The sequence below is a fragment of the Ovis aries genome, chromosome 17 (genome assembly GCF_016772045.2).
Source record: "Ovis aries strain OAR_USU_Benz2616 breed Rambouillet chromosome 17, ARS-UI_Ramb_v3.0, whole genome shotgun sequence".
Lineage (NCBI taxonomy): Eukaryota > Metazoa > Chordata > Mammalia > Artiodactyla > Bovidae > Ovis > Ovis aries.
The window spans coordinates 26,919,547-27,496,262 of record NC_056070.1 but is presented as its reverse complement, the minus strand read 5'-3'; the positions used below and the strand labels follow the sequence as shown (position 1 = coordinate 27,496,262).

The 576,716-nt window shown below is 36.5% G+C and overlaps 1 pseudogene; it reads left to right on the top strand.

Moving 5' to 3' along the window:
• Positions 1–397,602: 397,602 nt before the first annotated feature.
• LOC101108425 (transforming acidic coiled-coil-containing protein 3-like) lies at positions 397,603–400,188 on the top strand (annotated as a pseudogene).
• The last annotated feature ends 176,528 nt before the right edge of the window (positions 400,189–576,716 follow it).

Genomic DNA, 576,716 nt, shown 5'->3' with positions numbered 1-576,716 from the left:
CATTAACTTGACATGCCCACCAGTTACTTAGGGATCAGACAAATGGTATTATCTTTTGCTGTTTAAAGAAAATGATGTGAAAACTTTTAGCCTTGAAAAGTGAAAGAAAGTGAAAGCAAAGTCACTCAGTCATGTCCAACTCTGTGACCCCATGGACTATAGCCCTCCAGGCTCCTCCATCCATGGGATTCTCCAGGCAAGAATACTGGAGTGGGCTGCCATTTCCTTCTCCAGGGGATCTTCCTGACCCAGGGATTGAACCCAGGTCTTCCCCATTGCAAGCAGACGCTTTAACCTCTGAACCACCAGGGTTTCCCAGGTGTGGGAGACCTGGGTTTGATCCCTTGGTTGGGAAGATCCCCTGGAGATTGAACAGCTACACACTCTAGTATTCTGGCCTAGAGAACTCCATGGCCTGTATAGTCCATGGGGTCACAAAGAGTCAGACAGGACTGAGCAACTTTCACTCACTCAGTTGGTGCTAGTGGTAAAGAACCCGCCTACCAATGCAGGAGACACAAGAGACACAGGTTCAATCCCTGGGTCAGGAAGATCCCTTGGAGGATGGCACAGCAACTCACTCTAGTATTCTTGAAGAATCCCATGGACAGAGGACCCTAGCAGGCTATGGTTGATAGGCTCGCAAAGAGATGGACATGACTTAAGTGACTTAGCATGCACATGTGCATATAACTAATAGGAAATAACTGTACAGCAGTTAAAAAATTAATTCAGAGTTTAAAAATCTCATTTTCCTTAAAAAAATCAGACAGTATTATTTGGTGATCTACTTTTATGTAATTTATTAGTCAGTTTGCAAGAGAACAGTGGTTCCAAAAGTCATCCGAGGAAAAATAGAAAAACAGTTTGTAGGCTGTGTGAGACACCTCTTGGGTATAATAATTTTAATTTGGGATCTTGGTCAGAAAACATGGAAGTCTTATTGGTAGAGACTCATTATCTGTTGATGCAATATATGCATGATGTCCATAATATAAATACCAGCTCATCCTTTCTCATGTCCTGAGTCATCTTGTTTAGTCACCAAGTCCTATCCTACTCTCTTGCGGCCCCACGGACTATAGCCCATCAGGCTCTTCTGACCATGAGATCCCAGCAAGAATACTGGAATAGTTTGCCGTTTGCTTTTCCAGGGAGTCTTCCCCACCCAGGGGTCGAACACCTGCTTCCTGCTTTCTACACAGATTTTTTTTTTTAACCACTAAGCCACCTGCAAAACCCATGTATCTCAAATAAATCAGTTTTTTGGAGTAATAATATTTGAGAAATGCTAGAAGGACATACTTTTTACTCTTGTGTGATGCTTAAGCATTTGATAGTTGTTTCTTCTATGTTCTTTCATGTATAAATTTAAACTTTTTATAAATGCTAAATAAAATACAGTATTGCAAATTTTTATACCTTATTAATTATCATTTTTTAAAAAAAGTACTCCAGAGGGTAAAAAATAAAAGATATTAGTTGACAAAAACACAACAAGCAAGATCACATCTTCTAAGGAAACAGTGAAAGTATATATTTGACAGTGCATAAATTTATAAACTTTTTGAGGCACTCAAAATTCCAAGTATTTAAATATATTGTGTGAAATAGGTGTTAAGGTTGTAATGCTGACATGAAGAAACAGCAATAAAAATAGTTAAAAATGAAAGGTATTAAACCATTTTAGAGTCTAGTAAGTCAAAAGTAAGAATGATGATCTGACTGGTGGTGGTGGTTTAGTTGCTAAGTCATGTCTGACCCTTGCAACCCCACAGACTGTAGCCTGTGAGGTTCCTCTGTCCTTGGGATTTCCTAGGCAAGAATACTGGGGTGAGTTACCATTTCCTTCTCCAGGGCATCGTGTGAGAGAAATATGAAGTTTTGCTTAAAACCTGCAGAATGTAAATATAGACGGATGACATAATAGTTTTCAATAGCAAACCCTTGTTACATGATTCTTTCTTATGATTCATCATTCAGAAAATCAACCTATTTTTCCCCAAGTTGGTTAGATTTTTAGTTAGGAAGTAGGTTGACTGGTGTAACTTGAGTAAGTCTTATGTTACTGAGGCCAGTTTCCCAAGTGTGATTTCCTCAGTGATGATTTTGTAAGTCTCAGTAACTAGAAATCCATTTTGATATTGATGCCACAAATATGAGCCCATTCAGTTAAAGAGCACTGTTACCTCACCCCACCAAATATAGTTGGCTTAAAAATCATGCAATAACTTACCTCATCTCTATTGAACAGAATAAAGGACCATGCAGTTTTAATAGATGCATGAATAAGCTCATTTATGCAAGGAGGATAAAACAAAACAAAACAAAACAAAACAAAAAAAAACAACAACTTAAGGCTTAAACCATAGATATGTAAAGGAGAATCCATGTAAGATAGTTACTGACAATCCCATCAGATGTCTCTAAATGTGTGAAGAAAAGAATATTATTCTTTCCTCATTTCCTTTGCTAGCATCAACAACAGGCTGCTGATTTTCAGATAATATTACATGATGAAGGAAACAGGCTTTTTTTTTTTTTTTTTAACTAGGAAATAAGATGAAGGTGCCAACAAAATTTGGAAGATATTGTAGTGTGATGTGACTGTTGTCAGGAGCACAACTAGATGAAATTAAGTACACTGGCTCCAACGAAACTGGCTAAGTTTATTTTATTTTTTTAATGTTAATGTGGATGCAAAGCACAGGCGGGCTTTCCAAAGTGTATCTGGTTTTGTATATGAATATACAGCTCCAAGGATATGGTGCTTGTTAACCTGTGTGCCCCAAGCAAGTTATGTACATCTTGTGATGAGAAGACACACAATAGTCTGTGTTTTACAAGGGATTTCAAAGAATACAAATATTTGATATTTATAAAATCACTATGCAATAGCCATTATTATTATTATTCCCCAGAAGAAGGAGGAATTCAGATTTGAAATGATAGTAAGGTGACTTGATGTGAAAGATACAGAGCCAAATCCATAGCTTCTTCTACCTGACCAATTTAGTAATTCTTCCAGCTCAATTTTGAATATATAAATTAGAATAATTTTTACTTATTAGTGTCCGGAAGTATTTACAAAAAAGTAAATTACTTTTCAAATTCCCTAAAGTTTATGTAAAGTCAGAATTATGGAAGCTAGTATTTTAATATGGAAGGGGATAGTAAAATAGTATTAAATATAAATAGCTAATAGTGAATTTTGAAGAAAATAATATAATTTAAGACAATGGATACTTAATTCTTGAAAAAAATAACATGTTAAAAGAAAAGTTTAAAGAGGGCCATGTGGTGAGCGTAGGAGAAGGGACCGCTCAAGTATAGTTATGGAAGCAATGATTTTCTTAAAAGTTATTATAGCAATCTAGCCTCAAAGTTATAAAAATTGAAGCACTATCGGGAAGTACCAACAGTAAAGTATGCAACATTTTAAGTAATATTCCTTAGAAATAACCACTTTGCACCTTGTTTCTATTTAGCTATTCTATTCCGTTCTTTATAATTCTAAAAAATGCATTTATACTCATGGGTAATATTCAATATTCTCAACAATGAGCACAGCAAAAGCATGTCCCCATCTGAACGAATGCTAACGAGTCCTGAAGTTATGCCAATATTTGTCTCCTGAGTACCAGCTCTGTTTATATACCTGTTGCTTAATTTGTCATATGAAAGCATTTCCTAGGAACTCTATGAATAAACATAAGTAATTTAGCTCATTAATGACCTTTTCCCCTTCACCTGTTCCCCCTTCCATTTTATTTATGGTCTTTCTTCAGTTAACTTGAGATTTTTCTCTATATTCTAATATATTGGTAAGTATCTTAAGGATGCAGGAAAAAAGTGTATTCCCTGAATTTGTTCTCTCTTCCCTTTCTCCCTCTCTCCCTCTCTCTCTCTTTCTCTCTCTCTCTCTCTCTCTATATATGTTAATATAAATACATACAGGTGTACCTGGAGATTCACTTCCATATCACTGCAGTAAAGCAGATATCTCAAAAAGCAAGTCACATGATTTTTTTGTTTGCCAGTACTTATAAAATTATGTTTACCATAATGTAATCTTTCAAGTATGCAATAACATCATGTCTAATAGAACAACGTACATACCTTACTTAAAAAAATATAAAATGACAGTGACACAAGTAACACCAAAGATCACGGGTCACAGGTCACCATAACAAATATAATAATAATGCAACAATTTGAAATACTGTGAGCTTTACCAAAATTAACTTAAAACCGAAATGAGCAAATGCTGCTGGAAAAATGGTGCCAATAGACTTGCTTAACTCAGGATTGCCACAAATCTTTAATTTTACCATTATAAAAATTTATCCATGAATGATTTCTTTTTGTCTGGAGTAAAAATCTGTCATACCAAAATTTCCATCTGTATTATTTCACTTGGCATTTGTTTTAACTTTTCTGAATCTTTTGTTTAAAATGCATCTTTGGTAATAAAAAACTATATTTATCACGCTTTTACACTCAGAATACAGAATAGACATATTATTCCCATTCCTCCCATGAAGTATTACTAACACCCCTTCAAGTTATAAATAAAATAAACATAGGAATGTTGTGAAAGCTGACTGGCTAAGGACCTTGGATATAGATCCAAGAAGCTATTTTGTGGTGAGTTACCTGATTTTCTTATTGACTCATATATTCCAGACTTGGAGCTGAAGAAGCCAGCAAACTGAAATTTCTAAGGGAACAGACAAAGAAAAAACCTGTCCACCCTCAGCCGATAAAATCCAGTATTTTCCTGGAGCTACAGTTGTTGCAGTACTATATATTCTATCTTTCTTTTAGAAATAGGACATAAATTCTCAGTAAGAGTAAAACAAGCATTTAAAAGTTTTATAGTTTTTAAGTTCATAATGGAAGAAAACCTTAGAAATAGATTACTCTTTCCCTTAGAAAATTTCAACACTTTCCAAAAAGATATAGATCAGGAATCAATTGTGTTTCATAATCATGAGAGGAACAGATTAATTTTCTGAATAAACACATGATCCTCATTGTGCATAAATACAGTTTTTCCCTTATTCTTCCCACCTGGTTAAAGTAATGAAAAAAGTTGATTGTTGATATGGTATGACAGTGCTCTTACCAGAAATGCAAACCATTAAATATCAGTTATCACAGCAGCAATCATATTTTGCTTTTTAATGATCATGATAATATATAACATATTTTGACTATCAACTCTGCAGAACAGAATCTTAGATTTGGTAGGGAATACAGCATAAAGAATAATATGAGGATAGCTTTCGTTGTTGTTCTCAGAATGCTTGCAATCTTATTTTTGTATTATAACAACAAATGTCAAAGTGCGAAGAAATCTATTATAAAAGGACCCTGTCTTATCACTTATTTTCCAATTTTTGAGTATCTTTATAAAAATATTTAGCATCATATATATATGTTTAGAAGTTCTATATATGCAACTATATTAACACATATGAGTTCCGTAAAATACATAGAGATTAGGAATTAACAAGAATCAGTTCAGTTCAGTTCCATTCAGTCGCTCAGTCGTGTCCAACTCTTTGTGACCCCATGAATCACAGCACACCAGGCCTCCCTGTCCATCACCATCTCCCGGAGTTCACTCAGACTCACGTCCATCGAGTCCATGATGCCATCCAGCCATCTCATCCTCTGTCGTCCCCTTCTTCTCCTGCCCCCAATCCCTCCCAGCATCAGAGTCTTCTCCAGTGAGTCAACTCTTCGCATGAGGTGTCCAAAGCACTGGAGGTCCAGCTTTAGCATCATTCCTTCCGCAGAAATCCCAGGACTGATCTCCTGCAGAATGGACAGGTTGGATCTCCTTGCAGTCCAAGGGACTCTCAAGAGTCTTCTCCAGCACCACACTTCAAAAGCATCAATTCTTCGGCGTTCAGCCTTCTTCACAGTCCAACTCTCACATCCATACATGACCACAGGAAAAACCATAGCCTTGACTAGATGGACCTTAGTCAGCAAAGTAATATCTCTGCTTTTGAATGTACTATCTAGGTTGCTCATAACTTTTCTTCCAAGGAGTAAGCGTCTTTTAATTTCATGACTGCAATCACCATCTGCAGTGATTTTGGAGCCCCCAAAAATAAAGTCTGACACTGTTTCCCCATCTATTTCCCATGAAGTGACCATACCAGATGCCATGATCTTCATTTTCTGAATGTTGAGCTTTAAGCCAACTTTTTCACTCTCCTCTTTCATTTTCATCAAGAGGCTTTTTAGCTCCTCTTCACTTTCTGCCATAAGGGTGGTGTCATCTGCATATCTGAGGTTGTTGATATTTCTCCCGGCAATCTTGATTCCAGCTTGTGTTCTTTCCAGTCCAGTGTTTCTCATGATGTACTCTGCATAGAAGTTAAATAAGCAGGGTGACAATATACAGCCTTGACATGCTCCTTTTCCTATTTGGAACCAGTCTGTTGTTCCATGTCCAGTTCTAACTGTTGCTTCCTGACCTGCATACAGATTTCTCAAGAGGCAGGTTAGGTGGTCTGGTATTCCCATCTCTTTCAGAATTTTCCACAGTTTCTTGTGATCCACACAGTCAAAAGGCTTTGGCATAGTCAATAAAGCAGAAATAGATGTTTTTCTGGAACTCTCTTGCTTTTTCCATGATCCAGCGGATGTTGGCAATTTGATCTCTGGTTCCTCTGCCTTTTCTAAAACCAGCTTGAACATCTGGGAGTTCATGGTTCACGTATTGCTGAAGCCTGGCTTGGAGAATTTGGAGCATTACTTTACTAGCATGTGAGATGAGTGCAATTGTGCGGTAGTTCAAGCATTCTTTTGCATTTTCTTTCTTTGGAATTGGAATGAAAACTGACCTTTTCTAGTCCTGTGGCCACTGCTGAATTTTCCAAACTTGCTGGCATATTGAGTGCAGCACTTTCACAGCATCATCTTTCAGGATGTGAAACAGCTCAACTGGAATTCTATCACCTCCACTAGCTTTGTTCGTAGTGATGCTTTCTAAGGCCCACTTGACTTCACATTCCAAGATGTCTGGCTCTAGATTAGTGATCACATCATCATGATTATCTGGATCATGAAGATCTTTTTTGTACAGTTCTTCCGTGTATTCTTGCCACCTCTTCTTAATATCTTCTGCTTCTGTTAGGTCCATATCATTTCTGTCCTTTATCGAGCCCATCTTTGCATGCAATGTTCCCTTGGTATCTCTAATTTCTTGAAGAGATCTCTAGTCTTTCCCATTCTGTTGTTTTCCTCTATTTTCTTTGCATTGATCGCTGAAGAAGGCTTTCTTATCTCTCCTTGCTATTCTTTGAAACTCTGCATTCAGATGCTTATATCTTTCCTTTTCTCCTTTGCTTTCCGCCTCTCTTCTTTTCACAGCTATTTGTAAGGCCTCCCCAGACATTATCAAGAATATTAAAGTATAATAAATTAATAATAAAAACATATTTAGATTATTAATGCACTTCATAAATAGATCTTAATTGCATATAATCCTCTTGATTACTTTGAATATGGAGGTCATATTTCAAGTAGAGTTGATAATTTTTATAAGATCTTATTTTTTAATCTATAATCATGGTATAAATATTACCATCAGGTATATCTTCTAGGGGCTTGCTTTTGTATTTCTTAATGTTGATAGGAAAATCTTAATGTTATATACATTGCAAATCACTGAAAGAAAATAAGATTTTAAAGAACTCGCATTCAACCCTCTCCATATAATAGAGCTTTCATTCCTTGAGGATTTGCATGTATCATTTAAGATGCACTGCAACTGAGCACCTGACATGTGGAAATTGTGTACATAAAAGAAAATGTAAAATTGTATTTCTTTTATTTTTAATAGATAACATACATATAAATTAAACCTCTAATAGTTCTTTTCTGTATCTTATAAGTTACTTTCGCAACAAAGTTTTAGTTACAAATGACATAATTTAAAGATGAAATGGAAGCATATAGAAAAGAGAGAAAGATTCTGGCATAATTGTGAAAATCTTTACAAAGAAAAGGATATCAGAACTGGACATAAATGGATTCAGTTCAGTTCAATTCAGTCACTCAATGGTGTCCGACTCTTTATGACCCCATGGACTGCAGCAAGCCAGGCTTCCCTGTCCATCACCAACTTCCGGAGCTTGCTCAAACTCATGCCCATAGAGTTAGTGACGCCATCCAACCATCTCACCCTCTATCATCCCCTTCTCCTCCTGCCTTCAATATTTCCCAGCATCAGTGTCTTTTCCAATGAGTCAATTCTTCGCACCAGGGGACCAAAATATTGGGGCTTCAGCTTCAGTATCAGTCCTTCCAATGAATAGTCAGGACTGATTTCCTTTAGAATTGACTGATTTGATTTCCTTGCAGTCCAAGGACTCTCAAGAGTCCCCTCCAACACCAGAGGTCAAAAGCATCAATTCTTTAGATTAGTTAAAACTAAAAACTAGTGAGAAATGAAATGATACTTGAAGGACATTTAGTAATGAAAACTGTTCTTGTTAGGTTCTAAGAGGTTCTTGTTAGGAGAATGTACCACTCATATTAATAATTGATTCAGTGGGTTTTTTCTTTGTTCATTCTTTTTTTTTTTTTTAAATTAAGACTTTTTCTTAAAACACTTTTAGGTTCACAGCAAAATTGAGGAAAAGATATAGAAATTCCCATATATCCCTACTACCACTCATGCAGAGTCTCCCCCATTATCCACATCTCCCACCAGAGTGGTATATTTGTTATGATTGATGAACCTACATTGACACATTGTAATCACCCAAAGTTCAAGATTACATTATGGTTCACTCGATATTATACATTCTATATGTTTGGACACATGAATAATGATATGTATCCAGCATGATGGTACAGAGATTTTTCATGCCCTAAAATACTGTGTGCTCTGCTTATTCATCCCTTCTCATTACTTTCTAACTCCAGCAACCTGTGATCTTTTATCGTCTCCATAATTTTGCCTTTTTCAGAATGTCATATTGTGGAATAAATTACTTTTTAAATTGACATCTTTCATTATGTAATATGCATTTCAGTATCTTCCAAGTCTTTTAATGGTTTGATAGCTCTTTTTTGGTGGTAAATTATATTCCATTATCTGACCATAGTACACGTTGTTTATCCATTCACCTACCGAAGAACATCTTTATTCTTTCTGTGTGTGTGCTCAGTTGCTCAGTTGTATCCAACTGTTTGTGACCCCATGGAGTTTTGGCACTTATGAGTAAAGTTGCTTTCAAAGATCCAGGCGCAGGTTTTTGTGTAGACATATTTTCAATCTTTTGGGTAAGTACCAAAAGGGTATGATTAATGGATCACATGATAAGGTGTGTTTAGTTTTATTAAAAACTGTCAGACGATCATCCAAAATGCTATACCATTTTGCATTCCTACAAGCAATAATTGAGAACTCCTTTGCTCCACATCCTTATCAGAGTTTGGTGTTGCCAGCATTCTGAGTTTTCACTGTTTTAGTAGTATCTGATTTTTGTCTTAATTTGCATTTGATAACATATAACAAAGAGATTCTATTTAGGTGCTTATTCATTCTTTATATGTCATCTTTCATGCGGTGTCTGTTAAGGTCTTTGGCCCAGTTTTTAATAGGTTTGCATATGTACTTATTGTTGAGTTTTCAGAGTTCTTTGTATATTTTGAATAAAAGTTCTCTGTAAGAGGGGTCTTTTCAAATATTTTCTCTTGTGCTTATCTTCTCATTCTCATGACATTGTCTGTCACAGATCAGAAGTTTAAAACTTAATGAAATCCATTTTATCAATCATCTATTTTATGAATTTTACCTTTGTTCTTTATAAAAATATTTATTTATTTATTTATTTGGCTGTATTGGCTGTTAGTTGAAGCATGTGAGATCTTTCATTGCGGCCCATGGGCTCTAGAGTGTGTGGGCTCAGTAGTTGTGGCAAGTAGGCTTAGTTGTCCAGCAACATATGTGTGATTTTAGGTCCCTGACCAGGGACTGAACCTGCTTAGAAGGCAGATTCTTAACCCCTGGACCACCATGTAAATTCTGATGTGCCTTTGTCAGTAAAACAAATAAACAAACAAAAAACACTGACATATGCAAAGAGGTCATCAAGGTTTTTTAAGGTCATACTAGTGTGGCATCTTATTTTCCCAACCAGGGATCAAACCTATGCTCTGTGCATTAGGAGCATGGAGTCTTAACCAATGAACTGCCAGGGAATCTCCTAAGAGTTTGATATTTTACATTTATTGGTATGATCTATTTTGAGTCAGTTTTCGCAAAGGGTGTATGGTCTGTGTATAGGTTCATTTTATTGCCTGTGAATTTCCAATTACTCTATCACTGTTTGTTAAAAAGACTATCTTAATTGTATTGTCTTTTCTTTTTGTCAATTATTTTGGATGTTCTTTATAGATGATTATGTTGTCTTTGAAGATAGCTTTATTTTCTCCTTCTTTATCTGTATGCCTTTATTTTCTTGCCTTATTTCATTAGCTAGAACTTTCAATATGATGTTGAAAAGGAGTGGTAGGGAGATATTCTTGCTGTGTGCCTGATCTTAATGGGAAGCTTCATGTTTCTCATCATTAAGTATGATATTAGCTATAAGTTTTGTGTAGATATTCTTTTTCCAGTTGAAGAAGTTACCCTCTGTTCCTAGTTGACTAAGATTTTCTGTTATGAATGGCTGTTTTTCAGTGGTTTTTCAAAGTAAAAATTTACTTCTAACTCACATAAAACCTATTCTAGGCTGAAATTTCTCTTCAGTGTAGCATACTCAGGGTTTAGTTTTATTTTTATGGAACCTGAAATTCAACAAATATTATGATAATAACTACTTTGAAGGAAAAGAGCATGAGGAACTGATTGCTTCTTAAATGTATATTTCTGAAAGTTAGGTTTAAGGACAGTTACTTGTTCATACTTATCTTCAGAAGGACAGAGGAATATAATACCTGAATATGAGAAAACCCAGATATGTTGATGATTAATAGAAATGTTTGAAGTAAAACTTCAATCAAAATATGGTAGATTCACTTTGGGAAATTCATACAAATAGATGAGGATGAATAAAAACGTGGCAACAAAGGAGCAGAATTGTATAATTATCCTGCCAAAGCAGAGAAGCACTGAAGTTGACGTTGCAATTGAGGATATAGGAAACTTTTACAGGGATGGAAAAAGATTATATTCACCATTTGAAACTATTAACTTTCTATTTTTCTTTTTTTTAAAACTTTTTATTTTTACTTTATTTTACTTTATAATACTGTATTGGTTTTGCCATACATTGACATGAATCCACCATGGGTGTACATGCGATCCCAAACATGAACCCCCCTCCCACCTCCCTCCCCACAACATCCCTCTGGGTCATCCCCGTGCACCAGCCATATGACCCAGCAATCCCACTTCTGGGCATACACACCGAGGAAACCAGAATTGAAAGAGACCCATGTACCCCAATGTTCATTGCAGCACTGTTTATAATAGCCAGGACATGGAAACAACCTAGATGTCCATCAGCAGATGAATGGATAAGAAAGCTGTGGTTCATATACACAATGGAGTATTACTCAGCCATTAAAAAGAATACATTTGAATCAATTCTGATGAGATGGATGAAACTGGAGCCGATTATACAGAGTGAAGTAAGCCAGAAAGAAAAACACCAATACAGTATACTAACACATATATATGGAATTTAGAAAGATGGCAATGATGACCCTGTATGCAAGACAGCAAAAAAGACACAGATGTGTATAGCGGACTTTTGGACTCAGAGGGAGAGGGAGAGGGTGGGATGATTTGGGAGAATGGCATTGAAACATGTATACTATCATGTAAGAATTGAATCACCAGTCTATGCCGGATGCAGGATACAGCATAACTTTCTATTTTTATTTAAATAATTTTATTTGTTTATATATTTTTTGGCTTTGCTGGTTCTCCATTGCTGTGCAGGCTTTTCTGTTGTTGGGGTGAGCAGGGACTAATTTATAGTTGTAGTGTGTGGGATTCTCATTGTGGGGGCTTCTCTTGGTCCAGGACATAGGCTCTTGGGCGTGCTGTCTTCAATAGTTGTGGCACATGGGCTCAGTAGTTGTGATTCCCAGGCCCTAGAGCACAGGCTCAGCAGTTGTGGCGCACAGGCTTAGTTGCTCTGCAGCATGTGGGATCTTCATGGAACAGGGGTCAAACTTGGGTCTCCTGCATTGGCAGGTGGATTCTTTACCACTGAACCCCCAAGGAAACCCAACCTATTAGCTATCTTAATTTCAAAGATTATTCTATGCCTTTTGAAGAGTATTATTTAGATAGAATTTAGCTATGAGGACTGTACGTAGCAAGATTAGATTCTGGAGAAAATATTTTAAAAAAATAATTGAACAAACATAAGCAATCTAATGCTTGTAGTTAGGGCAGTCATTTTAAGTGAAGAATGTTTGCAGCTTTTTGGAATTATCTAATACAATTCTTGCATTCATTATTCACTTTTAAATTTTTATATTTTGATGAAACTATAACCACGGTAAATCTTATACAAAATAAGTCCTGCATATTTATAGTGGCAATCTAATTTGCAAGCAGAAAGGGTCTAATATTGAAAGCCATTATTTTAGAATTTTTGCAGATGTTAGGCCTGAAAATGAACATTGTAGATAAATCTTTATGAATTGGATATGAATCTAATAAGGTTTTTAAAAGGTTTTTAATATCTGTCAATTAAAATGAAAAATAACTGAAAAAGATTCAATACCACTAAAATGACATCAGCTGACAGCTGACAAGGAATCGAAAAGACACACCACCTACAGATACATTTAACAGAAGGCATTACAACCTGGAACATTTTTGAGTACTTACTGTTCAACTAGACAGGACTGTTATTTGCTGTGAGAAGTATTATGTTTCAAATAAATTTGAGCTCATAAGCATCATAAGAATATGTTACTTAGAAACTGCACCTAATATTTAGTATCAGTACTAAAAGCTGTGAAAATCAGACATGCTTATTCCTACTTTCATATTAGAAACCAGCTCAACAGAACTTATATCCTTTTTGGAACTTTATAGCCTTCAATTTTCTGTTCTAAAATCAACACTGGTGAAACGTTTTTGAAATTCATATATATATTATGTAATTTAGCAACCATGAGTATATTGAACAAGACTCATCTCTCAAATTATTGAAAGTTACAGGGACATCTAGATATACATTAAAGTAAATATTAATTTACTTTGCGTGCTGCAGTCCATGGGGTTGCAAAGAGTCAGGCACGACTGAGCAATGGAACTGAAATATTAATTTATTAATTAGAGCTTTACCATCTCATATTTTTTAGCAATTTAAATCAAATAAACTATTATAGTTATACTTTCTAATTTGAATGACAGAGAGCAAAATAAATATGATGCCAAAGAATTCCTTAGTATATAGTTGACATATAAGTTCAAATGATAGTACAAGATGGTTACACAGAGAGTTGGTTTCAATTTGAAATGTTACTATGGAAAATGTTAACACTAGTAGTTATTTACTAAGCCTAGCTCACAGAGTGATTTCTGACTAGGCATATTTGTTTTTGTACTCCTTTTTTACTCCTAGTTGGTGAATCTTCTATTTAATTTTTTAAATTTTATACAATTTTGTTGAACATATTTTTGGAAATTTGATGCAGAAATAGAAGCAATAAATCATTCTACCACACAAAAACAGAAGACCACAGTTAACATGTTGGAGTACAATTTTTCAGTTTTCAGTCAATGTATAGCTTAGTTTTCCTTCCTTTTTTTATGTATTGCCAGTCATTCTGAGTATAAAATTTAAGCGAATTTTTAAAATTTAAACTAATTTTTTATTGACTTATAACACCTTAGGTTCAGGTGTATAATAATGATTCATTATTTATATATATCCTCAAATGATCACAGCAATAAGTCTAGTCAACATTCATCACCATACGTAGTTACAACTGTTTATTTTTCTTGTCACAAGGACTTCCAAGATATACTGGAAAATCCTTTAAACTTTTATGAAAGCCAACAAGAAAGTCAAGTTGACAGAAATTGAACCTTGAAGATTTTTCTTGATTTTCAAACATGATTCTGGTCTAGATTATAGCTTTCCCAGGTCTATCTCTTGTCCTTAGGATTTTCTATACTTCTAGCTATCTCTCTGCCTAGGGGCTTTCATATTTAAATCTACTCGTTTAGCATTTTTACTTGTCTCAAGTACAGTATCTGAATTCTTTGAATTATTTTATTTTTCTTCACTCGGGCCCATATAATCATAGGCATAACAGATTTTAAATGCACATATATATGTGTGTGTATATATATATATCATGATGGAAACAAAAATAATATTTCAGAAGCATAATGAATGAGTACCTCAAGGAAATACATTCTATTAAAGAACAAAATATAGAATATTTTTTGCTGTTATGGCAAAATAGGTACATGTGAAAAATAAGCCAATAAATCACAACTGCAGGAGAGCTTTGAATTCATTTATTTCATAAATTCACTTAATAGATGATGATATTGATACCTCAGTTTTTTTTTCCCTGAGCTGTTCATGCAACCATTTGGTGGTAGACTCAGGATTCTAGTGATCAGCTGTTTGAATGTTATTGTTGTTTTGTTGTTGCTATTGTTTATTCTCAGATAACAAGTAGAATCAAATTGTTTGCATAACCAATGTGATGGAAACATAATTTGAAACCATTTTCCTGAGCTCTTATTGACATGTAGCTTATAATTTCTTATTTGGTACATCATGATGTAAAAACAATAACTTTGACATTGGCAGAAATAATGTGATAATGTTGAAGAAATAAGAGAATATTTCCCCATTCCATTTAGTAGACCAAGGCAGATCTCACGATTCAGTGGCTCAAAAATTAGGTTAGTCATTTCAAAACTAAAGCACATTTAAAAAAAGAATGTGAAATTTTTCTGAATTCACTAGGCTCTAATCAGGCTGGAACAGCAAATAAGAGCATGATGTAGTCTTTAGAAATTCTATTAGCAGAATGTATTAAATAAAATGAACAAATTGTGGTGTACATATACATTATAGTTCCATGTTGAAATTCTACAAAATGTGAACCATAGGCAATGGTAAGATCCATTTTACATTTCAGATAGGTTAAAGTGTGCAAAGTAAAGACCTGATTACTGGTCAGTAAACTTTTCAAACAGCATGTGCAAGAAATGGAATAAACCTGAGCTAAGGCCTTAAGATAGTAGGATTAATGTTACAGCAAAGTAGAATTGAGTAATGATGTAGAGGTTGGATATTCAGGACTCGTGCTCAAGAAAGCTGCTTAACTCAAAGGTTCAGACCTGTGAGTGATACACAGGTATCACTGTCACACAGGTATGGGGACAAGAGTGCAAGGGAATGGGAGAAATTTCCTAGAGATAAGCACAAAGAGTAGATAATATTACACAAAAATAAACAGTACCATAAAAGGGAGACAAATAGGACAAGAGAGAGGAGAATCAAAAGGAAGATGCCACCCGAGTAAAGAGGTGGTTTAGCTTATGTCGTTAATGAAGACTGTGAGTCTCATCTTGTTGCGAACGAAATGACACAAAGACAAAACACACGAGACACACAAGAGACAGACAATACACACTCCGGCTGGAGGAACAAAACTGCGCAAACAGTTTGCAGTTTATTATTATAAAGCCCCCAGGCAGAATTCCAGACTGCATGAATAAGCCTTTTCAGTACAGCGCAGATGCATACATGTTATCGTACAGCAAGGGGAGTGAAATCCCTGTCTACTGCAGAGTCTGTCCAGGGCCCCTTTTTTTCTTCTTATCACAAGAAGGGAATGCTCCCTTGTTTGCAAGGGACCATTAAACTCAAGACTGTGTCCTGACTCCTCGGCAGAATGCCACGTTTGCAAGCACGTTCAGCTCGGGCAGAGAGACCCGTTTGCAGGCACATCTCCGCTTACCCTATTGTGGCTGTATTAACCCTTCACATCTTAACTCCTTTACTTCAAAACCTCTAATGTCTTTGAGAGCTCCCTTAGGCTGAAAGCGCTTCCCTGGTGGCTCAGACAGTAAAGAATCTGCTTGCAGTGCAGGAGACCCAGGTTCTATCCCTAAGTCAGGAAAATCCTCTGAAGGGAATGGCTACCCACTCCAGTATTCTTGCCTGGAGAATTCCATGGACAGAGGAATCTGGCAGGGTATGGTCCATGGGGTTGTAAAGTCAGACACCACTGAGTGATTAACACTTTCAACACTTAGGCTTGAAATGCCCTACATTGTGTTTTGATTATTTGGGAAAAAGCTTTATAAGTTGTTGTTTTATGTCTCCTGTGGAAAAAAACTTCTGAGTCATGACTGGATTTACATTTGGGTATGGCGATTTCCTAAAGGAAATCAACCCTGAATATTTATTAGAAAGGCTGATGCTGAAGCTGAAGCTCCAGTACTTTGGCCACTTGCTGTGAATAGCCAACTGATTGAAAAAAACAACCCTGATGCTGGGAAGGATTGAGGGCAGGAGGAGAAGGGGGTGGCAGAGGATAAGGTGGTTAAATAGTATCACTGAGTCAATGGAAATGAATCTGGACACACACCAGGAGATACTGAAGGACAAGGAAGCCTGACTCATGGGGTCACAAAGAGTCAGACATGACTTAGCAACTGAACACCAATAAAATGGGGACAGTGGTGTGCTTCACGCTATGTGACAGCCCTGCCTCAGTTGCTGGGGCTGACTGTGGGACAGTAGCAGCTGGTCTTCTTAACTGGACTCTCTCAGTATATAAGGACATGCACAAATCATCTGTCCCAGAAATACTCCTTAGGGGAACATCTTGTGAAGACAAATTAGGATAAATGCCTAACTGCAAAACTACTAGATCAAATTAATGTGCATTTTATAATTGACTAAATATTATAAATTGCTTTCTATAAATGTTAAATCTATTTATAATCCAAAAATTGAATAAGATGTGATAATTTTCTCACACTCATCAACTCTGATTAATATGAAACTGTAAAATATTTACAATATGACATGAAAAATGGCATATATGGGTTTGAAAAAATTAAATTTAATGATGGTGAGCATCTTTACAAATATTTGTTTTCCTTTTGTGTCTTTCTCCTAGAAACTGCTTTTTATAGCACTGGACTTTAAAAGCACTGAAAGATAAAAATCAAAGCTATTTCCAACAATTTAGGATAAAATGAAATTAAAACAGAAAGTCCTCCAATATGTCTCTCTCTTTCTCCAGATGACCCTTGAATCAGTTTGAACTGCCCAGGTCTTCTTACAAGTCGCTACTTCTGAATAAATACACAGTCGTGTGATAAGGTGCTTCAGTTGTAGCCAACTCCTTGCAGTGCTATGGACTGTAGCCCACAAGGCTCCTCTGTCCATGGGATTCTCCAGGCAAGCATAATGGAATGGGTTGCCATGCTCTCCTCCAGGGGATCTTCCTGACCCACGGATCCAACCCGTGTCTGTTATGTCTTCTGCATTGGTAGGCAGATTCTTTACCTGTAACATTACCTGGGAAGCCCTAAGTATACTGTCAGTCCTCTGTATTCATGGGTTTCCCCTTTAGGGATTCAACCAACCAACCAAGGGTTGAAATTTCCATCTGTGATTGGTTGCATCCCTGGATGCCAATTCCAGAATATGGAGGGCTAACTGTGGGACTTGAGCATCCATGGATTTCGGTGTACCATGGGGGCTCCTGGAACCAGTCCGGGCCTCACAGATACTAAAGGACTCACAGATACTAAAGGACTTTTGGATATGTGTATGTATAAATATACATGATATATGTAACTTTACATATTAGGCTTTTTAAATATTAGACTTTGTTTTCTGGAAGCCCTTTTAGGTTTAGAGAAAAATTTAATGGAAAGGACAGAGAGAGGCTTCCATGGCAAGTCCAGTGGCTAAGACTCTCCTTCCACTTCAGGGGGCATGAGTTAGATCCCTGGTGGGGAACTAATATCTCACATGCCTCATAGCATAGATAAATAAATAAAGAAAGTGAAAAGAAACATTAAAAAAAAGAAATCCCCAAGAATTCTCATATCCATCCACCCCCCACCACACATACTGTTATCCATATTAACATCTTACACTGTGTGATACGTTTTTTACAGTTAATGAGCCAGTATTGATACATTATTATTAAATGCCACCCATAGTTTACATTAAGACTCACTGTTTGTATTAATATATTCTGAGTTTTGATAAATGATTAATGCCATATATCTACCATTACAGTGTCATATAGATTCATTGCCTTATAAATCCACTGTGCTCTGCCTATTCATCCATTCATCCTCCCCCAAACTGCTGGCAACCACTTATTTTATTGTCTCCATATTTTTTGCCTTTTCCAGCATTTCATATAGTTGGAATCATGTAATATGAAGATTTTTCAGAATGACTTGTTCATTTAATCCAGCACTACTTGCTTCATTTAGTCATATACATTTAAGGATCTTCAGTTTATTTTTATGGCTTCATAGCTCATTTGCTTCCAGTACTGAATACTATTCCATTGTCAATTGTATCTTTTCTTTGGTTAGTTGTCTGTTCAGATCTTTAGCCCATTTTCTAATTGAGTTATTTGTTTTCTCATGGCTGAGTTTTAAGAGTCTTTGTATCTTTTGGATACCAGTCTTTTATGAGATATACATTCTGTAATAGTTATTCCAAGTAGGTAGCTTACCTTTGGAGGACAAAAATATTTTTACTTTAATTAAAAAAAATTATTTGAATCCAACTTTTGGTGTTGTGTCATAAATGTCATCATCAAACCCAAGGTCACCTAAATATTCTTATATGTATGGTTTTTAAAAATTATTTTTCTCTGTAATTGTTCCTCTTCCTGCTTTTGAGTATATAATATTTCTAATATGTCTTTGAGAATTTTAATTCATAATTTTTAAAAGTTATCTTCTATTCCCAAGTTGTCTCTGCTACATCAAAGTTGACTTCTCAATTAGATTTATCAAGTAGACTTCAGGTTTTTATCTTTTGAATGACTTGTGTTCCAAACCAATGTGATATGTCCTAGTTGTTAATTCAGTTCCTGAATGAATGACTAGGCGGGATTTCACAACACGGTTAAGGGGAACTTCCTGTGCTCCAATATACATAATACTGTTTTTTCAAAACTTCTTTCTTCCTTCCTTGGTGGGAAATGTCATGAAAACAAAAGCAGGGTGTGAGGGCCCATCTCTTTTATTTGAATGTATTTAGTCAGGGAGCTGGCTGTTAGACTCACTCCTCCTCATGTGTAAAAACTTCTAGCACAAGGTAAAGATGAAATAATTTGTGGAGCAGTTGTTGTGCACAAAAATCTTTAATTAATCCTTATTTTTTTTTCAGTCTCATAGCTAATTCTTCACCTCCATACTTAGTTTCAGACTAGGTGTCTCATAAGGCTTCAGCAAAGAATATAAACTGATAAAGTTGCTTCCATTGCCACCCAACCTCACCCCCATTTCCACCTGAGTCCTGGTGTGTAACTTGCCAAACACACAGTCATATTTCCTTCACTGTGTGCTCACTTCCCCCTTGTACCTTATACCTCACTCACAGTGGGATTTTATGAGAGCGCCTACCTGTTGGTATGCATCCTGCAATCTTGACCTGGAAGTCTAAGAATGATTTTAAAATATTCTTTATACCTTAGAAGTTGTAAAGTTCCCATGTGAAAATGGAAAGAAAGAAAGAAAGGAAAGTGCCCTCAAAATATTGCTGAGTTGGCATAGCCGCAGTGGGCTTCCATAGACTTTGGTTTATATGTGACATTAACTGTTGAACCCAAGAATGACATAAAGGCTCTAGTGGGCAGTAGATTTCACTATCAAAACAAATATAACTGAAGTAATAAATTATTTAAAATACTGCTGAGAAAACAGAAATAAAAACAGTCCTTTAAATCATATTTTTAAAAATATGTTGAAGTAGAACAACAGGTTAAGATAGGAAATCCTGTGGCAAAAGCATCTCTTGACAAAAAGGTATTAATCTTGTTAGGAAATCATTTAATTAGAGTTATTTTTTTGGAAGTAATTTTAGACACCTTTAAATTGGTCATAGCTTTTTTCTTTAATTTTTTTAAAAAATTTACACTAAACATAAGCACACCTGAAATTACCTTGATTAATTGATACTGTTATGTATTTACTCAATGCAACATCAGCATTTTTCCTGAAAGCTAGAGAGAAGACAGCAACTCATTATTCTGTGAGAACTACCTTGAGTCCTGCTCTGCTGCAGTTGTGTACTGTACTTGTTCTTTCATCTCAATTTCTGTTTCTATGTAAAGGAGAAGGAAATATTGGCGAATAAATGAATAAATAAGAAGGGACAGTTTTAGACTATTACATCTGTGACCTAAAAGTCTGTAGCCAACATATACCCACCATTGCAAAAGTTCCTAATTCAAATGAGAGAAATCTAGATGTGCAACAGCCTCTGTCCCTCTGTGTCTCTTTCTCTACAAACACACACACACACACATACACACACACACACACACACCTGTCACATGCACCCACATAACCTAGGTTCAAAATTTCAGAGTTTGCCATTATCTTTTAGTACATTTTTTACGCTCTTTGAGACTGTCTATAGATAAGAATAGCAATACCTACTCTGAGACATTTGAGGGAACTGACTATCTCTGTAAAAACAACACAGAACTTACAGAGGTGCATACTGTTATCACTGTCATAGTCCGCCATCATTAAAGAGGTGTTTATCAAGTCATGCAAAAATGCCCTAGTCCTGTCTACTGTCCTGCATCTATAGCAATAAACACAAGTAGACAAACCATGTCTCTCAGAACATTCACCATGTAGTAGTGTAAGAAAAATGAACAAAGCTGTGAGTAAAATAAATAGCATGTCAGACAGTGACAGTTTCTGCAGAAAAAAAAATATATATGTATAAGCAGAAAAGACCAAAAAGGAGGAGGATTTGTGTAGAGGGGTTGCAGTTCACTGGGGGCAGCCCCGCTGAATAGACATTTGGGAAAGATGACAAAAATGACACAGTAAATTGATGTTTAAGCAGCAAGTGTTCCGTGTAGAGGGATCAGAATTTCTAATGCCCTGAGGCTTGAGTTGGCCCAGTGTGTTCAAGGTACAAAGAGGAAGCCCATGTGGCTAGAACAGATGTGAGGAGAAAGTGGTAGCAGATAAACTGATGGAAGTTATACAAAGCTAGATGATCTTGAGTTTTTTTTTTCTTTCTTTTACTTTGAGTAATAGCTAAAGAAACTAGAGATAAATAATTGATTATAGATTTAAGTGGACTAGGAAAATATTGTTGATGAGAGGAGTAATGTGTACCGTGTCTTAAAATGATCATTCTGATTACCTGTTGCATGGGTGGAAGACTGCAGCAGGTGGTGGTATGTGAGATATAGGCAGAAACAGGAAGTAATTGCAATAATCCAGGTGAGAGCTGATAGGTGTTGATAAAAGATTGTAGCTACTAGTCAGATTCTTTCACCACATATTATGAAAACATATCTGAGAGAATTTGCTGATGTACGAGGCATGTGGTAGAAAGATGGATATAGGATTTTGGCCAAGGAAACTAGGAAGAAGGAGTAGAGACTTACTGGGATAAGAAAGACAGAAGATCAGGCTTGGGACAGGGGGCAATCAAGAATTCAGTTTTAGAGAAGCGATGGTGTGTAATGTTGGATATCCCAAAGATAGTGTCAAGTAAACAGTTAGATATGTAATATTTGAGTTCAAGAAGAGATGTAGATTGTAGAAAAAAAGATGTGAGTCAGGAGCATATAGATAATACTTAAAATCATGAGTCTGGATGAGATCACCAAGAGAGAAGAGCAAAAAACCACTTAAGTGATGGCAGCTCAGTTCTGAGTTGCTGAAATGATTATTGATTGCAAAAGTTTGCATTAGAAGGAAGCAGCAAAGAGAACAAAGAAATGGGCAGAGAAGGGAGCAGGGAAAAGAGTGTGCATTGTCCCCAGGGTGACTGGAGGTAGATAGGACAGAGTGATTAACTGTGTGGCAAGTGGTGTTGCTAGTTAAACCAGCATAGGGACTGTGTTATCACTGGATCTTCCACTGGATAGAATCCTTGATCACCAGGTTTTGAGAGGGTAAAGGTCATGGTCGCCTTTGCTCAGCAGTTTTGGTGGAGTGGTGGATGTGAGAGTCAAATTGGAATGAATTCAGGGGGGCAGACAAGACAGGGAAGTGGAGAATCCTGTGTTTACTGTAAAAGCCAGGGAAACAGTAGCAGGGTATAGCTTGAAGGGACTGTGAAATTAAGAAGAATTTTAACTCTTTTAATAGAATAAATAGCTGCATGGTTGCATGCTGAAGGGAAAGATTCAATAGAGAAGGAAAGCTTGATTAGGTAGGAGCAAAGCTAAGGATGGCCTTAATAGGGAAAAGCACAGGAAATATTTTAGTATCTCAGGTGAAGAGGCTGACCTAGATACGAGCAAAGTTAGTCTCTCTGTGGGAACAGGAAGGCAGACACAGTTAGTGCATAGATGCAGGTTGGTAGACAGATGCAGAGCTTGAGCACATGTGAGTTCTTTATTTATTGCTCCTGTTTCCTTATTGATATGAGAAGCAAGGTCAATAGCTGATGCTGATGATGAGGAAAGAGGCATGCAAGGTTGGAGGGGAGAAGTATTGAAAAGCTTTTCCAGGAATACCTGGTATATGATAGGTTAACATCATTTTTATTGTTTATTATCTCTTGGAGCAGGGCATGGCAACACAGTCCAGTATTCTTGTCTGGAGAATCCCATGGACAGAGGAGCCTGGCAGGCATAGGGTTGCAGAGTTAGACATAACTGAAGCAACTTACTGCTATTAAGATTACTACATATTTTAAAATTAAGATCTCTTGAAAGCAATGATCTAACAAGATCTCTCTTTGGCCAAAAATAGTAACTTTAATAAATGAAATTCTGTTTAGTATGGCAAATGTTAGGGGGAAGTATTTGAGAGACAGTTGAGTTGTATTGAATCTCACTTCTGTTCTTTCCCTTTGTTAGTCAACCAACTATTGTTCTTTTCAGGTACCCGCAACCTTCTTTGACCACTTTGAAGTATTTCTTCAAGAATAAGTCCTACTACATACATACAAATTGCAGGCAATTTTCTTGTAATAGAAAAAATATTTAAAATATATACAAACTGCTCTTTCTTAAAAAAAAAGATTTATGCTATTCTGAAAGAATGTGGAAAAGCAACTACTGTACCATAAATTATATTTATTTTTTTATTAATATCAACCCTGTTTACAAAGTGCTATATTCACTCTAAATAAAAACTTGGAAATGTGCACTTACACATAGAAATATAACCATATTTTTATATAATTGCTTAAAACACTGCACTTGATTTTCCTGTGCCTGTGTGGAATACCAGTCACACATTTCCCTTTTTGCCTAGAAAGGATATAAAACAATTTTCTTCAGCTTCAATATTCTTTCTGCAAGTAATTTGTATCTGTGGCTAGAGAGCAGAGACTCTATAGACAATTGTGTCAGTGAATGGAATTGAGTGAATTAGGTGTTTAAAATGTCCCTGGTCCCTGGATTTTGGTAGTTCTGTCACTTCCCTGGTGGCTCAGACGGTCAAGTGTCTGCCTGCAATCCGGGAGACCTGGGTTCGATTCCTGGGTTGGGAAGATCCCCTGGAGAAGGAAACGGCAATCCACTCCAGCACTCTTGCCTGGAAAATCCCATGGACGGAAGAGCCTGGTAGGCTACAGTCCATGGGGTCTCAAAGAGTCGGACACTACTGAGCAACTTCACTATATAAGGCAGGGAGTTACACATATTTCTACATCACTCTTGTTTTATTCCATATACAATGTGCTAAAACTTGCTGAATAAACTTTACAATTGAACAACTCACATTTTAAGATACTACGTTGAGGGATAAGTTGTTGACTGATGTTTAATGAACCTTGTATAGTTTTGAATTCATATACAACCTTACCTTCTAGTCCTCTTCACATAAATATTCCTATATTTTAACACTCTTCAGTCCCATCTGTAGTCCATACAGGATGTGTGTGCTGCTCCTCAATTTGAAGAATTTGCTTATGAGAGATCTCTCCTACTGAAAACGCTTCTACAAAGGTTGAACAAATTCTATGAGATTTAACAAATTCTCATGCCCGGTGTCCATTTATAGTGTTATCCATAGACTATATTCAGGTAACTGTCACTCTAAATCTTTTTCTCACTAATCTCTTCAGGATAGAGGAGGTAGATAACTTTCTTGCATGGCTATAGGGGTATGGCAGGCATGCTACAGCTATGGAAAAGTGGCTAACTTTGTGGATTAAGGTGTCATGAGTGAGGAAAAATAACATAATTTATAACACTGTTGTGACATGAAAAGCCAAAGAAGATTACAGGGGCATTACCCCGGATCAAGAAAATTTCAAATTCTTTTATACTAGTGCTGGTTTGTGGGGCTTCCGAGGTAGCACTAGTAGTAAAGAACCTGCCTGCCAGCGCAGGAGACATAAGAGATGTGTGTTCAATCCCTCAGTTGGGAAGATGCCCTGGAGGAGGGCATGGCAGCCTATTCCAGTGTTCTTGCCTGGAGAATTCCCTGGACAGAGGAGTCTGGTGAGCTACAGTTCACTGAGTCACAGTCAGACTCAACTGAAGTGACTTAGCAGCAGCAGCAGTGCTGATGTGTACATTTCAATAGGTGATACCATGCAGAAAATGTTAAATTTTCAGGGAAACACAAGAGGTTCTGGAAATCAAGAAGCTATAGAAAGAGAGAGAGAGAAAACAAAACTTTCTAAATTTACACAGAAAATGGGTTATTTGGCAAAGCAGTTTTTAACACTGATGAGACTGGCTTATTTTATAACCATACTGCAAATGAACATGTATAAAGCAAGGAGGATTTTGGTTGATGAAAATGTTGAGACCAGAGCCTCATAGGAAGCTTACCCTGTGTTTCTCATAGGAGCAGTGATTTGGTATTCATTAATTCAGTATTGGAAGCAACTTTACATAGTGTAACTAATACAAACAATGACCGACTTTATATGCAAGGCAGTATAAGACTGAGGAGGAGTGAGTGCCTCAGTTTGCCTAAGGGAGGGTCAAGGATGCTACTGAGAAGCTTTATTACAATATATCCAGCATATTCATGCATTTAGATTGATTGTTTTGTGATATGTCAACTTAGCTGTGCTGAAATATAAACCACAGAATTCCCTTTCTAGTATGTTTCTGATTCATCTGCACAATGAGAAAGATTCTCTCAGGAGCAAATGGCTGAAGGAGGCAGAAGTCATTTTGTAGCATTCATATACCTTCCACAAGTTACTCAGTCAAACCTTAGGTGCTGCTGAGAAGGGATGTTGCAAATGTAGTGAAAGTCCCAAATACAAGTAGAGTTTAGTTATTCAAAAGAAGATTATCCTGGGTCAGCTGGCTTAACAGGAGGGAAATCTGTTAGGGAACGATGAAAACCAGAGACTGCATGCAAGAGGTGTGATCCTGGAATGTGAAGTCAAGTGGGCCTTAGAAAGCCTCACTATGAACAAAGCTAGTGGAGGTGATGGAATTCCAGTGGAGCTCTTTCAAATCCTGAAAGATGATGCTGTGAAAGTGCTGCACTCATTATGCCAGCAAATTTGGAAAACTCAGCAGTGGCCACAGGACTGGAAAAGGTCAGTTTTCATTCCAATCCCAAAGAAAGGCAATGCCAAAGAATGCTCAAACTACTGCACAATTGCACTCATCTCACATGCTAGTAAAGTAATGCTCAAAATTCTCCAAGCCAGGGTTCAGCAATACGTGAACCATGAACTTCCTGATGTTCAAGCTGGTTTTAGAAAACGCAGAGGAACCAGAGATCAAATTTCCAACATTTGCTGGATTATTGAGAAAGCAAGAGAGTTCCAGGGAAATATCTATTTCTGCTTTATTGACTATGCCAAAGCCCTTGACTGTGTGGATCACAATAAACTGTGGAAAATTCTGAAAGAGATGGGAATACAGACCCCCTGACCTGCCTCTTGAGAAATCTGTATGCAGGTCAGGAAGCAACAGTTAGAACTGGACATGGAACAACAGACTGGTTCCAAATAGGAAAAGGAGTATGTCAAGGCTGTATATTGTCACCATGCTTATTTAACTTCTATGCAGAGTACATCATGAGAAACGCTGGACTTAAAGAAGCACAAGCTGGAATCAAGATTGCTGGGAGAAATCTCAATAACCTCAGATATGCAGATGACTCCATCCTTATTGCAGAAAGTGAAGAGGAACTAAAAAGCCTCTTGATAAAAGTGAAAAGGAGAGTGAAAAAGTTGGCTTAAAGCTCAACATTCAGCAAATGAAAATCATGGCATTTGGTCTCGTCACTTCATGGGAAATAGATAGGGAAACAGTGTCAGACTTTAATTTTTTGGGCTCCAAAATCACTGCAGATGGTGATTGCAGCCATGAAATTAAAAGACAACTTTTCTCCCTGGAAGAAAAGTTATGACCAACATAGATAGCATTCAAAAGCAGAGACATTACTCTGCTGACTAAGGTCCGTCTAGTCAAGGCTATGGTTTTTCCATAGTCATGTATAGATGTGAGAGTTGGACTGTGAAGAAGGCTGACCACTGAAGAATTGATGCTTTTGAACTGTGGTGTTGGAGAAGACTCTTGAGAGTCCCTTGGACTGCAAGGAGACCCAAGCAGTCCATTCTGAAGGAGATCAGCCCTGGGATTTCTTTGGAAGGAATGATGCTGAAGCTGAAACTCCAGTACTTTGGCCACCTCATGCGAAGAGTTGACTCATTGGAAAAGACTCTGATGCTGGGAGGGATTGGGGGCAGGAGGAGAAGGGGATGACAGAGGATGAGATGGCTGGATGGCATCACTGACTCGATGGACGTGAGTCTGAGTGAACTCTGGGAGTTGGTGCTGGACAGGAAGGCCTGGCGTGCTGTGATTCATGGGGTCGCAAAGAGTCAGACACGACTGAGCGACTGAACTGAACTGAACTGTGATTGAAAAAGATACTCTATATATCTATATTATAATATATATCATGTATATATATATATATTTTTTTTGCCTTTTTCAATCACACTGTCACAATTACATTTCATCTCTAATTGCATGCAGTTTGCTGTGATAATCACAGTATCATCTCTGTCGCATGCAGTCTCTAAGGTGGCGCTAGTGGTAAAGATCTCATCTGACAATGCAGGAGATGTAAAGGACACCCATCGGAACTCTAGGTCAGGAAAATCCCCTGGAGGAGGGCATGGCAACCCATTCCAGTACTCTTACCTCGATAATCCCATGGACAGAAGAGCCTGGTGGGCTATAGTCCATGGGGTTGCAAAGAGTCAGACGTGACTGAAGCAAATTTGCATGCATAGTTATATATTTATATTTCTTTCTTTCTTTGGTCTTCATCCCCCTTTCTGGTACATATCTCTAAAACCATAGGAATTTCCTATAATGAGATCTGTGAAGGTGTCTTTGGTGTGTTGATGAGATGACTTTTGGACCCTACCTAAGGATGTGGGCTAGTTGTCAGAAGAATTAGCAGAATTTCTAGTTCCATCTCTCTAACTTCTGTGAAGGGTAGAAAGTTGGAATTGAATCAGTCACCAGTGGCCAATGGTTTAAACAGTCATGCCTGTGGAATGAGATCTCCATAAAAACTTAAAAGGAGGGGCTTCAAAGAACTTCCAGTTTGGTGAACACATACAAGGAAAGTAGTGTGTCTGGAGAAGGTATGGAAGCTCTGTGGCCTTTCCCTGTACCTTGACCTCTGTGTCTCCTCCATTCAGTTACTGCTGAATTACATCTTCTTATAATAAGTGAATGATCTTGTAAGTAAAATGTTTGTTGGAATTCACTGGGCTGCTTTACCAAATTAATTGAACCCAGAGTAAGAGTCATTGGATCCTCCAATCTATAGCCTTTTGGTCAGAAGCACAGGTGATAATCTAGACTTAAGATTGGCCATTGAAACAGAGTTGTGGACAGTCTTGTAAGTACTAATGCTATCTCCAGGTAGATGATGTCAGAACTGAGTTAAACTGTAGGTTGTGTGAGGTGATTGCTTGGATGCACGGAGAAAACTCCTCATGCATCAAAATAGATGATTAGAATTTAGTTGGTGATCAGAATCCTAAAGAGAAAAGAAGATGGTAAAATGGCTCTTCATTCTGGTGAAGTCATTTCATTGTTGCAAATCTGCTGACTCACTTCATTGAGTAGCAGCTGGGCCTGTAATTGTTTTCCCTTCCCTTGTATCCTTTCTTCCTGACTGCTGCTATGAATTAGGGGTTTGCTTAGCTAGCTACAGTGGTAGCTATATAATAAATCTCTCTCTCATCTCCAATTGCATCTGTTTAAATCAATATTTCTTATTGGTTCTACTTCCTCTAGGTGAACACTGACCTTAAATTCTTTACCAAGTTATTCTTTCTCTATTTCCCTATGTTCTCCACTCCAATTTCAAATTTCTATTTATGCTCTGGTTTCCTGTTTCAGTTCAGTTCAGTAGCTCAGTCATGTCCGACCCTTTGTGACTCCATGGAGTGCAGCACACCAGGCTTCCCTGTTCATCACCAACTCCTGGAGTTTACTCAAACTCATGTCCATTGAGTCAGTGATACCATCCAACCATTTCATCCTGTCGCCCCTTCTCCTCCCACACTCAATCTTTCCCAGCATCAGGGTCTTTTCTTTTCTTTTTTTAAAAAATTTTTTAAAAAATTAATTAATTTATTTTAATTGGAGTCTAATTACTTTACAATATTGTAGGGGCTTTTGCCATACATTGGCATGAATTAGCCATGGTTGTACATGTGTTCCCCATCCTGAACCCCCCTCCCACCTACCTCCCCATCCCATCCCCCAGGGTCATCCCAGTAACAGTCCTGAGTACCCTGTCTCATGCATTGAACCTGGAGTGGTGATCTACTTCACATATGATAATATACATGTTTCAGTGCTGTTCTCTCAAATCATCCCACCCTCACATTCTCCCACAGAATCCAGAAGTCTGTTCTCTACATCTTTGCCTCTTTTGCTGTCTCGCATATAGGGTCATTGTTACCATCTTTCTAAATTTCATACATATATGTTAATATACCGTATTGATGTTTTTCTTTCTGACTTACTTCACTCTGTATAACAGGCTCCAGTTTCAACCACTTCATTAGAACTGATTCAAATGCATTATTTTTAATAGCTGAGTAATATTCCATTGTGTATATGTACCACAGCTTTCCTATCCATTCATCTGCTGATGGACATCTGGGTTGATTCCATGTTCTGGCTATTGTAAACAGTGCTGCAGTGAACACTGAGGTTCACGTGTCTCTTTCAATTCTGGTTTCCTCTGTGTGTATGCCCAGCAGTGGGATTGCTGGATCGTATGAAGGTTCAATAACCTCAGATATGAGGATGACACCACCTTTATGGCAGAAAGTGAAGAACTAAAGAGCCTCTTGATGAAAGTGAAACAGGAGAGTGAAAAAGTTGGCTTAGAGCTCAACATTCATAAAACAAAGATCATGACATCCAGTCCCATCACTTCATGCAAATAGATGGGCAAACAGTGGAAACAGTGGCTGACTTTATTTTGGGGGTTCCAAAATCACTGCAGATGGTGATCTAAGCCATGAAATTAGAAGATGCTTACTCCCTGGAAGGAAAGTTATGACCAACTTGGACAGCATATCAAAAAGCAGAGACATTACTTTGTGAACAAAGGTCCATCTAGTCAAGGCTATTGTTTTTTCAGTAGACATGTGTGGATGTGAGAGTTGGGCTGTAAGAAAGCTGAGTGCTGAATAATCGATGCTTTTGAACTGTAGTGTTGGAGAAGACTCTTGAGAGTCTCTTGGACTACAAGGAGATCCAACCAGTCCATTCTAAAGGAGATCAGTCACTGCAAGGACTGATGTTGAAGCTGAAACTCCAATACGCTGGCCACCTGGAGTGAAGAGCTGACTTATTTGAAAACACCTTGATGCTGGGAAAGATTGAGGGCAGGAGGAGAGGGGGACAATGAAGGATGAGATGGTTGGATGGCATCACTGACTCAATGGACACGAGTTTGGGTAAACTCTGGGAGCTGGTGCTGGACAGGGAGACCTGGCATGCTGTGGTCCATGGGGTCGCAAAGAGTCGGACACAACTGAGGAACTGAACAGAATTGATGGCAGTTCTCTTTCCAGTTTTTTTAAGGAATCTCAGAATCTGTGCTCCTATGGAAACCTTATCTTTGACAAAGGAGGCAAGAATATACAATGGAGAAAATAACAATCTCTTTAACAAGTGGTGATGGGAAAACTGGTCAACCACTTGTAAAAGCATGAAACTAGAACACTTTCTAATACCATACACAAAAATAAACTCAAAATGGATTCAAGATCTAAATGTAAGACTAGAAACTGTAAAACTCCTAGAGGAAAACATAGACAAAACACTTTGACATAAATCATGGCAGGATCCACTATTACCCACCTCCTAGAATATTGGAAATAAAAGAAAAAATAAACAAATGGGATCTAATTAAAATTAAAAGCTTCTGCACAACAAAGGAAACTATAAGCAAGGTGAAAAGACAGCCTTCAGAATGGGAGAGAATAATAACAAATGAAGCAACTGACAAAGAATTAATCTCAAAAATATATAAGCAACTCCTGCAGCTCAATTCCAGAAAAATTAACCACCCAATCAAAAAATGGGCCAAAGAACTAAACAGACATTTCTCCAAAGAAGACATACAGATGGCTAACAAACACATGAAAAATGCTCAACATCATTCATTATCAGAGAAATGCAAATCAAAACCACAATGAGGTACCATTTCACACCAGTCAGAATGGCTGCGATTCAAAAGTCTACAAGCAATAAATGCTTTAGAAGGTATGGAGAAAAGGGAACCCTTTTACACTGTTGGTGGGAATGCAAACTAGTACAGCCACTATGGAGAACAGTGTGGAGATTCCTTAAAAAACTGGAAATAGAACTGCCATACGACCCAGCAATCCCACTGCTGGGAATACACACCGAGGAAACCAGAATTGAAAGAGACACGTGTACCCCAAGGTTCATCGGAGCACTGTTTATAATAGCAGGACATGGAAACAACCTAGATGTCCATCAGCAGATGAATGGATAAGAAAGCTGTGGTACATATACACAATGGAGTATTACTCAGCCATTAAAAAGAATACATTTGAATCAATTCTGATGAGATGGATGAAACTGGAGCCGATTATACAGAGTGAAGTAAGCCAGAAAGAAAAACACCAATACAGTATACTAACACATATATATGGAATTTAGAAAGATGGCAATGATGACCCTGTATGCAAGACAGCAAAAAAGACACAGATGTGTATAGCGGACTTTTGGACTCTGTGGGAGAGGGAGAGGGTGGGATGGTTTGGGAGAATGGCATTGAAACATGTATGTTATCATATGTGAAATGTATCACCAGTCCAAGTTCAATGCATGATACAGGATGCTCGGGGCTGGTGCACGGGGATGACCCAGAGGGATGATATGGAGAGGGAGGTGAGAGGGGGGGTTCAGGATGGGGAATACATATAAACCCATGGCAAATACATGTCAATGTATGACAATAACCAATAGAATATTGTAAAATAATTAGCCTAATTAAAATAAATTAATTTAAAAAAATTTAAAAAGAATATGCAGTATATACAATGGAATACTACTCAGCCATAAAGATGAATGAAATAATGTCATTTGCAGCAACATGGATGGACCTAGAAATTATCATACTAAGTAAAGTAAGTTAGAAAGAGAAAAATAAACACCATATGATATCACTTATTCAAAAAAAAAAATAAGGACTCTCCACACTGTTCTCCATGGTGGCTGTACTAGTTTGCATTCCCACCTACAGTGTAAGAGGGTTCCCTTTCTTTTCACTCTCTCCAGCATTTATTGTTTGTAGACTTTTTGATAGCAGCCATTCTGACTGGCATGAGATGGTACCTCATTGTGGTTTTGATTTGCATTTCTCTGATAATGAGTAATGTTGAGCATGTTTTCATGAGTTTGTTAGCCATCTTTATGTCTTCTTTGGAGAAATGTCTGTTTAGTTCTTTGGCCCGTATTTTGATTGGGTCATTTATTTTTCTGGAATTGAGCTGCAGGAGCTGTTTGTATATTTTTGAGATTAATTCTTTGTCAGTTGCTTCATTTGCTATTATTTTCTCCTATTAGGAAGGCTGTCTTTTCACCTTGCTTATAGTTTCCTTTGTTGTGCAGAAGCTTTTAATTTTAATTAGGTCCCATTTTTAAATTTTTGCTTTTATTTCCAATATTCTGGGAGGAGGGTCATAGTGGATCCTGCCATGGTTGTCGGAGAGTGTTTTGTCTATGTTCTCTCTAGGAGTTGTATTGTTTCTGGTCTTACATTTAGATCTTGAATCCATTTTGAGTTTATTTTTGTGTATGGTGTTAGAAAGTGTTCTAGTTTCATTCTTTTACAAGTGGTTGACCAGTTTTCCCATCACCACTTGTTAAAGAGATTGTCTTTTCTCCATTGCATATTCTTGCCTCCTTTGTCAAAGATAAGGTGCCCATAGGTTTGTGGATTTATCTCTGGGCTTTCTTTCTTTTTTTTTTTTTTTTTTGCATTGATCTATATTTCTGTGTTTGTGTCAGTACCATACTGTCTTGATGACTGTGGCTTTGCAGTATAGTCTGAAGTCAGGCAGGTTGATTCCTCCAGTTCTATTCTTCTTTCTCAAGATTGCTTTGGCTATTCGAAGTTTTTTGTATTTCCATACAAATTATGAAATTATTTTTCCTACTTCTGTGAAAAATACCATTGGTAGCTGGATAGAGATTGTATTAAGTCTATAAATTGCTTTGGGTAGTGTACTTATTTTCACTATATTGATTCTCTGATCCATCAACATGGTATATTTCTCCATCTATTTGTGTCATCTTTGATTTCTTTCATCAATGTTTTATCGTTTTCTATATATAGGTCTTTTGTTTCTTTAGGTAGATTTATTTCTAAGGTTTTTGTTCTTTTTGTTACGATGGTGAATGGAATTGTTTCCTTAATTTCTCTTATTGTTTTCTCATTGTTAGTGTATAGGGATGCAAGGGATTTCTGTGTGTTAGTTTTATATCCTGCAACTTTACTATACTCAGTGATTAGCTCTAGTAACTTTCTGGTGGAGTTTTTTTAGGCTTTTCTGTGTAGAGGATCATGTCATCTGCAAACAGTGAGAGTTTTACTTCTATTCCAATCTGGATTCCTTTTATTTATTTTTCTTCTCTGATTGCCATGGCTAAAACTTCCAAAACTGTGTTGAATAGTAATGGTGAGAGTGGGCACCCTTGTCTTGTGCCAAACTTTAGGGGCAATACTTTCAATTTTTCACAATTGAGGATAATATTTGCTGTGGATTTATCATATATGGTTTATATTATGTTGAGATATGTTCCTTCTATGCCTGCTTTCTGGACGGTTTTTATCATAAATGGACATTGAATTTTGTTAAAGTCTTTCTTGACATCTTTTTAGATAACATATGGTTTCTATCTTTCAATTTATTAATCATTGTGTGTCACATTGATTGATTTGCAAATATTGAGGAATCCTGGCATCCCTGGGATAAAGCCCGCTTGGTCATGATGTACGATCTTTTAAATATGTTGTTGGATTCTGTTTGCTAGAATTTTGTTAAGGATTTTTGCGTCTATGTTCATCAGTGATATTGGCCTGTAGTTTTCTTTTTTTGTGTCATCTTTGTCTGGTTTTGGTATTAGGGTGATGGTGCCTCATAGAATGAATTTGGAAGTTTACCTTTCTCTACAATTTTCTGGAAGAGTTTGAGTAGAATAGGTGTTAGTTCTTCTCTAAACTTTTGGTAGAATTCAGCTGTGATGCCGTCTGGTCCTGGCCTTTTGTTTGCTGGAAGATTTCTGATTACAGTTTCGATTTCCGTGCTTGTGATGTGTCTGTTAAGATTTTCTATTTCTTCCTGGTTCAGTTTTGGAAAGTTATACTTTTCTAAGAATTTGTCCATTTCTTCCAAGCTGTCCATTTTATTGGCATCAGGGTCTTTTCAAATGAGTCAGTTCTTCACATCAGGTGACCAAAGTATTGGAGTTTCAGCTTCAACATCAGTCCTTCCAAACAATATTCAGGACTGATATCCTTTAGAATGGACTGGATGGAACTCCTTGTAGTCCAAGAGGCTTCTCCAACACCACAGTTCAAAAGCATCAATTCTTCGGCACTCAGCTTTCTTTATAGTCCAACTCGCACATCCATACATGACTACTGGATAAACTTTGTTCACAAAGTAATGTCTGTGCTTTTTAATATGCTGTCTAAGTTGGTCATAAATTTTCTTCCAAGAAGCAAGCATGTTTTAATTTCATAGCTACCATCACCATCTCCAGTGATTTTGGAGCCCCTAAATAAAGTCTATTGCTGTTTCCGCTGTTTCCACTCTTCCCCTCTCTATTCGCCATGATGTGATGGGACCAGATGCCATGATCTTAGTTTTCTGAATGTTGAGCTTTAAGCCAACTTTTTCACTCTCCTCTTTTACATTCATCAAGAAGCTCTTTAGTTCTTCTTCACTTTCTGCCATAAAGGTGGTGTCATCTGCATATCTTAGGTTATTGATATTTCTCCCAGCAATCTTGATTCCAGTTGTGCTTCTTCCAGCCCCACGTTTCTCATGATGTACTTTGCGTATAAGTTAAATAAGCAGGGTGACAATATACAGCCTTGATGTACTCTTTTCCCTATTTGGAACCAGTCTGTTGTCCCATGTCCAGTTTTTACTGTTGCTTCCTGACCTGCATAGAGATATCTCAAGAGGCAGGTCAGGTAGTCTGGTATTCCCATCTCTTTAAGAATTTTCTAGAGTTTGTTGTGACCCACACAGTCAAAGGCTTTGGCATAGTCAGTAAAGCAGAAGTAGATGTTTTTCTGGAACTCTCTTGCTTTTTCAATGATCCAGTGACTGTTGGCAATTTGATCTGTGGTTCCTCTACCTTTTCTAAAACCAGCTTGAACATCTGGAAGTTCATCATTTATGTATTGCTAAAGCCTGGCTTGGAGAATTTTGAGCATTAGTTTACTAGAGTGTGAGATGAGTGCAATTGTGCAAAATCTAATGTTTTCATTCCATGCTTTTTCCCTCCCTTCTTCCCTTTCATCCTTCCCTCCTCCCTCCTTTTCCATATCTTCCCCCCTTCCTTTCTTCTTTTCTTCTATTATGTTTTAATATAACTAATCTTTCTTGTCTTCAGCACACAATACCATAAATAAAGTTTCATTTAACAGCTCTTTGACTCTGTAGTTGCATGATAGAAAGTGAAAAATTAATATTAAAAATGTATACGATTTCTTTAGAAAAACAGAGGGGCTAGATAAAGTAGTTGAGATGGTGTTTTAACTAAGGCATTTTCTAAGTCATAAAATCATGAAATCTAGTGAGCTGCATCTGAGAGTACTCTGTTGTAGTTGGCACAAGAAGTTACAAAGGAATGGAGGAATATGAAGCTGGATAATAGATAAAGGGTAGATCAATAAATATTTTAGGTTCCAGATATGAAAGTGAAAATGCTGTGTGTTTAAGAATCTGGTTGGTTTTATTTGACTCTTTGTAGCTGGTTAAGAAGGCTATATTTCCCATCCTCTTCTGGAAAACAGGGATTAGATTCTATGCAAATAATTATCTGCAGTAGTGATAAAAAAGTCACATGTTACATGTCACATACAAAATGATATGAAACAGTAACTTCTGGGACTAAACAGTTAAAGACAAGTGGGCTTTTCTCATGTTCTTTTTCTTTTTTTTTTTTTTTACTTCTATAGTGACCTTGGAGGACACCAAAAACCCATAATGTATTTTTACAGGTACAGGCATGTACCTGACCCATATTGGATTTGTATTAGTGAAAAATGAATGTTTATTTGGCTAATCTAATGAGATTTGGGGTTGATTTTTAAAATAAGACAGCCTAACCTATTTTGACTAATGGCCCATGAAAAGATGTTTGCATTTTACCACATAACAAATTAGAGGCAATTAAATGATTGTTAAAGAGAAATACAGCATGAGTCACTGCATAATGTTTGAGTCATTCTGAATTTCTATAGACAGTGACAGCGATTCTGTTCCCTTACCTTCTACTGACTCAAGAGTATAATCACACACCTTAGTCTAGAGCAGCTAGTATGGAGGGTCTGCAAAAGAGTCAGATTGATTAAAAAGCTCTGGTTTATATAAGGACAGTCTACCAATCAGACAGTTTAACATTCTCAAAACAATTATCCTCATTTCAGCATTTAACAAAATTATTTTAACAACCCTATTTCTGTTCATACACAAATGCAAATCATGCACCATGATTTTCCAGTAGTGATTCTCCACCCCAAGCATGGTGGGCTTTCAGGATGTGAGCGAGTAGGGGTGGCATTCGGTCTCTGCTTCCTCTGCTCTCTGCTTCCACCAGACTAACACCTCTCTGACCCATGTAAGTTTCTTCTTTCTCTACTTCCTTTCCAAGGTATTTGAATTATTTTTCAGTTTATTTTCATTGTGCTGAACAACATTTTTCCTTGAAGTATTCACCAATCAACCAGAATCTCTGGACTGAGCATGACTGTCTTTGCTTTTATCTTTTCTCCCATGGCATTTTTCTGTTCTTTTGTGAGCACCTCAGAATAGAAAGTTTCTGTTTTCCTATTTAACTCCACAGTTTTAGAACCAGAGTTTATCTTATGCTCCAACTTGTGCAGTTTTGGATTCCACAGGACTTATCAGAACCTCAGACAGAGAAGGACCATTTGAATCTGATACTTACAAAATGGATATTCTAGGATCCCTGAGATGAGCAGGCCAACAAGGATCTCCATAGATGTTAAAACAGACACATACAAACTGTTGCTTTTTTAATGCTCTGTTTGCAGCATCCAAAACAGCTTCTGTCACATAGTCAATTCTAAATAAACACTTCCTAAGTCAATATTCATTTAGCTAATGTCAACTAAGATCTTCTCTGTTTCAGGCACTGTAGTATATAGGTTCAACTGTGATACAAAAAATACAGGGGCACCTCACCATTGTACAGATGGAAATGTAAGAGCTGTTATAAAGGAATGATAATGCCACGGAAACTGTTTAGAGACCTCAGATAGACTTTCCCAGATAAGGAGATGTTTGTCCAAAATATGAAGGTTGAATAGGAGTTCACAAGATGGGATGGCACTGGGAAAGGCAGTCTAAGCACGTAGAACACAATTGAGAGTTTATAGGGTGTTATCTGGGGCTTCCCTGGTGGCTCAGATGGTAAAGAATACACCTGCAATGCGGGAGACCTTGGTTTGATCTCTGGGTTGGGGAGATCCCCTGGAGGAGGGTATGGCAACCCACTGCAATATTCTTGCCTGGAGAATCCCGTCGACAGAGGAGCCTATGGGAAACAGTCCATAGAGTCACAAAGAATTGGACACAACTGAAGCAACTTAGCATGCACAGGGTGTTATCTAGAACATGGTGTATAAATTGTATCACTTTGAAGGAAAGACCTAATCCAACATAATTTCTGTGATAAAATACTAGAATAAAAAGTAGATTTTTAAACAACTCAATAATCCTGCATCAGTAAAGTCTAAATATCACTAATTGGCTGGCAGTATTTGGGCTAATTATTGGGCATTGTGGAAGGCTTGGGCTGCCCAGAATAGGTTTTCATTGTCTCCATGAGAACTCCAGTTTTGGCTCATGGCATCTAGTTGCCATGGTTGCTATTTCAAATGCCTTTTAGGGGCTACAATATCCTCAGTTGTCATTTTAGCAGAAATCTGGCCAGATGGCCATGTCAGGGTTTCTGAGAGTTGTGGGGAGTAGGATGGGAAGACAGAATATTGTGTTGCAGCTATACAAAAGAATGAATGGACTCTGATTAGTAGCATTTATAATAACAGCAAAGGAGCATATACAATGACTTGGATATTAAAGAGTATGCCAGTTTTTGTACCTAGAACTGCAGTTTCAGGGGAAATCTGCTCAGACCTTTTCAGCATCAAAACGCACCTGGGAATTCTGATTAAGAATAACCAGTTTATAATTTAAATATTATATTAAATGAGACAATCATATTAATCAAATATTTAACTACAGTGTTTTTATTAAAAATTGAAGAGGATTTTGGGGATATAGAATATTTAATTGATATCATTAATATTACAAATTATATCTATGGCTCTGTGACATGTACAATTTGATTTAGTATTCACAATTTTATCAAGTTGATATGGTACCCCATTTGACATATATTTTAAAAAAATGACTAAGGTTGAAGTGAAAGTAAGGAAAATGTTATTTGCTTAGTGATGCTGACTCTTTATGACCCCATGGACTGTAGCCCACCAGGCTCCTCTGTCTGTGGAGTTCTCCAGGCAAGAATATTGGAGTGGGCTGCCATTTCCTTCTTCAGGGGTTCTTCCCAACCCAGGAATCAAACCTGGATCTCTTGCATTGCAGGCAGATTCTTTGCCATCTGAGTCACCAGGGAAGTTATTTGAAACATATTTTTTAAAATGTGATATTTAGCATATATTTTAAAAAAATGCCTAAGGTACTTATCAGGAAATGACAAAACCAGAAATACTGCATTCTTTTATTCAAGGAAACTGTTTTATGCATTATTCCATAAAGTTTTATCAGCTGGAGTGAAATTTGAAATGTCTTTAATTAAGGTTTTAAATTATTAAAGAAGAAATATTGTTTATGCTTTATTTGAGATTACTGATGCTTACTCCAATGCTCAATTATCATCCTTCTCTAACTTATTTAATTCTATAATTGGTAAAAAGAGTTATATAAAACATCATTTTGGAGCCAGTATATATCATGTTCAAATATTCAGATTTAAATGTCTATTTTGATTGTTTTCACAGCAATGGGCACTTCCCGTAGCAATTTGTAGACTCTGCATAGTATTTAATAGACTTACTGCTTGAAATAAAATGAAAGAAAAAGTACAACTTCAGGGGAAAAAAAAAGAATTGAAATGGGAGATGTATTTGGCATTGCTAGCAGTCAAGATCATAAAACCTCAAGGTGTAATTGAAATAATAGTTTCAGGTAGTTAAAAAAAACTTCAGTCTGCTAAACAAATATCTCATGATAGTTACTGAGCCTGACAAAATAATTGTCTTCTTAGCCATGAAGTACATGTTTTAAAATTTAACCATAGGCCCAGAACTGAAGTAAACATTGTTATGAGCAAATCACTATTAATGCCAAGCATTTACAAACTATGTGCTCTGTGTGGAAAGAGCTATTCATAGATGCTCATATCATGGTTGAGTTCATGTACATCTCTCTTCTTTGCATACTTCCCCCGTTTCTACCCTAGCACAGATGGAATTAGCATATGCCTTCAGTTGAAGAAAAAATTTAAAGATCCATTAATTATTGTTAAACTTTTCATTATGCTTAAAGCCACTGGAATGGAAAGATTGGAAGTGAAACTAATCCTAAGGTTGAAAGCCATGACTGCTTTATTATCTCTGGAAGTTCATGAGAATTTTAAGAAAAAATGGAGTCTGTTCTCTTATGAGTATGCATAGAAACAATGATTCCAACCTTTTGTTTCACCATTTAAAAATTTATGTTAACTTCATTCAGTTGTATTTAATTATGATTTTAAAAATGTTTGGGTGTTTATGAAAGCCACAATTATTTCTCATTTAAAAAACCCTGTTATTTTTCTAAACCTGAGCATTACAAATTATTTTAATTTATAAGAATTTATTGGTTTAAAAATAGTAAATGACATACTATGAAGATAGACACCACTTAAATATTTAAAAAGTAACAGAATACAATACCTCTTTTCATAATTCCTCATACTTTTGACACTTTTGAAATTTACCTAAACCCTATGCTCCTTGAAAATTATGATGATTTAGAAACTTTTACCATTTTGAGTTCAAGGAAATGGTTTACTGTGAAGAACCATCTTTCCCCAGGTGAATTAGATGAATGTTGAGGATGATGTACTTGTTTACCTATGACAAGGGCAGACCCAGACCCTCAAGTTTCCCATTCTTTGTTTCTTAAGTATTTAGTTGAACTCTGTTATTGACTGACCCATCAAGCTATAATTCCCTCCTGCCTTAACTTGACCAAAATTTAGATAGGTTTTGCTCTTCCTCAGAGACCTCTGAACCTGCCTTTGCCCCTGAAAACAAGCCTTGAAACAGAAAACCTCCTTTAGTGGCCCCCTTGAGAATCATCTGGCTGCAGAGATAAGCTTCTCTGATTAAAAGTCATACCACCTGCTTATCTCACTCCTCCCACTTGGTTTTTCTAGCCTTGTTTACTCCTCCCTATAAGGGAGAAGCCAGTTCTATCTGACCGTGGAGACTTCTGCAGGTCTACTGGCCCTCTTATCATGGTAGATTTGAAAGAAAAATCACTTCATTTATTTATTTATTTTTTTGATATTTTTTCTGGTGGTGCGATTTGGACTGAGTACTGACTGCCCTTGGGTCTTCATTGTTTTCTCACAGGTATTTATGCCACCTTCTTGGACACTTGGTACCTGTTCCTGCTTCAGAGAATCAGGGTTTCTGGTGGTGAGTCACATTTCCAATTAAGTACTCTTGCTGCCTTATTTGTAGAAAAGCAAAAAAGAGTTGTGTGGTTTGAGTCTTTCAAGCAAAGAAGCTTTTTCTGAGCTCTTGTGAGGCCTGTAATGTTTTTCCTTTGTTCCTGTAATGAGAGTTGAGTAAGGGTGTTCTCTCAGCTCTTGGATTAAGGATTGGGTTTGGGGATGAGGGGTGAGCCGCGTTGGCTCCTGAGATGGGGATCCTACGAAGTTTGAAAGGAGCTTCTCTTTAGCTCCTTCAAGATATTATTTCTGACTTAATTATCTAACCCCATGGGTAAATTTGGTCTCTTGGCACCCTCCAACTACTTGCATCACTATTATGGCCCAAGTTCAAATCAATATATTCAAAGAGAGCAACATTTTATTAAAAGTCATTAGGAACTTCCTCCACCTCTTGGTAACTTGGCATACCTTCAGACTGACCCACTAAGACCTCTCTTAACAGTCCTCTCTGCTCCTGCTTTCTCCTTCTCATAATTCACACTTTGACCTTCCCTTGAAATCTTAATTCACTTCCTTTAACACCCCTACTGCTTTCTCTACCCAGTCTATCCACACTTCCAGACTTTTTTCTGGGTCGTCAAATCATAAAAGGTACTCAAGTGTCATGCCTCCTCCCTATCATATAAGCTTTTGAAATGCGTGGGAACCCTAAAAGCACTTACCTGTGGCATAAAAAGCTAATTAGAAACATGCTGAATTTTTTATCCTCTTAGAAAGACTTTGAAATTTCCCAAGCTGTTGCTTGATTTTCTTTTCACAGTCCTTCACCCAAAATTGAGTCCACAGACTTAATAAGATTACACATCAAGGCAAAAGGAATCTTAAAGATATCCTCCAGTATTGGGGTGGACACTTTAGCCCCCGTATTGCCTAAGTCACCTTAACTTATCCCATCTGCTTAGAAACACAGTCGATAAAAATGAATGGGTGGAGCAGAGAAGGAAGCTGGAGCCTTTATGTAAAACAAAGAGATTAGTATTTCTGTTTATGCTTGACCCATGGCTAAAACTGAAAACTTGAAATTATACTAAAAAACTGAAAGACTCTATTTGTTTATATCTGGATGTTTATAAATGTGCATCTGTCTATGTATAGATGCATATTATACATGAATATTTTATTACCCTCAAATGGTACTACCAAACTCTTTATGTAATTTTTTTTTTTCTTAAAGGAGGGCTATGTTTATTGGCTTAGTGATAAACACATAATGAGATCTTTCTGTGATTCCCTGAGAGTGAGAAAACTAAACTTCAATAGTTTCAAAAGTATTTTGCAAAAACTAACTGGAATGTATCAACTATTTAATTTGTTTCCTCTTATTTTGATAGTACATATACAACATATATATTCTGAATCTGTTAATGAACATGTTCATTATTTTACCAAATTAAGAGATTGTACTATAATGGCTATAAAAACTTGTAAACTCTGCTACCAAATACTGTGTGTGAAGGTTCATAATTATCCACCTGAATAGTTTTCTCTGTGAAATAGAAGTTACTGCAGTTGTAAGTTGCAATCAACATATGTAAATAAGAAGATGTTGGGAAAAATACTCGCAGAAAGGGACTGCTTTAGTATGCAAGAGGTAGAGAATACGTGCCTGTTAAGGAAAACAGTAGTTTTGTCCTAAAGTAAAATGACTGCTTGTTCCAAGATATATATAGAAACTTGTATCAAATTTGCAGAAAGGGAATTTTATTTCAGTTGGCTAAAAGTTTCGTTGGTTTCTTTATTAAAAAAAAGCCACTTTAGTTCAAATATTGTACTGTTTCAAAACTGAAATTTGTTTTTCTATTAAAATGAAAATTTCTTAGATTACTAATACGTTCTTAAGAGTTTTAAAAAAGTTTTTTCTTTTCTTTCTGAGTAACCTGCCTAGAAGGCAGCAATTCTGTGTCTTATTGGGATCATTCATTGTGCTTTATGTTGACTTTACCATGGTCTTGATTATTAAAGAGAGCCATGTCTTTTTACCTTAGAAAGAACTGAGATTCTTTACATCATATACTGCCTATGTTTACTTTTAATATCTTTATGGATCCTTTGATTAATAGATAGCCATGTATTTTCTCACTAATCTATGATCCTCTTTAATCAAGTGTTCAGATCTCCTTACAACTTTTGAGATTTTAGCCTTCCCCAAACAAATCCTAAATGATGCAGTTTTGCACCTAAAACTGCATTTGAGATTTTCCAGAGGCCCCCTGGAAATTAATAAAAGAATTGTTATTTCATCCTGTAGAAGAGGTACTACAAACAATTTAGATATTTGACATGCTGTGAGTTGAATGAGTATGTTCTCAAATCAGAAGTGGTGCTTAGCATTCCCTGTGTTAGATAGTTGTATGATAAAATGGTGCATTTCAGAAAGCATATGACCTCTATATAAAGATTATCAATGCCTCAGTGTCTATGCATTTCTGCGTATCAGTCTTAGTGCCGCTTTTGCCTAATATTAGACAATAAAATTCATATTTTCAGTGTTTTTAATAACTCAGTTTTACTCCTTTAATTTGAATTCATGTTTTAGATGAATGTTTTAGACCAGTGGTTTTCAACTTGGGATTCACATTTTTTGTCTCTGGAGTTTTGTTAACATACAGATGTTTAGGACCTATTACTGACTTAATCTCTATTCTTGAAAGTGTTGGCATTTTTATATAGTCTAGCCATACATGTTTATGGTACATTAAACCTCAGAATTAATATAAATTTGAAGATATTTCTCTATAGAGAATATTTCATCCATATTTATAAATTATATATATTCTCAACTTATCTTTGAAAATAGGGTTCATTATGTTATGAATATTTTAACCCTTTTTTGGATTGCCTTTATTATGTTTTGAATGCCTCAAAAATGTCTTTGTCAGTTACATTATTTTTAGAATTTAAGCTCATCAGATATTCTACTTCTGAAAATTATCAGTGATATGTGAACCATAGAAATTTTTAGTTTTTCATTTACAGAAGGATTTTTGTTTTACTCTGATAACTGAAAGTACTTGCAAATTAGAAACAGGCCAGAATGTTACATGTTAAAGGATGGCCGTCTCAGAGTCCTATGGAAAAGGACTATGCTGGGGACTCTGGGACTTCTGTGCTTAGGTTCTGATGGCATTGCTTAAATAACTTTAAGATTATACCATTGGATTAAGTCAAGATTTCTGGAATGCTAGCAGAGAGCAGATGGATTCATGAGATTGCTAACCTGCTACTGAATGTAATAAACATTAATTACATAGGACTGAATTAAGTAATGAAGATGACTTTTAAAGTATTGCTATTTAGTGTTTTGTTTTCTGAGTATAAGAAACCATTTCTCTTTTCTCTTACATTATATATACTCATGACAAATTTAGACAATGCCTTTGGAAATGGAAAGTCAATATATACTTCTTTATCCCTGTTCAACCATCTAGAATTCAGAAACTCTTGTTGAATATTATTTTCATGCCAGTAGTTATTTGTGAGGGTTAAATGAGAATTTATATTCTTCATTAACTAGAGATAACTAGAAGCATTGGTTATATAGACTGTGCTTTTACTGGAATGTCATTTGAGAATGATGAGCAGATCATTTTTGGGTAATGATGTTTTTTGTTTGTTTTAATGGAGCTAGTGCTTACATAGCCCTTTTGGGAAAAGTGACCAGGCATCTGATTTACAGAGTTCCCAAGTGTTATAGGTAAAATAAGGAAGATAACTTCCTGGAAACCTAGGAATCTTAGGATATTTCTGAGACCTAGGGAAAGGAAGAATTCACCCAAATTTATCAATATTGTAGGTGAAAACTGACTGCACATTCTTAGCTTGGCTTCCTTGAGATTTTCAAAAGTTTGATTTGATATTTCTTATGAAAACTGCCAGCAAAGCAAACTTTAAAAGGCTTATACAGGTATACCTCATTTTATTGTGCTTTGCTGATGTGTCGCTTTTTACATATTGAATGTATGTGTTGATCCTGTATTGAGCAAGCCTGTCAGTGTCATTTTTCTAACTGCATTTGCTCACTTTGTGGCTGTGTCATATTTTGGTAATTATAATATTTCAAACTTTTTCATTATCACTGTAATTGTAACAGTGATCAATGATCCTAGTTGTTAATATTACAAAAATATTCTGACTCCCAAAAGGTCTTCACAATGGTTGGCATTTTTAAGGAATAAAGTATTTTTTAATTAACTAATTTATTTTAATTGGAGGCTAATTATCTTACAATATTATTCTGGGTTTTTGCCATACATTGACATGAATCAGCCATGGGGAAATAAAGTATTTTTGATTAAGGTAGGCACATTGTCAGAGAAGGCAATGGCATGCCACTCCAGTACTCTTGCCTGGAAAATCCCATGGATGGAGGAGCCTGGTGGGCTGCAGTCCATGGGGTTGCAGAGAGTTGGACACAACTGAGCAACTTCACTTTCATTTTTCACATTCATGCATTGGAGAGGGAAATGGAAACCCACTCCAGTGTTCTTGCCTGGAGAATCCCAGGGACAGGGGAGCCTGGTGGGCTGCCATCTATGGGGTCTCACAGAGTCGGACATGACTGAAGTGACTTAGCAGCAGCAGCAGCAGCAGCAGACACACTGTGTTTTAGACAGAAGTCAATTGCATACTAGACTACAAAATGGTGTAACCATAATATTTGTATGCACTGGGAAACCAAAACACTCATGTGACTTGCCTTTTGGAATATTCACTATATTGTGGTGGTCTGGAACAGAATTGTCAATCTCTCTGAGGAATGCCTTTGTAGGAAATTATCATTCTTACTGGACCTATGTAAATGATCGAGCCAAATTTAGTGAGACTGGCCTTGTTTTGTGATCAAGAGGAATCTTTCCTTGAGATTATGTTTGATCCAAGGAAACAATGGGTGTCTGTAGAGACAAATTTCACTAGAAAATTACAGTGTGTCTTCCTGGGTTATATCCTAAGCCCTGTTTATTGTCTTGGGCTGTTTTTGCTATTACTCATAAATTACAGGTAATTTATAGGTATGCAGACTTTTTCTTTCCTTGTAGAAATTTAAATGGCTATTTATCTTACTTGAAAATACCCATTTTGTTACCTACATGTAAACTTGTTTGGATTCTGTCGCCTTGTACCATTGGCAGCTCTTGTCAAATTTGTTCTTCTTCCAGTGCTTTCAATAGCTGCCTACTGTTCTTTAAACAAATATTTCTAATATTCTGCCCTCCTTCCTGATTCATCACAGACAGCTAAAAATCTGACTGCCCATGTCCTTAATGGTCCCTCCAGAGTATCACCTAATAGCAAAGAGAAACTTCACATCTGTCTAGGCTTAATACCTTCCCATCTCACTCCTCACAGCTTTATCTTCTTTGCCTTGTTTTCTCCTTATATTAAAGAACTCTCTCTGATTTAGCAGGCTTCTGTAGATCTTATGGTTGAAGCATTCTCCCTGTTATACTAGTCTTTTTGAATTAAGTCCCTTCTTGTGTAAGTCTGAATTTATTTTTTATCTGATGCTCTTCCATGATATTTCTTTTACCTAAAATTGCCTTTTCTTTGATTCTCCCTTAGTTGAAATCCTCCTCATATGTAAAATTGAAATCAAAAGACACATCGTCCATGAAGCTTTCTCTGGTCTCCCTGTCAGAATTAATTGCGAGTTATTATATTGGAACTTGCATTTATCACTTGATTGCTCTCTCTGTATAAGAATTATTTACCAGATTTTGTGCCAAATTAATTCATAAAAACCAGGGAAACTGTATTAGTCACTTTATTTTTTAATAGTCCTTCAAAAAGGACAAAGTCAAAGTGTTTTTTCCCATATATTGATATAATCCTGGATTATAAGCTTCTATGACCCCATAGATAGGGTGGTGGTTTAGATAGACTTGAGGCACAGTATAATTATTTATGATATTATATTTAAAAAATATTTTTCTACCATAGAAGTATTTAGTGACTATACAGCAATATTATGATTTCTCATACAGGTGCTCTTTCTTTTTATGTAAATGTGTTCAAGTTATTTTTATCTTTGAACATGTATACTTTAGTTTTAAATCATGAATATATGATTTTAATTGATTTCCTGTCAAAAATTTTTGACAGTCTAGTGAATATATCAATACAGAGGAGGTGATTTTTAACTATGAACCACTTTGTATCTGTAAATGTTTCTTGGTCCCTCCATACTCATTTATATTATGTGTCATGAAATGAGAATAAGGAAACAAGCAACTAGCTTAAAATAAGTTCTCATCTATAATAATCATATCATTTCCTAAAATCTGTTGTGGAAAAACTGCTTATTCCCTCCCCTTGTGTTACTTACACATGCTGATCAGTTTGTTTCCTGTTTGTGACTTCATCACCATGCCAAAGTGTGAGAATTGTTTCAGATTTTAGTTGGTTTTGGAGAAGGAAATGGCAACCCACTCCAATATTCTTGTCTGGAATATCTTATGGACAGAAGAGCCTGGCAGGCTATAGTCCATGAGGTCGCAAGGGTCCAACATGACTAAGTGACTAAACTTAGTTTATTTTGCTGTTAGAACTATCCTTAATATCTCAGTTACCAAGCAGCAAAATCCCTCCCTTGTTCCTGTATGCTTGGATATCTATTTTCTAAAGGAATGCAGTAGTTGGCAGTGGTAGAAGAAGTTGCAAAATAAAGCAGTCATCAGTTACATAAAGTTTAGGCATAGTCCCACCTGGAGAAGGGAATGGCAACTCACTCCAGTATTGTTGCCTGGAGAATCCCATGGACAGAGAAGTCTGGTCGGCTTCAAGTCCATGGGATTGAAAAGAGCCGGACACGACTGAAAAACTAATACTTTCATTATCACAGTCCCAACACCAAGGATATCTGACTTAGATTTCAGGCTATATTAGCTAGTGTTCAGACAACTAGCTATAGTAAAGAGACCTCAAGCCATGGTAGCAAAAACAATGGAGAAGTTTATTCATCTTTCACATAAAAGCACAGAATAGTATATCCAGAGTTAGTTGGGAGACTCACATCTCTAAGTTCAGTAACTATTTAATAGACGACTATTTTGTACCATCTCCAGGCCACCGCATATAGAGGGAGAGTGGGGGAAAGGACAGATACCTTCCTTTGAAGCCATGTCCTCGAGGTGGAAATCACTTTTCATATCCTTTGGTGAGAAAATAAATACTTACATTTATAATAAGCAGCAGAAGAGGCTGGCAGTTGTCATGTCTTGCTATGCTCAGCTCTGTTATTAAATAATAGGACAAATATTAGTAGGAAATTATGTACCTAAAGCCAAAACTATCAGACAATAAGCCTATAGTTACTTAAATTAGCATGGAGTAGGTATGCCTACAAATAATCTATGAATTTTCAGCACCCATTCAGCCTAGGATCCATAGGAAAAGGATGTGGGGGAAGAGAAGGTAAAATGTACAATAAAGAACACCTTGATCTTCTTTGGTCTGATAATTTGACTATTCAGGAGAGCATGGGGAGATATTCAGAGCAGCCTAAATTATTTAATTTGGAAGTAGGAGAGTTAACACATCCACACACCCATGATAGAGCAAGGTCATTTGACTTCTAGTTTTAAAGTTCCAATTCTGATGAGAGCTATGGGCTTCCATCAGCCTCTAGAGATTTAACACTTTAAATTGAAACTAGATTATTGGGGGATTACTTAATATATTAAGATAAAACTGTGATAAGCTTGAGTAAAGAAATTTTGTTCAAGTTTGCAAAAAAAATCCATCAAAAGATGGAGAGAAAAATTGTAGGAAAATAAGGATGAAAATCACCTAATTATTGTTTAAAATGACTATAATTTTCAAAGTCTTAAAAACTGTTCTATTAATTAACGTTATGACTGAGTTTGAGGAATAATCTTTCCTTTGGTCTTATTGTCTGTCACTCTATTATAATGAACTTAATCATATCTTTAGAACATTAATTTCAGTATATAGTACTAGATTTTTTTTTCAAAATATGGCTAAACCCAATTTTTATTTATTTAATTAAAGCCAAAATTATAGTCAATTATTCTTTTTATTTTACCTATTTTAGTAATGATCATGACTCACCACTTGTCTAATAGAATATTTCTTTTTATGATTATGTCAATAAAATGTCAAGACAGTTAATCTGGTTGGAGATAAAATAAGCTTTCAGAAGTTACTGAAAGATTATGAACAAAATGTTTAACTTTCTGCAAATTTTGAAGTTCTTTGCAGTATATATAAAGATAGTCTTAGTTTTTTAGAACTTGAAATATTAGGCAATGAATCGGCAGGCTTCTGATACCTGAGAAATGGTAACTATGACATTCTTTTGGGTTTCTCTCATGTAATCCACTCTAGAAAAATTGCAAAGCAATAGATGAGAGTAGATTAATGGAGTAATACTGAAAAATGAGACTCCTGGGAGCTCAAAGGCTACCATGAAGTGGGATGTGAATAAGTGTCAGTGTGTGTATGAGTGTGTATGAGTGTGTATTTGTGTATATGTATGTATCTACTACTGTGGGCAGGAATCCCTTAGAAGAAATGGAGTAGCCATCATGGTCAACAAAAGAGTCCGAAATGCAGTACTTGGATGCCGTCTCAAAAATGAAAGAATGATCTCTGTTCATTTCCAAGGCAAACCATTCAATATCATGGTAATCCAAGCCTATGCCCTAACCAGTAATGCTGAAGAAGCAGAAGTTGAACGGTTCTATGACGACCTGCAAGACCTTTTAGAACTAACACCCAAAAAAGATGTCCTTTTCATTATAGGGGACTGGAATGCAAAAGTAAGAAGTCAAGAAATACCTGGAGTAACAGGCAGATTTGGCCATGGAGTACGGAAAGAAGCAGGGCAAAGGCTAATAGAGTTTTGCCAACAGAACGCACTGGTCATAACAAACACCCTCTTCCAACAACACAAGAGAAGACTGTACAAATGGACATCACTGGATGGTCAACACCAAAATCAGATTGATTATATTCTTTGCAGCCAAGATGGAGATGCTCTATACAGTCAGCAAAAACAAGACTGGGAGCTGACTATAGTTCAGATCATTTTGAACTCCTTATTGCCAAATTCAGACTTAAATTGAAGAAAATGGGGAAAACCACTAGACCATTCAGGTATGCCCTAAATCAAATCCCTTATGATTATACGGTGGAAGTGAGAAATGGATTTAAGGGACTAGATCTGATAGAGTACCTGATGAACTATGGATGGAAGTTCAAGACATTGTACAGGAGACAGGGATCAAGACCATCTCCATGGAAAAGAAATGCAAAAAAGCAGCTCAGAGAAATTGGGGGCAGGAGGAGAAGGGGACAACAGAGGATGAGATGGCTGGATGGCATCACCGAATCGATGGACATGAGTTTGAGTGAACTCTGGGAGTTGGTGATAGACAGGGAGGCCTGGCGTGCTGTGATTTGTGGGGTTGCAAAGAGTCGGACATGACTGAATAACTGAACTGAAGTGATGTGTGTGTGAGGGAGAGAGGAAAAGGGGTCAGGGCAGCCAGAGGGCATAATGGTATGCAGGTTAACAGCATCATGGAAGAAATGTGAATTGCAGCAGGAGACTAGAAGGGGAGAGAGTTTTAAAATTCTCATCTTAGAACCACATTATCTTGACAATTCTAGCGATGCCCATCATCACAGAATTCTGCAGTTGTGTCCTAAGAATAGGCCTGATGGTCTGAAATGCTAGTGGAACAAGTGTTGGAAAACAGATGGGACATTCATTGCTCCATGTCTGCCTTCTCCAAATCCCAAGGACTGGTGATATGCTACTTAAATACAAAGTTTGTTTTTTTTTTTTTTTGCCTGAGTTCTTTTTCTAAGTAATTTTTCTTGCATAAGACATTGTTAATTATCTTCTAGAATCTATTCAGACTTTCTTCCCTTTAATAATAGAGCCACCTGAGAAGTAGCAGGACACAGTTCTAACCAAGTAGATACTGTGTTTCCTGGCTTCCTTGAAACTGGATATGGCCATGTGGTACAGTTCTGGTGAATGGAATATAAGAGGAAATTGTCTTTACAACATATAGCATCTGTTTTTATAATGAAAAATGTCCTTTTTATGGCCCCGATTCTTGCTGGCATAAACATTACAACACATGTAGGAGTTAACTTGGACCTAGAATCACTTTTTTTACTTAGACTTTGAGTGACTTTGTGGTTAAGAAATATCTTTGCTAGCTCTAGGTGACTCCCATTTGACTATTAAGTGGAAAAGAAGCACACTTCTCTTCTGTAGAAGTTATTGTAACCTTGGTTCTCTCTGATTCAGAAACTTAATCTGGACCTGGTAATTCAGGATATAAGGAGGAAATGAGTAGAAAAAGGGAGGTTATAGGCAGAATTATAAGATGGGACATTGATCAAAAGGTTTCGAAGGTTCCTGAGATTTTAGAACCTGGGGCTTACCCCTTTCTATCTCTTAGTTTACCAGGAAGGACTAAACTAGGACCTACCTCCTATATTGCAATTACCAAAAAGGTAAGGTGTTACCATTAGGGGAATATGAACTCACAGTAAAAAATAATATCCAAGAAGTAAACCCACTATAAATAAGCATAACAAATATAACACGTGATGCTGAATTTTTGGAAGAAGCAGGTTAAGAATTTTTTTTTAATTTATTTTACTTTACAATACTGTATTGGTTTTGCCATACATCAACATGAATCCACCACGGGTGTACATGTGTTCCCAGCCTGAACCACGCCCCCCCCACCTCCCTCCCCATACCATCTCTCTTGGTCATCTCAGTGCACCAGCCCCAAGCATCCTATATCCTGCATCAAACCTAGACTGGCAATTTGTTTCTTATATTATTTTATACATGTTTCAGTGCCATTCTCCCAAATCATCCCACCCTCTCCCTCTCCCACAGAATCCAAAAGACTGTTCTATACATCTGTGTCTCTTAGTAATAAATTTTATAAAAGTTTGTTTATTGAAGGATATTCACAATTAAAAAATAGAAAAGGTAAAGTTGGTAATTTGCTAATGGTAGATAAGATAAAATGCCGGTTAGAAACAGTTAAAAGAGTGAGGTGAACTCAAAAATCATTGAGAAAAATTTGAAGACAACAAGATAAATGCTAAGAAATTGGAGGAATATAAATAGAATTGCCATTATTTAGACGTAGAATACCAAGAGGAGAGCAACTGTTTGAAGAAATAATGATAATAAACTTAACATAATTAACTTGAACATCTTGTAGTAAATCAACTTACAGAATGCCAAACTCTCCAGTTAAAGGAAACTGTATAGAATGAGCATGTTATATAAAAATTTAATTTTGTCAAATAAAGAGCAAATTCTAGGAATTTCCCAAGTAAGAAGATGTTTTCACATTTTGAAGAAAAAGAGAGAAAAAGATAAAGGTAACTATTTACTCTAAAACGTTAGTACAATCTCAAACCAGATAGACAGTACAAAAAAACATTATGGACATGTTTCTTATGAATACAAATGAGAGACACCCAGATAAAACAATACATAATTGAACCCAACAGTGTAATAAAGTTAATCCATCAAATCATGAGTTATCATACCCCAAATCTTTGCTGATTCAGTATTAAAATGTTAACATTATAGTTTACCATTCATAAAGGAGCAATCACATATATCACAGTTGTAAATAAAGCATTTGATCAAGATCAATACTTTAAAACAAAATGACATAAAGAAGGAAACTTTCCTAATACGGCAAAAGTTAATGTACCAGTGCCTATAAAGACACATTTCACTTAAGAACAAGAAGAGAGAGATTCTCCTTAGCATAGATGTTCTTTAACTTAGTACTGGATGTCTTATGATATAGGAGGATAGAACGGAGGAAGGGAGAAAGAAATGACAGAAATGTGGAGAGATAAAGGTACAAGATAGAAAAAGTAGAGTGCAAGTTTTGCCAGGTTTAGATTGAAGTGTTAGACTGAAGTGTCCTTATTTGCAAGTGATATAATCATCTACATAGAAAAACCAATGGCATCAAAAGCCACTGGAACTAAGAAGGCTGTTGAATAGCTATTTATGCAGAAGTCTGATGTCTGCAGTCAGGATCAGCTAAGGGAGCATGACGAAGCATGCAGTTTCTGAAATGAAAATATTTTATAGGGCAATACTATAAAATAATTAACCTGAAGTTAATTCACCTCCACATCCACAAGAGGAAGGCATGTCGGGGAGAATGTTGAGTGCAATACCAGAGGCGTTTTTCCTCAAGTGGTTCAAGTGTGTGTTAGGAATTTTTCAGAGCTCTTTTGACCAGGTTTTATGGCCATCTAGAAGATGGCAATTTATATGATATTCCATATAAAATCATCTTATAAAGAGTAGTCTCTGAAACTGAAAAACGGTGATCCATATGATTATTGATACCAGTATTGAAAGCAAGACTTTGGTCCACCAGGATATGAGGAGCCCAAGACTCATGACGTCTCTGATCCAATACTGTGGAGGCTCAGAGAAGAAAAGGACAGCTTCTGGGTGTTTAAACTCAAATAAACTCAGGGTCAGGAGACGGGAAATTTTTTCTTTTAGCCGCAGGATTAAGTCCTTGAAAATCTGATTCATACTTTTACCACGTAGGTTCCTGAAATACAGCATAGGTTGAATTCAAAGTCTCATCAGTTTTCCTGTATAAAAATAGACATTGTTTGTTACAGAGTTGGATTCCAAATTTCCAGTGAGTGGACCTACTTTGGCATAATTGAAGAAAACTTATTCTAAGCTGACTTCCTGTGCCTAATCAAACTAGGAACTGTGAAATTCATGTGCTACAATATATTTTAAGTAGTGACTCACTTAGAAAACTACTAAACGAAATATAAAATAAAAAAAGTTTTTAGAATTGTACCTCTGTGCCTAGTTCTACTCATTAAAAGCATTTGTACCCATAGTATTAATGAGAACACATCTATAGGATAATATTTTATTCTAAAATCTATACCTTTAATTGCATGAGCTATAATTTGATTTAAGTTTCAAAATTTATTTCAGATGTTAAAATGACATATTAACACAGGGATATGTGAGTAATAAAGTAAGCATCCAAAATGTCAAGTTAATATAAATGCATCATTAATTAATCGAAAGAAATGGGAGAATGAGTTCTTAAATCAGAGCTTTTTACTTGTTGTATACAGTTACAATAAAACAAATGGAAGTAATGAGTGTTTCGTAAATAAACTATCATTCAACCAAATGTTTCCTAGTTTAGAGGCAAGAGCATTGGTTGGGAATTAGAACTGCAGAAATATATCTCAGAAACTGTTAAATTTTACGAAAATGCACACACTCCGTTTTTCAAGTGTTAATTCTTTAACCTTTTAATCTCCTTTCCAGGAGTACACACTAAAGTGTCCATTTCAAAGATTTCCACCTGTGTCATATCCATGCTGAAAATTCTTCAATAACTTTGTTATTCTTAAGATGACAACTAAAATCCTTTCTTTAAATAAATTTTGAAACTTAAACTACTTTCAGCAAGGATTTGCATGATCTGAATTCTGCTTACCTATTTAGACGCAACTCTCGCTGATATCCCTTTTCTAAGTGCTGCTCTGTTACTTCACTTCCTCCAGTACTGTAAGTCTCACCCTCCATTGGGACTGTACAATTTCTTGAGAATTTTCTTCTTCCTCAAGTTTGGTAGCCTATTCTTAGTTTTTATTTTTTCTGAAAAAAGCCTTCCCTGAACTTTCAAACTAATTTCTATTTCGTTATTGTATGTTCTTATAGCATCATATTTTTGTAGCACTTGTTTTATTTCTCTGATGTTTGATAAAGTCTGTCTCCAATTCTACTGAGTTCTGTGACTGTAGAATCCTGTCTTTGTCATTGTTATTGTTGAACATAAGCTCAGTGTCCATTGTTAAACATGCATATAGTTGGTACTCATTTAATGTTATTTTTGCTTAGAGAAATGTATTCTAGTATTTCCAGTTTTTGTCTTTACAAATGCACATCACCTTTTTAAAACATTATAGTGTATGTGGGTGAGATTTGCTATTGTGGTGTCTCATGAAAATGTTATGCCCTGATATTATTCTTTGATTTCATGCCTACCACCTCCATGGCTCTTAGAAAAGTCTAAGCCCAATTACAGTTGTTACTCAATTGTTGTTTTTTTTTTTAAATTCACAAATGCAACTTGAAAATTAAAAACTTATCTCTCAATGCAATTTAATGAGATTATCTTGTGGGACTAATCTAAAACAAGAACCCACTGATGCAGTGACCATATGTAGAAGAGAAAGTAAACAAACTCATCCTTTTCAAATGAAATAGTAATGTAGTTGAGACAAATGTCTGAGTTCTTACTGGATTCTTCACATCGAGGGTACAGTGGTAAAGACAATTTGTGTCAGATACAGAATTTAGCTTACTCTCATAAAGCTAAATTTTATGCGGGATCTTATAATAGAATTACAACTCATACTAAAATGTTCAGCAAATTGGTGAAGGAAAGACTCTTTAGATAGAATTAAATATGAATTGCAAATATAAATAGTATGCACAGTACCTTGTAAACACTGATTTATGAAAAACCTTTATGTTTGTGGAAATAATAAATGAAATTAAGAAATACAAAGATCAAAGCAAAGATTATCTGTACCATGAATGCCTTGGAAATTAGAATGGCCAGAATGAGAACAGAGAATGTGGACACCAAGCAGAGAAATTGTAATATAATTTATATCCACAGATATCTAAGGTATTAGTCTTAGTCCCGCAGTTTGACCCCATGGACTGTAGCCTGCCGGGATCTTCTGTCCATGGGGTTTCCCAGGCAAGAATACTGCAGTGGATTCCCATTCCCTTCTCCTGTGGATTTTCTGATGCAGGAATCGAGCCTGAGTCTCCCGCATTGCAGGCAGATTCTTTACCATCTGAGCCACAAGCTATAGGAAAAAGCTTTAAGGTTGATAAGACAATGAGTTGGAGAATGAAAGAATATTGGAAATTAAATTAAACTGTTAATTATTTGAAATATTTAAGATTGCACCATCAATAGAGGGTCTCTCATAATTTCTCAGATCTGAATGGATGCTAACAAATAATGATAACTTTCATTAATAATTTAAAGTTAATAATTTGTATACCTATAGTTCTAACAGTCAGTCAATTAGCTATGCAAGTAATTTTAGGCAAAATCTAGGAAAGTATTGAGAATTACCCTCATAAAGCTGCCTGTAGGGAGTCAGTTTCAAAACACTTTTTAACTTCTATACATATAGAATTAAAATGAAGACAGATTTGAGAGGGGATGATCAGTAAAATTAGTTAAGAGTACTTTTGTTTCTTTCATGGTTCTTAGTTACGGATAACAGAATCCCCTTTAGCTGATTTAAACACATGGATTTTCCAAGATGGTAATTATTTTAAAACTGTTCTGGGAAGCTACAGACCAAATTTCTATACCATGTAGTCAGGAACCAGGTGACCTGGGAGAAACACTACACACCATTTTCGAAAATGTTGAAGGCTTCTCTGGTGGCTCACCTGTAAAAGAATCCACCTGCAATGGCCTTAGCCATAGGATACATGGGTTGCATCCCTGGGTTGGGAAGATCCCCTGGAGGAGTAAATGGCAACCCACTCCAGTGTTCTTGCTTGGAGAATCCCATGGACAGAGGAGCCTAGAGGGCTACCTTTTATAGGGTTGCAAAGAGTTAGACACAACTGAAGCGACTTTGCATGCATGCAAAGTTGCTAAAGAGGCCACGTGCTAGACACCAGTTACCACGATTCTACTACAGTTGCCACTCTGACAAGATCTGTTCTATCTGAGAACAGATTCCTCTTCATGTTGCTCTACTTTGTTGAAATTTGGTAACATATATGCATGCTCAGTTCAGTTCAGTCGCTCAGTCGTGTCCAACTCTTTGTGACCCCATGAATCACAGCACGCCAGGCCTCCCTGTCCATCACCAACTCCTGGAGTTCACTCAGACTCACTCGATGGACTCGTCAAGTCAGTGATGCCATCCAACCATCTCATACTCTGTCGTCCCCTTCTTCTCCTGCCCCTAATCCCTCCCAGCATCAGCCTTTTCCAGTGAGTCAACTCTTGGCATGAGGTGGCCAAAGTACTGGAGTTTCAGCTTTAGTATCATTCCTTCCAAAGAAATTCCAGGGCTGATATCCTTCAGAATGGACTCATTGGATCTCCGTGCATGCTAGCTCCACATAGATATAGAAAATTTAGCATGTAACTTTGCATAATTTACATGGCAAGCAGATATGCTAGAAGGATTTGGGATGGGTATGGAAAGAGACATTTATTTTCTGTAACTTGTCATTGTATGGTTCTGTTCCTCAGGACCCAGCATTATAAGAAATGAATCCAATATGAAATACATGGTGAAGAGCATTAAAAAATATCTCCAGAGTTAGGACCCTAAAGTAAATGACACAAATTAGAGGTTGCCCAAGCAGGCCCATGATGAGCAAGCCTTTCTTTTAGTTTCTCTTGATGCCTGTAGAAAACAGGGACAGGAAGTGTGGGGCAGTATAGAGTGTAAAATTGGTGTATTTAAATAATGGATTATAGTGAGCTCAGTATACAAAATGTCAGAGTATTTTTAAAGAAAAAAAATATTTATCTCATAAACACAAGAGGAATAGAGTGTTAAATGTCCAAGATTTTGATTAAAGAACAATCTGCAAATAAATGGGTCTCAAGGAGATGATGAAGACAAAGGTATCAATATTTTTATTACCTAATTGGGGGTTTTCATTAGCCTGAATCAACAATCTCTATCTAGAATGAAAGCCTGGGAAGGTGATAATTCAGGAAGATACAAGAGACATGGTGTTTACAAATTCGGTTAGTATAAACCAATTTCAATTTAAGGTGGGAGAGGCAAATGTTGATTGTGTTTGAGAGGGAAATCAACTGAACAGATGCTGGAGATCAATCAAGGTAAATGCTTACCATTGAGATGGCTAGCTTGTTCATTATGTATCAGTAGATAATAGAATAAGTTAAGTGACTTTAATGTGTATAAGAATGTTCTAGTAAGGCTAGTTTGCAACCCTAAAGTTCCTTGGAGCCTTACTGTTGTTTCCTGAGCCCAACATGAGTCATAAATCTAACTTATTCTAGGAGTAGCAGCCTATATGGATATGATACCAGAGGACAACTTTGTAAGCCTGTATTTATCATAATTATGTGCAAATGGATTCATTCATTTAAAAAATAATGACTTACATTCTAGGTATTGTAGTATAGTAGTAAACAATTTCCCTGCTATCCTGGAAGAACAGAACAAGAGACTGACAAACACATAAACAATAAAACGCAATGTCAGATAGCAGTATCTGCTATAAAGAAAAGTGAGACGGAGGGCCCCAGGAGCAGACTGGACGTGGGGAGCATGGAGACTGATATTGCACATACGGCTTTCACAACTTTCTGCTCAAGGATCACTGGGGTAGAGACTTGAAAGATGTGACAGAATAAGACACATCAATGTCTGAGGGAACTGGATTTTCTCTAGAAGGAAAAGAAAGCAAAGAACCTGAGAAGGAAGCATGCTTCTCAGGGGCCAGTATAATCAAGGTTGCTTGTGTGGCTAGAGCACAGTGAAGAAGATGAAGTAAAGTAAAACCTAGCAGGTGGTCAAATTAAGATCTCAGGGGCCCTGCTAAAGGCCTTAAATTTGTGTAATGGAAATATTTGAAAATTGAACATGATATGACATTAAAAATGTTTTACATTTTAAATAAGCAGATTCTTTAAACAATATGATATTCTTCTTGAGGGGCAGACTAAGATCCATTTCTTTAGGATATCTTATTCCTACATGTTTGATATGTAACAAGTATATAAAATTATAATGTTTTAAGATGTTATAATAATGAATTAAATTTATTAAATAGAGTATGAGGTATTATCTTAATTAAAAAAAACAGTGACATCTTAAATATAAAAATAGTGTTTGATCTTGCTGCTATAAAATAGGGGAAATTTCTATAGAACTTAAAATTTTTAAACTAACATTTCCACATTTTACATTGATTTAATGACTTTTAATAGCATGAAAAATTGTGGCAAATATTGGCCTCATGGAAAAAATAAATACAATATGTTCATGTACATACATTATAATAAAGAATTTGAATGGAGATCAATGCAGCAACAAAAAAATATATCATGTCACTCAGGATTGGATGGAACCAAGCTGGTTTTTACTGAAAATACACTGACTGTGAGAATACAGTTTTGAAAAAGGTTTCAGTTTTGGCAATATGTCCTATTTGCAGCTTGAACCCAGTAACTGTATTCTATCCTCTTTTTCATTGTGAAATTTTTCCTTTTTCAGGAAATAATTGCCCATCAAATTGGAATGTGCATTGACTCATTGACATTCCCTAACATTTACAGTATACTTTCAATAATTTGCTATGGGCCAAAGGACAATTTTTTAGGCAGTCATTTGCTGAAAACTAACATAAGTACATAAAAACGCAAAAATCGTGTTTAAAGGCTTAGTGCATCTTTTTGTGAAATGAACCTATCCATGTAACCACTGCCTACATGAAGATAGAATGGTGGCAGTTAAGTACATGTCTGGACTTTTTAAGGAAGCGCTGTGCATCAAAGTAGTCTCTGATAATCATAGAACTGAAAAGGACAGCAGTGGTCCCAGTACTCAGCTACCTATCTAAAATCATTTTAGAGATTAAAGCATACCACTAAAAAAAAAAAAAAGCATACCACTAAAGTACAAGCAAGCAAATAAAGTGTCTAAGTTCTTTGGAATTTCATGGGAGTGGTGAAAATATTTTTAATAAAAAATTATGATAAAACTCATATCTAAAAGAAAAGATTTTTGAGAAGAATAAACAAAACTCTTCTGCTTTCTTCACATTACTACCTCACTACATATGATGGGGATTATTTTTAATGTAACTTTCCTACTTTAGTAAAGTACCTGTGAGGCTCACTCACTCTTTCACGCAGGGAAATTAGTGAATTTCAGGGGAGATGTGAGAGTTTATTGTGCTTTGCCTCATGTTATTGTTGAGATTGGGTTTCCTGGTGGCTCAGATGATAAAGTGCCCAAGTGCAATGCAGAAGACCCAGGTTCTATCCTTGAGGTGGGAAGATCCCCTGGAAAAGGGAATGGCAGTTCACTCCAGTATTCTTGCCTGGAGAATTCCATGGACAGAGGAGCCTGGAGAGCTGCAGTCCATAGGGTCGCAAAGAGTCAGACACGACTGAGCTACTGACACTTTCGCTTTCTTGAGATGAGGTTTTTGAAACCAGCCTTATGGATCATCTGTACTTTAAAATATTAGGTTATGAGTTCCCAAAGATAAAGATGTGTTGCTGGTGTAGAATAGTCAAACCTGTTTTCAGTGGAAAACAGATATCTGCTGGAGACAGAGGCTTAAATATAGTATAGATTAAGGTTAAATATGAATAAACTTCTACTTGTAGCCTTCAAAAGCAAGCAGGAAGAAGACTATATGGAGTAACTGTAGAAACTGGCCAAATAATAAAACATAAGCACAGTGAGTTTCATGGTTCTTTCTAAAAGAGAAACTGAACAATTTCCTCTAAGAAATGGTCAAGGCTAAATAACCAGATCTCACCTTCGTACTTTCTTGGTACCCTTATCTGCTTGACATTCTCTGCATCAATTGCTCTGATGAATCCTTCTATTCCTTTGTTTTCTTCCCTCAGATTTAACACAGTATTTATCACAATATTTAACTCTTCACAGTAATTTTCACATATTTTCACAGTATCCAGTGAGGTAGATATATTGAGTATTCCATTATGCTGATAATAAAACTGAAGCACAGAGTGTGGAAATAACCTATGGAGGATTAAATAGCTTGCTTGGTGGAAAGTGAAAGTTGCTCAGTCATGTCTGACTCTCTGTGACCACATGGACTATACAGTCCATGGAATTCTCCAGGCCAGAATACTGGAGTGGGTAGCCTGTCCCTTCTCCAGCGGATCTTCCCAATTCAGGGACTGAACTAGGCGGATTCTTTACCAGCTAAGGGATTCCCACTGGGGAATCCCTGTGTGGTGGGATGAGATTCAAATAATCCAGTTGGTCTCAAAAGCCCATATGCTTAACTGCCACACTGTGTTACATCTCAACCTGCTGAGTTAATATTTCCATCTGGATGTCTGTAGGAGTATAAACTAAAGATGTCCAATGTTGAACTCCTGTCAGTCTCAAATAATCTTTTTTTTTCTTCTAATCTCAATAAATGACATTTCCACTCTAGAAGAAAAAGAAATCTGAAATCTTCAAATTTCTACCCTGAACACTTCATAGTCACCAATCCAACAAGTTTTACTGGTTTTAGAGTAATGTCCCTGCTTACGTTTTAAAATTATTTCTAACAATCATTAAAGTCTAACATCATTTATATGGTCTGAAATTACATAATGACATTAGACAATGTCCCTGATTTGGGATTCTCTGTCAACTTAGGGGTCCTGGTGAATATGTTATAGAGACCCCTCTCACCAATCTTAAGGTAAAAACTGACCAAATAGAACTAAATGTGATCTACTAAATTACTTGGATGTGTGAAGGTTTTTATTGTGATTGTTACCATTACACAAGTCTGTTCACCTCTGATTAATATCCTGTATTCCTCCTCAGTAGGAATTGAAATTCTCTACTTACTTTTATTATTATTTGAAATGATTTCAGTATTTGAAAATATCTATTTAAAAATATCTCTTGCAATAGCTCATAGCTTGCTGGAGACAGAGTTCTTACCAATTTAATTCATCATTATACTCTGTCTCTAACTTAGTAAACGGCTTATAGTAAAAAAAAAAAAAAACTGTCTCTGTTGTGTGTGTATGTGTACACACATGCACACACACAGATCCATCTTTATTAATCTTATAGTCAGAGAAAAACCACTCGTGAAAAACAGTAATACAGATTGTTATACAGTTACTATACTGTTGATAAAAGGCGAAATAATACTAAACTCATAGAAAAAGATGCTAGACTGAAGTCTCATTGTATGGGCATTTAACTTATGAGTTTAATTCAAACCTAATTTAATTCACAAAAGAACAAGCAAGCTCATTAATTTGCAGTTTGTTTAAATACTTAATGCTAAAATGGAATAAAATATACACTACAGACAAGTATCAATATTTTAAAATTTTCCATCTAATCTGTTCACTGTTAAATATTTTGTAATATTGACATTATTTTTGAGTGTTCAATCACCTGTTTATATATTTGCTTTTGTTTAAACCATTTAGTATAGCTGAGCAGTTTCCAAAATTGAATGTGCATACTAATTACTATACAAAGTTTTATTGTACAAAGTTATTGGCTAGGTGACAACATGCATGAAAGCCTAGAGGAATGGAGAGTTTGACTTTGTGGGGAAATTATATATATATTAAAAAGGAAAAAAAAGATGTATGTAATTTAAACATGTGTAGAGGGAGTGTCTTCCCAGGTAGCGCTAGTGCTAAAGAACCTGATTGCCAATTCAGGAGACATAAGAGATGCAGGTTCGATCGCTGGGTTGGGAAGATCCCCTGGAGAAGGAAATGGCAACCCACTCCAGTATTCTTTTTTTTTTTAAAAAAAATTTTTATTTTTACTTTATTTTACTTTACAATACTGTATTGGTTTTGCCATACATTGACATGAATCCACCACGGGTGTACATGCGATCCCAAACATGAACCCCCCTCCCACCTCCCTCCCCACAAAATCCCTCTGGGTCATCCCCGTGCACTCCAGTATTCTTGCCTGGAGAATCTGTGGACAGAGAAGGCTGGAGGGCTACACTTCATAGGGTCGTGAGGAGTCGGACATGACTGAAGTGACTTAGCACTTACCAACCAGAGGTAAGTGGGGGCGGGATAGAAATAAGGCTGCAAAGATGATGTATGTAGATGAAAAATTTATATACTTACACTAATAATTTTATTTGAAGAGGATGGGAAATCATTGGAAAGTTTCAGACAGTGAGATAGCTTCTTTGTAATTTGTGTTTACATTGCTTAAAGGACAGATGTAAACTTTGATCTATAAGTCAGTGGTCTAGTCAGACTTCCATAAGCAAGATCACGGTTCCATTTCAAAAGGATCATTTCGGATGATTTATAGGGCACACAAGTCTATAGTGATTTTTTTTTTCCCGGAGGTTATGTGACATGTGATTTTACAATAGATTGAATATAAAAATAGACATGAGAATCCAGTTGATGCCACTAGGTCAGAAATTAAATTGACTTGCAAAAAATGTGGAAAACTGCCTTTCTTATCACTATTTCTAAAATAGTTATTTATCGTGCAACATAATTTAATATATAAATTTTAACTTTAATGAACTAATAACTGTTTTTAAAAATGTTAACACCTAATGCAAGAAATATAAATAGATATTATTCACATAAAGTAAAGTATTTTGGTGTCCTAAGTAACTGTAAAGAGTTTCAAGAGGTCCTAAAACCAGACTTTCGAGATCTACTCTTCTATTGTACAGAGAATTTAAGTTACAATTATTTTTTAATCTGAACCTTAGTCTTTTTTTCTTTGTTAGCCAGTGTAATAAATGATACCTAATTAAAGATGGGAAAATGTTTTTACTTAAGAGAATCTCTAAGATACAGAAAAAATTTAAGTAAATTTTCATCTCAATTTGGAGAGTCTATGCTATCTACTCAATATATATTATATGTTTTTAATGAATCAAAAATAAAATTTTCTAGAATTAAAAAGAATGCTATTACATTGCTGACTTTATGGAATATCTGTTGTCTTACTATTTTATGCAGATATTTATTCCTGTGGAAGAAACTGCTTTAGATCTAGAAAGTCATACCTTCATATATTTTATAACAGTTAATATTATGGAAATAAAAACCCTAGATGCTATAGAATGTATCTGTTAGAGCTCTCTAGAAATTCCTGTTTTAAGGAATGTTCAAGCTTACTGAGAGAACAAAAATTTTAAAGAAAAAATTGAAAGAAACAGAGTTCACTAATGTGAATATGTATCAGTGTAGAGTGGTTCACTGGACTGTTACCTCTCTCATTCCTTTCTCTTATATCCATTTGCTTCTCTAGAAAATTATCAATGATTGTGGTTTGGAAAATTGGGACAGAATCTTCAAAAGCCTTAGCACTTAAAGTTGCATAAATGTTCTCTTTAAGTTTACAGTTTGGAGAGAACACTTTGTCAGGTCTGTCTGTCAGCAGATCTGATTCCAGGATAATTGTACTATCTGAGGAAGGACATGTATGGGCTATGCAAAGAGCTTTGGAAGTAGCCTGAGATCAGAGATTGAAGGCAATGAATCACTCCCATTTCTGTCATTCATAGACAATGACCAGTCACCCCCTGAAATTTTAGATCATGAGAAGCATTCCCCAAATACTAACATTTCCTGTAATCTGAGAGATTGTAAGATATTATGGGACAATTTGGGATTTTTATTTAAACCAATTGGGCAACTAATTAAAATTATGTCCCTTAGTAGATAGGTGAATATAGGTAAATTATCTATTATGTTAGATTGATTTCTAATCATGACAATGAGTATAAACGTATCTTTTAGAGAGCTGATAGGTTTAAATGACATGTATGGATATGGTAATATAGTTTAAATCATATTGTAGGTATGCAACATTTTTTTCTGATTTTATAATAAAGCTATATTATATTAAATGCCCAAGAATGTGAGATTTCTTTCACAATTTGGGAATATTGTTTTTAGTTCAAGAATTTTATTACATGTAAAAGTTTGGTGCTAGTCTTATTAAGACATTAAAAAATAACTGTTCCATTAATCATTTTCTCTGGTCTATCACAGTTTATAAAATGATCTAACTTATTAATCTAATAGTTTTAATATCTGGTGAGAATATGATAACATTAAAATTATGCTTCTCTTTATATATGAGAAGATTAGTTCACTATTTTTCTACTACCTTTAAATTTTTAAATAAGTAGATGATTAATTTAATTTTCATGATTAAGCATTCTAAGTTCCTTTTCTATTAATATATTTAGCAGTGTTAAACTTGAGCTATAAGTTTTAGATTTATAGTCACACTTACAAATTTGTTGGCTAAAGCACATTAGCTAAAACTGTGACCACAAATCAATTTATGTCCTGTATAATCTGGCTTTTCCTAACACAAAGAATACCTTGTTGCTTTACCACTGTTTCTATTTAAAGCTTTAACACATAACACAATTTTGTAACACATCAAAAGAACCTGGAGGAATAGAAGTATGTAAAAATGATTGTGAGGCCATTATTTCATATTTTCTTGTTTCATTTTGTAATTTAACAATACATACCAGTATGTGCATATATATCTGTGCACACACACACACACGTCCACACGTGCACACACAATTTAGAGCTACCTGTATTCTTAAACAGACACATCTCCAGAAGTTTGAGATGACATATGAGTCATTAGCCCCAGCCAGAGAATAATCATGTTCCATGTTTTCTGTTTTGGGGGAAATAACTTATTTTAAATGTTAAATGTATGTTATAGTGTGTGTAGTGAAAGGTCTCATAAATTTTTAAGCTAAACCCAAGCATAAAAATAATTAGCCCTTCCCTTTTAGGGGGCTTCTTTGGACTAAGCCCTAATATTCCTTTGATATTAGAAGCATATCAGTAGACATATGAGAAAGATTGTTTTTAAACTGTTAAGACTTTGTGTTTCTCATTATAGTCTGATTGTATTGATTCTGTGAAAGAATGTAATAGTGGAAAATGTTTGTTTTACTTATTTCACAGGATTATTTATTCACTCAGGCTGGCATACTTGAGCCCCACAATATGGCTCTGTAATAATTCTTGGGCCTTAATTTCCATGATGCCACTATCTTTATCCCATTCTTGAATGAAATTTGACTCATGAATGTACCTTTATACTTATAGATAATTATAAATTTGAATGTCCCTATATACTCATAGATAATTATAAACCCAGAATGCAAATAATAGGTCTTACTTTTTTTTTTTTAGGTCTTACTGCTTTATTATTTTACAAGTGCCAAAAATTATTAAGCTTTGAGGGATAAAGCCATGTTCTCAATGACATAAATCAAGTTGACGATCAAGCCAGATCTAAAAACCAGGTCTTCTGTTGTTCAGTTTCTTACTCTGTACTGTGCCTTTCCACTCGTTAAAAAGCCCCTGTTCTTCTTAACCTGGAATGTCCTTTCCCTTTTCTGATTGTTATAACCTTACCCATATTTCAAGATATTTAATGTGAAACTTTTATTTTTAATCAAGTAGATTCTAGTAGATTATGATGGTTATTTGTAATAAATGTAATTGATATTTTATTATGCAAAGGGAAGAACTACATTAATCTCAGCTCTTCAAAGTATTCCTCACTTGCAAAATTATATGAATACATTTCTAATTTTATGAAAACTTTTCTAGCTTATTAATATTTTGATTATAATCATCTAAATGTTCTCAGCATATGAATGGATACAAGTTAGGCAAATTGATCATTTGGGACAAAATGCCTTTTCAATCATTGAGATTTCAAATGAATTTCATAAGCTTTTCAAAACTGAAGAATGTTTCAAAAATTAGTACAGCTTTTAATTACTACATGTGGTCCCAATTATTTGTCCTTTTACCCTTTCCCGAGGAAACAGAAGCCTTTTCAAGTAACAATGTAATGGAAATGAGACAAATTCAATATGTCGTAATAGGTATTTTTCACTTAGATTAGTCATAATCTCAACTTCTCACAACCTCTTCTGATAAAGATACACCCAATTTAAGTATCAAAAATGCCATTAAAAGGAAGCACAGAATGACTGAAGTTGTTTTAGAGACCACAAATCAAGCAGTTTTACTTTCATTGTCAGGTATGATTTCTTCGTTGTAAATCAAAGAAGCTTCTGGGTTACTTTAACTGGTAGATTATATTCACTATCAAAAGTCCTCCCCCCATGGGCATTATATAATGTGATTGAAAAATGACCAATAGGTAATGTGTGAATTTTTAATTAGGTGGCTTCTGCCATCCCTAAGATGCTACGGAAGGAAATTTAAGTAAAAGAATTTTAATGAAGAGAACAATGTTTTTCTTAGAGGCCCATGATTTATTCCTCCTCCACTATCTTTCAGGGGCTCCTTTTCACCCCTGCAGTTAATTAGAGGTACTTCAAATTTAATTACCATTTCAGAAATTGTGCAGTTCATCACTTGGCAAAATTTTTGTCCTAAACCGTAACTTTTCTGTACTTATCATCACTCATGACCTCTTTGAGCGTTCTGTGTGGTTCTCTTTCCATGTGCTATTTTAGTGGCAGTATCATTTGACCTCTCCAGGGCCATTTTACCCAGCTTAGTAAAAACTGACAACTAGTTGGTGAGCCTCAGTCTCTCATAGCTAATTAGCTTTGCTCTCTGTCTGGGTTGGCATGCTTTGGCATGTCTATAGTACTAATTATGAAATGAAGGAGTGCAGTGTACAGATGGAGTAATTTTAAAATTCCACTTTACATCAAATATAAAAATCATTACTCCTGTGACAGAGAAGTCATGTCCGGTTGTCCTTTGTTGTTCATTTTGTGTAAATAATTTAGATTTATTTTGCAATCAGTGGGATGCTGACTCAGAATGTGACATTTATAGATACTACGAAGTTGAAACTATGATTAAATCCTGCTACTTGCTAAGTTTGACAAAGAAAGAATTATATTCCCTGCACTTTTTGGAAAAAAAAAAAAACTGGAAAGATATGGTATTGACTGTGTCTAGTTCTTAATCATACACACTATAATATATATAAAGTAGTGACAGTATAGGAGACGGTGATGGCACCCCACTCCAATACTCTTGCCTGGAAAATCCCATAGACAGAGGAGCCTGGTAGGCTGTAGTCCATGGGGTCGGGGAGAGTCCGACACGACTGAGCGGCTTCACTTTCACTTTTCACTTTCATGCATTGGAGAAGGAAATGGCAACCCACTCCAGTGTTCTTGCCTGGAGAATCCCAGGGATGGGGGAGCCTGGTGGGCTGCCGTCTATGGGGTGACACAGGGTCAGACACGACTAAAGCGACTTAGCAGCAGCAGCAGCAGCACCAGTATGTAACTGCTAGAGAAATGGGAGAATTCTGACCTTGTCTCTCACACAGTCACTGAGGTCCTGAATAACTGAATCAAACATGGATATTGTTCCTACATTACCATATGCACTATGATGAATGAGTAATTTCAGCAGTTGCGTTTTCAAAAACTACTTCTCAAGTGATTCATGGAAGGATTTACATGTGGGGAAACTAGTAGCTTGTTTATCTTCATTGTTTTGATTTATTTTCCCATTATTTTAGTAGTTTAGTACACTAATAGAAGGGAGGAAAAATAGTTTCACATTGTGTATTTTTATTTCAAAAAATCATGAATATATTAGAGATATAAAGTAATAGGACACTGGGGTTATAAAAGACCTAACACTTTATATAATGTGAGGAATATTACAGACGTTCACAAGATATTTTTTGAAGTAATTCTGTAATTTAATAAGCCCTTCTGTTAGATTTTCTTTCAAAATTGTATGTGAAAACTGATGTTGTTATGCTCTAAATAATTTTTTCTGAAAATGTTGAGACATTGTTACCACATGATAATTATAATTATGTTTACTGTGTTATAGTACAAATGTCATGTATGTTGTACTACAAATAAGCACATAGTTATGCCACATATGCTATACTACAAAATTTTTCTCTGCATGTAGTTGTTATATAGGCTTTGCACTGACAATATATGTGAATTTAAAATAACTTCTATTAATAGGTTAAGTACTAATGAAAAAAAAATGACAGCATTCAAGCAAAGTTGGGTAATATAAACAAAGAGAAAGAATTTGGAAAAAAATCCAATGGAGGAAATATTAGACATCAGAAACACTAATAGAAAGAAGAATGCCTTTGACGGACAAATGTTTAAGTAGACTGGACATTGCCAAGGAAACATCAGTAAGCTTAGAAAGATATGCAAATAGAAACATCACAAATCAAACTGTGCATTTCATTTAACTTATACCATACTATAACTTATGTATCTTTTAAAGCACTAAAGCTTGAGTCAATTTATTCTGTTTAAAGCCATCATAATTTTTATTTGCTCAGTTAATTTGGGGAAATATTAATAGGGAAAAATTTTTTTAATATCTTATCTTCCTGAAATATTTCAAAATAAGCATGCAAACCCTCCCTTTTTTTGCCACACTTTGTGGTATGTGGGCTCTTAGTTCCCCAACCAGGGATCAGACCTGTGCCCCTCTGCAGCAGAAATGTGAAGTTCTAACCACTGGAACACCAAGGAACTCAGGTTCCTTTTCGTTTCTTCTGGTTTTATTTTTTGGTCCATCAGGTAATTAACTAGGTAACATTAATAAATGGCAGATTTGTGATTCAAACTCAAGACTCACTTCACAGTTTCTTGTATTAATCACTGCAATATGTAATAATAATTCAGTATTAAAGTAGTGATTTAAATAAAATTAAAGAAAAATATATAAAAATTAGGAAATTTGTTAAAATTTCTATTATCTAGTTTCCTTATGTCTCAAAATAAAGGATCATCTTAATCTTTCTAGTAATCTCACCAGGTTTCAGAATTAAAGGAGTTAATGTATAAAAAATCACTTGAATGTCATTAATGTGTAGCAAGAATTCAACACAGGCTCGATATTATTAATCCTAGTCCATGGAAGAGAAAGCTGTCATCATTAAGTGTTAAGTAGGTGAGACACAATGTACTTGGGTATTGGTACATAATTTGTGAATGGGGGAATTTTATGAAAGCTGAAGTTCCTATGACAATAAACATCCAGACATTCAGAGTACTTTGATCATGTGGACCCAGAGACTTGACTTGAACCCATGCAGAACAGAGCAGTGGTTAGAGACACAGGCTGTCTGGCTCTACCTTCTACTGCTTAAATGACTTTAACAGGTTGTTCAATCAAACACTCCCTTCTCTGAAAGGCAGGTATGGTCTAGTGATGAAAGGAGTAGTGTTTAGGGCCATATGTTCTTATTCAAACAACTGATTCTAACTTGTACTAGCTTTGATTTCAACTCCTGATGGTTTTCTTGAACTTCAGACATTTAAATCTTTGAATTTTCCATCTCCATCTACTAGAGTAAATTTTCATCTTAATTAAACTGGTACACATATGAGTTCAGTTCAGTCGCTCAGTCATGTCCGACTCTGTGCAACCCCATGAATCGCAGCATACCAGGCCTCCCTGTCAATCACCAACTCCCAGAGTATACTCAAACTCATGTCCATTGAGTCGGTAATGCCATCCAGCCATCTCATCCTCTGTCGTCCCCTTCTCCTCCTGCCCCCAATCCCTCCCAGCATCAGAGTCTTTTCCAATGAGTCAACTCTTCACATGAGGTGGTCAAAGTATTGGAGTTTTAGCTTTAGCATCAGTCCCTCCAATGAACACCCAGGACTGGTCTCATAGAATGGACTGGTTGGATCTCCTTGCAGTCCAAGGGACTCTCAAGAGTCTTCTCCAACACCACAGTTCAAAAGCATCAATTCTTCAGCTCTCAGCTTTCTTCACAGTCCAACTCTCACATCCATACATGACCACTGGACAAACCATAGCCTTGACAAGACAGACCTTTGTTGGCAAAGTAACATCGCTGCTTTTTAATATGCTATCTAGGTTGGACATAACTTTCCTCCCAAGGAGTAAGCGTCTTTTAATTTCACGGCTGCAGTCACCATATGCAGTGATTTTGGAGCCCAGAAAAATAAAGTCTGACACTGTTTCCACTGTTTCCCCATCTATTTCCCATGAAGTGATGGGACCAGATGCCATGATCTGCATTTTCTGAATGTTGAATTTTAAGCCAACATTTTCACTCTCTTCTTTCAATTTCATCAAGAGGCTCTTTAGTTCTTCTTCACTTTCTGCCATAAGGGTGGTGTCATCTGCATATCTGAAGTTATTGATATTTCTCCCGACAGTCTTGATTCCAGCTTGTGCTTCTTCCAGCCCAGTGTTTCTCATGATGTAGTCTGCATAGAAGTTAAATAAGCAGGGTGACAATATACAGCCTTGATGTACTCCTTTTCCTATTTGGAACCAGTCTGTTGTTCCATGTCCAGTTCTACCTGTTGCTTCCTGACCTGCATATAGGTTTCTCAAGAGGCAGGTCAGGTGATCTGGTATTCCCATCTCTTTCAGAATTTTCCTCAGTTTGTTGTGATCCACACAGTCAAAGTCTTGGTGTAGTCAATAAAGCAGAAAAAGATCTTTTTCTGGAACTCTCTTGCTTTTGCAATGATCCAGCTGCTGCTGCTGTTGCTGCTGCTAAGTCGCTTCAGTGGTGTCCGATTCTGTGCGACCCCATAGATGGCAGCCCACCAGGCTCCCCCATCTCTGGGATTCTCTAGGCAAGAACACTGGCATGGGTTTCCATTTCCTTCTCCAATGCATGAAGGTGAAAAGAGAAAGGAAAGTCGCTCAGTTGTGTCTGACTCTTCACGACCCCATGGACGGCAGCCTACCAGGCTCCTCTGTCCATGGGATTTTCCAGGCAAGAGTACTGGAGTGGAGTGCCATTGCCTTCTGCGGATGATCCAGCAGATATTGGCAATTTGATCTCTGGTTCCTCTGCCTTTCCTAAAACCAGCTTGAACATCTGGAAGTTTAGGATTCATGTATTGCTGAAGCCTGGCTTGGAGAATTTTGAGCATTACTGTAATAGCGTGTGAGATGAGTGCAATTGTGCGGTAGTTTGAGCATTCTTTGGCATTGCCTTTCTTTGGGATTGGAATGAAAACTGACCTTTTCCAGTCCTGTGGCCACTGCTGACTTGTCCAAATTTGCTGGCATATTAAGTGCAGCACTTTCACAGCATCATCTTTCAAGATTTGAAATAGCTCCACTGGAATTCCATCACCTCCACTAGCTTTGTTCCTAGTGATGCTTCCTAAGGCCCACTTGACTTTACATTCCAGGATGTTTGGCTCTAGGTGAGTGATCACACCATTGTAATTATCTTGGTCGTGAAGCTCTTTTCTGTACAGTTCTATGTATTCTTGCCACCTCTTCTTAATATCTTCTGCTTTTGTTAGATCCATACCATTTTGGTCCTTTATTGAGCCTATCTTTGCATGAAATGTTCCCTTGGTATCTCTAATTTTCTTGAAGAGATCTCTAGTCTTTCCCATTCTGTTGTTTTCCTCTATTTCTTTGCACTGATCACTGAGGAAGGCTTTCTTATCTCTTTTTACTATTCTTTGGAACTCTGAATTCAGATGCTTATATTTTTCCTTTTCTCCTTTGCTTTTTGCTTCTCTTCTCTTCACATATGAGTAGTAAGGTCTAATAAAAGTAGAATTTGCCATGAAATTTAATTAAAAAAATAGTGAAACATTTTATAAAGACATAAACTGCCCCAATATTAATTTGTATATTTTAAGTATGCACCCTCTATTTTGAAAATAAGGTTTCACATTATTTTTTGTCTCTGTGTCTGGTTCCTCCTGTGGGGGAAGAAAACATCATTGCATGAAGTGAAAATGCTGAGAAGGCCTCTATTTTACATGCTTCATAAAACGTGCAGTTTTGTTTTGCTATCAATAAGTAAATTCATATTTAAAAAAATCCTAATCTTGAAAAAAAAATGCCTGTCATGTTGCTAATTGGTGAGTGAAACCCCTAGGAGAGATAAATTAGAGCCCGTGTTGGTCTTTCATCTACAGAGATCTGCTGTGTACACAGACAGTGGTGAGTGCAACACTCACTCCTCCTCCAGCCCTCACATCAGAGGCGTGATATCAGCCCCAGAGCTGTGCACAAAAAGAGACTTCAGTCTGCTTTTGAATCACCATTAGTTTCTTCCTTTTTTTGTTTGCTCTTCTCCCTGCCCTGTATCACTTTCCTAATAGTGTTTGTGATTTCTGCTATCTCCATGTGATTTGTCTGATGTTCCACAGTGTTCAACTCACTATGTATGTCATACCAATTTATTTATGTTTTATTTTAAATGAAAATCAGATTAGCTGTTTTACAAACATACCTACTCTGGTGCATGGTTTATGCTTGGACCAATTGGATATTTTGAAAAATATCCAATTTTTAATACAAAAAATAAAGGCAAGATCAGATCCTTTCCAACTCTAGGGACTTTGGACTGGAGGAGCCTAAGTCTTCAAATCCCCTTTGTCCCATTTTTAATGATTATAAGATAATATCTTACATAAGAATTTTAGCATGCCTCTGTGTTAACTTAAAATATTTTTTAATTTTTTATAAAATTTCTAGTGCATCTTGGTTTAGATGTGAACTCATTGTCTATGGAGAGATGATTTTTATGCAGTATTTTTTATGTTCTTATGTACTGCTTACTTCCTGTGACAAAAGGTGAAACTAAGACAAGAACTCAAGAAATAGCTCCTTACCAAAAATGTTAAAAAATATCTCTGTTTTAGGTCAGGGTAACATCTGCACATTGTAAATAGGAGAGAACTTTTCATCCTCATTAAAAGTCAAGCTGTGCTCTTCTGAAAGGTGATCTCAGTTCATGAGCTTGATTTTCTTCTGTGTCTGAAGTTGTGGGTTTGCTCCAGCTCTTGTCCTTTGTATTCTCAGGAACTAGGTAAGGGAATCCTTCAATGAGGACAAGTTACTTGATACTCTTTTCCTTCGATTATAAGGATAGTTGTAAGAAATAAGCTATTCCAAATCTTCTTTTCAGTGCCATAACCCCTGTAGTTAACCATAAGAGCAAGGGGAAAGCCTTGGGAAGAGATAGAATAAGGTATAAAAGGAATATGTCCTGACACACAAACATCATTCCAAGTGGACTGGGTGTTAAAGCCATTCTCTCTCTTTTTTTTTTTTAATTTCACATTCTCCTATATGGTCATTTTCGTATGGCAGAACCATGCACCTCAGTGGCTCATCCTAGAAGATAATTCCAGCTGGTTAATCAGAGTCCATTTTTTCAATGAAGTTGAAATCTCACCTTTTTTTTTTAGCTTACTTCCATAGTATTTTCTCATGTTGGAACTTACATTCAACCAAGAAGGGACAATCTTCTTTTTGAAGAATGTCTTTGTAAAACCAGGACCATACAAACTTTAAGATAGTAAAACAGAAAGTTTTTATTACATCCTTCACCCAGAATAATGGACATTTATTTTTCATACATTGCTATAACTAAAAAGACCTCTTAGTGGAGCCATTGGAGAACAAAGGAAATCATTTTACTTTGATAAATACAACAATAATGTTAATATTCACTTATTTTTACTATAATTAAATAAAAATACAGGCAAAATTATTTTTCACATATACCTTCTAAATCACTGGTAACAGTGATTATCAGAAAACAAATGGAACTAAAATTTATAGAAGAAAGGGGAGATTATTTTTTATAGTGGAAGAATAAGCAATAATGTAACTGAAATCAACTAAATACATAACCTGGAATTCCACATTTGAATATTCTGTTTTGTGTTAGTGTATATGTGTATGTGTGTGTGATTGTGAAAGTAATGTCTTAGAGAGCCACATCAGAATGTTATTACATGATTTATTAAAAAATGTTATTATATAACTTCTAATAGACGAAGTTGTGATTGTCATGGGGTTTATGAAAAACACCTGTTTATGAGTAATCATTTTTTTAGTGATGCTATATTAAGGTAAATATGTTAAATTAAGCTTAAATGAATTTCTTTCCTTTCAAGCATCAACATTAATCTACTTTGTAGATATGATGGCAATAATAAAATAAAATGTACCTTCTGAATGGGAGAAAATAATAGCAAATGAAGCAACTGACAAACAACTAATCTCAAAATATACAAGCAACTTCTGCAGCTCAACTCCAGAAAATAAACGACCCAATCAAAAATGGGCCAAAGAACTAAATAGACATTTCTCCAAAGAAGACATACGGATGGCTAACAAACACATGAAAAGATGCTCAACATCACTCATTATTAGAGAAATGCAAATCAAAACCACAATGAGGTACCACTTCACACCAGTCAGAATGGCTGCGATCCAAAATCTGCAAGCAATAAATGCTGGAGAGGGTGTGGATTCCTTAAAAATTGCAAATAGAACTACCTTATGACCCGTGCTGGGCATGCTTGAAAGAGAATTACTGTTTATAATAGCCAGGACATGGAAACAACCTAGATGTCCATCAGCAGATGAATGGATAAGAAAGCTGTGGTACATATACACAATGGAGTATTACTCAGCCGTTAAAAGAATTCATTTGAATCAGTTCTGATGAGATGGATGAAACTGGAGCCGATTATACAGAGTGAAGTAAGCCAGAAAGAAAAACACCAATACAGTATACTAACACATATATGGAATTTTAGAAGATATACCAATCGCCAGTCTATGTCTGACGCAGGATGCAGCATGCTTGGGGCTGGTGAAAGGTTGAAAGTAAATGTATGGGGAGTTTCTTAGTGGTCTAGTGGTTCAGATTATGGGCTTTTCTTTTCATGGCCTGGTTTCAGTCCTGCTTGGGAACATAGATCCTGCAGGCCATGCAGCACAGCCAAAAAAAGAAAAAGAAAAAAGAAAGAAAAAAAGAAATACACACACTGAGAATTATAGAATACCCATTTATATCAAAGATATATATATATATATGTATATATAAAATGTGTATATATATACATGTGCGAGTGTGTACATATATATATCTTGGGCTACTTGCATCGAGTATAATAAATTTTAAAGAATTAGTCATACAGAAAATATATTAACAGTGGAATGGAAACTGGAAATCATAACATGGATACATTTTAAAAAATCTTTATATTTCTATACAGTTAGGTCAAAGAAGAAATAGTGGGATTAAATATGCTTTGAATTATATATAAATGATAACATGTGGTCTATTAAAACTTGTAATTTGTAGCTAAAGCCAGGTTTATATTAATAACTTAAATATTGTAGACAATGGAACAAATACTATTTTAGTACTTAGCGCTTCTTAGTAATAGTTGAAAATTAAGTAGCTTAAACAACACAAATCTTCTATCTCATAGTCTTGCAGGATACCTAGGAAGGCATTAGAAAGATTATCATCTCACATCTCTCCAGCCTTGAAATTAAGCTTGGTGTATTTTCAGCATTGGGGTCTTCTTCCAAGTTCATTGGTTGTTGAAAAAATTCTTTACTTTTCAAAGGTCTGGGACCCTCCAGCTCCTGGAGGCTGACAACAATTCCCAGCAGAGCTTACTTCTCTACAGTATGATTGCTTTCTTTCTTCCATGACTGCAGGAGAACATCTGTCACTTTACCTGTTTAAAAATGGTTTATCTAATAGGCCAGGCCATTCTAGAATAATCTCCCATTTAAGCAATTCAAAGTTAGCTATGTCTGTACACCGTCTTGTCCAACTCTTTGCCACCCCATGTACTCTAGCCTGCCAGGCTTCTCTCCCCATGGGATTCCTTAGGCAAGAATATTGTAGTGGGTTGCCATTTCCTCTTCCTGAACCAGGGACTGAACCCACATTTCTTGTGTCTCCTGCATTGGTAGGCAGCTTATTTACCAACTGCACTACCAAAATCAACTAACTTGTAGTGTAATCATAGGCATGGTAAACCCTCTTGATTCTCTTGTCCTGTCGGATTACTTGTCCCACTCGCACATGAAGGAATGGGGGTTATACATGGCCTGTATGTCTGGGACAGCCATCTTAGCATTCTGCCTGCTGTAGAGATTAATAATAAGGGGATATGTATTGTCAACATACTTATTCTAATATATTCAAATATTTAGATGAAAAGTATACTTAGAAAACAATTTGCCAAAATTGATAGAAGAAATTTAAAAATGCAAACAGTCCTATAACTTAAAGTAACAGCCTTGGTAATAATTTCTTTTCAAAATCCGCAATAAAAAAGCCACAACTCAGATAAAATTACTATTGAATCTTTCAAAATTTTGGAAATAACATTCTTGCAGAAACTATTTTAAGAAATAAGAAAATAAGTTCCTAACAATATTTTTCATGCCAACATAAATTTGAACTAAAAAGACAAGTTATTAAAAGACAATTACCTGGCAGTATCATTATGATTATAGATGCAAAAAGAATAAAATATTGGCAAATCAAATTCAGGTATATGTAAAGTAGATGCTGTATTGTGAACTGTTATAGACTGAATGTTTGTGTCCTCACCAAACTCTGCTTGAAATCTAATCCCTGGTGTAAAGGTATATGAAGGTGGGCCTTCTAGGAGCTGATTCGATCCTGAGGTCAAAGCCCTCAAGAATAGGGTTGGTGCCCTCTAGGTAGGAGGCCAAGTGAGCACCCTTGGCCCTTTCAGTCCTGTGAGGGTACAGTAAGAAACCTGCAGTCTCTGAAGCCAGAAGCATGCCCTAACTAGACTCCTAACCTACAGGCACCCTCATCTTGGACTTCCCAGCCTTTGGAAAGGGGAGAAATACATTTATTTCATAAGCTATCTAATTTATTATTATTATTTTAATAGTATCCCAAATGAATTTAAAAAATGACCATTAGGCTAATTTCAAGAATAGAGTTTTTATCATGTAAAAATTAACACAATCTCATATTTTTGATGCATTCAAAAGGAATAAAACAATATAATTATCTGGGACTTCTTGGTGACCTAGTGGCTAAGACTGTGCTCCCAGTGCAGGGGGCCCAGGTTTGATCCCTAGTCAGGGAAATAGATCCCACATGCTGCAATTAAAGATCCCGCATGCTACAACTAAGACCAGGTTCAGCCTGATGGATAGATAGATAGATGAGTAGCTAGATGGAAAGATACAATTATCAGCTTGTATCTGATCAGAAAGTATGTACATTCCCCATCTATTCATAATGCAAATTCAGGAAAAATGAGATAAAAGTTGTCTTAAGTCAGGTTCCTTAGAAGGGCCTGACATCCCTAAGGCAGGAACCATATGGTTCAGGAACACTGAAACCATAATCACATAAAACTAGTCAATCTAATCACACTAGGACCACAGCCTTGTCTAACTGAATGACACTAAGCCATGCCCTGTGGGGCCACCCAAGATGGGCTGGCATGGTGGAGAGGTCTGACACAATGTGGTCCACTGGAGAAGGGAATGGCAAACCACTTCAGTATTCTTGCCTTGAGAACCCCATGAACAGTATGAAAAGGCAAAATGATAGGATACTGAAAGGGGAACTCCCCAGGTCAGTAGGTGCCCAATATGCTACTGGAGATCAGTGGAGAAATAACTCCAGAAAGAATGAAGGGATGGAGCCAAAGCAAAAACAATACCCAGTTGTGGATGTGACTGGTGATAGAAGCAAGGTCCAATGCTATAAAGAGCAATATTGCATAGGAACATGGAATGTCAGGTCCATGAATCAAGGCAAATTGGAAGTGGTCAAACAAGAGATGGCAAGAGTGAATGTTGACATTCTAGGAATCAGCAAACTAAAATGGACTGGAATGGGTGAATTTAACTCAGATGACCATTATATCTACTACTGCGGGCAGGAATCCCTTAGAATAAATGAAGTAGCCATCATGGTCAACAAAAGAGTCTGAAATGCAGTACTTGGATGCAATTCAAAAATGACAGAATGATCTCTGTTCGTTTCCAAGGCAAACCATTAAATATCACAGTAATCCAAGTCTATGCCGCAACCAGTAACACTGAAGAAGCTGAAGCTGAACAGTTTTATGAAGACCTACAAGACCTTTTAGAACCAGCACCCAAAAGATGTCCTTTTCATTATAGGGGACTGGAATGCAAATGTAGGAAGTCAAGAAACACCTGGAGTAACAGGCAAATTTGGCTTTGGAATAAGGAATGAAGCAGGGCAAAGACTAACAGAGTTTTGCCAAGGAAATGCACTGGTCATAGCAAATACCCTCTTCCAACAACACAAGAGAAGACTCTACACATGGACATCACCAGATGGTCAACACCAAAATCAGATTGATTATATTCTCTGCAACCAAAGATGGAGAAGCTCTATACAGTCAGCAAAAACAAGATGAGGAACTGACTGTGGCTCAGATCACGAACTCCTTATTACCAAATTCAGAGTTAAATTGAAGAAAGTAGGGAGAACCACTAGACCATTCAGGTATGACCTAAATCAAATCCCTTATGATTATACAGTGGAAGTGAGAAATAGATTTAAGGGCCTAGATCTGATAGATAGAGTGCCTGATGAACTATGGAATGAGGTTCGTGACATTGTACAGGAGACAGGGATCAAGACCGTCCCCATGGAAAAGAAATGCAAAAAAACAAAATGGCTGAATGAGGAGGCCTTACAAATAGCTGTGAAAAGAAGAGAAGTGAAAAGCAAAGGAGAAGAGGAAAGATACAAGCATCTGAATGCAGAGTTCCAAAGAATAGCGAGAAGAGATAAGAAAGCCTTCCTCAGTGATCAATGCAAAGAAATAGAGGAAAACAACAGAATGGGAAAGACTAGTGATCTCGTCAAGAAACTTAGAGATACAAAGGGAACATTTCATGCAAAGATGGGCTCAATAAAGGACCAAAATGGTATGGACCTAACATAAGCAGAAGATATTAAGAAGAGGTGGCAAAAATAAACAGAAGAACTGTACAAAAAAGATCTTGACAACCAAGATCATCATGATGGTGTGATCACTCACCTAGAGCCAGACATCTTGGAATGTGAAGTCAAGTGGGCCTTAGAAAGCATCACTATGAGCAAAGCTAGTGGAGGTTATGGAAATCCAGTAGAGCTATTTGAAATCCTGAAAGATGATGCTGTGAAGGTGCTACACTCAATATGCCAGCAAATTTGGACAACTCAGCAGTGGCCACAGGACTGGGAAAAGTCAGTTTTCATCCCAATCCCAAAGAAAGGCAATGCAAAAGAATGCTCAAACTACGACACAATTGCACTCATCTCACACGCTAGTACAGTAATCCTCAAAATTCTCCAAGCCAGGCTTCAGCAATACATGAACTGTGAACTTCCAGATGTTCAAGCTGGATTTAGAAAAGGCAGAGGAACCAGAGATGAAATTGCCAACATCCGCTGGATCATCGCAAAAGCAAGGGAGTTCCAGAAAAACATCTATTTCTGCTTTATTGACTATGCCAAAGCCTTTGACTGTGTGAGTCACAATAAACTGGAAACTTCTGAAAGAGATGGGAATACCAGACCACCTGACCTGCCTCTTGAGAAACCTATATGCAGGTCAGGAAGCAACAGGTAGAACTGGACATGCAACAACAGATTGGTTCCAAATAGGAAAAAGAGTATGTCAAGGCTGTGTATTGTCACCCTTCTTATTTAACTTATATGCAGAGTACATCATGAGAAACGCTGGACTGGAAGAAGCACAAGCTGGAATCAAGATTGTCGGGAGAAATATCAATAACCTCAGATATGCAGATGACAACACCCTTATGGCAGAAAGTGAAGAGGAACTAAAAAGCCTCTTGATGAAAGTGAAAGTGGATAGTGAAAAAGTTGGAATAATGCTCAACATTCAAAAATGAAGATCATGGCATCTGGTCCCATCACTTCATGGGAAACAAATGGGGAAACAGTGGAAAGAGTGTCAGACTTAATTTTTGGGGGCTCCAAAGTCACTGCAGATGGTGACTGTAGCCATGAAATTAAAAGATGCTTACTCCTTTGGAGGAAAGTTATGACCAACCTAGATAGCATATTGGAAAGCAGAGACATTACTTTGTCAGCAAAGGTCCATCTAGTCAAGGCTATGGTTTTTCCACTGGTCATGTATGGATGTGAGAGTTGGACCGTGAAGAAAGCTGAGCACTGAAGAATTGATGCTTTTGAACTGTGGTGTTGGAGAAGACTCTTGAGAGTCCCTTGGACTGCAAGGAGACCCAACCAGTCCATTCTGAAGGAGATCAGCCCTGGGTGTTGGAAGGAATGATGCTAAAGCTGAAACTGACTCACTGGGAAAGACCTGATGCTCGGAGGGATTAGGATCAGGAGGAGAAGGTGACAACAGAGGATGAGATGGCTGGATGGCATCACTGACTTGATGGATGTGAGTCTGAGTGAACTCCAGGAGTTGGTAATGGACAGGAAGGCCTGGCATGCTGCGATTCATGGCGTCGCAAAGAGTCGGACATGACTGAGTGACTGAACTGAAGGCAGGAGCTCATATGCATGTGTTTTATTGAAAAAAAAATCTATTCTTAACAGAAAATCCTATAAAAGGGATAGAACAAAGGCAAAAAAAAAATGCAGAGCAAATGTGAGGTCTCTGGTAAAACTTAGCTTAAGTATCATTCACAAGTAGCTTCTGGAATATAAATAGAGAAACTGTTTTTTCCCTTTTCAAGCAAGATGTCTGGGAATCAATCATCCTGTCATTCCCTTGTCTGCCATTTAAAGGAGGATAACCTCCTCCATAGCATTCTTTTTTTTTTTTTTTTTCTTGGCAGCTTCCTCTAACCAAATGCCATGCTTTGGAGAAGATTGCAAGATTTATTCATTATTATGAGCCCCAGTACTCAGAGCATAAAGGATATCTGGGCTGTGCAGTAACCATTGTTTCTAGCAAGGAAACATATTTAATGTGATAAAGTGTACCTAAAAACCTTCAGAAATGGCATAATTAATGAGCAAATACTGTAAATTTTTACTTTTGGATCAGAAATGGGTCAATAATGCACTTATCACCCTGTTGTCTATGTTATATAAGAATTAATAGATAAATTAGGGAAAAATTTAACCGTAGAGCTGTATACAGTTGTGTTCATAAATCTAATATTTTTCTAAAGTATAATTCAGAAGAATTATATCCTAAAGTAATACAGGATGATAAAAATTATCAAATTTCTTAGTTTTTAATAATTTTATATATTTGTTTTTGGCCATGCTGGATCTTTGCTGCTGTGCAGGTTTTCTCTAGTTGCAGTGAGTGGAGGCTACTCTGTCATTGCGGTGTGCAGGCTTCTCACTGTGATGGTTTGTCATGTTGCAGAGCAACAGCTCTAGGGTGCTTAGGCTTCAGTTGTGACATATGGGCTCAGTAGTTGAGGCTCTTGGGCTCAAGAGCACAGGCTCAGTAATTGTGGCACATGGGCTTAGCTCCTCCACGGCAGGTGGGAACCTTCCTGGCCCTGGGATGAAACCCATGTCTCCTGCATTGGCAAGTGAACTCTTCACCACGGAGCCATGAGGGCAGACCCATACTTCTTAGCTTAAAATAAACAAGCTTAATATATTTTTTGGAAAATTATAATGAAAGGATGAAAATACCTCAGTAATCATTTCTATGAATAATTAGTAATTGTATTTTTCTAAAAGTTTCATATACTAGTGAAAAAAAATGTGTGCTGAAATATATTATAGCTATCATTTATAATGAAATAATTCAAACAAAGTATCTTTTTGGTATTTGTTTACAATGCAGTTTTATTCAATTTTATAAAAGACAACAAAATGATTTTACTGTAATTTTTAAAATTTAAGGACTTTTGTAAAAAAAAATTTCCATTCAAATTTATATATCAGTATATATCAATCTTGAAACTTGCTTTGCACATATAATCCTAAACTGAACCATCAGATTGCAATGAATGTTGGATTAGCACAATTAATAGAGTTTTCTCACTAAGCTGAAGGAAAATCTAAATATATAAAGGATTAAATTTCAAGTAATTTAAATTCCTTGAATTGTTGAAAAATAATATAATTGAAGGCTCATACAGAATGTATATTCAAATAAGATCAAAATGCTGATAAAATAAAATTTCAGGATTCTTTTTTTATGTGTATCATTAGATATGTATGTACATATATAAAACTGCCTATCAAAACATGGATTATGTATGTAACATATATACATACATTGAGGAAAATTACCACATTTTGGAAGATAAATTCTTCCAGGTATTTATGTCGAAATTTATTCAATTCAATCACTCTGCCGTGTCCTACTCTTTGTGACTCCATGAACCACAGCGCACTAGGCTCCCTGTCCATCACCAACTCCTGGAGCCCACCCAAACCCATGTCCATCGAATCGGTAATGCCATCCAACCATCTCATCCTCTGTTGTCCCTTCTCCTCCTGCCCCAATCCTTCCCAGCATTAAGGTCTTTTCAACTGAGTCAGCTCTTCGCATCAGGTGGCCAAAGTATTGGAGTTTCAGCTTCAAAATCAGTCCTTCCAATGAACACCCAGGACTGATCTCCTTTAGGATGGACTGGTTGGATCTCCCTGCAGTCCAAGGGACTCTCAAGAATCTTTTCCAACACTACAGTTCAAAAGCATCAATTCATCAGCGTTTAGCTTTCTTTATAGTCCAACTCTTACATCCATACATGACTACCGAAAAAACCACAGCTTTGACTATACAGACCATTGTTGACAAAGTAAAGTCTCTAATTTTTAGTATGCTATCTAGGTTGGTCATTACTTTCCTTCCAAGGAACAAGTATCTTTTTTAATTTCATGGCTGCAGTCACCATTTGCAGTGATATTGTAGTACCCAAAAATGAAGGCTCTCACTATTTCCACTGTTTCCCATTTATTTGCCATGAAGTGATGGGACTAGATGCCATGATCTTAGTTTTTGGATGTTGAGTTTCAAGCCAATTTTTTCACTCTCTCTCACTTTCATCAAGAGACTGTCTAGTTCTTCTTTGCTTTCTGCCACAGGGTGGTATCATCTGCCTATCTGAGGTTGTTGATATTTCTCCTGGCAATCTTGATTCCAGCTTGTGCTTCTTCCAGCCCAGCATTTCTCATGATGTACTCTGCATGTAATTTAAATAAGCAGGGTGACAATATACAGCCTTGACGTACTTCTTTTCTTATTTGGAGCCATCTGTTTTTCTATATCCAGTTCTACCTGTTGCTTCCTGACCTGCATACAAATTTCTCAAGAGGCAGGTCAGGTGGTCTGTATTCCCATCTCTTTCAGAATTCTCCACAGTTTATTGTGATCCACACAGTCAAAGGCTTTGGCATAAACAATAAAGCAGAAATAGATGTTTTTCTGCAATTCTCTTACTTTTGCAATGATCCAGCGGATGTTGGCAATTTGATTTCTGGTTCCTCTGCCTTTTCTAAAACCAGCTTGAACATCTGGAAGTTCATAGTTCACATATTGCTGAAGCCTGGCTTGAAGAATTTTGAGCATTACTTTACTAGCATGTGAGATGAGTGCAGTTGTGCGGTAGTTTGAGCATTCTTTTGCATTGCCTTTCTTTGGGATTGGAATGAAAACAGACCTTTTTAGTCCTGTGGCCACTACTGAGTTTTCCAAATTTGCTGGCATATTGAGTGCAGCACTTTCACAGCATCATCTTTCAGGATTTGAAATAGCTCCACTGGAATTCCATCACCTCCACTAGCTTTGCTCATAGTGATGCTTTCTAAGGCCCACTTGACTTCACATTCCAGGATGTCTGGCTCTAGGTGAGTGATCACACCATTATGATGCTCTTGGTCGTGAAGATCTTTTTTGTACCGTTCTTCTGTGTATTCTTGCCACCTCTTCTTAATATCTTCTACTTATGTTAGGTCCCTACCATTTCTGTCCTTTATCGAGCCCTTCTTTGCATGAGATGTTCCCTTGGTATTTCTAATTTTCTTGAAGAGATCTCTAGTCTTTCCCATTCTATTGTTTTTCTCTGCATTGATCACTTAGGAAGGCTTTCTTATCTCTCCTTGCTCTTCTTTGGAACTCTGCATTCAAATGGGTATATCCTTCCTCTTATCCTTTGCTTTTCGCTTCTCTTCTTTTCACAGCTATTTGTAAGGCCTCCTCAGACAGCCATTTTGCCTTCTTGCATTTCTTTTCCTTGGGGATGGTCTTGATTGCTATCTTCTGTACAGTGTCACAAATCTCCATCCATAGTTCATCAGACAGTCTATCAGATCATGCCCCTTAAGTCTGTTTCTCACTTATGAGTAAAAATCATTTGTACACACTAAAACTTGCACAAAAATGTTTATGGTAGCTTTATTCATGTTGCCAATACTTCAAAGCAGCCAAGATGCCCTTCAATAAATGAATGGATAAATAAACTTGTATATATAGACAATGGAATATTTTTCAGTGATAAAGGAAAATGGGCTATCAAATTATAAAAAGAGATGGAAAAGTCTTAAAAGAGTATTTTAAGAGAAACAAAATCTGAAGATGACCCACTGTCTGATTGCAAGTATATGATATCTGTAAAAGCAAAATTTGAGAGGAAAGGTGTCAGGGTCCCCAGAGATTGGGGGAAGGATGGTCAAGTGGACCTCAGGGCAAGTTTAGGGGCTTCTGTGATGGCTTAGAGGTAAAGAACCTGCCTGCAATGCCAGAGTTACAGGAGAAATGAGTTTGATTACTGGGTCAGAAAGATCCCCTAACGTAGGGCATGGCAACACACTCTAGTATTCCTGCCTGTATTCTTTTACAGAGTACTCTCCTCTGTCCATGAGTATAGGAGCCTGGCAGGCTACAGTCCATAGGGTTGCAAAGAGTTCGACACAATTGAAGTGACTTGGCATGCATGCACACACGCAGGGGAAGTTTTGGACACAAACCATTCTCTGTGATACTGTGATGATGGATACTTGTCATTATGCGTTTGTCAAAATCCATAGAGTATATAACACAAAGCAAGAACCTTAAGGTAAATTATGGACTCTAGTGTATCAATAATGGGTCATCAATTTTAACAATAGTACCATACAAATGCAAAATGTTTATAATAGAAACAGTATATGTCTATGGGGGTAAGAGCGTGTATACATTCTGCTCAAGATTTTTGTGAACTAAACCACTACAAAGAATTCTAATCAAAAGTAAAATATGAAACAGGCAGAGTTGGTCTTCAGTTTAGTTTTAAAACAGTATGGGTTCCCAATTTTTCTTTTCTTTCTTGTTTTCTTTTTATGATACCTATGAAGAATAGTGTCTCTTTGTTTTTCCAGGGCAAGCTGCCAATATTTATTAAATCCTCTCTGCCTCCTTTGAGATATTGCCTAATTATTGTACACTCTTTATCAAATTTTTATTTTCTTTTCAAACATCATTTCCTTCATTAGTATCAGTAAATATAAGCAGACATATTTCCTGGAGTTTCATCTTCAGATTCTCCTTATTGGACACTTTCTTTTAAATGTCCACATGTCATTTCAAATTCAGCATGTATTAAATAAGATAAATACCTTTCCCTCAAAATAAACAGTTCCATCTCACTACTGTATATATTCACTCTTATGTATTCTAAAGTTAGACATTGGCAAATGAGGTTGAATTTCCCCTTGTCCTTTCTTCAAGTAGCCAAACATACGCTTAGTTTACTGTTTCTCAGGATGTCTCTCAAGCAATTTTTCCCAAATCTCACTGTCATTGTCTTACCTATTAACTCATTATCCCATGCCTGGATTGCTAAAATGGTCCTCTGGATAGCTTTCTGACTTTCCATTTTGTCCATTCTTGTCTGTATTTCAGAAAGCAGTTAGGTCAATCTTTAATAATAGATTAGTCTAACATTCTTCTTAAATTGTATCAGTGTTCCATCTCTAATATGGTCTTAGAGATCAACTGAATCAGATTTTTGCCAACCATGTCAAGCATATTCTTAAAGCTTCCATGCAATTTATACAATTTTTATTCTGAAATGCCTATCTTATTCTTGACATACTCCAAGTGTGAGAAATATATAAAGCACTTTTTGCTCAAATTTGAACTTCAGATGATCAGTTTATATTGCTGGTATCTATATTTTCTTTTTAAATCAACAGATAAGTTTTTTCCCCTTAATTCAGTTCACCAGATTTTTTTACTCCTTTTAGACTTGGATGTTAACTGTATTGTTAGTGTCTTCATCCTGAATGCCTGTTGTTATAACTGAAGTTTAAGAGAAATTCTTCCTTTCTACTATATGTCTCTGTTCTAATGTTGCAACTTCTTTTCATCAAAAAATATTGACTAAGCAGTTGATGTCAGCCTTTTTAATGTTAGATAAATGAAGGAAGTTTGGGGGGAAATCAGTAGGTTAGCAAACATTTGAAATACCTATGTAACAAAATTTAAAATCACAATTTTGTTTTCCACCAAGTAGTTATTAGTAAAATTGAAAATTGTATAGCTAAACCATAGAGGCTGGCTTATGTTGTAAAGAGCATTTTACTCTGCCGACTTTCACAGAAATTGCTGTGAACTTTTATGCACTATATGTTAGTCGCTTAGTCATGCCCAACTCTTTGCAACGCCAGGGACTTCTCTGTCTATGGGACTTCCCAGGCATGAATACTGGCGTGGGTTGCCATTCTCTTCTCCAGGGGATCTTCCTGACTCAGAAATCAAACCCAGGTCTCCTGCACTGCAGGCAGATTATTTACTGTCTGTGTCACTGGGAAGCCCTTTTGTGCACTATAGAAATTCCCTTTTGAAATGACAAAGAACTTTAAAAAAATTAACCTTTAAGGATCTGATGTGCATTCTGTTTGAAGAGTGTTTTGATTATGGCTAAAGAAGTATATATGGTAGTTTACCATAAATGATATCGCTTCACAGGACAATATAGCTGCCCAGAAATGTCTTTTTCTGGAAGAAAAACAATGACCTTAGCAAATATTTAAGAAATAATAAGACTTTCAAACAGTGATATCCCTTTAGAGCCCTTTCAAGCTTCAATCTTTTGTAGCACCAAATGGGGGAAAAAAGGGTACATACATTTATCTTGATTATATTTAAATGGAGAACTAATTTTATAAATCTTTAATTACCTAAGAAATGTATGGGTTAGTCTCATTAAATATTATTTTACATGGGATCAAAATAATCCAAATAGAATATTAACTTTTATGCCCTTTCATTTATGTTCTAAACAAAAACTGAGTTTTCAGTGGGATGGTATACTAGAGATGTCAAAGAGCAAACTAGGGAAGTTTCTAATAGAGAGGAATGAGAAGTGGAGGCATAAGAAATGGGCAGAGCTTTTATTTAAATGGGTAGAGCATAAGCATAGGAGTGTGTTGCAGGACAATGCTCTCTTAATGGAATCTGATGGAAAGACTACAGATCCTGGCACCAGGTTTTCCTTGAAGAACAAAAGCGTGACTAAACCCTGGACATAGAACAATAGACTGGTTCCAAGTCAGAAAAGGAGTACGTAAAGGAGTAGTGGCTGCGCTGGTGCAGGAGGGCCTAGAGGAGCTATTCCACGATCAAGGGCAGGAGGGGTGGCAGTGAAGAGATACCCCTCGTCCAAGGTAAGAGAAACCCAAAGTAAGATGGTAGATGTTGCAAGAGGGCATCAGAAGGCAGACACACTGAAACCATAATCACAGAAAACTAGTCAATCTAATCACACTAGGACCACAGCCTTGTATAACTCAATGAAACCAAGCCATGCCCGTGAGGCCACCCAAGATGGGCGGGTCATGGTGGAGAGGTCTGACAGAATGTGGTCCACTGGAGAAGGGAATGGCAAACCACTTCAGTATTCTTGCCTTGAGAACCCCATGAACAGTATGAAAAGGCAAAATGATAGGATACTGAAAGGGGAACTCCCCAGGTCAGTAGGTGCCCAATATGCTACTGGAGATCAGTGGAGAAATAACTCCAGAAAGAATGAAGGGATGGAGCCAAAGCAAAAACAATACCCAGTTGTGGATGTGACTGGTGATAGAAGCAAGGTCCAATGTTATAAAGAGCAATATTGCATAGGAACCTGGAATGTCAGGTCCATGAATCAAGGCAAATTGGAAGTGGTCAAACAAGAGATGGCAAGAGTGAACGTTGACATTCTAGGAATCAGCAAACTAAAATGGACTGGAATGGGTGAATTTAACTCAGATGACCATTATATCTACTACTGGGCAGCAATCCTTAGAAGAAATGGAGTAGCCATCATGGTCAACAAAACAGTCTGAAATGCAGTACTTGGATGCAATTCAAAAATGACAGAATGATCTCTGTTCATTTCCAAGGCAAACCATTAAATATCACAGTAATCCAAGTCTATGCCCCAACCAGTAATGCTGAAGAAGCTGAAGTTGAATGGTTTTATGAAGACCTACAAGACCTTTTAGAACTAGCACCCAAAAAAGATGTCCTTTTCATTATAGGGAACTGGAATGCAAAAGTAGGAAGTCAAGAAACACCTGGAGTAACAGGTAACTTTGTCCATGGAATGCGGAATGAAGCAGGGCAAAGACTAACAGAGTTTTGCCAAGGAAATGCACTGGTCATAGCAAACACCCTGTTCCAACAACACAAGAGAAGACTCTACACATGGACATCACCAGATGGTCAACACCGAAATCAGATTGATTATATTCTCTGCAACCAAAGATGGAGAAGCTCTATACAGTCAACCAAAACAAGACCAGGAGCTGACTGTGGCTCAGATCATGAACTCCTTATTACCAAATTCAGAGTTAAATTGAAGAAAGTAGGGAGAACCAGTAGACCATTCAGGTATGACCTCAATCAAATCCCTTATGATTATACAGTGGGAGTGAGAAATAGATTTAAGGGTCTAGATCTGATAGATAGAGTGCCTGATGAACTATGGACGGAGGTTCGTGACATTGTATAGGAGACAGGGATAAAGACCGTCCCCACGGAAAAGAAATGCAAAAAAGCAAAATGGCTGTCTGGGGAGGCCTTACAAATATCTGTGAAAAAAAGAGAAGTGAAAAGCAAAGGAGAAAATGAAAGATACAAGCATCTGAATGCAGAGTTCCAAAGAAGAGCAAGAAGAGATAAGAAAGACTTCCTCAGTGATCAATGCAAAGAAATAGAGATAAAGAACAGAATGGGAAAGACTAGAGATCTCTTCAAGATAATCAGAGATACCAAGGGAACATCTCATGCAAAGATAGGCTAAATAAAGGACAGAAATGTTATGGACTTAACAGAAACAGAAGATATTAAGAGGTGGCAAGAATACACGGAAGAACTGTACAAAAAAAGATCTTCATGACCCAGATAATCATGATGGTGTGATCACTAATCTAGAGCCAGACATCTTGGAATGTGAAGTCAAGTGGCCTTAGAAAGCATCACTACGAACAAAGGTAGTGGAGGTGATGGCATTCCAGTGGAGCTATTTCAAATCCTGAAAGATGATGCTGTGAAAGTGCTGCACTCAATATGCCAGCAAATTTGGAAAACTCAGCAGTGGCCACAGGACTGGAAAAGGTCAGTTTTTATTCCAATCCCAAAGAAAGGCAATGCCAAAGAATGTTCAAACTATGACACAATTGCACTCATCTCACATGCTAGTACAGTAATCCTCAAAATTCCCCAAGCCAGGCTTCAGCAGTACGTGAACCGTGAACTTCCAGATGGTCAAGCATGTTTTAGAAAAGGCAGAGGAACCAGAGATCAAATTGCCAACATCTGCTGGATCATGGAAAAGCAAGAGAGTTCCAGAAAAACATCTATTTCTGCTTTATTAACTATGCCAAACCCTTTGACTGTGTGGATCACAATAAACTGTGGAGAATTCTGAAAGAGATGGGAATACCAGACCACCTGACCTGCCTCTTGAGAAATCTGTATGCAGGTCAGGAAGCAACAGTTAGAACTGGAAGTGGAACCACAGACTGGTTCCAAATGGTAAAAGGAGTATGTCAAGGCTGTATATTGTCACCCTGCATATTTAACTTCTATGCAGAGTACATCATGAGAAAGGCTGGGCTGGAAGAAGCACAGGCTGTAATCAAGATCGTCAGGAAAAATATCAATAACTTCAGATATGCAGACGGAGAAGGCAATGACACCCCACTCCAGTGTTCTTGCCTGGAGATTCCTAGGGACGGGGGACCCTGGTGGGCTGCCGTCTATGCGGTCGCACAGAGTTGGACACGACTGAAGCAACTTAGCAGCAGCAGCCGCAGATATGCAGATGACACCACTCTTATGGCAGAAAGTGAAGAGGAATTAAAAAGCCTCTTGATGAAAGTGAAAGAGGAGAGTGAAAATTTGGCTTAAAGCTCAACATTCAGAAAACGAAGATCATGACATGTGGTCCCATCACTTCACGGGAAGTAGATGGGGAAACAGTGGAAACAGTGTCAGAGTTTTTTTTTTTTTTTTCTGGGCTCCAAAATCACTGCAGATGGTGACTGCAGCCATGAAATTAAAAGACGTTTACTCCTTCGAAGGAAAGTTATGACCAACCTAGATAGCATATTGCAAAGCAGAGACATTACTTTACCAACAAAGATCCATTTAGTCAAAGCTATGGTTTTTCCAGTGGTCATGTATGGATGTGAGAGTTGGACTGTGAAGAAAGCTGAGTGCCAGTGAATTGATGCTTTTGAACTGTGGTGTTGGAGAAGACTCTTGAGAGTCCCTTGGACTGCAAGGAGATCCAACCAGTCCATCCTGAAGGAAATCAGTCCTGAATATTAATTGGAAGGACTGATGCTTAAGCTGAAACACCAACACTTTTGCCACTTGATGTGAAGAACTGACTCATGGAAAAGACCCTGATGCTAGGAAAGATGGAGGGCTGGAGGAAAAGGCTATTTCAGAGGATGAGATGGTTGGATGGAATCACCAACACAATGGACATGAGTTCCAGTAGGCTTCAGGAGTTGGTGCTTAACAGGGAAGCCTGGCATGCTGCAGTCCATGGGGTCGTAAAGAGTCAGACACAACTCAGTGACTAATACTTTCACTTCACTTTTTCACAGTTTAGTAAATTAAAAATCCATCCTTCAAAAAATCTTGAAAATTTAAAAATATTCTGAGCAGTTTAACCATTGTTAGCCCAAACTAGAGAATATAATCCATTAAGCCACGGTGAATCTTAATTTGCTGAAAAAATAAAAAAGAGGAGCTGTGGCACAACTAACAGAATTCTAGTGTTAGTCTACTGCCCCTCTAACCAAATATCTAATGTCTGGTTCTCATTGATCATGTTGATCTTATTGGACTAAAAGGAATCTCCTGTTCTCCCTCCCTGAATTTCTAACTTTATGGAGTGTCATACTGAAAAATCCAAGCACCTATATTGTTTCCTTTGTCAGAACCAGCACTCTACAAGAAAGCAACTCCCAGAATGCAGCACTCCATCCCCTTTCCTTCTCTACCACTTGTAACTACTCATACCACAGTCTAGCTGTAATGCATGACCTCATGTCTATTTGTGCCGTAAACTTGATTGTTTTTGATTACTAATATTTACAGAATGAGTAAATATAGAAATGTATGTATTATTGTGATAGAGTTTGAAGGGTATGAATGATACATCTCAAATAACTCAGAAAACAATGTATATTTTAAGAAATATAAGTTACTGAATTTTGGTAACAAAAGCTTTGTTTCTGAGTTAGGAATTAACAATAATTTACAGATGAGATATACTTCTTTCTTGACATTTTCTTCATTGAAAGATACTGTTTTACATTTTTTAAGATTTTTGTGTATTCTGAGTCCAGAGAATTGTTGATATTCTAGGTATCCAGATTAATTTCAATATTGCATGTCTGTGTATTTTCATACACACTTCAATCATAAGAAGGAGGCAAAGTTAGACTTCATTTGACATCCTAATTTGGATGCCCCAGTATTTATGTGCAATCCTTGCTTTGCTGGAGTCATTTGTAATACTTGGCACATCGACCACTCTTCCTAGCAGTTTTCTACTGTCTTCATTTTCCTCCTCTCTGTTCCTTTAGGGATTGCATTATCCCTTAAAATAATTGGTCACTGTAGACTTACCTTTCTTCTGGCCTCTCTTACTTGTTAGCTTGAACCCACTCTCTTTTAATTGAGATCACTTACCTAGTCTTGAGACTTAATGAAACTCAGATAATTTGTCTTGTTACAGATAGAATTCTAAGAGAGGCAAAGTTATAGGTAAAAAGTTGATTTATTTAGAGAGATACACACTCCACAGAAAGAATGTAGTTTACTTCAAAAGATGAGAGCAGGACATGGGGTTGTCTCAGAAAGTGAGAGCAGCCTAGGATAAAAACACACCACAGACAGAGTATGGGTCATCTAAGCAGGCAAAAGCCCCCCAGATATGGGGTGGTTAGTTTTTATGGGCTGGGTAAAAAGTGAGAGGATTATTCCAACTATTTTGGAGAAAGGATGGATATTTCCAGTGATTGGGCCACAGTCCACCTTCTGACATTGATGATTGTCCTTGGAACCGTCATAGCTCTGGTGGGTGTGTTATGGTAGATGCTAATATTTTATAATGAGCATATAATGAGGCTCAAGGTTTACTGGAAGTTGAATCTTTTGCCATCTTGGACCTAGTTGGTCTAAGCAGTTTATGTTGTATCTTCAAGGGCTGTGTCATTCTTTTAAAGGTTGTGTCTTTCCCCTTCCCCCCTGTTTCAAGCTCATCCATTTAATTAAAGCATAGCTGTAATTAATGACAGTATGCCATTGATCCCTTTAACTATATCTCAAGCTAGAGAATGTCTAATAAACTCAAGAATGCCATACCTCTCAAATATGCTTCCTCTTCTTTATTCTCACTGGCCATGCTTTCGTTCAGATCGTTAATGTCTCTTTCCTGTGTTAGTGCAACTGCTTCCTAGATGACTATAAAGTCTTTAGATTGGCAGTCCAACAATTCATTCTTTATCTTGCTTGTCAATGATTCCTCTAAAATAAACTGTTTTTAAGACTTTAAAATCATTCTGTTTTTTTTCCCTAATTCTTTCAAGAAAAAAAAAATGTAGCTCATCATCATGACAAACAAGGGTGTATGCAATGAGCTCTTAAGTGGCAGTTCTACCACGCATTACATAAGTGGTTACGCTCTCTTGGTTCTTTGCTTTTTTCTCTTGCCTAGGATGCACAGAATTCCTTCTACCTGCTTGATATTTTCAAAGAGAATCATAACTGGACAGAAGCTAAAGCAAAGAAGGCAAATTTTATTCAGCACTATTGCACTAGGGGAAAATAGACACAAGTATAGAATTGGGCTCTATTCTAAGTGCATAAGGGCAAGTGGGGGTTTACAGCCAAGGAGCAAGGGGTCTACTGTATAGAAAATTACTAAGAGGAAGCATCAGATGAGTGGGTGGGTGGCATAGATTCTGGCGGAACTAACAGAGTAGGAGTTCTGCTGAAGACAGACCAGGGTGATTGGATACCAAGAGTGAGAGGTGAGAAATTTTAACTAGTGGGGAATTTGTAATTTCCTTGGGTCTGTCTCACCACATCAAAAGTTTGAAGCCACAGAAGAACCAGTGTTATAGCTCAGTTTTATTTAGAAAGCAAAGGAAAATACATCCTCTAGGTGTGAGGGCAGGCCAACCCAAAAGATGCGAAGAGAAGAGAAGCCCTTGGCTCAATTCTGGCTCCTCTTTTTATGTTTTTTTTTTTCTCCTCCCTGAACCTGCCCTATGTAAATTGGGCTAGCCAGGAGGGCTGTTTGTTTTACCTGAGGTCCTCACTTGGGTCCTCTGACCTTCCTTTGTTCTACTTTTGAGGACTTTTCCTATCTTTGTCTTTTAGCCACTGCCCTTTTGGACTCCTTTTTCCTATTCTAACTACCTAACATAACAAATCAAGAGTGATCAGATAGCAAGGATAAGGAGACTCTTGCAAACTGACTTAGCAGGGTTCTTGCTAAAATTGTATGTTGCAATAAAGTGCACAGATGGGCCTACATAAAGGTTTAGGAGCCTTACTAACATTTGGTCAAGCTAAGCATATTTGGCAGTGCCTACTCATTACATGAGACTGATCTTGGGTAACATTTTTTTGGGGGTAAAATTTTCCTTGAGCATTCCCCCATCAGAAGCAGTACATGTTTCTATTAAAGCCTGTATTATGCTACATTGCAAAGTAGTCTTTTGCTAAAATGTATGCAGTCTTTTCTAAACTATCAGTTATTTAGAACATTATCTGTCTTGGGTTCTCGATGCCAGGCACAGAATATGACACTTAGCAGATGCTCTATAGTTGCTTTTTTTTTTGTAAAAAAAAAAAGAAAAAAAAAGGAATGATACTTAAATTAGTATAAGTGAGAGCATATGTTTTTCACTACATAGTTATCTTTTTTCCTTTTAAATAAAAATTTATTTATTTTAATTGGAGGTTAGTTACTTTACAATTTTGTATTGGTTTTGCCATACATCAACATGAATTTGTTAGAAATATGAAAGTAATAAAGAAATAGAAAAGGAAAATAATATTTGATGAAAGCAAATCTAAGTTATACTTTTACACATAACTCCTCTGCTTAAGTTGCTTAAATATATATGAGCAATGATTTGTCTTATATTCATAATAGTTTTGTGAATTTGCATATTATTATGACACAATTCATATTTCAATAGTTTGTGACAGAAATCTGATATTTAGTAGCCACAATGCTAATGAAATGTATTCATGTTAGATATTTTAAATTGGTGGTTAAATATTTGCTACTTATTGGATTTTCTTACCTGCTGCTGCTTACAAATATGCTGATGATTTGCAGTGCTAGGAAAGATCTCCACATATCTTTATGCATGGAGCCAGATGGCCTTGCACCACGACCTTTGCCCAATGCTGTTAGCATCCAGGGGAGCTGAGCAGCTCTGGCTCATTATCCACAACCAGATGTTTTCTACTTCTCTATCACTGTTACTAAGTGGCAGTTAATGTCTAGCACAATGAGTATTTGCTTGAACCTATGATCCATGAAATGCTGTCTCTTAAAATACAAATACCACCTACCGGCAGGAACTTCTCTCTGTGAATTTGTAATGCACTCATTCTCCTTTATTAGAAATCCTGCTATAATCTTAGTGATATGTTATTTAATATTTTTCTGTCTTTTTCAGCTGGCAGCAAGCAAGGTTATTTCAGCCTAAGAAAGAATAAAGTTATAAATACAAATAATTCAAGAATTTCTCCTGAATATTCATTGTTCAAAAAAAATCATCACAATGTATTAGCTCCATAAATATGACACAAATGTCTAATTACCCCATCACTTTCCTGAAATCCTGATACCAAGAGAGTAAAAACTATTTTAGTTACTAGAAGCTCTAGGCTCTGATGGGGTAAATAGTCAGTTTTCCCTCAGTTTGGCTAATGAAAGTCAGTCTTTCAGAATTTGACCTATTCTGGATAAAGTGATAAAGCTGAAATCACAGAAAGACTTTCAGGATATGCTGACATACTTAGGGTATGGGGTGCAGTGCATATGTACCTTACTTTGTGCTAAACCAGACAATATATGAAATCCTATGTCTGACATGAATTTTTTCAGAGTTTTCTCTTAATTGTGAAGGGCTTCCACAGTATCTGCATGAGTGCATGCCTGCTCAGTTGTTCAATCATGTCTGACTCTTTGCGATCCCATGGACTGCAGTATACCAGCCTTCCCTTTCCATCACCAACTCCCAGAGCCTAGTCAAACTCATCTCCACTGAGTCAGTGATGCTATCCAACCATCTCATCCTCTGTCATCCCCTTCTCCTCCCACCTTTAATCTTTCCCATCATCAGGGTCTTTTCCAATGAGTTAGTTCTTCACATCAGGTGGCCCAAGTATTGGAGTTTCAACTTCAACATCAGCCCTTCCAGTGAATATTCAGGACTGATTTCCTTTAGAATGGACTGATTTATTCTTCTTGCAGTCCAAGGGACTCTCAAGAGTCTTCTCCAACACCACAGATCAAAAGCATCAATTCTTTGGGGCTCAGCTTTCTTTATAGTCCAACTCTTACATCTGTGCATGACTACTGGAAAAACCATAGCTTTGAAAAGATGGACCTTTGTTGAAAGTAATGCCTCTGCTTTCTAATATGCCATCTAGGTTGGTCATACTTTTCTTCCAAAGACCAAGCCTCTTTTAATTTCATGGCTGCAGTGACATCTGCAGTGATTCTGGAGCCCCTAAAAATAAAGTCTCTCAATGTTTCCGTAGTTTCCCCATCTATTTGTCATGAAGTGATGGGACCAGATATCATGATCTTAGTTTTTTGAATGTTGAGTTTTAAGCCAACTTTTTCACTCTCCTTTTCACTTTCATCAAGAGAATATTTAGTTCTTCTTTGCTTTCTGCCATAAGGGGGGTGTCATCTGCATATCTGAGGTTATTGATATTTCTCCTGACAATCTTAATTCCTGCTTGGGCTTCATCCAGTCCAGCATTTCTCATGATGTACTAGGCATATATGTTAAATAAGCAGGCTGACAATATGCAGCCTTGATGTACTCCTTTCCTGATTTGGAACCAGTCTGTTTTTCCATGTCCAGTTCTAAATGTTGCTTCTTGATCTGCATACACATTTCTCAGGAGGCAGATAAGGTGGTCTGGTATTCTCATCTCTTGAAGAATTTTCCACAGTTTGTTGTGTTCACAGAGTCAAGGCTTTGGTATAGTCAATAAAGCAGAAGTAGATGTTTTTCTGGAACTCTTTCTTTTTCAATGATCCAACGGATGTTGACAATTTGGTCTCTGGTTCCTCTGCATTTTCTAATCCATCTTGAACATCTGAAAGTTCAGAGTTCACATACTGTTTAAGCCTGGCTTGGAGAATTTTGAGCATTACTTTGCTAGCATGTGAGATGTTCACAGTTGTGCAGTAGTTTGAATATTCTTTGACACTGCCTTTCTTTGTGATTGGAATGAAAACTGACCTTTTCTAGTCCTGCAGCCACTGGTGAGTTTTTCAAATTTGCTGGTATATTTAGTGCAGCACTTTAATAGCATCATGTTACTGTACAAAATAAAAAAACTGTAACCACATGCAGAGATGTGACCTTTGTGATTTGCCCCCTAATTGAGGCCTACTAAAAATGCTGTTTTCATATGACCCACTGTGGGTTTTGTAAGAATCGGGTTCTTCTTTTTTTGAATTAAATACGATGCTGATATTATATATATATATATATATATATATATATATATATATATATATATATATATTTAAATTTGCCTTAGACTTACAGGCAAAACATTAGTTTGTTCCTCATGTGTAAAACCATGATCATCCCTAAGCAAAGCTAACCATGTGTAATAACTCAGTTCCTCTAGAAGCAGAGCCAGAGGCAAAGTTTCGAGTGTTAATACTTCAGGAGTTGTAATGCTAGGGGTGGTGAGAGTGGAGAGAAACAAAGTAAGGAAATAAATGCAGCAATATACTCCTGTAACCTTACCTGCCTGGCTACTGCTACAGTATGAGCTGCAAAAAGACATAGGAAGCTGTTTCTCAGGTGGGTTTGCTCAGCATGTAAGCTGACCTAGAAAGTTGGTAAAAAGAAAATTGTACTCAGCAGTATTCCATAGAGAGGAAGGAGTTAGTGGAAGTAAAGCAGCTCTGATCCTCTCTGATTGCTCCTTTGCATTTAGTCAAAGCATGTCCTAGGAAGTTAGCATTCCAGGTTACATCATCTTGTTCCTCAGAGGTTGGTCAGACACCATGCTGTGGTAGGAGATTTCATTTACTTCTAGACATGGATCGGTGATTTGTTTCGTTTCACTAAGAAATGAAAGGAGGAAATCATTGATACAGGAGATCTGAGTATGTGTGCAATGTATGTTTCATAAACATTCCTCCTGGCTATTTCTGCAGTAGTGAATTCTAATGGCTAAATGCTACATATGATAGGTCTTGATTTTTAATATGCCTGTTTCTCACACTAGACTCCAGGGTCCTTGACAACTTACAAGGTTCCTGATGTTGCCTCATCAATGCTTAGCTGATTGCCTAAAACATAATATGTATGGAGTAAATAATTCTTCAATTAATGATTAGTTATATGAGGTAGAAAGCAGAGAGATGGTAATCTTCACACTGGGAATAGTTTAAGTAGCAATGGAATCTGGGTATTGTGTTCTAAGAACAGAAAAGTAGAGAACATTAATTCTTTAGGTCTTAAGACAGACAATTTGATGCCAGTTTGTTTTACTCTTCAGAATATTTTCTCTTTTCTGTTTTAGTCAGGATAGACACAAAATGGAATATAAGAAATTGTCAAAAGCCTTTTTATCACCATTTGTGAAATTTGAATAGAGTTCTGAAGTGACCTTGAAAGCAAAGGAAGGATTCACTTTCCTTATGGTATCAGTTAGCTAGGCTATTATCAGTGTCCTCTAATTGGTGGTGGTGGTTTAGTTGCTAAGTCATGTCCGACTCTTGCAACCCAGTGGACTGTGGCCTGCCAGGCTCCTCTGTGCATTGGATTCTCTAGGCAAGAATACTGGAGTGGATTGCCATTTCCTTCTCCAGGAGATCTTCCTGATCCAGGAATTGAACCCAGGTGTCCTGCATTGCAGGCAGATTCTTTACCAACTGAGCTACAAGGGAAGCTTCTCTAATTAGAAGTATAAAATCATCTATTTATGAAAAATCAACCAACCAACAAACATTCTGTACCTCCCACATGAAAACTATATAGTAGGTTAACAGATGAATTTTAAAAAATATATATTTAGTATTCCTTAATAACTTTCCTTTCTATTTGTGGACTATCCAAATTTTAAGGGTCTTAAGAGCCAGTGGGAATGGACCCATTTCAGAGCACTGGTTGGAAAAAGAAAACTGAATAGGAACAAGGAATTTAAGACTGATTCATGACTAAACTCTGTGTCCTTTTGCATATTGACAACCCCACTAGTATATCTAATAAATATCTCAAATATAACATATCTGTTGCATGTAGTCCTATTCCTAAACTATACCACAATATAATATGGAATTTAGGATTTCATAATTGGAGACAACTTCTTAAATTTAGCAATTTAATGAAAATTATTTTTAAATAATATCACTGGTATATAAACTTTATCATAGTTCATACCACTCATTAACTTTGGAAATTAATTAATTCAATTTTAGTATTTACTACTGTACAAGACAATACCTAATGTGTGTGTGTGTGTGCGTGAGATGTGTTAATAAATAATATGGCCAGTGTGCCGTAAAACTGTAATAGAAACCTGACTTTCTTACGTTTTTTTTAGCATTTCATTACAAACCAGAGCAAATTATAATTTCAGGTAACTATGGATCAATACATGTTTTCTTGCTGGTATGTTGTTGTTACTGTGTTTGTTATTGTATTCCATTCTTTATTTCTTCTTTTAAGCTTCTTTTTCTTTCATTTCCTGTCACCTTTCCCTATTTACTCCCGTTCTATCTTGAATCAAAGACATTCTTACCCACGTATCAGGGAATGAACAGTCATTCCTTGATGTTGAATTGTTGTTGTTCAGTTGCTACTTTTGCAGCTCTTTGCAAGTTCATGTACTGTAGCATGCCACGCTCTTCTGTCCTCCACTATCTCCCAGAGTTTGCTCAGATTTATGTGTACTGAGTTGGTGATGCTATCTAACCATTTCATCTTCGGCCATTCCCTTCTTTTGCCTTCAATCTGTCCCAGCATCTTTTCCAATGAGTCAGCTCTTTGCATCAGGTAACCAATGTGTTGCAGCTTCAGCAACCGTCCTTCCAATGAATATTCATGGTTGATTGCCTTTAGAATTGACTGGTTTGATATCTTTGCAGTTTGATATCTTGCAGACTATCAAGAGTCTTCTCCAGCACCACATTCGAAAGCATCAGTTCTTTGATATCCAGCCTTCTTTATTGTCCAACTCTCAAATCCATACATTGCTACTGGAAAAACGATAGCTTTGACTATACAGATCTTTGTCGGCAAAGTGATATCTCTGCTTTTAACATGCTGTCTAGGTTTGTCATAGCCTTCTTTGCAAGGAAGGAAGTCTTTTAACTTCTTGGCTGCAATCACCATCTGCAGTGATTCTGGAGCCTAAGAAAAAAGTTTGTCACTGCTTCCAAATTTTTCCCTTATATTTGCCATGAAGTGATGGGACCTGATGCCATGATCTTAGTTGCTTGAATGTTGAGTTTTAAGTTAGCTTTTTCACACTCTTCTTTCACCATCATGAAGAGGCTCTTAGTTCCTCTTCACTTCTGCCATTAGAGTGGTATCATCTGTATATCTAAGGTTATTGGTATTTCTCCCAGCAGTCTTGATTCCAGCTTGTGATTCATTCAGCAGGGCATTTTGCATGATGTACTCTGCATATAAATTAAATAAACAGGGTGACAATATACAGCCTTGATGTACTCCCTTCCCAATTTGGAAGCATTCCGTTGTCCCATTTCTGGTTCTAATTGCTGCTTCTTGACCTACATACAGATTTCTCAGGATACAAGTTAACATGGTCTGAGACTCCCATCCCTTTAAGAATTTTCCAGTTTGTTATGATCCACACAGTCAAAGTTTTTAGCATAGTCAGTGAAGAAGAAGTAGATTTTTTCGAATTCTCTTGCTTTTTCTGTGATCTGGCAGATGTTGGCAATTTGATCTCTGGTTCCTCTGCCTTTTCTAAATCCAGTTTATGCATCTGGAAGTTCTCAATTTACAAAATGCTGAAGCCTAGCTTGAAGGATTTTGAGCATAATATTGCTAACATGTGACACGAGTACAATTGTACAGTAGCTTATCCATTCTTTGGCATTCTCTTCATTGGGATTGAAATGAAAACTGACCTTTTCCAGTCTTGTGGCCACTGCTGCATTTTCCAAATTTGCTGACAGATTAAGTGCAGCACTTTAACAGCATCTTTTAGGGCTTTAAATAGCTCAGCTAGAAGTTTGTCACATCCACTAACTTTGTTTGTAGTAATGTTTCCTAAAGCCCACTTGACTTCACACCCCAGGGTGTCTAGCTCTAGGTGAGTGCCTATATCTTCCTGGTTATCTGGATCATTAAGACCTTTTTGTAGAGTTCTTCTGTGTATTCTTGCCATCTCTTCTTAATCTCTTCTGTTTCTGTTAAGTCTTTACTGTATCAGTCCTTTATTGTGGCCATCCTTGCATCAACTATTCTCTCGATATCTCCAGTTTTCTTGAGAGATCTGTAGTTTTTCCAGCGCTATTGTTTTCCTCTATATCTTTGCATTGTTAAGAAGGCCTTCTCATCTCTTTTTGCACTCTCTGGAATTCTACATTCAGTTGGGTATATCTTTCCTTTTCTCCTTCGCCTTTCACTCTTCTTTCCTCAGCTCTTTGTAAAGCCTCTTCATACAACCACTTGGCCTTTTTGCATTTTTTTCTCTTGGGAATGGTTTTGGACACTGCCTCCTGCACATTGTTACAAACCTCTCTCCATAGTTTTTCAGACACTCTGTTTCCCGGATATAACACCTTGAATCTATTCATTGCCTCTGATATAATTATAAGGGATTTGATTTAGTTTATAACTGAATGACCTGGTGGTTTTCCCTACTTTCTTCAGTTTAAGCCTGACTTTTGCAATAAAGAGATCATGGTCTGAGCCAGTCATCTCCAGGAATTGTTTTTACTGACTCTGTAGAGCTTCTCCGTCTTTGACTGCAAAGAACATAATCAATCTGATTCCAGTATTGACCATCTGATGATGTCCATGTGTAGAGTCGTCTCTTGTGTAAAGAACATCTATTTTTAGTACTAATTCTAGAAGGTGTTGTAGGTCTTCATAGAATCTTCAGCTTTAGCATGAGTGGTGGAACATAGACTTTGATTACTGTGATGTTGGAGGGTTTTCTTTGGAAATGAACCAAGATCATTCTGTTTTGATATTGCAATGAAATACTGCATTTTGGACTCTCTTGTTAACTATGACGGCTACTCCATTTCTTCTAAGGGATTCTTGCCCATAGTAGTAGATATAATGGTCATCTGAATTAACTTCCCTCCTTCCCATCCATTGTAGTTCACTGATTCCTGGGATGTCGATGTTCACTCTTGCCATCTTCTGTTTAACGACATCCAATTTACGTTGATTTCTGGACCTAACATTCCAGGTTCCTGTGTAATACTGTTCTGTAAACAATCATACTTCACATTCACCCCCAGACACATTCACAGTTGAGTATCATCTCTGCTTTGGCCCAGCCACTTCATTCTTTCTGGAGCTATTTGTAACTGCCCCCTTCTCTTCACCAGTAGCATATTGGGCACCTTCTGACCTGGGGGGCTCATCTTCCAGTGTCATATCTTTTTGCCTTTTCATACTGTCTGTGGCATTCTCTAGGCAAGAATACTAAAATGGGTTGCCTTTCCTCCTCCAGTGGACTGCATTTTATCAGAACTCTTCACTATGATCTGTCTGTCTTGGGTGGCCCTGTGCAGCATAGTCTCATTGAGTTACACAAGCCCCTGCACCATGACAAGGCTGTAATCCATGAAGGGGTTATGTTGAATGATTTAATATAACTCTTCAGTGTTTGTAAGAATAACACCAAGTTTTTGTATACTGAAGCAAATTCTATGAACATACTCTAATGATAGCAAATGCATCAAAATGATGAAACTCTCTATGCAAACCAGGGGAAAAATCTATAACAATCAGTTCCACAAGAGGTTAACCTTTAGTACTTAGATCAAAGATTCAACATTTTAATACTTCCCCATGGCTATTTAGCTTTAGGAGTTGGAGATACTCTTTAGATTAACTGAAATTCAGAGTACCTAATAATTTACCTTGGGCTTTCCAGATGGCACTAGTGTTAAGAACCTGCCTTCTAATGCAGGAGATGAAAGAGATATGTGTTCGATCTCTGTATCAGGAAGATCTCTTTGAGAATGAAGTGGCAACCCACTCCAGTATTCTTTCCTGGAGAATTCCGTGAACAGAGGAGCCTGGTGGGCTACAGCCCATAGGGTTTCAAAGAGTCAGACAAGACTGAAGTGACTTAGCATGCATGCATGGAAGTGTTATCTTAGTACTTACTTTGCATTTAGCAGCAAAGGAAAGCTTGCTTTCTGTGAGCACCAGTACACTCTGACAATGTGTGATTGTATTTCCATGTAATTAACATTTTATATTAAAAGAAGAAATAGTGCCCAGTGGAGGTATGAGTGTGAGGTAGTTGGAAGAGATTCCTTTCCAGTCCCAACTGTTTGCTGCTCAGCATGAGCTCTAAGGCTTGTCTTTATATTTTTCTATTCATTCTAATACTTTGGCCACCTGATGCAAAAAACTGACTCATTTGAAAAGACCCTGATACTGGGAAAGATTGAAGGCAGGAGGAGAAGGGGATGACAGAGGATGAAATGGTTGGTTGGCATCACCAACTTAATGGACATGAATCTGAGTAAATTCAGGGAGTTGGTGATGGACAGGGAGCCTGGCATGCTGCAGTCCATGGGATCACAAAGAGTTGGACATGACTGAACGACTGAACTGAACTGGTCAAAACTGTTTTTTCCTTCACAGTTGTTACATGCATTAGATTTATTATGAGCTCCCTCTCTATGTTATTTATCTGTTTTGTATGACTATGGGCCATTAGGATGCAGTAGTCTTATTTACTCAACTATCCATTTCCCATATATATATATTTTTTTGTTTAGATTTTAGGGAATCAATAAATAAAACTCAATGGATCTGAAAGTGACCACTTACTGGAACATACTCTACCCCTTTATGTGCTTGTCTATATCACTCTAATAAACTCTGACATAAACATTCATACTTTGCCGTCCTTGTGTTTTGTACAAGAATTTCATTCATGAAGTGATCTTTTAAAAGCATTTCAAGATATAAGACTTTTATTTATTCAGAAGCCATTCTGATACTTTTAGAAAGGTCACAAAGATGTAAATGATAATTTTCAAAAAAAAGCATGACTTGTATACAGCATAACAATGAACACATATTAACTTATTTATTTTACTCATATAATATGAGAGAACAGGCTGATGTAATAGTAATAAGTTAAAGGAATGTTGAGATGAATTGCAAATGGGAATAAAGCTTGTTTTTTCCATAGTGGGGAGAAAGTCAATTAAAATCTTTACCTAAAGGACAGGACAGAATTTACATACTTATCAGAAAGAAATTTATTTAAGAAACTCAACTGGAGGTTAAAAAGGTTATTCAGCTGATGTGCACCTGGGATCGCCTGCAGACCCAGAGCTGCCACCCTGAAGCAAGGTCAGTGTTTAATAGCACAGGGAAAGTGAAGTACTTGTTTGTGCGCTTTCGGTTTAAGCAGCAAATTTTGACTTGAGCTGAAACTTATAGTTGGAAGACAGTCCTATTCTCATGCCCTTTACTGGGATTATTGTTACGATGCTGAAAACCATCACACATATTTTCTGGGAGCTATTTTTTGCTAGTCTGGAGAATTCACAGTCGGTAAAATTTTGCAGGCAGGAAAGGTAGATCACAACCAGAAAAGAAAAAAGTGACAATATTAGAAGGCAAGGAAAAAACTCCTCTAGAATGTCTGTTTTCATCCTTTAAAACTCCTGCATTTATTTGAATAAGGTCCCCGTTTTATACAAGAAATTGAAGGAAACTGACCACTGATGACTTTAATATGGGCTGCTTTTAGAGCTAGGCACTATACAACACTGTCCCTAAAGAATACCCAGAATGAAAATGCACCAGGATTGAGAATTCACCTGCCATCATAGCCACCCTTCGGGTAAAGACCTTTGTGTGAATGACAGTCTAACTACAAAATCAGACAAACACCAAGCACTCTTCACAGTTGTTACTTTCAGTAGAACTGCTCTGAACTCCCTCCTTCTCTATTATGTTTATCTGTTTTGTGTGACTGTGGGCCATTAGGATGCAGTAGCCTCCACTTCCAAATAATAGAACACTTGCCTGTCAGAGACTGTTTCAGTTTTGTCTGTTCATTCTATAAAATGTAACTACTTTCTCTCCTGAAACTTAAGAAATGGCTGAAGATATTCACTGTCTCAATTTTATGAATAAGCTTACCTTTATAGACTTCCCTGGTGGCTCAGATGCTAAAGCGTCTGCCTACAATGCTAGAGACCTGGGTTCAATCCCTGGTTTGGGAAGATCTACTAGAGAAGGAAATGGCAACCCACTCCAGTATTCTTGCTTGGAAAATCCCATGGATGGAGAAGCCTGATAGGCTATAGTCCATGGGGTCACAAAGAGTTGGACACGACTGAGCAACTTCACTTTTGCTTTCACTTACATACTTTTACAGTTATGTTTTAGGCTGAGTTTTCCATTCAGTTCAGTCACTCAGTCGTGTCTGACTTTTGCAACCCCATGAACTGCAGCATGCCAGGCTACCCTGTCTGTCACCAGCTCCCAGAGATTGCTCAACTCATATTCATTGAGTCAGTGATGCCATCAAACCATCTCAACATCTGTCATCCCTTCTCCTCCTGCTTTTCAGTTCAGTTCAGTTCAGTCGCTCAGTCGTGTCCGACTCTTTGCGACTCCATGAATCGCAGCACACCAGGCCTCTCTGTCCATCACCAACTCCCGGAGTTCACTCAGACTCACGTCCATTGAGTCAGTGATGCCATCCAGCCATCGCATCCTCTCTCATCCCCTTCTCCTCCTGCCCCCAATCCCTCCCAGAATCAGAGTCTTTCCAATGAGTCAGCTCTTCACATGAGGTGGCCAAGGTACTGGAGTTTCAGCTTTAGCATCATTCCTTCCAAAGAAATCCCAGGGCTGATCTCCTTCAGAATGAACTGGTTGGATCTCCTTGCAGTCCAAGGGACTCTCAAGAGTCTTCTCCAACACCACAGTTCAAAAGCATCAATTCTTCGGTGCTCAGCCTTCTTCACAGTCCAACTCTCACATCCATACATGACCACTGGAAATACCATAGCCTTGACTAGACAGACCTTAGGTTGGTCATAACTTTTCTTCCTAGGAGTAAGCATCTTTTAATTTCATGGCTGCAGCCACCATCTGCAGTGATTTTGGAGCCCCCCAAAATAAAGTCTGACACTGTTTCCACTGTTTCCCCATCTATTTCCCATGAAGTGATGGGATCAGAGGCCATGATCTTCATTTTCTGAATGTTGAGCTTTAAGCCAACTTTTTCACTCTCCTCTTTCACTTTCATCAAGAGGTTTTTGAGTTTCTCTTCACTTTCTGCCATAAAGTTGGTGTCATCTACATATCCGAGGTTATTGATATTTCTCCCGGCAATCTTGATTCCAGCTTGTGCTTCTTCCAGTCCAGCATTTCTCATGATGTACTCTGCATAGAAGTTAAATAAGCAGGGTGACAATATACAGTCTTGACGTACTCCTTTTCCTATTTGGAACCAGTCTGTTGTTCCATGTCCAGTTCTAACTGTTGCTTCCTGACCTGCATACAGATTTCTCAAGAGGCAGGTCAGGTGGTCTGGTATTCTCATCTCTTTCAGAATTGTCCACAGTTTATTGTGATCCACACAGTCAAAGGCTTTGGCATAGTCAATAAAGCAGAAATTGATGTTTTTCTGGAACTCTCTTGCTTTTTTAATGATCCAGCAGATGTCTTTCCCAATATCAGAGTCTTTTCCAGTGAGTCAGTTCTCCACATCAGGTGGCCAAAGTATTGGAGCTTCAGCATCATTCCTTCCAATGAATATTCAGGACTGATTTCCTTTAAGATTCACTGGTTTGATCTCCTTGCTGTCCAAGGGACTCTCAAGAATCTTTTCGAGCCCTACAGTTCAAAAGCATCAATTCTTCAGCACTCAGCCTTCTATATGGTTCAACTCTAACATCCATACATGACTACAGAAAAAATGATACCTTTGACTATATGGACCTTTCTTGGCAAAGTAATGTCTCTGCTTTTTAATATGCTGTCTAGGTTGGTCAAAGCTTTTCTTCCAAGAAGCAAGCATCTTTTCATTTCATGGCTGCAGTCACCATCTGCAATGATTTTGGAGCCTCCCAAAATAAAATCTCTCAGTTTAGTTCAGTTCAGTCGCTCAGTCGTGTCTGACTCTTTGAGACCCCATGAACCACAGCGTGCTGGGCCTCCCTGTCCATCAAGAACTCCCTCAGTTTACCCAAACTCATGTCCATTGAGTTGGTGATGCCATCCAACCATCTCATCCTCTGTCGTCTCCTTCTCCTCCTGCCCTCAATCTTTCCTAGCATCAGGGTCTTTTCCAATGAGTCAGCTCTTCACATCAGGTGGCCAATGTATTGACTTTGGCCAGCTTCAACTTCAGTCCTTCCAATGAATATTCACGACTGATCTCCTTTAGGATGGACTGGTTGGATCTCCTTACAGTCCAAGGGACTCTCAAATGTCTTATCCAAACACCGCAGTTCAAAAGCATCAATTCTTAGGCACTCAGCTTTCTTTATAGTACAATTCTCACATCCATACATGACTACTGGAAAAACCATAGCCTTGACTAGATGGACCTTTGTTGACAAAATTATGTCTCTGCTTTTTAATATGCTGTCTAGGTTGGTCATAACTCTCCTTCCAAGGAATAAACGTCTTTTAATTTCATGGCTGCAATCACCATCTGCAGTGATTTTGGAGCCCAGAAAAATAAAGTCTGCCACTGTTTCCACTGTTTCCCCATCTATTTCCCATGAAGTGATGGGACCAGACGCCATGATCTTCCTTTTCTGAATGCTGAGTTTTAAGCCAACTTTTTCACTCTCTTCTTTCACTTTCATCAAGAGAATCTTTAGTTCCCCATTGCTTTCTGCCATAAGGGTGGTGTCATCTGTATATCTGAGGTTATTTTTTATATTTCTCTCTACAGTCTTGATTCCAGCTTGTGCTTCATTCAGCCTGGTATCTCATATTATGTACTCTGCATATAAGTTAAATAAGCAGGATGACAGTAAACAGCGTTGATGTACTCCTTTCCCAATTTGGAGCCAGTCTGTTATTCCATGTCCGATTCTAACTGTTTCTCCTTGATCTGCATACAGGTTTCTCAGGAGGCAGATAAGGTGGTCTGATATTGCCTTCTCTTTAAGAATATTCCACAGTTTGTTGTGATCCACACAGTCAAAAGCTTTAGCATAGTCAATGAAGCAGAAGTAGATTATTTTCTGGAATTCTCTTGCTTTTTCTATGATCCAGTGGATGTTGGCAAGTTGATCTCTGGTTCCTCTGGCTTTTCTAAATTCAACTTGAATATCTAGAAGTTCTTGATTCATGTACTATTGAAGCCTAGCTTGGAGATTTTTGAGCATTACTTTTCTAGCATGTGAAATGAGTGCAAATTGTGTGGTAGTTTGAACATTCTTTGGCACTGCCTTTCTTTGGGATTGGACTGCAAACTGACCTTTTATAGTCCTGTGCCCACTGCTGAGTTTTCCAGATTTGCTGGCATATTGAGTGCAGCACTTTAACAGTGTGATCTTTTTCTATTTGAAATATCTGTACTGGAATTTCATCACCTCCAACTAGCTTTGTTCATAGTGATGCTTCCTAAGGCTCACTCTACCTCACACTCTAGAATATCTGGCTCTAGGTGAGTAATCACACCATCATGGTTGTCTGGGTCATTGTGGTCTTTTTTGTATAGTTCTTCTGTATATTCTTACAACCTCTTCTTAATAGCTTCTGCTTCTGTTAGGTCCATACCATTTCTGTCCTTTATTGTACCCAACTTTGCATGAAATATTCCTTTGGTATTTCTAATTTTCTTGAAGAAATCTGTTATTCCCCTTCTATTGTTTTTCTCTATCTCTTTGCATTGATCATTGAGAAAGGCTTTCTTATCTCTCCTTGCTATTCTTTGGAACTGTGCATTCAGATGGATATATCTTTCCTTTTCTCCTTTGTGTTTTGCTTCTCTTCTTTTCTCAGGTATTTGTAAGGCCTCCTCAGACAACCTTTTTGCATTTCTTTTTCTTGGTGTTGTTTTTGATCACTGCCTCCTGTACAGTGTTATGAATCTTCGTCCATGGTTTCTCAGACACTCTATCAGGTCTAATCCTTTGAATCTATTTGTCACTGTATATGTGGAAGGGATTTGATTTAGGTCATACCTGAATGATCTAGTGGTTTTCCCTACTTTCTTTAAGTCTGAATATTGCAATAAGAATTGCATGATCTGAGCCACAGTCAGATCCCACCTTGTTTTTGCTGACTGTATAGAACTCCTCCATTTTTGGCTCTAAAGAATATAATCAATCTGATTTCAGTATTGACCATATGATGACATCCATGTGTAGAGTCATCTCTTATGCTGATGGGAAAGGATGTTTACTGTGACCAGTGTGTTCTCTTGGCAAAACTCTATTAGCCCTTCCTCTGCTTCATTTTGTACTCAAAAGCCAAACTTACCTGTTACTCCAGGTATCTCTTGACTTCCTACTTTTGCATTCCAGGGGTTTCCCTGGTGCTTCAGATGGAAAAGAATCTGCCTGCAATGCAGGAGACCTGGGTTCAATCCCTGGGTTGGGAAGATCACCTGGAGATGAGCATGGAAATCCACTCCAGTATTCTTGCTTGGAGGATCTCCTAACAGAGAAGTCTGGCGGGCTATAGTTCATAGGGTGGAAGAGAGTCAAACGCAACTGAGTGACTAAGCAGAGAATAGCACCCCTATGTTGAAAAAGACTTCGTTTTACTTTGATGCAACATAAAGATACTTTTTTCTTCCTTTATTTTTTTGCCTAGCTGATATGAGAATGTTTTATAAATGTTCTTTTCTAGAAGCATTCATGAAATACATATTATCTAACTGGCTAATTGTAAAAGATAAAAGATAAGGTGTTTTGTGAAATGTTTGCTAGAAAATTTTCCACTTAACCCCCTTCTTTGTTGTTCAGTTGTGTCCTGCTCTTTGCAGACCCCTTCTACCATGAAGTAAATGTTCATTGATCAGTGAGTGGGGAAGACACATTAGTGGCAATAAAGCGGGTGAGTATCCAGTCAGAAATTGGCCTGACTCACATGTTATGTGGATGAAATTGTACCAAGGAGAATTTTCTTGAATTAACTTATAGCCCAAACTATGTCAAGATCTGATATTGGAATATGAAAGTGCTGCTGTGGACTTCAGTGATGAAAAATTCTGATTTTTTTGGCATTCTTTTACAGGAAAGAAACAAAAACTACTTGCACCTTATTAAAAACAACAACAACAACAAAAAAAAACTAGGAAATAAAAATTTAGGAATTGGATGGAAAGCTCATTATATAGACAAAAACATTTACATTTAAAACTGGAAGAAAATTGCTTGATTCAACAGTTCACATTCCATAAATTATGTTCAGCCAAACTCCTCAGAACCTCGTTTGTTTATTTTTCACATAATTTTAACTGTTGAATAAGTATTCCTAAATCAGCAGATTGCCTTTTAAGTGAATATCCCATTATTTCCTAATTTTATAGGACTTTCTATGTAAGTATCTGTTTGATTATTTCAGATTTCATGATTTCTCTAATACAAAAGAACTTCTGAATTATTTTTAGTCCAACAGTGTATAAGTTGTAGGAAAACTTGTGGCAACTAAAACTTCATGATATATTTTTCTTTACTACTCATTAGTCTGTGGACAGTCTAACTTAATCCTTTAAAGAGAATTATGAATGTGTTATTGGCTTACATTTGTATGCTAATAACAACAAGCTATAAAATCAGAATTAGCATAAAATGCTTAATTAAAAGTAAATGTGACAGTAATGTGATAACTTAGAAGTTAAATTTAAGTCCTTTTTAATAGATGAAATGGGAACTAATTATCTGCTTTCTACTCAACAATTCTTAAATAGTGGTGTTAGCATTAGCAAAAATCACAGGATGGAGAATAAGACTGTATAATAAATTTTATAGAAGAAAGAAATAAATTAATTACTCTTTATAAAACACTACTTGGGGATTTTTTTTTTTTTTTTGCATTTCTTTATGAGAAAACTGGGTGAATAAAGACCGTTCAGGTAAATAAATCGGAACTTGACACCTATCAAATTGTCTTATTCAATTGTTTTAAATTCTAGATTATAGAACAAAAAATATTATTAATTCAAATTTTTACCCTGTAAATGCACAAAAAATAAGAGAAAAATGCAAAAGCCTTTATCAGGGTACCAGACTAGAAGATACAAAGTGATAGATTGTTGTCACCAGAGTTCAAAATTGCATTTCTTGCTAATAATTTTAAAAGCAAGCAGGATAAGCCATTTTTACTATAATTTAGGAAAATTTAAGTAATTGCCTACTCATACACATGCTTTAACTATTTTTTGAATCTACTTGTAAAACAGAAAAGTGAAAGTACAAGTCACTCAGTTGTGTCCAACTCTTTGCGATCCCAAGGACTTCTCCAGGTCAGAATATTGGAGTGGGTAGCCTTTCCCTTCTCCAGGAGATCTTCCTAACCCAGGGATTGAACCCAGCTCTCCTGTATTACAGGTGGATTATTTACCAGCTGAGCCACAAGGGAAGCCCTGTAAAACAGAAAATCATATGTAAATTTCTAATAGAATAACATGCTTTCAATTCCAGTAATCACAGTTTGATCCAATTTAGTCAAATTTTGGTTAATATTTATATTCTCAGATTGTCAATATGATTTTTAACCTCAAAATAGTGATTCTTCTTCAACCATTTTAGTTTTGCAAGAATCCATAATAACCTATATTGTGTATATAAAAGTTATTTTCAAATTGTTAAAGCAAGTCTGTTTTGTAAGGTTTTTTTTTACAGTTACATCATCATAAGTGTAATTTCAATTATAATTTCAATTACAACTTCAACTTGACGAAATCAAATTGCAACATTTAATACTGTATAGTCACAGTAATATGTTCTTGTTTTTGCTAGAGCATTCCTCAGGGTTAGTCAGAGTTACATGGCTGCATTTATTATACAACTTATAAAGAAAAAAATTTATGAAGGAAAATTATTAAATACTAGGTAGTTAGGTATCATAAAAATAATATGAATAATTAGAAAAAGGGACATTGGCTGCTATCTTTATTTTACCTTTTCCTTATATTTTAGATTGCATTGTTTCATTCTTTTCTTTTTACTATGGCTGAATAACCGTCCATGGTATATATGTACCACAGCTTCTTTATCCGTTTATCTGTCAGTGGACATTTATCTGTCAGTGGACATTGCTTCCATGTTTTGGCTATTGCAAACAGTGCTGCTATGAACATTGGGGTGCATGTATCATCTTTTTGAATTAATAGTTTTCCCTGAAGGTATAGCCAATAGTGGGATTGCTAGGTCATATGATAGTTGTATTTTTAGTTTTTAAGGAACCTCCACACTGCATTCCCACCAACTATATAAGAGAGTTCCTTTTTCTCCACACCCTCTCCAGCATTTATTATTTGTAGACTTTCTCACAATGGCCATTTTGAATAGTGGATAAATCATTTTTTAAGCAAATTTCTTATACCTCAATTCTCTTACTATTTCCCAAAAGACAGTTTATTGTTCATGTTAATATTATCATTAATACACATGATATATACTAATAGTACTTTTTTGGAGACTTTATTTCTAATGATTGGTATCCTTCCCCAACCTATTCATTTCTTGTACACACTGGACCTATATAATTCACATGTATACTTCTAACCAATATTTTAAGGACAATTCCATATTGAATATCAGGGCATCCCTCATAATATTATCTATTTTAAACAACACCATCAGCAATGGTAAATGTGATAACTATTCTTTAAAAAAGACATATAATATGCTAATTCTACAGAAAATCAGTTCAGTTCAGTCTCTCAGTCGTGTCTGACTCTTTGTGACCCCATGAACCACAGCCCGCCAGGCCTCCCTGTCCATCACCATCTCTCAGAGTTTACCCAAACTCATGTCCATTGTGTCAGTGATGCCATCCAACCATCTCATCCTCTGTCATCTCCTTCTCCTCCTGTCCTCAATCTTTCCTAGCATCAGGGTCGTTTCAAATGAGTCAGCTCTTCGTATCAGGTGGCCAAAGTATTGGAGCTTGAGCTTCATCTTCAATGAACACCAGGACTGATCTCCTTTACGATGGACTGGTTGGATCTCCTTGCAGTCCAAGGAACTCTCAAGAATCTTCTCCAACACCACAGTTCAAAAGCACAGAGAATAGTAGGCATGAAAATATTACTGTCTTAAATTTATATCATGATAAACTGAAATTTATCCTGTTGTTCACTGGGAAATACTTTTATACATGCAGTAAGGAGTTTCTCTAACAATATTTGTTTAGCTAACATATTGCTTACAAAAAAGCTTGTAAAAAAGAAATTCAACCGATCTTATTTTTTCTTATTTATGTATACATTAAACAAATGTTTTTACACATAGACAATAGGAATGACATAGTTCCAGAAGTTGAACTGATAAAAATGTAGCATTTTAAGATCACTGTTTATACAGATTTTTTTTTCTTTTTTTTCTTTTTTATTTTATTTTTATTTTTTAAATTTTAAAATCTTTAATTCTTACATGTATTCCCAAACATGAACCCCCCCCCACCTCCCTCCCCACAACATCTCTCTGGGTCATCCCCATGCACCAGCCCCAAGCATACAGATTTGTTTATCAAAATTTATTTTCTTGCATTAAGTTGCATATATAATTTTTATATATATGCATATATAATTTTTAAACATTACGCAAAAAAATGTATACATTATCAATTTGTTCATTGAAGACACCCTTGTCAATTCTGGATTAACTAAATTTGCATATTACAAATTTCATATATTTGTTTCAATTTGTTAATATATCCAGTGATTACATCATATTAAGAAAGTATATATTTATTTATCATAACATTTGTATGTCACTTTAATCCTAGAGTCTAATAATAAGCATTACTACACTTTACTAAGTATCTGATCAGCAATGAGCATATCCAATTATTTGTTCATTTAGTCATTCAATATATTTTTTTTTCAATTAAAGCATGTTTGAAACCTATTTTGTATCAATTACTTTGCTCAAGGAGTGAAAGAAATGAAACAGGCAGAGTTATCTTTGAGAAGTATATGTAATCTAACAACAAGTTAGGCAAAGAAAATTGTCTGTGTTGACAAAATTTAGGAAACAGTGGGAAAACAAAAAAGAAGATAGCAGTCGATTCAAACAGAGGCAGCCATAGAAACTGTTTCTTAGAGAAGGACATATGTGTTAATCAGGAAGTTCAAGTTGAGAAGATATTTATATTGGCAATGGAGGAAGGAACACAAAATAAGGCTTGAAGTAGGCAAGGATGTACAAACCTTGTCAAGTATTTTGTTATTATTGGGCATAGTGTATTAGAGCATTATGTGTGTAAGAACAATTTTTTAAAGAGTAAAAGATCAGGTTGTAAAAACATGGATCTGTCAGATAATAATGACTAGAAATGGACAATATTGGCTAGAAAATTGAGAATATATTTGGGGTATCTAGGATTTGAGAGACTTAAAATCATAAAATTGATCTTAAATCATAAATATTGTACCTCTGACAGTTCCTTTTAGTTGATAGTAGAAAGAGACTAGTTAAAAACTCGCAAGATATGAAGATGGTATAAATAGAGAATTTTTTTTCAAGTCAAGATGAAACAGAATGAATAGATTCATCTTCTTTTAAAAAATACTGGATAAAATTGTTTTTCAAATATTGGGTAACATCCAACAGAGAACATTGATCAATGATAGAGAGTAAAATAAATAAGGGAACCCTGGACTTGCCCTAGGATCCTATCTGTTGTTTCCAGGTTCTAGCATTTGGAGGAGCAACACAAACAAAGCCCAGAAGTTGGCTTATGTTGAGGTGATAAAATTTAATTTGGGAGAAGACAAGTAATCTAGTGTTTGCCAGACAGACAACAGACAAAGGAGACCTATACGGTAAAGAGAAATGAAGATCTACAGAGGCTGTAAAATTCAAGAAAATGGATTCTCACTGGATGCCTCTAGAAAGGAATACAGCTCTACTAACACTTTGATTTTGTATTCGGAGAAGGCAATGGCAGCCCACTCCAGTACTCTTGCCTGGAGAATCCTATGGATGGAGGAGCCTGGTAAGCTGCAGTCCATGGGGTCACAAAGAGTCGGACACGACTGAGCGACTTCACTTTCACTTTTCACTTTTATGCATTGGAGGAGGAAATGGCAACCCACTCCAGTGTTTTTGCCTGGAGAATCCCAGGGATGGGGGAGCCTGGTGAGCTGCTCTCTATGCGGTCACACAGAGTTGGACATGACTGAAGCTACTTAGTAGCAGCAACACTTTGATTTTAGCCCAGTGATACTTCAGATTTCTGCTCTCCAGAGCGCTAATATCATACATTTGTATTGTTTTAAGTGACTAAATTACTGCAGCAATAGGAACGAATTCAGCAGGCTGACACTATCTGATTTTAAGACGCATTTGTCAGAGTTAACAAAATTAAGAGAAAATGAGAAAACAATACACTTGAGTGGTGATTTCAAATAGAGGCAGCTATAGAAACTGTTCCTTAAAGAAGGAAATATGTGATATCAGGAAATCATGGTTGAGAAGATGCCTATATTGGCAATGAAGGGAAGAACACAAGATAAAACTTGAAACAGATGAAATGTTCAAACTTTATCAAGTATGTAGTTATTATCGGGCATAGAGTATTATATGTGCAAAGGAAAATAACAAAAGTTCTAAGACATTTCATTGGTGGATCAAGTATTTTCAGCAAATTGTGCTGAAACATTTGGATATTGAGGTGGGAAGGAAGTGAAATACATATGCCAAAACTTATCCAATTGTATACGTTGATGTAGTTAATTATATGTTGATTCTCAATGAAGCTATTAGCTGTTTTATAAGTTCTTACCCCCAATAACTCTCACTTTAATATCTGTGTGTTTACATTTTTAGTTGGTATATTAATTCAAGGTTTTACACTTCCTCTTTACTGTGCCTAGAGTGTTTTCCTCTAATATAGTTGCATGTCTTGCTCTATCACTTTATGTAGGTGCTCTGGTTAAAAGTCATCTGAAAAAGAGGCTGCCCTTGCCCAGCAGGCCACCGTGTCTGGGGAAAATTGTCAAAAGTGGAACAAGATAGCTGTATAGTTGTTGTTGTTCAGTTGCTAAGTCATGTTCGACTCTTTGTAACCCCACCATTGCAGCACACAAACGTCCCCTGTCCTTCACTATCTCCTAGAGTTTGCCATAAGGTCAAAGACTCGGACACAGCTGAACACAAACCATACAGAGATAGCCAGAATTAGGTGTTACAGTTTCTTGTTATGATTTCAATGACTTTAATTTTTCTTTGTGGAAAAATCACCATCTGCAGTAATTTTGGAGCCCTAAAAAATAAAGTCTGGCACTATTTCCACTGTTTCCCCATCTATTTCCCATGAAGTGATGGGACCGGATGCCATGATCTAAGTTTTCTGAATGATGAGCCAACATTTTCACTCTCCTCTTTCACTTTCATCAAGAGGCTTTTTAGTTCTTCTTCACTTTCTGCCATAAGGGTGGTGTCATCTGCATACCTGAGGTTATTAATATTTCTCCCGGCAATCTTGATTCCAGCTTGCGCTTCTTCCAGCCCAGAGTTTCTCATGATATACTCTGCATAGATGTTAAATAAGCAGGGTGACAATATATAGCCTTGACGTACTCCTTTTCCTATTTGGAACCTGTCTGTTATCCAGTTCTAACTGTTGCTTCCTGACCTGCACATAGGTTTCTCAAAAGACAGGTCAGGTGGTCTGGTATTCCTATCTCTTTCAGAATTGTCCACAGTTTATTGTGATCCACACAGTCAAAGGCTTTGGCATAGTCAATAAAGCAGAAATAGATGTTTTTCTGGAGCTCTCTTGCTTTTTCCATGATCCTGCGGATGTTGTCAATTTGATCTCTGGTTCCTCTGCCTTTTCTAAAACCAGTTTGAACATCAGGAAGTTCATGGTTCACATATTGATAAAGCATGGCTTGGAGAATTTTGAGCATTAATTTACTACCATGTGAGATGAATGCAATTGTGTGGTAAATTGATCATTTAGGGGCATTGCCTTTCTTTGGGATTGGAATGAAAACTGACCATTTACAGTCATGTGGCCACTGCTGAGTTGTCCAAATTTGCTGGCATATTGAGTGCAGCACTTTGACAGCATCATCTTTCAGGATTTGAAATAGCTCAACTGGAATTCCATCACCTCCACTAGCTTTGTTCATAGTGATGCTTTCTAAGGCCCACTTGACTTCACATTCCAGGATGTCTGGCTCTACGTGAGTGATCACACACACCATAGTGATTATCTGGGTCGTGAAGATCTTTTTTGTACAGTTCTTCTATATATTCTTGCCACCTCTTCTTAATATCTTCCATTTCTGTTAGGTCCATACCATACGATACTCTGTCCTTTATCAAGCCCATCTTTGCATGAAATATTCCCTTGGTATCTGTGCTTTTCTTGAAGAGATCTTTAGTCTTTCCCATTCTGTTCTTTTCCTCTATTTCTTTGCACTGATGGCTGAAGAAGGCTTTCTTATCTCTTCTTGCTATTCTCTGAAACTCTGCGTTCAGATGCTTATATCTTTCCTTTGGGCTCGGTAAAGGACAGAAATGTAGGGACCTAACAAAAGCAGAAGATATTAAGAAGAGGTGGCAAGAATACACAGAAGCACTGTACAAAAAAGATCTTCACAACCCACATATATCATGATGATGTGATCACTCATCTAGAGCCAGACATCCTGGAATGTGAAGTCAACTGGGCCTTAGAAAGCATCACTATGAACAAAGCTAGTGGAGGTTGTGGAATTCCAGTTGAGCTATTTTAAATCCTGAAAGACGATGCTGTGAAAGTGCTGCACTCAATATGCCAGCAAATTTGGAAAACTCAGCAATGGCCACAGGACTGGAAAAGGTCAGTTTTCATTCCAATCCCAAAGAAAGGCAATGCAAAAGAACGCTCAAACTATGACATAATTGCACTCATCTCACATGCTAGTAAAGTAATGCTCAAAATTCTCCAGGCCAGGCTTCAGCAATATGTGAACCATGAACTTCCTGATGTTCAAGCTGATTTTAGAAAAGGCAGAGGAACCAGAGATCAAATTGCCAACATTCGCTGGATCATGGAAAAAGCAAGAGAGCTCCAGAAAAACATCTATTTCTGCTTTATTGACTATGCCAAAGCCTTTGACTGTGTGGATCACAATAAACTGTGGACAATTCTGAAAGAGATGGGAATACAGACCACCTGACCTGCCTCTTGAGAAATCTGTATGCAGGTCAGGAAGCAACAGTTAGAACTGGACATGGAACAACAGACTGGTTCCAAATAGGAAAAGGAGTACGACAAGGCTGTATATTGTCACCCTGCTCATTTAACTTCTATGCAGAGTACATCATGAGGAACGCTGGACTGGAAGAAGCGCAAGCTGGAATCAAGATTGTTGGGAGAAATATCAATAACCTCAGATATGCAGATGGCACCACCCTTATGGCAGAAAGTGAAGAGGAACTCAAAAGCCTCTTGATGAGAGTGAAAAAGTTGGCTTAAAGCTCAACATTCAGAAAACTTAGATCATGGCATCCGGTCCCATCACTTCATGGGAAAGAGATGGGGAAACAGTGGAAACAGTGTCAGACTTTATTTTTTTGGGCTCCAAAATGACTGCAGATGGTGATTGCAGCCATGAAATTAAAAGATGCTTACTACTTGGAAGAAAAGTTATGACCAACCTAGATATTATATTCAAAAGTAGAGACATTACTTTGCTGACTAAGGTCCATTTGGTCAAGGCTGTGGTTTTTCCTGTGGTCATGTATGGATGTGAGAGTTGGACTGTGAAGAAGGCTGAGCACTGAAGAATGATGCTTTTGAACTGTGGTGTTGGAGAAGACTCTTGAGAGTCCCTTGGACTGCAAGGAGATCCAACCCATCCATTCTGAAGGAGATCAGCCCTGTGATTTCTTTGGAGGGAGTGATACTAAAGCTGAATCTCCAGTACTTTGGCCACCTCATGCGAAGATTTGACTCATTGTAAAAGACTCTGATGCTGGGAGGGATTGGGGGCAGGAGGAGAAGGGGACGACCGAGGATGAGATGGCTGGATGGCATCACTGACTCGATGGACGTGAGTCAGAGTGAACTCCGGGCATTGATGATGGACAGGGAGCCCTGGCGTGCTGTGATTCATGGGGTCACAAAAAGTCAGACACAACTGAGTGACTAAACTGAACTGAACTGAAGAGATCTCTAGTCTTTCTCATTCTGTTGTTTTACTCTATTTCTTTGCATTGATCGCTGAAGAAGGCTTTCTTATCTCTCCTCGATATTCTTTGGAACTCTACATTCAGATGGGTATATCTTTCTTTTCTCCTTTGCCTTATCTGTCTTTTCTTTTCTTGGCTATTTGTTAGGCCTCCCCAGACAGCCATTTTGCTTTTTTTGCATTTCTTTTCCATGGGGATGGTCTTGATCCCTGTCCTTGTACAGTGTTACGAACCTCCATCCATAGTTCATCAGGCACTTTATCTTCAGATCTAGTCCCTTAAATCTATTTCTCACTTCCACTGTATAATCATAAGGAATTTGATTTAGGTCATACCTGAATGGTCTAGTAGTTTTCCCTACTATCTTCAATTTCAGTCTGAATTTGGCAATAAGGAGTTCCTGATCTGAGCCACAGTAAGCTCCCAGTCTTGTTTTTGCTAACTGTATAGAGCTTCTCCATCTTTGACTGCAAAGGTTATAATCAGTCTGATTTCAGTGTTGACCATCTGGTGATGTCCATGTGCAGTCTTCCCTTGTGTTGTTGGAAGAGGGTGATTATTATAACCAGTGTGTCCTCTTGGCAAAATTCTGTTAGGCTTTGCCCTGCTTCTTTCCGTATTCCAAGGCCAAATTTGCCTGTTACCCCCAGGTGTTTCTTGACTTCCTACTTTTGCATTCAAATCCCCTATAATATAAAGGACATTTTTTTTGGGGGGGGGATGTTAGTTTTAAATGGTCTTGTAGGTCTTCATAGAACCACTCAACTTCAGCTTATTCAGTGTTATTGGTTGGGGTATAAGCTTGGATTACTGTAACATTAAATGTTTTGCCTTGGAAACGAACTGAGATCATTCTGTCTTTTTTGAGATTGCGTCCAAGTACAGCATTTTGGATTCTTTTGTTGACCGTTGTTGACAACTCTTTTGTTGACAACTCTTTTGTTGACATATCTGTAAATGGATATAGGTAGATGTATATGCTGGTGTGATGGCATAAGCTTACAATGAATAGTGGATAATGTCATGTTTATTCATGTCCTCTGGTCACTGATTTTTGTTGTATATAAATTGAGCTAGTTGGACACAGGACTTTTTTCTAAGCTCCAAGGATAACATGTCTAAAAATCAAGACAGTTGTGTTTTGAAGAACATCTTTTGTGATGACCTGCAAGGGCTACTTGAAGTTTTCCTTTCTTAAATTGTAGAGAACTGCCCAACATAAGCAACGTCTTTAAGTGACTTAAACTTGTCCAGTTTTAGCTTCAAAGTTTTATATTCATTGCATTAGAGAAATCAAATTTGAAAATAGAAATTAAGAAAAATTAAAATTTGATACTTTTTTTAACCCATTTGCTTTTATGTGATGATATGCAAATGTGCCTCCCAATCTTAAAATCACAGTTCTACTAGAAACTATTCTTAATTGACCAGATCATTATGGTGTGCTCCAAGATGGTACACAATGATCCCTGCCTCTTGATATCTATGCCCTTGCATGTGGACTGGACCTAGTGATTTACTTTTAACAGACAGAATACTACAAAACTGATTGAATACCACTCTAAGGTTAGTTGACAGAGAGGATGTAGCTACCTTCTTGTATTCCCTTGCCAGTTTATTCTGAGCAAGGCAGTCGACATAATATGAATTGGCCTGTGTCTCTCATGGCATGAAAATAAAGGTATCCATCAATAAGAAGGACACTGGGTTCCAAAGTTCAACAGCCCATAAGAAATTGAGTCGTTCTAACAGCCATGTGAAATAGTGGAAGCTTGTCCTTCCCTGGGTGAGCCTTGAGATGGCTACAGTCCCAGCCAACACGTTGACTACACAGCCTTGTGACTACATTAAGCTGTAGGACCCTAGTAAACTATATCCAGATTCCAGAACTTCAGAAATGTTGTAATAGTACAATTCATTTTTTTTATTTATTTATTTTTGGCTATACAAGCTTTTCTCTATGGCAAGCAGGGGGCTGCTCTCTAGTTGCAGTGTGCGAGCTTCTCATTATGGTGGCTTCTCCTGTTGCAGAGCCCAGGCTATAGGGTGTGTGGGCTTCAGGAGTTGTGGTGTATAGGCTCAGTGGTTGTGCCTCCCATACATCAGAGCGCAGGCATGGTGCATGGGCTTAGTTGCTCTGGGGCATGTTAAACCAAACTGTATCTCCTTCTTTGACAGGCGGATTCTTTACCACTGAGCCATCAGGGAAACCATATTGTTTGTTGTGTCAAACTGCTAAGTTTTGAGATAATGTTTTTTTGCACAGAATTTTATAACTAATACATTCTCCAATTTGTCATATGATTTAGCATATTTAAAATAAAAGACATCTAAGATACCTGCTTATAGCGTGATATGGAGCTTTATTTCTTGAATTATTACTTTAAAGATATAAGTCTTTTAAGCAATCTCCAGGTTCACCTATGCTTAAAATGTTAAATAAACATAGGTAAAATTCTCCTGATTTTTTTTTTTTATTATTATAGTGTTGATATTAGGCAGGTCAATCTTGTTAAAAAATATAACACCAGAGAATGTAGTAAAATGTGAAGGCCCTGTGGGTCATGGATATAATTATTTTATTATAGACAGGGTGCATGATAGCAGGAGGTGTTTGTTTGTTGTCTGTAATTATGCCATTGTCTGGATATTAGGATCATGTTCCCTTTCGTGCAAAACACTACTCTATATACTAAGTATAATTTTTAATTTAAAAATGACAGTAATTTCCATACCAAAAGCTGTCTTTCAGAGATGTTCCCCTCTATTTGCATGCTTTAATCTGCCAAAAACCTTCCTAAATTTGTGCCCCATGGGACATTTAACCTCCTCCTTAGATGCCTGGCTGTGTGGTACCAGCATCTCTGAATTTGGTATTTGGCTAATAGCTCTGTTACCTTTCATACTGAGTCCAAAGCTTTACCCCCTTCAATCTTTACTTTTGCCAACTGGAAAATTTTCTATCACGTCAAGAAAACCCACTGTGCAGCATGCTTAGGGAATGGGCCCTCTCTTGCTGACTGACAGCTATTCAATAGAGAAAAGAGCCACGGAGAGATGCCGATACGTATTAAGCTCACTGAAGAGAATAAGCTTTGTATTTCAAAATGTCACTTTTCTTCGAGTTCAGTGGGAGTGAGTAGCTATAATAAGGTAATTTCTAGAGGGAACCATACTGTAGTTCATTGTATAAATAATTGATTTGATCAGCTGAAATTATTGTGCCTGGTCCTGAATGACCTTTCAGATGAATTGCTAGGTTTTCACTACAAAAGCAATGAGAGCTTATAGTAAGATGGCAAAAAAATCCATATACAGTAGTTGTCTATAAAAAGGGGTATTTACATGTCATTATTTCCTTAGAATAGCTAAAATATGATCACTTGTTTCCTTATGTACAAAGTAAAGACAGCATATCTTGGGCTTTATTTTTATGTTCAAGGTCAAATGCTAACAGTAAGTTATTTCAACCACCTCTTATATATGAATGTTTTAAAGAATATTTTAAAAAATAAAATAGAGAAACAAAATCATAAATAAGATTGTACCACAGGGAAATGATTTATTTTTGCAAGATGAAGATTTATCATTATTATATCTTAAGAGAATAGTTTTTGTTAGAAAATTAACAAACACACTTGTAATTCTGCACAATGACAGACTTTAATGTTTCACTATAGTCTCATGCCTTACATTCTTTCTGTCCCAAACCTCATTATAATGGATCACCAATGTCTGTTCAAATAGATTGTATTCTCTTTCTGCTCAGAAATTTTACATAATTAATCACATTATGTCTTTTCTTCATGTGCTCATTTAACACATTTGCTTATTTTAAATTATAGAACATTATTGCTCATTTTAAAGCATTATATAAATAATACAGAGATAGAGATAATTTAAAATTACCCATTCACAATCCCCTTAATCCCTATTTTATTCTCTCACTCTCCATGTGTAACCATGATCCATAGTTTGTTCTGCATTTTCCCAGAATTTTTATTATTTTCATTTGCTTTTATTTTTGAAACCCAGACTTTAAAAAATGCACTCTTAAGTATATATCTATGTCTCTCCATGTGTGTGTGTGTTAGTCACTCAGTTGTGTCTGACTCTTTGCGACCCCATGTTCTGTAGACTGCCAGGCTCTTCTGTCCATGGAATTCACCAGGCAAGAATACTGGAGTGGGTTGCCATACCTGGGTCTCCCATATTACAGGCAGATAATTTACCATCTGAGCCAGGAAAGCGCTGATATCTCTCCATATCTATGTTTATATATAGACACATATATTCAAATATATATTTGTAAGAGAGTATTTAATATGCATAGATTTATTTTATATTCATTTTAACACAAAAGAGATATTTCTGTACATTTTTTTTTAATTTTTAGTTGCTCAGTCATGTCTGACTCTTTGCAACCCCGTGGACTGCAGCATGCCAGGCTTCCTGAGTTTGTTCAGCCTCATATTGAATGAGTTGGTGATACCATCCAACCATCTCATACTCTGTTGCTCCCTTCTCCTCCTGCCTTCTGCCCTTTCCCAGCATCAAGGTCTTTTCCAATGAGTTGGCTCTTCACATCAGGTAGCCAAACAATTGGACCTTCAGCCTCAGCATTAGTGCTTCCAATGAATAGTCAAGGTTGATTCCCTTTAGGATTGACTGGTTTGCATTCCTTGCTGTCCATGGGACTCTCAAGAGTCTTCTCCAGAACTACAATTTGAAAGCATCAATTCTTTGCTGCTCAGCCTTCTTTATGGTCCAACTCTCACACATTTTAAGTTAGCCTTTATCACTTAAATACTGCTTAAACATATTGTTCTCTTTTTGTAATATAGTTTTTAATTATAATAGTTATATATACACAAAGTAAAGCTTCTTATAGTATAGAGTTAAAATATAACTTCCGTGTTGTATACTAGAAGTTTCTCTTCCATAATTTAAAAATATTTCTACCTAATTGTTCTCAGTAGTTTTCTAATATTTCATTGGTGGATGTGTTGATTTTGGTGATATTTTTTTCTGTCTTCCTTTTTCCTGTTCTATGAGTTTTTCATTCATTTCTTTAAATGAAATTAAATTCATTTAAATTAAATTCATTTATTTAAAGTATTCTATGGACATCCTGAAGTACTAAGCATTCCTAGTTAAAATCAGGCTGTAAAAGACACATTTACAGAACTTAAATGGCCTGATTCTAGTAGGCAGAACTTTGGGTTTAGCTATTGAATGATTTGAACTTCTTACCACATTATTGCAGGTCAGTCCATATAAGCCTACGTCCCACCATCTGATCATGTAAAAGTTTTAAGTGTACTATATTTGATAATAAAAGGGCAAGTGTTCACTTACCCTTTCAGCTCCAGTAGCTCCAAGGATTGCTACAATTGAGGGCACCGATATTTGGAGGAAGTATAGATATAATAACAAATAAAATTAGCCAGTGTTAGAATTCCAGGAAGGATTCATGGATATATCTTAGTATTATCTGGGGGAATAAATACATATGTGTGTGTGTGTGTGTGTGTGTGTGTGTGTGTGTGTATACACACATATATAATCGGTTTTTACATTCCTGATCCAAGTTTTTAACTTTACCTGAAGATGACTGTACCGTTTTAAGTTTGAAAAAGGGAATGTATCCAGCACATGTCAGCCATGACATTACCTCATTGCAGGGGAGTGCCATTTAGCCACACACAGTCTGAATATGAGCCCTTTTCTAAAATTTGCCTCTGTTTTAAATAGCTAGTTTCTTAAATCCTCCACATACATGACCTGACCCTACTTAATTCAAGAGCCTCGTTTAAGCCACAATGCCATATCCACGTGAATGACCTAGCAGTGATTTCCGTGAACAGAGGACTTCTCTAATTGCAGACCTTCAAGTAGACTGCTGTCTGTTCAGAGGGCTCCCTATGTGGCCAGTGCTTTTACCTGCCTAGATGTGTCATGTCTTTAGCCTCCATTTACAAGGTCAGATCTGAGTTCATCCCTCCAACCTCCATGCCCCCTCTCCTCCCTGACCAGCTAAAGAAAAGGAAAAATTGGCGTACAGTTTGTATGAACTATAAACTCTGTATAGTAAGGATTATCATTACGTGGACGTTGCCTGACAGAGTGTCATTTCATAAATATTTGTTGTTTGAAGAAAGGAAGTGAAAGTTGAAAGGGAGAAATAAGAGAAGAAATTAGAGCATGTTCATTACAACAGTGAGAGAATGAAGATACAAGTAGGCCAAGTCTAGATGATCTAGGACTATAGAATGCTCACCTAGAAACCCAGGAAGACAAATCACAACTTCTGCAACAGCGTGCTCAGAACATTCAGGACTTGATCAATAGCTGCCAAATGTTATGTTTTTCCTCTTGCTTTCAACTCAGGGGGAAAAAAAAGTTGGGGGAGAAACTAATTGTGCATTTTCCATTATTCCAGCAACCTCCAATCTTTGTGAAGACTTTTCTTTTTTTCACTATAAAGCTTTCTCACGTCTTGCCTGCCTTTGAATCTCTGCCAAACTCAAGTGATGGTAGTTGAATCCTTGCTATAGCAAGCACTGGACAAATAGGCTTACTTTTGGCACAACAGTAAAGAATCCACTTGCCGATGCAAGAGATGCAGGTTTGATCCCTGGGTGGGGAAGATCTAACCCAAGGCAAAATTTTTGCCTGGAAAATTCCATAGACAACAGAGCCTGGTGGTCTATGATCCATAGGGTAGCCGAGCACTGGACAGGACTGAGCACACATGTACAAGCACTTTCCTCACTTTGTTGGCAGACTTATTTCCATAAAATATGAGAACATGTTCAACTATGATACACCAAGGAAGAGTCATGACATTGTGACTAGAATAATAGGTTGGCAGAAATTTGTTCTTAAATTCCATACTGAAAATTCATGATGACTGGTAGGTCAAATCTTTGAGAAAATTTAATTTTTACTGTTTTAGTAATAATTTTATCACACAGTAAAAAAATTATTTTATTAATGTTTTTGTTGGCTATTGGTTTAGTTGAAGTAGTCAGAACCTAAATAATAGTTGTTTTAAGAGTTCTCAAAATAATCATTACATTATTCACTAGCATATATCATGAGCTGTTTATGTTTTACTTTTAAACAGATATTCACATTATAAAGAAAATAAAGTTAACGCATCCTCAATATACTAATTGCTAATAATTTTTATAAATCTATTTAACAAATTTTCATACAAGGATGCAATTTAGGAAATTCACACTAATAAGGAACATACAATCTGCATAAGAAATGCATACATGATAAATTATATTAATGGAGGTATAAATAATCTGTACAACCTAAGGTCATAAAATGCTTCCTGTTGGAACAATTAAATAGGAAATGATGAAGACGCCATTCCATCTATTGTCTTAAAAATATTTGTAAGTTGATTAGAATCTAAGCGGAACAAAGCAACAGAGAAGCATTGAACCAAAAAAAAAAAAAAAAAAATCACAGAGATAGGAAATAGATGCTCCAGAGAGCTCTGAATGTGTGTGCAGAGAAGTTAAAAAGCAGTTTTACTAGAATATAGGCCTCATAAAGGGAAAAGTGCAGATAAAAGCCTGGAAACATAGGTTAGATTCGGATTGTAAAGTAAGCACTTATTATGAATTATTGTAATGGACTGAACAGGCAGATAGTGCAGAGTGGGTCATTCAGCTCTATTCTACCTCTGTTGTAACTTGTCCTCCTTCAAGTAGAGGTTATAAAACTAAAGACTACATTTCCCAGACTAGTTTTTTAGTTCAGTCCCAACTTTGACCTAGCTTCCGCTAAGCAGACACAGCTCTATACATTTGGAATGCTGCTGGTTCCCAGACTTGGGAGTACCTGGTCAAGTATGAGAGGGGTTTCAAACTGGCCCCAAACAAGGAGGATGAGAGACTTAAGAAAGAGGAAACCATACTCCAGATTAGTAGGTGGCAATTTTAATATGCCAGGGCATTTACACAGGCGGCTTGTCTCAGATGACTGCAAGAAAAATCTCCGTAGTGACCTGTGAGACTCATTTATCCTAGAGTTCTTCATGCGGTGTTGTTTTTGCTTTGGCTCCATCCCTTCATTCTTTCTGGAGTTGTTTCTCCACTGATCTCCAGCCATGAAACTAAAAGACTCTTACTCCTTCAAAGGAAAGTTGTGACCAATCTAGACAGCATATTAAAAAGCAGAGACATTGTCAACAAAGGTCCATCTCGTCAAGGCTATGGTTTTTCCAGTAGTCATGTATAGATGTGAGAGCTGAACTATAAAGAAAGCTGAGTGCCGAAGAACTGATGCTTTTGAACTGTGGTGTTGGAGAAGACTCTTGAGAGTCCCTTGGACTGCAATAAGATCCAGCCAGTCCACCCTAAAGGAGATCAGTCCTGGGTGTTCATTGGAAGGTCTGATGTTGAGGCTGAAACTCCAGTACTTTGGCCACCTGATGCAAAGAGCTGACTTACTTGAAAAGACCCTGATGCTGGGAAAGATTGAAGGCAGGAGAAGAAAGGGACGACAGAGGATGAGATGGTTGGATGATATCACCAACTCAATGGACATGAGCTTGGGTACACTCCAGGAGCTGGTGGACAGGGAGGCCTGGCGTGCTGCGGTTCATGGGGTCACAAAGAGTCAAGCACGACTGAGTGACTGAACTGGAACTGGAACTTCATGCAGTTCAGTCATGTATTCATTCAGACTAAATGGTCTTAGTCATGCATTCAGTCTAAATGGTCTCAGCACCACTTTACTGTTGTGAAGTTATAATTGCACAGGTCTAGCTCCTGTGTTCAACTGCAGTTATGTCCTCTTGAGGACCTCTGTCAACATTTCACTCCTTGTGACTAGCTCTTAAAATTTTACATGGTTCCTTTTTTTCCCAGTGTGCCTAAGTAGAGTCAGCAAGGGATTAGATTAGTACGAAGGTGGCTCATTTTGTGGCTCTTTGGCTGCGTGGGAAACAGATACTGCAGCAACAATATAAATACAAGCAAGGAAAAAACAGATTAAGCTAATGATATAACGGATTTTTTGTTTGTTTGTTTGTTTTTTAACCCCCTCTAAGAGCTCCCCACTCCAGTATTCTTGCTTGGAAAATCCCATGGATGAAAGAGCCTGGTGGGCTGTAGTCCATGGGATCGCAAAGTTGGACACGACTGAGCAACTTTACTTTCACTTTTCACTCTCTTGCATTGGAGAAGGAAATGGCAACCCTCTCCGGTGTTCTTGCCTGGAGAATCCCAGGGACAGAAGAGCCTGGTAGGCTGCCATCTCTGGGGTCACATAGAGTCAGACACGACTGAAGCGACTTAGCAGCAGCAGCAAGAGCTCCAGGATCCAAGCCTCTGACTTTCTGAGTTACCTAGGCTGGGGATGGGATCACTCAGGGTGTTTCCTTGTGTCCTGATATAATTCAATAAAGATGACACAGTAGCAGACTCATCAGCTGTGAACACAACGTTCTGTTTAGGTAATGGCTCAGGCACTTTCTTATGAGGCAGTAGTAGCATCCAAGGCCATCTTATTTTGGAGGACAGCTTTTCTCATTATAGATATTTCAGTGTTCAGTAGGGACAGGCTTTATCAGCTGTCATGTAAGCCTTGCAAGGTAGATTTAGAAAATGTTTCTCTGTGTGCTCTAATGTCCTCCAGGCCAATGGAGGAAACAAAGATGGTGGCCAAATGGTTATATCATAGAAAACAGAACATGCCCTCCTGACCTTGAGGAGAAGGGAAAACCCAAGGTTTTCACTCATGTAGGTGAAAACACAGCTAAAATTTTTTCTATATAACCACTGAGTCCCCTCTTGGGGTACCCAATAAATACTTGAGTTCCACACCAGTCAGTACCAAACCAATTGCTATTTTTTTTTCCTCACATGTTTAGAACCCTCACTAGCAGGATGGTGGTTGTTCACAAAGTTGTGTCCTATTCTTTGTGACCCCATGGACTGCAGCACTGCAGGTCTCCCTGTCCCTCACCATCTCCCGGAGTTTGCCCAAGTTCATTTCTATTGAACTGATAATGCCATCCAACCATCTCTTCCTCTGCTACCTTCTTCTCCTTTTGCCTTCAATCTCTCCCAACATCAGGGTCTTTTCCAGTGTCAACTGTTTCCATCAGGTGGCCAAAGTATTGGAGCTTCAGCATCAGTCCTTCCAGTGAGTATTCAGGGTTGATTTTTCTTAGGATTGACTGGTTTGATTTTCATGAAGTTCAAGGGACTCTCAAGAGTCTTCTCCAGCACAATTTGAAAGCATTAATTCTTCAGCATTCAGCCTTCTTGATCCTCCAATTCTCACATCCATACATGACTACTGAAAAGACTATAGCTTTGACTATATTGAACTTTGTCAACAAAGTGATATCTTTGCTTTTTAATATGCTGTCTAGGTTTTTCATAGCCTTCCTTCCAAGAAGCAAGGAACCCCATGAACACTAGGAGGGAGGGGGCCAATATAATCAGTTTACTGACTCTTTTACAGTTGGGAAGTCCAGTGGATGGCTCCAGATTTCTTTGGCCATTGCTTTGGGTGTTATTTAGAGTACACATGACATGTTACCACATTAACCAAGCAACTGAATTTCAAAGGTAGTCTGATATCTTTGGCAATGCAAACCATTCCATTGGTGCACTACAGTGACCATTCTTCCTGTGCACCCAGCCTACTGTGTCTCCTGAAGGGTCAGTTGCTAGGGCTTATTCCTGGGCTAGGGAACCAACTTCCTAATTGCCAGGGGGTGCCAGCGCTTCGTGAGCCTGGATGTGAAAGACAGTCAAAACTGTCACAGGCTCTCTCAGGCTGCCCAAACATCTGTCCACATACCCTTATCCCACAAGGGCTTATATGTGATCATTCATTCCTTGGCTGCCCATTATCCAAGTCATTGAGTTAGTCCCTTAGGACAGCCCAACTATTAGTGCAAAGGGGTAACAGCCAGAACTCATGATGGCCAGTCACCAGCCAAACTGCTTTGAGCTTAGCCCTTTGGCTGCTATGATTCATTCCTTTTTCCATCTAGATTGCATCAAGTTGGGCTGAATAGTGACTGCACTCCCTGTGGGTAGATGGCCCAGCCAGAGCCTCTGTGTATCAGGCATCATAAGCAGTTCCCCTCTTCTCCTGCTACAGGCTACAGTGCCATCATAGGAGATAGGGGTGGGATTCTGTAGGATCTGCATTTCTAGAGAGATCAGGCATGGTGTTTCTTTGCTGCAAAGGGAAAAACCACTTAGTCAAAGTGGGAATTTGAGCCATGGCAGAGGTGGGTCAAGGGAACACATTCTCAATCCACCACTGATGTGAAGGGACTTTTTTTTTTTTTTTTTTTTTTTAACCGCAGTATGCTGTTCCTTCATGAGAGGTTCTACCTGGAGGGGTGGCTGTGCACACTACTGAGGAGGCCAGAAAAGTCCTCCTTTTGCAATTGCAAGGGTTGCAATTTATTATAAATTGCAATTTATTTATAAATTGCAAGGGTTGCAATTTATTAGAATTTGTTCAGATCCAACAACAGCCAGAATCTTCATCTTTTGTTTATTTCTTGGGGACTAGTGAAGAGTGAGCTTAGCGTGGGGCCTCTGCCCCCAATAGTTGTCACCTGGAGGCAGTCTTGAGCTGCATCCTATTCCTGGGGTGTGACAGGCACTCACCTAAATAGGATGTATCCCTAAGGTCTCTGCTGGAGCAGGTGGGCCACTAGGGTAGTAGAGGCAGGTCTGAACCAGTGTTTGGGTTTACGTCTTTCTATAGACTGAGCAATATAGCATTGGCTTGCCAGTGTAATGTTTAAAGTGGGGACCTGGAGGCAATGAGGTCAAATCACTTTGGGTTCCAGGTTAATTTACTGGGCCCTTTAAAATCAATGGGGATACACTTTTGGCTTCTTGGGGCTTCCTTGGTGGTTTAGATAGTAAGGAATTCACCTATAACTGAACTGACCTGGGTTCAGTCCCTGAGTTGGGAAGATCCCCTGGAGAAGGGAATGGCTACCCACTTTAGTATTCTTGCCTGGAAAACCCCATGGTCAGAGGAACCTTGGTGGGCTACAGTCCATGGGGTTGCCAAGAGTCAGACATGACTGAGCAACTAACACTTTCATTTCACTTTTTTTGGCTTCTTGAGTTTCCTCTCTGCTTTAGATCTTTCCTCTAGCTATTACCAGTTCCCAATTCCCATGTCAGTTTTTCTCAGATCAGCAATGGACTTTTGTACATCATGCATGTCTTGTACTACAGTACCTGGGTCAGCATGTACATTGAGTGTTGGGGGTGGACTGGATGACCCTGCCTCTCATTCTTGCAGTGAATGCGGCCTGAATAGGGCCTTCAGAGATAGGAAATCAGATAGTCTATTTCATTCCCAAGTGAAAAGAAAGTGAAAGTGTTTGTTGCTAAGTCATGTTCAACTGTTTTGTGACCCCATGGACTGTAGCCAACCAGGCTCCTCTGTGCATGTGATTTCCCAGGCAAAAATATTGGAGTGGGTTGCCATTTCCTTCTCCAATTTCATTCTCAACTTTCTGCTTGCCTGTTGTTCCTCTTCCATAGATTTCCAGGGTCCCAAGTGTTCAGGAAGATCTTCTTCTTTGGGTAATGGCTCTCTGCAGGATATAATAGCCCAGTCTATCTGAGAATAGTACTTTGAATTCCCCAAGGTCCACGCAGGCACTGCTGTGGAATGGGATGTGTAGCGATCTTGCTCATTTTCTCTGATTCCTGTCGAGTAAGAAAAATATCACCTCCTCCCTTTCCCCCAATCCTATGGCTATACTCACCATATCTGAGTACTTTTCCTGGGCTTTTATTGGAACTTGGCAGATATATCAGTAAGCTCAGTGGGAATATATTCTCTAACAGTGAAGCTTTTTTGAAGAGCTGCCCCTGGCTGGGGTTGTTGTTGCTGTGCTTTTGCTTTCCTGTGTATTAGAGATCAGGAGGTATGGGAGGCTTCAACCATTTCACTGTCAATCACAACAGTAACCTCCTCTTAGTCTTTCTCCCTGTCTCAGGGATTCCACCTCTTAGTGTACTAATCAGGCTTTGTCACAGACACTCAGATCTTAATCCACTGCAGCTGGCACCCTCCTAACTTTACAAAATGACACTCTAAGGTCTTCAAATTATCATCCTGCTCTCCCACCTTGTCTGGCACTCGGGAAACTAACAGAATAGTGAACAACGATTTCTCTTTATCTCAACTTTTCTTACAATTGTCTAACTTAAGTTTCAGCCTCTGGTTGGGCTTTGGTGTCCTGCAGAATTGCCCACAGTAGAGGCCAAAGCCCTGGGCTTGGCATTCATTTCCCTTGTTTGCCAGAGAGCGATATGTACAGTTCTTCAACAAATGCATAAAACCATTGGTGTTTCGGGGGTGTTTCCATACCCATTTTGGAGTCCATAAGCATCAAACTTATGGGCCACCCTTCCTCACATAAAGGTCAATGGCCTACATGAGATTTTTCTCACAGATGCATCTTTCCTAAGGCCCATTTCTTTGGTCTTCATCTGGCTAGCTGATCGTTGGTTCATTAGCTCGGAAATTCCGCTGGGGAACATTTACAACTGTCCCCTGTTTGTGGAAGACAAGGAGAGGTTGAAGAAAGCAGCAGACCATTCCAGATTGGTAGGTTGCAGATTTAATAAGCAAGAAAACTCACAAATGAGACTGCTCTTGTGTAGCAACAAGACGGATGGATTTCCATACACATCCAGTAAAATATTAAGAGTTCCCATAGAATCTTGAGAGCTGTTATAGACCTAATGGGGTTCAGTCATGTATAAACTACGTCCTTGAAGTATCTCCTAGTATAAGAATAGTATGTGGAACGTACATTTCAAGGATCAGAAGTCTGATTGCTGAGGTCTAGTACACAGGCCTACAGGGGTCAAGTTCTCTTAGTGACCGCCTTCAAGGTAGAAGAATGAGATAGAATCAGATATCTTACTCTGCTGGTTAGATCATATGAGGAGACATTAGATTTATTTTTTTCTCAGTAAGACAAGAGATCCTAACGTATTGTTTTAGTTTTGGTCCATGGAAGGCATAACAATTAACATGAAATATGTATTCCAAGCAGGACATTTTTTGAAAGGATGTAATGAATTAAATCAGAATGTACTTAATGTTTTATCTTTAGTTCATAGAACAAATACATATTCAGGGCTTTGTGTCATACACTTTTCTAAGTAAATCATAATTACTAGCTTATTTAATTCTCACAACAACTCTATGGGATTGGTAACATCATCTTCCACAAATAAGTTAACTGCTATACCAAACCATCTGCAAATATCAATCATTTTATACAACTGAGGTTTATTTTTCATTTATATCAGAGTCTAATGTGAGTTTGATTTGGCTTTTCTCACTTTTAGAGAAAATGTTATCACTAGTCCACCGTGTTTGGATTCCTTAGCCATTGTTTATCTGCCTTTTGGCTAAAATCAAATGTGGATTCCTTAGCCAAAGAATTGTACATATGGTATTTTTGTGTTTGTGTGTTTTATTTATTTTTTAATTGAAGGAAAATTGCGTTACAGTGTTGCATTGAATTTTGCAGTACAATAACATGTCATGAGTCATATTTACACATATATCCCTTCCCTCATAGCCTCCCTCCCCTTGCCCCATCCCACCCCTCCAAATCATCATATAGCACCAGGCTGGGCTTCCTGTGTTATACAGAAAATTCCCGCTATCTGTTTTACATATGATAGTGTATATATGTCAATGGTACTTTCTCTGTCCCACCTTCTCCTTCCCCTGCTGTGTCCACAAGTACGTTTGCCACATCTACATCTCCATTTCTTCTCTGCAAATAGGTTAACCAGTGCCATTTTTCTAGATTATATATATATATATATATATATATATATGTGTGTGTGTGTGTGTGTGTGTGTGTGTGTATGAATATACAATTTTTTGTCTTTCTGTCTTCACTCTGTATATAAGGCTCTAGATTCATCCATGACTCAAACTTGTTCCTTTATATGGCCAAGTAGGAGATCAGCCCTGGGATTTCTTTGGAAGGAATGATGCTAAAGCTGAAACTCCAGTAGTATGGCCACCTCATGCAAAAAGTTGACTCATTGGAAAAGACTCTGATGCTGGGAGGGATTGGGGGCAGGAGGAGAAGGGGATGACAGAGGATGAGATGGCTGGATGGCATCACTGACTCGATGGACGTGAATCTGGTGAACTCTGGGAGTTGGTGATGGACAGGGAGGCCTGGTGTGCTGCAATTCATGGGGTCGCAAAGAGTCGGACACGACTGAGCAACTGAACTGAATAGTTCATTGTGTATATGTGTGCCGCATCTTATTTATCTTTTCATCTGTTGATAGACATCTAGGTTCCTTCCATGCCCTGGCTATTGTGAATAGTGCTGCAATGAATATTGGGGTACATATGTTTTTTAGAACTATGGTTTTCTCAGGGTATATGATCAGTACTGGGAATGCTTTATACTTCTCCACAATGGCTATATCACTTTACATTGTCACCAACAATGCAGGAGGGTACTGTTTTTACCACATCCTCTCCAGCATTTATTATTTGTAGATTAGTTGATTGGTGTGAGGTGATACCTCATTGTAGTATTGATTTGCATGTCTCCAATAATGAACAATGTTGTATGTCTTTTCATGTGTTTATTGGACATCTGTATGTCTTCTCTGGAGAAATGCCTGCTTAGGTCTGCTGCCCATTTTTTAAAAATTTTAATAGGAGGGTAAACATAAACATGAATCAGCCACAGACATAGGTATGTTCCTCCCCCACCTGCCATGCCATCCTACCCCTCCAGATTATCACAGCACCAGATTTGAGCTCCCTGCATCATACAGTAAATTTCCATTGGCCACTAATGTTGCATATGGTAATATATGTTTGTATGCTACTCTCTTAGCTTGCCCCACCCTCTCCTTCTCCTGCTGTGTCCCCAAGTCTATTCTCTATGTCTGGGTCTCCATTGCTGCCCTCCAAATAGATTGATCAGCACTGTCTTTCTCTATTCCATATATATGCGTTAATATACAATATTTGTCTTTCTCTTTCTTACTTAACTTCACTCTAAATAGTAGGCTCTAGGTTCATTCACCTTATTAGAATTTAGTCAGATATGTTCTTTCTCTGGCTGAGTAATATTCCATTGTGTATGTGAACTACAAATTCTTTATCCATTCATTTGTTGATGGACACATAGGTTGCTTCCATATCCTAGCGATTATAAACAGTACTGTGTTGAACATTAGGGTGTATGTGTCTTTTTCAATCATGGTTTCCTCAGGGCAGATGCCCAGTAGTTGTATTATTGGGTCATATGGTAGTTTAATTACTAATTTTTTAAGGAATCTCCATACTTTTGCCCATAGTGATTGTATCAATTTGCATTCCCACCAATTGTGCAAGAAAAAGTTTCCCTTTACTCCACGCCCTTTCCAGCACTTATTTTTTTGTAGATTTCTTTGATGATGGTCATTCTGACCAATGTAAGGTAATACTTCATTGAAGTTTTGATTTGCATTTCTCTGATAATGAGTGATGTTGATCCTCTTTTCATGTGTATATTAGCCATCTCTTTGTCTTCTTTGGAGAAATGTCTGTTTAGGTCTTTTGCCCAGTTTCTGAGTGGGCTGTCTGTATCTTTGGTATTGAGCTGCATGAGGTGCTTATATATTTTAGAGATGAATCCTTTGTCAGTTGCTTCATTTGCAATTATTTTCTCACATTCTGTGGACTGTCTTTTCATCTTGTTTGTAGTTTCCTTTGCTGTGCCAAATATTTTAAGTTTAATTAGCCCCCCCCTTTTTTTTTTTAAATTTCCACTTATTTCCATTACTCTAGGATGTGGGTCAAAGAGAATCTTACTGCAGTTTACATCTAAGAGGGTACTGCATTTTTTTCTCTAAAAGCTCTATAGTTTCTAGCCTAACATTTAGGTCTTTAGTCTATTTTGAGGTTATTTTTGTGTGTGTTTTAAGAAGAGCTTTAATTTCATTTTTTATATGTAGCTTTCCAGTTTCCCCAGCACCACTTATTGAAAAGGTGATCTTTTCTCCATTGTATATTTTTGCCTCCTTTGTCAGAAATAGGGTACGCATAGTTGTATAGGTTTTATCTCTGGGCCTTCTGTCTCATTCCATTGTTCTATATTTCTGTTTTTGTGCCAGTGGAACACATATTAAAATGATTGTTTTATTTCACTAAGTTTGTGTGGTTTGTTTTTCAATATGGATGACCACCACCACATTTCTTCCAGGCCTATAAAAAATTGGTTTAACATTCAAAATCAATCAACATAATTCAATTTGTATAGAATATAACAATCTTGATGCAGAGAATATTTTATAAATATTCAACATGCATTCATGAAAATATTCAGAAAACTAGAAATAGAAGTAAGTGTATGAATTACTTCTAAATAGAAGTAAATTGTATAGAGTATTTATGAGAAAAACACAGTCATCATGTATTCTCAAAGGTGAAAGACTGAAAACATTTTCACATATAATTAGGAAACACACAATAACATGTGCTTCCACGATTTCTACACAGTTGCTTATTGGAGGAGTTAACTGATGCAATAAGTCAAGAAAATTAGCAAATATTGAAAAAAGTGAATAAAACATATTTTACTTGCAGATATTATATTTGGGCTTCCCTGGTAGCTCAGCAGTATAAAATTTGCCTGCCAGTGTAGGAAATGCAGGTTTAATCCCTGGGTCAGGAAGGAAGGAGAAGGATATGGCAAATTTCTCCAGTAGTCTCGTCTACAAAATTGTATGGAGAGAATAGCCTGGTGGGCTACTGCCCATAGGGTCACAAAAAGTTGGGCACAATTTAGCAACTAAACAAAAAATTGCGGTTTGTATGCATATAACTATACACAAGATACAAAAGAGCTCTCAGGTTTTATAAGTCAGTGTAGGGGGACATAAGATATGAGGTCAATACCAAAAAAAAAAATTTGTTGAGTTTCTATAAACTTATATTTCTACATATTTTGAGATTGATAAAACACTTTGAAAATAAAGTATTAAATATTTATGTTGTTTACAAGAGCATAAACTGTGCAAGACATCCACACTGAAAACTACAACATTTTGACAAAGAAATTAAGAGACCTAATAAAATGAAAAGCTACGCTCTGTTCATATAGCAAAAGATTCAATAAACGTTGTCCAAATAAATCTATATAATCAAAATAGTATATATAGAAATCTCATTATATTAGCTGCCTCTAAAATTCATGTAGTTCATGTCTACATGAATTTTTTAGACAGCTAATAAAGAAAAACCCAAAATAATTTGGGAAAAAAAAAAACACCCAAAAAACAAATATGAGGACTCAACAGTAACAGAGTTCAAGATTTAATTATGAGGCTACTTTACTTAATGAAATACATTTTTGGTACAAGAATAGAAATAAGTTTTATTGAAATATAATAAATAGTTCACAAATACATGCACACATATGGTCTTTCCAAAATGTGACCAGTTAATTCAGGGGGGAAATAAATATTTTTAAACCCAGAATTCTAAAATTCTTAAAAATCATAGCTAGAAAAATATTATCTGGCTCTAATTTTGTTTAATTACTACTTTTATCTCATTACAAATTAATGAAGCTTTCTGGTCTCCACACTCACCTTTACATGTCAAATTATTAATGCAGATAACATATAGAAAAATAATTAAATATAATTATTTGGCTCTCCATTAATTATTTGAATTATTGAATTCTAAAGTCCTGAATCTTTGATGTATACGATGTCTTTTGTCAAATATTTCTTAAATATCTTATAAAGAAAACTCAAAAAAAGTCCTTGTGCCTCTGTCTAGCTATGCATAATGTACCTGTTAGGCAAGGAACATACAGAAATGATACAAATATTTTATCAATTGTAATTTTTGAAGGAACAAGTTTACTAGGTCAATTTTTACCAATGTGTGAAAACAGTATTCTAGATTTGTTATACTATCACGTAAGAATCGAATCACCAGTCTATGTCTGACGCAGGATACAGCATGCTTGGGGCTGGTGCATGGGGATGACCCGGAGAGATGTTATGGGGAGGGGAGGTGGGAGGGGGGTTCATGTTTGGGAACGCATGTAAGAATTAAAGATTTTAAAATTAAAAAAATAAAAAAAATTAATTAAAAATAAATAAATAAATAACTTTTTAAACTTTTCCTGTCTTTGAAATGCCGTTTTTAAAATTTGCGATCCACTTATATATAGTTATTTTAAATTTGTGCTCAGTCTGTCTATTCTATAAGTTTGTGTTATTAAATCTTAGACGACCTAAACTCAATGGGTACTGCTGATTCTATCGATGAGGCAAGTCCCTTAAACAGACTCATTAAACTTTTGATATTTTAACTTACCAGTGGATTCTACTTGGAACAAAATGATATAGTAATTTGTTTTGGAGTGAGGTAATTTTTCAGTGAGGAAATGTTGATAAGGCAGTGTTTTTGAGAGATTGTATTTTTAACATTAGGGGATAATAAGTACAGTGACTGAACAATCTGATTGACCAAGATGTTACTATAAAAGAACATTTTCAAAAAACAATTCTGTTTGCCAAACTACTAATGTGACACAAACGTACTTATTGAAAATAAGTATCATGCTAAAACCAAGATGACTTTCAAAAAGGTATGTTTTCATAGATAAACTTTGTTTTTATAATAAAAGAATGTTATATCACAGGATGATATCCTGTATGTAGCAGGTGGTTAAGGAGCAAATGAATTACTGACAGATTTCTAATTATAATACACTTTTAGTCTTTCATGATAAACAACAGATGTGTGTTTATGAAAATACATTATTGTAGAATCAGGTCAATGGAGTTTAAATGAAAAAGCCTTAATTTATCTGTACTCCCATTTGAATTCAAGGGGCTGGCCTATTTAAAAGAGCCACCATTTAATGTAACATGAGTTCAAAGGAGATTTATATAAACAGGCCAATGAATACCATTTTCACTAATTGTTCAGATAGAAGGAATATAATTTCAGAGTGCAAACAGACATGGGAGAAAGTAACAAATCACAACAAAACAAAGATACAAAAAGTGGATATTATAAAATGATGGAAAGCTAAGTCAAACCAATCTAGTTCCTAAATATTGATAGTGTATTGAAGCCTTTCACTAATTTTCTTTCTAGCATTTATTATGTTAAATATATTTTGTATCATCAATTATATGAATTTCAATCTTTTGATAAAGAAGGAAGATAGCATTTATTTTTGAGTGCAAATCAAGTAACTGAAATAACTTGAACATTAAAGTATTTCTTGTATGTAAGTTTGAAAAATTAAAAGGGTGAATTTGGAGTTCAGAGAGTGGTAGCAGATCCATTTTACCATTAAGTAGCTGTGAAACATAGCGGTTTCAAAAACTAGCTACATATACTTTCAAACCCAATAATGAGCCATGGAAAGGAAGCAATATTTAAAATCATCACATGCCTTATTTCTTTCTTCTATATTCTTTATATTATTATATGTGTGTGTGAATAAACACACACACACACACATACACAGCATTGTCATCATCTTTCAGTCACTCTGTCGTGTCTGACTCTTTGCAACCCCATGGTCTGTAGCCCACCAGGCTCCTCTGTCCATGAGATTTTCCAGACAAGCATACTGGTGTGGGTTGCCATTTCCTCCTCCAGGATATATACATAAAATATATGTATATAATATATATGTAATATATGCATATAATATGTGTATAATATATATATGTATAACTATATATTATATATATATACTATTAATATATTTTAAGGGAGTACATTGATACTATCAAAAGATATAGTATTATTTAATGCATTGAACTGCTCAATTAATAAAGGCTAACTTGTCACATTTTTATATATACTTTCTCCATTGTCCATCTACTTTTTTCTATACATTATTTAATCTCTTTGAATTAATACTGTTACAATTTAGTACTAGCACAGCTCAGTGAAGACTATTTGTTATAGTTTTCCCTCTAATAATATATAACATAAAAATAGTTACATTTGCACATGTAAAATAGCAACCATAATAAAGATTATGGTTGTTGAAAACACTACTGGTTTAGAAATTTAGAAACTATTAAAAACATTTGAAGAAATTTTTATGCCAAGCTTCAAAAAATAAATAGGATTTAATCTACATCTTTTTTTTTTTTCAATTATCTATTGCTATATAGCACACCACTGCATTTTGGTGGATTAAAAAGACGACTGTCTATTTCCCTGACAGTATACAGCTTTGTTTTTTTATTGTCACCCTGCTTATTTAACTATATGTAGAGTATATCATACACAATGGTAGGCTGGATGAATCACAAGCTGGAATCAAGATTCCTGGGAGAAATATCAACAGACTCAGATATGCAGATGGTACCACTCTAATGGGAGAAAGTGAAGAGGAAGGAACTAAAGAGCCTCTTGATGACGGTGAAAGAAGAGACTGAAAAAGCTTGCTTGAAACTCAACATTCAAAAAACTAAGATCATGGCATCTGGTCCCATCACTTCATGGCAAATAAAAGGGGAAAAAGTGGAAGCAGTGACAGATTTTCTTTACTTGGGCTCCAAAATCACTGCAGATGGTGTCTGTAGCTATGAAATTAAAAGATGTTTGTTCCTTGGAAGGAAAGCTATGATAAACCTAGACAATGCATTAAAAAGCAGAGGCATCACTTTGCCAACAAAGGTCTGTATAGTCAAAGCTATGGTTTTTCCAGTAGTCATGTATGGATGTGAAAGTTGGACCATAAAGAAGGCTCAGTGCCAAATAACTGATGCATTCAAATTGTGCTGGAGAAGATTCTTGAGAGTCCCTTGGACTTCAGGGAGATCAAACCACTCAATCTTAGAGAATATCAACCCTGAATTTTTATTAGAAATACTGATGCTGTGGCTGAAGCTCCAATCCTCTAGCCACCTGATGCGAAGAGTTGACTCACTGGAAAAGACCCCGATGCTAGGAAATATTGAAGACAAAAGGAGAAGGGGACAGATGAGGATGATATGGTTAGATATCATCACCAACTCAATGGACATGAATTTGATCAAACTCTGGGACTTATTGGAGGACAGAAGAGCCTGGTGTGCTGCATTTGTATTGCAGGGTCAGATATGACTTAGCAACTGAACAATGAAAGCAGCAAAAAACAACCATTTTATGATACTCACCGATTCTGAAGTAAGAATTCAGGCAAGCACAGTAGAGATGCCTTGTCCCTGTTCCTCACCATAGTATTTATGAGACCACAGTCTGGAACACTCAAAGGCTGCATGGTCTGAGATATATCAAAGTCAGTTCTCAGTTGGAACTGCCATTGAGAGCCTCTAGATGGCTTCTCCATTTAACCTGAGCTTCTCACAGTTGTAGAATCTGGTCTCTGAAAGGGGGAGCCTGAGTGGGACTGTCAACACAACAAAGAGAAGCTGCATGACTTTTCATAATCCAGTATCAGGAGACCATGGCATTGCTCCTGCTATTTCTGTTGGTCAAAGCGGATGCAGCTCCATCCAGATTTAAGTCAAGAATATGTTAAGATGGGAACTGTAGAAGGTTGGGAACATTATTCACCTGTTACATAAATGAGTCAATGGTGATCCCTGTATACTGCCACTGTGTTTACTTTGTAGTCGGCTGGGGCCTTCCAGTGCCAAACTCAGATTCTTACAATCCAGTTGTTTTCAAGGTAACCCATGTTAGCAGATATTTTAGGCCATATTGAAACTACTTTGAATATCCCATGAAATTGTGCTTCAAATCTGCTAGCCATAGATAAGATAAACTCTGGGGTTGTAAATGACCCCAAGCTACTCCTGCCCTTCAGAATTCTCTGACCTAGAGACTCCCCATGATGTTGTTAATTGACCACCTATAGACAGGTGAGCCCCTTCTCTGATTTTGTTCTCTTGTGGAAGTTACTTTGCCTTTCTTATTTTCTGGATAGTAGCCCCCAGACTCTGACCTCTGGAAGGTCTTATGCTAAAAGTTATCAACCCCCAACCCCACATCCATGCAAACCTGTCAAAATATCGCCCAAATGAAGCTTGTTGTATGCTACTGCCTCCTCATGGAAACTTATTTTTCCTTTGTGCTTAGTCGCTCAGCTGTGTCTGACTCTTTGCGACCTCATGGACTATAGTCCACTGGGCTCCTCTGTCCATGGGGATTCAGCAGGTGAGAACACTGGAGTGGGTTGCCATGCCCTCATCATTTTTCCTTTATCAGCTTCCAAGTCCCTCAAACTGCCTACATTTATATGCAAACAAACAAGCCTACCACAGGGTGTATGTGTATTGGTAGGAGACACAGACAGCTGTCAGAAAAAACAGACAGCTGATTGCTCAGAGCAAAATGCAGCAGTCAAGAGTCCCAATCCCCAGAGAGCAATATGATGGGAGCCAAACCCAAAACTGAGATTTGGAGAGTGTATAGGGGTTGCTGGTACACCTAACCAACTCTCCTCCAGAAGAGATATTCACTTATTAAATAAATATCTTTTGTAGGGGAGGACAGGATGAAGGGTTCATTACCCTGGGATATAAGCAAATATTTCTAGGAAGGAGAATGAAAGGACATTAAGACTCTAAATCTTTCAGGAGGTTCCTGTTTTTAGAGTCTCTACAGCTGTCAGACTTGTTATGCAAATATCCTTTCAGTGCCATTTGCTCACAAGGCTTGGACCATGCAGAAACAGAAGACTCTTTAGGGGAAATTGTCTCCCAAGAGGGTAGAGGCTCACCTCTTGAGAAGGGGGCCATGCAGGATAGTTGTTTCTGTTCCATGTGTCTAGGACCTTGGCTAGGAAGACGTAAGAGCTTGAAATGAGTCCCCTGCCTTGGGCTGCAATCACCTGAAGACACCTTTACTCACTTGTCTGCTAGATGGGATGTGATAGCTTTAAAGTCCTGCTCATCTTGGATTGTTGACTGGATACATGACCTCTCCATCTGTATTGGACTTCTCACACATAGGCTCATTATTCTTAGGGGGAACTTCTCAATAGATAACGCTGCAAGCAAAGATTTCAAAAGAACCAGATTGAAGCTGCATGACTTTTCATGACCAGCCTTGGAAATCACGTAGAATCACTTCTGTTGTACTCATCTAGTTGACACTGACCAATGTACTCTGCATGCATGTGTGTGAAGTCACTTCAGTCATGTCCAGTTCTCTGCAACCTCATGGACTGTAGCCTGCCAGGTTCCTGGGTCCATACTGGAGTAAGTTGCCATGCCCTTCTCCAGGGGATCTTTGCAACCTAGGAATCTAACCCAGGTCTACTGCATTGAAGGCAGATTCTCTACTGCTGAGCCACCAGGGAAGCCCAAGAATAGACATAAAACATACCTGTCAATAGAAGAGACAAAAAAATAAGGCTACATTTTAAAAAGGCCCGTCTTGAAAGATGTTGGGAATATGTCCCAGAAGAAGCATGTGAACAAAGATCCAAAGTTGTATAGGAAAAAACTAGGCAAAAAAATCACAAGATATGTCAATTAGTTGTTGTTATCTGACTAAAGAACAGGTATTAAAGTTGGAATGTTGAGTAATAAAACATTAAAAGTAGACTGAGCAAGTGCTCAATATTCCTGAATGCCAGGATAAGTAGTTGTGTTTTTCTTTTAGGAATAAAATTTGTGTCAAAATTAGTTAATATAGGAAAAGTGAGAACTTTGTTAGAACTTTGTTAGAACTTCGTTAGTTTCTCTTTTAGGAAATAAAATTTGTGTCAAAATTAGTTATTATAGGAAAAGTGAGAACTTTGTTAGACTATACTTATTTTATAGTTTATGTTGGTGGGGAGAAAGAAATCCCCCCCTATCCTTTCAAATTATTCTGGCTGGTCTAAGAATTAAATTGACATGAGAAAGATTAACAGGAGAAAAATAAAACACACTTTAATAATATGTATACATGGGAACGACCCAGGAAACCTGGGTAAGTCACTAGAATGGCCAAAGCCTGTATCTTAAATACCATCTTCAACTAAAGACAAAAGAGGCTATTGGGGTAGTCGTTTGGGACCCCAAAATAGAGAAAGGCAATTCACATAAAGATGGGACACAGGGAGAACTCTGATGTTTACTACCTGCAGTTTCCTCATCACACCTAGTCTATATTCTTGGCACAGGACCTTTATCTAAATTATTTTAGGCAGTTAATGAGGTGATAATAAGAAACATTTCCTGAATATTTTGCTTCTTAAAAACAATCAAATTAATCCTCATGCCAAAGCAGCACATTTTGGGGTGGCAAATCTGTTCGCCTAAACCTATTCACTCATTTATCTTATTACGTATTGAAATTCAGCATAAACTTTCATTATCTCTCTTGGTCTTATCAGGCCTGAGCTTTTAATAATTTTTTAAATAACTAAAATGTATATTATTTCTGGAAAACTTTTGAAGAAAACAGTATGTTATATAGCTTATATATCTCTTCAGAAAAAAAAAAAAAAACATTGTAAGTATTCAACTCAAAGGGATAAAATTATAATTGATCACTTATGTATAATTGCCTGCTAATTCAAAGACTGAGAAAAGTTGTTCTTATTCCAGAGATTCATACATAAATAATTTATAATACTCTTTCCAATCAAGAAAGAGATGAACTAATGTATTTTGGAGCCAGAAACCAAGTCAGACACTTAACTTAAAAAGCATTAATTGAACTCTAAAATCTATCCCACATACTATTTTCCTCATTTTAAAAGCTGAGAAAATAATTTTATGCATAGAAATCTTGAGGGACTTATATACAGTCTCCTTTGCCAGTAAGTCATAGAACCAGAGTTCAAATGCAGGCACCTCTAGGCTAAAGCTTGAGCTTCTCCATGCCATTCTTTTACGTATCATTAGGCAGTTTGGTTGCTTCATATGGCTTATTTTGAATACTGATGTGTGTTGCCTTAAATCAAGTGTAAGATACAGAATTAAATGCTGAGCTTCTCAGCCCAAGGAAATAGAAATTATTTTCTTGCCCTTTCTTATGCTAAGAAGTTATATTCTTGAGAAAAATTCCATCTTTTAAAAATACAAACTGAACACACAAGTGATCTAATTACCTCATTATCTTTCTATACTTTCAGCTATGTCTAGATAAGACAAATATTTTCAAATAGAAGTTTGAAATATACATTTATGACTCATATTCAGAGATTCAAAGGGATTTAACAATAAATAATTTCTATTTTAGAGCCTTTACTTCAGAGAAGTTACTTTAGAAAGAAGTTCATGTAAGAATAGTTTCAAACAGAAGTGAAAATGGCCACAAAAAAATTTTAAATATTGCAGTAATAAAATCCACTCTAACTAGGTCGTTATCATTCAGTGAAGTTGGTTAAGCTAGTTTCCTCATTGTAATTTTGATAGTTAAGTTTTTTCCTCTTTTTTTTTTTTTTTTTCCCCACCTGTCTCTGTGGTAATGAAGCCAATGCCTGTGAGTGCTCAGGGAAGCTGTTTTAAAAATTCACTCTTACTTCTTGGCCATAAAATAAAAAGTGTAATATATTCATATAAATAAATAGACTCACATCTGACTTCCTTGTTCATGAAGCTGATGCAGTCCCATAGTGGGATATGTTTTGCTTTATTACAGAAGACACTTTGTCCTGTGATTGCAGAATGATCCATTAGGGCTAAGTGCTTCACATCCTGTGCACTCTTCCATTACCTGGATCCCATTGGTGTTGCTATGTGACTCAGTATCACGCAGCCTGAGTGCAGACGCATGGAGAGAATGTTGCTGCTGGTTTGTTGAAAAAGAAGAAGAAGAAAAAAAAAGGAACGCCTTCTGTAATTGTATGGAAAATATTATAATAGTATTACAATATATTATTAAATATTAAAATATATAGTAAAATATAGTATTAAAGTATAAAAATAGAGAAACTAAATTTGTCAGGATCTCAGCAAGACCTCTGTGTTTAGGGAATATACCAGGAAAGAAAATGCATATGAATGTGCAAGTGACTTATAGGAAGGGAAAATTCATTACTTAAATATCCCCACCCGCAGGACTGCCTTTCTACTTGAGAGATGAAACCACTTGAGAGAAGAACTGCGTTTTCTCTTTTTCCCCCATTATTGTACCTGTAGAAAGGTTAGGTACCTTAGCATACGCAGAAAGAATGAAAGAGATGAAAAGAGGTACACACTTTAGATATGTTAATAAAGCATTTCACAGAGATCTGATTTGGAGGCTGCAGAGTTTAATGTGGTATATTGATATACACAATTCTTCCAGATTTTGGAGACAAAATGGTGTCTTTTTCTTCTCTTTTAAGAAAAAAAAAAAAGTTTTTTTTTGTGTGTGATTTTTCAGTTTCTTCTTTAAAAAACTAAAATAAAACCACTTACGAGAATGGAATCCATGAAGAAAGAACTATGTGGAGGAAGATGAGACACTATTAGTTTATGTTTAAGCTGTCAAAGTTATTCATTTTCCCCTCATTTTACTTTAAAATACAAGATCAACGATAGTAGTAGTGACAGTTTTCAGCCCTAATTTTTATCTCAAGTAGAGATTTCACTAACTTTTCTAGGTTAAGGCTGAGGAGGCTTTCTTATTTCATAATAAATGCATGTGTGTTAGCAGAAAATAATAGCTTCTTTCATAATCATAGTCTATTTGTACTTAGGTATAACATCTAAAAATTTTTAGATTACTCATCACTAATTATAATCTCAAATAAGACTTTCAACAGGTAAAAAATATCAAAATAATTTTGATTGGCTCTTGTATATGGAAACAATAAAATTAAAATATAATTAGTTATATGGCCACATGTTTCACTTCCTATGAATATTCTAATTAGCTATAAATAGCATATGTAGGGGACACACATTAAAGAATATTCGAGTATGCAAATATTTGAGTACTTTTTTCAGTTGAGTGAGATTAGATTCTGGAATGTTGACTTTTCTACATCTTACACTTGCATGTTTTTATCTTTAAAGGTTAAATCTTAATTTTCTTGTACCAGAAGAGCCATGTAAGAAATCTCTCTGGTGTCCTAAATAATTCTTATTCTAATCATAAACATGAGTAGATACTCAGCATTTAACTAAATACAAAAAATATGTATCTGTAAATCGTGCCTGTCCTTAGCCTGAATGTACTTATTTTATTGTATTTTACATGATCTTTATTGTTGACTTAACATCTTTGTCATTTTCAGTTTCTTCTTTTTTCATATGTCACAGTACTTTGCATTGTTTCGCTATGTTTAGAAAAACAACTTTACACAGAGCAAAATGACCTTTCATTTACTGTCAGTTTAATTCCTTCACATGAATTTATTTTTAGATATATTGGATTAGTGATTCTTTGCTAATACATGCATTTGTTAAAAATACAGGAATAGTTTATGGAGTATATAGGGTTTTCATAATGATAGCTGAGAATTAACAAAAAATAACTGTAGGCAATTTTATAGCAGTAGAAAATGGAGAATGTTTATAAAAATACATGAACTCATAAAGAGCATAAATTTTACTGTCAGTATAGTGAGACCCATGTTTTTGAGTAATGTGATTGGTGAGATGAAGAATATGAAGTTTAAGGACAGTTTAACACTTTATTAGAAACTTGCTGATGAGACTTGTTATCCTTTATGATTTTAAATATCATCAACTTAAATAGTGTTATTTTGCTATAACACTTCTACAAATTCATCAATGACTTTATTAAATAACTTATTTTGAAATTTTATTTTACTTATTCATTTTTGGCTGTTCTGGGTCTTTATTACCATGCTGAGCCTTTCTCTAGTTGTGGCAAGTAGGGGCTACTCTCTAGCTGCATTGCACAGGCATCTCATTGCAGTGGCTTCTCTTGCTGTTGAGTGCAGGTTCTAGGCATGCAGGTTCAGTAGCTGTGGCTCCAGACTCTAGAGCATGGGCTCAGTAATTGTACCCAGGGGCTTAGCTGCACTGCCGTATGTGGAATCTCCCTAGACCAGAGATCTAACTTGTGTCCCCTGGATTGGCAGGTGGACTCTTAACCAGTGGGCCATCAGAGAAGGCCTATCAAATGACTTCTGCTTTAAATGTTTTTGCAGTTATGATAAAAGGCAGTAGATTACATTTTCAAGATTATTCAAATGAAGCATTATTTAACCTGAGCAGCTCAAACATGTAAAAGGACTGTGGTCACTTTGCAGTGATTTCTGAATTTAAGCATTCATGAAGTGAGCTGCAGAGCATTTTACGTGGAAAATTAACACAAAAGAGTTCAAATAGGTACCTGTCTCGTCTAGATAATTACTTAGTTTCTGTTTAATTCTACTTGAAAGAGGAACTCTAACAGAGATTAAGATCTAGATATTAGCATGTCTTTGCATACTAGGGAATATGAAAACATGTCCTGAGTTTTTCAGACAGTCTTAACTGGAATTTATCAAATGGAAAATAGTCGCAAATGAAAAGTAAATCTAATTTAAATATTGGTAAATATTAGGAAACAAAAATAGTACATTTCTAAGATGTAGAAAGAGAACAATGTATTCCTAAGCAGATTCCAGAAGGAAACAGACAAAAGAGTAACACACAGGGGGAAATACAAGCATAAAATGAAGCATGGAAGTGCACAGCTCTTCAAGTGTACTAAAACCCAATGTTAAGAATTTTAACTAAAAATGAAGTATGCTTATTTATGTATTAGTTTTCTGTGCTACTTATATTTATTGTAGTTGGTGAATCTTTGCTTGGACATTGCTCCATATGAAAAATGACTTGGTGGAATAGTGAATAGCCTTGTGTGCAAATCAAAATATCTTTCTAAATATGTATACTCTAATTTAGGAGTCCTTTGGAGATGGCTTTTAATTTTCAGTTGTCTGACAATCTTAAAATTGTAAAGTTTCCTTATCACACATCACACATTGGTAATGGGTTTTTAAAATAGTCCTAAAATTAAGTAACTCCTATGAATATAAATCTTATTAACTGGGAGAGATGCCAATGGATGTTTCTATTTTATACATAAGGAACTTTAAGTCTTCTGAGTCCTAATTGCAATCTTTCCATTGCCTAATGGTAATATTGTCTCTCTTAGATGTTGAACACTTTCATTAATATAATTCTGTATACATTAGGAATTGTTTTTAATTGAATAGGTTCTTATTGTCTATACAAGTGAATTTTTGTCTCGGTGGTTGTCTATAGTGATAAATCTTTTCTCTCATTAAATGTGTACATTAATATATGTAAATATAAATATATACATTATAACTACTTATTTGTGAATGTATATATAGTGTCTATACCTAAATATATTTGCATATATATAAAATTTATATACATATAAATTTCAATACACTAAAGTAAAAAATGAGTAAAACAAATGTTATTATTTTTCTGCTGCCCCCAAAATACCTGCTGATATTATTTGCAGTTTTAGAAGCAACATGTGGAGCTTATGGAGTAATGTTTGTATATTTGCAAACATGAAATATTCAAAGTTAGTGTCATATTTGCTTTTATAAAAGAGTGGCATATTTTTAATCTTGGAAGAAATTTCTTTTTAAACAGCATCATTTATTGTAAGCAGTAGTAATGATACATATAGTGATCAATTACATTTCATTATCCCCCTTTGTTTATATTGTCATGAAAATTGAAATAGGCCATCATGAGAATTCTGTATGGATGGCACATGGTATTCAATAAAGAAAGAATAAATACCTTTTAAAATTACTCACCCATGACTTTTGCAGCTCTGCTTTATGAATACATTTGTAAATCAATGGTCCTGTTTCTTAAGATGATGAATAGCAAATGTTTATTTAAACCCTGGGCTGTTAATGAACAGATACGTCAAAAGTTAGGCATTACCCAAGTATAGAAGATGACTTTCTTTAACTGCACAAACCAAAGATTCAATTTTTACTGCTAACATGCAAATTTTAAGGAAAGGGATAAATCAGTTTATCAATATTAAAAATAGTAATCACTTTTAGTTTATTTTGAATCTTTGAAAATGTCTTTAAAAGCTTTTATAAATTTATATGTAACTGTTTCAGTGAAAATATAGTGAGTTTTACTTTATCCTTTATATTAACAATTTTCTGAAAATCTCTGAAACTTTTTATTTTCTTTTTATTAGACCATTATATTTCTTTCTTTTTTTTTTTTGGACCATTATATTTCTTGATTAAATTAGAGTGTTCTTTCTCCTGTTTGCTCAGTTAACTTGCTTAACACAGCTATTTTCACTGACAACACAGAGAGAAAATTTCACATTAGTCTGTGGTTGTACGAGGTATCTCCAAATCTGCCTATATAGATCTTCAGTTCAGTTGCTCAGTCGTGTCCATCTCTTTGTGATCCCATGAACTGCAGCACGCCAGGCCTCCCTGTCCATCACCAACTCCTGGAGTTTACTCAAACTCATGTCCATCGAGTCAGTGATGCCATCCAGTCATCTCATCCTCTGTCGTCTCCTTCTTCTCCTGCCCCCAATCCCTCCCAGCATCAGAGTCTTTTCCAATGAGTCAGCTCTTCGCATGAGGTGGCCAAAGTACTGGAGTTTCAGATTTAGCATCAGTCCTTCCAAAGAATACCCAGGACCGATCTCCTTTAGAATGGACTGGTTGGATCTTCTTACAGTCCAAGGGACTCTCAAGAGTCTTCTCCAACACCACACTTCAAAAGCATCAATTCTTCGATGTTCAGCTTTCTTCACAGTCCAACTCTCACATCCATACATGACCACTGGAAAAACCGTATATCCAGTTATTATTTCAATTGTAACCTAAGAGTACTTAGATATAAGACTATATCATTTTAACTCTAAAAATTAAATAACTTCAATACCAATGCATTATATTGATTTTATATAATGAAAAGTCAATCTAAAACATTCATTACATCTTTTATATAGTGTTACTATATCACACGCTAGTAAAGTAATGCTCAAAATTCTCCAAGCCAGGCTTCAGCAATACGTGAACCATGAACTTCCAGATGTTCAAGCTGGTTTTAGAAAACGCAGAGGAACCAGAGATCAAATTGACAACATCTGCTGGATCAGGGAAAAAGCAAGAGAGTTCCAGAAAAATATCTATTTCTGCTTTATTGGCTATGTCAAAGCCTTTGACTGTGTGGATCACAATAAACTGTGGAAAATTCTGAAAGAGATAGGAATACCAGACCACCTGACCTGCCTGTTGAGAAATCTGTATGCAAGCCAGGAAGCAACAGTTAGAACTAGACATGGAACAACAGACTGGTTCCAAATAGGAAAAAGAGTACGTCAAGGCTGTATAGTGTCACCCTGCTGTTTATTTTACTTCTATGCAGAGTACATCATGAGAGACACTATGCTGGAAGAAGCACAAGATGGAATCATGATTGCCGGGAGAAATATCGATAACCTCAGGTATGCAGATGACACTACCCTTATGGCAGAAGATGAAGAGGAACTAAAAAATCTCTCGATGAAAGTGAAAGAAGAGAGTAAAAAAGTTGACTTAAAGCTCAACATTCAGAAAATGAAGATCATGTCCTCTGGTCCCATCACTTCATGGGAAATAGATGGGGAAACAGTGGAAACAGTGTCAAAATTTATTTTGGGGGGCTCCAAAATCACTGCAGATGGTGACTGCAGCCATGAAATTAAAAGACACTTACTCCTTGGAAGGAAAGTTATGACCAACTTAGATAGCATATTCAAAAGCAGAGACATTACTTTGCCAACAAAGGTCATCTAGTCAAGGCTATGGTTTTTCGAGTGGTCATGTATGGATGTGAGAGTTGGACTGTGAAGAAAGCTTAGCACTGAAAAATTGATTCTTTTGAAGTGTGGTGTTGGAGAAGACTCTTGCGAGTCTCTTGGACTGCAAGGAGATCCAACCAGTCCATTCTGAAGGAGATCAGCCCTGGGTGTTCTTTGGAAGAACTGATGCTAAAGTTGAAACTCCAATACTTGGCCACCTCATGTGAAGAGTTGACTCATTGGAAAAGGCTCTGATGCTGGGTGGGATTTGGGGCAGGAGGAGAAGGGGATGACAGGGGATGACAGAGGATGAGATGGATGGATGGCATCACCGACTTGATGGACATGAGTTTGAGTAAATTCCCAGATCTAGTGATGGAGATGGAGGCCTGGTGTGCTGCAGTTCATGGGGTTGCAGAGTCGGAGATGACTGAGCAACTGAACTGAACTGAACTATTCTCAGACAATAGTAAAGAGTTATGCTTCAAAGTTATTCAGGCTTATAGTAGAATTGAGATATAAGAATCAACTGTAGTGGGTTAAACATATTTTTTTGTCATTTCTCCCCATGGAGAGACAAAGTTTATTTCTTGCTCTGGATAGGCCCTGCAGAACCTATCTTGTTTTGCCTGAAAGAGGAAGATGATGTGTAACATCTGATATTGTACTGTAAAATATCAATAGCAGCCATTTTTGCTATTAGGTATAAATCTTCTTGGAACCCACATGCCTTACTAAGGGAAATCCTCATATAGAGTAGAAATCAAGGTCAAAAATGACTAAGACACTCTGGTGGAAACTCCTGTTGATCTCCCCATGGGTAGTCAATAGCAACTGCCTGTTTTGTAGGGGATCATTTTCACTTTTCACTTTCATACATTGGAGAAGGAAGTGGCAACCCACTCCTGTGTTCTTGCCTGGAGAATCCCAGGGATGGGGAGCCTGGTGGCTGCCGTCTATGGGGTTGCAGAGTTGGACACGACTGAAGTGACTTAGCAGTAGAAGCAGCAGGCATCTCAAAGTTTCAGTATAGTTGAGCTTCCCAGCCAACTATCACTGCAGTCCCAGCCAACACTCCACAGAACAAAACAACTTCCTGGTCAACACTTAGAATCATTGTGTGGTTGGTGCTGTGTTAAATCACATTTGAAAGTAAAAAGGAAAAATGAAATAGATGGCACATTTAAAGTTTTAAGTTATGTTTGTTAGAAGATAAAACATAAATGTTAATTAAAAAATAGCAATATATTTTCTTCCCAACAGAATTTGAGATGTAGTTAAAAAAAAAATTATACCCAGACCTTCAATATTACTCACAAAAAAATGGAAAGCAGCCACTCAAAATAATTTTGATCTAGGAATATATTTAATGAGGGGATTATTGTTAACTTACATAGAATGATCATAGAATTAGCACTTACCTGAAGTTGAGATAAGCATGTAAGTGACAGACGTGCTAATGAGAGGAAAAAATGAAGTGACTAGATATGATCTCACAAAGGAATTAAATTGTATTTAATCTACATATATATATATATATATTTCAGTGAAACTTAATAAATTGATATTTTGGCAATATATATTTTTTCTGTGAGCTTGACTGCTAAAAATAATTTCTGATAAATTCAGGATATATTGATGAGAATGAATTTATACTTCTGTAGATCTCACCATTGATCAACAATTCTCAATTATTAACAGTTGTTTAATAAAGACTTCTGGGGAATAATCAACAGTAACAATTCTGTCTAAACCCTACTCAGAGGGGTCAATTAAGAATGTATGAATATGGATCTTAAGCATAGTCATTTAAAGTACTCTAATTTTTTTTAACTTTATTTTACTTTACAATACTGTATTGGTTTTGCCATACATTGACATGAATCTGCCATGGGTGTATATGAGTTCCCAATCCTGAACACCCCTCCCACCTCCCACCCCATATCATCTCTCTGGATCATCCTCGTGCACCAGCCCCAAGCATCCTGTATCCTGTATCGAATATAGACTGGCGATTTGTTTCTTACATGATTTTTCATAGCTATGAACCACTTCCCTAGTCAACTATGAGTCTTTTAATACATTTTTGCCCGGTGAGCTCCACTAAAGTATTCAACCAGACTCTAAGAATCACCTCTTGTGTCATACTCTCTATTTAAAAATAATACTTGTTAAACGTTTTTTCTTTTCTGTTTGTTTTTGTTTTTCTTTTTGTTTTTTGCTGTGACAATTCTGTGTAACTAGAAACCTGCATATGTGGGGCTTCTAGCACATGGCTTTTCACTTTATTTCTCACTAGTCTGTGAGTCATCTGTGGCCTCAAGGTCCACCATGGGGTCAATTAGACTACAGTCCAGCCAATGCTTAGGACTTCTCCACATGTTGTACTCTGTGACCCATGCTGAAGGATCAGTGGTTCTTTATGGAATAGGCTAGAAGAAAAAGCAAGCTGGCAGAACTCACATGTCTTTTAAGACATGCTCAGAAACAGTGCTTTGTCATTCTATCCACACTTGATTGGACAAATAAATTTCATGGACAAATCCAGCAGTCTGTGAGGCAAGGGTATATACTCCATTCACATGGAAAACATGGCAAAGTCAGGGAGCAGAGGAGAGGTTTGGAATAAACACCACTACTTACCACTGTGCTCATAGATATACTAACAGCATGTTGTATTTGCTGCACCTGGAAAAAAACAATGCAAAAATAATTTTATTTTGCAACAAGTTTTTTACACCTTGATGAAGACTTGATGGCTTTCTTGTATTTAACACAGATTTGGCTAAAGTTAGCTTACTATGTCGGTTGTGACTAAGCGACTTCACTTTCGCTTTTCACTCATGCATTGGAGAAGGAAATGGCAACCCACCCCAGTATTCTTGCCTGGAGAATCCCAAGGACGGGGGAGCCTGGTGGGCTGCCATCTTTGGGGTTGCACAGAGTCGGACATGACTGAAGTGACTTAGCAGCAGCAGTAGCAGCAGCTTACTATGTAGTATTCACTGGATAGGAGAGTATTTTGATTTATTTTCTTGGATAATTAAGTATATAACCCTGAATAAGATTTTATTTTTATGCTTTATATTGGAACTTGAATTGCAATGTAAAAATATGTGTTATATATACTTCTTAAAATTGTATTGAAGGTTTAAAAAAATATATAAATATTCCAGTGAAATGAATGCTCTATTAATTTACAGAATATTCATTTATAAGCATATATTGTAAAGGTTCTGTATTGATTATTGTTCTGCATGTTTGTCAAAATTTTGAAGGGTCCCTTTATATTCTAATGTAGAGAAGTATAGGTAAAGCAGACTTGCTGCTGTATATCTACTAGATTGAGAAATAGCCAGGCATATTTCTGTATTAAATATTGAAAAGTAGAAAATTAGCATCAGTCTTCAAGAACAGAGTTTGTTATTATATATCAGAAGTTAATTTATTTGTCCAAATGTCTGATGTATCCATTTCCTCTTGCCATGTGCTACGAAGTTACTGCACTAAAAGTTCTGCTGACAGTTTTACAGAATCACCAAAAGAAATAAATTTTTGTATCAATTTCACAGAAAAGTAAGAGATTGAACACTTAATCAAGCAGTAGAAGATAGTATAAAGTGCTAAAAATTCCAAGTGGATATTCTTTTCTACTTTTTATTTTATTTCGTTAAATTTTTAATTTTTACTTTATTTTACTTTACAATACTGTACTGGTTTTGCCATACATTGACATGAATCCACCATGGGTGTACATGCGTTCCCAAACATGAACCCCCCTCCCACCTCCTTCCCCATAACATCTCTCTGGGTCATCCCTGTGCACCAGTCCCAAGCATGCTGTATCCTGCATTGGACATAGACTGGCGATTCGATTCTTACATGATAGTATACATGTTTCAGTGCCATTCTCCCAAATCATTCCACCCTCTCCCTCTCCCTCTGAGTCCAGAAGTCTGCTATACACATCTGTGTCTTTTTTGCTGTCTCGCGTACAGGGTCATCATTGCCATCTTTTCTACTTTTTAAAACAACTATCACCCAAAGAAGGATTCCATCAGTTTTGAAACCTATTGAGTTATATCTGTTTAGACCTACTAAAGAAAGCAAAAAGTTAATTATATTCTAATTTCCAACTCCCATGGAAAGTTTATAATTCAGATATCAGCAAAGAGTTGAAATAATTTGAAGTGGTCAGCAAAGAGCTTATTGCTGATTATTGTTAACAGTCTACAACTAACACGTGATAAATCATATCACATAAAGTAACAAAAAGATTAGCTCAGGTGAACAGACTAAAGAAACATTGACGAATACTAAGGTATTATGTACATTTCAGTGGACAGATTTTGATGTTGATTTGGCAATTACTACTAAACTGAAGGGGTTTCTCAGGTGGCCCAGTGGTAAAAACTTTGCCTGCATTGCAGGAGACAATTGGTTTGATCCCTGAGTTGGGAAGAACCAATGGAGGAGGAAATAATATTCACTCCAGTATTCTTGCCTGCATGTGAATATGCCTTATTCAAAGAAAGTTACTATATAATGTAAGATATTATTATAATAAAGTTTATTATACTGCAAGTCACCATTATTTATTTATATAACAATCCTATGGGCAATTTATCTTAACAAATTAAGAAGTGAAATTTCAGAACTTGTCAATATTTGATAAAACAATTTGAAGATATCTTGGTCCATTTTAAAACTACATCTTTATTTGTGTCCAATAAAATCTAGAGTATAAAAATTATGGTAGGAACGTAAAATATGGAAGCAGCAAGGCAGAATGTAATACAAAGTTTTTCTTTGTTTCCTGTCTTTCTTTTCTTTATATTTCTTCAATTCACTTTCCATTTTTGTTTCCCCTTCCTTTCTTTTCTTTTCCTCTCTATTCTCCTCATTCTTTGATAAAATCACTAAAAAAATTAAACCTCCTATAGAAAAATAATTGCTATGTTGAATAGGCATAGTCAGCCAGCATGTCTGACAGACTTACATTTTCTACCTCAAATAATTTCTGAGGCTTCCCTTGTAAGCCACTGGAAATGTTAAAAACTTCTGCTGAAAAAATCTGTTATATAATAATAACTTTGCTGGGAAATACAGAAAACAAGCAAAGTTCACAGAAATAGTAATTTGCTATACCATGAATAGTAGATTTTGAGGGAAAGTGGGAACAAAGGATTTTAAGATTATAAGGTCTGATTATAACATTTAACAGATGAGAACAAATGGTCAGGAAAGGCACATGCCTTGACTCAAATCATACGGTAGAAAGGAACTCAAAATAATGACCCTGGCCTCAAATTTAAGCATAAATTTTAGATAGATACAATCTTTAAACAATATTTCCCATGGTATATTATGACAATATCAAATGTTTTATATATGGATATCACTGTAAAATTAGATATCTATATTTAGATATTTTATTATAGTTAGATGGTTATACTATTTCCTAGGAATTTGAAGTTATCTGCCAGATTCTCTTTTCTACCCATCCAATGATATTGGGGAAAATGTGACTTTTTTCTTATGATCTTGCCTGAAATATTACTTTTACCCATGTTTCTCATATCAGAACAAGTGCCATGAATCCATCAGGTTGCAAAGGGACTGGGGAGTTTATGCTTCCTAACTGCTCATAGGGAAATGCATTGATTGGTGAGCACACTGGAATAACAAATAAATAAAATTGAGCACGTAGGCTTTAGGAACTCAAAAAATGAGTTTTGAGTAGAGAAATAGGTTAACAATAAAGGGATGACAAAATTTGTACTATGAAAACACTGACAAAAAGAAAGCTAGAGTAGCTGTATTGATTTATGGAAAAGCATATTTCAGAAAAAAAAGATTATCAGGAATAAAGAAGAATGTGATGATAAAGTAGTTAATTCTCTATTTCTATAGAGAAGAATTCTAACATATCTAGAAGAAACATAGGAGAAATGTTGGACTTTGTGGTGAGTTTTCAGCTACAATGCCAAAAGCATATTCCATGGATAAAAAATAAGTTGGATTTTATTAAAATTAAATTATTTAAAATTAAATTATCTGTTAGAATTAAATTTATTAAAATTAAAAACTTTTGCCCTGAAAAAGATACTGTGAAGAAAATGAAAAGATGAGTCATTCCCTGGGAGGAAATAATTGTGAATCACATACTGGATAAGGAACATGTATACAGACATAATTTCCAAAGAACCCTTCAAACTCAACAGTGATACAAGCTAATAAGATAGATGAGTGGGGAAGAAGAACCACATCTCCCATAAGGAAGATTTAAAAAGAAAAACATTATATAAACAATCCTCCTTAAAAATTGCATAGCTCCCAGTTCCTTAGTATAAACTTCACATAGTTATTTCTTTGAAAGAGTGGGACACAGGATGAAAAGATGAACTGTACAGTGGGGAAAAAACCTGAGAAGCCCTACCTTTCCCAGGGGATCATGGTCAACATCAATAATAATAACATCAGTAGTTTGTATTTTTGTGATGATGTAATGTTGTGGCACTTTATCTGAGTTATCTCCCTCCCCAAACACATAACTCCAGTCTAATCATGAGAAAAAATATCAGAAAAAAAATCCAGTTGAGGGAAACCTACAAAATACCGGAGTCATATTCTTCCAGATTGTCAGGATCATCAAAAGTAACAAATGTCTGAGATACTGTCAGAATGTAGAAGAGCCTAAGGAGACATGATGGTTAACTATGCAATGCGATATTTGAATTGGAAGTCTGGAACAGATAAGGGAAATTAGATATAAACCAAGGAAAGCTGAATAAAGTACATGTTTTATTTAATAATTCTTAATCAATTATGGATTAAGATTGATGCATTTGTTCTGATAAATGTACCATATTCATGTAGGTTGTTCACCATCAGGGAAAGTGTTGTTGGGTATATGGGAGCACCATCTACAATCTTTTCATTATTTCTGTAAGTCTGAAACTATTGTAAAGTATATTTATATATCTGTATCTATTTAAAAGCATGAAATAGATCAGCCAAATGATTTTCCCTGAAATTGTGACATTTTATATCTTCACAGGTCTTAGAATACCCACTTCCTTGCAAACTATGAGAATTTGGATATTATAACTTTAAAATTTTGGTCAGCATGAAAAAAATGTATCAGCTAATCAATCTATATGTGCTTTTTTTCCTTATCTACATTTGAAATGTCATTTCACTTTCTATTAGCATAGCAGTCATCCCAAGAATTGCAGCCTATTTAGTTAACTACTCTCTTTCCAAGGAACTGCACTGTGTCTATATCCTAAAGCCATTGTCTATGTTCTCATTTGCTTTTAACACACTTCTCCAGAATGGTGTTTTTAACTATAAAACCACTAGCCCATTCCCGCTGTCCCTGAGAGATTCTACTGTATTCACCAATGATACTGAACTTTTTGTTTTAACGACACTGGTGTGAATAGGATCTAAATTCATTATATTCCCTTGGATAAAGGTCCAGATTGCAGGTCAGCCAAGTGAACTTCTGAGTAATTCCCTATTTTCACCTACTGACTTCTCATGCTCTTGCTTACTTTTCAGTAAAAGTTGCACAGAATATACCTCTGTCTCTATTACTATACATATATGCATCTGTTTATCATTTTATGCCCTTAATTTCAAATATTTTTCTACAGATTCTACTTCATGCAATGCATCAGTTTTTTAATGCAATGTTACTCAGTCTGTCACTTCCTACATTATATTCATTCAGAGATACTCTGAGTTAAATATTTATGTTTGTTAATTTAAGTCATTTATATTTCCTTATCTAAACTTATAAAGCAGTTTGACAGATAAACTGACTCATTGGAAAAGACCCTGATGCTGGGAAAGATTGAAGGCAGGAGGAGAAGGGGATGACAGGATAAGATGTTTAGATGGCATCAGCCACTTGATGGACATGAGTTTGAGTAAGCTCCAGGAGTTGGTGATGGACAGGGAACCCTGGCATGCTGCAGTCCATGGAGTTACAAAGAGTCGGACATGACTGAGCAACTGAACTGACAGATAAAATTTATTTTTATTGGCTGCCTACCATCTCAGCATCACTCAACAGATTTTCACATCTAAAGATACCAAAAACAGAGTTGTGATTGTCGTGAAACTCTGCCAAAGAGAACTTTGTTAAATAAGAGAAAATGATGCTGTGATGTCATTCTCAAGTTGAAAACTGCCTTTTGCTTGTCTTGAAAAAGCCTTTTGCAGCTGAAACAAAGTGTCACTTTCCCAGGGTAGGGATAGAGTAGGGAAGAGTAAGACAGGTTGTATAACTATCATTTTCAAACTCTCACTATACAAAAGATTATAGAACTGATGTAGCTTCCTTGGTCATCTAGTTAAGAAATATTTGCTAATCTCATATGCACAATCTTGATCAGAATAATAAATATATCAATATAGGAATTAAATTCCAAGATAATTTCTTTCAGAGAAAAATATTTAGTTATGCACCAACAGTAATATAAGATAAATAATTTTATTTCAGATGGGTAATAACTGGATTTTACCTGAATTGTTTGAAAGTGGAATGTATGCAAACTACTTCTATAAATGTTGATATGTCTCCTGTACCATCAAAACTTAAGGAATAAGAAGGATATAGTCTACATAATAAGCTTAGATGTGTTTGGGTTTGAATAAATATTTATAGTGTCAACTTTAATTTTTATTAGATATTCTTTTTTAAATTTGTATTTAACCCTGTTTATACATCAATCATTCCCCTTGAGACTATTCCATAAGCCAGTATGTATGTGGTGTTTGCATTTGATATAAAAAAAAACAGAGACTACTACTGGCAAAGATTCACATACGTGTGAAGTCATTGTAGACTCGGTATAATAGGAAAAATTTCATTAAACAAATAACTTGGGGGAAAATTACTATTTAAAAGAAATGAGAACCATCTCTAATATATTATATCCATAATATATTATTATCATATATCCATAATAATCGAAAGAAAATAGTAATCAGTCCCAGCATCTAAAAATTGAACATAATGTTTTACTCAAAAAAGAAAAAAAAACTAGTATGAGAAATAAATTCAGGTAGAAAAGAAAAGACCAAATAAATATAGTGTGCAATATGTGATTAATCTGTTATATACATGAAAAATATTCATATGTAATCAAAATATAGATGAAACAACTTGATCCATAGATTTGAGAGGATAGTAAAATGAGCTGCCTTTTGAAACCTATAATGACACCATGCATTTCTTCATTTCAGGCCCTTTTAGGGTTTTTCTGTCTTAAATGGAGTAGAGGAAAGGTAGAGTAGAGAAAAATTATATTAATTGATGTTTTCATATTATTCTTCAAATAAATTGTAGATAGTACAATGAACTAAAAGTAGAAATGTATTTAATTATCAGAGTTAAATAAAGGATTATCACAGAGAAAGTAAATTATGCATGGGGTGAGAATAACCCTGAAAGAGAAGGGGAATTTATGCCCCAAAATATCTCGTATATAGAAAACGGATCTCGGTGACTATCTCATGTGTAATGCATTTTGGGTGGCCAAAAATGCATAGTTGTAACTAATGATTTAGTTTTGTAGTTACTTGTAAAGAGAGGTCCTTTCTGTTGATTTGAGTATTTTCTACTGTCTCTATTTTGGAGAAATAAAACCCCATTTAATTCACTGTGTGTGTGTGTGTGCCCCCGTGTGCCTGCATGCATACATGCGTGTAGCTGTTTCTTACCTTTAAGACTGTCTTGTTTCCTGTATAATTCTTCATTTGAATTTCAACTCTAAACTTCAGTGGCAAACAATTTGTTGAAATATGACAGAAGTGAAGTTTAAAATATAATATTGTGTGTAGTAGATTCTGACATTTTACTAAATTTTACTTATTTTCAGGCGCCTGGACTATTCCTACTTTGTTTCCATTCACCTGATATAAATCAAATCCATTCATATCTTTCTTTAATTTCTCTCTGAAGTATACTTTCTGATGGTTTAAAGCTTCCATCCATATAAATTTTAACAATTTGGACAACTTAGTCCCAGTGTTTAATTTCTTATGTTGTATAATTGTTAGAATAGCAAAATTTCCAGTTTTGTGGTATGTGTGTGTGTGTGTGTGTGTGTTTGTGTGTATGAGAGAGAGAGAGAGAGAGATGCCCTCATATTCCACTCCTAGTTTGTAAAATCTCTGCAGTGGGTTAAAAGGTTAAAGTTCATTAAGTTTTTCACTTAATAAATCTAATGGGTTTATGGATTAATTGGGCAAATAATTACTCAAATTGTGTTCCAGAGAGATGTGGCTTTCAGATACAGCATTATTTAAGCCAGACTACAATACTCACATTTCCATCTAGGTCATCTGGAGAGGACAAAGTCCTAGTTGGTAATGGTTTTGGAAATTATAATTATATTTGATTATAATTATATATAATATAGTTATAATTTCCTATACTTGACTATGGTGACTTTAAAGGCTTCAGCTCACTGCTTCTGTCTGGACTCTGCATCATTAGACATGTCACTACTCTGAATTATGTAGCCACCATTATGAAGGGTTATCCAAAATCATACATAGTTACATCATCGGTAGTCAATTGCTGGTTAGTAGAAAATGCTGTTTTCAAAAAAGGCATTCAAGATCCCATGCTCCTTTCATTTTGAGCTCCGTCATCATCTATGGCATGATCTTTTCCTACATTTAACCAAAGATGTAGAAAAATACAGAATGCATGGCTCTCTGCCAGGTTTCTATTGACTAAGCCTGAACATGGTATAGTCACTTCTGCTGACATTTTGTTGCAGAATTTGGTAATGTGACCTCATCAAACTGTAAGAATAATTGGGAAATGCACTGTTAGCTACATGCACAACTAGAGAAGGAAACCGATTGTAGTAGATGCATAGTAATCTCTGGCTCAGAATTCACTTTAAGCTTTACCACCTCACAGTTTAAGTCCTAACAAATTTTGCATATAATTAGATTCAGTCACAGAGAGATTGATTAATAGAAGACATGTCTTTTGCATGCAGTATCAGGAAGAATTTAATTGTAACTGCTTTTAAAAACCACGCTAAAAAAAATCCCACAGTTGTGATAAACTTTTTGACAATTTCTAGAATGTTCATCTTTCTTCAACATTTGTCCTATTACACTCGCAGTGTTCATTTGCTTCTTCCACATTCTGTGAAGTCTCTTCTAGGTTTCATATCACCTCTGTTTGTGAGTAACATAGTCTGTCCCTCCTTTAGCCCTTAACATATGCTTAGATGCCTCTTTTCAGCAGGAAATGGGAGGATTCTTAAATTTTTCTACTCATCTTGAATTCTTAAGAAAAATTTTGTCCTTTTAAAAGAAGTTTTTGTCTCTTATTTTCCTTTGTGTCTGATACCAATAAGCATTAATTTCTTAAATTTGAGTATCCATTTTTCATTAGTTTTAAGAGCTACAAGTTATATTTAAAAAATCTGACTACTCTTATATTGTAAAGAGAACACACACACACACACACACAATTGAACGACAGGTAAGGGGTCTGATATTTGGTTTATTGTATCTAAAATTGATGCTGTACCATTAGAACATTAATTTCACATTTAGATTTTTCTCAGTCTTAAAACTTTTGGTCTATTTTGCTTTATTTTGACCGCATTTTAGCATATAAAATTATAATGAAATCATTCTTTAAAAATATATAGATTCTTTCTTTAGGAAAAAGATATGCTCAAGCTTCATTTAAATTGTTGTTTAGTCACTATGTTATGTCCCATTCTTTGTGACCTCATGTCAGGTTTCCCTGTCCTTCGCTATCTTCTGAGTTTGCTTATTTTTTTTTTTTTAATTTTTAGTTTTTTATTTTTTAAATTTTAAAATCTTTAATTCTTACATGCATTCCCAAACATGAACCCCCTCCCACCTCCCTCCCCATAACATCTTTCTGGGTCATCCCCATGCACCAGCCCCAAGCTTGCTGCATCCTGCGTCAGACATAGACTGGCGATTCAATTCACATGATAGTATACATGTTAGAATGTCATTCTCCCAAATCATCCCACCCTCTCCCTCTCCCTCTGAGTCCAAAAGTCCGTTATACACATCTGTGTCTCTTTCCCTGTCTTGCATACAGGGTCGTCATTGCCATCTTCCTAAATTCCATATATATGTGTTAGTATACTGTATTGGTGTTTTTCAACTCATGTCCATTGAGTTGTGATGCATTCCAACTGTGTCATCCTCTGTCATCCCCTTCTCCTGCCTTCTATCTTTCCTGGCATCAAGATCTTTTCTAGTGAGTAGGCTCTTCATACCCGGTGGCCACAGGATTGGAGCTTCAGTATCAGTCCTTCCTTCAAATTAATATTCAGGGTTGACTTTCTTTAGGATTGATTGACCTCCTTGCTGTGGAATCTTGGGAATCTCAAGAGGCCTCTCCAGCATCACAATTCAAAAGCATCAATTCTTTCATGCTCAGCCTTCTTTATGGTCCAATTCTCACATGACTACTGGAAAAACTACATCTTTGACTATGCAGACCTTTGTCAGCAAAGTGATGTCTCTGCTTTTTAATGCTCTTGTCTAGCTTTCTCATAACTTTTCTTCCAAGGAGTAAACATCCTTAATTTCATGGGTGCAGTCACCATCTGCAGTGATTTTGGAGCCCAAGAAAATAAAATCCGTCACTGTTCCCAATTTTTCACACCTATTTGCCATGAAGTGATGGGACCAGGTGCCATAATCTTCATTTTTTGAATGTTGAGTTTTAAGCCAGGTTTTTCACTTTCCTCTTTCAATCTGATCAAGAGACTCTTTGGTTCCTCTTCATTTTATGCCATTAAAGTGGTATATCATCTGCTTATCTGTGGTTATTGGTATTGCTCTCAGCAATCTTGATTCTAGCTTGTGATTCATACAGCTTGGCATTTCACATGATGTACTGCGCATATAAGTTAAATAAACAGAGTGACAATATACAGTCTTAACATACTTCTTTCCCAATTTTGAACCAGTCTATTGTTCCACGTCCTTTCTAACTGTTGCTTCTTGTCCTGCATACAGCCTTCTCAGGGGACAGGTGAGGTGGTCTGGTATTTCCGTCTATTTAAGAATTTTCTACAGTTTGTTGTGATCCACATAGTCAAAGGCTTTAGCATAATGAAACAGAATTCCTTTGCTTTTTCTGTGATCCAGCAAATACTGACAATTTGATCTCTGTTTCCTTTGCCTTCTTTTGTAAGATACCTGAACATATACTGCCAAATATTCCACAAAGATATCTGGCTCTGTATTGCCAAATATATTTATTTATAGATATTTTGTGGAGAAGGAAATGACAACCCACTCCAGTGTTCTTGCCTGGAGAATCCCAGGGATGGGGGAGCCTGGTGGGCTGCTGTCTCTGGGGTTGCACAGAGTTGGACGCAACTGAAGCAACTTAGCAGCATAGATGTTTTGAGAAGAGAAATTACTTCTCCAAGATCTTTTACATATATAGCATTAACTTTCACAGTAATCAGTCCTAGAGAATTGAACAAGCCAAGTGATAATTGTGTCATAGACTTTAAAACACATCAGTTTTTTCCCCTAGAGATGTTCTAACCACATCATTTAGTCTTCTTCTGAAAAAACCCTTTCTTTCAGAAATGACAAAATGTGTGAGCCTTCTGACATCATCTGCAACTGCTTGAGATAGTCTAACAATGTGACTTTTGTCCTAGGTAGGGTATGAAATTGTTACTGTGCAAATAGTTGCTCTTGGAAATGTCCCTTCTTCAGAGTTTCTAGTAGTTTAAACTTTGAAGGAAGAGAGTCATTCATTTCTCTTCCTGAAAAAATTGACTTAGCTGTTATAGTAGAGATTATATCACTTTCTAGTTAATGATCAATTGAAACAGGATATTAAAATCACATGCATGTGTATGGTCACATAAAGACACATATGCTCTATACTTTTAACCTGAAGTATATCCTTGAAACACATGGCATTGAATAACTATTGGTAGCAAATAACTTAGAACCCAAGAAGGCCTTTCCAAGTAGAAGCCAAGGTGGATTCTGAAAGTCCTTTGTGGAAAGAAGTAAAGAAGATCCTTAGTACAAGGAATAAAGCAGTGAAGGGAAGCTAGACTGATCTCAAGCCAGGGCCCTAACTCTTCCAACATTGTCTCAGTGACTTGTGTGAATATAGAAAATCATTGCCACTAATTTTATTGATACTGAGAGTTGCATAACTGGGTAACACTAAGATAAATGATGTTACTGAGGGTCAACTGGTTAACCATCTTTCACATACCCGAGGTTTTTTGCTCAAACGTTTGTAGAGAGGGAATTAGAAGTCAGATATCCTTGTTTCTAATTCACTCATCTTTCCATGATACCATACTACAGTGTAACAAAGCTTAATTGTACACGAGATAACATATTTCAATAAATGATATTTAGAGTCCATTTAAACTTTAAGACTTGTATAAAGATAACTGATAATCATGGTTTAATACTCTCTTTGTCAAAGGATTTATGTAGTACACACAATAAACTAAAGCTGAGTAAATGCCAATCTATAATTCTTATATAAGCTATAAGGTATGGTTGTTTTATTAATAAAGCATATAATAAATTTTAAATATTTCTCTGCCATAAAAAATAACATTAAAAAATTCATTAGCTCAAATTCCAGGAACCCTTTATATATTAACTTGAATGATAAGCATCACACTATCAACAGAAGCAAGTTATATGAGAAAGACACTGTGACATCCTGTAAACACCCCTTGTCATACAACTCTGTTTGAATTTCTGAAGCATTTGGACTGATAATATTTATTCACCATGGTGGAAAATTATCAGAATGCAATCTGGCACCATTACTGGCAGGAGATAATCCAAGAATCAAAACTTTAGCATTCCATTTCAAGTAAAAATATAGTTTTAAGAATTTTATTGATTCTTTTAATCCCATTTCACACTGGAAATATTCTTAAAGTGATTCTGTGATCCTGTTTGACTGCCATTTGCCTCACAGCAGAAGAATAACTGCAGTGGTCTATTAATAACTGAATAGACTTGGAAATACATTGTACTATCAAATTTAATAAATGGAGTAATGATTTTAAAAACGCTGGTGACCATATTTCATAATACCATTATCATAGCAATGGTTTAGTTACATGCCAAGTTAGATTAGATTTTCACAGTAAAAAATTATTAGTCGTGCAATCAGCAAATAGAGCACTAACTTATAGTGTCATTAAAAGAAAAAAATACACACATAAACTGTGCAAGCTGCACTAAGAAGAAGCACATTGTTCATAATATTCTTATAGGTCAATAGCTACACATAGGTGGTTAAAATTCATATACTCAGACAGCAACAACAATACAACAAGGTATCCGTAACAAAAGCCACATTTGAAATCCTTACAAACCACCCATTGGGGAAAATAAAGCTAACTGAATACTGCTCTGGGTTAAATTGTGTCCCTCGCTCCCCTGGTGGCTCAGAGAGTAAAGAAACTGGCCTCAATGCAGGAGACTCAGCTTCAAACTCTGGGTCAGGAAGATCCCCTGGAGAAGGTAATGGCAACCCACTCCCGTATCCTTGCCTGGGAAATCCCATGGACAAAGGAGCCTGGTGGGCTAGAGTTCATGGGGCTGCAAAGAGTTGAACACAACTGAGTGAGTGACTAACACTTTCACTTTAAGTCCCAAAGTCATAGGTTTAAGTCCTAATCTCAATGTGACCGCAAAAACATATGACAAAATAAATTATATCCATATATGATTCCAGAGATACTTACTTATAAATTACATAACTGTATAAATGTTGGATTATGAGAAGACATAACTTTTTTGATTACTAAAGAATATTTACCATTCAAAGATCTTCTATGACAAATACGACTACATGATAATTTTATTAATTTTGACATCTGTCTAGACTATAAATCCTTCCCAAATAACATTTTAAACTTTATCACATATGATGAAATGAGTTGCCATAAAGTAATCTATTCTTGTTCTATGTTATCAAAAATTGTTTTGAAGTTTTATAAGAGACTGGCAATTGTTTTTTGAAAAAATTTTAAAGTAAAATCTCATTCAGATGAGAAAAAATGCTGCTATAGATTATTAGTAGTTAGTACTACAGAAAGGATGATGAATCAGAAAATGAAGATTTCAAGTCATATTTAAAGTTAGAAAAATAAGAAGGGAGTTAGGAAATTAAATGAGGAAAATTTGGGGCCGGAAGTGTCAAGATTGATTGACCTATCTTTATCTCTATCTCCAAATTATATGCCATCCAACTATCTGCAAATGTAATCTTGAATATAAAATTGACCGTAATATTTTTATTAAACTCATATGGTCTTTTGATATGTTTTACATTTGTTTTTTGGGCCAGTTTCTGGTGTATGCAGTCATTTGATGAGAGTCAGGTAGTTTGTCAGATTATATTACCCATTTATTTTTAATTTATTCAGCAAATATATTTAATTCCACATGGCAAGCAGAGTATAATTTTGAGGATAAATAGAGAACAAAACAGATGTGTTTGTATCTCTCATATAGCTTTCTCTTTAATGAGAAGACTAATTAAGTTATTGATTGGTAAGTGTATTGTTTAAAATTGAAATAAATGTTATAAGGGAAAATTAAAATACTGAAATTTAGCCATGCAAAGAATAATTTAGAGACAATTCACTTTTCCTAAAAAATTATAAAATAGTATTTTTTACTTATTTCATATATACTTGTCTTAATGATTAATAAATATTTACCCTCTACTAACTTTATTATTTAAAACAATACTTGTAGATATTTTTCCCCATTTGTTAAGTTACTCCATAGGTGCATTATCAGCCTGAAAATACCATGCAATCTCCAGCTATCCCTAAATTACATTAAGGGATAGTTATAGAAGATTTTAAATAAATATCTTAGATTAAAATAATAGAGGTGCAAAGTAGGCTCAGATTGTAAAGAATCTGCCTGCAATGTAGGAGACCTATGTTTGATTCCTGGGTTGGAAAGATCTCTAGGAGAAGGGAATGGCAACCCACTCAAGTATTCTTGCCTGAAAAATCCCATGGACAGAGGAGCCTAGTGGGCTACAGTCCAAAGGATTGCAAAGAGTCAGATGAGACTGGCACTTTTTTTTTTCCCAAACATATATATGCTGCTGCTAAGTCACTTCAGTCATGTCTGACTCTGTGCGACCCCAAAGACGGCAGCTCACCAGGCTCCCCCATCCCTGGGATTCTCAAGGCAAAAACACTGGAATGGGTTGCCATTTCCTTCTCCAACGCATGAAAGTGAAAAGTGAAAGTGAAGTCGCTCAGTCATGTCCGACTCTTAGCGACCCCATGGACTGCAGCTCACCAGGCTCCTCTGTCCATGGGATTTTCCAGGCAAGAGTACTGGAGTGGGTTGCCATTGCCTTCTCCATACAACTGAACTTTAACATTAGTCATCTATAGAAATACATTTAAACTTTATTGAAAATCTTATATTCAATTCTAATCTATTCAAAATGTTTGTGTGACTTTACTTTGGTCCAGAAATAAAATATGAGATTAATGCACCAGAAAATTGATCTTCTTTTGATGCTATACTTAATGATAAACCAATTACACAGTAAAGAAAGCATAAATTGTACTGCATAATCATTTTAAAAGCAGAAATTAAAGATGATATATATATATTTAAAATACATATGAACTGAGGTATATAACTATCTTTTAGATAAAGGGGGTTTTCCCGGGTGGCTCAGTGGTAAAGAGTCTGCCTGCAAATGCAAGTGTCCCAGCAGACTTGGGTTTGATCCCTGGGTTGGGAAGATGATCTGGAGGAAGAAACAACAACCCATTCTAGTATTTGTGACTAGAAAATTCTATGGAAAGAGGAGCTTGGTAGGCTATAGTCCATTGAGTCATGAAAAGTTTTGTTGATTAATCTGTATAATTTAAATAAAAGCTAATTTACCTGTATTATCAGTTTTTAATATGAAGAGCAATTTACAGATCTAGATGAAATAAAACAATAATGTTTCTTGTAAGCCTAATGAAAGGTTCATATCATTTTCAAAAATCTTTGCTAAGTATTCGCTGTTCACTGAATTTTCCTGGTTAATGAGAAACTGAGTTAACTACCAACTGCTCATTTCAACCCAGATTTCACACCAGAAATAAGAAAAGACATTTGCCTCCTAGATACTTACCAATTTCATTAGAAGTGATGGATAATTTTGTAGAATAGAGATTCTTAGGCAATGAAAAATACTGATTGCTTCTCCTTTCTAATATAGCAATAGTTCATGTCTTGGAACTAGTTCTATTGTCAAAGTGAATAATATTTTAATATGTTTAGGTATGGCCTTATTCTTCCTGATAGAAAAATGGAATGACTCTTGACATTAAGGGAGCTTGTTATCAGTCACTTGCGTAGTATTGATGCCAAATATTTCTGATGATGCTTTTAAGCTTCAGGTAAGATTCTGGGGGAAAAAATGAGAGACTAAAATGTGCGCACTCTCTCTTTCTGTCTTTGGGTGGTTTCTGAAAGCCAAAAATCATATATTCTGGCAAAGAAGGAAGGTTTGTTGGAAATGGGCCTTATCAGAAACTCAATTTGAAACTATATTGTTTCTGCAGATCTATTTTTTTAAACATTCGTGTTAGAATTCTGAAAAATCTTTGTATGTTAATAATGAAGCTTTTGGTTCCTAAGCTTTCAGAGACTGTAATCTCTAAGCAGCATTGAAACCACCAGAGCGATTCTTGCCAAATCAAAAGCATGACTGATTCTAAGTACAAGTGTACCTATTAAAAATGTAAGATATGTTAAAATAAGGCTGGAGAAGGAAATGGCAATCCACTCCAGTGTTCTTGCCTGGGAAATCCCATGGACAGAGGAGCCTAGTGGGCTACAGTCCATGGGGTTCCAAAAGAGTCAGATATGACTTACAACTAAACAATAACAACAAAGTCAACACATTGTACATCATAAACTTATACAATGCTAAATCATTATAGCTCAAGAAAATCTGGATAAAATTAAAAAAAATAATGTTTTAATATTTAGAAAGCCTACAATATCTGTTCCTACAATCATTCATTGAAGATTTGGAGAATAAGTTTGGTGTCCTGCACATCTGTAGTTTTAGGGGGTTATATAAAGACAGATCCTTCTCTTCATGCTGTTCACATTACAGTTGGGGAGGTGAAAATAAACAGAGTTAAAATATAGGAAAATTTTAAACATGAAATGACCCAATCAAATTTCCTGTTCTAGTGGAAAAAAATCAACACAAGAAGGAATAGGAATTAAAAACAAACAAACAAACACCAAGTTTCATGCACACTGTCTCTAATTATAGAAAGAAAGGCAGGCTATGGGCACTAGGCAACTTTAGAGCATCAAGAGAGTTTGTCAGCTGCCTCCAATGCAGAAAACCTCATGCAAAGTTAACTCAGTGAGAAAGCATTGGTAGCACCATTGCTCAGATGATGAGCATTATACTAATTAGTTAATATGCCTGTATTTCCTTTGCTATTAAGCAAGTCTTTTTGTTCAGTCACTAAGTCATGTCCAGCTCTTTGTGACCCAATGGACTGCAGTATGCTAGGTTTCCCTGCCCTTCATTATCTCCTGGAGCTTGTTCAAATTCATGTCCATTTAGTCAGTAATGCCATCCAACCATCTCATCCTTTGTCACCCCCTTCTTCTCCTGCCTTTAATCTTTCCCAGCACCAGGGTCTTTTCCAATGTGTCAGCTCTTTGCTTCAGGTAGCCAAAGTACTAGAGCTTCAGAACCAGTCTTCCCAGTGAATATTCAGGGTTGATTTCCTTTAGGATTGACTGGTTTGATCTTGCTGTCCAAGGGACTCTCAAGTGTCTTTTCCAGCAGCACAATTTGAAAGCATCAATTCTTTGGCACTCAGCCTTTATATGGTCCAACTCTCATATCAGTGGGCTTCCCTAGTGGCTCAGATGATAAAGAATCTGCCTACAATATGGGAGACCCAAATTCATGCCCTCGTTTGGGAAGATGTCCTGGAGAACCTAACCCTAACCCTATTTTTTTTTCCTATGGCAAGGAGTGGCTACCCACTCTAGTATTCTTGCCTGGAGAATCCCACGGACAGAGAAGCTGCAGGCTATAGTCCATGGGATCACAAAGAGTTGGACATGACTGAGCGACTAACACTTTCATGCTTTCACTTTTCTCACATCCATACATGAATACTGGAAAAACCATATCTTTGACTATATGGACCTTTGTTGGCAAAGTGGTCTCTGCTTTTTAGGTTTCTTCCTTTTAGATCTCTGCTGTCTAGGTTTGTCTTAGCTTTCTTCCAAGGAGCAATAGCCTTTTAATTTTGTGCTTGCAGTCACCATCTACAGTGATTTTGGAGCCCAAGACAATAAAACCTGTCACTTTTTCCCCATCTATTTGCCATGAAGTGATGGGATTGGATGCCATGATCTTAGTTTTTTGAACCAGCTTCTTCATTCTCTCACTTTTCTTAAGAGGCTCTTTAGCTCCTCTTCCCTTTCTGCCATTAGAGTGATGTCATCTAGATATCTGAAGTTGTTGATATTTCTCCCAGCAATCTTGATTTCCAGTTTGTGATTCATCCAGCCTGGCATTTCGCATGATATTCTCTGCTTATAAGTTAAAAAATAGAAAAAAAACACCTTCCAATAATTACATGATAAGCAAATAGGATATGTCTGAGTGTACAGAAAACTTTAAACAGTACTTGATAGAAATGTACAAATTAGTAAAATCAGTAGTTTTAAAATATACAATGGAAATGAACTTTCCTAGGATATTAATAGGTGAAAATTATAGAAAACATTCTCACACTTTATATTTTTTTAAATCTTAAAATGTGCACATGGTAACAAATTAAAGCTGGGAAGTACATATATAAATATCCAATATAAAAATGCTTTTTAAGTGTTACTGTAAAAAGACACTGGGTCGAAGCTGTTGAAAATGTAAAATTTATATATATATATATATATATATATATAAATCTTCTATTTGAATAATTACCTTGACATTCTTAATTAATATGAAATATGTATTGGCAGGATAAATGTTTATCTACTTTATGTTGCTGATAAGAAATAACATTTTATAATCATATTCTCATTATTTGCATCCAGCAAAATTCTTTCTCTAAGCTTTTCTAATGTAGAGCTCTTATCATTCTGACCTTCAGTTTTGTTTTTGGCCAGTCATGATGGTTTATGCACTCCTACAGCATTTTAGTTATTCATACCCTCCCAAGAGTGATCACACAGGATGAGATGGAGACTGTGATCATTCAGTCCTTTTCAGGAGAGCGTAGTTCATGACCAAACAAATGGTTAGGTCAGGTCATGGCCGTAGCCTTCCTATCTGCCTCGGGGACACTGTAGTTGCTTTCATTTCAGGCAGTTACTTATTCATTTATTCATTACTTCATTCAAAATTTATCCAACCCCTACTGGTGACAGTGCAGAATAATATAAAGTGATTATGCTTTAGTATTCAGGCAAACTTGACTAAACTCTTTGCCTCTGGTGCCAACTGGCTATCTGATTTTGTAAAAGTCACACAAATGTTCTTATCTTTGTTTCCCATCCTATAGAAATGAGAAGAAAATAACCTAGACCCACCTTATTTGGTTTTCTCTAGGACCAAATGAGAACTTACATGAATAAACATAAAATATTTGGACTGATGCATACCTATGGTAAAGTCAGTTTTAAAATGTTGAAGCTGTAAATTGGTGCTTTATGATTATTTTTCCCCCAGCTGTCTTCATTTGTTGAGTACTTCATGGCTTCCTGACTTTTTCTTAGAGAAACCCATGTTTCTCACACTCAGGCCGTGTTCTTTGGGTTAGATCTCATCTCTAGTGTAGAACATATGTCCCTTAGGCTGGCCAGTCAACACTCCAGATTTCCACTGTTGTGATGACTAATTCCAGGATGGTCATGTGACCCACTGTTCTCTAAACAGTGCTTTCCAAGTCTTACAAAGATATTTTCAAGAGCTAAGCTGTCTTACTGATCCATGAGGAAGCCTCTATCTAAATATTCCCTGTTGATGGATTGATGGTGGAGTGGAGAGACCCAAAGAAATAAAATTGCTAGGCCCCAATGTAATGTCTTTGCCACCTTTTTATGAAATGGCCTCAGTAGAAGATACACTAATATTCTTCTTTAAAACATTTTCAACTGAGTTGTTTTTTTTTTTTTTTTTTTACTATTGTTATCAAAGGTATCCTAGATGATACAGAGCCTGCAATTCCTACAGAATATTTAGATATCTCCACAATTTTGGGGACTTATTTTGTAAGAATAGTCTTAAGTTCATGGCAAAACGAAGGGAAGGTACAGAAATTTTTTGACATTATGATATTTTAAATGTATACTTTATTGCTAAACTTTAATAAATAAACTTTTTGACATTATTGGATATTCAACAATGCATACCATATTTATCAATATATAATATAGTCTATTGAATTGATACTTAGATGATGAAATCATATGGGATTTGATTTATATTTAATTTTCAGCTTATATTTATATTTTTTGCTTTCTCCTATAGCTCAGTTAGTAAAGAATCTTCCTGCAATGCAGGAGACCCTGGTTCAATTCCCAGGATTGAATGATCTCCAGGGAGAATCCCCTGGAGAAGGAAATGGCAACCCACTCCAGTATTCCTGCCTGGAGAATCCCCAGGGACAGAGGAGTTTGGCAGGCTACACCCCATGGGGTCACAAGAGTCAGACAGGACTTAGTGACTACACCACCACCACCATTTATACTTACGTGTCACAATTCCTTCAGCAGTATTTTTGAAACTTGATACATTACTCTATAACTTAACAAATGCATCTTTTCCATCAATAATTTATAATAGAGAAAAGTTAGTTATCAGTATAGAGTTCCATATTTAGAAGTTTAAACTTTGCTATTGTCCTCTTCAGTAGGATATACAGTTGACTGTCTCCTGTGAAAGACAAACAGAACTCAGCTTTTTGTTCTATTGATGAATTATCAGTAGGCAGGACCAATAAAAAATGGGGAACTCTATCTCCATATACTTAGTTCACATTAAAAAAGAGAGAGAAGAAAAAAGTCACTTGTATCTATCACAATTAAGCAATCACATTTCCTTTCTTAACGGGTCTCTTGAATACTTTCTGTTATATCCCTGATTAAGGTGACAGCTTAATAATAGTGGGGCATTTCTATGGAAACTTTATCTTTACTTCTTAATACTAAAACCAAATTACCTTGCTGTCAAACTTCCAGAGCCATGTGCATACAATAACACTATTTTTTTTTGCCAGATTCATAGGACATAATTCTTTATAGAGCAATGCATTTTGCTATGTTGTTTGCAGTTAATATTATTTTCAAATTATTTGGGTACTGGTGTAAGATATAAATTGTAATAACACTTTCACTGAACTTTTCTTGCAGTACTCATATGTTAGTAGTTTCGCATTTTATTTCAAAAATATTTTTCCTATGTTCAATTACAGTTTGAGTAGAATTGCTTCAACTATAATATCCATGATTTGTTGGATTTTTTATATTTAATAAAAATGTTTTATGAGTTATTTAAAATACAAATATAGTTATTTTATATTTAAAACACAAATATAGCAAAATATTAGTTACTTGCTTGGAATTTCTATTTATATTCAATTCAGATTGTTCTGTTTTAAAATATATTTTTCAAGGATTTTCTTGATGTGTAACTTGAGTCTTAATGTTGTCAGGCTTTTTTCTTCCTGTCACTATGTTTTGGCAATTGTCAACACATCTGTCACCATTAATGGATATAAAACAGCATCAAAACAATTGTTACCTGCCCAAGGTCATTCAACTTCTGTAACTGGAACTCTTTAACAGGAAATAACTTATGAGCTCTAATCTCAACGGAACTGCCTACTTTATAGACCATTCTTCCTTTAAAGTCTCTCAGTGGATTAGCCTGCCTTTAACTTGGCTATTTCCACTACATTTCTGGTCACTCTTAAGCACTAAACTATTAGCTTAGTGACTACAAAGTCCTGTGCTTGTGCTCAGTCGCTTCATATGCAATATTCAAAATGTAAAACTTAGTTTAAAATTGAGACTTCACTCTTATCCTAGGCAGAGATCTATTATAAACCGATTCTGCTTTCATTTTCCCCTCAGTAGATTCCCCAGCTTGTAGATTCAGGGTTCTTACCTTCTCACCGTTGGATCAAGAAGAGAAGAATGATGTGTCCCAAGGTTCTTTCTTGCCTGGCAGTGTCCAGAGCTGGCATCTCACTCTCTGTTTTAAGCAGGAGACTAAGCTTACTCCTTGTTCAAGAGTCACTCTTGTAGCAATTTGAGAACGTGCCTCTTTACCCCACTTCCCTGGCTTTAGTGGAAATTTCTCATCTGTTGAATTCTTAAAGTAACTGTCACAGTATCTTTTAATTATGTCCTACTCCTCATTACTGAGCCCTGAGAAACCTGCCTCTTGTACATGGCATATGTTGACTTATACCCTATCCAGCAGGAGCATCCATGCACTCATTTTCCAACAAGATTTTGGGGTTGTAAGTACATCTTATATATCAGACTTCTATTCTGAAGTTCCCTTGCTGATTCTTTCAATGTCTCTCTGTTTTGGTTACCACCGGTATGACTCAAAACTTAGTTCTTTAGCTCCTCCAACTTTTAAGGGACACATTAAGCTCTTGGAATTATTTTCAAATCACCTTATTTGAACAAAAAGACAGCAATCCCACCATTTTTCTTGAGCTAGGTGATGCAATGTTTTACAATCAAGAAGCTCCCTGCTAGGATCATCCTTTCTCTAAATCAAAGATCCTTCTAAGCTCAAATCCTTCAATGTTTTGTCCCCTCAAATAGAGAAGTTTTTTAAGAATCTCAAAACTGATTTCATTTTCTGTGTAACTAGGTGGTCTCATTTTTGGTAAACATTACTATGTATGAAGTTTTATTTTCTTTATTTTTAAAATCTTTATTTATTTTGGCTGTGTCAGGTCATAGTCGTGGCCTACGGACTCTTTCACTGTGGCTCTTGAGCTCTTCACTGAGGCAAGAGCTCTCTAATTGTGGCTCTCAGGCTTAGCTGCTCCACACCTTATGGTATCTTGTTTCCCTGTTTGGGAATCTAACCCATGTACCTTACATTGGAAGGCAGACTCTCAACCTCTAGACCACCAGGGAAGTTCCCCCTAAGTGTTAAATTTTATTAGCCTGAGATGCACTGCAAGTAAATGGAAAATAACGTATAAACTGATCCTCTTTCCTGGGATCTCCCATTATGTATTTGTAATAGTCATTTAGTCCAAAAGCACTATGATTATGTCAAATTATACTAAAATAATGTTAGAATAATCTGTGTAATCTATAGTATTTTGAATATGGCTCTCCACCTACCAGACAATCTGAAGGAAGAAGAAATATTCTGGAGGTATCACTTATATTTTTTTAAGACAGAAAATAAGTGCTTCTATCTTCATGGACAGAAACAAAGTGAAGCTTTACATTTCATATTTATGGAAGGTTAATTTTAGGAGACTATATTCCTTGTTATTATTTCAATAGGTCTTAATGATTGTTGAAAACATTCACATTGTATTAGGTATTATTGAGATGAAACTGTTGTTTATTTTTAGGTCCTGATCTAGAGGAAGTTACAGTGGAGCTCAACACCTATCTTTTTGTGAGACTATGTACAGCATAACACAGACATTATTATTCTCAAGTTACCTCATACTATTTATGAGAATAACATCAAAGCAACAAAATAATATTAAGTATATATAAAATGCAGTTGACTTTTCTGCTTGTAAAACTAAGGAGGTGTGGTTTAAAGTCCTTGAAATTTTTGTCTGTCTTTAAGAAAAGCTGTTGTGATAAGTTGATAAAAACAACTTCCATATACTGTCTATCTCTACCAGCTTAGCAATTAGATCTGTCATCACCTAATCAGACTCCCTTTCTCTCTGTGCCTATTCTATAACTATATTTAGTCAGAAGGAAGGGATAAAATACTATGATAAATATGTACTATTAAAGGGATAGACACCACAGGACAGGAAGACGTATGGCAATATGAATGAGGAAGGAGGCTGTGACAGAAGAAATAAATGACACATGCAGCCTAGACACCTGAGTGGGGACAGTTTCGATGAAGATGAAAGACAGGAAAATTAAAACTAGAGGAGAAAGAAAGAAAAAGATTACTGGAAAATGATATAGACCTCCCAGGCATGGTTTCAAAAGCTCAGTGAGATAAGAAAAGCCTTTAAAAGGATAGATCATTAATCACTGGTATTTCAATTAGCTAATATTGACTGGGATGGCAATTATGGCATTGATAAGAAAGGGCTTCTTTTCCTGGAGGTAGCACCGTCTGTTTCCTGACATATTCTTTCAACAATCCACAGAAGCCTAAGCTATTATACTCTTAGCCCTAATGTGGCTGGGAAATGAGACAAGGCTGAAAAATAAGATAGTGGTATAGAGTCATCTCAAGTCTAGTGACCACAATGTCATCAGAATGTCAATGCCCTTGAGGTTTTATGTGAAAGTAATAGAACAAAAACACTGAACTTGAATAAATGCATGCAATGGGCATTTAGGAAATGTGAAATAAGCTTTGAAAAGTTGGTTAAAATAAATATCAGTAAATTTATGAGAATACAAAAATTTTAATAGCAAGCAATAGACTATCGTTCTTACCATAGAAAACCTTTTCCTTTCTCTGAAAGCAGATGTAGTTGTCCTACTTTCTAAATATTTTCCTCTGGTTTTGTGAGAGGTACAGCAGCCTCAGAACTTCTGTGGGGTCAGCCTTTTAGAATAAGTCCAATCTCCTGCTTGCTATTATGTGTGTGTGCGAATGTGTGCTATGTCACTTCAGTCATGTCTGACTCTTTGTGACCCTTTGAACTGTAGTCCTCCAGTTTCCTATGTCCATGGGATTCTCCATGCAAGAATACTGGAATGGGTTGTCATGTCCTTCTCCAGGGAATCTTTCTGGCCAAAGGATCAAACCCCCATCTCTTAAGTATCATACACTGGCAGGGGAGTTCTTTACCACTAGTGCCACCTGCATAACTTTAAAGGTAGCTCTTTAAGTAGTGCCTAAAATTCAGGTTATCATCATAGCACATGTGATTAATACAAATAGGAAAGGTATATTGAGAAAAGAGACAAACTATAGCATGCTAATACTTTACAGTTTTCAGTGACAAAAAACGTTCAGCTTATGCTAACTTCATTTTTTTCTTTGTACTTTTTTTTTTTAATTAAAGTATAATTTGGGGCTTCTCTGATGGCTTAGTGATAAAGAATCCACCTGCAATGCAGGAGACTCAGAAGACACAGGTTCGATCCATGGGCAGGGAAGATACCCTGGAAGAGGAAATGGCAACCCTTTCCAGTATTCTTGCCCGGAGAATTTCATGGACAAAAGAACCTGGTGAGCTACAGCTCAAAGGATCACAAAGAGTCAGACACAATTCAGCAACTTAGCATGGAACATAGTTGATTTACAATATTGTGTTAGGTTCTGGTGTAAAGCACAGAGATTCAATTATAGTTTAGTTATTTCATATAGGTTGTTAAAAAATTCTGAGTATAGTTCCCTGTGTTATACAATTGGTCCTTGATTGGTTTTCTGTTTTATATATAGCCGTGTTTTTCGTTCATCCCAAACTTCTAATTTGTAACCCCCCTCCTTTCCCTTTTCATAAACATGTTTGGTTTCTATGTCTGTGGGTCTGTTTCTGTTTTATATATTAATTGATTTGTATAATTGTTTTTTAGATTTCATATATAAGCAATATCATATAATGCCAGATGTCTTCATCTGACTTACTTCACTTAGTAAGTAAGATAATCTCTAGGTCAATTCATCTTGCTGCAAATGGCAATATTTCATTATTTTTTTATCCCCAAGAAAAACACCACTTTGTATATATGTACCACAGTTTCTTTATCCATTCCTATGTTGGTGGACATTTAGGTTGCTTCCATGTCTTGGCTATTGTGAATAGTGTTGCAGTGAATACTGGGATGCATGCAGCTTTTCAAATTACATCTTTCACTGGATGTACATCCAAGAGTGGGATTACTGGATCACAAAGTAGCTATATTTTTGTGCCCTTTTTTTTTTAAGGACCATTCATACTGTTCTGCATAGCATCTATGCCAATTTACATACCCATCAATAGTGTAGGAGAGCAGTTCAGTTCAGTCACTCAGTCGTGTCTGACTCTTTGCAACCCTATGGACTGCTGCATGCCAGGATTCCCTGCCCATCACCAACTCTTGGAGCTTGCTCAAACTCATGTCCATCATTTTGGTGATTTGATCCAACCATTTCATCCTCTTGTGTCACCTTCTCCTCCTGCCTTCAGTCTTTCCCAGGTCAGAGTTATTTCCAATGAGTCAGTTCTTCCCATCAAGTAGACAAAGTACTGAAGCTTCAGCTTCAGCATAAGTCCTTCCAATAAATATTCAGGACTGATTTCCTTTAGGATAGACTGGTTTGATCTCCTTGCAGTCCAAGAGACTCTCAAGAGTCTTCTCCAACACCACAGTTCTAAGGCATGAATTCCTGGGCACTCAGCTTTCTTTACGTTCCAACCTGCACATCCATACATGACTACTGGAAAAACCATAACTTTGACTATATCGACCTTTGATGGCAAAATAATGCCTCTGCTTTTCAATATGCAATCTAGGTTGGTCATAGCTTTTTTTCCAAGGAGCAAGCATCTTTTAATTTCATGGCTGCAATCACCATCTCCAGTGACTTTGGAGCCCAAGAAAATAAAGTCTGTCAATATTTCCATTGTTTCCCCATTTATTTCCAATGAAGTGAGCGACTGGATGCCATGATCTTAGTTTTGAGAATGTTGAGTTTTAAGTCAGCGTTTTCACTCTCTTCTTTCACTTTCATCAAGAGGCTCTTTAGCTTCTCTTGAATTTCTGCTATAAAGGTAGTGTCATTTGCATATCTGAAGTTGCTAATGTTTCTCCCAGCAATCTTGATATAAGTTTGTGTTTCATTCAGCTTGGCATTTCTCATGATGTACTCTGCTTAGAAGTTAAATAAGTAGGATGACAAAATACAGCCTTGACATACTCTTTTCCCAATTTGGAACCAGTCTGTTGTTCCATCTCCACTTATTACTGTTGCTTCTTGACCTGCCTACAGATTTCTCAGGAGGCAGGTAAGGTGGTGTGGTATTCCCATCTCTTTAAGAATGTTCCACAGTTTGCTGTGATGTGTAGGAGAGCAACTTATGCTAAAACTTCAAAAGAAAAAAATAAAAATACTGAAAAGAAACATAGATGTTAAGCTGTGACACAAAATTTTCCAGCCATATCTTCTGAGAAATGACCTGCAACAATGGGAAATCAGAATTAATATTTTCCTGTCTGAGATTGGAGAAAATAAAAATATGTGCTGAATAATTGCATTCTAAGTTCAACAAAATTTATATTGCAAATGTATTCACTTAAAATCAATACTTAATCTATAATATACTTGTATACTTTAGGCTCTGTGGTGAAATAATGCTTCATCATGTTTATAAATCTATTTTGTTGGGCTCCAAAATCATTGCAGATGGTGAGTGCAGCCATGAAATTAAAAGACACTTGCTCTATTAGAAGAGGAGCTATGACAAACCTATATAGCATATTAAAAAGCAGAGACTACTTTGTCAACAAAGGTCCATCTAAACAAAGCTATGGTTTTTCCAATAGTCATGTATGGATGTGAGAGTTGAACCATAAAGAAAGCTAAACACTGAAGAACTGATCCTTTTGAACTGTGGTGTTGAGAAAATTCTTGAGAATCCCTTGGACTGCAAGGAGTTCAAATCAGTGAATCCTAAAGGAGATCAGTCGAGAATATCATTGGAAGGACTGATTCTGAAACTCCAATACTTTGGCCATCTGATGGGAAGAGCTGACTCACTAGAAAAGACCCCGATGCTGGTACAGATTGAAGGCAGGAGGAGAAGTGTATGACAGAGGATGAGGTGGTTGGATGGCATCACCAACACTATGGATATGAGTTTGAGCAAGCTCCAAGTGTTGGTGCTAGATAGCGTGCTGCAGTCCATGGGGCCTCAGAGTCAGACGTGACCTTGCAACTGAACTGATGTGTATAAAGTGTGATCAATCTTTGCATAACTTTTAACTAATTTATTGTTTAAATTTGGGCTTCCCTAGTGGTTCAGCTGTAAGGACTCTGCCTGCAGGAACCACGGGAGATGTGAGTTCAATCCGTGGGATCAGGAAGTTCCTGTGAAAGGAAGGCATGGCAACCCACTCCAGTATTCTTGTCTGGAGAATCCCATGGACAGAGGAACCTGGTAGACTACAGTTCACAGGGTCGCAAAGAGTCAGACACAAGTGATGCAAATGAGCACATGTATGTGCAAAAAGTATAATTGGTCTTTGCATAACTTTTAAATGATTGATTCATTAAATTTATATTTTTGTAAGTCAGGGCCCCAATAGAAAAGAAATGGTGCAGTCTAATTATTCCTACTTTTTTTTTTAATAAAAGATACATTCTAAAGTGTGTTGGTCCAAGGAAACCACAAGGCCCAAGGGCTAGCAGTAGGGTGGAGTGGTCACCAGGGACCAAGAGAATGAGAGGTTACTGGGATCTGGAAGGGGGAGGCCACAGCCTGGGAGGGAGAAGGGACCTTTGGTGGAGACACCCAGCCAGCCTGTGGTTATCCTTCAAGGAGGAAACTGGGAAAATAAATACCTTTTGTCATTCAGATCACCTGCTTGGTTTACATTAAGATAACTTACCAGGAAACTAGAGGGCACAGGATGCCATGGCTGTCATTTCTATAGATCACACTCCTGTGGCATAGAGCAAGATGGACTAGAGTAGGTAGGAACCTGGAGAAGCAGAAGAAAGGCATCCAGCCCAAGGTACAAAATAGTACATGTGAAGATGTCTGTAGGCATGACTTCCTAGGCCTTGTCTTTATTGAGAGAGTTGTTTGATTACAATATTGATTGTTTTATAAGTTTTTGGCTCCCCAATTTGCCCATTTTGCACTTAAACTTACATATACATGGTGAGTGACAAATCATATTTTCAGAAAAGTGAGGAGAATGAATAAAAATGCATCAAGTTCCTATTTTCTGTCAGGCACTGTCACAAGATGTAGAGCCTAATAATTAAAAGTAATAAAATAAAATAGTGAAAAACCAAACTGGGTTTAAATCTCTGTTAGTTACCAAACGTGAATTTTGTACAAATTAAGTATAAACCAAGATTATGAGTTGTAGCTCAAAGACTTATTAGAAGGAGCTAATGAAGGAATATAATATTTATTTTTCATTTTTTCATTATTTATGCTGGGTCCATTCATACTACCTTAGAGAGTGGAAATCTTCCATATGCTGTGTAGGATTTACAAGCAAAAATTACCCCTTTTTAGGAACTTTGAATACCCCCATGCTTCTTCCCCTCTTTGTCTTCCTCCTTTCATCTTTTACCACCTTGGGTCACCATTTCAACAAGCTCTGAGGAAAGATATTTGACTCCAAGCTTGGTGGATCTCTGAACCTAGAATGGAGTGTCTTCAGTTTGGGTCTTAGTTGCAGTTTTTAATAGAAGATGAAATCTCTTAGTAGTAGTGTATGATTATCCTGTACATTAGCTATCACAGAAACCATATGATCAGATGTACATCATCCCCAGGCACTTATGAATAGTTGGAAAAGCTCCCAGAATCACACAACTGAGAAGTCAAGTTTGCCTCATCAGAAAACCTGAGCCCTTTCTATTTTATCCTGTCATCAGATTAAATAATAACAACCTAGATAAAACTGCAAAAGAAAACTACATCTGAATGAAATATTCTTTCTAACACAAACCTGAATTTTAATATAATAATTGTATTTAAAAAAACTCAATAACATAGGATATAAAATATTATATTCATTGTTAAAGGAAATGTAGCAAATAAATGTCTTTTTTTTTCAATTTTAATTAAAAGGGACAAATAACCAAACCAATATATTCTACACTAATGATTGCAAAATTAATGCTTATAACATCAATCATCAGATATTTGATTAGGTTATTTATTTATTAACCTCTTTGACTACAATGAGTACATTGGATAAAGGATGATTATCTGTTTGGATCTGGAACTATATGCCAAGTAGTGATTGGTCAGCATTTCCTTTAACACACAGTAACAGTGAAGGTTAGATATTACACTTACTGCACAAATGTGAAAACTGAATCATTAATAGACTCAGTATCTGCTCCAGGTAACCCAACTACAAACAGACAAAGTCAGCATCTAAATACTATTTTTCAAACTTTCAATCTCTTGCATTCTCTTCACCCCCATGATGGCTGGTGGCTCATCCTTTTCTTCTCTTGATTCTGCCATTATGATTTCCTGTTCTGTGTTTTGTTGTTGTGTGTGTGTGTGTTTGGTCAATTTCCCTCAGGCTATCTCCCTTACCTTAGACAATTCTGACAAAGGATGTCCCCCTTATTGCTCATATTCCCCTGAAGTTGACCTTTTAAAGATCACTGAAACTTGTGGATATTGCTGTAGAATAGGCACAGGTGGTTACTCTGGGCACCTTCTCTGCTGCTGTCCTCCCTTAACTTTCACTTCCCCATTTTTTTTTCTTCCTTTCTCGCTGTGCTTCTTGGCTTTCCTTCATTCTTGGTCCCCCCACCAGGGGTTAAACTTGACCCCAAAAGTGAAAGTTCAGAATCCTAACCATGGGACTGCCAAGGAATTCCCTCCCCCATAGCTTTTTAAATAGAACTAATTACTGTTAATGTTCTGATTAATTTTCTTTCTGGTTACATTACTTTTGTTACACTTAAATGTCTTTGTCTTCTTGACCTATTCTTTTGAGGAGGAAGAAATTTTCCTCAGCCCTTACATGTTCTTCGGGCTGATCTAAGAAATAAATTGACATGAAACATGCTAACAGGAAAAAAAATCAAGCAAAAGCTTAATAACATGTGTACAATGGAGAGACCCAGGAAAAATTAGTAACTCTCAAAATGGCTGAACACCTCACATTAAATATATTGTCTATTAAAGACAGAAGAGGATGTTGGGGACAGTAGTTTGGGAATTCAAAATGGAGGAAGATAATTCACATGGAGGTGAAACAGCAAAAGTGTATTGAACAGATAGATATTTGCTGGGCCATGCAGAGACAATGACTGAGTGAATTTTGAGCTCTAGGCTCAGCCTAGTATTTATTCTTTTCAAATATCTCTAGTAATAGGTATTCCAGGAACAGGTTCTCTATGTAAATTATTTTAGGCTGTTAAAGAGAAGATAAGAACAACAAGAAAAACAAACTGAGTCTTCTGTTTCTTACAAATAATCAGTGTAAATTACTCCTTATGCCAAAGAAACACATTGGAGGGTGGTAAATTTTGTCCCCTGCAGTAAGGACCATCACACTTTCTTATTCTTTTCCTTCAAATCTTTGCAATAGTGTTTCTTTTTCATCTATTATATTAAAATAGCATTTTAAAAAAATTTTTTTCAAGCAGTTCTATGGATGTCAATAAATACACCTAGGACTGACTAATTCATAAAATTTGATACTATATTTCTTGTTATTTGGGGATAGAGATGGAGGAAATATAATTTTGAATGACAAAATAGGTTTTAGTATCTTGTACCTTATTTTTTAATATCACCATTTATTTTACAAGTTCAAAATGGTATAGTTCTTCGTGACTGTCTAGTTCTTCAGAACTAAATATGACTAGAAAACTGGGAGGATGAGTAAAGCATTTGCCATAAATCATTGGACAGAAGCTTTGTATTATTTTATTTAGATAAATTTTGAGTAAATTTATTTCTTCCTTTTTAAAATAAATTTTAAATGACAACCTTAGAATTGACTTTCAGGTTCAGAGATATCTACATGATGAGAAACAAACAGAAAATCTTTTCTTTTTTGCTCACAAAACCTTACCTCATGACTTTTTCATTTTGTCAGCCAGTTTTAATTATTACTCTCAAGTCTGTCTTTTTCTTGCAGTTATTAATCAGTTGCTCTTTGAGTAAACATTTCTGCAGGTAAATTCACTCAACTTTCTCTACAAACTTCAGGAAATTTGCTTTATACATTAAAAATTCAAATAAATATCAATATAACTTTGTAGTTGGCAATTCCTAAACAAAATAATAATTCTAAAATTGAAATATACTTGAGAAACTGATCAAGAAAAGAGATAAGAATAACTGGGGGAAAAAAACTTGATACTTGTGCCTGCTGTAAAAGTATAGAAAGTAAACAAATCATTAGGCTGCTTTGCTAGAGGAATGAAATGTAAATCCAAGGAGATGGGATTTTTATCATTGCAAAGAAACATTGTTTGGATTTTCCCTGGAGTTCTTTCTTCAAAACTGTTCACCATGGACCAGTAATTACCCTTGAGGGCCTTTGGTGAGAATTGAATTTTCATTCAGTAAGGCTAACACTGGGCCTAGAGGGTAAGAGAGTCAGCCTAGCTGTTTGCAAATTAAATTATGAGCATAAGATAAAGATTCTGGGCTTGTCCCTTTGTCAGTTGGATAGGGTGGTATGATTGAAAAATGTGGATAGATGATGACAATAACAGCTGTTTAGTGCTTCCCCTTTTGACTTGTTGGATTTATTGAATGGACAGGAAGATGTAAGAAATTTTAACTTCCTGTTTAGATTTCTTTTGCTAGAAAGAAAATAACTGTGGTGTATTCAGCAATGAATGTGCTTCAGTAACACACATACACACACACACAGTTTTTATGAAAATGTCACTTAGTATTTGATTCAAATAATTCTTGAAAATATTCAATCTGTTTAAAAGCATCATATAATCTAAGAAGGAGAGAATAGTTTATTATGTCAGTGGCCATATTATGTACAGCTTATTTTATACAATGAGTAACTCCATTTATATATGAAAGTGAAAGTGAAGTCGCTCAGTCATATCTTATTCTTTGTGACCCCATATATATGTGTGTGTATTTTATACAGCATATAAATTTTATATACTATATACACATATTCTTTAAAAAAGACATGAGCAGTAGAACTGAAAAACTGAATTTTTCTTCTGCTTGCAATGGACATTAAAATTTATGTCAGTTATTTGTCCAGAGAGTATGTTACCGAATCTAATGGTTATTATGTAAACAGATATCTAATAGCCAACTACAGTAGATACTCACTGAAGGGGCAGATTATAGGCTGAGTCAGAAAAGTCATAGTCAGTGTTGTTCTTTGGTATGAGTTAAGCATCAGGTACAGAGTGTCTAAATTCTGTTGGATCCTTTGGTCCTTCCAGTTAAATCATTTTATGGGCCGTTTGAAGAGGTGACAGTATTTGTAGACCTGTTATTTTGTTATTTAGTTGCTCAGTTGTGTCTGACTCTTTGGGACCCCATAGACATGGAATTTTCCAGGCAGGAATACGGGAGTGGGTTGCCATTTCCTTCACAGAATCTTCCTGACTCAAGGATCAAACCCATGTCTCCTACATTGGCAGGTGGATTCTTTACCACTGAGCCACCAGGGAAGCCTGTTTGTGGGCCAATTAGATACATAAACTTAACACAGCAGGTTAAGATTGCAATATGATATATTTTAGTGTATGATTATATAATTAGACTGTGAAATTAATGTTTTCTATCTAAATGTCTCATGTGAAAGAAAAAATAAATACGAGCTATATATCTTTAAAATGTAATGTCTTTTGAACAAATAATGAATGAATGGAGTTAGAAGAGATCTTCCATCATCATTATCTATTTACCTGCCTGCAGGTACCCACCCATCATGATTGATAAGTCCAGAGACTCTTGTGAATTCCAAAATCATCTTTAGTTCACTGGATCCCATCAGCTCCCTAGAGACCAAAGCAGTTATTCTGTTCATCTTTCTCTCCTCTTCTGTGCTATCAGATCATTCTCCTCTTGACTGTTTCTTCTTTTTCATAAACAAAACAAAAACATACAAGACAACTCTACCACAACAAGACACAGTTGTCTTAACCATCATACATTTCCTTCCAGCTTCTGCCCGCCCCCCCGCACTTTTTTTTGGGGGGGGGCTTCTTTTTAGAGCAAAACCTCTTGACAATATTATTTTTACCCAGTACTAGTTCTTCCAATCCTTGAAACTCTTGTGTCTGATTTTTGCTTAGTGATATTCTGGTAAATGTTAAACAACAGGGTTTCTGGATAACTATACCCTGATTTCAAATATTTTCTGCTTTTCATAGTATAAACATATACTCCCACCAGGGTTGATTTCAAGATATGAGGACTGATTTCATACTATCCAGCATGGTGTTTGAAAGTGATGTGCTCAAGTGGCTTCCTTGAGCTTTAGGTGGTTTTGCTTGTTTTTGTTTGCTTGTCCAAACGGAAACATACAATATGAGTTTTTACTAGCTCTAGCATACAGGTCTTTACCAATGATCACCTGGCTGAAAATGCTCTCTTAAATCCACTCCAGTGGGGCTTTAAACTCCCCCTGCACCAAAAAAAAAAAAAAACTGTATTAAGATTATTAAAATTTTGAGTTGCTAAATCTGGTATTTCATTTTCAAAATCTTGCTTTAACAGCAGTGTTTTAAACAATTGAACATACTTCAGTTTTTTAAGTGCTTTTTTCAGTTTGCCTCCAGAACTCTGTACTACTTCTCTTTATCTCCCTACCTCATGTTTTGTTTTGTTTTCCTGTCATCTTTCCTGCATTTTTTTTTTTTGGCAACTTTTTAACAACGGCGTGGCCCACTGCTAGGATTTGATGTCTTTTCAAGACTGTTTACATTCACTCCTTTAGTGATCTCAACCTACTTCCGGATTTTATATACCATTTAGAGAATGACAATACTTCAGTATATATTTTCAGCCTGAAACACTACTCTGACTACAAACTCATTGCTTGACAACTGTTGGGAAAATATTATTGAAAGCAAATTCCTTTCCCATCACCACAAAAGATATTTCTTGTTTCATAGATTAAAAAAAAAAACTTTTATTATTGAATAATTAAGACAGAATGTGATGTGCCTCACAGACATCTGCTAAGAGATTGCAGTGACTTAAAAAAAAAATCTTACCCATTTGTAGCCAAGGTATAATCAATTAATATATAAATTCAAGATAAATAATAATTAGTTCACAAGTAAGAGGGCTTGACAGTGCAATTTGGCATAAATTGGGGTGACCACCTGTGTAAGCTAGCAGGAAAAAGAAAGTTCTTTATCCAGAGGAAAAAGAAACTTCTCATATTTCTATGACAAGAAGTGGCTTTGCAACATGGAGGAGGAACCCTTTGAAGTTAGGCTATTTCCCCATCACAGGAACTGGGAAACAGAGTGAATCTTCCTCAGTGATGATATTTCAGAAGAAAGATTTCTAGATCTTTGAGATAAACAATCTTGGGTTTGAACCTAATGGATTATTTAACTTGTAAAATGATGAATATATATATATATATATATATATATATATATATATATATATATATATATTCACCAAAATCAACCAAATGACGTTAGGTATGTATTTTCCAGTCTGTACTTCAAAGTGCCAGATTTCTGTTTCTATGTTAATTAAATGCTTTTCTATCTCATCCTTCCAATCAGTCAATGAAACATTTTGTGTTGAATTTAGGTCTTGAGTACTTGAGTGCATCTTAATTCAGTTCAGCTCAGTTCAGTTGCTCAGTCGTGTCTGACTCTTTGTGACCCCATGAATCGCAGCACACCAGGCCTCCCTGTCCACACAAACTCCCGGAGTTTACTCATACTCATGTCCATCGAGTCGGTGATGCCATCCAGCCTATCTCATCCTCTGTCGTCCCCTTCTCCTCCTGCCCCCAATCCCTCCCAGCATCAGGGTCTTTTCCAATGAGACAACTTTTCACATGAGGTGGCCAAAGTATTGGAGTTTTAGCTTTAGCATCAGTCCTTTCAATGAACATCCAGGACTGATATCCTTTAGGATGGACTGGTTGAATCTCCTTGTGGTCCAACGGATTCTCAAGAGTCTTCTCCAACACCACAGTTCAAAAGAATTAATTCTTCAGTGCTCAGCTTTCTTCACAGTCCACCTCTCACATCCATACATGACCACTGGAAAAACCATAGCCTTGACTAGACAGAACTTGGTTGGCAAAGTAATGTCTCTGCTTTTGAATATGCTATCTAGGTTGGTCATAACTTTCCTTACAAGGAGTAAGCATCTTTTAATTTCATGGCTACAATCACCATCTGCAGTCATTTTGGAGCCCCAAAAAAGAAAGTCTGACACTGTTTCCCCATCTATTTCCCATGAAGTGATGGGACCAGATGGCATGATCTTCATTTTCTGAATGTTGAGCTTTAAGCCAACTTTTTTATTCTCCTCTTTCACTTTCATCAAGAGGCTTTTGAGTTCCTCTTCACTTTCTGCCATAAGGGTGGTGTCATCTACATATCTGAGGTTATTGATATTTCTCCCAGCAGTCTTGATTCCAGCCTGTGCTTCTTCTAGCCCAGCATTTCTCATGATGTACTCTGCATATAACTTAAATAAGCAGGGTGACAATATACATCCTTGACGTACTCCTTTTCCTATTTGGAACCAGTCTGTTGTTCCATGTCCAGTTCTAACTGTTGCTTCCTGACCTGCACATAGGTTTCTCAAGAGGCAGGTCAGGTGTCCTGGAATTCCCATCTCTTTCAGAATTTTCCACAGTTTATTGTGATCCACACAGTCAAAGGCTTTGGCATAGCCAATAAAGCAGAAATAGATGTTTTTCTGGAACTCTCTTGCTTTTTCGATGATCCAGCGGATGTTGGCAATTTCATCTCTGGTTCTTCTGCCTTTTCTAAAACCAGCTTGAACATCTGGAATTTCACAGTTCATGTATTGCTGAACCCTGGCTTGGAGAATTTTGAGCATTAATTTACCAGCATGTGAAATGAGTTCAATTGTGTGGTAGTTTGAACATTCTTTATTAAATGTTACTCAAGATGGGCCAGTTTTTACTTTATTGGTAATCAAATTTTTATACTTATAAATCCAGATGCTGTTGATACCTGGATTACAATTCATACCTGCTCAGAAATTAGACTGTGGGGATATCACTGGGAGCACAAAAACAAAAAGTAATGTAACAAATACCATGTTTGTTTTCTAGCAAAATGTTATTCTTAAAGTTTTTGAAATGACTCTTCTGTGAATACAGAAGTCTTCACAGGGAGTGAGGAGAGAGTCTCACTCAGGGAGTCTATGAGAATATTAATCATTTTCTTGAATACCTCTTTTTAGTTGAGATCAGTAATCATATAGGCCACTTTAGAAAACTTACACTTCTAAGTCCTTTGGAGGAAGGGGACATAGTCATTTTCCTGACTATGGAGCTGGCTTCCAATAGGGAGGATTAGTCTAGCTGATTTTATTTTACTTTGTCTTTTGCTTTGGACAACCACCTCAAATTTTTTTCAGTTAAAAAAAAATGGTAATATGGGTCATTCAGTTCAGTTCAGTCACTCAGTCATGTCTGAATATTTGTGACCCCACGAATTACACCATGCCAGGCCTCCCTGTCTGTAACCAACTCCCAGAGTTTACCCAAACTCGTGTCCATCGAGTCGGTGATGCCATCCAGCCGTCTAATTCTCTGTCGTCCCCTTCTCCTCCTGCCCTCAATCCCTCCCAGCATCAGGGTCTTTTCCAATGAGTCAACTCTTTGCATGAGGTGGTCAAAGTATTAGAGTTTCAGCTTTAGCATCAGTCCTTCCAGTGAACACCCAGGACTGATCTCCTTTAGGATGGACTGGTTGGATCTCCTTGCAGTCCAATTATCATCACTTTAAAGGATCTTTCCCCTTGTTTACAACTCATCTTATCTTCCCTGTGGAGCACTTTAATGTAGTAAAACCTGTTCAATAAATGTAGCAGAATTATTTCCCCATGTCTTTCCAGGTCCTTATGACTTAGTATCCCAGGGTTTCTAGGGAAGAAAAAAAGCCTTTGTAAGTAAGTATCAAACATTATTATGAGATAATTCAGTTAAATTTACCACAAGATATTGTCTAAGACCCAAATTCAAAGGTCTGTTCATATGATATTAGGCATCTGGTCTCATCACTTCATGGGAAATAGATGGGAAACAGTGGAAACAGGATCAGACTTTATTTTGGGGGGCTCCAAAATCACTGCAGATGGTGACTGCAGCCATAAAGTTCAAAGATGCTTACTCCTTGGAAAAAAAGTTATGACCAACCTAGATAGCATATTCGAAAGCAGAGACATTACTTTGGCAACAAAGGTCCATCTAGTCAAGGCTATGGTTTTTCCAGTGGTCATGTATGGATGTGGGAGTTAGACTGTGAAGAAAGCTGAGCACAGAAGAATTGATGCTTTTGAATTGTGGTGTCGGAGAAGATCCCTTGGACTGCAAGGAGATCCAACCAGTCCATTCTGAAGGTGATCAACCCTGGGTGTTCTTTGGAGGGAATGATGCTAAAGCTGAAACTCCAATACTTTGGCCACCTCATGCGAAGAGTTGACTCATTGGAAAAGACTCTGATGCTGGGAGGGATTGGGGGCAGGAGGAAAAGGGGATGACAGAGGATGAGATGGCTGGATGGCATCACCAACTCGCTGGACATGGGTTTGAGTGAACTCCGGGAGTTGGTGATGGACAGGGAGGCCTGGCGAGCTGCAATTCATGGGGTTGCAAAGAGTGGACACGACTGAGCGACTGAACTGAACTGAACTGACTGCATAGTAGGTTAGGTTAACATATAGTAGGTTTTCTTTTTTAATATAATTTAATTTTTAGGACACTTTTAAGTTCAAAGCAAAATTGTGTAGCAAGTACAGAATTCCCATATACTTTCCTACCCATATACCAACAACCTTCCCCACCTTTGGCATCCTGCACCGGAGTGGTACACATTATTGTTAATAATCTTTAAACCTACATTGACACATCATAATCACCCAAAGTCCATAGTTTACCTAAGAAATGCTTGGTGTTATACATTCTATGGGTTTGTACAAATTTATAATATGTATCTGTCTTTATAGTATCATACAGACTATTTTCACTGCTGTAAAAATCCTCTGTGTTCTGCTTTATTCATTGTCCCATTCCTATTCTGACAATTATTGATATTTTTATTGTTGCCACAATTTTTCATTTTCCATAATGTCATCTAGTTGGAATTATAGAGCATACAGTCTTTTCAGCTTGGCTTTTTTTTACCTTAGTTATGTTCATTGAAGTTTCCTCCATTCCTTCTCATGGCTCAATAGCTCATTTCCTTTTAGGCTTCCATTGTCTGGATATATCACGGTTTACTTATCCATTTGAGGTAGGAGATAGGTGGGCTTCAGCTTAGGCATTTACAACCAGACTATTGTTTATACTTTCAGATAGAATTAACAGAAACAGGGTGAACAGCCAGACTTTGTCTCCAGTGGACACTTTAGGATAGTAGTTATGGAAAGGACAAAAAGGGATTAAATCGTGTTTGAGTGAAAGATGAGTTCACATATGTCTCCTCCATGGGGCAGGAGAGACACTACACATGCTCAGAAAGACTTCTCAGGGGTCAAGAGGCAGGGGATGCCAGTACCATAAGTCCTGCCACCTGCCCCCCACCCCCAAAAGGCCCTTGCATTGAAATCCATTTTGGCTGAGGGGTGTGTGTACACATAGGGAAGGGTCTTCTGACAAATTAGCTTTGGAGACAAAGCAAGACAATTGGCCAGAGGGAAAACAAAGAACAGGAAGTGCTCTTATAAATGTTTTAACTTCCAAAAGTCACAACTCTTACAGCTCTCTCCCTGCGTTTGTCTATACCTCTTTCTGCATGTACTCTACTTGTGTAATAAACACTTTACTTTCCTCTATACCTCCTGTCTCTTTGTCAGAATTTTCTTTTCAAAGCAGACAATGGCTGGTGAGCATCAATTCTTTGGTGTTCCCTTCTTTATGTTCCAACTCTCACATCCGTACATGATTATAGGAAAACACATAGCCTTGACTATATGGACCTTTGTTGGCAAAGTAATGTGCCACTTTTTAAAATGCTGTCTAGGTTTGTCAAAGCTTTCCCTCCAAGGAACAAGTGTCTTTTATTTTCATGGCTACAGTCACCATCCACAATGATTTTGGAGCCCAAGAAAATAAAATCTGTCACTGCTTCCACTTTCAGTTTAGTTCAGTTCAGTCGCTCAGTTGTGTCGGACTCTTTGTGACCCCGTGAATTGCAGCACGCCAGGCCTCCCTGCCCATCACCAACTCCCAGAGTTCACTCAGACTCTTGTCCATCGAGTCAGTGATGCCATCCAGCCATCTCATCCTCTGTCATCCCCTTCTCCTCCTGCCCCCAATCCCTCCCAGCATCAGAGTCTTTTCTAATGAGTCAGCTCTTCTCATGAGGCGGCCAAAGTACTGGAGTTTCAGCTTTAGCATCATTCCTTCCAAAGAAATCCCAAGGCTGATCTCCTTCAGAATGGACTGGTTGGATCTCCTTGCAGTCCAAGGGACTCTCAAGAGTCTTCTCCAACACCACAGTTCAAAAGCATCAATTCTTCGGCACTCAGCCTTCTTCACAGTCCAATGCTCACAACCATACATGACCACTGGAAAAACCATAGCCTTGACTAGATGGACCTTACTCGGCAAAGTAATGTCTCTGCTTTTGAGTATGCTATCTAGATTGTTCATAACTTTTCTTCTGAGGAGTAAGCGTCTTTTAATTTCATGGCTGCAATCACCATCTGCAGTCATTTTGGAGCCCAAAAGAAGAAAGTCTGACACTGTTTCCACTGTTTCCCCATCTATTTCCCATGAAATGATGGGACCAGATGCCATGACCTTTGTTTTCTGAATGTTGAGCTTTAAGCCAACTTTTTCACTCTCCTCTTTCAATTTCATTAAGAGGCTTTTTAGTTCCTCTTCACTTTTAGCCATAAGGGTGGTGTCATCTGCATATATGAGGTTATCGATATTTCTCCCAGCAATCTTTATTCCAGCTTGTGCTTCTTCCAGCCCAGGGTTTCTCATGATGTACTCTACATATAAGTTAAATAAGCAGGGTGACAATATACAGGCTTGACATACTCCTTTTCCTATTTGGAACCAGTCTGTTGTTACATGTCCAGTTCTAACTGTTGCTTCCTGACCTGCATGCAGATTTCTCAAGAGGCAGGTCAGGTGGTCTGTATTCCCATCTCTTTCAGAATTTTCCACAGTTTCTTGTGATCTACACAGTCAAAGGCTTTGGCATAGTCACTAAAGCAGAAAGAGATGTTTTTGTCACTAAATCAGAAAGAGATGTTTTTCTGGAACTCTCTTGCTTTTTCCATGATCCAGTGGATGTTGGTGATTTGATCTCTGGTTCCTCTGCCTTTTCTAAAATCAGCTTGAACATCAGGAAATTCACAGTTCACGTATTGCTGAAGCCTGGCTTGGAGAATTTTGAGCATTACTTTACTAGCATGTGGGATGAGTGCAATTGTGCAGTCCTTCCACTTTAGTCCCATTTATTTGCCATAAGTGATGGGACCAGATGCCATGATCTTAGTTCTTTGAATGCAGCATTATAAGCCATCTTTCATGTCTCCTCTTTCACCCTCATCTAGAGGTTCTTTAGTTCGTCTTCTCTTTTGCCAGTAGAGTGGTGTCTTCCAGATATCTGTAGTTGTTAATATTTCTCACAACAATCTTGATTCCAGCTTGTGATTCATGAAGCCTGGCATTTTGCATAATGTGCTCTGCATAGAAGCTAAATAAGCAGGGTAACAGTATACAGCCTTGACATACTCCTTTTCCAATTTTCAACTAGTTCATTGTTCCATGTCTAGTTCTGACTTTTGCTTCTCGATCTGCATACAGGTTTCTCAGGAGATGGTCTGGTATTCCCATTTCTCTAAGAAATTTTCAATTTGTTGCAATCTACACAAAGGCTTTTATGTAATCAATGAAGAAGAAATAGATATTTTTTCTAGAATTCCCTTGATTTTTCTGTGATCCAATGGATGTTGGCAATTTGATCTTTGGTTCCTCTTCCTTTTCTAAATCCAGCTTGTACATCTGGATTTTTTCAGTTCACATACTGCTGAAACCTAACTTGAAAGATTTTGAGTATTATCTTGCTAGCATGTGAAATGAGCACAGTTTTATGGTAGTTTGAGCATTCTTTGGCACTTGGATTATGAACTATGAATGAAAATAATGTAAAAAGTTGGCTTAAAACTCAACATTCAGAAAACTAAGATCATGGCATCCAGTCTCATCACTTCATGGCAGATCAATGGGGAAACAATGGAAACTGCGACAGACTATTTTCTTGGGCTCCAAAATCACTTCAGATGGTGAATGCAGCCATGAAATTAAAAAATGCTTGCCCCTTGGAAGAAAAGCTATGACCAACCTAGACAGCATATTAAAAAGCAGAGGCATTACTTGGCCAACAAAGGTCTGTTTAGCCAAAGCTATCATTTTTCCATACGGTCATGTATGGATGTGAGAGTTGGACTATAAGAAAGCTGAGCACTGAAGAACTGAGTGCTGTTGAACTGTGGTGTTGGGAGAAGACTCTTGAGAGTCCCTTGGACTGCAAGGAGATCCACCCAGTCCATCCTAAAGGAAATCAGTCCTGAATATTCATTAAAAGGACTGATGCTGAAGCTGAAACTGTAACACTTTGGCCACCTGATGCAAAGAACTGACTCATTGAGAAAGACCCTAATGCTGGGAAGGATTGAAGGCAGGAGAAGTGGATGGCAGAGGATGAGATGGTTGGATGGAATAACCGACTTGATAGACATGAGTTTGGGTAGGCTCTGGGAGTTGGTGATGGACAGGGAAGCCTGGCGTGCTGCAGTCCATGGGGTCACAAAGAGTCGTACACAACTGAGCAACTGAACTGAACTGAAACATCTGTGTGCAGCTTCTGCGTGGACGTAAGCTCTTAACTCCGATAAATACCAAGGAGTGTGTGGTTGTTGTGACAAGTAAAGTGACAGTGAAGTATGTTTTGTTTTATAGGAAACCTAATTCCCAAACTGTCTTCCAATATGGCTGAGCCATTTTGCATTCCCACCAGCAATGAATGATTACTCCACATGCTCACCAACATTTGGAGTTGTCAGTGTTTTGCATTTCCAACTTTCTGATAAATGCGTAGCAGCATCTCATGGTTATTTTAATTTTTATTTTCCCAATTACATGCAATCTGAACCATCTTCTTATATGCTTTTTTTTGCCATATGTATATCTTCTTTGATTGGTGTCTAGTCAGGTCTTTTGCCCCCTTTTTTAAACAGTTATTCATTTACTTACTGTTGAATTTTAAGTGTTATTTGTATATTTTGAGTAACTCCTTTATCAATATATCTTTTGCAAAACTTTTCTCTCAGTCTGTGGTTTGTCTTCTTGTGCTCTGTACTATCCTTCACAGAGCAGAAATTTTTAATTTTGATGAAGTCTAGCTTATCAGTTATATCATATATTTTGCCTTTGACACAATATCTTAAAAGTCTTAAAAGTTTATATGTAAAAGATTTAAGTCTATATCTAAAGAGATTACACAAGATAGTCAAGATTTTTCCTTATATTATCTTTAGGAATTATCTAGTGTTGAATTTTACATTTAGGTCTGTGATCCATATGGTGTTAATTTTTGTGAAAGGTGTTATATGTATGTGGAGATTCATTCTTTTCTGTGTATACGGCTGTCAAGTTCCACTCACATTTGTTGAAACTACTATCTTTTTATCTAGTCAATGAATTAATGAGTTAGTTAGAGTTTGATTTACTCACTTTATTTTTTATTTTTATTTTTTTAGCCTAATTCCTGTCTTTGTTTCATAGTTACTCCATTCATTTTGCTGTAGTCACATCCTTGATGTTACTTTTATAGGCCAATCACTCCAGAGCTTTAAAACCTTACCATTCATTAACCTCACTTCTGCCTAGAATGTTCACTTCCCCAATACCTGCAATTTTCTTTCCATCATCTGCTTCAGTTCTTTCATAAAGTATTATTTTTTCTGTGGACCCTTCTCTGGTCACTTTATTTTAAATGCAAGCCCATTCCACTTCCTATTTGCTCTGTTTTGTGTGGTTTTTTTGTGTGTGTGTGTGTGTGGCATATTACTTTTTGGCATAACTTACTTGTTGATATTTTCTGTCTCTTTCCACTACAAATATAGGAACACAGGAAATATTGCATATTTTACCAACTAATGGTAATTCCAACACCCAGAATATTGTCAAGGGCACATTTAGCATTTAACATGTGATTACTGAATAAATGAAGAAATGAATGATAATATTTAGTATGCATCTGCCATCTGTTATTTGTGTATGTATTGTTTAAATTTTATAGCAATACTGTGGATATATTTTAAATACATTTTACAGAGCCTTGTTCCTAATTTTATTCAATAAAAAATTCAGAAGTTTATTTTAATACAGGATTCTAAGCAATGCTTCTTCCTGATTTGGTATCTCAATGCATGCTAGTTCCAAAGCCACAGAAATTTACCTGTGGATAAATTCTCTGGGCTCTGTAAGTTCTGCCCACTCCATGAAGCTTTTGGAGTTTTTTGTCTCTAAGTTTCCCCCAAGTAAAGTTAGCCAACTCAGTCCTTTGTGCTCCTACAACTCGTTAAGTATGCATCTATAATTGCCCCAGTTAAATTATATTTCCTAAGAGTATATTTTGCTGCATGAATATGGATAAATTCTTAAGTATAAGAAGTATGATTTTCCTATCTGTGCATATCTTATTTGTCGCAATAATTAGCCCGGGACACTTCACTGATATATATATAATTCTTAAGATGAAGTTTTACACTATACTTTCACAATTTTTTCATCTGTACTTAAGATCATAGAATATTTAATAAATGCCATACTGTCATAATTTTATTTTTACTTATAACACAAGCTAATTTATCTAAGTTTTATCTATAAAAGACTCCCCAAAAATAATAAAAATTAAAAATAGCACATGGATGGTTTATACACAAAATTATTTACATGCTCAAAAAATTCGATTAATGTTGTACATTCAATTGAATTTTCAGTCTGTTTATTTGTTTTGAATGTCATATATTCAGATTTCTTATACATAATTAGATTCAGAGTAAGTCTTACTGGTGAGTTTAAAATAAATTCTATGATACAAATTTAGGTGACTTTGATTATGTAAATTAGGTGAATATCATTCTCTAAAAATTATTCCATTGCCTCAGTGAATATTGAGCTCCCATGGGATACAAGGATTCAAAGTAGGATACAAAAGATATGAAAGATTCATTATGGAACTTTTCAAAATGTTAGTGAATTAATTCATTTATAAATGAATCAAAAATATAAATGTTGCCAGTCAGTACACAGACACAGAAAAAGTGACTTCAACTCAGATATTTGACTCTGTCTCTAAATTCATTATACAATAATAAATAATATGTCTAATAGTAATATTTTTCAACAACCAAGAACCTTGATGCCAATATAAACCTACATTATTCTATTAATACATATTTTATATTCCAAAATATGACAGTACTTGTCTATGCTTAATTACAATAATTTTAACTTTGCCATTTTATTTAGATTAAAACTTGTTTTTTAAATTTATAAAGTCCAAATTAGTACATTGGAGAATTCCATACAACTAACCTGTATTATGTGAGTTGTCAAACCTAAAACCCAAAGTGTAAAGTATCTACACTCCAAGAACATGCTATGAAATGAAAGGAATGCAAACACATAGAAAAGCACATTATACTCAGAACCAGGGCTTGTATTTCCTTTTAAACATCATTTCATTTTACAATTTGAATATCAGAAAAGAAAAAATATCTAAGGAAGTTAAATGCCAAGTAGAATCACTAAACTAAGTGCTGTCTCAGCAAATTAAACTTTGGTAGCACAGTAACTTTCTGTTAATTTATCATTTCATACTAATTTTACAAATTAACCTGGGATACTAAAGAATATGGATTATCACAATTATATAAATGTGATTTCCATTATCATTTCATTATTATTCCATTCTACTTATATCTATGTTAATAAGTCTCAAGAATAGCTTTGAGTCATAATTCACTTCTAGAAATTTCTCCACCATGACCTCACTTGTTAAGTGTGATTATCCAGGATTCACATTTATCATTATATTTAAATATAAATCAGAGACTAAAATTCTTAACACTCCGAATAAGAGGCTAGACACTAAAAATATAGTAAGATGAGTAAATGCAAGGTATATTAACATGACCTTTTTATTTTGTATAAGCTTTCTCTAGTTGAGGTGAATGGGGCTACTCTTTGTTGTGGCTTCTCATTGTGGTGACTTCTCTTGTTGTGGAGCACAGGCTCCAGATGCTCAGGTTTCAGTATTTGTAGCATGCAGGGCTCAGTAATTGTGGCTCGAAGGCTCTAGAGCACAAGCTCAGTAGTTAATGGCACAGGGGCTTAGTTGCTCTGAGGCACGTGGCATCTTCCAGGACCAGGGATCAAATCCATGTCCCCTACACTAGCAGGCAGATTCTTAACCCTTGGACCACCAGGAAAGTCCCAGCCATAAGCTTTCAATATCCAAATGCTCCAGGGAGGCACTTGGGAGTTTTTAAGTGTGGGGACTCTGGACTCTGACCATCCCTCCACTAATCATTGCTATGCCAATTATTGGCCATGTAAACGTTCCAAACCTCACTTATCACCTTGTTTATAGGTTAAACCCAACACCAATTGTATGCTTCTAGAGCCTTATTATTTTTAATGGCAATGCACATTGCCCAACCTCATAAACTGAAAATGCCAATCATTTTTGCATCTTCCTATAGTCTCCACTACCAAATAAAATGAGCTTTATATTATCATGTAGATTATTCTCATGATCTCAAATACCACTAGGCAATATCAGTTGTCACCAGCATCGTGGATCAGTTTCCCAGTCTAGCACTCACGTCACCCAGCTAACACTTTACTGCATCTCCATATATTTCTTTAACATGTACAGCCTGCCATTCATCTCGGAATATCAACTGTTGCCAAAACACGTGGTGTGCTTGTCCAAGCTTTTGCCGTTCAACGTGTTGTTTCATTTCTCTGCTATTCATTACCTTTCCTATTTACCTTTGTGGATTATGATTCATCCCCAGAAAATCTTTGCTGATATATTCTCACCAACACTCAAAATCTATTATTACAATCTCATGTTACATTTTGTTTTCAACTCTTATATTGCTCTCCCTTGCATTATAGTCATTTGTTTTTATTTGATTTCAAATGTTGGATTATAGTTTCCTTGAATAGCAGTCCCATATTTTACTAATCTCTGCATTTTATGCATTGCAAATCAGGAAGATGTAGAGGCTGCAGTTAATTGGGACTGTTTTCTAATTTGAACACAGGACATGCACTCTTTAGTTATATACACTGAAACAAATTAAATAGGGAGACACAGAATTTAGAAGGTTATTTATACTCCTCCAGGATAGATATTATTGTATATTAATATTAATTGCATGAAACTGGAAATAATAACTTTATAAACAATGAAAGGAAGACATGGACAAGTACACCATGTTTTTAGAAAGGATGGAAAAGATTTGAATGCTGAATTAGTGACGGTAAGTAGGTGTCAATAAAATGGTAGTATTTGAGCAATGACTTTAAAGGGTGAGTGAGTAAGCCCTGTGAGAAAAGAAGTATGTTCCAGGTAGAGGGCCAGTGAAAAAGCCCTGAGGGTAAAACACACCTACCTTGCTTCAGGAACAACAAAGTGGCTAGTGTGGCTGGAGAAGAGGAAGAGACTTGGACAGGGAAGCAGTGGGGAGGGAAGAGAGAGATATTGAAGTCAGCTTGAAGAGAGTTCAATAGAGAGAAGAGGAAAATTCAGGACAGTGCATACACACAACTCTGTCTAGGAGTTTTGCTAGAAAGAAGAGCAGAAAACGTGACAGAAGATCAAAGGAAAAGTGAAGTAAAAAAAGTATTGCCTTGCACTTTTTTAGATACAGAAAAATCACATGCCACCTTGGCCTTGAGAGAAGTTTCTTTTTGTGGGAGAAGATGGAAGAAGAGGGGCTGCAGTGACTCATTGTGGAGGCAACCTTACATCAGAGCATGAACAGCAAACCCTCAGGGATTTTAGAAAAAAGTAAAGTACAGGTGCCCCTTGAAAAATGTAGGTTTCAACTGCACAGATCCACTTATATGCAGATTTTTTTCAGTGATAAATGCTGTGGTACTGGATGGCCCATGATTGGTTGAGACCAATTGGTTGAGATCTAGATTATTTTATAAGTGTAGAAGTTAGTAATATCTGTGTTCACACCCAAGAGAGTACATATTTGTGTCTGGAATTTAGTTTTATCTACTTGAAAGCTTGCTACTCTTTCCTGGATGCTGGCAGAAAATGAGAGAGAGACTCTTGTGTAATAGACACAATACCTTAATATTCATTTATTTCTCATTTATTTCTTCATGTGATCAGCATAAATATGCTGTGAATTGAACTTCCTATACCCAAATCTCACAAGATTGGAATGGAGGGGCTCAGAGGATTACTGCCCTTGGAATAGATTTGTATTGCACATGAAAAAAAAAATTTACCTTGGGTAGTCACCTTTTTTCATAAGTGGTAAGCTTTCATAGTAAGCAGTAAGCTCTTTGTCCCTAAGGAAGTTATGATCTCATTCCTCAAGATGGATTGCTACAAACACAGCCTTTTGGCAGTGATGACAACATTTGCAACATGCAATGATAGCTTTGACATCAGAAACATTCTTTATTGTGCGCCCAGTCTATGAGAGTGGATGTGTTGCCATTTCTGGTATGATGGTAGATTTTGATGCCATTGGAAGAGATCTGGGTACAGAATTCAGCAGCTGCTTAAATCCAGTTGATCTCAACAGAGAGCTCTTACTGTGGCTATCTTTATGAGTGATCCAGACTGTTCAATCAGCAGTGGTTTGTTCCCACCACTTTTAGCCAAACTCAAAGAGAAGTGTCTTTAACCCTTCTGTTGGTCTTCTAGCCTTGTCATTCAGGTTGTATGGAATCTGCCTCCTAATAAATACAATCAGATTTTCACTTAGTCAAATCATTAGTAAACCAATATATGAACTGAAGAAGATCTTTGTAAATCAGGGGCTCCATGGAGCAAGCTGCTTTTCTCCCAAGTGGCAGAGTGGAAAGTAATTGTCTTCAGTGGTGTAGCTGCCACTTTTTCATATAACATCAGGCCAGTTACACTTAAGCATCATTTTCACATGAAGAGTGAAAGCACCTTTTAGGTGCTTCCCCTGTTAGTCATTGGGTCTAAGTTGACAAACTCAGAAATAAGGATGTCATGAGACAGATGATTCTGTTGTCCTGGGTAGTGATATATCTGAGTATTCTAATTCTTTAACTAATTCTGTGATTTTTCTTTCTCCTCCTAGTTTTCTATTTTGCTTCTCTTGAACCTCATAAGAGGATGCAGCGGTTCTCTCTCTGTATGTGGCCATCCTTGAATGGATGAAACATGGCTGGGTGTTCATGGCCCATGCACATTAAACATCAGTATCAGTTATACATTCAGAAGTGGAAATTACAAGAAAGAGTTACTGAATTGATCCAGAGGGCTTCATATACAAGGTCAGGTAAATTCCCTTTTCCCCCAAGTATTTCAGCCTGGATTTGATTAACTGAATTTAGGAGCTCCCTCCCTCACAGGACCAAATACAGAGGCATTTGAGCTTGGATGCATAAAGTGCAGGGAGAAGGGAAAGTCTGAAAGATGTGGGGATCGAGTCAGTCGGCAGGGAGAATTATATCCACTGACCTCTAGTGTCAATCTCACTGTGGGCGAGAGAATGCTACCCTCTTCCTCTACGTCCTCCTAATATCTGGCAAGCAACCAGACACAGGGACTGCTTTCTCTCTGCCCCATGCAGATTATGCAGCAGGAGAGAGCAGCTCCATGTTGCTAAGTAAGGCTTTACATCCACTGTTTTATTCTAGCTTCGGCTTTTTGCTGCTCAACCAAACTTCTAGTGTTCTTGGCTCATCCAAAGCTCTGTAATAGTAGGTTCCTTATTGCTGACACCTTTTGTTTAAACTCTGGGAATTGTAAGCCCACAGCAGCATTGCCTTCTAGCCCAGGCAGTGGGAATTGCCACCTCATTGTCATCATAGCAGCATCCCTTATCACCCTGCCCAGAGGAGAATAGGCAACAACCAAATCATCAGTTTTACTTTTCATTGTTCAGCCTTATTAACAGATAGGATTTTAGAGAGACCCTTGGTGATGGTGATGGTTTAGTAACTAAGTCATGTCCAACTGTTTTGACCCTATGAACCGTAGCCCTGTCCATGGGATTTTTAGGCAAGAATACTGGAGTGGGTGTCCATTTATTTCTCCAGGGAATCTTCCTAACTCAATGATCGAATCCAGGTCTCCTGCATTGCAGGTAGGTTCTTTACTGACTGAATTATTAGGGAAACAGGAGGGACCCTTACTCTTATCTAACCATCACTTGGGCAAGAGTGTATGCTACCTAATCCCAGAGAATGTGTCCAAAATCCAGTTTGCAGAGTCCTTGATCATCCTCTTATTTAGAGTCATTTTAAACATGGCATATACATCAACATTTTGTACTTATCACAAAATTGTTGGGTCTAGAATTCAATTTTAGGCTATTTCCAATTGTGTTAGTCTATTACTATCTCCCATGCAGGCAGAAAGCATAAGACTCCTGGACTGGAGTTAAAAGACAGTACAACAAGCAGCGTGCACCTCAGCTCCCTTCTTGCCTAGTCCCATGGAGGCATTGTGGGGGTGGGAGAAGCTAGATGGATATTGCACGTGCAGTGGGTTTATATCCTAAATACTGAAAGGGAAAATCCATATCTTTCAGAGCAAAAGTAAGGGAGCCTTTTCCTGATTCTAGAGGGTGATATTACATCATGCATCTAAATTGCTCACTGCACACACAACCCTGAAAAATGGCCCGCATACACAAATGGTTAATTAAACCTTACAATCTTATAAGAAAGCGTGCAGGTTGCTCTGAGTTCATGGCTGAGACTGCCTTTCCCAATAGCTGTAACATTCCACATTTCCTCAAAATTACAGTCTCATTTGCCTTTAGTCTATATGACCCAAATAATAAAACAAAACAGAAAGTCCTGTAGAAAATTGCACAGGAGGTCAAATATTGAAATTAATTTCAAATATTTTTAAACTTGAAAAATATTAGGTTTGATCTAATTCCATTTTATATGTATATGTATTATACATATATATCAATATATATATAAATGCTAAATGTTTTATAAATGTTTTTATACATGTTTTATATATATATATATATATATATATATATATATATATATACACACACACACCATAAGCTTTCCTATTATAGGAAAACATGTCAGAAAATTTTCTTTATATAGCAACATTATTAGATTATCTTTCAGTTATAAAAATTATGTGGATAAAGAAGACTGCATGAAGACTATAACATCAATTCATTGAGGGACAGGAAGTTAAATCAAAATAAGTGAAAAGAAATATTAACTTATAAATATTTCATTTCTTCCAAACTTAATCTTTTAATTTAATGCACTTTTAATCAAAACCTCAAGAGAACTCTATGCTGGAGCTTGACCTATGTATTCTGAGGTTCACTTGTAGTTATGAATTTGTGAGAATTGACACTTCTGGATCCAGTGGAATTGAACTAGTCACCTGAAAATCAGTAGCACAGATAAAGGTATGAATTTCAGGAAATGAAAATAGATTATTTCAAATTCATACTTTCCTCAGAACAGTGACCATTATCTGATTGCAAAGGTAAAAATAAATGCTTCTTCTGTAGGCTAGTGACTGACTTTGATCTCAGATTTGATATTTCCTTTCAAAGAATCCATTATTCACACGTTCATAGATGACCCTCTTGTGTGAGGGTATATTATTTCTTGAAAGCAACCCTCTTAATAGAGAGGTTGGTTACAGGAAAAACACAGTATATTACAACTCAGTTAACTTATTGATTAGGCAGATAGTATATTCAGGCTGAATTTACTGCATTAATATCATTTATCCACAGTGTATAGAAATATAAGCTTCCAAAATCCAAATTACTGTTTCTCTATTTATAAAATAATATAGTGTTCTATTTTTAAACAGTATTTTTATTAAAAAAAATGGAAAATAACTGAAAATGCTTCTTTTTGGAAAAATAAGAGAGTGTGTGTGTGTGTGTGTGTGTGTGTGTGTGTGTGTGAGTTGCATGGTCATTTGCTATATAATGTTAAAGTTCATTATATAATAATAATATAGATTAGGAAAGAAATCTACTGTTTGATAGAATAATTAATAGGGGCTTAAACAAGTGAACAAGTAAGTGTATGTGCACATTTTTATGTAGTATTTACCTAACCATAATGTGATTTACTTTTGTGAAAAATTGAATGCATGTTTAATGATAAAGGAAATTATAACCCTAATTCAACCACTGGTAAAAAATGTAACAAATTTATTGAAAGCATAAATAGCTTAAAATGTATTGAATAAAGCAGTAGCAAATATTCACGTTAAAAAGATGAATATCTTTTTAGGCATTACATCCAATTTACAAATTACAGCAGAAATAGGGAAAGATGTGGCTATGTAAAATTATAAACTATGTTCCATAAAATACTGCATAGTATAGTGTCAAATGATTAAAAAAGGAACATAAATGTAATATGTATGACTTCTGTTTTTAACAAATAATTAAGAAAACATCAAATACCATTCAGAACACTGAGGAAAAATAATGAAAATATAACTTATAGAGGTAGACAGTGTGAATTCAAAAATCTATGTGCATGTGTTCAAACTTATTTAAAATTAAGTTTAAAAAAAGCTTTTTGCTTTTTGCCTGTCAAAGTGGCTTAGAAAAAAAAAGAAAAGAATGATACCAAACAGTGCTGATAATATGAGAGGGTTATATTTTATATTTACATTATCTACACTGTTGAAATATATGTCTGGAAGTCTGTGTAAACACTGGCAAAGCCTTGATGTATATAATAGTAGATTTTTTCCATTGCAACTCATAATTACTTTCCTGTACGTTTATCTCTCCTTCCTTTTCTTCCACCTGTTTCCATTCCTTCCTTTCTTGCTTCTTTTCTTACAAGAGATGAGGTCACTTTTGATTTTTAACTGGTCTTTTTCTCTTTTAGATATCCTATGTTCTTTATCAAATTCTGGGCATTACTGCACTAAAACAGTGTCTGTCTCTAAGCCTTAGATTGAAACATAATTATTTTAAAAAATAATTTTACTTATTTGTTTATTGACTGCACTTAGCCTTTGTTGCTGCCCATGGGTTTTCTCTATTTTTTGTGGTGAGTGGGGGCCACTCTCTAGTTGCAATGCACCAACTTCTTATTCTGGAAACTTCTCTTGTTAGGGACCATGGGCCTAGGGCATTGGGCTTCAGTGGTTATGGTGCATGGGCTTCATTGTCCCGTAACATGTAGGATCTTAGTTCCCCGACCAGGTATCGAACCCACCTGCAGTGGAAGGTGGATTCTTTAACCACTGGACCACCATGAAAGTCCCAAAACATAATTTTTATCTGTTAAGTTGATTTTAAATTGCATCAAATCCTAGATGACCTGTTTTGACTTTTCTTTTCTCATTTTTATATAGGTGATAGAACAGCTCCACAGTATAATTCATAAATATAAAAATACATAGAATAGTGCCTGGTACAGTAAGTGTTGGATATGTTAAATATTATAAGACAAATAAATGCATATGTAAATATAGTGCCTGACTAGGAGAGATAAAATTAAAAAAAAAAAAAAAAAAACACATGTGATCTTAGATATGTTAGGTAGTCAGAATAGGAAAAAGGAGTCCAGAATGGTGGTGGCTAAAAGACAAGGAAGGGAAACGTGTGTGAAAATAGAACAAAAGAAAGCCAAAGGACCAGAGTGAGAACCTCAGGTGGAACAAACAGCCCTCCTGGCTAGCCCAATTTACATAGGGCAGGCCCGGAGAGGAGACAAAGCTTATAAAAAGAGGAGCCAAAGGGCCAGTGTTTCTCTCTCTCTCCCCGCCCACTCTTCTCTTCCTGTCCTTTGGGCTGTCATGCCCTCACACCTTGAGGCTGTATTTTCCTTTAGTTTCTAAGTAAAACTGAGCTGTAACACAGAGCTGTAACACTGGTCCATCCGAGAGCTGTGACACTGGTCTGAGAGCTGTAACACTGGCCTGTCCTAAGGTTGTAATGCTGTCCTGTCACTTCAAATTTTTGTTGTGATAAGACAGCACCAAGGAAATTTACACACTCCCCTGACATCTATGGCTCCTCTTCTTATCTGTTTTTTTCCTCCTCCCCTGGGCCTGCCCTATGTAAATTGGATTAGCCTGGAGTGCTCTTTGTTCTGCCTGAGGTCCTCACTCTGGTTCTCGGACCTTCCTTTGTTCTATTTTCACTGGCTTTTCCCTTCCTTTTCTTTTAGCCACCAGCATTCTGGACTCTTTTTTCCTATTCTAACTACCTAACATATATATATATATATTATATATATATATATATATATATATATATATATATATACACACACACACACATACATACATACATACATATATATATATATATATATATATATATATATCTTTACAGATTGTACCATAGACCATAATATTAGAAAATATCCATTATTACCAATAGGATATACATAAAATAGATATATAAGATGTATATATGTATACTGGTCTAATGAGGCAAGTTTACCATGAAACTAACCTCAAAACTTGAGTCCTCTTGCTTAAACAGTTTCCATATAAGTCCCTACATCTAAAATTAAAATCTTAATTAAACATTGTTTCTCTTAAGTATTTCATCCAGCATCCTCTATGATGATATTAGTTTCACTCCTGCCAAACCTTGATTCATTTATACCCAAGTGTTCACTTGTTCCTACCATGCATCGTTGTTGTTGTTCAGTCATTAAGACCTGTCTGACTCTTTGAGACCCCATAGAATGCAGCATGACAGGCTTCCCTGTCCTTCACTATTTCCCAGAGTTGTCTCAAATTCATGTCTATTAAGTCAGTGATGCCATACAACCATCTTATCCTTTGTCACCTCCTTTCTCCTCCAGCCCTCAATCTTTCCCAACATCAGGGTCTTTTCAAGTGAGCTGGTTTTTCCCATCAAATGGCAAAAGGATTGACTCTTCTGTCCTTCCAATGAATATTCATGCATGCCAGTATGAAAAACAAAGATATATATTCAGTCATGTGCACCTCAGTTTAAAGAATGGGGGTACTAAAACATGTCTGATTACTTGGAGAAATATGGAATACCAGGTAATAACAGTCCTCATTGCTCCTAACAACTAAAATCCAAGTCAAGTTTCAGTTTTTCTTGTTAAGACATAAGTAACATTAAAACAAAAAAGAGAAGTGAAAAGCAAAGGAGAAAAGCAAAAGGTAAAGCAAAAAAGAGAAGAGAAATGAAAAGCAAAGGAAAAAGGAAAGATATACCCATTTGAATGTAGAGTTCCAACGAAGAGCAAGGAGAGATAAGAAAACCTTCCTCAGTGATCAGTGCAAAGAAATAGAGGAAAGCAATAGAATGGGAAAGACTAGAGATCTCTTCAAGAAAATTAGAGATACTAAGGGAAATTTTCATGCAAAGATGGACACAGTAAAGGACAGAAATGATAAGGACCTAACAGAAGCAGAAGATATTAAGAAGAGATGGCAAGAATACATGGAAGAACTATACAAAAAAGACCTTCACGACTCAAATAATCATTATGGTGTGATCACTCACCTAGCGCCAGACATCCTGGAATGCAAAGTCAAGTTCATAGGCCTTAGGAAGAATCACTATGAACAAGCTAGTGGAGGTGATAGAATTCAAGTAGAGCTATTTCAAATCCTGAAAGATGATGCTGTGGAAGTGTTTCACTCAGTACGTGAGCAAATTTGGAAACCTCAGCAGTGGCCACAGGACTGGAAAAGGTCAGTTTTCCTTCTAATCCCAAGGACAAGCAATGGCAAAGAATGCTCAAACTACCACACAATTGAACTCATCTCATAAGCTAGTAAAGTAATGCTAAAAATTCTCCAAGGCAGGCTTCAATGATGTGTGAACCATGAACTTCCAGATGTTCAAGCTGGTTTTAGAAAAGGCAGAGGAAACAGATCAAATTGCCAACATCTGCTGAATCATTGAAAAAGAAAAAGAGTTCCAGAAAATATCTATTTCTGCTTTATTTACTATGCCAAATTTACTATGCTTTATTTACTATTTTGACTGTGTGGATCACAATAAACTGTGGAAAATTCTGAAAGAGATGGGAATACCAGACCACATGACCTGCCTCTTGAGAAATCTGTATGCAGGTCAGGAAGCAACAGTTAGAACTGGACATGGAACAACAGACTGGTTCCAAATAGGAAAAGGAGTATGTCAAGGCTGTATATTGTCACCCTGCTTTTTTAACTCATCTGCAGAATACATCATGAGAAACACTGGGCTGCAAGAAGCACAATCTGAAATCAGGATTGCTGGGAGAAATATCAATAACCTCAGATATGCAGATGACACCACCTTTATGGCAGAAAGTGTAGAAGAACTAAAGAGCCTCTTGATGAAAGTGAAAGAGGAGAGTGAAAAAGTTGGCTTAAAGCTCAACATTCAGAAAATGAAGATCATGGCATCTGGCCCCATCACTTCATGGCAAATAGATGAGGAAACAGTGGAAACAGTGACAGACTTATTTTCTTAGGCTCCAAAATCACTGTAGATGGTAACTGCAGGCATGAAATTAAGTGATGCTTGCTCCTTGGAAGAAAAGCTATGACCAACCTAGATAGCATGTTAAAAGCAGAGACATTACTTTGCCAAGAAAGGTCTGTCTAGTCAAAGCCATGGTTTTTCCAGCAATAATGTATGCATGTGAGAGTTGGACTATAAAGAAAGCTGAGCACCAAAGAATTGATGCTTTTGAACTGGGGTGTTGGAGAAGACTCTTGAGAGTCCCTTGGACTGCATGGAGATCCAACCAGTCCATCCTAAAGGATATCAGACCTGAATATTTATTGGAAGGACTGATGTTGAAGCTGAAACTGCAATACTTTGGCCACCTGATGCAAAGAACTGACTCATTTAAAGAGAGCCTGATGTTGGGAAAGATTGAAGGCAGGAGAAGGAAATGACAGAGGTTGGGATGGTTAGATGGCATCACCGACTCAATGGACATGAGTATAGCTAAACTCCAGGAGTTGGTGATGGACAGGGAGGCCTGGCGTGCTGCAGTCCATGGAGTCGCAAATAGTCAGAAACGACTAAGCGACTGAACTGAGCTGAATATTGAAACAAACCAGCCAATATTTTTAAAACTGTACTACATTATTTATTTAATCATATTACATCATATTAACGAAACTAAGAAAAGAATCTAGCTGTAGATCAGTCAGTTCAGTCGTTCGGTCGTGTCTGACTCTTTGCAACCCCATGAATCGCATCACACCAGGCCTCCCGGTCCATCACCAACTCCCGGAGTTCACTCAAACTTACATCCATCGAGTCAGTGATGCCATGAAGCCATCTCATCCTTGGTCGTCCCCTTCTCGTTCTGCCCCCAATCCCTCCCAGCATCAGAGTTTTTCCAATGAGTCAACTCTTGGCATGAGGTGGCCAAAGTTCTGGAGTTTCAGCTTCAGCATCATTCCTTCCAAAGAACACCCAGGGCTGATCTCCTTCTGAATGGACTGCTTGGATCTCCTTGCAGTCCAAGGGACTCTCAAGAGTCTTCTCCAACACCACAGTTCAAAAGCATCAATTCTTCGATGCTTACTATATCATCAAAATATTACATGCTCAGTCCTCAACATACACAGTACAAAAAAATGTGTCATGTTCTGTCTCCTTGAATAAGAATTGATCTTATTTGCTGGGTGCTATTTTTATGAGTCTCACAATTTATCGTTTGCTCATTTGTACTTACAAGCTTGTTTTTGTCATCATAAATCTGAGAGTTTAGTCACTCAGTAAATCACTTGTAGATCAAGAAAGTTTCTCATATGTAATTCTCTTGCCACTAAATTGCCTTAATATCAGGTTCCATGAGATGTAAATAGTACTAGAGATATTTTCTGTTTAATATTCATGTTTCAAAAGAGAAGCTATGATTTTAATTAATGTATAATTGTTTTGCTTGTTTCAATAAGTATATGATCTTTACAAAAGCTTTTAATGTTTTGAAATCTAATCATGGATATGATAATGCTACCTACTTTATTGGGTTATTGTGAAGATTAAACTAGATAATTTTAATTCTGGTAGATCTGTATGGAAAATGTGCATAAATGTTAGTTATTAGTCATTTAGTTATGTTTCTAATGTAAGATATAATGATTAAGATTATCTAAACTATTTCAAGATGTATATACAAAGGTGAAAAAGGAAACATGAGTATAATTAAGTAGTTGGATTCAAATGTTAACTCTATTTAGGGAGCTATGTTAAAATGTATGAGTAAAAAGTTCAAAAATTTTGGACATTGTAGGAAATATTCAAACCAACTTGGTAGTGAACTTAGATGCCGGGAGCCAGCGTGAGGAACTCCACCAAGGGCAATGGTCATGAGGAAGGAGGCTTCGGCCTACGCAAAGGTGGGATCGAGCCTCAGGAAACCCCCTGTTCCTGAGCATCTACCCCCAAAACCAGAGTCTGCTTACTTTACTGTTTTATGCTCTCACCTACACCTCTGACTTTACGGGGGGCTCTCCCCCATCACCTCTCTCAGAGAAGGAGTTAACCTACAGCTCCAGTTAATAAAAATTCCTGGGCATGACAAGAGTGTTTCAACTTACAAACTCTTCTGAAGCTTATCTAGCCTGCCTATACAGGTTCGTCCGGCCACATGTGACTGTTTACAGCCTCCCAACCGTGAGAGGCATGAGAAGTTTTAGACTTACTAAAGGCAGATTATTTTAGGAAGTTAGAAATTATTAGTATTGTGGGTTGATTAGGAATTATATTGGTGAAGGGTTTTTCATTTATTGGGCCAATGTTTGCTGCTAAATCCCCTGCCCTTATACACATTAATGAATATAACTAGCATTTAGGGGAAATAAGTATTAACCTTTAAGATTAATCATGTTAAACCTTAGGCTAAGTAAATTACAGGACTTCCCTGGTGGCTCAGATGGTAAAGCATCTGTCTACAATTCAGGAGACCAGGGTTCGAGCCCTGGGTTGGAAAGATCCCCTGGAGAAGGAAATGGCAACCCACTCCAGTACTATTGCCTGAAAAATCCCATGGACAGAGGAGCCTGGTAGGCTACAGTCTATGGGGTCACAAACAGTCGGACACGACTGAGCGACTTCACTTCACTTTAAGTAAATTACTTTCTTAATTGTAACCCACTACACCCTCACCCTATAGGAATGCAACTGTATCTGGTACCTTCGGAAGGTGGTGCCTGGTTTAAGAAAGATAACCCCTGGAAAATAAGTTTTTTGGTATCAGAAAGAAAGGATCATAAAATGTCAGCAGGCCTCATGGCCAGAAGATGATGTAAAACCCCTAAGACCTTTTTGTATACATTTATATGAAGCACCTGATTTTGATAAAGGTCAGTACTACTGACCCCCACATGACTTTAAAATTTCCATTTGTCTCTATGTGTAACAAAAGGTATATAAGCAAGCCTAAAAACAAAGAAATCAGATCAGTTTCTGGAAAGACTGATTCCCCTGTGTTGTTCTTTCTTGTTCTCTGTTTTTCTGGCTGAATTCCTATCTGGAGCGTGGGTGCTCACCAAGCCTGCTAATTTTGCCCTGGCTTTTAAGTTCCACATGAGAGGGAGCCCAAGGCGGGGCACTCTCCGATATTCAAGTGGGTGCCAGTGGCCTACATACATGGTACAAGCTTCTTGTCTTGAAGCTTTATTGGTATCCCACGTAAACCAAGTTATTCAGCCTCTTTTTCTCCACTAATTTTCCTACTACACTATTTCTTTCTAATCTCCCTCTATATCTTTAATTAAGCAATTAATTCCTAGGATGCTGACTCTGTCCCCGCTTCAAATTACCCTGGATCCACTGGGGCTGGACCCTGGCACTTAATTAATACCTTTTTAAAAAAAATTAACAGAAACCTATAGTAACAAGTAAAACAGTGAATACATGAGCCCCAAATTTCTTTTCTTGTGAAAGTTTATAAATACTATATAAAAGTGTGATAATAGTTCAACTATGGCTAATAAAAGTCTAAAAAATAATTAAATGAAAGACACCAAACAAGTTGAACATTTGTTTTCTTTTACAATTTAATTTCATGATATACATTCCAAGTTTGGTATGACTCAAAAGCCTAGTTTTCCACTATTTCATTATATACATTCTAAACCTCATAATGCAGTCTAAAACACTCATATTACAAACAGGGGGGGAAGTAAGAGATAAGCAGGACCAGCAATGGCCTCAGCTGTTACTTAATGAATGTGCCTGTAAACGTCCCCAAAGACTTTCACATAATGACAATCATATTTGTGAAAGGGGTCTGTGGAATATATGCTTTAATACTAAGGGAGTCATCCTTATGGCAGAAAGTGAGGAGGAACTAAAAAGCCTCTTGATGAAAGTGAAAGAGGAGAGCGAAAAAGTTGGCTTAAAGCTCAACATTCAGAAAACGAAGATCATGGCATCCAGTCCCATCACTTCATGGGAAATAAATGGGAAAACATTGTAAACAGTGTTAGATTTTATTTTGGGGGGCTCCAAAATCACTGCAGATGGTGACTACAGCCATGAAATTAAAAGACACTTACTCCTTGGAAGAAAAGTTATGACCAACCTAGACAGCATATTCAAAAGCAGAGACATTACTATGCTGACTAAGGTCCGTCTAGTCAAGGCTATGGTTTTTCCTATGGTCATGTATGGATGTGAGAGTTGGACTGTGAAGACGGCTGAGTGCCGAAGAATTGATGCTTTTGAACTGTAGTCCATTCTGAAGGAGATCAGCCCTGGGATTTCTTTGGAAGGAATGATGCTAAAGCTGAAACTCCAGTACTTTGGCCACTTCATGCGAAGAGTTGACTCATTGGAAAAGACTCTGATGCTGGGAGGGATTGGGGGCAGGAGCAGAAGGGGATGACAGAGGATGAGATGGCTGGATGGCATCACTGACTCGATGGACGTGAGTCTGAGTGAACTTCGGGAGTTGGTGATGGACAGGGAAACCTGGCGTGCTGCGATTCATGGGATCGCAAAGAGTCGGACACGACTGAGCAAGTGAACTGAAGGGAGTCATATGACCTTCTAAAAATTATTACTGATGAAGACAGAAGGAACTAAAGACATAATTTATATTGGTCTGTACCAAAGTGAGGCATGATCTTTCAACACTGAAGTACTACTATGTGGCTGTATCCTGTGATTACTTACCTAAGCTTCACTTCCTTCTTAAACCAGAGACACATTAAAAGATGGCTCTAGCTACAATTAATTTTATTTTCTTTTTTAAATTATGCAAGTATCACATATTTATAGGAGAGTTGGAAAATATAAAACAAAGTTATCTATAGTTCCACTATATATTACAAGTATTTTTTCAGTAGATGAAGATTTTTAGTTGGAGATTCAATATCAAACTCTCAAAAATTAGTAGATGAATAGACAGAAAAGTAGAAGGATATGGTAGACCTGAAAAGCAATATGAACCAATTCAACATAATTAAGATTTATACAGTTTTCATACAACTGCAGGATGCAAATTCAAGTTCCCATAGACTATAAACAAGGAGACACTGAAACATTATTTATGGACATAAAATAAGGTACAAAAATTTCATGATCTAAAGATATTGAAATTGCACAGTGTCCCTTATTACTGTGGAATTCTCTTAGAAATTAGTATCAAAATATATTTGAAAATAACCCTCATATTTTCAAATGCAATGTGATGTTTACCAAGAGAGATTTCTGACTTAGCCTCTGGAAACCTCAGTAAGTTAGATGACTGAAAAAATAGAGGGTGACTGCTGAGAAAAAAGCAATTTAAATGAGAAATTAATATCAAAATGAATGAATAATATCAAACATAATTTAAAAACACCAGGTATTTGGCAATTAAATGTCCAGTTTTAAACGATGGGTATATCTAAGGAGCCATAACAAGGAAAAATAGAAAATATTTATGACAGAATAAAAATGAAAAGGTTTATCAGAATTTATTGAATGCAGCTGAAGCTGTTCAATGTAACTAAATACAATGTGGAATCTGAAATAAGGTATGATAAAAGATAATGGACACTAGTATAAAATTTTGTGAGGTTTAAACAAAATGTGACTTTAGTTAATAATATCATATCACATGTTAATTTATTGTCTATCTTTACAACATAGTATTTCTTTATATTCTCAGAATTGGATTAGAAGTTTCAAAACTCATTCAATTTTTTTAAACACTAAGATAAAAATATTTCTAGATTTTTAGGAGTAATACTAGTTCCCAGAATAAATGAAATTATATCAAGTTTTGGGTAAATATATACTAGAAATCTAGCATTCTACCTATACATAGTCAAACAAGTGGAATCAAAACGTCATAAATTTTTACCTGGGAAAAAATTCACATATTTCCTAAAATGTGTATATGTGTGTGTGTGTGTGTGTATGTGTGTGTATTATACATGCTATTTAAATGCACCTGTGTGTATATAAAAGCTTTTATGCTATCCTTGATAGAGGCTTGAGAAAGAATAACAAAAAAGTGATGGAGAAATTTGAAAACATAAATGAAATGGGAGCACTGAATATGAAATAGAGTAAAACTAGATAAAAGTTAAAAAAAATCATCATATAGTCCAGTTGTTGTTTTTTTTTTTTAATTTTTAAATTTTAAAATCTTTAATTCTTACATGCATTCCCAAACATGAACCCCCCTCCCACCTCCCTCCCCATAACATCTTTCTGGGTCATCCCCATGCACCAGCCCCAAGCATGCTGCATCCTGCATCAGACATAGACTGGCGATTCAATTCACATGATAGTATACATGTTAGAATGTCATTCTCCCAAATCATCCCACCCTCTCCCTCTCCCTCTGAGTCCAAAAGTCCATTATACACATCTGTGTCTCTTTCCCTGTCTTGCATACAGGGTCGTCATTGCCATCTTCCTAAATTCCATATATATGTGTTAGTATACTGTATTGGTGTTTTTCTTTCTGGCTTACTTCACTCTGTATAATCGGCTCCAGTTTCATCCATCTCATCAGAACTGATTCAAATGAATTCTTTATAACGGCTGAGTAATACTCCATCGTGTATATGTACCACAGCTTTCTTATCCATTCATCTGCTGATGGACATCTGGGTTGTTTCCATGTCCTGGCTATTATAAACAGTGCTGCGATGAACATTGGGGTACATGTGTCTCTTTCAATTCTGGTTTCCTCGGTGTGTATGCCCAGCAGTGGGATTGCTGGGTCATAAGGTAGTTCTATTTGCAATTTTTAAGGAATCTCCACACTGTTCTCCATAGTGGCTGTACTAGTTTGCATTCCCACCAACAGTGTAGGAGGGTTCCCTTTTCTCCACACCCTCTCCAGCATTTATTGCTTGCAGATTTTTGGATCGCAGCCATTCTGACTGGTGTGAAGTGGTACCTCATTGTGGTTTTGATTTGCATTTCTCTAATAATGAGTGATGTTGAGCATCTTTTCATGTGTTTGTTAGCCATCCGTATGTCTTCTTTGGAGAAATGTCTATTTAGTTCTTTGGACCATTTTTTGATTGGGTCGTTTATTTTTCTGGAGTTGAGCTGCAGAAGTTGCTTGTATATTTTTGAGATTAGTTGTTTGTCAGTTGCTTCATTTGCTATTATTTTCTCCCATTCAGAACGCTGTCTTTAAACATGGTTGCTCATTAGACTCATATCTAGAGCTTCAGAGGAAAAAAAATTACCTGGGCATTGGTATTTTTCAAAAAAATTACAAAATAATTCTAAATAGCATTCGTTTTTTCTATTAAGCAGTAGTTTAATGATATAGAATTCTATTATTTTCTGTTGAGCTATCATGGCACAAAATGTTAAACAAATTGTTGGTCATTTGCTAAGTCATGTATGACTGTTTGTGACCCCATGGACTGCACGCAGCATGGCAGGCTTCCCTGTCCTTCACTATCTCCCGAACTTTTCTCAAACTCATGTCTATTAAGTTGGTGATGTTATTCAACCATCCCATCCTTTGTCACCCTCTTCTTCTCCTGCCCTCAGTCTTTCCCAGCATCAGGGTCTTTTCCAGTGAGTTGGCTTTTCACATCTCGTGGTCAAAGTATTGAAGTTTCAGCAACAATTTTTCCAATTAATATTCAGGGTTGACTTCCTTAAGGATTGACTGGTTTGAACCCCTTCCTCTCAAGAGACTTTCAAGAGTCTTCTCTAGCACTGCAATTCAAAAGAATCCATCCTTTGGAGCTCAGCCTTCTTTAGGATCCAACTTTCAGATCTGTACATAAATACTGAAAAAAAAAATAGCTTTGACTATATGGACTTTTGTTGGCAAAGTGATGTCTCTGCTTTTGAATACACTGTATAAGTTTATCATAGCTTTTCTTTCAAGGAGCAAGCATTTTTAAATTTCTTGTCTGCAGTGATTTTAGAGACTTCTTGATTCCAACTTATTATTAAATGAGTACTAGTTTCATAATCACAATAGCAACAGATGTTTATCAGTTTTAACAATCAAATTGCAAGACAAAAAATGAAAGATAATTATAATTGCAAGCTGTAATGGGAACATGATTAGCCTAACAATATAAAATAATTACATATAATTTGGGGGTTAAGCACAATGACGTGGTAAGTGAAAGTGCATACATGAACATGTTCTCATTCACTCAGCCAATCTACTTCTTTTGGTTGGTGCATTTAAACCGTTTATGTTTAATTATCAATATGTATGATCCTATTACCATTTTCTTAATTGTTTCATGTTTATTTTGTGTAAGTCTTTTCATTCTCTTAGGTTTCCTAACTGGGAAAGTTCCTTTAGCATTTGTTATAGAACTAGTTTGATGGTGCTAAATTCTGTTAACTTTTGCTTATCTGGAAAACTTTTGACTTCTTCATCAAATCTGAACAAGAGTCTTGTTCTGTAGAGTATTCTTGGTTGCAGTTTCTCCCTTTTCATCATTTTAAATATGTCATATGATTCTCTTCTGCTCTGTAGTGGTTCTGTTGAGAAATCAGCTGATAACATAATGGGAGTTCCCTTATTTGTTATACTGTCATTTTTATCTTATTGTTTTTAATAGTTTGTTTTTAATTTTTGTCAGTTTAATTTTTGTTTCTGGGTGTATTCCTCCTTGGCTTTATGCTGCCTGGGACTCTCTGTGCTTCCCAGATTTGACTGACTATTTCTTTTTCCATGTTAATGAAGTTTTCAGCTGTTACCTCTTCAAATATTTTTTTAGGTCCTTTATCTCTCTCTCTTCTCCTTCTGGGACCTGTATAATATGAAAGTTGGAGCATTTAATGTTGCCCCAGGGGTCTCTCAGGCTGTCTTCCTCTTTTTTTCCATTCTTTTTTTCTATATTCTATCTTGAGCCAGTTATTTCCATCATTCTGTCTTCCAGGTCACTCATCTGTCCTTCTACATCAGTTATTCTGCTGTTGACTCCTTCTGGTGTATTGTTCATCTCTGTTTGTTTGTGCTTTAGTTCTTCTAGGCCTTTGGTAAATGTTTCTTGCACCTTCTCCTTTATTTTACCAAGATCCTGGATCATTTTCACTATCATTATTCTTAATTCTTTTTTTTTTTTTCTGGAACATTGCCTATCTGCACTTCATTTATTTGTTTTCCTGGGGTTTTATCTTGATCCTTCATCTGGGACATAACCATCTGCCTTTTCTTTTTGATTAATTTACTGTAATGTGGTTTTCATTCTGGAAGCTGTGGGATTGTGGTTCTTGCTTCTGTTCTCTAGTGGGTGACGCTAAGAGGCTTGTGCAAGCTTCCTGATGAGAAGGAAAAACTGGGTCTTGATCTGGTGGGCAGAATGGTGCTCAGTAAAACTTTGGTCTAGTTATCTGGTGATGGGTGAGGCTGTGCTTCCTCCCAGTAAGTAAACATCGAGTTTTTTAACAAAATGTTTTACTAAATACTGTAGAGGATGAAAAGGTAAATGCCTAGAAATGTCAATATTAAATGCGATTAATTAAAAAGTACATGGCAAAAAATCAGTAGCAAGTAAAAACACTTCAAGTCACTCAAGGAGACACATTCTATAAATAAATATTTCAAGTCTTTTATTTTATTTTTTTATATTTTAGTATAAGAAAATTTTTGAATTTTATGTTTTAAATATACATTAATTCAGTCTTTGCCTTGACCTGCCTTCAGATTATCTATAATCTTGTCTAGAGTCTCAAGTTCTCTTTTTCTCCTTCCTTCCTTCTTTCTCCTCCTTTCTTTTATTCCCTCTCTTCCTCCCTTCCTTCTAGATTTCTTACTTTAATGATTATTTTAACTGACTATCCATAAAGAGAAATTTGTTTACATACTTTTAAACTTCAATGCTATTTTTGTTAAAGATACCCGATGAGCTAGGATTTTGTTATAATATATAGCAGCCATATGGTATTTAACCATTTTTCATAAATAATTGTCCACTCCAAGTAACTGTATCACTTGAGGAAAAAAGAAAAACTCTATCTTTTGGGGATTTGACTTGAGGAAGTGGGAGTGGAGAGTACAAACACTGCAGCTTTTGCTGCAGAGAATTACAGAGTGTGTTTGAAGGACTGAGTTCCAGTCCTGTTCTTTTGTAGAAGATGCTAACCTTCAGTGCCTTTACCTTCTTTTTTTTTTTTTTTTTTTTTTTTTTTTAGAAGATGTTAACCTTTAGTGCCTTTAGAGTAACCAGTGAACATGTGTGACTCTGGAATCCTCTCAAAGTTTGTGTGATAGAGCTATGTAGAGTTACGTGGGCCATTCTTTCACTTGGAAATATTATTTATCTTTGATTTTCCAGAATTTTCTGTATGTTTGATTATAAAGTCTTAACTAACTCCTCATGAGAATTTATCACATGTCTCAAAATACCATGCCTGTCATAATCCTGTATTATTATTTCATTATGGATAACTAAACCAGTGGTATAGCTCAGCAGTATCTGTTTTTATACTTTACACATGTGTATAATTAGCTGAACTTTTTAAACAAACTTTATAGATTTCTGCAGTTGAGTCTTAGTGTATTGATTAAACTTCCCCTCAGCTGCTCATGACATTTTAATACAGAAAGAGTAATGTGTTTTTCTTTTCAGATACTTATTGACTCTGATTATAAAAAGAAATCATTCAGCAAAATTTACTTAAAAGCAAAACTTCAAAATATTTTATTAATACTTTGATTTAGCTAGCCTCTCCTGTTTTCTGTCTGTATTTTACTTTAAATCATAAAAAAGGAGGTATGCATCTTCTCAACAGTTGTCTGTGAATGAAAATTTCATTGCTCCCCTCGAGTAAAAAGTGTGGAATATGGTAATACACAGTTTGGGGTTTAGATGCTGTCTTTGCTCTCAGTAGCCTTGTGACTTGGGTCATATTTATTTACCTGTACAATGAGAATACTAATAATTTCTAACTATTATAGTTATTATAGAAATAAATTATATAGCATAAGCATATACTTAAAAAGTTCAGCTTAAGGTCTAATATACACTGAACACTCAAGTGCTTCCTATTATAATTACTAACAGTAGTAGTACTAATAGTAATAATGATAGCAATAGCAGTAATAATATTAGTGGTGGTAGTGTTTGTTCTTGTTGTAGTAGTAGTAACAGTATGATGGGCTTCTCAGGTGGCTCAGTGGTGAAGATTCTGCCTGCCAATTCAGGACACAAGTTCAATCCCTGGTTCAGGAAGATCCCCTGGAGAAGGAAATGTCAACCCACTCCAGTATTCTTGCCTGGGAAATCCCATGGACAGAGAAGCCTGGTGGGCTACAGCTCATGGGGGTCTCAAAAGAATTGGACATTACTTAGCAACTAAACAAAAGTAGGAAAATTCCTTCACATTTAGAAGCTCATAATCATGAATTGCCTCTTGAGAAATCTGTATGCAGGTCAAGAAGCAACAGTTAGAACTAGACATGGAACAACAGACTGGTTCCAAATTGGGAAAGGAGTGTGTCAGGGCTATGTATTGTCACCCTGAGTCGGACACGACTGAGCAACTGAAATGAACTGAATTATGAATTGGGAAATTACTAGCAAAGTAATATTTTCTTCCTAATTCTAGAATTTTTAAATATTAAAAACTATGTTTCTTAAAATCTCATCTTTCCTAATTGACGCTAATCTTTGAAATTTGAAATTTGAGAACTTAAAATTTGGATGATTATAATATTTCAGATGGCACAGAAAAGCAACCTGTGTGAAGTCCAACCAGTATGTGCACGAGTATACATATAATATGTCTGTATTAACATTTATGGTAACATTTTTACACCTATAGATGACAAATTCCTGAGTAAAATTTTATTATGCATTTAATGTTGTTTTGTAACATATCTTTATTCTTAAACCAAGTAATTCATTCGATAGGCAACCACTGGAGTTTGAAAGTGACACTTAGATTACATATTAAAGGCTCCAAGCTGTATCTGTCTATCCTGATATCAATGAATGCCTCTCTGTTTAAAAATTCTTTTTGTGTGTAAACTCAACTTCTTCCAAATTTAGTGTTCTATATTAAAATATCAAATGTAATGCAATCATTGTTTCACGAGTAAGCATCTCTGTTGCTAATGGTCTTGAGAGTTTCATCATATTAGATTTTCTGTTGAATCACAAAATATGTTCCAATTTAAAAATATCAATTCCAAGCTCGTTTAATTCTTCAACTTCATTCAGTAACTTAAAACAAACTCTGTATCCCCAGTGCCTTCTTTTTTGATGAATAGCAGAGCATATTTTCTGCTCTCAACCCCTTAACAGCTGTCTGGTGTTCTTTCCATCACCACTCTAAGTTAAAACATAGTTATAAATCCTTTTAATGGGTGTACTGTAGCCTTGATTTTACGTCGTAACCAAGATGTTTTATGGCATGTCTGGGAATACACACCTTTCCAAATTCCTTGCCAAATATTAATTAGTAATTTTATAGCAAGGTTTCAAGGACCAAGGGAATACACTTTTAAAAAGAAATATTAAGGGGTCCCTGTCATCATATTTTGGGTTTTACTCTGCAAAGTGTACTAAATTGAGCATTACATTTTCACCCATAAGGAAGTAAGAAACACTGCACTTCAGGCAAAATTACAGCAATAGCCACTTTCACTTGCATTCTCTTTCAACATTTATTAATGTTCTCTTGATTCTCTCTTCTCTGAATCTATCCTTAAATATTTTACCACCTAGTTTCAGTGCAGACCCTTTTAGCAAAACTAAATTCATGTACTAAAATACCTCTCTCTTATTCAGTATCAAGAGATTCTGCTTTAGACTTGAACTTTTCTAATTTTGTCAGTGATAAAATCCTGTTTTGTTCCTTGACATTCTCCCAGAATCAACCTTCTCCTTCTGACTTCTACATGTTGTGGTAGCTCCAAATTATTCTCCATTTTTCCTCAAGGAAAACTTTCCTTTCCACTCAAGGAAGAACTGTTCTCTCTATAATTGGTTCACAGAGAGTCTCATAAACTTTTATCAAAGAGCCTAATCAGTGTTTGTGTGTCTTTGTCACTCGACTCTAAATTCTAATCGAGAGATTCTTGATCAGTTTTGCTCACATTAGACATACTGGGAGATAATATAATATCTAGCTTAGAGTAGCACATTTATTGAGTGAATTAATAAACTATATAAGTTGTTATTTCACAATAGAATGTTATTCTTAATAACATTTTCCTTTCTTAATAATAAAGTGTCAACTTTCCTATAATGGCTGAGTTTAAAACTAATTCCTGAAAAAAAAAAAAAAATAAATAAATAAATAAATTTAAAAAAAAAAAGAAAAAAAAAATAAACATACAGTTCTGCAATTTCTTAAAAAAAAAAAAAATAAAACTAATTCCTTAAATCCACATTTGTAATACTTTTTTTAAAATTTAGATTTATTTATTTTAATTGGAAGCAACCTAGATGCCCATCAGCAGATGAATGTAATACTTTTTTAAAAATATATAAATTTATTTATTTTAATTGGAGGTTAATTACCTTAATTACTTTATTACTTTACTTAATTACTTTATTGGAGGTTAATTTTTTAATTGTCGTGGTTTTGCCATACATTGACATGAATCTGCCACGGGTGTACATGTGTTCCCCATCCTGAACCTCTTCCCAGCTCCCTCCCCATCCCATCCTTCTGGGTCATCCCAGTGCCCCAGCCCCGGTCATCCTGTCTCATGCATCAAACCTGGACTGGTGATTTGTTTCACATATGGTAATATACATGTTTCAATGCCATTCTCCCAAATCATCCCACCCTCGCCCTCTCCCACAGAGTCCAAAAGACTGTTCTGTACCTGTGTCTCTTTTGCTGTCTCACTTTATTTAAACTTCTGTAATAATAGATATCTTCGGCTTTCAGTTCAGTTCAGTTGCTTAGTCATGTCCAACTCTTTTCTGCACAATGGATGGCAGCACGCCAGGCTTCCCTGTCCATCACCAACTCCCGAAGTTTACTCAAACTCATGTCCATCGCGTCGGTGATGCCATCCAACCATCTCATCCTCTGTCGGCCCCTTCTCCCATGCTTTCAATCTTTCCCAGCATTAGGGCCTTTTTCAATGAGTCGTTTCTTCACATCAGGTGGCCGAAGTATTGGAGCTTCAGCATCAGTCCTTCCAATGAATATTCAGGGTTGATTTCCTTTAGAATTTAATGGTTTAATCTCCTTTCAGTCCAAAGAACTCTCAAGAGTCTTCTTCAATACCACAGTTCAAAACCATCAATTCTTCAGCACTCAGCTTGTTTTATGGTCCAGCTCTCATATCCATACATGACAACTGGTAAAACCATAGCATTGACTGCTGCTGCTTCTGCTGCTGCTGCTAAGTTGCTTCAGTTGTGTCTGACTCTGTGTGACCCCATAGACGGCAGCCCACCAGGCTCCTCTGTCCCTGGGATTCTCCAGGCAAGAACACTGGAGTGGGTTGCCATTTCCTTCTCCAATGCATGAAAGTGAAAAGTGAAAGTGAAGTCGCTCAGTCATGTCCAACTCGTAGCAACCCCATGGACTGCAGCCTACCAGGCTCCTCTGTCCATTGGATTTTCCAGCCAAGAATACTGGAGTGGGGTGCCATTGCCTTCTCTGATAGCATTGACTAGGCAGTCCTTTAATGCTTCTGCTTTTTAATATGCTGTCTTGGTTGGTTACAGCTTTTCTTCTAAGGAGCAAGCGTCTTTTAATTTCATGACTGCAGTCACTGTCTGCAGTGATTTTAGAACCCAAGAAAATGAAGACTGTCACTGTTTCCTTTCTTTCCCCATCTATTTGCCATGAAGTGATAGGATCAGATGCCATGATCTAATTTTTTTGAATGTTGAGTTTTGAACCAGCTTTTTCACTCTCTTCTTTTACTTTCATCAAGAGGCTCTTTATTTTCTCTTCACTTTCTACTATAATGGTGGTATCATCTGCATATCTTAGATTATTGATATCTCTCCTGGCAGTCTTGATTCCAGCTTATGCTTCATCCAGTCTGGCATTTTGCATAATGTACTCTGTATAAAAGTTAAATAAACAAGGTGACAGTATACAGCCCTGATGTACTCCTTTCCCATTTTGGAAACAGTCTGTTGTTCAAAGTCCAGTTCTGACTGTTTCTTCTTGACCTGCATACAGATTTCTCAGGAGACATGTCAGGTGGTCTGGTATTCCCATCTTTAAGAATGTACTACAGTTTGTGGTGATCCATACGGTCAAAGGCTTGGTGTAGTCAATAAAGCAGAAGTAGATGTTTTTCTGGAATTCCCTTGCTTTTTTCTATGATCCATCAGATGTTGGCAATTTGATCTCTGGTTCCTCTGCCTTTTCTAAAACCAGCTTGACCATCCAGAAGTTCTCGATTTCATGTGCTGTTGAAGCCTAGCTTGGAGAATTTTGATAAGGTAAATCTTCAGCTTTATCTTATGTTATAAATCCACTGTTCAATTGAATAAGATTTCTAAAAATCATCCAAGACACTATGTTAACAAAAATTCTCGATTGCCTTTTTCCAAAATGTGTTCCTTTTCTTGATTTCTTCACTTTAAGTTACTGTGATTTCTCTTCATCCATTTATTCATGTGAAAAGCCTGAGAGTTGTCATGTTTAGCTCATTCTTTCTCTCATGTTTTCCATCTAGTCCATCAGAAAATACTGGTGGCTTGCTCTTAAAGTACAGAAACATTTGTACTTTCTTAAGTCTCTACCACTAATGCCCGAGTCCAAGGAAGCCTTAATATCCCCTGGAGAACTGCTTAAACTCCACCCCCATTAGATATTTTAAACTCTACAAGCACCTATCCCTGAATGTTAATACCCCACAGCAGACAGAGTGAATCTTTTAAAACTTTAACCTGATTGTGTTACTCCTTTGTGCAAATATCCATCATTCCTAAAATAAAATTGGCCTACACATTTATGTATGGTCTTATACGTAAGGTGAGAGCACTCATTATTGTTGTTTTATTATTATTTTTATCTTGCAGATAGTATAGTATGATAAGTGTACCATGAAAATGGTGTGTTCAAATAATTTTAGTTATTCAAATAAAAATAAACTTTATCCAATATAAGATGTGTTGTGTTACTTTGTATTTTCATTTTCTTCCCAGATTCAGCTGTCCTTCCCACTGAAATATTTTGTGTTGACAATGAAGTAAATCAGGCAGTTGCACACCTATTATTAGATATATCATATCAGTTTATCATTAAGAAAGTTTCTGTCCACTTCAGGCTTTCACTGTCTGATGTTCTTGGAGGCACTGGATTGCACTGATTTTTTCCCTCTGTTTTATAGAACAACCTACTTAAGATTACCTTTGCATAAGTTGAATGGTACTAGAAAGCCCTGACTTAATATAAGTTTATATGTTTAGCAAAATCTTTTTCTTCCATGTACCACCTGGAAGGAGTCTTGAGTGGTTATACATATATCTCTGATTATGTTACTTATAAGAATTCTGAGGAATCAGAAGGGGTTACAAAAAATATATATTTCAATATATATTACATTAAAGAAAATTCAATAAGTCATTTTATTCTGACTTTATCTTTAAAATACTAATATACTCAAGAATATTATATAGTACTGTTTACTTGTTTCATATCTTGATGAAATCATACTCTTCCAAATACACTACATGACTCGAATTGCAACTGTTGACAAAAGGATAAGAAAATACTTATAAATTTCAGCAATAATTTGGTAAGACAAAGCAAAACAAAATCTTGTCATGATGGATAAAGTATAGAATATGGAGCTGTGTTTGACAGGCTTGTCCTGGTATTACTAGGGTGAGACCATTCCACAATTTCTTGGATATATCCTATCAGATCATCCCCTTTCATACAAAATTTCACATAACTGAATTTGAACATTATCTGTGGCAGCTGTTAGTAAATATTCAGCTTTTGTGGAACAGAAAATTGAGTGCTATTCAAAAAATAAAAGTAGACATCATGGTTACTACTTTGAAGGAATATATATATACATACTTGCATACAGAAACACACACATAATATTAATATGACTAGTTCATAATAGAAATACTAGCACTAGTTATCAGTACTAATACTAACAGTAACATAGTATTATGTGGACATCAATAATATGCAAATATAATAGATGAAGTAGAGGATTTAACGTAATTGGGTACGTTAATTTACAGACATCATCACAAAGGAAAGTTTAACATAGGTGAAGAAAAGAAAAATATTTCCATATGAGTGTTATTAAAGGTGCTAAGCAGCAGTTGAGAACATCAAGGGGGGTGCATGATGCATGCAGTGATTTCTAAAAGGTTGTAGAATATATGAGTACGTGTGGCATGATTCTTCAGTTAAACTTAGTCTTAAGGAAGCATGTTTGTCTATGTTTTCAATATGTTTATTGAATTCTCAGTATGAATAATGTGGTGCATTAAGTATTGGTCATACTGCAATAAACAAGTCTTGGGGAAGAATTTAAACATTTCACTTCAGTTCAGTGCAATCACTCAGTTGTGTCCAACTCTTGGTGACCGCAGCATGCCAGGCCTCCCTGTCCATCACCAACTACTGGAGTTTACTCAAACTCATGTCCATTGAGTCAGTGATGCCACCCAACCATTTAATCCTCTGTTGCCCCCTTCTCCTCCTGCCTTCAATCTTTCCCAGCATCAGGGGCTTTTCAAATGAGTCAGCTCTTTGCATCAGGTGGCCAAAGTATTGGAGTTTCAGCTCCAGCATCAGTCCTTCCAATGAATATTCATGACTGATTTCCTTTAGGATGGACTGGTTGGATCTCCTTACAGTCCACAGCACTCTCAAGTCTTCTCTAACACCACAGTTCAAAAGCATCAATTCTTTGGCACTTAGCTTTCGTTATAGTCCAACTCTCACATCCATACATGATTACTGGAAAAACCATAGCCTTGACTAGACAGACCTTTGTTGGCAAAGTAACGCCTCTGCTTTTTAATATGCTAGGTTGGTCATAACTTTTCTTCCAAGGGGCAAGCATCTTTTAATTTCATGGCTGCTATCACCATCTGCAGTGATTTTGGAGCCCAGGAAAATAAAGACTATCACAGTTTCCCCATCTATTTGCCATGAAGTGACGAGACCAGATGCACAACTATTTAAACAAGTTTATATAACTGTACCTTATGTAAGGGAAAGGTTAGTTTTGCATAATAATCTTCCCTTTATATGAATTTTAAAGTATTTCTTCACTTTTTATTTTTTATATTACAAATATAATATGATCAACGTGCATATGTTAAGAATGCTGAATACCTTATTGCAGTATTTTATATTTCCTAGTAAGACCAGTTTTCAAACTATCCTAGTTTGATATTAAACATACTTTTTCATAGGAAGTGTGAATAAGATTCTGTTGTTAGCCATTCAAATATTGAGAGACTTTTCCCATTTAGCCAAACTGTATTTGCTTTGGCAATTGGTTAATTTATGATTTATTACATATTCAAATAGAATATGAAATATAATTATACTGTTTTTGTATTTTACCTTTTGTGAATCTCTTCAAAGTAGTATGCCACATGTGCAATAGGATGCTGGTTTTTAAAAAAAAAATGTTCCTTTTTAAGTTCCAAAATCAGTGCTAATTTAATGAGTTTTTATCCTACTCCGGAATAAAACAAAGGTTTATGCTGATTTCCATAGAACCCTACAGTAATGTTTTATTAATCTAAAGCTATGAAAGAGTATGTAGCATAGTAAATGTTGTAGACTGAACTGTGTTCCTTCCAAATTCATATTTTGAAATCCCAGCCCCTAAGGTGACTGTATTTGGAAATAGGTTTTCAAGGAGGTGGTTAAGGTAAAAGGTGGATTCGTAACCCAATATAACTGTGGCCTTCTAAAAAGAAAAGACCCCAGTGATCTCTCTGTCTTTGTACCTGCATAGATGACAGGTCATGAGAAGATGCGATTAAAATGTGCCCACCTACATGCCAGGAAGAGGGGCCTCACAGGTGCTAGCTGAGAGCAACTTGATCTTGGGGTTCTAGCTTCTGAAATTATGAAAAAAATTGATTTATCTTGTTTAAGCCACCTAGTCTGCAGTGTTCTGTTATAGCAGCACTAGCTGACTAAAAAGTAAGTCACTTAATCAGTTATCTTAATACTTATTTAGAGTTAACTGCAGTACCTTTCGTGTGGATAAATATTCAATATTACAAATATTATGAATACTATTCAATATTACTGAATATATTCAATATTATTATTCAATATTATGTCCCCTAGATTTTTTTCAAGATATACTTAAATTACATATTAAGTATGTTTTCTTTACATTTCACAAATAATAGGTCATTCCTGAAAATGACCATATTCTCTTGATAATACTGTTACAGTACCATATTCCCTTTTAAATTTTACTGATTTATAGTCCATTAGAAATATTACTATATTGAAGAGTTTTTATCATTTCCTACAGTTCAAATATGTGGTTTTAAATATACTTATGCAGGAACAACTAATAACTAATAATTAAAAGAAATCACATGCAACTCTTGAAACAGCTTCTTAATTGCAACTCATTAAACAAAATTGCAGCATATTATCTCCATTATAATACCCAAAATAGAATTGTGTAATGGTCTTTCTGTCACTCTTCCATGTGTTTTAGCATTAATTTATAATATCTGATATAAAAGTAACTTTTATAATCAGGTAGATTCTATGTTGTAAATCATACAATTTAAGTTGTTTTTAAAGCTTCAAACTTATTAGTAGGATAGTAGTTGAATTTTCAGTCAATATTAATAGCTTACTCAAGATTATAAGAGCTAAACTAGATGAATACAGTTTCTATCATTTGCATGGTCTGTTTTAAATCTGTTTTTATGTTTGTAATAATTCAGGCTACAGTACTTTAATATGCTATATTGCTAAGAGAAAAAAGGAATTCTACTAAAAAATTACAAAATAAAAATGCCATACTAAAATGAGTCTGTATCTTCCATTATCAGTAAAGTCTCAGATATTTAAATGGAAATCGCATTCTGATATAATTCTATTTTGTGTGTTGGCAAGACCATTCTAAGTCTAGTAAGCATATATTGAACTCACCATTTATTCTAAATACCAATAAAATTATGCAGTGAATGGGCAAACTATGGATGCACATTTACATGTAGAAACCATTATCTCTTTTGAGTTTATGTGTGTTCTGACTGCAGAAAGCCAATGTTGCCTACTGAGAAAGTAATCAAGTCATGGAAAAGAGATTCCACCAAAGAATGCAAATTTTTAGTGAGTTTTTGATTGTCTTAAAGAGTTTAATAAGTGCAAAGTCAAAGTATCTCATATATCTAAAGGCATTATTTGCCCACATTTTCTTTCCTTGCTTATAATTTTCCTCAGAGTAAGGATACTATATTTTAGTTTGTTCATAGTTGGATGTTTTATTGCAAATCTTCAATAACTGAAATTACCCTTAATGTGTACATTGATATTTTTGAAACATCCAAGTGTAATAAGATTGTTTCTTAATGTTTCATTGTTCCCATTTTGTCTTCAACGTCTCCAAAGCAATAGGATAAATCTGATGTAAAGTTTCCACTTATAACCGTTCCCATCTTCACATATATCTAATCAAAGCTGATATTTGTGACAGAAGATTGGTTATGAAGACCTGTTCCTTTGTTGTCCATTTGTCTTTTATCAATTCTTCATATTCTAGGTTTCTGTCATGTGTAAATTGTGTGCATGTGCATACTAGAAAACCCATTTAGATATCTTTCTGTTTATATATAAACACATAAGGCATAAAAATAAACTTAAAACCCGTCTTATTTCTTTTTGTCATTTTAGTTAAATCTTTTGCTCTCTATCTAGAGATAGTCAGTCATTGTGGGTTCTCTATTTCCTCGCTTCCCATTTCCTCTTCTGTCTTCCTCAGTGGCTTCAATTCCAATGTTGTTGTTCAGTTGTTCAGCCATGTCCAACTCTGCATCCCCATGGATTGAAGTACGCCAGGCTTTCCTGTCTTTCACCATCTCCCATAGCTTGCTCATACTCATGTCCATTGAATCAGTGATGCCATCCAACCATTTCATCCTCTCCTGTCCCCTTCTGTTCCTGGCTTCAATTTTTCCCAGCATCAGAGTCTTTTCCAGTGAGTAGCTCTTCCATCAGGTGGTCAACATATTGGAGTTTCAGCTTGATCATCAGTCCTTCCAATGAATATTCAGGACTGATCTCCTTTAGAATGGACTGGGTGGATCTCCTTGCATTCCAAGGGACTCTCAAGAGTCTTCCCCAACACCACAGTTCAAAAGCATCAATTCTTTGGTGCTCAGCCTTCTTTATGGTCTAACTCTCACATCCATACACGACTACTAGAAAAACCATAGCTTTGATTATATGGACCTTTGTTGGTAAAGTAATTTCTCTGCTTTTTAATATGCCATTCCATTACATATATGAGACCACCATGGATAAACTCACCAAGTGGAAAAACCTACCTTTATCTTGTTAGATTTATCTTGTGGCATTTGATACGGTTAATGATTTTCTACTTGTGGAAACACAAAGCTTCTAATATTTACTTGATGTCACACTATGTCACTCTCTTACCACCCAGTATTCTTTGTAACTCTTTTTCTCTCTCTCTATCTTTTTTTTTTTTTTTTTGGTGACTTTTCTCTGCATTGATTAAGTAGTTTTCCAGTAATCTAGCCATAGCTCTCTTGGTTTTACTCTTTCCCTGAGAGTTTTCAACCACCTTCAGCCCATGACATTGGCTCCTAGTTATCTCCTGTTACCTTTGGCTGAGCCACCATGATTGTTCGCTTGGATTACTCCAGTATTCTACAGATCACTCTTCTTCCATATCCCACATTGATTTCTTCTCACAATTCTTTACAGGGTAGCCAGGACTTTCACCTTAAAACTATAAATCCGATTAGAATAAACACTTGCTTGAAATACTCATATAGATTCTCATGATACTAAACAAAATTAAACCTCATCACCATGGTACACATCTGCAACATTGGATGTTATGGTGCTCTGTGTACCACTTTTGAGGGACAGATATCTGTTTCCTTAGAAGCTGTTAGCATTGGCTCCTAAGTCTTACAGCTTAGCTTCTTTCCAGAAATTATGTTCATTCAAAGAGCTATCTCATTCAGTGGAAAGCCCACATTCATTGGCAGGTGTGCAATGACCTGCCTCCTTGGCCTCTAACCTGACCATCCCAGTCCCTCAACTCCCCACCACACCTCTTACCTCTATTCCAGTTCAGCTCATTGCCCTGTGCAGTCATGCTTCCTTTGCTCCCCAACATGTGCTGTACCTTAGATCAATTCCCCAGGAGACTTTCTACATTCTAATCTCTTTCTCCTAGGAACTAAAGCCATGCGTCACACTCATTTTTGCCTGTCTTACTACCCTTACTACACTGTTTTCCTGGTTTTTTTTTTTGTTGTTGTTGCTGTTATTGTTTTTTTACCTTAAAGTATATTTCCACTGGCACTTGTTTCTACCTAGAAGAGGTTTCCCTTTATTTTTATTATTTATATCTCAGTTCCACTATAACCTCCACAGAGAGACCCCTCAGGTATAAATCCATCTGTTTCTTATCCTTTTCCATAATCTACCACGTTGAAAATTCCTTTTGTCTACATGCATTATCATATGAGCTTGTTTATTTCCTTGTGTATTGCTACTTTCCCTTTCAAACATAATGTAAGCTACCAGACAAAAAGAATGTCTCTTTTGTTCAATTCACTCTCTTGTTCAGTGAGTTGAACATAGGACAAGCATGTCTTGGTCAGTTTGAGCTACTATAAGAGAATATCATAGACTGGGTGGCTTAAATAACAAACATTTAGTTCTTACAGTTCAGAAGGTTGGGAAGTCCAACAATAAGGTGCCAGAAAATGCAGTGTCCAGTGAGGGCGCTTTCTGTGGTTTGCATCCAGTCATCATATTGTTGTCTCTTCAGATGTGTGTGTGTGTTGCGGGGTGGGGATGGGAATAGGGAAGAGAATGAAAAAGAGATCCCTTTTCTTTTTCTTCATATAAGGGTACTGGTCCTTGAAGATTCAACTCTTAGCCTAATTAGCTCCCCAAAACCCACCTGTATATACTGTCACATTGAGGATTAGAGTTTTATCATATGAATTTTGAAGCAGATCAAAATTTCAGTCTCTAGCTTCCCTGGTAGTTCAGATGATAAAGAATACACCTTCAATGTGGGGGACCTGGGTTTGATTGCTGGGTTGGGAAGATCCCTTGGAGGAAGGGCATGGCAGTTCACTCCACTATTCTTTCCTGGAGAATCCCCATGGACAAGAAGCCTGGTGGGCTTGGGTTGACAGTCCATTGGGTTGCAAAGAGTCATACATAACTGAGCTACTAAGCACAGGACACAACAGGGCATATGGTATGTATTCAACAACTATTGAAAAAATAGATAAATGGATATTAAAATCCTCAAATCACAACAGAATGCCAGATTCCCATTTTCAATTATCTAGAAGAAGCTGAAAATAAATTTCAAATTTATTATTTACAAGACTGACTTAGTAAGTCAATTCCAGCACTTCAATTTAAAATTTCTAGTTTCCTGAGTTGCTGGATATCTCATGTCAAGCCATTTCACTACTTGGTCAGCCAAACCAAATTTGGGTTTACAGTTGCTTGAGATAATACATTGATCATTTGGACCCCTCTTTTTGTCTTACCATCTCATGAATTTGTCTCTAAAATGCTGTAAGATCTGTCAACCCATTATTATCTGATTCTAGCCATTTTATTCATACACACTTACATACTACTAAATCCAACCTCATCTTCTCTCCCCGGGATTATTATAATAACTACATAGCAATTTTTACCCCTCTCATATATTTTCCAAGTTTTGCCAGTTAATTCCTGCTTAAAGGAATTTAATGATTTTCATTGGATCAGCCCTGGGATTTTCTTTGGAAGGAATGATGCTAAAGCTGAAACTCCAGTTCTTTGGCCACCTCATGCAAAGAGTTGATTCATTGGAAAAGACTCTGATGCAGGGAGGGGTTGGGGGCAGGAGGAGAAGGGGACGAAAGAGGATGAGATGGCTGGATGGCATCATGAACTTGATGGACGTGAGTCTGAGTGAACTCCGGGAGTTGGTGATGGACCTGGCGTGCTGCGATTCATGGCGTGGCAAAGAGTTGGACACCACTGAGCGACTGAACTGAACTGATTGTTAACAATTAGATAAAAGCTTTTTAAATAACAATAGTGCATCAGTTCAATTCAGTCACTCAGTCGTGTCCGACTCCCTGCGACCCCAGGAATCGCAGCTTGCCAGGCCTCCCTGTCCATCACCAACTCCCGGAGTTTACCCAAACTCATCAATTCTTCAGCGTTCAGCTTTCTTCACAGTCCAACCCTCACATCCATACACGATCACTGGAAAAACCATAACCTTGGCTAGACAGAGCTTTGTTGGCAAAGTAATGTCTCTGCTTTTGAATATGCTGTCTAGGTTGGTCATAACTTTCCTTCCATGGAGTAAGCATCTTTTAATTTCATGGCAATGGTGCATAGGGTTTAACATTTAGGCCTCTAAATAGAGTTCTGCTTTCCTCTCTTGCCACTCCCATTCTCAGATCCTGTGTCATGGTCCCAGTAATTAGCAAAATTTTATCTCTCCATATGCACCTACTGTTTCCTTTCTTAGAATTTCCTATTTACCTAGAAAAGTCTTAAGATCTCACTAAAATACTAATTTTGGAAACATCTTCTGATTTCTCTCAATTTAAGACTCTTTTCTCTGTGATTTATTTTTTTTAATTTTAATATCTTTAATTGAATTTCACTTAAATTCCAGTTACTTATCTTTGCAAGTTTATCTCCTTCAGAAACTGGTAGATACTAAGGCAAGGATTATGTCTTATTCGTCTTTGTTTTACTAGTGCCAAGTACTGAGTTTGGCACTTATATTGCACTCATAAAACACTGAGAAAATAAATAAATGTTTGATGAATGAGGAGTGTGGCAGGGTCAGAGAAAAAAATGTGAGATAAGAACTTATATTTTATTCTCAAGAGATTGTAAATATAATGTTTGGGGAATGTAAAAGTGATTTATGATCAAATAAAAAATAATGTAGTTATTTGGGATGGAGGGAGGGTCAAAAGATTAGTAATGTTTGATTTAAACTTCAACAAGTATGTACAAAGGTATATTGGAATGGGATTTAAGATTATATTTGCAAAGGCTGTTAAAGTCAGCATTCCTGTAAAGCTTAAACAATGAAGGACAAACATTCAAATGAATAAAGTAAAAGGATATAATTTTATTAGGAATATACATTGCAATTTTAAATGCCTTTGTTTTTACATGATTATTCATTTCATGAAGGTGAAGTGAGATTTACTTTATGATCTTTGTTTTCTCTGATGGCAGATAGGTCTTGATTAATTAATCTCTGAAAAAATATTTTCAATAACAGTATGTGTTCAAATTTTGGTCTCTAGTTAGGTAAGGAAGAACTGTAATTAGAATGACTCTCCAGTGCTTTAGTATCTCTTTATGACTATATCTCATCTCATGGTTATTGGATGAAATCACATTTAATATGGATTCAACAGTCAAGAAAACAAGATTATTGAAAATAAATGCAATTGTTGATAGAAAGGAGTATTCCAGGTACCAAAAAAAAAAAATGAATAAAGTATAAGGAAAGAGTGATTTACTCTTTAAGTATTTTTTAAAGCACAGATACAAATTAAAATAAAATCATACATCTATGAGTATATATATTTAAAAAGTAATATATGAACCATCCTGATAATCATAAAGTGAAATTTTTGGTACTAAGTATTAGATAGGAAATGTACAAAATGTCAGAAACAGATATTTATGGTTTCAAATGTATTGGTTCTCTACTGAACTGTGACTTTAGGGAAGTCACATAACTTCTCTTAGGTTTCTTCTTAGGTAAATAGGGACACTTATAGTAGGTATGAAATACAGGCATAAAAAATAAAAGAGATGGTTATGCATGTGAGATGTTAAGCCTTATTCACAATTATAACAGTTGTTAAAATTCTCATTATTCCTGAAGAGTATATAGGAGAAACCCACCTTTAATAATATAGCTCTCCTGGATTGCATTTTGATTATTTGTATCAAGTAATAAAGAGTGAGATTTTGGCCAAGCAAGTCAATCTAAAGTAGTTATTAAATTATAATCACTATAAATACAATTCTTGAACTTGCCAGTACACACCCAAATTACGTACTTTGATCTTATTCATGCCTAAAACAGATAGTAATCGTAGATGAACAGCTTTAACAAACTTAGGTGTTCTGGAATTTTCTGTTTTCACAACCACACTGACATATTACAGTGTATAAACTATACTTTCAGGCCGAAAATTCATTATGGGGTCAGTACTGTCTGGTGTCAGCCAAAATATATTTGATGAATGGAAGAACATATTTTATCAGAAAACGTTGTTGCAACATCTGAAATAAAAAGATGTATCATTTGTCATTTTTAAGATATAATAATGCAGTTAACCCTCTTTACTTTGCCTCAAATGAGTTGTCACAAACATACTATTGCAGATGACAGAGAATCATTTGTATTTTTTTGAAATAAAACTGCTCTGAGGATCCAGTTGCAAGAAAGACAACCTTACAGAGGACACCATGTTTGGAAATTAATAGAAATGAGAAAGGGCAGAGCATGGTAAAGCTATATAAATGGACTGGAAAGCTCCAGTTTTTCCCCCCAAAGGAAACAAAAGGATAAATTATGAAAAGTAAAATGTGTCAAAATCATACACTATTAAAAACGTAATTTTTATATCCAAAAGCAAAAATGTTCAGATTATTTCTTCTTTATTGCATATAAAGATGTCATATTTTCAAAGGCAAATCCATGAAAATAGCATGTCATTTCACTCTAAATAGCAAAGACTCATACTTGTTTTGTAGAGACCAGTAGGGAAGGCACCTGAAAGTGGAGAAAGAGAAAGTCGCTCAGTTGTGTCCGACTCTTAGGGACCCCACAGACTACACAGCCCATGGAATTCTCCAGGCCAGAATACTGGAGTGGGCAGCCTTTCCCTTCTCCAGAGGAAAGTAGAGAAGGAATGAGGCAATACCCTGTTGTTTATACTCGGAGTCAGTGCCATCCACTAAAATTGAAAATCAGATCAGCCAGATCTGGTAGTATTGACCCCTTCACCTACCCTGCTTCCAGGGAAGAGAACTGAAGATAAACAAAGCAATCCAACCCCCCCCAAACAACTTAAGACATCAGTCTCTACCTTTCACCTAATGATTGAGAAGTTTGGGTTCAAAGCATTTTCCCTACAATGTGCATGCAATGATTTTAAGTTGAAGGATTTTCAACAAATCACAAATTTAAGAGGATGGAAATGAACAAAGCACAGATTAATTTGTTCAGTAGAAACATGAATGATACATCTTTAAATTTATTAGAATAATAGTTTTCCTGTCCTAATAATTGTAGAGCACATAATAGGCCTAATTTAGATTTTTCAAAATTTTTATCTCACTCATATCACATGTGCAACAAATTTCTAATCTTTATTCAAGTAAATGGAGGGTTACTAGTTATCCACAGTTAAAAAATAACATTGATTACATGTCCAATACACTGTGTAGTTGAAAAATAAACATTTAGGTATTCTGTTTAGAAAATCTCAAACGCTGCATTCAACTCTTTTATTGATTTGGATAAATTTTCTGATTATTTTATCCACGTATAGATCACGATTAGCGGTGGGAGGAACTTCATTTGTAAAAGTATAATTTCAACTCTAAAAGGAAGGGATACATTTTTAAATCATTTCAACAGAAGCAGTTTGTATCCTTAGGTCAAGACTGTGGCAGTCTTGGTCGTGCTAGATTGAGTAGCTTGCCTTTCACTTTTTATCTGTTTCTGTAATTTGATTATCATTAAATGAACCAGAAAATAAATTTGCTTCAAAAATGAAAACCCATAGGCTAATATGTCAGTCTTTGAATAAGATTTATTCATATATATTAACATATATATACACACACATATAAACAATAAGAAAAAATATAATAAAAGGCAAAATAAAAATTGTAAGTACATAGCTTCAGGCTACAGGCTGAAAACTGGAGAAAAAAATGCAGTAAGGCCTAATGCCTAAAACATCTAGAAAGTTCTATAGTACTGTAAAAATATATACCAGGCCAAACAGTGTAAACAACTTTGGAAAAACATTGGAATCTTCCTCATGACAACATAATGAGTGGTCTCAGTTCCACCACCCTTTATGTTCAATGCTTCTGACCCCCCAGGGGAACATGAGAGGGGGAATGGTGATCTCTTTTTGGTAGTGGTTGTCACAATAGTTGTAATTGTCACCAGAGTCCTCCTGTAATCCAAGCACTGGTAAATTCCGCTCTTTGCCAGACAGGTATTCTGTCTCCAAGTCACACTTTTTCGTCTTTTGCTACTCTTGCCTATTCCTCTGTGCTTATTTCCATAAGGTTTTCCCTCTGCTGCTTGTAGCCATTGTCCCTAGCAAAACTGCAATCTACATTTGCAGAGTATTCTGAGCCTTTGTAGGAACTGAGAAAAAGCTTCCCGTTTGTTGTGATCACTATGCAGAAACAGAATGGGACATCTACCCAAAATTTGGTTTGAATAGTTAGGTTAATGATAACACATGTGCACTGAAAGGAAATGAATATTTTTATTATAACTCACATAATGAAGAAAAATGCTGGTTCCCAAGCAGGACTGAGATGAATTGAGAGAGTTAAGAAATGAGACAGACTTGGAAGTTTTATAGTGATTAGGGCAGGGGACCAGAATGAGGGTTCCCTGGGGCAAGGCCCTGTTGTTTGACCTTCCCACTGGTGCCAGAGGAGAAGCACCTAGGATTCTTATCAGCTGGCCCAGTGGTAGAGTGAGAGGAGAAAGGAGATAGGTGTGATCAAAAGCTGTCACCAGTATAATATAAAAAAAGACACCCTTTATTACAGTCTGTGAAGAAATACATTTTTTAAAAATGTGTCTCTTCTGTGAAGGCCTATCATAAGATGGCATGCATTCCTCCAGGACAATGCGGTTCACAAGAGCACAGTCTGATTAATAGCCCTGATTGGATTGCAACACCTAATTCCTCCACCTTGGTCAGTAACTTTGGGTAGAGCACGATCTGCATAACCATTCTTAGATGAATGGAATCCATCCATTCATGTATGGAATGCTGAAAAAGCACAACTTATAAGGAGAGAAAGAATGAGGGCTCGCGGGCTGATTACTGAGATTTGAACAGTTCCATGGGCATTGGTAGCAACATATTGACCACAGCATATGGCCAACACGGTAGTAAATTATTCTTTATAAGGAACAATTAAAGAGGTGCTTGTAGCGAGAGTTCTGAAATGTAGGTTCAAAGACAGCTGCACAAATATTTTCATGAGTAGTGCTAATACTCCTCCAAGTATAGACCCTTCCTCACCAGTCTGTAGTCTGCCTTAAGTTGATCTCACTGTAATAAGTAGTACTATGATTTGTCCTGAGTAAACAGAAAATTCCACCCTTCTAGCTATCAGTTACAGAGATATGCACTTAAATTAAGGATTAAAAGACATAAATGTATGACTGCTATGGGCGGAAACCAGTTAACTCTTTAGAACTCTGGCCAGATTGCCTTGAACATGAGAAGTCAGAAAGACTAATGCCCATTACAAATGGATAGCAATAGTTGGGGCGTCTTATAGCTCAGCCCCCCTTACAGTCTATACCTTACTAACCTTCAAAATATATCAGCTAAAAGTCTCAGGGTTCTTTTTAGTGGGTTGTGACCTCAGTAAGATATTCTTGTGATAGACCAACTTATTTGAAAAAGCGCGGAGGCATTGACTAGTATCAGGATTCTTAGTGCTCTAAACTGGATTTAAAATGTGAATGAATGGGTCGTTTATTTTTCTGGAATTGAGCTGCATAAGTTGCTTGTATATTTTTGAGATTAGTTGTTTGTCAGTTGCTTCATTTGCTATTATTTTCTCCCATTCAGAAGGCTGTCTTTTCACCTTGCTTATATTTTCCAAAGAACTAAATAGACATTTCTCCAAAGAAGACATACGGATGGCTAACAAACACATGAAAAGATGCTCAACATCACTCATTATTAGAGAAATGCAAATCAAAACCACAATGAGGTACCACTTCACACCAGTCAGAATGGCTGCGATCCAAAAATCTGCAAGCAGTAAATGCTGGAGAGGGTGTGGAGAAAAGGGAACCCTCCTACACTGTTGGTGGGAATGCAAACTAGTACAGCCACTGTGGAGAACGGTGTGGAGATTCCTTAAAAAATTGCAAATAGAACTATCTTATGACCCAGCAATCCCAATGCTGGGCATACACACTGAGGAAACCAGAATTGAAAGAGACACATGTACCCCAGTGTTCATCGCAGCACTGTTTATAATAGCCAGGACATGGAAACAACCTAGATGTCCATCAGCAGATGAATGGATAAGAAAGCTGTGGTACATATACACAATGGAGTATTACTCAGCCGTTAAAAAGAATTCATTTGAATCAGTTCTGATGAGATGGATGAAACTGGAGCCAATTATACAGAGTGAAGTAAGCCAGAAAGAAAAACACCAATACAGTATACTAACACATATATATGGAATTTAGGAAGATGGCAATGACGACCCTGTATGCAAGACAGGAAAAAAGACACAGATGTGTATAACAGACTTTTGGACTCAGAGGGAGAGGGAGAGGGTGGGATGATTTGGGAGAATGGGAATTCTAACATGTATACTATCATGTAAGAATTGAATCACCAGTCTATGTCTGATGCAGGGTGCAGCATGCTTGGGGCTGGTGCATGGGGATGACCCAGAGAGATGTTGTGGGGAGGGAGGTGGGAGGGGGGTTCATGTTTCGGAACGCATGTAAGAATTTAAGATTTTAAAATTTAAAACATAAAAAACTAAATAAATAAATAAATAAATAAATTAAAAAATGTGAATGAAGTTGATAATCATGAAAATAAGAAACATCAAACATAATACCTATATTTTTCAATACTTTATTATATACTTAAACTTTTGCTAAAAGAATAAACCTTATATGACCTATTTTTATCACTAAAGACCGTAATAATTAAAAACCATGAAAAGAAACTTTTAGGGGTAATGTTTATATATTTGGCATATATTGTTGTGATGGATTCATGGATGCATACTTATTTCCAAACTCATTACGTTGTATACATTAAATATGTATAGGTTTTGTGTGTCAGTCATAAATGTAGATAAATTCTTATACTAATGAAAATTCTCTTTGCTCTTATGGTAAAAGTTGAGAATTTAAGAGATGTTGTACTGGAAAAAATGCAGCAGATGGCCCAGAATAAAACAGACTCCTGAAAACATGATCACTCTGCAAGTACAGACAGAGAAACCAAAGAACTCAAGACCCAGGTCTCAACTAGAAAGCAAAATAGCTTTACCAGCCAACAGGCTTGCAGTCATGAGTCTCCTAGGATGGTAGCAAAGAGGCAGTTCTTAATGAGTGCAGGAACCCCTCTGCCACATGGAGTAAGCTAGAGGGATACAGTAGAAGAAGAGTTCCAAAGTTTGCAAGGATTACAGCCAACCCCTGGATGTGTGGGAAATTAGAAGTACATTATGGTAGCACCTTTCAATATCGATAGAGCTCTTTAAGAGACAGACTGGGAAATGGATGTTTCTGCATATTCGCTTTGCACATAGCCTTGGAGGAATAGCAGCGGTGAATGCTCACATGCTGGCTAAGGACTGAGCCTGTGTTTGTAGTCTTGTAGCTCCTGTGGCCATAGGCTTTATTGGCTTTCAGAGCTTGCAGAGTTGGGAGCTATCCTTTAGATTTTTAAAAGTTGGGTGCTAAATGTGGTGTTCAAACAGTTTGCCTCTCATGAAGCTGGGAGGTTTTCCCCAGTCACATGGCATGGTGCTGGGGTTTGGGTTTCAGCAGGAGATGTCTTTGCCTTTCCATATCCATTTTCTCATTCACCTGATGTGTAGGAGTTGCACAGCTAGTTCTCTGGATTTGTTTCAGAGGTAATTGCTCCCAGTCTAGCTTTATATTTAGTGTGTCTCCGTTTTCTAAACATTTTGCTTTCATTTTATTATTTCATTCCTTTTGCTTGCTTTTTGATTTGATTTAATTATTTTTCTAGTATTTTTAGATGGAACTTAGATTATTGATTTATGATAACTAGGCACAGAAAAATAGCTAACATTCTCATAGAAAGTGTTGGGATGATCTGAATCCAACTCTAAAAATGTACATTTCTTTATCTCTTTGAAATATTTCAAAAAAGAAGAAAGAAATATTCCAGTAACCTAGGTTCCTTATTCTTTTTATGCCTCCTTTTTATGAGAAAAATTCATATTTACATGCAGAACTACTATCTGACCTTCTCTACAAAATTGTGTAGTTTTATAAACCTGTAATAATATCCATACCTCAATTATATCACTTTAGACATGAAATCAATGCTATAAATATATTTAAACATGAAAATTATTTCTCAAAATTGACTCACCATTTATCCTTCTTAGACATTATCCATAAAACCTGATTTTAGACATTATAGTGAAGATTTCTTGGACATTATCTATAAAGCCTTATCTTACTTATCTACTCTTAGTTTTGGTGGTGGTTACCTCAGTAATGTCTTGAAATTATCAAGCCAACAGCAAACACAACTTTTTGTGTGTATGTGGAAAAAATGGATATGTAGGTAAATAATGAGTTCATTTTTTTATGTCACAGTTTTATCAAAATATGCTTAAACTGTAAAAAAGAAAAAGAAAGAAAAGGTGCAAATAATACCCAGAAAACAAAACAACAAAGTATGGTGCAACTTGGGAATAATATTTCTCTGTAGACGGCACTCTAATGTTTGTAATACACTACCAAGGGTGGTCAAGATAATTTGATGTGAAAAACTCTTAACAGTTTATCTGTCAAATTACAGATACAAAAATAAACATTTTTATTTTTTGAAATGAGAAAGTAGTCTTTAGGAAACACAAAAGAAGGAGCTACTTCTAATAAGTCCTTGTGAAAATTCAGTGTTAGTCACTCACTCTTGTCCAGCTCTTTGTGACCCCATGGACTGTAGCAAGTCTCCTCTGTCCACGGGATTCTCCAGGCAAGAATACTAGAGTGAGTTGCCATACCCTCCTCTAGGGGATTTTCCTCACTCAGGGGTTGAACCCAAGTCTTCCTGTATCACAGTCAGATTCTTTACCATCTTAGCCACCAGGGAAGTCCAATAAGTTCTTACTCTATCCTATTTAAGGCAAACATGAATTTAATTTGCAGAATCAGAGTTATTAAAAACTAATCAGCCTTTAAGTATATATTTAATTAAAAGGACCATGATTCTTATAACAAAGAAGATGTTTATGTTTCTGAAAAGCAGAATGGAAAATCTACATGTCAGTAAATTGCACACTAATTGAAGCATAATGTTTATGCACATGTTAAAATTTAAGAAAACCTGTAAATACCGAAATCAGATTGATTAAATTTTTACAGCCAAACACTACACAGTCAGCAAAAACAAGACCGGAAGCTGACTGTCACTCAGATCATGAACTCCTTATTGCCAAATTCAGACTTCAATTGAAGAAAGTAGGGAAAGCCACTAGACCATTGAGGTATGACCTAAATCAAATCTCATGATTATACAGTGGAAGTGACAAATAGAGTGCAGGGTTTAGATCTGACAGAGAGACTGCCTGAAGAACTATGGATGGTGGGTCATGACATTGTACAGGAGGCAGTGATCAAGACCATCCCCAAGAAAAAGAAATGCAAAATGGCAAATGGTTGTCTGAGGAGGCCTTGCAAATAGCTGAGAAAAGAAGAGAAGCTAAAGTCAGAGGAGAAAAGGAAAGATATTTTCTTTTGAATTTGAATGCACAATTTGAGTGCAGAGTTCCAAACAATGGCAAGAAGAGATAAGAAAGCCTTCCTCAGTGATCAGTACAAAGAAATAGCGGAAAACAGAAGAATGAGAAAGACCAGAGATCTCTTCAAGAAAGTTAGAGATATCAAGCGAACATTTCATGCAAAGATGGGCAAAATAAAGGACAGAAATAGTATGGGCCTAACAGAAGCAGAAGATATTAAGAAGAGGTGGCAAGAATACATGGAAGAACTATACAAAAAATATCTTCATGACCCACAACACATAACCACAATGGCATGATCACTTACCTTGAGCCAGAAGTCCTGGAATGCAAAGTCAAATGGGCTTTAGGAAGCATCACTATGAACAAAGCTAGGGTAGGCGATGTAATTCCAGTTGAGCTATTTCAAATCCTAAAAGATGATGCTGTTATGGTGCTACACTCAATATGCCAGCAAATTTGGAAAACTCAGCAGTGGCCACAGAACTGGAAAAGGTCAGTTTTCATTCCAGACCCAAAGAAAGGCAATGCCAAAGAATGTTAAAACTACCACACAATTGCACTCATCTCAAAAGCTAGCAAAGTAATTCTCAAAATTCTCCAAGTGAGGCTTCACCAGTATATGAGCCTTGAATGTCCAGATGTTCAAGATGCCTTTAAGAAAAGGCAGAGGAACCAGAGATCTAATTGCAGACAGCCATTGAATCATAGAAAAAGCAAGAGAGTTCCAGAAAAAAACATCTACTTCTGCTTTATTGACTACACCAAGCCTTTGACTGTGTGGTTTACAATAAACTGTGGAACATTCTTTAAGAGATGGGAATACCAGACCAACAGACATATCTCCTGAGAAATCTGTATGTAGGTCAAGAAGAAACAGTAAGAACTAGATATGGAACAACAGACTGGTTCCAAAATGGGAAAGGAGTACATCAAGGCTGTATATTGTCATCCTGCTTATTTAACTTATATGCAGAGTACATCATGTGTAATGTCAGGCTGAATGAAGAACAAGCTGGAATCAAGATTGCTGGGAGAAATATCAGTAACCTCAGATACGCATATGACACCAGCCTTACGGCAGAAAGTGAAGAAGACCTAAAGAGCCTCTTGATGAAAGTGAAAGAGAAGAGTGAAAAAGATGGCTTAAAACTTAATATTCAGAAAACTAAGATCATGGCATCCGGTCCCATCACTTCATGGCAAATAGATGGGGAAACAATGGAAACAGAGACTTTATTTTCTTGGGCTCCCAAATTGCTATAGATAGTGACTGCATCCATGAAGTTAAAAGACACCCTTGGAAGAAAAGCTATGACCAACCTAGACAGCATATTAAAAAGCAGAGACATTACTTTGCCAACAAAGTTCCATCTAGTCAAAGCTATGGTTTTTCCAGTAGTCATGTATGATTGTGAGAGTTGAACTGTAAAGAAAGTTGAGCGCAAAAGAATCGATGCTTTTGAACTGTGGTTTTGGAGAAGACTCTTGCAAGTCCCTTGTACAGCAAGGAGATGAAACCAGTATATCCTAAAGGAAATCAGCCCTGAATATTCATTGGAAGGACAGATGCTGAAGCGTCAATAATTTGTACACCTTATGCGAAGAACTGGAAAAGACCCTGCTGTTGGGAAAGATTGAAGGCAGGAGAAGCTTTGGCAGAGGATGAGATGGTTGGATGGCATCACCAACTCGATGGACACGGGTTTGAACAAGCTTGGGAGCTGGTGATGGACTGGGAAGCCTGGAGTGCTACAGTCCATGAGATCACAGAGTCAGGCTCGACTGAGCAACTGAAGTGAACTGACGAGGATACCTGAAAAAAATACAGTGGTTTTTGTTTTCATTATATTATTTATTTGGATACTGATGGTTTATTTCTTTGCAACTGACATATATAGTGTATGAGTTATATGTTTGAGCCATATGATGCTTTAATGCCTATTGAATCTGGCCCAGATATGTATATTAATTGAGATTATTATAAAAATTCACAAAAGAAATACAGAGGTCAGTGGTAAAGAATCTACCTGCCAGTACAAGAGAAGCAGGTTTAATGCCTGCATTGGGAATAACACCTGGAAAAGGAAATGGCAAACCACTCCAGTATTCTTGCCTGGGAAATCCTATGGACAGTAGAGTCTGATGGGTTACACTCTAGTCCATGTGGTCACAAGAGTCGTGCATGACTTGGTGACCAAACAACACCTGAATTTTTGAAAAGTCATGCCTAATTGACTTGAATATATAAATATGAATGGAAATTTCTATATCACATTTAGACATAATTTAAAACTTAAACCAATGACAGAAAGTATTCAAATAGCGTTTACATTAAGTCCATTTTTCACAGTATTATTCAGTGATGGTTGTATAGTATTTGGAGTTAGAGATCTTTTTTTCAACTCATTAAAATCAACCAAAGAAGGAATGACTGTTCAGTTCTAACAGTCTTTATTTCCCCTCTTCCTATCTCAGACCTCAGCATTCAGATATTTTCATAATCTGTGACTTTTCCCACTTCTCATGATTTTCTAGATAAGCACTAGTCTGCAATCAAAGTTTGTTTTTTAACCTCATTTAAAAATTTTATAATAGTTACTCAAAGTTAAAGTGACAATAGAGTGTGACTTTCAGCATTGAATATTTATAGAAAAGTTCAGGGTATTCTGGGCTTCCCTTGTACCTCAGCTGATAAAGAATCCACCTGCAATGTGGGAGCCCTGGGTTCGATCCCTGGGTTGGGAAGATCTCCTGGAGATGGGAAAGGCTACCCACTCCAGTATTCTGGCCTGGGGAATTCCATGGACTCAGTAGTCCATGGAATCGCAGAGTCAGACTTAACTACGAGACTTGCACTCAGGGTATTCTGAGAGCAGGGTGATCCTGTGTTCTTATGTTTATAATCACACCACTCAAAGTATTATTCATCTTTCAGAAAGCAAAGAAACACAGACGTATTTGGAGTTAATATCTCATGTGATTCAACTGAAAACTAAAAAAGAGGTTTTTCTAACCAAGCAAGAGATGAATCTGGATGAAGACCACAAGATGCTTAAAAAAAGCATAGCAAATGATGATTATTAGTCCTTGTAATATAAATATAGCTAAAGTTAAAGAAATTACAATCCTTGGAAAATATGATATGTGTGAAATGCAGATTCCATAAAAGTATTCATTAGATGAAGTTGCCTGTCTTATTTATTGGTCTCAGTGTTCCTTCCCAGTTTGGCGGCTATTTTTTTGTTTCTTCCATTTTCTAGCACCTTCACTTGGGCAATCCTAGCCTGAATAAGACTACTACTATGCAGACAAAATTCAAGGACTACTGTATTTTATGTGAGAGCATAAAAGAACGGTGACCATATTGTTGAGTAATAACAGTAAAAAGGAAGCCTATAGATTTCATATTTTTATAAAATATTTTTTGTCATTCACAGGATCTATTTAGGTATCATAAATGCACAGTATCTCAATGTTTCATAAATTTTATTGAATTTTTAGTTCAGTGTTTAATTAAAATATTAAAGTTTTCATGTCAACATTATGATCAATAGTGAAACCAATATTTTTGTGTTACAATTTATTTTCACAAACATTGCCCTTAAGGTCTGATTCTGTTAATTACATAAGAAAATTAGTTTCTATACATCAATCTTTCTACAGATTATATAATGTATTAGAAAAATTGTTTTTAACATGATAACATTGTTTCACTTCAAACTGTAAAAAGGAAAAAAGAGGGGGATCTTTGTTATTCTACTCATAATTAAAGATTGAGAACATTTTAAAGGACTTTAATTTTGTGAGTGGAAAGGCACAATACTAAAAATATTCCATTAAAGATAATATCTAAAATGTTAACTGTCATCAAGCTAATTCCTAGCTTTCCAGAGCAGATTTAAAGTAGTGAACATGTTAATTCTAACATTTGGCACATATTCTTCAAAGGGGATGATAAGTGCAAGTATTTCACATAAAAATCAAATAGAGCAATATTTTTAGCTGTCTGAAATGCTTCTTGTGCTTATAACCCATATAATCAATACAGAGCAACCCATATAATCAACTTCAGAACTTAATAATATTGTTCTAGGGAATAGGAATATATGAAGCAAGGCTAAAGAAAGCTAAGTGAATGTAATAGAGCACTTTGGCAACTGGACAGGTAATTATTACTTCTTAAGATGCCATAGTCCAGCAATTAAAAATTTAAAAATTAATTTTAGAAATCTTAATTAAAACAAATTAATGGTTCTACTACACAGAATTGCCAAAAATTCTTTTCTAGAACAATTGTGGCATATTATCCTGGATGTTGCATTCAAGTTAGGATAACTTTTCTCTATTATTTAGCTGAACTTTAATAGCTTAGGAAAGTATTAATATATGATTTGAAAATACCTTGAAAATATTTTATACTGGTAGTATAGTATTTGCCATTTTTAAACATCTACAATATCTGTTTCAAAACCCATGCATAAAAATAGCATATGTAAGCCAATATATTACAGAAATATTAATATAATTGTAATAAAATGTTGGCTTGTCATAATATATTCTAGATTAACCTGTACTTCTATTTTTTAAGTAGATATTTATTGGTAAAAAAATCTAATATGACAAGATTCTACATGTATTTTCACTGAAGTAAAATTTACATACAATGAAGTGAACAAATCTTAAGTGTGTTAGTCAATTAGTTAGTTTTTCAAATGTATAGACTTTAAACACGCCTACCTAGAAATGGAAAACTTCTATTATCCTAGAAGCTACCCTATAGCCCTCCCAGTCAAAATTCAACTCAGGAAATATTCATACTCTCCATTTCATAACACCAATTAGTTTCACTTATTCTATAAATTCCCATAAATGTAATAATACAGTTTCTCCACTTTTTAAAATTTTATTTCTTGCTTTCAGCGTAATGTTTTCCAGACTTGTTCATGATGCATGTATCAATATTTAATCCCCTTGTATACTGAGTAGCATTTGTATATACGAATTTTCCACACTTTTATTATGGACAAATTAGTTGTGGATTGTCTACTCTGAATAAATCTACTGTATACACACATGTTGAATTCTTTTTTTAGAGAATAAACACATTTCCTTATCAGTGAAATTAAGTGTTCCATATGCATTTGATTTTAATGATGAATGGTTCAGGGGTAGTTAAGAATAATACATATTCTGCAGCTGTTGTTTTTATTGTCCTTGTCAGTTAGGTCGGGATGGCTGGTAATTGTTTATATGTTTTATAGATCATCTACAATTTTTTCATAGTTCTGTCAAGTATAGAGGGAAGAATATTGAAATTTTTAAACTGTAAATGTGGGTTTATTTCTTTCTTTAGTTCTGTCTGACTTTGTTTCAGAATCTCTATATTGGAGCAAATTAATTTGGTTGGTAGGTCTTCATAAATAATCAGCTATTTTATCATTATAAAAGTGGCCCTTGATACCTGTTGTTGAATCTCTTGTTTCGATGTCTACTTTTCTATCTGGCTCAGTGGTGAAGAATCTGCCTGCCATGCAGGAGATGTGGGTTGGATCCCTGATCCAGGAAGATACCATGGGGAAGGAAATGCCAACCCACTCAAGTATTCCAACCTGGGAAATCCCATGGATTGAAGAGCCTGATAGGCTATAGTCCATGGGGCAGCAATAGAGCTGGATGTGACTTAGTGACTAAACAGCAACAGCATAAAAATGGCCATATTTTAATATGGCCATTCAGGTTCTGCTATGATTAGTATTGGTATATCTTTTTCCATCCTGTTACTGTTGAATTTTTTTTTTTTAATCTTACGGAGCAGCACTTATAATCAACAGATTTATCCTTCCTCTTTTATGTAGTCTGATAAAACCACTCCTTCTAATTGTGTTATCATTCCACTTAACATGATTAGTTTATATGGTTTGAATTAGATCTGCTATCTTACTCTTTCTTTTCTGTTTGAAACTGTTTTCTGTTTTTTTTTTCATTCCTTTTATTCCTTTTACTTCTTCCATATCGTAGATTAATCTAGTATTTCCAGTATAATATTTCATCTCTTTTATTGTTTTTTCAGCCAAAGATATGTGTGTGTGCATGTGCACGTATTTACCTTAGGGTTTAAGTATGCATCTTTAGCTTAATACCATCTTTCATGAAAAAAATGTATATTGCTTCATATAGAATAGTAAGATCATCATAGGATACATAGTTGGCCCTTGACCAACTTGGAGTTTAGGGGTGCCAACCCTTCAACAGTCGAATATCCTCTTATAACTTCACAGTTGGCCCTTCCTATCAGCAGTCTGCACCCACAGATTCAACTAGATACAGATCATTCAGTGCTGTGGTATTTATTGAAAAAAGTCTATGTGAAAGTGGACCTGCACAGTCCAAACCCATGTTGTTCAATGATCAGCTATATTTTCATTTACTACTTTTTAGTCTTGGTAAATCCATCTGATACTGTGAATTTCCTTACTCATAGAACAGTTTGACTGGTGTAATTATTCTCTAAACGCTTGATAGATAGAATTCACTGGTGGGACCATCTGGTCCTGGACTTTTCTTTGAGGAGAGATTTTGATTACTGATCCAGTCTCCTCACTTGTTTTCATCTGTTCATATTTTCTATTTCCTCATGTTATACTCTTGGCAGCTAATACATTTCTAGGATTTATCCATTCCTTTTAGGTTAATAATTTTTGCATGTAAAATTTGTTAATAGTAGTTTCTTACGATCCTTGTATTTCTGTAGTATCAGTCATAATGCCTTTTGTTTCTGATCTTAGTTATTTGGATCCTCTACTTCTTTAATCTAGCTAAAAGTTTGCCAACTTTGTCAGTCTTTTCAAAAGACTAGTTCAAGGCTTTATAATTGTTTTTTTTTTTTTTTTTCACCTCTACTTCATTTATTTCTGCTCTGATCTTTGGAATTGACGTCGTCCTGCTAAATTTGGGTATAGTACATTTTTTTTTTCTTTTTCTAGTTCCTTGATAGGTAAAGCTGGGCTGTATATTTGATATCTTTATTTTTCTTAATACAGGTATTTATCCCTCTAAACTTTCCTCTTAAAATTGCGTTTGTAGCATATTGTGCTTCCATTTTCATTGTTTTTTCCAGTAAATTTTTGATTTCCCCTTTGACTTCTTTTTTGACCCATTGGTTGTTCAGAAGTGTGTTGCTTAATTTCCACAGATTCACAGATTTTGACTACTTAAGGAAAAGAAAGACTTTTAAATTGGCTATATAATTCAGGAAAATGGAAGACTTTCACCCTCAGTATTATTTTTAATTTAGATTGGTTCACTGCAGTGTTAAAAGCCAACAATAATTTTCATTTGTTTCTAATTTTTCATATTATACCTATTTTAACATTTAATATTCAATGATGTATGTTTCATATTATTTTCAGAATATTAAATTGAGAATCTAATATTCTAAAGTATTATTTTTAGAATTCTATTATATTTAAATATAATATTTGTTTTAAAGCTCACTGAAAAACTCTTTTCTACATATGTATAAAATTATTGTAATACAATAATTGACATAATTTAGTAGGTGTTTAATCTGTGATTGCTTTTATTTTTCACCCCTAGGTGATACTCTGATGTATTTATATTAGATCTCTAAAATTAGTATGTATATAATTTTATCATTGTTGGTAATTTATTATCTTGTTGTAAGTAGCTATTAATTTAAGATTCTCTTGATTTCAGGGCATTGAGAAAGAAATGAAGTCCACTTTTCATAAATAAGCATAAAAATTATTTTTGAAACAGGAATGAGTTCATTAGAGATATTCAGTTGTGAAAGATGAATCATATAACAGTGACTAACAGAAAGCTCCTTGAAAGAGTTAGAATATTGGTTAGAAAAGAAGGGTTGCAATGATGACTGAAGTTTGCTTATCTTTGTCTTGGATTTTCATTGCTATGCATGGGCTTTCTCTAGTTGTTGGGAGGGGGCTATTCATTGTGGTGTGCAAGTTTCTCATTGTGGTGGCTTCCCTTGTTGCAGAGAACAGGGCTATAGGTGCACAGGCTTCAGTAGTTGTGACACACAGGCTTACTTGCTCCACAGCATGTGGGATTTTCCTGGACCAGGCATCAAACCCGTGTCCCCTGCATTAGCAGGCAGATTCTTAACCACTAGACCACCAGGGAAACCCTATTTAGTTTAAATTGCACATATGATATAGGTAAGGTCAAAAGATTTTAACACTTTTATTTATAGATAGTACATTTTAAAAATAAAATTAGATGCTTTATGATACTTCTCTAATAGTGGACATGTATACATTTTTAGATAAAAACCAGAAGCTGATATGTCAGATTTTTATTATTCTTCACAATGTGAACTTGGCATATTAAAGATTCTTTCATATGCTAGATGTTCTTTTTTCCCTAAACTTCTGTTCCTCACATATGTTTTGTGGCTGTTACTAGAGCTAACTTACCCTGGCCTACTAGATCATCTGATTATGCTGTCATCACTATTACTTCAAAATCACACATTTCTCTCTTGACCCTGCTTACATTTAAGAAACTTATTTGAGTTCCAGATGTCATGTAATATTGTGATGTGGTCATTGAACTGTGTTGTAGCACAACAAAATTCTCTGAGGGGAAAAAAATAAATCTATATTGAATTTTAATTCTAAAAATGTTTTAAAATATGTTTTCCTGTATAATTTCACTGAGATTTTCTTTTTTTTTTTTTAAATAGAAACTTAAAGTGAGGAAAGGGCAATTATATAATACATGTAATGAGGAAATTAGACAATGCAGAAAGTGATTTCCCAGGGAGAATCAGTTTGTGTGTTTTCTGCTCTTTAATTTTAATGTGTGACTCCTGAAGATTCTTGATTCAGATGCTTTGCTTAAAGGCAGCCACACTCTGGAGGCAAACACCACTGAAAGGGCTGATGATCTCTGCATAAGAATTGATGCACACTTCCTCTGGCTCAGTCTGGGGACTCATTCCTGTCCCTGCCTCTCCTGAGTCTTATCCCAGGGTGAATTCCCCCTTGTTCCCAAGAAACATTTCAGTTTTCACCTCCAATTCCTAAAGGTCTATGTGTCTGAGGTTTGGTGGCCAGGGCAAGTCTGGGCCATGCATGAATAATAGTCAAAGGTATAAGCAAAATAATGAGGCTAAGAGTTCATTGAAAGAAACAGGAGGTAGATCTTGAGAAAAAGGAAGTACAGAGACTTAGGAAAAAAGAAAGCAGAAATATTTTTCATCTGAATATTTGAAGGTTCAGTTCACAGATCACATTTTTTTTCCATTTCTCCCAGCCATAATGAAAATTTCCTTTCTCTAGGCTTACATAGCAATTTCTTAATATTTTTTTTCTGTAGCATTTACAAAAATCTCCCTAAAGTTACCTATTTTTGAGTGTATGTGCTATCTCCCTTCCTCAGTTAAAACTGCTTGTTAACATGAATATGTTTCTATGCTGTTTAACTCTCATATAATCTAAGGCACTATTTATTCATTGATTTAAATTGATCTGTTGATTGGGGAGGATACATGCATATGCTTTCTGCATCCTCCTCCCAACATGCTATCAGTAAGAAGGCAAGTTAAGGTAAAAAGCTTGTAATCATTGATGCATAAAGCAAAATACAAACCAAGGAACAGAAAGAAGAATAGAGTGCAAGAATAAAAAATTATGCAACTTTATAAGGAATTAAGTCATTTATGGAAGACATTATCCTGTCAAGTGCTGTGGACTGACTTATATCTTCTGCCCCCATTCATATGTTGAGGCCCTAATCGTACATGTGATAGAAGTAAAAGATTAAGCCTTTGGAAAATAACTAAATTTGAGTGAAGCCCTGCGTGTAGAGCCCTCATGATGAAATTAGTGCTCTTATGCTGAAAAACAGGGCTTCTGTGGTGCCTCAGTGGTAGAGAATCCACCTGCCAATGTAAGAGATGTGGGTTTGATCCCTGAGTGAGGAAGATTCCCTGGAGAAGGAAATGGCAATCCACTCCAGTATCCTTGCCTGGGATATCCCATGGACAGAGAAGTCTGGTGGGCTATGGTCCATGGAGTCACAAAGAGTCAGACATAACTTAGTGACTAAACAACAATAGCAACTGAGAAACATGGAGAGCTTGGATTTGTCCTGCCCACCTCCACTACCCAGTGTGAGGACACAGTGAGGAGGCAGCCTTTGCAAGCCAGGAAAGGGATCTCATCAGAACCCAATCTCCTGGAACTCTGATTTCAGACTTCCAGCCTCCAAAACTATGAGACAGTAAGTCTCTGTGTTTAAACCACCCAGTCTACGGTATTTGCTATGCAGCCTGAGAACATTCTAGATGAGGAAATGGCAACCCACTCCAGTACACTTGCCTGGAAAATCCCGTGGACAGAGGACCCTGGTGGGCTACCGTCCATGGGGTCACAAAGAGTCAGAAAAACTGAGTGACTAAACTTTCACTTTCTAAGAACACTAAGACAGATTTTGGCACAACAGCAGAGTGCTGTCATAACAAACACCTAAACATGTGGAAGTGGCTTTGGGACTGGATAATGGGTAGCAGCTGAGAACGTTTTGAGGTTCATACTTGGAATATAGATGTTAAAGATGATTCTAAAGAGATTTCAGCAAAAAAGAGGAACATGTTGAAAACTGAAGGAAAGACTATCCTTATTTTTAGTGGCAAAGAACTTGATTGATCTATGTTTTAGTGTTTTGTGGAGGAAAAAAAAATGTGAATGACAAAATTTGGTACTTAGTTGATGACGTTTCTAAAGTAAAATGTTGAAGGAGTGGCAGCGTGCTTCCTCTTGACTACTTATAGTTCTTTATTGAGCATTTTATTATTTTTAATCACTACATAAAAATGTATTACAACTTTGTGCTGTGTGCTCAGTTGCTTGGTCATATCCAACTCTTTGTGACCCCGTGAACTGTAGCCTGCCAGGCTCCTCTGTCCATGGGATTTTCCAGGCAAGAATACTGGAGTGGGTTGACATTTCATTCTTTGAGGTTTACAAATTTAAAACATTAAAACAGTGTTTATTTATAATATCACAGTTTTATAGGTTAGAAATCTAGGCTAACCTGCCTCTTGAGAAACCTATATGAAGATCAGGAAGCAACAGTTAGAACTGGACATGGAACAACAGACTGGCTCCAAATAGGAAAAGGAGTACATCAAGGCTGTATATTGTCACCCTGCTTATTTAACTTATATGCAGAGTACATCATGAGAAACGCTGGGCTGGAAGAAGCACAAGCTGGAATCAAGACTGCCAGGAGAAATATCAATAACCTCAGATATACAGATGACACCACCCTTATGGCAGAAAGTGAAGAGGAGCTAAAAAGCCTCTTGATGAAAGTGAAAGAGGAGAATGAAAAAGTTGGCTTAAAGCTCAACATTCAGAAAACAAAGATCATGGCATCAGGTCCCATCACTTCATGGGAAATAGATGGGGAAACAGTGGAAACAGTGTCAGACTTTTTTTTGGGGGGGGGCTCCAAAATCACTGCAGATGGTGATTGCAGCCATGAAATTAAAAGACGTTTACTCCTTGGAAGGAAAGTTATGACCAACCTTGATGGCATATTGAAAAGCAGAGACATTACTTTGCCAACAAAGTTCCTTCTAGTCAAGGCTATGGTTTTTCCAGTGGTCAAGTATGGATGTGAAAGTTGGACTGTGAAGAGAGCTGAGCGCCAAAGAATTGATGTTTTTGAACTGTGGTGTTGGAGAAGACTCTTGAGAGTCCCTTGGACTGCAAGGAGATCTAACCAGTCCATTCTAAAGGAGATCAGTCCTGGGTGTTCTTTGGAAGGACTGATGTTGAAGCTGAAACTCCAATACTTTGGCCACCTCATGGGAAGAGTTGACTCATTGGAAAAGACTCTAATGCTGGGAGGGATTGGGGGCAGGAGGAGAAGGGGACAGCAGTGGATGTAATGGCTGGATGGCATCACCGACTCGATGGACATGAGTTTGAGTGAACTCCTGGAGTTGGTGATGGACAGGGAGGCCTGGTATGCTGCAATTCATGGGGTCTCAAAGAGTTGGACATGACTGAGCAACTGAACTGAACTAAATCTAAGCTGGCTTGACTGGGTTCTCTACTTAGTCTCACAAGACCAAAGTCAAGATGTCAGCCATTCTGGACTCTAAGCTGGAGGCTTTGGGAAGCAATTCTCTTTTTAAGGTCTTATGAGTCCTTATTGTTGTAGGACTGACATACCCATTTCTCTTCTGTCTACCACCCAGGAGTTGCTCTCAGGTTCTAGAAACTGCCCACACTCCTCTTCCTGGGCTTATCCATTTTGAAATTAGAATTAGCATCTTTAAACCAGATTTATTCCTGTTTTTCCAGTCTCTTACATATCTATGACCAGCTATGGAAAGCAAATTGCTGTTTGAAGGGCTGTTATTAAATTAGGACCTCCTGGATAATCTCTCTTGTGATTAATTTGAATTTAAGTGAATAAACGTTAATTGTATCTGCAAAAGTCCTAATCATTCTATTTATTATATCTCATAATATCCACCTTTCTAGGGATTAGGCTAGAAAACTTGGAAAGCCATCTTAACATTCTGACTATGCTTGACTCCCAGTCAGTCATGTATTCTGCAAATATTTTTTTCTTAATTTTCACATTATTTCTAATTCCTTTCTCCATTTTATGCTTAAACAATGAAATTCTCAAAGGTATAAATGACAACTAGTCAAGTAGAACCCATCAGATTTGCTTAATGATCTCCTCTTTACGAATGGGATTCACTTTGGCTGTATTGTAAGATATGGATATAGACACTATGTTTTCTTCAAAATGATGGTGATTAACTGTTTAGAATAATACTGCCTATAAACTTTACTCTACTTTTTGCAGATTTAAAATCCCCCTTTATCCAAGATGTTAGAAACCTTGTGATCAAATTTGGCATTTAGAGGAAAGTTTTCTTCCCATCCTGGAACATCACTTTGGTTTAGTTTATGTTTTTTCTAAGTCTTCAGTTAAGTGTTTCTACAGAATAATTATTATCGTCTCTATAGGCTAAAATACAGATATTTTATTATTTCCCAAAGACTTGGGGCACAAGAGTGGTTAATCTAGAAATGCAGTGTTTATTATAAAAATAAACACTTGGATATAGTGCAGGTTTTACTTTTGGGGTTTATGTTCAGACAGTTATAAATGAATGTGTCAGAATTAACTTAGTGTATAGACCATTCTAAACTACCCATTTTAAAACTAATAAAATTACTATTATGAAATATAAGAGCAATACCCCCAAAGAAATCATATTTATGTACATTAGCAATGAACAATCTAAAAATAAAATTAAGAATATCAATATCTTTCAAATAACAAAGTTGATCCTTGAACAATATGATAGTTAAAGGTGCCAACCACCTGCACATTTGAAAATGCTCATATAAATTTTGACTCCTTTAGAACTTAATTACTGATAGCCTACTATGGACAGGAAGCCTTACTGATAACATAGTGAATTAACATATATCTTGTATGTTATATGTATTATAAACTGTATTTTTATAGTAAAGAAAGCTAGAGAAAAGAAAATGTTATTAAGAAAATTATAAGGAAGAAAAATACATTTACTGTACTGTATTTATCAATATCATAGTTTTATATTATTTATAAAATGAATTGTCAGTATCTACATCAATAATTGATTTCACAATACAAACCACTGTAGAGTTTATACATATTATTAACACAAGATATCAAATGAAAAGATAATATGAAAAAAATGTGTATTAGTTTATAGGTATAACAATTCAAACATTGATATTAAAGAAGAATCAGTGTAAGTGCACTGTGGTAGCTTCTTATAATAAATAGATTACTTCATAGTAGCTTAACCTATACACTAATGAATGAATTGTTTAAAAAACTTAGTGGCATATAGTATTATAGTCATGTTTCATAACACAGTACTGAAAATGTTGCATTAAAAAAAGATTCTTGCTTGTTACAATAGGCTGATATGTAGTTTCTCCAGTTTCAAGAGAGGCATACCGTATGGTGTTATTCTTTCAAAGCAGAGTTAGTTATAAAACAGTAGGAAAGTGAATTAATTGTGAATTTTATACTCAATATCATTAATCTTATGCCTATTTGGGAATAGGTTATCCACTTCAGAACCAATCTTGTGTAAGACAAATGCTTAGGTGATGCAATTAGAAACTTCTCCTCCAGTTCTAGCTGTACTGTTATTAGCTTTTCACAGGCAGACACTCACACACATACACAACACATAAGTTTATTAACCTTGCAGCATGATGATTTACTGTTCATTAAGTGGGGTCATCATAAATGTCTTCATCAAAATTGTTTTCTGAGAGGAGAAATCAGAGAAGTTGGTCTTGCTGTCTCAAGGGTGGCAGTAGCAGAAGAGGTGGCAGAGGTGAAAAGGGAGATGGGAGAGGCAGGCACACTCAGTGTGACTTTAAAGAGACACATTGTTGTTTCCATCCAACATTTTTGTTTCTTCACATTTCTAAAAATGTTCCTATATGGTGCTAATCCTTCTTCCATCATTTGCTTTAGTTTCACTGCTCATATTATTGAAGGGTCCAAGTAATAAAATAAGTCAAAAGCAAGCTTGAATAATGGGAAACCTTCTGCCAAATTGTCTAATGTCAGTTTGTTCTCTAGCACTGCTTACATTTTTTTCTTTATCATCTGGCATTGGTTCTGAAGCACTTATCTCCATCAAGTCATCTTTTGTTATTCCCCTGGTGTAGTGTCTGTCAGCTCTTGAGTTTCTCCAAGATCTCTATCTTGAGACCCTCCATCCCTCACTTTTTTTTTTTTTTTTAAACCATATCCACAGTCTCTTTCATGATTTCTCTTATTGGCTCTGTTGTAAATCCTCTGAAGCCATGCTGCTGCTGCTGCTGTTGCTGCTGCTAAGTCACTTCAGTCGTGTCCAACTCTGTGCGACCCCATAGACGGCAGCCCACCAGGCTCCTCCGTCCCTGGGATTCTCCAGGCAAAAACACTGGAGTGGGTTGCCGTTTCCTTCTCCAATGCATGAAAGTGAAAAGTGAAAGTGAAGCCGCTCAGTTGTATCCGACTCTTCGCTACTCCTTGGACTGCAGCCTACCAGGCCCCTCCGTCCATGGGATTTTCCAGGCAAGAGTACTGGAGTGGGGTGCCATTGCCTTCTCCCCTGAAGCCATGTACAGACAGCATTTGGACATGATTTTCTCCAGCAAGAATTTACTGTTTGGGGCTTGATTTTTTTTTTTTTTTTTATTCTTCTATAACAGTGATGACATCTTCAGTGCTATAACTCTTCCAGACTTTCATGATGTTCTTTCTGTGTGGATTCTCTTCCAAACTGTTGACAATCTTTTCCATAAAGTACTGAGTATAAGCATTACAGGTCCTCGTTGCCCCCTGATCTAGAAGTGGATCTAAAGACATTGTGTTTGGGGGAAAGTAGACCACTTCAATGTCTGGTATCCAACCCATGGGGTTCTGGTGGCTAGGGTCATTGTCTAGTATCATAACTTTAAAAAGCAATCTCTTACTGACTTCAGTGACAAAGTATCAATGCTGCTGCGGCTAAGTCGCTTCAGTTATGTCCGACTCTGTGCGACCCCATAGATGGCCTCCTACCAGGCTCCTCTGTCCCTAGGATTCTCCAAGCAAGAACAATGGAGTGGGTTGCCATTTCCTTCTCCAATGCATGAAAGTGAAAAGTCAAAGTGAAGTCACTCAGTCGTGTCCGACTCTTAGCAACCTCATGAACTACAGCCTACCAGGCTCCTCCGTCCATGGGATTTTCCAGGCAAGAAGTACTGGAGTGGGGTGCCATTGCCTTCTCCAAGTATCAGTGGAATCAGTTCAAAAGAAGGGTTATCATTTTCCAGGCCTTTCTGTTGTACAAGCAAAAGCCCGGCAGTTTGGGGTTAGGATCTTTATAGATAAAAGCATTTCTGATCATAAATGCAGTTTCATTTGCACAAACCAATAGAGTCAGTTTACCCTTTCCTATCTTAAGGCTTCCCTGGTGGCTCAGAGGTTAAAACGTCTGCCTGCAATGCAGGAAACCTGGGTTTGATCCCTGGGTCGGAAGATGCCCTGGAGAAGGAAATGGCACCCCACTCCAGTATTCTTGCCTGGAGAATCCCATGGACAGAGGAGCCTGGTGGGCTACAGTCCATGCGGTCGTAAAGAATCGGACAGGACTGAGCGACTTCACTTTCACTTTCATCTTAATGTTTGGTACTCGCTGCTGCTGCTTCATTTTTTTTTAACTAATAAATGTCCTTTTTGCCATTTTTTTCCAGAATAGGGCACTTTTTTCTTCATTTAAAACCTGTTCAGGCAAGTATCCTTTCTCTCAATGATTTTCTTAATGGCATCTGGAGAACTCATCTGCTTCTTCTTGATTGACAAAAGCTGCTTCTCTTGTTATTTTGACATTTTTTAAACTCAATCTCTGTCTAAAACTACCAAGCCATTCTTTGCTGGTGTTGAACTCTCCAGCTTTAGATCCCTTACCTTTCTTTTGCTTTAAGTTGTCATATAATGACTTCACTTTTTCTCAAGTCATATTAGAGTCCATGGATATGCCTTTCTTACAGCAATCCTACACCCTCATAAAAGCTGCATTTCAATTGGAAATGAGGTATGTATTTCATAAAAAGTGCAGGGCTTTCATGCCTGCTGGCATAGGTGCAGCAATGGCTTCACAAATTTCCTTTTCCTTTCTTTACAATTGTCCTTATGCTGGATCATTAATAATGAGATGGTGGGTAACTGTAGCTGCAGACTTCAGCCTTTGGTACATATCAAGTAATTCAGCTTTTCCTTGTAATGTCATCATTTTTTTTCTGCCTTTGGGGAGCACTTCCAGCATCATTAGTGGCACTTGTATAGTGCCAAAGTTTATATCATTGCACTAAGCACAATGAAAAGTATGCAAGACCTTCTAGAGATCACTTTCCACTGTGATATGAAGTTTCTAGAGAGGTGAACGTCTTATGTGGATGTGGTGAGTGTCACATGGAGTTTAAGTAGATACAACAATTGAGTGAACCCTAATAGCATAATTTATGGTAAAAAGCCACCTGCCAATGCAGGAGACATGATTTTGATCCCTGGATATGGAAGATCCGCAGGAGGGCATGGCAACCCACGCCAGCATTATTGCCTGGGAGATGCCATGGACAGAGGAGCCTGGCAGGCTGCACTCAGTGGGGTCACAAAAGAGATGGACACAACTTAGTGACTAAACAGAAACTACCACCAAGCTATAGTAATCATGATATTCTGGTCCTGGCACAAGGACAGATATATAATTCAATGCGATGGGTTGGGGAATACAGAAGTAAACCCTAACTTTTATTATGGGCAAGATTTTCTTGCAAGAATTATGTTTATTTTTTAGTATTTTTTTCTAAATCATATTAAATTATATAAGTATTAAAATGTAGCAGTATGATTTTTTATTAATCATATTAATGAAGCTTAATGTTTCAGTTCTATTGTTATATAACCATTTGTTCTTTTACTGATAATTACTCCTTTCTCTTGATGAAAGTGAAAAGGAGAGTGAAAAAGTTGGCTTAAAGCTAAACATTCAGCAAACTGAGATCATGGCATCTGGTCCCATCACTTCATGCCAAATAGATGGGGAAATAGTGGAAACAGTGTCAGACTTTATTTGTGGGGGCTCCAAAATCACTGCAGATGGTGACTGCAGCCATGAAATTAAAAGACGTTTACTCCTTGGAAGGAAAGTTATGACCAACCTAGAAAGCATATTCAGAAGCAGAGATATTACTTTGCCAAGAAAGGTCCGTCTAGTCAAGGCTATGGTTTTTCCTGTGGTCATGTTTGGATGTGAGAGTTGGACTGTGAAGAAAGTTGAGTGCCAAAGAATTGATGTGTTTGAACTGTGGTGTTGGAGAAGACTTTTGAGAGTCCCTTGGACTGCAAGGAGATCCAACCAGTCCATCCTAAAGGAGATCAGTCCTGAGTGTTCTTGGAAGGACTGATGCTGAAGCTGAAACTCCAATATTTTGGCCACCTCATGCGAAGAGTTGACTCATTGGAAAAGACCCTGATGCTGAGAGGGATTGGGAGCAGGAGGAGAAGGGGACAACAGAGGATGAGATGGCTGGATGGCATCACCGACTCGATGGACATGAATTTGAGTGAACTCCGGGAGTTTGTGATGGACAGGGAGGCCTAGTGTGCTGCGATTCATGGGGTTGCAAATTGTCAGACATGACCGAGCAACTGAACTGAACTGATTCCTTTCTTGAAAACTATGATAGAATAAGCTACAGTTTTAAACTTTAGGTTTTGTTTGGTTTTGTGTTTGTAGTTGTCACTATTTTCCTTTTGAATAAGCAGTAAAGCTCCATTATCTCAGTAAGGAGTGTGACTTTAAAGCTCTTTCTCTCTTAAGTAGGACCTGATAAATAAAGCAACAAGATTTTAAGTTGCCTGAGTTTTAGTAAATAATATCAAATGGTAATTACATTTTATATCAGAAACCAGAGAGAGAAATTCAAAACAAATGCAAGTTTTAATGATTTTTTTTTCTGAAAACATAAAATATTGTCTTTTCTTTAATAGGCTTTTCACAACAGAAAAGAAGCTGGAAAGGGACCTCTAAGTCTGAAACAAAGGACAATGTATTCCATAATACTTATCTGATTATAAGCTGATTATATCTCTTCCATGCCAGCACAGAGCTCCAAATGGAAGGAAAGAAAGTGTCCTGAGTATCAATTTACCTATTATCTCTAATGAAATTAAATAATACATGAGGTACTACAGATTGCAATAATAAATATGCATTGAAATACTTAACAACACGAAGAATCAGGTGATCATTTTAATTCATCTATAGATAAATAATTTGAAGGATTTTATTTTATTTTTTTAATTTTAGTTTTTATTTTTTAAAATTTAAAATCTTTAATTCTTACATGCATTCCCAAACATGAACCCCCCTCCAAAAGTAAGATTACCCAGATGATTGTATGGTTAGCATACGTATCAAAAATGGTGTTTTTTTTTTTTTTTTTCCAGAAGTAATCACTCTCATGTTAAACTACAACTGATTTCTTACCAAATGTTTCAAAAATGGAGTTTCACAAAATATTAGATCAAAACAAACTAAAAAATAAAACTTAAAGGAAATAAGGGCTGACAGCTAAAAATACAATGCTTCTGAAGGCATATTAATTGTATGAGTTTAGAAAACATGATTTATTTTTTTTGTATATTATGCTTATGTTGTGTTTAACCCTTGTGCTTTGCAGTATTAGATCAATGTTTTATCTTCTATAGGTACCATTAGCATAGTCTAAACACTTTGGTAAGATGTTGGTGCTCTGCAATATTTCCAACCTATTTTAACATTGTGCATTCAAAATATGATAAATAGAAGTGGGTTTGGCCACCTCATGTGAAGAGTTGACTCCTTGGAAAAGACTCTAAGGCTGGGAGGAGTTGGGGACAGGAGGTGAAGGGGACGACAGAGGATGAGATGGCTGGATGGCATCACCGACCCGAGGGATGTGCATTTGAGTGAACTCTGGGAGATGGTGATGGACAGGGAGGCCTGGTGTTCTGTGATTCATGGGGTCGCAAAGAGTCGGACACGACTGAGCGACTGAAATGAACTGAACTGAACTGAAGGGTGATTATATATCACAATCTTCCTTTAGTGTTAAGCTGCTTATGATGCTATTTTAGCATATATGTCTAGTTATTAAATTATATTAGGTTGTGACACACAAAATGAAATTTAGAAAAGATGTATATACATTTTGAAGGTAAATCTAAAAGAATGCTAAATAGTTTGGAAAATAAAGCAACACTCAGATTTGACTTCATTTGGTCAAAAGACATTTGAATTGAGTCTCAACTAAATCCATTTTTAAAAAACTCAAAAAATCTACTTGCTGGCAATCTGGTAGCATATGCTTCACATATGGCTTAGCTGATGTAATTCTCAAGTATGATGTATATTTTAATAGCACTGACTTTGATGCCAAGTGTTAATAGGGTTTGAATAGCATCACTTGCTCTGAGTTATCTTGGGGGATAATGCTCACTTTCCTTACGCTTCAAATTCATCAGCAATTAAAGAAAATGATCACAGTAACTGCCCCATGGAATTTTTTAATAAAATCAATGACATAATGCCTGTAAATACTTTGGTAAAGAATCTGTTACCTTGTGAGTGCTCATGAAAAATTAGCCATCAACTTTATTACCATTAGTATTCTACATCTGTATTTTCTTCTAATAAAACAGGTTTGCATGTTTTTTTTTGTTGTTGTTGTTGTTTTGTCTTAGGTGGAAGGAAATAAAATGTTCATGGGAAATTGAGACTGAGGAGATGAGGTTAACATATCAGAGTTGAGGAAGAAGGAAAGAAGGAGGTAAAGAGAGAGAGAATAATACCACAATGGTGGGTTTCATAAATACACAATTTTATATTCAGTGGGAATCCAGATGTTCAAGAATTTAGTGGAAACTGGTAGACCATCAAGGAGAGGGCAATTCAGTTTGATTAACAGGGGGATTAGAAAGTTATGGGAAGACATTATTCTTGAGCAAACAGGTGTAAGTATAGTTAAAGATTAAATTTGATAGTAGTGCACAATGTTGTATTAAGGTGAGAAATAAGATACTCATTTAATCTAGTAATTAAGACACAGAATATTATTTGTTGACAGTGATAAAAGAGTAATAGAGTTAGGTGTTGTGGCTAAGTCTGAATCTTTGAATTACCACAAAATTCATTTTTACTGGATAGTTTTGCTTTATACCCCTTATTTCAGCCTAACTTTTTAAAAAGTTCATCTTTGCTCTCATAAGTGTCTTAGTTGTATGTGTACACACACACACATGTAAGCATATGGACACATACTTATGTATATTGTTTTGTTCAGTTGCTCAGTTGTGTCCAACTCTTTGTGACTCCATGAACTGCAGCACACCAAGCTTCCCTATCCATCACCCACACCTGGAGTTTGCTCAAACTCATGTCCACTGAGTGGGTGATGCCATCCAACCATCTCATCCTCTGTCATCCCCTTCTCCTCCTGCCTTCTATCTTTCCTGGCCTCAAGGTCTTAGTATATACATGTAGATTGTTTGCCTATTTATAACTGATCTTCTCTTCAACTATGGAATACATATAGATTTTTTTTTAAAGTGACTAATATTAGACCTCAGCCTTTGGATTAGAATATCCTAAAATTTATATTTGTCTGCATTTTAATTACTATTGTCTATATTTTATTCAGTTGACACCACACAATTGTACAGTTATTAGAGAAAAATATAAGTTTGGGGAATTTGGGTCTCTTTTAAAATTATCTTGCATTTACTCAGGTTAAGAGAAGAAATTTACATTTTAGAAAAACAATATTTTTACATACTCAATGTTTTGGAGTCACTGTGTGGAAATTAGATGAATTTCTGCCAATTCTAGGGCACATGTCAAGGTCATTGATAGCGGTAATTTGAGAGCACACTAAGGTAACTTGAGAGCATGTTTATTCTTCACATGCAGAAACCTGGAAAGCTGGGCTTGCCTGATTGAATAGTAGAGGTAAGTTAGATCTTTATGGGGGAGGATGTGACTGAAGATAAGTTCCTATGGTAAGCTGGTGAGCTGTGAGGTTTAAATTTCTCACCAGTGCCAAAGGAGGAGACTAGCAAGAGCTTGTCCAAATGTCAGGTCAAAGGGAAAAAAGGAGCATTAGACTCACGAAGAAGTCAGTGGTCAGATATTAAAAAAATAAGTCAGATTTCTTGATATATATACATATTAATTTGCTCAGAGGTTAAAGCGTCTGCCTGCAATACAGGAGACCTGGGTTTGATCCCTGGGTTGGGAAGATCCCCTGGAGAAGGAAATGGCAACCCACTCCAGTATTCTTGCCTGGAGAATCTCATGGACAGAGGAGCCTTGTGGGCTACAGTCCATGGGGTTGCAAAGAGTTGGACACGACTGAGCGACTTCGCTTTCACACACATTAATTTTAATACCATAGTTACTTTGAACTATGAAATGTTAACAAAGGTAGGAAACAATAATGTCATTATTTCAAGAATAGCCAAAGTATAATAAGAATTGACAAAAATACATTCAAACCACTTAAATATTTTTGATTAACCTATATACCACTATACATGTATTAAGTAAATTTTTATTTTATATATATATATATATATATATATTTGCTAATAACAGTTGGCCTAAAATAATTTATGGCAAAGGTAATACTCTGTTGTATACATTTCTAAATGGTAGGCCAAATGAAGACTACAAACTTATTAAAAAGTAAACTATAAAGTCATACCTTTCATCAATATATTTTTACTCAATAATAGAAGGTATTTAAAATATATTATTTTGATTTATATAATTATACATTTGTATTTTATATACATTAATTAAATTTTATATTATAGAGATGGACATTTAAGGAAATGTCTGCATTTTCCTGACATCATATGGTTCTTTGAAATAGGAACATCAACTCAGTGATAATCTAGGTAGTAACCTATTAGATTCGGAAGAGACAGGAAAGTAGTACACTGGAAATTTAACAATGAAAATAATTATAGACATTTTCCTCAAGTATATGTTTTCTGCAAAGAATATTTAATTTCAAGATCAATTTATATTTAGGAAAATAACAACTGAAATCAAATGAAAGGTGATACCAAAAAGATATCCTTAGATGTGAGATAAATTAAAAAAAAAATGCACAGAATAATTCTGAAGGTAATATAATTTCCTCAAAATTTTTAATTTTTTTTAAATAATTTTTTTAATAATCAAAATTGCCTGATCCAGATTGAGAGATAGATGAGCTAAATAATCTCAGGAAAATATTTTGGAACCCTGAATCCTATATCAGTGTCAATATTACTTTCATGCTATAACTTGTCTAAAGCAGCTTTTTTTCCTCCACCTTTAACTATTTTTTTAAAGCACAAATCACTATGAAGCTTCAGTAAACCAATCTCACTGGCTTCAATATTAAGTTCATCTTCATTGCATGCTCTTTCTCCCATGGGTGAGGTCAGTGCTACTGAAAATGTTCCCTCTCTCTCACTGTTCAATTTTTGCTCTCAACCAAATTATCCCGATCAGTATATAAACATGTGAAATTCTTCTGATATTAAAAATAAACAGAACCTTCCCTTGAATTCACATCTCCCTTTAGCTAATAATCTGTACACTCCATGGAGAAAAAACATGTCCTAAAGATTGTCTCTATTTACTGCATATAATATCTCACTTTATTTCTGAAACTCTTCATAATCTGATCTTAATCATTATATTTTTAAGGTCATTAGTTATTGCCATTTTGCTGTCAGTTCAGTCAGTTCAGTCGCTCAGTCATGTCCAACTCTTTGCGACCCCATGAATTGCACCAAGCCAGGCTTCCCAGTCCATCACCAACTCCTGGAGTTCACTCAAACTCATGTCCATTGAGTTGGTGATGCCATACAGCCATCTCATCCTCTGTTGTCCCCTTCTCCTACTGCCTCCAACCCTTCACAGCATCAGAGTCTTTTACAATGAATCAACTCTTCCCATGAGGTAGCTAAAGTACTGAAGTTTCAGCTTAAGCATCAGTCCTTCCAAAGAACACCCGGGACTGATCTCTCTTAGAACAGACTGGTTGGCTCTCCTTGCAGTCCAAGGGACTCTCAAGAGTCTTCTCCAACACCACAGTTCAAAAGCATCATTTTGGCTGTCCTAAGATGGTGGAGGAATAGGATGGGGAGACCACTTTCCCCTGCACAAATTCATCAAAAGAACATTTGAACGCTGTGAAAATTCCACAAAACAACTTCTAAATGCCAGCAGAAGACATCAGGCACCCAGAAGAGCAGCCCATTGTCTTCGAAAGGAGGTAGGAAAAAAATATAAAAGATAAAAAGAGAGACAAAAGAGTTAGGGATGGAGCTCTGTCCCAGGAAGGGAGTCTTAAAAAACAGAGAAGTTTCCAAACACCAGGAAACACTCTCACCACCAAGTCTGTGGTGAGCCTTGAAACCACAGAGGGCAACATAACCAGGAGGAAAAATAAACAAATAATTAAACCCCGCAGATTACGTGCCCAACAGTAACTGCCCCAGTGGAGAAGCAGCGCAGACACCTGCATTCACTACCAGCAAGTGGGGGATGGGCAGGGAGGCGCGGGCTGCATTGCTTAGAGTAAGGACCAGGCCTGAATGCCCCGAAGGCAATCTGAGGAAACTAACTTGGGGTAGCACACCAGATGTGGGATAACTACCAAGCAAAAAGCCATAACCTATGACACCGCCAGGCCCGCTCACAGAACAAAGGACTGACTAGAGCTAGCGAAAAGCCCTAACCCAAGAAACCATCAGGCCTGCTCACAGAACAAAGCACTGAGCATAGCTAGCCAGCTACAGGCCGGCCCATCCCCCTCCGGAGACAGGCAGGCAAGGGCAGCCAGAGCTGGAAGGGGGCAATCACGGCCCCAGAGAGGCATTATCTACCAAACTGCAAGTAGGCTTCATTGCTAACCAAGACTTCTTGGGATTCTGGATGGTCAACATCTGCCTGAGAAGGTGCACCGGTTGTATACCCAGAAAACATAGCCCTGAACTTCAATACACAGGCTGCCCAAAGTCACTCCAAACGCACTGACATCTCATAACTCATTACTGGATACTTCATTACACTCCAGAGAGAATGAGTCCAGCCCCACCCACCAGAACACTTACACAAGCTTCCCTATCTAGGAAACCTTGATAAGCCACCCTTACAACCTCACACACAGTGAGGAAACCCCACAATAAAGAGAACTCCATAAACTGCCAGGATATAGAAAGGCCACCCCAAACACAGCAATATAAACAAGATGAAGAGACAGAGGAATGCCCAAAAGGTAAAGCAAAAGGATAAATGCCCACCAAACCAAACAAAAGAGAAAGAGAAAGGGAATCTACCTGGCAAAGAATTGCAAATAATGATAGTGAGAATGATCCAAAATCTTGAAAACAAAATGGAGTTACAGATAAATAGCCTGGAGACAAGGATTGAGAAGATGCAAGAAAGGTTTACCAAAACCTAGAAGAAATAAAAAAGAGTCAATATATAATGAATAATGCAATAAATTATATTAAAAATAGTCTGGATGGAACAAATAGTAGAATAATGGATGCAGAAGATAGGATTAATGAGGTAGAAGATAGAATGGTAGAAATAAATGAATCAGAGAGGAAAAAAGAAAAACGAATTAAATGAGGAAAACCTCAGAGACCTCTGGACAATGTTAAACACCCCAATATTCTAATCACAGGAGTCCCAGAAGAAGAAGACAAAAAGAAAGACATGAGAAAATACTTGAGGAGATAATAGTCAAAAACTTCCCTAAAATGGGGAAGGAAATTATCACTCAAGTCCAATAAACCCAGAGAGATCAAACACAAAGAGCAAATATTAAAAGCAGCAAGGGGAAAACAACAAATAACACATAAGAGGATTCCCATAAGGATAACAGGTGATCTTTCAATAGAAACTCTTCAGGCCAGGAGGGAATGGCAGGACATACTTAAAGTGATGAAAGAAAATAACCTACAGCCCAGATTACTGTACCCAGCAAGGATCTCATTCAAATACGAAGGAGAAATCAAAAGCTTTACAGACAAGCAAAAGCTGAGAGAATTCAGCACCACCAAACCAGCTCTCCAACAAATGCTAAAGGATCTTCTCTAGACAGGAAACACAAAAAGGGTATATAAACTCAAACCCAAAACAATAAAGCACATGGCAATGGGATCATACTTATCAATAATTACCTTAAACATAAATAGGTTGAATGCCCCAACCAAAAGACAAAAACTGGCTGAATGGATACAAAAACAAGACCCTTATATATGTTGTCTACAAGAGACCCACCTCAAAACAGGGGATACATACAGACTGAAAGTGAAGGGCTGGAAAAAGATATTCCACGCAAATAGAGACCAAAAGAAAGCAGGAGTAGCAATACTCATATCAGATAAAATAGACTTTAAAACAAAAGCTGTGAAAAGACACAAAGAAGGACACTACATAATGATCAAAGGATCAATCCAAGAAGATATAATAATTATAAATATATATGCACCCAACATAGGAGCTCTGGAATATGTAAGACAAATGCTAACAAGTATGAAGGGGAAAATTAACAATAACACAATAGTAGTGGGAGACTTTAATAGCCCACTCACACCAATGGATAGATCAATTAAGTGGAAAATTAACAAGGAAACACAAACTTTAAATGATGCAATAGACCATTTAGACCTAATTGATATCTATAGGACATTTCACCCCCAAACAATGAATTTCACCTTTTTCTCAAGCGCACATGTAACCTTCTCCAGGATAGATCACGTCTTGAGCCAGAAATCTAGCCTTGAAAAAAATTGAAATCATTCCAAGTATCTTTTCTGACCACAATGCAGTAAGATTAGGTCTCAATTACAGGAGAAAAACTATTAAAAATTCCAACATATGGAGGCTGAATAACACACTGCTGAATAACCAACAAATCACAGAAGAAATTAAAAAAAATAAAAATATGCATAAAAATTAACGAAAATGAAAACACAACAATCCAAAACCTGTGGGACACTGTAAAAGCAGTGCTAAGGGAAAGGTTCATAGCAATACAGGCATACCTCAAGAAACAAGAAAAAGTCAAATAAATAACCTAACTGTACACCTAAAGCAATGAGAAAAGGAAGAAATGAAGAACCCCAGGGTTAGTAGAAGGAAAGAAATCTTAAAAATTAGGGCAGAAATAAATGCAAAAGAAACAAAAGAGACCATAGCAAAAATCAACCAAGCCAAAAGCTGTTTCTTTGAGAGGATAAATAAGACTGAAAAACCATTAGCCAGACTCATCAAGAAACAAAGGGAGAAAAATCAAATAAATAAAATTAGAAATGAAAATGGAGAGATCACAACAGACAACACAGAAATACAAATGATCATAAGAGACTACTATCAGCAATTATATGCCAATACAGTGGACAATGTGGAAGAAATGGACAAATTCTTAGAAAAGTACAACTTTCCCAAACTGAACCAGGAAGAAATAGAAAATCTTAACAGACCCATCACAAGCATGGAAATTGAAACTGTAATCAGAAATCTTCCAACAAACAAAAGCCCTGGTCCAGATGGCTTCACAGCTGAATTCTACCAAAAATTTAGAGAAGAGCTAACACCTATCCTACTCAAACTCTTCCAGAAAATTGCAGAGGAAGGTAAACTTCCAAACTCATTCTATGAGGCCACCATCACCCTAATACCAAAACCTGACACAGATGCCACAGGAAAAAAAAAGAAAAGAAAAGAAAACTACAGGCCAATATCACTGATGAACATAGATGCAAAAATCCTTAACAAAATTCTAGCAATCAGAATCCAACAACACATTAAAAAGATCATACACCATGACCAAGCAGGCTCTATCCCAGGGATGCAAGGATACTTCAATATCCGAAAATCAATCAATGTAATATACCACATTAACAATTTGAAAAATAAAAGCCATATGATTATCTCAATAGATGCAGAGAAAGCCTTTGACAAAACTCAACATCCATTCATGATAAAAACTCTCCAGAAAGCAGGACTAGAAGGAACATACCTCAACATAATAAAAGCTATATATGACAAACTCACAGCAAACATTATCCTCAATGGTGAAAAATTGAAAGCATTTCCCTAAAGTCAGGAACAAGACAAGGGTGCCCACTCTCACCCACTACTAGTCAACATAGTTTGGGAAATTTTGGCCACAGCAATCAGAGCAGAAAAAGAAATAAAAGAATCCAAATTGGAAAAGAAGAAGTAAAACTCTCACTGTTTGCAGATGACATGATCCTCTACATGGAAAACCCTAAAGACTCCACCAGAAAATTACTAGAGCTAATCAATGAATATAGTAAAGTTGCAGGATATAAAATCAACACACAGAAATCCCTTGCATTCCTATACACTAATAATGAGAAAACAGAGAAATTAAGGAAACAATCCCATTCACCATTTCAATGAAACAAAATACTTAGAAATAAAGCAACCTAAAGAAATAAAAGACCTATATATAGAAAACTATAAAACGCTGGTGAAAGAAATCAAAGAAAACACTAATAGATGGAGAAATATACCATGTTCATGGATTGAAAGAATCACTATAGTGAAAATGAGTATACTACCCAAAGCTGTCTATAGATTCAATGCAATCCCTATCAAGCTATCAACGCTATTTTTCACAGAGCTAGAACAAATAATTTCACAATTGGTATGGAAATACAAAAAAACCTCTAATAGCCAAAGCAATCTTAAGAAAGAATGGAACTGGAGGAATCAACCTCCCTGACTTCAAGCTCTACTACAAAGCCACAGTTATCAAGACAGTATGGTACAGGCACAAAGACAGAAATATAGGTCAATGGAACAAAATAGAAAGCCCAGAGATAAATCCACACACCTATGGACATCTTATCTTTAACAAACGAGGCAAGAGTATACAATGGAGAAAAGACAATCTCTTTAACAAGTGGTACTGGGAAAACTAGTCAACCACTTACAAAAAAATGAAACTAGAACACTTTCTAACACCATACACAAAAATAAACTCAAAATGGATTAAAGATATAAATGTAAGACCAGAAACTATAAAACTCCTAGAGGAGAACATAGGCAAAACACTCTCCGATATAAATCACAGCAGGATCCTCTATAATCCACCTCCCAGAATATTGGAAATAAAACCAAAAATAAACAAATGGGAACAATTAAAATTAAATGCTTCTGCACAACAAAGGAAACTATAAGCAAGGTGAAAAGACAGCCTTTAGAATGGAAGAAAATAATAGCAAATGAAACAACTGACAAAGAATTAATCTCAAAAATATACAAGCAACTCCCGCAGCTCAATTCCAGAAAAATTAATGACCCAATGGAAAAATGGGCCAAAGAACTAAACAGACATTTCTCCAAAGAAGACATACAGATGGCTAGCAAACACATGAAAAGATGCTCAACATCACTCATTATCAGAAAACTGCAAATCACAACCACAACGATGTACCATTTCACGCCAGTCAGAATGGCTGCTATCCAAAATTCTACAAGCAATAAATGCTGGAGAGGGTATGAAGAAAAGGGAACCCTCTTACGCTGTAGGTGGGAATGCAAACTAGTTCAGCCACTATGGAGAACAGTGTGGAGATTCCTTAAAAAACTAGAAACAGAACTGCCATACAACCCAGCCATCCCACTGCTGGACATACACACTGAGGAAACCAGAATTTAAAGAGACACGTGTACCCCAATGTTCATCACAGCACTGTTTACAATAACCAGGACATGGAAACAGCCTAGATGTCCATCAGCAGAGGAATGGATAAGAAAGCTGTGGTACATATACACAAAGAAGTATTACTCAGCCATGAAAAAGAATACATTTGAATCAGTTCTAATGAGGTGGATGAAACTGGAGCCTATCATACAGAGTGAAGTAAGCCAGAACGAAAAACACCAATACAGTCTACTAATGCAAATATATGGAATTTAGAAAGATGGTAACGATAACCCTGTATGCAAGACAGCAAAAGAGACACAGATTATACAACAATCTTTTGGACTCTGTGGGAGAGGGCAAGGGTGGGATGATTTAGAATGGCATTGAAACATGTACAATATCATATATGAAACAAATCACCAGTCCAGGTTCGATGCATGATGCAGGATGCTCGGGCCTGGTGCACTGGGATGACGCAGAGGGATGGTATGGGGAGGAAGGAGGGAGGGGGGTTCAGGAAGGGGAACACGTGTACACCCATGGCAGATTCATGTTGATGTGTGGCAAACCAATACAATATTGTAAATTAATTAACCTCCAATTAAAATAAATAAATTTATATTAAAAAAACAAAAGGATCAATTCTTTGGCACTCAGCTTTCTTCACAGTCCAACTTTCACATCCATACATAACCAGTGGAAAAACCATAGCCTTGACTAGACGGACCTTTGTTGGCAAAGTAGTATCTCTGCTGTTGAATATTCTATCTGCTACTGCTAAGTCACTTCATTCGTGTCCACTCTGTGCGACCCCATAGACGGCAGCCCATCCCTGGGATTCTCCAGGCAAGAATGCTGGAGTGGGTTGCCATTTCCTTCTCCAGTGCATGAAAGTGAAAAGTGAAAGTGAGGTCACTCAGTCGTGTCTGACCCTCAGCGACCCCATGGACTGCTGCCGTCCAGGACCCTCTGTCCATGGGATTTTCCAGGCAAGGGTATTGGAGTGGGGTGGCAGTTGGTCATAACTTTCCTTCCAAGGAGTAAGCGTCTTTTAATTTCATGGCTGCAATCACCATCTGCAGTGATTTTGGAGCCCCCAAAATAATGTCTGACACTGTTTCCACTGTTTCTACTTTTTCCCCATCTAAATCCCATGAAGTGATGGGACCAGATGCCATGATTAGTTTTCTGAATGTTTAGCTTTAAGCCAACTTTTTTGCTCTCCTTTCACTTTCATCAAAAGGCTTTGTAGTTCCTCTTCACTTTCTGCCATAAGGGTGGTGTCATCTGCACATCTGAGGTTATTGATATTTCTCCTGGCAATCTTGATTCCAGCTTGTGTTTCTTCCAGGCCAGCTTTTCTCATGATGTACTCTGCATATAAGTTAAGTAAGCAGGGTGACAATATACAGCCTTGACGCACTCCTTTTCCTATTTGGAACCAGTCTGTTGTTCCATGTCCAGTTCTAACTGTTGCTTCCTGACCTGCACATAGGTTTCTCAAGAGGCAGGTCAGGTGGTCTGTTATTCCCATCTCTTTCAGAATTGTCCACAGTTTATTGTGATCGACACAGTCAAAGGCTTTGGCATAGTCAATAAAGCAGAAATAGATGTTTTTCTGGAACTCTCTTGCTTTTTTGATGATCCAGTGGATGTTGGCAATTTGATCTCTGGTTCCTCTGCCTTTTCTAAAACCAGCTTGAACAACTGTATCTCAATTTAATTCTCAGTTGTCGTCACTTTACTTGACAAATCATTGAATGAGTCTGCCAAAAGATGTAAATATAAATTACAAATGCATAAGTACATGTCTTAAATAACATTTTACATACCTATCTATACTTCTAAACTGTACTATATTTGTGGAAAACATGTAAATATTTAATTTTATCCTGAAATCAGAAGATGTTACATTTTATAATGATGTGATCAGGTTTATAGGTTTATGTGGATGAAATATAGTCAAGAAGAAGGAATGTAAAGATTTCAGGGAGGAAGAAAATGATTACAGAAAGATACATGATTTCTACAAAGAAGAAAGTAATCTTCTTAGATGCTTAACTGGCCAGAAGTTATATATAGTATATCACCTAAGACTTCATATACCAAATGAAAGATTATACCTATATAATATATCACCTAAAAGGTCACTGTCAGTAGGCCACATTTAGGGGTATCAGGGACTATAACTAAAATGTTTGTATCAAGTACTTATGATACAGTCCCACATCTGAGAGGAGATGCTCTCCAGATATGAAAATGGGAGTAAGAATAATTGAGAGGAAATGGCAACCCACTCCAGTATTCTTGCCTGGAAAATCCAATGGACAGAAAAGTCTGACAGACTACAGTTCATAGGGGTTGCACATAATTGGAAGTGACTGAGCACACAACAAGGAGAGATTAGCAATCCTACAGAGAAAATGTGGGATTTTTTGCTTTCAAAAATTTTCAGACGATGTTTATATTAAACTGTGGAATTACTTGTTATTAAAACTTGATGTGGTATTATTAGGAACTGCTTTAAAAGATAACAACATACACAATATCACACTGTTTACTAAACTATTGCCAAATTTTTATATTTGCTAAGAAAACTTTGTAATTTCATGCACTGCATCTTTAATAGCCTTTAATAATATAGCTATATTATAAAATTAGCAACATATGAAAGAAATTTGAACTAGAAATGACCAATTTTTAAAAGAGAGGTTTTAGTTTTGGGGAAGAAAATAGTAAAAGGGAATTCTTTCAAGTTTCTAAAACTTTTAGGGGAGGATATTACTATGAAAGCATTTTTAAAAATTTTTCTTTCACTTATACCAAGAAAATAAAGGTATCAGTAACTTTGAAAATAAATTTCAAAAATAATCGCTTTGTTCTGATTAATATATATTTACTATAAAATTCAAAATTTTTCTGAAATTCTTAAATATTTATGTATTTCAATTTCTTATTTTTAGTTTCTGACATTTTACTGGTCAGAAACTAAGGGAGTCAGAATTTTGTGATAAGTTTTACCCAATAGAGGGTAGATTTATTAAGTATGGGAACTTGTTCTATAGAGATTAAAAGACAGATTTTCTTATCTTAGATTATAGTTTAAATTTTATGCAAGAATCATAATTGTACATATTTGTCAACCCTTCTTAAACCCTTTCCAAATTTAAATAGAAAAATTGATCTTTTAACGATGCTTTATTCTATTGGTTATATATGGTGAAAGGGAAGTTGCTCAGTAGTGTCTGACTCTTTGCGACCCCATGCTCCTCTGTGCATGAAATTTTCCAGGCAGGAATACTGGGGTGGGTTACCATTTCCTTCTCTAGGAGATCTTCCCAACCCAGGGATTGAACCCCGGTCTCCTTCACTGTAGGCAGACACTTTACCGTCTGAGCCACCAGGGAAGTCATTGGTTATGTGTATATATATATACTATATATATATATAGTATATATATATATAGATATATACTATATATATATATTTTCAGACCTATTTCTTTTTTAGTTTTAAATATGAAACATGAAATAATATATATTGTATGTGTAAATACACAAACATATAAATAAATATAAATAATATATTATTGTTAATAATATACATTATTTCATGTTTCATATTTAAAACTGAAAAAGAAATAGGTCTGAAAAACCATATTTGAGTTTCAGCATATTTTTCAGATTTTATTATTCTAATGACTGTTTTTTCTTATATTCCTTCCCCGTTTGTGAATAACACTTTTAAAAATTCCTAACCATGGCTAAATTCCTTCAAGAAGCCAAGCCATATTATAATTCTTCCTGTAAACATTTCCGCAGTTGAATAACAGTATCTTAATTTTACCATTGTAGTGTAATTAAAGTGTTAAAATGTTAAGGAAAAGGGATCTTGTAACAGAGGGCCTGTGTTCAGGTCCTCATTCTCATTTACTGACTTAGGAAAAATAGTAGTAAAGATATAAAACCTGTTTCCAATATCATTTACAATGAGTGACTGTCCCTTTGGGTTGTGTTGAAGTTTAAATAATCTAGGTGAATACAATTTGTTAATTATAACAAAATATAGAAATGTTAAAGCATATTACTGTGTTGCTTTGGCATTTGTGTGTCTGGTTATTTCATAATTAAATTTATTCATCTTTTACATTTATGGGTCCCTTTATTGATGTCAGAGACAAAACTAAGTCTGCTGCAACATATACAAAGGCTGTTTATTCATAAGCTTGCCACAAGGGAATCCATCTGCATTGCTTAAATTTCCGCAGGAATTTAAAGGAATTAGAAAGGAGCATACATCTTTGATTGGCAAGCTTTCAATTAAGGTGAGATTTTTGAAAGCAGGAGGACACTCTGATTGGTCTTCTGGAATGTTTGGCAGCCCTTGGTTGGCTACAAGGGGGCAAGGTAACAGTTTGGGCTCATTTCAAAGGAGAAAGAAGTACTCAATGTTAGAGACATAGAGTTTTCCCTGGCCAATTTGTTCCTGGAACAAGTGGAAAGTCAAGAGAGAGATTTTTTGCTGTCAAAATGTCTTAGTCATGAAGGTCCTTATGTAGAGCGGCTAGCCTTTTCTCACAAAAAGACATCAAAATGTGTAAGATACTCTCTACAGCTTTATAATTTTATTTGACAACTTCTAACCATATGCTCAGCATTCATCACTCCCTCCTCCTTCACATTTTCAGTTTTGGTTTACAGAGAATCATAGTGTTCTTGCTACCCCACTACAACATCTTCTCTGCCTCAAAGGTTTATTTTTTAATCTTTTTCTTGGTTGAAAAAAATATTTCAAAAGCTCAGGCTGTCGTTGTCTATTCTTAATAGTTCACCTTTTTTTATCAATTCTTCACTCAGTAGACTGAGAGAATTTTTTAAGTCTGACTATTTATATGATTGCATTAAGATAGATTCTAGTTGTGCTCACTCAAAAAATCTACAGTTATGTGTATGATAAAGTGTTTTCAACCTCACAACTCAACACCTAGGAGTGGCTCTTCTGGCCAAAGATCCTCTCTCTAACTCTTACTTTAGGCTCTGTGTCACACTGAATCTGTGTGCTTTGTTAAACAATACTGCTAACTATATGAGATAATGGATGTCCTCTAAATTTATGGTGGTAATTTTATATGAGGTAACACAAATTATTCTGCCATAAACCTTAAACTTAGACAATACTGTATGTCAGTTATCTCTCAATACAACTGGAAGGAAAAAATACTATCATTTCTGGTAAACTATGTTTACCCTATAGGATTCAGTATCCTTAAGAAGTATTTATAAGTCAAATTATAGTGTGGAGAATTTCCTACATAAACATATCTCATGGTTAGCAATTATAATATTAAAAATATAAAAAGAAATGTTCTACAGTCTGCAAAATACCATAATGCCTTCTCTTACCCTCTCTTTCCTTAGCTTTGCACTTCATATGTATGGACTTTACAATATAAGATGTACCCTATACCTCTCCTCAATCCCCACTCCTTCTACTGTTCTCTGAAAGATATGATCTTTTATGTCATAAAAACAGTTATGATAGGAAATTTACTTGTGATGATAGAATAAGCCCTGAGTGTTATAGGATACAGCATAAAGGTCACACAACCAGTAATATGAGCAAACAAGTAATTTCCACATACTTGACTTGGGTTTGAGTGTAGATAGTCAGCCAACAGATGTTGCTTTCATGGTCAGAGCTAAATTGCAGTTAGTAAAAGATTCTTGCATGATTTTTACAATATATTAGTTTGCAGACATATTGTTGTCATCATTACTGTTTTATATTTTCCTGTAAGTTTTATATATTTTAGTGTGGTAAAGACTAAATTGTATTTGTATAGTGAGGATCAAATGAGAAATTACAAATTGTATTTGTGTATGTAGCATATTGTAAAGGTGAAATAGATGCTGCTTCTTTCAGCTATGCCTTCATTTATGAAGGCAACCAATCACTGACACTCCCTTCATGAATTCAGCCAATCACTGACTCTCCTAGAGGCAATCCTGCACTCTGTCACAGCCACAAGTCAGAATTGTGGTCTAAAATGATCTAAAATGCCTCAACCTGCAGGGAAAACCATATGACTCCCGTAGCTTATGATTGAATGTGGCATCTTCCCAGCACTTACCTATTTGAAGAGAGAAATATATTGTCACATGCTTGCCAACTGAATCATTGCTATTTTTGTTTCATTCTAGATGTTGGTGAAATTTCTAAATAGTTTATGGTGACATACCTTGATATATTTTAATAGTAATTTATTTTTAGTAATATGTTTTAATAGTAATCTTCTATAATGTGCATTTAGTTTCTTCAATTATCACCTAAAAGGGAAACAAGAATCCATCTCCTTTTAATATGTTATCTTTAAAAAACAAATGTGGGTTAGAGATTGGAAAGAAAATAAATGCTATAATTGAAATCCTTAGAGAAATCAGGTAATTTAGTTGTGAAAAAATAAGTCTTTGAAAAGTAACATTTATAAATCAGTAATAATCTTCTGCAAACAGAGCATATCAACATCAGAAAAAATAATATGCAGATTGGAAGATAATATTGAGGAGACGTTCTTAAATTTAAAACTGATTAAAAAAAGATAATGAACAAAATAGGTGAAGAAAAATAGGATATTTAAAGAATAGTCTAGAATTTCCAATATTCCACTAATATGAATTACATCCCCCAAATTAATAAAAACAGAAGAGGTGACTACCAAAAGAATGTTTAAAAAAATACCAGAACTTATCCTGTCATCCAGATAAAAGAGATCTAATGCCCAGAGAAATAAGTGAATAATGACCCATAGAAAAGGCATTAAAAAAGAAGCTTAGAGTTTTGTTGATGTTGAAGAGGAATAACAATCATTAAAATAGCTACAATAATAACTATACTACATATATGTGTGCACATATATATGCACATTATATATATCATATGATAAATATGCATAAGTAATCAGAAACTAAATCTATTACTTTCATTTATGAATGAGTGATATTAATATAGTCAAATAGTATTAAGTTTATATGATTATAGTTTCTGTTATGACAACCTTTTGAAGATGAACATAGTACTTCAGTACTTAAATTCTTGGCTAACATAGTGACTGCAGCCATGAAATTGAAAGACGCTTAACTCCTTGGAAGAAAAGTTATGGCCAACCTAGGCAGCATATTAAAAAGCAGAGACATTACTTTGCCAACAAAGGTCCGTCTAGTCAAGGCTATGGTTTTTCCAGTGGTCATGTATGGATGTGAGAGTTGGACTGTGAAGAAAGCTGAGCGCCAAAGAATTGATGCTTTTGAACTGTGGTGTTGGAGAAGACTCTTGAGAGTCCCTTGGACTGCAAGGAGATCCAGCCAGTCTATTCTGAAGATCAGCCCTGGGATTTCTTTGGAGGGAATGATGCTAAAGCTGAAACTCCAGTACTTTGGCCACCTCATGGGAAGAGTTGACTCATTGTAAAAGACTCTGATGCTGGGAGGGATTGGGGGCAGGAGGAGAAGGGGATGGCAGTGGATGAGATGGCTGAATGGCATCACTGACTCGATGGACGTGAGTCTGAGTGAACTCCGGGAGTTAGTGATGGACAGGGAGGCCTGGTGTGCTGCAATTCATGGAGTCACAAAGAGTCAGACATGACTGAGCAACTGAGCTGAACATAGTAGAGAATTGTTAAGAAAGTTGCTAAATCAACTTTAAATATAAACATATAAGGATATAAATAACTGGAATAACAGTCAAAGGATAAAAAATTGTTACATACTTATATAATTAAACTCCCATTCTTCCCCAATCACAATCAAAAGAAAAGGTATTGACTGATTTCATGGAAATTATATAGCTTTATATGTCTCCTTCTTTTTCATTTAAGGGAAACTTTGGAATAACTTTATTTTTCTTATCATAAAGATCATGGAGAGAAATCTTCCTGAGAAATAACAAATAAATGTGAATGTATAATATGATTCTTAGAGACTAGCTCTATCTTATCACAAAATATCTTTTCCATTTGACTGTATATTCACAATAATTCCCATTGTTTCATAGTGAAGATTTGCCTTTGACTGTTAAGTTGTCATCATATTACTGAAGTGATTTTAACTGGAATGTTCCTTGGATACTGTCCACTAATAGTATTAACTGTTTATATCAAATGAGTAAGTTGAAATTTTCATTAAAAGCTGATACAAACTCTGAGGCCAGTAACCATTTGATGGTTAGGGTATGGTTCTAATTCAGCATAAAAGTTAATGCTGCCTTTAGGTTTTTTGTTTATCTTCAGGTTTATCATGTCTTGAAAAGAACAAGAAAGAAAATCTGAACAGGTGTGCTACAGCATGCTGTATAACCTAGTATTTTCTATTTTTTGAGAAAATGTGAGAATAGAAATAGGAAAAGATGACAGTATGAATAACTGCATGAGATGGGCAGTGTATGAACAGTGGAATATAATTAGTTTGAATTTTGAAGTGAGTCAGATATTCATGTGGGAATGATAAAGTCTTATAAAAATTTAAAAAATCATAACTGACAAGTGAAATATTTATAATGCAGTATTGTAATATGTAAAATTAAATACATGAATAGAATATGATTCCTAGGTAGAGATGTTGATCTTTATTAAAATAAACACAATAGAAGTGTTTAGATTATATAATTTCCTTATTTACTTTATACTAAAGTAAATATTGTTCTAACAAATCAGTGAATTAAAAAAATAAGTAAGGCAGAAACAGGTCAATAATCATACATTTAGAAATGAAACTTAAGTGTATTATGTTTCCCTGAGTTCTTAGAAAATTTCTAAACTATTTTAGAAGGAACTAAAAGTAGATTATGTAGTTTTCTAACATGAGGTGAAGCGATGATCAGCCAACACTTTCCCTAGGCTTCTGCTGCTGCTGCTGCTGCTGCTGCTGCTGCTGCTGCTGCTGCTGCTGCTGCTGCTAAGTCACTTCAGTCTTCTAGGAGTCACCATTGCAAAGTCCCCTGGAATCTTTCTCAAGATGCTAATACTGTGTCCAAATATGTGCACTCAAGGGGAAAAAAAAAATCTTCCTTATCCAGACTTACTTTTAACTTTGTTGATAAATCATTTTCAGAACCCATACCCAGTATTCTCCTTTGACTACCAGCAGTGTGTGCCAGTACAGAGGAGGTTCTAGCTCTTAATAGGAAGGTAGGCACATCTCTGCAATGCCTGAGAATTCACAGGGCTCTGCAGAGCCAGCACTTTTAGGAACATTCTTCTCTATGACCTGAGTGCATATTTTAATCAAAAATTTTCTCAACCAGCTCTCCCATCATAGCATAAAAGACATGCATTGACAGAATGTGAACATCTCTGGTGCTCTATAAGTATCAGATCTTTGGTCTGCTGTTCAGCTGTTTCTGCTTTTCCACTATAGGCAATATGAGATTTTTTGTTAGCTATGAAACAGACCCTCTGGGTCTTACACTTACCCCTTGTTTGCCTTAATTTTTTAATCATCTCTCCCTGGATTATCAGTGTAATTTAGCAGTAAACAGTTAACACTGACACTTTGATAAAAGCCTTTAGTGCCCCTATATCTTTCAAAGGTCCAGATGATTTCAGCTGCAAAGATAAATTACTATGATTTTTACTAGGTAAGCACTGGTGAAATCAACAAGAATTGGATCACCCAGTAAGTAAGTAAGTAAGTAAAATCACTCAGTCATGTCCGACTCTTTGTGACCCCGTGGACTGCAGCCCACCAGGCTCCTCAGTCCATGGGATTCTCCAGGCAAGAATACTGGAGTGGGTTGCCATTTCCTTCTCCAGGGGATCTTCCCGACCCAGGGATCGAACCCGGGTCTCCCTCATTGGAGGCAGATGCTTTAACCTCTTAGCCACCAGGGAAGCCCAAGGGGCTATCTATATTCCACATACCTCTTAAATAGCATTCTCTTCACTTTTTAGGCAGAGTGAGCCATTCCCAAACTACATCTTACATCCTGTTTTCCTGTACCATTTTTGTTAGTTTAGAGAAGCAGACAGTGACTTAGGAGATAGGAATAGACAGGGAAATGCCTACAAAGAAAAGGGGTTACTAACGAGAGAAGGTAGGGAGAATCTTCAGATCCAAAGAAGATAGGATCCCTGTGAAGTTATTGGGTGGGGGAATAGAGAGTCTCAACCTGAATCATGATTCCAAGAACATTACATTCAAGCTGATGGAGGACTTGAGGCAAAGTCATAGTAGTTGAGGATTCCTATGTCTCACAGAAATGGACCTATAACTGAACACTTGCACTCTAAATCATTACCCCAGAGAACTCTGTGAAAAGCATGACTTTAGCACAAAAGTAATGGTAGATTCATAAAGGCAATACCTTAGGCCATCAGTTATACTCGCCAGAGCACAAGATCTCAGCCACCCTACTAAGTGATTCCATGGCGACCTCACTAAGAGAATAAATTAGAAATTACAGCCAATTGTCAAAGCAAGGGGGGGCTGGAGGTGGGAGGGGGAGAGTAGACAGGAGAGGGAGAGTTTAGGGTTAGTAGATGCACACTATTATATAGATGGATAAACAACAAAGTCCTACTGGGTAGCATAGGGAACTATATTCAATATCCTGTGATTAAACCCTAGTGGGAAAGAATGTGAAAAAGACTGTATATATGTGTTAGTATAACTAAGTCACTTTGCTGTACAGTAGGAATGAACACACTGTAAATCAACTATACTTCAGTTAAAAAAAGAAATTGCACTTGATAATTGGTTCATCCATGTAACATGTATATTGATACACATAATCATCAATATATTTGGATATTAGAATAAGATATAATTTTATTCACTTATATTTTATTATTTTTGTTATTATTTCTGATGACTGAGCTGTTAAATTAAAAATATCAAATTTCTTCCAAAAAATGTTGACCACAGTATAGAAGCATAAGCAAACACTAACTTCCTAAGAACCTCAATATGAAGCCAAGTTTGGAATTTTATATCTGGGTGAACTGGAACAACATTTTTGTGCTCCTAAAGATCTAAATAATTATTTTCAAACTGAAAAGAAAAATCATTTTGTTGAACATTTTCAGTGGGCTATAAAACATTTTTAAAATGTATCACAGTAAAATTTCTGGCAGAATAAAATTATTTTTGCTACTCCTGTGAATGATTAAGTGATTGAAAAGTTAACTAGAATTGGAATTGTGTATTTCTGTGTGTACATGTATATGTGTATAATATTTTTTTATATTTATTTGCATATTTTTATAGAACAAGCCAATATATAAGAGGTAATTATAAGCATTTAATAGTGCCAGTGGGACAAACTTTTTAGCTTTGACAGTTATCCTATGCTACAGTAAGGGCTCTTACAAAGAAAGGACTCAGAATCCTTACCTGGGGGACTCCACTGAGCTGGATCTTTCACATGATGATGCTTCTACTCCTCAAGATTTCCCTGTGCCTCTGCTTTAGAACAATAACTGATAAAGTCTCAAGTGGGCCTGACAGGGGAATATAGTTTCTGCTTTGAGAGGAAAAAGCTTACTCACTTAAAGAATTTCAGAACCAAGTTAAAATATGGCTGAAACAGGAGGCAGTTGTGAATATGAATCTTGAGCATGTCGAAGCAGAAGAGGTGAAATTTAAGGCAGGATAAGTTGAGCTTATTGTCATGGGAGCACACCCCCATTACTCAGGATTCATCAGTCTTAATATACTGCAGTGGTGGCTCAATCCTTCAAATATAGATACTATAATAGTCTACAATAAATAAGACTGAGATCCCAGAAATATTTTTAAAGAGTACCAGTGGAAGTGTCAACAGACTTAAAGAGATAAAAAGGTTCAAATTAATTTATTATTTTCAATAAGGAAAGATATTACCTGAGTATATTCTCCAAGAGGGCTGAGTGGACATATTTTTTTGGAAGATAATAAGAAAAGAAGTAGTGAATGTGCACCAGCAGAATGCGAAAAGTCAGCAGAGGCCAAGACTGATGGTCTGAGAAGCTTCGTAGAACTAGATGAGGCACCTAGCATCAATGGTAATGACAGGATTCTAGATTAGTAGAGATCAGATGGCCGAATTAAAGCAACAGAGACAAGCAGATGTATTGTCCTGGGCAATGAGTGCGTTCTGATCCTCCATCATCTGTAGCAATGACTGAGAAATCTTGGACATGAAAACAAAGGGCTCTAATTGGATACTATTTGACTATTCACAGATCTTGTGACAGAGAGAACTTTACAAATGACATGAATGAATCTCAGAAGTGGCAAAAGACATTTTTAGGCAGAATGTTTCATATCTTGCTTAAATTTCTAGTTTCAGCATGGCTAAGATGGTCAGTATTTTACTGATTTTGTAAACTCAGACTCATGCCAACAGTACTTCCCTCAAGTGGTCTGTGCCATATATCTTTTTGTGCTTTTACCCAAGACCTGCTCTGGAAATGTGAAACTCACTTGGCCTGCAAAAATGTCTCCCAGAAGTGTGGGAGACAGTTCTCCTTGCAGGCAGCCTTTAGCCAGTGAAGGATGAAATATCTGTGCATGCCCCAGCCACCCATCCTTTGAGGATTATTTGAGTGTCATTCTGTGTGCTTCGTATAGGTGCCCACAAGCATCTATTGTACAGAAATATAACCTTGTTAAATTACTCTGCCTGGCCACTTTTAAAATCCCATTTTCCTGTCTCCTTCACTTTTGCTTATTGACATTACCTTACCAAACAATGTACTAGCATACCTGTCTCTGCTTTTAGGGTAACCCAAATGGAACCAGGATATAAATATCATGATACAATTTACATCAGTGGTTCCAAAATGAACATTTGTATGTACTTAAGAGTATTTTTTTAAAATTCTAGATGATTCCATTGCAAACCCAGAGATTCTATTTTAGTGTGTATTGGGAAAGACCTAAAAATCTTTAGGTAAATTTGTGCAAAAGACCTGAAGCATAGTTTTGAGAAACAGATTTAGCTCTTTAAGACTATTCTTTAAATTTACCTGACATTTCACAGTATAACTTCAACACAGACATAAGCATCAAAATTACACTCCAGTATGCAATGTTCACATTAGAGTTTAATGCCATATTTTTGGAAAACATACAGCAACATTCACAACAGTGGCTTTTTCCAGTGAAGTGAATAATTCAATATCAACTTTTGAAACCATTTTTAAAATTCTAACAGGTCTTAAATCTTCACAGATCCAAGTTTGCAAAGGCCTCAGAAGGCAATGATATTTTTGTTTCTTCTGTGAGCTCCAACACAGATGAAGTCCTAATATCTGACTGAAAAACTAATATCTTGAGCCACATACTCTCTTAATAGCACTAGCAGTCAATGTATCATGGAATGCTAACTGCCTGCTTCCAAAATATGTTAAATAAATTCACTAAGAAGTATGAAAAATTCATGTATGAATACAGATGTTACTATCAGTTGACACATTGACCCACATTATAAATGATAATCAATCCAGCTCAATGATATAATACTTAAAAGAATAGTTCACTGAAAACAACTAGAGTTTGTGCCACTTCTTTAGATTTCTATTAATTAATCTTGATCTTATGTGAAAACAGAGCTTATGAACTTTTTTTTTTACTGTTTAGAGAAGTATGTCTGACATATTTTCAGTCTTTTCAGTTTAAATCAACTAGTATTATTCCTCTTTCAGAGAGTATATGACAATAACTCTAATATGTGAAGAAAAACTTTATTTTTCATGTTATATTTAAAATTGAAACAATTATTTTAATCATATCCCAGGGAAAATAAGTTCATTGCAATGAAATTGAGGATGCACCTTTGTAAACTAGCCACCAAACAAAGTTATATGTGTTTAACTTTGAAATATACTTTTGAAGGGCTTCCCTGATAGCTCAGTTGGTAAAGAATCCACCTATGATTCAGGAGACCCTGGTTTGATTCCTGGGTTGGGAAGATTCACTGGAGAAGGTATAGACTACCCACTCCAGTATTCTTGGGCTTCCCTTCTGGCTTAGTTGGTAAAGAATCTGCCTGCCATGTGGGAGACCTGGGTTCGATCCCTGGGTTGGGAAGATCCCCTGGAGAAGGGAAAGGCTACCCACTCCAGTATTCTGGCCTGGAGAATTACATGGACTGTAGAGTCCATGGGGTCACAAAGGGTCAGACACAACTGAGTGACTTTCATATACTTTTGAAAGCATTCAAAAGAGAATAAGTAAGGAAAATTAATCTGGATAAAAATATCATTTAAAGTCTACTAAATTTCCAGTCAAATTATAAACTTAATGAGATAGTTTGAATGATGACCTTCCTATTCTCTTCAAATACTTTCCCAGCTCTTAAGAAAGCACCTGCATGAAACAAAGCTAAGTACATGCTTCATTCATAGAAATAAAATTATCATTGAAATACTCTAGGATATTTATTTTCTGATACTAATTGACGTTTAATATAACCAAATAATAACTTATTTTAACATAGAGACAATTCTCCCAGTTAGTATCTTCATTTATTAATATGAATAAATTTTTGAACTGCTTGTATATCAAGACAAATAAATGTGTGATATATGATTAAATTCAGTATTTTCATATTTCATATTCACTTATAATGGTCTGTAAATCAATATGGTGAATGTCTCAATTTTCAAAGTGCTTCTGATTTATTAACTCTAGATAACATTCATAAAGGGCATTTCTTTATAGTAAATATATATAACTTAATGTATATGTATGTATATATAGTCACACTATTTTAGTTATAAGTTTGAGACAGTCTCAGTTTCCTTATTTCTCATATTCTGATCGTATTCTCTTCCTGCACTGACTTCCTGTTGAATATAGTCATGACTAGGAAAAAAGTCATTTAACCTTTTCAACATCAATTTTCTCTTTGTAAAATGAGGAGCTTGGTCCACACTGGTAGTCTCCAACCTGTCTTTACAAGGAGCAACCTCTAATTTATCCAGTTGAAGAGACAACTGATAGTGAAGCACACTCAGGAAATCAGATGTTAGAAATGGAAGGTACTCAGTGTTGCATGTGGGTATGTCACACTTCCAATGGCCTCCATCCATCAGGAGACGGAAAATAGTAAAAGAAGGAATGTGGCATACATCAGTAGATAAATCTACTCATTTGGAACACTTGCATCTCTTTCTCAACAGTGCTTTAAAAATATTTGTTTTTCTGTAACAGTTTGTCCCTTTCCTTGTAACATTTTATGTTCCATCCTCCTATAGCTTAGCACTTATCAGAAAGTTTTTTTTTTTTTTTTACATCTCTGTTTCCTTCCTTTAAGTAGAGAGGCAACAGATACTATATACACAGTCCACACAAATCTAATTTAATAAATATATCTGTACTATCTTCCATGTGTATATGGCATTGTGCTAGGATTTGTATGTATTCTAAAGAGGCATAATAAATAGAATTGTTGTTTGGAGGCACAGGTTAGTTTTAGCTTATTGACCCTGAGAAAATATTTCTTTCATGATTTTCATGTCAAACAAGAGTTAAGAGATTGTTTGAAAGTATAAACGAAAGACATTCTCCCCTTCAAATATTTTTTTCCTTAAGGTTTAAAGAAACAGATATGAAGTACAGTATTTTCATATTTATTAATTCTTACACTAGTAATGAGTTGATTTAATGTTATGGTATTAAATAATTCTTGTTTTATATCTTAGATAAGCTTTAGAAGAGTTAATGTGATAAAAATTTGGGAATTTTGTTACTGTGGTCAGTTACTGTGGCTTTATTTGATTTAAAGAAATACAACATTTAAGCATATTCTATAGAAATTTATGTATATATAGTAGGCCCTTGAGCAAGGTAGAGTTCAGGAACACTGCCCGCACTCTATTCCCACCCTGTGCAGTCAAAAATCCATGTAAAACTTTGCAGTTTGCCTTCTGTATCTGTGGTTCTTCATTCATGGGTTCAATCAACATAGACTCTGTAAGGATGTAGTATTTATTGAAAAAAGAAATGCATATAAGTGGGCCTGCATAGTTCATATTCATGTCTTTCAAGAGTCAACTGTATAGCTAAACAATATACATTTGATAATAGTAATGCTTCTGAGCTTTATTAAGCTTGTGTATGTATAGGAAAATGTGTGTGTGTGTATACATACATTTAAATAGCTGGGAAGAAAAAATGTTATTAAAAAGGTTTGCTATATATATTAATGTTAGAAGTCTGCATGAAAAACTCATTGTATTTCTTACAATACAACCTCACATTATTTTACATTGAGTTGAGATGTGGGTGAATGCTTACCTTAAAAACTTAAGTATATTTATTAAAATGTATTTATGAATACTTGAAATTTGGGTGGATAGTGACATAAAATTGAAAATATTAATTATAGTATGCAGTTGTTCATTGCTTCTAAAGATACTGTTGTATGATTTCTAAAATAACTTTCATTTCAACACTCATAGGACATTTATTTTTATAGTTTGTAAGACATTCTCCAGGTTGCTAACATTCTCAAGGAAAATTGCATCACATCTTAAATAGACTGTTTGCCTCTGGGTGTGTTTTCTCAAGTTTTCTTTCCTATTTGTCAGTAGCAAATGCTCATTTGTCAGAAATACACACACACACACACACACATATGTATATGTATACACACACACACACATATGCATACACTAATTGTATTTATTGGTTATTTTACAAAGACCCTGGTAGTAGGTTGGCTTCTTTGGTAGCTCAGATGGTAAAGCATCTGCGCACAATGTGGGAGACTGGGTTCGATCCCTGGGTTGGAAAATCCTCTGGAGAAGGAAATGGCAACCCACTCTAGTACTCTTGCCTGGAAAATGCCATGGATGGAGGAGCCTGGTAGGCTACAGTCCATGAGGTCATAAAGAGTTGGACAGAACTGAGTGACTTCTTTTTCTTCCTTTCTTTCTTTCTTTCCTATGCAAAATTAAAAACACTTATGTGAATTACAGATACTAAAATATATATATATATATTCCAAATATATTCTTATCTAAGCTATGTTTCAACATACTAGATATAGTAAACTTATGATAAAATATAAATTCTTTCTGTGATAAGTTTCCCATCCCAAGTATAGTCCACCCTTGAACAACATGAGTTTTAATTGCAAATCCATTGAGACACATATTTGTATTTTTTTCAATACAAAATGCAAAACCATGTTTTGAGGTATTTAAACAGCTTTCTCAGTAGCTGATAAAACATGACAAAAACTAAAAAAAAATTAAAAAGTAAGTTTTTTATAATATCAATATATGAACCACTTTATTAATAAATTTTACCTGAGCTCTACAATTTCAATATAATACATTCTTTGTAAGTATGCATGATAGAAGATTAACTAAACTTCCCACATACTGAGTCCCATAGAAAGTCACAAGAAATATCAAAGGTTTACTATAAACAGTATATTATCCAGTTATTGTGGGATTAACTTAAAAGTTAATGTTAAAAATCATTATTATCAAACTTCAATTAAATTAGGAAACCAGAAGGCAGAATACTAAATACTCAACTACTGGGGTGAAAAAATTGTAATACAGCTAGAAATTTTTTAAAATCAAGTGCCAGAAATTCTGTTTGTGGTAAGAATAAAGTTATACACCTAGTACCCATTCAAGAAAAGAGAGATAAGGAAATGAATGTTCCAACATTTCTTTCATTATAAAATTAAAGAAAAAATAACATAAAAATGATCATGATAAAAATTTTAATCATATAAGAAATATATTTTATAATAATTAATAAATATAATAAACCTGTGGTGAAACACATTGATATTAAAATCCCAATAATTGATAAAGTATAGATTAATAGAGATTTTACCAATATGAAAGTGGTTATAAAATCCTATTATAAACTCCTTTAGAAAAGTATATCTGGTAATACAAATGAAATAGGAAAATGACCAAGAAAATATATCATATACAAATTGATACGACAATTTTAAATCTGAATTATTCTATATCTATTACAATTGAGCATTTATTAAAATACCTCCCACAAAACATATCCATAGGTCAAGATGTCCTCATTGATAAAATGACCAAATCTTTAAAGGAAAAATAACTTAAGATATTATTCAAAACAGTTTCAAGTAAAGGAGAAAATCATATGTAAACTTGCTTCAGAGACTGAAATCACCCTGCAACAAAACATGACAAAGATATTGCCATAACAGCTAGTTACTGGCAAATTTTTCCATAAATGAGGACATAAAAATCTTCAGTTCAGTGGCTCAGTTGTGTCTGACTCTTTGCAACCCCATGGACTGCAGCAGGCTAGGCCTCCCTGTCCATCACCAACTCCTGGACTGACTCAAACTCATTTCCATTGAGTTGGTGATGCCACCCAACCATCTCATCCTATGCTGTCCCCTTCTTCTCTTGCCTTCAATCTTTCCCAGCATCAGAGTCTTTTCAAATGAGTCAGTTTTTCACATCAGGTGGCCAAAGTATTAAAGTTTCAGCTTCAACATCAGTCCCTCCAATGAACATTCAGGACTGATTTCCTTTAGGATGGAGTGGTTGGATCTCCATGCAGTCCAAGGGACTCTCAAGAGTCTTCTCTGACACCACAGTTCAAAAGCATCAATTCTTCAGCACTCAGCTTTCTTTATAAGCCAACTCACATCCATACATGACTATCAGAAAAACCATAGTCTTAAATAGATGGACCTTTGTTGGCAAAGTAATGGCTCTGCTTTTGAATATGCTATCTAGGTTGGTCATAACTTTTCTTCCAAGGAGTAAGCTTCTTTTTATTTCATGGCTACAGTCACCATCTGCAGTGATTTTGGAGCCCAGAAAAAGAAAGTCAGCTGCAGTTTCCACATTTTCCCCATCTATTTCCCATGAAGTGATGGGACTGGATGCCATGATCTTAGTTTTCTGAATGTTGAGCTTTAAGCCAATGTTTTCACTCTGCTCTTTCACTTTCATCAAGAGGCTCTTTAGTTATTATTCACTTTCTGCCATAAGGGTGGTGTCATTTGTATATCTGAGGTTATTGATATTTCTCCCAGCGATCTTGATTCCAGCTTGTGCTTCTTCCAGCCCAGCATTTCTCATGATGTACTCTGCATATAAATTAAATAAGCAGGGTGACAATATACAGCCTTGACATACTCCTTTTCCTGTTTGAAACCGGTCTGTTGTTCCATGTTCAGTTCTAACTGTTGCTTCCTGACCTGCATACAGATGTCTCAAGAGGCAGATCAGGTGGTCTGGTTTTCTCATATCTTTCAGATTTTTCCACAGTATATGGTGATCCACACAGTCAAAGGCATTGGGATAGTCAATAAAGTATAAGTAGATGTTTTTCTGGAACTCTCTTGCTTTTGCGATGATCCAACAGATGTTGGCAATTTTCTCTGGTTCCTTTGCCTTTTCCAAATCCAGCTTGAACATCTGGAAGTTCATGGTTCACATGTTGCTGAAGCCTGGCTTTGGAGAACCTTGAGCATTACTATGCTAACGTGTGAGGTGAGTGCAATTGTGTGGTAGTTTGAGCATGCTTTGGCATTGCCTTTCTTGGCATTGGAATGAAAACTGACCACTTCCAGTCCTGTGGCCACTGTTGAATTTTCCAAATTTGCTGGGATATTTAGTGCTGCACTTTCACAGCATCATCTTTCAGGATTTGAAATAGCTCATCTGAAATTCCATCACCTCCACTAGCTTTGTTCGTAGTGATGCTTCCTAAGATCCACTTGACTTTATATTCCAGGATGTCTGGCTCTAGGTGACTACACCATCATGATTATCTGGGTCATGAAGATCTTTTTTGTACAGGTCTTCTGTGTATTCTTGCCACTACTTCTTAACATCTTCTGCTTCTGTTAGGTCCATAACATTTCTGTCCTTTGTTGAGCCCATTTTTGCATGAAATGTTCCCTTGGTATCCCTAATTTTCTTGAAGAGATCTCTAGTCTTTTTCATTCTATTATTTTCCTCTATTTCTTTGCATTGATCACTGAGGAAGGCTTTCTTATCTCTCCTTGCTATTCTTTGGAACATGGTATTCAAATGGGTATATCTTTCCTATTCTCCTTTGCTTTTGGCTTCTCTTCTTTTCACAGCTATTTGTACGGCTTCCTCAGATGGCCAATTTGCTTTTTTGCATTTCATTTTGTTGGGGATGGTCTTGCTCCCTGTGTCTTGCACAATGTCACAAACCTCAGTCCATAGTTCATCAGGAAGTCTGTCTATCAGATCTAGTCACTTAAATCTATCTCTCACTTCCACTATATAATTTTTAGGGATTTTATTTAAGTCATACCTGAATGGTCCAGCGGTTTTCCCTAATTGCTTCAATTTAAGCCTCAGTTTGACAATAAGGAGTTCATGATCTGAACTACAGTCAGCTCTAGTCGTTTTTGCTGACTGTATAGAACTTCTCCATCTTTGGCTGCAAGAATATAATCAGTCTGATTTTGGTGTTGGCCATCTGATGATGTCCATATGTAGAGTCTTCTCTTGTGTTGTTGGAAGAGGGTGTTTGCTATGACCAGTGTGTTCTCTTGGCTGAACTCTATTAAATAGTCTTTGCTCTACTTCATTCTGGACTCCAAGGCCAAATTTGCCTGTTACTCCAGGTGTATCTTGACTTTCTACTTTTGCATCCCAGTTCCCTATAATGAAAAGGACATCTTTTTAGGGTGTTAATTCTAGAAAGTCTTGTAGGTCTTCAAAGAACCATTCAACTTCAGCTTCTTCAGCATTAGTGGTTGGGGCATAGACTTGGATTACTGTGATATTGAATGGCTTGCCTTGGAAACGAACAGAGATCATTCTGTTGTTTTTGAGAGTACACCCAAGTACTGCATTCGGACTCTTTTGTTGACCATGATGGCTACTCCAGTTCCTCTGAGGGATTCCTACCCATAGTGGTAGATATAATGGTTGTCTGAGTTAAATTCACCCATTCCAGTCCATTTTAATTAGCTGTTTCCTTAAATGTCAGTTTTTCACTCTTGCCATCTCGTTTGATCACTTCCCATTTGCCTTGATCCATGGACCTAACATTCTAGCTTTCTATGCAATATTGCTCTTCACAGCATCAGACTTTGTTTCCATCACCAGTCACATTCACAACTGTGTGTTGTTTTTGCTTTGTCTCAGTCTCTTCATTCTTTCTGGAGTTATTTCTCCACTGATCTCCAGTACCATATTGGGCACCTACCAACCTGGGGAGTTCACCTTTCAGTGTCCTATCTTTTTGCCTTTCATACCATTTATGGGGTTCTCAAGGCAGGAATATTGAAGTAGTTTGCCATTCCCTTCTCCAGTGGACCACATTTTGTCAGAACTCTCCACCATGACCTCTCTGTCTTAGGTGACCCTACACGGCATGGTTCATAGTTTCATTGAGTTAGACAAGGCTGTGGTCCATGTGATTAGATTGTTTAGTTTTCTGTGATTATGGTTTTCAGTCTGTCTTCCTTCTCATGGAGAAGGATATGAGGCTTATGAAAGCTTCCAGATGGGATAGACTGACTGAGGGGGATACTGGGTCTTGTTTTGATGGGTGGGGCCATAATCTGTAAATCTTTAATCCAATTTTCTGTTGATGAGTGGAGCTGTGTTCCCTCCCTGCTATTTACCTGTGGCCAAACTATGGTGGAGATAATGAAGATAATGGCGACTTCCCTTAAATGATCCCATGCATGTACTGCTACGGTCCCTGCCCCCAACCATGCAGCAGGTCACCACCGACCCACAGCTTCACTGGAGACTCCTGGACACCCACAGGCAAATCTCCTGTGGGGTCACTGTTCCTTTCTCCTGGGTCCTGGTGCACAAGGTGCTGTTGTGACCTCCAAGAGTTTATCTCCCAGTCCTATGTAAGTTCTGGCAGCTCTATGGTGGGGTTAATGGCGACCTCCTCCAAGAGGACTTAAGCCATACACACACCCAGAGCACCTGTCCCTGCAGCAGACCACTGTCAACCTGTACCTCCACAGGAGATGCTCAAACACAGTTCTGTCTCAGTCTCTGTGGGGTCCCTGGGTCCTGGTGCACAAGCTTTGTTTGAGCCCTCTGAGCATCTCTGGTGGGAATGGGGTTTGATTCTAAATGCAAATTGGCTCCTCCTACAATCTTGCTAGGGCTTCTCCTTTGCCCTTGGATGTGGGGTATCTCCTCACAGCCAGTGTAGTGAAGCACAGCAACTGCTATAGACCTTGGACATGGGCTATCTATTCATGGTTGCTCCAGTGAAGTGCAGGCACCTCTCCTGACTTTGGACGTGGGGTATCTCCTCATGGCTGCTGCTCCTGACCTTGGACATGATAAAAATTGATAAAAATATTAAATGTTAGTAAATAAAATTCAAATATTTAATCATAAAGAAACTATGTATCATGGCCAAATACACTCAATACTGTTCATTTAACATTTAAGAATAATTCAATATAATTAACCAGATTAGCAGAATAAAATAAAAGTCATGCAGGGTTATCAGTACATTTAAAAAGTGATTCAATGAAGTTCTTTGTAATTATAAAGCCTTAATTAGCTAACAAGACTTCAAAAAAATCTGAATAAGGATATTAGTCACAACAGAAATCCACAAAAAATTCACAGATTTTTTTTTTTTCTGTAAGCAATGATTACAGAGAAATTATTGCCTACTAGTTCAGTATGGCAAAATAAAAATGAACAAAACACAAAACTGAAAAAAAATGATTCGTTAATTATATTAATATATTTGAGTAGGTAGAAATCTAGCAATGGATTGTTTGAATAAATAAATTTGGCAAAGCCATTGGATATAAGGTGACGTAAAATCATTTGAATGATTATGCACCACAAAAATTTTAGAAAATAAGAAAGAGTCAATATTTAAGCATAAGATGTGCAAGACCTCTATACAGAAAACCCTACAATACTGTTCTCCCACATTAAAGTGAAACTAAACATATGGATCAGTATGTCACGTACATTTATTAGAAAACTTGATATTCTAAGGACCTAGATTTTTCACAAATTTATTAGCCAACCAGTATCCCAATGTGTTTGTATGAATACGTGCATGTGGACAGGTTTATGGTGATGTACGTCTCTATGATGGTAACGATCAAAATAAACACAACCAAATGTTGACTAAGTTCTAGAGAGATTAGTACTTTCATTTGGTACCATTTATTTGCTGGACAGTGTGTAAATTGATGCAAGTTTGGGAAAAAACAATTTGATAATATTTGCGTGAGAATACTATATGACTCACTCTTGAATGGGAATGTGTGCATGTGTGTATATATTCATTTGTGTGTGTCTTCAATAGATTAATACCTGTAAGTTCAAAAAAGGATGTTTGTAATAATAATATTCATTTCAGTTAATAATGTGGGACAGACACATAAATGTTCATAAATGAATGGGGAAAAAACCCTTCAATGTATTCAAAAAACAGAATACTATGCAATGATGAAAATATACTCCATCTCTATTAAACAGAATGGGGAGGGTCTCAGAATTATTATGCTGCCCAAAAGCAGTCAGATCGAAATGAACACATTAATTCAGCCATAATTCCATTGTTTAAAATATACACATGTATATATGTATATATAGGGAGTAAATTATGTCTATATGTAAACATATAAGCTGTAGCAACTTATCTTTAGGAAAATAGGAAAATACTCTGAGAAGAATGAGAAAGGGACTAAATTTGAATTAGTGGTGATGGGTTACAGAAGGAATATGGAGCACATGGCATTACAGGTAATACAAGAAAAAGGACGAGAACTTAGGCAAGCCAAAATATAGGAACTACCACTATGGAAAGAGGAAAAAACGGCGTTTTCAATCTGTATGACACTGGAAATAAGGTAGAAGAAATGACTGAAAGTTAGAGTAGGTGGGGTCTATGCAAACAATGTGGGCAGGGAGCCTGGAAAGGAAGCCAAAGAACAGATATTCAAGGCTTAAGATTCTCAATTAAAACTGATAAACATCATTTAAAAGGCATATAAGCTTGGAAAATTATAAGCAGGATAATGGCATGATATACTTCTGACTTTCAATGTATCACTGATTATTTTTCCCAAAATTATTTTATTGAATCATTTGTTTTTTTTTTTTTAATTTTTATTTTTACTTTATTTTGCTTTATAATACTATATTGGTTTTGCCATACATTGACATGAATCTGCCACGGGTGTACATGAGTTCCCAATCCTGAACCCCCCTCCCACTTCCCACCCCAAATCACCTCTCTGGATCTTCCCCATGCACCAGCCCCAAGCATCCTGCATCCTGTATCAAACATAGACTGGCGATTCATTTCTTACATGATAGTATACATGTTTCAATGCCATTCTCCCAAATCATCCCACCCTCTCCCTCTCCCACAGAGTCCAAAAGTCCATTCTATACATCTGTGTCTCTTTTGCTGTCTCACATACAGGATTATCATTACCATCTTTCTAAATTCCATATATATGTGTTAGTATACTGTATTGGTGTTTTTCTTTCTGGCTTACTTCACTCTGTATAATCGGCTCCAGTTTCATCCATCTCATTAGAACTGATTCAAGTGTATTCTTTTTAATAGCTGAGTAATACTCCGTTGTGTATATGTACCACAGCTTTCTTATCCATTCATTTGCTGATGGACATCTAGGTTGTTTCCATGTCCTGGCTATTGTAAACAGTGCTGCGATGAACATTGGGGTACATGTGTCTCTTTCTATTCTGGTTTCCTTGGTATGTATGCCCAGCTAGAGCTAATCAATGAATACAGTAAAGTTGCAGGATATAAAATCAACACACATTTGATTTTTTTAATTTGGAAAAATCCATGGAAGAAAGTGCTCAATTATTATAGACAAAATAACTTAACTTTGAAATATCAGAGAGGTTAGAAAACATTCTGAAGTCACACAACCTCTTAACTGCAAGGGTGAAACAAGACTTCAGTATTCCTACTTAAGTGTTACTTTTAGTTACACTAGAACATTTTTCTTCCACCTACACACATTAGCATCTTTGATATGTCAAACTGACAACTAAAAACAGTTTAATAACAAGGTGAAAGTTTTATATAAAAATAGATTTTGCATTTCTTTTAATTAACATTTTTATATTACTTCAGTTGCTCATAAAAAATTTATTCCCTCTTTATACAGTTGTGACTTGATATATCAATGACAATTTAAACATCTCCTACATTTGCTTAAAAGTTTGATCTTGAAGTAAAAGTACATCATTACTTTAATAGATAATTAAATTCTGCATATAACTGTAACTGATCAAATAAGCACTGAAGGTATTGTTAATTCAAAGAATAAGTCATTTCTATTTCTATAATATTTAAATCTAAGTCAAATATTCTAAATTCAATATATAGTGGACCCTGACTTTACTTCCGTTATATTGGCAAGGTGTGATTTCAGGCTGTAATCTGCTTCCTTTTACTTAATGGCTCCACAAAACCATTTTAAGTGTGCTTAGCAAAATCATAGCAAATAGAATATTAGTTTCTTGGGTCTGATTACTAACAAGGTGTATTTCAGGCATAGCTGAGTGACTCAAAAATAATCACACTGATTTACTATGTCTACTTCACTGCTGCTGCTGCGACTCTGTGTGACCCCATAGATGGCAGCCCACCAGGTTCCCCCATCCCTGGGATTCTCCAGGCAAGAACATTGGAGTGGGTTGCCATTTCCTTCACCAGTTTATGACAGTGGAAAGTGAAGTCACTCAGTCATGTACAGCTCTTAGCGACCCCATGAGCTGCAGCCTACTTCACTAAACTCTAAATTATTCCACATTGGTGAACATTCTCAGATGGTCTCTTGACTGAGGGCCGAGTCTACAGGCTGAGTTTCTCTCGGTAAAATCAGCAGAAGGAAGAGGGGTTTTTGTACGTAAACAGATCACAAGGAAAGCAAGATATGAGCATTGTACTGCTAATCCAGGTGAATTACTTTTCTTGAAGATAATCTATGTGGACAAGAGTAAGAGATTTACTAAGTGCTGGATTGAGGGTGACAAAATTTGGAATCTCCTACCTGAAAAAAGTAGGAGATGCAGGAGTTGAGGGTTTGATTTCTGGGTTGGTAATGCTCCAAATTCTCCAAGCCAGGCTTCAGCAATACGTAAACCATGAACTTCCAGGTGTTTAAGCTGGTTTTAGAAAAGGCAGAGGAACCAGAGATCAAATTACCAACATCCACTGGATCATCAAAAAAGCAAGAGAGTTCCAGAAAAACATCTATTTCTGCTTTATTAACTATGCCAAAGCCTTTGACTGTGTGGATCACAATAAACTGGAAAATTCTGAAAGAGATAGGAATACCAGACCACCTAATCTGCCTTTTGAGAAATCTGTATGCAGGTCAGGAAGCCACAGTTAGAACTGGACATGGAACAACAGACTGGTTCCAAAAAGGAAAAGGAGTATGTCAAGGCTGTATATTTAACTTATTTAACTTATATGCTTATTTAAGTTATATGCAGAGTACATCATGAGAAATACTGGGCTGGAAGAAGCACAAGCTGGAATCAAGATTGCCAGGAGAAATATCAATAACCTCAGATATGCAGATGACACCACCCTTATGGCAGAAAGTGAAGAGGAGCTAAAAAGTCTCTTGATGAAAGTGAAAGAGGAGAGTGAAAAAGTTGGCTTAAAGCTCAACATTCAGAAAACAAAGATCATGGCATCTGGTCCCATCACTTCATCGGAAATAGATGGGGAAACAGTCGAAACAGTGTCAGACTTCATTTGTTTTGGCTCCAAAATCACTGCAGATAGTGATTGCAGCCATGAAATTAAAAGATGCTTACTCCTTGGAAGGAAAGTTATGACTAACCTAGATAGCATATTCAAAAGCAGAGACATTACTTTGCCAACAAAGGTCCATATAGTCAAGGCTATGTTTTTTCCTGTGGTCATGTATGGATGTGAGAGATGGACTGTGAAGAAAGCTGAGCGCTGAAGAATTGATGCTTTTGAACTGTCTGTTAAGAGTCCCTTGGACTGCAAGGAGATCCAACCAGTCCATTCTAAAGGAGATCAGTCCTGGGTGTTCTTTGGAAGGAATGATGCTAAGGCTGAAACTCCAATACTTTGACCACCTCATGTGAAGAGTTGACTCATTGGAAAAGACTCTAATGCTGGGAGGGATTGGGGGCAGGAGGAGAAGGGGACGACTGAGGATGAGATGGCTGGATGGCATCACTGACTTGATGGACGTGAGTCTGAGTGAACTCTGGGAGTTGGTGATGGACAGGGAGGCCTGGCGTGCTGCGATTCATGGGGTCTCAAAGAGTCAGACACGACTGAGTGACTGAACTGAACTGAAGGTCTCCTGGAGTAGGAAATGACAAGCCACTCCGGTATGCTTGCCTGGAAAATTCCCTGGTCCGAGGAACCTAAAGGGCTGGATACGGCTGAGCACACAGGCACACACCTGAAAAAAGCAGCTTTCAGTGCTGAAAGATAGAAATATAAAAGCCAATTATACTGTACTAGTTACACTGAGTTTCAATCAGTAGTTAAATTAACATGTGTTGTGAGGGTGCAATAAAATAACCTCATCAGAATTTTAAATAATAGCAGTATCAGAGTTTGAAAGTTAGCTCAGAATCCACTGTGAACTAAAAGCTTTCCTGTTACTATTTTTAAAAAACTTGATTCCTTCTTTTTTAACCTGAAATTTGAAACTGGTGGATTTAGGACAAATCAAATCATATAGTGAAAACAGAAATGTTTAAAATATCTCATTTTCACAGATAATTTTGTATTAAAGAGAGATTTTTTGAATAGTCACATAACGTTTCCTATTGAAAAACGCACTCTGATTTCACAAATTATGTTATCTATTTGATCTGTTTTTGATAGTTCTGTCATATTTCAAAACTTTTTTCCATTTGCTCTGCTGTAAATATTAGTTAGAATGTTTAAATAGGACTTGATAGAATAGGGACTTGGAATGAGTAGAGACTGAAAGAAATAATTTTGACTATATATGCACTTTGTTTCCTTTGTGAGACTGATGGACCTTGTGTAAACAGTCTCTAAAGTTACTCCAAATGGTCCCTACCTCTTCGTATTCCTAACTTTATGTAACCCCTCCCCTTAATATGGGCTAGATTTAGTGACTGGCTTTTAATGAACAGAATACAGCAAAAGTGGTTGGACATCACACCCAAGATTAAGTTACAAAAAGAATATGAACTTTGTCATCTCTGACTTTCTCTTGGATGGTATCCTTCTGGTAGAAACAAACCATCTAGTGTATCTATCTGTGTGAAGTGCCCCACGTAGCAAGGGACTGAGATATCTGACCAGCAGTCAGCAAGAACCTGACGCTTGCTAACAGTCATGTGAATAAGTTGGAAGTGGATTTTTTCAGGCAAACCAATGGCCATGGAGGACCTACAGCCTCCCAGGAGCCACATAAACTGGGGGATCGGTTCCCTATAGCCAGACCTCATGATGCTTGCAGCCCAGTCAGTAGCTCAGTTATAGCCTTTGTGACAGACCCTGAGCTAGAGGACCCAGCTAAGATAGACCCAATTCCTGAACAACAGAAACTATGCGTTATATGTTTTTATTGTTTTTAGACATTTAGTTTTGAAGGAATTTGTGTGCAACAATAGATAATTAATACAGACATATCAATAGATTATTGATTTCCTGTATTGACAGTTTCTTCTATAAATTCTATATCTGGGCTTCCCTGGTGGCTCAGACAGTAAAGAATCCACTAGAATTGAGGAACAGTTCACTTAGTTTTACTGTATCTTAGTGATATATTCTGAAGGTGTATGGCACATTTACAATTTTCTTAATACATTTAATGTTTAAATATTGTGTTTAAACATTCCATCATAGATATTAATAAAAAAAATAGTCAACAGTGACTTGAGATTGGAGATAGAATTCTCTGGAATTCTGGAATTCTCCCATAATTGAATCAGATTCACAACAGTGTTAAAGAAACAGCCAAGTAGAGGGAGAAGTTGTGGCTGAGATGAGAAGGACGCTTGCTATAGGCTCGCTCTGTGATTTTACATTCATTTCACTCGTTAGGGCCTCAGTCAGCTTCTTTATATCAAAAATAAAGATATTAAAAAATATTCTCTGCTGCAAATATCACCTATCAGTAGATGAGGAAAGGAACGTTGTAGTCTTAACAAATAGAAAATGGGAGTCAACAAACAGTTTTAATTTTCTTCCCATCATTATTCTGTGTTATGATTTGTTGCAGGTTATATAATGATCCTCTACATTTTTTTCACCTTTAAGATATGTCTCCTAAAATTCTTCAGTATTTAAAGGATATGATGTTATGATTACATTTTTGTTGTTGTTTGTTTGTTTGAGGTCATGTCACTGTTTGTACTGATGGGTCAAATTGCTCCTTGTTCAGTGGCTCAGTCATGTCTGGCTCTTCGTACCCCATGGACTGCAGCACACCAGACTTCCCTGTCCTTCACTTTCTTGCAAAGTTTGCTCAAATTTGCTCACATCCATTGAGTCAATGATGCCATCCAACCATCTCATCCTTGTCGTCTCCTTCTCCTCCTGCCTAAAATCTTTCTAGGCATCAGGGTCTTTTTCAGTGAGTCAGCTCTTTGCACCAGATGGACAAAATATTCAGATTCAGCATCAGTCCTTCCAGTGAATATTCAGGGTTGATTTCCTTTAGGATTGACTGGTCTGATCTCTGGATTACTATAAATCTAGGTTGATTCCAGTAAAGAAATACATTTCTTGCTGTAGCTTTTTAAAGTTACATGTGTTTACACTTAGGTCAATAACTGGATAACTTTTTACTCCTTTGACCTAAGATCCAGTGTTAGGCAAGTTATTATGTTACTTCCTCTCAGCTTGCAAGCTGCTCTTCTGTATTCTCCTTTGCTGGCTCCTCTCTGTGAGGATCTTTCAATAGGAGGCAGTAGATGGAGATTTCGAGGCTGGAGGAGAGAGAAGTCTTGCTCTAAGCCAGTGGCTTCCTGTCTCTTGAAGTTTTCATGAGCTTTACTGCAGCTTCATTCAACCATCTTCCTGAAGCAGCAGCAGTTTGCACTTTTTAAATTAAAAAAAAAAAATAGCATCATTGTCTCATCTAGAGACACTGCTGCTACTGCTAAGTTGCTTCAGTCATGTCCAACTCTGTGAGACCCCATGGACGGCAGCACACCAGGCTTCCCAGTCCCTGGGATTCTCCAGGAAAGAACACTGGAGTAGGGTGCCATTTCCTTCTCCAATGCATGAAAGTGAAAAGTGAAAGTGAGCGCTCAGTTGTGTCCAACTCTTAGTGACCCCATGGACTGTAGCCTACCAGGCTCTTCCATTGATGAGATTTTCCAGGCAAGAGTACTGGAGTGGTGTGCCATTTGCCTTCTCCGCTAGAGACACTAGCACCAGTTAAGAGGGTTTCCCTCCCTTAGATATGGTGTTGGGCCCCTCCTCTGAGAAATACGGCACTAGCTGAGCAGCATCCTCTCTCCTCAGAGGTCTGAGTTTCAGCTTCTCAGGTCTTTAGTGTCAGTTTCTAAATTGTCATTGTCCCAGGCTTGTCACTTGTTTGTTTAGATTGGAGTAGTTGCTGCTACTTCAAGTCCCTGATTTTTTAAAATTATCTATTTATTCATTGGCCATGCTGGCTCTTCCTTGCTGTGCAGACTTTTTTCTAGTTGTGGCAAGCGGGGGCTTATTGCAGTTGTTTCTCCTGTTGCAGAGCACAGGCTTTAGGCCACGCAGCTTCAGTAGTTGTGGCTCGTGAGCTCAGCAGTTGAGACTCCTGGCCTCTAGAGCAAAGGATCAGAGGCTCACAGGCTCAGTTACTCTGCAGCGTGTGGGATCTTCCCAGATCAAGGATTGTGCCAGTGTCTCTTGAATTGGCAGGCAGATTTTTTTACCACTGAGACACCAGGGAAGCCCAAGTCCTTACTTTCATAACACCTAAGAATTCTTTTTCTACCCATTCTGTTATTAACAAGTTTAAAATGAGTTAACTATTACATTGTTTTCTCTCTATAAAAATGCTAAGGTGGCTTCTGTCTCCTGGCTGGCCTTCGATGGATAAATTCACTTGGTTTTTCAACTTTTAATATGTGGAAATGTTGTAGATCAAAGTCACTTAACTCTATACCAATAAAGCTAGAATCTGGTGTTACAGAAGACAGAACGGCTTACTTCCTCTATAGAATAGACCATTTTAAATATTTCACACATTAGGAAAGTGTGTTTAATGTTTGTTTTCCAAACCACTTAGCTAAGAAACTCCCTTGCCTAGGTTTGTGTGGATATTCTATTACTTTGACTTCTTAGCAGCATTTCATTTTGTCATCTCTAAAATGCCAACTTAAATTTTAATTGCACTGACAGATATGTATTCTATTTGCTTAGTATGCATTCTCTTCTGTTTTAGTATGCAGTTTAAAGCAAAGTAGATTTTTCATTGTAATTTCAATATTCAGATATAATATTACCCTCCTAACCAAAAAACTTCATAACCTAATCATGTTAATCAGATTCATGCCAATGAATATTACTCTTGCATGCATATAGTCAGTTTACTTGTATACACACACATACAGACACATACGCGTAGATCTCTAATACTTTACAACTGTGTTACAGAAAGATTAGCAAGTAAATCTGATTGATTTTCCTCTTAAAGGTTGCAACTTCCTAGTGTTCTAAAAAGTTCTCAGAAGTACTGTGTAATATGAACTAGTAAGCATAAAAAATTTCATCATTTTTCTTCTCATCTATTTAAGTGCTACATTGCTAAATTAAGTAAAAAATATGTTATTTTTAAAAATGTCTAGTTGTTACTTAAATGTATATTCTGGACCAAATGTACTTTATATAGCCAGTGAAACATCTCTTTTTCATTAAGATCCCAAATAAAAAGACTTTCTTTAAGAAAAATGTATTTAAATATGATGTTTCCTGGACAAGCTACACATTTATTACTTAGAGACAGTTTCCACACATAACTCTCTTCTTTTGCATGTTTTCTTTTTTAAAAACTCATTTCTAGTGAACAAATGATCTACTATTTTGCTAAAGCATATAATTGTATCCTTGATTCTAGCACTTTGATTATCTAGTTCAGTTCAGTCACTCAGTCGTGTCCAACTCTTTGCGACCCCATGAATCGCAGCACACCAGGCCTCCCTGTCCATCAACAACTCCTGGAGTTCACTCAGACTTACGTCCATCGAGTCAGTGATGCCATCCAGCCATCTCATCCTCTGTCATCCCCTTCTCCTCCTGCCCCCAATCCCTCCCAGCATTGAAGTCTTTCCCAATGAGTCAACTCTTCGCATGAGTGCGAAATCATTTTCTTTTCTGGATCTCAATAGTGTTTATAATATAGTAATTTTTATCATGTAATTTATATGTTTTTTGCTTAGAAATAAAAAGTTATAGTACATGAACTAGTGTTTCAGTGACAGAGAGACATGTATTTTGACTAGTCTGATCTTGCTTACTCAATGGATATGTATTAGGTGAAGCTGACCTAATTTATTCTGGATTATTCTCCATGTGTACTGTAATTTACTTGAATCATTTGCATCTTGAATTATATTTTCTAGACTAAGTAATATTATGATTTTAAAAAATGTTGCTTGTATTCCTTAGTACTTAGGGCAGTGCTTTTAAGATGATTGATTTCATATACATATTTATTGAATTGATTTGCTTATAAATATGCTCCCTACCGATAAAATAGAAAACTCAATGACATCTTTCTCTACTAAGCATCACCACATGTTGACCTTCACAGCTTCTCTTGCTTGAAACAATTAGCCTTATGTAATCATTTTATTTCCCTATCATTCACTTTTATTTATTTCGCTTTACAAACTTTCATCAGCACCCTAACTTACGTTATACACTTGCAGATTTCTAGTGCACTCCTTGCCATGCAAAACAAGGAGTTTTTATTAGTCATTTTACCCTCATTCTCATATATTTCAAAACTGTTCAGTGTAATTCCGCTTTTAGCAATATCTGAAGAGATATTTTGCAGAGTAAGCTTCCTTCTGAGAACAACTGATGAAAGAATGACAAAATTAGGGGATGGAAGAATTGTTTTAAGGTACAGTGGCAGCAAAACAGTCATTCTTTTTAATGCAGAAAAATCATGCTCTGATTTTTATGAGTGATTTTCTGAATCAGATTCATCATAGCAGAGTGCAACATCTATCTGGTTGTCATAATGGATTCTACATAAGACTATCTTATCTAAGTTTAATTGTTTATAGCCAATTTTTAACATATTTTTAGCATCAGTTTTAAAATGTGGATCATTTTATTCCATAACAGACTCTATAAATAGCATAAATTTATCAATTTTAGTTTTACTCTGGAATTCCCATCTTGATCACCACCTTTCTCTATAATTTTTTTCTGGACTTCTCACCTGTATGCCAACAAAGTAAGTTGACATTGCATCTGATGTTCAGAGTTTATTACCTATGCCTCTCTTTAGAATCTATAATAATTTATTAGTAGTGTTAATTTCAGTATTCTTACTGTCTTGTTTCCAGTTGTTTATATTTGTATATCTCTGATAACAGTCAAATTTTTGTAGAAGCAGAAATCGAATTTTCTTGTTTACATTTCTCGTGTCTAAAAAAGTGCACAGTGTAAAGCAAGATACATAATCATTTATTAAATGGATTGGAAAAAAAGGTTTGAGAGATGAGATTTAAAAAGTATTGGCAGATTCTGTGATTATGTGTAATTCCTGCTCTAATTTATCCAAATTCTTGTTCACAGAGATTATGAGTACCATTCCTAGGTTATGTATATAAATGTGTATGCTTGCCACTAACTGACAACTCAAATCTTTTATGATCTATCAGATAAACAGTATTTTAAGTATATGATCCACTAAACTATCCCCCTTTCACACAAAAATTAATCATTATAAATATAACAACAAAAATTAAGTTACTTTATAATTAAGAAGGTAATGTTGATCAAAATATAATGGCAACCCACTCTAGTATTCTTGCCTGGGAAATCCCACAGATAGAGGAATGTGGTGGGCTACAGTCCATGTGGTCACAGAGAATCAGACACAACTAAAGAGACTAGGCATGCATTCATTTCTTTTTTTAAAATTATTTATTTTAATTGGAGGCTAACTACTTTGCAATATTGTAGTGGATTTTGCAAAAAATTGACATGAATCAGCCATGGGTGCACATGTGTTCCCCATCCAGAACCCTCATCCCACCTCCTTCCCCATCCCAGCCCCCAGGGTCATCTCAGTACACCAGCCCTGAGCTCCCTGTCTCATGCATAGAACGTGGACCAGCGATCTGCTTCAATATGCACATTTCAGCGCTACCCTCTCAAATCATCCCACCCTCGCCTTCTCCCACGGAGTCCAAAAGACTGTTCTTTACATCTGGGTCTCTTTTGATGTCTCACATATAGGGTCATTGATACCATCTTTCTAAATTCCATATATATGCGTTAGTATACTGTATTGGTATTTTCTTTCTGGCTTACTTCACTCTGTATAATAGGCTTCAGTTTCATCCACCTCATTAGAACTGATTCAAATGCACTCTTTTTAATGGCTGAGTAATATCCCCTTGTGTATATATACTACAGCTTTCTTATCCATTCCTCTGCAAATGGACATCTAGATTGTTTCCATGTCCTGGCTATTGTAGACAGTGCTGTGATGAACATTGGGGTACACATATCTCTTTCAATTCTGGTTTCCTCGGTGTGTATGTCTAGCAGTGGGATTGCTGGGTCATATGGAAGTTCTATTTCCAGTTTTTTTAAGGAATCTCCACACTGTTCTCCATAGTGGCTGTACTAGTTTGCATTTCCACCAACAGTGTAAGAGGGTTCCCTTTTCTCCACACCCTCTCCAGCATTTACTGTTTGTAGACTTTTGGATCGCAGCCATTCTGACTTACATGAGATGGTACCTCATTGAGGTTTTGATTTGCATTTCTCTAATAATGAGTGATGTTCAGCATCTTTTCGTGTGTTTGTTAGCCATCTATATGTCTTCTTAGGAGAAATATCTGTTTAGTTCTTCAGCCCACTTTTTGATTGGGTTGTTTGTTTTTGTGGAATTGAGCTGTGTGAGCTGCTCTTATATTTTTGAGACTAATTCTTTGTAAGTTGCTTCATTTGCTATTACCTTCTCCCATACTGAAGGCTATCTTTTCACTTTACTTATAGTTTCCTTCATTGTGCAAAAGCTTTTTTTTTTTTTTTCTGCTTCTTTTTTTTTTAGTTTTTAATTTTTTAAATTTTAATATCTTTAATTCTTACATGCGTTCCCAAACATGAAAGTTTAATTAGGTCCCATTTGTTTATTTTTGCTTTTATTTCCATTACTCTGGGAGGTGGGTCATAGAGGATCCTGCTGTGATTTATGTCAGAGAGTGTTCTGCCTATGTTTTCCTCTAGGAGTTTTATAGTTTCTGGTCTTATGTTTAGATCTTTAATCCATTTTTAGTTTATTTTTGTGTATGGTATTAGAAAGTTTCTAGTTTCATTCTTTCACAAGTGGTTGACCAGTTTTCCCAGCACCACTTGTTAAAGAGATTGTCTTTTCTCCATTATATCTTCTTGCCTCATGGATTTCTTATATCAATGAACATCACCTGTCATCAGTCACAAACTAATCTAACCTGAGTCTAATTTCAAAACAAAGATAAATTTTATCCTGTCTCATTAAATCTAAAACTTTAGGGACCCTGTCATGTCTTTCTGTTGTTGTCATAGATCTGCTTGAAAATGCCTTTGCAGCTACTTGTTCTTATCAGGGAACACAAAAAACCATGATTTAACTTTTTTAATAACACCAAATTATCTCTGGGTACTCTACAGCACAATCGTTCTCTTTTCTTGTGTCAAACAGAACAATTTAAAAAGTAAAAAGCCCTTTCCCATGTTCTCTCTATAAGAGACAGCCAAACAAAGTACAGTTCATGGGTTAGAATGCTATGGTACTCATACACATAATTCCTTTTTCTAGTTATATTTTTCTTCACTAAAATATTACTCTATCAATTACTTGTTTTAATCATACTATGAAATTTTCTCATGTTTCCCTTCCCACTTTTTCTTCTTCCTTTTTTATATAGTATTGTTTCATTAAAACTATTTTTGTTTAAAAACAGATTTTATTAATGTCAAACATTTACAGAACTATTTTTAATTTCTGGATAATAAAGCTGGAAGGTGAGGGAAATAAATAGGTTCAAGGGGTAATAAGGAGGTTTGATGGGGCAAAAAAGAGGTTCAAGGATACTTACATAAGCAGCTCATTTTAAGAAAAAAAAATTTGCATTTTCAGTTTATAAGTTCTTGTAAGTCTCATGTCCATATTGGATTTTACATAGAGATTGGGAGCCTAGGACCAAGCCATAGGCTCTGTTTTTTAAGAGACTATCACCAGTGATTTTTTTTTCAAGCTGCAAACAGGGAGGCAAAACACATAGTTTAATGCGGGGGGCACTCCGCAGAAAGAGAGAGGCAGTGGAACTTCCCTCAGCAAAGCCTAGGGGTCCCAAGGAGAGGTGAGTCTGCTGTCCGCCAACCCAGCCCCTCCGCAAGCGAGAGACAATCAGACGTGACAGGAGTTCCCTCTGAGCAGTTCCGCTTTATTGCCACAAACTCTTGGTTTATATAGGCAAGCAAGGGGGTTTTGTGAGGGACCTCCCATAGTTGCACCAATCATGTTAAAGGTCAAATTATAATATGCCATAGTTAAACCAGTCATGTTAAAGGTCAAATTATAATATACATATAAGGTCAAGTCGTCATGAGCTTAACAGGAGTCTATGGTAATCACGCACTGTCCACGTGTAGGGAAGTCAAGAGAGCCAATCAAAAACTTTAACATAGATCATGCCCCTATCTCTTCCACTGGACACCATCTTGGCTTCCAATGGCAAAAGCTAGCCCGTTTTTTTAAAGGTTTCCCATGTAGGGCCCCACAGTTTAAACTGCTCATGTCTTAGTTCTGGGATGTTTTTTCATTTTCTCAGTATTCAACAACCCTGTATTTGTATGTGCTGACTCAGATCTTTGTTAATCTGTCTTATTTTTGTAAAATGTTAAATTTTGTAATCCATGACAAAACAGCCCACTTTCAGTATTAGAAATCTTATTAAATACCACAGCTACCTTCTGGGCTCCCCTGGTGGCTCAGATGGTAAAGAATTCGCTTGCAATGCGAGGGACCTGAGTTTGATCCCTGGGCTGGGAAGATCCCCTGGAAGATGGCATGGCAACACACTCCAGTATTCTTGCCTAGAGAATCCCCATGGGCAGAGAAGCCTGGCAGGCTACAGTCCATAGGGTTGAAAAGAGTCAGACATGACTGAGTGACTAAGCACAGCACAACAAGATTTTAATACATACTATTCTTTCCTATCTTAATATCCTGAAAATCTGGGCTTACCAGGTGATGCTGGTGGTAAAAAAACCCGCCTGCCAATGCAGGAGACATAAGAAACATGGGCTATTTTTATGGATTGGGAAGGTCCCCTGGAGAAGGGAATGGGAACCCACTCCAGTATCCGTGCCTGAAAAATTCCATGGACAGAGGAGCCAGCTGGGTTACAGTCCATGGGAACGGAAAGAGTTGGACATGACAGAAGCTACTTGGCATGCACACATCCCCCTGTAGGCAGTTCACCTGTAGCACTTCTCCTTTGTGCATTCGATTTCATTGATCTTAATCTTTTCTATTTCTTATTATTTATTCAACTGAAAATAAAAAGTAGTTATTTTTTAATAAAATATAATCATTCTGTACATACCCTTCTCACATTATAATTTGTTCTCTCTTTAATCTTACAGGTGGAAACATCCATTGGCAGAAAAAAATTAATATTTTATCTGATCCAATTTTTTTTTGAGCATTTAGTTTTCTTAGCCATGTTTTTAATATTGAAGAATGGTTTTATGTTTACCATTTGAGTTTACATATGAAATTAAACCAGCTTACATACCATTCATCATAGATAAGAAACTTAGGGACAGCCTTTGAGGGAAACTGCTTTTTTCATTGTATTGTGTTTTTCTAGATCTACCTGCATCAAAATCTCCTATAGCTCTGGATAATTCCATGTATTTACTCAGAGTTTGAATTCAAAGATTATGTGGGTAGACATCTGCATTGTTTCTATAATACTTTTACATTATAAAATTTGAGAATTAAGTTCTTAATATTTTCCATATTTCAAATTCAGATATATTATCTAGAAACATTGCCCATTTGAAAGTCTTCCTTATTATAATAAAACTGTTAAGAATATGTGAAATATAAAATTTTGAAATGAAATGAGTCAGAATAGTTAAATGTGTTTCTCTAGGAAAGGGAGTTTTATTGAATGACATCATTTATGAAAATGTCATAGATTCTGAGTTTTCAGGGTTTTATAATATTAACCTTTCAAATAATTATTAAACAGGTAGCATGTATGGCTCATATATCTGGCTTTATTCTAAGTGGTTGGCATATATCAGCTTTCTTACTCTTCTCTACTACCCTTTGAGCTTGTCACTTGTCTTATCCCTGTTTGTTGATGAGGAAACAGAAGTACAGAAAGTTTAAGACATTTACTAATTGTAGCAAAAGTACAAAGATGGCTCTCTGTGTTCTCCAATTTATTTCCTGGCCCCGATGGAATAGTGTGTAATGGTCTATTGATTATTCATATAACACTGACATCTGTGAACATTAATTTTAATGGATTACACAGCTGAAGGTATTTGAAGTTTTAAGGAATTTTTTAAAAGACAGTTTCTGGTTTAGGTATTACTAATATTTACAAAGATGCCATTGTTATATAAAATTTCAGAATGTTATTCACATGGATGATCAAATTATATGTAAGTAAAACCTTAATAAAAAGAAAAGAATTATCTGAAACAGTGCAAGTTTAATTACTCTGTGATATTTACCATAGATGCTATTTGTTATCTTTTAACTATACCTTCTTTGTAGGAAATGATACTTACAAAAAATTATTAGAAAAATATGTAATGTCTAACATGTTATTTTCTTACCCTCCTCCATATTAACTTAAGTAATTGATTTAACAGCATTATTTAAGTATTGATGTATTTACTTTGTGTTTTGAATGTAATGCTTTAAATTTGGGTTGGAGACTGACGCTTTGGTAAAACTGATGGTGGAGAAATCAAAGGTGATATGGTGAAGGAGAAAAAAAAAGTTTGAATTATATATGAGGAAGGACGAGAGGGTAGAAGACATTAATGGAAAAATTAGGCTTCAACTACAAAGTCCAAAGGGCATGGGACAGAGAACAGTGAAAACTTTTAACTTAACATGATTGTGGAGAAAAATGGGAATAGTTACAAAAATCTGTAAAATAGCAAAACGTAATAGTCATTTTTAAGATTAAATTTTGTGTCTTATCAAAGTAAGCATAAAAAATGTTTTAGAAAGAATTTCATTTTTTTCTGATTGTTTTTAAACAGAAATTAGTTTTGGTTTCATAATTTTCTCAAAGGCTAAATATTTTTTATTGATCTCCAATAAAAATTTATTGGAGCCGAAGAGGATTTTTTAAAATACTTTGATACAACTGACTCTGACCAGTTGGCTTAGAAGCCTGCCTGCTCTGAGTATAAGAAATATGAAAGGAGTTGAAAGGCCTTTAAATTCAAGAGCTTAGGCCAGGTTAGCTGCAGCCCCTTTCTGACTGTAATCCTGTGGATTATGCAGCTGTCTAAAGATTTGCTTCCAGGATCTGACACTCCTTTAGCAGCCATGATATTAAAGCTGGGAACTTCCCTAGCATTTGCAGTATAAAAAAGTAACTGCTGAATGGTCAGTGCTCTTCACTGCATTGCTACACAGCAAGAGGATACATGCCACTTGAGTCATCGTACTTAAAATGATTTCTGCACCCTTATAAGTATGACACATATATTTTCTCATTTAACCATTCCAGCAAGTCTATAAGATGTTTATATAATCTTTATACTTTATAAAGATGTTATAAAGTATAGTATCATCTGATTTTTCAGTTATTTCACATATTGCAGTTAACATGTCAGTGCAACATACTTGACATAGATAGATGGATCTAGGATTCAAATCCAAAACATCTGTCTCCACAAGATGCTTTATTTGTTCTCTATAGCAGTGAGTTTTATCCTTTTTAAAACAATCCACAGTAAGGAATAGATTTGTTTTACATAAGGATGCAACACGCATGTGCACACACCCCCACCCCACCCCCCATACATTTCTTACTGCTTTGGCTACATTCTGATTCTGAATTACCCTATTAGAAGTACTTATTCTTGATCCACTAAGAGATGTTGATGTGAATTTTGGCAAACTGCAAAACTATCCCCTGCCTCTGCATCAAACCCTGACTGAACCTGCACATCATCTGATGATTTGAAAGTAAAAATTTCATTGGAAATAAAGCAGACAACATCCGATAGATAGCTTCTCAGAGAAATCTGGATCAAGCCTTTTGTGGTGGCCTAACACTTTAGATGGTCACCAGTGTATGTCCGCTTAATGACATATGGACCTTGGATCAAGAATGCCTAATAATTCCCTTTCCTACCCCTCATTTTTACTCAAATGTGACCTTGATAGGTTTCCAGTCTGTGTGCTTTCTTCTCATGTAAGACACTGCACCCAGCAAAGTTCCTTCTTAACATCAAGGGACAAAAAGCTGGAAATTGAAAAAAGCAACGGGAAAATTTCCAATTGAAATTGGAAAAGCAGGCTCTAGATGGTTTCAGAGAAAAATACTGAACAAAATCAGACAATGTAAAAAGCTAATATCCTGTTAAGATAGCAGAGCCCAACAGGAAGGAGAAAAGCAGAGTCTTCGTTCCTGGCAAGGATTCAGTTCAGCCAGTGAAAAGCCATAGGCTCGTTTACTATTGCGGTCCCAAATTCCTTCCCCCCTCTATAAAATCATAATATGGGGAACCTGCACATGACTTACCATGGTTATAGGTCTGAAACTGCAGTTCCCTGCTGATCTTGAGTGAACTTATCTTTTCTGGAGAAGTATCTGTTAGTCTATTTGTTTCTCATCAATGATCCTCATATCATTTTTTTATTGTTAATCTTGTCATTCAAGATTGTTTTTCATGGTTGAGGCCCTTTGAATTTTCATATAAATTGGAGAAGCTTGTCAGCTGTGAATTAATTGGGATTGCATGGTATCTATAAGGTGTTATGAGAAAAATAGATACATTAACATTATTAAGATCCTAATATGTAAACATGGTGCATCTCTTTAAGTCTTCCTTAAATTCTTTCAACAATTGTTTGTAACTTTCAGTGAAGCTCATTTGCACATCCTTTATTAAAACTTTCCTGAATATTTTATGTAATTCCAATCCAGTCTATGGTATTTTATCATTAATTTTACATGTGCTTTTTGCTTTCATGGAAAGACATCCCTGTTACATTGTTGACTTTGCTTATTTGTTCTTATACTTTTTATTGGTCTGTATGTGTGTGTGTGTGTGTGTGTGTGTGTGTGTGGTTGTAATTACTTTGGGTGTTCTACTTACTCAAATATGGCACCTTGGGATAGAAACTTTCAGTTGTACCTTTCCATTATTTTTATTTTTTTTATATATTTGTACCGACTATTTCATATAGAATAACATTGAATACAAGTGATAAGATCAAGTTTCCATATATTTTTCCTGATATTAGGGCAATAATGTTCAATCTTTCATTGCCAATATCATGTTGGCTGTACATTTTTCTACATATCTATGTTATCAAATTGATAAACTTCCCCCGTATTACTAGTTTGCTATTTTTCACCCATAGGTAGGTGATAAGTTTTCTGTGTAAAGTTTATGCATGTATTAATTAAATGCTTTTTCCTTTTGGTATGTTGGCACAGTAAAGTACACTGCCTGATTCCCAATCTTAAAACAACCTGCAGTCCTGAAATAAACTTTACTTTGTCATTATATACCATCTCTTTTCAGTTCTTTGAATTCTATTGTCTGTATTTTAAAAAGATTCTTGCCTGTATGAATTCATTATGGATATGAGTCTCTATTTTTTCTCTTCTCATAACGCCCAAATCTAGTTTGGCATCATGAATTTTAGAATTTTTTTGGTTTAGTATTTTGTGAAAGAAGTTTTTGTATGACTATTACCCCATCGTTATACATTTGGTAGAATTTGAAAGTGAAGCCATCTGGGCTTAGATATTTATTTTTGTAGAGGTTTTTAATACCAAGTTAAATTTTGTTGATATAGAGCTATTTAACCTTTCTTTTTCAGCTTGTGTCAATTTTGAATTTCAGGAAGTCTGTCCATTTCAAATAGACTGTCAAGTTTATAGACATAAAAAAATAATTGTATAATCTCTATTTTTTGAATGTCCCTTGGACAGAGGAGCCTGGCAGTCTACAGTCAATATGGTCTCACAGATCTGGACACAACTAAAGCAACTTAGCACACAGGCATACACAAGATTTCTGATATTTTTACCTCTTTATTGATCATATCTATTTACTGACTTTTTAGGTTTTTTTTTTTTTTCTTTCTAAGTGATGCTATAGTTATCCTTTAAGAGTTTACATTGTTGTCTTCTTCACTGGTAGAGTAGATTCATCCCCTTTATTCATTAAGGGATAAGCTGAAGAGGGTCAGGCATAGACTCTATACCTCTGGTTTACCTCAGCTGTTAAGGTATAACATTCAGAAATTCTAACTGTGAGTCCTTCATGTTCACTGGGGCTCCTTCCAAACCGTATTCCTTAAATCCCCAGGACTGGAAGAGTTCAAAATTTCTACTCTGCTTTTAAGAAACTTTCTGTTCAATTTCATAGCTTTTACCCTTGATTGACTCCAGACTGCAGCCAACTTCTTGAGGAGAAAATGGAGCTAGAAACTCAGAACTCACCCTGCTTTTTTGACCAGGATCCTCATTCTTATAGTTTCTCACACTGTTTCACGAAACCTCTCAAATCCTTTGCTTGTTTCTCTGTATCTTCATATTGTCCCTCAGCTAAGGGAGCTCTGCCCTTACCCCCTTGAACAGCACAGAGACATGACAAACGTCTCAGGAAGAGTGCAGCTGCCGCTGGACACGAAGTCATTTTGCTTCCTTGTGCTCCACTGTTGGCACCTTGTTTGTGATCCTGTCTTGTCAAAACATGCTTGCTTCAGCTGATGTGTAATGCCTCCGGACAGATAGATAATTAAATAATTTAAAAGAATATGTCTGTATGCCTGTAGATGCATAAGTATGTATGTACTTACATACATACACTTTAATTTTTTTCCTATGGAAAATACTTTTAATTTCTGCCTTATGGTACTTACTTGGTGCAGTTCTTACTTATATTCAAAAAGTCCCAATCTAACAATATTTATGTTCAAGGATAAAATTTTCTTGTGATCTGATTAGTTTCAGAAGCAAAACTTGAAGTTAATATTTTGATGAATATGCACTTAATTTTTAATTCTTCGTTGTACAGGGTCAACATATAAGTGTACTTAAGACATCTATATAACTGTTATTGAAGATACAAAATAACAGATAATTCTCATCATATTTTAGACTAAGAAAATGCTTTCTTTCTTCTGTTGGTATCATGTGAGTCTTTTTTATTAAAGACTTGCTAGAAAGTAAGTGAAAGTGAAGTTGCTCAGTCATGTCTGACTCTTTGCGACCTATGGACTGTAGCCCACCAAGTTCCTCCGTCCATGGGATTCTCCAGGCAAGAAAACTGGAGTGGGTTGCCATTTCCTTCTCCAGGTGCTAGAAAGTAAGATTGCCATAATTCACTTTGATTCCATTTTCATAGACTGGTGGGAGACATTGAGTTGATATTTAGGTTTCAGAGTTTATACTTTTCGGGACTAATGGTTTTTAGTAACTTTAGCTATACATATTTCTCTTTATTATTTGTGCTTTGTCCTTTAGTCCTTATTTTCAAAGTATTTTATCCAACCTTGATATTATAGTCAGTGTGACTGCAATTTACTTTATGAACCTGTGTGAGAGCATTTTAAAACAATTTGACATTGGTTACATAGAAAATGTGTACCTTTAGTCTCCCCAGAATTACACTAAATAAATTTAATATATTGCATTACATTTTGCAAACTTTCAACAGAAACATTCATTAACAACCGAATGGGAAAGACTAGAAATCTCTTCAAGAAAATCAAAGATACCAAGGTAACATTTCATGCAAAGATGGGCACAATAAAGGACCGAAATGGTAGGGACCTAACAGAAGCAGAAGATATTAAGAAGAGGTGGCAAGAATACCAAAAGAACTGTACAAAAAAGATCTTCAGGACCCAGATAATCATGATGGTGTGATCACTCACCTAGAGCCAGACATCCTGGAATATGAAGTCAAGCGGGCATTAGGAAGCATCATACAAACAAAGCTAGTGGAGGTGATGGAATTCCAGTTGAGCTGTTTCAAATTCTGAAAGATGACAGTGTGAAAGGGCTGCACTCAATATGCCAGCAAATTTGGAAAACTCAGCAGTGGTCACAGGACTGGAAAAGGCCAGTTTTCATTCCAATTCCAAAGAAAGTGAAAGTGAAATCGCTCAGTCGTGTCCGGCTCTTTGCGACCCCATGGACTGTAGCCTACCAGGCTCCTCCGACCATGGGATTCTCCAGGCAAGAATACTGGAGTGTGTTGCCATTTCCTTCTCCACAATCCCAAAGAAAGCCAATGCCAAGGAATGCTCAAACGACCGCACAATTGTACTCATCTCACACACCAGTGAAGTAATGCTCAAAATTCTGCAAGCCAGGCTTCAGCAATACGTGAACCGTGAACTTCCAGATGTTCAAGCTGGTTTCAGAAAAGGCAGAGGAACCAGAGATCAAATGGCCAACATCCGCTGGATCATCGAAAAAGCAAGAGAGTTCCAGAAAAAACATCTATTTCTGCTTTATTGACTATGCCAAAGCCTTTGACTGTATGGATCACAATAAACTGTGGAAGTTCTGAAAGAGAAGGGAATACCAGACCTCCTGACCTGCCTCTTGAAAAACCTGTATGCAGGTCAGGAAGCAACAGTTAGAACTGGACATGGAACAACAGACTGGTTCCAAATAGCAAAAGGAGTACGTCAAGGCTGTATATTGTCAGCCTTGCTTATTTAACTTCTATGCAGAGTACATCATGAGAAACGGTGGGCTGGAGGAAGCACAAGCTGGAATCAAGATTGCCGGGAGAAATATAAATAACCTCAGATATGCAGATGACACCACCCTTATGGCAGAAAGTGAAGGAGAACTAAAGAGCCTCTTGAAAGTGAAGGAGGAGAGTAAAAATGTTAGCTAAAAGCTCAACATTAAGAAAACTACAATCACGGCATCTGGTCCCATCACTTCATGGGAAATAGATGGGGAAACAGTGGAAACAGTGGCTGACTTTATTTTGAGGGGCTCCAAAATCACTGCAGATGGTTGCAGCTATGAAATTAAAAGATGCTTACTCCTTGGAAGGAAAGTTATGACCAACCTAGAGAGCATATTCAAAAGCAGAGACACTACTTTGTCAACAATGGTTCGTCTAGTCAAGGCTATGGTTTTTCCAGTGGCCATGTATGGATGTGAGAGTTGGACTATAAAGAAAGCTGAGCACAGAAGAATTGATGCTTTTGAACTGTGGTGTTGGAGAAGACTCTTGAGAGTCCCTTGGACTGCAAGGAGGACCAACCAGTCCATCCTAAAGGAGATCAGTCCTGGGTGTTCATTGGAAGGACTGATGCTGGAGCTGAAACTCCAATACTTTGGCCACCTGATGTGAAGAACTGACTCATTGGAAAAGCTTCTGATGCTGGGAAAGATTTAGGGTGGGAGGAGAAGGGGATGACAGAGGACGAGATGCTTGGATGGCATCACCAACTCCATGGACATGGGTTTGGGTGAACTCTGGGAGTTGGTGATGGACAGGGAGACCTGGCATGCTGCAGTTCATGGGGTTGCAAAGAGTTGGACATGACTGAGTGACTGAACTGAACTAAACTGAACTGAAGTTTCTCCATTTCTAGGTTTTTACATAACAGAAATGAAGGCAAATGTCCAGACTTGTACTTGAATGTTCATAGCAGCTTTATAAATACAATAGACAAAGACTAAAAACAAAGCAAATGTCTATAAACAGATGAATAGGTAGAAATGGTTGCATATTATCATGTATTACCACGCAAGAAAAAAAGAAATGAGCTACTGGTATGCAAAACAACATGAATGACTCTCCAGAATCCCTGTGTTCAGTGAGACAACCAGGCTAAAATATGAAATATGTTGTATGATTCCATGTATACATAATTCTGGAAAACAAGCTGTAGTGGCAGAAAGCTAATGAGTGGCTGCTTAGGGAAAGGGAATGGGGTATAAGTTTGAGTAAAAGAAAAGGATTACAAAGGTGCACAGGGAAACTCTTATGAATGATGAATATGTTCTTTATCTTGATTGTGGTGATGGTTTCATACATATATACATGTCAAGACATACCAAATTTATACAGTGATGATGGTTTCATAGATGTATACATGTGTCAAGATGCATCAAATTGAACGTGTTAAAATATGCATTTTATTGTAACTAACTTATACTTCAATAAAAATATTAAAATATATATATATATATAAATTAGAATATTTCAAAGACTTAGACTAATTTGGAAAAAAATGTCAAATTATCCAAATAACCAGAAAAGAAAGGAGAATGTGAAAGCCACTTAGTTGTCTCTGACTTTTGGTGACCCCATGGACTATAGGTTTATGGAATTCTTCAGGCCAGAATACTGGAGTAGGTAGCCTTTTCCTTCTCCAGGGGATCTTCCCAAACCAGGTCTGCTGCATTGCAGGTGGATTCTTTACCAACTGAGCTATCAGGGAAGCCCAAATAACCACAGGCAAAATAATTAAAAGTTTTTATTGGCTTCTTACAAATAAATGCAAAATGCCATTCAGAATAACAAGAAACAGAAAAATGATAAATGCAATTTATATATACTTTCCTCTCTATATTTTAAACAAATGAAGATTATCTCTTTTTTTTTTAAGGTAATCATGTTAGTAAAATCCCATATAGTATATTTGAATTTGACAATTTTGTCTTTAAAAATTATCCTTGGCAGACTTATAGAAATGTTATCAAATTTAGGCATTAAAAATAGAATGTTTCCTTGTTCCCTGAGTAGTTCCAGCAGGCAGCTTATCATATCCTTATTACCTTTTTATTTGTTTGTTGTTTCTTAACACCCTTAAACACTGATTAATATAGCAGTACATCTATACTTTTTGTTCTTTTTAATGTTAGGCTTTTGTGTATCCCTGTGGCAATTTCCTACTATAAAAGGCTAAAAGTGATGATTTGTTTTCACAGAAGTTATGTGTAGTATTTTCTAGAAGATAGAAGCTTCTACATAAAGTCCTGACTGAGTAGAATTAATTAGTCTTTGCTTTCTTATATTTTAACCAGTCACCACATATGTATATTTAAATCAAACTCAATTAAGAGGAAATAAATTAAAAATTCAGTTCTGTGTCGCTAGCTACATTTCAAGTGCTCATTAACAAGATGAGGCTGACCGTTATTACATAAGATAACACATACATGGAACATTTTTATCATCAGAGAAAGTTATATTGGATAGCACATGACTCTCTCTATATAATTTTTGTTGGAAGGTTTCTATTTAAAACTATAACTTTACATGACAGTATTATATAAAATATAATTTGCCTGCTCTTTCCCTCTTTGTTTAACTGACAGTTCTTTAGATTAAGAATATATTTATAAAATGCCCATAAAAGAAACAAAATCACTTTTGTGAGTTTCTGTTCTAAAAAAGATTTTATTTAAGAGTAATCATTCAGAATTGGGAGGTTGATTCCTTATATAATATTATTTATGTATTTATAGGCTGTGCTGAGTCTTTGCTCCTGCATGAGCTTTTCTCTAGTCGTGGCAAGTGGGGGCTACTCTCTTTGATACATGAGCTGAGTTTCTTATTGCAGTGCTTTTCTTGTTGCAGAGCATGGGCTCTGGGGAGTATGGGCTTTAGGAGTTGAAGCACATGGACTCAGTAGTTGCAACTCCTGGGCTCTAGAGCATAGAATCAATAATTGTGACATACGGGCTTAGTTGCTTCATGGCATGTGGGATTCTCCTGGATCAGGGAATGAACCCTAGTCTCCTGCACTGGCAGGCAAATTCCTTACCACTGAGCCACCAAGGGAAGACCTAACATTTTTTTGAGTGTCAAATTTCAGAGGAATATATTTCTTTAGCATAGGTACATTGTATAAATTTTATACTCTTGGAAAGGTGTCAAGATTAATATTTATCAGTTTAGAAACAGGATGCATGTCTACATGTAGAAAATAACTTTATTTATGTTAATTAAGATGTAGAGAAGCAAAAGGCAAAAGAGAAAAGGAAAGATATAACCATCTGAATGCAGAGTTCCAAGAATAGTAAGGAGAGATAAGAAACTTATCCTAAGTGATCAATGAAAAGAAATAGAGGAAAACAATAGAATGGAAAAGATGACAGATCTCTTCAAGAAAATTAGAGATAGCAGGGGAATGTTTCAAGCAAAGATGGGCACAATAAAGGACAGAAATAGTACGGACCTAACAGAAGCAGAAGATATTAAGAAGAAGTGGCAAGAATACCCAGAAGAACTATATGAAAACTATCTTAATGACTGAGATAAACACTGCAGTGTGATCACTCACCTAGAGCCAGACATCCTACAGTGAAAGGTCAAGTGGGGCTTAGAAAGCATCACTACAAACAAAGCTAGTGGAGGTGAAGGAATTCCAGCAGAGTTATTTCAAATCACAAAGACCATGCTGTTAAAGTGCTGCACTCAGTATGCCAGCAAATTTGGAAAACTCAGCAGTGGCCACAGGACTGGTAAAGGTCAATTTTCATTCCAATCCCATAAAAAGGCAGTGCCAAAGAATGTTCAAACTACTGCACGATTGTACTCATCTCACACACTACCAAAGTAATGCTCAAAATTCTCCAAGCTAGGCTTCAACAGTATGTGAGGTGAGAACTTCCAGATGTTCAAGCTGGATTTAGAAAAAGCAGAGAAACCAGAGATCAAATTGCAAACATCCATTGGATCTTAGAAAAATCAAGAGGATTCCTGAAAAGATCTACTTCTACTATATTGTGACTATGCTAAAACCTTTTCTAACAATCTGTGGAAGATTCTTATAGAGATGGGAGTACCAGACCATCATACCTGCCTCCTGAGAAATCTACACGCAGATCAAGAATCAACAGTTATAACTGAACATGGAAGAACAGACTGGTTCCAAATCGGAAGAGTCCATCAAGGCTGTATGCTGTCACCCTGCTTATTTAACTTCTATGCAGAGTACATAATGTGAAATGCCAGGATGGATGAAGCCCAAGCTGGAATCAAGAATGCCAGAAGTACTGATAACCTCAGATATGCAGATGACACCACCCTTATGGCAGACAGTGAAGAAGAACTAAAGAGTCCCTTGATGAAAGTGAAAGAGGAGAGTGAAAAAAAATGACTTAAAACTCAACATTCAAAAAACTAAGATCATGGCATCTGGTCCCATCACTTCATGGCAAATAGATACAGGGAAACAATGGAAACAGTGACAAGACTATGTTCTTGGGCTTCAAAATCACTGCAAATGGTGACTGCAGCCATGAAATTAAAAGACATTTGCTCCTTAGAAGAAAAGCTATTACCAACCTAGACAGTATATTAAAAAGCAGGGCCATTACTTTGCCAGCAAAGCTCTATCTAGTCAAATCTATGGTTTTTCCAGTAGTTACGTATGCATGAGAACTGGACCATAAGAAAAGCTGAGAACTAAAAAAATTGATGCTTTTAAATTGTGGTGTGGGAGAAGACTATTGAGAGTTTCTTGGACTGCAAGGAGATCAAACCAGTCCATCCTAAAGGAAATCAGTCCTGAATATTCATCGGAAGTACTGATGCTGAAGCTCCAATACTTCGGTCATTTGATGTGAAAACCTGACTTTTTGAAAAAGACTGATGATGGGAAAGATCTCAGAGGATGAGATGGTTGCATGGTATCACCAGCTCAATGGAGATGAGTTTGAGCAAGCTCCAGGAGTTGGTGATGGATGGGAAAGGCTGGCATGCTGCAGTCCATGGGGTCACAAAGAGTCAGTACAACTGAGTCTCTAACTGAACTGAACTGAATTTTTTTTCACTGAGAGAAGATTTCATTATTTGTTCACTCAGCCTTTTCATCCACTGAAAACATTTTGAAAGCCCTGAGAAATCATTGTATAACTAAGTGGCATAACTATTAAGCCAGATAGAGAACTATGTTTTGGAAGTCTTTTAATTCTGTATGTAGGTTAAGATGTATAAATATATACAGATACACATGCATATAGATGGACTTGAACGTAGGGTGAATTTAGAGTCATATGAAAGAATATGTAAAAGGTAAAGTTAGAAATATAGATTGATAGACATAGAAATAGACACAAACATATCTTTAGATATATATGTATATCTTAGCAGATTGTCTGATACGCACAAAAAAAGCTCCAAATAATTTTAGCTCTTATTACTTATGTTACAAACTGAGAATTCACAGATGAGTTTATTTGCAGGTGTTGAACATGACAATCTTATAGATTTGAAAAGTTGATTTGAGATCAGTACCTAAGAATGTGTCCAGCAGTTTCTTAAAAATTCAACAATGACAGTGAGACAAGAAAAAAGGAGTAAATCTGTGGGAGTACTGACAGCTTTCAGTGAACGATATTGGTTTGGTGATCTCTAAAGAAGATTTAGCTTCAAGACCAGGGGCCAGGTTTGATCACTCAAGAGCTTTCGTGTAGCAGCATTTTATTAAAGTGAAAAGGGGACAGAGAAGCTTCTGAAATCAACATCAGAAGTAGACGGAGAGTGCCCCTTTGTTAGTTTTAGCAGGCTGTTTTATGTCTGTTGCTGCTGCTGCTAAGTCGCTTCAGTCGTGTCCGATTCTGTGCGACCCCATGAACGGCAGCCCACCAGGCTCCGCCATCCCTGGGATTCTCCAGGCAAGAACATGGGAGTGGGTTGCCATTTCCTTCTCCAATGCATGAAAAGTGAAAGTGAAGTCACTGAGTCGTGTCCGACTCTTAGGGACCCCGTGGACTGCAGCCTACCTGGCTTCTCCATCCATGGGATTTTCTAGACAAGAGTACTGGAGTGGGGTGCCATTGTTAGAAAGCTATTAATCAGATGAGAGACACCTCAAGGCTGAAGGAGTTTCCCCAGGCCCCTCTCCCACAATATGCATTTTTGAGATAGGATGGCACAAGTGTGTCATCCCCCAGCCATAAAACAATTGATATGAATACTGGTTTGTTGAGCTACTATCAGGCCAAGGTTTGAGAAAAGAAAAAAAAGGCAGTCTTAGGTGAAACTATTTTAAAGAAAGGCAAATTCCAAAGCAAATGCATAGTTTCATTAACATAGCTTAATAAAAACATTTCCATAGAGAGATTGTTTCCTGCTGCTACTTAAGGGAGAGATTAAAAAAAATAGGCTGACACTTGCAGCCTATTTCCTCGGGTTGGAGACCCCTAGCCTTCCTGCCTGTTACCCTCTCAGTACTGTGTAATCCATTTTATCCATTCAAGGTGAGGTCTCTGAGGGAAAGTCAAATATGAGCTGGAGCAAATACTTCTTTATATTATTAGTAAGATAAAAAGAGGCTTGATTTATATTTAATTAATTATTCAAATGATACAAACAGTTGGTATTAATTCCAACACACCCCTTTTTGGTATATCTTCAGAAACAGGTTAAAAAAAAATATATATATATATATATATATCACCTTTCTAACCCTTGTTTTTCATTCTGTGTCTCTTACTCAGTGGTTTAAATATTCTTTCTTTTTCATATTAATATATTAATCTCTAAGTTTTATTGCATCTATGTTCCAAATCTCTCTGGAATCTGTCTTGACCCCCTTCATCCTTACTGCCTTTCTGTTTTAAAAATAAATCTCTTGTCTTGTTTGAGAACAAATGCTAGCAGAAAGTCCACACTTCTAAGCAAGACTTCCTCCCTCTCAAGTTCCTTCATTTGAATGAGTGTATCAGATAAACATATTTTGCAATATCTACTCTGTCCTATCACAGCAGTGGACTTGGATTTGGAATAACAAACTCCTGAGAAACAGTCAGCTTTTCCCAGCTACAAGTTCATTTTTGAATAACATGGAATAAACAGCATCCTTTACAGAACAATAGCAAAATGGAGTTCCTGTCTTCTTTTCTTTTTCTGTGCTTAGAATTTTTTTTAATATAAATTTATTTATATTCTAGACATCACTTTATCTAGTCAGCCCATATTGGGACATATGCATGAAAAAGTGACAAGATTCAGTGGCTCAGTGGTAAAGAATCTGCCTGTAGTGCAAGAGACACAGGAGATGAGGGTTTGTTCCCTGAAGATCCCCTGGAGGAGGGGATGGCAACCCACTCCAGTATTCTTGCCTGGAGAATCCCATGGACAGAGGAGCCTGGCGGGCTACAGTCTATGGGGTCACAAAGAGTCAGACACAACTGAGCGTGGATAGCCACAGTCTATATAATCTCAGAGGCACCCCAAATATCTCAAATTGTACTCTAAAATAATTTGTCTTTATGTTTGCATTCCCAAAAGAGTGTAAAGAATGTGGAAATTGCAAGGCAGGCCTAAACTACCAGGCAAAATATTGATTTTCCTTGTTGCATTACTAGAGGTCAGATAACATTCCAAAAATATTATCTACCTTTGTAAATACTTTTATCTGCATGTTATAGACAAATGTCAAGCACTTCTAAACTGATAACTTCAGTTGATTCAGGGGTGGGAGGTGAGATTGAAAGGACAAGGATGGGAAGCTGCTTACTAAATATTTTAGACTAAATGAATAATTCAATAAATTAATGTTATAATTACTACTACTACTATTACACTGCTTAGGAGGGTTAAAGCCTTCAGGTTGGTTTATCAGATATTAATAATAGATAAATTCATATTTAAAAACATGAAAAATAAATTCAAGTAGAAAATAAATAGTGGTACATATTATTTTGGAAACAGATTATTTAAAATCCATTTTTCCTGTGTTAGAACTTTCAGGGATATACCCTATATAATATCAGAGTTTGGCCATTCTGAACTAGTTATTATACTACCTTGAGCTTATCCAATATGGTGATAGCCTGGTTAAGTAAACGTAAGTATAACCATATTCAATTGGAATGTTTTCAATTACTAAAGAGAGAACTTATCAATAATACAAGCATGCTGCTATTGAATAAAGAAATTCATGCAATTTTTCTAGTGGATAGGTGAGATTGAAAGAACAAAGATGAGAAGCTGCTATAAATATTTTAGACTAAATGAATAAATCAATAAATTAATGTTATAATTACTACTACTAATTCTAAGGCTGTTTTTCTCAGCCTTAGAATTCCAATTTTATAAACATTGTTTCCTCTCTCTCTCTGATACATGTATAAAGTTCATCCACATTCCAAAGTTGGAAAACTATTTTTATTTTTTATTTATTTAATTTTTTAAATTTTATTTTTACTTTATTTTACTTTACAATACTGTATTGGTTTTACCATACATTGACATGAATCCGCCACGAGTGTATATGAGTTCCCAAACATGAACCCCCCTCCCACCTCTCACCCCATATCATCTCTCTGGATCATCCCCGTGCACCAGCCCCTAGCATCCTGTATCCTGCATTGAACATAGACTGTCGATTCATTTCTTACATGATAGTATACATGTTTCAGTGCCATTCTCCCAAATCATCCCACCCTCTCCCTCTCCCTCAGAGTCCAAAAGTCTGCTCTACACATCTGTGTCTCTTTTGCTGTCTCTCATACAGGGTCATCATTACCATCTTCCTAAATTCCATATATATGTGTTAGTATCCTGTATTGGTGTTTTTCTTTCTGGCTTACTTCACTCTGTATAATCAGCTCCAGTTTCATCCACCTCATTAGAACTGATTCAAATGTATTCTTTTTAATGGCTGAGTAATACTCCATTGTGTATATGTACCACAGCTTTCTTATGCATTCATCTGCTGATGGACATCTAGGTTGTTTCCATGTCCTGGCTATTATAAACAGTGCTGTGATGAACATTGGGGTACACGTGTCTCTTTCAATTCTGGTTTCCTCAGTGTGTATGCCCAGCAGTGGGATTGCATTTAATATCAACAATATCTTCAGATCTCATTTTTGGTTTAATTCATAAAGTATTGTATGTTATTGTTGTTCAGTCACTAAGTTGTGTCTGACTATTTGTTACTTCATGGGCTCCATGTGGCTCCAGAAGCATGCCAGGCTTCTCTGTCCTTCTCTATCTCCTGGAATTTGCTCAAACTCATGTCCACTGAGTCAGTGATGCTATCCAACCATCTCATACTCTTCCGCCCACTTCTCCTCCTCCTCTCAATCTTTCCCAGCATCAGGATCTTTTCCAATGAGTAAGCTCTTTGCATCAAGTGGCCAAAGTACTCATAATACAGTAGTATACAGTATATATATAGTCATGTCCAACTCTTTGCAACCCCATGGACTGTAGCCTGCCAGGCTCCTCTGTCCATGGGGATTCTCCAGGGAAAAATACTGAAGTGGGTTGCCATGCTCTCCTCCAGGGGATTTTCCCAACCCAGGGATCAAACCCAAATCTCCCACACTGCAGGTGGATTCTTTACCATCTGAGCCACCAGGGAAGCTCACATATATATATATTTTCCCCCATGGACAAAACATATATTGAGTTCAGAAAATATAATGAATTCAGAGAACATTGATCATTGAACTTTTCTTCAGTGGAATCTGGAGTTGCTACACAAAATAGCTATATTATGGTATTTACTATCACAATGGTGTGTTGTAAAGATAGGGAACACTAGAAAATATCTTGACTGTAAAGCTATGAAGAAACTCATAATCCATTAACAAAGTTAGAACATGCAGTAGAGAAAATATAATCTTTGAGAAAAAAATTAGGAGAGACAGTTTCATAGGTAGCAGAATTTACTTATACTAACATACTCCAGATTAAAGGCTATTTATCTCTGATTCTGGATATTTCAATAGATATGAAAGCCATAAAGTCTGCCCCAAATACCAGGAAAATGATTATCAGGTGTGATTGGATTATGGGATGCTAGTGGGGGAAATTTCTAGGCGGGAATCCACTTCTTATACTTTACAGAATTTGATTGATACAGAACATTGAAATTAGATTCAACCCAGAAAAAAACAGGAAAATTTAGAGCATGTATATGTGAATAAAGTACTTACTCATATGAATATGATTTTGCTATTTTACCAATTCAGTAGTTAGGAAACAGAATGTCTCTGACCTATAAGAACTGATTTTAAAGATGGCCAAACAATTGTGTTATGGAGAGCTCAATTCTAACTATAGGCTTGGACTTATTTAAGGCATTGATGCAATCTGCATTCAATTATATATCAATGCTTTGTCATTTCATATAGAACTTACAAATAAAGTGTGAAGTCAAGAGTCAGGAGTCCTATAATCATACTGTATAAGCTAGATATTTAATATTTCTCTGTCTTATTTTCACCATCTGGCAATTCTATCACCCACATTTTAAACAACCAATTATGTAAAATGTTCGGAATTATGCATCATAAGTGCTATATAAGTGTTACTATTATTTTTATATTTTGCATTGCATAATCAATTAATTATCTAGTTATTTATAATGGATAGAAGTCAAAGTTAAATATGTTTAGTATGTAGATATTTAAAAATACATTTGTCTTAGTTGTTTTTCCTCCAATCTTTCTATCAAGAAACAGAAGCAGAGGAGAATATAATAAGTAAAGCCCTGCTTGGATATTTTACCAAAAGTAGATAATGTTAGGTAAAAACAGTTTGACAAGCATGCAATTTGAGTACATAATAGTGTTTGGAAATCATTCAATATATATTTCCCATTATGTTAGTCACTTTCTTCTTTCAGCCTTTGTTTAAAATTAGTTAACAATTTGATTATCTTCTTAGCAATAACCACTCCAAATTTATCTTTTTTTCTGTAGATTTTCTTCAGAGAGTGTATTTTCTTTGATCTTTCCAGTCTGTTAGAGCTATGATGATAGCTCTAATTAATTTATCTAATGATAAATTAATCATCATTTAATACTCTCTGCTTCTCACATGTGAGCCAAAATATACATGGGGTTATGTACACAAGATAGCAAAATTGTGCAGTAATATAGTCAAGAGCAAGCCAAGAAATTTCACCTAGAAACACATACCAGAATAAATAAATATACCTGTGCAACAAAAGAAATGTAAATATACACAGAGAAATGTGATATTGTTATAACAGTTACTGAAGTATAATTATACACCATAAACTTTACTTTTTTTCAATGTTTATACACTCAGTGGTTCTCATATATTCAGTTGTGTAAACATCATCCATATCTAATTTTAGAATATTTCATCATCCTAAAACAAACTCCTGAATGTTAGAATTCACTGGAAAACAAAAAGGTTATTTTCTGTCTCTATGAATTTGTCTATTAAGGACATTTCATATAAGTGGAATTATACAATAGTTCTTCTTGACTATTGTTTGTTACTTTGCATGAAATTCTTAAAGTATATCCATGGCATAGCATGTATTACCACTTCATTCCTTTTACTAATGAATAATATTCGATTGTATGAATATACCACATTTTACTTACTCTTTTATCAGTTAATTGACATTTTTGCTTTTAGGGTATAATGAATAATTCTAATCTGAACATTCATGTACAATTTTTGTGTGTTGATATGTTTCCATTACACTTGGTTACCCTTAGGAGTAGAATTTCTGAGTTTAATGGTACTTTTATATTGAACATTTTGTAGAATTATTGAACTGTTTTCCAAAATGATGACACCATTTATGTTCCCACTAGCAATGGATTTCAGTTTCAGTTTCTCCAAATTCTCACCAACAATGAAAACATTATGTATTGTATGATTTAAACTATGTGATATTTTTAAAAAGGCAAAACTCTGGAAATGGTCAGAAAAAAAGTGGTTTCCAGCAATTGAGATTGGGTAGGAGAAATGAATAGGCAGAGCATAGAAGGTTTTTAGGGCAGAAAAAGGAGCCTGAATGATATTATAATGATGGATAAATGTCACTATACATTTATCCAACCTGTAAACTGTATCAAAAAAAATGTATAATGGCATATAGCCATCGTTATTGTATTAGCACAAGTGTACATCAATTGATGAATGAATATACCATCAATTTATGAAAAGACATGGAAAAGCCTTAAATTCATATTACTAAAGGGAAATAAAAAGCAGTCTATAAACAATAATGGCTGTTTCTACATATATGACATTCTGAAAAATCCAAAACTTGGGAGACGGTCAAAACATATTTAGTTGTGAAGAATTAGCGGAAGAGGAAGGAATAGGTAGATAATGAGAAGAGAGCAACATCAATTAGAACTTGATTTTAAAATTATATTTATATGATTATTTTATGGTAGTATAAAGAAAAACTGAGAATGTTTCTTATACAAACTGAATTTTGCCTAGCTTTTCTAACTTTTCAATGTGAAATACATTAAACTGAAAAGGATTCATAGCAGAATAAAAAACAAATGAAGACTATTGAATGGGAAATTTGACTAGGCATTTCACAAAAGAGGATATCGAAATGATTAATGAAAATATAAAAAAAAACTACCTCATTAGGTATCAACAAATACTAAAGAAACCCTCATTTTGATAACATAACATAATGGCTAAACTTTAAATGACTTACAGGAATAAGTGCTAGTGAAGATACAAAACATTGCTTGGGATTTTAAATTAGCACCACAGTTTAGTGAGAAAATAATATTCTAAGCAATAAAATTTACAAAGTGATATAATTTATAAGATTTCAAGATTAATAAAAAATCATATTTATAATAAAATTGTTGTCAAAGTAATTTAAATGTTGTAATAATCTTCAAAATCTCAATAGGTGAACACTTTGGAATGGTGCTGTTCAACAGATCTTCTTTGTGTTTATGAAACTATTTGATGATATGTATCTACTGAATACTTATACTGGTGCTAATGTGCCTGTGTGACTAAAATTTTCATTTATTTGGGTATAAATGAAATACCCTTTGCCTAGTGAGCACTAGGGCCAATGCACCTGTGTACTATTATTTCCTAACTACCTAACACTACAAGACAATTGTTCATCATCTGTATTCCACACTGTGATTCAGAGAGCAGGATCAATTCATCTATGGTTATTCTGCTTTTCTGGATTTCATAATCCTCTACTTGACCTTCTGTATCTTGTTATAAATGGTGGAAGACAAGTTTGTAAGTGAAAGCTTTTAAGAGCCAATCAGAACCACACACATCACTATTTTCACTATCCATTGGTCAGAATGCAATCACACAAGTATATCTTGTTAAAAGGAAGGCTGGGAAATTAAAGATAGTAGTATTCCCAAGAGGAAAAGGAAATGGGTCTTGGTGACACATAATTGTGTCACACATTATATTAGACAAGCAGGATAGCTGAAGGTTCAAAGTCCAAACTCTGAAGCCAAATTTCTGGGCTTAAACCTGACTCCGCCTTGGATATGAGATCTAGGCAAATTATTTTCACTCTTTGATCTTTTTCCCATAAATGGGGGTAATAAAGTATTTACCTTGCAGAATGGTTTTAAGATTAAATAATGGTTTATAAAGTGCTAAGGGCAATATCTGACATTAAAAAGTACTAGATTGAATTATTATTTTATTATTATGGCTATTATTAATAGTCTTTATAGGCAAATGGATAAGTAAGATTAACAATCTCAGAATAAGAAAAGCATATGTGTGGAAACTTTATGTGATAGTGTAAAATATTCAATGCCAGTAGCTCTTCTGAGGCAATTGGTAATATGTGGCGAAAAGTTAATTTAGATTAATGCAATACACCAAGAATAAAATAATTTCCAGTGGGTTACAATATTCAATATTGAGGAAACTTAAATGTAAGAGGAAAAGAAATAGACAAGCTATGTGATCTATAAATAGGAAAAGTTTTGTTTGACAAACCACAAAAGCATAAATTATAATAGAAATTGATGAATTTTGTATTTAGCAACATTAATTATAATCAGATATACTCTTGGTATATCTTGGTAAAACCTGGGGATTTTGTTTCTATATGTATATTCTAGAGAAAGTCACAAATGAACATGAGAATTTTCATACACTTCTCTTTCAGTGTAGCATAGTTTATAACAGAATTTAAAATAGATTAAATGTCTATGAATGGCTGTTGAATAAATGCATGTTTAATATCTAACCATTGGAATTCTATTAAAGAATTGAAATTAACTAACCCTTCATCTATTAACTTGACATTTATGAAAAGTGTCTTTGAAGGAAAGAAACACAATTTAGAATAGCACACTCTTTAAGAATCATTTGTGTTGTAGATTATATTTGTGTATAAGTAAAAGTATATAAACATGCAGGAAATGAACCCTGAATTCATCACAGCAATGACTTAGGGGAAGGCAAAAACTGTCATGGGGTTTAGTACAATGCAGAGAGGCTGCTGGAGAAGTTTTTAAAAATAATCTCTGTACTCATCTTTGTTAATCTATACAGTATGTAGTATATTCAGATTATTATATTTATAATAATCTGAATAAACTACTATGTATTGCAGATTAGGTTCCAGATCACCACAGTAAAGCAAATATTGCAACCAAGCAAGTCATGATGATATTTTGGTTTCCCAGTGTATATACAAGTTATGTTTTCATTACACTGTGGTCTTTTAAATGTGCAGTGATATTTTGTCTAAACAAATATACATGGTTTAACTTAAAAATACTGTATTGCTAAAAAGTACTATCCATTATCTGAGGCTTCATTGAGTCATAATCTTTTTGCAGTAGTAACATCAGAGATCACTGATCACAGATCACCATAACAAATTTAATAATAATAAAAAAAGCTTGAAAAAAAAGTGAGAAATACCAAAAGGTGCCTCAGAAACTCTAACTGAGCAAATACTATTGGAAAAAATGGTGCCAATAGACTAGCTTAAAGCAGGCTTGCCCACAAATCTTCAATCTGTAAGAAAACACAACATCTGCTAAGTGTAATAAAGTGAAGCATGAATAAAACGACATATACACATTTAAGTTATTATCCAAAAAAAAAAAAAGCAAGAACAAAAGGAAGTATAAGAAATGCCACAAATCTAGATGAAATCAGAGGGAGCATTCTATTGTGCTAAGGTGTATTTTAGAGGCATGAAGCAACTTCACAATTAGCTTATCCTTTCTTGAAGCCATACTACTTTGAACTCAAAATATCAATGAGAAATAGGTACAATTCTGTTTCTAAGATTTCACTAATAGGGCTATCTATCTACCTATCTGCTCTATCTATCTATCCACATTTTAAATGTTGCTTACTATGTGTCAGGGGAAAAAAACAACAACCAGGTTTTGACTGGAGACAAAAGTAAGTTTTGAGAGAATGTTATCCAAATTTTAAAATCAGTCCTTTTACATAAACACTCTGATCCATAAGGAAAATATGCTTTCATGTTCATGGCATGTTATTCAGAGCACTTTTGTATTGTATTTTAACTTTTTTCATCCAACCGATGCCTAGTCTTAATTTATTTAGGCAAAAAATACACACAAGCATGCATGCAAACAGAAGCTCCTTTAATTGACTTCTAAGTGTTTTCCTTCTGAAACTTACTCTATCAAATTATCGAGTGGGATTATTTCAATTTTGTTTTCTTTCTAAACTGGAGAAAAGAGTAATAAAAAAGCAACGATACCCTTTTATAAATGATCTGTATGCACATTATATGTATAAAGTTACAATAAAAAATGTGGGAGAATATTATTTTATTTGTCTAGTCCTCATACTGGGCTTCCCTGGGAGCTCAGACAGTAAAAAATCACCTGCAGTGAAGGAGTTCTGGGTTCAATGTCTGGGTCAGGAAGATCTCCTGAAGGGAATGGCTACCCACTTCAGTATTCTTGCTGGAGAATTCCATGGACAGAGGAGCCTGTAGGGCTACAGTTCATGGGGTCACAGAGAGTCAGACACAACTGAGTGGCTAACACTTTAACTTTCAATCCTCTTATCAGCATAAAATTAGGAGGTTTTGTTCATCATTTCTGACAGTTGTAAATGCTTAGTTTAATAGTAAAATTTCATATTGTGTAAAAGTGAAATATTATTTAACATAATTAACAAAGAGAAAAGAAAACACACAAAAATCAAATTTTGGCAGCCCCCCCAAAATTACAGAAATCACCTGAACTCAACTTATTCTACATTGCAGTAGAATATTTTATGGAAATAAATACTAATATCATTCTATATAAATCTCAGATGATTTCAGTACAATCAGTAGTATTATAATCACTAAAACATCACTGATATGCTTAGTGACTATGATTACAGTAATTGAAAAAATGTATTTAGAACCCACCAAAGATTAATGATTTTTGTAAAGTAACTAAAACAAGCATCAAACAGTAGTCTCTCAAGTTGAGATAGTGAAAATAATGTTTACTTGTCAGAAGAAGCAATTTAGATGTATTAGAATAATAGTTGTACAAAATATAAATTCTCTAATAAGAAACATGATCTCTTTGTTGTTGGAGAATGATTCAGTCTTCCTTGATGCTGGGGTCACTCTGATTATGGGAGGTGAAATGAATGATCAGTCAATTTGGGAGGGATCACTGGTTTGTTGGTTCTGGTCACTTATCAAATTGTGTCTGACTTTTTGCAACCCCGTGGACTGCAGCAAGTCAGGCTTCCCTGTCCTTCACTATCTCCCGGAGTTGCTCAAATTCATGTCCTTTGGATCGATGATGCCATCCACCATCTCATCCTCTGACACCCCCTCTCTTCCTGCCCTCAATCTTTCCCAGTTTCAGGGTCTTTCCAGTAAGTCAGCTCTTTGCATCAGGTGTCCAAAGTATTGGAACTTCAACATCAGTCCTTGCAATGAATATTCAGGGTTGATTTCCTTTAGGGTTGACTGGTTTGCTCTCCTTGTTGTTCAACAGACTCTCAAGAGTCTTCTCCAGCACCACAGTTTGAAAGCATCAATTATTCAGTGCTCAGCCTTCTTTATGGTTCAATTCTCACATCCTTACACGACTATTAGAAAAACCATAGCTTTGACTACAAACCCTTTGTCAGCAAAGTGGTATCTCTCTGCTTTTTTAAATATGCTGCCTAGGTTTTTCATAGCTTTTCTTCCAAGGAGCAATCATCTTTTAATTTCATGGCTGTAGTCATTGTTCACAGTGATTTTGGAGCCCAAGAAAAGAAAATCTGTCACTGTTTCCACTTTACCCCATCTGTTTTCCATGAAGAGATAGGAAAGGATGCCATGTTTTTATTTTTTTGAATATTTAGTTTTAAGCCAGTTTCATCTTCTCTTTCATCCTCATCAAGAGGCTCTTTACTTCCTCTTTGATTTCTGCCATTTGAGTGGTATTATCTGAATATCTGAAGTTGTTGATGTTCCTCCCAGCAGTCTTGATTCCAGCTTGTGATTCATCCAGCCCAGCATTTCACATGATGTGCTCTGCATAAAAGTTAAATAAGCAGGGTGACAGTATACAGCCTTGACATACTCCCTTCCCTTTCTTGAAGTTCACAATGTATATAACAGCCCTAGTTTCTTCTCCTTAAGGGCAGAGGTCCACAAACTATAGCACTACTTTGGAAGTTGGACAAATATGCTTAATTCTAGATTTATTTAGCAGGACAGTTTGTCTCTCCCAGTAAGCCTTTTCCTTTGACCTGGACTCTTTCAGAAATATATATGATATTTTGAACTGGTTTATTTCTCACATATGAAGAACTTGGTTGAAACTGAAGTGTGCCATATTTTGAAGTCCACCTCAAAGATCTCAACACTGCTCAGTTAGTGTTGTAATCTGTAACACTCCAACAAGTTTCATAAAATATAATTTATTGTACTCTAACTCACTTTTGAACTTACCTTACTAGTGGGGAATATAAAATAGCTTTTACATTTATACATCATTGAAATGACAGTTCTGGTAATAGTATAACCTTTAAATATTCCTAAATTTATGTGAAGCAAGCATAAATATAGCAGCCTATTGGAATGTGGTAGCATATGTTTTCCAATGATAATTTAGAACAGGAGTCAGTACAACCTGTAGGTAATTCTCACCCAGCCTCCTGTCTTTCTTACTTTCACTGTAACATAGACACAGCCATTCATTTACTACTAGCTCTATTGTTTGAAAATAAAATTCATATAACTGAAACAAACACATAGAAAGAGGATAGAAAATAATTTCAAGAAGGAAAGTCTGAAAATATTTTTTTAACTATTTTCACACTATGATGGCAGAAATGAATAGAATGAAAGAAGCAAAATACCCCATAGATCCTAAAACATTTACCATCTTTTTCTTTACTGAGAAAGTTTGCTGATGTCTGATTTCAAAGCCTCATCCTTATCCCTCAGATGGTAGACAGAATGAAAACCACAATCACAGAAAACTAATCAAACTGATCTCATGGACCACAGCCTTGTCTAACTCAATGAAACTATGAGCTGTGCCATGTAAGGCCACCCAAGACGGACGGGTCATGGTGGAGAGTTCGGACAAAATGTGGTCCACTGGAGAAGGGAATGGCAAACCACTTCAGTACTCTTGCCTTGAGAACCCCATGAATAGTATGAAAATGCTAAAAGATAGGACACTGAAAGATGAACCCCCCAGGTCAGCAGGTGCCCAATATGATATGGAGAAGAGTGGAGATATAACTCCAGAAAGACTGAAGAAAGAGAACCAAAGCAAAAAAGCCGAAAAAAAAAACAAACAAACAAACAAACAAAAAAAAAAAACCAAAACACCCACCCAGTTTTGGATATGAGTGGTGATGGGAGTTGTAAAGAACAATATCACATAGGAACCTGGAATGCTAGGTCCATGAATCAAGGCAAATTGGAAGTGGTCAATCAGGAGATGGCAAGAGTGAAACATTGACATATTAGGAATCAGCAAACTAACATGGACTGGAATGTGTGAATTTAACTCAGATGACCATTATATCTTTTCTGGGCAAGAAAACCCTTCAAAGAAATGGAGTAGCCCTCATAGTCAACAAAAGAGTCCAAAATGCAGTTCTTGGGTGCAGTTAAAAAACGACAGAATGATCTCTGTTCATTTCCAAGGCAAACCATTCAATATCAGAGGAATCCACATCTATGCCCCAACCAGTAATGATGAAGAAGCTGAAGCTGAATGGTTCTATGAAGACCTACAAGACCTTCTAGAACTAATACCCAAATAGGGTCTCCTTTTCATTATAGGGGACCAGAATACAAAAGTAGGAAGTCAAGAGATACCTGGAGTAAATAGGCAAATTTGGCTTTGGAGTACAAAATGAAGCAGGACAAAGGCTAACAGACTTTTGCCAGGAGAACACACTGGTCATAGCAAACACCTCTTCTGACAACACAGGAGAAGACTCTACACATGGATATCACCAGAAGGTCAATACTGAAATCATATTGATTATATACTTTGCAGCCTAAGATGGAGAAGCACTATACAGTCAGCAAAAACAAGACCAGGAGATGAGTGTAGCTCAATCATAAACTTGTTATTGCCAAATTGAGACTTAAATTGAAGAAAGTAGGGAAAACCACTAGACCATTCAGGTATGACCTAAATCAAATCAAATCAAATATAGCAGAAATGAGAAATAGATTTAAGGGAACTATGGATGGATGTTCATGACGTTGTACAGGAGGCAGTGATCAAGATCATCCCCAAGAAAAAGAAATGCAAAGAGGCAAAATGGCTGTCTGAGGAGGCCTTATGAATAGCTGAGAAGAGAAGAGAAACTAAAGGCAAAGGAGAAAAGGAAAGATATACCCATTTGAATGCAGAGTTCCAAAGATTAGCAAGGAGAGATAAGAAAGACTTCCTTAGTGATCAGTGCAAAGAAATAGAACAACAGAATGTTAATAATTAGACATCTCTTTAAGAAAATTAGAGATGACAAGGGAACATTTCATGCAAAGATGGCCACAATAAAGGAAAAAAATGGTATGGACCTAACAGAAGCAGAAGATATTAAGATGAGGTAGATTAAAAAAAAAAGAATTATACAAACAAGATATTTATGACCCAGGACGTATATTGTCACCCTGCTTATTTAAGTTATATGCAGAGTACATCATGTGAAATGCTGGGCTGGAAGAAGCACAAGCTAGAACAAGATTGCCGGGAAAAATATCAATAACCTCAGATATGCAGATGACACCACCCTTATGGCAGAAAGTAAAGAGGAACTAAAAAACCTCTTGATGAAAGTGAAAGAGGAGAGTGAAAAAGTTGACTTAAAGCTCAACATTCAGAAAATGGAGATCATGGCATTTGGTCCCATCACTTCATGGGAAATAGATGGGGAAACAGTGGAAACAGTGTCAGAATTTATTGGTTTGGGCTCCAAACAGATGGTGACTGCAGCCATGAAATTAAAAGACGCTTACTTCTTGGAAGAAAAGTTGTGACCAACCTAGATAGCATATTCAAAAGCAGAGACATTACTTTGCCAACAAAGGTCCATCTATTCAAGGCTATGGTTTTTCCAGTGGTCATGTATGGATGTGAGAGTTGGACTGTGAAGAAAGCTGAGCGCCGAAGAATTGATGCTTTTGAACTGTGGTGTTGGAGAAGACTCTTGAAAGTCCCTTGGACTGCAAGGAGATCCAACTAGTCTATCCTAAAGGAGATCAGTCCTGGGTGTTAATTGGAAGGACTGATGCTAAAGCTGAAACTCCAATACTTGGACCACCACATGCAAAGAGGTGGCTCATTGGAAAAGACTCTGATGCTGGGAGGGATTGAGGACAGGAGCAGAAAGGGACGACAGAGGATCAGATGGCTGGATGGCATCACCAACTAGATAGACATGAGTTTAAGAGAACTCTGGGTTTGGTGATGGACAGGGAGACCTAGCGTGCTGTGATTCATGGGGTCACAAATAGTTTGACACAACTGTGACTGAACTGAACTGCTAATGACCCAGATAGCCACAGTGGTGTGATCACTCACATAGAGCCATACATCCTGGAATGAGAAGTAAAGTGCGCTTTAGGAAGATTCACTGAAAACAAAGCTAGTGGAGGTGATGGCATTCCAGTAGAGTTATTTCAAATAACAAAAGACCATGCTGTTAAAGTGCTTCGCTTGGTATGCTAGCAAATTTGTAAAATTCATCAGTTCCCACAGGATTGGAAAAGGTCAGTTTTCATTCCAATCCCAATGAAAGGCAATGCCAAGGATGTTCAAACTACTGCACAATTGCACTTATCTCACATGCTAGCAAAGTAATGCTCAAAATTCTGCAAACCAGGCTTCAGCAGTACATGCACCATGAACTTCCAGATGTTCAAGCTGGATTTAGAAAAGGCAGAGGAAACAAAGATCAAATTGCCAACATCCGTTGGATCATTGAAAAAGCAAGAGAGTTCCAGAAAAACAATCTAATTCTGCTTTATTGACTATGCCAAAAACTTTGACTGTATGCATCACAGCAAACTGGAAAATTCTACAAGAGATGGGAATATCAGACCACCTTACCTGCCTTCTGAGAAATCTGTATTCAGATCAACAAGCAACAGTTAGAACTGGACATGGATAAACAGATTGGTTCCAATTCGGGAAAGGAGTACATCAAAGCTGTATATTGTCACCCTGTTTATTTAACTTTTATGCAGAGTACATCATGAGAAATGCTGAGCTGGATGAAGCACAAACTGAAATCAAGTTTGCCCTGAGAAATATCAATTACCTCAGCTATGCAGATGATAACACACCTGTGGTAGAAGGTGAAAAAGAACTAAAGAGCCTCTTGATGAAAGTGCAAGAGGAGAGTGAAAAAGTTAGCTTAAAACTCAACATTCAGAAGAGTAAGATCATGACATTTGGTCCCAGCACTGCATGGCAAAATAGATGGGGAAACAGTGGAAACACTGACTGACTTTATTTTGGGGGGCTCCAAAATTACTGCAGATGGTGACTGCAGCCATGAAATTAAAAGAAGCTTGGTCCTTAGAAGAAAAGCTATGACCAACATAGAGCGCATATTAAAGAGAAGAGACATGACTTTGCCAACAAAAGTTCATCTATTCAGTGCTATGGTTTTTCCAGTAGTCATGTATGAATGTGAATGTTGTAGTATAAAGAAAGCTGAGCACTGAAGAACGGATGCTTTTGAACTGTGGTGTTGGAGAAGACTCTTTAGAGTCACTTGGACTGCAAGGAAATCAAACAAGTCCATCCTAAAGGAAATCAGTCCTGAATATTCATTGGAAGGACTGATGCTGAAGCTGAAACTCCAATACTCTGGCCATCTGATGTGAAGAACTGACTCATTGGAAAAGACCCTGAATCTGGGAAAGATTGAAGATGGGAGGAGAAGGGAACAATAGAGGATGAGATGGTTAAATGGATCACCAACTCATTAGACGTGAGTTTGAGCAATCTCTGAGAGTTGGTGATTGGCAGGGAAGAGTTGGTGATTGTGTTTCAGTCCATGGGGTTGCAAAGAGTAGGACACACATAAGTGACTGAACTGGCTGATTACAAAGAGCAGCGTATAGATGTGCAGAATGCTGTGTGTGGCAGTTTCAGTTCTTGCGAGAACTTGTATTTACTCACGTGATATTTAACCTGGCCTGCTTTCCTTCTGTCTTGGTAATTTGCTTGGTAGATTCATTAATGAATCTCTTTAAAGCATCAGTTTTACCAAGAGTTATTAATGTATGCTTTCCACTTCAAAGATAATGGGGTTCATAGAATCTTTATATTTTAATCATATCTGTATTATGAGTATGTTTTCTGAAACCACTAGTCTGTCTTCATTTATAAAACTTATGCTACATAAAAAGCTGGTGTATTATCTGGTGATGACTAATTTCATAAGTTAATTAATTGCCACTCAGGGTCAAAACAAGAAGACATAATTATCATTTTTAAAGTATTTAATTTTTCTATAGAATTCTTTTCATTTTTATATGACCAAGTTCTATATTATGCTAATATGTAGACAACAAGCCACCTTCCTAGCACGAAATGATATTTTTAAGGGTTCATGATATACTATGGAAGTTAATCTTGTTAAATTCAATAGTTGTCAAGTGCCCTGATATAAATTTGACCAGATACAATTTGTTAACTGATACCAACTAAAGAAGAACTGTGGAGAAGGCAATGGCACCCCACTCCAGTACTCTTGCCTGGAAAATCCCATGGATGGAGGAGCCTGGTGGGCTGCAGTCCATGGGGTCGCTAAGAGTCAGACACGACTGAGCGACTTCACTTTCACTTTTCACTTTCATGCACTGGAGAAGGAAATGGCAACCCACTCCAGTGTTCTTGCCTGGACAATCCCAGGGACGGGGGAGCCTGATGGGCTGCCGTCTATGGGGCCACACAGAGTCGGACACGACTGAGGTGACTTAGCAGCAGCAGCAGCAAAGAACTAAAATAATAGTGTGGAAAAGGACATCTCTAACCAGTGTCACCTTGCATCCTTTCTATCACATGCTATACATGTGACGATGTACTCAAAGAACATTGCCCCTAGTTTAAATAGAACTTCTTATAAATGACTAGCTAATAAACTCCAGAAAGAAAATTCCTCTCATTTTTAATCAACTGTATTGCAGTATAATTTAGAAACAAGAAAATATACATATCAAGTATCACACCCATGTAATAACAACTTCGATCAAGATATAGTATATTTCTATCACCAAAAAATTAACTTTTGCCCCTTTGTAGTTAATCTCTTGGACATGACTGAAGCAACTTAGCAGCAGCAGCCGCAGCAGCAGCAGCAGTTAATCTCCCTATTCCTCCTAGAAAACTAGGAGACTAGTGACTTGTGGATTTTGTCATTGTAGAGTAGCCTTTACTAGGGTTTTTATGTGGGAATTTTTACAAATTTATATATATATACATACACACACATATACACACCCATATGTAGTATGTACACACATATATACTATATAATATAATGTATGTTATAGTAACATAAAATATAGGTATACACATATACACACATATATTTATATATAACAAATCCTGAATTAAAGGGGAAAAAAATTAGAAAATCAGGAAAGGAGAAAACATTATAATTCTGTTGAGAAAGTCAGTTATTATCAATATAGAGATGTTCCTAATGGAATCAAATGGAATCATGAAAATGATAGAATGCTGATAGGCAGAACCTAAAGTTATGTTAACATTTCAGGGACCAGGGCTGGGAGCATGTGGAAGAGAAGGAGCTTTGATGCAGTCAGTCGGTCTTGCTTATAGCTTGCACCACATTTTCTGTGCTTATTGCCTTTTCTATTCTTAAAGGTAAGCTATTCTTACAGATAAAATAAATGCTCTTAAATTTATAATCCTGGTACACTGTATACAAATCCTATGGATAGAATTGGAAGATGTAACAAATCTTAAAAGTAAAGTATCTTTAAATCTGTAATCTTGACACATTCTTTATAGTGCTCTTACATTTTAAAAATCAGAATGCTGTGCTATTCAAATGCTCCCCATGCATTATAGAAGACTGTATAACCTTGACATCAAACTCCACAAAGGATAGGAGAGAAAATAAAATCTATACGCATCTTTCACTTATGTGATACGACTGAAACATTATAAGCATAGTATTAGCAAATAGAAAGCAGCAATATATAAAAAGGCATACTATATTATGTTGAACTTGTGTTTGTACCAGAGTTGGAAAGTGATTGCCTGCTTAGTCTCTCAGTCATGTCCGAATCTTGGCAAATTAGATTGTAGCCCAACAGGCTCCTCTGTCCTTGGGATTCTTCAGGCAAGAATAAAGGAGTTGGTTGCTATTTCCCTCTCCAGAGTAATTTCCCAACCCAGGGATCCAAGCCACATCTCTTGTATTGCAGGTGGACTCTACCTGCTGAGCCATCAGGGAAACCTCCCTTATATAAATGTATCAATAAACAAAATAATTTATTTAGTCTTTAACAAATTTTATTTTTCTCTTAATTTAACTTCATAGTGATTACAGAGTAAACAAATCACAAAAATAATTTGACAAACTTAATTTTGTTAAAAAAATATTTGAGGCAAATCAATACCCATTTATGATAAAATTCTTTAAAGCGGGAATTTAAAATCTGTTAGCACAGCAAAGCATGTATTCATGCATGCTTGTGTCTTGTTGCCACAAGCAAAGCTTTCTCTGTAGCTTCTGTTTCTTCAGACCAGGGCCCAGAACACAGAGAGGGTTAGCAAAGTCATTCTGCCCCTGTCCAGTCATAAATACATTTGCAATGTTTATTATTCCATACCCCTGAAAGCTTGTGGTTGGTAGTTATGCAGCATAGACTAGTGGATAGCTATGGTTCTATCTTTCTCTTCTCTCTTTCTTCATTATTAAAATTGCCATTAACTCCTATAATCTCTGTGCTTTCCTACTTGTGACCGGATACCTGTGTCAATGCTTGCAACAAATCTTTTTCACAAAATGGGGGTAGAACTTTTCCTTTGTCCTCTCCTTTCTTATCTACTTTTATTTTTAGCTATGTAATATATAATATATTGTTTTGAAATATGTAATTTAGAAGATAGTACTATAAAAGTTATTCAGTGGGTGGTGAGTGGTGCTTGGGGAACTTGAAATGAGTTAAAATAGAGTTCCTAGCTCCAGTACTCTTGCCTGGAAAATCCCATGGATGGAGGAGCCTGGAAGGCTGCAGTCCATGGGGTCGCTAAGAGTCAGACACAACTGAGTGACTTCACTTTCACTTTTCACTTTCATACACTGGAGAAGGAAATGGCAACCCACTCCAATGTTCTTGTCTAGAGAATCCCAGGCACAGAGGAGCCTGGCGGGCTGCCATCTATGGGGTTGCACAGAGTCAGACATGACTAAAGCAACTTAGCAGCAGCAGCAGCAGTATGCTATATTATGCAATAAATCTTGAATTTTACTCTCTTTAAAATAAATATTTGTCCAAAATAATTAAATCTAAATTTTGAATATGATTTTCTTTGTGTAAATATATTTGGCACATACTTAAACTCATTATGGATTAATTATAGATAAAGATAAGTGGGAAAATATAACTAATTCAAAGTTTTCAAAATCAATATAGCTTTTACATTATTTAAACTATAAATTTGGCATAAGTAAAAATGACAGAAGATGTGAAAAGGACTATAAAACTTCCACAATGCTCTGACAGTTTTGAGAGGTTTAAAATAATTTATAATTTAATTCATCTCCTGTTTTCTTAGTGAAGTGTGAAGTGCCTCAGTCGTGTCCGACTCTTTGTGACCCCATGGACTGTAGCCTACCAGGCTCCTCCGTCCCTGGGATTCTCCAAGCAGGAATACTGGAGTGGGTTGCCATTTCCTTCTCCAGGAGATCTTCCCAACCCAGGGATCGAACCTGGGTCTCCCATATTGCAGGCAGACGCTTTACCATCTGAGCCACCAGGGAAGTAGTTTTCTTAGTAATGTGTTTTATTTTTTTTATTGTTTATGAGAAAACTAATTATTAACTGTTATTTATATATTGGTCATTTTTAATGGAATCATCAGAAACAGACTGTTTAAATTGATCATTATATTAAAAAAATTTCAACCACATATGCATCCTGTAGCTTTCCTTCAAGTCTGCTCTTTCAGTTGTTTTAAAGACTTTTCCTTTTTGTAGCGGATCCTAAAATTATCTCTTACTATAATGTAGATATTTTATACTAAATGCTCTGTTTAAAGAGTCCATTATCAAATTAAAAAAAAAAACTTTAACATAATAAACAGATATTTACTCAGTTTCCACAGCATATCAGCTATTATTGAGTGGATGGTGGAGATAAACCATTATATGAAGAGTTACATTCCCTTACCCTGTTGTGCTTACTTGTGTGTGAAATTTACAGTCTAGAGGCAATATATAATAATAATTAAAGCAATAGAAAGTTTATGTTTAAATCCTGCTTCCCAAACTCATGGCTGAGTGGTTGTGGATAAGTGGCTTAAATTCCCTTAGCTTAGGTGTGCACAATAAAATGCAGATAATTTAGTGGATTAAATAAGTTAATATGAGCAAATAAGTTATTAAGTTTCTGCTATTTGGGTGTTGTTTTTTAATTACTGACCTAGACAATAAACATAATGCATAATTATGTGATTATATTTAAAGTTTGGCAGAATAAGGTAGATATCAGAGTGATCATTTTTGTTAAGGTATTCAGGGTAGAAATGTGTCATTTAAGAAAATAATTGATTAACGTAAGGCTATGGATATTTAGTGGAAGACAATTCTAGACAAAGGCAATAGCTCTTTGCAAATACCTGAGTTCTGTTTGAGGAACAAGGGGGGCCCAAAGATTGAAGCATGGTAAACCAGAGAAAAGATGGTAAGAGATATGGTTGTGGAGTTAATAAACCTGCAGATACTGCAGAGCCTTGTAGACCATTAAAAGACCATTGCATTCAATGTCTCAGTATGTGGCTTCCCAGGTGGCTCAGTGATAAAGAATCTGTCTCCCAATGCAGGTGATAGGGGATCAACCCCTACATCAGGAAGGTCCCCAGGAGTAGGAAATGGCAACCCACTCCAGTATTCCTGCCTGGGAAATCCCAAGGAAAGAGAAGCCTGGTGTGCTCTATATAGTTCATGGTGTTGCAGAAGAGTCAGACAGGACTTAGTGATGACAACAACAACTTTTAACAGTGAAGGTGGGCTAATTTCAAGAATTGTAAGTTTGTTTCACATGTAAAAATCAACAACCCAATGTGAGATATAAATCATGCTCATCTCAAACCATAAATCATTTGATCATCTCAAAGTAGAATTAAGCATTTAATAAAACCCATTATCCAATTATACTTAATTGCAAGCCAGAATTAGAAGAGAATTTCATTAATCTGATTAAGGATATAAAGTATAAAAAGAAGAACCTATAGTAAATATGTATGTGTGTGCATTACTCAGTTGTGTCCAACTATTTGTGACCCCATGAACTGTAGCCCACCAACCTCTTCTGTCCACGGAGTTCTCCAGGCAAGAATACTGGAGGGGGTTGCCATTCCCTGCTCCAGGGGATCTTCCCAACCTGGGATTGAAGCTGGGTCTCCTCCATTGCAGACAGATTCTTACCATCTGAGCCACCAGGAAAGCCCCACAGTAAATATAGTAAATAGTAAAATATTAAATGTAAATCCTCCTTTAACTCAATAAGACATAACATATTCTTTGTTCACTATTACTACAAGTCTATTCTCTGACAGTACAATAAATATAAAACAAATAATGTCATACTTATTACAAAAGTGATAATGTTTATTACATGCATAGAAATTACTACATTTATTATTAATAAATGAACATAAAGTCAATATGAAAATATATATTTAGATATGAAAAACAAAGTTTATAAATTATAGTTAATATAGCATCAAAATACCAAATATTGAAATCTAACAAAATAAATACATCTAAAAATATATGAAAGATCCTCAATCCTGCAATATATTATAGAAATGGATTCTGAAAGATCTAAATAATTGGCATGTTTTACTGTATTCCTGAATTGGAAAATTATTATAATCCTATATATTTTTCCATAAATTGATATATGAATTAAATGTAATCCCAATACAAATTTACTTAGCATATTGTAGTAAAATTGACAAATTAATTATAAGATTAATATGAAAGAACAAAAAGAATAAATCTGTCACAAAATAACAAAAAAATAAAATTAGACTTTCAAATACCATGACATTAAGAACTATAGAAATTAGAAGTCATAGGGATACAAATACAGATCAATAGTATAAAAGAGAGATTTGTGAAATAGTCTTCAATATTTATGAACATTTACCTTATTAAAAAATATGTGACCAGTGCACAGTCATTTCAATAACTGAAACTTGGCAATTGGAAATTCATAATTTTTTAATGAAATATCTTTCTTCACACTATTCACAGAACTAAATTAGAAGTATATTGCTGATTTAAAGTAGGAGGAAATACAAGAAAGCCTTTAGAAAATAACAGGAGAATACCTTCAAGCATTTGAGGTAGGGTTTTCCTTGGCCACAGCAGTTCTAATGAAAAGGATTGCAGATAAGAGGTGATTTTGATTAAGGTAAATATACACTAGGAAGTGATATTTTGTGATTTTTACTTTGACTATCAGCAAAGACATGGGAAGGCAATTAAGAGGTATCATGAGGTTAAAACAGGATATTATTAAAGTTGGAAACCCCAACACATGTGTACAAAGGCAAGTAATTCATTAGGGACCTAAATCATGATTCAAAAGTGATTTTGCAATCACAGTAGAGTCAATGCTGGTTGAGGGCAGAACAGAAGCTGAAAAGCATTCTTTCAAATAAACAGCTAAATTTCATGTACTTTATTTAGCAATGAAGTCATATTCAGGTGATGGCAAAAGAATAGGAAAGGCAGAAAAATCAAAGTTGGAAAATATTGTTAAGCCAAAAAGAGGAGTTGAAGGTGATAAACCAAGAACTATTGCTTAGGACTGTGTATTTAGGTATAAAACTACTGATAGTATTTCTAAAACTTTCAGGGTTCTTTCCATTCTAAACATGGATTTAGGAGTATAAATGTTTTATTTGTTAGGTATGGATAGGTCTTCGATTTATAAAATTATAAAAGATATATTTTTTATATCTGTATTTTTAAAATTATACAGATATATTTTATGTAGTCCTTTTTTTGTGTGTGTGTGTGTGTGTGTTCTGTCTTTTTTTTTTTTTTAGTTTTTTATTTTTTAAATTTTAAAATCTTTAATTCTTACATGCATTCCCAAACATGAACCCCCCTCCCACCTCCCCTCCCCATAACATCTTTCTGGGTCATCCCCATGCACCAGCCCCAAGCATGCTGCATCCTGCGTCAGACATAGACTGGCGATTGAGTTCACATGATAGTATACATGTTAGAATGTCATTCTCCCAAATCATCCCACCCTCTCCCTCTCCCTCTGAGTCCAAAAAGTCCGTTATACACATCTGTGTCTCTTTCCCTGTCTTGCATACAGGGTCGTCATTGCCATCTTCCTAAATTCCATATATATGTGTTAGTATACTGTATTGGTGTTTTTCTTTCTGGCTTACTTCACTCTGTATAATCGGCTCCAGTTTCATCCATCTCATCAGAACTGATTCAAATGAATTCTTTTTTACGGCTGAGTAATACTCCATTGTGTATATGTACCACAGCTTTCTTATCCATTCATCTGCTGATGGACATCTAGGTTGTTTCCATGTCCTGGCTATTATAAACAGTGCTGCGATGAACATTGGGGTACATGTGTCTCTTTCCATTCTGGTTTCCTCGGTGTGTATGCCCAGAAGTGGGATTGCTGGATCATAAGGTAGTTCTATTTGCAATTTTTTAAGGAATCTCCACACTGTTCTCCATAGTGGTTGTACTAGTTTGCATTCCCACCAACAGTGTAGGAGGGTTCCCTTTTCTCCACACCCTCTCCAGCATTTATTGCTTGCAGATTTTTTAATGGAACATATCTCAAAAAAAGAAAAGTATATGAGAATCTTCATATAGAGTCTGGATTTTCAGTTAAGGTTTGTTTTATTGGTGCTCATGCTGCAGTTGGTTTAGAATCTAGACGCTCTTCACCTATACCACAGTAAAAAGTTAAAACTCAAAATGATTAATTTTAGAATCAGGTAATCTTCTAAATATATCAGCTAAATTCTTAGCATTCAACTTACCCTGCTATATAAAATATAAAATGTAAAATCGAGTTTCTTCTCACAGAATGTGAATATGTTTCATATAGTGTAAGTTGCTTTCAATGTAAGAAAATAAACTAAAATTCAATGTTAAAAATATTGTCTATTTTAAGTTGTGTAGACTTTTTTTAAGCTTGTTTGACTAAAAGGGAATTGAAAAATACCTTTGAGCCTATATGGTCAAATACATGATATTTATTGTTATAATAACAGAGGATTGATTATTCCTTGTCATTTAAGGAAAATAAAGTTTCACCAACATTTATATCATTATTTATCCCTGAGTTGCGAAGATCTTCTAGAGAAGGGAGTGGCTACCCACTCCAGTATTCTGTCCTGGAGAATTCCATGGACAGTATAGTCCATGGGGTTGCAAAGAGTTAAATGTGACTGGGCGACTTTCACTTTCATGTTTGATGACAAAATAACCTCAGCATACTCTTTTAACTTAATTTTCTTTGACACCACTTTAGTGCGATAAATTTTAGTGGAACATAATGATATTTTTAAAGTATTTAATCTGAAATAAATGATGAAAATGTCATTATGGGGAGAGCTTTTTTCTAAATAACTCTTCCTTCTATTTCTTCTCTTTTTTCTTAATTTTTTCACTTGCTAGAATTGATTGTAGGAATTATATGACTTTATGTCTAATAGTGGACTTATAAAGGACTAAAATTTTTTTGAGTTTTTAACAACATTGATGTCTGCTGTAGCCTCAATCATGTGGGGTTTGTTATGATTATGAGTTATACTATATGTGATAATACTATGTGAGTACTTAGAACATCCTGATTGGGATGTGAAAATGTGCATTGATAGAGCTAAAGAGACCACTTAACCTATATCTCTTTCATAAACTCTGCTAATACTTTTTTTTAGAGGTTTTTACTACTACTACTACTAAGTCGCTTCAGTCGTGTCCGACTCTGTGCGACCTCATAGACGGCAGCCCACCAGGCTCCCCCGTCCCTGGGATTCTCCAGGCAAGAACACTGGAGTGGGTTGCCATTTCCTTCTCTAGTTTTCCTTTAAAATTGGAGGAAGTTACAGTTCAATACACACAGGCAAAATAATATCCGACTCTTTGTGACCCCATGGACTGTAGCCCACCAGGCTCCTCTGTCCATGGAATTCTCTAGGCAAGAATACTGGAGTAGGTTGCCATTGCCTTCTCCAGGGTTAGAGGTTTCTAACTGTTTAAAATCCTACATTGACATATATCAGATTTGATAAATATTTTCCTTCACACCTCATTTTATGTCTCGCATTTGTATAACTCACCCGGAGATCTTACTCCACTTAGATGTCAACACTTTTATGTAATTAATTAGACTTTCAAGGCTGCCTGGCTGGGCTTGATATATGTTTGTATTTATCATTTTGGGTCACCAAACTTACCAGACTCTTTAATTTGATTATTTATCCAGAACAGTGAAATGTCTATTAAGCCATTATAACTTCAGAATCACCCCACTTCCTACTGAGAATAGAACTGATGCCATAACAGTTTCTGTTTGTTTTGTTTTGCTTTTTTCATTTGGACTTCACTTAAGCTTAAACAATTGCATTTTACCAGTTAAAGTGAATAATGGCCAAACCAAAAGGAGCTACAAGATACTGTTTTATTGAACTACAGGATTCAGAGGAAAATATCCAAATTTAAACCTAATTTTTCTACTGTATTTGTAATTCAATAGCTATTTCTTGAGGCTGTTGACAAAGAAGATAAGATGAACCTTTATTTTTACCTATATTTTTATTGATTAAAAATCTTCCCTTCTTCTGTTTATGTGTAGCCATCATCACGTGCTACTGAGCACATTCACTCTGTTTCAACTCTTGCTTTTTTCCTTCCTGCACTCATAACTGGGCAGCTTGTTTTATAATTTCTAGATAACCAAAATGAATCCTTTTTTTTAAGGTTTTCAATATATGGGCTACCACTGAAACTATTTCTGGCCCTGAAGCAATTGAGAATGTAATAGACTGTGTGGACCAGATTAACATTTGTGAGAACAACTATTCATCTTCAAAAAAGATCTGCTGTGGAGTCCACACATGTATATGTATGGTTGAACCCCTTCTCACCTGAAACTATCACAATATCGTTGATCTGATATATCCCAAGACAATATAAAAAATTAAAAACAAAAACAAAAAAGATCCATTGTGTGTACCAACTTGCTACTGTAAATAGTAATATTCTGAGCTAAATCACCAAGAGGGCTAAGATTAGGGCAGTATGTCTATCTTGCTATCTTTATGCAGCTAACTTCTATCAAAGTCCTCAGGAGTGAGAATGCCTTGACTTGGCTCTTTTCAAAGGACTTGAAGACTGCTTCCTGAATTGACTATCCTGAAGATAAAATTCCTTCTTTCACACTATAGGTCTCCCTTTCTGCTTATGAAGTGATTTGTTTTCTCTCAGAAAGATATGGGTTATTTTTATTGTAAATGAGGAATATTTTCCTGCTTTCAGTATCTGGTTAGCTTGTTCTCATCAGGAGATAGAGACTAGAAGTAAAATGAAGACAAAGACAAAGAGTTAGTAATTTTTGATACCTGCCATTTTAGGTAGATTTGAGAATTGGATGTGAGCAATAAATAGAGGCTTCTTCTCTGCTATCAGACACAATGGATTCTAGCTTGTGTGGTATAATGTACAAAGTGAAGGCCCTTTCTCTTCAGTATAAACCATGAAAAATTAGCTCCATGATTCTAAATTTTGCAGCCTGTCTCATTTTGCCATTTCTTTAATGCATTAATGTTTCTCCAAAGGATTATATATAAATTATATGCCATTGAGAGTATAATTCCAGAGTTACTCTGTAGTTCTTCTTGATTAGGTTCTCAGAATTGTATTTAAGTTTTCTATTCTTTCATTTTGTGAAAGAAAAAGGAGGAAAAATAAAGCATAGGCTAACTGGTTTCTTTGAGTTTTGCTAAATGATTTGTTTCATTTGGGATTCTCAAATTATCAACCCCATTTGCAAGAGAACAATTTGATCATAGCTGTGCTGCTCTGCAGTTTAAATTAGAATTTTGGAAATCTGAGGATTTAAATTAAAGCTCATACCTAAGGTAACAGAAAACTCTGCACTCTACACTCATAGAGAGAGTAATTATATATGAAAACCTGAAATTAGAAGCTGAAATTAGAGCTATATTCACTCAGTCCCAAAGAACAGCTATTTTTTCAGACCTCGTAATGAAATGATTCCAGGTAAGATAATATACATGCCAGGGCCTTTCTGTGCCACGTTTGCTCAGCCCTTATTTTCTTTTCTCAAGTATATCGAATCCCTTTAACTGCCTTCGCTGGTAAAAAATGCTTTAAACTATTTATAGATTACAATATTGACAAAAGGGTTTTTCTTAAATTTAGAAAAAAAGGTAAAAAAGGGCCATGTTTAAATTAATTTTCTTTTGGTTTTATTTAATATTCATATTAGCAAATACTAATAATTAGTGGGTGTTTCCAGTTTAGTTCATCCAGTAATGAGGAACATGATGCTTTTATTACAAAATATATATAATGTTTCAGTTAATGATAAATGATTTTATGATAGAGAATATGAAAACATTATTATGAAAATAATAAATAGCACTTGCTGAGCCCTTGTTTTAAATCAGACAATGTGCTAAATATTTCACCAATATATCTCATAAAGCCTTGACAGAAGCTGTGATATGTATACTTATATATGTACATATAAGCATATATATATATAAATAGCAAGCTTTTACAATACCATACATACATACACACACACACACATATACCCGTTTATTGGACATAAAATGATGACTTTCTTTAAATCACAAAAATAGATTTCCAGAGCTCAGATTCTTCACCTCTCTAATATAGTAAAATGTGTCACTATTTATTTAGTCTCCTGAAGACAGAAAAATCATTTTATTAAAATTATATTGGTATATTTCTAGTACATTGATTTCATGTTTTATGTAATGCTGCTTTTAGTATGCAAACACATATACAATAGTATATGTATAAATAAAAACTGAAGAAATACAAATTATTAAATTGAGTATGAGACCAAAATTAAACAGATCAACCATATTTGGCAAGGCAGAAACTGATAAAAATTAGCATAATCTTGAAAAAGTAATATTTTAGTGTCATCAATAGTCAGTGATGAATATCTTTGTCTAATCTGCCTTGAGTAATCCAGGTTGTTATCAAAGATTACAGTGTATGTAAAGATTCACTGACATCTTTATACACACTCACACACATATATATATATTGTAATTCCAGTGGAGTCAGTGATGTCTATATAAAAGCTTCACTAATCATACTTTGGTATTCCCATACACTTTCTTGAGCAAGAAACAGGGTTTGATTATATAGCTACTGTCCATTAAATTAGATATAGGGGCATAGAACTTGGTGTTTCCTACTTATAGACTTTATTTTTAACATCTTTATTGAGGTATAATTGAAATACAAAGAAACTGCACATATTTAATGCAACTTGAGTTCGATTTATGCATAAACCTATGCACAAATTAATGAACATTTCCATCACATAAAGTTTTCTTCCTGCCCCACCTCCCACTATTCTGTGGTAACAACACACAAAATAAGATCTACTCTCTTAAAAAATTCTTGAGTGTAAAAAGGAGTGTTTTTAAGCACAGGTAGGATGTCACACAGCAAATGTCTAGGACTTATTCATGTAGCATACCTGAAATGTTATACCTCTTGAACCACAAGTTAGATTGCTGGATATTATAAAAGCTTCCTTTACTGGAATGAGTCACCTTATTAATTTACCATTCTCATAAGAAAAAAATTAAGGAGTAGGGCTACATGCATTTTAGAATTATTCTTTTTTAAAAAAAATTTTTTGGTTGCACTGGGTTTTTGTTGCACTGTGGATTACTCTAGTTGCTAGTTGCATCAAGTGCACCACTACTCTTCATTGTGTTATGCAGGCTTCTCATTGCAGTGACTTCTCTTGTTGTGGAGCACAGGCTCTAGGCACACAGGCTTCACTAGTTGCAGCATGCAGGCTCAAGTCAGTAATTGTGGCTTGTGAGCTCAGAAATTTTTGTGCACAGGCTTAGTTGCTCCACGGCATGTGAAATCTTCCCAGATCAGGGATGTAACTTGTGTCCCCTGCATTGGCAAGAGGATTTTTATCCACTGTGCTAGCAGGAATATCCTGGTATTATTCTTCATTTCTGTGTTTTGGTACATGGGGAAAAAAATCCTATAGTAATCATAAAGAAGCAGTAAAATCCATTTATTTTTTGGCTTTAATTTAGAATTACAAGCTACTTTCTTTCCTTTGAACTATAGAAAGCATTTGCCAATTATCCTCCCAATTAAAAACATAAAAAGTGTCTTCTTCACACTGTATTAATATGAGAATATAAATTGGTATGACCTTTCTGGAAGGCAATTTGGTAATGAATATCAAAAGCCTTAAAAATGAGCAAGAAATAGTACTTCAGAAATATATCCTAAGGAAATAATTATGTGAATGAAAAGATCTACAAGAAATTTATTATAACATTATTTGTAATAACAATAAATTGGAGTTTTCCTAATTGATCAACAACATGGGGAAATTTGAATAAATGTAATTAAATATAATCTAGGCATTATAAAGTATGTAAAATCCAATAATATCAAAAAATTGAGCTATAAAAATATCAAATCATAGTATTAAGCATATAATCAATTAAAGTTATATATATATATATATATGCACACATATCATAGATTAGTCACTGCATTTGTACTCAAAGGCAAAAAATTGACAAGAAAGTAATTGAATCTAACATTCATCCAAGCAAGAAAATATGACAGAAATAAATCTTAAGGTTTATGTATTTGAAATAATATTGAAAATAATTTTGAATGGAAATTATTAAAATATATATTAGGTGCATTGTGACATTAAGTTAACTGAAAAAGCAGAACATTTTTTTAAATTTTTTAGTAACTTGATCATTTCAGTTTCATTCTCTGTGTTTTATATATGGAACTATTACCAGATTTACCTTTGGGGAGAAGAAAAGTGGAAATAGCTTTTTAATTGTTGTCATTAGGCTAACAACCATTAAAGGTGATATCTACTATTAAAGAAATGTTCTTAGACACTCCCCTCTTACTGGCAGATGGGCACAATTTCACAGCCTTTCTTTATCATGCATAGTAACCTTCATGGAATAACGTCTCTGCACACGGCCAATGCAAAGCCTCAACTGCCCTTGCCCCTGATCAAGCAGTTCCAAACTAAGAGAGCCAAGTTGAGAGGACCGATCAGTGGACGTGCTACTCAGAAAGTAGCTTGCCGTAGTCATACCTTAAGCTCCAGAGCCCTGTCTCAGGATTTGCCTAGGATTTTGCCTAGGCATGCCATAAAATACGTAGCCCCTAATCTCTTCCCACTGAAGAAGGAAATGACAGCCTACTCCAGTATTCTTGCCTGGAGAATCCCATGGTCAGAGGAGCCTAGCAGGCTACAGACCAGGGGGGGTCACAAGAGTCAGATATGACATAGGGACTAAACAATCAAGCCAATCTCTTCCCAGGGCTTCCCAGATGGAGACAAAAGAGACACAGGTTTGATCCCTGGGTCAGGAAGATCCTCTGGAGAAGGGCATGGCAACTCACTCCAGTATTCTTGCCTGGAGAATCCTATGGACAGAGGAGCCTGGTGGGCTGCAGTCCATATGGTCACAAAGAGTAGGACACAACTGAGCCACTTAGTACATATACACAATCTCTTCCCAAATCATCTCCCTTTACTTCCCAGGGAACATAAAGATATTCAAGCATAAAAACTTTCTAAAAACCTTGAGAATGTGGGAAAGGATAACTGGGAGGAGTTTCATGGACTTAAATGAAAGTACAGTCCAATGCTAAGCTGGCTAGTTTGCAGGATAGTTTGTAATGAGACAGCTGCTAGGAGCAATCCTGGAGTCAGAATAGATGTCAACTATGAATTTAAGTAACTAATCCTTCAAGAGAACTAAAATTTAATTGGACTAGTTTGTAGAGCAATCTGTGCCTCAAGGCATTGCTAGAAACAGTTGAGTTGTCTATTTCCCGTTAGTGGAGTTTAACAGTGGTTAGGAAAAGAGAAAGAATGCTCCATCAATACCACTGTTACTGAGTCCAAGTTCATTCTGCTCACTGCATGACAGGCCAATGAATCTGAGAGCAAGGTATTGAGGTGAGCGATACAACTATATTCAGAAAGCTGCCTGACCAAGATGGCAGACTAATGTCTCAAAGTAACCATCCTGTCAGGGTTTGGATGCCAGATTCTGTTATAGAGTCAGAGACTATTGTTACGCTGATACCAAAATCAGACATCACAAGAAAACCCTAGACACCAGTATATTTTATCCACAACAAAATGCTAACAATCAAATCCAGCAGCATACAGAGAGGACAGCCAAAACAAACATACAAGCAAAACATTGACAAAGTGCCCCAGGAATTACATTATCATTAAACAATTATGTTGCTTCTTCTCCCTTCATTATGACTTTCACGCTCATTCTCTTTCTAATATATAATTTAAATGTTAGTAGGAAGAAATGTGTGTTCATTTTTGTTTTTAAGTCTATGTTTTCCCTAACCCCTGCTATTCAATTTCTCCTCATCCCCTTTGGTTAAGTTACACCAACTGAGTAGGTATCTATCAGTTGCTCCAAGTTGTGAAGTTTCCTCCACTTTGCTTTCTCCATGTATACCAGCCTTATAAAAGTTCTCTACAGTCTGAAAAGTCTGTTAAATTACATTATAATGGTATCAATATATGTAATTTTAAATTTAATGTACACATTGACAATAAGTAAAAATTATTTTAATAATATATTTTATATAAACCAAACCTCCAAATTAACATTTGACATAAAAAACAATTAATGAGGTCCAAATATTATATTTTTATATAATTTTTTCATATTAGATATTTCAAATGTCATATTTTACACTTATAACAGATAGAAACCACCCTTATGGCAGAAAGTGAAGAGGAACTAAAAAGCCTCTTGATGAAAGTGAAAAGGAGAGTGAAAAACTTGGCTTAAACCTCAATATTCAGAAAACTAAGGTCACAGCATCTGGTCCCATCACTTCATGGCAAATAGATGGGGAAACCGTGGAAACAATGAGAGACTTCATATTTTGGGGCTCCAAAATTACTGCAGATGGTGATTGCAGCCATGAAATTAAAAGACGCTTACTCCTTGGAAGGAAAGTTATGACCAACCTAGGTAGCATATTAAAAAGCAGAGATATTACTTTGCTAACAAAGGTCTGTCTAGTCATGGCTATTGTTTTTCCAGGGGTCATGTATGGACATGAGAGTTGGACTGTGAAGAAAGCTGAGTGCCGAAGAATTGATGCTTTTGAACTGTGGTGTTGGAGAAGACTCTTGAGAGTCCCTTGGACTGCAAGGAGATCAAACCAGTCCATCCTATAAGAGATCAGTCCTGGGCATTCATTGGAAGGACTGATGCTGAGGCTGAAACTCCAATACTTTGGCCACCTCATGCGAAGAGTTGACTCATTGAAAAGGACCCTTTAGCTGGGAGGGATTGAGGGCAGGAGGAGAAGGGGACAACAGAAGATGAGAGGGCTGATGGCATCACCAACTTGATGCACATGAGTCTGGGTGAACTCTGGGAGTTGGTGATGGACAGGGAGGCCTGGCGTGCTGCATTTCATGGGGTCGCAAAAAGCCAGACATGACTGAGCAACTGAACTGAACTGAGCTGAATTTTCATTAGTCACATTTCAAGTTTGTAAAGTCATGTGTGGTTTGTCCAAAAGTCAGGAGCAAGTCAGATGTTTAAGATAATAATGGGGTGAAAAACACATTGTTACTCTCTTTTGAGAAGGAAGTACCTTCTTTTGAATGGAAATTTATATTATTATTTTTTAAATTCTGAAACTGTTTCACCTTGATCTCATGAATGTTCCTTCTGTAGTGAACAGTTACCTACTCCCAAGAAGACTGATACTCTGAACAGATAAAGGAGAATATCATGTATTTAAAAATGCAAAAATAACATTATATTAATAATTTTCATGTTATCAATGTTATAAGTGCTAGTCACATGCACTATACAGATTTAACCCATTTAAGATAACATTTTTGTGCATCTAGGAATTGGATGCTAGAAGGAGCAGTAAGAAATGATTTTATATTAGACATTGCCAAGTTTCTGATTCCTTTTGCATTTTCTAATACTGGTAATGATTTAATATATTTAACAAAATTCTTAAACATGGAAAAATTGTGTGTGTGTGTGTGTGTGTATGTGTAAAAACTCAAGGCACAGACATGGACATTCATTTATTGTTGAATTTCATAAGTACAGTTGGCCCACTCCCTTCCCTATTAATCTATTAGTGCATATGCTTTATATAAGTTAACTGAAGACAAGAGCGATATCATTTTCAAAGTCAAAGTCATTTAATTATTCTTAATATGCTTAATTAAGTCAAAATTTCTTACCATCTGCACGATATTCATTATACAATCAAATCAAAGGACCCAGGATAGGTCTATGGTGTCTCTCAAATTAATTTCAGGTAAAAACAGTCATCACATTATTACTAACTTGCTGCATGAAGTCAGCGCTATGTATTAACTAGCTTAGATTTAATCATTAAACATTAAAGCACTTTTTGTTTTTGTCAAGGATGAAAGAAAAGAAACGAGAAATCAAGGTTATTGGAAATTAATTGAAACCAACAAGATTGGGAGCAGATAACTAGAGCTGAGTATACCTGAACATAGACTTTCAAAACAATGGAAGTTGAAGTTATTATAGAAGAGTAGGAGGGGCTACAATAACTAGAAGCTGATGTGTGTACTTCTCTTTTATTTTAACTTCCATATTTTATCTCACATGAGAAAGGTAAAAGCAGATATCCAGGAGTTGGCCTAACACTCAGAGCTAAGCTTAAAGTTCTCCTTGTAAATGTTAATAACTTCATAGAACATCAACATCAATTAAGGGCACACTGTGGGCCCAAAGTTTGTCCACACACAGAAATAAGCAACAAAGATACTGTGCAAATTACAGAAACACCAAATATACCCCATCAGATCTGATAAGAGTAGCTGATGCTTCTTTACCTATATTTTCAGTTTCATGCTAATCTTTTCTCCTTCTATATAAAAGTTCATTAAGGGGAGGGGGGCAAGATGGCTACAGAGCAGGTGGATGTGGAGTACATCTTTCTCCATGGATACATCAGGAATACACCTTCAGACACAGAATAGCATGAAGCAAACCAGCTGAGAATGGACAGGAGTACCTGACCAGGAGAAAAGAATATATAGAACCATGCAAAACTCGGCAGGATGAAAGAACTAGGGGGAAAAACAGGAGTGTTAGTAGCACTGGACCTGCCCTTGGTGGGCTGGGGAACTGAAGCAGGGGTCCCATCCCCATACAGGGGCAATTGTTTGAGTCAGAGGAGAAACATTTAAGGCTGAGAGTAAAACAGCTGATCTGTGGCAGCCTAAATGGAATGAGAATCAGACAGTCCTTGCCACAGTCATACATACCCGAGATAGGGATGCAGATCCTCTGGAAGGTGCAGAAGCTGGGAGCTGGAGTCTAGGGATTGTGGAGCAATCCCAGGGCGAGGGCTGCTATTGACTGAGGAGAGACAGATTGAGGGGGTGTGAGGGAGGAGATTGTGGTAGAAAATGCCTGTGGAGGAAATCCAGGCAACCATGGAAGCAAGGTGATACTGCTGAGTCATGCCTAGGGGGTGGAGCCATCACCATAGCTTCTCTGTCCTCACACGTAAGCATCTGCAGCTGAAAAACAGAGAGACTGGCCCATCAAAAGCCTGATACACTGAACTGAAGAGTAGGACTCCACCCAGGGTGCCCCTTTACGTGCATGACATGCCAATCTACAGAGGAGGACCCCAGCCAGTGTGGCCCCTTCTATGTGCCTGATGGCCCAAACAACACTAAAGGACCCCAGGCAAGGGAGCCTTCTAAGTGCCTGAACAGGCGGAGTAGGAGAAAGACTGGCCCTTCTGATCACCAGCTACAAGCAGCTCAAAAGAAGACTCAGATAGGGCCTTGACTCCTGAGGCAGAGGCAGTCTGTGTCCCTGCACACTTGGCCCTGTGAGGTTCCCTGCAAGCTAAGCAGCTGCACCATCTTCATGCTAAACTCTCACTAGGGCAGAGCTGCCACAGGGAAAAAATGTTTTGTGTCTATGTGCACAGGGTTGCTTCCGTTGTGTTCAATTCATTGCAACCATGTAGATATGGCCTGCCAGGCTTCTCTGCCAGGGGTTCTCCAGGCAAGAATACCAGAGTGTATTGGCCAATACTGGTTGCCATACCCTTCTAGAGCACTATATTTCCTGCTGCCCTAGCCACCAACTCCCCTGAGTACCTGGTGCTGCCAGAACCCCTGCGACCCAAGCAGCTGCACCACTTCCACACCTGGCCCTCACGGGGCAAACCCAAGTCCTCCAGAGTAGCCTCAGAAGCAAACCCTAGTGGACGACCCACATGCAGAGGTGGAAATAAAGCCACAACTGAAACCCAGGGGCAGTGTGGCTAAGGAAGAAGACCCAGAACCTTCCCACCAGCTATACCAACTGCAGATTAAGTCCACACTATCAACTAGGCAGACTTTGTCTATGGAATATATAAAAGGACATTAGTCAGTCAGTTCAGTCAGTTCAGTTGCTCAGTCGTGTCTGACTCTTTGCGACCCCATGTCATGAGAGCTCCTAAAAGAGAAAACACACTGGTTCTGATAGCTGTGGACATTGGCTGCAAGAACACACAGGAGTAGGACCAGATTAGAATCTGAGCTGCACCCACAGCTGGTCCAGAGATCAGCACAGGGTTGGAGGGCATCCTAGGCAGGTGAGGTGGACTATGACTCCCAGCGAGGAAAGGACTCTGACAGCAGTGACTCAAGAAAAATATATATTATTCTTATGTTTTGACTTGTTCTGTAGCTTCTTTTGGACTTTTTTTTTCCCCCTTCTTTCCCCCTCCATTGTAGTTGACTTTATTGGCACTATGAAATCTAATTAAGATTTTGAGCTTTTTCATCTTCCCTCAGTCACATATTTTATTGTTGTTATAAACCTCTGCCTCTATACTGAGCTTTTGCAGTTCTGTGTAGTTCTTTCTTTTTTTTAAAAAAATTATTTTTTAAATCTATTATAATTTTTTCCTACATTTATTCCTTGTTTGCTTTTCTTACTGTTCTTTTCCCCTTGGAGTTAATCTTTATATAATCTTCTTTGCTAAGTCACTTCAGTCATGTCTGACTCTGTGTGACCCCAGAGATGGCAGCCCATCAGGCTCCCCCTGGGATTCTCCAGGCAAGAACACTGGAGTGGGTTGCCATTTCCTTCTACAATGAAAGTGAAAAGTGAAAGTGAAGTTGCTCAGTCGTGTCCGACTCTTCGCAACCCCATGGACTGCAGCCTACCAGGCTTTTCTGTCCATGGGATTTTCCAGGCAAGAGTATTGGAGTGGGGTGCCATTGCCTTCTCCAAAATCTTCTTTACTTACTTCTATTTAACTTTGCCTATCTATTCTTTCTTTCTTTTCCTGTCAACATTTTGTTAGTTTTATTTTTGTTACTTTCTTCTCCAATTAGCACCTTGTTTTAGTTTTGTTTTCCAGTTTGTGCTTTAATTAGCTTTGTTCTTAACTGGTAGATATAATTTTTGGCTTCTTTTGTTTGCCAGGTCAATCTATTGTACTTTGCTTTTGTTGGACTGTTTTTATTTTGTTTATGGGTGTATATGTATATGTGTATATTCAGTCACAATTTTTAATGTTGTTATAAACCTCTGTCTCTACGTTGGGCTTTTGCAGTTATGTGGAGTTTTTCCTTTTTTCTTTCTTCCTTTTTTTTCTCTTTTCATAATTTTACTTTTTAAAACTAATTATATTTTTTCTACATTTATTCCTTTGTTTACCTTTCCTACTGTCCTTTTCCCCTTGCAGTTAATTTTTAACATATATAAATCTCCTTCATCTATCCTTATTTAACTTTATATGTCTATTCCTTCTTCCTTTACTTTCTTCCCTTTCCTCTCAAAATATGTGTTAGTTTTGTTTTCATTGCTTTATCCCCAACTTGGCACCTTGCTTTAGTTTTTCTTTTCAGGTTGTGCTTTAGTTAGTTTTGTTCTTAACTGGTAAATATAATTTTTTATTTCCTTTGTTTGCCAGGTCAATCTATTGTACTTTATTTCAGCTGAACTATTTTGACTTTGATTATGGGTGTATATGTTTATGTATAGCCTGATTTTTTAACTGCCATTTCTCTGGGGTTCATCTTTGGTTTTTGTTTGGTGGCTATTTGTTTTTATCTCACTTAATGCCATGGCAAACCACTTGTGGAATCTCTGTTCCTCACCAGGGATCCAGCCCTGAGACTTTGGAGTGGGAGCACTGACTCCAAGACCCTAGACTATCTGAGAACTAACCCTAGGGAGTATGAAAGAGTGAGAGCTCACACAAAAGAAACCACTTGAATAAAAGACCCACCATCATCCAACCACCAGTAGCACCCTGTGCAGGAAATCTCATCTAAACAACAAACAAAACAAAATACAAACTCAATTACTAGCAGACAGGATTACCACCTCACTCAGCCTTGGCTATGAGAGGAAAAGCAAACAAATAAACAAACAGACAACAACAACAGCTCAACATGAATCGCCCCTATCTGAAGCTTACACAAACCACTGGACCAAATGTAGGGAGGGCAGAAACTGAAAGGAAGAAAGAATTGAAGCCTGTGAAAAGGAGACCTCGAATACAACAAGTTAAAAAATGAATAATTAGAAGGCAGAGAAATACTACACAAATGAAGGAACAAACTAGAAATACAGAAGTCCAAATAAATGAAGAGGATCTAGGCAAACTGCATGAAAAATAATTCAGAATAATGATAGTAAAGATGATCAAAAACCTTGAAAATGGAGAAAATGTAATAATCAATTAACAAAGATCTAGAAGAATTAAAGAATAAACATATGGAGACAATACAATTAATGAAATTAAAAATGCTCTAGAAGAAATAAAAATAGAATAACTGAAGCAGAATAACAAATCAGTGAGCTGGAAGATAAAATAGTGGAAATAACTTCTGAAAGGTAGAATAAAGTAAAAAGAATGAAAATAACTGAGGAAAATCTCAGAGACCTCTGGGACAATATCAAATGCATCAATATTTGAATTATAGGGGTCCCAGAAGAAGAAGAGAAAAAGAAAGGATGTGAGAAAATTTTTGAAGAGACTGTAGTTGAAAATTTCCCCAAAATGGGAAAGGAAATAAAGTCAATCAAGTCCAAGAGGCACAGAGAGTCCCATGCAAGATAAACCCAAGGAAAAACATGCCAAGACACATGCTAATCAAACTAGCAAAGACTAAACACAAAGAAAGAATATTAAAAGCAGTAAGGGAGAAGCAATAAGTAACATACAAGGGAAACCCCATATGCTTCACAGCTCATCTTTCAGCAGAAGCTCTGCAGGCCAGAAGGGAATGGCAGGATATATTTCAAGTACTGAAAGGGGAAAATCTACAACCAAGATTACTGTATCTGTCAAGGATCTCATTCAAAATTGATGAAGAAATAAAAAGCTTTTCAGATGAGCAAAAGTTAAAAGAGAATTCAGTACCACTAAACCACCTTTACAACAAAGGGACTTTTATTGTCAAGAAATAAAAGAGAAGGAAAAAGATCTATAAAATCAACTCCCAATCAACACCAATGCACGTCATTGAAACAGAAAACTAATAATGAAGCACGTCTTTAATGATACATTAGATGAAGTGGATCTCATTGATATCTTCAGGATATTCCATCCAAATGCAGAAGAATACATTTTTTTCTCAAGTGCAAATGGGACATTCTCCAGGATAGACCACATCTTGGGTCACAAATCAAACCTCAGTAAATTTTTTAAAATGGAAATCATATCAAGTATCTTCTCCAACAACAATGCTATGAGACTAAATATCAATTATAAGAAAAAAAAAAACTGTAAGAAACACAAATACATGGAGATGAAACAATATGTATCTAAATAACCAGCAGGTTACTGAAGAAATCAAAAGGGAAATCAAAACATTTCCAGAAATAAGTGACAATGAACACATGACAACTCAAAACCTATGGGATGCAGCAAAAGCAGTTCCGAGAGGGAAGTTTATAGCAATACAACCCTACCGCAAGAAACAAGAAAAACATCAAATAACCTACTTTTACACCTAAAACAACTGGAAAAAGAAGCACACACACACACACAAAACTAAGATTAGTGGAAGGAAAGAAATTATAAAGATCTGAGCAGAAAAAAAAGAACGAAACAACAGTCAATTTAATAAAACTAAAAGCTGGTTCTTTGGGAAGGTAAACAAAATTGACAAACCTTTAGCCAGACTCATAAAGAAAAAGAGAGAAGAATCAAATCAACAAAATTGGAAATGAAAAAGAGATTACAAGAGACAATGCAGAAATACAAAGGATTATACGAGACTATTATGATCATCTATATGGCAATAAAATGGATAACCTGGAAGAAATGGACAGATTCTTAGGAAAGTTCAATCTTCCAAGACTGAAACAGGAATAAATAGAAATTATTAACAACCTAGTTACAAGCACTGAAATTGAAGCTGTGATCAAAAATCTCCAAAAAAACAAAAGCCCAGGACCAAATGGTGCAACAGAATTCTATCAAACATTTACAGAAGAGATAATGCCTATCCTTCTAAAACTGTTTCAAAAAATTGCAGAGGAAGGAACACTTCCAGACTCATTCTATGGTATCCATCACCTGGATACCAAAACTGGACAAAGACAACATCAAAAAAGAAAACTACAGGCCAATACCACTGATGAACATAGAAGCAAAAATTCTCAAAACAATTTTAGAATTTGAACATAATTCAAATTCAAATAAAAAAACTGAAACACCATGATCAAGTTGGGTTTATTCCAGAAATGCAAAAAAATTTCAAAAAATTGCAGAGCCAGACTCATTCTATGGTATCCATCACCTGGATACCAAAACTGGACAAAGACAACATCAAAAAAGAAAACTACAGGCCAATACCACTGATGAACATAGAAGCAAAAATTCTCAAAACAATTTTAGAATTTGAAAATAATTCAAATTCAAATAAAAAAACTGAAACACCATGATCAAGTTGGGTTTATTCCAGAAATGCAAGGATTCTTCAGTATATGCAAATCAATCAATGTGATACACCATATTAACAAACTGAAAGATAAAAAACCATATGATAATCTCAATAGAGGCAGAAAAAGCCTTTGATAAAATTCAGCACCCATTTATGATTAAAACTCTTCAAAAAAATGGGCATAGAAAGATCCTACCTCAACATAATAAAGGCCATATATAATAAACCTACAGCAAATATTCTTCTCAATGGTGAAAAACCGAAAGCATTGCCCCTAAGAACAGGAACAAGACTAAGGTGTCCACTTTCACCACTATTATTCAACATAGTTCTGAAAGTCCTAGCTACAGCAATCATAGAAGAAAAAGAAATAAAAAGAATTCAGATTGGAAAAGAAGTAAAGCTCTCGGTGTTTACAAATAACATGATACTGTACATAGAAAACCCTAAAAATAGTATCAGAAAATTACTAGAGCTAATCAGTGAATTTAGCAAAGTTGCAGGATACAAAATCAACACACAGAAATCGTTTACATTTCTATATATTAACAATGAAAAATCAGAAAGAGAAATTAAGGAATCAATCCCATTCATCATTGCAACAAGAAGAATTAAGTATCTAGGAATGAACTTACCTAAGGGGGGCGGGGGGAAGAACTGAACACAGAAAATTATAAGACACTAATGAAAGAAATCAAAGAGGACATAAACAGCTGGAGAGATATTCTATGTTCCTGGGTAGGAAAAATCAATTTTGTGAAAATGACTTTACCACCAAATGCAACCTACAGAGTCAATGCAATCCATATCAAATTACCAATGGCATTTTTTACAGAACTATAACAAAAAAATTCACATTTCATATGGAAATACAAAAGACCCTGAATAGCCAAAGCAGTCTTGAGAAAGAAGAATGGAGCTGGAGGAATCAACCTTCCTGACTTCAGATTATACTACAAAGCTACAGCCATCAAGACAGTATGGTACTGCCCCCAAAACAGAAATATAGACCAATGGAACAAGATAGAAAGCACAGAAATAAACCCATGCACCTATGGGTACCTTATTTTTGACAAAGGAGGCAAGAATATACAATGGGGAAAGATGGCCTCTTCAATAAATGGTGCTGGGAAAACTGGACAGCTACACATAAAAGAATGAAATTAGAACACTTTAAGAAGATACACAAAGATAAAATAAAAATGGATTAAAGACCTAAATCTAAGAACAGAAACTATGAAACTCTTAGAGGAAAACAGAGGCAGAACACTTGATGACATAAATGAAAGCAAGATCCTCTATGACCCACCCTCCAGAGTAATGGAAATAAAAACAAAAGTAAACAAGTCGGACCTGATTAAAGTGCAAAACTTTTGCACAGCAAAGGAATCTATAAGTAAGGTGAAAAGACAACCCTCAGAATGGGAGAAAATAATAGCAAATGGAACGACTGTCAAAGGATTAAGTTCCAAAATATACAAGCAGGTCATACAACTCAATGCCAGAAAAACAAACAACCCAATAAACAAGTGGGAAAAAACCTAAACAGATATTTCTTCAAAAAGGACATACAGATGGCTAACAAGCACATGGAAAGATTTTCAACTTCACTCATTATTCAGTTTAGTCCAGTTCAGTCGCTCAGTCATGTCTAACTCTTTGCAACCCCATGAATTGCAGCACGCCAGAAATGCAAATCAAAATTACAATGAGATATCACTTTACACTGGTCAGAATGGCCATAATCAAAAAGTCTATAAACAATAAATACTGGAAAGGGTGTGGAGAAAAGGGAACACTCTTGTACTGTTGATGGGAATGTAAATTGATACAGCTACTAGGGAAGACAGTATGGAGACTCCTTAAAAAATAGGAAGAAAACCACCATATGACCCAGCAATCCCACTCCTAGCCATATATCCTGAGGAAACCAAAACTGATAAGGACACACGTATCCATTGTTCAGTAGCTGTGCTTTGCTGGAGCAGCCGTGAAGAGATACCCCATGCCCAAGGTAAGAGAAACCCAAGTAAGATGGTAGGTGTTGCAAGAGGGCATCAGAGGGCAGACACACTGAAACCATACTCACAGAAATCTAGTCAATCCAATCACACTAGGACCACAGCCTTGTGTAACGCAATGAAACCAAGCCATGCATGTGGGGCAACTGAAGACAGGTGGGTCATGGTGGAGAGGTCTGACAGAATGTGGTCCACGGGAGAAGGGAATGGCAAACCACTTCAGTATTCTTGCCTTGAGAACCCCATGAACAGTATGAAAAGGCAAAATGATAGGATACTGAAAGAGGAACTCCCCAGGTCAGTAGGTGCCCAATATGCTACTGGAGATCAATGGAGAAATAACTCCAGAAAGAATGAAGGGATGGAGCCAAAACAAAAACAATACCCAGCTGTGGATGTGACGTGATAGAAGCAAGGTCTGATGCTGTAAAGAGCAATATTGCATAGGAACCTGGAATGTCAAGTCCATGAATCAAGGCAAATTGGAAGTGGTCAAACAAGAGATGGCAAGAGTGAAGGTTGACATTCTAGGAATCACCGAACTAAAATGGACTGGAATGGGTGAATTTAACTCAGATGACCATGATATCTACTACTGTGGGCAGGAATCCCTCAGAAGAAATGGAGTAGCCATCATGGTCAACAAAAGAGTCCGAAATGCAGTACTTGGATGCAATCTCAAAATGACAGAATGATCTCTGTTCGTCTCCAAGGCAAACCATTCAATATCACAGTTATCCAAGTCTATGCCCCAACCAGTAATGCTGAAGAAGCTGAAGTTGAATGGTTTTAAGAAGACCTATAAGATCTTTTAGAACTAACACCAAAAAAGATGTCCTTTTCATTATAGAGGACTGGAATGCAAAAGTAGGAAGTCAAGAAGCACCTGGAGTAACAGGCAAATTTGGCCTTGGAATGCAGAATGAAGCAGGGCAAAGACTAATAGAGTTTTGCCAAGAAAATGCACTGGTCATACAAACACACTCTTCCAACAAAACAAGAGAAGACTCTACACATGGACATCATCAGATGGTCAATACCAAAATCAGATTGAATATATTCTTTATTGCCAAAGATGGAGAAGCTCTATACAGTCAACAAAAACAAGACCAGGAGCTGACTGTGGCTCAGATCATGAACTCCTTATTGCCAAATTCAGACTCAAATTGAAGAAAGTAGGGAAAACTGCTAGACCATTCAGATATGACCTCAATCAAATCCCTTATGATTATACAGTGGAAGTGAGAGATAGATTTAAGGACCTAGATCTGATAGATAGAGTGCCTGATGAACTATGGAATGAGGTTCATGACATTGTACAGGAGACAGGGATCAGGACCATCCCCATGGAAAAGAAATGCACAAAAGCAACATGGCTGTCTGGGGAGGCCTTACAAATAGCTGTGAAAAGAAGAGAGGTGAAAAGCAAAGGAGAAAAGGAAAGATATAAGCATCTGAATGCAGAGTTCCAAAGAACAGCAAGAAGAGATAAGAAAGCCTTCTTCAGCGATCAATGCAAAGAAATAGAGGAAAAGAACAGAATTGGAAAGACTAGAGATCTCTTCAAGAAAATTAGAGATACCAAGGGAACATTTCATGCAAAGATTGGCTCAATAAAGGACAGAAATGGTATGGACCTAACAGAAGCAGATGATATTAAGAAGAGGTGGCAAGAATACACAGAAGAACTGTACAAAACAGATCTTCATGACCCGGATAATTATGTTGGTGTGATCACTAATCTAGCGCCAGACATCTTGGAATGTGAAGTCAAGTGGGCCTTGGAAAGCATCGCTACGAACAAAGCTAGTGGAGGTGATGGAATTCCAGTGGAACTATTTCAAATCCTGAAAGATGATGCTATGAAAGTGCTACACTCAATATGCCAGCAAATGTGAAAAACTTAGCAGTGGCCACAGGACTGGAAAAGGTGAGTTTTAATTCCACTTCCAAAGGAAGGCAATGCCAAAGCATGCTCAAACTACCACAAAATTGCACTCCTCTCACATGCTAGTAAAGTAATGCTCAAAATTCTCCAAGCCAGGCTTCAGCAATAAATGAACCGTGAAATTCCTGATGTTCAAGCTGGTTTTAGAAAAGGCAGAGGAACCAGAGATCAAATTGCCAGCATCTTCTGGATCATGGAAAAAGCAAGAGAGTTCCAGAAAAACATGTATTTCTGCTTTATTGACTATGCCAAAGCCTTTGACTGTGTGGATCACAATAAACTGTGGAAAATTCTGAGAGAAATGGGAATACTAGACCACCTGACCTGCCTCTTGAGAAATCTGTATGCAGGTCAGGAAGCAACAGTTAGAACTGGACATGGAACAACAGACTGGTTCCAAACAGGAAAAGGAGTACATCAAGGCTGTATATTGTCACCCTGCTGCTTTTTTAACTTCTATGCAGAGTACATCATGAGAAATGCTGGACTGGAAGAAACACAAGCTGGAACCAAGATTGCTGGGAGAAATATCAATAACCTCAGATACGCAGATGACACCACCCTTATGGCAGAAAGTGAAGAGGAACTCAAAAGCCTCTTTATGAAAGTGAAAGTGGAGAGTGAAAAAGTTGGCCTAAAGCTCAACATTCAGAAAACGAAGATCATGGCATCCAGTCCCATCACTTCATGGCAAATAGATGGAGAAACAGTGGAAACAGTGTCAGACTTTATTTTTGGGGGCTCCCAAATCACTGCAGATGGTGACTGCAGCCATGAAATTAAAAGGCGCTTACTCCTTGGAAGAAAAGTTATGACCAACCTAGATAGCATATTCAAAAGCAGAGACATTACTTTGCCGACTGAGGTCTGTCTAGTCAAGCCTATGGTTTTTCCTATGGTCATGGATGGATGTGAGAGTTGGACTGTGAAGAAGGCTGAGTGCCAAAGAATTGATGCTTTTGAACTGTGGTGTTGGAGAAGACTCTTGAGAGTCCCTTGGACTGCAAGGAGATCCAACCAGTCCATTCTGCAGGTGATCAGCCCTGGGATTTCTTTGGAAGGAATGATGCTAAAGCTGAAACTCCAGTACTTTGGCCACCTCATGTGAAGAGTTGACTCATTGGAAAAGACTCTGATAGTGGGAGGGGTTGGGGACAGGAGGAGAAGGGGATGACAGAGAATGAGATGGCTGGATGGCATCATTGACTCGATGGATGTGAGTCTGAGTGAACTCCGAGAGTTGGTGATGGACAGGGACGCCTTGCGTGCTGCAATTCATGGGGTTGCAAAGAGTCGGACACGACTGAAGGACTGAACTGAACTGAAATGAGCATTGTTCATTACAGCACTATTTACGATAGCTAGAACATAGAAGCAACCTAGATGTCTGTCCATTGACAGATGAATGGATAAAGAAGTTGTGGTACATATACACAATGGAATATTACTCAGCCATAAAAAAGAATGCATTTGTGTTAGTTCTAATGAGGTGAATGAACCTAGAATCTATTATACAGAGTGAAGTGAATCAAAAAGAGAAAGATGAATATCATATTCTTATGTATATATACAGAATCTTGAAAAACGGTACTGAAGAATTTATTTACAGGGCAACAATGGAGAAACAGACAAAGAGAATAGAATTATGGTCATGGGGAGAAGGGAGGAGAGGGTGAGATGTATGGAAAGAGTAACATGGAAACATATTACCATATGTAAAATAGATAGCCAATGGGAATTTGCTGTATGACTCAGAAAACTCAGATAGGGGCTCTGTATCAACCTAGAGGTGCGAGATGGGGAGGGAGATTCAAAAGGTAGGGGATATATGTATACCTATGGCTGATTCATGTTGAGGTTTGACAGGAAACAATAAAATTCTGTAAAGCAATTATCCTTCAATAAAATAATTTTGAAAAATTTCATTATGATGTTAAATCACAGAATTACTGCTGCTTTCTAACAGCTCTTAATATAGAACTAAGCTTGATTTCTTTGCACTCCCTCCAATCATTTGAAAGATCCAAACCAAACAGAATTTCCTTTTTCATATCTTCTTACTGGATACCCCACAGTTCTCCATAGTGTAAATTGCTAGCTGCAATGAGCAATGTACACGTATTGTTCCACAATAGGAGAGATCCTAGTGGTCCTTCAAGAGTCATAGCAGTTATAAAAATGATGTTACAATTTACATATTTTTCTCTTGGTAGGATAATTCAGCTTAAATCTATTTTTTGATAATATCAAAGTTACAGAAACATTACTGAACCTATCACCTTGAACATATATGAGTTACTATAACGTTCAGAAATAATATTGGAGGGTTGTATGCTGGAAATCCTTAACACTATGTAGTATTAACAGATTATGCTTATACCATCGTGTTGTTCGGTGGCAAACTGATGTCTGGTTCTTTGCAACCTCATGAACTGCAGCATGCCGGGCTTCCCTGTCCTTCACTACCTCCCGGAGTTTACTCAAACTCATGTCCATTGTGTTAGCATATGATATCAATATATGATGTACAGCATCATATACAGTTTAAATTTGCATTATCGTTGTTAGGGCTTTCCCGATTCTACATATTCTCATCAGTACCAAATCTAGCCACTGTTCATTTTTCTCATTGTGATTTATTGGAAATGCATCTTATTTTCAAATCTATTATTTCTCTGACCACTTCTTACTTTACAACTTTTAGATGTTTAGTTAGTTTCATTTAGTTTCATTTTCTGTGAGATGCCTATTCATACACTTGAATATGAATGAAGGACAGGAAAGCCTGGCGTGCTTCATTCCATGGGGTCACAAGGAATCAGAAAAGACTGAGCGACTGAAGTGATTCATATACTTAATTCAGTTTTCCTCTCTTGGTAATTGGTATACCTCTTAATTATTTGTAGAAATTGTTTATATTTCCTAATGTATTTTGTTTAATACTGTGTTATAGTTATCTTTTTTTTTCACATCAGTACCTTATATGTTACATTTGTTCATAGCATATGCTGGTTTTCAAAGTTTTGTTTATAATTATTATTTTTATAAAAGTCATTTGCTTTCCATGGATTTCATCACAACTTCTTGACTTCTGGTTTCTGTTCATGCATGTAAGGAGCTTGTAGTTTTTCTCATAACCTCAGTTCTCTAACAGATCATCTAATTTAGGTTGTTGATGTTTAGTTTGTTCAGTTTTTAATTGTAGTTTGGACAGAATAAGTTGAACATCTCTCATGTGGGGTGTGTATACGTGTGTTTGCCTGCACATGCATTTGTTTTTGTTCATCTTCTTTTTCCAAAATGGATTTGGGATTTGAGATGTAGTTGCTGTTTGTAAATCATTAGGGTGCATTTAATGACGCATGTGGACTAATGTTAGTATTCTTCTTGTAATTGCTGACCACCCAATTTCTTGTAGGACATCTCTTCTCCTTCCTTTATCATCTACCCCACAGATACATTTAGCTGTCTGTCCCTTTTCACACTTAATAACACTAAAGCACATCTTTCTTTTGGTATCTATTCCAGGTTGATAATGACAAAAACTATTTTTCAGTGGAATATTGTATGTTTTCCTTTGTTCTCTCCTGACCAAAGTGGAGAAGACTCTGTCACCAGACTTGGGACTAGAAGGGAGTCAGGACTGTCTTAAGTATGTTGGTGGGTCACACAAGGAATCGAACACAGGAAACTGTGTGTTAGGTAAAAATGGCCTAGAGAAGCAAACCCACAATAATAGCCATAAATACAAAACGTGGAGTATGGGGGAAGGAGTGGAAAGGCACATACAAAAAGGCAAGAAGCAGATATAAATTAAAGGGGATAAGACTAAGGAAGCTGGAAATAATAAAGAAGTAAAAATGTTTCCAAAGATACTGATATACAGGTTAGGTCTCCTTTGGTAGACTTCTTCGTACTTGTGGATGTTTATAAAATTCCTTAAAATTAAGGTAGCAATCCTTGCCTTTGGGAGTGGTGTATGAAGGCACAGTGTACATGCTTGTGAGAAATGAATACATGAAACTCTTCTCAACTCCATGTTAAGTGACATAACTTTGATAGACTTAAACTGGTCATATTGGAAGGTTTACATCAAAGAAACTGGCAAAGGAGAGTACTTCAAATGTATATTCTTACGGCTCATATAGTGTGTTTGCTTATTTTAATAATTCATGACATTGAAATCAGGATATATAAAATTAAAAAATAAGTTTCTGGCATTGTTTACAGCACCATAAGATGTGGCTATAATTGACCTGTATTGTTTATTGGTGGGAGAAATATCAATAACCTCAGATATGCAGATGACACCACCCTTATGGCAGAAAGTGAAGAGGAACTAAAAAGCCTCTTGATGAAAGTGAAAGAGGAGAGTGAAAAAGTTGGCTTAAAGCTCAACATTCGGAAAATGAAGATCATGGCATCTGGTCCCATCACTTCATGGGAAATAGATGGGGAAACAGTGGAAACAGTGTCAAACTTTATTGTTTTGGGCTCCAAAATCACTGCAGATGGTGATTGCAGCCATGAAATTAAAAGACGCTTACTCCTTGGAAGAAAAATTATGACCAACCTAGATAGCATATTGAAAAGCAGAGACATTACTTTGCCAACAAAGGTCCATCTAGTCAAGGCTATGGTTTTCCAGTGGTCATGTATGGATGTGAGAGTTGGACTGTGAAGAAAGCTGAGCACTGAAGAATTGATGCTTTTGAACTGTGGTGTTGGAGAAGATTCTTGTGAGTCCCTTGGACTGCAAGGAGATCCAACCTGTCCATTCTGAAGGAGATCAGCCCTGGGTGTTCTTTGGAAGGAATGATGGTAAAGCTGAAACTCCAGTACTTTGGCCACCTCATGCGAAGAGTTGATTCATTGAAAAGACTCTGATGCTGGGAGGGATTGGGGGCAGGAGGAAGAGGGGCTGACAGAGGATGAGATGGCTGGATGGCATCACTGACTCGATGGACTTGAGTCTGAGTGAACTCCGGGAGTTTTTGATGGATAGGGAGGCCTGGCATGCTGCAATTCATGGGGTCGCAAAGAGTCGGACATGACTGAACTGTTCATTTGAAATGATGGGAAATATCTGAGCATCAGTTCGGTCCTTTCAAATATAAATATGATTTGCATTTTGTCACAGACCTTCCTCTTTCACCTGATTTCTTTCGTTTATTTGCATTAACATCCTGGCCTCTCCACATGAATTCGTTATACCCCTTGCCTTAAAAGAGATCATCTAAGCTGGTGGCTCAGAGGTTAAAGTGTCTGCCTGTCATGCAGGAGACCTGGGTTTGATCCCTGGGTCGGGAAGATCCCCTGGAGAAGGAAATGGCAACCCACTCCAGTATTCTTGCCTGGAGAATCCCATGGAAAGAGGAGCCTGGTGGGCTATATACAGGCCATGGGGTCGCAAAGAGCTGGACACGACTGAGCGACTTCACTTTCACTTTCTTTCTTGCCTTAAAATCTCTAAGAATTAAAATCTCTGTATCAGTGTAATTGTTCCTAGTTTGGTGCACGCTGTATTATCTCTGCTATTTTATTCTAGCAGAGTCAGCAGTGGTTCACTAAATAATGACAACCATAATGTTAATAATAAGCTGATGACAATGATAAATAAAATGGAACCTTTTCACACTTTATAGTCGACCAATTTGATGAGTTTATTCTCATTCAATGTAGAGTGTCACTCCATGTAGAAAATATTTTTAACCATCTTTCATTGCTGTCAGGATACAAGTTTTATTGTGGATATTGAAGAAAATTAAATTAGGTGCTAACACAGTACAATCAAACTGTATTATGCCTACATAATTTGATTGACTCAAATTGTATTTAAGATTAAGTATGTCTTCAGGTATTTTTATGTCATAAATGAACATATAGATATATACATTTTGTTTTTATAATGTAAAAGATTATAATTTAGATTAAAAGAGTCATTTTGTTAACTGTTAATTAATTAAAATGTAATTTTATTTAAATAATGTTTAGCTTACCTAAGGTTTATGTGTTCTGTGGTTTTTGTTTTGTTCCAGATCTCTACTGAGAGCCTTTTGTGACAACAGAAAGTAAATCAGACATTCTCAGTGCAAAGTTTGAAGTTTAAGGAATGAACTAACGGTAAATTTTTTATATTTCTTTTTATCTCAAATGTTAGTGAAAATATGACTATTTAAGAAAAGCTTAATCATTTCCCAGAGAAAAGTGCAAGAGGGTTAATGTAGATTTATACCATAATCAACTGATTTATTCATTTATTTATTGGCTGTGGTAGGTCTTCGTTTCTGCGCAGGGGTCCCGCTAGTTGTGGTGAGTGGTGGTTACTCTCTAATTGCAGTGCGCAGGCTTCTTATTGCAACAGCTTCTTTGGTTGCAGAACATGGGCTACAGGGCACGAAGGCTTCAGCAGCTGCGGCATGTGAGCTCAGTGGTTGTGGCTCATGGACTCTAGAACACAGGTTCAGTAGTTGCGGTGCACGGGCTTAGCTGTTCTGCAGTGTCTGGGATCTTCCGGTGTTGAGCCTGTCTTCTGCATTGGCAGGCAGAATTTTTTACCAGCAGTGAAGCCCTAAGCAACTATTGTAGTAATGTAAATATTTTAAAGTTGAGGCAGTGATACTAGTCTGATACATGCCACAACTGAACTATGGGCAAAACTTTAGTTATTTGATTAAATATACTTAGAATAAATTAAAATATTTAAGTAGAATTAGCAACAATAAGATAAAAGAAAAATAAGCTGGCTCATGTGGAAGAAACATGCTAATTGCTGGTTTTCTTTCTTGGGCCTCAGGAATAAACCTGGGGAGTAAGGAGGTGCTTACTACAACACACTAAGATGATCTCTGTTTTTATATAAGTGTGTTTGGGGGCATGCGGGGATTGCTGCTAACTGATGGTACAAAATTGAATGTCTTTCCTTAAGTAGTAACAGTTCCTCAGAACTAGTGATGTTTAGGCACAGGCTGATCATACTATAATATTATAGTTTTCAATTTAAGTGAGTTTTTACTTTTTTCCTTAAAAGCCAGGGAGCAAAAAGTATCATTATTTAATATGTATATGAATTGAAATGTTAATGGGGAAGAAATTAAAATAGATATCCAATCAAGTCTAAATATAAATTAAGCAATCAATACATAAATATATTTCCAAAGCTACTCTAGGCAAAATGTTGAATAATATTTCATAGTATGATTTAAACCCTGTTTCTCTTTGTCATAAGGAGCACCATAGTGTTTCTTAAGATAAAAAGTCATTTAAATCAGTTAACCAGTATGTGATACATGATAATAATATGTTAATGAATACTGTATATAATATGGACTATATATGTAAATAGTAAAACAAATACTTTACAACAATAATATATCAAGTTTTGAATATTTCTGAAAATCTGTCATTCTATAGCACTTTGAAAGCTGTAGTCTAATATTCAATGAATTCTAGATTATATGTCAAATATTTTCAGTCAGGTTAACTGAGCATCTTTCTCTAAAAGAATATTTCTCTAACATCTGGAAATTGAATGCTATTCACTGCTAATAACATGGTCCTGAGAAAGACAGAAATACACTATTAATACTTGCCCAAACACCGAAATTGTTTTCAAGATTTATTTATTTATTTATTTGTTGGTTGTGGTGGGTTTTCACTGCAGTGTGAATGCTTTCTCTAGCTGCAGCAAGCAGGGTTAGGTTGTCCTTTGTTGTAGTGTGTGGACTTCTCTTTGCTATGGCTTCTACTGTTGCAGAACATGGGCTCTAGGCATGAAGGCTTCAGTAGTCACAGCACACAAGCTTAGCTGCTGTGCGGTACATGGGATTATCCCAGAGATCAAACCAGAGTCCCCTGCATTGCAACGAGGATTCTTTATCCCTGGACCACCAGGGATGCCTGAAATTCTGTATTTTCTTTATTTTGCTCAAATACTGAAATTTTCAGAGAGCATTAAAATTATTATGAATTATTAATATTTTATAATAATATTGCTGCTACTGTTGCTAAATCACTTCAGCTGTGTCCGACTCTGTGCGACCCCATAGATGGCAGCCCACCAGGCTCCCTTCTTCCTGGGATTCTCCAGGCAAGAACACTGGAGTAGGTTGCCATTTCCTTCTCAGATGCAAGGAAGTGAGAAGTGAAAGTGAAGTCGCTCAGTCGTGTCTGACTCTTCACGACCCCATAGACTGCAGCCCACCAGGCTCCTCTGCCCATGGGAGTTTCCAGGCAAGAATACTGGAGCGGGGTGTCATTAATCTTCCAATTAAGTTTTTCATGACAAACTTGAGGAAGAAAATAAATAGAGGTTAAAAATTTGAAAACTCCATCAATTGTGCTGAGCATATTTCTCACCCCAACAATGGATCTGAGTTGCCTGAACCTAGAAATTAAAAATGGATACCCTTGTGAAAAAGTGTTTTATAAACACTTTATACTGTATTGAATGCCCTATACCAACTTTCCTCAAGATGTTACACATGTAAATATCTGAAGGTAACAGATCTGCAACTTCATCAAGTCCCCTGTTCTAATGAGGCTAATATTAGGAAGTAGAGTGGGAGACTAACAGGATTGGGGAGTATCAGGTACCCTACAATTTCTAACAGTGTTTCCATAAGTCTCAGTGTAAAAAAAGAAAAATAAATATAATGGAGAATAAGATTTTAAGGTATGAGAATTAATTTTCTTTGAAATGTCCTAGAATAGCATAGAAGATAGCATGTCATTTATAAAATAATTTTGTAACTGGTGAGTCATGAGTTACAATTCTATATACTCTATGACAGTATATACATTACACGTTATTATAACAAATACTACAGTATAAGCAGCATCTTGCTGATATGCCTATCACCACTAATTCCTCTCCCTTTGAAATATGTATGCTTTTGTTGGTAGTGGAAAATGAACAATTGACACAAAACTCACTACATTCCACCTATAAAAAACTCACTTCAAATGTAAATATAAAGACTCCTGTAAGTTTAGAGAATGGAGTAAAATCTAAAGTTCATGCTAAGGCTATGGTTATTCCTGTGGTCATGTATGGATGTGAGAGTTGGATTGTGAAGAAGGCTGAGTGCCGAAGAATTGATTAAACAGTGAAAACAGTATCAGACTTTATTTCTGGGGGCTCCAAAATCACTGCAGATGGTGACTGGAGCCATGAAATTAAAAGACGCTTACTCCTTGGAAGAAAAGTTATGACCAACCTAGGTAGCATATTCAAAAGCAGAGACATTACTTTGCCAACAAAGGTCCGTCTAGTCAAGGCTATGGTTTTTCCAGTGGTCATGTATGGATGTGAGAGTTGGACTGTGAAAAAGGCTGAGCACTGAAGAATTGATGCTTTTGCACTGTGGTGTTGGAGAAGACTCTTGAGAATCCCTTGGACTGCAAGGAGACCCAGCCAGTCCATTCTGAAGGAGATCAGCCCTGCGTGTTGAAAGGAATGATGGTAAAGCTGAAACTCCAGTACTTTGGCCACCTCATGAGAAGAGTTGACTCATTGGAAAAGACTCTGATGCTGGGAGGGGTTGGGGGCAGGAGGAGAAGGGGACAACAGAGGATGAGATTGCTGGATGGCATCACTGACTCGATGGACGTGAGTCTGAGTGAACTCTAGCTGTTGGTGATGGACAGGGAGGCCTGGTGTGCTGCGATTCATGGGGTTGCAAAGAGTCAGACACGACTGAGCAACTGAACTAAACACTAATCAAAGGAAAGCTGGAACAAAGCTTTTGTTTCTGGAAGTATATCTGGTCCATGAGATAAATGACACTGTGCTTGTTTAATGAGCCTGCTGGAAAATCGGCATTCTCTTATAAAGCTTGTGGGAGTACAAACTATGGCTTCTGTAAGAGGATGCATTAGTTTATTGTTTCAACGTTTTTTAATTGGAGGATAATTGCTTCACAATATTGTGTTGGTTCCTGCTATACAACAGAATGAATCAGTCATAATGATATATATATACGATATGATATATGTATCTCCTTATTCTTGGGCCTCCCTTCCCCCCATCCCAATCTTCTTGGTCAACTGAGCGACTGAACAATAATAAGTAGTGAGTGATATTGAGCATCTTTTCATGTGTTTATTGGCCTTCTGTATGCCTTCTTTGTAGAAATGTTTGTTTAGGTCTTCTGTCAATTTTTTGATTGGGCTGTTTGTTTTTCTGTTATTGAGTGCCAGGCTAGGCTCCCTGTGTTATACAGCAGCTTCCCACTAGTTATCTATTTTTCACAGTGTATATATGTCGATGCTAGTTTGTCACTTGCCTTACTCTCTTCTTCCCCCTTTGTGTCCATAAGTCCATTCTCTACATCTGTGTCTCCATTCCTTCACTTCAAATAGGTTCATCAGTATCATCTTTCTAGATTGCATACATATGTGTTAGTATATGACATTATCCTTTCTTTTTTCTAACTTACCTCATTCTGTATAACAGGCTCTAGGTTCATCTACTTCATGACAACTGACTCAAATTCATTCCTTTTTATGTCTGAGAAATATTCCAGTGTCTATACGTACCGCAACATCTTTATCCATTCCTCTGTCAGTGGACATCTAGGTGGCTTCCATGTCCTGGCTGTTGTAAATAGTGCTGCAATGAGTATTGGTATACTTGTTTCTTTTAGAATTGTGGTTTTTTCAGGGTATATGCCCAGTAGTAGGATTGCTGAGTCATATGGTAGGTTTTTTGTTTTTTTTTTTCATAGCTTGTTAAGTAATCTCCATACTATTCTCCTTAGTGGCTGTATCAATTTACATTCTCACCATCATTACAGAAAGGTTCTCTTTTCGCCACACTCTCCAGCATTTAATGTTTATATTGTTTTGATAATGGCCATTCTGACCAATGTGAGGTGATATTTCATTGTAGTTTTTTTTTTTTCATTGTAGTTTTGACTTGTATTTCTCTAATAATGACCCTGATGCTGGGAAAGATTGAAGAGAAGTGGAGAAGGAGGTGACAGAGGATGAGATGGTTGGATGGCATCATTGGCCCAATGGACCTGAGTTTTTTGCAAACTCTCAGTTTAGTTCAGTCACTCAATCGTGTCCGACTCTTTGCGACCCCATGAATCGCATAATGGCAGGCCTCCCTGCTCATCACCGTCTCACAGAGTTCACTGAGACTCACCTCCATCAAGTCTGCGATGCCATCCAGCCATCTCATCCTCGGTCGTCCCCTTCTCCTCCTTCCCCCAATCCCTCCCAGCATCAGAGTCTTTTCCAATGAGTCAATTCTTCTCATGAGGTGGCCAGAGTACTGGAGTTTCAGCTTTAGCATCATTCCTTCCAAAGAAATCCCAGGGCTGATCTCCTTCAGAATGGACTGGTTGGATCTCCTTGCAGTCCAAGGGACTCTCAAGAGTCTTCTCCAACACCACAGTGCAAAAGCATCAATTCTTCGGTGCTCAGCCTTCTTCACAGCCCAACTCTCACATCCATACATGACCACAGGAAAAACCATAGCCTTGACTAGACAGACCTTAGTCGGCAAAGTAATGTCTCTGCTTTTGAATATACTATCTAGGTTAAACTCTGGGTGATACTGAAGGACAGGGAATCCTGGTATGCTTCAGTCTTTGGTCTTGCAAAAGTTAGACACAACTGAGCGACTGAACAATAATAAGTAGTGAGTGATATTGAGCATCTTTTCATGTGTTTATTGGCCATCTGTATGTCTTCTTTGTAGAAATGTTTCTTTAGGTCTTTGTCAATTTTTTGATTGAGCTGTTTGTTTTTCTGTTATTGAGCTATATGAACTGCATGTGTATTTTGAAGGTTAATCCTTTCTCAGTTGCTTCATTTGCAATTATTTTCTCCCATTCTGAGGGTTTTTTTCTTTTTTTAATCTTGTTTATTGTTTCCTTTTCTGTGCAAAAGCTTTCAAGTTAATTAGGTCCCATTTGTTTCTTTTATTTCCATTACTCTAGAGGTGAGTCGAAGAGGATCTTTCTGTGACTTATGTCCAAGGGTGTATTGCCTATGTTTTCCTCTAAAAACTTTACAGTTTCTGGTCTTACATTGAAGTCTAATATATTTCGAGTATATTTTATGTGTGTTATTATGAAACATTCTAATTTTATTCTTTTATACATAGCTGTCCAATTTTCCCAACACCACTTATTGATGAGGCTGTCTTTTCTCCATTGTATGTATTTGCCTCCTTTGTCAAAGATAAGGTGCCCATAGGTGCATGAGTTTATCTCTGGGCTTTCTGTCTTGTTCCATTGATCTATATTTCTGTTTTTGTGCAAGTACCATGATGTCTTGATGATCAGCTTTGTTGGATAATCTGAAGTCAGGAACATTGATTCCTCCTGCTCCATTTTTCTTTCTCAAGATTACTTTGGCTATTCTGAGTCTTTTGTGTTTCCATACAAACTGTAAAATTTTTTGTTCTAGTTCTGTGAAGATTGCCATTGGTAGTTTAATAGGGATTGCATTGAATCTATAAATTACTTTGGGTAGTATAGTCATTTTTCACAATATTAATTTTTCCAATCTAAGAACAGGATATCCCTTAATCTATTGGTGTCATCTCTGATTTCTTTCATCAGTGTGTTACAGTTTTCTGCATACAGGTCTTTTTTCTCTTAGATAGGTAGGTTTATTGCATTTATTCTAAGGTATTTTTTAATTTTTGTTGCAATGGTGAGGGAGATTGTTTCCTTAATTTCTCTTTCTCATTTTTCATTGTTAGCATATATGTATGCAGGGGATTTCTATGCATTAATTTTATATCCTGTGACTTTACTAAATTAATTGATTAGCTCTAGTTAATTCTATTTCAGTATTAAAATTACATATGGATTTACTTTTTGACTCAACTGAGAAATATCCTATGTGTAAACTTTTCTCATTAAGGTCATTAATTGCAGGGTTATTTGTAAAGACAAGCATAATTAAATAAAATAATCTGTGTCTTTTAGTAAGAGAAAGTTGAAATAATTTACAATGTAACACATAATGCTATAATACAGTGCTTTAATCAGTTAGGAAGCTCTTTGTGCACTTATATGAAAATAGACTCCAAGATATATTAAATGAGAAAGCAAGAAACAGAGGAGTGTATATATAGTACATCACTTTGTGTATAAAAAGTGGAGGGTAAATATATATTCATAAAATGCAAGAAATTTCATAAAGATCTTCTAGAAATGGCAGATAAGAAACAAGTACAGATTCCTGTGAAAATTCTGGATTTGGTGGAGCAGAGAAAGATAAGTGAAAATTTTTGTTGGATGTGAATGTATTTTATATAAAAAAGTAAATGGAAAATTAAAGAGCATCAAAAAATTAAAGCAATAGTTCCACTTTGAATCAAAGAGATCATCATATTCAGTGAAACACTAAGAGTTCTCATACTTTAGTTGCTTATAACCTCTTGTTTTGCTTTTTCATTCTTTCTTTTGCTATTTTTTCAAAGGAAAAATTTTTGGAAAAGTTATTTATCTCATTTAATATAAAGAAAAATAAAACCAAAGTTTTCATAACCTTGAATTGTATAATGAAGAAGACAGAATACCACTGCCATATCATAAAATGTCCAGAAAATAATACAGGATAAAGCTAGTTTAAGACTTTTGGAACAAATTGAAAGGTTGAAAATGCATAGGTTTACCTTTGAGGACAGCTGGATTGCCAAGATTCTCACACCTAGAGGTTTTATTCCCTCAAGGTTTTGTTGTTAGGAAAAGTGAAATAATACACAAAGACAGCTTTCATCAAGTATGTGATGAACTGTGAATACCTTCTGGGCATGAACAAAATTAATTTAGTTTTAAACTTTATGGCTTTGAAATAGTTATTGTAATCATATGTAAAGTTGTTTTAAGTAGAATGATTTTTACCATTACTTATATTAACATGGAATTATCATTAAGCTTTCCAAATGCTATAGTTTCTGTATTTTCTCTTTTTTTTTCTTTTTTGAGACGTTGATGGATGTATTGAGTCATATAAATTCAGGGATTATAGTTACTTGTGCATAAACCTTGTAGCAAACAGGACAATATAATTGTACCCTGTCTCATTTTTAAAAAATTTTATTAAAAAAAATGAGTGCACAATTTTCATTCCTATAACCTAACAGTTCATTTGTTAATGATCTCTGGACTTCACTTAAGAAAAGTAACCATGATTTTTATGTAAGTAGGCATTTTTGCACCTTATTTAATTTCATGAATACAGTTTAAACACCTAGAAATATTTTAATCTCATTTAACACACTTTAAAACTGATTAAATAAAATAAAAATAATTCAATAATAAGTCTAACTCAAAGTGTATTAACTTAGGTATAAGTTCTGGGAAACTCCTCCCCTTCACTGTCCCAGAGTCTAACTTATTACACATACATGTAACCATGCTGCTGCCATCGTTCATACTCAGTGATGCAGTCAATTCTATGCTTCTCCCAGAGTGGGAATCATTAGCAGCATCCAGTTTGCCCATATCAGAGACCAGACAAGCTGTACCTTCTTACAAGTGCACCTTTGCCTTAGGTCTAGGTTAACATATAAGAAGTATATCTTCCTTGGAAAACTTATCATGAAATAAAAGTAATCTGTTCCCAGCTATACTTATTCTATTGGACAAGCATCGTCCTACTACTAGGTACTTGGTTATGTGCATATGAGAGTATCTTTGCAAGAAGCTATAGCAGAGATGGATGAGAGAAAGACAAAATTGCATGTAATTTTAATCATATCATTTAAACATAGGTTTTTAGAATCATTGGAAGTATTGAGAAGAAAAAATTACAGTTCCTTTTGATTATGTCTACTGATTTGTATGCTCAAGGGCAGAATTCTTTCCTACCAGCTTTTATTGCTCTCTCCAAATTGGAGGGAAAGGATAAACTATAATGGCTACTTCAGTCCGAGAGGAATGTTTAATGTTTTGTTAAAAGAAAACAAAACAAAATCCTGGGGCATTAATGATTCTTTGCAACATGTAAGATAGCCAGTGCCAACATAGACCAGGCATTATTATTTTTCATCCAAAGGAAAACAAATTTATAACATCCCACCCACTGCCATAATAGAGCAGAATTTTAATTAGGCAGAATATTGTGGCGACTTGCTCAAGAAGCACAATTCATATTACAGGCATTTACAGATGTGCGATAACATAAATGGAATGAAAAGTCATTTCTTATTAATAAGTAGCTAATGGTAAAAATTTCTCCAAAGCAAATGGGAGCACAGATATCCTCTTGAGCATATCATTGATAAAGGCAAAGTAGTTAAAAGCAAATTTAAATTATGTTTATGCAGGCGACTGAGAACTTTCTGATAATATTAGCAGAAAGATGTAAGCAACCATTCCAGGGAAGAAGCACACATGAAACAACAGCATAGTGCATGAAGAAATTGATCAGAAGAGCAAGATTCTATTGAATTAAAGAGAAAAATAAAAGACAAGATAGCCACAGGACAAGAGAAGACAATTACCTACCATTACTAAGATAAGAGTTTTCATCATACCCCAAATTATATTTTGGAGTACATAATTATGTTAGTTGGAAAATGTATAATTCTCATTTTATGTTGTTAATATAATCATTGTTAAATTATCTCCTTTGTAGTTTTCACAGAATACTGACTTAGAAAATTCCTTCAGGTTGGGGTTGCTTTTCTGGGTCAATTGCTGTCAGCAGTTGCCGACATAAAGGGCCTTTATGCAAAACATACTATACAGAGCATTGCTTCTGTCTAGAAGTGCATTATTATTCCATTCCCATTCTCCCTTAAATCTTATTAGATTACATAGATCTATTTGCATTTATAATTTTCCATTTCAGTTTTACAACATAATATTTCAGGTCACATTTTTCATCCTGTAAAATTTTAGAAGTGATAAGGCATTCTGTCTTTATTCCTGTCCTTTCCTCTCCTAAACAGAATCATTTTCTTGTGTTTGGGAAAAGTATTTGATAAATACATTTTGAATTGTTATCAGTATTTGATAATTAGAAGTATCTTCTGCCTGATACCATGCATAGCTAATGAATACCCGTATAACCCCTGTCCTTGTTTATTAAGGAGTACTTGGAAAAAATTGGTGACTGGTTACTTCAGACTTCACCAATGGGTACAGCAGGATAAGAGTTCTTCACTTCTATTAGGTAATATTTTTGTGTGATAAATATTGAAAATAAAATTAAATAGATGACCTAGATTCCAAAGGTGACTCCTTAAAAAAAATGATGTATTGATAAATAGATCTGTACATGTTTTTGAAAAAAAATATTGAAATGATACATGACAATGATAATTTGGATTCTCATTACATACTCCATAGATTTGAACAGCAACATTCATCTATTTTTACACATAGTGCTTGTAAGAGAACATCATGTTAATGAAAAAAAAGGAGGTAGCAGAAATAATGTATATTTCCCTCCAAGTCCCCCATGGCAGACAATACTCAAAGAAATTATTCATTGTTCTCTAAAAGGATTAATCTTGGAGGAATAATTTTTGAACATATAAGTTTGGTTTCTGGTATGCTGTGTAGGCACATTAGTCTCAAATTATTTATTTTTCCAAAATTATGGTTTTCACCAAATTCTCCTAGCTATCACTTTCTTGGGGAATTCATTAATATTGATCAAATATTCATTAATGGTGATCAAACAGGAAAAAAAGTCAAATATAGTCATTTTGCCTGAGAATGAGTTATTGTCATTATAGTTTATGTTATCTTCAAATACTCTTTATCCACATTTCATTTTAAAGTGTAGTTATGGTCAGAACTGTGACAATGTAAGGACATGACATCTAGAGTCTATATTTATTCTCCAATTCTGACATCCCTAGTTATTTTTTTTTCTAGTTTGCAAGTCAAAACAGTATTTTCTTTCTGTGAAGATAGCAGTTTTAACTGTTGTATAAATATCACATTGTCTATATTTCTTACATTTTATCTGTTTAGTGTTTCAATGGGTGACTTATTCCTTTTTATACAGGACTTAGAAAAAGACTGAAAATTATGGGCCAGGCTTGGAATAAGAGAATAATAATTAGTGTTGTTACCATGTGTAAAGTAGGTTAACCTTCTACTATTAATTAAATAATAAACTATATAAACAGAGTAATATAATAATGTTATTGATTAGCATTCATTTAAACACATATAATTGCTGTGTACATTTTACATATGATATATACTTGTAAAATAGAGTAATGACATATTAAAAATTCATCTTATTATTATTTTATAAGCAATAGTGAATAGTTGAATATTATTAGGATTTTACATCTATGAAAGAAAACTCAGTCTTCCTTCTATTTTTGTATTAAATTTTCTGTTTTGTCATCTCCATGTCAAGGTAACATTATCTTTTATGCATCAAGGAAACAATAATTTTATGAGAATTCATAAAAGTGTGTGTGTTAGTCACTCAGTTGTGTCTTCCTCTTTGCAATCCCATGGATTTTAGCCCCTGAGGCTCCTCTGTCCGTGGAATTCTCCAGGCAAGAAAACTCCAGGAAAGAATTCCTTTCTCCAATAAAAGTAGTTAGGTCAATGGATATTTTTTTTCCCAAATAATATATTAACAGTTTTCTATAAAAATGAAACATAACTTTGTTGATCCATAGAAGCCCAAGCAAAAGAATTATGAGTATATCAAGTGATTATTACTATGATGATGTGGTGTGTTATAAAGAAGGATGTTTGAGAGTATGGACTCTCAAGACAGACTATGTACTTTCAAATTTGGCTGTGCCATGTACTTACTGTGTGCCCTTAGCAAGCTGCCTGACTTTAACCAGCCTCTTTTGCCAACTATAAAATAAGGATATGATCATAATGTAACTCCACAGGATTGTTGTTATAAAGATTTGGTGAGAAATGCTTATGGCTATGGGTTTCCCAGGTGGCTCAGCAGTAAAGAACCCACCTGCAATGCAAGAGATGTAGGTTCAATCTCTGGGTCAGGAAGATCTTCTGGGGAAGGAAATGGCAGCCCAGTCCAATATTCTTGCCTGGGAAATTCCATGGACAGAGCAGCCTGGTGGTCTACAGTACATGAGGTTGCAAAAGAGTCAGACATGACTTAGCAACTAAATGACAACTTAGGGCTGTGCCTAGCACATGCTGTTATACACATGTTGGTTACTTTCATGTATATATATGTCATGATAGAGGCATTAGCTAACCTTCTGGTGGTAATCATTTTGCATGATATGTGTATCAAATCAACACAGTACGTCAGTTTGTATAATGTTTTTATTACATCTCAATAAAACTGGAAAAAAGTAGACAAAAATAAGTGTTTAACATCAAAATGCAAGTGAGTGATCTTTTAGTTTTAATGATATATATTTTGTTTATATTAACAGTGTGGTAATTATATTATCTTCAAATCCTCTCCAAATGTTTTCTTGTGTTTAAGGATGAAGTAATCATTTCAATCATAGCTGATTCTATTTTAAATGATAAAGCCAAAATAGATCATAAAACATGCAATAAAGCACATTACATTAAATAGACAAATCATGCTTTCTTCATCATAAGATATAATTTACAAAGTCTGATTTTCAATAATTGTAGGATGAAGATGTTTTTTAACCTCTTTTTGTCTTTGTTCTTACTGGAGAATAGGAGGGGAGCATGTACAAAATTTTTGCTTAGCTTCTTTTTTAAATGTTAGTTACTTTATTTTTGGCTGTGCTAGGTCTTTGTTCTGAAGGAGATCAACCCTGGAATTTCTTTGGAAGGAATGATGCTAGACCTGGAACTCTAATACTTTGGCCACCTCATGCAAAGAGTTGACTCATTGGAAAAGACTCTGATGCTGGGAGGGATTGGGGGCAGGAGGAGAAAGGGACGACAGAGGATGAGATGGCTGGATGGCATCACTGACTCGATGGATGTGAGTCTGAGTGCACTCTGGGAGTTGGTGATGGACAGGGAGGCCTGGTGTGCTGCGATTCATGGGGTCCCAAAGAGTCGGACACGACTGAACGACTGAACTGAACTGAACTGAACTGAGGTCTTTGTTGCTATGAGGGCTTTTCTCTAGGTGTGGTGAGTGGGTGCTGCTCTCTAGTTGTGGTGTGCAGGCTTCTCATTGTGGTGGCTTATTGCAGAGCATGGGCTCTACGGTATGTGGGTTTCAGCAGTTGGTGCATGTGGACTCACTAGCTGTGGTGCACAGGCTTAGTTGTTCCACGGCATGTGTGATCATCCGAGATCTGGCATCAAACCTGTGTCTCCTACATTGGCAGGTGAGTTCTTTACCACGAGCCAGAGCACTGCTTAGCTTTTTATAGTGGTTTTCTAACTAAACAAATCTAGCAATATGCTTCAAAGTATACTTCATGAAATGTTCATCTAAGAGGAATGCCCTGAAAAATGAATCCTGTGATCAAAAAGCACATTATTGATAAATAATTTGAGAGGTTAACAAGCACATTTGTTTAGCATTGTTTTACTAATTATATTCCTCTTTTGCAAATCATAAGTCTGCTCTGCACAAAATTATTTAAAGACTCGTGGACCAGTATTCTATGCAACAGCCCTTATGAAAGCATACTGTACAATCTTAACTGATTCCACCCTCACAAATATCTAAGTAGAAACTCATTGAAGTCAGATATCACTTATTATGAGTCAAACATTTGCTGACTTACAGTAAATAAATCATACAACATTTTCCTCTTGCAATATTCCTCTTCCTATTGCTGGCTCTTTTTGGGCAGCATTGTGTGACTCACAGAATCATAGTTTCCCAACTAGGGATTGAACTCCAGCCACGGCAGTAAAAGCACCTAGTCCTAACTACTGGACATCCAGGAAATTCCCTCATTTTGCAACATCAAGTTCAAATAATCTTTTTGTTTTTTCATATTATCTGGCTCATAAACAACAGAGAGCCAAAGCATCAACCAAGATCCTCCTGAGTAGCAAAGTGTAGGGGGCGCCCAGCAATCAAAGAAAAATGATCAAATGAAAGCATAAATTCAAACTGAAAATAGATTTTGGTAAATGTTTCTTTTATTCTTGATTTCTACAGAAGATCTTCCTTAACTCTAAGATTGAAATCACTTATAAATGTTTGGCTATCACTTATCAGGCTAGCTTTGATTTCCAGAAAATTGAAGATTTATATCATGGAGCATCTAAGAAAAGTTAAACTAAAAGTTTTAGTGTAAACCTTTATGAGGTGAAGATCAAAATTTTAAAATTCCTATGCTAATATAAATTATTCTTTGCTTTGATCCCAAGGGTTGTCACTAGAAACATAAGCCATTATAATAATGTTGTAGTAGATGAAACTATTTTCTCCCACTGAAGAATTTGTGTGTTTGTTTGTTTGTTTTTCCCTTTGCTGAAAGTTCCCGAATGCTTCATATCTATTGTCTTCAATTTTTCATTTTTTTTATTATTTTTTTTAATATAAATTTATTTATTTTAATTGGAGGTTAATTACTCTACAATATTGTATTGGTTTTGCCATGCATCAACATGTATCTGCCACAGGTATACACGTGTTCCCCATCCTGAACCTCCCTCCCTCCTCCCTCCCCATACCATCCCTCTTGGTCATCTCAGTGCACCAGCCCCAAGCATCCACTATCATGCATTGAACCTGGACTGGCGACTCGTTCCATATATGATAATATACATGCTTCAGTGCCATTCTCCCAAATCATCCCACCCTCTCCCTCTCCCACAGAGTCCAAAACCCTCTTACACTGTTGGTGGGAATGCAAACTAGTACAGCCACTATGGAGAATAGTATGGAGATTCCTTACAAAACTGCAAATAGTACTCCCTTATGACCCAGCAATCCCACAGCTGGGCATACACACAGAGGAAACCAGAATTGAAAGAGACACCTGGACCCCAATGTTCATCACAGCACTGTTTATAATAGCCAGGACATGGAAGCAACCTAGATGTCCATCAGCAGATGAATGGATAAGAAAGCTGTGGTACATATACACAATGGAGTATTACTCAGCCATTAAAAAGAATACATTTGAATCAGTTCTAATGAGGTGGATGAACCTGGAACCTATTATACAGAGTGAAGTAAGCCAGAAAGAAAAACACCAATACAGTATACTAACGCATATATATGGAATTTAGAAAGATTGTAATGATAACCCTGTATGCGAGACAGCAAAAGAGACAGATGTATAGGACAGTCTTTCAATTTTTTAAACTTTAACACTTTTTGAACTCTTACTTTCTCTACCACATATTTACTCAGTCTGCATTGATGGTTATACACCTAGACTTGTCTCTGTACCATTTGGGACTGGGTGCCTTTAAACAAGGTGTCTCAGACTCTCTTGGCATTTAGACTCTTAAGTTTTCAGGAAGGTTAGCTATAGTATTTTTTCTAGATAGCATTCCATTAGGAATCAGAGGGTTTAACTCCATCTGCATTAAGTTTACCATCAAGCAGACTTAGTCCAGCTCAGTTCAGTCACTGTCATGTACAACTCTGCGACCCCATGGACTGTAGCACTTCCCTCCAGGCTTCCCTGTTCACCACAAACTCCTGGACCTTGCTCAGACTCATGTCCATCGAGTCAATGATCCCATCTAACTATCTAATCCTCCGTTGTCCCCTTCTCCTCCTGCCTTTATCTTTTCCAGGATCAATGTCTTTTCCAATGAGTCGGCTCTTCACATCAGGTGGCCAAACTTCAGCTTCAGCATCAGCATCAGTCCTTCCAAAGAACATTCAGGACTGATTTATTTTAGGATTGACAGGTTCGATCTCCTTGCAGTCCAAGGGACTCTCAAGAATCTTCTCCAACACCACAATTCAAAAGCATCAATTCTTTGACTCTCAGATTTCTTTATAGTCCAACTCTCACATCCATACATGACTACTGGAAAAATCACAGCTCTGACTATACAGACTTCCTTAGCAAAGTACTGTCTTTGCTTTTTGATACAGTGTCTAGATTTATCGTAGCTTTTCTTCCAAGGAGCAAATGTCTTTTAATTTCATGGCTGCAGTCACTGTCTGCAGTGATTTTGGAGCCCAAGAAAATAAAGTCTATCACTGTTTCCATTGTTTCCCCATCTATTTTCTATGAAGTGATGGGATTGGATACCATGATTTTCATTTTTTGAATGTCGAGTTTTAAGCCAGCTTTTTTCACTCTCCTCAATCACCTTCATCAAGAGCCTCTTTAGTTTCCCTTTGCTTTCTGCCATTAGGGTGGTGACATCTGCATATCTGAGGTTATTGATATTTCTCCCAACTATCTTGATTCCAGCTTATGTTTCATCCAGTTCAGCATTTTGCATGATGTACTCTGCATATGGGCTCCCTTTGTGGCTCAGCTGCTGAAGAATATGCCTGCAATGCAGGTGACCTGAGTTCAATCCCTGGATTGGGAAGATGCCCTGGAGAAGGGAAAGGCTATCCACTCCAGGATTCTGGCCTGGAGAATTCTGTGGACTGTATAGTCCATAGCTTTGCAAAGAGCTGAACACGACTGAGAAACTTTCACTTCACTCTGCATATAAGTTAAATAAGCAAGGTAACAATATACAACCTTGTTGTACTCCTTTCCCAATTTTGAACCAGCCCATTGTTCCATGCCCAGTTCTAACTGTTGCCTCTTGACCTGCATACAGATTTGTCAGGAGGCAGATAAGGTGGTCTGGTATCCCCATATCTTTAAGAATTTTCCATAGTTTATTGTGATCCACACATTTAAAGGGTTTTGCATAGTCAATGAAGCAAATTTTTTTTTTTTTTTTCTGGAACTCTCTTGCTTTTTTTTTTATGATCCAACAGATGTTGACAATTTTATCTCTGGTTCCTCTGCCTGTTCTAAATCCAGTTTTAACATCTGGTAGTTCTTGATTCACATACTGTTGAAGCCTAGCTTGGAGAATTTTGAGCATCACTTTGCTAGCATGTGAGATGAGTGCAGTTGTGTGGTAGTTTGAACATTTTGGCATTGTCTTTCTTTGGGAATAGAAGGAAAACTGACCTTTTCCGGTCCTGCGGCCACTGCTAAGTTTTCCAAATTTGCTATAAGTCCTAACAGACAATTAAATATTCAATTATAGTTTGGTTTTAAATATATTATGAAACATAGCAGTTTAATAGAAGTACATATTAAGGATACTTGATGGAAATCAGTTTTTCAGGAAGGTTTAGCCAAATGAAGCTGTAATGGAAGCGCACACAGTCTAAAACGACAATATTGAAAGCATAGTGTGCTCAAAAAGAACACAAGATGAGAGTGGAAAATTCCTCTAAGAGGGTAAAATTTCGTGTGACTTAATCTTATGATGTGGTAGAAGATGAAGCTGTGTAAGGGAGGGCATGTTAAGCCAAGTTTAAAATTAATTATAAGCAGAAATAACTTCAAGCATGGGTGCATTATAATGACATTATATTGCAGAGTAATTATTCTGATTTGCAATTGAAAATTTATTTTGAGTGAAGTAGGTTTTGAAACAAAGAGAATATTGAAAGAGTGACTGAACAAATAAGAAAATGACTTCTCATTACCATGTACTCTATTTTTTAAAACTTGAAAAGCAGATTTTATGACATGTATAGTTGTACTTATTTTTCTGTAGTATTTTCCAGGTAATTAGGTACACTTTTGTTCCATTATTTTAAACAGCTACATAATATTTCATGTAATAAATGACTGGATTAAATTACTATACTATTGTGGTTACAAAAAACACTCAATATGTTAACACTGAATAAAAATTTAGATATGCAGGACAGTACTGTTAACTATAGGCACAACATTGCATAGCAGACCTCTATAACTTATTCATCTTGAATATTTGAAAACAACACTATGTTGTTTTGAATAGCAATACTTTTCCCCACCCAAACCCCTGCCAACTACCATTTTATCCTGCTTCTATGAGTCTGAATAGCCTTTCACTTAGCCTTCTTTATGGTCCAGCTCTCACATCCATATATGACTGCTGGAAAAACCATAGCCTTGACTAGATGGACCTTTGTCAGCAAAGTGTTGTCTCTGCTTTTTAATATGCTGTCTAGGCTGGTCATAACTTTTCTTCCAAGGAGTAAGCCTCTTTTAATTTCATGGTTGCAGTCACCATCTGCAGTGATTTTGGAGCCCAGGAAGATAAAATCTGTCACTGTTTCCATTGTTTCCCTATCTGTTTTCCATGAAGTGGTGGGATTGGATGCCATGATCTTCATTTTGTGAGTGTTGAGTTTTAAGCCAGCTTATTTCAATCTCCTCTTTAACCTTAATCAAGAGGTTCTTCAGTTCTTCTTTACTTTCTGCCATTAGAGTGGTTTCATCTTCATATCTAAGGTTGTTGATACTTCTCCTGACACTCTTGATTCCATCTTGTGATTCACCCAGCCCAGCATGTCACATCATGTACTCTGCATTAAAGTTAAGTTTACAGAGTGACAATATACACCTTTGATGTATTCCTTTCCCAATATGAACCAGTCTGTTGTTCCATGTCTGGTTCTAACTGTTGCTTCTTGACCTGCATAGAGGTTTCTCAGGAAACAGATAAGGTGTGGAGGTAATGGACAGGGAGGCCTGGTGTGCTGCAATTCATGGGGTCACAGAGTCGGACACAACTGAGTGACTGAACTGAACTGATTCCCATCTCAGAATTTTCCACAGTTTCCTGTGATCCACACAGTCAAAGGCTTTAGCACAGTCAATGAAACAAAAGTGGATTTTCTTTTTTTTCTGGAATTTCTTTGCTTTCTCTGTGATCCAATAGTAAGTTGATCTCTGGTTCCTCTGCCTTTTTCTAAATCCAGCTTGTACGTGTGGAATTTCTCAATTCACATAGTGCTGAAGGCTAGCTTGAAGGATTTTGAGCATGACCTTGCTAGCATGTGAAATGAGTGCAATTGTGCTGTAGCTTGAACATTCTTTGTCATTGCCTTTCTTTGAGATTGGAATGAAAACTGACCTTTTCCAGTCCTGTGGCCACTGCTGGAATCATGTAGAATTTGCCCTCTGTAACTGGCTTATTTCACTTAGTATGATGTTTTCCAAGTTCATCCAAGTTATTATATATTATAGGATTCCTCTTTTATAATGCTAAATTATATATTTAGCCACAATGGCAACCCACTCCAGTACTTTTGCCTGGAAAATCCCATGGACAGAGGAGCTGGTAGGCTGCAGCCCATGGGATCCCTAGGAGTCGGACATGACTGAGTGACTTCACTTTCACTTTTCACTTTCATGCATTGGAGAAGGAAATGGCAACCCACTCCAGTATTCTTGCCTGGAGAATCCCAGGGAGTGGGGAGCCTGGTGGGCTGCCGTCTATGGGTTCGCACAGAGTCAGACACTACTGAAGTGATTTAGCAGCAGCAGCATATATATGCACACACCTTATATACACACACACACAAATATATATGCATGTATATACTACACAGATATATAGTATATACACAGATATACTAAGATTGACTATTATTTAGGTGGTATACAAGTTCATTTTTAAAATAATTAATATCGAGCTGCTAATTTCAGCACATTCTACTTAACATTCATTAGTATTTAGGAAGTTTGACATCTGCAGTCTTGAAAGCTAGATTTATTGATTTATTTGGCTGAAAGTCCTGCATGCAAAATTATCAACTCCATATGCAAATAATGTAAAATCCGCATAAGATGGCTTGTTGCTTTGTTTTACATAATGTTGTTCCCTCCAATCTATTACTGTGTGAATTGCTTGAAGTGCGTGTGTGCTCAGTCTGCTCAGTCATGTCTGACTCTTTGTGACCCCATGGACTGTAGCCAACCAGGCTCCTCTGTGCATGGAATTTTCCAGACAAGAATACTTTAGTGTGCTGTCATACCCTCCTCCAGGGGATCTTCCTGACCCTGGGACTGAACCCACATCTCCTGCATTGGCAGGATTCTTTATCACTAAGCCACTTAGGAAGTCCCATTGTTTGAAATAATCAAACTTAATTGAAAATGTTAACATTTTTAAAAAGTATTTGTTTTAGAACTCTTTTTGAGAATCTAAGTGACAAGGTCATTTTTGCTGAGTTTTTGCTAATAATGATAAATTTCTTTCTTGATAATTGATTACCTTGTTCACCTCTCAGTTTCTTAAGTTTTCAAAAGGTCATAACAAAGGGAAACCTGTAATTATAATAAAGGACAAAAATAAACAGAAAAATTAAGAATTGCACAAATAATTTGGGAATGCATAGAAGTTTAAAACTACTGAAAATTTCTCTTAGTCCTGAAAATAATAACATTGACATCTCAATTGTCTAATTTGACATTTCCAGGTTTTTTCTGTATGGATAAAATTGTCTAGATAGTTTCTTTACAAGTTCCATTATACTCAGTATTTTTTAAGTACATGTTATTTATGCACTATACACATTTAGAATAGTTACATATAAGAAATTCCATTTATTCAACACAATTTTGAGAAGTCTTCATGTCAAAGCATTTCCAGATCAGTGTATTATAGCATTCTCTAAAAAATAGAGAATGTTCCTGACACATTCATGAAAGTCCTTTAGGTGATAAATTATGGGTCTAGAATTCATCAGTGAGTATCTTACCTTTAAATTAGACACTGATAGACAAATCTACTCTAAAGAAAGAAGAGACTTGGCACCTAATTTTATTCCAAACTAAAAGATTTCTGAAGAAAAAAGAAACGAAACCACCCTAACAAAATTGAGGACATAATTACTTTTAAGGTCAATTTTGTAGACAGTCTCAAGGAATAATTTGAGTTGTATTTTAATCACCTATTGTTGAGGTATAGACGCTTTGTACTCCCCAAGGAGTTTCATGGATATCTTGAAGATATCATGTATCTTTTTGCTCTAAACTCAAATTTAAAGCAGTCTGTAAAATATTGATATATGAAAAGAGCAATTGGAACTCGGCACCTCCCACCCTGGGCTCCGAGCGGCGGCCAGCAGAATGAGTCTGCATATCTTCAGTGACGAAAGTGTCACTGGTGACAAAAGCGCAGAAAATTGCGACTTCCTGTTTTCACCACCGGAACTTACCGGAAGATCATCTGTTCTCCGTCTGTCACAGAAAGAGAACGTGCCACCGAAAAGCACAGACAAAGCTGTGAAGGTGACTTTTCAGACTTCTCTGCGGGACCCATAGACACACAGGATCTTAAGTCCCAGCGTGGGCAGCAAGCTCGAAGCCTGTTTTGCTCTGGGTGACCCCATTGGATTAGAAAACTGCCATGAAGTCTGAACCCAGAAAGAGAATCAACAGTTCACCAAGGAAACAGACACCAAAACGACCCATGGAATTCTCCAGAAGCCAGTACTGGTCAATGCCGAGCCCCCTTCAGAGGACATGAGACCAGCCTCTGAAGACCAGCCTCCTGGTGGGCCCCCCTCAGCTTCCCTGATCAGCCTGGGTCCCTCAAGCTCTTCCCAGATACCAGAGAGTGTTGAAAACCCTGAGGCCTCCCGAGGACCAGCGCCCAGCAGCCCTGAGTGTGCCGGGAAGAGCACGTCCACCCTCGGCCCTCGGAGGAGAGCATGCCCCTTGGCCCCACGGCTCCAGAACAGCCCTCCAGGGTGGTGTCCCAGGACGCAGCCGAGGACCTGCTCAGCTCTATCGGAGGGGGTCCCTGGTCCCCTCGCCAGGCCTGCCTCGCCCTTTGGTACCCACCCTGGAGAAAAACCCCTTGTGGACCTGCCTGAAGCGGCCCCAGCAGGCTCCATGGATGCCACCGGCCACGAGGACATGGCCCTGACCAGCCCAGGAGAGGCTGCAGGGGCCACACACCCCAGTGCTCAGGGGGAGGACCGTGGCCAGGCCGCTGGCTCTCTGAGGAGTGAGCCCGTCTGGCTGGAGTTTGACTTTTCTGACGCCACCAGCAAAAGGTCCCCCCCAACCTTTGGAAGTGAGGGAAGGTCCTGGGTCTCAAGCCCCCCTCAAGGAGACGAGAGGCGAGGCCGGGAAAGGCCCCCCCGGAGGCAAGCAAGGGTTGCAAGCTCGCTCTCCATGAGTCCGATGGCCTGAGCTGGGACAAGCCAGACGACCCAGACTGTAACCCGGCCGCAGACAGTGGAGAGGCCTGCCCCCAGAGCACCTGCAGAGCGGCCAGGCCTCAGAGGCCTTGTGTCTGAGCTGGCAGGTGTGCTCAGATGACACACCTGGGACAAGGGCCCCAGCAAGAACACCAGGAGTGGGGGAGCAGGGGTGGGGTGGGGTGGTGGACCACAGGCTCTTCAGGGGGGTCAGCGCCCCTCGGCAGTCCAAGCAGTGAGCCACCGACTGCACCCACCAACCTCACGCCCCCCACTGAGAGAGAGCCGGAGCGCACCGTGGACCTAAGTAGGGAGCAGTTCTGGGACCCCATGGAAGTCCTAGGCACAGGGGACTCCAGGTGGACTACCTGGAGCAGTTTGGGGCATTCTTGTTTAAAGAGTCAGCCCTGAGGAAGCAGTCACTACCTCAACTTCAACCCACTCCTGCAGGACAGTCCCCAGGGGCTGGCACCCAGCAGCAGCAGCAGGCCGCCTGAAGGGCCACAGGGCCCACCTGTCCCGAGCACGGGCCTCTGGCCTCCGAGGAGAGCCCTGGGCTCACACAGACGGTGGGTGGCTTCTCTCCCGGTCTCTGTGCTCACAGTGTGGAGGTACCTTCCTCTGGAAGCCCCCAGAGGCTCAGCTGCTTGACCTGGACTTCCCAGGAGCCCAGGGCGGCTGGCCTGGCTCCGTGTGACCTCGGGCCCGGGGCTCCACTGCTGCCTGTGGGGCCGATCGTGGACGTGCTGCAGTATAGCCAGAAGAACCTGGACTCGGCGGTGGAGGCCACGCAGAAAGAGAACGAGGTGCTGCGGGGCAAGTGCGCAGCGCTGCAGGAGAGGCTTCTGGAGATGGGGAAGATCATGGACAGCTTTGAGGGGACTGTACCAGGTGATGGAGGAGTCTCAGAGACAGAAGGAGCTTGCCAAGGCCGAAATGCAGAAGGTCCTGAAGGAGAAGGTACAACTGATGGCCGACTTGCACTCCATGGAAAAGTCGTTCTCCGACCTCTTCAAGCGGTTTGAGAAACAGAAGGAGAACAAAGAGTCGCTGAAGAAGTGTGTCGAGGATTAGATAGAGAGGGTGGAGGAGGCTCAGAAGTACCAGGCGCTGAAGGCGCAGGCGGAGGAGAAGCTCCAGCAGGCAAGCGAGGAGATCGCCCAGGAAGGCCCAGACAGACCCTCTGGTGCTGCAGGTGGTCCTGAGGAAGAAGCAGATGTGTGTCCACTCTCTGAAGAAGGTGGTGGAGCAAAAGACTAAAGAGAATGATGAGCTGACCAGGATCTGTGACGACCTCATTTCCAAGAGGAAGAGACTCTGACGTGACAGCCCCGAACTTGCCGTCTTCCCTTTGTGTGTGTGTGTCTGTCTAGGTTCTTCTTCTTTGCCTGTGTCTGTCTGTCTGTCTAGGTTTTTCTTCTCTATTGACATCAATTCTTTTTTCAATTCGTTTTTAACCTAGGTTGCTTTAGGAAAAAATCTAAATAAAGTTTCTCTTAAATCTAAAAAAATAAAAAATAAAAGAGCAATTGTTAATTACTCTTAGGTTATTCTCTTTTTTTTTTGTCTAATTTCTACTTTTAGTTAAAAAAAAACCTCTCAGTTCTTGAATATGGTGTGAATTTTTTGGTATTTGGTTTTGTCTTCACATGTCAATCTGATTTTTTTCCTTCATATTTTCTTCAAATTTAATTTGATATATATTCACATAGACTCATATTTGCCATCAATTAACTCTGCCTGGCCATTCTGAGGTAAATAATACAGGTTCTATATATAAATGTCAAAATACTTCTATTATTTTTTCCTCTCTCCTTTGACAAATCCTCTATGTCCTAATAGTAGAATTAAACACTTTATTTATCCTTGTCACTTTCTCAACATGATTCTTATTTCAAAGCAGTTAACTCCTACTCCTAGAATTAAAACTGAATGCCTAGTGCAGAGTACAATATAATTGACAAGCAAGCTTTTCCAGATGCTTTCTGAGACTAAGTATGAGCTTCCATTAATGTAGTACTTAGCTTAATAGTTTTGAGAATTCTAACTCTGGTTCTTGTGAATACTTCAATAAAAATATAATACTATCTCTTCTCCAGTTCATTCCATCCATTTCTTTTCTAATTATAATTAAAATTACTATATCAAAATTCATCACCAATTACAAGAAAATGCATATCTGAAAATTTTCTTAGTGTACAATAAGATGTGTGGAGAACAAATCAATCTTGAATTCCCTGAGTCTGACCTCATATTGATTAGCCTGACTACTATTGTCTTTCTTTCCTTTGATGAACTTACCCTCTGAAAGTACTGCTAACAATAGCATTAACATATTCATAATTCTAAAAATTTAAGATTATATATTCATTTATTCTCTATTTTCCTTCTGATAGTAATTTGTTCATTATATTATTGCATTTTTACAATTACCACATTCTCATGATTATAACACAGTTTCTGATGCCACTTGTATTTTGATTGTTCTTTCTGTTAACAAATTAATCCATTTTACAAACCTCTATAGTCCAGTCTTTGTATTAGGAAAGGGATATAGAGACAAATAAGGTGGCTCAGAGGTTAAAGCATCTGCCTGGAATGCAGGAGATCCGGGTTTAATCCCTGGGTTGGGAAGATCCCCCTGGAGAAGGAAATGGCAACCCACTCCAGTACTCTTGCCTGGAGAATCCCATGGAGGGAGGAGTCTGGTAGGCTACAGTCCATGGGGTTGCAAAGAGTCAGACACAACTGAGCGACTTCACTTCACTTTCACTAAGGTGTAATCTCTGTCATCAGAGAACTGAGACTGGTTAAGTGATTAATAAGAAATCAGTAATTAGATAATTGTAACATTATTTTGATTTTCCTGCTGCACTCAGATTCTTTTACTTTAAAACATTTAAATTATTAAATTAGGTCAAAGTGTTGCACAATGTTTCAAAAACTTGAGGATATAATTGCATTCTCATCAACTGCATGTTAAGTATTACTATAATGTAATGGACTATCTCTGGGTCATGCTAAAATATTTTTATGGTGATATCATTAATAAAATGTATACCAAGTTTTCTCTAATTTTACATCCCACTATTATTTAAATATGAGCAATATATTAACACACTCTCTTGGATATTTTACTTGGAAAATGATATTTTAGATTTTTTTATTGTATTAATTTTGTTCTAAAAAAGATATCCCATAGTTTATTAACACTGTTATAAAAATGTATTCTCTCATCTAGCCAAGATGGAGTAACCACTACAGGAATATATATTCAGTAAAAATGAATATAAAAATTGGGGAAAATACTTAAGACAACTATTTTTCAAAGTTATTTAACAGGCGGTGTTGGAATTTTATGTCTGAAAGAGGAGGGAAGTAATACATGTTAAGCAACCTATGAATGTTGGCTTTATAGTTGACTTTACCCTTCAGATTTTTAGTTTGGGGATGGAAAACAGTGGTATCTCTGAGCTGGAAAAGTAGAACTTGGAGTTCAGGGCCAGTGGAGTACCTGTAGTTTGTGACATTAGGTTATTATTAAACAGGATCCTACTCAGGAAAGGAGCTCCAAATATTGACTTTAAGGATCCTTTCTATTTCTGACTGAATAGTAAGATGATGTATGCAAAGCAGTCTTCCATGAGGTTTGACAGAGGACTGTTACTGGGGAGTAGGGGCCCAGATGAAGTGCTTAGAGGTCAAAAAGTACTGGCAGAAATGGGATTTTTGATGAAACAAAATGCAGAGACCTCACTTGAATAATGCAGGCTCTCAGTGGAGATTCCAGATAATACCAAGTTTTAAATAAGATTATTTTCGAAAGAGTGAAACAATGTAAACTGTGGACTTTGGATGATAATGATGTGTCAATATAGTATAGTTTCATAGTTGTAAAATTGGAGGAAGATGATGCTAATGTGTGAGTAGTTGCATGTGTGGTTTAGGGAGTACATGAGAAATTTCTATACCTTCCTCCCAGTGTTTCTGTGAACCTATATTTGCTCTGAAAAAGTAAAGGCCTGAACACCAAGAATGTGATAGCAGTGATGGCACATGGCTTCCAAAGTTATATCATAAAATGTTATATAGGACTTCTACCTGGCTTCTTCTGTCTTGTGGCACTTATCTTTGAATCCAGGTATTGTGCTCTAAGGAAACCCAATAATCAGAGACCCTTTGAAGAATGAAAACTGAGGCCCCTATTTAACAGTCACTGTCAACAACTAGACAAGCGAGTGCCTGAACCTTTAACAATTCCAGTACTTGGTGTTTGATTCTCTAACCTGAGGCCATAGAGACAATAGAACTTATACAAGAAATCCCCACTTTGTCCTTTTCAATGTTCTGATTTATGGTGAAAATGTATGGCTATTTAGTGACAATAAATTTGGGGATAATCTATTACAATACCACAAAGATTCCATCTTTGTTCTGACCATTGTCATTGTCAAATTTACTTCTTTAATGACCCACCTTAAGTTCCATTTTCCAACAATAAAATAATTAACCAACTTACAACATCAGAATGTTTGTCATTTTCTTGCTTCATTGTACATATCTCTTCATTATAAATACCTCATTGGATTCAGTTATCTGCACTTATGTAGCTTATTAAATCTGTGGGGAAAAAAAAAAAACTCAACCATGCTGACTGATCTCACCTTTAAATCAGGACCACCATGTCCAGTGAGACTTTTAATATCTATTCAGAGCATTTAAAAATAGGTCATTTTATTGTATCATATCTAATAAATGACATGATGTCTTGGATACCATTGAATACAGGTAACACTGCAACTTAAATGTATATCTTAGTTTAATAGCTGTGTTCCAGTGGGTGGTACTTTTGATCCATTTCTTTTCCTATAACTCCATGAAAATTAAATTTAATTAAATTATATTTTATTAAAGTATATCTTAATATTATAGTACTAGTGTTAACATATATAAAGCATTACCTTATGGTTTCCCCATTTCTTAATTCCTTTAAATTCATATTAAATGAAAATAAAGCAAAATACTCAATTCTTAAATTTTTTGCAGTTTCATCAGAAAAAAATGTTATTACAAAACAGAAAAAAGTTACATAATTCTACTTAATAAAAAAATGAAGGCTCTTAAAGCAATTTATTATTTAGATCAAATACTACAATAAATAACAAGTGATTGCAATTTTTATCTATAATACTTCTACCCCTGTACAGCATGTTAATTCTAATCTATTTGAGAACATTATTCAACTATAATACCAGTCTTCCATAAAATATAATGTAATAAAATGTAATTAAAACATGCATTGTTAGTAATGCAGCAAAAGCAAATAACTCACATGGTTTAATAATATAACAAATTATTAAAACATAGAAATTATTTATTATATAAGTTTTGAACCATTTCCTAATATAATTGCCAAATCCTGTGAAGTGTACTGGATTCTGTGATATTTTACCTAGGGTTTTTCATTTGTACTAGAAAAATTATATATACACATATATATATACATACATACATATATACTTTCAGAAATCAATATTAGATCATTGTTTCTTTGTGTTTTATTCTTTATAATAACCTATATGGAGTTAGAGTCACTTCTGATTAGGGGACAAATTTTCTGAAACTCTATATAATAAGTTATCACAATAGAGACATCTTGTACAGGTGGGATGCCAGGGAAAGACAAATAGTTTGAAGTAAAAAATGATAAAGGGAGCTCACAGAGATATACATCAGACAAGTCAAAAGCTTCATGGTTCAGTGAAGGCTCCTGGCAAAATCATTTAACACGCAGTTTTAAGGTATTATAGAAAAAATATTTTTACTTAAACAGAAGCTATGGTCTAGTGATATATGATCTATAGTTTGATTGATTTCTTTTAAAATTAGCAGTATATTAGGCTGAAAATGGAGAACCAACAGAAGTGTTACCATAATTTATACAGGCTGCAAATGTTAAGTAGTTTTATTCATTGTGGGGATAAATCTATCCCACTGTTTGAAACTATCAATTAAGTTGATGGCTAAAATTCATTAAAATAGATGTATAGCATGCTATTCACGACAAGCAAATGCTCCATCTATCACTACTAAGTAAATGGCTGTAAGGAAAAAAAAGATATAGAAAAGATAGCACTTTAGCTTTCAATTTACCTCAGATTAGAGAAAGAATAGATGGTTAACTTGCATTGTAAATAAGCACAGAGATCCTATAAATGTTCCAAGAATTCTCAGTGTGTTTTCTTAACTTACTTCACTATTTTAATTAACAAATCTATACAATCTTAATTTGTATAAGTGCATACAAAGGGAACCATTTATTTCTTGTGACAGTTTTCCCTGTCATAGTTTTAAATGTTTATAAGGCTGAAGAAAAACTCAAGTGATAGAAGTTGTAATTAAAAAATGTTAAAATTCTATACAAAATTTAATTGAAATATAACTGTTATTATTTTATATATGACATTGAGATCCAGAGAGGGTAACTATTAGTCTATAGTCACGTGCTCCCATTTTGAGTTAAGATTTTAACTCATATCTGTATCATGTAAAAACATGCACTTTCCCAAGTGTATCACCATCTTATGTAAAGCCATTTACATCAATAAATTAGCCATCAGAAAAAAGATTTTCTCACAAGAAATTTTATAATTTCTAAGAAAAATACTGCATTTCACAAATTTCATTAACTATTATTTAAAAATGGAAATCATGATGCTGTTTCACTATAAAAGAAAACTTTAATTTACCTAAATAATATGTTGATTCTCTTTTGTGTTTGATTTTTTTAAAATTTTTTATTGCAAGCTATTTTTTTACAATATTGTGCTGGTTTTTGCCATACATCAGCATGAATCAGCCACAGGTATACATATGTCCCCTCTCTCTTGAGCCTCCCTCCCATCTTCCACCCCATCCTACCTCTCTAGGTTGTCACAGAGCACTAGATTGAGCTCCCTCTGTCAAACTGCAGATTCCCACTAACTGTGCATTTTACATATGGTAATGTATATGTTTCCATGCTACTGTCTCAATTCATCCCACTCTCTCCCTCCCACACTGTATCCACAAGTCTCTTCTCTGTCTGCATCTCTATTGCTGCCCTCAAAATAGATTCATCTTACCATCTTTCTAGATTCTATACACATGTGTTAGTATACATGTTTGTCTTTCCCTTCTAACTTACTTCACTCTGTACAATAGGCTCTAGGTTCATCCATCTTATTAAGACTGATTCAAATGTGTTCATTTTTAAAGCTGAGTAACCTTCCATTATATATGCATAAGAGAATTCTGTATCCAATCATATGTAGCTGGACATCTAGGTTGCTTCCTTGTCTTAGCTATTGTAAAAAGTGCTACAACAAACGCTAGGGTACATGCATCTCTCATTTATGGTTTTCTCAGGGTATATGCCCAGTAGTGGGATTTCTGGGTCATATGGTAGTTCCAGTTCTAGTTTTTTAAAGAATCTCCATACTGTTCTCCATAGTGGTTGTATCAATTTACATTCCCACCAACAGTGCAAGAGGGTTCCCTTTTTCCCACATCCTCTTCAGCATTTATTGTTTGTAAATGTTTTAATGATGGGCATTCTGACTGATGTGAGGTGATACCTCATTGTACTTTTGATTTGCATTTCTCTAGTAATGAGTGATGTTGAGCATCTTTTCATGTGTTTTGTTGGCCATCCGTATGCCTTCTTTGGCATACATCTGTTTGGAGAAACAACAGATTGTTTAGGTCTTTGGAGAAACATCTGTTTAGGTCTTCTGCCCATTTTTTGATTGGGTTGCTTTTCTGGTATTGAGCTACATAATATGCTTGTATGTTTTGGAGATTAATCCTTTGTCAGTTTCATTTGGACTCATTTTCTCTCATTCTGAGGGTTGTTTTTTAATCTTGTTGATTGTTTCATTTGCTGTAAAAAAAGCATTAGATTTAATTAAGCCCTGTGGATTTACTTTCATTTTTATTTCTATTACTCTAGGAGAAGGCAATGGCACCTCACTCCAGTACTCTTGCCTGGAAAATCCCATGGACGGAGGAGCCTGGTAGGCTGCAGTCCATGGGGTCGCTGAGAGTTGGACACAACTCAGTTACTTCACTTTCACTTTTCACTTTCATGCGTTGGAGAAGAAAATGGCAACCCACTCAAGTGTTCTTGCCTGGAGAATCCCTGGGACGGTGGAGCCTGGTCGGCTGCCATCTATGGGGTCACACAGAGTCGGACACGACTGAAGCGACTTAGCAGCAGCAGCAGCAGCCAGCAGAGGTAGGTCAAAGAGAATCTTGCTGTGATTATGCCAAAGAGTGTACTGCCTATATTTTCCTCTAAGAACTATAAATTCTGGCCTTATACTTAAATATGTAATCCATTTTTAGTTTATTTTTGTGTATGGTGTTACAAAGTGTTCTAGTTTCATTCTTTGACACGTAGCTATCTAGTTTTCCCAGCGCCACTTATTTCAGAAGCTAGCTTTTCTCCATTGTATATTCTTGCCTCTCTTGTCAAAAATAAGGTGCCCGTAGGTGTGTGGGTTTGTCTCTGGGCATTTTATCTTGTTCCATTCGTCTATGTTTCTGTTTTTGTGCCAGTACTATACTGTTTTAATGACAGTAGTTTTGCAGTATAGTCTGAAGTCAGGAAGGTTGATTCCTCCAGCTCCATTTTCCTTTCTCAAGATTGCTTTGCTTGTTTGGGGTCTTTCATGTTTCCATACAAATTGTGAATTTTTTTTTAATTTTAGTTGTGAAAAATACCATTGGTAGTTTGATAGGGATTGTACTGAATCTGTAGATTACTTTTGATAGTATAGTCATTTTCACAATATTGATGCTTCCAATCCAAGAACACAGTATTTCTTTCTGTTTGTGTCATCTTAATTTCATTCATTGGTGACTTAGAGTTTTTTGCACACAGGTCCTTTGTTTCTTTAGGTAGATTTATCCCTAGATATTTTATTCTTTTTGTTGCAATAGTGAATGGGATTGTTTCCTTAACTTATCTTTTTGATTTTTCAGTGTTAGTGTATAGGAATGCAAGAGATTTCTCTGTGTTAATTTTATATCCTGCAACTTTATGATTTTCATTGATTAGCTCTAGTAATTTTCTGATGGGATCTTTAGGGTTTTTGATGTGTAACATCATGTCATCTACAAATAGAGTTTTCCTTCTCTTTTCCAATTTGGATTCCTTTTATTATTATTATTTTTTCTTCTCTGATTGCTGTGGCTAGGATTCCCAAAACTACATTGAATAATAATATTGAGAGTAGGCAATCTTTTTCCTGATCTAAGAGGAAATGCTTAGTTTTTCACAATTGAGAATAATGTTTATTGTGGATTTGTTGTATATGGCCTTTATTATGTTGAGGTAGGGAGTCCCCAACTAGCTCAGTTTGTAAAGAATCTGCCTGCAATGCAGGAGACCCTGGCTCGATTCCTGGGTCGAAAAAATCAACTGGACAAGAGATAGGCTAGCCACTCCAGAACTTTTGGGCTTCTCTGTGGGTCAGCTGGTAAAGAATCCACCTGCAATGCTGGAGACCTGGTTTCTATCCCTGGGTTGGGAAAATCCACTGGAAAAGGCAAAGGCTACCCACTCCAGTATTTTGGCCTAGAGAATTCCATGGACTGTAAAGTCCATGGGGTCACAAAGAGTAGGACACGACTGAATGACTTTCACTTTCACTTTATTTCAGTTTCCTTCCTTATAAATTTACTTTCTGGAGTGTTTTTATCATAAATGTGAGTTGAATTTTATAGAAAGCTTTTCCTGCATCTATTGAGGTGATCATATGATTTTTATCTTTCAGTGTGTTGATGTGGCATATCACATTGATTGATTTGTGTATGTTGAAGAATTTTTGCATCCCTGGGGTAATTCCCACTTGATCATGGTATATGATCCTTTTAGTGTGTTGCTGGATGCTGTTTGCTAGAATTCTGTTGAGGATTTTTGCATATATGTTCATCAGTGATATTGGCCTGTAGTGTTTTTTTTTGGGGGGGTGGTTATCTTTGTCTGGTTTCCATATCAGGGTGACAGTGGCCTCATAGAATGAGTTTGGGAGTTTTCCTTCCTCTGAAATTTTCTAGAAGAGTTTGAGCATGATAGGTGTTAGCTCTTGCCTAAACTTTGGCCCGAATTCACCTGTGAGGCCATCTGACCCTGGGCTTTAGTTTGTTGAAAGACATTTTTTTATTGCAGTTTCAATGTTGCTGCTTGTGATTGGTCTGTTCATGCTTTTTTATTTAATTGAAATATTATTGTTATCACTATTTTATATAAGGAATTGAGATCCAGAGAAGTCAACCATAATCACCTGCTCCTATTCTGAGTTAAGATTTTAATTCAAATCTGTATCATGTAAAAACATACACACTTTCCCAAGTGTCTCATTGTCTCATTTAGGATGATTTTCAACTATAGAATATCAATAAGGTTCAGTTCAGTTCAGTTCATTTGCTCAGTCGTGTCTCACTCTTTGCGACCCCATGAATCGCAGCATGCCAGGCCTCCCTGTCCATCACCAACTCCCAGAGTTCACCCGGATTCTTGTCCATCGAGTTGGTGATGCCATCCAGCCATCTCATCCTCTGTCATCCCTTTTTCCTCCTGTCCCCAATCCCTCCCAGCATCAGAGTCTTTTTCCAATGAGTCAACTGTTTGCATGAGGTAGCCAAAGTCCTGGAGTTTCAGCTTCAGCATCAGTCCTTCCAAAGAATACTCAGGACTGATCTCCTTTAGAATGGATCTCCTTGCAGTCCAAGGGACTCTCAAGAGTCTTCTCCAACACCACAGTTCAAAAGCATCAATTCTTCGGTGCTCAGCTTTCTTCACAGTCCAACTTTCACATCCATACATGACCAGTGGAAAAACTATAGCCTTGACTAGACGGACCTTTGTTGGCAAAGTAATGTCTCTGCTTTTGAATATGCTATCTAGGTTGGTCATAATTTTCCTTCCAGGGAGTAAGCGTCTTTTAATTTCATGGCTGCAATCATCATCTGCAGTGATTTTGGAGCCCCCCAAAAATAAAGCCTGACACTGTTTCCACTGTTTCCCTATCTATTTCCCATGAAGGTTAGCCTCCAGAAAAGAGATTTTCCCACAAAAAAACTATAATTTCTAACAAAAAACCGCATTTCACAAAATTCCATTAACTGTCACTTAAAAATGGAAATCACAATACTGTTTCACTGTAAAAGAAACTTAGTTTATCTAAATAGTATTGGTTGATTTTCTTTTTTTTTTAAACAAAAAGTTTTTACTACAATACTATTAATATCCAAATTTTGTTCTTTTAAGCAAATATTGATTCTTCTTTTACTTTACATCACTGTCTTGTGAGAAATAAAGTTTTACTGATGAGAATAGTTTTATTTCTAAATCCAGATTTCCCTATTTCCTTTTTATTTCTACTTATTCATGTTTTCAAGTCCTCCTCCATCTCAATTTTATTTCCAAACCCTTCAAGAACAAATAATTATTTCAAATGAGAAATACACATGGGTGTCATCATATGAGAATCAGAGATTATTGATTCCAGCAGACTTCAATGTAATATTGTTTGAGAGTCAGGTGTTCTGTTTATATTTGAATATTTTAGGGACAAGATTTTAATTATAACTGCAAATACACATATTGGGCAATTGTTTTATGTTATTATAGTTATTGTTTACAAATATTTTTATAGTGAACCATAATATCACTTTCTATTTCCTCTGTCTGTTGACAACATGTGTAGTTTTATCTAGTATGTTGACACCAAATATATGTTATCAACGTCAGTGTTGGCAGTGTAATTTGCAGGATTCTGTCTGCAGAAAGATTATACTTTCATTCTTGCCCAATTATCTCAGACTTAGTCATTGTTATTTGTGATGATATACCCAGAAAGAGAATTATGCATCCTTGGAGTCTGAAATCAGGACAGATCATATAAATCTCTTTAGCTACTGGTATTTATGTGGACGTGATATGTGTCACTCTTAAGGCTTTAAAAGCCATCTCACTGCTAAGCTTCACTTCTACAGAGATTCTGTGTCTTCAGCCTAGACCTAGAGTGGGTATAACTTAGAACAGAGATGCATTCATTTTGCAATGGGCATTTAACATGGGATAGAAATAAACTGGCTTTATAAACCACTGAGCTTTAGAGTTGTTTATTAACACAGTGTACCCTATTATATCCAGACTAATAAACGTTGTGACTAAAATTTCTTAAAATCAAATTCAGAACAAAATAAAGACAAGCTTAGTGTGGCTCAAAATTCTTTCCTATGTAGAAATAATGTGACCTGCTTTATTCTGGAGGTCAGGGTGTTTTTTGTTTTTTTTTTTTTACGATAGTATCCATATGATAAGAAATAAAATTTTGATCAAAGAAATTTATCTAGACATTTCACTTTATGGCATTGTGATTGACTTTTTTCATGTTGCAATCACTTTTATTGGTACTATAAGGTCAGAAATGATGGCTATATAAAGACATATAATTTCAGTCAAATTGATTTTGGGTATTGTGTTAGTAAGAGTTATCCAGACAGATAGAATCAGTAGAGACAGAATCAGGGTTATCCAGAGAGATAGTCAGATTTATCCAGAGAGTCAGAATCATTATTTATTATAAGGAATTGGGTTACACAATTGTGTTGGCAGGCAAGTCCAAAATCAACAGTGGGGGCCAGAAGCCTGGAAACTCAGGAGAGTTGATGATGTAGATGAAGCCTGATGTCAATCTGTTGGAGAATCCCTTCTGGCTCTGGTCAGGGAGGCAAATAATTTTTTTCTTTTCTATTTAAGCCTTCAGTTGATTGGATGAGGTCATATTACGGAGGGCAGTCTGCTTTATTCAAAGTTTACTGACCTACATATTAACTTATCAAAATACCCATCATGTTAACACAAAATTGACCATCTTGGGGATATATCTACATCTAGATATTCTAATAGATATAATAAATAAAATTAATAATTATCTTATGAATCATTAATAAGAGGTAGTTTCACTTTTTATTTGAAAAAAAATTATTTATGGCTGTGCTGGGTCTTCCTTGCTGCACATGCTTTTCTCTAGTAGTGGCAAGCCAGGGTTGCTCTTTGTTGCAGTGTGTGGGCTTCTCTTGTTGCAGAGCATGGTCTCTAGGGTGTACAGGCTTCAGTAGTTGTGGCACTTGGGCTCAGTACTTGTGGTTCCTGAACCCTAGAGCACAGGTCCAACTGTTGTGGTGTGTGGGCTTAGTTGCTCCACTGCCTGTGGGATCCTCTGAGAAGAGGGATTAAACCTGTGTCTCCCTTACTGGCAAGCAGATGCTCTACCACTGAGTTACCAGGAAAGCCCCAAGAAAACTTTTAATTTTCTGTTATCTAGTCACTTAAAATTACAAATTTATACATAATTATTATCTATTAATTACATTTGATACTACTGTTTATATGTTCATAAATCTGACTGCGGCTATCTGTATTAGTTCTAATATAATTCAGTCAGTTCAGTTCAGTCACTCACTCATGTCCGACTCTGTGACCACATGGACTGCAGCACACCAGGCTTCCCTGTCCATCACCAACTCCTGGAGCTTGCTCAAACTCAAGTCCATCAAGTCAGTGATGCCATCCAACCATCTCATTCTCTGTCATCCCCCTTCTCCTCCTGCCTTCAATCTTTTCCAGCATAGGTATAGCTTTTATTTTTGAGACTTAGTTTTGGATCTTTAAGTAGAAATTTACTGATAAATTTTTGAAAATCCTAGTAATATTATTAAAAAGAAAAGAAAATTAATTTCAAAAGGGAAGCAAACTCCTTTGGCTTCTAGATAGCACATTCTTTATGATATTTATTGATAAGCTAGCAAAAATATATTTGAAGCTAACCATAAAAATTTCATTTTAAATCATAATATTTATGTAATTATCTACTTATGCATATACACATACTGAGACATGTCCAACTCTTTGTGACCCTATGGAAGGACTGTAGCCCACCAGGCTTCTCTGTCCATGAGGTTTCCCAGGCAAGAATACTGGAATGGGTTGCCATTTCCTACTTCAGGGGATCTCCGTGACTCAGAGACCAAACCCACATTTCCTGTGTCTCTTGCATTGGGTTCTTTACTGCTGCTCCAACTTAATTTAACTGCAAGATGTGATACTTCCCAGCTCTCTTTGATAAATGTATTTACATATTGCTATTGTTTTTCACCCCTGAACAAAGAAAAAAAAAAGGCCATAAAATTAGCATTGTAGGATGGTTTGAAAATGAACTAGTCTCATCTGCTTATTTTTGCCAGAATTAGCAGGGTAAATATAGAGTCATCTATATACTTTTTATTATCGCAGTTTCCCCCAAAAGAACCACAAATGCTCAGTTACTCTTTTCAAAACATCAAATATTTAATGAGCATATGCTATCAGATATATGCTTCCTGAGGCATGGTGAAGAGGAGTTGTATGTATGGCAAAAGATTAGGAAGTCATTGTAGCTTTTTCTCACATTCTGAAATGTGATAGGAGCTTTTTATCTTAAATGTACAGAGAAAATATTCAGATTATTTACAGTAAGTATTAGTGGCACTACTACTCATTAGCAATGAGAAATCAATTATTTTATAGTTTATTGTACATATAATCTCAAGGGCACAAATTTGCATCCTTTCTATTTCTGTGGAGAAGCAGACTCCATTGCTCTTTATCTATATTTCTCTTATGTATTTGTAAAATGCAAAAACATAATAAATTAGCAAAATGTAAACTGTAAAAATCAGTATTTATTATATACTGATCATGTTTGCTACTGCCGAGTCACTTCAGTCTTGTCTGACTCTGTGCGACATAGATGGCAGCCCACCAGGCTCCACCATCCCTGGGATTCTCCAGGCAAGAACACTGGAGTGGGTTGCCATTTCCTTCTCTGAAGTGTTAATGCGGCCACAATAGGGTAAAGTGGAGATGTACTGCTTGCAAACAAGATGTTCTGCCAAGAAAATGGACACAGCCTTGAGATTAATGGTCCCTTGCAAATAAGGGAACATTCCCTTCTTGTGATAAGGGCTCTGGACAGACTCTGCAGTAAGCCGGAATTTCACTCCTTTTTGTTGTACGATAACATTTATGCACATGTGCTGTACTGAACAAGTTTGGTCATACAGTCTGGAATTCTGCCCAGGGGGGCTATATAAAAATAAACCATGAGCTTGCTTGCTTGATCAGTTATTATTTTTCCTCTGGCCAGAGTGGTGTCTGTCTCTTGTATGTGTGTCTTGTTGTTTTATGTCATTTCAGTCATAATCTCCAGAAATCTACATCTGGCACCCAGTGAGTGAAACCGAAAGGGTGAGTAACCCCGGGGGGATTTTAAATCCATAGCAGGGGAACTTTTGGAAAATCATGGGGAATTCCTCACCCTAGCAGGGGAACTTTCAGGAAATCATAGAGAATTGCTAGGGGAATTCATGTACAAAATCATGGGGAATTCCTCACCCTAGCAGGGAAACTTTCAGAAAATCATGGAGAATTGCTAAGGGAATTCATGTACATGGAGTTAGTCAAAGGACTTCTCCACTCCATAGGTGTTAAGGCCTCGACTCGTCGATTGAGTGAGCTCTTTCGCTTGGTGGAACAATATTGTCATTGGTTTCAGTATCAAACTAAGTTACAGTTAAACTTGAAGGAATGGAAAATAATTCAAAAGGAATTGAGAAAGCAACATCAGAAGGGTAATGTGATCCCTTTGAAGCTATGGACTTTATGTAATGCTATAACACAGGCTTTGACTTTGCTATCTGCTGATAATGAGACTAAATCTAATGCTTCAATGAAGGAAGAAACAATTTATGAGGATGTGCCAAATGTTGGTGGGGTTTCTGCATTGCCTGAAGGTAAGGATACAAGTAAGTCTCCTTCTGTAAATGGTGAAACATCTGATAGTTCAGAATCAGATTCAGAGGCTTCTTTGATTTCATCAGAGGAGGGTAAAGAGATTAAAGAAATGACCCATCTATTTTGGGAATGGTGGATATCCTGTAGGGAGGAGAAGAAATCTGCGCCTTCTGCTCCTCCTTATGCTTCTCTTTTCCCCACTGCGGTTGATTGGCCCGATGTGGGCAGGGAACAGTGTCGGTTCTCCTTTCCTTTGTCTATGCTTCATGATGATGACTTGCCTGCTCCCCCTGGTGGGTTTATCGGTCCTCCACAATTATTTCCCATCCAGAGACAGCAAGATGACAATGTGATAAATATTCAATACACTCCTTTGGAATATAAATTTTTTTAAAGATCTTAAAGCTATAGTAGCGCAATATGGTCCTCAATCTCCCTTTATTTTGGCTATGCTAGATTCATTGGGAAAAGGCAACTTAGGGGAAAGATAAAATTTCAGAGATATTATTACAAACTTTAGCATTTGAGAATGCAAATACTGAATGCAAACATATACTGGGACCATTAAAAGGACAGGGTACATCTATAACTGAATATATCAGAGCCTGCTCAGGAGTAAGAGGAACAGAGCATCAGGCTAGTGTCTTTGCTACAGCCTTGGCCAAAGCAATGAAACCACAAAAGGGAGGTAACTGCTTCCATTGTGGAAAACCTGGTCATACAAGAAGAAAATGTCAGAAATTACAAGCTGATCAAGGTACAATTCCTAAAGACAGATCTTTTGCTGGGAGGAATAAGACTCCTCCTTGACCTTGCCGTCGATGCGGGAAGGGGCTTCATTAGACTAATGAGTACAAATCTAAAACAGACAAAATGGGCAACCCGATACCGGGAAACTATCTTGTGGGCCTGAGTCCTTGGGGCCCAGGAACAATACCGGGGCCTTTTCCTCCCTGTTCTCCTGCCATCCCACATACCCCAACCCTGTTCCCTCCCAGCAACAGTTACCAGTCAATGCCTCATCAAAAGGACCTCAAATGATGATTTCAGACTTGCGGTCTGCTTCTTCAGGGAGTGCTGCTGCTGATTTGCCACTAGCTGAGAATGTTCTTTTGTCACCAGGAGGAGGCATTTACAAATTAAAAACAAATGTATTCGGACCACTGCCTAAAGGCACTTTTGGTTTAATATTAGGCCATAGAAATGCAGCTTTGAGAGGTCTAACCATAATTCCTGGGGTAATAGACTCCAACTATGTTGGGGAAATTTTGATTATGGTTTCTACTTCTACCACGCTTTCATTATTAGCTGGGGAACATATTGCTCAAATACTTCTCCTGCCTCATCATCCCTTTTTGGCTCTTCCTAATGAATGAACAGGAGGATTTGGAAGTACTGGGCACCATATATTTTGGGAAATACTTATCAAGGATTCTAGCCCTGTTCTCTCCTTGATTATACAAGGAAAAAACTTTGAGGGACTAATAAATACAGGGGCAAATGTTTCAGTTATTTCTTCTCAACAATGGCCCCAAGATTAGAAAAGAAGAAAAAAGCCCTCTAATGCTGATGGGACTGGGCCCTTGGAAGAGTACCCATCCCTTGCAATGCCAATTCCATAATGGAAGATCAATGTTTGTTACCTTTTATATTGTAAACATACTTAATATTTGGGGAAGAGATCTTCTCTCTCCTTTGGGGGCTTTTGTAACCATTCCCCCAGAAAACTAGTAGCCACTGCTCAAATTTCTTGAGCACTTCCATTAAAATGGTTAACTAATACTCCAAAATGGGCTGAGCAGTGGCCATCACCACAAATGAAGCTCGAGACATTAGAACAATTAGTACAAGAACAACTCCAATTTGGTCATATAGAGCCCTCTACCTCTCCCTGGAATTCTCCTGTTTTTGTTTAAAAAAAAAAAAAGAAAAGAAAAGAAATCTGGAAAATAGAGAATGTTAACTGATTTACGAGAAGTTAATAAATATATTGAACCTATGGGAACATTACAATTGGGACTCCCCTCTCCAGCTCTTATTCCTCAGAATTGGTCCTTAATGGTGCTAGATCTTAAGGACTATTTTTTTGCTATTCCCCTACAATTGCAAGATAAAGATAAATTTGCTTTTACAATTCCTGTTCTTAATCATGCTCAGCCTGTTAAGCATTATCAATGGACAGTCTTACCACAGGGAATGACAAATAGTCCTACCTTATGCCAAGAATTTGTAGCTCACTCTTTACAATCCCTCCGTCAAGAATACCCCAATTGTATTCTATATCATTATATGGATGATCTCCTATTAGCAGCTCCTAGTATTGCTGAACGTGATGAATTCTTTCTATAAGTACAAGAGACTTTAAAACTATACAATTTGCAAATAGCCCCAGAAAAAATTCAAAAAGACTTTCCTATTTCGTATTTAGGAACGATATTGGAACAACGTAGAATAAGGCCAGAAAAGTTGCAAATCAGAAGAGACCACCTCAAAACCTTAAATGACTTTCAAAAGTTATTGGGAGATATCAATTGGCTATGCCCGGTACTTGGGATTCCTACTTATCAATTACGACATTTGTTTTCTACTTTAGAGGGAGATACAGCTCTGGATAGCCCCCGAACTTTAACCCCATTGGCTTTACAGGAACTTCAATTTGTTGAGCAACGACTAAATGATGGTTTTTTTACTTAATTACATGCGTCTCAGCCTATTTCGTTTATAATACTTCATTCCCCTTATTCTCCATCTGGTGTAATTGCTCAAGAAAAAGGATTAATAGAATGGGTTTTCTTACCTAACAGCTTTTCCAAAAAATTGACTACATATATGGATAAATTAGCCTTCCTCATACAGAAAGGTCACCATCGTATTGTACAATTATCAGGATATGAACCATACCAGATTGTTACTCAATTAACAATTGCTCAAATATCTCGATGTTTACAATTTAATGAAAACTAGCAAATTTCTCTTGCCTCTTTTCCTGGTTCGTTTTCTAATCATTATCTGTCATCTAAATTGATTTTCTCTGGATTAACTCTATGATATCTCAATCCCCAATTTCAGATGTTCCAGTTAAGGGACCCACTATTTTTACAGATGCAAATAAAAATACTGCTGGATATTGGACCCCGGAAAGTTCTAAGGTTCTTCCCCACTCATTTTCTTCTGTACAACCCACTGAGTTATGGGCTATCTATTTAGTTTTACAAGATTTTCCCCAAATTCCTATTAACATTGTTTCAGATTCTCGATATGCTGTTCTCTCTTGCCTACAGCGTCCCCATATCTCCCTTCCACTGACCCTTAAAACAGCTATTGATAAATTGTTTTACCAAGTACAACAATTGCTCTTGCAGCGTTCAGAATTAATTTTCTTTACTCACATTCGTGCACATTCCGCCCTTCCTGGACCCTTATCATTCGGAAATGCTACAACTGATGCCTTACTTTATCCTATAGAAGCAGCAAAACAAGAACATCTCTTACAGCATACCAATTCCAAAGGGTTACAAAAATCTCATGCTATTACGCGAAAACAATCTCAAAATATTGTTCGTTCTTGTTCCATAGGTGCACCCTTTGCTTTACCATTTACCTCACCAGGTGTCAACGTAAGAGGACAACAAGCAAATCAAATATGGCAAATGGATGTAATTTACATTTCTTCTTTCGGACAACAAAAATATGTGCATCATACTATAGATACATATACACATTTTCAATGGGCCACTGCGTTACATTCTGAAAAGGCTGACGCTGTTATTACTCATTTGTTATCTTGTTTTGCAATTATGGGATTACCAATGGAATTGAAAACTGATAATGCACCTGCTTACCAATCCAAGAAATTAGCTCACTTTTTATCCCAATATCATATAACTCGTACTTTTGGTATTCCTTATAATAGTCAAGGGCAAGCTATCATTGAAAGAGCTAATCGTACCTTGCGTGAATATCTTGAAAAAATAAAAAAGGGGGAACAGGAGAGATTTATGAAACCTAAAGACATTTTGAATAAAACCTTACTTACCCTAAATTTTTTGAATATTTGGAGCAAGGGAAATCTATCAGCAGCAGAGTTGCATTTTCAAGGGAAAAAAGAAGACAAGAAGATGTTGAATATGCCTATTTGGTATAAAGATAAAGAGAAAGGCTGGATCCCAGCATCATTAATATATCTGGGATGAGGGTATGCTTTCATTTCTGTTAATAATTACAGGTTTTGGACCCCAGTGAGATTGATCAAAATCAACAATGGCCGATCCCTCTGTTCAAAAATGTTAACTTTTTGCTTCTTCTCTAGAATCTTTGGAATGGGAACGTTGCTGAGGTCATTGACCCTTTAAAGTCATGAATTATTCTGGGTCTATCATTGTAGATTGGAGTCCAGATCATGGGCAATTCTTAGAAAAATGGTCAAATAAGTCTCTTAGGTGGCATCGTGCAAATAGCACTTTGATGGGTAATGGTAATGAAACAATTAAATGGCAGCAATTTGCACTTGTCCCTCCTCAATTACAATTGCAGGGATATCCACACATTCAAAGGGATATTTGGAAACTATGGGCGGTTTCTGGTAATCTCACTATCTGGTCAGGAAACTATAATTTGGACAGTGGTGACTCTTCGGGTCCATTCCATGTTAATTTACATGTTAATAAATCTTATTCCACAATGGCATGTGTAAAATATCCTTTTGCATTGTTATATGGGAATTGGACCTGGAATGATACTGTGCGGTCTATGTCATGTGATTATTGTAATCTAACTCAATGTGTAAATCAGTCTTGGTGGAAAGAATTTGAAAAACGAGCCTGTAATTCCAATTTTTTGTTAGTAATTGTTAAAGCTCAGACAGAAATATGGTTGCCTATAAATCTGACTAGGCCATGGTCAGATCCTTTTGCTGTTTCTCATCTAGTAACCACTGTACAGACTTTGCTACATCGATCTCGACGCATGCTTGGTGTGGTCATTGCTTCGATTCTAGCAGTTGCATCAGTAACTGCAACAGCGGCGATGGCAAGCCTTGAATTACACCAAGGAATTCAAACAGCTGATTTTGTTTGGGACTGGCATAAAGACTCTCATTTGTTATGGCAACAACAGCGAGATTTGGATGCACAACTTGCTATCGACGTGCTCAATCTTCAACATACCATTTCCTGGCTTGGAGATCAATTAGCTGTTTTATCTACACGAAGTATGTTGAAATGTGATTAAAGTTCTTCTCAGTTTTGCATAACACCTGTATCATTTAACATGAGCCCTTCAAGAAATTAACCGAGACATATAAATAAAAAGAGTTCTAGATGCCCATCATCTAGAGAGATTCTGCCTAGCCCCCAAAAGGTGGCTGGATAGCCAATGATGGATAAGACCCTCAGAGGAGGGCAACCTAAGACAGGCACAGCCACAAGAGGGACTGGCGAGGCTGGAGGTTGGCCACCTACAGCTTTACGCCTTGCTCTACAGAACATCAATACAAATGTCTCAAGGGCTTAAATAAAATAAAAAAGGGGGAGAGGAAGGGTTAATGCGGCAACAATAGGGAAAAGTGGAGATGTATTGCTTGCAAACAAGATGTTCTGCCAAGAAGATGGACATAGCCTTGAGATTAATGGTCCCTTGCAAATAAGGGAATATTCCCTTCTTGTGATAAGGGCTCTGGACAGACTCTGCAGTAAGCTGGAATTTCACTCCCTTTTGTTGTACGATAACATTTATGCACATGTGCTGTACTGAACAAGTTTGGTCATACAGTCTGGAATTCTGCTCAGGGGGGCTATATAAAAATAAACCGCGAGCTTGCTTGCTTGCACAGTTATTATTTTTCCTCTGGCCAGAGTGGTGTCTGTCTCTTGTATGTGTGTCTTGTTGTTTTATGTCATTTCACTCGTAATCTCCAGAAATCTCCTACACTTCTCCAATGCATGAAAGTGAAAAGTGAAAGTGGAGTCGCTCAGTCAAGTCCAACTCTTCGTGACCCCATGGATTGCAGCCTACCAAGCTCCTTATTGCAGCATAATACACAATAGCCGCAAAATATATAAACAACCTGTGTCAGTGTTCATCAGTAAATGAATGAATGAATATCAGATAGATAGATAAATAGATGAATATACATATGGGCTTCCCTGGTGGCTCAGGAGGTACAGAATCCACCTGCAATGCAGGAGACCTGGGTTCAATTCCTAGGTTGGGAAGATCCCCTGGAGGCCAGCATAGCAACCCCTGCCAATATCCTTACCTGGAGATTAACCATGGACAGAGGAGCCTGGTGGGCTACAGTCTCGCAGAGTTGGACACAACTGAGGGACTAAGCACAGCACACAAGCAATATGCACATGTATATTCGTATCCTACATAATCTGATATTACTCAGCTGTGAGAACAAAAGAAATCCTTCCACTCCAGACAACATGAATGGACCCAGAAGGCACTTATGGTAAGTGAGATAAGTCAAAGACGAATACTGTATGATATCACTTATATGTAGAATCCAAAAAAGTTGAACTTGTAAAAACAGAGAGTAGAATGGTGATTACCAAGCGCTGGGGAGTGAAGCAAAAAATGATTTTAATACCTTTGTATGTCTCAAGACTTCATGTGGTGATTTGGATGTTTTAAAACTGAATTATTAAAAGCCTCTCTTGTTTTTCAAATATAGACTCCAACCAGGCATAGTTAAGGAATTATGTCTTAGACAAGTGAGAATATTCATTTCTTTAGAGTTGTAAGCAAAACTTCTTACTTTTCCTGGATCTACTCCTATTCTTCTTCCTTATAGAATTTAATATATACTCAGAGTTGCATCTTGGGAATTTGTTTTTGCTGTTTTCAGAGGAGTATTTTTTTTTTTAATTGTTGTTGTACAGTTGCTAAGTCATGTACAACTCTTGGCAATGCCATGGACTGCAGCATGCCAAGCTTCCCAGTCCTTTACTATCTCCTGGGGTTTGTTCAAACTCATGTCCATTGTGTCAGTGATGCCGTCCAACCATCTCATCCTCTGTCACCTCCTTCTCCTCCTGCCCTCAGTCTTTCCCAGCATCAGGGTCTTTTCCAATGACTCAGCTCTATGCATCAGGTGGCCAAAGTATTGGAGCTTCAGCATTTCCTAAGTAGATTTCCTTAAAATACATTCTATATCCACAAAATGACAGCTATCCATACCCCATTTTTACCTAAAAACAAGGAAACAGAGACAGAGCATCATGAAATAATCATTTGTAGGTGTAAATATCATGTCTTCTCTCAAGAGGAGATTGGTGTTTATTTACAGTCAATTTATAATATGTTGTCATAATCCTCTTTACACTGTTTTCTCCAAACAGGATTTAACACAGCTGGATGAAATTAATTTACTGATTTCTGTGGTGTGAGATTGATTCTGGTGATAGATAATCAGATATTTATTCAACTTACACTGTGGTTTACAAAAAGTTGCCATAACTGATGCAGATAGACTAGTATTTGAACTATTCAAAATAAAAGAATTTTTAAAGTCCCATAAAAGAAACTAAGGATCTAATGTACGTTTTTAAAAAGATCTAATTTAGTCACTTGAATTTCTTCCAATATTTCTGTATACAAGGTTTTTATTAGAAATTTACAAATAGGGTAATCATATGATGGTACATTTGAGATTAAAAGGCATCTTCTGAATAAATGAGATTTTTAAAAAGCAGTAAATATATAAATTCCTAGGAAAACAGAATATAGGTTCAACTTATCTATAAATAACGTAAGGAGAAGTACTACATCTTAAGAATAATTTCTTCAGCATCTAACTAGTATAGTACATAATAGGTACTTAGTAAATATATACTTAAATAAATGAGGGACTAACTGTTCAAAAAGTAATCATTATGCCTTTTTATAGCCTTTTATTTATTACAAAATTTATTTATCAAACTTGCAATTCAAAGTCTATGGTTCTGACATTTTAGAGAACCACTGGTATGCTAAGGAATGAGTCAATTTACTTTCTGTGAAATAATATTGACTTTACTGTATTGCTGCTGTTGTTGAATCAAGTTGGGTCTGACCCTTTGCAGCCCAATGGACTGCAGCATGCCAGGCTTCCCTGAACTTTTCTGTCTCCCGGAGTTGGCTCAAATTCATGTCCATTGATTTGGTGATGCTATCTAACATCTCATCCTCTGCTGCTCCTTCTCCTCTGCTCAGTCTTTCCCATCATCAGGGTCTTTTCCAATGAGTGAGCTGTTCGCACCAGGTGGCCAAAGGACTGGAGCTTCAGATTCAGCATCAGTCCTTCCAAAGAATATTCAGGACTGATTTCCTTTAGGATTAGTGATTGGGGCAAAGACTCAACACAGTGATGTTGAATGGTTTTCCTTTGAAACAAACTGAGATCATTTCTGGTGTTTTTGAGATTGCACCCAAGTACTGCATTTCAGACTCTTTTTGACTATGAGGGCTACTCCTTTCTTAAAGGATTCTTGCACACAGTAGTAGATATAGTGGTCATCTGAATTAAATTTGCCCACTCCCATCCATTTTGGTTTACTGATTCCTAAAATGTTAATGTTCATTCTTGGCGTCTCCTACTTGACCACTTCCAATTTCCCTTGAGTCACAGAGCTAACATTCCAGGTTCCTGTGCAATATTGTCCTTTACAATATTGAACTTTACTTTCACCACCAGATTCATTCATTTTACTTTACTTTCACCACCAGAAACACACTGCAATAAAACACACATAATTCAGCACCTTCTGACCTGGGGAGCTCATCTAACAGGGTCTTCATATTGTTCAAGATTACTGGAGTGGTTTGCTATTCCCTCCTCCAGGGGACCATGTTTTATCAGAACTCTCCAAAATATCCACCCATTTTGGGTGGTCCTGTTTGGCATGGCTCATAGATTCATTGAGTTTCACAAGCACCTTCACCATGACACGACTGTGATCCATGAAGGGTTGCTGTGTTAGTATTCATTTATCCTTTATGGAAAGTGCTTTCTGTATAAAACCATATACATACACATTGATCTCATTTATATAGATACAAATGTAACAGAAGTGGAACAGTAAAAAATATTTGGTAACTTACCTTTAAGTACCAATGTCAATGATTAGGTAATTTGTAAACATTTGTTTGTTTCTATCTCATTGCTACTCATGACATCAAGGAATTGATACTCTGAAATAAGGTATAATGATGTTCAAGTAATTAAAGTCTAAATAGAATCTATAGTCTTGTTAATCCAGTTTCTGAATGAGGTATATGCTTATAAAATTATAGTAAGATGCTCAATAGGAAAATTCTTCTTTGAATAAAAAACATATAAATGTGACTACCTATTAGATAACAGGTTTATAGAATTATAATGTCAGCTACAATTTAAGAATTTAAGAAGAGTAAAATTCCATCCTCAAACTTACCGTAATAATAAAGATGAGCAGAATTATTTTACATAACATGTGACTGGGATACAAGTAGTAAGTCTAATTAAAGATTTAAAGAAAGGTGACAAGGTTGAGTCTATTAAAAGTTAAAATAGATCCCAATTTATTCCTGACACAGCATGATAAATGAAGAGTGTCAGTGTAAGAATTCTAGTAAGGTCAATAGTGTGGCATAAGGAGACCTGGATTGCCTCTGTCAAGTATTTATCTGTTCAGTTTTAGCTAATCATTTAATCTTTATTTTATCTGTTTCTTTAACTGAAGAATTAAGGATAGGGATATATAAGGATTTCTAAAACTCTGTTCATGGCAACCACTGGCATGCATGATAGTCTTTAAAAAATTATGTTGTGTTTTGAGGTCTAGTCTAGGACCGTCCTGGAAATTCAGACTACCATTATGAGAAGCATTGCTGCAGTAAAACAGCATGCTTAACTATGTTCAACACAGTAAGAACCAGACTTCACTACAACTCTCTCTTTAAAGCTCAATTTCGAGGAAGTGCTTTTGGGGATCTGTGAGCAAGACAATATTTACATCATTTAATCTGATTATTATGAGGCGTGGCATATGTGCTAAATCAGTGACCTGGTTTACATGTATTTGCAGTATAATGGGAAATTTTTCAAGTTTTGTACAAATAAAAAGCCTTTACATTTTATATTTAACTGAAATTGAGTTCCTATTTCAAATCTCCTAGTGTCCTGAATTGGGATGATTTTGGAAAATAGAATGACGAAAGTAAAGTGCTGATTAATAGTCAGTTATATTCCCCATCTTTCCAATAAATTAAGTCTAATATGATTACTAAATCCTAAGTTACTTACCATGTTACACTTATCATTCATCTTTAATTAGTTGAAACACTTCTCCTGCTTGGACGGAGCTTCCTGGTCTACAGCAGTCTGCTTGCAAAACTCCTTTGTCTCCATGTTCCCTGGCCATATTGTTGGCCATCTCATATTCCAAATGAGATGGAATTGAATAAGACATCTGCCAATATGGCTGTCCACATCTTGGTTGAAATAGTTTCCACATCTAATCTATATATTTTTTTCTCTAAATAATTTTATGGTCAATGTGTCTTCAAGTCAAGAGGCTTATGTAATAGGCAGGACATGATAAAGCAGTAAGGCACCTGATTCTGTGCAGCTCTATGTGAGAACTCCAGGAGTTTTTTCCCTTTTCCTCGCATTCGTAGGTGGTTGCATCATGCCCACTTTTATTTGATACAAGCAAACCTTTGCCTACTCTTTAATAACTTTTTAAAAAATTTTACTTTATAATATTTTTAAAAGGCCTGCACACCCTCAAAACTCCTGTGAATAAAATCAAGGCCTAGTGTACATAATGATATGCTCTTTATACCAGTCAGGAGCTGGGAGTTGTTTGAGAATGTTTTTATTCTTTCCAAACAGATTGCTCCATTATGCTACTTTTTGTAAAGTTCTTTTCCATGTTCTTCAGGACAATGATAATTCCGGCAATGGAGATACAGGAATACAAAAAAAAAAAAAAACAAAACAGTACGACATATCATACAGTCCATGCGGTACTACTTGAATAACAAAACAAAGTGATGGTAATTTACAGGATCTACAACATTTAAAAAGAGCATACTGGAGACTGGTTAAAAAGTAAAACTTGCATTTACACTTCGGTTGAGACTTCTGTCTCATCTCTGCAAGATCCTCTAACTTGAGCGTCCTCCTGCGTAAGAGATAGAATCTAACCCAGGAAACAATTCCAGAGTCAGGCACTTCTGCCTGTGAACATGTAGCATGTAGTGATAGCTGTGCATTTTTCTGATAAGTACTTTTTTAGACATGTTCTCTATGTACTACTTGAGACCATACTTTTCACCCCAGGAAATCTCAGGGCTAACATCTGCCTGAAAGAAACCTGGGCTTGCTTAGTTTAGAGTGTATCAGTTCTAGTCTGTTCAGCTGAACTTTCCATTTCTGAGTGAGTGGGGCTTCCCTGTCTTCAGTTCAGTTCAGTTGCTCAGTCATGTCCAACTCTCCCTTACATGACTCATTTATCCTCCTTTATTCCACAAAAGTCATGCTGCTTTTATTCCTGTTGTTGACCATAACTCAATATCAACCATATTGGTGGATTCCTAATAGAAACATGTAGTCAATCTACTGTAATTTTAAACTAATGCCATGGTTGATACTGAATGTATTTTATTAAATTATCAAGATATTCTTCTCTTCATAATCATATTTGAGTGAAGTTCTGCACTTTAATCCATGTTATATTTTGACTATAGGCATATGTATATGTGTATATGAACATATATTTCTATGTATAAATATATATTTTATAAATATTATCAAAAAGCCTGTAAGACTCAATTCAAATATATAGACACATTAGGTTTTTTTTATTGTACAAAGTAGGCATTCAGAGTACTGGTAGTAAACATATGTATATATATAGGAAAGAACATTTGTTAAGTGGTTAAGAAGGAAAAAACTAAGCCCCATGCTTCCATATATAAAATATATTTTATATGGTAGGCAAAGCCATTGTTTATTTAGCATTATTTGTTAATTATGTTTATTAAAGCATTTGATTACTTTTAGTGTCTTTGTTCAATGTGAGCTATCCTTTTTTCTATTTTTACATCTAGGTAATTTTGCATGCCACTGTTTTTGCCAAGTGATTTTGTAGCAGTGTTATATTTCTACAGGTCATAATTCAATATATATTTTAAGTTAATACATGTTCTTTCTTTGCAGTTACCCCCATTTCACCTTTGGAATACAACAGTGTCTTACAGACATGCTCCAGGGTTTTATTTGTATTTATTCTCCATGAATCTTCAGCCTAGCAGGCTGGTGAACTAATAACCATCCTTTTATTGCCTGCAGACTAGCTGAATTCCAATACTTCATTGTTAGTGGTTCTGTTTAGTCTTTTCATGTTATTTGTTTAATAGCATAATTTTTTCAGGACCTGCTAAACACAGCTGTTTATGATGTTTCTCTTAATCAAACTATCACATAGGTACAAGAAGATATGTTTGAAAGGTCAGAAACAAAAGCATGAGAATAAACCAATTGAAAATTAACGTGTGCTATTCAGACAACTGTAATTTTCACTAAGTAAAATAATTTGGGTTATAGCTAAATAAATAAAAGACATATAACTGCATTCTGTTATGAGAGAAAATGCTTTCTCAATCCCTGTTCATGTATTCAAACCCTCTTCATGTGAAATTATATTTTTTTCTCTTATTTATGTTTTTGGTCTTTTACTCAGTTTTCACAGGCTGATTATGAATTTCTGTCATTTTTATATACATTAGAACCCATTCTTATTGAAAGTAAACAGTTGAGTTGCAAACATATTTTACTTGGGATAATATTTAATGTATGAGAAATTATCTTCTACACAATCTACTCCAACTTCATCTTTAATATGTCTTGGCTATTTGATTGGAATAGCAACTATTGAACACTATATATATTAAATCTCAACACATGTATTCTATGGTTGTCCTCTGTTTGCTCTATGTGTTTATCTTAACTTTTACTAAGCTATTCAAATAATTACAGTAAAAAACAATATTGCAATTTAACACAGTAGACAGGTTCATCTTTGGCACATAAAAATGGCATGGCTGTAGTTCATTATTCTGCAAATTTTATGAATATTGCTCCCACATTACTAGAATGAACATGTCTAAAGTTAAAGTTTTGTATAAGGTATTGGAGGATGAAAAGATTTAGAAAAAACTCAAACAATAATTATCAAAATATAAAACAATTAATTAATAGAAATAATACAATTTTTAAAATGATGAACTTTGTAAAAGCATGATGGAGAAAGAGGGAAAAGTTTCATTCCATGTTTAATATCTCATTGATAAATAATTATAACTGTCGACTTATTTGCCCTGAATTTTTAATCTCCATTAAAATGTTGGCAGCCAATATCCCTGTAGTATAAATACTATCAAAGTTTACAATTTAAATACAATTTAACAGTAGAAATTATTGATTATATAAATATCTGAATCTTATATAAAAATTTAGGTCAAAATATTATTTCCACAATTTCATCAACATGTTCTGTCAACTATAAAAATTTACATAAGCACATATTAATAAGATATATAATGATTAATTATTATTTTTATAATTAGTATTGAAAATCTCAAGTTAACAAATATCAACATAGTATGTGAGCAAATGCTTCAGAACTATTGGTACACTTAAGATAATTAAGATGGACAATGAATTTGCAAGGGTTTTCAGCTCATTGGTAGATGTAACCACAGCTGTGCCACCTCACAAATCATGTTCCTGGCCAAATGCTCACTTTAAAGCAATCCATTGTATTTGTCTATTGATATATTTCTGCAACTAGTGAGTGAGTGAGAGAGAGAGAATGATAAACAGAAGCAAAACTGTCAGGTTATGAAATGTTACAAACAAAATACTAGCTATAAAACTTTGGTAAAACACAGTGTTGTAGAGCTTATATTCAATATGTAAATACCTGTGTAATCTATAATTTTATTCAACAATCACTGGCCTTAATGAAGTGGAGATTTCTGTACTTTTGTGTGAAAATTTTTTAATTTTAAATGTATATACACAGGCTATATATGTGGTTGTACATTGTGTTATTGTATGAAATCTCAATTTTTTCATTTATGAAATATTTTCTTTTAAAAATATTTAGCTAATTCAAAAATTAAGGTGCATCTTTTAAACAAAGTCAGAGGCATTTGGCAGAGAAGCAGGTTCATTGCTTTTACTGTACTTGCATGACTTTGGGTTTGCTTACCAAGTATTGATATATTCATACTTAATTATTCAAGTCTTTATCAGTTTAGTTGTTTACATTAGATATACATTGAGGGATTAATTTTGACTTTCATTTGAAGCCCTGATAGCTACTACTTGCCACATACTTTGTTGCTAGTGCAGTTAAAATTGTGAAATTTCCCATTTACATATGAAGTATCATATCAAAAATGTCACACCTAGAGTAGTTTATGCTACATATTCATATATCAAAAGGTGTCCATCAACGTGTATATAACTCCCTACTCTCTGAAAAAATGTTTCATAAATCCAGCTGCCTCCAACTCCCAGAACTTCTGACTCTCTTATTAACTCAGCAAAATTGCACCCATCTAATTAGGTTTTCATTCCTTACATTCATATACAGACATCACTTCTAGTCTGAAACAACAGCGCCTCAAGTGGAAGCCTTTAATCAGGAGTCACAACCCTGCATGTGTTCTGATAAATATTTGAAAATGGAATATGACATATGTTTTGCAAATGTCTGTTTATGATGAGAAAATAATTCTAGTTTTCATTGTGGAAAGAAATGGAATTTTAATATTATAAATTTTTAGGCTAAAAACCTGAATCTATACCCATATCGATCTATTTATCTAAAGATACATACATAAAGATAACTATACCTATATATTTGTTGTTGTTGTTCAGTGGCTAAGTCATGTCCTACTCTTCGAAACCCCAAGGACTACAGAACACCAGGCTCCTCGTTCTCCACTATCTCCAGGAGTTTGCTCAAATTCATGTCCATTGTATTGGTGATACTATATCTAATCATCTCATCCTCTACCAATCCCTTCTTTTGCCTTCAATCTTTCTGAGCATCAAGGTCTTTCCCAGTGAGTCGCTCAGGTGTCTAAAGTATTGGAGCTTCAGCATCAATCCTTCCAATGAATAATTAGGGTTGATTTCTTTTAGGATTAACTGGTTGATCTCCTTGCTGTTCAAGGGACTCTCAAGAGTCTTCACCAGCACCACATTTGAAAGCATCGATTCTTTGATGCTCAGCCTTCCTTATGAGCCAACCCTGACATCCATACATGACTACTAGAAAAACCATAGCTTTAGATTGTACAAACTTTTATCAGCAAAGTGATATCTCTGCTTTTTAATATACTGTTTGTCATAGCTTTCCTTCCAAGGACCAAGTGTCTTTTAATTTCACTGCTGTAGTCACCTTTCTCAGTGATTTTGGAGCCCAAGAAAATAAACTCTGTAGCTGTTTCCACTTTTCTCCCATTTATTTGTCTTGAAGTGATGGGACCAGATGCCATGATTTTAGTTCTTTGAATGTTGAGTTTGAAGCCAGCTTTTTCCCTCTCTTCTTTCACTCTCATCAAGAGGCTCTTTAGTTCCACCTTGCTCTCCCTCTAGAGTGGTATCATCTGCATATCTGAGGTTGTTGATATTTCTCCCATCAATCTTAATTCTAGCTTGTGTTTCATCCAGCTTGGCGTTTCTCATGATGCACTCTGTACTGAAGTTAAATAAGCAGGATGACAATATACAGCCTTGCTGTACTCATTTCCTAATTTGGAACCATTCTGTAGTTCCATGTACTGTTCTAAATGTTGCCTCTTGACCTGAATACAGGCTTCTCAGGAGTCAGGTAAGGTGGTGGTCTGGTATTCTCATCTCTTTAATAATTTTCCACAGTTTGTTGTGAACCACACATTCAAAGGCTTTAGTGTGTCAACAAAGCAGAAGTAGATTTTTTTCTGGAATTCCCTTGCTTTCTCTTTGATCTAAAGTATCCTGGTCATTTGATCTTTGGTTCCTCCTTTTCTTCAAAATCCAGCTTGTACATCTGAAAGTTCTTGATTCACAAGCCTGGCTTGAACAATTTTGATACTCTTTGTGAAAAAGATACCTATATTTCTTATTCTTTTATCATATCTCTAGCTAAATAAAATCAGGCCAATGGTTACCTTTGTACAGAGGCAATGGGAGACTGGATACATGTATTCTGGACAGGATTCCTCAAAGGCCCATATACTGTTTGCTTTCTTAACTGGGTTAGGAGTTGATGGGTTTTACTCAGGGATTCCAAGGTGGCTCAGTGGTAAAGAATCCACTTGCCATCGTAGGAGATGTTCATTCAATCCTTGGGATGGGAAGATACCCTGGGGAAGGAAATGGCAACCCACCCCAGTATTCATGTCTGTAAAGTCCCATGAATAGAGGAGCCTGGTGGGCTACAGTCCATGGGGTTATAAAAGAGTTGTACATGACATAGTGACTAAACAACAACAGGTTTTACTTTTGTGAAGTCATATTCAGTTAAAATATTTCAGAAGTATAAAATTACCAGATACTATATTATTTTTTACCAACATTCACTATGCTTATGAAGAGTTTAGCTCTGAGGCATTTTTAACATAGCTGTCCAGATGAGATAAGGAATTTTTCACATAGTAAATAAGAAATAACAGGTGCTTTATAAGAAAGATGGAAGAAAATGCACAATGGTGTTCACACACTGGAGTTAAATATATCCAGTTCCAGTTCTTTAACTATCTCGCTGAAAATTTCTGGAAAACTTGCATCATCTAAGCCTTATGTATCCATTGTCTAATCTGTATACTAATAATTGCATCTATTTCAAAATAACATCAGTAGTATAAATAACTAATTCATTTATGATGAGTAAACACACAGCCTGCCACAGAGTAAATGTTTCGGTTCAGTTCAGTCGCTCAGTGGAGTCCGACTCTTTGCGACCCCATGAACCACAGCACGCCAGGCCTCCCTGTCCATTGCTGACTCCAGGAGTTTACCCAAACTCATGTCCATTGAGTCGGTGATGCCATCCAACCATCTCATCCTCTGTCATCCCCTTCTCCTCCTGTCCTCAGTCTTTCCCAGCATCAGGGTCTTTTTCAAATGAGTCAGCTCTTCACATCAGGTGGCCAAAGTATTGGAGTTTCAGCTTCAACATCAGTCCTTCCAATGAACACCCAAGACTGATCTCCTTTAGAATGGGCTGGTTGAATTTCCTTGAATAAAATATTAACTGTGATAATTAGTATAATTCTGCCCAACACTACTGGTTTGGCCAAAAAGTTCATTTGGATTTTTGGTAACATCTTATGGAAAAACCTGATTTTTTTTTTTTGCCAAACCAATACCATAAAAACATTACCTTACTGGGCACTTTTTTCACTAAATTCAATTATAACATAATTTCACTTAAAAGTAAATTTTAAAGATAATCTTTTCTTGTTCTGATATTGTTAGATTATGTATGGTAACATTTTAAATGTTTATTAGTATTGACAGTATTTCTAGAATAGAGTAGAGGGCAAAGTTAAAAGAAATGCATTACCATTTTGACTTTGAAGCACAAAGAAGATTAATGTGTTGCTGAATTTAATATTACTCCTGAGACCTGCATGCTTGATTTTCTATCTTGGGTTCATCAAGAGAACTCTGATGATGGTAAATAGTTGAACCTTTGCTACCAAGCCAGTGTTCCTTTCTTATGAAGTGATTTCTTGTACATTAACACAGGAAGGAGAATATAATGAATAGAGAAAATATATCTGCTTTTAAAATCATTAGATTCTAGCTGTGATTTTGAGGAGGAAAAAAAATATAAGTCAGAGGATATAAATGTCTAGTTTGAAAGCATCCATAGATGATAAATATGTGGCTGTGTTTAAATCAAATTTTGTTTATAAAAGCATAGGACTAGATTTGGTGCACAGGCCAGAGCTTGCCATTCCCTCTTCCGAGGTCTTTGTAGACACTAACTCATTTAAACATCACAGAGTTAAAGTGGTAGTGTCAGGATTCAAACCCAGTTGACTTGGGCTGTAACGTCTGTGCTGCACTCTTTCCTGGGGTAGGACTCTCTAGGTCTTCCTCTTCCCTGCCTTGATTTTCCCTCTATTTCCCCATGATCTCCTCATTATCCTCCATCTATGTAACCTAGATAACAATTCTTCTTCTACACATCGGTTCTTTGTTCTGTTTTTTAATGATGTACAGTACTATTAACAATAGCTCATCCAGTTCGAGTCCTATATTTTTCTTGTTCTTCATACCATTACAGGGTATCAGCCATTCTAATATTTAAAACTTAATTCTCAATGGGAATTTCATTCCAGGTGACAGTAGGTGAAAAAGGAATTTATCATTCCCCACTTCATGTCGTGGTTGCTAGATTCCTTAGCAATAACTGGATTTTCCTCTTCCCCCCAAGAAGCTACATAACCACTCCCCAACTTCCCTACCACCTTCTCTCAGCCCTTCCATTTTGCTTTCCTGGTAGTGATTCCTGAATTAATCTTTCTTAAACCCCAATAATAGAAATCTATCAGGGTCTGTTTAGGCAGAAATGGGACCAGATAAAAACTTATTAAAAAAGACTCTGATGCTGGGAAAGACTGAAGGCAGGAGGAGAAGGGGATGACAGAGAATGAGATGGTTGGATGACATAAGGGACTCGATGGACATGAGTTTGAGCAAGCTCTGGGAGTTGGTGATGGACAGAGAAGCATGGCCTGCTGCAGTCCATGGAGTCACAAAGAGTCAGCCATGACTGAGTGACTGAACTGACTGACTGACTGTACCAGATTTTAATTTTTTTTAATTGGACTATAATTGCTTTACAATGTTGTGTTCATTTCTGCTGTACAACAAAGTGAACCAGCTATATGTATACAATTAAAAAAAAAAAAGCCTGGAGAACCAGACTCAGAAAGTCTTCCAGAAGAAAAGAAGTTAACCAGTCAGAGCTACACAAATTCTGCCACATTAAACGCTACCAGCAAAATCATGCCCAAAGAACTCACCCATTGAAAAGCTGGCTGTTACTTTTCTGAGCACTAGATCCCAATTTTTAGGCTTCCCTGGTAGCTCAGATGGTAAACAATTTGCCTGCAATGCACGAGATCCAGATTCATTCCCTGATCAAGAAGTTCCCCTGGAGAAGGAAATGGCAACCCACTCCAGTATTCTTGCCTGGGGAATCCCATGGACAGAGGAACCTGGCAGGCTACAGTCCATGGGGTCACAACAGCGACCGACCCCATGTCAGACACAGCTAAGTGACGTAACATACACAGATCCCAAATGTTACTTCCAGGCACTTGATCTTAGATGACACATTGTCTTTGCTGTCAGTGCTCTTTCTAACAGCCCTCTATTTGCTGCCAACAGACCTTCTGAAGCAAGAACCTCCCATCATTCCAGCATTTTTGCCAGATTATCTCTTGATTCAAAGCTGAGAGTGGCTGTACCTGTTGAACAGTTCATATCTATTATGGACTGGCCCAGTGACTCTAGAATTATCAGCTTCCAAGATAGGACAATATTCTCTGGTTCTCAAGAAATTTCATATGGTGAGAACAATCATGGATTATATCACATTGATTATGTAGTTAGAAATCAAAAAATGTTGACTATATCCTACCATCCAGCTGCAGAACATCAGCATAGTGTAACAAATAAGAAATGATGTTTCTGAACACAGAGAAACTACTTCCTCATATAACAAATGAACTCCAACATTCCCTCTGTTAATGTGCTTTATTCCTTCATTGCCCCAGGCGATTTATTTCCAACCACTGAAATGGTGCCTCCTCATCCACCAGGAAGCCTTCCTGAAACTCCATTCTAGGATAACCTGGTAGTCTGCTCATAGCATTTGTATTAATACTTCTCTTTTCTCGTAGTTATAATCAATTAAGTAATGAATCTTGTCACCATTCATTTTATGTCATTCTCACCTGCTAGAATGTAATCTCCAGTCTGTTTTGATTGTGTCCATATACACATTTGTAATGCTAAAGCAATGACTCAGACACGATCATAACTCAATATACATTCTTTCAATGACAAAAAAAAAAAAAAATAGAATGAAGCTACATGCTGTAACAGAGCTGGACTTGAACCTAAAGTCTCTTGGCAAGTTTTGGATGATCTTACTCAAGAGTTTGCTACAGAATATATACTTTGACAGAGTCCACTTTCTACTCCATCAGTGAGAAATGTTATTAGAATGATAGACTGAAGGATATATGGCCCCAAATTGTGACAAAAGAATAGAGTTTTTGAAGCAGTGGAGGGGCAGGGGCTTTGGAATCCAGGAACAACCAAAGAGAGATAAGTTATGGTACTTCTACAAAGAGATGCTTGTGTCAGATATTTTAAATGTTATAGAGAACTAAAATTATTTAAACACACTTGATGTTGAATTTAAGATCCACATTGGGAATATAATGAAAAATTTTGAGTGAAAAGCATTATTCTTATTTCTGGTGTAGAAGCTGGAATAGAACTAAGGGCTAAAGTTTTGGTGTTTCCATATATTCTCCAACCCCTAAGGGAAAATCATATTGACTTTTAAAAATAAAAACTTTCTTTTAATAAGTATCACCAACAATAAATCAGATATGTTCTAACAAATGTTTTATATTTTATTTTTGGTCTCAAAGAAGAAGAGCTAACTTGTCAGCATTTATCTCAGTGTCACTCTGGGTAAATAAAATAGGAAATCCTAGATACTACTAAAAAATTAAAATCCAATTTCCAAAGTTATTGAGAGTATTTCATTCATATTTCTTGATGCATTTATTTTAGGTTCATCATTCATAATCTTAATAGATTTGTTAATAATTTTGTTCCTTCATAAAATATTAGATCTAAATAAATAATGGTATTATTTGAAAGAAAGTGGAAAAGAATAAACTTGGTCCCCTCTATTACTTTCCTTAGATGATTACCATTATCAATCTTCTTTGTAAAACAATATAAGTTCAAACATTCTGAGACTATGTTGCAAAATGTGTAACAGAAAGTTAAAAGTGTGCAGCAAAGTGATATATTAATTTAACATAATTAAATTATTAATGAAGGCTTGTCACAAACCACCGACCATCAGCTGCAATATTTGTAGCTACACAGTTGATCATGGATAGTTCATCTTTATTTAATTATTTACTTATTCAACAATATAATTTGATTCTGTATTCGACCATCATTTTATCTGAAATTCCTGCATACAAATGAATTACTCATTTAAAATATTAAGGAAAAAACTGTAAATATGAATTATCTCTAATTAAAATAATAAACTCAAATTAAGTCTGATAGTTTTCTAATAAACTTGGCAGTCACTAAATGCATCAGAAGAAATTTTTTCATAAACAACATAAATTTATTTTTTCTCTCAGTTGGATCAGATAAAAATTTCATGTTTATAATTAAAACCTTTAATACTTATTAATTCAGTTAAAACTTGTATCTAAATACTTGGCCACAAGCACACTTTATTTATATTTTGTGTCTCCCTAAAGGTCATTTGTAATTCATTTTAGTTTTTCTGTATTTTTCCCTTTTATCATACATACATTATTTATAACTGTGCTGATTATAATTTTGAAATATTTCTTTATAAATTTAGAGAATTATATATGTTGATAAAGACCTATTATATCTTATGAGTACTAATGATGCATTAAAAGTCAACACTGATGTCAATTCACAGATAAATTCTCCAAAATTCCTAAAACAATTTTACTGTAATGCGCTGCAGAGCCTGGTGGGCTACAAGTCCATGAGACTGCAAAGAGTCAGGCACGACTGAGTGACTAACACTTTCACTTGTGTTGCCATATCATCATTTGAGAAAATTCTTTGTCCGTGTTTGTGATGACTCAGTGATACTGTAATATCTGGACTTCTATAGATGTTACTAACTCCAGCTCTTAAGAATAAATTTTCTATCTGCCTATTAGATTCCCCACCTCCTGCCTTATGAATTGTATACTGTTTTACTCTGTAGCTCTCTGTCACTCTCTTTTCCTCTTTCTCCTTCCTGCATTCCTCTAGTCCTCTGAATCCCTTCCTTTTCTCTTTTTCTCCTTTCCAGTCAACCTCTTGCTATAAACTGAATCCATTCCATAAATCTTAACATATCTAAGCTTTAAGTAAAAACACTTTGAAATAAAAAAAAAAAACCCGGTGCATTAGTTACTTCCTTTTTTCTCTCCCTTCATAAGTAAAACTCAGAGAATATATATTTCCTCAGTTTCTACTTTATCCCCATATCATTCAGGTCTGTTTGTCACTTGGATGTTCCCACTGACCCAATTCTCTTTATGGTTACAACAGTCCCCAAAATATGTTTTCAGTGGTCATGTCATTCGACTACTTAGCCACAACTGAAATACTTAGCCAAAACTACTGAGCCAAGACTCTGCTTCTTAAAATGCTTTCTTCCTCTGGTTTCTATTTTCCTGGCTTTCCTCCCCAACCTCTCTGTTTGTGTCATATTGGTGCTACTTATTTGGTGAGCATATTTTCATCCACTGGTCATTATTAGTAATTGTGACTCAGTGTTTTGTCTGGTTGTGGGCATCTTTTTCATGCTATATGCTCTCTAGGTCATTCAGGCTGATTGATTCAGTTGCTCACAAGACTCACAGTTTGCATAAGCAATTAGGACATCTCTATGACTTCTGGACTCAAAGAAATAAAAAATGCAAAGAATTCAAACTTCATGATTTGGTAAATGCTGTCATTATCCACCCACTTTAATAAGCCAGCTCAGAAGTCATTTTTTACACCTCCTTTTGCTTAAACCTATATACTTAATTCATAATTTAGTCCTATTGTTTTATCTTCTACCTGTAGTAGACTCAAATTTGGTCAACTCACATCTAACATTGCTCAATTAAAAATATATTTTCACTATCTGAGATGACATTTCACCTAAACAAAATCATAGATTCTACTGCTAAGTAAAAATGGAGTTCCTACTCCATGGTTTAGAATATGTCAACCAAATTTACTAAAGCCTTACACTTATTTGTATTAATAATATTATTTTGTTGATATGTGTTTCTGTTGTTAGAATAAAACCCATTGAAGGCAAGGTCCAATTTCTTTTTGATTCATTACTTTATTGCCAGGAATCACTAGGAACTAATTAAGTATTTTTTTTCAAAGAATGAAGAAACTATCATATTGTGTTCTCCATCTAAATAAATTAGTATATTTTTCTCTCTACTTATTTCTTTAAATATAGTATATTTTTGCATTTGGTTAAGAGAGTGATATAGAGCTATGTAAAGATTATCTGCTTGCTTCATCATGGTAAATCAAATAATAATTATGTATTATATCATTCCTAAATCATTTACTCAAAAGATTTAAATTGAGGGTTACTAATTAATCTGAACTATTTGCTATTCATTTAAAAACAAAAAGCAAAATAAGTATAAATTGCATTTATAAATCTCATAGAGTTGGAGAAATATTTTGTGTTCTAACTATGAAAATATCATTGAATGTCCAAAACATTACAATGTTTGCTATGAAATTTAGATTTATAACATAAACTGACAGTTTTAATTTATACAGAATTTTCACATATTCAATAAAAATTGATAAAAATAATATTATAGTCATTCTAAAAAATTTACAGTTAAAATATATGTGCACTGTTAGCTCATTGAATATTTTCCTAGACCATGTAATGATTATTTAAATATTTTCTCAATTTTATGGAGAGTCAGAAACTTTGGTCAGATTCTTATTTTCTTATTTACTTTCCTGAGTTTTAAAATTTCTCAAAACATTTACCTCATTGTTGTCTTTATTTTCTCAAATTTTGATGTATCATTTTACATGATACAAAATGCCCACAAATATGGACATCAAGAAAAATGCTAGAAGTATATATGATAAACACAATGCAAAAGTATAAGTGGCATAGCAAAAACAAATATAGGGCAATATATCTAAATTGTTCTCCATATTGGGTATGGACTAACTTAAGTGGTAATCTTGCATTTAATAAAAAATGTTTAGCACATTTCAAGGAAACTGAGAATGTTTAATTCTCAGAACAGTATTTAAGGCAAATATTATGATATTAAATCTAAATAAGTTTAAATTTGAATGTATTACATAATTTGCCAGAAATCATAAATAATGAATGGCACTGCAGATATCTGAAAATATACCTAAGAAACTACATAGTCTTTAACTTATGACAACTATAAAGTACCTGCAATTTACTAATCCATTAATCTCATTACCTGGTGGGCTTAAATTGAATAATTATTAAATTTAAATAATAATTGTGATTATAATGATGGTTTTTCTTTTTATATTTTTCCAGAATACTACAGGTAAATAATTTTATAGGAATAAATTCAGTTACAGTGTTCATTTATATATCTTGCTTAAAGTATTCAGAGAAAGCCAGATGTGGTTACATCATGGAAAATGTCAAAAAGTTGTTAGGATAGTTTGAGATACTTCATGTATTTAATTTCAGAGCTGAATAAAAGCTTCTTATAAATCTTTAGCTTTAAGCACAAAATACAAATTTATTGTAATTGATAACAGCAAAAGCAAACTTATAGAAGACTGGGCTGATAATAGCTAGACTCACTGAAACACATTAATGTACAAAGAATGTCCATAGATAGGATGAAACGAAGAGAAATCAAGGCAAAAAACTCATACTGTGCAAAATCACTAAAGCAATGAATTTAGAAACCTTACATCTGCAGAAAATCTTGTGGGTCTGAATTCAATCCAAACCTGTCAAAAATATTGATGAAAAAATGTGTATTTATATTTAAGTAAACATGAATTTAGGAACTTGTTCCTAAATTCAATTTTTTTTTTCATAAGAAAGGTAAAAATTTTCCTTACATTGCATTGTGTTGCTATGAAGATTTAATTAAGACACTGAAGATGCCAACAAAATTACTTTTTCACAGAAGCACTGGAATAGCTATTGACAAATAAGTCTTTCAGAGATTATAGACATGTTCCTGCAAATTGCTATTATAGCTGTTTTCAATAAATAATTAGTTTCGATAAACCTAGTTTTTTTCAACAGTGATTTGATCACAGCCATTGTCAATATTCAAACTTATTGTATGCTACTAAAATAGGATATGAATATATATTGTTTCTCAATCTATTCCTGTATATTTCTTTGCTTCAGCTACTGAAGTTGTATCTAAAGTTGGGTATACTTAAAAATTATATCTATAAAATTGAATCATAAAATGTAACTAATTATGTCTTTCCAAAACAGCCTGTGTTAAAATACATGCACAGTTAAGTATTCATGTAACACAGATTAGAGAGGGACACTTGAAAAATCTGATAACTATCTGAAATTTTTCTTTATCAGTTTATTCTTGCTTGGTTTTAAAGAAATTTTCATTTTCAACTTTCAATAAACAGTCTAAAATTAGTCACAGTTTTATTTCCTTTCTCTGGATTATTAAAAACTTAAGCTGTAGATTATTTTTAAAAAATCCACATTGCAGACAGCCATAGCTCATGTTGTCTCAAAATGCATTTTATTATGATTTGTTATAACTCATAAAATTACCAAACCATATCACTACCTAGCAAATTCATGTATATTTTTGAAGTGTAGCAACATAATAAGGAGAAGTATTTCATTATATTAAATTTTAGTATTTTGGTCTGATACTATTCAGCCATAAGAAAGAAGGAAGTTCTGCCATTTGCAGCAATATGAATGAATCTTGAGGGCACTGTGTGAAGTGAAATAAGACAGAGAAAGATAAATACTGTATGATCTCACTTATACATGGAATTTAAAAAGAATAAAGTCAGAAACATAAAACAGATTGGTGGTTACCAAGGTCAGGGGATTGGGGAGATGGAAGAAATAGATGAAAGTGCTCAAAAGGTACAAAATTTCAATTAGAAGGTAAGTAATTTCAGGGGATGCAATATACAGCATGGGGTCTATAGTTATGATGCTATGCTATATTTTTGAAAATTTCTAAGAGAGATCTTAAACCTTCATATCACACATACAAAAATGTAAAGTATATGAAGTGGTGGATATTAACTAAACATTGTGGTAATCACTGCATAACATATACATATATCAAATATTATGTTGTACACCTCAAATTTTAAAATGTTATATATCAATTACATTTCAATAAAGCTGAACAGAAATATTTTGATCTAGAAACATTTCCAAGGATTTGTATAAAAGTGCTTTAATCTCATCCTAAGATGATAGCCTTTTCTTGGGTATGACTGTTCCAAAGGTATCTTGGAATAATGGACTTTGTAAAACACGTTTCAACTTGTTTTCAGGCAACAAGCACTCCAATAATTGTATTAATTATAAGATTTAGCTGCATGCGTGCATGTATGTGCTCAGTCGTGTCGACTCTTTGTGACCCCATGGACTGTAGCTTGCCAGGCTCCTCTGTCCAAGGAATTTTCCAGGCAAGAATACTGGATTATGTTTCTATTTCCTTCTCCAAAATATTTTAATATAATACATAATAGCATAACTTACAACAGCAGAGCACTGATCAAAACCTCACATTTTTCTGTGAAAGAATTGCTAACTTTCTAGGTTGGATTAAGAAAAGGAGAGATAGCTACCGGGTGTTTTATGCTGGCCAACACTGGGAAAGCGCCTGTAAAAAGACATTATGACAAAGAAGGCATTTCCCAAGAAATAATTTGGAAGTTTAAAAATCTCAAAGAAATACACACAGTCAAATATTAAAAATTATTGTATTCTCATTAGCCAAGTATTTTCAACATATTTGAAAAATATGCAAATAATTTTCCATGTTAAAAATGTTTAAACAAGTTGCAAAGGGAAACTAACCAACATAAGCACTTATTGTCTGGAAGGATTTTTAGAGAAAAATAAGCATTAAGAAGTCTTTTCAGTCAGAGCAAGGAGTGGATTTTCTATTTCTGAGGTAGATTACCATTTCTGAAGAAAAGATCAAAAAATCATTTCATTTAATGGAGACAACTTTTGAGTGTGGTTTCCTGCCTTCCAGCATCAGCATGTAAAGAGTTTAAAAAAGCAGTTTTAAGAAGTGTATGCTATGTATCCAGTCCAGTGTTTTCTAAGCTATTTTACATCCCTGGGGCAACTCTGAATACCAGTTTTTGTTCCTCTTACTAAATTCTCATAAATATTAAGGTAAAGTGGTTCTCGATCAATTACAATTAAAGGATATGTATTCGATTTTACTATTAATTTCATTCTAAAATCATAGATTTAAGGCTATCAGTTTGAGACCTAGAAAAATAAGGTAAATTGTTAATTCTCTTCTTCACAGTACTATAGCATTATACATAATTTTGTGAATACTTAGAATATTAACAAACTACCAGGAACATCACTTGTTAATGATGATTTTTATTCAACATCATTTCATTTAAGTCTTTTATTCCATGTCATTTAAGTTATATAATCACTAAATGCAAATTCAATTGGGACAGCATGTTTGTTGTTTTGTTTCAAAATAACAGTATATCTTTAATTTTTTAAAATTCTTTATTGAATTTGTTACAATGTTACTTCTGTTTTATGCTTTGGTATTTTGGTCACAAGGCATGTGGGATCTCAATTCCCTGAGCAGAAATCAAACCCTCATCCCCTGCATTGGTAGATGACATCTTAATTACTGGACCACTAGGAAAGTCACTCAAAGTAAATGTATCATAAGCAGTGATTGTATGTTGTTGTGTGAACAAACAAAAATATACACTATTGCAATATGCTCTCTCCCTTTGGAAATTCTTGAATTCTTTTCATAAAGACTTTTTTAAAGTATGTAAGAATACTCTCAAAATTAATTCTCAAGTGAATTATATAAAAGATTAATGATAAATTAGAATGTCATATGTTCTGATGCAGGCCTTGGTATTTAAAAATTCAATAATTTTATGACTATGCAATGCTAATACATTGAGTAATAAAATTTTCACTGATTCAATTACGTATCTGTGCACATATGATTCATTAAATGGCAACCCACTCCAGTATTGGAGAAGGAAATGGCAACCCACATCAGTGTTCTTGCCTGGAGAATCCCAGGGACGGTGGAGCCTGATGGGCTGCCATCTATCGGGTCGCACAGAGTAGGACACGACTGAAGCGACTTAGCAGCAGCAGCAGCACTCCAGTATTCTTGCCTGGAAAATGCCAGGGACAGAGGATCCTGGCAGGCTATAGTCACAAAGAGTCAGCCATGACTAAGCACATGATTCAGTAAATATATGGATACTCTTTCTCCATGAAAACTTTTTTAAGTACTTGTTTAAAATCTAAGATGTTAGCAATGAGTTTAATGGACATACCAAACAAACACTGATAACTGACCAGATTCTGTGGGTCACTATACTAAAAAAACAAATCTTTTCTTTCTTAGAGGTGTTTGATTAGTAGTTGCTACCCACTGTTGTTTATTTACTTTGGCATTTGAATAATATTTACTCACATAAGCACTTAAGAAATATTTAGTGATACTAATAATAGGTATCGCCTGGAGAATCCCCATGGACAGAGGAGTCTGGTGGGCTATAGTCCATGGGGTTGCAAAGAGCGACTAAGCACAAACCTTCCATTGCAAATCGATTTTAGAATCTTTGCAGAATGTATGGCTGCATCCTATTAAACAATCATTTGAAAAGAACATGGATAAGAATATGAAAGTAAACATATTGTCCATATGTGCACACACCCACACACACACGAGGATGAAATGGTACAGTGCAAATAATTGGTAGTTATATTTTTTGTTTCTTTAATGAGGCAATTCCTTGAACCTCCTTCCAAGTTTTTCTTTGAAAAAACCTCTCTCTCCATCATTAACCTTTTTCTCGCTAGTTAAATACTTGCCACTCTGACCACCACTCCTCTTTGTACGTAACATAAGAAGTAATTTCTACAGGAGTTTGCATTCACTCTAGCAAATTATGTAGCCATTAAGAGATACAGTAAGAATATAAAACAGGAGTCAATGCTACTGAGGAAATCCATATGAAAAAAATATATGAACTCAATTGGCAACAATAGTGATTTAGAGGGAACCTGCAATTAGGGTTCACCGGAAATTCATTGTTGTTAAAGCTCACAGACAAAGATGCCAAGACTGGATTCTACTTAGCCCAGCACATGCATGGGTTCTTTACAAACTGAGGCAAACTGTCATTATTCACCCTCTAAAAGAATGATTGTAGTGGTTTCTGTTGTGGGTTAATGATAAATCAAGCAAGAAAAATATTGCTAAGCTTTTTATGTGTGCCTACATTGTCTTCCACCTGCCCAATCCAGATAGTTTGCAGGATGAACAAATACTGTACCTATCTATAAGATAGTCTAAGCTTTTCTCTAAAACAAATAACCTATAAAAATAATGTCTGTACTATCAAGAGACAAGACACACCTAAACTATTATAATAGAGTACTGGTGCAAATGGTTTTCAACAATACTTATGTAATTAACTAATTAGAATAAATCTTGCATTTTCAGAATTTTATATCTTCACTTTAATAAAAGAAAAAGATTTCTGTCTTGATCTCTATTGTCTTTCCTATACAAAATGTGTGGTCACAGATTAACCCTGATTTTAACACAGTTTTAAAGAAAAAGAAATAACCAGCTTTTTAAGTGTACAATAAAAATTGAAAAAACAAGCTTTACTGAAATGATGCATGTTTCTTGAATTGTGTATTGTGTATAGTGTTATTCTTATAATGTGTAAGTCTACTTTTATTACATTTATATTTGACTGGATTATAATCTGATTTTGTTTATGCCAGAGGCTGGTTGAAACTTTTCTAATTTTTATGTCTAAGAAAATAAATATGTATATAATTTTATATATATACAGTCTGTATTTTGGGACAATATATATCCAATCATAGTTGAGTGTTTAAAGATTCATTTTAACAATTATCTGCAGGGCTAAGAAAATGAAAGAGTATTCCTAGGAAATTATATAAGGATTGGATCAATTTTTAGAGCATAAATGCCAAATCTGAGAAATATTACAGTAATGTAGCACTGTATTGATATGACCTTTAGAAAGTAATTTTGAGTGCTGAAATAATGGGTTTTCCTTTCACCTATTTTATTAGTGTGCTCTTACTGAATGACAAATTAATTTGTATTATAAGGACTACTTATGCTCAAAATACTGTTATTTTGAGCTGCCTCTCCGTTATCTAGGCATACTCTTAGTTGACGGTTGGTTTCTTTAAGTTTAGGATGAAGCAATCTAATAGAAAAATGAAAGTGTAGTGTTTGTAGTTATTTTGTGTAAGTAAAATATGAAATGATGATGGAAGAGTGTCTTGAATGTTTAAACAGCTAATAATTTATATCTCAGGTTTTCAGTTTGGGATTGTTTACTAATGAAATACTCAGTTTTAGTTTATTTACTTACAGCTGTGCTGGGTCTTCGTTGCTGTGTGCAGGCTCTCTCTAGTTGTGGTGCATGGGCCTCTCATTGTGGTGGCTTCTCTTGTCGTGGAGCACAAACTCTAGGCAAGTGTGCTCAGTAGCTGTGGTGCACAGGCTTAGTTGCCCCAAGCATGGAGAATCTTTTTGGACCTGGAATTGAACTTATGTCCTCTGCTTTGGCAGGTGGATTCTTAACCACTGGACCACTAGGGAAGTCTGTAATGACATCTTAATGATATTCTGAATTTTATATATTTGTTTTAAAGATCTTCTGTGCATTTTCACAGAAATCACATCATAAACTGCTTAAAAATTACCATTTGTGGAAGCTTCCCTGGTGGCTGGGTGGTAAGGAATCTGCTTGCCAAAGCAGGAGACATACGTTTGATCCCTTATCCAGAAAGATCCCACATTCATGAAGCGACGGAGCCCCTGTGCCACAACCATCGGCCTGTGCTCTACAGCCTGCACTCTAGGGCGTGCAAGCTGCAACTACTGAGCCCACATATTGCAACTACTGAAGCCCACACACCACAGAGCCCAGGCTTTACAAGAGAAGCCACTGCAATGAGAAAACCATGTCCCACAACCTGAGAGTAACTCTACTCACCGCAACTACAGAAAAGCCCAGGCAGCAGTGAAGACCCAGCACAGCCAAAAAAAAAAAAAAGATAAAAAATGGATTATATATTAAAAAACTATTCGTGAAGATAAATTAAACAGAACTAGTTTTTCATTTTGTTAACTACTTTGCAGATGTAAGCTACTGATAGGAAAATATTCTCAGTATAATTTACTAATTGCAGTATATATCCTATTTTAAAGTATGTAAAATGTTTTAAAACATAATGATTTTTCCCTAGAATTTATTATTACTAATTTTAGTTGCATACAAAGTAACATTACATTTTATATTTTTCTATTTTAGGAACAAGAAAAGGTATGCTTCTTATAATTAATAACACAGAAGTGGAACTTATTTCAAAGAAAACAAAATTTTATATGAATGAAAAGTTCCTAAACCAAAGATATGCTGCAGTCATCAGCCCCAGTACTTGAGAATGTGGCTCTATTTATAAATAGGATCTTTGCAGATTTAGTCAAGTTAAAATGAAGTCATTGGGTAAGCCCTAATCCAATATGACTAACATCCTTATAAGAGGACAGCCATGTGAAAACCCAGAAATATGGGGTGAATGCATATGAAGACAGAGTTTGAGACTGGAGTGATACTTCTGCAAACCTAAGACTGCCATCACCAGCTGCTGAGAGGCACAAAACAGATTTCCCATCAGTCCTTAGAAGGACTCTATACTGCTCACACTCTGATTTCAGACTCCTGCCCTCCAAAACTGTGAGAAGGTAAATTTCTGTTGTTTGAAGCCACTCTTTTTGGGATACTTCATAGTTCTCCTAGGAAACTACTACACCACCCACATCTTGATATTGAAGGTTCTTGCCATTTTATCCTGGGTGCTGGATTGAATTGGCACTTACATAAACTGCACTTACTGGGGACAATGCATGAGACATTAGACTCACATATTATGTAAATGTGTGATTTCAGCTGTGAGGTTTCATCAGGCCCTGCTACTGATGCTGCTAAGTCACTTCAGTCGTGTCCGACTCTGTGTGACCCCATAGACGGCAGCCCACCAGGCTCCCCCTTCTCTGGGATTCTCTAGGCAAGAACACTGAAGTGGGTTGCCATTTCCTTCTGCAATGCAGGAAAGTGAAAAGTGAAAAGGAAGTCGTTCAGTCGTGTCTGACTCTTCGCGACCCCATAGACTGCAGCCCACCAGGCTCCTCCATCCATGGGATTTTGCAGGCAAGAGTACTGGAGTGGGGTGCCATTGCCTTCTCCGTTCATCAGGCCCTAGACCGGATAAGTGAGATTCATCCCCCTTTAGACCAAACTCTATTCTTTCTCTCTTCTGCTTCATATCATCACTTAAAATTGTTCTTTTATAGCATAATTCACACATAGAAGCAATGGCATTATGAGAAAGCTCTTATAAACCTTTGGTATTTGACCTCAATACACACATTCAAAGGTCACCTGTTTTCATAGTCCCGTGTTTCTCACATACATTCCCTGAAGACAGGCTGCAAAAGAAAAACTGTATCAATGAACCATTGCCTTAATTTCTCTTCTATAACCTTTACAGAAGCAACTTTAAAGCTTTTTCAGGTCTTTAGATCCTTATAAATCCAAGTTTGATGCTTCTCCTTGCCTTGAAATAGTTAGATATCCTGACTGAATTAATCTTTCCAACATGACATCAACACTGTTTTTTTTTTTTTTTTTGGTCAGGAGAAACCTAAATGCCCATTGATGATGAATGAATAGAGAGATGTGGTACATATATACAATGCAATATTACTCAGCCATTAAATACACGCCATTTGCAGCAACATGGATGGAACCGGAGATGATCATACTAAGTGTGGTAAGTCAGAGAAAGACAATATGATAATGCTTATATTAGGAATCTGAAGAAAGAAATGACCTAAACTTGTCTACAAAACAGACTCACAGACGTAGAGAATGAACTTACAGGGGAGAAGGTAGGAATAGGGAATAGATCGGGAGTTTGGACTTGACATGAGCACACTGCTATATATTAAATAAAATGCTTCTCCAGGAAAAAAAGATAAAGTCAATACTCTCTAAGTAATATCAGAATAGTTTTCTTCCTCTAATTGTGAATTTCTAAAAGTTAGTAACTCTTAATTATTAGTGTTGCTACCCTCAATATGGCTTTCACTTAGTGAAATTCAGTGATCCTTGGACTAAATAACACTGTCTCCTTTGCCTTTACTTAATTTTCATTTCTGACTCCAACATGACCGATTCATTCTAATTCATACTGCATACTTTCCATATTGAGGTGGTTAACCATTATACTTGTCAGCTTATTAAACATCAAATAAAAATATGTATAAATATATGTGAGTTTTAGAAGAAACACTGATGTATCTAGCATATATTTTATGATAAAAATCATATTGCTTTCAGAGACTACTGTGGCCCCTACTGGTGCCAACTCTATCTTTCCATTCAGAAGAAATCACTCTGCTGAATGTTCAGTGTGCCTTTCCCTAGAGTCCTTTAGTTTTCCAAGTATGTGCCTATTTCCCTGAATAAATATGTTTCTGAGTCTGGATGTTTTTAAAGAGTCTGTGTTAATGAAATCACAATCTGTGGATTCCTCTGCAAATTGTTTATTTAACACTGAATTCCTAAAATGCATCTATATTTACTATAACTAATGAGCATATATTATGAATTATTATATAATATGCTATTGAATAACACCAGCACATGTATCAAACATAGGATTATTTTTTTAAAATAGGAAATTCTCTCATGACCATTCTTCTATATTGTTTCCTGGTGTGTACGTGCAAAGGATTCTTTGGAGTGTACAGCTAAGAGGAGTTGCTGCATCATGGGGTATGTATATCTTCATTCCTCCTAGAACATGTCAAGTTTCCTTCTAAAGCCATTGTATAAATGTGCACCCCCATAGGCAGTATATAATTATTCTAGTTCTTCATATAATCAACACTGAATATTTCATACTTAAATTTTTGCTAATCTGGTTGATATTGAAGTGATATCTTATTGTAAAGTTCAATTAGAATTTCACCTATTATCAGTTCCACCTACTAACTTCTTCAAATATTTAATGGTTAATAAGATTCTACTCTTTGGAAATTCTGTTTTTTTCTATATTATCAGGTTATCTCTTTTTCTTCATGATTGGTAGGTATAAATTATATCAGTTTCAAATGTTCTCTTCAATTCATGGTCTGTGTTTCCACTTGTTATGGTGTATTTTCATAAGTGAATATTCCTGTTTAGATACAACAGGTTCTTCTGTTTAGATATAACAACTTGTTTAGATATAACAAGTTCAAGGAAAAAAACAGCCACACTTCCCTGTCCCTCAGCATCTACCAGTTTGCTCAGACTCACATCCATAGAACTTGATATAACAAGTTCTACAACTTGTAGGATTATTAGGTAATACGCCATTGGATAATATTTATGGTTTTTCATATTCAAATTCATTAGATCTTTGTTTATAAGGTGGGAGTCCAATTCCACTTTTTGAAATGTGGATGGCTAATCATCTCGGCATGTGTTACTATAGTTCTTTCTTTCTGCCATACTGACAGTGCCATTTCGTCATAAATCAAGTATTCATATAGCAATTTTGCTTCATGTGATGACACCTGTAATCATTTCATGTATTGCCTTCATTGTTGTTGTTCAGTTGCTCAGATGTGTCTGACTTTTTGTGCCCCATGGACTGCAGGACGCCACACTTCCACCATCTATTGGAGTTTGCTCACACTTATGTCCATTGAGTAGGTGATGCCATCCAACCATCTCATCCTCTGTCATCCCCTTCTCTTCCTGCCTTTAATCTTTCCCAGCGTCAGGGTCATTTGGCCAGAGTATTGAAGTTTTAGCTTCAGCATCAGTCTTTCCAATGAATATTCAGTGTCGATTTCCTTTTGGATTGACCGGTTTGATCACCTTGCATTTCAAGGGACTCCCAAGAGTCTTCTCCAGCACCTTAGTTTGAAGGCGTCAATTCTTTGGCACTCAGCCTTTTTTTATTGTCCAGCTCTCACTTCCGTAATGGTGAAAAACAGCTTTGACTAGATGGATTTTTGTAGGCAAAGTAATGTCTCTGTTTTTTAATATCCTGTCTAGGTTTGTCATTGCTTTTCTCCCAAGGAACAAGTGTCTTTTAATTTCATGGCTGCAGTCCCTGTCTGCAGTGATTTTGGAGCCCAAGAAAATAAAGTCTGTCACTGTTTCCATTGTTTCTCCATCTATTTGCCATGAAGCAATGGGACCAGATGCCATGATCTATTCTTTTTGAATGTTGAATTTTAAGCCAGCTTTTTCATTCTCCTCTTTCACCTTCATTAAGAGGCTCTTTAATTTCTCTTCACTTTCTGCCATAAGAGTGGTATCATCTGCATATGTGAGGTTATTGAAATTTTTACTGGCAATCTTGCCCATGATTTTACAAGATGTAATCTGCATTTAAATTAAATAAGCAAGGTGATGATATACAGCCTTGACACATTCCTTTCTCAATTTTGAACCAGCCTGTTGTTCCATGTCTGGTTCTAACAGTTGCTTCTTAGCCTGCACGCAGGTTTCTCAGGAGGCAGGTAAGGTGGTCTGGTATTCCCATCTTTTTAAGAATTTTCCAGTTTTTTGTGATCTATACAGTCAATGGCTTTAGTGTAGTCAATGAAGTAAAGTAGATGGCCTTTGTAGGTTTTAGTATATAGGATGTCTTAATCCAGTAAAAATAGTTGGAGAATGTTTTCTATTTTCTGTTTTCTGCAGTGGTAATAGTTTCCATACTTTCTGAATATGAAAAATGGGATTAGTTTTTTCTTGAATACATGTTAGAATTTGTTGGTTAAAAAAAATGAGACTTAGTATTTCCTTTTTTAAAGATACTATTTGCAAATATATTTTAAGTTATAACGTGAATCTGATTTTTAACATATTTTCAGTCACCTTTTCAAGTTAATATTTATATAGAACTTCATTCATTTGCTTGATCTTTTCAAAATAATTGGCATAATATTTTTCAAGTTAAACATTAACTGTTATATTTTGATTAGTTTTTGTCTATTCTCTTTGTTCATCATTTTACTTTCTACCTTTTTCTGTGCTATGTTTTAGATAAGTCTCTTTTGAGCAGCATAGGTAGGTATGTTTCAAAAGGTCTATTCTGATAAGCTTTTTATTTCTCAATTCAAGCACTTTGTCCCTTCATTGCAATGATCGATTTTATTCATTTTTTAACATTATGAGTTGTAAAAATTTTCCCGCTTTCTACATTGTTTACATTTTTTTGTTTTTGTGATTATTTCAATTTTATCACCCTCATTCAATTAAAATTATATATTTCATTTATCTGTAGTTTACTTCAGCAAGTTTAACATTCATTTAAGTCAATTACTATCACTATTCTCACAAATAGCATGTAGAATGCTTTAAACTTGATCAAACATTTCTTAATTTCTCCAAATCATCACTATTATTATACTTTCATATTTTTATTCCCGCAGTAAGTATATAATATTGAACACATATAAACAGACTGGTTCCAGATCAGGAAAGGAGTATGTCAAGGCTGTATATTGTCACTGTGCTTATTTAACTTATATGCAGAGTATATCATGCAAAATACCATGCTGGATGAAGCACAAGCTGTAATCAAGATTGCCAGGAGAAATATCAATAACCTCAGATATGCAGATGACACCACTCTTATGGCAGAAAGCAAAGAAGAACTAAAGAGCCTCTTGATGATAGTGAAAGAGGAGAGTGAAAAAGTTAGTTTAAAACTCAACATTCAGAAAACTAAGATCATTGCATCCAGTCCCATTACTTCATGGCAAATATGGGGAAACAGTGAGAGACTATTTTTGGGGGCTCCAGAATCACTGCAGATGGTGGCTGCAGCCATGAAATTAAAAGACGCTTGCTCCTTGCAAGAAAAGCTATGACCAACCTAGACAGAATATTAAAAAGCAGAGACATTACTTTGCCAACAAAAGTCTATCTAGTCAAGGCTATATTTTTCCAATAGTCATGTATGGATGTGAGAGTTGGACTATAAAGAAACCTGAGCATCGAAGAATTGATGCTTTTGAACTGTGGTGTTGGAGAAGACTTTTGAGAGTCCCTTGGACTGCAACAACATCCAACCAGTCAATCCTAAAAGAAATCAATCCTGAATATTCATTGGAAGGACTGATGCTAAAGCTGAAACTCCAGTACTTTGAGCCCCTGATGTGAAGAACTGACTCATTTGAAAAGACCCTGATGCTGGGAAAGATTTTAGATGGAAGGAGAAGGGGATGACAGAGCATAAGATGGTTGGATGGCATCACCAACTCGATGGACATGAGTTTGAGCAAGCTCCAGGAGTTGATGGACAGGGAAGCCTGGCATGCTGCAGTCCATGGGGTTGCAAAGAGTCAGACAGGACTGAATGTCTGAACTGACTGAGTGATGTAGGTTGTGTTAATTTCAAAGTCTTACATGCAGGTTTCTCGCTTTTTATTTATGATGGTACCAAAGATGTCTTTGTGTTACCCTTTTCATTATGGCGGAATTACACCCTACAGGATTTTATTCTTTGTGGTTTTTTTTTTTCTATTTTTTAAAATCATTACAATGTTGTGTTAGTTTTTGGTGTACAACAAATTGGTTTAGTTATATATACATACATAAATCTATTCTTTTTTAGTCTCTTTTCCATTAGAGGTTATCACAAGATATTGAATATGTTGCCCTGTGCTATATAGTAGGAACTAGTTAGTAGAATTTCATATGACATGTGTGTATTTGTGGCAATACCTATTTTGTTTATTTAAATATCTACATTTTCTCTTTCACAAGAGTTACTTTCAGGTGGATTAAATATGATTTTCTCAGAATATCTGTGATATTATTTCAAAATGTTGTGGCTTCCATTGTTACTTGAGAAATTATCTATAAGTCTAATTGCAGTTGCTTTGAAGACAATCTTTTCTTTCTCTGTGTCAATTTATAAAAGATTAACTTCGGTTCCTATGCTACAAGTTCACTTTGGTGTACCTAGGAGTAAAACCCTATCATTTATCTCATTTGGGATTTTATAAGCTTCTGAGAGTTCTTTCTTTTTACTAGCTTTGAGTTTTTATTATGGTCATTATTTTTTCATATAGTTTTGTGTTTATTGTATCTCCTCTTCTCTGAAATTCTGATTAAAGCATTTTAGAATTTTCTCATTCTAAACTCCTTGTATCTTAACCATAGTTTTGTTTGTTTTTGATTTTACTTTTAATCTCTTTGTGAATAATGACTCCAGTTATATATTCAGGTGTGATTCTTTAGTTCTGTGTTATGCCTATTTATATAGCCATTGAGTTTCCAATTTCTGTTTTATATGTTTCTTTATGTTTAACTAGATTAATATTCAATCAGCTTAGGCTCCTTTACTGGAGTCAGTCTTGCTTTTTTATCTCATTCACTTTTAATTTCCTATCATTAAATATGCTCAATTTTGTAAACTGACATCTTTACAGTTTTTATTTTTCTTCTCGTTGTTTATGATAGCCCACATTCATGGTATGCATGCTCAGGTGCTCAGTCCTGTCATGACACTTTGCAGCCCCATGAACTGTAGCCCTCCAGCTCCTCTGTCCATGGAATTTTCCAAACAGGAATACTGCAGTGTGTTACCATTTTCTGTTCCAGGGGATAGTGGCTGTTAATTGTGATCTTTTTGACTATGGACTCAATTTTCTTAGAAATATTTCTTTCTGGTAATTCTTACAGAGTTACATAGTTTCATGGTAACAAAAGTAAAAGGTTAATATAATAAGCTAATGCCCCAAATTGAAAGTTGGCTTCACTACTCCTTATTCTTCTCTAGGTTCTCATTTCAGTTAATATTTGATTGGATCAAAGATTCAGAACATAAATATATTTTTTAAATCACACACACACACACACACACACACACATATATATATATATATATATATATATATATATATATATAGGGTTTTAGTTGTTTTAGTTGGAATATTTGGTATGATTACCTAGAATGTTATATTATCCTACAATAATTTTATCTTCCTCTTTTTATAATCAGTTTTCAATTTAATAGTCTACTGGAAGGAAAGGATGCTTTTTTTATTTCTGCCTAGTAATCATATATTTTATTGTTTATATTTTTTACTCAGTTATACTAAATTATGCTTCATAGTATATTTTGCCTAAATAGCATACTTTTTTGAATTTAAAAAATCTTCACTGGGGGATATTTTGGAGAAGAAATGTTCAAATTGGAAGACTTACTAGGTATGGTGTTCTGGTTTGAACTGAAGCACATCACCTCTTTCTGTCACTTTTCTGCCTGGTCCAGATGGCAAAGTTACTTGACTTGCCTGGTGTCTGGCTGAGTTAAGTGTGAACCGTTTGAAATTCAATCAGTAGAAGATTGAAGTGATGGCTTTTGGGCAGGGGAAAACATTTTGATAATTTATCAAGTATTTTATTTAGATGACCATGAAAACTACAAGCTATGTTATACTGTGATAAACCTGACACTTTTGGCATTAGATTAAAATGAATTTTCCACTCAAAAAATCAATGATATGCTTCTTCTTTTTCCTCTATTAAGGAAATAATCCCCAATTTTTTTGGCTTAGAGTTTGTAGATTAATTACATGCATGATGTTTTGGCTTCATTTCTGTGCATTTTAATAGACTCTAAATACAGTAGATAAGAAAACGTTATGTACAAGGAAAGTATTGCTTTCATGGTTCAGATTGATTTTTTGTATAGGCACAAATTATACCTTGAGAAAATGAAAAAATTGGCCTGCTCTTGCATTTTGTTTTAAATATATGATTTTAAATCAATTTTCATAATTACATTGAGCTATTAATATAACAACTTTCATAAGATTTGTTTGATTTAGAAGACAAACATACCTTGGGGATATTCATGGGACTGTTCAATGTCATATTTGTATAAATATAGGAAATGGCTTTTAGAACTAAAAGAAGTCTTCATATTACTTCTATTTAAATGTTTAAGTGTTTGGAGAATAGACCACATATTAAAATAATTATAAATATATATTAAAAAGGTTCTAGAAATATTTGAAGTAAACTTTTATATTTCTGGCTCCATTCCAGTTTAATTTTAGTAAACTTCAGCTTACTCATGAGCTTGTGATTATTTAATGTTAAAGACAAGCTTTTCCACTAATAAATTTTGTAGAATCTTAAAATCAAAGACAAAAGGAAACAAGAATTTATACCAAGAAAGAATTTTAAATGTAATATATTATTCTGATTTAACCTAATGGGGAAAAGGGTATTGTCAATAGGTCAGATGGGATATCTAACACCACCTAGCTGGTCAGTGGGAGAGGTAGTACTAGAAATTTATTAAATAACCAAATTCTGTTTGGTTTACTGATGGAAAGACACTGGTTTACATTATAGTTTTACCCTCAGCAGATGCTGGCACACCTAGGACATTTGTAAAAGTTAGGAAGAGGTCCCTTCAAGGCAAATAAATTAAGAGACTGTCTCTTCTATGCAAAGTAAAAGTAGTGTCTTTATCAACTGAGGTCCCAGAAGGGAGGAAAAAAAAAAAGTAAGCGTAATCAAATTAGGGTAAATAAAGATCTTAATACAAGGATCTGTAGTACACCTTGGTTTTTACTCTTCCTTCTATTTAAAGGGTAAGGAGAGGAAGCAGCTATGAAAGCTAAGTAATAAGAATGCTATCTTGAGAGCTGGAAAATAGCCAGCTTGAAGCAGTGCTGGAAAGAGGAAGATTGAAAAATAAGTACCCCAACCTCACTCTCATCCCCTTTGTTGCTACCTATTGGCCCACATAATTAGGTGCCAGAAGGCAAGATGGCCTGAGGCAGAAAGTAGCAAAGGGTAGAAAGTGAATCTGGAGGACCTAAAGATTTTTACAATAGGTTATCTTCCTCCAGGCTGCCACAGTGCTGAGCCAAGTTAGCAGATTTGGCAAGCCAAGCCTGTCTGCTTTTCAGCTGGTCCTTTGTGCCTCTTGGCCAGGCATTCTCGTACATGGTATGTGCATCTGCTTTCACCACTTACTAACATCATGAAATAAAGCAAATTACTCCTATATGCAAAATAAACATAATGATAATATTTATTTCACAGACTCGTTGTCAAGACTAAATGTCATTATTTGAAAGAATATTACGAATCTAAATAAGCATGCAAATAATTTTCATTATTGAAAGAAAAGGACCATTCTTATAACTAACATATACAAGACTCTGGGATTGATTGACCTCTCTTTAACATGAATTTTCATCAGTTGTGTTTCTCATTTTTGGTCAGTAGATATTCCTTTTCCCCACCACACTGGCCATGTTTCTACTCGACTGTCTAGATTTAATCCTATTGTCGCTGCTTCCTGAAATGCCCTAACTATTCTTTCATGTATGTTTCTAGCACTTTGAAGGCATATGCTGGTCTCTCTCTGCCAATTCTTATCTAGCACTTTATTACTATATTTTTGGTTTGTTTTACATACTAACATGTTAGCATCATTTTGATCATATTTTGATCATTTCATACTTATTTTGCAATAACCCTTAGAAATGGTAGATCAGATGGAAAAAGCAAAGGATTCAGGACTCTTTGAAGGCAATAATGGTACACCTTCACAGTATGAAATTTAGTAAAAGTTATCTCCAGAAACTAGAACATGGCACATTCTGCCCCCAGTTTTATTGTATTTTGAATATTCCTTGTCAGGGGCAAATCTAAGGAAAATTATTACTAAACCAATTCTATCTATTTATTGGCTGTTATTTTTCTAATGTAGTTTAATGATTTGATTTAACACAGATTAAAGGCACATGATCAACTCTTAAAAGTTTGTTTGTTGTGAGAGGACTGTGGTATAGCAGTTCTAGATCAGCTGAGACAGTTATAACCTCTTACACTGTCAGCCACATCAACTTCACTAAAAACTCCGCTCCTAACCAGTAGAGCAGACTATCAAAGCAAATTGCCCTGTAATTTTTTTTTTTTTAATGAATTGTTTCAACCGCTGTTAAAGTTAGCCAGCTTATGTGCAGCTAGCTGCTGCTGCTGCTGCTGCTGCATTGCTTCAGACGTGTGTGATTCTGTGTGACCCCATAGACGGCAGCCCACCAGGCTCCTCCGTCCCTGGGATTCTCCAGGCAAGAACACTGGAGTAGGTTGCCATTTCCTTCTCCAATGCATGCATGCATGCTAAGTCGCTTCAGCCATTTCCGAATCTGTGAGACTTTATGGACAGCAGCCCTCCAGGCTCCTCCTTCCACAGGATTCTCCAAGTAAGAATACTGGATTGGGTTGCCATTTCCTTTTCCCACTTATGCACAGACAATAGCATAAATGAATCAGAGTTCTAAACTTTCTAAAATTTTCAATTTCTAATATCTTGATTTCTTTAAGTATGTAGGAGTCAGTTAGTATGAATTTACATACATAAACTGACAGCGACTTGTTTGCCATGGTTCTGGAGGCTATAATATCTTGATATTCTCATAAGCAGTTACTAACATGATAACCATTTCTTTGAGTCAAAAAGGGCCTGCTATATACAAAGCACAGTTTTATTTTTCTGTGACTAAAGCTATATAATATGAAAAGATAAACATTATCTTTTAACAATGATAACATTATTAAATGAAAACATATTTTAAAAAATTAAGCATTTGCTTGAGCAAAAGTTGATTCTGAAGAGAGCAAAGTCAAACCAGAAGTGGTTAGGAGCGCTCCATCCACAAGGCTTTTTTTCAAGAAAAGGCAGAATCAAAGCAAGGGAATTACCTGAGTGGCTACAGTTTAAAGGTCTGCCATGTTTGGAGAAGCCTAATTAGCTGGGTGTGATTGGTGGTTCTACGATTTTGATTTCTTAACCTTGAGGCATTTACATGCTCTAGTTTTGATTTGTTTATGTAGACTGCTAATATATTACAACTGCGTTAGTCTGATGGTCTCCTTGTTTAATTAATTTAACAGTAATAAAACAATATTTAGACAAGATATTTTGACACATCATCTCATATAAAACACACCATGCATGCACATGTGCTAAGCTGTTTCAGTAGTTTCTGACTCTGCAACCCTACTGACTGTAACCCATCAGACTCCTCTATCCATGTGGTTCTCTAGGCAAGAACACTGGAGTGGGTTGCCAGGCCCTCCTCCAGGGGATCTTCCTCGCCTGGGATCTAACCCAAGTCTGCTACATCTCCTGCATTGGCAGGTAGGTTCTTTATCACGAGTACCACCTGGGGAACCCAAAACACACCATCACCTACTATAATTTAGTAGGTGTATGATTTCTCTTTATAGAAAAGACACTAAGACTCAAGACTATGATTTGCCTATCTGTACAATAAAGAACTGGCCAATCCAGGATTACCTGGGCTTCTGCCAATAAAACCAGAGCATTCACCATTGTTTGCAACAGCATCCAATTGAAAATACAATTCATTGCCATTAGCTGTTTTAGTGTTTTGTTTTCAGAAACAAAGCTAATCAACTTACACAAATTACAACAAAGTTTCCATTTAATTCATCCTTTAAAAAATGACATAAAAGGATGTCATTTAGATATTTTCTCTATAAATTCTTGCAAACAATTTTATATATGGATTTTAATTGTAATGCTTAACATGTTTATACATGTGTGGTAATATTTCTGTTAGAAATATAGAAATTCTGGGGACAAAAAGAAGGCAAGTAGGAATGGTCAGTTCTAATTTCCTCATGTGCAGCAATGGGATCTTAGTTTTCCAATCAAGTATGCAACTTGCATCCCCTGCATTGTAGGTCCAGGTTCTTAACTGCTGGATTGCCAGGGAAATCCCTCTAACATAGCAATTTTGACAGTAAAGATAAATATTTCTATTTCCTTCCTGGCACCTGGAGGGTTTTCTTATGCTTGGAGAGGTAGATGTCCCTTGGATGCTTAGGAAAACAGAACAAAAGTAAATTCAGATGCCTTTGAAAGGAAAAATGATACAGAGATTAAGAAAAAAAAAAAAAAAACAAGTGATGAGCTTAGAAAAGGAGAAGGTTTAGATTCCTTAGGGAAAGGGTCAAGGGAAACACGTAAGAAAACATAGCCAGTGGAAATTTTTGTATTGAGATGATGACTGTTGTGCAATTCAAATACTCTCCTCTGTCTCATACACAAAAGGCCCAGAAAACATCCATGTTACTGAAAATTTTATTCTCTGAGAATATCAACTGTCCATTTTTTGTGTGTGCTTAATTTTGGCATAGGTTGCAATCAGAGGTTCTCTGATAAAATTTCTAATGTCTGGATTATGTGTTATTCACAGTAGTTTGAGGTCCAGGTTGTGTTTATTAACTTTTGAACCTCTAGTTAAATTAAAATGATTGTAATATAGTAGAAGATAATAAATGTTCAATGAATGAACAAGAGAAAACAATAGAAAGGATATACCTGGGAGGGAGCAGGATAAGAAGGGCAGATAAAAAACAAGAGAGTACAAAGAAGGGAGAGGAAAATAAATTCTGAATGGGGCATCTTTATTTGGACCCTCGTTTGATGAGTTACTGTGGTCTGTGCCTGGGCAATAGTAGCTTTTGTGAGTCTCAGTTTCTCCTCTTTGAAACTGTTCTACAATTGCTATTTTGAAATATCCGGAAATTCAGATGACCGTGTAATTAAAAGATATTCAGAAAATTGAATTATGTTATACTTATCTAAGAATTACTTCAAGCAGAACCAGTTGAACCAATTTCAAGCCTTCTCCATTAGCTATTTTTCCCCCGCTCTATTGTTTTGTGAAAATACATCACATTAAAAATTATCAGCTTCCCCTAAGAGTGCGCCTTGTCTCACTGACAGTACACAGATGCCTCTCATCCTTGTCTCTACCCTATTCACGCCTACCACGCTGATCTCTTCTCCTATTTACTAATGAGGAATGCTGTTACTGTTATAAATTGTATTGTGAAGCATGAAAACTGTTTCAGGAAAACAGAATTAGGATACAGCACAGTAAGTGAAAAGAAAAAAGTTCTACAATGACCAAAGGAAGAAATGGATTGAAGTTTTGCAAGGATTTGGGAGTCTTTTATGGATAACGTGTTGTCTTTGTATGCTTAAATGAATCCCTATTACTGTATTACAGTATAAAATAAAAGCCAAATAGAAACTATTGCAGTTTTTAAAAAAGTGATTTAACTGTCTTTTGAAAAGTTATGCTTTTTGTGGTTTTCAGCTGAAATTTGGCATTAAATATAAGCGATGATAGTGATTGAAATAAATCTGAAACATTCAAAGTCATGGAGCTCTTAAATAAGCAAACATCATTTTCCAGTGTTCAGTAGGCATTCAGTTCCATTATGAATCTTGAAAAAAATAATGTAGAAATCAATGTGGAATTTGAAAGAAGGGAGAAAATAATGTGTAATAATTGTTTTCTTTCCTTGAGGAATGTTGCAGTACAAAAAGATCCTATAGTTTGTATTTCTTTTCCATTAGTTTCTGATGATAGTGAGAATTTACTTTTCTTCTGAAAGTGTAACTAGATACTTTTTTTTCTCTCTGCTTTGTGATGTGGAAATGGCATTTGAGAATTTCTTTTCTGGTCTCTGTGGCTTTCATTTCTCATTAAAGGTCAGTTCAAAGAACAGTTTCATGACATACCCTGGTAATGGTCTGCTCACAGGTCTTCTGACCTCTAGAATCTCTTCCTACAATCTGCTATAAATAAGGCTAAAATAATACATTTTTCCTTTTGTAAGCTTGTAAGAATTTCTTGCCTTTGATCAAAAGTCACTAATTTCTGCATACATCTTGTATATTCCAGCTGCCTGTGGAGAATTGAAGATCCTCATAATCTGGTACAAATCTAAACTTCCAGCATGGTTTTTCACTATTCTATCTCAGAATCTCATGATCCAGTCACACTACCTCACACTGTACACATGCATTTAAATGTTGTACCTGTGTTCAGAACATGTTCTGTTACTGGAGAAAACTGCATTTTAACTTTTTTACAATTCTAGACATCTAGCCAAGGCGAGGCTATGCTATAGAGGCCTACAGGACATGGTCAAAATTTTCCCCCAAGACAAATGTCTTTCCCCTTTGGTCAGCTGTAACATTTTCTTGATAAAAAAAACATGTTCTTGGCTTATTTTTTTTTTAATGAAAAAACATTATCCTCTACTAGATAACTATAAAGAAGAATTAATTCTAGTTTATGTCTCCAGTGTAGTGATTCACAAACATAAGTCTTTGTCTCATACAATGTTACAGATTAAATACAAATCAGCAGAACAACTTGCCAATATGTAGATTCACAGCCCATACCACAGAGTTTCTGATTTAGTCTGACTGAATATCCCGTACATGACCTTCTAGGTTTAGAAAACTAAAACATAATTCAATTGCACAATTCCAGACAGTGAATGGAACATTTTAAATGAAAGAATGAGTTTAATGCATGCATATTTATGAACATATGCATTGAGAAAGAAATGAAATGCATTGTTAAAGAAATGCTATATTACTGAAGTATTAACTTTGGCTCTGCTATTTAATCCTTTTTGAAGTAAAAATTTAATCTTGGTAAGCCCCAATTTCTTCATGTGGAAATCTGAAGAAGTACAAAGTGAAATGCAGTTTTTTAAAGGCTAAAATATGTTCTTGAGATATAGGCACCTTATGTGCTTCTGAGCCTGAAAAAGTTTCCCCTAAATTGCACCCAATTTTGTGTTTTTAAGTTCATATTTCCTCTTGTATTTTAGAATATGTGGGAAGAAAATATAATGTTCAACATAGCATGTATATCTCCTATAGTTGAGACTTAGATTACTTTTTATAATAAGAGGCAGAAAACAGAGGGGTCAGATAGTAAAATTTATGAGTGGGACGTAATGAATAAAATACCAGACATTATTCATTACTCACTATGAAGTATGAGTTTCCACAAAGCCTCTCCTATAGAAAATGTATCTCACTTGTTTCAGAAGAAAAGACACTCTTCAAATCACAAGGATGTTGGAAATCTACTGCTTCCTTCATTTTAAGGACTTTGCTTAACCAATAATTTTTGGTCCTTTACAAAAACTTCTTTCATTCTTTATGCACTTATGTATTTAAGTAACATATTTCATTTGAGAACCTAATATAATCAGAACATTGTGCTAAGCTCTAGAGCTATCAGTTCAGTTTAGTTCACTCGCTCAGTCATGTCCGATTCTTTGTGACCCCATGGACTGCAGCACACCATACCTCCCTGTCTGTCACCAACTCCCACAGCTTACTCAAATTCATGGCCACTGAGTTGGTAATGCCATCGAACTATCTCATCCTCTGTCATCTCCTTCTCCCATCTTCAATCTTTCCCAGCATCAAGGTCTTTTCAAAAGAGTCAGTTCTTCACACCAGGTGGCCAAAATATTGGAGTTTCAGCTTTAGCATCAGACCTTCCAATGAATATTCAGGATTGATTTCCTTTAGGAAGGACTGGTTGGATCTCCTTGCTATCCAAGACTCTAGTCTTCTCCAACACCACAGTTCAAAAGCATCAGTTCTTCGGCACTCAGCGCTCTTTATAGTCCAACTCTGACAACCATACATGACTACTGGAAAAACTAGCTTTGGCTAGATGGATCTTTGTTGGCAAAGTAATGTCTCTGCCTTTTAATATGCTGTCTATGTTGCTCATAACTTTTCTTCCAAGGAGCAAGCATCTCCTTGGAATTTCATGGCTGCAGTCACCACCTGCAGTGATTTGGGAGCCCAAATAAATAAAGACTGTCACTGTTTCCCATGTTTACCTGTCTATTTGCCATGAAGTGATGGAACCTGATGCCATGATCTTAGTTTTCTGAATGTTGAGTTTTAAGCCAATTTTTTCCACTCTCCTCTTTCACTTTCATCAAGAGGCTCTTTATTTCTTCTTCACTCTCTCCCATAAGTGTGGTTTCATCTGCATATCTGAGGTTATTGATATTTCTCCCAGCAATCTTGATTCCAGCTTATGCTTCATCCAGTCTAACATTTCTCATATATAACTCTGCATATAAGATAAATAAGCAGGGTGACAATATACAGCCTTGACATCCTCCTTTCCCAATTTGGAACCAGTCTGTTGGCCCACATCCAGTTCTAAATGTTGCTTCTTGACCTGCCTACAGATTTCTCAGCAGGCAGGTCAGGTGGTCTTGTATTCCCATTTCTTTAAGAATTTTTCACTTTTTGTTGTGATCCACACAGTCAAAGGCTTTGGCATAGTCAATAAAACAGAAGTAGATGTTTTTCTGGAACTCTCTTGCTTTCTTGATGATCCAACAGATGTTAGAAATTTGATCTCTGGTTCCTCTGCCTTTTCTAAATCCAGCTTGAACATCTGGAAGTTCACAGTTCACATACTGTTGAAACCTGGCGTGCAGAATTTTGAGAATTACTTTGCTAGCATGTGAGATGAGTGCAATTGTGTAGTAGTTTGAGCATTCTTTGGCATTGTCTTAGGAACTGGAATGAAAACTGACATTTTCTAGTCCTGTGGCCACTGCTGAGTTTTCTAATTTGCTGGCATACTGAGTGCAGCACTTTCACAGCATCCTCTTTTAGGATTTGAAGTAGCTCAAATGGAATTCCATCACCTCCATTAACTTTGTTCATAGTGATGCTTCCTAAGGCCCACTTGACTTCACATTCCAGGATGTCTGGCTCTAGGTGAGTGATCACACTATCATGATTATTTGAGTCATGAAGATCTTTTTTGTATAAGTCTGTGTATTCTTGCCACCTCTTCTTAATATCGTCTACTTCTGTTAGGTCCGTGCCATTTCTGTCCTTTATTGAGCCCATCTTTGCCTAAAATGTTCCCTTGGTATCTCTGATTTTCTTGAAGAGATCTCTAGCGCTATGGATGCAGATAAATCCTGGAGTGCTGAGCATAAATTGTCCAGATGAAAATTCCTGGAAATTACTAGCACATTCCTGGGAAAGGAAGCAAGTCTTGAGGTATATAACTGACCCTTTCCCTAACTCACTGAGACGGATGGAACCTCTGGGTGAATGTGATCAAGAGCTTATGATTCCCTCTTCCCCCATGTTTACCATCTAGGGTTATGATTTCTCATGGGAAGGGGCAAGCTAACAGGATTTCTCATCATTCCACTCAACTCCATGTGTCAGGAGCTCTATCAGAGGCAAGTGACTTAAAAAGTCTGGGGCTCTTTTCTTTTCCCTGGTCTCAGTTTCCATGAAAGAATGTCTACAACAGGAATGGCGTGCCAAAAAGACAGAGTCTTGATCAACTTCACTACAGCTTGCTCATGAGGTAAAGAACCCACACCAATGTGAAGTAAACTAAGACAAACAGAGTCTGTTGTGCTTACTCAGTACCTACTCATAGACCAATGGTGTTGCTCCAAGAAAAAGCTAATATCTGTCTACACCCCAGCCTGAGAGACATGGTGCTTTGCCCACGGGTGAAAAAGGCTATAAGAACAGATGTCCCAGCTGCTGTCCCTTAAAAGGGGAGCAATTTTATTTGGAATATAGTGTAGAGAAATTCAAACCAAAAAATTGTTGAAACAATGAAGATTTGGGGATGAGACATTAAGGGGAGGCTGGTGGCTCTGTAATAGTGACAAGCAAAATAAGTACATACAGTAGAAATATAACATACAGAGCTGTAATATGTCTGACAATAATAGCACAAAAAAGACATTTAGAGGAAAGGCTATATTGGTATAAGTAAATGGCAACAGATGATTAAAAAACCACAAGGAGCAATGAAGATAACCAGAAATGCAAAATAAGAAGTATACCTTAGTTCATTATATCAACTTGCATTATATCAACTTCATTACTTGCTCTCATTCTCTTAGCTTCTTTAAAAGACATAAAATTATACAAACTAGTATTATGGTGGTGGTTTAGTCTCTAAGTTGTGTCTGACTGTTGTGACCTCATGGACTGTAACCCATCAAGCTCCTCTGTCCCTGAGATTTCCCAGGCAAGAACACTGGAGGGGGAAACCATTCCTTTCTCCAGAGGACTGTCCTGACCCGGAAATCAGACCTGCACCTCCTGCATTGCAGGGGGATTCTTTACTGCTGAGCCACCAGGGAAGCCCAGTTATTGAGTTTGTAATGTCTATATACATAACGTGGGCTTCCCTGGTGGCTTAGATGGTAAATAATCCATCTACAATGCAGGAGACCTGGGTTTGATCCCTAGATAAGGAAGAAACCCTGGAGAAGGGAATGGCAACCCTCTCCAGTATTTTTACCTAGAGAATTCCACAGACAGAGTAGTCTGATGGGCTATAGTCCATGGAGTTGCAAACAGTCAGACATGACTGAGCAACTAACAGTTTCACTTTCATACACATAATACACAAAACAATAATAGCATAGAGGAAAGTGAACAATTAAATAGAGCTATCTTGAAAGAACATCTCTATATCTCATTCAAATTAAATGAAGTAGATTCCCATAGATTCAGATGCATATTGTAAGCCCTAGAGCAACCTCTAAAATGTCTAGATAGGAAATAACTAAATAAAACTATATCTGTTTCCAGATGACATGATCTCATATTTAAAAAAAAAAAATTTATACAAACAATTAATCCTGGAGATGGTGTGGCAAAAGGGGAACCCTCTTACACTATTGGTGGGAATATAAATTGTTATAGCCACTATGAACAACAGTATGGCGGTTCCTTAAAAAAAATAAACATAGAACTACCATATAATCCAACAATCCCACCCCGGTCACATATCTGAAGAGGTACACATACCACAGAGTTCCTTGCAGCGCTGTTTACAAAAGCCAGGACGTGGAAGCAACCTAAAAGTTCATCGTAGGAATGGATAAAGATTTAGTACATTTACACAGTGGAATATTACACTGCCATTAAAAAGAATGAAATAATGCCATTTGCAATGACATTGCATAGAGATTGTCATACTGAATGAAGTCAGACAAATTAAGACAAATAGCATATCCCTTGCATGTGGAATCTAAAAATAATGGTACAGATGAACCTATTATAGAACAGAAATAGGATCAAAGATGTAGGAAACAAACTTATGGTTGCCAAAGGGAATGAGGGGAGGGAAGAATTATGAGACTGGGATTGACATATGCAAACTACTATTAAAATATGCAAAATAGATAACTATCAAAAACCTACTGTATAGCACAGAAAACTCTACTCAATACTCTGTAATGACAGAGTACTGGGAATAGAAGTCAAAAGAGTAGATATATGTACTATGTATAACTTATTTACTTTGCTGTACAGCAGAAATTAACACAACATTGTAAACCAACTATAGTCCACTAAAATTAATTATTAAAAAGTATAGAAACTTACTTAAAATCTATAACAACTAATAAATGAGCTCAGCAAGGTTTCAGGGTAGAAGACAAATATAAAAACTTATAGCAATGAGTATCTGAAAATGGAATTAAGGAACAACTCTTTTTACAGTAGAACCAACAACATTAAATACAAATAAATCTAACAAAAGAATTACAAGATTTATACGTTGAAAACTATGAAAGATTGTTGAAAGAAAGGAAGGACATCCCAAACAAATGGAAATATATTCCATGTTCATGGGGCAGAAAGCTTAATGTTGATCAGATGAAAATACTGCTCAGATTTATGTACAGATTCAGTAGCATTTTTATCAAAAATCCCAAGTAGATTTTTTTAAAGAATTTGACAAATTGATCTAAAAATTAATATGGAGCTGCAGGGAACCCATAACTGCAGGGAAACAAATTTTGAAAAGGGAAAAGTTGGAGAACTCAGATTTCCTGATTTTAAAACTTACTAAAAAGCTACACTAGTCAAAACAGTGTGGTAGTAGCATAAGACTAAACATGTAGATTAACAGTAACTAATTTAGAGACTAGAAATAAACCCTTGTATTGATGGTTAATTAATTCTTTAAAAGGATGTTAATACAATTCAATGGGGAAAATAATACTCTTTTCCAACAAATGGTGTTGGAAAAACTGGATACCTACATGCAAAACCAAATATAAAAATATATATTTTTTCTTTTTTTGCCATTGTGCACCTCGTGGAATCTTAGTTCCCTGACCAGGGATTGAATCCATGCCCCCTGCAGTGGAACTGTGGAGTCCTAACCATTGGACCACCAGGAAATTCCTAAAAAGCCCTAAAATGTTACAAGTAAATACATGAGTAAATTTGTGCGACCTGGGATTAAGTAAACGTTCTTTTGCTACTACATCAAAAGCACAAGTCACCAAAATACTAATAAATAAATAGTAATTAATCAAAATTTAAAACTTTTGTGTTACAAACAATGTCATAAATAAAGACAACATTTAGAATTGGAAGTGAATATTTACAAATTACTTATCTGATAAAGGACTTCTATCTAAATTATGTAAAAAAAAAAAAACTCTTACAACTCAATAACAAAAAGAAAAAAAAGTGGAGATATACATAGCCAATAAACACATAAAAATGCTCAATAACATGATCTGTCAGTAATATGTACCTCAAATCAACAGTATCTTTTCACACTGCACTAATATATTATAATCAAAAAAAAAACAACAAGAAAAAACAAAAACAAACGTTGGCAAGAATGTGAAAAAAATGAAACCCTTTTATAAACTGCACATGGGACTGTAAAATGTGGCAGCAATTTTGAAAAAGAGTTTGACAGTTCCTCATAAAGTTATACAGAGAATTACCATATGACCAAGTAATTCCTCTATGAAATATATACTCATGAGAAATTAAAACATATACTCACATAAAAACATAAGCTAGTTTTCATTGCAGCATTATTCATAATGTCTGAAAGTAGAAACTACCCAAATTTCCACCCAAACTGATGGCATATAGAGAAAGCATATGTATAAAATAGGACATGCATGAATATTAAATATATATATATATATGTATATATATGGTCTGTGAAAAATACCTCAAAAGTCCACGTGTCATGATTCCATTTACAGAGACAAAGTAGATGAGTTGTTGCCAGTGAAGGGAATACTTTGAAGGAACTGGGAATGACTGCTAATTAGTATATGTGGTTTCTTTTTCTTTTACTATTTGTTTAAATTGGGATATAGTTGCTTTACAATATTGTATTACTTTCTGCTGTACAATGAAGCAAATCAGCTATATGTATACATATATTCCTCCCTCTTGAACGTCCTTCCAACCCGCCTGCCTTCCACTCCTCTAGGTCACAGAACACTGAGCTGAGCTCCCTGGGCTACATTTACAGTAGGCTTCCACGAGCTGCTTTACATTTGGTGGTGCGCATACGTCAGTCCCAATCACCAGTCTTTTGGTATGGCTGTATCTTTCACCAAGGATAGTATGCTTATGTTCCATAAAACTTCGTAAATTCACTCATCTTCTTCTCCCTCACTCAAGTGTACAGCTCAATTGATTTCTAGCATGTTAACACAGTTTTGTGATCATCACAAGCAATTTTAGAATTTTTATTACCTCAAAAAGAAACCATGTCCATCGACAGATGAATGTTCTTTTTTTTTTTTTTTTTTTTCAGTTCAGTTCAGTCACTCAGTCATGTCGGACTCTTTGTGACCCCATGAATCACAGCATGCCAGGCCTCCCTGTCCATCACCAACTCCCGGAGTTCACTCAAACTCACATCCATCGAGTTGGTGATACCATCCAGCCATCTCATCCTCTGTCATCCCTTTCTCCTCCAGTCCCCAATCCCTCCCAGCATCAGAGTCTTTTCCAATGAGTCAGCTCTTCGCATGAGGTGGCCAGAGTACTGGAGTTTCAGCTTTAGCATCATTCCTTCCAAAGAAATCCCAGGGTTGATAAAAATGCTGTGTTAATTTCTTCCATACAGCCAAGTGATTCAATTTTAAAAAAAATCAAACTCCAAATATCAGTGTTGTTTTTTAGAAATTCCACATGGATTACCTTTTGTACCTAAAAGTTAGCTTGTCAAAACATGAGTATTCAGGCTTCTCTGGTATCTCAGTGATAAAGAATCCGACTGCCAATGCAGGAGACACAGTCAGACACACACTCTGATCTCTGATTCGTGAAATTTCCATGTGCCACAGAGCAACTAAGGCCACGCACTGCAACTATTGAGCCTGTGCCCTAGAGTCTGGGAGCCCCAAATACTGAACCCCATGTGCCCTAGAGCCCACACTCCCCAACAATAGAACCCACCCAATGAGAAGCCTCCATACCGCAATGAGAGAGTTGCAGCTAGAGAGAAGTCCACACAGCAATGAAGACCCAACACAACCAGAAAGAAAGAAAAAACAATGAGTCTTCATCTTTCTGTCCCCATGTGAAGATTCATCTGCTCCTATATTCCCAGTTGTAGTGATATGGAGAACCACGTGGACTAAGCATGAATCTCTATGAATATATTGCTCTTCCATCTATTTATCTCTTCAATTCATCACCGTAATGCCTCTATCCTGCTTCCTACGTAATTTCAGTGTTTCCTTAATCTCTCTTGTCAGCTCTGCTCAAGTTTATCTTCATCCTTTCTTTAATGAAATATTTTAATAGTCTTTTTGTTGCTCTCCCTACTTCTAGCCACATCCATATCCAGTAACTTAACAGACAGTGAAGGAGGTCACTATTCAGAATTGTGAGGCCAGGATATAGGAGTCTGGATCCATTTCCGGTACTCCCAAGCAGTGTAGACACAGGGAGTTCACTTAAACCCTCCAGGTGTCAGGTTTTGTCATAACTGAGACTGTGTTAAGTTTATCAGATAATGTTTAAGTTTGCTTCAGTTTTCATGAATTGTGATTCTATAACTTTTATATTTCCATTGATAATTCTGATATAGAACAGTGATGATTTTAGCTTCAGCATATTTTAGTTCTAATTTTCACTATAAGCAAAACAGTAAGAACCTTAAATATTATTAATAAAAGATTAGTTACTGAAAACATCGCAGAAGGAACTGAGATAAGAAGAGATTGGCTTTTCTCCTAGAAAAGATATTCACCCTAAGGACTGGACTTAGATTTTAAAAAAGAAATAGGATTTTAAAGATCTTATGGATAAGTTAGCCAAATGATATATGTTGTTTTGTTGTTGATTTTTACGGAATAGACTGAGATTCAGGTTGTATATGCATACATAGACTAAAGCCTTTTTGTTCTAAACTCCAGTAATTCTGAATTATTCATGAATTACAAAATGATCATTTGAACTAGATTCAAATTTCTTTGTTTAGCAATTTTTTTCTTTTAACACATATTTTTAGATAATGATACTAAATATGAACAAGCCAGAAGGAGAAATGTGTTAATTTGTTTGACATCATTTTGGACACTTATCAAGTACTGAGCGTGACAGAAATCATATTTAACACCAACCCCTGTTTATAGGAAGGTTACTGAATATTTAGGGATAGAGACAAAAGAACCTCAAGTGCTGTGAGGCTGCTTTGTTTTTTTAATTGTAAAATCATTACAACTAATAAGTGCTTAAGAAAAAAAGAGTGATTAAATGTGGCTTGAGAATACAGTATAGACTTTCAAAGAGAATGTTAGCAATGCACTTTCAATAATGGCAATTATATCAGTGAAAGGGATGTGCAATGTACTGTACAACATCAGTACAACAATGATGTACAATGTTTAAAACCTTGTTGCAGACTGCATTTGAGTCTGTGAAAATGATATACCAAATGCTGTTATACGTCCTTAATTGATGAGACATTAAGAATTAGAAGACAGGATATATTTAGATTATAGAACCTGTAAAACAGGTTTGGAATCTAGCTCTCCAGTGGCTGGACTTTACTGGATGAAGAATACCAGATAGGAATGGTTGAAAAAAAAAAAAAAAAAGCTATTAAGGGCATGAATGCCTTTTGAAAATGCTGTTAGGAAACAATAGAATAGAATTCCAAATTCCTATAATAGAGTATAAACCCAAAGTGAATTGATAGTCATTTTTTTCAGGTTTTATTCTGAGACCTAAGTATTGCTATTGCCATTAGAAATGCTAGGATTTAGTAGATTTAGGATAAAAAAAAAGAATGTCTGATTAAAGTAATTCTAAGTGGGTAAAATTCTTCTATTTGGAGAACAAATATATGAAACCATATATGAGACCAGATATTAACCAGAGAAATGCCCAGATGGATGAAGCACAAGCTGGAATCAAGTTTGCCAGGAGAAATATCAACAACTTCAGATATGCAGGTGACACTACCCTTATGGCAGAAAGTAAAGAGGAACTAAAGAGCCTCTTGATGAAGGTGAAAGAGGAGGTGAAAAAGCTGGCTTAAAACTCAACATTCAAAAACAAAGATCATGGCATCTGGTCCCATCACTTCATGGCAAATAGATGGAGAAACAAAGAAAACAGTGACTGACTTTATTTTCTTGGGCTCCAAAATCACTGCAGATGGTAACTGCAGCCACAAAATTAAAAGGTGCTTACTCCTCAGAAGACAGATGTGACAAACCTAGACAGCATATTAAAAAGCAGAGACATAAAAAAATAAATAAAAAAAAATAAAAAGCAGAGTCATTACTTTGCCAACAAAGGTCCATCTAGTCAAGGCTATGGTTTTTCCAGTAGTCATGTATGATGTGAGAGTTGGGCTATAAAGAAAGCTTAGTGCTGAAGAATTGATGCTTTCGAACTGTGGTGTTGGAGAAGACTCTTGAGAGTCCCTTGGACTGCAAGGAGATCAAACCAGTCAATCCTAAAGGAAATCAATCCTGAATATTCATTAGAAGGACGCTGATGTTGAAACTGAAGCTCCAATACTTCAGCCACCTGACACAAAGAGCCAATTCTGTAGCAAAGACCCTGATGCTAAAAAAGAAGGATTGAAGGCTGGAGGAGAAGGGGACAACAGAGGATGAGATGGTTGGATGACATCACTGATGCCATCAATGGACATGAGTTTGAGTAAGCTCCAGGAGATGGTGATGGACAGGGAAACCTGTTGTGCTGTAGTCTACAGGGTTGCAAAAGAGTCAGACATGACTGTGCAAGTGAACAACAACAACAATTGATACTAACAGAATATAGCTTGAAAGAGAGATTAGAATCACACTTTAAGACTAAATTTTGGGGACTTCCCTGGTTGTCCAGTGGTTAAGGTTCCACGCTTCCACTGCAGGGGGCACAGGTTGATCCCTGGTCAGGAAACTAAGATCCCACAAGTTGTGGGTAGAGAGCCAAAAGAAGAAAGAAAGGTTTTCCCTATTAATAAGACTTTGAAAGTTAGCTTAAGTATTTGTACTACATATTTTAATTAGGAAGAAGCGACATATTTTATGCAAAAGAATTACAAGACCTTATTTTATTCATTAGTTACAATGAACAAAATAGATAATGATCAGCATGTCTAATAAAGAGCTTAAGAATAAATTATCTCATGATAAGAGTCCCAGAGAGGGTAACGGTTACTATGTAAAATAAATCCTATGTCTCACCCTTCCTTGCAGTTAGGGCAATTTTACTCTCAGTTTTGTCCAACTCTGCGACCCCATAGACTATAATCTCTGTCCATGGAATTCTTCAGGTAAGAATACTGGAGTGAGTAGTCATTCCCTTCTCCAGGGTATCTTCCCTACCCAGGGATCAAACCCAGGTCTCCTGGATTGCAGGTCGATTCTTTACAGTCTGAGCCACCAGGGATGCCTAAGAGTATTACTAAACCTGGACAACAAACTGGGAGGAAAAAGATGTGCACAATTTTGAAGCCAGGCTGCTGTCTCTTTGCCTTGGAAAGATATGCTAGTTTGTTCCAGATAAATATTTTAATTCCAGGATGTTGTGCTGTACTTCATCTTTATTCTTGAGTGACTATATGAAGCAGAGAATCCTCCACACTGCCACAGAACTCTACTGGACATAAATCTGACTGACTGTAAGTTTAACTTTGAATTTAAGTCACTGAGATTTTGACAGTTTGTTTTAATACAGCACAACCTAACCAGTACTGACTAGTAAAGAAATGGACATCAAAAGTGAAATGAAAAAAACTAAACTATGTGGCATAATGAGAAAATTGATATCATAGTCTGAGAAGATAACAAAGCATGATCTGTAGTGGCAAAATTCTTGGAAAAATCATCAACTGAAATTAAATGAAGGCAAAGAGGCAAAGTAACTTGCTTAATAAACTTGGAGCTCTCAGAAAAAAATGTTGACCATTGGAAAGCAAACTATGTTCAACCCAGAAAAAAAAAAAATAATAAGATTGGGAGAGAATGGGAATAGCCAATCTTAAGTCTCTCTCAAGTGATTAAATTAAACCCAGAATAGAAAAGGAACATATATTTGTGACTCCCAGTGAATTATTTCAATCCAATGACTTAGAACAAAGATCAGATTAAGGATGTGGGTTTCCCATCAAATTCAATATACTTAAGTTGTCCAATATTAAATTCAGAAGAAAGATAGATGGGGAAAAGAAGGTAGAGTGTAAAACAAAACAAAATTTCAACTTAAACATATCCAAAAATATGTGAGTCTATCAAATTTTAGAGAAATATATTTTGACAAAAATGACAAGAGTCACTTCTAAAAGATAGAAGTTAGCTTTTAAGACAAAAACTGTGCTGTGGCCCCCAAAATATTTAAATGCAGGTAATAACCTGAGGAAGATGCATAGTGTACAGGGAAAATATCTGTTCCTAGACCAATTTCTTATGTGGCCAATCAGAATAAAGTACAGAGTTCCAAAGAGTAGCAAAGAGAGATATGAAAGGCTTTTTAAGTGAACAATGCAAAGAAATAGAGAAAACAATAGAATGGGAAAGACTAGAGATTTTTCAAGAAAATTTGAGATACCAAGAGAATATTTCATGCAAAGATGGGCACAAGAAAGGACAGAAATGGTATAGACCTAACAGAAGCAGAGATATTAAGAAGAGGTGGCAAGAATACACAGAAGAACTGTGCAAAAAAGATCTTAATGATCTGGATAACCACCATGGTATGATCACTCACTTAGAGCCAGATGTCCTGGAGTGTGAAGTCAGCCTTAGGAAACATTGCTATGAACAAAGCTAGAGGAGGTGATGGAATTCCAACTGGAACTGGTGATGGAATTCCAAATTCCAGAGGTATTTCAAATACTAAAAGACAAGGCTGTTAAAGTGCTGCACTCAATATGCCAGCAAATATGGACAACTCAGCAGTGGCCATAGCACTGGAAAAGGTCAGTTTTCATTCCAATCCCAAAGAAAGGCAAGGCGAAAGAATGTTCAAACTTCCACACAATTTCACTCATTTCATATGCTAGCAAGATCATGCTCAAAATCCTTCAAGGCAGGCTTCAACAGTACATGAACTGAAAACTTCCAGATGTTCAAGTTGAATTTAGAAAATGCAGAGGAACCAGAGATCAAATTGCCAACATCTGTTGGATCATAGAAAAAACAAGGGAATTCCAGGAAAACATCTATGTCTCCTTCATTGACCATGCTAAAGCCTTTGACTGTGTGGATCACAACTGTGGAAATTTTTTAAAGAGATGGGAATACCAGACCACCTTAGCTGCCTCCTGAGAAATCTGTATGCAGGTCAAGAAGCAACAGTTAGAAGCAGACATAGAACAACAGACTGGTTCATACTGGGAAAGGAATACATCAAGGTTCTGTATTGTTACTCTGTATATTTAACTTCTATGCAGAGCACATGGTGTGAAATGCTGGGCTGGATGAATCACATGCTGTAATCAAGACTGCTAGGAGAAATATCAACAACCTCAGATATGCAGGTGATACCACCTTAATCCAGAAAGTGAAGAGGAACTAAAGGGCCTCTTGATGAAATTGAAAGAGGAGAGTGAATAAGCTGGCTTCAAACTGAACATTCAGAAAATGAAGATCATGGCATCCAGTCCCATCACTTCATGGCAAATAGATGGGGGGAAATGGAAACAGTGACAGTCTTATTTTCTTTGGCTCCAAAATCACCATGGATGGTGACTACAGCCATGAAATTGAAAGATGTTTGCTCCTTGGAAGAAAAGCTTTGACAAACCTAGACAGCATATTAAAAAACAGAGGCATCATTTTGCTGACAAAGGCCCCTATAGTCCAAGCTATGGTTTTTCCAGTAGTCATGTATGGATGTGAGAGTTGGACTATAGAGAAGGCTGAGCACCAAAGAATTGATGCTTTTGAACTGTGGTGCTGGAGAAGACGCTTAAGAGTCCACTGGGGAGGTGGGACAGGGTTAGCCTTGGGCAGTACATGTGTTCCTGTGGCTGATTCATGTCAATGCATGGCAAAAATCATCACATTATTGTAAAGTAATTATCATCCAATCAAAATAAATTAAACTATTTTTTTAAAGAGTCCATTGGATAGCAAGGGGATCAAGCTATTTAACCTTAAGGGAAATCAACATTGAACATTTATTGGAAGGAATGATGGTGAAGCTGAAGCTCCAATACTTTGGCCACCTGATGCAAAGAGCCAACTCACTGGAAAAGAGCATGATGCTGGGCAAGATTGAGGGCAGGAGGAGAAGCAGATGACAGGACAAGATTGTTGCTTGTCCTCTGTCCATTGATGATGGTATAACTCAATGGACATGAATTTGAGCAAACTCCAGGAAATAGTGAAGAACAGGGAAGCCTGGCATGCTGTAGTCCACGGGGTTGCAACGATTTGGACTGCACTATGCAACTAAACAATAACAACAAAAAATCCCTGAGAGTTAAATAGGCTGTGATATCCACAAACTATTTTTTTTTAAGGGTAAGTGTTTTACCAGCAAATTTGGAAAACTCAGCAGTGGCCACAGGACTGGAAAAGGTCAGTTTTCATTCCAATCCCAAAGAAAGGCAATGCCAAAGAATGCTCAAACTACCACACAATTGCACTCATCTCACATGCTAGTAAAGTAATGCTCAAAATTCTCCAAGCCAAGCTTCAGCAATACATGAACCGTGAATTTCCTGATGTTCAAGCTGGTTTTAGAAAAGGCAGAGGAACCAGAGATCAAGTTGCCAACATCTGATGAATCATGGAAAAAGCAAGAGAGTTCCAGAAAATCATCTATTTCTGCTTTATTGACTATGCCAAAGCCTTTGACTGTGTGGATCACAATTAACTGTGGAAAATTCTGAAAGAGATGGGAATATCAGACTACCTAACCTGCCTCTTGAGAAATCTGTATGCAGGTCAGGAAGCATCAGGTAGAACTGGACATAGAACAACAGACTGGTTCCAAATAGGAAAAGGAGTACATCAAGGCTGCATATTGTCACCCTGCTTATTAAACTTATATGCAGAGTACATCACGAGAAACGCTGGACTGGAAGAAACACAAGCTGGAATCAAGATTGCCGGGAGAAATATAAATAACCTCAGATATGTAGATGACACCACCCTTATGGCAGAAAGTGAAGAGGAGCTAAAAGCCTCTTGATGAAAGTGAAAGAGGAGAGCGAAAAAGTTGGCTTAAAGCTCAACATTCAGAAAACTAAGATCATGGAATCCAGTCCCATCACTTCATGGGAAATAGGGACAGTGGAAACAGTGTCAGACTTTATTTTGGGGGGCTCTAAAATCACTGTAGATGGTGACTGCAGCCATGAAGTTAAAAGACGCTTACTCCTTGGAAGAAAAGTTATGACCAAACTAGATAGTATATTTAAAAGTGGAGACATTACTTTGCCGACTAAGGTCTGTCTTAGTCAAGGCTGTAGTTTTCCCTGTGGTCATGTATGGATGTGAGAGTTGGACTGTGAAGAAGGCTGAGTGCCGAAGAATTGATGCTTTTGAACTGTGGTTTTGGAGAAGACTCTTGAGAGTCCCTTGGACTGCAAAGAGATCCAACCAGTCCATTCTGAAGGAAATCAGCCCTGGGATTTCTTTGGAAGGAATGATGCTAAAGCTGAAACTCCAGTACTTTAGACACTTCATGTGAAGAGTTGACTCATTGGAGAAGACTCTGATGCTGGGAGGGATTAGGGGCAGGAGGAGAAGGGGACGACAGAGGATGAGATGGCTGGATGGCATCACGGACTCAATGGACGTGAGTCTGAGTGAACTCCGGGAGTTGGTGATGGACAGAGAGGCCTGGCTTGCTGCGATTCATGAGGTCACAAAGAATCGGACACAACTGAGCAACTGAACTGAAGTGTTTTATACCTAATTCCAAAAGTTTGCATGCGATTCTCAGATATCAGCTGGGTGTGCTACAATTCAACTCAATTCTGCTACTTTCTACCCAAGATAGCATCACATTCTGCACCATAGGTATTCGGTCCCACAAGAGTGCCCTCCACTTGAAATCCCAGTTACAAGCAAGTCTAGATTGTTACCTACACTTCTGACCGACTGGCTATAAATCAGAGCTTCACACAATCTCTTTCTTGGCTCAGTTTATTGCTAGAGCAGCTCACAGGACTCAAGAAATGTGTTTACTCACTAGATAACTGGTTGATTATAAGGATATTAAAGGCAGGGCTTCCCAGGTGGTGCTAGTGGTAAAGAACCTGCTTGCCATTGCAGGAGACATAAGAGATGTGGGTTTGATCCCTGGGTCAGGAAGACCCCTGGAAGAGGTCATAGCAGCTCACTCCAGTATTCTTGCCTGGAGAATCCCATGGACAAAAAAGCCTGGCAGGCTACTATCCACGGGGTCCTAAAGAGTTGGACGCAACAGAAGCAAGTTAGCACACACAAAGGCAGGAAATCAATAGCCTAATGAAAAGATGCATAAAGTGAGATCCCAAACAAGGGAGATTCTGTCCTTGTAAAGTTGGGCCTGGCATGGTGACTCCTGGAAAAGTTCTGGTTCACCATCCTGGAACCTCTCTGAATCCCCTCCTTTGGGTTTACATAGAGGCTTCATTATATAGGTGTGTGTGTATGCGTGTGTTCGTGCTAGGTCACTTCAGTTGTGTCCAGTTCTTTGTGACTCTGTGGATTCTTGGCACGCTTGATTACATCACCGACCACTGGTAATGGACTCACCTCCAGCAATTCTCCCCTCCATGGAGGTCAGAGGTGGGGGCTGGAAGTCCCAATTGTTCAACCACATGGCTGATTCTCCTGAAAACCAGCCCCCATTATTAGATGAGGCACAAATGTCACCTCAATAACAAGAAAAGACCATCATAGAAATTACAAGGACTTTAGGAGCTCTGTTTCAAAAAAAGGGGTGAAAGATGAAATATATATTTCTTATTATAAATCACAAAATCACTAGGTGTTAGGGGGGAAAAATACAGAATTTGGTAATCAAAATAAGAGATTGAAGCAGATATTAATACCTAGTAAGTGTTACATTTGTCATGGCTCTTCTGTATTATCCAAAAATGTGAGGCTAGGTGTGGCTCTGGCCAAAGCACCATGAAGAAAGACCTATCACTCAGAGTCCTTAGCAACAAAAAGCCTATTATGATTTCCTAATCTTTTTCTTCTAATTCACAGACTAGTTGAAAAAGCCACATATTTCTGTTGTGCAACAAGAAAATGATACAATTTTTGTTAGCTTGGGCTTTTGAAAGCCTATTTCCAACAAAGCTCTTTAATGACCCATGTTAACTGATCATGCAGCTTGAGCAGTAAGTAAACACACATGGTTTGCTTTTTTGTTTTGTTTTTATTACACAACAAAATTAGGGTTATTTGATACTCTAGCCTTTTCTGACTCCACAAGGGGTGATTTGAGTGTCCTGGCCACCTCACAATGGCTTTCCTTTATTCTTTCTAGGATACCAACTAAACACTTTAATTTCATCATTCCTGAAGAGCTCCTGTCCAAATGATAGGCACTCTTTGGTAAACAAATACAACTTTTTTTGGTACACGTTGAGCTATCAAAAATCAGAAATGTTTATTATATGAGAATTGAGAGGATAAAAGATGATTGCCATTTTCAGCTCAAATGAGAATTTCTTCATTTGTTACCGGGTACAGCTTTCCCATATTCCACAGTATGAATGATGTCATGAACCAATAAAGAAGGCCTCAGTTTTCATCAGCTAGAGTACTTCCATGTTTACCTCCATAGTTCTCAAGATGTATCTTAATAGCCAAAGTCATAATAGAAAAAAAAGTGTGGGGTGAGAATAAGAGGTGGGTAACAGGGACATAGTTGAAAGTATAATAATACAGTATACTAATTAGAATTATTGCATAGTTATTAGCAAGTATATACCTGAAGTCTGTGTATGGGTATATATATAATTTTATTTCTAATTCACTTCAATGAATATGATAGAGGGATTACAAACTGATCATGAAAGAAAGGCAAATTACAGGGAAAGAGACACAGATGTGTATAACGGACTTTTGGACTCAGAGGGAGAGGGAGAGGGTGGGATGATTTGGGAGAATGCCATTCTAACATGTATACTATCATGTGAATTGATTCGCCAGTCTATGTCTGACGCAGGATGCAGCATGCTTGGGGCTGGTGCATGGGGATGACCCAGAAAGATGTTATGGGGAGGGAGGTGGGAGGGGGGCTCATGTTTGGGAATGCATGTAAGAATTAAAGATTTTAAAATTTAAAAAAAAAAAAAGAGTTAAAAAATAAAATAAAATAAAATAAAATAAAAAGAAAGGCAAATTATCTGGATAAATAATTATATGTTCCAGAATGAGGTTCTATTCACCTTCAATCAGCATAAATCATGTGCTGGACAAACAAATGTGCATATAACCACTGCAAATTTGTCTTCCTTATCTAATCAGATGTTACTTTGAGTTACTGTCTATAATTCAGTTGAATCAAACTCTATTTCTTTACAAATATGAATTTCTTTCTATGCTATTGGTTCTCATGTGTGTGTGTGTGTGAGTGTGTGTGTATATATAGAGAGAGAGAAAGAGAGAGAGAATAACACACACACACACACACACACATATATATGTAGAGAGAGAGATTTCTTATAGGAATTCGCTTACACAGTTGTGGAAGCCAAGAAGTCTCACAGACTACCATTCACAAGCTGGAGAACTGAGAAAGCAGTGGTCTAATTCAGTCTAAGACCACAGGTCCAAGGATCAAGAGTTCCTATGACTAAGGGCAGAAGAAAATAGACATTTCAGCCCGAGAGAGAATTCATTTTCCTCTGCCCCTTTGTTCTATCCAGATCCTCAGCAGATTAGATAATGCCCCATCCATGCTGGTGAGGGCAGATCTTTATACAGTTAACTGATCGGAAAGCTAATTTTTTTTCTGGAAACATCTTCACAGGCATACTCAGAAAGATCAATTTTCTGATTATCTAGGCAAGGTGATCATTTAAGTTGACAAATAAAATGCATGATCACAGTGCCTAATATCTGTGTTCCTGATTCTATTGCAGTAGATCTCTAATTATCACTGGATACTTGTCTCCCTGGAAATGACTGCTTTTCCATCTTTTTTGCAGCTAAGCATGACTATGTGACTAGGTTCTGGCTAAAACTGTAGTAAATATAAAATGGTGTAGGAAACTAATGGGAATTAGGCTTGAAGAGAAAGAATTTGTACTTCTCCTTCCTTTTATCATTGTCCTAAGTCCTGCTGCCTCAGAGGCATATCAGCGGTGGTACCGGGAACCTAAACAGCCCACCTACACCGTGAGGAGAAAGCAACTTTAGGGTTGGTGGAGTAAAATCTGCAAGTCTGGTTTCCTGACAATCATGAAAGCCTCACACTGACTCTTGTCTGTCTATCCATATGTACAGGAAAATACAAAAGTTAATCTTAATTAAGCCACTGTTAATGTTTTCTTATCACTTACAGTTTAACATTAAAAACACAAAATTATTCATTCCTTTTGATTTGTAATAGAGTTCCTTTCCCTCAGATCCTAAAATGTTTACTTTTATTCCATATGTCTTCATCCCCTCTCACTTTCAGCTGTAGTCTTGCCCACATTTCATTGAAAAAATAAATAAGCAGCTACACATCTCACCATCATGTTCTGTGACCTACATACCATTGCTTTTGTTCCAATTATCTTCCCTCCTGTTAAAATGATTTCTTCCCGTAAACCATTCTCTCCTTAGGAAGAAATAATTTCTCCACTTATACCATGAATCCCTTCCACTCTAGATTCGTTATATCTGCACATTTATTTAAATCCTCTCTTGTAGCACTTATGGTCTCCATTTCAATTGAGTGGTGGCTCAGACAGTAAAGAATCTGCCTGCAGTATTGGAGACCTGGGTTCAATCCGTGGGTCGGGAAGATCCTTTGGGTAGGAAAAGACAACCCGCTCCAGTATTCTTGCCTGGAGAACCCCATGGACAGAGAAGCCTGGCGAGCTATAGCCCATGGGGTTGCAAAGAGTCAGACATGACTGAGCGACTAACACTTTCACAGATATGCTCTAATTAATGAAACTGTTGCCTCATAGCATATGTGAAGCCCACCAGGTTCGCTGCTCCCTTTTACAACTGTCTCTAAATTTAGAATAGTGTATATTTAGTATTTCTGTACCTCACCTTCTATTCACTGTTCAGTTACAAAATCAGTTCCTAATTCCAGAATTACAGTGAATCTGTGCTCATCCTGGTCATCAGTGACCTCAACAAGCAGAAACTCAAGATAAAACTTTCCATCTTCACAGTCTTTGATCTTTAGGCATCATTCAGAGAGGTGAACCTATCATCAATCTTGTACAAATGGCCATATTTTGTCATAAATTATTAGTCATTTTACCTCCTCTTCAGTAATATTTCTTTCTCAGCATTTTTTAAATTCCGTTCTCTCACCTTGTTTGGCCTCTAAAAGTATGTACTTCACAGGGATCGTTTTAGCCCCTTTTCTGTCTTAGAATCACCCTGATAATTATATGACTGATTTACAAGGTTTTAAAGACCAGCTCAATACCATGTTCCAAATTTATGTTTCTGTTCCAGATCTCTGCAGTCTCCTACATGCCCTTCCAAGTGTGTGCTTGGTATTTCCTTTCAGGGTCTCAGAGAGAAATCTCAAATTTATCCCATCCAAAACTGAAATCTTAATCCCTCCCCTCCATATGGGATGGCTCATTTTTTTAAGGAAAAATAGTTGGATTCAGTTGAATTATATACACTAACTCAAAATAAGATAATGTCTGGTTAGCAAAGGAATACAAATTCACAGTGATTATACCCTCATTGGTTGGTATAGGAGATCTTTTAAACTGATTAGTGGTGAATGATACCTATCTGCACATTCACCAATCTCACGAACTCAGATTCTTACTCAATCATTCAGCTTCTTAAAGCATGATCCTAAGAGTCATTTTTTATACCTCTTTTTCCTTTGCATTCCTGCAGATGCTATCTGTTTTACCAGCACATTTGGTCAGCATCAGAGCATATTTCTCAAATCTACTTACTCTTCTCTACCTCAAGCATCAATATCTCCATCTACTTCTTGACGTCTCTCACTCAGACAATTACAACAATTTCCTTAGTGTCTACACCTTTTTTCTCTTTGTATATCCTATGCAGGACAGTAAGGTGAAGGAATGCATTATATCCTGTTTTTGCTTAGAATAATTTCAGCATTGTTATACTTGGAAAAAATAAAATTCTTTAATGTGTACACATACAAGGACATATAGATCATGTGCCTTCTCACGCAATCCAATTTTTCTTTTTATGACTGCATCACTCAATTGTGAGAAGGCTGTTTCTTAATCAGAGACTGAACCCACCCACAACCCCTACAGTGGAAGTGCAGAGTCCTAAACACTGGACTGACAAGGATCCCCATCCTACAAAGTAACCATTAGTTTTCATTCAGGCTATATACTACAAAGTTATTGTTTGTACTCTTCCCACATTAGAAACATATTTAACTCCATCCTGTTTCTTTGTGGTATGAATATTACATCTGTGTGAAGTGACAAATTCTGCTTTGTTTATTATATACACACACTCCGAGAATCCCAATATTCTCTTTCTTACCACTCTGTTTTCGTTATACCATTTCTTACACTATGTTATTATTTTCCTTATATATTTTATAATTTGTGGTGATTGCCTCCCCATTAGATTTTAAGTCTTAGCACAGTCTTAGTAACTATTACATCTTCAGCACCAAACAAAATGTCACGTATTATAGAGTAGATACTCAATGCGTACCAGTTAATTGAATAAATCACTAAATGTCAATACTTAATTTGTGAGAGGAACACTGGACTCTGCCCTTAACCCCCAGTCCCTTTGGCCTACTATAACAAAATGCCTTAAATTGGGTAACTTATTGTTGTAAGTTTACTAGATTAACACTTGTTACCTAGAGCACAGGGTGCTGAATGGTGAGCCATAGTTCAAAAATACACTTGAAACAGAGAATATTGTTACTCGTGGACTCTGAAAGGAGCACCTGGCACACCTCCAGTGGCCACATGGGGAGGTCAAGGCAGAGTGTAGGCAGACAGACAGACACAGGGGCCAGGACACATGACAATCAGGGTCTGTGGGTGCAGTGCTTTGAAGTTCTGGGGCTATGGATTGGTCAGTACAAACCACAAGAGTCCGGTTTTGGTAAGCACCACTGCAGGTTCATCTAAAGGCACATAAGGAGAAGGCATAGTAGGCAGGGGAGACAAGAACTGTTAGGGAATTCCTTTCAGGAACTTAAGTTGACTTGTGACGCTAGAGTTACTATTTAAAGCGTGAACTTGGGTGAGAGGCTAGTGTCCGCTGAAGGCCATTGCCAGCCAAACAAAATGGATAAGGCAGTGAGCGATATCATGAAGTAGCTTAGCAATATCATGAAGTAATTCAAGATCAAGGTTCTAGCAGATTCAGTGACCAGTAAGAACTAGCTTCCTCACTGCTAGTCATCTTCTGACAGTAGCCTCACATGACAGAAAAGGGGCAAGCCAGCCTCCTTATATCTCTTTTATTAAGATACCAATCTCCTTCACAAGGCTCCACCATATGACCTAAGAACCTCCAAATTGTACCCTCTAGTAGTTCAAATATAAATCTGGGTGAGACACATGTATTTGGTCCATACCACTCTCCATGAGAGCACATGGAAATATTTTAGTTAACAAGGTATTTTCAGATTTCTAAGATCTCTTCAATTTGGAACATTGTCTATGTCTTTATAAGTCATCTTCAGTTTTAAAAGTAAGATCAAGAAACAGCTTTTAAACGTGTTAAAATTAGAACTTAGAATAATTTAAACTTCTGAACATGTTTGTTGACTACAAAGAAAATAAGAAATTAAAAACAGTAACCTGGATAACAAAGTTACATTTGTCTTGGTAACTCCTATGGCCTAGAACATCATTTTCAGAAGCAAATATGGGCTTAAGTGAAAATAATTTCTCAACACATGTGATTGACCAAATTTACTTACACTGCAAAGACTAATTTTTTTTACCATCATCCAGGAATCAAGTGTGAATCATGAAACTTAACTTATTGTTATCTGGAGTCATTCTGGCTAAAAATATTTACATGTAAGTCTTCCACAGTATGAGTAAAAATGCCATTAAATAAAATACCTGCAGCTTAAAATGGTATATCATTTATATTTATATTTGCATTGGTAAATGGGACAACTTGTATTAAATAAATGTTTTATTTAATGAATGAATAGGTGGTTATAGGGTATATCTAACAACTTCATGGACTGCAGCCTACCAGGCCCCTTCATCCATGGGATTTTCCAGGCAAGAGTACTGGAGTGGGGTGCCATTGCCTTCTCCGACTATTTGATTTTACTATGCTGTAAAGAAATCTTTTGGTCTCTGTTTTGATAAGAAACTATTTTTAAAATGTTCTTAGTTTAATTATTTTCCCTTTGTAATTTAATCCCTAATTATCACAAAATAGTTCCTTAGAAGCCAAAAGCTTGCCAGAGAAGGGCAGACTTCAGGCAGTGGGGGAAAAAAGAGACAAATAACCTGTATGCTTCTACACTTACTCTCCTCAGCACCTATACATCACTAAAGGGACTGGTATGTCCTTATTATTACAATTAAATCTGTACGGTACAACAGCACTTGTAAACCCCTGCACGCAATTCTTTTGATTCTTAAAGGGGAAAAAAAAAAAAAAAAAAAGAATACAGGAAGAAAAGTGAGTAAAACACTGGTAATTTGTTTAGCTGGTGGTGCAGGCTGTTCTCCGATCAAATTTTGTTTCCCAAAGGAAGGCATCAGTTTTAAATTACACAGCGAGCGGGCAAGAAAAAGGAAGCAAATAATCAAAACCTTCCCAGGAGGGGAAAGAATAAAGCAAGAGCTCTAGAGATCCCATTTAATAAATAAACACCTTCATTTCTGTAAGTTAATTTCACCACAGGAAATAAGTTTAGTTTTAATTATATTGCCTTATGTCATGTTTTATAAAAGGTACATGAGCTTCATTGACTTTCTCTTATTAAAGCTTTGGCTGTTTCCAAAAATGCTGCATGTAGATTAAGGCTCTGAGGAAACGTAGCAGGATGTACCATTATTTGAAATGCAATATTTTCATCTTATTCCATGTTAGTGACAAGGAGATAGATGAAAACAGCATGTTGTATTTAATTTTCATTAAAAACTGGTTTTACTTTTAGAGTCATATATGTAAGCCTCAAGTAATGCAGGGCAGTTGTATCACTGGCACTAATTAAAAAGTGAGCTACCTTTGTCAGGTTTGAGGAAATATATATTTAGTAAGTTCATGGTTAACTTTTGTGATGTAAACTCCTAATCTTCATCCTTACATACAGCTGTAATTTAAATTGAACATTATTAGGAAGTGAATATTTTCATGTTTTTGCCGCGTTAGAGCTTTCTGAGCCAGGAAACTGAAACCTGGATTAAAGTACAAGTCTTAGATAGTGAGAGACCTCCAGAGAGATTTAGATGCTTATCTTACAATTTATTTACATTTCAAAGTGGCATGAAACCTGGAGCCAAGAGCAGGCTGTTTACATTCCAAAGGATTATAACACAAGAGGGAGCAAAATGTTCCCCTCCTCTCTCAGAAGGGGAGGGGACAGTATGTAGCCTATAATTATAGGATTCATGATTTTTGGCCCCTCCTGGTGTATCAAACCTCTTTTGCACGTGCAGTGTCCATCTGGTTCTTATGGCATCTTCCCGAATGAGGGAGGGTACAGACTGGGGACCTGATACAGTTCTCACTGTACATAAGAGTAGTCTGCACTGGATCCAGAAATTTTGTGTTTGCTTTCAGAATAATATAAATAATGTAGATATGAAGACTTATCAAACATTCAAATCCATGATTTTAAAATGTATTATATGAGCAATTTTAAAGATAAAAAGGATTTATCTGAGTTTCTGGCAAAACTGTTTTACAGCCTATGAGAAATTTGTTGTTATTATTTTCTTCTATTTAGGGATAAAACAGGAAGGTTAAGGAAAATGTACATACATTCAGAACTCATTTCCTAATTAGTTATTATCTAATGGATAATGTTTGTTTTAACTCAGTGACTAAATGGTACATAGTGAATAAAGGTGGGGGGGGGACTAGTGGGTAAAGTTGGCTATAGTGGATATAAGGCAAAAAGTAAAAATAAATAAGACTTGGTCTACATATACATTTTGATTAGTGAAAAACAATATGCTATGGGTGAGAGATTTCATTAACATACAAGCTCTGAAGGTTACTGGGGAGGAAGCAAATATCAAACATTTATTCCCAAATAAACATTGCTTAAAATCTTGGTGTATTGAGCATCCTTAACTAAAGCAAGGTGTCTGAGACCAGCAATGCACTTCCTGAGATGAAATCAATTCACTTTCGGTTGGGTTTGTGAGGTGGAAGACGGTTAACTTTGTTCTCCAAACAACCATTCATAAGTTAGGCTTTCATTCTAGAGACAGCCTGCAAATATAAAATGTGATGTGATTAATGCAATGCTTGGCATTTATTAAGCATTGAATATGTAACTGTTTTTCATTTCATTATTGCTATTCCTGAGTTGCATTTGATGTGGATAAAGTAAGCAGGTGTTAAGTGAAGTGAAGTGGCTCAGTCGTGTTCGACTCTTTGCGACCCGTGGACTGTAGCCCACCAAGCTCCTCCGTCCATGGGATTCTCCAGGCAAGAATACTGGAGTGGGTTGCCATTTCCTTCTCCAGGGGGTCTTCCTGACCCAGGGATCAAACCAGGTCTCCCACATTGCAGGCAGACTTTTTAACCTCTGCACCACCAGGGAAACCCAAGTAGGTGTTAAATATGTATTATATTTCTCTTTCTAGCTAATATAAACAGGATAAGGAATGATAGTCATGGCCTCATACTGTAAAAGAATAGGACCTTATGGTCCTTGCTCACCACATCTTCTGCCTGCCTTTTGTCTGTGGAAAAACTTTAGCCAAAGAGTAAGCTTAATCAGAGAAGCAAGAAAATGGAAAAGCAAAGAAAAGCAGACAGCACAGAATAATAGCTGTCAGTAAAAAAAAATAATAGGAAAGTCAGGGAACTTCCCTGGTGGCTCAGTTGGTAAAGAATCTGCCTGCAGTGCAGGAGACCTGGGTTTGATCCCTGGGTCGGGAAGATCCCCTGGAGAAGGGACTGGCTACCCACTCGAGTATTCGGGCCTGGAGAATTCCATGGACAGAGGAGTCTGGTGGGCTATAGTCCACAGGATCGCAAAGAGTCAGGCATAACTAAAGTGACTTAGGATGCTTGCAAGGACCTTTAGGGCCCTTTAGGTCCTTTAGGCGGAGAAGGCAATGGCAACCCACTCTAGTACTCTTGCCTGGAAAATTCCATAGACGGAGAAGCCTGGAAGGCTGCAGTCCATGGGGTCGCTGAGGGTTGGACACGACAGAGCGACTTCACTTTCACTTTTCACTTTCATGCATTGGAGAAGGAAATGGCAACCCACTCCAGTGATCTTGCCAGCAGAATCCCAGGGACAGGGGAGCCTGTTGGGCTGCCGTCTATGGGGTTGCACAGAGTTGGACACGACTGAAGTGACTTAGCAGCGGCAGCAGCAGCAAGTCCTTTAGGACCTTTAGGTCCTAAAGTCAAGGACCCTTAGTTCCTTCTCAAGGACTATACGATTCTACGAATAAGCCTTAAGGAAATGGGAACAAACCAACCCTAGAGCTAAAGATTACTGCTGCTACTGCTAAGTCACTTCAGTCATGTCCGACTCTGTGCAACGCCATAGACAGCAGCCCACCAGGCTCCCGCATCCCTGGGATTCTCCAGGCAAGAACACTGGAGTGGGTTGTCATTTCCTTCTCCAATGCATGAAAGTGAAAAGTGAAAGTGAAGTCGCTCAGTCGTGCCCAGCTCTAGTGACCCCATGGGCTGTAGCCCCCCAGGCTCCTCTGTCCATGAGATTTTCCAGGCAGGAGTACTGGAGTGGGGTGCCATTGCCTTCTCCGAGAGCTAAAGATTAACTGTACTTAAAATAATCATAGATGACATTGGTCAGACCACTGATGACTGACTTCAAGCAAAGGTCGGAGTTGACTTTACTGTTTCTACCTCAGCCTATAAGAGCTCTTGCCTGCTGACTGTCCAGGGCCCAGGGTGGGCCAGAGGAGGGAATCAGCCTTTAGACAGGTATACACCCCCTTTGAAGAGGCACAAACAACTGAGAGCTGATTTTTATTTAGGTAACTGTTAAAAGAAACTGTGATGCTAAAGACAGTCTTATATTCATTATCTGTTAGGATGTTGCTCCGAAACCCAGCCTTGCTTCTATACATAATTCTGGGAGGGAAAAATGGGGGCTGTGACCATGATTGCTACAAGGTAAACACGGGGGAACACATGACCAGGGAGGGCAATGGTAGGACTGGTGAAGGGAGCAATATTTATGTCTTCCATTCTGTCTTTCAATCAGGTATGTACGTTATTTTTCATTGAAATTGCTCTTATATGTTCAATTAAATTGAACCTCATGGGAGAACTAGGATGACTTAAAGTAGAGTGTATTCAGTGTACTAAATAACGCCAATGGAAGGACTTTTGAATTGGACTTATTTTTTGAAATAAGGGAAAAATATGTGTTCTTCAAAAGAATTATTAAGAAAATGAAAAGACAAGCCATAGAGATAAAATTTTAAGTCATAATTCTGATAAGAACTCTCAAAAGTCAATAAGAAATCCAAAACCCCAATAAAAATAAACTGAATAGAAATGTTACTGCAAAATATATAAGTGAAAACGCATGAAATGCTGCTTAAAACCATGAGTCTTTAGAGAAATGAAAATTAAAATGACAAGAAAACTCAACCTGCTACTTGAACTAAAAGACTGTATTGATGAATGTCTGGAATAAATAGAACCTCATACACTGGAAGTGGTAATATAAAACCTCATAACCACTTTGGAAAATAGTTTGTCAACCTCTTCATACACTGATCATCCCACTTGTAGTTGTTAACCCAAGAGGATCAAAGGATCTATGGCCACACAAAGATTCCTACCCTCAATCTTTGTAACTGATATTGTCTGCTGCTACTGCTAAGTCACTTCAGTCATGTCAGGCTCTGTACGATCCCATAGACGGCAGCCAACCAGGCTCCCCTGTTCCTGGGTTTCTCCAGGCAAGAACACTGGAGTGGGTTGCCATTTCCTTCTCCAATGCATGAAAGTGAAAAGTGAAAGTGAAGTCACTCAGTCTTGTCTGACTCTTAGCGACCCCTTGGACTGAAGCCCACCAGACTCCTCCATCCATGGGATTTTCCAGGCAAGAGTACTGGAGTGGGGTGCCATTGCCTTCTCCTCTGGTATTGTCTAGTAACCCAAATTGGAAACAGCCCAAATGTCTACTAATTAGTATGTAAATGATGAAACAAATATTAACATATATCTATATGATGGATGAGTACTTAGCAATAATGGAAAAACTCTTGATATATGCAACAATATTGGTTAATCTTAAAGAATTTTGCTGAGAAAGAGAAATCAAAAGCCAAACTTTTTTGCTCCCTCACAAAAAAGTCCATATTAAATTATTCCATTTATATAAAATTCTAAAAAATACTAATCTATAGTTTAAAAAAATTACATCAATACTTTCCTGAAGATAGGAGAGTGGGAACATCAGGAAAGTGAAAGTGAAAGTCGCTCAGTCATGTCTGACTCTTTGCGACCCAATGGACTATACAGTCCATGAAATTCCAGGCCAGAATACTGGAGTGGGTAGCCTTTCCCTTCTCCAGGAGATCTGCCCAACCCAGGGACTGAACCCAGGTCTCCCGCATGTGGGCAGATTCTTTGCCAGCTGAGCCAAAAAGGAAGCCCAGGAACATCAGGAGTGTAGAATTAAAGAGGGCCATAAATTCTGTGAAAAATGCCATTGGTAATTTGATAGGGGTCACACTGAATCTGTAGATTGCATTTGGTAGTATCGTCATTTTCACAATATTGATTCTTCCTATCTAGGAACATGGAATCTCTCTCCATCTATTTATGTCATCTTTGATTTCTTTCATTAGTGTCTTATAATTTTCTGTGTACAGTTCTTTTGTCTCCTCAGGTAGGCTTATTCCTAGATATTTACTTCTTTTTGTTGCAATGGTGAATGGAATTGATTCCTTACTTTCTCTTTCTGATAAAGAAGCTGTGGTACATATACACAATGGAATATTACTAGGCCATAAAAAGGAATGCATTTGAGTCAGTTCTGAGGTGGATGAACCTGGAACATATTATACAGAGTGAAGTGCATCAGAAATAGAATGGTAAATATGATTTTCTAATGCACAAATACAAAATCTAGAAAAATGGTACTGGAGAATTTATTTACAGGGCAACAATGGAGAAACAGACATAGAGAATAGACACATGGACATGGAGAGAGGGGAGGAGAGGGTGAGCTGTATGGAAGGAGTAACATGGAAACTTACATTACCATATGTAAAATAGATAGCCAGTGGGAATTTGCTGTATGGTTCAGAAAACTCAAACAGGGGCTCTGTATCAACCTAGAGGTGTGGGATGGGGCAGGAGATGGGAGGGAGGTTCTAAAGGGAGGGGATATATGTATACCTATGACTGATTCATGTTGAGGTTTGACAGAAAACAACAAAATTCTGTAAAGCAATTATTCTTCAATAAAAAATAAATTAAAAATAAATAAAATTTTAAAAAAGAGAACCATGAGGAAATATTTGTGTGTGATAGATTTGTTCACTTAGTAGGTATACTATGTTTTTATATATGTAAAGGCTTGTATGACATATGCATATGTGGTTTATTGCAAGCATACTGTATTTCAATTATGCCTATATACATCTTCTAAAAACAGAATAAACATCTGACCAAAAAATAGATAAAAATAGATTGGAACAAGATTTTCATTCCTTAGTTAATTTTGTATGCAGAATTTCCCATTCACACATTACACTGATTCTAACAATGTATAAATTTATAAATGACATGATTATCACACGTGATATTCATTTACAATTCACGCCTTGTGCCACATTTTTATTTTTGAATGTTTAATACTAGCCTCACCATATACTGTAAATTTAACACAATGTCCTTCAGATTTTCATTTCAGGTTTAGAGATCAGTGTGTAGTAAGTACCCCTACCTGAATCCCAATAGTGACTCTTCAGGCTATTTGACCTGCACCAATGCAAAAAGACTTTAAGTTTCTTCTAAAACTTGTGCCAAGAGACCCCAACTCCTTGGGGACTCAAGAGTCATAATCCTCTTTCATGTCGCACTATTTTGATTACCAATCTGAAGAGACTATAGGTGCTTGCTTTCCACCTGAGGAGTTATTACAGCACCCTGATCTCATAATGATCCATAATCACTTTGGTTGGCAAGTCAATCATCTCCTCCCTTTTTGTACCACTTTTAACTAATCATCTAAACACATTTTATTTGACCATCCTGCCTCTTTATCATCTTTCTAAAAATTATTTTCATTCTTCTCTGAATAACTGACACCTTCTTTCTGTCATGCAGCCCATTATGTGACACTCAGCTAGTAGATTTGTGATAATTTTTCTCATCTGATCTGGTTTTTTAGTCATAATATGAAATAAGATGTTCAAAGATGCAGAGCTCCACCTACTGTGGAACCAATCATGATGTAAGGTAAAGAGATAAAATTAGGAGACACCCTAATATCACCATATACCCAATCCAAAGTAGCTTATCTTCTTAAAATGGAGAAGACTCAGACATGTCCCCTTTAATATATAAGGATGCCATGGGCAGTTCTTCTCAAGTTAATCTGCATATAACTCTCACCTTTAACCAGCTCATGAGCTTGGTCTCTGTCTTTCCATTTATATTTCTATCAGGGTGTGATTAGCTGGGATGTGGCATAAGATCAAACTACACTTTGATCACGATATCTTGAGCTAGAGAGAGAACTCTGGTATTATCAATGCATAACATACACCTCAGCAAATATCTCCAGATTCTCAGTAAAATTCCTTCTGTTAAAATTATTCTTTTTATTGATTTAGCAATGATCCCAAGTTTCAAGCCTACCACCTATAAATCCCATCGATGAGCTTTTTTAACTGCCTGTGATAGTGAAAGTGAAAGTGAAGTTGCTCAGTCCTGTCTGACTCTCTGCAACCCAATGGACTATAGCCTACCAGGCTTCTCCATCTGTAGGATTTTCCAGGCAAGAGTATTGGAGTGGGTTCCATTTTCTGCTTCAGGGGATCTTCCCAACCCAGGCATTGAACCCGGGTCTCCTGCACTGCAGGAAGACGCTTTACCTTCTGAGCCACCCATTTGTTTAACTTCACACGTGTATAGCTTGGGAGGGATACAGGCTTCACAGGTTCCTATTCCTTCTGCAGGGGAAAATCAAATTTCCCCCTGCCCTTCTCAGTTCTTACTAGAGATCCTGTGATAACAGTAGATTAACCAGAGAAAACAAACCAATCTTGTAATACTTCTTTTGGAAAATAGAAAGCGCTCCCCATGTGTTACACAAGGCCAACAAAACTATGACACTCAAATTTGTTAAGGATATAACAAGAAAAGGAAATGAAATCAGGTTTGGAATTACCAGCAGCAGAGAAGAAGATGAAGGCTGTCAAAGTGTAGAAACTTCTAGTAGTAGAGGTGCAGTGTACACCACGATCAGTATAATTAATACTAGAGCATGTTATAGATAAAAATAGTTAAGAGAGTAAATCCTGAGTTCCAATCACAAGGAAAATACATATTTTTTATTTTGCAACTATATGAGATGATGCATGTTCACTAAATTTAGTGTGGTAATCAGGTCATGATGTGTGTAAATCAAATCATTTTGCTGTACACCTTAAACATATACCAGTGCTGTATGTCAACTATATCTCAATAAACTGGAAGAAGAAATACATATATAAATATACCTACAATACATAAAACAGTTAACAAACAGTAGAGAAAGAAGAAAACAAAAGACCAATATGGCTTATAAATATTGACAAGAGTTCTGAACATCTTAGCATTTTGAATCCAACAATATATTAAAGAGATTTCAAGATTGGTTTAACATTCAAAAATTAATACTCTAATTTAGCAGGAAAAAAAAGAATAATGTATGCTAATATCAAGATTTAGAGAAAGTATGAAATCCAAGTTCATTTATTAGAAAACCTTTCAGTGAAGTGCAAACAGAAGGAAACTTCCTTTTCTTGATGAAGGATATCTCTTATAACCCTGAAGCCTTCATTGTACTCAGTGGTAAACACTTTTCCCTTAATTTGGGTACAAGAAAAGAATATTTACCACTGCCTTTTATTCAGTGGTATTGTTTTAATTGCAAAAAAGTATACTACATGTCACCATGTAACAATATGGATTATGTGTTTACCCATACCCAGTATTTTGCAAAAGAAAGTGAACACAAGAGAACACATACATTCCATGGTACAAACAAAATATGAGCTTCAAAAAATTTCAGAACTATGGTGTTTGAAGTACAGGAAAGAAGGTGTGGAAAGTGATCGGGAGGAAAATCAAAGGGTTTTGTTGGCTGCTGAAGATACGTTCTGAACTATGTCTTTTTACTTTCATCTTTACATTTTTTAAATGAAATGCTATTCATTTCTTTAATTTCAACCAGCATCCTCACATAAATGATTATCAAATTGAAATTCATAGCCCTGTTCTATCCAGAGAAATGAATCAATAGTACAAAAGGCCTTGATCTATATTCTTTAATCTTTATTTCAGGTTTTTACATTTACCTATAATGTCTTTAATCCCCAACTCCATCACATGAAAGTATTTCAGCTTTTCAAAGTCCATCTCAAATATCTTTCTGGTAAGATTTCTCTGTGAAATTTCTTTCTACGATATTTCATTATGCTTGATTTTTAACTTTATTTATTTGTGTTTCGGCCACACTGTGTAACTTGTGGGATCTTAGTTCCCTGACCAGGGATTGAACCTGGGGCTCTTATCAGTGAGAGAGTGAGACATAAACACTGGACTGCCAAGGAATTCCCTATAACCATTACTTGATATGTCCCAACCCAGCTTGTGTCCAACTGTTAATCTACCATTTGCTCAAAATATCTTTTTTAGAAGTGCCTTGAAATTTTCTAATCTTTTATCCGTTGGAGTACTGAAATCAATCCTTTAAAACTAGTGCTAAAAAGTACTTAACAAATTGCCCTTGTATCTAGGATCATGACCACCAGCTTTCAATTTTGATAAAAATATTTATCTATACATTGTTTTTGGTAATATTAACTATGGAAGGGGAGTTAGGTGTGTGAGAGAGATCAAGCTTCCAGGAAAAGTTCTGAGGAAAATCATAAGCCCCGCCTGAACAAAGACCATCTAGTATCAGCAACAGGTCATGAGGAATACAAACATCTGTGATATATTGGTCATCCATTCTGAATATTGCTGGATCTGGCCCCCAAACTCTGCCCAGCCCCAGTTCAATCCCAGATTCATATAGATTGAATGAACACGTCCACTTCTGATGCCTTGGGTCATTTACAGTAAGTCCCCTACATACAGATCTTCAAGCTGTGAACTTTGCCCCTGTATGCCAGCTATTAGATTCTACTACTCTACTTTTCAAGGTATTGTACTGTAAGGTTGCTGTTGCTGCTGCTGCTAAGTCGCTCCAGTCGTGTCGGACTCTGTACAACCCCATAGACCACAGCCCACCAGGCTCCCCCATCCCTGGGATTCTCCAGGCAAGAACACTGGAGTTGGTTGCCATTTTCCTCTCCAACTGTAAGGTTAAGAATACTTAATTTGTGTGTATTTTTATTTGTGTGAAAAGTATTATAAACCTATTGCAGTACTGTACTGTGTAGCTGATTTTGTTAGTTGGGAACCTAGGCTAACTTTGTTGGACTTGACAACAAATTAGACTTAGGAACTCACTCTCAGAACAGAGTTCATTTGTATGTAGGGGACTTAACAGAATATGTCAGAATGGTGTCAGAACTGATAGTAATGAGGGTACAAAGTTGGAAAAAAGGCAAATTTCACTAGTGAAGAAAAATGAAATTAGACACAATTTGTAATCTGATACTTAGGAAGGCAGTTTAACACCCTCCTTCTGTTCAATTTACTTGTGGTTTTTCTCTGATTTCCATGTTTCTCATCTTTCAAAATCCTCATTGTTGTGTATGAAAGTGAAAGTGTTAGTGGCTAAATTGTGTCCGACACTTTGCAACCCCATGGATTGTAGCCCTCCAGGCTCCTATCTATAGACTTCTCCAGGAAAGAATACTGGAATGGGTTGCCATTCCCTTCTCCAGGGGAACTTCTCAACCCAGGGATTGAACCTGGGTCTCCTGTATTGCAGGCAGATTCTTTACCATCTGAGCAACCAGGGAAGCTGTGTATTACTATACATTTAATCAATATGTACATATTTTGCATTTTCTCCACTAGACATAGGCACATACTTCAAGGGTATACAGAGGATAAGAATAAGTCTTTGGATTTTTTAAATATCTACTGGATGTTTTCTTTATGTTTTGAAAATTATAATATACACCTAGAGTATACATCTAGTCAGGGATATGGTTTTTCCAGTGGTCATGTATAGATGTGAGAGTTGGACTGTGAAGAAAGCTGAGCACTGAAGAATTGATGCTTTTGAACTGTGGTGTTGGAGAAGACTCTTGAGAGTCCCTTGGACTGCAAGGAGATCCAACCAGTCCATTCTAAAGGAGATCAGCCCTGGGATTTCTTTGGAAGGAATGATGATAAAGCTGAAGCTCCAGTACTTTGGCCACCTCATGCAAAGAGTTGACTCATTGGAAAAGACCCTGATGCTGTGAGGGATTGGGAGCAGGAGGAGAAGGGGACAACAGAGGATGAGATGGCTGGATGGCATCGCCGACTCGATGGACGTGAGTCTGAGTGAACTCCGGGAGTTGGTGATGGACAGGGAGGCCTGGCATGCTGTGATTCATAGGGTCGCAAACAGTCGGACACAACTGAGCAACTGAACTGAACTGATCTGAGAGTGCATAACGTTCTATGTACTGCTCTAAGAAAACCCCAGGTATGTTAGAGCCATATTTATGTCCCTAAAAAAGCCCTGACTTGCATTCTCTTGTTCAGGAGCCTCCACCTCACATTTCCACCATCTACCCTGATGTGATGACATCTTACAGCTAGTCAACACTCTGGTTTGTACTATTTTCTTAATCTTGAAACTTGAAACATGAACCAACTTCCTGCAGTTCCTTTAAACCTACTCTCTAGTCTCATTGGAAATTCCCTTCAAGTTCTCTGTCTCATCTCAGTTCTCTGACCTAAAATATCACCCATCAAAGTGACTTCATGCAATTTTCTCTCCAATATAATATTGTCAGGCAGTTGAAAAACGTATTTTCTATTATCTTCAAATGCAGAAGAGTGGAAGCTGAGAAATTTTTAAAGAAAGTTCACTGACATCAACTAAATTTCATGTTATCTTTCTTCAAACGGGATCTCTATTTCTTGTTAACCATTTTAATTTTGATGTGTTCAGTCTCCTCTTTTCCCATGCAAACATTATCCAAACATAGTTATGTTTACTATGTCTTTCATTCTATTTCTAGGCTTCTCCCTCAAGAGCAGCCTTATTTTCAAACTTTCTGAGAAATTAAGAAAACAGTCCTCAATTCGTTTCTCTTATAACTTCTCATAATGTTTTTATACACATGTTACTTTATATATAAATGTTACTAGCATATCATATACAACATATAATTTGTATATTGCATCTTAATATCTTATGTCTATGCGTATTAAAATAAAACTGTGTTACTCTCATCCATTTTCTAGCCAGTTCTAAACTATAAGTCTGTCTGTTGTGTTATTACTTTCCTTATTTTGATCTTTTAGGGCCAGGTTCTAAAAATGATCGTCTCTTCTCTAGTGTATACTTTTTTTTTTCCCACTCTAAAAGAAAAGTAAACTAGTTAAAAGCAACCCTCCTTTTGAATATGAAAATATCTTTCAATCCTTCAGGTTCACTCTCTGCCCCTGCCTTTTATAGCTCAGGTGTTTCTGTCAAAATCATAGAGGCATTTTGATACCTGAGCTGGAAAGACTGTTGAAGATAGTTTTTTTTTTTTTTTTCTCTCTTAAAGATGGTAAACAAAGCACCTAAGATTTAAAGAATTTTATATGAACATAAGTGAGAATAATACTTATATTTTCAAAATATAAAATTCAGTTTCCTTTATTCCATTAAGCTATTCCTTCTCCATCCACCTTATATTTCTTGAAATTCAGTTATTTTGCAATTATCCTGCTCAACAAAGACTCAAATATTTTACTCCTACTTATTTCTTCCAAACAAAGGAATGATTTACTAAATTCTATAGATTCTACCAGTATAAAGTCCATTTACTTTGGACTTTTTGTTACTCTTGCCAATGCTATGGTCCCTGACCTTATGAAATCTCATCTGTGCAGTCATTACTTGAAGGCTATAAAAATAAGCTTCTAAATAATTCTTCAGTTATGTATTGTTACTAACTCCCAAACCCAAGCTATGCTGTGTGCTGTGGTGTATTTACTTTTATAAAAGTGAGCTCTATTCAAAGCATGTCCTTAATTACTCTACTAAGTAAAAATACAATTCATTTTATGGCATCCTACATCTATCGTGCACTCAACACATGTCAAATGTAAATGATAGATCTTAAAGTTCTGCCAGTGAGAAATAATTGAAAATAAAGAGATGTATTCAAATAGACAATAAAGGATGCTTCCTGTATCATAAGTTTAAAATTATTGGCATACTGCATTTGAGTGGAGATTTAAGGAACAAATAAACCTCTGATTGTCTTTTCATCAGCCGTAGAATTTGGCAAGACCTCTTCACTACAGTTTTCAGGAAATTCCACATTATGACACTAGCCTCCATTTTCAAACTTACTTTGCATTTTATGTTAAGGATGTGTAAAAGTGAGAACAATACACTGCTTTCTGAAACAAAAGAGCAATTTTTACATTATAATCACAAAGTTCAGGAAAAGGAAAAACACTGAAATAAGCAACACTAGTACCACATGATGGAGAAGGAAATGGCAGCCCACTCCAGTATTCTTGCCTGGAGAATCCCATGGAGGGAGGAGCCTGGTAGGCTACAGTCCATGGGGTCGCAAAGAACCAGACATGACTGAGCGACTTCACTTTACTTTCACTCACTTTTACTTTAGTACCACAAGAAAAACATGTTTCCTCCAGCAGTAGAAAGCCACTGCAATTTTAAATGATATTCATCCAGTGGCACCAATGGGCTTCCTAGGTGGTGCTAGTGGTAAAGAACCTGCCTGTCAATGCAGGAGACATAAGAGATATGGGTTTGATCCCTGGGTCAGGAAGACCCATTTGAAGAGTGCATGGCAACCCATTCTAGTATTCTTGTCTGGAGAATTGAATCCCATGACAGGCCTCAGTCCATAAAGTCACAAAGAGTTGGACACAAGGAAGTGACTTAGCACATACACACGTATGCAGTGGCACTAAGAAGTGGCTGAAAAGCAGAGGAAGCAAAGATTATGGAGCTACAATGGCCAGGGTCTAGAGTAGGGAATTGCTTCCTTCCCTTCCCCACTCACAGGCAGGGGCAAATATCCAGCTGCTCTTAAAATTTTACTATATATTTCTTTCACTTTATGCAAAAAAACAAAAAGTCTCTCAGAGAAGGTTAAAACGAGAAAACAAACAAAAAAAGTAAAAGCTGAGTCTTCATCACTCTACCTCTAGCTGTGACACTGATTGATGTTTTTAAAGCTCTCAAGGAGCAGCTGCAGTTGCTGTTTCACAACAAAAAAGAAAGAAGGCCAGAGAATTATGTGATAAAATCATTTTTCCACAATAAATAAGGAGAGGATTATGTTAGGTAAGAATAATACAGTAAATACAGTGGATCTGGGAAAGAAAGAGCAGCTATGCCCAGGAGAGCCTGCAAGCAAGCTTGGTAACAGGGCTTCATAAAACACCACCCCCAGCAGAGGAAAGCCACTCCCCAGCCCTGCTTCAATATGTGACCCGTAGATCTTCTGATCCCTGAAGACCCATCTCTCGTCATTTACTGGAATGACCAATCACAACCTCAAGCATCTAATGTTTAGAACGTGGAGCATCATCACCGGCTTGACCTGAAGTTTTAGTTATGAGGCCTGAAGGAGCCACAAAAGGTGGGCATTGTGGGAAGACAATCAAGAACATAAAGTTAAAGCCTGAATTTAATAAAACAGGAGAAAAAATAAAAGTAATGTTTTCTGAGGGATAGAGAGTACAGTAGTACTAAAAATATAGCTAGGCCATACAGAAACATGGGAAGTATTTCTAAGGTAACACAAAAACAAATTTTCCTAGTTTAATTCTTAGATTATTTCAAGTTGTTTCAGGTTTGGATATCCAAGTAAATACTATGACATGTTAGCACATTCATGAACCAAAAAGTTTGAAAAGGATAGAGTCAGGGCCCTAGGGAGTAGGTTTATCTGAGGCTGATTTTATTTGTGTACAATCCTGTAATGGCTAATCATCACTAATGATGGTCATTGTGAGGGAAATGATATTACATGACTTCTGCTTTAGAGAAGTGAAGTAAAAGCAAATATGTTTCCCTATGTGTATTGCTGTTTTCAATAATCCTATTCAAAATGTGTATCAGTATCTTGAGTGATTAATATAACAATAATGCATACTTTTGCGTTATTGTGTGAATCCAAAGACATACAATGCTTAGAATAATGCCTGGCATGTATTAGACACTCAATAAATTTCTCTTCTATTTAATATTATGTTAGACCTCTGTGGCAACTGCTTTGAACAACTCAAAAATTAATTAAAACATAAATCTTCTCAAGCAAATTACAGTTTTAAAAAGGAGACTGTTTGTGTATGTATGTAAAACTACATGTGTAGGGGTGTGTGTGTGTGTGTGTGTGTGTGTGTGTGTGTGTGTGTGTGAAAAACAGGGTTTATATGCTAACTTCTGTTCTTCTCTTCCCAGTTGTTCAAAATCCTTCTTTATAGGTCATATGTATTATAGTTTGTGGTATTTTAAGTTTGCTTTGGTTAATTATAATTGGTTATAGGGGAGGAGGTGTTTCTCAGGAAGGTCACATTTCTGACCATGACTATTCTAGCAACTTTCATGAGAAGTTCTTAGAAATGACTCCTGGAAAAATCCTTTGAATAAAATAGAGGGAATGATTGGAGAGGAACAAGCAACACCATTTACTGTTTCCATAAATTAGTGAATCAAGTTAAAGGGCAAATTCTACTTACACTCCAGAGCTCATACAGAGTATGTATTTTCTTTGTTTACCATTGCTTTCCAACCTAGAATTCTGGCCCAATGACTCTACTTGTTATGAGGTTCCTTTCTGCAGACAGCTAGCTGCTGGGTCTGGGGATCCAGTCTGCAGTCTGTGCTTGGAGAAGCCAATGATGCACACAGTCCAGATGTTTTATGAGATGTGAAATTATATAACTATGCAAAGTATTTCTTTTTAGGTAAGTAATGATCACATTAGAGTAAATGATTTAGTCTTCACCACGTGAAGACTAATTCTGTTTTATGCTCCTTTCAAGTAAAGATATGAAAACTGCTGTACTGAGATCTGTAGTGATCCTGAATATAGTTTTCTGGAGAGTTTCAGTGATCCCTCTGAGGCACATTCTCTGCACTCTCTTTGCCCAGGCAATAGGTTTGCTTCTCATTAGTTAGGAGAGACCAGAGTGTTTTTCATCATACCATGGAACTCTCATCTCAGAAAGACAAGACAGGGAATTGCACAGCTCTAGGTTAACCCTGATGTTCATTAAAGGACCCAGCTTTGTCAGGAGAGTGAGTAGTGATCACAACTTCACAGTGGGCTCTGGGGAGAAGTTTCTGTTTAAGAATAGGTTTGAGTTGTTCACTAATAACAACACACCTGTCCAAAACAAATAACAAACTATGAAGCAGGAAGCTGTTGCTTTTAATTCACCTAAACTCAAAGTCCAAGAGCAAGAATTCTGCTTTCTAAGTTCCACATAGAAAACTAAAGATCATATAAAATGTCACCAAACTGGAGCTCTCCTAATAACTTGAGATGTGAATTTACAGATGAGCTCACAGAAAACCTAGCAATACAATACACATTTACTTAATATATGAATTCTAAATAAACCTTCTATAATGAGTAAAATGTACAGATATGAGTGAGAAGCATTCCAAATATTTCAAACATTGGGCCCTTACTATAGGAAATTGTCTTCCAAGAACATAGAAAGGCTAGAAACAGTAAACTGCAATACAAAAAGAATCCAAGTGAGAAACATTAGGGAGAAAAAAGAAAAAGGTGATACCAGAGAACACATGATATTAATACTCCTGGCTGGAACCCATGTGCTCACATTTCCTAAAACATGATTGGAAATGCTCTCATACTCCCTTCTGTGATCATAACAAGAACAACCAATATGCTTCTCCCTGACTGCTCAACTCACGAACTATCTCACCCACCGCTCTGCCAGTCACTTTCAGTACATGCTAGCTGTGGGTTTCAGAGGTAGGGATTTTTCTCCCATTTTTCTATAATCTTATCTTCAATCAGTGCCTGCTGGCCTCCCATTGGAAGTACCCAACAGGAAGACACTTGGCAATTGAACTGGAAAAATTAGAGTTTGCACAACCCCAGGAAAGCAATACACAGAAAGATTTAGAAAGGTGGGCCCCAGGCCGAGAGTAAGAGTTAATGTGTTAGTCGCTCAGTCATGTCTGACTCTTTATGACCCAGTAGACTGTAGCCTGCTAGGTTCCTCTGTCCATGGGATTCTCCAGATAAGAACACTGGAGTTGTTTGCCATTCCCTTCTCAAGGGGATCTTCCAGATCCAGGAATCAAACCCAGGTCTCCTGTAGGTGGATTCTTTTCTGTATGAGCTACCAGGGAAGCCAGGCTAGGAGATCAACATAAAAATAACTAGAATGGCATGTTATATGAAAAATGAGAGCCACAACTCCTATGTCTAGAATCCAAGAAATCCTTGCTTTTATGTTTGTTTGATGTATTGTTGGTGTCAACTACAAATTGGTGCTTGCCAAGCACATTTGCCATCCACCTCTGGGGAGACTGAACCTTGTGCTACTGCAGTTGTTGACCTTCAACGTGCCAGGAAAGGAGTTCCAGGTAGAGAATGAGGTTCTCTGTGCTCCAGGGAAACTGTTGGAACAGATCTATAGATCATTCGATACTTTTAGGAACCAAATCACGATCCCAATTCTTGCATCTCTTCATATTTAAAAAGTCACTAAATCCCTTCATGGTGATATCAGCTCCTCGTGACTAGCAGAAAACCTATTGTAAGATAAGGGCTTGATTGCATGAACTCTCCCTTCACCAAAATCATATATATTGAACTTCCTCCACTGCCTGTTTGGAGGATGTTCTCAGAGCTATCTAAGGTGCTGTCTCCCTTGCTTCAGTCCTCATTTTGCCCCAAATAAAACTTAATTTACAACTCTCATGTTGTGCATGTTTTTCAGTCAACATTGGTATCCGGGACATTGTATTTACAATGTAAACTTCATGTTCTATTGAAAACACTAGATTTTGTTTTTTCCTAATCCTTAGATATCTGATTTTGGGTCCTTCATTTTGGATTTGCACTGCAGTTGGCAGAAAGTGAAGAGGAACTAAAAGCCTCTCGATGAAAGTGAAAGAGGAGAGTGAAAAAGTTGTCTTAAAGTTCAACATTCAGAAATGAAGACCACGGCATCCGGTCCCATCACTTCATGGCAAATAGATGGGGAAACAGTGTCAGACTTTATTTTTTGGGGCTCCAAAATCACTGCAGATGGTGACTGCAGCCATGAAATTAAAAGACACTTACTCCTTGGAAGAAAAGTTATGACCAACCTAGATAGCATATTCAAAAGCAGAGACATTACATTGCCTACAAAGGTGCATCTAGTCAAGGCTATGGTTTTTCCAGTGGTCATGTATGGATGCAAGAGTAAGACTGTAAAGAAAGCTGAATGCCCTAGAATTGATGCTTTTGAACCGTGGTGTTGGAGAAGACTCTAGAGAGTCCCTTGGACTGCCAACAGATCCAACCAGTCCATTCTAAAGGAGATCAGCCCTGGGTGTTCTTTGGAAGGAATGATGCTAAAGCTGAAACTCCAGTACTTTGGCCACCTCATGCGAAGAGTTGACTCATTGGAAAAGACTGATGCTGGGAGGGATTGGGGGCAGGAGGAGAAGGGGATGACCAAGGATGAGATGGCTGGATGGCATCACTGGCTTGATGGATGTGAGTTTGAATGAACTCCAGGAGTTGGTGATGGACAGGGAGGCCTGGCGTGCTGCAATTCATGGGGTCACAAAGAGTCTGACATGACTGAGAGACTGAACTGAACTGAACTGAGGTCACAATCACCAGTATATTTAGCTGTCTTTTTAATAAATATTGTTGAAATAGAAATCAGTTTTAGGCATTTAATAGAAATGGTAAGCAGACATGACTGTGAAGATGTAAAATGTACTTAGAGATATCAACTCAGCTAATGAAGACTGTTGGCCTATCTCAATACACCCTTTAAACTACCATTTCTCCACCTGAGTTACACTTATTTGTATCTCTTTACAACTGCTGTACTGCACTGTTATACAGCCACTTGTCCAAATATCTTTTTAAGTAGATTTTTAAAGATCTTCTATGTGAAATACCATATCTCAAAGAGAGTTTTAAAGTCTTTTAAGCTTCCATTTATTTACTGAGATAAGGCTTACTCTCACAAACTTGGCTTATATTTTTTACCAATTAATGAAAGCAACTAGAGATTCAGAAAAAAAAAAAAAAAAGCAACAGATAATTAGAAAACCTTGAATTAAAAAAAAAAAAAAAGAAAACCTGGAATTACTTAAGTTCTTACTTTCTGTAGAATTCAAAGCCAGTGTAGATTTCACAGCATAAATTGAAAGATTCATCAAATCATAAAATTTCCTGCTCTCACTGCCAACTTTTTGGTCTTCATAAATTATTTAATCTCTTTCTCTTACCAGATACCGGACACATATGTAATAAGTACTATGATAAACTTCTCCTATGACTAATCTCATTTAAGTCTCACAGCAACCTTAAACCTTGATTCCTATAAATTTCATTTATAGGAATTTTAATAAATTTGAAAATAAACTTGAAATTGATAGGATTCCTATAAATGAAATTTGAAGTTCAGATAGATAACTTTCTCAAGGTCAGTTTGTAAATTTGGGAGCTAGAGTTTTAATAAGTGCTGATTCCAAAGTCTCTGTGTATTTAGCATACAACAGACCACCTCTCTCTTTAAGCTATGTTAGTTAATTTTTGAGAAAAGGATAAATAAAAACAGGTACTTTTAGGACTATAAGAAATAGGTGAAATAACATATATTAAGAAATGACTACTCGCTGGTACCACATAAACCAGTTCATAAATTTGTATCCTTTTTCATTCTCCTAGGATAAAGCAAAACAAACAAACCAACAAACAAACAAAACAAAAATTTGAGAATGATGCCCATTTTAGTATCAATGAGTTAATTCAAATCTTATATTGTAGAAGTTTCCCCTTAAACTTGAAAGACAATAATATAAGTCAATACGGACAAAGTACAACTTATTTTAGAGTTATAATTTAAACAAAATGTTTAAAGTATTTATTTACAAGTATATATTGAATGCCAATCATATGCCAGGAACTATGTTAAATTTTAAACTGTTAAGAAGAAATTCTGAGCAGATACAGAAGAGCACAACAGGGAAACAGCCATATCATGATAGCATATATTTCATCCATCTAAGCCAATATCAAAGGTCACTGACTTGGAAGAAACAAATATCTCTCAGAATATCTGTCCCAGAGTTGGAACCAAACTGTGGACTATGATTATGCACAGAAGGGTTTCCTTTCCTGTTACACTTTTACCTCTAAAAAGTCCACCGGATAGTTTAGCAAGATCATTTTGACTAGTTCAGCAGCAATGGCAAGACTTTAGTAAAAACTGTTTGATATAGAAACTGGAATATATGATATATTTGTTTTAGCATTTTAAAAACAATAATCACATAATATTACTACTCACTACTTAATTGTTAATGTCTTAATTAATTCAGTGATATGATAGAACAATTAATTCAGTGATATGATAGAACATTTGAGATAACATTAATCCACACTTATAAATCTGCTAATTTCCTTTTCCCTATAAAAGCAGAAACAAATTTTTCACTCTGGAAAAAAGCTCATCAAAAGTTCCAAGCATACAGCATAGGCTATTGGAAGAGTAACATAATTTGTCACTGTTATTTTTTCCCCCAGCACTTCATGCTCTCAGTTAATAAAATTATTTGACTTAAACAACTAAAACAGCAACTTCTGCATTGTTCATGCTGTGAAACAAAAACTAGCTATCCTTTCCTTGCACTTTTGACAGAATTAAATTGCATTTATGATGTGTCAAACTGAAGAATATCTTGTTGGTTCATGACAGGGTGCAACACAAATATATGCATAAAGTATATCCCAATATGACAAACTATAGATCTTTTTAATATTAAATACTAGATATCAATTCACACATCTGTACAGCAATAGTTTGGATTTTTAAAAAGTAACAAATGGAAAATAACCTAAGTAATACAGTTCACATAAAGTGTGAGCAAGTTATTTTTTGTCTGTCTTCTAAAAATTCAAAACTGCTTCTAATTCCTTTTTTAAAATTTAGAACTATTTGCAATATGGTATGAAGTCACTCTGGAGAAGGCAATGGCACCCCACTCCAGTACTCTTGCCTGAAAAACCCATGGATGGAGGAGCCTGGTAGGCTGCAGTCCATAGAGTCGCGAAGAGTCAGACACGACTGAACGACTTCACTTTCACTTTTCACTTTCATGCATTGGAGAGAAATGGCAACCCACTCCAGTGTTCTTGCCTAGAGAATCCCAGGGACGGGGGAGCCTGGTGGGCTGCCGTCTATGGGGTCGCACAGAGTCGGACACGACTGAAGCAACTTAGCAGCAGCATGAAGTCAGTCAGTCATGTCCGACTCGTTGCGACCCCATGGACTGTAGCCTATCAGGCTCCTACATCCATGGGATTTTCCAGGCAAGAGTGCTGCAGTGGATTGCCATTTCCTTCTCCAGGGGATCTTCCCAACCCAGGAATCAAACCCAGGTCTCCTGCGTTGCAGGCAGACGCTTTACCCTCTGAGCCGCTAGGGAATCCTATGGTATTCCTATAGAGTTTTATGATCCTCAGTTACAGTGTAGCGCTGGATTGTATATTGGTACCATCATTATAATGGCAAGTTTGCAAATTTAAATTATTTCCTTTGGTGTCAGCATTCTTCAAACTTAAAATGGGGAAATAACTGTCATTATTTGTCTTTAATTATTATATTTTAAAATATGGGTTTGCTTATATAATATATGCATGTTTGTTGCAGGGATGTAGCTTCAAAGAATGTTAAAATGTGAGACAAGATTAGGGATAGGGAGGGAGGGAGGGAAGGAAAGCAACAGACAGGGAAGCAACCAATATGTCTGAAATTGGATCTGGACAACAAACAATATTTGAATCATTCTGGTTTACTAAATCTTCTGAGAAAATTATTGTATCTTTTCTTCATAAGAAGTTTTCATGCCATGTACTAGATTATCTTGCCAGCCTGTGCACCACTAATAGAGTCAGAAATCAACACCTAAGCCAAACAGTCATTCCTCAGTCATCCAGGAGTCAATGGGGTAGATTGTAAAATAATATCAGTAGTATTTAAGTTCTATTCTATCTTCATCACTTACTAGCTATGTGATCTTGGATAAGTTATTTAACTTCTTTGCATTTCACTTTAACATCTCTAAAATAAGGAAAATACTATTAACTTTCCTAACTTAGAGATTATCATCTCTAAAAATTTAAAACTGGTAATGATATATTTTAAGCATTCTATATTGCTTAGTGACTAAACAAATCAAATCCATAAGACTCTTAATGGGTTGTAGCACAGAGAGACTGCAGCAGGGTGAGAATTGACAGTATGTGTGCTTGCATGCTCAGCTGTGTCCAACTCTTTGTGACACCAGGCTCCTCTGTCTATGGGATTCTCTAGGCATGAATACTAGAGTGGGTTGCCATGCCCTCTTCCAGAGGATCTTTCTGACCCAGGGATCAAACCTGCATCTCTTATTTCTCCTGCATTGACAGCTGGGTTCCTTACCACTAGCACCACCTGGGAAGCTCACATAGCAGTATACTGAGATAGGAATAATGAGACCTCAAAAATTTGTAGGATAGAAGAGCACAAGCTACAAAATTATATATATATATACACATGTATATATATATACATGTATATACATGTGTATATATATATATATACATATATATATATATATATATATATATATATATACACACATTCATGTCCTATATCTCTGGTTATCAGAATCTCTTTGAGAAATTTTAATACCTTCAGGTCTTCCAACAGAGAAAATCTTTCAGATGTTATGGAATGTGACCAGGTGGTTACCAGTGCACTAGAGGGAAGCAATTATGAGCAGTTCTAAGAGAATAAAATTATGATGTGCTAGTAAACCTTAGTGATAGTACAATTATAAAGATGTTTAATTATACAACTGCTAATTTATTTTTCATACTTTCTTATATCTCCATTTATTCTTACAAATCAAAACCCCTATCACTTGAAGGTACATGACATAACTTTGTTCCCAATGACCTGAACGAGTCAAATATAATACTTGACCTAATCTATGATAGCCCTCAGATTGAGACCAACAGATGTAGTGATTTCCATGTGTTGGAATCTACTGCAATGGAATGCAATTTGAGAGAAAGTAATACATCTGAAGTTGTCAGCTTTATATGTCTGACACGGGGATGTAAGTCAAGGTCAGAGATAAAGTGGGATTCACAGTAGCCTAGAATGAACATTCTCATCATTAGTGTACCTAAGAAATGTTTTATTTAGGACATAACAGTTTTCAGTGGACCAACAAAACGAGTTTATTTTGTGTTCATGTGATGATCCTAATAGGTGCTAGTCAGTTAGCTGGCTAGTGACTGGCTCTTCTCCAAGAAATGATTCAAAGATTCTTCTCATTCGTTGTGCCAATGTCTATCATCATCTGAGCTTCCCTGACAGTTCAGTTTGTAAAGAATCTGCCTGCAATGCAGGAGACCCCAGTTTGATTCCTGGGTTGGGAAGATCTGCTGGGGAAGGGATAGGCCACCCACTCCAGTATACTTGGGCTTTCCTTGTGGCTAAGCTTGTAAAGAATCTGCCCTTAATGTAGGAAACCTGGGTTCGATCCCTGGGTTGGGAAGATACCCTGGAGAAGGGAAAGGCTACCCACTCCAGTATTCTGGCCTGGAGAATTCCATAGACTGTATGGGGTCACAAAGAGTTGGACAAAACTGAGTGGCTTTCACTTTCACTTTTCATCATCATCTGCATCCAGTCAGGAGAAAAAAAAGATGGGGGGATGGGAAGGGAAGAGAAGGTCTCTTTAAATGCCTGGGCTGGAAGTCACACATAGCAACTCTCTTGACATTCTATTGGTGGATTCAAGGTTATGGACAAATCAGAATGCAAGAGAAAAAAGAAACAGCTAGCTAAAAACAACCCCATAGTATAGAAAGAGGGTTGTAGATGTCCATGGTGAAAAATCGTCCTTGAGACATATCAAATGAAACTACTTATTTTAAGTGTAGGGTGCCGGGGGCCAGCGTGAGGATTTCCGCCCATGGCAAAGGTCATGAGGAAGGAGGCTTGGCATACGCAAAGGCGTGATCAAGCCTCAGGAAACCCCCTGTTCCCGAGCATCAACCCCAAAACCAGAGTCTGTTTTATGCTCTCACCTACACCTCTGACTTTACGGGGGGCTCTCCCCCGTAACCGTTTCTCTCTGAGAAGGAGTAAACGTGCAGCTCCAAGGCAATAAAAATTCTTGGGCGTGACAAGAGTGTTTCAGCTTACGGACTCCTCTGAAGGTTATCTAGCCCACCTGTATAGGTTTGTCCGGCCACATGTGATTGCTTACAGCCTCCCAACCTGAGAGGCACGAGATGTTTTAGATTTACTAAAGGCAAAATCTTTTGGGGAGTTGGAAATTATTAGTATAGTTGGTTAGGAATTATTTGGTGAAGGGTTCTTCATTTGTTGTGTCAATAATTGCTGCTAATTCCCTCCCCTGGGTGGGACAAGGATGTCTCAGGTCAAACCTCTCTGCTGACAGACTAGCTTGTGTGACAGGATTATCCTTACTGCTGCCACTAGGCACATGATTGTTTACTACCTCTCAACCATAAACAGCACAGAGAGTTTTGGAGTATTTTGAGAGTCTTAATTAGCATAGGACTTTTTCTTCTTGTTGAGTCAATGACTGCTGCCAGGCCTCCATATCCTTAGGCACTTGAGAATATATTAATCAATGTATTTGGAATATAGCAAAGGAAATATAGTAGTTTTTGATGTTAGCAATACTAGACTTTTTGAGTTAATGGATTTTCTCTTTTGTAATAGATCACTGTACTTTGTTATAAATCACTGTGTCCTTGCTATGTAAGAATGTAACTTTATCATATCTTAAGACTAAATAGATCTTAAGAGGAGCATTGGTGAAAGGATTTTCATTTGTTGGGTTGATGTTTGCTGCTAAATCTCCATGTTCCCTACCCTTATAATGAATATAACTAGCATATAGGAAGAAATAAGTATTAACCTTTAAGCATATAGGAGAAATAAGTATTAACCTTTAAGACTAATCGTGTTAACCTTGGGTTAAATAAATTCCTTTCTTGATTGTAACTCACTACACCCTCACCCTATAGGAATGCAACTTTATTTGGAGGGTGGTGCCTGGTTTAAGAAAAAACACCCTTGGAAGAAATAAGTTTTTGGTTATCAGAAAGAAAGGATCATAAAATGTCAGCAGGTCTCACTCATGGCCAGAAGATGATGTAATATTCCTAAGACCTTTTTTTTTTATACATTTATGTGAACACCTGATTTTGACAAAGGTCAGGACTGCTGACCCCCACATGACTCTGTATTCATCCCTATGTGTAACAAAAGGTATATAAGCAAACCCAAAAATAAAGAAATCGGATCAGTTTCTGGAAAGACTGATTCCCCCATGTCGCTTCTTTCTTGCTCCCGTTTTTCTGGCTGAATTTCCATCTGGAGCATGGATGCTATTCCACGTAATCCAAGTTATTCAGCCTCCTTTTCTCCACTAATCTTCCTACTACACTATCCATTTCTAATCTCTCTATATCTGTGATTAAATATGTATTTTTCCAAAGACGCCGACTCCGTCCCCCCACCTTCGAATCACCCTGGATCCACCGGGGCTGGACCCCGGCAGTAGGGTTGCCCTTTTTTGGATGCAAAAGGATGGGGGAGTTGCCAGCCATCATAGGGCTCAGACACATTTTAACACTGTCCAAAAACAGTTCAATGATGAAGTGAAGAATGGAGTAAAAATTTGTTTGTTTTCTTTTTCCCCTTTTGATAGAGTGAAAAATTTTAAGAAACTCTACAATAGATTCACATACAAACACCAAATAGAAAACCTTGCTGGGATTTCTGTGGTGGTTCAGTGGCTTAATTCCACGCTCCTCATACAGGGTCTCAGGTTCAATCCTTGGTCAGGGAACTAGATTTCACCTGCCACAACCAGGAGTTCATATGCCTCAACTAAATACCCACATGCTACAATGAAGATCAAAGATCCCACACACCACAATAAATACCCAGTGCAGTCAAATAAGTTAATAAATAAATATTTTAAAAAGAAAGAAAATCTTACTGGTTTGATAGGAAGTGAAAGGAATTTATAATCATTCTTTCATATCTTCAGGCATTTACTTAATAAAAGCTTGAGTAATATTTTAAAGTAATTATTTAGCTTACCAAATTATATTTGTTAATTAACCAAATTATTATATTCTTTTTTGCAAACAGGCCTAAAGTTTACTTATCTAGTTTAATTTCCCATGAAATCCAGAGAAGTTTAAGATATCAATGAATATCTTGTGCTTAAAGAGTTCCTTGAAGAGTTTCATTGGCACAAAACTAATTATTTTCTTAGATGTCTTGATAGTTTAACTGTATTAATATACAGTTGAATATTGAATATAAGGTATATTTAAAGATATGCCTTATATTCAAATAATAATGTATCTGTCTTAGTCTCTTTGAGCTTCTATAACAAAACACCATAGACTAGATAGCTTGTAAACACCAGATATTGATTTCTGAAGTTTCTGGAGGCTAACAATCTTAGATTAGGGCACCAGCATGACTGGGTTGAGATTTCCCAAGTGGCGGTAGTGGTAAAGAACCCACCTGCCAATGCAGAAGACATCAGAGACACAGGTTCGATCCCTGGATCAGGAAGATCCTCTGTAGGGGGGCATGTCAAAGCACTCCAGTATTCTTACCTGGATAATCCAATGAACAGAGGACCCTGGCTGGCTACAGTCTATGGGTCGCAAAGAGTAGGATGGGACTGAAGCGATTTAGCACAGAAAGATGATGATTGGGTAAGGACTGTCTTCCTGATGGAGGACACCGGTGGGAAACACTTCATAAAAGCTTGAGGAGAATGTTTGGGTTATATTGTAATAACTCAGGGGGTCAAGCTGGAGATAAGATTCCCTGAAACTGTCAATTTCTTGCCTTTTATGAGCACTGAGTTCACATGAAGATAGGTAAATTAAAGCTCTAAAAACAGCTTCTGGCATTCAAACAACCAGGAGCTGCCAATGAAAACTAGAATGTATAGTATTTTTTCCTGCAGTGCTTATTTTCTTACACAAATTGTACTTTAGTCTCTGAACAATACCAACATGCTGATCATGCTAATGATTTTCATTTATTTTACTACTGAACATTAAATTAATATAATTTGAGCAAATGGATTATTCAGCCATTAGTAACCTGTCTTTTGTAGTATTTGGTATCTGAAGTCAAAATATGCTAAACCAAAATGAAGCAACAAAAGAACCAAATGGACACTATATTATTGACATCTACAGTAATTTTGAGTAAACTAACGACAAATGATTGTGGTATTTGTTTAGTATACTGTTGATGTTTTCATATTTTATTTGGTGGAGATATAAGAAATCCCTCCTTTTCTCTTAAACAATATATAACATAATACTTGAGTAGAATATGCTTTATAAAACATAAATGAGATATTTGTAAGATATAAGATATATATATATACATAGACACAAACACACACACATTTTTTCCTCCCAGCATGACTCTCAAGAATTTGGAAACTCTCATACAGTATTATTTTCATGGCAATATAACTATTCACATTAAGTTCAAAAGAATCTATCCTCCTTGTACCAAGATAGAATTGGAAATATTGCCTAAGTAACTAAGTCCTTCCCTGGAGTGCCATATTTGAGAAGAATGCTAATATAATCAGATATGAACAAACTAAGGAAACTAAGTCTAACTTTATGGAGCTATAGTATTTTCAGTCTTTGAAGTGAGTAAGAAAATTTGGGGGCCGGGTAGGCGATAGGCAGGGAAGCTCAAGAATCGTAAGCTACCTTAGATTCATCTAAGAGAGAGAAATTTGCCCAAACTTATATACAGGTAAAATCTGATGGAGAGTTTATGGCTTGGTTTCAAAGCCTTAAGATGTTTTTAAAATACTAATCTGAGATTCCTTATGAAATCTTCTAAAAAAAAAACTTATGTCTATATACTAAATTAGTATTCTTGTCTCCCTATATATGATTAGACCAAATTTAAGGACACCAGTCTTAGTTTATAATAAAGAACAATCTCTCTTTGATATTATTTTTGGTCAAAAGAGGAGTAATTGTACAGTGAAATTTTGTGTTTAAGTAAAAAAACTATGTGTCTTCTATAGCACACCCTTCCCTGTTAGCAGTTTGAAACTGTATTCTGTTTCTTTAAACAATTCCGTTCCTCTGCAAATTAGAAGTAACTGATGGACACGCAGATTCTGTCTTACCTGGATAAAACTTAATTGACTCTTACAATTTTGTTACCTTACTGCAACAAAACACTACTAGGTCCTATTACCTTGCCCAGATTGTTCATCCTTACCAAGTTTTCAGTTCTTTGGGTAATCTCTCCAACCTAACTTTTCCAATTTGCCTTCCTTCTGCCTGACTCAGCATCAATGAGAGCTAAATATTGGCTTTTGAGATCTGCATTTGGACTCTAGATTTCCTTGCAAATGACCATTTTATCCCATGGATTTGAACAAAGCTCTGTAAACTCAGTGAAGTCCAGTGACTTCCACCACATGACCTGCCCCCAAAGCAAACCATGGGCTGGCTAATTTCTCCATGGACAAGCTGCTATCTGGACCATTGAGAAAGTCAATGAGATCTTCAGATCTTGTAGGTCCTTATGTAAGAGGTAAACAAGACTGGACAACATCACCGAGAGCTTGACATACTAGCTTGAGACATTCAAGAAACTCAAGCAGTGGTGCTAACTAACTGAAAGATTTTTCCCCTATACAACTCAAATCCACAGATTGGTATCCTCATGGGTAATTCTGGAACTTTAATATAACCTCTTTTGTTAACATCTCTTTTTTTTCATTTTGGTCATTCCCTAATCCTGCAAACCCTAAATCAAAGAAACAAGCTAATAAAACAAATAAACAAACCTTGGCCTTTATGACCATCACTCAACAGATGGTCCAACTAGTGTTATAGAACAAACTCTAAGAATCCTCCAGAGACTGTCTTACATCCTGCCTCACTTTATTCTAGAGATTTAATTTTGCCTTTGACCTGTTCAGTGACAGTGTATGCTATATTTATTCTTGACAATGTTGAATTTGATCTGAGTCTCATACACTCCCAAAACACTGATGTTTGAGAAATCTCATCCCAAAGTGATCCCAGAAACATCTAATTGCAGGAAGGCCATCCTGCTCTCTCATATCCCAGATCTGCCTTTACTTTCCCTCAATGATTTAGATTAAGGCCAGCCTCAATCCTTCTTTAGGAGTTTCATAAGACTCAATGATGACTCCCTTGTTTACCTGCCTCTATGAACCCTAGGTTACTCTCCTTTTCTTGTAGACACCTTTAATAATGAACATTATTCTCATTGCAATAGTCATCTCCTTTATTGTCCTGTGGATTTTGTCTTTTGTACCTTGTGCTTAGTTGCTCAGTCATACCCAACTCTTTTTGTTCCTTACTGCTACCAAATGCACCATCTAGGTATACAATTTTTTTTTTTTAGTGTTAAACTTATCCAATTATTGAGCATAAGTTAAACAAATACTGTTCAAAGTCTTTATAAATATTGAAGTCTGGATAAGATTCCTAATGTAGATAAAATGGCAGTAGAATAGGATAGGCATAGTTAATAACGGTAATTGATTATTTTTTACTTGCTCCTAAATGCTAAGTCATACTTTGGCCACTTGATGAGAAGAAATGATTGATTGGAAAAGACCCTGATGCTTGGAAAGATTGAAGGCAGGAGAAGAAGGGGATGACAGAGGATAACATGGTTGGATGGCATCACTGACTCTATGGACATGAGTTTGAGCAGACTTAGGAAGTTGGTGGACAGGGAAGCCTGGTGTGCTGCTGTCCATGGAGCTGCAAAGAGTTGGACATGACTGAGCAACTGAATTGAACTACAATGCTAAGTCACTTCAATCATGTCCAACTCTGCAACCCTCCAGACTGTAGCCCACCAGGCTCCTCTCTCCATGGGGATTCTCCAGCAAGAATGTTAGTGTGGGCTTCTGTGCCTTCCTCCAGGGAGTCTTCCCAACCCAGGGATCAATCCTGCATCATTTTTGTCTTCTGCATTGGCAGGCAGGTTCTGTACCACTAGCACCATCTGGGATAGCCAAATTGATTCTTCTAAAATTGTATTATGGGGACTTCCTTGGCAATCCCTGGTTCAGACTGCTTTCCAATGAAGGGGGGTTGTGGGTTTGATCCCTGGTTGGGATGGTGAGATTTTCACAAGGGCAAAGGAACCAGAACATAAAATAGATGCAAATTATAATAAATTCAGTGGAGGCTTTAAAGCTGGTTCAGATTAAAAAAAAAAATCTTAAAGAACTGTACTGTGAGTACTGAGTGGCAGCTTTATATTGGTTTATTTGTTTCAATTAAATCAAAATTTATGGTATCACCAAAGAAGAAATTGTAAAGGCTATACTGATTCAATTAGATCAAAGAGATGAAAGTGGCCTCATAACTGTATGTGTATCTGTGTTTTAAACCAATAATGGGAAGGAAGAACTAAATTTTATTATTAACAAAGTACAATACCTTATTTTAGTTGTTCTGAAATCATGATTCTGAAACATTTATAAGAGTTTAACCTCCACCCCACCCCACCCCCCGACTATCCATCCACCATTCAATCTCCACTTTTTAACCTTCTAACTTTCCCACACCTGAGAGTCAATGAACACATAGTTTCTGATACATGCTTCACAATATAATTCAATATTATAATAATACAAAAGATTGTTACTGATCTGGAGACAGCAGTCCACACATTAATTCTGCTAAAGCAAATAATAGGTTGTTGAAGTAGAGAGTATACATAATGTCCTCAGAAGAAATTTGTTTCAGTGATGAGTAACTACTCCATTTTTCAGTAATGTATTATCTTTGTGTGTGGCTATTAAAAACAAAACAAAACAAAGATCATCAATAAAATGATCATTATGTTGATATTGAACAATTTTTATTGATGATATTGATAAGCTATGCTTGAGTAAGAATGCTTCCAGTCTTGGCTGAAGGTACATAGCTAGAGATTCCAGAAAATACAGTGTGTGTGTGCATGCATGATTCAGTTATTCTGTTACCATGTTAGAGGTGTTATGAAAACTTCACATGCTACAAATGCTAGGTTAGTCTTTAATTCTTTAGCCACTTACTCTGACAATAAAATTGGTTTTCAGTTCCACCCTAAAATTTTATGAATGGGGTTTCCCTGGTGGTGCAGTAGTAAAGAATCTGCCTGCCAGTTCAGGAAACATAGGTTCATACTCAGTCCAGGAGGATCCCACATGCCTCGGAACAACTAAGCTGGTGCACCACAACTATAGATCCTCTTCTCTAGAACCCAGGAACAGAAACTCCTGAGCCCACACGCCACAACTACTGAAGCCCTTATGCCCTAGAGCCTATTCTCCACAACAAGAGAAGCCTCTGCAACTGGAGAAAAGCCCGTGCCACAACAAAGACACAGCACAGCCAAATATAAATAAATACATAAATAAAAATAAACATTAAAAATGTTTTAACAAATTTAAGGAAAATAAACTTGCATTTATTAAATCAATAGAATTTATTGCTTTTAATTTTTAAAGTTAGAGTTAAGGTATGTGTATGTGAGAGTGTAAGTTTATGTGTGTGTAGCATTATGGCATTGTGATTACAGGAAGTGCTGAAAGCATGGAACACTTCTGTTATCATGCACACACACCCCATTTGAAGGGCTTCCCAGACATCAGATGCTACATGAATGGAATATTTATTCTTGATTAGACATTGTTAGGTGTTTAGAATAGTAAAAAGGAGTACAGAATGGCAGTGGCTAAAGGACAAGGAAGGCAAAAGCCCAGGAAAATAGAACAAAGGAAGATCCAAAGACCTGATTGAGGACCTCAGGTAAAATAAACAGCCCTCCTGGCTAGCCTAATTTACATAGGGCAGGCCCAGGGGGAGGAGAAAAAACATAAAAAGAGGAGCCAAAATTGGGCTGAGGCCTCTCTTCTTTTTGTGTCTTTTGGGTCAGCATTCCCTCATGCCTCAAGGATTTATTTTCCTTCACTTTCTAAATAAAACTGAGCTGTGACACGTAGCTGTAACATTGTCCCAACTCAGAGCTGTAACACTGGTCCATCCATCGCTTCAAATTTTTGTTGCAATGAGACAGAACTGAGGAAATTACAAACTCCCCTGAAAGACATGTTTTAAAAAGACCTAATACAGGCCTACAGACTACAAATTTATAAAGGGACATGAAAACCTTATCAAGAGCAATCAGTTTGTAAATGTTCATGTATCTATTTCTTTATCAAAAATAATAGACACTGATTTTCAGTATTGTCTTAAAAGCAAATCCTTTTTTTTTCTAAAACTGCTGCAATTGAAAGTGTTATCTGATATAGTTATATTTAATATTAACCATATAATTTTAATAATGTCAAAAGATAATAGATTTATTTCATTTCTAATTTGTTTTAGGTATAAGATGATAACAGTTTAAACTAGAACACTGTTCATCACAAACTTTGAAGTAACTTAGCTATCTTCAAAGACCTCAAGACACCTCAGTGTCTGCTTTCATGGCAGATGAAAGAAGGCAAGAGTTGTACCTTTCTTGTATTTATGGTTATTAGAACAGAGTGTGATCCACATTCAATGTTTTGAATGAATGAATAAGTACATAAGTATACAAGTTCATATAAATGTTGTATAATCCTCTAAATTCCTTGGCTCTCCTTCATACTTTTCTTCAACCTATCCAGATATATGGAACAATGTCTTTATATTACTATATGCAAAAAACTAAATGAATGCATAATTAGAGAAAGAAAATCAGCTTTTATTTTACCATATGTTAAAATCTTATATCTTGTTATGTGATAACAATGTTATTGTTAGGAAAAGGAGTAAGCCAACTTAAATAACTTACATAGTATCACACAGCTGGTAGGGTCAGACCTCAATCATAAACTTGATCTATATTAACTTTATAGTTGAAGGTCCTTTCATTACAACATTCTAAGGCAAGAAGAGATGAAGTGGGTGTGAAAGGGAGAAACAGACAAAAAAAGTAAAAATTAAAAAAACTAGTGATGAAAGCAAAGCCTAAAGATTGTATATACACTGCAATTACAAAATCAGTGAATGAACATTAAATGTAAACCAACTTGTTCAATAACTCAATTGGCTTTCTATCATTTGATATATTTTGTTATTCTAGGATACTTAGGCTGCAATTTAAATGTCTACATCTTTAGATACTTAAAAAGATATATATTTATATATGTACTTTTATTAAAACATATTGTTTTGCCATGCCTGTGTGTGCATCTGTAATGTGTTTTTAAGTTTTTGAGTGGATGAAAAGAGTAAGAACAGGCCAGGAAGGAAAATACAGAAGGGCCAAAGAGAGGAGAATTAAAATAGTTTTTCACATGGCATTTCTCCCTTCTGTTTTAACCTCTGTATACTTCAGTTCCTCATCCTAAGGGATAATGCAGATAATAACAAATTAATATGCATTTCAACATAGATATATCAGCCAGTGCCTCTAAAATTCTTACTCTTTCAGGGCATTTTCCTTAACAACAAGTACTAATTACACTGAAGACATATGTAATTTTACAAAAAAAGTAAAATTTATATTTAGACATAATGACAAAGTCAGCTACACTTAAAAATTCTATGTGGTACTAACCCTTCAAACTTCTGAATGCCCATACAGTTTAAAAATATGTTCACTATGCATCATTTTTATCCCAGAAGGAAACATTGATACTATACATCATGCAACTACCATAATGGATGGAAAGTGAATATTGGTTACTTGAAATGAAGGCAAGTATCACTTCCACCACACAGGAAAATCATGAAGGAAGTGAGGTTGAATTGCACAGTGGAAATCCTAACACCTGCTAAACTACTGGTTGAGAAATATCAAATGTAGACTTTCTCAATATGTTGAGCATTCTAACATGGAGCCATAACATATAAGGGAGGAATATGAGAACATAAAGAAATTTAAACAGAAAGAAGCATATGGAGCAAAATGAGTTTATTTAGGGGAAAAGATAGCAAAGGAAAAAGAAGAGAAATGAAAACTAGGCATGAAAACTAACAGTCACTGCCTACTTAGCATTTTCTAAAAGCAGACAATTGATTTGTAGAAAAATACAATTCAAGCCCAAAATAACCAAGGAGATGTAAATACTTATCTGCCACAAATTTGGGGATTAATTCCAATCATATATGAGGGCTTTAGTGATAGACTTACACAAATCAAAGAAGATTAAATATAAAAATTAAGTATATTTATCTACTTATTTACTGCTTTGTATTTAACATGCAATGCAAGAACAATGATGAAAATAAACACTATAAATTTTGACACTTGACATGCATCCAGTTTGGCGGAATTGGTGATGGTGGTCCTTGTATGTGTGTCTGCGTGAACCTCTCTAATGGATGTGAGGCCTTACATATTCTCTAATAATTTGTTTACTCAGAATAAACAGCCTCTAAGATATTATTCTGGAAGTATTTACTCACTTTTACAGTTTTTTTTAATGTATTAAGTGAATTTCATATTTTTACATTTGCTGTTTTCAACAAATATGAAAAGACAGAAGTGGAACAGAGTTAAGAAAGTTGGCTCATCAAAAAACAAAGGGAGAAAAATCAAATCAATAAAATTAGAAATGAAAATGGAGAGATCACAACAGACAACACAGAAATACAAAGGATCATAAGAGACTACTATCAGCAATTATATGCCAATACAATGGACAACGTGGAAGAAATGGACTATTCTTAAAAAAGTACAAATTTCCAAAACTGAACCAGGAAGAAATAGAAAATCTTAACAGACCCATCACAAGCACGTAAATTGAAACTGTAATCAGAAATCTTCCAGCAAACAAAAGCCCAGGTCCAGACGGCTTCACAGCTGAATTCTACCAAAAATTTTGAGAAGAGCTAACACCTATCCTATTCAAACTCTTCCAGAAAATTGCAGAGGAAGGTAAACTTCCAAACTCATTGTATGAGGCCACCATCACCCTAATACCAAAACCTGACAAAGATGCCACAGAAAAAGAAAACTATAGGCCAATATCACTGATGAACATAAATGCAAAAATCCTTAACAAAATTCTAGCAATCAGAATCCAAGAACACATTAAAAAGATCATACACCATGACCAAGTGTGCTTTATCCCAGGGATGCAAGGATTCTTCAATATCCACAAATCAATGCAATACACCACATTAACAATTTGAAAAATAAAAGGCATATGATTATCTCAATAGATGCAGAGAAAGCCCTTGACAAAATTCCATATCATTTATGATAAAAACTCTCCAGAAAGTAGGAATAGAAGGAACATACCTCAACATAACAAAAGCTATATATGACAAACCCACAGCAAACGTTATCCTCAATGGTGAAAAATTAAAAGCATTTCCCTGAAAGTCAGGAACAAGACAAGGGTGCCCACTCTCACCACTACTATTCAACATAGTTTTGGAAGTTTTCGCCACAGCAATCAGAGCAGAAAAAGAAATAAAACGAATCCAGATGGACAAGAAGAAGTAAAACTGTCACTGTTTGCAGATGACATGATCCTCTACATAGAAAACCCTAAAGGCTCCACCAGAAAATTACTAGAGCTAATCAATGAATATAGTAATGTTGCAGGATATAAAATCAACCCACAGAAATCCTTTGCATTCCTATACACTAATAATGAGAACATAGAAAGCGAAATTAAGGAAACAATTGCATTCACCATTGCAACGAAAAGAATAAAATACTTAGGAATATATCTACCTAAAGAAACTAAAGACCTATATATAGAAAACCATAAAACACTGGTGAAAATCAAAGAGGACACTAATATATGGAGAAATATACTATGTTCATGGATTGGAAAAATCAAAATAGTGAAAATGGGCATACTACCCAAAGCAATCTATAGATTCAATGCAATCCCTATCAAGCTATCAAGGATATTTTTCACAGAGCTAGAACAAATAATTTCACAATTTGTATGGAAATACAAAAAGCCTCGAATAGCCAAAGCAATCTTGAGAAAGAAGAATGGAACTGGAGGAATCAACCTGCCTGACTTCAGGCTCTACTACAAAGCCACAGTCATCAAGACAGCATGGTACTGGCACAAAGACAGAAATATAAATCAATGGAACAAAATAGAAAGCCCAGAGATAAATCCACACACATATGGACACCTTATCTTTGACAAAGGAGGCAAGAATATACAATGGAGTAAAGACAATCTCTTCAACAAGTGGTGCTAGGAAAACTGGTCAACCACTTGTAAAAGAGTGAAACTAGATCACTTTCTAACACCATGCACAAAATAAACTCAAAATGGATTAAAGATCTAAACATAAGACCAGAAACTATAAAACTCCTAGAGGAAAACATAGGCAAAACACACTTCAACATACATCACAGCAGGATCCTCTATATGACCCACCTCTCAGAATATTGGAAATAAAAGCAAAAATAAACAAATGGGATGTAATTAAACTTAAAAGCTTCTGCACAACAAAGGAAAATATAAGCAAGATGAAAAGACAGCCTCCTGAATGCAAGAAAATAATAGCAAATGAAGCAGCTGACAACTAATCTCAAAGATATACAAGCAACTTCTGCAGCTCAATTCCAGAAAAATAAACGACCCATCAAAAAATGGGCCAAAGAACTAGACATTTCTCCAAAGAAGACATACTAGCAAACGCATGAAAAGATGCTCAACATCACTCATTATCAGAGAAATGTAAATCAAAACCACAATGAGGTACCATTTCATGCCAGTCAGAATGGCTGTGATCCAAAAGTCTACAAGCAATAAATGCTGGCGAGGGTGTGGAGAAAAGGGAACCCTCTTAAACTGTTGGTGGGAATGCAAACTAGTACAGCCACTATGGAGAACAGTGTGGAGATTCCTTAAAAAACTGGAAATAGAACTGCCATACAACCCAGCAATCCCTCTGCTGGGCATAAACACCGAGGAAACCAGAATCAAAAGAGACACATGTACCCCAATGTTCATCACAGCACTGTTTATAATAGCCAGGACATGGAAGCAACCTGGATGTCCATCAGCAGATGAATGGATAAGAAAGCTGTGGTACATATACACAATGGAATATTACTCTGCCATTAAAAAGAATACATTTGAATCAGTTCTAATGAGGTGGATGAAACTGGAGCCTATTATACAGAGTGAAGCAAGCCAGAAAGAAAAATACAAATACAGTATACTAACGCATATATATGGAATTTAGAAAGATGGTAATGATAACCCTGTATGCGAGACAGCAAAAGAGACACAGATGTATAGAACAGTCTTTTGGACTCTGTGGGAGAGGGCAAGGGTGGGATGATTTGAGAGAATGGCATTGAAACATGTATAATATCATATATGAAACAAATCGCCAGTCCAGGTTCGATGCGTGATACTGGATGCTTGGGGCTGGTGCACTGGGACGGCCCAGAGGGATGGTATGGGGAGGGAGAAGAGAGGGGGGTTCAGGATGGGGAACATGTGTATACCTGTGGCGGATTCATGTTGATGTATGGCAAAACCAATAGTATATTGTAAAGTAATTAACCTCCAATTAAAATAAATAAATTTATAGTTAAAAAAAAGAAAGTTAGGTACAGGTGTTGTAAGAGGTAATACAAAATGCATTTGTCCGGTGTCCTTCAAAACCAGAGAAAGCTTCGTGCTGGATACCACTTATTAGTCTGGCCCTATAAATGTTATTTCATCAACTTCAGTTTCTTGTTTGTACAGTCCTAATAGTGTACAATAATCCTAGTAGTGAAATATATTTCATTGGAAATAATGAGGATTAACATTTAATTTTCAATACAATGCCTGTCCCAGAGTAAACATTCAATATTCAGAAATTATCATAGTGTCCAGAAACTTAATTCTTAGACAAATGCATGAATTATAATTTATATATTTTTTCCATTGACCAAAAATGTATAACTGTACATGTAGGGAGTGATTATGAAAATAAATCATAACTTAAGCAATAGAAATGTAAAATGTCTTTACTTGCATTTTGCACTTCACATAATTTTCTATTAATTTATTACACACACAGATATATTCAGAGACACACATGCTGAGATATTTTTAATGAAATAACATGTACATGTCCTATGTCTGTTCCCATTCATCAGTGTGTAGTTGTGATCACCCATATTGCCATTTCTAAATATACACAGATTAAATGGATGGATAAACTTTCATATCATGGATGTGCCAGTGTTTAAATAAATCCCTCAATTTTGATGGACATTAAGGTCATTTTAGCAATTTGTTTTTACAACAATCAATCTTTTATAGTAATCATTTATGCACATATACTAGTTTTTTAGACGAGAACTGCTTGGTTGAGTTTATAGATTTTTAAAATTAATGGTAAAAACAAATCTGTGTCTGAAAACTTAATTTAGCCATCAATTCACAATCCCACTACTATTGGAAGAGAATGTCTTTAGCCCGCACTTTCTACAGTTCTAGATTTTTAACAGTTTTTTAAATGCTTGTCAAATGGGAGGGATAGGGTTTTGTTTTTACAGGTTTCATATTCCTAACTGCTAGTAAAGCTAATTATTTTATATGTTAACTAACAATTTGTAGTTCTTGTGTATATGTGTCAGAATTTATTCATACATATGTTTTTTGACTTATTTTCCTACTTGTAATTTTATTTTCTTAAGAACTCTTTGGTTACATGTGTTGAAAATGTTATGTAGCCAGACTGCCACTTGAGTGTTTTACTTGTCTTACAGTATCTTTTGTTTTGAGTTTCATATTATATGTACTTAAATGAATTTTAAAATAGTCTTCTGGTTTTTCTATAATTATTGTAAAGTGTTTTTAAACGTTTATAGGAGAAATGACATTAGTTCTGTTTGAACATAATGTTAGGTAAGAAGTTTGATTTTTCCCAAAATAGATATCAAAATAGCCTACAAATATTTATTAAAGTGTACATTTTCTCTGTATTTGAACTGTCAAATACTTGCAAGCCAGTTTTGCTCTTTGAGCCTATCCCTGGGTTATCTATTTTGTTTCCCAATGTGTTTGTGTGTTCCTGACCAATACCAGTGTGTGTTAATTGTGACTAATATATAGTGTTTTGATATCAAATAGGGCATGCAACAGTTTCCATTTTTTCAAAGCAATTTGCCAATGATAGTTTTACAACAGAATTTTCAAATCAACTTTCTAAATTACATAAAAATTGTGGCATTGTGCCTAAAATATTTATTCCTTAAATGTAAAAGGAGATAAATTAACAGTGTTTTTATCCCATTTTCCCACAAAGAACCTATTTGAAGATCGTCATCCTACTCTGAGAGATACTTTAATTCTGACAAATCAAAATTGAATTTACTTTCAGGTATAGCTTTCTGGACCTACACTGTCATTTTATGGTTTTTATTATTCAAATTAAATTTTTAAAACTACATCTAAAAGGTTCTACCTTGTTCCCAGGAATGAACATTTTTAACTATAAAATACAGTGATTTTTTTAAAATAAAAGGTTTATCCTAATTTTTTCAGGAATAAAATACATATAGATATCTATATAAAGAGATGACATATACTGAGATATAGGTGGACATAAACTTCAAATATATTTATATGTACAAATATTTTGCCATAATGAAATCAAAATTGTGTGGAGAAAAGTTACTGGTATTATTAAATTATATTCAGTTAATTGCTTTTTTGTTTGGGTTTTGTTTTATTCCTGACTAAAGTAAGATTGTGCAATATTTCATTTGTACCCTAGGTCATATATGAATTCAGTTTGAGACATAGGTAGAAGTATTGTTTCTGACATTGGAATCAGCAAAGGGTAACAGACAATAACATGGCTGATTACTAAAGTAGAAGATGTAAATTCTGCTACATTTCTATGCATTAAAAGCCTCAGAATCCCTGAATTTTAATATAAAATACAATGAAGTGTATCAAATGAGATTCCCCTATCTCGCCTAGTAATAATGTGGTTAAATCACAATGTGAACACTTTAAAGGGCAAAAAAAAAAAAAAAAAAAAAAAAAGGCTTTAAAAAACCTCTGCCTCACTAAGTTTCAAGAATATCTCATTTTATTTCAAAATCTTATTGAACTTTTCTACACTTTTTTCCATGACTGACTTTTATAATAGCAGTGTCTTTGGTTGTCACCTCTCCTAAAGAACCAAAGACAAGAATGGTGAATGATTCTATGGCAAGATATAATCTAGTAATTGGATACGATGAAACAAAAATGCAGAAGTACATAAAGAAAAAAAAAGGATGATCATGTATTTCAGCTGTGACTGGATGTCTGCTTAACCATGCCCTATTCATAATGATGAACAGTGGTGGCACTCAAACAGCATACGCTTTTACAAATACAAAACCATAGCCTATCATTTGCCTCTGAAGGGAATTCAACTTAAAATGAAGCTTCACTTTCCCTAATAAATGATGAAATTCAAATATTATTGTGCCTGTGAGACCTAACATGATTAAGACATAAAATTTCACTAGACAGTTTTAAGCAGTAAGAAAAGAAGGCAAAGTATCCTTATTTTTCATTAAAGCATTTAAATTAGTGTTCTATATTATACTACTGTATATGAAGAGTGCAAGAAGCTCAATTTTCTATGAATAAAATAAAATAATCAGGAGAAAACATAGCCTGGTACTGAATAGCATGGTCTTCAGACACAGGCTTCCTGAATTCAGCTGCTCGATCCAGTGCTTTCCACCTACGAGAATTTAAGTTTCTAAATCTTTCTGTGGCTGTTTCCTCTGTAATAGCATAGGGAAAACAAGAACACTTCCTTTATAGGGAAGTTGTAATGATAAAGGATAAAGTGTTTTTAAATTTATAAGAAACTTAGAGAAATGTTCACTTGGTAACATGGAGGGATATTTGAATATTTAAATGAGGGGAGAGTCATGATTTGATTTTTGCCTTTAAATATTTCCAGTTGCTGCTCTGGAAAGAATACATTGTAGAAGGGGCAAAGGGGGTGGGGGCAAAGGGTGTGTGCACTGGGCGATTGATGCTACCTAAATTTTAGAAGTTGGTGTTTTAGACTATGTTATTAGCAGGGAAAATGGGGTTATATCTTACATATAGAAGTCAACAGAATTTCCTGCAGAATGGATAGGTGTGAGAGAGTTATACATAAAATGGGACAGGCCTATTCCTATCTCCAGGGACACCTGAATGTCTGCTTTGACACTTGTGCAAAGATAAGGGTGGCTAATCAAGTAACTAACAAGTGATTTATGTTTGTTTATTTGTTTTTTCTTTTAATAGCCTGAAATTCCCTGGGAGCACCCAGGTCTGAGTTTTTTTATTAGTGGCTTTTGCCTGGCTGATTGATTAGATAGCCTAGTTTAGCTCTATGACCAAAGAGGCATAAATGACCCTGTTGTGCACTCTTACCTTAAATTGTCCTGAAACCATTATTTGTCTTATAAATCTTGACAGTTAAATTCAGAGGAAAAAAGGTATCCTTGCGCCATAAGAACGTGCAAGGGGATTTTTGTACCTAGATGCCCCTCCAACATTTGCCTGCATTCTCTGTGTTATCATTAAAAGTCTTATGTGAGTATCTCTGTGAATTCTTTTGAGCTTGTTCAAAAATCTCAAAGCGTCTTGAATCTGCATGGGATTTATGGATGGAGCAAAAGAGAGGAATCAAGGGTGATTTCTAGGTCTTTAGTTATTCCTAGAACAACTGGTGAAATAAAGACCTGTATATTGAGAAGAGAGGCACTGCTAGGTTGTCGTCTTGCACAGGAAGAATGTATTCTGTGTATGCTAATTTTGACATACTTATCATTGGAACATGCCAAGTTGAGATATTAATACTATGTAAATAGTCTAGAATTCTGAAAATAAATTGGGGCAAAAATATAAATGTTTTACATATGATTATTCATGTTTAAAAATTCATGAAAGAAATAACATGAGATGAGTTACAGAGAGAAATAGACATCAATCAAAAGGAGGTAGAACCAGCAAAGAAGACTGAGAAGATGAGGTCATTTAAATGATGTGGAAAACTAGATGTGTGTTGTGATAAGGCCAAAAAAGAAGGATGTTTTAAGAAGATCTAAATGTAAGACCAGAAACTATAAAACTCTTAGAGGAGAACATAGGCAAAACACTCTCCGACATAAATCACAGCAGGATCCTCTATGATCCACCTCCCAGAATACTGGAAATAAAAGCAAAAGTAAACAAATGGGATCTAATTAAAATTAAAAGCTTCTGCACAACAAAGGAAAATCTAAGCAAGGTGAAAAGACAGCCTTCTGAATGGGAGAAAATAATAGCAAATGAAACAACTGACAAACAACTAATCTCAAAAATATACAAGCAACTTATGCAACTCAATTCTAGAAAAATAAACGACCCAATCAAAAAATGGGCCAAATAACTAAAAAGACATTTCTCCAAAGAAGACATATGGATGGCTAACAAACACATGAGAAGATGCTCAACATCACTTATTATTAGAGAAATGCAAATCAAAACCACAATGAGGTACCACTTCACACCAGTCAGAATGGCTGCGATCCAAAAATCTGCAAGCAATAAATGCTGGAGAGGGTGCGGAGAAAAGGGAACCCTCCTACACTGTTGGTGGGAATGCAAACTAGTACAGCCACTATGGAAAACAGTGTGGAGATTCCTTAAAAAATTGCAAATAGAACTGCCATATGACCCAGCAATCCCACTGCTGGGCATACACACTGAGGAAACCAGAATTGAAAGAGACACATGTACCCCAATGTTCATCGCAGCACTGTTTATAATAGCCAGGACAAGGAAACAACCTAGATGTCCATCAGCAGATGAATGGATAAGAAAGCTGTGGTACATATACACAATGGAGTATTACTCAGCTGTTAAAAAGAATACATTTGAAACAGTTCTGTTGAGATGGATGAAACTGGAGCTGATTATACAGAGTGAAGTAAGCCAGAAAGAAAAACACCAATACAGTATACTAACACATATATATGGAATTTAGAAAGATGGCAATGATGACCCTGTATGCAAGACAGGAAAAAAGACACAGATGTGTATAGTGAACTTTTGGACTCAAAGGGAGAGGGAGAAGGTGGGATGATTTGGGAGAATGGCATTGAAACATGTACACTATCATGTAAGAATCGAATCACCAGTCTATGTCCAATGCAGGATACAGCATGCTTGGGGCTGGTGCACGGGGATGACCCAGAGGGATGTTGTGGGGAGGGAGGTGGGAGGGGGGTTCATGTTTGGGATCACATGGTCACCCATGGTGGATTCATGTCAATGTATGGCAAAACCAATATAGTATTGTAAAGTAAAATAAAATTAAAATTAAAATTAAAAAAAAAAGAAATAGGATGAACACCTGTGTTGAATATTTCCAAAAGTATAAGTAAGATAAATTTAAGGAAATACTCTTGGATTTGGATATTTAACTAATTCACCATGGAGTTGTGGGTTGCTGTTGTTGTTTAGTTGCTAAGTTGTGTCTGACTCTTTTGTGATCCATGGACTGTAGCCTACCAGGCCCCTCTGTCCATGGGATTTCCCAAGCAAGAACACTGGAGTAGGTTGCCATTCCCTTCTCCAGGGGATCTTCCAGACCCTGTGTCTCCTATAGCTCTTGCCCTGGCAGGTGGATTCTCTACAGCTAAGCCACCAGGGAAGCTACAGAATTTTGAGTAGAACAGTCTTATTTAAACGGCCTGAGACAACATCTTCATGCCTGTATTTATTGAAAATTCTTTCTAGAGATTATTTTAATTTCAGAAAACAAAGAAATGACTGTCTGGTTATTTAATTTAGGTAAGACAAAAGATAGATTATTTTCTTTAAAATCGGAGAAGGCAATGGCACCCCTCTCCAGTACTCTTGTCTCGAAACTCCCATGGATGGAGGAGCCTGGTAGGCTGCAGTCCATGGGGTTGCGAAAAGTCTGACATGACTGAGCAACTTCACTTTTACTTTTTACTTTTATGCATTGGAGAAGGAAATGGCAACTCACTTCAGTGTTCTTGCCTGGAGAATCCCAGGGACAGGGGAGCCCGGTGGGCTGCCGTCTATGGGGTCGCAGAGTCGGACACTACTGAAGTGACTTAGCAGCAGAGTATGTGGAAAACATGAAGATTATCTAATAGAGAGGGATAAATGATACAAATGGAAGACAAAGAAATTGCAGAAGAGATGCCAAGAATATAGGATTTGGATTACAAATGAAGGTGTTGATATTTGCTAGAAGAAAATCTACTTCATCCACGAAGCATAAGACTAAGAGTACGGGTACAGAAATGTTTAGAGAAATAGTACAGATGTGGTAATGGGAAAATGAAAGAATTCTAGGTTTATTTTTGCTATTTCCTTAGTGAAGCATGAGCAATTTCATAGTGAAAAGTAAAAATGCGGCAGCGGGGGAAGAAATAAATATGAGAATAAAAACATTAAAAGAAAAAGAAAGCATGACTATTATATCTTTGGGAAGTAAGGGACTCATATGTAGGAGAAGGGTGATTGTACTGTCTAGAAATCTTTTTTTTTTTTTTTGGCTGCATCACAATGCTAATGAGATCTTAATTCCTCAACCAGGAATTGAACCCACAACCCCTGTGGGAAGGCAGAGTCTTAACCATTGGACCAGCAGGGAAGTCCTTGCCTAGATGTCTTAATGGGCCATTTGAGGTATGTTGTTGAATTAAGCAAGGTTTAAAGTCTTGATATTCATATGCACAGTTTCACCTATTAAAGATTTCATTTCCATTGCTGACAAGATTATGTTATTTCTAGAGAGGAGGAAAAAAATCTATAAGATTTAAAAAAAAAAGAAAAACAAGCACAGTTCTCCCTGTGCTAGACTTTTTATATGGTAAATAGAATGGAAATTTTCACAAAATTTATTCAAATTATCATTTGAATTATTTTTTAAAATATATGTTTATACATATATCGATACACACACATATGTGTACATATTTTGCCTTATTTGCCTAAAATATTGTTTTGAGATCAACATGCTTACTTTTTCTCAATTTCTAAATCTTTCTAAATTCTTCATAAAACTTTAAAAAATAAACTGTTTAACCCTGTTTCAGTTTTCCCTAACATGTTGTTTCTCTGCAAGCCACAGAATATTTAAATTAAACTTCTGTTCCACTGATACATACTCTGTGGTAATTGATATTTCTTTAAAAGTGCCTGTATACTTTTTCCTCTAACATGTTCTAAGAATCTAAAAGCATTGTACTTTATTTTCCTAGCTTTGTACATATCCCTAACATCTCTGGAGATATTTGCCACTAAAGCAAGTGAGTGTTTATATACTGTTTGTTTATTCATGACAACTCCTAAATGTTTGGAAAGTAATAAAAAAAAATGTCAATAGTCTTATGGTCATTGAAATGCTCCCCTAATTTCAACTTCAGTTTTATTTATATTCTCAACATTTTATGAACACTCACAGCAGCTGAAACATTATCTCCTTTAAACATAACCTGGGAACACTGTTGTCACACCACTGTTCTTGAAACAGTAGCTATATCAGTGAGGCAGTGGTCCTCTGGCTAGCACCAGTTCAGAATAACAGACATCCCTATATCCATGTCATCTTTCTTCCTCCCTAAAATACACTCATGCGCACATATACAGATGCACTCCATGTTTTCATTATTATTCCATGGCACATATTCCTTTTCTATATGTTTTCATATATCAGCTTTGTAAATATACCTCAGAGGCAATCAATTCAAGATCATATCAAAATAAAAGTTATTTTAATAATGGTTTATTGTGAAAGAAGTGGATAGATTAATCAACTAGTCTTTTCTCATTGTTGTCTTAACAAAGTTCTTCAATTATATAATCACTTGTATTAGTTTCCTGAGGCTGTGTAAACAAATCACCACAGTCTTGGCTTAAAACAACAGAAATTCACCTTCTCAAAGTTCTGGAGAGGCCTGAAGTCTGAAATTAATGTGTCAACAGTGTTGTCCTTTCTCTAAGGACTCTAGTGAAAAATGTGTTCTTTGTCTTCAGCTTCTAATGGCCATTGGCATTCACTGACTTGTGGCCATGTAACTTCAATCTCTGCCTCCATGGTCTCTTTACCACCTTCTCTCTGTCAAATCTTCCCTGGCTTCACACTTATAAGGACACTTATCAAGAATTTAGGACTGATCAGGGTAATCCAAGATAAGCATCTCTTTGCAAGGGCTTTAATTTAACCAAAATATGTTACCATTTGTTTGTTTGTTGCTGTTTAGCCGCTCAGTAGTGTCCAGCTCTTTGAGACCCCAGGGACTGTAACATGCCAGGCTCCTCTGTCCATGGGATTTCCCAGGCAAGAATCCTAAAGTGGGTTGCCATTTCCTTCTCCAGGGGATCTTTCTGATCCAGGGATTGAACCTGCATCTCCTGTATTACAGGCAGATTCTTTACCACTGAACTACCAGGGAAGCCCCAATGAGTAGTAGTCCCAATATTCAGAGATTAGGACTCAGATATATCTTTGGGCAGGTCACTATTAAGCCTACCACATTCATTATCTTGAATGTCAGAAGGATCCTGATGTTAAATTCATTATATATACCCGATTATATTTTAATGTGAGTAGAGCACTAATCGGTGGGCAGTGGGACACAGGGGAAGGTGTCCCAGTGATGTGGTGACACATGGACAGCAGGACAAGCCATCCAAGGAAGGAGAGGATGGCGGTCTCTCAGCACCCATCACCCTTCCTTCCGTATGGCTGCTTTCTTCAGTGTCTTCATCTCACTGTCAAACTTGGTTAATTTAAAAAGTAAATATATGCCTACTCTGCAAGATTACAATCAGACTGAATACAGCATCAATCTATTTTTAAATATAATTCCATTTATGTAAAGTTGATAATCATGCAAAACTAGATAACGTATTATTTTGAAATATATAATATATATGCCAAAACCAGTAAAGAAAGGTAAGGAAATAATAAGGAAAATTTTGGATTCCGTTACCTATTGGGTGAAGAAGTTTGGTCAGATCGGGGAGGGGGAGGGCACTTTATTTCTTCTTAATTTTCATTCAAGTATAATTGATTTACAGTCTTGTACTAATTTCAGGGATTTGATTTAGGTCATACCTGAATGCTCTAGTGGTTTTCCCCACTTTCTTCAATTTAAGTCTGAATTTGGCAATAAGGAATTCATGATCTGAGTCGAGTAAGCTCCCAGTCTTCTTTTTGCTGACTGTATAGAGCTTATCCATCTTTGGCAATAAAGAATATAATCAATCTGATTTTGGTGTTGACCATCTGGTGATGTCCATGTGTAGTCTTCTCTTGTGCTGTTGGAAGGTGTTTGCTATGACCAGTACGTTCTCTTGTCAAACTCTATTAGCCTTTGCCCTGCTTCATTCCGCATTCCAAGGCCAAAATTGCCTGTTACTCCAGGTGTTTCTTGACTTCCTATTTTTGTATTCCTGTCCCCTATAATGAAAAGGACATCTTTTTTGGCTGTTAGTTCTAAAAGGTCTTGTAGGTCTTCATAGAACCGTTCAACTTCAGCTTCTTCAACATTACTGGTTGGGGCATAGACTTGGATTACTGTGATACTGAATGGTTTGCCTTGGAAATGAACAGAGATCATTCTGTCATTTTTGAGACTGCATCCAAGTACTGCATTTTGGACTCTTTTGTTGACCGTGATGGCTACTCCATTTCTTCTAAGGGATTCCTGCCTACGGTAGTAGATATAATGGTTGTCTGAGTTAAATTCACCCATTCCAGTCCATTTTAGTTCACTGATCCCTAGAATGTCGACGTTCACTCTTGCCATCTCCTGTTTGACCACTTCCAATTTGCCTTGATTCATGGACCTAACATTCCAGGTTCCTATGCAATATTGCATAGGTTCCTATCTTTACAGCATCGGACCTTGCTTCTGTCACCAGTCACATCCACAACTGGGTATTGTTTTTGCTTTGGCTTCATCCCTTCATTCTTTCTGGAGTTATTTCTCCACTGATCTCCAGTAGCATATTGGGCACCTACCGACCTGGGCTCCAAAATCACTGCAGATGGTGATTGCAGCCATGAAATTAAAAGATGCTTACTCCTTGGAAGGAAAGTTATGATCAACCTAGATAGCATGTTGAAAAGCAGAGACATTACTTTGCCAACAAAGGACCATCTAGTCAAGGCTATGGTTTTTCCAATGGTCATGTATGGATGTGAGAGTTGGACTGTGAAGAAGGCTGAGCACCAAAGAATTGATGCTTTTGAACTGTGGTGTTAGAGAAGACTATTGAGAGTCCCTTGGACTCCAAGGAGATCCAACCAGTCCATTCTGAAGGAGATCAACGCTGGGATTTCTTTGGAAGGACTGATGCTAAAGCCAAAACTCCAGTACTTTGGCCACCTCATAGGAAGAGTTGACTCACTGGAAAAGACTCTGATGCTGGGAGGGATTGGGGGCAGGAGGAGAAGGGGATGACAGGATGAGATGGCTGGATGGCATCACCAACACAGTTGACGTGAATTTGCATGAACTCTGGGAATTTGTGATGGACGAGGAGGCCTGCCGTGCTGTGGTTCATGGGGTCACAAAGAGGTGGACACGACTGAGCGACTGAACTGAACTGAACTGAACTAGTTTCAGGTGTATAGCAAAGTGAATCAGTCAGACACAGACACAGTCTTCTTAATTTTTTAGATTAGATACTTTCCCCAATATAGGCCAATGCAGGGTACCGAGTAGAGTTCCCTGTGCTATTCACTATGTTCTTATTAGTTATCTATTTCATATAAAATAGTATATGCATGTCAATCCCAGTCTTCAAAATTATCCCTCTCCCCCTTATCCCCTGATTTGTTTTCTACATCTGTGAGTCTGTTTCTGTTTTTTTTTTTTTTTCTTTTTTTAAGTTTTTGTTGTTGTTGTTGTAGACCACTTTTTTTTTAGGTCTTTATTGAATTTGGTACAATATTGCTCTGTCTTAAATTGGTTTTTTTGGAGCTAGGTATATGGAATCTTAGCTCCCCAACCAGGGATGGAACACAAACTAACTATATTGGAATGTGAAGTCTTAACCAGTGGAACAGTAGGGAAGTCCTTTTACCTTTATTTTATAAATAAGTTAATTTGTATCTTTTTTCTAGATTCTACATATAAGGGATATTTCATGACATACATCTTTCTGTATTTATTTTTTTAATCTAAATGACATTTTGATAACAAAAGTAAAATTTAACAGTACTATACATTGTGAATAAATTTATAAATGGTCATTTCTGTATATATTATAGGAACACAACAAATCAATACACCAGGAGCTATATTTTTATAGTAACAAGCTTTCTAGTTTTTCTGTATTTTCTTGACCACTGACTGCAAGACAGAGTCAAGGTGAAAAAACTGAGTGAAACATAAGAGAAAAATAAAGTATAAAATCTGACAACTCTACATTCATTTAATATTTACTATTATCAAGTATAGATATATAATAAAATATTAGTGTAACTATAATAGTAACTGATTTATTTTTCACACTATTTTATTTTGTCTGTTTCACAGAAAACTGAGACACAGAGCATTTAAATGATTGGCTTAAAGTTACAGAACACAAAACTAAGAAGTGTCAGAATTATAAGGTACAACAATTAATTTCATAGGTCATCTTGACTGGCCCATGGGGTAGCCAGATATCTGGTTCAACATTGTTTCTGGGTGTGTCTGTGAGACTGTTTCTGGAAGAGATTAGCATTTGAACAGGTAGACTGAGCAAAGTAGATTACCCTTTTTACCTGGGAAGCATCATCCAATCCTCTGAGGACCTGAGTAGAACAAAAAGTTGAAGGAAGGAAAGGTTCACCTTCTTGGAGCCTAAGCTAATACATCAGCATCCGTCTGGCTTTGATGCACCTGTACTCAGGGCTTCATAAATTGGACTGGTATCTACACTATTGGCTCTCTAGCCTTCTAACTGCAGTACATGCCTCCCTGAGTCTCTAGTTTGCAGAAGGTAGATTTTGGGACTTCCAGACTATAATCATGTGAGTTGGTAACGTATCATAAACCACTTTTTATATACACACACACACACACACACACACACACACACATATATATATATTCTATTTATCTGGAGTACTCTAACATAGAAGTCAAGTTCTAACCACCTAATTTTTAGGCTCTGATGATTCTCAAAAATAAATAAATAAATAAATAAATAAATAAATAAATAAAAACTACTTTATAGAAGCAATGTCTTTATTAGCATTTAAAATTTTCTCTTTAAGAAAAATGGAAGTGTTGCTCCAGCCTGGAGGAGAGGCAGATCACTTGTGATTGTTTCTTCTTAGAACTGCATCAAAGGGTCTCTAATATGAACAGAACTCCCTTTGTCACCCTGTGCGAAGAGATGCCTTTGAGTCAGTCTTGCTTATCCTCTCACTTTGACAGGAAAAAAAAAAAAAAAATCACTGTCGTTGCCAAGGTTTGAAGCTCCAAAATGATGATTTTGAATAAAGAATGAAAGTGAGTCACTCTGCACTCAAAATCATCACAGCTACCAATTTGTGACCCTCGACCATACATCAGGTCACAAATACTATCTTTTACTCTCAGAAGAGCTATAGAAGTGAGAAAGTTGAGGTTCAGGGATTTTGAACTTGATGAAGCTTATTCAAGTAATAAATGGATGAGCTGGGATTTGAATCAATCTGGGACTGATTACAAAGTTCATGATTTTTCTACCAGAACAAATTGTTTTTGATGGTACCTTAAAGAGAGACCTACTAAACTGGCAAAAAATTTTCAAAGTATTTTAATTTCACCTAAGTTATACCTAAGAACCTAGAAAGTTTGGCTATTAGTATTAAATTGTATTGATAATAATGATAATTACTGATGGGAGGAGAAATTAGACTAATGTATTTTCTGGTTGAAATCTCAATTTGAAATCCATAACCACATCTGTCTTTGAAACAAAAAGAGAAATGTCCAGGCATGTCTTACTGATGTCTTTCTTTCCAGAATAAATTCAATATAAAAAATTGAATATACTTATTACTCTACTGTGCCGGTGTAACTGAAAAAAAAGAATAGAAATCTTGAAGGCCTTGGTATTTTTTAAAGTGCTGCTAACTTCGTTGGTAGCAGTCACTTCTTTACCACTAGAAATTAATAATGCATAAAATAAAAACAATAGGAACTGTACTACATGAAACAACATCTCCTGTAATCTTTGCAACTGATCTTCCCGAGTTATTATTTAAGCACTGACTTAACTAAAAACTACTTTTAATAATACAAAAATGCCATAATCATTGACTTATTTATAACCAAGAAAGTATGATCACAGCTGATCTGAACTTAAATGAGTCTTAGAATACCATGTGGGTAAATATTGCTTTTCAGTTCAAAATATCCAATTTGTAAATATGATAATGTTCCTATAACTTTGGCTATTCAGAAGCTGAGATATTCCTATATTCTGGCTATGGGTTTTCCATATGAAGTCATATGGTGGCAAATATATCCCTAACAGGAGTAGGGTAGTGATCAGAACACAAGCATGGCTGTTTTTCTTCAGATCCCATGTCTACTGGAACCCAGGACCCTAATAAATCCCATTTTACCACTGAACAACTGTGTATGAATGGGCATGATAAGAATACTTTACTTAAGCTGTGTGGCCCTTTTTTTTAAAAAATTCATACTAAGTGATAATAATAATAATGGAAGTTTGATATACAGTAAGTGCACAGTAAATGACAGCTTTTCCTGATCTCTACCTGGGCACTGTGTGGCTCTAAATTTTGGCCTAAATTTTGATTTTTTAAAATATGTCTTTGCCATGTACACTGCTTTATTTATTTTATTTTTTGGCTGTGCTGGGTCTTTGTTGCTGCTTGCAGCCTTTCTCTAGTTGGAGAAAGTGGGGTCTACTCTCTGGCTGAAGTGTGTGGGCTTCTCATTGCAGTGGCTTCTCTTGTTGCAAAGCAGAGGCTCTATCTAGGCGTGTGGGCTCAGTAGTTTCAACTTGCTGGCTCTAGGGTCCAAGGGCTTCAGTAGCTGCAGCACAGGGGCCCCTTAATTGTGACTCTTGGGCTCTAGAGTGTTCAGGCTTTGGCAGTTCTGGCACACAGGCTTAGTTGCTCTGTGGCATGTGGAACCTCCCGGACCAGGGATCAAACCTGTGTCCCTTGAATTGGCAGGCGGATTCTTATCCACTATGCCACTAGGAACTCCTGTATTTTTATTTTTAAAGATTGAATTGTTTTCCTCAAAGCAGACTATAACACAAAAAAACTTGGGGAGTGTTCCTGTGATAATCTTCCCATTATGATTTGATACCTGCTTCCCTGGTGGCTCAGATGGTAAAGCATCTGCCTGCAATGTGGGAGACCTGGGTTCGATCCCTGGGATGGGAAGATCCCCTGAAGAAGGACATGGCAACCCACTCCAGTATTCTTGCCTGGGAAATCCCGTGGACAGAGGAGCCTGGTGGGCTATATAGTCCATGGGGTCGCAAAGAGTCAGACATGACTGAGCGACTTCACTTTCACATTCACTTTCACTATTCAGACAGGGCTTTCCAGGTGGTTCAGTGGGTAAAGAATCCACCTGCCAATTCAGGAGATGCGAGTTCAGTACCTGTGTTGGGAAGATCCCCTGGAAGAGGGTATGGCAACCCACTCCAGTATTCTTGACCAGAGAATCCCATGGACAGAGGAGTCTGGTGGGCTACAGTCCATAGTGTCACAAGGAATCAGACATAACTGAAGCGACTGAGTGCACACACACACATGATTCAGATTTCCTCACTTCATTATTTGTATTTTCAGTGTGGGACATAGTGTATTTAGTGTGATATCCTTATACCCTAGCGTCAGCTTCTTGAAATGAGACTCCATTTTGAATGTGTGTATGTGTGACTCGTTTTTGGTATCACTTTTGTGTTTTGCTTGAGATTCCTTGGTGGCTCAGATGGTAAAGCACCTGCCTGCAATGCGGGAGACCCAGTTCAATCCCTGGGTCGGTAAGATCCCCTGGAGAAGGAAATGGCAACCCACTCCAGTACTCATGCCTGGAAAATTCCATGGATGGAGAAGCCTGGTGGGCTACAGTCCATGGGGTTTCAAAGAGTCAGGTGCTAAAAAAACAAAACATAAATTAAGTGGCTTAGTAGTCTTACATTCCAAAATGAGACATTAGATGACCTTACAGAAGGAAGTATTTAAAACCAGTTTGCAATCCTTAAGCTGTTACCAATTTGATGGCATAAAAAAGAATTTAGATTGTGAAAATTGCAGGAGTAGCTGCTGTGTGGTGAAAAGGTTGGAGAGGGCTGGTAAATAATCACTCCTCATTTCAAGTCTTGTGAAGACACTACTTAGAGAATATTGTTATGTGTTTTCTAGAATATAGAGGAAACCATGAACTAGTAGCAGAGTTGACTAGACAAAAAAAAAAATGTGAAAGGGGAGCTACTGGATGAATGAGTCCCTGGTAGGAAGGTTTAATTGGCAAACGCCTGCATTTTCTGTTACAGAAGATCAACATTGTGGGGTTAGCAGGAAGCGGTCTGTTAATGGTTGCTTTAAAAGCAAAACTGTGTTCTGAATGGTGTTCAGAGGGTGAAGCAGCATATACCCAAAGGGGCTGGAGTATAACAATGGTTGTGGTAATTGACAAAGAGGTTGAAAAGCCAGCTGAAGGCAAAAGAGCCACTTGCTAGGACCCTGAAAAGAATTCTGAGAAATCTCCAAGACAACCCAAGAAAGAAAATGAGCTTTAATCATTAGATTTTTCCAGAGGAAAACAACACTGAATTATTTAAGTGCAAAATTAGATCTTTCATGCCCTCTACCATTTCTTCCTACTCCAGCTTGCCCTGAAAAAGACAGGGACAGTCTAGTGCATGGGGAAGAAAGGACAGAAACATTAGAATGATAAAATAAGAAGTCACTAATGTTCCCTTTCTCTCAGTGTTTGCATAGACTCTGAGAAGGGCAAGCTGGGAGGGAAAATAACTCAATCAAAAAATGGGCAGAAGACCTAAATAGACATTTTTCCAAAGATACAGATGGCCCAGGGGCACATGAAAAGATGCTCAACGTCACTGATTATTAGAGAAATGCAGATCAAAACTACAATAAGATATTACCTCTCATCAGAGACTGGCCATCATAAAAAAATCCACAAACAATAAATGCTGTAAAGGGGGTGGAGAAAAATAACCCTCTTGCACTGTTGGTGGGAATGTAAATCGATACAGCCACTATGGAGATTCCTAATAAACTAAAAAGTAGAACTACCATATGACCCTGCAGTCCCACTTCTGGGCATACATCCTGAGAAAATCATAATTCAAAAAAACACATGCACTCCAATGTTCACTGCAGCACTATTTACATTAGTCAGGACATGGAAGCAACCTAAATGTCCATCAACAGATGAATGGATAAAGAATAAGTGGTGCATGTATATAATGGAATGATACTGAGCCATAAAAATAAACAAAACTGAGCTGTTTGTAGAGATCTGGATGGATCTAGAGTCTGTCATACAGAGTGAAGCCAGAAAGAGGAAAACAAACATTATATATTAATACATGTATTTGGAATCTAGAAAAACAGTACAGATGAGTCTGTTTGTAGGGCAGAAATAGAGATGTGGATATAGAGAATAGACAGATGGACATGGTGGGGGGTGAACTGGGAGACTGGACTTTTTGTATGTGCACCAGCAAGTATAAAACAGAGAGCTAGTGGGAACCTGCTGTATATACAGCAAGGGAGCTCAGTTTGGTGTTCTGTGATAACCTAGATAGGTGAGATGGGGGAAGGGAGGGTGGTAGGGAAGGGATATATGTGTGTGTGTATGTGTGTGTATATATATATATATATATATATATATATATATATATATAATATATCTGATTTACCACTTAGTACAGCAGAAACTAGTACGACATTATAAAGCAACTCTCAGTTCAGTTCAATTCTTCAGTCATGTCCAACTCTTTGCAACCCCATGGACTGCAGCACACCAGGCCTCCCTGTCCATCACCAACTCCTGGAGTTTACTCAAACTCATGTCCATTGACTCGGTGATGCCTTTCAACCATCTCATCCTCAGTCCTCCCTTTCTCCCACCTTCAATCTGTCCCAGCATCAGGGTCTTTTCCATTGAGTCAGTTCTTCACATCAGGGGATATTCCACCTCAAAAAAAAAGAGAACTTTACAGTTTTGTGTAATTCCAAACCAGACAAACTAATTTGCTATAAAGGATATTTTTGTAAGTTGGGAAAATTTACATTTATTATAGAGTTTGTAGATGAGCTAAGGGGCCTATCAGAGATTTCACCTTAGCAAAAGTTTTTATCACCTAGAGTAAGATTGAACAGGCAAAGCGAAGAAAGAATATCTATCATCTTTCTGTATTTTTATTCTGACGGTATCCTACAATGTCTTCTTGAAAGGCTACAGTTAGAATTACTTCCTCTCCCACTGAGCTGATTATTGAGTTACACTGCTTGAAAGAGATTGACTACAAGGAAGTCATGAGGATATCATTTAGTTTCTTTGAAAGTTTAGATATTCTGGGACACTTATTATTATTATTTTTTTAGCATCAAAACAGTTTCAACTAATTGCTATCTGTTGGATTTTTAGTCCATTTTACATTTAGTGGATTGTAAAGCAATTGATTGAAGGGTTCAAAAAGTGAAGGGTTCCAAACTGTATCCTTGTATTATTCCCTAGTAAATTTCCCCACGTTTATGGTATAAACAGAGGAGAACATGAACTGAAATGCTTGATGTAAGTATTAATAGGTGTCCTCTAGATATGCATTTCAGTACTATATATATGTTCAGCAGTACTTTAACCACAGGTGGTTAGCAATAGGCAAATTGCTATATTTCCAATAACCTGGAGTGAAGTATATGAAAGTTGTAAAAAAAATTAAATTCAGTTTGATGAGATAGTTATTTCTCATAAATATGTTAATGTTTATACAGAATGGAAAATTAAATATTTCCTTGATAGTTGGATCAAAGGCTATCTTTGACATAGATGTAAATATTGATAAAATCGTGATTTTACTATTATATTTTGTTGGAAAGGATGTTTAAGTGGTGTCAACAGAAAACGGAGTATGTATATTTACATAGTATACTTACTTTTTGAAAAATTGGCTCTGTGGACACTGTTCTGCCCAGTCTATTGGACACATGTTTACTACTATAGAGATGTCCTTGTTAGAGTGCAAGATCATAGCTCATTAAATTCACAGGACCAAGAGGCAAAGCGGCAGACCAGAGAGGTTCAGGTCCAGCTGCCAGGACTCCATCTTCACCACTCTGCCCTTGTTTGACACTATTTCACCACAGCAGTTCCCCTCTTTTTTTTTTTTTTTTTTTTTTTTTGAGAATTCCATATTGAAAACCTTGGTTTGAGTAAATTTATCCCAAATAGAATGTCGGGAATATCGGTCATTCCCTCCGAAAATATTCAGGAATCTCAAGCCACATCAGTGCACTCTCACACAATGCAGCTATAAAAACAAAGGATCTAAAGAGAAAACTTTCAAACTTCAACATTCTGGTATGCCCTTTTCCTGGTCAATGGGAAGGCATGTATAATCTAGGATGAGCAAATACTTGTTGTCTCCAGCTATGAAAGTAGAAGCAGTTGACATATCTGTTTATTTTCACTTCATCTGGCATCCTGTTATACTAAATATTGACACATTAAATATCTGAATAGGAAAAGAGGAGAGAAAAATTCTGAGGGGATTTTCTCAACTATATATGGCCTAGATTCAAAATGTTTAGTAACTTAAATTCCAACTGTCCAGTTACAGTTTTGTCTTACTCTCTTTGGGAAGTCTCTGCTTCAGAAGACATGAAATACAGGTGCTTTCCATCTTAATAGGGCTTCCCTGGTGGCTCAGATGGTTCAGAATCTGCCTGCAGTGCTAGAGACCAAAGCTCAATCCCTGGGTCAGGAAGATTCCTTGGAGAAGGGCATGGCAACTCCCTCCAGTTTCTTGCCTGGGAAATCTCATAGACAGAGGAACTTGGACGGCTACAGTCCATGGGGTCACAAAGATTTCTACAGGACAGAGCAACTAAGTTTCACTTTCATCTTAATGTAATGTATCATGAAATAACAGAAAGAAAATTGGTAAACATGGTTTTATAATCTATGTTGGTTGATCACACATACGTTTTTCTTTCTCTAAATAACCAATATGCTGAAGTACTGTTTCACTTTTTAAAATGTTGTTTTACATTCCTAATAATGCATATGAATCCTATTCTATTGAATATAGTAAATATAGGAAAACAGTGTTGTGATAAACACGGGATCAGTTCTACATTTTCCTCAAATTACTGACTAGTACTCAAAAATTTCTATAACATTCAGCAAATTTGCTGGTACCAAACAATTCACTAATAATCACTTTCTACAAATTTAATAATGTATTATAATTTTGAATGCCATATATTTATCATACAAAGTAGATATTTTCAGAAACATCAGATTTTTGGAAAACATATTCTAAAAAAAATGTTTTTTCTTGCACTGTATAACCATTAAAAGACATCCACATTGTCAATAGATGGCAGCATGACTCTTCAGGAATTCCTGGGGTACTGCTTTGCAGTTCAGTATCACAACTATCGGTATGTTATAAATGCTAATTTCAGTGAGGCTTTCTCATTGCATTTTCTTTAATACTTCATTGAACTGATGTTATATATATTTCCAAAAGGAAAATGAAAAATAAATATGTAAACCATAAATGCTATATGGTCCAGTTCTCCTTTACTTTTTTCCAGTGTGTATAAATTTGAGGTTAGAACTATAGAGTGAAGGAAAAGATATCATTGTTGACACATTAATGTATGAATCTTTCAATGAACCATTAGACCTTGAAATTTTAGTTTGACATAAAGCATGTGAACTTTTAATAAATCATCAATAATCTCTCAATATGAAGGCCATTTTTAAACATATTTTTCAAGAAGTTACTGAAAAATATTTGACCATCAATTTCTCTTCCCTAGAAAGATGAGAATTTAATTTGTGAGAGTAGGATCTCTTTTTTAAACACTTCAGTGGGTCTACTTTAAGGGGAGGGAACATGCTGAATTTTTCAAATCCATTCCATAAAAATATAAACAGACCAGGTAACTCCTTAAGAAAAATAAAGTTCTTTATGAACTTTTTGAATTATATTCAAGAGGCTCAAGATGCCTCTAAAGTTAAGGTTGTTAGGGTTACAATATACTCCTACAAAAAAAATGCTGGCCATAAAAACATAATGTCTTAACACACAGAAGAAGGAAAAGAGGAGACATGGTGATTTGTTTAATAGACAGGGGTTCTGTCCCAAAGCTATCACTATAAGATATAAAAGAGCATCAATCACAGTGCAAACAAAAGCATTCTAGTGCTACAATTGGTTTTAATAATTCTGAGCAATCAAAATTGTATCACTGCTTAAAATGTATCACGGCTTTGTTAATATTACTGAAGTAATTTTCATCTGTTTTGAAAAGAGATTCTTGAATTTTTTCTAATATTTTGCCTACACTTCCATTAATCTCCACAGACAGGAAAGCCTCAATTTCTTTAGAGATCTATTCTGTTTTACTAAGTCTATGACAGAGGTCTTCCTGTGCCATATATCCTCATCTGTACAAAGTGTTTTAATTTTATTTTTTTATTTTTATTTTTTTTATTTTTTAAATTTTAAAATCTTTAATTCTTACATGCATTCCCAAACATGAACCGCCCTCCCACCTCCCTCCCCATAACATCTTTCTGGGTCATCCCCATGCACCAGCCCCAAGCATGCTGCATCCTGCGTCAGACATAGACTGGCGATTCAATTCACATGATAGTATACATGTTAGAATGTCATTCTCCCAAATCATCCCACCCTCTCCCTCTCCCTCTGAGTCCAAAAGTCCGTTATACACATCTGTGTCTCTTTCCCTGTCTTGCATACAGGGTCGTCATTGCCATCTTCCTAAATTCCATATATATGTGTTAGTATACTGTATTGGTGTTTTTCTTTCTGACTTACTTCACTCTGTATAATCGGCTCCAGTTTCATCCATCTCATCAGAACTGATTCGAATGAATTCTTTTTAACTGCTGAGTAATACTCCATTGTGTATATGTACCACAGCTTTCTTATCCATTCATCTGCTGATGGACATCTAGGTTGTTTCCAAAGTGTTTTAATTTTAAATAACCTACACAGAGATAGAAAAATAGTTGGATGATGAACACTGGTGTCCTTTGTTATATCCAGAGGAGTTAGCTGATTTTCTAATCAAAAATCTCCCCTTAATGACTGTTTTCAAATAACTACCACTATCTTTAGAAGGTATTTTAAAGTAAAACGTTTTGCTTATTCATTCATTGATTATCAACATATTCACTTAACAGATTAGAGCAATGTTTACTATATCAGTCACTATGCCAGACAGGATATTTTCATGGATAGGGTAGAGATGTCCTTTTTTGCATACCCAAAAGGAAATAAAGACACATGAAAAGATATTATAATTGCCATGGAGACATATGCACAAGACACCGGAGTGACTCTTCTGACCTTCACATAACCTCAGCCCCCAAACATCAGAGCTATGATTTCTTCGAACATTAGACTGGCTGATGTTAGGGTCATACTGCATGTAATGCTCTCAAGTACACTCCCACCAACTTACTCATATATTCATGTGTGTGCTCAGTTGCTCAGTTGTGTCCAGCTCTTTGTGACTCTATGGACTGTAGCCTGCCAGGCTCCTCTGTCCATGGGATTCTCCAGGCAAGAATACTAGAGTGGGTTGCCATTTCTTCCTCCTTCCCTTCCCAATCCAGGGATTAAACCTGCTTCTCCTGTGTCTCCTGCATTGGCAGGAAGATTTTTTTTTTTTTTTTAAACACTGAGCAACTAGGGCTTCCCACTCATTTGCTTATTAAACATCAGTTGCAAGTGTTCCAAATTTTATTTATGCCACTTGCACCTAATGCTATAATTGTATGATTTGATTGCTGAAAAAATACAGTTCTTTGAATACTATAGTTTGAAATATAATTCTTTGAAAATGCCAGTTCTTTGAATACTAAGTAAAAAGCTAAATTTTCAAGAAACTAAAATGACAAGTTGGTTAAAAAATATTTATCTTATTAGAAATCATTACAACAATAATATATTTTTAAAGAAATATATAGAGACTTGTAAAACAAACAAAAAAAAAACCCTAGAAACATTTTTCAATATGCATTATTTGGTTTATGTTTTGTTCTTGTTGTTCAGTCAGTCAGTTGTCTCTGACTCTTTGCAGTCCCCTGGACAACTGCATGCCAGGCTTCCCTGTCCTTCGCTATCTCCTGGAGTTTGCTCAAACTCATGTCCATTGAGTCGAGGAGGCCATCCAACCATCTCATCCTCTGTCACCCCCATTCTCCTCCTGCCTTCAATCTTTCCCATCATCAAGGTCTTTTCCATACAGTCAGCTCTTTGCATCAGGTGGCCAAAGTTTGTTCTTGTTATACTTTAAGGAAACGGAAACTGTTTAGAATGTATAGTTTTCATTTTATGCAACAAAGCTAGTGGTAAATTCCAAGAAACTCATCCATACTCAAAGTAAATGCTTGGCCTATGTCAAAAATTGAGATATATAAATAACAATTTGAAAATGAGTGAAATTTTTAAGTTTTCAGTTATAATAACAATTTTCCAAGTAGTTGATAGAATAACTCCATTAGTTTCCTAGCACAACTATAAAAATTATGAAAAACTTGGTGGCTTGAAGCAACAGACATTTACCCTCTCAAAGTTGTGGTGTCTAGAAAAATAAGTGGAATTATGTCTCATGTCCGTAACTGCATTGCCTCATTTGTTAGCCTATTAAATTATTTGTTTAGTTGAGTACACTTTGTCTATCTGAAGGTCTGTATCTATGTCAATGTAAAGACTCTTGAGAGTCCCTTGGACTGCAAGGAGATCCAACCAGTCCATCCTAAAGGAAATCAGTCCTGGGTGTTCACTGGAAGGACTGATGCTGAAGCTGACACTCCAATACTTTGGCCACCTCATGTGAAGAGTTGACTCATTGGAAAAGACCCTGGTGCTGGGAGGGATTGGGGGCAGGAGGAGAAGGGGAGGATAGAGGATGAGATGGCTGGATGGCATCACCGACTTGAGTGACATGAGTCTGAGTAAACTCTGGGAGTTGGTGATGGACAGGGAGGCCTAGCGTGCTACAATTCATGGGGTCGCAAAGAGTCGGACATGACTGAGTGACTGAACTGAACTGAATGCTAATGCAGTTTACAAAGCATAAGTAAAAATATTCCGAAAAATTTATTTAATCACTAATGAATATATATTTGGTGAACAAAATATTAATAGTAATGACACATGCTACAGAGATAAAACAGCAAACAAATAACTGCAAATAATTATAATTTTAAAATTGTCATGAAGTTGGTTCAAGTGTCTAGTCAACTATCTAACCTACAATTATTTAGAAATTCAAGGAATTTTGAATCATGTAATTAGATTTTAGGATATCTGAGTTCTGCCATAGCTATGATAACAAATAATGAGGGGGAAATGAAAGATATGCACAACTTTCTTAAAAACTATTCTTTCAGGGTATTTGGGGGAATCTTCATTATTTTCTCTTTGGATTTCAGTTTGACAAATTTCTATTTAACATGTTTTCAAGTTCACTGATTCTTTTCTTAGTTATTTCCAGTCTGTTTATGAGCCTTTCAAACACATTTTTTATTTCAATTATACTTTAATTTTTTCTAGCATTTCCTTTTTATTTTTTTCTAAGAATTTTTATCTTTGTCCTTACAGTAAGCATATGTTGTCCAATGTTGTCTATGTTTCTGCCTATAGGTTCCTTAGAATGTTAATTATAGTTGTTTTAAATTCCTGGTTTGATGATCCCAAAATCTTTGTCATAGCTGAGTGTGGTTTTGGTGCTTGCTTTTTTGTCTTCAAACTGTTTTTTCTTGCCTTTAGCATACTTGGTAACGTTTAATTTAAATACAGATATGACATGTTATGCGATAGCAATGGATGTAAACAGGCCTTTACTGTGGAGTGTTATATCTCTAGAGATTAGACTGTGCTTACTATTTGCTCAGCTTTAAGGACCAGAGAATTCAGCTTCCTTGTATGTCATTGTTTTCCCCTACAATGGTCTTTGGGTTTCCCTAGCAAATTCTTCTTAAATAGAGTTTCTCTTTTGTAGCTGTCTCATTCATCAGTGCGGTGCAGTTCAGTTGTTCAGTCGTGTCCAACTCCTTGCGACTCCATGAACCGCAGCATGTCAGGCCTCCCTGTCCATCACTAACTGCCAGAGTTTACCCAAACTCATGTCCATCGAGTCAGTGATGACATCCAACTATATCATCCTCTGTTGTCCCCTTCTCCTCCTGCCCCCAATCCCTCCCAGCATCAGGGTCTTTTCCAATGAGTCAACTCTTCACATCCGGTGGCCAAAGTATTGGAGTTTCAACTTCAATATCAGTCCTTCCAATGAACACCCAGGACTGATCTCCTTTAGGATGGACTGGTTGGACCTCCTTGCAGTCCAAGGGACTCCCAAGAGTCTTCTCCAACACCACAATTCAAAAGCATCAGTTCTTCAGCGCTCAGCTTTCTTTATAGTCCAACTCTCACATCCATACATGACTACTGGAAAAACCATAGCCTCGACTAGACGGACCTTTGTTGACAAAGTAATGTCTCATTCATAACCCACTGTTACTATAATGTAGCATTATTGATGAGGAGAGAATGATTGTAATTATCTTATGATTAAATCTAAATTTTTTAGTGGGCCTAAGTACCTTGTCTGTGCAAGACAGGGAAAGAGACACAGATGTGTATAATGGACTTTTGGACTCAGAGGGAGAGGGAGAGGGTGGGATGATTTGGGAGAATGACATTCTAACATGTATACTATCATGTGAATTGAATCGCCAGTCTATGTCTGACGCAGGATACAGCATGCTTGGGGCTGGTGCATGGGGATGACCCAGAAAGATGTTATGGGGAGGGAGGTGGGAGGGGGTTCATGTTTGGGAATGCATGTAAGAATTAAAGGTTGTAAAATTTAAAAAATAAAAAACTAAAAAAAAAAATAAATAAAAAAAAATAAAACTTCAAAAGAGTTTTTAAGTCTTTTTTGACCCTTTATGTGTGAAAACAAGGCTAGAAGGAGCTTGAATTTTTAAAGTTGCCCTTTCTATCGGTCAGATAAAGCTTCAGTGAAAGTAAAGTAGATTTCCTGAGGTAGGCCTGTGTTACAGAGAACCTTCAAGGTGGCGTATTTCAAACGGGTTACTTTTCTCTTAGACATATTTTTAAAAGTTGCTTGTTTCATTCACCTGCCCAAAAGATAAGGGAGATTTTTCACTAACTTTCACTAAGTGAGGAGTGGTGGAGGAAGACTCCTGGAATGTAGAGATCTAAGACTGGGCCCTCTGTAGTCTAACTCTCAAGTTAGACCACATTCAGGGTCCAGCAAGTCGTCCTCAATTATCATTTAAATATTCCTTCCAGTTACTGGCTCCAGTGGCTTCTGCCCTTAGGAAACTGCTATATTCACCTGTTTCTCCAGTTTTCTAGGTGGCAATTTGCCTTTTGACCTCAATTCTCTGATTAATTTAAGAAGAGATGTCTATTTGCACTTTGTTCATCTTTTTCTTCTTCTGAGGGTGGAGTAATGACTTACAAGCCCTTCATATGTCAGAGGAGAAATGACAAGGCTTTTTGGAAGAAATTATCTTAGCAGGTGGTCGGGGGCAAAACTTATACTAACATTTCTAAGAATTTTCTGCCAAGTTCAGCTTTTTCTGGAGAGAGTCCTTTCTATAGTAATTCAAGATATGGGCGTGTGTGCTAAGTCACTTCAGTTGTGTTCAACCCTTTGCAACCCTATGGACTCCTGCCTCCTGGCAGACTCCTCTGACTTTTTTTAAATAACATTTTCACAGTTCATTATGGATATAGTTCAAACTTGGTGTAAACCTTTTCCAATATGCATTTAAATTTAATTAGAAAATGCTATTTTATATTAACTAGTAATTATTAATATAACAGATGACCATAGTGAGCATTTGGAAAAAAAAGTGTCTATAAAATAGAAAGAAATATTAGGACTTTCCTGTCAGTCTAATGGTTAAGAGTCTGCCTTGCAATGCAGGGGGTTTGTGGATTTGACCCCTGGGTGGGGAACTAAGATTCCACAAGCTGCAGAGCAACTAAGCCTGTGTGCTGTAACTACTGAGCCCACATAGCACAATTAGAGAGTCTGTCTGCTGCAATGAAATATCCCACATGGCTGAGACTGCAGCCAAATAAATAAATAAATACAAGCACTTTTAAAAAAATTAAAAGAAAAAGAAACATCATCCTTCAACCTGCCACCCTCAATTCCTAATACTACTACTCCCAGATATAGTTAATCGTGTTAATGTTTCTTATGTACTTATACATTCATCAGTTTGGTTCAGTTGCTCAGCTGTGTCTGACTCTTTGTGACCCTATGGACTGCAGCATGCCAGGCTTCCCTGTCTGTCACCAACTCCTGGAGCTTGCTCACACTCATGTCCATAGTGCATATAAATTAATAAATATAAAATAAAAATGTGTAATGCTTATATTTAAAGAATCAAGAACTTTTTTGATCTTTTAACATCAATTTACTTTTAAAATTTCTGCATAATATTCCACGCATAGACTCACCAGACCAATTGTTAATGATGGCCATGTAAATTTTCTTTTAATTTTTTCATTGCTATTATAAATACTGTTGTCATGGACATCTCTGTCCATATGTACCTTTGTATACCTTCACCATCCAGCAATATAATATATTCATTAATTGGATTTCTGGTATGAATGGAATAAACTTCTAAAATTTTGATAGATATTGTCAAGCTACTCTGCTAAAATATTGGCTCAATTACCTTTATTGGCATTCTACCTACCTTTCTTTAAAAATTTCCCAGTGAAATCCATTGAAACCCAGACTAGTTAGCTTAGTGTCATGGGTAAGGATGTGAGACTCTGGAGCCAGATTGTTAATTTATAATTTTAACTTTGTCAATTACCAGCAGTGCAACACTGGGTAAATTACTTACCCACTCAGTTAAAGGGATGGGGCATATTAATACAATAAAGCCATGTGTGCTTATCTTAAAAACAGTCAGGCTTTATTCTTCTAGCAAGCAGGTACTCAATCCAACCTAGTTTCATTTATTCCTTTTTTTCTCCCTTTAGTCATGATGGGACCAATTGGGAGAACTGTTGAGTACACTTAAAATGTTGCTAAATACCCTGTTTCTATATACCCATGTCTATAAGTGACTCACGGGTGCCAAAGTCATGTTACTTAAGTAAACCCTAATTAGTTAAATCAACAATTCAGAAGACTCAATAGACCTCCACTTAGGCACTGAGTAGAATAAGAAATTTGTTTTCCCTTTGTTCTTGTTCCATATGGTCATTTCTGCCTTTTAAACTAGATCTTTCATTAAACTACTATTTTTATCTCTTACAAGCTTTCCTCTGATGCCAACCCCCGAAAATGTAGCAGAAGCCAAAAACAATAATAATTCTAAAATGCAAACAAACAAAAAGAAAGGAAAGGAAAACAAAGATCAACATACTAGGCATGTTCAAATTTACTGTATGTTCACAATTATACCATATCAAACATGAAAAATCATTAATAATGTCAGCTGTGTAATAAATGGCTTTATCTACAGGCTAGAAAACCTTATGTAGTCTCAGACATCTGTGATACAGGTTTCCTAAGTTTCACTAGCTTTCTGGGGATCTAACCTATCTTATTATATAAAAGTGAAAATTATTGAGAGGTCCCTACCATTTTTGTTCTTACAATGCAAAATTTTTTGAGCTCACTTCTATTTTCCTATCACTGGTTATATTTTCTGAAAATCTATATAATCTCCATTCTTTATTTCTTGCCTCATATCCCTACTATATCTTTTCTTCATGGTATAATAATAAGCTGGGCAAGTGATATAATTTCTTCATTCCTCCTATAATACCAATACCAGATATTGTGTTCATCAGAATTCAAATGAAGATTTGGAAGTTGTCCATGTTTGTTTGTTGGAGTGAGCCATGGTGGTTTATACTATAAATGGAGTATAATAGATGCTATCAACATAGCTGTTTTCAAACATATCAGAACAATACACTCCTTAAGGTACCTTTACTCATATGTTTTCCTCCAAGTCTTAGGTTTTACTCTATGGTGTTTTTTCTCAACCTCTGCAGTTTCCTAACCCACATCTTTTTAGGGCTCTTTATCCTTAGAAAAATAAATTTTCATCATAGTTTATTCTTTAAAGCAATTTATTTCTCCCTGTCTCTTTTCTAACTTTCAATATCCAGCTCTAAAAATGATCTTCTAAAATTAAAAAAAATGAATACAAGAGTCAATAAAGGTATTTTCTATATAAACACAATTCTCACCATAAAAAATTCACTGAAATCTTTAACATTTTGAAATATATTCTCAAGTTTTGCAGCTTCATATTTCTTTTTTTTTTTTATAGTTTTTTGATAACTGAAGCTCTCTACAGAAGATTCAGGAGGTGACAGATATATATATATGATTTTATGTTCTTGTATTATCAGAATCTTGTGTAATTAGGTAAAAATTGATGACATTCATCAATGACATAATGGAAGAGGAATATTTATCAGGATGGAGAAAAGCAATCATCAGTTTGATCTTAAACATGTGTTTTCTTAATTATGTGAATCAATAAAATAATATTCAATGGGAAGCTGTACATATAAGACTACAGCTTAGAGATGGGTTATATAGGTATCAGACCCTGGCTTTTACACTATATTTTAAATGACAGTCTTGGGTGAGGTTCAGCATGACAAAGAAATTAATTAAAAAGAAAGCAACCACTGACTCAACATTGAGAAAATTTTACTTTGAAGACAAAACTGAAGAGAAAGAATTAGCTGGGCAGTTTTAAAGGAATGATCCAAAGAAACGGGAGGAAAAACTTAAGTGTGTGACTTCATGGATGGCTAGAGAAGTGAGTATTTCAAGAAGTGAATAATCAAGAGTACTAGATACAGGGACTTCACTGATAGTCCAGTGGTAGGACTCTGTACTCCCAATGCAGGGAGCCCAGGTTTACTCCCAATGCAGGGAGCCCAGGTTTGCTCCCTGGTGAGGGAACTGGATTTCCACATGCCACAACTATGATTTTGCATGCCACAGCTAAAGATCAAAGATCCCCTGTGCAGAACCTAAGACTCGGCACAGTCGAATAAATAAATAAATTTTTTTTTAGAGTATTAGATACAACTTTACTAAGATTTTTAGGTGCAATGATACCGCTAAATGTTATATAATAATAGATAGAAGCTGGAGGTGAAGAAATGAAGCAGCAAGTAGTAACAAAAACAAAAACAAAAATAAAAATACCCTCAAAAGCTGCCCTGTGTAAGAGGTGTGGATTTTATAGACAGCTCTCATGAAGCATGATGGAAAAAAAGTATGTTTAAAGGTGATGAAACTTGAGTAGTTTACTTGAAAAGTATGGGAAAAGTTCACATTGAGCAAGGGCTTGAATAGATAGAAAAGAGAGTAGGTGATGTAAATTTTATGTGATGAGAAGAGATGCAGTCATGATCATGAGCACAAGGAGAGAGAGAAACTGGCCTTCAATAGGAGACAAAGCTCTAATATGATAATCAGAACACTAGAGGAAGAGATTGTTATGAATTTGAGTAGTTTTTTTCAATTAGGAATGGGAGTTTTCTCTAACATAATTATCCGAACCTTCATTAACTTTCTTCACTTTAGCACCTTGCATCCCGTTCTTAGACAAGAGGAACCTTTGTGGAATTACTCCTTCCCATTTTGGTCATGAATATATGTAGACTATGAATCAAGGTATTTATATTTTCCTATCTGAGTTTTGACTAAAGCTAAACTAATTAGACATTCCTCAGATTTTGAGTCTTGATAATGAAAACCAAAGAGTTTGGTCTCACTTATTGTAGCAGTGTTACAATAAAATGGAGAACTGGAGCATTTTAGTCTCCTTAGACTCCAGAAAGCTGCCATATCTTGTCCCTATAGCTTATCAACTAGGGTACAAAAGGCTTTTAAACAGAGAAAATCTGGGAAGATTACTAATTTATATCCATTAAAAATACTGAAGAATATGATTACGAATAGGACTGTGTGTGTGTTCTATTATATTCTGTTTAACCTATTAATTCCATTCACTGTAAATTAATTACATTCTATTTAACCTCCTGAGAAATCTATATGCAGGTCAAGAAGCAACAGTTAGAACTGGACATGAAACAACAGACTGGTTCCAAATTGGAAAGGAGTATATCAAGGCTGTATATTGTCACTCTGGTTATTTAACTTATATGCAGTGTACATCATGAGAAATGCTGCGCTGGATGAAGCAAAAGCTGGAATCAAGATTGCCAGGAAAAATATCAATAACTTCATATATACAGATGACACCACCCTTATGGCAGAAAGTGAAGAGGAACTAAAAAGCCTCTTGATGAAAGTGAAAGAGAAGAGGGAAAAAGTTGGCTTAAAATTCAACATTCAGGAACCTAAGATCATGGCATCTGGTCCCATCACTTCATGGCAAATAGATGGGGAAACAGTGGAAACAGTGGTTGGCTTTATTTGGGGGGCTCCAAAATCATTGCAGATGGTGACTGCAGCCGTGAAATTAAAAAACGCTTGCTCCTTGGAAGAAAAGTTATGACAAACCTAGACAGCATATTAAAAAGCAGAGGCATTACCTTGCCAATAAAGATCTGTCTAGTCAAGGCTATGTTTTTCCAATAGGCATGTATGGATGTGAGAGTTGGACTATAAAGAAAGCTGAGCACTGAAGAATTGATGCTTTTGAACTGTGGTGTTGAAGGAGACTCTTGAGAGTCCCCTGGACTGCAAGGAGATCCAACCAGTCTATCCTAAAGGAAATCAGTCCTGAATATTCATTGGAAGGACTGATGCTAAAGCTGAAACTCCAATAATTTGGCCAACTAACTCACAGAAAAAGACCCTGATGCTGGAAAAGACTGAAGGTGGGAGGAGAAGGGGATGACAGAGGATGAGATGGTTGGGTGGCATCATCAATTGAATGGTCATGAGTTTGAGTAAGCTCCAGGAGTTGGTGATGAACAGGGAAGCCTGGCATGCTGCAGTCCATGGGACCACGAAGAGTCAGACATTACTAAGTAATTGAACTGAACTGAACCTATTAATTCAGTGTTGATATGAGAGTACTTTAACCTCCCTTAACAGCTAGCTTAAGAAATTGTGTGTGTGCTTTTATTAATATTGTGCATGTGTGTTTATCTGTGTAGAAAAATGTAAAGTTTAAGATGAAATAAGGAAAACTGAAGAACCATTTATCATTTGGTATAAAGAGGTGAAGAAGTGGGATATGAACGAATCACCAAATCTGTGTCTCTGACCCATTTCTTAGATTGGAGTCAGTTCCTATATTCAACATCCTTAAATAAACAGCAGTTTGATTAACTTGAAGAGGCACCCTGGCATACTGGCACAAAGGGATACCATACCTTGCCTTCTGTTTTCATTTTAAGTAGCCTGAGGACACTCAAAATGGTATTTTTGAACCGAAGAAAAAGTCCAAATTTCACAGGTTAGATAATGACTGTTTAGCGGTTTGGATACAGTTCTGAGCTAACCCTAATTCCTGAAGGTGCCACCCACAGTGAGATAGGTGATAGAGTCTGACCAGAGTACAGGAAATGCTTGTTGCTCTAATTCCTATGTTGGCAGTCAGAACAGATAATTTCAGCACCAGAAGAATCTCTGTTATAAGTATGGTCCAGAGCAAGAAGAAAGTCTTTAAATCCAGCTTACCCTTCAGAATGCCCTGCAATGCTACAATCTGACCTACCAGATCCAGTCTAGAGCACATTATTTCTATGACAGACCCTAGTCAGGAAATGACAGACATTTGTAGTAAGCAGAATCATCTCTGGTCACTAATAGCATTCACCTATTCTCCTCTGAATAACAGAGAGAAGATTAGCGTTGAAAATGAAATGAATGTTTGTTTTACTTTGCTCAATACACCAGCAAGTGAATCTGACTCATCCCTCCACAAGCTGGACATGCCTAGCAGCAATCTATTATCTGGTAAAAATGGTATATTCAGAAGTAGGATCAGCATGAACTAAAAATTAAAGAAACATATGCTGTGCTTCGTCGCTCAGTCATGTTCAATTCTTTGTGATCCCATGGACTGTAGCCCACCAGACTCTTCTTCCATGGGGCTTCTCCAGGCAAGAATACTGTGGTGGGTTACCATTGCCTCCTCCAGGGCATCTTCCCAACCTAGGGATCGAACCCAGTCTCCCACATTGCAGGTGGATTCTTTACCATCTGAGCCACCAAGAAACATATTCAGGTAGATATTTCTGAGTTCCAGTGCATCTCCTAACACATAGCAGTGCTGCTAAAGAGTAACTCCATGCTGGAGGATTCTGAAGAAAAGTGAAGAGGGGGCATTTTTAAAGAGTTATAATTTTGAAAAAAAAAAAAAAAAAACTCCTTATGAGGTGTTTCTCATAAGGAATGATCTGATAAACATAGAAACATTAATTTGGGCTGCTAAAATGTTTTTGGAGCATGTTTGATTAACACATCCATTCAGTTATGTACTCTTCTGTTTTGAGCTAAGAGTGACCATTATATTTTGACAATGCATAGATTAAAAATATGCTAATTTATACTCTTCTGCAATCTCTTCCTCTTGATTTATTTTCCTTCTTTTAGCAGGCTATTATTTTCTCAAGAGGATTCACAAGTAGCTTTCACTGGTCATGACAAACCTTCAATTAACTGGCTTTCATGCAGCGTGTATTATTATCTCATTATCAAGTTGTCTTTTGTTCTTTTTTTTCCTCATTCAAGTTGTTTATTTATTGCAATTGGCCTACACAGAATTTCCTTAATTATTTTAAGTGACACTTACATTAGCATTAACACACTTTTCATGAAGTTATTCTTGAAAAAAGGAAAGAGAGAACCTAATTTAAATTTACTTTTCTATACTATGGATTCAAAGAAACAAGTTCTGATGTGGGAAGTTGGCAAGACAAATTCTAGTTTTGTTTGCTCAAATATACCTCTTAGAGTCTTGGTTTCCTTGTCTGTAGAGTTAAAGAGCTATTCTTGAAGGTTTTAAACTGTATGATATTGTAGATTTCTGTTTAGCCATGGTGTTATGCAAAGAAAATAATAAATGATATAGAAACTAACATTGTAGCTTGGTAATTGACACTATGTATTTCTGTGTTATTGTGCAAAGTTAACTGTCACATATATCAGTTCATTTATCTCAAAAATGGAATTATTCTAAATGGTGATTATAGCCTCTTGTGAAATGTATAATAATGCTTCTGCTATAATCTTAAGCATTTACAACTGATTTCATGTCCAGCTACCATAATTACTGTTCTACTGATTTTCATAGCTTCATTTTCACATATCAAAAATCATCAACATTTTATAAAATATGGCCACAAATTGTAGTTAATTGTATTTGTGTCTGGATTAGTAAACAATAGTTATAAACTGGCTATACATGAAAGTCATGTCAAAAAACTACTCAATGAGAACACAACTGGTAAAGCTGGAACATATTTTGGAAATATATATTTTTAAGGCATGGAGGATTTCCAATGCAGTAAAAAACTGAGAGGTCAAAATTCTGGATGGAGAAAACTCAGGTATTGGCCCAGAATTTGGAGGCCTTTTTTGTCAGTGAACTTCAAAAGAAGTTTTCCAGAGGAGAGCTGAGCTGCAAAAAAGCCACAGAGTGGCAGCTCAAGTGAATATAGCACAATTTAAAGTCTCATAGCCCCAATATAATTCAAAAAACTATAAAACAGGAACAAACAAAATAAAACTTATTATTCTTATTTGGCATATAAAAATATTATAAGACTTCTGGATTTGATGAGAAATCCAAGCTCTAGATGAGCAAAGTATTATCTATTGAAATGACTGTTTGGAAAGAGAGTTTTAAAGCATGAATAGAGTTGAGATTTCTAACAATGAATTCAGTCATTTAGAGGTTAAAGAACCGCTTGATGAAAGTGAAAGAAGAGAGTGAAAAGCCTGGCTTAAACTCAACATTCAGAAAACTAAGATCATGGCATCTGGTCCCATCACTTCATGGCAAATAGATGGGGAAACAGCTGGAAACAGTGTCAGACTTTGTTTTCTTGGACTCCAAAATCACTGCAGATGGTGAGTGCAGCCATGAAATTAAAAAAGACACTTGCTCCTTAGAAGAAAAGCTATGACCAACCTAGACAGCATATTAAAAAGCAGAGACATTACTTTGTCAACAAAGGCTATGGTTTTTTCAGTAGTCATGCATGAATGTGAGAATTGGACTATAAAGAAAGCTGAGCACCAAAGAATTGATGCTTTTGAACTGTGGTGTTGGAGAAGACTGTTGAGAGTCCCTTGGACAGCAAGATGATCCAACCAGTCCATCCTAAAGGAAATCAGTCCTGAATATTCACTGGAAGGACTGATGCTGAAGTTCCAATACTTTGGCTACCTGATGTGAAGAACTGACTCATTGGAAAAGACTCTGATGCTGGGAAAGATTGAAGGTGGGAAGAGTACAGGATGACAGAGGATGGGATGGTTGGATGGCATCACCGACATGATGGACATGAATCTGAGCAAGCTCCAGGAGTTGCTGATGGACAGGGAAGCCTGGCATGCTGCAGTCCATGGGGTCGCAAAGAGTCAGACAAAACTGAGTGACTGAACTGAACTGAAAAGACCTGGAGATGGGGTGGAGTGAATCAGATCAAATCCTCCCTTCCCCATTACATAGAGCTTGTATTTTCAGACCAGGAAACACTTTCATTTGTGGTTAAAATATTTCTGACCTAATTTCTTTCTTCTCAACTGAAAATTACTCTTTTTTAATACTTTATTAAGACAGAGAGGCTATAAAATCAAACAACATGAGTTGTTGTTAAATATTTATCCATTGCTGTGACATGAATGAGCAATAATGCAATCTGAAAGTAATATGCATTTCCGTCTCCATTTAACACCCAACTATACAAAGTGAGCTGCAATACCATGGATAAGAAAATCATGACTTTTGTCCCTAGAAATCAAATGTATCTTGTTGTTGTTGTTCAGTTACTAAGTCGTGTCTGACTCTTTGTGACCCCGTGGAATGCAGCTCACCAGGCTCTTCCGTCCTCCATTATCTTCCTGAGTTTGCTCAAATCCATGCCCACTGGATTGGTGATGCTATCTAACCATTTCATCTTCTGCCTCACCCTTCTCCTTTTGCCTTCAATCTTTTCCAGCATCAAGGTCTTTTCCAATGACTCAGATGTACCTACCATGTTCTAAATATAATCCATTCCATAGGTCATTTATATTCATTGCCAAAAAAGAGGACCACCAGGGACATCATAAATACAATTTACTTGAAAATTTGTGAAATTTTAAACCATGCCTCATTAGTATCAAGACAGAATTAAGCCTTTCCCACTATCACAATTCATCTCATTGTGAAAAGCAGAGTATTAATAATACTGGTAACTTTTCTCTTTTAAAATTTACACTTTACTGATTATTTGGCCTAGTGTAGCTATATTTATTTGTTTCAAAGATCTATTTTAATAGATTCCATGTGTTTGTATATATAAACCTCATTGGCTCTATTAATTAATATATATACTATTAATTATATATATATCTTGATAAATTCTAAATGCGAAGAATGAATACTTTTTAGTTTCTATGCAATAATCTTATTTATTATTATCAAGGAACTGTAAAATGTGTTTCTAACACATATATTACTACAGTATACAGAAATAAATCCCTGTGTGTGACACACATAAAATGATATAAAGAAAATACTTATAGAATTACATACAGGTAGACATAAGAATGGACTTTGTTTTTCCTTTAAAGTTAAAACTGACCAATTCAATACAGATTCCAACTCAAGGTTACTTTTGAACTGGTTGATTTAACGAAAGAGGTTAGGTTGACAATTAAACTCTTTCCAAAACATATCTATTGCCATTTTCTAGAGAGAGGATTAGAACCATTCTAGATTTCTAGGCATGTCCTTGCATAGGTGAAGTACATAAAAGAATTTACGGAGAGAATTAGGAGTCCACAGAAATCAAAGGCCATTATCAGATGTTCAAAAGGCTACTTTTCCCATCAGTGACCATTCTAACGTATTTTATGCCTCCCTGAAGTCTTTTTACTATGGTCATAGTTTGCTATGACCATCTGAACTGGTCATAGCAAACACCTTTTCCAAAAACACAAGAGAAAACTCTACACATGGACATCACCAGATGGTCAACATCGAAATCAGATTGATTATATTCTTTGCAGCCAAAGATGGACAGGCTCTATACAGTGAGCAAAAACAAGCCTGCAAGCTGACTCTGGCTCAGATCATGAACTTCTTATTGTGAAATTCAGACTTAAATTGAAGAAAGTAGGGAAAACCACTAGACCATTCAGGTATGACCTAAATCAAATCCCTTATGATTATACACTGGAAGTGAGAAACAGATTTAAGGGACTAGGTATGATAGATGGAGTACCTGATGAACTATGGACTGAGGTTCCTGACATTGTACAGGAGACAGGGATCAAGACCATCCCCATGGAAAAGAAATGCAAAAAAGCAAACTGGCTGTCTGGGGAGGCCTTACAAATAGCTGTGAAAAGAGGAGAAGCGAAAAGCAAAGGAGAAAATGGAAGATATAAGCATCTGAATGCAGAGGTCCAAAGAATGGCAAGAAGAGATAAGAAAGCCTTCTTCAGCAGTCAATGCAAAGAAATAGAGGAAAAGAACAGAATGGGAAAGACTAGAGATCTCTTCAAGAAAATTAGAAATACCAAGGGAATATTTCATGCAAAGATGGGCTCGATAAAGGACAGAATTGGTCTGGACCTAACAGAAACAGAAGATATTAAGAAGAGGTGGCAAGAATACACAGAAGAACTGTACAAAAAAGAGCTTCACAACCAATATAATCACGATGGTGTGATGACTCCACTAGAGCCAGACATCCTGGAATGTGAAGTCAAGTGGGCCTTAGAAAGCACCACTAAGAACAAAGCTAGTGGAGGTGATGGAATTCCAGTTGAGCTGTTTCAAATCCTGAAGGATAATGCTGTGAAAGTGCTGCACTCAATATGCCAGCAAATTTGGAAAACTCAGCAGTGGCCACAGGACTGGAAGAGGTCAGTTTTCATTCCAATCCCAAAGGAAGGCAATGCCAAAGAATGCTCAAACTACCACACAATTGCACTCATTTCACACACTAGTAAATTAATGCTTAAAATTCTCCAAGCCAGGCTTCAGCAATACGTGAACCGTGAACTTCCAGATGTTCAAGCTGGTTTTAGAAAAGGCAGAGGAACCAGAGATCAAATTGCCAACATCCACTGGATCATCAAGAAAGCAAGAGAGTTCCAGAAAAACATCTATTTCTGCTTTATTGACTATGCCAAAGCCTTTGACTGTGTGGATCACAATAAACTGTGGAAAATTCTGAAAGAGATGGGAATAACAGACCACCTCACCTGCCTCTGGAGAAACCTATATGCAGGCCAGGAAGCAACAGTTAGAACTGGTTCCAAATAGGAAAAGGAGTACATCAATGCTGTATATTGTCACCCTGCTTATTTAACTTCTATGCAGAGTACATCATGAGAAACACTGGGCTTGGAAAAGCACAAGCTGGAATCAAGATTGCTTGGAGAAATCTCAATAACCTCAGATATGCAGATGACACCACCATTATGGCAGAAAGTGAAGAGGAACTAAAAGCCTCTTGATGAAAGTGAAAGAGGAGAGGGAAAAAGTTGGCTTAAAATTCAACATTCAGAAAACTAAGATCATGGCATCTTGTCCCATGACTTCATGGGAAATAGATGGGGAAACAGTCGAAACAGTGTCAGACTTGATTTTCTGGGGCTCCAAAATCACTGCAGATGGTGATTGCAGCCAGGAAATTAAAAGACGCTTACTCCTTGGAAGGAAAGTTATGACCAACCTAGATAGCATATTCAAAAGCAGAGACATTACTTTGCCAACAAAGATCAGTCGAGTCAAGGCTATGTTTTTTCTAGTAGTCATGTATGGATGTGAGAGTTGGACTGTGAAGAAAGCTGAGCGCCAAAGAATTGATGCTTTTGAACTGTGGTGTTGGAGAAGACTCTTGAATGTCCCTTGGACTGCAAGGAGATCCAACCGGTCCATTCTAAAGGAGATCAGTCTTGGGTGTTCTTTGGAAGGACTGATGCTAAAGCTGAAACTCCAGTACTTTGGCCACCTCATGCGAAGAGAAGGGTTGACTCATTGGAAAAGACTATGATGCTGCGAGGAATTGGGGGCAGGAGAAGGGGACGACCGAGGATGAGATGGCTGGATGGCATCACTGACTCGAAGGACGTGAGTTTGAGTGAACTCCTGGAGTTGGTGATGGACAGATAGGCCTGGCGTGCTGCACTTTGTGGGGTCACAAAGAGTCGGACACAATTGTGCGACTGAACTGAAGTGAAGTGAAGTCTTTTTGGATAGCATAATTAATTTTTGCTTAATTAGCTAAACACATTTTATAATTTTATTTACTTAGGCTGCAATGGGAAAATGTCTCTAATATGCTGTGTCTCAATATGACAACAGTGTTTTTAAGCTGACATAACTTTGGAAGTAGTAATAAATACACGATGTCCAGGATAAGATATCTCCCTTCTCTTTATATTTTCAATAAAAGATATTAATTCAGTCAACATAATATGATTAGAATACACTATGAAAAATTTTAGATAAATATAAAAAATATATTTGCAATTATAAAATATGTAGCAAGGGAAACACTGACATTCATCAAGTAACTTAATTTTGAAAAACATTATTGAAAAAGTATTAATTTTTAAAAAGTATTATTGTTTTGTTACAGTTTAGACTTTTAGAATATATACAGTTTATCTTGTAATTTAGTAACACTGGACCTAAATAATACAGTCTACTAGTGTGGGCTTCACTGGTGACTCAGGGGAAAAGAATCCACCTGCCAATTCAGGAGACTCAGGTTCAATCCCTGGGTCAGGCAGATCCTCCAGAGAAAGAAATGGCAACCCACTTCAGTGTTCTTGTATGGAGAATCCCATGGACAGAAGAACCTGGTGGGTGGCAGTCCATGGGGTTGCAAAGAGTTGGACATGAACAACTGAAAAAGTGTATAAAGTTGAAAAAATCCCTAAATGATTAATTCTAAATTACAGTAAAGTGGTTTATATCACCAATCCCTGTTTCTTAGGTAAAAGCTCTAAATAGAAACTAATTTCCAAAGCAAGGAATGTTCAGGGAGTTCACTGGTGGGCCAGTGGTTAAGAATCAGCACTTCCACTGCTGGATGCATGGTTTCAATCACTGGTCAGGGAACTAAGATCCCTGTAAACCACATGCCCAAATTAAAAAAAAAAAAAAAAAAAAAACATACCTATCCTGTGTATATTTAATAATAAAATAAGCGAGTTTAAATATATGATAGTATATTTACATAAGCTGAGACTTGCTGAGCTACAGTGAATTTGTTCAATTGTTTTAAAACTTGTGTCCTGCTAAACTACAACTTTTAGTGTCATAACTTTTACCCCTTTTGGGACTGTTCATGGGATTCTCAAAGTAAGAATACTGAAGTGTTTTGCCATTCCCTTCTGCAGTGGACCACATTTTGTCAGAACTCTCCACCATAACCCATCCATCTTGGTGGCCCTACAGGGCATGGCTCATAGTTTCCGTGAGTTAGACAAGGTTGCTCAGTTCAGTTCAGTCACTCAGTTGTGTCCGACTCTTTGCGACCCCATGAATTGCAGCACACCAGGCCTCCCTGTCCATCACCAACTCCAGGAGTTCACTCAGACTCACGTCCATCAAGTCGGTGATGCCATCCAGCCATCTCATCCTCAGTTGTCCCCTTCTCCTCCTGCCCCTAATCCCTCACAGCATCAGTCTTTTCCAATGAGTCAACTCTTTGCATGAGGTGGTCAAAGTGCTGGAGTTTCAGCTTCAGCATCAGTCCTTCCAATGAACACCCAGGACTGATCTCCTTTAGAATGGACTGGCTGGATCTCCTTGCAGTCCAAGGCACTCTCAGAGTCTTCTCCAACACCACAGTTCAAAAGCATCAATTCTTTGGCACTCAGCTTTCTTCACAGTCCAATTCTCACATCCATACATGACCACTGGAAAAACCATAACCTTGACTAGACAGACCTTTGTTGGCAAAGTAATGTCTCTGCTTTTGAATATGCTATCTAGGTTGGTCATAACTTTTCTTCCAAGGAGTAAGTGTCTTTTAATTTCATGGCTGCAATCACCATCTGCAGTGTTTTGGAGCCCAAGAAAACAAAGTCTGACACTGTTTCCACTGTTTCCCTATCTATTTCCCATGAAGTGATGGGACCACATGCTTCGTTTTCTGAATGTTGAATTTTAAGCCAACTTTTTCACTTTCCTCTTTCACTTTCATCAAGAGGCTTTTTAGTTCCTCTTCACTTTCTGCCATAATGGTGGTGTCATCTGCATATTTGAGGTTATTGAGATTTCTCCCAGCAATCTTGATTCCAGCTTGTGCTTCTTCCAGCCCAGCGTTTCTCATGATGTACAGTGCATATAAGTTAAATAAGCAGGGTAGAATATACAGCCTTGACATACTCCTTTTCCTATTTGGACTGTACTCCATGTGATAAGTTTGATTAGTTTTCTGTGATTGTGGTTTTCATTCTGTATGCCCTCTGACAGATAAGGATAAGAAGATAATGGAAGCTTCCTGATGGGAGAGACTGACTCTGGGTGCAACTGGGTCTTCTTCTGATGGTGGGGGGGGCGGGGGGGGGCATGCTCAGTAAATCTTTAATCCAATTCTGTTGATAGACAGGGCTGTGTTCCCTCCCTGTTGTTTGACCTGAGACCAAACTATGGTGGAATTAATAAAGATAAAAAGTCAAATAAGTAACCTAACTCTAAACCTAAAGCAACTAGAAAGGAAGAAATGAAGAACCCCAGGGTTAGAAGAAGGAAGGAAATCTTAAAAATTAGGGCAGAAATAAATGCAAAGGAAACAAAAGAGACCATAGCAAAAATCAACAAAGTCAAAAGCTGGTTCTTTGAGAAGTTAAATAAAATTGACAAGCCATTAGCCAGACTCATCAAGAAACAAAGGGAGAAAAATCAAATTAGCAAAGTTAGAAATGAAAATGGAGAGATCACAACACACAACACAGAAATACAAAGGATCATAAGAGACTATCAGCAACTATATGCCAATAAAATGGACAACGTGGAACAAATGGACAAATTCTTAGAAAAGTACAACTTTCCAAAACTGAACCAGTAAGAAATGGAAAATCTTACTGTTAAGATTTTCCCATCAGAAGCATGGAAATTGAAACTGTAATCAGAAATCTTGTGGCAAACAAAAGCCCAGGTCCAGGTGGCTTCACAACTGAATTCTACCAAAAATTTAGAGAAGAGCTAACACCTATCCTACTCAAACTCTTCCAGAAAATTGCAGAGGAAGGTAAACTTCCAAACTCATTCTATGAGGCCACCATCACCCAAATACGAAAACCTGACAAAGATGCCACAAGGAAAGAAAACTACAGGCCAATATCACTGATGAACATAAATGCAAAAATCCTTAACAAAATTCTAGGAAACAGAATCCAACAACATATTAAAAAGATCATACATCATGACCAAGTGGGCTTTATCCCAGGGATGCAAGGATTCTTCAATATCTGCAAATCAATCAATGTAATATACCATATTAAGAAATTGAAAAATAGAAACCATATGATTATCTCAATAGATGCAGAGAAAGCCTTTGACAAAATTCGACATCCATTTATGATAAAAACACTCCAGAAAGCAGGAACAGAAGTAACATACCTCAACATAAGAAAAGCTATATAAGTCAAACCCACAGCAAACATTATCCTCAATGGTGAAACATTGAAAGCATTTCCCTGAAAGTCAGGAACAAGACAAGTGTGCCCACTCTCACCACTACTATTCAACATAGTTTTGGAAGTTTTGGCCACAATAATCAGAGCAGAAAAAGAAATAAAATGAATCCAGATTGGAAAAGAAGAAGTAAAACTCTCACTGTTTGCAGATGACATGATCCTGTACATAGAAAACCCTAAAGACTCCACCAGAAAATTACTAGATCTAATTAATGAATATAACAAAGTTGCAGGATATAAAATAAACACGCAGAAATCCCTTGCATTCCTATGCACTAGCAATGGGAAAAAAAGAAAGAGAAATTAAGGAAACAATTCCATTCACCATTGCAATGAAAAGAATAAAATACTTAGGAATATATCTACCTAAAGAAACTAAAGATCTATATATAGAAACTATAAAACACTGGGGAAAGAAATCAAAGAGGACACAAATAGATGGAGAAATATACCTTGTTTGTATATCAGAAGAATCAATATAGTGAAAATGAGTATACTACCCAAAGCAATCTATAGATTCAATGCAATCCCTATCAAGCTAGCAATGGTATTTTTCACAGAACTACGTCAATTAATTTCACATTTTGTATGGAAATACAAAAAACCTCGAATAGCCACAGCAATCTTGAGAAAGAAGAATGGAATAGGAGGAATCAGCCTGCCTGACTTCAGGCTCTACTACAAAGCCACAGTCAATAGGGCAGTATGGTACTGGCACAAAGACAGAAATATAGATCAGTGGAACCAATAGAAAGCCCAGAGATAAATCCACACACCTATGGTCACCTTATCTTCTACAAATTAGGCAAGAATATACAATGGAGAAAAGACAATCTCTTTAACAAGTGGTGCTGGGAAAACTGGTCAACGACTAGTAAAACAGAAAAATGAAACTAGAACATTTGTAACACCATACACAAAAATAAACTCAAAATAAGTTAAAGATCTAAACGTACAGCCAGAAACTCCTAGAGGAAGACATAGGTAAAACACTCTCCAACATAAATCACAGCAGGATCCTCTATGACCCTCCTCTCAGAATACTGGAAACAAAAGCAAAAATAAACAAATGGGACCTAATTAAAATTAAAAGCTTTTGAACAAAGAAAGGAAACTATAAGCAAGGTAAAAAGACAGCCTTCAGAATGAGAGAAAATATTAGCAAATGAAGCAACTGACAAAGAATTATTCTCAAAAATATACAAGCAACCCCTGCAGCTCAATTCCAGAAAAATAAGTGACCCAATCAAAAAATGGGCCAAAGAACTAAACAGTCATTTCTCCGAAGAAGACATACAGATGGCTAACAAACATATGAAAAGATAATCAACATCACTCATTATCAGCGAAATGCAAATCAAAACCACAATGAGGTACCATTTCACGCCAGTCAGAATGGGTACTCTCCAAAAGTCTACAAGAAATAAATGCTGGAGAGGGTGTGGAGAAAAAGGGAACCCTCTTACACTGTTGGTGGGAATGCAAACTAGTACAGCCACTATGGAGAACGGTGTGGAGATACCTTTAAAAACTGGAAATAGAACTGCCTTATCCGATTCCATCACTTCATGGCAAAAATATGGGGAAATAGTGGAAACAGTGTCAGACTTTATTTTGGGGGGCTCCAAAATCACTGCAGATGGTGACTGCAGCCATGAAGTTAAAAGACACTTACTCCTTGGAAGAAAAGTTATGACCAACCTAGATAGCATATTCAAAAGCAGAGACATTACTTTGTCAACAAAGGTCTGTCTAGTCAAGGCTATGGTTTTTCCAGTGGTCATGTATGGATGTGAGAGTTGGACTAGGAAGGAAGCTGAGCACCGAAGAGTGGATGCTTTTGAACTGTGGTGTTGGAGAAGACTTTTGAGAGTCCCTTGGACTGCAAGGAGATTCAACAATCCATTCTGAAGGAGATCAGCCCTGGGAATACTTTGGAAGGAATGATGCTAAAGCTGAAATTCCAGTACTTTGGCCACCTCATGTGAAGAGTTGACTCATTGGAAAAGACTCTGATGCTGGGAGGGATTAGGGGCAGGAGGAGAAGGGGACGACAGAGGATGAGATGGCTGGGTGGCATCACCGACTCGATGGACATGAGTCTGAGTGAACTCCGGGAGTTGGTGATGGACAGGGAGGCCTGGTGTGCTGCGATTCATGAGGTTGCAAAGAGTCGGACTCAACTGAGTGACTGAACTGAACTGAACTGAACTGATGACCCAGCAATCCCACTGCTGGGCATACACACCGAGGAAACCAGAATTGAAAGAGACACGTGTACCCCAATGTTCATCACTGCACTGTTTATAATAGCCAGGGCATGGAAGCAACCTAGATGTCCATCAGCAGAGGAATGGATAAGAAACCTGTGGTACATATACACAATGGAATATTACTCAGTGATTAAAAAGAGTACATTTGAATCAGTTCTAATGAGGTGGATGAAACTGGAGCCGATTATACAGAGTGAAGTAAGCCAGAAAGAAAAACACCAATACAGTATACTAATGCTTATATATGGAATTTAGAAACATGGTAACAATAACCCTGTATGCGAGACAGCAAAAGAAACACAGATGTATAGGACAGTCTTTTAGACTCTGTGGGAGAAGGCAAGGGTGGGATGGTTTGGGAGAATGGCTTTGAAACATGTATGTTATCATATGTGAAATGGATCACCAGTCCAGGTTCAATGCATGATACAGGGTGTTCAGTGCTGGTGCACTGGGATGACCCAGAGGGATGGTATGGGGATGGGGTTCAGGATGGGGAATACAGTATACTTGTGGCGGATTCATGTCAATGTATGGCAAAAAAAATACAATATTGAAAAGTAATTAGCCTCCAATAAATAAGTAAATAAAAATTGAAACAAAAAAAAAGATAATGGCAGCCTCCCCATCAATGCAAAATAAATAAGGGAAACAATAGAATGGGAAAGTCTAGAGATGTTTTCAAGAAAATTAGAGATGCCAAGGAAACATTTCATGCAAAAATTGGCACAATAAAGGACAGAAACAATATGGACCTAACAGAAGCAGAAGTTATCAAAAAGATATGACAACTAGATCACATTCTAACACCGTACGCAAAAATAAACTCAAAATGGATTAAAGATCTAAATGTAAGATCAGAAACTATAAAACTTCTAGAGGAGAACATAGGCAAAACACTCTCCGACATAAATCACAGCAGGATCCTCTATGATCCACCTCCCAGAATTCTGGAAATAAAAGCAAAAATAAACAAATGGGATCTAATTAAAATTAAAAGCTTCTGCACAACAAAGGAAAATATAAGCAAGGTGAAAAGACGGCCTTCTGAATGGGAGAAAATAATAGCAAATGAAACAACTGACAAACAACTAATCTCAAAAATATACAAGCAACTTATGCAGCTCAATTCCAGAAAAATAAATGACCCAATCAAAAAATGGGCCAAAGAACTAAATAGACATTTCTCCAAAGAAGACATACGGATGGCTAACAAACACATGAAAAGATGCTCAACATCAATCATTATTAGAGAAATGCAAATCAAAACCACAATGAGGTACCACTTCACACCAGTCAGAATGGCTGCGATCCAAAAATCTGCAAGTAATAAATGCTGGAGAGGGTGTGGAGAAAGGGAACCCTCCTACACTGTTGGTGGGAATGAAAACTAGTACAGCCACTATGGAGAACAGTGTGGAGATTCCTTAAAAAATTGCAAATAGAACTACCTTATGACCCAGCAATCCCACTGCTGGGCATACACACCGAGGAAACCAGAATTGAAAGAGACACGTGTACCCCAATGTTCATCGCAGCACTGTTTATAATAGCCAGGACATGGAAACAACCTAGACGTCCATGAGCAGATGAATGGATAAGAAAGCAGTGGTACATATACACAATGGAGTATTACTCAGCCATAAAAAAGAATTCATTTGAATCAGTTCTGATGAGACGGATGAAACTGGAGCCGATTATACAGAGTGAAGTAAGCCAGAAAGAAAAACACCAATACAGTATACTAACACATATATATGGAATTTAGGAAGATGGCAATGACGACCCTGTATGCAAGACAGGGAAAGAGACACAGATGTGTATAACGGACTTTTGGACTCAGAGGGAGAGGGAGAGGGTGGGATGATTTGGGAGAATGACATTCTAACATGTATACCATCATGTAAGAATTGAATCGCCAGTCTATGTCTGACGCAGGATGCAGCATGCTTGGGGCTGGTGCATGGGGATGACCCAGAGAGATGTTATGGGGAGGGAGGTGGGAGGGGGGTTCATGTTTGGGAACGCATGTAAGAATTAAAGATATTAAAATTTAAAAAATTTAAAAAAAATTAAAAAAAAGGTATGACAAGAATACACATGTCAACTAAAAAAGATGTACAACTTGATAGTTTTGAGTTAAGTTTTATTTAGGGCAAAATGAAGACTGCAGCCCAGGAGGCAGCATCTCAGATAACTCTGAGAGACTTCTCCAAAGTGGCAGTGGCGGAAAATCAATATATAAGGTTTTGGTGAAGGGGGAGTTCAATACCATGAAGGATTCAATTTACAAAAAGATTTTGTTAGTCATGAGGGTCTGATGTCACCATGAAGGGATTTAGTGCTTTTCTAGATATAAGGAGATGCAAGGATTGAGATCATAAATCTGTTCCTAAGAACATCCAACTATCTAAAGACCTGTGCTGCCAAATTCCCCAGAGCACAGAGTGCCTCACTCCACCCTGAAGTCCCTCAGGGGGTGCTGAAGGTCACCAGCTATAGCAACATGGCAAATAGAGGCAGATGGCAAATACCTTGTCATTGGCAATGTTCTTCAGTTCAGTTCAGTTCGGTTGCTCAGTCGTGTCTGACATTTTGTGACCCCATGAATCGCAGCACGCCAGGCCTCCCTGTCCATCACCATCTCCTGGAGTTCACTCAGACTCACATCCATTGAGTCAGTGATGCCATCCAGCCATGTTATCCTCGGTCATCCCCTTCTCCTCCTGCCCCCAATCCTTCCCAGCATCAGAGTCTTTTCCAGTGAGTCAACTCTTCACACGAGGTGGCCAAAGTCAAGTTTCAGCTTTAGCATCATTCCTTCCAAAGAACACCCAGGGTTGATCACCTTCAGAATGGACTGGTTGGATCTCCTTGCAGTCCAAGGGACTCTCAAGAGTCTTCTCCAAAACCACAGTTCAAAAGCATCAACTCTTCGGCGCTCAGCCTTCTTTACAGTCCAACTCTCACATCCATACATGACCACAGGAAAAACCATTTCCTTGACTAGACGGACCTTAGTCGGCAAAGTAATGTCTCTGCTTTTGAATATACCATCTAGGTTGGTCATAACTTTTCTTCCAAGGAGTAAGTGTCTTTTAATTTGATGGCTGCAGTCACCATCTGCAGCGATTTTGGAGCCCCCAAAAATAAAGTCTGACACTGTTTCTACTGTTTCCCCATCTATTTCTCATGAAGTGATGGGACCGGATGCCATGATCTTCATTTTCTGAATGTTGAGCTTTAAGCCAACTTTTTTCACTCTCCTCTTTCACTTTCATCAAGAGGCTTTTTAACTCCTCTTCACTTTCTGCCATAAGGGTGGTGTCATCTGCATATCTGAGGTTATTGATATTTCTCCTGGCAATCCTGATTCCAGCTTGTGTTTCTTCCAGTCCAGCGTTTCTCATGATGTACTCTGCATAGAAGTTAAATAAGCAGGGTGACAATATACAGCCTTGAGGTACTCCTTTTGCTATTTGGAACCAGTCTGTTGTTCCATGTCCAGTTCTAACTGTTGCTTCCTGACCTGAATACAGATTTCTCAAGAGGCAGGTTAGGTGGTCTGATATTCTCATCTCTTTCAGAATTTTCCACAGTTTATTGTGATCCACACAGTCAAAGGCTTTGGCATAGTAAATAAAGCAGAAATAGATGTTTTGGCAGTGCTCTTGGTAAGTGCCAATTTGTAGTTGACACACAGAAGAAATATACAAAAAAGATCTTCATGACCCAGATAACCACAATAGTGTGATCACCCAACTAGGGCCAGACATCCTGGAATGTGAAGTCAAGTGGGTCTTAAGAAGCATCACTATGAACAAAGCTAGTGGAGGTGATGAAAATTCCAGTTGAACTATTTCAAATCCTAATAGATAATGCTGTTAAGGTACAGCACTCAATATGCCAGCAAATTTGGAAAATTCAGCAGTAGTCACAGGACTGGAAAAGTTCAGTTTTCATTCAAATCTCAAAGAAAGGCAATGCCGAAGAGTGCTAAAACTACCACACAATGGCACTCATCTCATTCACTAGCAAAGTAATGCTCAAAATTCTACAAGCCAGCGGTCAACAGTATATGAACTGAGAACTTCCAGATATTCAAGCTGGATTTAGAAAAGGCAGAGGAACCAGAGATCAAATTGCCAACATCTTTTGGATCATCAAAAAAGCAAGAGAGTTCCAGAAAAACATCTACTTTTGCTTTATTGACTACACCAAAGTCTTTGACTGTGCGAATCACAAAAAAGTGTGGAAAATTCTTAAAGAAATGGGAATACCAGACCACCATACCTGTCTCCTGAGAAGTCTGTATGCAGGTCAAGAAGCAATAGTTAGAATTTGACATGGGACAACAGACTTGTTCCAAATTAGGAAAGGAGTACATCAAGGGTGTGTATTGTCACCCTGCTTATTTGACTTCTATGCACAGTTCAGTTCAGTTCAGTTCAGTAGCTCAGTCGTGTCCGACTCTTTGTGACCCCATGAATCGCAGCAAGCCAGGCCTCCCTGTCCATCACCATCTCCCGGAGTTCACTCAGACTCACATCCATCAAGTTGGTGATGCCATCCAGCCATCTCATCCTCTGTCGTCCCCTTCTCCTTCTGCCCCCAATCCCTCCCAGCATCAGAGTCTTTTCCAATGAGTCAACTCTTTGCATGAGGTGGCCAAAGTACTGGAGTTTCAGCTTTAGCATCATTCCTTCCAAAGAAATCCCAGGGTTGATCTCCTTCAGAATGGACTGGTTGGATCTCCTTGCAGTCCAAGGGACTCTCAAGAGTCTTCTCCAACACCACAGTTCAAAAGCATCAATTCTTTGGTGCTCAGCCTTCTTCACATCACGTGAAATACCAGGTCTGATGAAGCACATGCTGGAATCAAGATTTTTGAGAGAAATATCAATAACCTCAGATATGCAGATGACCTCACCCTTACGGCAGAAAGTGAAGAACTAAAGATCCTATTGATGAAAGTGAAAGAGGAGAGTGAAAAAGGTGGTTTAAAGCTCAGCATTCAGAAAATTAAGATCCTGACATCTGGTCCCATCACTTCATGGCAAATAGATGGGGAAACAGTAACATACTTTATTTTCTTCAGCTCCAAAATCACTGCAGATTGTGAGTGCAGCCATGAAATTAAAAGGTGCTTTCTCCTTGGAAGAAAAGCTATGACCAACCTAGACAACATATTAAAAAGCAGAGACATTACTTTATTAACAAAGATCCGTCTATTCAAAGCTGTGGTTTTCCAGTAGTCATGTATGAATGTGAGAATTGGACTATAAAGAAAGCTGAGCATGGAAGAATTGATGCTTTTGAACTGTGGTGTCGGAGAAGACTCTTGAGAGTCCCTCAGACTGCATGAGATCCAACCAGTCCATCCTAAAGCAAATCAGTGCTGAATATTCATTGGAAAGTCTGATGCTGAAGCTCCAATATTTTGGCCACCTGATGTGAAGAACTGACTACTTGGGAAAGACCTTGATGCTGGGTAAGATTGAAGGCCAGAGGAGAAGCGGATGACAGAGGATGAGATGGTTGGATGGTATCACTGACTCGATGGACATGAGTTTGGGTAAACTCCAAGTGTTGGTGATGGACAGGGAAGCCTGGCGTGCTGCAGTCCATGGGGTCTCAGAGAGTTGGACATGACTGAGCAGCTGAACTTAGATGAACCTACATCTTAGCAGATGATTTACCTCAAACACAGGGGAAAGATGAGATGAATACCACTGAATTTCTCATAATTATAAATATATTATAGTGAATATAGCTATTCTTTCTGCTAGTCTCTTGCTTAACATCTCCACCTGTAACCTTTATCTAATTTATTCTTTTTTTCCTTACTACCATCAAACCACATTCTTTTATTTCCAACCTTTCCATGATGCCATCCTTGTGAATATACAGAAAGAATATGTCTCAGCTCTATGCTCTCTCTAGTCATCCCTTATTTCTTTTATCCCTTTTATATACAAGATTCTTTTTTCCACAAAAGAGACTCCAGTCATTACCCATTATTTTTTTTAACCATTCTCTCCTTAACACATAGCAAGCTGCTTTCCATTCAAAGCTCTCCATTGGCAAATGACACCAGTGTTCCCCTAATTATGTTCACTGAATTTCTTTTTTTCCAACTGGAAAAAGAACCACTCTGCTGCTCTGTAGAATCTGGCAGCTTTAACAAAATTTGCTCAGTGGTAAAGAATCTGCCTGCAGTGCAGGAGATGCAGGTTCATTTCCTGGTTCAAAACAATCTGGAGAAAGGAATGGCTACCCACTCCAGTATTCTTTCTTGGAGAATCCCATGGGCAGAGGATCCTGGCAGGCTATATAGTCCAAGGGGTCGCAAAGAATCAGACATGACTGAATGACTAAACAACAAAACAACAATTAAATATATATATATGTATATATATATATATATATATACACAATTTTTTCATGAAATAGTGTCCTCCCTTGTTACCTCTTTCTTCCTTTGAATACATTTTATTATTTTCTTTTAAAAATTTTTAACAATTGTTAATTGAATTATAGTTGATTTACAATGTTGTGTTAGTTTTTCTGTATAGCAACTGGTTACTTATTTTCTTTCTTTTTTTTAAATTTCCTATTATAAGGATCCTGAACCAAGCAGATTTGGAGGGAGGATAAGTAGAGTTATATCAAACTTCAGATAACTGGTAATTCAGTTATGTCATTAGTGAACTAGTTTTCTACCTAACTTCTATTCCTCTGTGGCAAAACTATTTCTTCTCAAGATTTTAAGATACTTGCCAACCATTCCCAGTGATCCTCATTTTCTTGGTAACATCCAGTGGCAAAACATGCATCTTTCCATTAGCTCTCTGAGAAGAGCATATAAATGTCTCTTCCAGAAGCCCCCTGCAAACATCAGACACAGTTCATTGTCCCTATTTGAATCATATGCTACAATGAGCAAAAATCTATACTAGTTAGTGGCTTGCACATAGGTGACCAAGGCCATGCACTTGTTAACACGGGAAGTAAAGGTCCACCAGCACTCTCCTGTCAAGGTCACTAGCGATTTCCACTTTGCTAAATCCAGTGATCAACTCTCTGTTAGCATTTATTTGACTTTGTATCATTTGAGTCAACTGATCATCCACTCCCTCTTGAAACACTTTCTGCCCTTTGGGCCCATGACTGTACTGTCCAAGTTTTCCTCCTGCTTCAGGGACTCTTCCAATTTAGTCTCCTTTGCTGTGTCTTCCTTACCTGAAACAGTCTTTATACCTATTCTGTTTTCTGTCAACCCTCATTGCCTTCACAGTCTTACCCAGGTTCACAGCTTTAACTAAGATTTTGCAAACTATGCATAATCAGCATCGTAACCATCTAGGAAAATATACCAGATCAACATCATCATTTTTATCATTTAATCCCAGAGAAATTTTATATCATTTGCTCCTACAGAGCTTAATTATAATATGTAGATTACATAATTACCTCCATTTTGTGGGTGAGAAAACTGAGACTGAAGACAACGTGGTTACTTATTTTCTTCTAACTATTTTTATTTTGTAAGGCTCAAAATATGTGTTGTTTCTGAATCACTTCATGTACTATTCTGACTTCAAACAACACTTATGATGATGACTGAAAAATCAATAAACCACCTGTGAAGTAAATACCTGACGTAGAGGCTTACATGTGACCTAAGCACTTTAAATTCATTTTCTTATTTGACCCTCACAATACCTTTTGAGCCAGGCACTACCATTTTCTCATCAGAGATAAGAAAATTGAAGCTCAAAGAGCTTATGTACTAGCAATTTACATTCAAGGGTAGGTTTGGTTGATGACAAAGCCTATTCTCTAGACATAGCTCAGAACTACACTATTTCCCTTCAGCAACTGATGAATGGTGAACCTTAACTAGAAATCCCACCAGTATATCAAAGTCAACATTTTCATAATTTACCCTAAGAATCATAAATCCTTCAATTACCAGCCCCCATGGATGCTAACTGGTGCCAAAGGTGACTTCACATTTGAGCATATACTTGTTACGTGATGCTCCCACAGTACTAAAATCACTGAGGCATCCATATAGACACAGAACTCTGGCTTTCTTCATTTAGCCTTTGAATTAATCATATAACCATGTTTTCCACCTTTTATTTATTTTTTACCTTGGTTATGACACCATGGCAAACCCTACTGCCCAAGTCCCAGTGCTAAACACCATATGTTCTCAATTTTAGCTACTAAATATGAATTGATTTTGTCCTTTCCTCTATGTTTCTACCATGACTGTCTTAAGTCTGCTATAATTTCTCATATAGATAGTTGCACTGTTCTCCAAAGAGATCTCCCTATATTTTCCACTCTTCTTTATAACTGCTAGAATATATCTGTGATTTTAGTAAAACCATCTCTTTTTTTTTCCTAAAATTTAATGATCAGTTGTTGCCCTACACTCCTGAGGAAACTTTAATTTGTTTTTGTTTGAGTTTGCCTATTAAATATGCACTCTCCAGAGGCGCATGCAAGGCTCTATATCTATCTGATCCCTGTCTATTACTTCAACATTATTTCTTCCCACGATGTTTACTGAGATGCCAGCTTAAATGACTCTTGTTATCTTGAACTTCACTGATTGCTTCACATCACTTAACCTTTTCCAAAGCTGACCGCTCTGGCTGAAACACTGTCCTGGTTCTCATAATAGTTTTTCTTAGTCTAGGATGTGATTCTTTATCTACCACCTCTCTGATTATCTGCTATGGTCATCCTTAAAATAGAGCACTTAGGTTATCCCGGGGGAAAACTTTTCTGACTCATTAAAGGGAAATATACCAACCCCATTAAAGGTTCTTTTGTGTGATTTTCTGCTATTTGTCAATGCATAATTTTATTCCATGTACCTGCTTATATGTCTGTCTTGAGTAAAGTCCCTTGAGGGGAAACTTCAGGGGTATTAAACAGTTTTTGCCTTGTGCCCAGCACTGCCTATGATATATATTGTAGGGAATGTATATACATATTTGTTAAATAAATACTAAGCAGGCTTAAGGTATTTAAATATATTTTCATGTATTCTGTTGTACTTACAGCTTTACTCAGGATATTGATGATTATTTACACAATGGGTTTCTTGGTCTCAAAAAAAGAAAAATCAAATTTTATATATAATATAAGTGACAAGGATCCTCAGTAATAAATTATACATGTGTTCTTAATGCTATGTAGAATAAACAGCTATATATCTGGGAACAAAAAAGGGAAAGCAGACATTTTAG